Source organism: Talpa europaea, assembly GCF_964194135.1.
Source record: "Talpa europaea genome assembly, chromosome: 15".
Lineage (NCBI taxonomy): Eukaryota > Metazoa > Chordata > Mammalia > Eulipotyphla > Talpidae > Talpa > Talpa europaea.
Genome location: NC_140083.1, coordinates 45,294,737 through 45,789,579, shown reverse-complemented (window position 1 = coordinate 45,789,579; position 494,843 = coordinate 45,294,737). Strand labels below are relative to the sequence as shown.

Here is a 494,843-nt window from a genome sequence, read left to right as displayed (position 1 = left end):
GATGGTCTTTTTTTTTAAGATTTATTTATTTATGCATACAAGAACTGGGGTACAGGACAGAGGAGCGGGAGGGATGAAAGGACTCACCAGAGACAGAATGGGTAGCAGAACAGGCAGACTGACAGAAAACAATGCTGAGGGGAGCAGCAGGCAAGACAGAAGAGGTCTGCCATGCTATGTGAGTATCTCCCTGGCGAGCCAGGGATCGAACCCTCACTGCAAAGGCTGTAGACAGCTTCACAACGCTGTGCGCACCCCCCGTGCCACCAGGGAGGCCCTGTCTTTTTGTTTTGATGCAACTTTCTTTGGTGTACCAATGCTTTTTAGTTGTACATAGTCCTGAATTTGCTTTTTTTTTTTTTTTTTTTTGGCTATTGGAGTTGAGACTCCAAACACATAACTAAGGCTAATGTCAAGCAGTAATATTAACAATAGGTAAAATCTGGAAACAACCCAAATGACCAAAAATAGATGACTGGATCAAGAAGATGTGGTCTATATACACAATGGAATATTATTCAGCAATCGAAAAAGATGAACTCATGACATTCGAGCAACGTGGATGGAACTAGAAGGAATTATGCTCAGTGAAATAATCCAGAAGGAAAAAGAAAAATATTGGACAGTTTCACTTATAGAAGGAATATAAGGGAACCAAATAAGACATCAGTGTAAACAAATAATAACAGTACAAAACACAACAAAGCAAAAACAGACAATTATAAATCAGAGACACCCTGCAGGGGAGGAGGAGGGAGAGGGATCAGAGGGAGGGAGGGAGGAGCACAGGGGACTAAAGTGATGGTGCATGGGTGCATTGGGGAAGGAAAGTTTATGGGGACTACACCTGAGGGGGTAGGGGGAAGCAAATACTGTTTAAAATGAACAATGATGTAAAAAATAATTTAAAAAATTGAAACTGAAAAAAAAAAGAAATGAGCACCAGTTGTTGTGACATCTCAAATGTAACTAATTCACAACTGAGATCTAAATAACAATAAATTTAATAACTTTATTTAAAAAAGTAGTGTAGGGCCTCCTTGGTGTTGCAGGGGTTAAAGACAGCACTATAGAGCTATCACCAGCCACTGCTGCACGAAGTTGAGCCCAGGCCATGGAGCAACCCACATGGCGCAGCAGACCTCTCCTATCTCCCCTCAGCAGTGTATTTCAGTACATCTGCCTGTTCTGCTCCCCACTCTCTTTGGTGAATCCTCTCACCTCCCTCACCTCTGGTCTATACCCCAGTTCTTATATGCATAAATAAATCTTTTTAAAAAGAAGTGTATTGCCTATATTTTCTTCTACATATTTTATGGTTTCAGGTCTCTATCCAAGTTTTTAATACATTTTGTATTAATTTTTATGTATGATGTTAGTGGTTTCAATTTCAGTTTCACCAACCCCATTTATTGAAAAGAATTTTCTTGTGCTAATGTATGCTATTGGCTCCTGTCATAAATCAGTTTTCCATATATGTGTGGATTGATGTCTACATTCTTGATTCTGTGTCGTTGATTTGTGTGCTGGTTTTATTATAATATCATTATGCTTCAAATTTCTATTTACATTTAACTCAATTTCACAACAATCCAATGATGTAGGTGCAATTATTAGTTTCTAATCACAGATAAGAATCTAAGTCAAGAAAAGGTTAACTAAATTGATCAAGGTACAGGGTTATTTGGTGACAATACTGGGATTTGCTTTACATTGCTAAAGTATATGATACTCTAAATTTACGACTTGAGAACTTAAAATTTAAACTAGCTTCACATATTTTATAGTAATATATGATCATTTTGTACTATGTAGACATCTTATTTTTAATCTTATCTATTAATTTATCTTGTTTATTCCTTTTTTATTTTATTCTCAGAGATAAGAGGATCAAGTTGTCAATTATGTCATTTTATTTTTTTATTTTTTTTTAAAATTTTTTTTTTTTTTATAGAGGCATGCTTTATTTATTTGTTTGCTGGTTTGTTTGTTTGTTTTGTTTATACATGCACTGGGTACAGTCAGAAGCGCGGGAGGGTGAGAGAATTCACCAGAGCCAGAGCGGGGAGCAGAGCAGGCAGAAGGACCGAAGTACACTGCTGAGAGGAGCAGCGGGCGGCAGGAGAGGTCTGCGCGCCATGTGGGACCCTCCTCTGGTGGCCGGGGAGCAGCCGCGGATCGAACCGGCGCCGCAGAGGCCGCGCGCAGTTTCGCAACCCAGCGCTCAACCGCTGCGCCACCGGGGAGGCCCTCAATTATGTCATTTTATATGAAAATTATTCATGCTTAAATAGTTCATCCACAAAGTCTTCTGTAATTGAACAAATAATGCTTCTTACATTCCATTTTTTGCTTCTTAGTGTCTATTCTAGCCAACAATGTAGAATTTCCAATTACTCTTGTTTGAAATTATTTTCACATAGTAAATTAATAATACTATTTATGCACTATCTGGGTTTGTGAAAAATGGGCAAATACGTGGTTTCAGAAACTCAAAGGAGAATTACTGGGGGTATATATGATTATTGACATTTTTTCCACTTTTGCCTATAAACTCCACTTGTAGCATTTATTTTAGGTTCTAGGTCCCATTTTATTCTAAGTAGTAAAATGAAAAGTTGACATTCAACAAAATAATGTGTTAGTTTTTTCCAAGTAACATGTTCATTTAATGAACTTACCACATCTCAAAATTTCATGGAACTCTCTGTCCTTTTTGAGAAAATGTCTAGAAGATATTTGTTTCAGAAAAATCTTTGTTGAAGAAGTAAAGACAAGAAAATGGTTTCAATGAAAACAACTATATTGTTTGAGTTATTAAAACAGTGGTTAAGGAACTAAAGTAATTGGTGTATTATAGAAAATTTCCAGCTATTTGAGACCAGTTATATGAGACAAAGTGATGTAAAAGTACAAGTGCACTGGAATTACACAGAACAATTAACAAGGCTGATATTCACATTTGCATCAATTACTCAAAACCTGCTAATTAATGTGACTTGAATTCCCCTCCTTAGAGAAAGAAAAACAAAAAGTGGTAGTTTTTAAATAATGTACTTCAAATAGATATAATTATAGGTTTCTTTATTTCAGGCTTGATAGCACTTTTTATTTGAAATAAATCTGTAGTAGATGTGTGGATGGGGGAGGGCACTACAGTGTCATATTTTAGAGAGAATTCTTTAAAGATGCAGTCCTTGATTTAATCCCGTATCACTTTTATTCTCATAAATTTGGACAAGTTGTGGGAATAAGTAATGATTGGATCTATTCAAAATTGTCATTGAATGGGATTAATTGAATGAAATGGTGCATGTAGGGTATACTGCTACTCCTGTTAATATAGTAAAAACTAGTATGTATTACCATAGTTGTTTTTGGTATCTTCCCTCTTGGAAACAAACTGACCCACAAAGTTATAGCACAAAAATCAAGTTAATTAAATACTGGATTTAATATATTTTCCTGTATGAGTGATCTCTTAAAACAGTCCTTGTTTACACAAGATAATAATATTACCCTAAATAAGTTAATATTAACCCTAAGTAATTTCTTGGTCATCTCAGAAAAAATAGTCCATTACGGAATTGAAAGTTGCCATAATTTTTAATTTCATGTCACTTCAACTTTGTTTTCTTCAATTTTTCATTCTGTTTTGTCTGATAATTTATTTCCAGAGTCTATATGTTTACTATTAATTATTTACTGCATTTTTTGTGTATATAAACTTCTTCATACTTTTTGATTACTCTTAAAAATAGTATTCTTTTCTATCACAATGCCCATTCTAACTCTTCATTTTGTCAAAGATAGTTGAAAGGCAAGATGGGAAATAATTCTTATGGATCACATGTCAACAGACAATATAAACATTGATATTACTGTATGTTCTCTGGGTTTAACCTATTTTGTATTTTTTGAGAAGCAAGACACATTATCCAAAGTGTCTTTCCTATGATAAAAAATGAGCCTCTGAATAATGACTGAACTTTAAGACATCTTTTTTGTTTGTTTGTTTTTATAGAGTGTGGAGTTTTTTAGTCTCAAATTAACCTTACTATCTCATACTTTACAAACACATTTATTTATGCTTCTAGGTACAATTCTGATGCTAGGTTGTAATGCAAAAAATATCAAGAACAATACTGAATGTTAACTTTAATAATGCAGATAATTATATTCCACAAATATTATCTTGACCTGAAATACATGGGAATTTTTTTTTGACACAACTGCCAGAGTAATATTGTATAGTTAGAGCTTAAATTTAGAGTACTCCGGGGAAATGTGTAGGATCATAGGCCCAACAGTTATCATGATAAATGACCACTGATCAAGGAAAAGAAAATGTAAATTAGCTTTCAAAATTATTATTTTTTTAAAAGTACCAAATTATGCTATATGAACATATATGAAATAAAGAAATGACTTCTTTGAAACACTTCTCCAAATTTTGTGACTTTGTGACTTTATGATTCTTAATAAATGCATGAGACAACTTTAAAAATGTCTCAACCAACAAATGAGTTGGTTTAGGTATTATCTATGCACAGTGTAGAAAAAAATGAACCTGTTCTCATTTTTCGCCGCTCCATTCATCATGCCTGAGTCTTGGACTATAGTATTTCAGTATTAGGTCTTTCAGCATTTGACTTAACAATCAGCAACTCTCAGATTCCCTATTCATCCTTGGATGTAGGGATGACTCAGAGCTGGCGGGAACCCTGCCTCTTCTCTCTGGAAACATCCAAAGGCATACCCGAGTTTCATTATTTCTGTAGGAACTGGATGAAAAATTTATCAAGTTAATTTTTTATCTATTTTTATGCACATCCGATCCTTGAAAGTGAATTGAAACAAAATCTAGGGAGTTGAACCACATGGTGCAGCAGACCTCTCCTGTCTTGCCCGCTGCTCCCTTTAGCAGAGTGTTCCAGTCCATCCACATTTTCTGCTCCCCATTCTGTCTCTGGCAAGTCCTCTCACCCCCACCCCGCACCTCTGCCCTACATCCCAGTTCTTCTGTGCAAAATTAAAAAAAAAATCATTTTCCTAAACTGAAAATATCCAACAAAATACTAACAACTTAGGAGAGATTTTGAGACAAGCCATGGTCCTTGGTTTACAGCTGAACTAGGTACTCATTGTCTCTCCCTGGTTTCTCAGTGGCAAAGCCTATTCCCAGGTCCAGTATGAATACAACTTGATGACAAAGGTGACAGGTTTGGCCAGCAGGACACTGCACAGTGGACCTTGCCCGATGTTGCTATTCAGTCTGCAAATTTCACTATCCAGAGATCCTTAAAACATAGAAAATTATGATCAGTGTAACTATAAGGACATGCCCAAGCTAATGAAGCAAGGGCCTAATTTGCCTCATTTGTCAAAAAGACAATTTAAATTTACTGGGTCTGTTTTTGCTGAGATACTTGTGCATATTTTAAACTTACATCAAGAGCATATTTTGCTTACCTAAGCTAATTACCTCAGTTCTAATTAGGCTCCATGTTCCTAGCTCTCACCCAAGCTTTTCCAAGATATTTGTCTTTCCTAAGATACAGAAAAATCACTTACAGTTTGGAAAGTGAAATTAGATTATTTGACTCATCATATGGTGCAGATTTATTATGCCACAATGTTTTCAGATAAGAAGAGTGAGTGAGGTTCTCTAAGGTGTGTCCATTCCCTTAATGGTTGACTCTTGTAACGCTTTCCCCCTGCCATTTGACTCTTTGGGAAGTGTTCAAGCTTGCATTTTCTCATGCAAAATATTTTCCCAAGCTCTCTTTTAACCTACTTCATTCTTGGCTTCTCTTCCCATGTTCTCATTTTTGAACATGTTATTCTCTGTGGACAAGGTACTTGACATCCACCTCCTCTTTAATAATCAAAATGCCATACATCCTGGAATTACTCATACTATCATCTGCTCACTGCCCCCCCCCTTTTTTTTTGTGCTACAGGAATTACATGGGTGAACCAAACACTTTGTATGACCATTATTTTTTCTTTTTTTCTTTTCAAGTAGCTATGAGTCTCATTTTCCTATTATCTGAATGGAATATTATTTGATTCCATCTTTTTCTCTCTTTAAAATATACTTGTGTCATTGTGAAGTAATAAATACCAAACCCTAGCTATAAAGTTATAGCAATAAGTCATGTTTTCTTTTCTTCAATACTAAGATGAAACAAGTCCCTTGACCCAGAAATATTTGGATAAATTCTGTAACAGTCTCGCTTTTCTGGTCTATGTGATTCATAAGAATATGTTCATGCTGTTAATGTTAAATGACCTTATTTAGGAATTTATTGTTTGTTTATTTATTTGGAAAAAGGCCAAAGAGGAGGAGAAACTATGGAGCATAGTGGTAATGTTACTTTATCATAAATCTATACATATAACATGTGAGCTATAGCATTTTATTTTGAAACAAGTTCCAAAGCATATCAAATATCTGGCAAGTCACTTCAGAATCTCCACTGGATATTGAATTACTCCAATAAAATCTCATATTTCAAACAAAAAGAAAGCTAAGAACATTCTTATTAGCCTTCTCTATTATTACCTTTTCCCATTCTTCAATTAGCTCCAAGGATTTAAGTGACAAAACCTGGAACATTTTTCATTTATTTCATCTGATACCTTAAAAGAACACAATTTCCTGGGGATAATACTCACCCTGGCAATGAGGAATCATCAGTGATGGATTTAGGAAGCCCATTGTAAGCATGTAGAGGGAACTGTAGGGCTGCTGCAGAGCAACCCCAAAGTAAATAGGATAGCCTGGGTGTAGTCCTCACCCATGCACTTAGGAAAAACACTCAGAACAAGACCCCAGGGCGGGCACACATAGAAAGGTCAATAAAAGGTTTATTTGTAAGTGAAATGAAAATAGAGAGGGGTGCAGAAAGGGACAGAGAGATATAGAGAGACTGATTGGTCAGTATATCCTTCTGGTACTGCTGCCTGAGCTGGGACCTTGGTGCACATGAAAGGCAGTAAAAACCAAGTTGTCCTCTAGGCCCACATGTGTTCACTTTTATATCAAACATGGCTGCTTAACTCCATCCTTAGTTCCCAGCAATCCCCTCTTAAGGAAGTCAAGAGTCATGGCAGATTCATGGCATGATGGGGGTTGTAATCCTGGGCACCTGGTGGGGATGGAGTCCATAAAACATTAGAGGGTGGAGTTCATTCATGACATCCCATTCTGTTCCCAGGGCAGTAAAATTGTATGTACCTCAGTGATAGGTTTGCTTTGCTTTCCTAAGGTTCAGAAGGTGAAAGAAGTTGGGGAAGGAGGGCTTAAAGGGCCCCGACCTCTCACTGCATGCTTCCATCGAAGCCCAAGGCCCAACATGCTACACACTTGAAAACGTCAAACTGGAGGAGGTGGCAGTTGGGACCCAAACTGTCCCTTCAGAGTAAGTAGAGGGAAGCAATGAGTAAGATTTTTATTTCTGTTCTTTCATTGCTATTGCCTTTAATTCTCCTTTGCAGGTGACAAAATGGCCCTCTCCCCATTCCCAGGGGGGAAATGGCTGTGGATGTAGAAGAGGAAAGATGTGGTGACTGAACCAGAATCAGGACCCAGCTCCCTCACACCAGGAGGCTTTGAATGGAGACAGCTGTCCTCAAGCTGGAGGCTCCCAGGTGGGAGACCCTTCATTGCTGCTCAGTCATCTTCCCGCCTCCTCACACTCACCTGGTTGGAGACAGTTGGATCTCTAGATACCTCAGAGTGACATCCTAAGGTTGCAGCCACTTAGCTCGCGACATTGTCTGATTTGAAAAAAATAAAAGTGCATCGATATCAAACACATTTATTGAAGAATTAACTTGAGGCGGGACGATGAGTTTTCAGTGGAAAATGTGCATATCCAGCTCTCTCGGAGCTTGCATTCTGGTGGAAGTGAAAGTTGTGTCTGTACAGCAACCCCTGCCCGTCAGCGGCTGTCCCGGAGGAATGCCTGAACTCCACGGAGCAGGCAAGGGAGAGCACAGCGTTCTCAAGGGCCCTCTGGTAAACCGGCCTCTGCTCTCCGCGGACAAAATTGGATAAATCGCCCCGCAGCCAAGGAGGCGGGGGTGGGGGGCGGTGGCTTCCGAGGTGGAGTCTACCAGCGTCAAAACGGCGAAGTCGGGGCCCTAGCCAGAGCCTGCAAAGTTCAAGCCCAACGAACTCTGAGATCACCACCCCGTATCCTTCTCCGCCCCCACTTGACCGGCCAGGGCTGCAGCGGGAGCGCAGTCCCAGGGCAGCCCCGGGGAGGCTGGGGAACTCGAAGAAAGTGAACTCCGCTCAGCGGGTCCCCTCCCCCCTCCCTCCCCCAACCCCCAGTCCCACCCCCACCATGGGTTTTGCCCTGGAGCGTTTCGCTGAAGCCGTGGACCCGGATTTCGAGTGCAAGTTGTGCGGCCAGGTGCTGGAGGAGCCCCTGTGCACGCCTTGCGGCCACGTCTTCTGCGCCAGCTGCCTGCTGCCCTGGGCAGCGCGGAGGCGCCGGTGCCCGCTGCAGTGCCAGCTCCTGGCGCCGGGCGAACTGTACCGGGTGCTGCCTCTGCGCAGCCTCATCCAGAAGCTGCGCATCCATTGCGATTACCGCGCGCGCGGCTGCAGCCTCTCCGTCCCGCTGCGCGAGCTGGCCGCGCACGTCGAGCGCTGCGACTTTCGCCCTGGCCCCAGCCTCCAGGGCGGCGTCTCGGGACCCGGCGATTGCCGCCGCGGGGACGTGCCCGCGCGGGAGGGCGGCGGAGCCCCGCCGGGAGACCGCAGGGGCGCGGGCGGGGGGCTGCCGGGCGGCGGCGGCGGGAGCGGGCCGGGGCCTGGCGTCCTCGCCTGGAGGCGGCGCGAGAAGGCGCTGCTGGCGCAGCTCTGGGTGCTGCAGGGCGAGGTGCAGCTCACGGTCCGCAGGTACCAGGAGAAGTTCGCTCAGTACATGGCTCACGTCCGCAACTTCGCCAGGGACCTGGGCGGCGGCCACGGCCGGGTAAGCGCAGAGGGAATGGACGCCGGGGGAGGGTGATCGATCGGGGTGGAAATCGGAGCCGTTCTGTCTGACACTTCAGGATTCCCTGAGGTGACTTCTGTCCTGATCCTGCCACAGGGAGCGTCCGCCGGCCCTAGTCAGGGTGGCACGGCCGGCCGTTGAGGCTTTTCCTGCTTCCACTTGCATTAGATTGGGAAAGAGTTAAACGGACGCATTTCCAACTTTTCCACGGAAAAGTAGGAATTAGGAAACATCACTTTGCCACCCAGATCTTTGCTCCTCATCTTTCACCCTTCTTCCCTCTGTATTTATTATTATTATTATTATTCTTTCGCTTGTGACTGAAGCAAATCAAGAGGGGTAGGAAGCCTGGACTTCTCCGCCCTGCCAAGCCCGCCCGCCGCTGCCAGCATCCTCAGCCTTGTCAGTCCCACGCCTGGAAATATTTTTAGCTTTCGATGACTTAGTTTCTCTGCCCCACCAGGGTTGGGTGTCTATATCAGCTCAGTGCAGGGACCATTAGGGATGTGGGGCATGAAGACGACCTCAAGAGCTGAGAGATCAAGATGTGGGGTTATTATTTCATACCTGCAAAGTTCTTTTTAAATCACCCTCACCCCTAAATTAAATCCTCCCCTGCCCCTAGATCTTGTTATTTGTGGAGGCGGCGGGGGTGCGGTGGTGGTGTGACTTTCGGAGCCAAGTCTGAGCGCCGCCGTCCATCTGAGGTCAAACTAGCTCTGGGAGCCCCCAGGCAGCGGCTGTTTTTCTTCTTTTTTTGAAGCTGCTTGCTCCAGTGTGGACTGCTTGCTTTCAGACCGAATAAACAAGCCTCTTTGCAGCATCCCTTGTGAAGAGACTTGTTTATAAAGCTGTTACTTCTCTTCTGGAGGACTTCTGCTCAGTGTTTGACATTTTTGGTCGCTGCCATGGAGAGCAGGGATTTAGCAGAACTTGCACTCCATTCAAGGAACTGTTTTTATTCCTCGGCACTCCTGGGGAGGAGCAACTGAGGACTATTTCCATTTGCGACGCTTTGCACTGCCTCCAGCTCAGGCATCAAGTTTAGAAGCTTCTGCCCTGGAACCTAGAACAGACAATCCACGTTGAGCGGCTGAAAACGTTCTCCTCTGATAAATGCAAACACAAAGCTTAGCAAAAGACGAAACTATCTACCGTTCTTCCTCTATTTTACTTAGGTGCTGGTAAATTTACGAAATGGGGAGATCCAGAAAGCACAGAACTATGCCCTGTATAACCTGTATAAATTCAGGTATCAAGACCCTAGGGAAGCAGCGGTTGATGGAAAGGAGAAACACCTAGAATTCTTTGAGGGAGAAGCGCGTGCAACAAGTCAAGCTGTGGTTTTGAGAAGTGAGGAAAATTTGCCCAGTGATTTGCAAACTATCAAAAGCCTCTCTATGCTCCTAAGACATGTTTTCCCACTGCCAGTAGGGGCCGCTGTTTGCACCAACTGGAAAGCTCCCGGGCAGGTGATGATGGTTATGGTGGTGATGGATATGGAATTCTATAAATCAAAAGTAATTTCCAAATAGAAACTTCCCTTGGATAGTTAATAATATCTATCATCACGAATAAAATGGCTAGTCCGGCGCTATTTTGTCTCATATTTAAGTTGGTCTTTACTAATAAACAGGTTGTACATGTAATTCTTATTTAACTCCTATTTGGCCACCAGGAAAGGCATACACTGTTTTACTTGGCACAAATCCTATCTTTTAAAAAATTCTGCAGAAATTAGGCAAAATAAAATAAGAATAGTATTTTAGAATTTATATTACTGTTACCAACTGGATTCTGCATAACAATGGCAACCCAAACATTACTGGTGAAAGAAATATATATAAGTCACTATTTCCTAAATGCCTTAAGACATCCAAAGTGAAAATTTTACAGAGCAATAATTCTCAGATTCTTTAACTCTTTTGCAATGTTGAGGTAAAATGAAAATACTGCAGGGTTAAACTGGGAATCTGTTTCACACTACAAATGAAAATTAGATGTTGCATTAGAATAAAAGATAGCTGCAAGTATAAAAATGTAAACTCATTTAGTCATTTTAGAGAAGTTATTTTTCTCACCTGCACAGGAATAATTAACCTCCCCAATTGAACCATCTTTAATTTTGAGATTTTTTTTCTCTTTTCAAATGTTAATTTATGTGCAGCATAATATAGTGTAGCATTTTTTTTCTTTTATATTTTTATTTAGTTGGTTATCTTTTTTCTTCTAGGGTGGAGAACATAAGCCATTCATCATTGTGTTAGAAAGAGAAAATGACACCTTGGGATTCAATATAATAGGAGGGCGACCAAATCAGGTAACCCATTTTGTTAATGTATGGCTTCCTTCTGGCTTATGCAATGATAGAAGAATGCTTTCATTTGTGGATTTTTTTCATTAAGAAAAATAAGTGGTTTAATCTTTAAAATTATGCTTGTGATTAAATACCTGCATCCTTAATGCATATAGATCACTATATAAATAGACCCCCCCTTTTTTTAAGAAAAATAAAGCAAAAAGAGACTAGAACCCTTTTCTCTTGGCTATTTTTATTTTTTTTTAAAGAGAGTACACGTCACATTTTATCTACATTTTTAACCCTGTGGGAAATTTCTTAAATAAACTTCTTTCACAATAATGGGTTATGAGGATTTCTATTTCATAATATTAGGCAGTTGTATTACCTGTTTCACCTTCAATTTATTAGTCAATTTGGTCAGTTTTCAGATGCTGACACAGTTCAGGCAGCTCATAATATATGTTGAATGATCGAGGGAATAGTAAAAACAAGCTGAAGTAAGGGATCATTATTTTTACAATTACATAGAGAATAATATTGTATAATATTTTGAATATCATTGACTTCAATGATTCACCTGAGTAATACTTTCTACATTGATGCCAGTTGCTTTCAAAACACATGATATAAACTTATACTAAATACTATGTTGCAAAGTTCTTTTATATCCTTAAATGCCACATCAACTTAATTTTTTACCATAACTAGAAAAAGGTGAAGCTTTTTTTTTTAAAGCCATGTTCTTTAGTTTTCCCAATAAACTACCATGAAATTTCTGCATCCTGCCTTACAGATGTTCTCCAAATGTATGTATAGGTCAGGATGGGATGATGTATTTCCCCTTTGTGTTTAGTATGTTGAAAACCTGGCAACTAAGGCTGTTATAGTTCAGTTTCTAGAACAATTGTTATTTATTATAAAAGGTAGAAGTCTTTTCATGGTATCAGTTTTGTTTTCTTTTCTCCTAGGAATTTTTTAATGAATAATAGTTAGGCATTTCACATTTAGATAACTTTGGACATTTTTAAGAGTTCCTTAATTCATGTTAAGAAAGGCTAATTAATGAGAAATGATTTTACTTAAACTGCCATGAAGTAAAATGCCATTTAAAATTCAATGATGGGTTATTATAGGATGTTGACATTTTCCCTACATGTATTGCAATATAATTGGTGTCCTGTAACTAGCTACATATTCTATTTGTGCCCTGTTGGCTACATGTTTGAGGTTTAACTAATCATTAGGCAGATTGCAATGGGAACTGTGTAAAGATTAGCCTTGAATGAGTTTTCTTGCAGGTTAGAGTTGATCTTTTGGGATTTTCCACTTGATCAAGCTCCTAGTCTTCCCTGTGAAGAGACACAGTCAGAGCTATAGTATCAAATCTGTCACATGAGGTTAGATTATGTTTTCAAAACATGGACAGCTCTCAAACCAATTATGTAGTGAGGCTGGATATGCTTTTTCTCTTTAAGTTTATAACTTTTATTTGCTGCATCTCTTTAGAAGTAAGATGCTGTAGAAGTAATACCCTGGGAACCAGTTGAAGTCATGAGACATACTTTTCCTCAGAGCTTTGAATACTCAAACATGTGAGGTAAATAGATAATCTTGTCAGAGATAACATCATTCCTTAAAGCTTCCATCTTGCTGAATGACTAGTTGGTATTAAGTAAATTAAAATTCAGTGCCAAATCCCCAATTAAGAAAGGATGTTGCATCTATAAGGATTAGTAATGTTACATCCAGCAAATTGTCTTTTATCCACTTCAAATTTTGCTTAGATCGTTCTTTACGCTGATGACTATATTTTTTATAGAATAATCAGGAAAAAAAATCAACAGAAGGAATTTATGTGTCAAAAATTCTGGAAAATGGACCTGCTGACAGAGCCGATGGCCTGGAGATTCATGACAAAATCATTGAGGTAAGACAATGATAAAATACAAATGTGATCAATGAAAGAAATTTATTATATAGACATTTTGTATTTCCAAGCTTGCTGTTTTGCCTCGGTGTGGCATGTGTTAGAATATGTGTGTGTGTGTTGTATGTGGAACCTGTATCAATTTTTAGATATTGGGGTAAAAGAATAAATCACCTCGACTTTCCAAATATGTTAATAATCTGTCTTAATAAATTGCCTCTTCTTCTGAGCTATGAAGAGAGTTGTGTGATTATTAAAGGATTCAATTTTTATAATCTTTCTTTTTAAAAGATGATAAATCTCTGTTGAAAAACATTCTTGATGGGGAAGTATCTTTTAAACTAGTGATTAGCAAGTTGTATGTAGAGTTTGGAATGATTTTTACAAATGATTTTTCTTTGTTGAATATGGCAGACTTATTCATGGTCTTCATTTTTTTACAGAGCCCTTTTTTTCTACTAAAAGAAACTGGTGGAATGCTTCATTTTCTCTAGTGTACATTGTTGTTGCATTGTTGCATTTCAGGGTGATAAAGTAATACCTATCAGTTAGTGAACTGGGCTGAAATAATAGAATTTTGGGTCACTGTCATTTGCCATCTCAGTGCTTTCAAATTTTATGAACTAGTTGAGATGGTATTTGGTATTACTGGAAATGATTAGGTTACTTTTGTCAATGGAGTTAATCCTAATGTATTTGTAAAGGGAGAACTCGAAATTTGGGGACTTTATTTGACTCCTGTATTCTTTGAGGAAATTCCATTTATTTTAGATTATATGATCATTGGTACTTTCTTCCCATGTGCCTGTATAAACTTTTTGGTTGGAGGCTGTTTTTCTTCACTGAACTTTGAATAAACAAAGTCTTAGATCTTTATTTATCCTTTGTGTATTAACAAGCTGGGTTTGGAATTATTTGATCTAGGATAAGATTAAACAGTAAAGGGCAACCAATAATCTTCTGTTTTTGAAAAAGAATGAAAGAATTGTAATATTTAGTAGGCATTGGGAAAAAGAAAGGAGTTGTCTTTGGTTGAAAACCTGGTTTTATTGGAAGTGGTCTGTTGTATTAAGATTTTCTTCTTTCATATGTGTAGTCGAGAAAGTGCAAAACTACTTTCACTTATACCATCCAGCTTGACTATTTCCTAGTGAAAACATGACATGCTGTGCTACAGTTTATAAAGTTAGAATTTTTCTATTTTTACTCGTGTTTGTGCAATATGATTTAAAGGGCAATGTAAGTTAAACAAAAAGTAGTCCTTATTACTCTTTACCTCATCTCTAAAACATTTTGTTTTTCCAGTTGAATGGAAAATGGGCTCCTACGTCTGATATTATTAGATGGACTGATGAAGCTGAATAAATATATTCAATGAACACAGACATTCACATACATACACATAAGAAACAGTGTGTGTATTTAAAAATTAATTTATTCTAACTATGTAAAAATGTTGTGTAGGCTTCATTAAGTTTACATTAAAAGAGAGGAAGAAGATTTAATCTTTTATATTGTGATATAAAACTTTTGTTAGAAACCCATTGGTTTTGTTAAAGTATAAAGGGAATTTTATAAAAGTGAGGTTAATAAATCAAGTGCATCCAGACATCTATCTCATTGTTACTTATATATGTTAAAATAATCTCATTTAAGTCATATGCTAGAAAGCAAAGGAAATCCAAATTATAATTATAACTAGCTATAATACTGTTATTTCACCTAGATATGTATATATTAACAGTCGGTGATCAAAACTTGAAATTTGCCTCAATGATAGAAATTTGTTGATATATCTTTTATGTCAATTGTACAATGATAATGTGTATATTTTTCTTACAGTTCTGTAATGGGTTTATGTGAACATAGTTGCAATTAAGAAATGAGTTAGGTGATGTACATATTTCTGGAATGTTGGCTAAATAACATGAAATTCTTGAAGGTAGATTATTAGAAATAAATCTCTCACTTTCAGCTGACAGTGATCCCATCAGTATTTTAGAATGAATAGATATTTGTGTGACTACATTTAATGTATATTTAAACAAGAAAGCATATTTGTTCTTATACATATATGTGTGTTATGAAAGATTCCTGTGTGTTAGTAAAAGTTAGAAATATTTGACACTTGTCAATATTTTTAGTTCACCTGCCATTAAGGTACCAATAAATTTTAAATACTTCTCAGTAGAAAAACTGATAAGAGATATATTAGTTAAATGTATATATACATAGAAGGCTTTTAAAAAAGCCATTTTCTTTCCTTTCATTTTTGTGCTCAATGGTTTATTGAACAAATATGATGGATTATTCATTTCAATTTTTGAATTTCAAATGGCCATGCTAATTTAAACCTGGTGCAACAAATAAATTTGTTAGCCATGTTTAGTGTACCAATAATTCACATATTATGAAACCTACCCTCATGACCTAACAGCCTCAGTACGATACACAGTATTACTAAATGCTTTGTACTCCATGATATGTGATTGAAATAAAAGACAGAAACTCTAAGAAATCTTTTTTTTATTTATAGTCCTGATATGCTGAAAAATATGTTGTCTAGTAAATTACATAAAGCATATATTACAAAAAGATTATGAATTGTTCTTATAAAAATTTCTTAGATCATTCATTTGAATTCCAAAGTGAATCTATGAAGTTTGTTCCCACAGATGGTTAGAGATTTTTACTAATTCTGATCAAAATATTAGATATAATAATTTTTCCAACATTCAACAAAGACCAACAAAACCAAAAGTAGTATTATTTTTTATTATTCTGTATTCCACCAAAGTTAATCAAATTCAAGAATCTTAATTTAAAAAATTACCCTCAGGATAAATCCAAGTCATTTTGTACAAAATACAGGGCAAACTGATCTTTGAAGTTAGTGTCCATGAGCAACCATGTTGATCAATTTCTAGATGTTTATTCTAGAATGTTCTGGATGTTTACATCTGTGGATAAATTTGTTAATATTGTGTGTAGAAAGGAAATCAGTTATGATATTTGAGTGGTAGCATAAGGTGTTAACCTATCACTGGAGACTAAACAGAAGAAGAGCATGTTAAAGGTTATTCAGATAGACCAAAGATAATTAACTAGAGTGTATACCTGGATAAAAGCACCTTTTGCAGGCTATTTTCCACCCTTTCAAGACATGAAGGAACCACAGAAGGTCCTAGACACCATCAGAGACTTGGGCACAGCCCATAACATGGCAGTGTTAGGATATTGGAGGGGCATATGAGACGGAGTTGAAAATCAAAGCTCTCTGCAGTTGTCAGCTTCTGGTCTTCTGTTATTAATTCTATGATTCTGATGGCAGGCAATACACCATAGTCCAGAGTGGGAATGTGAATGAGAGGGTGAATTGTGGATCATGTGGCTCTTGAGCCACACTTTCTTTTCCCTTCCTGTTCCTAGTCTCTTTGTGATCTGCAATACACCTTAGCTCATCTGGACACTGAAGTGTGGGGGTGGTGAGTATGTGAAGTCTCTGAGAAGTGAGGAGCAGAAAATAGAGTTTTGTTCAGTGTCTATACTGAAATCTTTTCTATTTATTTAGTTTGAAGATGACGTGCAGTATAATAGGTATTTTCATACACTCTTTGAAACAGTTCTCCCATTGAACTAGGTCAGTGTATTAGTCCTTTCTGTAAAGTGCTTAGCTTATCAGTAGCAGGAAGGACTTCACAAATGCACCATCTCAGCCAGACCTTCTTAACTATTCCAGACAGACAACTACACTTTGCTTTAGTTGCATGATGTTATACCTCCTGCATGTCCTGTCATTACTCTCTGCACCAATAATGTAAAAATCTTCTGTGGTTGTTATGTTTATTTGCCTTAGGCCTGCACAGTTAGATTAGAGCTGTTAACACAGGAAGTTAAATGCAAATCAAAGATAAACATTTAGGACAGCTATTGAATCATATTGACAGTGTGCTACCTCTCAGGGGCTGGGGGCACAGAGCACCTCAAAAAGCAGCCAGAGCCGCTAATTTGCATATGGAAAAGAAGCATCCACACATTTTGTAGGTCATTAGTAAATCTGGTGGGCTGTTAGTTTTGTTTTTGGCAAATTGCTGATTAATTCAGACATATCACTGAACGCTGATAAAATATCATCCCACATGGTAAAAGTGTATTTTACTATTCAAATAACAGACTGATTATCTGAATTAAGAAAGACCTAAAAATAATCATGTTAGTGCAAGTAAAGAATTGCATTTAATGAGATTAGTAATTATGATTAAATGCTATTTAGATTGTGTGTAGCTTTAACATCATGATATAGCTATCTTTATATAATTGTCTATTTTAGTGTGTCTTGAAATGCAGTGTGATGCAGTGGGAAGAGTATGCATTTTGAAATTAAGGAGACTTGACTAAGAACTTAAGATGATTCCTGTCCGTCTTTAAACTTGTGATCTTGAATAAGTCAGTTGTGCCTCAGTTTCTCTACCATTGTAGTTAATACATATACGAAGGGCCAGGCCCAGGGCAGATCAAGGAACCCACTATTGTGAGCTTGATGTGGTTCATGCAGCTTTGGCAGATAGTTTGTTGTCCAGGCACAGAGACAGGAAGCCATGTTTTTCTTCCCCTTCTTACATAATCCACATCACCTCCCAAATTCCGTCATACCGATTTACTTAGACACCAGAGTTGAGGTGATTAGAGGTGGAAAGTTTGGAATTGTGCATTTTCACATAGTCACGTGGACCCTCAGCTGCAAGAAAAGCTGTGGGTCAAAGCTGAATCACTGTGTATGCATGATGTCATTCTGTCATTCAACAGGCATTTGCTAATTACCCTTATGTGCCAGGCGGTATGCTCTGTTATGGAAATAAAGATCTATAAGCCTCTCTCTCTGCCCGTGTGGTGTCTGGGTCCTGCATTCCTGTACAAAGGAAGTCAGACTGCAGGAAGATGCTTCTCCCATTGGTCAGAACATAAAAGGATGTAACTGTCTTCATGCAGGAGAATGAAGCTGTGGGTTTGTTTTCATTTTCCGGTTCTCCCAGGAGTTGTTCAATTCCTTTTTAGAACTTATGAAATGGGGTTTGTAACATAGTGGGATTTGTGGAAGAAAGTGCCCTGGCTTCCTAGCTTTGCATTTGGCGTTGGTCTGGAATTTGTGCTGGGTGATCTTGTGAAGATTTCTCAAGTTTTCTTATTTTCAGTTTCTCGCCTGTAACTCTAAGGGTAAGAACAGCTAAACTTTCAAATCTTCTATGATGTGATTGTAGTGTTTTCCCACTTTACTGAGTGTCCATTATTAATAAATGCAGTTTTATTTCCACTTACAAAAGACAGTATGGCTAGGACTTCAAACTACTGAGTTTTAGTATGTTAAGCAATGTTTCCTCTCTTTTATAATTGTATATGTACTCAACTTAACTTTGAATGCTAAACTCAGGGAAAGGACACAGAGCCTCCACATGGAACTGCACAGGTTTCCTGGGTACCTAATGCAGGTGGCATTTCCATTACAAATTCATCATTGTATGTATGCATCAAAACTCAACAAATCCTTGAAAGAATCAGCAAGATTTATTTTAAAACAAGACTCATTGGTTTCTGGTAAAGTTTCAAAGCATACCATATCTACTTTACTTTACTTTTTTCCTTCAACATCTTAGCCATCTGGAGTCTTCTTTCTCACATTATTTCTCTGCACTATTTGTTTTTAAGAATGAATGTCTATAAATTCACTTATAACACCGATAATTGAATGATGAAAGCTTACCCCAGGGCATATGAACTGGAAGTAATGCCTTAAGGATTGTCAGCCTTGCACCTTTGCACCTTGACTAACACGGAAACTTCTGACTGAAAGCTCCCTTTACCACTTGCACCTCAAATTCCTGCTACTGTCAGAGGTTATTTTTTTCTTTTCCTCCTTTTTTTTTATTTTAAATCTATTTATTTTTATGCAAGAACCAGGGTAGGCCAGATGTGCGGGAGGGTGAGAAGATTCACCAGAGACAGAGTGGGGAGCAGAGCAGGCAGACTGACGAAATACACTGCTGAGGGAAGCAGCGGGTGAGACAGGAGAGATCTGCTTCGCCATGTGGGATTCTTGCCTGCCAGGATCAAACCTGCTCTGCAGAGGCTGCGGACAGCTTCACAGTGCAGCGTGCAGCGCTCAACTGTCTGCACCACCAGGGAGGCCCTTTTTCTCCTTTGTTTATAGTTCCTCATTAGTCAATAGGAAACAATAAAAATTTATTAAGGAAATAATGGAACTGGGGCCTCCCTGGTGGCCTAGGGGTTAAGTCTCAGGGCTATCACTGCCATGGCTTGAGTTCAATTCCCAGCCAGGGAGCTGACCCACACAGGGTGCAGCAGACCTCTCCTGTCTCACCCCCTGCTCCCCTCAGCAATGTATTTCAGTGGATCCGCCCCCACTGCTCCCCACTCTGTCTCTGGTGAATCCTCTCACCCCCCACACCTCTGGCATATACCCCAGCACTTCTTTGCCAAAAAAAAAAGGAAATTCAAAAGCTTTACTTTGTTTCCTTCCATTTTTTTTTTTAATCTTCTACTGCAGTCATGTGAAACTTCTCTTTCTTATCTTTAGGCCTCTCTGCTTTTATCCATTTTTTCCTTTCTATCTGAGGTTCTCACCCTGCCCCACATCTGTTCTTTAGGTGGACATTTCTGAGCGATCTTCAAAAATCCTGCACTCCCTGAAGCCCTTCACAATCCACCAAGTGAAGTGACTCTTTTATCTCTCTGGCCAATGGGTTTCAGTGCCTCCCCCTCTCCTATGCCATGCCGTGCATTTACTCTTTGCCCCCATAAATGCAAGGTTTAATGCTTTACTGGCCTTAATATTTTCATCGTGCTTCCTCTCAACTTTGTAAACTATAAGCAGGGTGCTAACTTTATTTGAATGATAAAATAAATAAGTGGATGAACTTTGAGCTCAAGATTTTAGTTTAGATCCAAGAGGTTGTCAGGTGCTATAAGGGCAGACCTCAAGGCTCTCCCTGCCACATACTATTCCTTCTCATTCCATCCAGAAGTTGAAAGACTTATTGTTTTTTACATTTCAAGATCTGTAAGATCTGGTTACAATGGATTGAAGCATTTCTCTATACTGTTTTTCTTTTTTTTTTCACTGTAAATTAAAAAATCCAAAGTCCACAATGCAATCTGAGTATGTAAATGCTTAAGTTGGGTTTGAAAACATGTGTGTTTGCCTTCATCCTAATGTAGAATTTTCATTGTTGAATTCTAACAACTTTGGTAAAACTGACTGAATTCACATGTTTGCCTGCAAAGCACATTTGCAGAAAATCACAGTGGACAGAACATGGATTTGAACAAAAACATGATTAACCACAGAGGAAGTGAAAAGATGAAAGATGTTTTCAGAGTTTCCAAGCTTTGTAAATGGTTTGGTGAAAAGACAAAGCTAGAGGCTTCCTAGAGTACTGAGGAGTGGCTGGGAGGCTCTTTGAAGTTCTCTTGATGGGACCCTGGTGGAATAATTAACAGAAGCCCCAGCTGGGAGGAGCCCCAGCTCTAAGCTTAGAGATAAGCTTGGTGCTTGCAACTTGTTAAGGCAACTAGAGAAGGTTGTGCTTTTGTAGAATACATGCTATTGTAGTCCTAGCAGAGTCTAGTGTATAGACATCAACACAAAGTTCTCCGTTCTTTTTTTAAAGATTGTACTTTGCAGTGCAGTGAGAAAGTGTCACACAAGGAGAAAAGAGCAACTAACATGAGTTGGATGGATTTGATGCTTGACCTTAATCCTATGAATTATTATGGCCACATCACAGTTCAATGTTATGGACAGTACCTTTAGTCAGCTTCCCTCCTCTTTTCTTAGTTAACAGAAGTGATTTATTGTCATTTTCAAATAAAATTTTCCACAAAGAATAGCCATTATTCATCTTATGGTTTCAAATATTTTAAACAATTCTGCATTTCTACAAAACATTTAGGAATAAATCTTCAACTCATAAAATTAGATGAACCATTGAATATGGTGCTCCCTTCATAGGGAAATGGTTATTTTTCATAACACAGAATAAAATTTAGCATCAAATAGCTGGAAAAATATATCAGGTTAGATTAAACATTTTAAGATATTTATGTGAAATTAGGTAATTTGGTATTTTGCTCATATAATCTATAGTATTGACATTAAAGGAACAAAAATTTACTTTTATGAAGTCATATTTAGAAAAGTTAGTTAGTAAAAGTGTTAGTCATATAAAAGATAACCATTTCTCTACTCTCTTTTTATGAGTTTGTGTTACTATTTTAGATTCCACCTATGAGTAATGGCATACAAGCGATACCATGTAGTAATTGTCTTTGCCTTATTTCATTTCATATGATTTCATTATAATGCCATGTTGTCATAGGATTTCCTACTTTTTATGGCTGAATAATATTCCAGTGGGATGTATACATGTATGTGCACATGCGCATGTACATGTATCTTTATCTAACCATCTGTTGATAGATACATACATCGTTTCTCTATCTTTCTTATTATGAACAATGCTGTAGTGAATGCAGTGGTGCAGATATGTTTTTCATATCCTATTTTCATTTCCATACTATTTCCATAGAGACTGTACCCATTTACATTCCCACTGACAGTACACAAAGGTTCCCTTTTTTCCACATCCTGACACCTCTTGCTCTCTCTTTCCTTGTTGATGAGAGCCTCTAAACTGGTATAAGGTGAAATCTCATTTGGGGTTTTAATTTGCATTTTCCTGATGATAGTGATGTTAAGCAGCTTTTCACTTACTTGTTGATATGGATGTCTTTAGAAAAATGTCCCATTTAGTTTCTCTGCCTGTTTACTTTTTTTTTGGCAGGGTTGGGTGGGAGGATGGTGATGTTACTATTCTTTTGGTAAACCCCATTTCAGATTAAGTGATTGATGAATATTTTTTCCCATTGCAAATGTTGCCATTTCTTTTTTTTGGTGGTTTGATTTGTTAAGGTTATGCAGAAACTTATTTCAATGTGGCCCCACCTGTTTATGTTACCTTTTGTTGCCTTTCATTGTTGTCAAATAATAAAACATCATTGCCAAGACCCATGGCAAGAAGCTTACTCTTTTTTTTTTCCTAGAATTTTATGGCTTCAGGTGTTACATTCAAGTCTTTAATTCATTTTGATGATTTTTGGGTTTGATATAAGATAGGGATCCAGTTTCATTCATGTGACTGTCTAGTTTCCCCAACATCATTAATCGAAGAGATTTTATTTCCCATTCATTAATCAAAGAGATTTTATTTCCCATTGTATATTCCTGACTCCTTTGTTGTGAATTAATTGGGCACATATGCCTGGGTTCATTTCTACATTCTTTATTCTGTTCTGTTCACTTAGGTGTTTTTTTTTTTTTTTAATCAATACTATATGTCGGACTATTATAGCTTTGTAATATTTAAAATCAGGACATGTAATATCTTCAAATTTGTTTTATTTTTTAATATTTCTTTGTCTATTCACAGATTATTTTAGGAATTATTTTCTATTTTGGTGAAAAATGTCTTTGGAGTTTGGAAGGGATTGCATTGAATCTGTGGATTGCTGTTGGTAGTATGGATACTTTAACAATGTTAATTCCTGCAAGGCTTAAGCATGGAATGTATTTCCAATTACTTGAGTTCTCAAATTTTTTCATCAATGTCTTATATTTTCAGTGAGCATATCTTTGACTTCCTTGGTTAAATTTATTTCTAGATGTTATTTTTGATGTGAAGATGTGAATGTAAATGGGATTCTTTTTTTTTTTAAACATTTATTTATCTATTTATACAAGCACTGGGAACAGTCAGAAGCTTGGGAGGGTGAGAGAATTCATCAGTCAGAGCGGGGAATAGAACAGGCAGACTGACGAAATACACTGCTGAGGGGAGCAGTGGGCGTGGCAGGAGAGGTCTGTCGCGCCATGTGGGACCCTCGCTGGCCGGCTGGGGATAGAACCGGTGCTGCAGAGGCTGTGGGCAGCTTTACAGCCCAGCGCTCAACCACTGCTCCACCAGGGGATGCCTGGAATTATTTCTTAATTTCAGTTTTTGATAGTTTGTTGTTTGAATATAAAACTGAGTTTTTGTATTTGATTTTGGGGTGGGAAAATAAAGAGAAGTTGATAAAAGGGTACAAATTTTCATCTTTAATATGTATTTAACAATGTGTAATGACTGTAGTGGACAACACATATGAGATCAATGAAAATTGCTAAGAGAAAATGTAACTTTTTTTTTCAAGATTTTATTTATTTTTGCATAGAAGGACTGGATGTAGGCTAGAGGTGGGAGGGTGAGAGGATTCACCAGAGACAGAGTGGGAGCAGAACATGTAGATGAACTGAAATATACTGCTAAGGGGAGCAGCAGGTGAGACAGGAGAGGTCTGCTGTACCCTATATGGGTCATCTCCCTGGCCAGGGATTGGACTCAGGCCATAGCAATGATAGCGCTGTGACTTAACTGCTAGGCCACCAGGGGGGCCCAAGAGAATGTAACTTACATTTTTTCACCATATTAAGGAAAAAAATATGTATGTGATATGATATTAATTATCCAGATGGTGGAAGTTCTTAAGTTTTTTCACAGTGTATATCTATGCATGTATGTCAAACCACTACAAAGTGCACTTTAAATATCTTACAATTTAATTTATGATGATGCTTTAGTAAAGTGAAAATAAAAGATAATCCATTGGAATCCAGTGGAATTTACTATACCCTCAATTATATACAGTGTTGTAAACTAATGCTACTGCAATTAAAAAAAAGCATTATGGGAAAAAAAGAAATTTGCTGCAAACATGATAATTTACTAAATAAATAAGTATGCATTGGAGTGAAAATAGGCTCTTTTGCTCGAAATAAAAAAATGCTTTTTAGCAATTGTATATACCTCAAAAGCTTTTACTCAAGACAAGGAGACAGGTACACATTAAAAACAAACCAACCAAATAAAAACCACATAGTGAATGAGTGGCACAGAGGAATTACCATGACATTTCTGTTTGATAATGACCAAACAGGACATTTAATAATATAGGAGGCCTCCCTGGTGACCTAGGGGTAAGTGTCAGTGCTATCACCTCTATGTCCTGAGTTGTTTCCCCTGCAAGGGAACTGACCCACATGGCATAGACCTCTCCTCTCTCGCCCGGTGCTCCCCTCAGCAGTGTATTTCAGTAGATCTGCCTTTTGTGCTCCCCACTCTGTCTCTGGTGGGTCCTCTGACCCCCTATACCTCTGGCCTCAGTTCTTCAAACACAAAAAAATAGTTCTGAACATTATCATATGCATTTTTTGGTGAATATATGCATACATTTCCGATAGATACATGGAGGTACAGCCCCACACCCCAGGAGTCCATTTGTATATTTGTGGGACATGCACATATTCTGCTTCAGTAATTAGTGCCAGATTATTTTAAATGATCGTGGGAATTTACATTCTTACCAGTAGGGTAGAGTCTAATTACTTCATGTACTAAAGAGGACTTGGTATTTTGTGTCTTTTTTTTATTATTATTATTATTATTTAAGTCACCTTGCAAAGTGGAGTATGCAGAGCTCCTTGATGACTTCTTTGTAAAGTAGCTATATGTGGCACAATAAATGCAGAAATCGTACCCTTTTATGTGCTTTCAATATCTAGCATACTGCCCGGGACACAGTGGGCACTCAGTTGTTTGATAAACTTGTACTCTTTAGTACAAGAATAGGATCTCCTGGTGGCCTAGGGTATAAGTCTCAGCGCTTTCAGCCCTGCAGCCTGAATTCTATCGCCAGTCAGGGAGCTGACCCACATAGGGCTCATCAGACCTCTCTTGTCTTGCCCGCTGCTCCCCTCAGCAGTGTATTTCAGTCAATCATTTGTTCTGCTCCCCACTTTCTCTCTGGTGAATCTTCTAACCCTCTGCGCCTCTGACCTACACCCCAGTTCTTCTACACACAAAATAAATAAATAAATAAATAAATAAATAAATAAATAAATAAATAAGAGTACAGGAATAAAACAAATCCAGCATTGCTGTTAACTCTATGCTTGACATATATGAGGTGTGCAATAAATATGTACTAAATGGATGCAAAAGTTTTGCTAAGTTTCTTTTAAACACATCATCTCTTGTAAAGTAATTATATGCTTCTGATCTCCCAAGTTTCTCCAGAAGTAATTCTGTGTTTCTTTTGACTTATTGAATTTCATCATCTTGGCATGATCAGTTTTTAATATTACTCCTTTTGTTGGACTGCCACACTGTTTATGTATCCTTCACACTTCTTTGTTATAGTGTCACAAAGATTAATATGATCCCTGAACAAATGCCTTTGTCTTCCATGCACAGTTACAAACCCTTTCACCCTCCTGAATGTGTGGGTGTGACTTTTTTAGAGGCATAATTCTTTCCAACAGATAAGAATGATCAAAGAATTTTTTTTTAACTGAGATTTCTCTTAGAGGATGTTTATTTTTGTAACACAGAACTTTACAATGCATATCTCCTCTTAGAGAGGTATACTTTTTCTTTAGATTCAAACTACAACTCCAGTAATATCAGCTCCTACTGACTCAGAATTAGGTCATCAAGGCATAACAAGTCAGCCAGCACTAAGATAAAGGGTAAACACTTGGTAAGAGAGACTCTCAGAACTGAAAGAATCTGTTGGCTCACAACTATTATGCAAGTAAACAATTGACTTTCATTGTTTATTTTGCTTTTGTTTCCCTCCCTGCTGGATTTTAGCCCCTAAGGCTGATGTCAAGGAGTATATAACCTACATTTTCTTCTATGTATTTTATGTTTTCAAGTCTTTCTTTCAATTCATTAATTAATTTTGAATCATTTTTTTTGTGTATGGTGTTAGATACTGGCTTTTCAATTTTCCCAGCACCATTTATTGAAGAGATTTTCCATGCTTCATTGTAAGCTCCTGACTCCTCTGATGTAAATTAGTTTTTTATATGTGTGTGATTTTATTTCTGTATTCCCAATTTGTCCTGTAGATTTCTGTGTTTGTTTTTACATACACAACATTAATTACAATATTAACCCATTTTACTCTTTATCAGAAAGTTCAAAGAAATACACTATTCATTTTATCCTTTTTGTACAATTTAGAGTTTGTAATAACTTCCATTGTTAAAAAATCTTAAAACAGCTAGTAGAAAAAGTTACAGATAGTTTGATCATTCTTAGTTCTTTGTAAATTTTAAGCCTTATACATAAATATAATGTCTACCATTTCCTTTACTCCCAGGATTCAATTATTAAATCTCAGGATTCATAATGTACAGAAACGTCTAACCTGATGAAATAGAAGTTTTTAATGTAATTTTATGATAAAAACTTGACTATGTGACTCAAGGGAATAGTGTAAATCCATCCCTCAGAATAACTTGAAGAAGAGAGATTTCTACTACAAGAGCATCAAATTCCTAGAACTTAATATCCTAATGTTTTTTGCATATGAAACTTTCACTTAAAAGAAAAAACAAAACAAAACAATCACAGCCCTCCTGGTGGCACAAGGGGTTAAGCACGGACCTCCTGGTGGCACAGACAGCACTATGAAGCTATCTGCAACCACTGCAGCTTGAGTTTGATCCCCAGCCAGGGAGGTGACCCACATGGCATAGCAGACCTCTCCTGTCTCACCCGCTGCTCCCCTTTGTAGTGTATTTCAGTAACTCTGCCTGTTCTGCTCCCTACTTTGTCTCTGGTGAATCCTCTCACCCCCCCCCATCTCTGGCCTGCACCCCAGCTCTTGTGTGCATAAATAAATAAATCTTTTTTATAAAAAAAAAAAAAACAAACAAGCTCCATCCAATCTATTTAGTCTCCATAAGATTTTCTTTTAAGAGATTTGTGTTGTACATGTCAGTAATATTTGTTTGCATCATTTTAGAGTTTAGTTTCTGTTCTTTGTTAATTAACCATAGCAGCTGAAGAAACTCGACCTTTTAAATGATCACAACTGAATGCATTTGCTTGTTATCCTTTGCCATTTTCAGATTAATTTTTGATTGGAAGTGGCTTTGTAAAATAAAAAAACTAAGAAAGACATATGAATTTATTTTTAATAAAAGCCTGTACATCTGATTTGTAGGAAACATGCTCTATCATCTTTTTTCTTCCTTGGAAAGAACTATATAATAAGGTGCCTATTATATATTCTCTGGAGAAGAACATGATTGTAGGAAGAAAGCAATGATTATTCATTCTACAAGTATTTATTCTTGTTCCTTGTGGATCTCCTTCCTCCCAAAAATGTGTAAAAAAGAAGGTTGTGATGTCCAAGGTAATGAAAACCTTTACCTTCATTGTTTTCATGCTCTAGGAGTTTGGGCTTGTGTAAGTTCAGTTAGATGAGATTTTAGAATGTACTTACTGTGCCAGCAAGCGAAGGGCAGGTTCACTATAGACTTGGTCAGACAGATAAAGGAGAGTCCTTTGGTAGATTTTACAGGCCTTAATGTTGCTCAGGGAACCAGGTACACAGGTACACCAGGCAGGGAGGCTGGAAGGCAAGGAGGCAGGCCCAGGCCCTGCAAAGCGGGGGTGGGAGGCAGGCAGGCAACTGAGTTTCACAGTCCCTCCTTGTAAAGGCCGGACTGGGCACAGTGCAGGTTTTCTGATCCCATGCAGACCGGGTAAAGGAGGAGTCAGAGTCCTCAGTAGTTTTGCAGGTTTTTTATTTGGGGTTCACCAGGCATATGGCAGGCAGGGGTGCTGGCTGGGGGGCTGGGAGGCTGGCAGGCCTCCCAGCCCCCAGCAAGTCTTCACTCTATCTGGGCTCTCTGGCGTTCTCTGCTTCTGCTTCGGCTTCTCTTTCAGGTTCTACTGCTGCTGCTGGTGCTGCTACTGCTGCTGCTGGTGCTGCTGGTGTCCCCCCGTGACGCCGCCCTTAAAAGCACAGTCTTAGCTCAGCTGAATCCCATCTACCTATGCCCACACCCTATTCCAGGTGTCCGCCATCAGGCATGCATTCAGGACAAGGATCCATCATCTATCCTGATGGCGGAAGGGCAGAAAAGCCTGATTTTCTTTACCCTACACTCCTCCATCCAAATCATTGCACTCTTTTTCTGGTCTCTCTCTCTGGTATTCTCTCATGGCCTTGCCTCTTCTGTAGTCACACTGCTTGTCCTCTCCTTGCCATCCTTTCATAGCTGTCCTCTGTCTCTGAGTGACATCACCCTGCATCCCTGGCCTCTGGGCTCAGGTGTGCACACTTATACGTGCCCACACCCATGCTCCAGGTGTCCACAATCAGGCATGTGTGCCCTGCTCCATGCTCCCAAGCGCCTCCTGCATCAACACCAACAAGGCTGCAGATGACAGCCACAGAGGCTAGTGTCCTATAAAGCCCAATGCATTCACTTACCCTACAGTACTTGAACCTTGTGAATTTCTCTAAATATGTGTGTGCATGAACCTCTCCGTGTCTTATTCTTTTTTTGTCAAGTTTGAATGTAATATGTCAGCACATTGTTCTATCATAAGGACATTCTTTAAAAAAATATTTATTTATACAAAAATGGGGGTACAGGTCAGAGGCACAGGGGGGTGGGAGATTTCAGAAGAGAGTGGGGAGCAGAACAGACAGACGGACTGAAATACATTGCTGAGGGGAGCAGTGGGCGAGGTAGGAGAGGTCTGCCACACCACAGGGGAATCTCCCTGACTGGCCAGGAATCTAACACGCGCCACAGAGGCTGTGGACAGCTTCACAGCACAGCGTTCAACCCGCTGCACCACCGGGAAGGCCCACATAAGGACATTTTTTAATCCATATTTTGGGAAGACTGCTGGGATACAAATGAGTGGGTAAGTTAATGGCTCATAAGAAGCAAAAGTTTATATTGAGTTGAAATGTGCTAAAAAATAAATCAAGTTACTTGCTAGGTTTTTTAAAGACCCCTGGGTAACAGATAAAGAAAATCATAAATATTGTTTCATATGATTATCGATATCTTTAGAAGGGAAAGTGGTAAAATATACTTCATATAGAACAGCATTTGTAAAAATGCAACAAAAGTATCATACTTTCAAAAACTCATTTTTAGCATTTTATAAATATGAAAATATAAATCTTTTAAATTATTTCTGTATGCAATTTTGTAAAAATGAGCCTTATTGTAAAATATCATTAAAAACTTTTGGGGAACTATTGTGGGAAATCCTTAACACCAAGTGTAAATATGAATTATCCAGGTTTGAAATGGTAAGCTCTGACTTAGTATGTTCTTTGTGTAGTTTCTGGGATGGGTTGTTGAATGTAGATTTTGTCCAGGTACAATTGAATAAGGTTGAAAAATAAGCCCCCACTTCTGACCCAGCAAGCAGATTTGGGAGGTTGGAAGACACAAGGGAATAGATCAGGCTGCCTTGGGCACAAGGCCATAAAACTGACCACCATGACCAGAAAAACCAGCCCAGCTCCAGGAAAGCAGAGCAGAGGCCAGAATATACCTGTGTCAAAGGCCAGTACCAGAGACCAGACAGCCCAGCAGATAACTGGCGCAAACTGGTGCCCCAAGTTAGAAAGCCCGCAAAAACAGAGTATAAAAGAGAGGCTCAAATCCTTCTTAGTGTGCTGACTTCTCCTGTCTCACCCGCTCCTTCTCTTAACAGTGTATTTCAGTAAATCCACCTGTTCTGTTCTCCACTCTGTCTCCGGTGAATTCCTTCACCCCAGCACCTCTGGTCTCATCCTGATCTACCTACCTACAATAGATTTTGCTGAAGGTTTCACATTCCAGAATGTCTGAAAACATTTCTAAGATTTCTAATTCCTTTTTCTATTTTTGCTAATGAGTTATAGCTCTTTTCTTCATGCCAAGCTATTCAGATATAATCTCTCAAACCTCATCAGTTTTACGCAATGTCAGGGAGTAAAAATAATTTTTTTCCTTGAAAATTAAGTTCCAAATATTTCCTTCCCTCAGCAAATATAGACAATTGGAAATAAGTTGTATAGCAATCCAAGGTTCCAAGTTGTCAGTGTCACACGTGTGATTTTATAGGATTCGTGTTATTGAAAGTGTTGTCATGTTACAGGACAGGAAGAGGGGCACCTCAGAACCCCCAAATCTGTCTGTTCTAAATAGGTTCTACCATCCTCCACATAAAGGCAAAACATATCAGACCTTTAATGGAAAAGAACTTTAAATTCAGGTCCAGCACCTGAAGCTACCTATCCCCTCGTAGGTGAATGTCCAGCCAAACAGGGTTGGCCCAAAGCAGGGCCACTGAGGCCTGAAAGCCTGTCACAGTTTAAGGTCCCTCCTGGTGGGGACCCACAGGAAAAGGGCAGAGGGGCCCCCACACATTTGGGACAGAAGGAACAAAAGTAAGATCAAAGCTGCCATTGTTAATCTCCCCACTTGTCTCTCACACACGTCTGTTTCAACCAGTCCAAGACCAAGAAGCAAGTGCAGCTTCTTCACATGTCTCTCTGCTCCATGTGCCTCCTCCAGGTCTCCTTCTTGCTCTCCATCCTGCTTCCTTCCTTCTCCAGTATTCTCTGCAGCTTCTCCTCCTCCCTGCTCAGCTCCACCCTCCCTTGGGTGGGGCAGGGAATTAGACCCTCCCTTTTTCATAAGGACCACCCTGTTATAATCAGAGCCCTTTTGTCCTTGAGGGGAAAACTCAGAGGGTATGGAAGGATTCTCAAATTCCAGATTGGAATTAATTTTCAGAAGCTAACCCAGTTATAGATTCTTAGAAGGTAACTTCAGATTTTATTGCTTTGGTGTGTGGTAGAAGAGAATCTGTTATAGAATATAAGAGAAGGTTTTTATTTCATGAATTTACTTAATTTTATTTCTGTCTGTGTAATTCATGGAAAGTTTTTTGGATAGATCTATTTTCTCTAGTCATTTCTACATTTTTGAATTTCTTTTTCCTAAGGTGCTTATGTAATGTGATATCATTAGCATGAGAAGTGCTAATCAGAAAACTATTATACTAAAATGGCAACCCTAAGAAATCAAGAAGGTCACCTGTAGATCTTCCTCTGATTTGATAATTGGATGGTATAAGCAGCAGGCACAGAAAGAAGGTTGGATGTGTGAAAATGCAATTGAATTTGATGAGCAAAATGAGAATCAGTTTAGGCAGAACAAAAGCCATTCATTTCAACCGAAATTGAAATGAAAATTTAGTTTTAGGATTATATGTTTTAATGAGGCCAGAAACTTGTAGCAGTGACATTAATTATTTATCTATGGATGTTTTTCTGTCAGGATCTCTCTTTATTATTCCTTTTCTACACCAGCCTCCTTTATATACAACTCCTAAAATAGGTATACATGCCTGAAGTCTAATTTAAAGGAACTTCATTTGCATTTTTCTATTTTCCTGCATATTTCTATTTTCTATTTTCTATGTGCAGGAAAGGGTTCCTGTACTCATGAATAAACCTTTGACCAGGCACTAGCTGGTACATTTCATGGTAAGAGAAGGCCAATCTGATGTTAATTCCATCTTGCCTTATCCCAGTCCCTGTTTCAAAATCTCTATGGGCATTAACTAAATTATACAGTTAATGTAGGAACATAATCTTCTCTATAGATATTTAGGCATCTGTTTTCCCCAGACAAAAATATTGCACTCAAATAGACAATTATGATGCAGTGATATCCTTCTTCCACCTGTTTTTTGTGTTTATTTTTTGTTTGTTTTATTTATTAGTTAATATCTGTACAAGAGGTTTCTTGTTTAGGTAGGTGGATTTGTTATTGGGAAGGGTGAAGGGCACCCCAGATCCCCAAACCTGCCACTCTAAATAGGTTTTGCCATCTGCTGCATCAAGACAAATCGTACTCTAATGCATACAACCTTTAATGGAAAGAAACTTTAATATGATTGGTGTGCAATAAAGAGATGGTAGAAACAGACAAAGAATATAGTCTCCAAATCAAGCATCCGTAGTTACCCATTCCCTCGTAGGTTAATGTCCAGCCAAACAGGGTTGGCCCAGAGCAGGGCCACTGAAGCCTGAAAGCCTGTCACAGTCTAAGGCACCTCCTGCTGGGGACCCATAGGAAAGAGGCAGAAGGGGCCCAGCACCTCTGGGACATAAGGAGCAAAATCAAAATCAAGATCAAAGCCGCCATTATTAACCTCCCCACAGGCCTGTCACCCATGTCTCTTTCAAGTGTCTCTTTCCATGTCCCCAAAGTCCGTAGTACAAGTTCCAGGCTGAGAAGCAAGTGTAACTTCTTCACATGTCTCTCTGCTCCACATGCCTCCTCCAGGTCTTCTTTTTGCTCTCCCTCCTTTTCCTTCCTTCCCCAGTCTCCTCTCTAGCTTCTCTTTCTCCTCCCTGCTCAGCTCCACCCTTCCTTGGGTTGGGGGGTGGGGGGCACAGGGAATATGGAACCTCCCCTTTCCCTGAGGACCATCCTGTTACAGATATTCCACTACTATTCTTTATTTTCTATCATCCACATAGACTACCTATACCGTTTAAATACAGAAAGACTGATAGCCCTAATTTTTTTTGATGTGCTTTATATAAAAACAAATCTAAAGAGTTATACCAATAATTTCTATGGCAGAGTTCTTATTCTCAATTTCTCTCTTTTTAAATATTAATTTTCTCATTCATTCTATAAATGTTTCCATAGCTTCTATGAGACAGTTACTATGCTAGGTAATAGTTATACTATACCCAAGGACTATAATTGTGATAAAATAACAGAAATCAAACAATTGGTAATTCAAAAATTATAGTAAATACATGAGAAAGATTTTAGATGTCATTTGAGGAAGTAATGGGGGTGAGGGTAAGATATTTTTCTTTTAAAATCAAGGGACTTTTATTTGAGGAGGAATATTTATAACATACTTGCAACTAAAATACATATTGGACAAGGATTTAGGAAAGTCTTTTAATGTTTCATTTTAATTTTTTAATTGAAGTGATATTACACAAATTTCAGGTGTGTATAATTAAAAATCAACAGGTGTATATCCTGCACAAAGTTCACCTTTAAAACTCAAATTCCATTCTTCACCATGCCACTGTCCTCTTTTTTTCCTGATTTACCCACCCCTATTTATCTATTATTTTAAATTTTTTTCTTACATCATTGTAGTCCCCATAGTTCTCCTTCCATGTTATCACCCATGAACCACCACCATAGTCCCTTGTGTTCATCGCTTCCCTGTATTCTCACCATCCCTCTTTATACTTTGCTGTATGCCTCAGTTGTATGGCCAGTTTGCTAATTTTGACTTTTTTTTGATATTTTGTTTGGTATTTGGTTTTGATATTTGGTTTTGATATTTGGTTTTTCTATATACCACATATAAATGACAACATCCAGTATTTATCTTTTTCCTTATGACTAATTTCAGCAAACATCATCCTTCCAGCTCCACTATGTTGCTGCAAATGGCAAGTGTTTGTCCTTTTTGATGGCTGAGTAATATTCCATTGTGTATATAGACCACAACTTTTTGATCCATTCATCTATTTGGGGGCATTTGGGTTGTTTCCATATCTTTGCTATTGTAAATAATACTGCAGTAAACATAGGAGTGCAGGTTTCCTTTCAAATTAATGTTTTTGTGTCCTTTGGGTAAGATTTCTAGAAGTGGAATCGCTGGGTCACATTGATTTATCCACCCCTTTACCCCTTTCCTTCTGGTAATCACTAGTTGATCCTATAATCCTAATTTTTCCCCCCGTTATCTGTAAGTTTATTTTCTCCATACACCACACATGAGTGAAATCACGTGGTGTTTGTCAGCTATAAAAGGATGAAATCCTGCCATTTGCACAACATGGGTGGACCTGGAAGGAACAGAGTCTTTCATACAGATAAACATATCTGTGCAAAAACTCTGAAGTTTGAAAAGTTCAGTTCACATTGTGGGAATTGAAAGGAAACAGGTAGAAGAATGGCTTTCAGTGAGGGTTAGGGGCACTTTGAAGTGGCTAATTCATGTATTAGCTCAAAAGCGAGGTGACCACACATTCAGTTGCCCTGGGAGGCCCTGCCCCAGAAAAGAGATTACTAATATCTCACTCTCAAAAGCGCCCCAATTTAATGCTAAATTATATATGGTTACCCTACTTATAAACTAGCTTGTGTTTTTTAATCCTAAAAACAATAAGAACCCATTAAATTATTTAAGCACTGGGGGGCCTCCCTGGTGGCCCAGGGTTTAAAGTCTCACTGCTATCAAGCCAGTCACTGCAGTATGGGTTCCATCCCCAGCCAGGTGGCTGACCCACGTGGTGAATCCTCTCACTCCTACACCACTCACTCCCCTACACCTCTGGCCTGTACCCCAGTTCTTGTATGCATAAATATATCTTAAAAATTATTTAAGCACTTACTTGACAAATCAAATTAACATTTTTAGAAAATTATTCTGACTGCAAAGTTGAGGGTAGATCTGAAAAATAAACATGGAGTTGGGAGACCAATGGACAGGTTCAGGAACGTCATAAATTATAGGCATCATCCCATCATGCTTTGGTGTAGCTGTAACCATACACTACTTTTCTTCATATTACAGTTTTAGTGACTTTTTTGTGTGTGGAAGAGCTGGGGTACAGGCCAGAGGTGTGTGTGTGGGGTGGGGGGGTGAGAGAATTCCCCAGAGACAGAGTGGGGAGCCGAAAAGGTAGATCTACTGAAATCCACTTCTTAGGGGAGAAGCAGGTGAGACAGGAGAGGTCTACTGTGCCATGTGGGTCACCTCCCTGGCCGGGGATTGACAACACTGAGGTCGTGGCAGTGACAACACTGAGACTTAACCCCTATGCCACTTAAAGGAGGCCCTTAAGTGACTCCTTGATGACATAGAAAAGGCTCTGTTTTTGTTGGTATCTTGTCTCCTAATTAACCTGTACTAAGCTTTTGGGAAGTGTTCTTGTCAATAGTTGACCGAGGAAAATGCCAGAGGATATGGTTTAACTCAAGCTCTGGATTCAGGGTTCTGGGTTGTAACTTCCACTTGAAACATACTAGTTAGAGTATGAGAGATTCACTAACCTCTGAAGAGACTCACCTCTGGACCTCTGCATCCTCTAAAATGAGCAAATAGCACCTACCTCATAGAGCGAGCTAATACTTGGGAAAAGCTTGAGTATTTCCTATCAAATAGTTAATCCCTGCAAAAATTTTGTTAAATATTTTAAAATGGGTTACTGTGTGATTTACAGTCTATTTTGATCACAAAGTTACTGGGATAATTTGCTCTAAATATCTTATGTTGCTTAATAATTACATATTTTATCTATCTATAACTGATAAGTCTCTTAAAGGTAAATAATAAATGTTCATCACAAAAAGTAAATGATAAATGAACTGGACTAGGATTCCAGTTGGAATAAATGGGGGGAAAATTAAAGAACAAATTAAATTTTAAGAAGAAAAATGTTTGTAGGCTGATTTTCTTCAGGCTATTTACCATATGGTTTTCTACTTTAGCCTAAAATTAGAACTACATTTATAGAATGTTAAAGATGAATGTCACTATAGATAAACCTTTTAAAAACATTTTTATGACTGAGCTATAGAAACTAGGGCTTAGAAAAATGAAGTGAGTTGCCTGAAATCCAGTGACACCATGTAAAATTACTCAAATAATGAAAGAGTTGAGTCATCTGTGGCTCATATTAAATAATCATTTTAGATAATATTTTGATGATGCTTTAGGCTATTTCTGAGAGAAACCAAGTCTGAACACTTTAAGCATTCCAGGAAGTGTTTTACGGCTAGTTCGTCTAATACTCTCACTTTTTAGCTGGTTCTTCGCACTTTCAAAATCTGTGAGATTTGTGAAATTAAAAGACTCATGGGAGGGCCTCCTTGGTGGTGCAGTGGGTTAAGTCTCGGCACTATAAAGCATTGGCAGCCACTGTAGTATGAGTTTGATCCCTGGCCAAGGAGCTGATCCCCATGGTGCAGCAGACCTCTCCTACCTCACCCGCTGCTCCCCTCAGCAGTGGATTTCAGTAGATCCACCTGTTCTGCCTCCCACTCTGTCTCTGGTGAATCCTCTCACTCCCTGCACCTCTGGCCTGTACCTCAGTTCTTGTGTGCATAAATAAATAAATCTTAAAAAAAAAAAAGACTCATGGGAGATGTGAGCATTTTCCTAGAATGGAGAAACAGTCTTCAAGCTCAGTCAGTAGAAACACAGTGGAATGTGCAGGACGTAGGTCCTGTTTCCCTGGCTAAATGTTTCCCTTATCACCTATCATGTATCTTCAATTTCCACCTTTAGCAATGCCTTTCAAGTCTTGGGGATTTCTTGCTGTTAAGGAAGCCCTTAGTAAAATGACAATTGTTTAATGGGGCCTCCCTAATGGCCTAGGAGTTGAGGCTCAGTGCTGTCACCACTGCAGCCTGAGTTTGATCCCCGGCCAGGGAGCTGACCCACATAGGGCAAACCACTGACCTATACTCCAGTTCATCTACGGAAAAAAAAAAAAGAAAAGAAAAGAAAAGAAAAATGTTTAATGGGGCATCTCATCGAAGACTATAAAACAGTTCTTAGGATTTTCTAACGTTATAGCAGAGAAATCACTATGTCAGAACTCAAGGAACTCCTTCAACATGTAGACTCCAGAGCTCAACCCCAAACCTACTGAAATCACCTCTGAGCTCTAGACTGCTCAAGTTTTTTACTCTGTCTATTTAGCTATCTTGAGAAGACCTTGATCAATGTGTGAAGTGCCTAAAGCTCGATTCTTTTTTTGTTTTAATTTTTTTAACAGATTTATTTATTCATGCATAGAAGAACTGGGGCACAGGCCAGAGGTATAGGGGATGAGAGGAGTCACCAGAGACAGAGTGGGGAACAGAACAGGCAGACTGACCGAAATACACTGCTGAGGGGAGCAGTGGGTGAGACAGGAGAGGTCTGCTGCGCCATGTGGGTTGCTCCCTGGCTTGGGATCGAACTTGTGCTTTGGTGGTTTCAGACAGCTTCATAGTGTTGCATCTTAACCTCTTGTGCCACCAGGGAGGCCCTAATATTTTTGTCAAGATGCCAGATAACAGGCCTTTTTGTTTTCAACAAATGATTTTTATAATGTTGTTTGAGCTACTGAAGTGATGCTTGTTTTTATTTAAAAAAAAAAAAACAACCATGCAAAGGGATATAAATTAAAAAGCGACATCCCTTTTCTAACCATAGTTCCCAGTTTGTCCTGGTTCCTCAAAGTCCTTTTCTATTAGAACACAAACAGAAATGTTTCTCGTGGGCATCGTTCTTATGCTAAGGTTGAGAACTTCTCATTCATGAAAGTGAGCAAAGTGGTATCCAGGAGAGAACAAAGGATTAATGATGCCTGCTTGCTGGTGCTGTTTGAATGTCAACTGAATATAATATTTATTACTAACGATGAGGTGTAGAAAGTTTGTAACATACAAAAACTTACTGTCTCATTTTTCCTCTTTGAAGAGTAAAGCAACTTAAATGCCTTCAGTTTTATTCACCTTCTGGCTGACATTCCCTGTCTTTGAAATCTCAGCATATTGTCATGACGATAATGTATGCACGTTAGGGATTTATTTTGCATCTTCAACTATCCATTTGAATTTTATCTTGTAAAATTTCTATCTTAGACAAAGACTACCTTGGGCTAACATTATGCTTCTCAGCCCTATTTCATTTCTCCCCACCATTCTCCCATGGTGGTGTAACACAGTGCATTGTTAGATAGCACTTGCTGTAAACTTGCCTTCTTTTGTTCTTTTTAAAAGATTTTATTTATTTATTTTTGTATAGAAGAACTGGGTGTAGGCCAGAGGTACAGTGGGTGAGAGTAGTCACCAGAGACAGAGTAGGGAGCAGAACAGGCGGCTTAACTGAAATCCACTGCCAAGAGGAGCAGCAGGTGAGACAAGAGAGGTCTGCTGTGCCATGTGGGTCTCCTCCCTGACCGGGGATAGAACTCAGGCCCCCATAGCGGTAGCTCTGAGACTTTAACCCCTAGGCCACCATGGAGGCCCTTTATTGTATTGTTTTTTTTTTTTTTTACCATGGTTACATTAGTTTATAGTGCTATATATGATTCAGGATACAGGCTCACCCTTCTTGAGATGTCAGGGACCATACCTCCCCCACCACCAAAATACCCACAGTCCCCCACCAGGCCCACTGGGCCCACTTTTGCTTTGCTCTCCACCTATCCCAGCTCCTTCTGCTGGTAGCAATTCTATAGCCAGATTTCTGGGGCTTGTTTTGGTTTAGTTTTGTCTGTTCTGTTGTTTTATTTCTCTAAATTCCATGTGTAATTTTTGCCTTTCTTCTTCTGATATATTTCATTTAAAATTACCCCTTTCAGTCCCATCCATGTTATCACAAATGGCAAAAGTTCAACTTTCTTATACCTGAGTAATATTCCATGGTGAATATATGCATATCTTCCTTTTTTAAATTTCTTTAAAAAAATTAATTGATTTTTTATTTTCTTAAATTGTTGTCCATTTTTGGGCAATATTTGATTTTTCCTCTCAGGTGTAATCCCCACAAATCTCCCTTTACCATAGCACCGATAAACCATCACCAGAGTCCCTTGTGCTCTTTCTTCCTCTCTTTTGACTCCTCTCCCCCACTCCCCTGCTAGATGCCTCAGATCTATGATCAGCGTACAAGTCTTGCCTTTTTCCTGACCTTTTGTTCAGTTCCCCTATATTTCTCCCGGTAAGTGAGACCATCTGGTATCCCCCTTTTTCCTTCTGACTTATTTTGCTTAGCATCATCCCTTCCAACTCCATCCATGTGGCTGCAAATGGCATGCATTTATCATTTTTGATTGCTGAATAGTATTCCATTGTGTGCACATCTTCTTGAACCTTCCCACTGTCCTTGGGCATTTCGGTTGCTTCTATGCCTTGGTCATTGTAAATAGTGCTACAATGAACACAAGAATGTACATACATATCCCTCCTAATTAGTGTTTGTGTATTCTTTGGGTAGATGCCCAGGAGTGGAATCGATCATACGGTACATCTATTTTTAGTATTTTGAGAAAACTTCATATTATTTCAACATATTTTTAAAAATCTAGAAAATTGCTTATAATGTGAAAACTTGATAATAGTCTTAGAAAAACAGATAACCCTCTGCACAGAGTGTTATGTTTCTCAGTGATGATGTTTGGAAGCAGGAATGGCTCCTTTAGAAGACTTTCAAATAATTTGGCCATTTCTGTTAAAAAATGTAAAGTAACAACAGCTCATTACCAACAAATATGTATCACTTATAAAGACTGAAGTGTGTTCAAGCATTTCCCATCTGTTGCTCCTTATACATTTTAATTTCTTTCTATTTATTTGTGGGAATCCAAATATTTGTCTAAAAGAGAGCAAATCTTAAATTAACTATAGAAATCTTTATGAAACCTTAAGCAGCTATCTAGAAATAATATCTAGACTGATGGGTAAAAATGAAATCAAACATTTACAAAGGCAAATTTGTGTGCAAAAATCCAGCCTCTGTATCTTAGTAGTCAAGCTGGAGAAGTACAACAGAGAGTTCTAAAAGTTATGATGGAAATTGAGAGAGGGAGAAGATTTAGTAGGTTCTAGACAGAGATTGTGGAAATTGGTTAGGAGAAGACTAAAGAAAGTTCTGGAAGATGTGGACTCTGACTACATTTTGATGATTGAGTAGGCGTTTTGTCAAGGTTAGAGATGGAGAATGGCAAGGAGAAGAAAAATCAAGTCATTTTTATTACAAATGTTACCTTTGGCTTCCCTGGTGGTGCAAAAGGTTAAGCATAGCACTACAAAGTTTTCCGCAGCCTCTGCAGCATAAGTTGGATCCCCAGCTGGCCAGGGAGATACCCACATGGCACAGCAGACCTCTCCTGTCTTGCCCGCTGCTCCCCTCCACAGTGTTTTCAGTCAGTCTGCCTCTCTGATCCTCACTCTGTCTCTGGTGAATCCTCTCAACCTCTTGCACCTCTGGCCTGTACCCCAGTTCTTGCATGCATAAATAAGTAAATCTTAAAAAAAAGCAAATGTTACCTTTTGGGAGCTATTTTGCTATTAGAGATCAAGAAGAAAGAATTTTGTGTCATTGCTCTATCAGTTGAAACTTGGCATTCTCAGAAGAGGGAGTAAGCATAACTTCTTTGCTAATCATTGGTAAGCTTGGCAATCTCCTTGATAGCCTGAATTTTTAATGGTAGAAAGGCTAAAAAGAAATTAGACTTTATGTGAGGTGAGGTGTTAGAGCTGAACTTGCCTTGAGGAGAGATGAAGTTTACAGTTAGATAAGACCTACAGTAGTATTTCCTGAGTGCACTAGTAAAGACGTGACATTGACGTGATAGTAAGAAATTAGATGTAGGTATTCACAGAAAAGTGGAATTCTACATGAACATCTGAAAGCTGTCTCTTCCTTTCCAAATGGTTTATTATTTCAGCACACTTTTTTAGATATTGTAATTTGCTACTAATATAACCTGTAGCATTGGTTGGGAAAATTTTCATAGGCTCTTTGGTATCAGTTTGAACTAGTCATATCTGACTCTGCTTTCAAGGGGGTGATCCTGTGTGGGTGTTTTCAATAAAGGTTGCAGGTGCAAAGCAGGACCATGGAGACAGACTAGTTGGGAGGTATTTACTTAGAGGAAGAGTAGCAATAACAAGAAGTCTAAAAGTTTAGCTTCAAGAGTACAGAGAGATCTTTATGTTTTTTTTTTTTCTACATGAAATCTGTATTAGTTTGCTAGGACTGCTTCATCGGGGTAGCCCCAACATTTTTTTTCTCACTGTTCTGGATACTAGAAGTCCAAGATGGTTGTATTTGAGTTTATAAAAAGGAAGAACAACATCTTAATGCTTTGACCTCTGGGTGGTTATACCTAATGCAATAAATTGAAAGGAAGAAAGTTAAAAACAAATTTTGGAAGCAATGATATAAATATTTGGAGGTATATATTTGGGGATATAATTTATTTTATATTAGATTGTCATACCTTGAAATAAAATGTGTGTAAGATTATCTGTAAGTAATTATTCAAATCCCTTCACCATACTTTTGACTTTAGCCAAAAGAACAGTCAATTTGAAATATCTATTTGAATATCCATTTCTTTTCTTTGTGACCAACATGATTCCATGTTGTAGGGTATTGCGACATCTACACCCTGTTATGGGTGGTGAGGGGCCCAGAAAATTCACCTCTTGCCTCTGAGTCAGGAATCATTACAAGCCCTTGCCATTCCTATAATGTACCCACCATCTTGAAAGCGTGCAAAGGTGGGCCAGGTGATTAGGGGTGTTTTACCCACTTGTTCACAATCGCAAGACACAATTCATTCTCAGGGTGCAAAAACAACAGGGTTTATTTATAAAGGGAGTTTGGGGTAAAGAAGGAATTCCTAAGGCCACAGGGAGCCAGCTGTCTGTCCCCAGATAGTTTCCACAGTGTCCAGTAGTCCAAACCAAAAGCTGTCCTTCCAATGAGAACCTGTTTGTAGTAGGCAGTTACAAAATATTCCAAGTTTCAGGTAATCATATGCATTGTAAGTAGATCACTTTCTTCTACCCAAGTCTATAGAATCATTCAAAATCTGTAGATCATCCATATATTTAGATTCATAGCTATTGCTCTTCTAATGTCAATTTATCTTCCCAGATAGTAAATAAAGCAAATAAGAAAAATAAATGAGCAACATGTAAGATTAAAAAGTTATTTATGAGAAATTTAGAGTATAAGAATTTTATTCAGTCAAGTTTGCTCAATCAGAAATCACTCTGATTCTGTCTGTGGCTTGTTCTGTTTATGTTTGATCTAAGAGCCAGACTCTCAAGTGATTTTGAGTAAATTGTTTGCTTCTTCTTTTGTCAAGGTCAACATGGAATGTACTAATGACTTATCATTGTAAACCCTGATGTCAAAATTATCAGGATCTAGGGCCTCCCTGCTAGCCTAGCGCTGTCACCATTACAGCCTGAGTTCAATCCTCGGCCAGGTTGCTGACCCACATGGTGCAGTAGACCTCTCCTGTCTCACCTGCTGCTTCACTTAAGCAGTGGATTTCAGTTGGTCCTCTTTTTCTACTCTGCACTCTGTCTCTGGTGAATTCTGTCACCCCCTGCACCTCTGACCTCCAGCCCAGTTCTTCTACACCAAAAACAAACAAAAAAAGTCTTTAAAAAAAATTATCAGGATTTAGAATATTTAACATGTATATGAGACATCTTATGCAGTGTTTAACTAAATAAAATCTACTTTATAAAATGTGATAATGAGAAGTAAAATGGCCAAAAGCAAAAAATAGCAGGAAAAAGCAAACACCATGTCTTAAATAAACAAAATTCACACATAATACACACATACATGAATGCGTACATACATGTATGTATATCCCATGTTACATTTGTCACAAGGATTGATTCTGTGTCTTAGATGCTAAAAATACAATAGCTATCAGAGGAGGTGTTTACTATTACTGTTTAGTTGATTGATTAAATTGTAGAATAAAATGTCCTGTTCCGCCCATTATATGATTAAAATGATTTGAGGAAACACAGTCCTCTAGATTGAACTAATATGGAGCCAGAAAGACTGAATTCTGTAGCTACTTATTATCAAAGTTATGAACAATTCTCTTCAAAATCTGCCAGACCCCAGCTATGATGTTTGGAAGTGTTTCTCCAATCAGTTTAACAATGCTAGCCATTCATCTGGCTATCACCATTTATGTCATCATAATTATCTAAGGCACAGAAGGGAAATTCTTGAGAGTTTCTTTAGGCTGAGGTTAATTTTAATTAAGCATTGGGGCACAAGTCAGACTTACTGACTACAGAATAATTTTTGTACTCCTCGGAGAATTGGTGAGTATTCAAGAGAATTCACAAAAGCATTAGTATTATATGAATAGTCTGTTTAATTTGGTTATAATAGGTTAAAAAAAAAAAAACTAACAAAAACCCAACTCTAGTCTACGATTTCAGAAGGCCTTTTGCCAGAAAAAAAGAATATGTAGCAAGTAAGAGTACTAACTGGGGGGAAAAAATCCCAGGAGGTTTTTCTATTGTATTCCTAAATAAAAAGACTATTTTTGTTTTGCGTATGTCACACTCAAGAAGTTCTGATGCTCTGAGTTTTTGTGAATCAGACAACTGTAGAGTTATTGACTTAACCATGGGTTATCTCAAAAAGAAAACAGAATTTCAGATTGAGACTCCCTTGAGTCCAAACAAGTCATTGAGCTATTTCCAGGAAAGTCAGTATTATATAAAATGACATGAATTTCTTCATCCCTTTGTGTTTGTATGTAAAGCAAATGAATTATTTCCCTGGAGATAATTTCATAGAATTTAAAAAGTAGGCAGGAGGAACATTGCACTGGAGTATCCATCTGATTCTTAAATTCTTAAAGGGGCCTCCCTGATGGTGCAAGGGGCTAAGTCTCAGCACTATGAAGCTATCAGCAGCCACTGCAGCATGAGTTTGAGCCCCAGCCAGGGAGCTGACCACAAGGTGCAGCAGACCTCTCCTGTCTTGCCAGCTGCTCCCCTCAGCAGTGGATTTCAGTTGATCCACCTGTTCTGCTCCCTGCTCTATTTCTGGGGAATCCTCTCACTTACCCCTGCACCTCTGGCCTACACTTCAGCTCTTATATATATGCATAAATAAATAAAATGTTAAAAAAATTCTTAAAGGTTCTGAACAATTTGGTACTTCTTTCTCCATATTTCTAATAACACAGTCCTCCCTTTGAATCATCAGTAGACCCGTTGCCTCGGGTTGCATCAGGCAGCACCTTCTAATTCCCCTACATTTTCTCCTCCAATGTTTACACTGATAAATGGAGGCAGATCATATGTTTGTTGTGCCTGCTCAACTCAGTGAAGAAGCCTCACTGTGTAAGTTGAAGATGGGTACCACGCAGGCTGCTAATTAAGTGCGCAATGAAAACATCTCTATTACAAATGCAATGCAGAATACCCAACAGGATTCTTCAAAAAATAACCCAAGATGGAGATGTAAGATCAGGACCAGAAGCCTGACTGCGTTTTTTCTTCCATCTGCTTTCTTATTTCAGAGTACATTATTTTTTCAAGTATGTGGGAGTGGTCTGTTGAGATTGGACAGGATGTCAGGGTTGCTCGAACCAGCTACTTCACAGATGGCGACTTTTCCTTTGTCTTATTCCATATCTTTATCTCAAAGCTTGGAAAGAGATGAAATTCTGGTATCTACTTTCATCTAGTTTCACATTAGTCTTTAGAAGAACCCCTTTGATCACTAACACCATTGATGTGCTGGAATTTTTATGTGTAACCCTTCTTGTGCTGGGCATCGGAGCTTGAGCCCCACTTTCCTAGCCGCCTTAATTCTCCTGGGGTCCTGGCTGAGGCAGCAACCTCCCCTGCTTCCTCACTAGGAAGATGGCCTCTTTGTTTCAGACTGAAAGCCTAGATATGATCTAACATTATATTTTTTCAGGTTCTAATGTGTAAAGTTGGTGGACTTAGTGATTTTTCTAATGTTTTATTATTACTGTTTATGATTATTTTTATTATTATTGCGATCACATTGGTTTACAATATTCTATATGATTTAGAGGTAGAAGATCTCTCCCTTCAGAAGCTGTTACCAAACCACACCCACCATCAAGACACCCCAAGTTCTCAGTCCTGATCCACTGTGTCCCCTCCCCACTTTGCTTCTCCTCCCTCCCCCCACAGTCAGTTCTGGTGAGATTTCTAGGGTGTGTCATTAGCTTGGTTTTAGCTATCATTAGCAAAGGCTTAGAAGCAAAACCTTTGCTTTGTTTCTCCATATTCCACATACAAGTGGCACCGTCCAATATTTAACTTAGTGACATTTTTATTTTTACCCTTAAACATTTTTATCGATGTATCATTGACACATCACGTTAGTTTTAGGTATAATGAGTTCATATTTATGTACAGTGCAATTTTGATTGCCACGATAAATCTAGGTAAATCTGTTACCCCTACTTTGTTACATTTTTTTTCTTGTGATAAGAACTTTTCAGAATTATTCTCTGAGCCTGTTTAAATATGCAACACAATATTCTGAACTATTACCATCAAGCTGTGCATTATATCCTCATGAGTTATTTATTTTCATATTCATTTTCTATTTATTGGAAAAAATAGTTCTGCACAAGTGGACATGGCTTATAACCTGGTGTGTATTGCTATACTAGGGGTCTCTGATAAGTCTAAAAGAATAGATTTTTTCACATCACCTCTGTCTCTCCTGGAAGTCAGAAATGCACACCCAATACTAGCATACTAGTTTGAATGGAGTGGATTGTGGGGAGGCACTCTGTCGGGACAGTTTAAGTTGAGATAACCTCTGCTTCAGCTTGACCATGTGGGGAATGTGTACTCTTCCAGTCCTCAGTCACGGGTGGTGTCTCCTTTTACAATAGGGAGCTTCATGTAAAATTATGTTGAGGGCATATACATACCTATGATTTTATCAATTGCAGATTTTTACCACTGCCTGTCTTTCCAAACCATCTCCTCACCCTTCAGTTTTATCCAAACTGTAGCACAATAGTGAGTATTAATTAGTCTGAAGAAAGCATAATTGGGAAGGAGCATCTTCTGTTGAAATTTAAAGTCAAAATTGTACAGTACATCCCAGAGGAATTTGTTGTAATTGCTGGGCTATTGAGTTAACTTTTTTTTTTTTAAACTCCCACTTCTGTCCATTTTCTATAGCCAAAAATTCTACTGTATCAGCACTGATAAGTTATAAATGATGTTGTGATTAATGATTTTTAATAACAAAGCAGAACAAATCATATACTATTTTGCCATCCTTGGAAGTAGTAGATTTCAAGGAAGGTGTATTTCATTGGTTATCAGAAGACTTGAAGACTTTTTGTATTTTTCAAGATTATTTTGTTACTTTTCAACAGTTTTGATGTTTGTAGACATTTTTAAAAAACGGTAGATTTTTGTCTTTCACTTCCAACTCTTATACCAGGCTATTTGTAATTGTTACATATATGGCTATTCTTTGATTGTAACACACAGCTAATATATTTCCCCCAATGGAATATCTGTATTTCATCCACATGGAAAAAGAACAATATGTTCTTTGTATTGTCTTTGAGCTGTATACCTCTTGCAGAGTAGAATTAATTGAAGGTGTTTCTTGTTGCCTCCTCTGTGTGTGTGTGTGTATGTGTGTGTGTGTGTGTGGAGAGAGAGAGAGAGAGAGAGAAAGAGAGAGAAGGGAGGGGGGACAATTAAAAAAGAATTGTCAAGGAATAATAGAGCAGAAATCTATCCACGAGCTCCCATTGTCTATAATAGGGCATTTTAAATGAACAACACCCATTAGGGCTGAGCAGATACAGGGAGCTAGGAGCCCATTTGGGCTTGGTAAGTCCTGAGCAATGAGATCACTCTATTATCATTAATGGGCTTTATAAGTTTTGTGATTGCTTTTTTGTTTTCAGAGTTTTATTAGGATAAAATATATGTTTGTTGAAATTGCTTTTGTGTCATCAGCTTTAAAAACTCATTTGTTGGCATTTACATTGCCTAAATTTTCGCCATTCACTGAAGAAAGAATTGGATTTGCTCTCTTTTTATATAAATAGCAAAAACAAAAACAAAACCCATGCGATAAAGGATAGCTAACCTGCTGTTTGTTTAATTGGGCACCCCTGGTGTCAGAGTGGTGGAGGCATGAGGACTTTAGAGTAATGGCTTCTCTCAACTGTGCTGTGTGGTATTTTTTTAGACTTTAAGAATTAGTCACTTTCATGGTTTTAAATTTTATTTGTTTTTAACTCAGGAATGTATGTTGGGAAAGCCTGAAGTTATGTTGACATGAAAACATATGACAGTAAGCCATTCTTACTTTCTGAGCTGTGATTTCCTTATTTGTCAATTGTAAGTGCTAGACTGGATCTTGATTTATGGCAATTCTTTTCCCCAACATGTATGATTTGGTGAAAACAAACTGATGAGTCTTTGTGCAGAATTCTGCATTCAGAAATGCAGCATATAATATGGAAATGTTTAACTTTAAAATCAGTGAAGTTATAATCATTTCAGTAAGTTAATTATTTGAAAAGTGTTTTATTTTTGTTATTTTGTTCCTTAACATAGATGTAAGCCCCTTGACTGTGTCTTAGAGACTGTTTTAAGAAAAATACAAAGGTGATTGGACTTCCACCTGTAGGACCAATCCCACTTAGATTTAAAAAACTAAAGACCTGTAAGAAGCATATGTTCAAATTTAAATTTATGTTTGTTTATGACATAGTCTAAGTACTATTGCTACATATTTATTTTCATTTTATTCCATAGAGGAACTGGGATGTAGGCCAGGGGTGCAGGGGGTTATGAGAGGATTCAACAGAGATAGAGTGGGAAGCAGAACAGGTGGATTGACTGAAATCCACTGCTGAGGGGAGCAGCGGATGAGACAGGAGAGGTCTGCTGAGCCAAATGTGGGTCAGCTCCCTGGTGGAGTGTCCAACTCAGGCCACAGTGGGGATAATGCTGGGACTTTACCCCTATGCTAGTAGCGAGGCCCTACATATTTATTTTCAAATAAAGCAGCATACATTGATGCCCACATAGCTTCACCTGTGTTTCTGCAGAGGATGATAAGGAGAGGATGTGTTATTGCACACTCTTTGACTCACTATGCTCTGAATGTGCAGTGGGAAAAAGACCCTTGTGCTGTTTTTCCCATACACCATTTTTGGATATGTCAGGGGCTATTCATCTACTATGTTATCAGTTACCAGTACACTGTGCAATTTACTTAGCTGCTAAATAATACTTACATCTTTGGCACAGGAAGAGATGGATAGTAAAGAAATATATTTCAAGATCTAGCCAGAACACCTCTTTGGTTGGGCTCCATTACAGGCAATATTGACCTTATGAAAAATATCCCTTTTCGTGAATGTATTGCTCATTGACAAATAGAATCCTCCAGAAGTCAAACAGAGCACTGTACAAAAGCATCTGCTTGATAATTAACTTGATTTTTTCTCAATAAAACTCTAAAATTGTAGGGTTATCTATAATTTCATAATGTCATTTAAGAAATAATTCAATTATATAATATTAACATGATTATATTAAATATATTAATATAATTTTATAATTAGATTGAATATTGCCATTACCCTGTTTCACAAAACTATTTTAGCAAATACTAAAATCTAATTTTCTTTATCTCTAAGAGGTATAGAGTGATTTCTCTGAATTCATAATTGGAATGCTCATATAAAATATGAATATGAAGCAGCCAGGAATAAGATAGAAACTCAGTATCTTTGGTTAAAAAAACATCATACAAAAGTTCAAGAATACTTTTCAGAGCGTAAAATATAATTTCAGATCCTAGGCAGAGGGTTTGGGTGGATACCTTTTATGAAGAGAAATGTTCAAGGTCACAGTGTGGTGGGCTTTCCTGGTGGTGCAGAGGTTAAAGTCTCAGCACTATCAAGCCATTGCCAGCTGCTGCAGTATGAGTTTGATCGCCAGCCAGGGAGCTGACCCACATGGCACAGCATACCTCTCCCATCTCTCCTGCTGCTCCCCTCTGCAGTGAATTTCAGTAGATACATCTGTTTTGCTCCCCACTCTGTCTCTGGTGAATCCTCTCACCTCCCACACCTCTGGCATGTATCCCAGTTCTTGTATGCATAAATATATAAATCTTTAAAAAAAATCATAGTGTGGAAGAACTCTTTGGAAAGTATTCAATTTCTATCTTGTTTCACAATCGTAGACATCCTATGAGGAAAAGTTTGTTTTCTGGGGGCTTCTGCATTTCTGGGGTGAGGGTGTGGTGCCACACGATCACATAGGACACCGTTGCAGTTCTTCTGTTCATGCGTCTGTGTCTTGTATGAGACAGAATAATCACATTCACAGAAACGCTCATGACTACTGTTTAATTTTCTGGGGTTCTCTTCAGTTGTTATATAAATGTGTTCTTTAAAAGCTGTATTTTCTAGCTCATTGAACCTCCTGAAGTTGGAGGTGATTATTTAACCCAATGACAGATGGAGTCTGTTTTTTTCAGCCTTCCAAGGTGAAATGCGAATGAGCACAAGTGAGTAAATATGAGACTAATTGAAGTGGATCCACTGAGGGACCCAGGAAGAAGGCATTACTGACACTCCTCAGGCCCAGCTTTGAAGCCAGCCGCTAGTCTGTGCAAATGACTCCACTAGCCTACCATGGAAAGATCTAGAAGGTTACCTAAACACACAGCCCTCTGTAAGTCTATTAGAGACACCTTTAAGGCTGTTGGTATTCTCAAATATATCTGCTCAATCATCAAGTAAGAATTTAGGAATACTGATTTGAAGATGTTCACTACAATTTTATATTGCTTAGACACACATGTAGAGTGTAGTACAGTCAAATATTAACTATTTGATTGGGCCACAGTGCTGATATTTTATTCTCTACGATCTTCTCATTAATGTATTAATATGCCATTTTGTTCTTTTGCAACAATATTTACCCACTGGAAAAAGCCAAATAATGGAACATAGTTGAAAACAATGTGGATGCAAACTTCATAAATTTATAAGTTAAAGCATTTCCTAAAAATATTTAACCAATGAAGAGAGTGAAGAGAAATAATTAAGGGGCCTCCCTGGTGGTGCAGGGGTTAAAGTCTCAGCACTATCAAGCTATCTCCAGTGACTGAAGCCTGAGTTTGATCCCCAGCAGAACTCTCCTGTGTCACCTGCTGCTCCCCTCAACACAGTGTATTTCAATAGATCTGCCTGTCCTGCTCCCCACTCTGTCTCTGGTGAATCCTCTCACTCTCCACCCTTGCCTACACCCCAGTTCTTGTATGCATAAATAAATGAAACAAATCTTTAAAAAAAAAGAGAAACAATTATGTTAACCAAGGCCACAAATTCAAAACAACTAGAAAGACCAGGCAGCTTCCACAATGGGAGTGAGTGCATTTGCACACATACTGTGCAAATGAATGTGAGAATTGTGGGATTTAAACATACACATTACTTTATAAATATGTGTGCTCAGAAATACTAGACTTCATTTTTTTCAAGAAAGGTAGAAATTTATTTTATATGTAAAACATCAAATTTTAAGTGTTGGTTCCAACTTTTAAAAATGCTTAAATGCTCTATGGGCCAAATCATATATACATGTGGTTTCAAGGATCATTTGGCCCACAGGCCACCAGTTTGCAACCTCTGAGGAAATGTAGACGTAGGTCCTGCAAAGTATTTGTTTAACTAAATTGACTATAACCAGACATTGGCTACAGAATGTCATTTACAAGTACATAACACTCATGTCTTCATTATTGAATTTTCAAACATCAAATTAAAGTTATATTAGAGACTTTCAGTTATGTAAATTTGAACCATAGACCTTTCCAGAATCAGTATTACTCCTAGAGAAATAAACTGCAAATTAAATTTGCAGTATTTTTACAATTCAGTTAACTCACATTTATTGAGTGCCTAGATTAAAAGACATTGAAGAGATGGTTGAAATACAGTGGCTATCCAACATAGTCTGCAATCCAGTAGATGAGAAAGGCTAACCTTGATACAATGAGATAAAATAAAAATGTCAGTGAGAGAGGGAAAAAATGATCTCCTTTGTGCCTTCCAAGTACAAAGGAGGGGAAGATTGATTCTTGCAGATTAAAGATCAAGGAAAGCTTTCTGAAGAAATTGGCACCTCAGATGTGTCAAGAAGCTGAAGCTTTACAGAATTGGGGAAAGGGAAGATGATATCCAAAATATATGGTGAGCAATGGTCAATGGTCTAGCATGGCTGGACTGGAGCAGAGGGACAGAATGGACAAGAGGTGGAGGGCTACCCTGGACGGAGTTATAGAGAATGCTGGAAGTATGTTGATATGTTTTGTGATTTCATTTTATAGAAAGAAGAGACACTGAAGGATTTTAAATAGGCACAGTCTTTATTCTAGAAGCTTATCCTGGTGCATTATAAAACATGGATTAGAGATGAAAGGAAAGAGATTGAAAGCAGAAAGATTAGACAGGAGGTGGTGTGGGGTTAGGGAGATACTAAAGGGATGATGGGTTTGGATATCATACTGTATGACAGTCCAGAGATTTATTTTTCTTTTGTTCCAAACTTTGATAATATTTTGACCTAGATTTTCATTTTATTTTTCTTGCACTTTAGCAGCTCACCATTCTTTCTATATTTGGGCATAAACAACAGATTAAAGAAGAAATGACAAAACAAGGGGCATTTGGATTTTGGATTTTCTTTCAAAACCAAGAACAATTTCTGTTTTTAGTCTCTCTGGGTCTATTTTCTTTGTAAATCGATTAATTGAGGGGGGCACAGAAAAGATTGAAAATGTTTTATTTTATGCTCTAAAGATGAGTAATGGTATCATTCAAAATGCACATACATTTACAGATTCAGAAATAAATGAAACAGACTACAAAAACAAAGACAAGAAGGATTACAATTCCCAAAACTAACATCATTGGAAAAAACGAAATGTGAAAATGAGATCATGACTAGGTCAACGTCACATCTTGGTCATGATGTTCCCTTGAAAGCCCTGCTAGGATAATTGGAAATCAAAGCAATCAAGACCTTTCAGGTGAATAGAATATATAACCCAAAGACAGTTGATGAAATGAATGAATTAGTCATAATACTTTAGAAAGAAATACAGTCCCTATTTTTTTCTTATAAAATGGAATTATCAACTCTCTGGTAAAATCCATATCACCAAATACAGTCATATTGAAAGTGGGCATTTTTGTGGATTATCTTCTTTGCTATGTTGGTTGCTATAGATGTCTAGATAAATGCCTCAAGGAAATGCTTCATCATTTTATGAATATTACTAGTAAGTTTGCCTTCCAAGGTGCAATAAAATTTAATGATTCAGGGTACAAAGCTGTCACCTGTTCTATATTCCCAATTTTGAAATAGTATAATTGCTCAAAAATTAAATGAGCACCTATGGGGCAAAAGGTGCCACATTCTACTGCAGTTATAAAGGTGATAAAACATCAGATAAGCAATTTTCATTTTTCTTAAGTTTTTTTTAATTTATATAATAGTTGGGGTAGAGGCCAGAGGCGCGAGAGGGTGAGAGGATTCACCAGAATCAGAGCAGGGAGCAGAACAGGCAGACAGAACAAAAGCACTGCTGAGGGAACAACGGGCGCGACAGGAGAGGTCTGCTGTGCCCTATATGGGTCAGTTCCTTGGCTGAGTATCAAACTAATACCATAGCAGTGATAGTGCAGAGACTTAACTCCTAGGCCATCAAGGAGGCCCCAGATAAGCTATTTTCAAGAATCTTGATTTTTTTTTTAATTAAACTATGGGAAGTCAGCTTAGCGCCCCTACAGCTTTATATTTTCTGTGGTTTGTCTGGACAGCATGTTTGCTGGAGAGGCTAGAAAAGTGAGAAGTAAAATCATGAAATTCAGGATTTTTATGTACACAAAGTCATTCTTCAAAATTTTTTAATAGCAAAATCTGTAGAGAGTTGGGCTTACAACTTTACAGAGGAAAAGATATCTGACAGTGTTTAAATCCCAATGATCTATTATGGGTGATCTTTCCAAAATACTTGTTTCTTGTTATCTGCATCAACACCATAATGGGGGTATGATTCTTATACATGTGTGTCCAGGGACCATATCAGACTGTAAGGGGTGAAATGACTGTACTTTATCAGCATCATACATAAACACTGAAAGCTAAAATCTAATTTTTGAGGACCATTTTCTATAAAGATATTGCCCATCAAGCGGGTTCTTGTGTTCAAGCAATTGAGGAATAATCACCAGACCACCAGACTGAAGATTAGCAAGCTCAGGCTTATTGCAGGAGAGACTCCTGACAGCAGGAGGGGGTCCAAGGGAAGAGCCCATTGTTGGGGGTAGGTTTACTTTTATAATCACTCATGTGGACCTTACCTGTTCTGGTACTTTTCTACTATTCCCCCCCCTTAGCCTCATTGCCCCACTTTGCCATCCAGAAATGTGAAACTACCACAAGCTACTGGGTGCCACTATATGCCTCTTGTGATTACCTGCTTCTGCCTGCAAGCTCAATGGCAGGCAGCCTTTGCCTGTCAGCTTTCTGCTCTCTCAAGCATCCAGCCTCAGTCTGCTATGTTACAGCCAGCCCTTGCCAGCCAGCTCTTGCAACCAGCTCCCTACCCAGCTAGTCCTCTGTTCCCTCTAGGAGCTGAAGAGCCAACTAATTCACACTTTGTAGCTGTGTTTGGCTACCACATGGGTGTAATTCTAATGAAGACATTGAAAACCAACCAGAATGACTCCAAATGGCTGATGAGTTCACTAGTTGTTTGCTGATTTGGTGATTCCATATAGATTATACATCTTAAATGGAAGAAATTCCATGTCTATAGGCTGATTTTTCCTCCCCAGTGCTTTTAACTCTTTCCTTTGTATCATACAGAGAGTGGCCATTAGGGACAAAGACCTAGAACTATCACGTGCTCTGCATGGTATTACAACCTGTTTATACTCACAGCACTTCCATGTCAAATGTAGAGTTTTTTCCTCACAACAAACAATTCATCAACTCCCACTGGAGTGTCCTACAACTCATTTTTGACACTCACTCCTTTTCTTATCACTGCTGGTTTATTATGAAGAATTCAACTCAGGAACAGACCAAATGGAGGAGATGCATTTGTCAAGACGGAGTTGAAACTCAGGAGCAGAGCTTCCATGCCTTCTCTGGGGGTGCCTGCCTCTCACTTCTCAATGTACTTACCAAATTGGAAGTTCATCAAACCCATCACTCTGGAATTTAGGGAGCTTTCTCTATGGAGACAGCATTGACGCGATCATCAGCATTGGTTATATTAGCTTCCTCCTGTGCCTCTCCCCTTCCCAGAGTTCAGTGTGTGACTGACATCCCAACCCTCCAGTCACATGGGTTTCTTTCTCTGATGGCCAACTCCATCATGAAATTATCTAGGGATCGACTAAGAGCCATTTTATTGACATAAACTCAGGTATGTATGAAAGGGGCTTGCTCTGAGGGATAAAATATCACTCGGCTGATTCCAAATGTTTTGAAAATCTGTTAACCACCAGGGACAAAGATTATTTCTTGTTATCCCAGTTGTTCATTTTGCTGTGTGTCTAGATTTTGGATTTGTTTAAAGGGGTTAAACAACCTTCTTCTGAAAGAAATGACAGTCAAGCTGTCTTAAAAATCAGTGCTTTACTGGGCCTCCCTGGTGGCGCAGCGGTTGAGCACTGGGTTGCGAAGCTGCCCGCGGCCTCTGCGGCACCGGTTCGATCCCCGGCTGCTCCCCGGCCACCGGAGGAGGGTCCCACATGGCGCGCAGACCTCTCCTGCCGCCCGCTGCTCCCCTCAGCAGTGTGCTTCGGTCCTTCTGCCTGCTCTGCTCCCCGCTCTGGCTCTGGTGAATTCTCTCACCCTCCCGCACTTCTGACTGTACCCAGTGCATGTATAAACAAAAACAAACAAACAAATAAATAAATAAATAAAGCATGCCTCTATTAAAAAAAAAAAATCAGTGCTTTACTGTCTTAAAAGTCAATGTTTTATCAGTGTAAAGAACATGGAATTTTGTTACTTGTTTGACTTAAATGAATCCTTGGGTCTGCCATTAGCTCAGAATTTGCCTCTCTCAATTTTCTCATCTGTAAAATGGAAATAGAAAACTATCTTGCAATGTTGTGGTGTAATTAAATAGTGTAGTGATAATAAAGCATTAAATATGGCATAAGGCTTAGAATAGTAGTTTAAAAATATTTTTTCTTAATCTTCCCTTATACACTATTAGTGTCTTTGTGAAGACAAATGATATGTGTTTATTAGTATTTACATTATTATTGTGGTCACTCTGAACACCTTGGGGCCATCCTGGATTGTGTCTGGATTGTAACAGCCACTCCTAAGATTTCATGACCCCTACATTTATCTAGGCTGAGCTGGAACTCTGGAACCACATCTCTCAGAATTCGTTCATTTATAGTTTTTGGTAAAAATGAACAATGAGAAATTTCGGTAAGATTTGGAAGGCAGAAATGAAACAGCACGTATGTTTTACTCTGGACACCCAGGGTAGGGCCAGTCAATACACATGGTCACAGATCTGCTGCCCTCTTGTTGGTGTGAGGCAGTAATTGGATTCAGAGTCCCTGCAGCTCTTGGTAGACCTCCGGGGTGGGTGGGGGCAGGCAGCTACTTGCCCTATGTCCTGGAGTTCCTGACATATCTTCTCCAAATCCTTGGTCAGATTGTATTTTGCTCCTACAAATTATTGGATCAAAAGTTTGGCAGTGAGATAATGAGAAAGCAGTGTAGGTTTAACTTCATCTTTATAGGTCCTACCTCATCCTTGCAGGTTCTAGTTGTTCTTTCTGTTCCTCATTTCAAACCCATGTTTATGTCTCATTTCCCTGCCTTAATGATATTAGTGCAATATAAGATACAAGAATCATGTATGAATTTATCAGCCAGTGCCAACAATCACCTAAGGTATAATCCATATAATAAATTCCAGATTTCTTATTATTCATATTCTTTCTCCTTTGTCCAAGCCCTATTTGATACACTTACCAAATATGAATCTCTACTTTGCAATATAAACACATAGATCAGTATTCTAAACTCTTTGCCAAAAGTACTTTTTGGGAAGGAGTGGGAACTGATTAACGTAAAATAAATACTAAAAGTAACACACACACACACACACGCGCACATACACACACACACACACACACGCTGTACTTTCGCTTAAAACGTAATTGACCGTTATCTCTCAGATACTTCCTGAGCTGGTGTCAAGCATAGTATTGGCAGACTTGCTGGTCAGTGCACATTAGGTTATAGGTTTTCTTATAAAAGAAAACCTTTGAAATGATTAGGGTTTCTTGTTCTTTTCATCTCATTCATTCATTTATTCAATAAATAATGAATTTATTATTCATTATTCATGAACTGACTGGCTGACCCAATAGACTTGGATTTATTCCAACCAGTGCCTACTCTCAGTCCATTATATTGAACAGATCCAAGTTCATTGGGTGCACAGAGACTGCTGTTACAATTGTTATCTTCCTCTCCCACACTCCATATAATCTCACTCATATTGACTTACTCATTTATCAAATATTGAGGGCAAATTGCCATAGAGGTACGATTTTGTCACTGCCATCATAGGATTTGAAATCTCTGAAAAAGATCTATCCATAGTCCATTCCCACAACCTAGATAGGAAAAAAAAGAGGGATACATTGATTAATTTTACCCCATTTTTAGTGCAAGGAAATAGTTATTTTTGATAGAGATCTCAAGAGCAAAACAAATACAGGATCAAAATCACATCGCACATTCCCTCACTTTAACTTTTATGTCACAGTGTAAAAATCACATTTTATCAAAAATAGGAAAACAAAAACTTGCACATACTTTGACCTAATGCAAATGATTACCTCCAATATTTAATTAAGACCATGTAAAAATTATACATACACATATATGTACATATATCTATATGAATATACTATGATAAGTATTAAATATGCATGTATATAATATAATAACCATATATTTGCACCTTTTTAGTTCACAGCAATGTGATGTAAAGTAAAACAAAAAGCTATTGGAAACAGTAAGTTGATACAGCAAAGTAGCAGCAGCATACAAAATCAACATGCAAAAATTGCTTGCATTTTTATATACAAACAATGAAGGAGAAGAAAAGGAAATAGAGAAAATGATTTCATTCACATTCACTTCAAATATAATCAAGTATTTAGGCAACTACCTAACCATGGAGGTGAAGAACTTATACAACAACCACCAATCTACACACTTCTATTAAAATTTTTTCAAAGAAATTGAACAAAAATCACTAACATTTAAATGAAACCATAAAAGAAATTCTGAGAAAAAATAAGTGAAATGAAAACATCACATTACCTGACTTTAAACTATATTACAAAGCAATAGTAATTAAAACTATATAGTATGAGAATAAGAATAAATACATGGATTGGTGGGACAGAATGAAAATTCAAAAAATTAAACCCATGTATGTATCAATACCTAATTCATGGTAAATGAGTCATGTCTGTGCAATATGAAAATGAGAGTCTCTTTTAACAAATGGAGCTGAGAAAACTGGGTGGGTGAATATAAAAGAATAACCTTGGATCATTCTCTAACTCTATCCACAAAAAAGAAATTCTGAGTGGATTAAAGACTACCATAAACCCCATACAAGAAAATATTGGCAATGATGTCATCAGTTTTTCATCATTATCAATGACATTGATGATAAATGTGCCTTTGAAGACTGCCCCCATGGACAAAAAATAAAAGCCAAAAAAAAAAATTTGATTTGCCTCAAATTAAAAATCTTTTACAAAGTGAAAGAAAATAAATGTAGATTGAAAAGATACTGCAGAATGCAAGATAGTGTTCACACATTACATAAGTGACAAAGGCTGAATACCCAAGAGACACAAAAACAATCAATCTTACACTTAAAAATTTAATCCAATTAGTCAGTGGACAGCAGATCTGAAAAGACAATTCACTGGAGATGATATAGAGAAGTCTAATGTATAAATGTTCACCATTGCTCTTAATAAGGAAGGTTTGAATCAAGACTACAAGGAGTCATCATCTCACACCCATAAGACTGGCAATTAAAAAAACCCTCAAGTGCTGGAGAGGATGCAGAGAAAAAGCAACTGTTACACTGCTCTTGGTAATGTAAACTGGCTTAGTCATTTTTGGAAAATGGTCTGGATTACCTTAAAAAACTAAAAATGGGAAATACCATTTATATGATCCAGCAATCACACTCTAGGGCATCTATCCAAAGAACATGAAACCATCAAAAATCATATGCTCTACAATGTTGACTGCAGTATTATTTACACCAGCTTGGACATGGAGCAACCTAAGTGGTCACTGATATAGGATTGATATATACACACAAGGGAATACTATTTTCCAGAAGGAAAGAGGAAATGTTGCCATCTACAGCAAATTGGAAGGATTTTGAGGTCATTGTGTATAGTCAGGCCAGAAGGACAAAGATGAATATTGGGCATTTACATAGTGGATGATTTGACAAAGCAGTAAACTAATGGACACTAATAAAGAAAGGCAGACATCTGGGGTTAAGGGGTTGGGACAAAAAGTAAATGAGAGGCCTCCCTGATGGTACAGGGGTAAAAGTCTCAGTGCTATCAAGCCACTGTGACATGAGTTCAATCCCTGGCCAGGGAAGTAACCTACATGGTGCAGCAGAACTCTCCTATCTTGCCCGCTGCTCCCCTCAGCTGTGGATTTCAGTCAATCTGCCTGTTCTGCTCCCCACTCTCTGGTGAATCCTCTCACCCCTAGAACCTCTGATCTAAATCCCAGATTTTCTACACAAAAATAAAAAAAAAAATCCTCTGAATTACATAAATTCAGCATCATCACAATGTTAAAATGAAAAAATCCAATAACATTCTTTTCTGAATCTCTAGTATCCTTTGTACATTTTTTTTGATTCATCCAGAATAGTCTGTTAGATAAAACCTCTGCAGTAAAACATGAATTTCCACAAATATCTCTGAGGCCTGAGATGATCTGCTACCTGCTTTGGTCTCCACTGCTGTGGAATAAATGTGTTTAGCAAAGCTTTGCACTTCCTCCCACTTGCTACTCTGTGTAGCCCTTGTCCATGGGTAAACAGAGTTGGCAGAAGTGTCCTTTTCTTAATGGATTTCTACTCCTCATTTTCATCAAATTATATGCGGCTTGTTGGTTCTAAATTCTTTTGCTGTATTTGATTCTAGGTAAGAGTCATTTCAGTATTTTCCTTTGCTGCCCATTATTTTGTGACTTTATTTCTTTTTTTGAAGATATATTTATTTATACAAGAACTGGGGTACAGTCAGAAGCATGGGAGGGTGAGAGAATTCACCAGAGCCAGAGCGGGGAGCAGAACAGGCAGACTGAGGAAGTACACTGCTGAGGGGAGCAGTGGGAGCGGCAGGAGAAGTCTCCGCGCCATGTGGGACCCTTGCCGGTGGTGGGGGATTGAACCAGCACTGCAGAGGCTGCGGACAGCTTCGCAGCCCAGCGCTCAACCACTACACCACAGGGGAGGCCCTTGAGACATTATTTCTGCCTCATATTTTTGAGTCAAACACTTATTGAGTATAGAGGGAAGAATTTCCCCTTTACCCTTCTGTCTTTTTACCTTGCCTATAGAGTATTCTCCGGGGATTGCAAGATAAGTAAAACATAGGGAGCTAGACAAGCCTTGCCAAGGTCAGATTTCTAAATATTTTTTTAAATAAATTTTATTTTTATATTCCCCATACAAATGCAACCCCCTTATTTTGACCCCAATCCCTCCCCTCCCGCCCCCGCCCCCCTAAAAGTGTCTCTGGTTCATAGTTTTTTGTTGATTTTGATTTTCACTTTCTTATCGTTATTCATTTTCCTGGTCCCTTATTTAAGTTTTCTAGATTCCTGCTATGAGTGAGACCATCCAGTATTTTTCTTTTTCTTTCTGGCTTATTTCGCTGAGCATGATCCCTTCCAGCGCCATCCATGTTGCTGCAAATGGCATGTGTTTATCTTTTTTGAATGCTGAGTAATATTCCATGGTGTATATGTACCACATCTTCATGATCCAGTCATCTATTTTTGGGCTTTTGGGTTGTTTCCAAAGCTTAGCTATTGTAAATAGTGCTGCTATAAACATAGGGGTGCCAGTGCTCTTTGGAATTGATGTTTCTGTGTCCTTTGGGTAAATACCTAGGAGTGGAATTGCTGGATCATATGGAAGCTCTATGTTTAGTAGGTCCAGAAATCTCCACACAGCTCTCCATAGTGGTTGGACCAGTTTGCACTCCCACCAACAAACTTTCTTTGCTCCAATGCATAGTCTTTGCTCCTTTGTCAAAGATTAGTTGACCATAAATCTGTGGGTTTATTTCTGGATTTTCTATTTGATTCCATTGGTCTGTGTGTCTGTTCTTCCAATACCATGCAGTTTTGATTATTATGGCTTTGTAGTATAGTTTGAAGTCTGGGAGTGTGATGCCTTCATTCCCTTCTTTTTTTTTTTCAGGAGAGCTTTGGCTATTTGGGGTTTTTGGTGATTCCATATGAATTTCATCAATAATTGTTCTATTTCTTTGAAGAATGACATTGAAATTTTTATTGAAATAGCATTGAATCTGTATATTGCTTTTGGTAGGATGGCCATTTTAATAATGTTTATTCTTCCAATCCATGAACAGGGGATGTCTTTCCATTTCTTTGTGTCTTCTTCTATTTCTTTTAACAGTGTTTTATAGTTTTCTTTGTATAGGTCCTTTACCTCTTTTGTTAGATATATTCCCAAGTATTTGATTTTATTTGTTTAGATAATAAAAAGGGATTTTTTAAAAATTTCTTCTTCTTCAGATTTATTGTTTGTGTATAGGAAGGCTACTGAATTTTGCATGTTGATTTTGTATCCTGCCACTTTACTGAACTGATTGATGAGTTGAATTAGTTTTTCTGTGGAGTTTTTGGGGTTCTCTATGTATGTTATCATATCATCTGCAAATAGTGATAGTTTGACTTCTTCTTTTCCTATTTGGATTCCTTGTATGTCTTTCTCTTGTCTTATTGCTCTGGCTAGGACTTCCAGTATTATATTGAAAAGCAGTGGTGAGAGTGGACATCCTTGTCTTGTTCTAGATCTAAATGGAAATGCTTTCAGCTTTTCACCTTTGAGAATGATACTGGCTGTTGGCTTGTCATATATGGCTTTTATGATGTTGAAGTATGTTCCTTGTATCCCAAGAATTTCAAGGACTTTTATCATGAATGGGTGTTGCACTTTGTCAAAAGCTTTCTCAGCATCTATTGATATTATCATGTGGTTTGTATATTTCTTTTTGTTGATGTGTTGGATAACGTTGATTGATTTTCGGATGTTGAACCATCCTTGTGTCCCTGACATGAATCCTACTTGGTCGTGGTGAATTATCTTATGGATACATTGTTGAATTCTGATAGCTAAAATTTTATTGAGGATTTTTGCATCAGTGTTCATTAGGGAGATTGGCCTGTAGTTTTCTTTTTTTGTGTTGTCCTTGTTCGGTTTTGGTATTAGTGTAATGTTGGCTTCATAGAACGTGTTTGGTATTGTCCCTTCCTTCTCAATTTTTTGGAAGAGTTTGTGAATGATAGGCACTAATTCGTCTCTGAATGTTTGGTAGAATTCATTTGTAAATCCATCAGGTCCTGGGCTTTTGTTTTTGGGGAGGTTTTTGATTACCATTTCAATTTTGCTGCTTGTCATTGGTCTGTTTAGGTGTTCTATTTCTTCTTTATCTAGCTTTGGGTGACTGTAGAGTTGTAGGAAATTTGTCCATCTCCTCTAGATTGTTGAACTTGTTTCCATATAACTGTTCATAGTAGTTTCTGATTATTCTTTTGATTTCTGCTGTGTCTGTTGTGATTTCTCCTCTTTCATTGATGATCCTGTTTATTTGTGCTTTCTCCCTTTTTTCCTTTGTGAGCCTGGCTAGGGGTTTATCTATTTTATTGATTTTTTCAAGAACCGTCTCTTGGTTTCATTGATTTCTTGCATTGTTTTTTTAGTTTCAATTTCATTTATTTCTGCTTTGGTTTTTATTATTTCTTTTCTTCTACTTGTATTGGGGTTTTTTTGTTGTTCTTTTTTTAGATCTTTGAGCTTTGAGATTAGGTTGTTTCTCTGAGTTCTTTCTTGTTTCTTGATGTGAGCCTCTGTTGCTATATGTTTCCTCTTATTACTGCTTTTGCTGCATCCCATGCGTTTAGGAAATTGGTGTCCTCCTTGTCATTCAATTCAAAGAATTTTTTAATTTCTTATTTGATCTACTCATTAGTCCAGTGGTCTTCCAGTATTGTGGTTTTCAATCTCCAGGAGGTAGGAGAGTTCCTTGCCTTCTTTTAATGGTTTATTTCTAGTTTGATGCCTTCATGGTCAGAAAAGATGCTTGGTATGATTCAATCTTGGTGTATCTGTTGATGTTTGTCTGGTGTCCCAGTATGTGATCGATCCTGGAGAATGATCCGTGTGCGCTTGAGAAAAATGTGTACTCCATTTTTTTTTGGGTTTAGTGTTCTATAGATGTCTGTTAAGCCCAAGCGCTCTAGGTCCTTATTTAGAGCTTTAGTGTGTTTATTTTTGTCTCATTGATCTATCCATTGTTGATAGTGGTGTATTGAAGTCTCCCACTACGTATGTTTTCTCTGATGTCTGTTTTCAGAGATGACAATAGTTGTCTGATATATTTTGGTGCTCCTTCATTTGGTGAATATATGTTAATGAGTGTTATTTCTTTTTGAAGTATTGTCCCCTTGATCATAATGTAGTGACTGTTGGGGTCTCTTTTTATTTTTTTGAGTTTGAAATCTGTTTTATCTCATATAAGTATACCTGTTCCTGCTTTCTTTTTTGTTCCATTTGCTTGTAGGATTGTTTTCCATCCTTTACTTTTGAGTCTATTTTTATCTTTTGTAGCTAAATGTGTTTCCTGGAGACAGCAAATGGTTGGGTTTTGTTTCTTAATCCAGCCTGCGACTCTGTGTCTTTTTATTGAAGAATTTAGTCCATTTACATTTAGAGTTAATATTGATATGTTAGCATCTCTATTTGCCATTGTGTTTGTCTTTCCTTTGATTTTATTTATTTATTCGTTTAATAACTTTTTTTTTTTTGGCCTTCTTCCATTGTTATTTGTCCCTCTAAGGTTCTGGCTTTAGGACTCCTTGTAGTATTTTTTGGAGTGGGGGTTTAGTTGTAATGAAATTCCAGAGTTTCTTTTTGTCTGGGAAGGTCCTTATTCTTTCTTCATAGAGGAAGGAGAGCTTTGTGGGATAGAGTATTCTTGGTTGGCATCTGTTTTCTTGGAGTCTGTTGACTATGTCCCTCCACTCTCTCCTTGCCCATAGTGTTTCTTCGGAGAAGTCTGATGTCAGCCTGATTGGTTTTCCTTTGAATGTCATCTGTTTCTTCCCTCTTGTCAGCTTCATTATTTTTTCCTTGTCCTGGATTCTTGGGAGCTTTACTATTATGTGTCTTGCTGTATTTTTCCTTTCATTGTGGAAGTTTGGTGTTCTTCTTGCTTCTTGTATATCAATTTTCAGCTCCTTCTTCACATTTGGGAAGTTCTCTTCAATTATCTCCTTGAATATTTTCTCTGTTCCTACATCTCTCTCCTCTCCTTCTGGTATTCCTATAACTCCTATATTTCCTTTCCTCATGGAGTCAGATAGTTCCTGAAGTCTTTCTTTGGTCTTTTTCCTTCGTACTTCTCTTTCCTTTTCTGTTTTGGTTCTTTTTATTTCTGTCTCTTCAAGATTACTTATTCATTCTTCCATGTCATCTATTCTGCTTTCATTGCTTTTCCCAGAGTTCTTTAGTGCCTCCATTAATTCTTTGACCTCCTGCATTTCTTTTACTTCCCTCTTTAGGGGCTCAATTTCATTCTTCTGATCATTGATTATTTTTCCCTTATCATTGTTTTCCTTTATGACTTGTCAGTTTTTTAATCATGGCAATTTTAAATTCTCTTTCTGGAAGGCTCAAAATTTCTTCAAGTTACTGTCATTGCAATCTGGGGGGGTGGTTTTCTTTTTGTTGTGTGCTTTTTCCTGAGGCATTGCTAGGTTGCATGTGGTTCTTCTACTCCCTACTGTCTGTTTTCTAATTTGCCATATGCATTGGGACACTGTGTTCCTGGGACTGGCCAGCATATTGGGTGAACTTCTCCACTCCCTCTGGCTCCTCCAGGAGCCATCTGTCAGTTTCAAGCAGTCTTTACTGAAGAAAGGTCCCTGTTGTAAAATGCCGATGCGGGGACACACTCCCCTGCACACCTGGTCTGCCCCTGCGGTGGGTTCCCACTCCCTCTCTGGGCTCGGACTGCAGGCCAGAAGGGGCCTGTGTGGGAAAACTTCCCAGCTCACCTCTGGGTCCTCTGGGAGCCTTCTGCTGGTTTCAGGCAGTCTTTATTGAAAGAATGTCCCTGTTCTAAAATGGCGATGCGGGACGCACTCCCTGCGTGCCTGGTCTGTCCTGGTGGTGGGTTACCGCTCCCTCTCTGGGTTGGGACTGCAGTCCAGAAGGGGCCTGGTGTAGGCGAACTTCCCAGCTCACTTCTGGCTCCTGAGGAAGCCTTTTGCTGGTTTCAGGCAGTCTTTACTGAAGAAATGTCCTTGTTCTAAACTGGCGATGCGGAACACACTCCCTGCGCACCCGGTCTCAGGCACACTCTTCTGCGCACCCGGTCTGCCCTGGCCGTGGGTGCCCGCTCCCCCTCTGGGCTCGGACTGCTGGTCAGAAGGGGCCTGGCATGGGTGAACTTCCCAGCTCACCACTGGCTCCTCCAGGAGCCTTATGCTGGTTTCAAGCAGTCTTTACTGAAGAAAGGTCCTTTTTCTATGGGGTGTTGGTGATTTTTTTTCTGGTCACTAGGTGGCACCAGAGATCTCTCCTAGTGTCCTTGGGGAGCTGTTTTTTTCACCCTGTGGGACAGGGAACAGAGTGGGAGTGGTGGGAAAGCCTCAAGGGCTTTGGAGTGCTGTGTCTGCCTTGTGCCCCACCATTGTGGGGAACCCACACCCTGTATTTTGTGCCTCGGGTCTCAGTTCCAAAGCCCTCAGGTCCAGGACATGGGCTGTAGTCCAGTTCAGTGTCTGCAGAAATGGCGCCTTTTGCACCCTGCTCCTGTGTCTGTGCCCCTGGTTTCTGATTACTCAGTGAGGGACATTCGCCTCAGTGAGGGCCCCCACGCATCTCCCAGCAAGTCTAGGTTGCAGGCGTGGGGACCTAGGCAGCCGCGATCTGCGTTTGCTTTTCAAGTGCTCTGCTTTTCCGCACAAGTTTACTGGCTGGCCTGGGGCTGTTTGTAGGTCTCCGGGAGTCTTTGTTTTTAGATTTTTATATTTTCTTTTTCTTTTTTTTTTTTTTAAGATTTATTTATTTATTTATACAAGCACTGGGTACAGTCAGAAGCGCGGGAGGGTGAGAGAATTCACCAGAGCCAGAGAGGGGAGCAGAGCAGGCAGAAGGACCGAAGTACACTGCTGAGGGGAGCAGCGGGCGGCAGGAGAGGTCTGCGCGCCATGCGGGACCCTCCTCCAGTGGCTGGGGAGCAACCGGGAATCGAACCGGCGCTGCAGAGGCTGCGGGCAGCTTCGCAACCCAGCACTCAACCGCTGCGCCACTGGGGAGGCCCAGATTTTTATATTTTCAACATTAATAAATTATTTTACTTGTTACAGATCAGTGAACTTGGTTTATTGTTCTTGTGCATTATTACTATTATTATTATTATTATTATTTTTTTAATATAAATGTTTTTATATTTATTTATTTTTGCATAGAAGAGCTTGGGTGTAGGCCAGAGGTGTGGGGGGCAAGAGGATTAACCAGAGACAGAGTAGAGAGCAGGACAGTTGGATTTACTGTAATACACTGCTGAGGGTAGCAGTAGGACAGAGAGGAGAGCTCTGCTGCACCCTATGTGGGTCAACTCCCTGTCCGGGGATTGAACTCAGGCCATAGAGGGATTGAACTCAGGCCATAGCACTGAAACTTAACCCTGAGGCCACCAAGGAGGCCCCAAGTTTGATATTAATTCTGTGGGACCCCTAATTTATATGCCATCAAATGTGGATTCTGTATTACTTAAGAAGATAAGAACATTGATTTGTACAGAAACCTTACACAATTTTGTTCCCATTGACCCTGAAAAGTAAGAGATATTCTATATTGAATCCTCAGCTAAGATATTTTACTCTACTTTTTTTGAGTCCCGCAGAAATTAGTGTCCTCCTTCTTTCTTTAACTTTGTCATTCAGCAAACATATGGAGATCCATGATATCCTCAAAGTGTTATGAGGAATGTAATGCTGGTGAAAGGCTTTAAAATTTAGTAAAGGGATTAACAGATACCCAAGTAAAAACAGTCCAAAGTAGGAGGCGCTAAACAACTTTGTTCTGGAAGTGGGAGGAATGATACCTCACTTCTGGTTGGGAGCTCTAGAAAGAAATCATAAATCATATTGTTATGGAGAATTCCATCAGGGAAGCAGGCATCACTCAGAGAGGAGGAGGGAAGATCTTTATGCCAGTGGGCTTTACACTGGCGGGCCCAGAAGAGATTTCTCTCCAAAGTCTGGGCCTCAAATAACTAGGTTACAGAGTATTTATTGATTAAAGCAAGGGGTACGGTCAGCTGGGAATGCATGAATTAGGGTGTGTTTGGCCTTGGCAGCACTTATTCAGTTGTTCTCTCAGACTTTCAGTGTACAGTCTCAGTCCTAACTTCAGCTAATCAGCAGGTCAGCCTGACATTTTCTACTTCAATATTCTTAGTACCTTGTCTTCTAAGCATGGTATGAAAACTGGCAGAATTGGCATTCTCTGAGAACATGTTAGATATGCAAATCTCAGCCCCTAAATGAACTCTCCAATCTTTGGAAGTGTGTTCGGGGACTCTGTGTCTTAACCAGCTGGTTGTTCTACATGCCAGTACACATCACTGACCTTTCCAGTTACTTAATACAGGTTGATTGACTGCTGATTGCATTGTCTGGGTAGGGAGGGGACTGGGGGGGAGGAAGAAAGGTCCTTATAAATATTTTGCTCGATGAACAAATATCCCTCCTGTGTAGTAGAAAACTAGCCTCTGGGATATTCAATTTAGAACACAGATATTTGGAAATTGTTTCAAAAGATACAGATTCAAAGTAAGATTTTAAAAGAATCAAAACTTGGGCCTCCCCGGTGGCACAGCGGTTGTGCCCTGGGTTGCAAAGCTGCCCGCAGCCTCTGCAGTGCCGGTTCGATCCCCAGCTGCTCCCCGGCCACTGGAGGAGGGTCCCGCATGGTGCGCAGACCTCTCCTGCCGCCCGCTGCTCCCCTCAGCAGTGTACTTCGGTCCTTCTGCCTGCTCTGCTTCCTGATCTGGCTCTGGTGAATTCTCTCACCCTCCCGCACTTCTGACTGTACCCAGTGCTTGTATAAATAAATAAATAAATAAATCTTAAAAAAAAAAAGAATCAGAACTTATCCTGAGATGATTTGGACATTTGTACAAGCTCAGGCATTTCTGCTACAGAAAACACTGGCTGTTGGCCATGTGCTAGGAAGTTTATAGTTGTGAAATTTACTGAGTTGTTGTTATAGGCAGTCAGGGTAAAACAGGAAGTGACCTGCAGGCAACAGACTGAAAAGAATTGGGGTGATGCTAATTCTAGCAGGTTTATTCACTAGCTCATTATGATATTTAAAATGACTATGCATAGAAGATGTGCAACTGTGATGTATTTTGTTTTTTCATTTGTCTTGATTCAGCAAATAATCATTTGTGGAAATTGTGGATGTGGTTCAAGAGACATTTTGCTGATTATTTTCAGAGTCAGACAAGACAAAACCCAAAGTACTAGATAAAATTTATAAACCTATCATATCAAGACTTTCTGTAATGGAATCTGATGCTCTTAGACTAAGTCAGATTTCATAATCTTGCACACGCACCATAGGTTTTATGAAGTGCATATAATATGTTGCAAACTGGGGCTTTTCACAAATGACACAAAATTGTATTTAAATTACTCAGAAAAAAAAGTTTACTTAACATTCAAGCTAAATCCAGTAAGTTAGTGTGTAATAGACAGTAATAGCCGAGATTTTGTCCTGCTCGGGAAAGCCAGTGTGGAATGAGAGTTTAAAATGGCAGTAATTAATCATTATGTTAGACTGTCAAAAGAAAGCTCAGTTCATTTATGTTAATGATTGCAGTATGCAGTTTCTGACATTTACTGTGAGGCCTAACATATTTCATTTATAACAATTAACCAAAAATGCAAACATCTGGAAAGCAGTCTGTCTGCATTCTTGAAAAAGAAATATATTTAAAAATTATACATATAGATAGATACACACACCCGTATATAGGACACACACATGTACATCATTGGCAAATACCTCAATGTAAATGAGTGCATTTAAAGTAGCATTTAAAAAAATTAAAAATAGATAATTTCTTTAGCATATCTGTTTTCCCCAGAGCAATTTATATAATTTCATTAGCAGTCACAACCTTTGATTAGATGCAGATAACCTTTACTTGGTAACGACCAAAAAGCATTTAGATGCATCATTTTTAGGTGAATTAGTGGACATTTCCAATTTCCCAATTTTTTTTTAAATTGCTTTGAAGTAAAACCTGTTACTTTTTAGTAAAAGGTAGTTAAGTAATCCAGGTATTACACACATAGAGAGAGAGACACGCTGGCCAGAGAGCTGAGCCATATGGCGCAGCAGACCTTTCCTGTCTCCCCGCTGCTCCCCTCAGCAGTGTATTCCATTAGATCTGCTTGTCCTGCTCCCCTCTCTGTCTCTGGGTAATCGCCCCCCCACTTCTGACCTACACCCAAGTTCTTGTATGCATACATAAAAATAAATCTTTAAGACAAAAAATTTTCTGGAAAACTAAGAATATGTGAAATGCTGTGCTTAGAACATACTAAGAAATTTCTTGACTATTCTGCTGCCACTTTGCTTTCTTTTCATACAAATGTTCTATGTTAAAACCGAAAATTCTTTCCCCGTGACCTCAGCTAGTCACACTTCAATAAATCCTTAAACAAAAATTGTAAAATTTGACAAATAAAATAAAACATTACTATCTTATATTTAAAATAAGAATTGCAGTACAACTAATTTATGGACTTTTGGCATTTTTTAATAAATTTATGCATACTTTACTATACAATGAGTAATTCCATCCAATGGCATTTGCTAGAAATGAAAACAAATAATAATAATCTTAAAGTAACCTCAGTGCCCACCATCAAACAAATGTAGAAATAAATTTGGTATGTGTAAACAATGGATGTCAAGAATAAAACAGAATGAACCATGTATACAGGCAAATCATAAACATCTCTCGAGCAAGGAAAGGCAGACACAGAAATTTTGTTTATGTGAAATACTATACAAGCAAAGCAAATCTCTAAGAACAGAAACCAGATCAGTAGAAATCAGCATTTCTACACTGCCAGAGAGATCAGAAACAATAAAAATTTATCATTTAGCCCAGCATACACATTATAGTAAGGGTTTTGTATGCCTAATATCATCTAATCTTCCCCCAGGCCACCTTGAGGTAGGTTTAAAAAACAAATCTTGTTTTCATGGGGATGAGAGGGGGGCCTCCCTGGTGGCCGAGGGGTTAAGTCTCAGTGCTGTCACCCCACAACCTGATTTGGATCCCCAGCCAGGGAGGTGACCCCCATGGCACAGCAGACCTCTCCTGTCTTGTCCGGGCTCCCCTCAGCAGTGGATTTCAGTCTATCCACCTGTCCTACTCCCCATTCTGTCTCTGGGGAATCCTTTCACCTCCCCCCATGCCTCTGTCCTACACCCCAGTTCTTCTATGCAAGAAAAGGCTTAGGAGACTAAGTAAAAAATCTAAGGTCACATGACTAATTAGCACTGGAGCTCAGATTTGAATAGACTGACTTAACACTATAAATCCTCAAGTGAATCTAAATTACTAAATCTTTCTGGATTAAAGTTTCTTGTATCATTATAGAAATACTAATATTTAGGGTTCAGATAAGGTACATGGAAAAGCATATTGCAAACTAGATAGCACACCATGCCCATGCTCATTTACTCAGTAAATATTTGATTATCTCCTATGTGCCAGGCATTGGCTAGGCATTGGGAATATATCATATTCCCTGCCCTCGTGAGTTTAAAGAGACAGAGAGTTGAAAGAAGTTGAAATATTGTGCAAAAAGCAAGACTCGGTGCTGGAGGGCCATGGTGAAGGGCCAGTCACCCCTTAGAAGTGGTAGTGTCTAGGTGAGAGCAATTCATTAATAAGTTTACTGTCTGAGTATGGGAAAGAGGGTGGGGATTGTCCCAGAGAAGATGCATGGGCGAGTTTAGAGGAGAGGAAGCTTCAGTAAGGTAAGGCTAGTGGGGTGGGAATATAAAGTATTATGTGAGGTGTGGGAAGGGGAAAAGGCTGCTAATTACCAGCGCTCAGGGCATTTAGACTTTCAGGGAGAGCATTTGTAATTGTCACCCAAACCAGATTAGTCCAAAGGGAGAGAGGGCACTATTGATAGTTACGCCAAGATGGCAGTTCTGATTTGGGACTGTCCATAGGCAGAATGTTATCTCACAATCCTTCATGGGAAGTTTGGATTTTCCAAGAGTAGGAGAAAGTGGAAAATGCTACATAGGGAAAGAGATAATTGGATTCAGTTCTACTTTGCAACATATATATTAGTCTGTTTTGTGGTGGCAGTTGAAGGGGGTTCTTTAGTAAATTTTTAATTTTCTGAAGTGTATATATAATGCCTTTTAAATATTCATGTTCTCAATGAACAATATAGTCATTCTATGGACTTTATTAATAAAAAAACTGATTTTTTAATGCATACACACCTCTAAAGTATAAAAATAATTTTGAAAATAAAAGCATTTATTATTTTCCTTTCCTAGTTATATAAAAGTGATTTTAAGCACATAGCCTCACTAAAAGGGCCTAAATATAAAATGGTGAATAATTTTTCCAAAATGACATTTCAACATGGATTAAGATTTGCTCATTGAATGACATGAGTTTAACTTTTTAGATTGTTGAGTAATATCCCATTGTGTATATATACCACATCTTTTTAAAAATATTTTATCTATTTTATATATATATTACATCATTCTTCATTTATTTTTACAATGTATGCTTTCTCATCTCAGTTATAGTCCCATGAAATCCCCCCCACCCAGTCACCCATGTCCCATCACTATAGTCTCTTGTGCCCATCCCACCCGTTTTGATCCTACTCCCTTCTCCCCCCGCTGCAGAATGTCTTTGGGTTATAATTGCCTGTTGATTTTGATTTTTCACTTTATTATAATAACTTTTTCCCCCTGATCCCTTATTTGAATCCTCTACATTCCTCCTATAAGTGAAACCATTGGTATTTTTTTTTTTTTTACTTTCTGGCTTATTTCACTGAGCATGAACCTTTCCAGCTCCATCCGTTTGCTGCAAATGACATGAGTTTATCTTTTCTGATTGTTGAGTAATATTCCATTATATATATGTATGTATGTGTGTGTGTGTATGTGTGTGTGTGTGTGTATATATATATATATTATATATATATATATATATATATCACTCTTCTTGATCCAGTCATCTATTTTTGGGCATTTGGGTTGTTTCCATAGCTGCAATAAACATAGGGGTGCAGGTGTCCTTTTGAATTAATGTTTCTATGACCTTTGGGTAAATACCTAGGAGTGAAATTACTGGAGCATACGGAAGCTTGCATTTTGAGGAAACTCCAAATGGAGTTGGTGGGAATTTCATGGGGACTAAAACTGAGATAAGAAAGCATACATTGTACAAAAATGAAGAATGATGTAAAAGTATATAAAATAAAAAACAAAACAAAAAAGAGAAATAACAGCATATCAAACATTTTACACAATAAAGAACATTTATGAAGAAAGTTAAAAAAAAGAAAAGAAAAAAAGATTTGCTCATTGAGACCTTTCTAAGGTCTTGCCTTGCCAGGGCCAAATTTTGATAACATGCAATATGAAGAAAAACACTTAAAATTTCTTCTTGATTTAAAAAAATTGTAAAAAGCGTTCTGAAAGAGAATGCTTTCATACTTTCTATACTCTGAAACTGTATCTTCCTTCATGTAAATATTCACAAAGCGGGTGAAGTGTCTCACATGTTAGAAGGACCTATTGTAACACTGACTTCCAGACACATGAGCACACCTTTATTTAATTGATTTTTAATTGTAGGCCAGAGGTGCAGGGGAGAGAGGATTCACCAGAGACAGAGTGGGGAGCAGAACAAGCGGATCCACTGAAATCTACTGCTGAGGGGAGCAGAGGGCGAGATAGGAGAGGTCTGCTGTGCCATGTGGGTCAGCTCCCTGGCTGGGGATCTGGCTGTAGTGGTGATAGTGCTGAGACTTAACCCTAGGCTACCAGGGAAACTCCAGGAATCAACACATTTTCTAACAAATTAGAAATACTGAGTGCCATTAAATTCACATTTTAAAAGAGATCTTTTGACTGCCTTTTTGGGGTGTATAATATTTTAGATCTTATTTTTAGAAAGATTTGCTAATCATTTTTAAAACTTATATAATAGAATAGGAGCCACAATGTTTTACATATTCTATTTTTAGCAGTATTTTGGTATAGTGTCCAGCAGATGTGGGTAGAATTGTGTCCATTTTGGTATAACTGATGTTAAAAATTTGGTCTTGATTCTTTTTTTAATAGATGTCATATTCTAGGGGTCTCTGATGAAATATAATAGTGCCATGAGTGGAGGCGCCATAGTTTATTTTGAAAATAAGATAAACTCAGGTTTTTAGAGAATTCAGAATGTAACAGTTTCAAATTATGACTCTAACTGGACACCAGCTCACATAGATTGTATATTTTCTTTTTTTATATAACAGCATTATATAGCCAGTGTAATGTAACTATTAGTAATCGACCCAGTTCTTGATTTTAAAATTACTATCTGCAACTATATCAACAAATAGAAAGGAAAGTCAAGTATCAAAATTTAATTGTGGGTCTGTTATATGCCCTATGAGAATAGGCAATATCATTATATTAAAAGTAAAAAGAGGGCCTCCCCGATGGCGCAGTGGTTGAGCTCTGGGTTGTGAAGCTGCCCACAGCCTCTGCAGCACCTGTTCGATCCCGGGCCACTGGATGAGAGTCCCACATGGCACGCAGACCTCTCCTGCCACCCGCTTCTCCCCTCAGCAGTGTACTTTGTCCATCTGCCTGTTCTGCTCCCTGCTCTGGCTCTGGTGAATTCTCTCACCCTCCCGCACTTCTGACTGTACCCAGTGCTTGTGTAAATAAATAAATAAATCTTTAAAAAAAAAAGTAAAAAGAAAAAACACAATGAAATTTACATGAACTTGTGTACAGTTGAAATCATAACTTGAATCATCCATAATCTGCATTTTCTTTGTTTCATCCACAAAGAAACATTAGTATTTCTCATGCTTTGTACTTGGAAGACCTCTAATGACAGAAAATAATGAACTTCTAACCCCAGGGTTCTGCTGATTTACTACAAAGTCACTCCCCACAATCAAGATATTTCTTTAAAAATGTCAAAATCAACAAATAACTATGAACAAGAGACACTCTATGGGGGATGGGGGCAGGGAAAGGAGGTCTTGGGGTAAAAATAATGGGGTTGTAATTGTATGGGAATTATAAAAATAAAATTTAAATTAAAAAAGATATTTCTTTAAATCTTGTTTTTTTTTATTATTAAGCTCCATGAAATATCTCTTTTTTAATTGGAAAACAACATGTTGCCATTAATTGAGTAAAACTGATGATCCATAAAAATGCTCTTTTTGTTGCTTCATGAATTCTACAGTGTTCCAGTTTGAAAAGATAAGGAATTCTCTATCCTTGAGACTCTGTAGGGATATACAAAACTTCTAAGGGTTCTGGAATTCTCTGGAATGATTCATAATAATCCATGTAGATTTTTATCATAATTGTTATATTTTGAAACAAAGTATTTAGTATACTTGGGAAGAATGTAAATGGCAGTGCTTACTGGGGAAAAGTTACACCTTTCTTTACAATCCGCCTCAAGGCTACTGGGGAAAACTCATTCTTCATGAATTGTTTACTGGAAACCTAATAGCTTGTGAATTATGTTTCATCAGAATCAAAACTTAATGAAGATTTATGAATGAAAGGAATGAGAGTCCATTCTTTACAAAAGCTGGCAGAGTAGTTTTATTTCATTTTGATTGTTTAGAATAAAGTCAACACTGTAGTGAAGTGTGATGTGAGGAAGAAAAGCATCATCTTGTACTAACAGCTGAGCATGTGGGAATAGGGATGGTCTTGGGGGGCCAGCTGGGGTAATAGGACAGTGGTGAAGGAGGGGCCGACTTTGTGCGGAAGATGGAGTTGAGGGCTCCTTGAAAGGTGCTCACTCTTCCTGTGATTGGGTTTCTCCCATCTTCATTGTTCCATTTCCTCTTCCTTTATATCCCTTCAGATCTTCCAGATGCTTGTTTCAATGCCCTGCACGTTTGGTTCAATTCCAACATCTTCACTTCTGAAAGTCTTTTCCTCCTTCCTAATGACACTGATGGCAGAGGGCTGGAAGTTGTGATCATTATCACAGTGTTGCCTGCTGAAGGAGCATCCCCACACACTAGGTTACAACAGAGTCTTGGCTGAGCAGTGCAGCATGTATGCACAAATCCACCCAACAGTTGCTTGTCCAATGTGCTATGACACATTTGGTTCCTTTAGGAATATTCTGTTGAGTGTCTTTTAATGAAATTTTGTACCCTTATGCTGGCGATACAAACTGAGTAAGATAAGGTTTGTGGTCTTTAGGAACTTTCAACTCAATAAGAGAAACACAAACCAAACTAACTCCAATAGCATGTAACTTGTACAATTCTTCTTTTAAAAAATCTATTTTATTTATTTATGTAAACAAGAACAGGGGTGTAGATCAGAAGTGCAGTTGGTAAGAGGATTCACCAGAGACAGAGTGGGGAGCAGAACACTGAGGGGAGCAGCAGGCGAGACAGGAGAGGTCTGCTGTGCCCTCTGTGGGTCAGCTCCCTAGGCAGGGATCGAAGTCAGGCCGCAATGGCTGGTGATACCTTGATAGTACTGACATTTTAATTGCTGAGCCATCATGGAGGCCCAGCTCGTATAATTCTTACAGTAATCCTTCATGTAATAACTGTGCTGTTTAGAATGTACCTTAGAGAGGTAGGATTTGAATGGTTTTTGAAGGTCACCTTAGATTTCAAAAGGATGAAATCGCTGCTGACTGAGAGCTAGCATTGAGAAAAATATAAAAAATGACCTTTAGCAGAAGAAACAAGAGAGGAAACTACTTATAAATGAAATGCTGTTACGTTAGGTGGTCTAGAACAGTGAATTTGGAGAAGTCCCAATGCTAAGCGCAGAGATAGCAGAGACTAACTTGAATGCTAACTCCAGTTAATTGATAAGCAGTTGCTCAAAGCTTCGTACAGAAACTTCGGATTTCTTCCAGACCTTGTGCAAGAAGGGCCTGAGTTAATTATTGATGCTTCCATGGACTTGAGACTCAGGAGGCCTGATGTTTGAAATAAGGATGAAAAATTCAGTATCCATACTAATTCATCCTAACATTCTGACACATCTAGTCTATACTAATATAAAACACACTAAAAGATTATCTCATGCTACCAATGATAAGCCACAAGGGACTTTTTTTTTTTAAATTGAGAAAATGGTTTACAATACTGTATATGTTCTATAAAGGAGTAAGTGTTCATGCCTCCTCAAATGTGCATTACCATACCCATCACCAAAGTACCAAAGCCTGCACCACAGGGTCTATGTTTATTTTGTGTATATTGAGTAAGGTAAATCATGGAATGGGTTAATTTATTCCCTTTAATTATTCTTTAAATTTATTATTGATTCCTATAATGAGTCACATAGGCAAGAAGTATATGTGTATGTGATCATATACATATGTATAGTAGTGAGAAATGCACAGTTAAGTATTCAGCCGCACTAGTATTTTGTTTTTAGCAATGTAGTACTATTGATAAAATTCATCTTTATTGAATTCTATTATTTAAAGAAAATGGAGTCCACCAACTATGTAAAAGCAAAATACTAATAAGGAAGAATTAGCAATCTTAATCATTTTTGTGCTAATATAAGTTTAAATTCAAATTATTAGTTTAATTCATGTAATATAAATATTAACTGTATATAATCCCATCTCCTAAGATGCATGGAGGTGCCCTTCCTTCCCCTGTGCTGGTAATAGCTTGTGTTAGCCTGTAAACATGCTTTTATATGTTTGCTGGATTATTACTCCTGACAGAGAATCAAGCTGTGGCTAAGTGACCATCCCTGTGAAACCTTCAGTCTAGCATCCCAATCCTTGAATTCTCAGAACTATTGGGTAATACAGAAGTAAATTTAAGAATATGTATATATGTACAAATGTCTCAATTTACGGACAGGAAACACACTAAAATTATTTTATTTTCTTTGTATGTAACTACCAAGGTTTATTGGTGATATTAACAATCTCTAATAGCAAAATAGCAATCTCTAATAGCAAAAGTTTAAGTGACTTACAAAGGTAAGCCTCAACCTGAGTGTATACAATTTACAAGACAGCTACATTAATTGATTTTAAAATCAGAATGAATAAAATATAATAATGGGAATTAAGACCAACCTTATATTAGTTGTAGCTTTGGGGAATTTTGTAGCACCACTAAAATGTAACCTCTTTTATCACTTTCTTATTATCTACATTGTGATTTGTAGTGGCTCAAAAAATCCATTAGAGGGCAATACAATATTGCTCTGAAGCTGAGAAGCTATCTGGTGAAAGGACAGAATAAACCTGCCTCTGTTTGTTAGAGTTTTAAACATGGGCTTCTTAACATTATGAATCTTACATATGTATTTTTAATTCATTATATATAAGTAGATAACATAGCATCTTTGATTTAAAAGACCCTTCCCCCACAATGTAATGTGTAAAATTCATTAAAAGTGAATAGGAAGCAGGCCCACCCTTGTGGCTCAAGGGGTTAAGCACCACACTATGGGGCAAATCTGTAGCCTCTGCAGCATGAGTTCAATCCCTGGCCGGCCAGGGGGCCACCCACATGACAAAGCAGGCCTCTCCTGTCTTGCCCACTGCTCCCCTCAGCAGTGTATTTCAGTCAGTCTGGTCTGTCTGTTCTGTTCCCTGCTGTCTCTGGTGAGTCCTCTCACACCCCCCACCCCTGCAGCTCTGGCCTGTACCCCAGCTCTTGTATGCGTAAATAAATAAATCTTTAAAAAAAATTGAATAGGAAGCTTGTTTGAAATGTGAAGAATACACACACACACACACACACACACACACACACACACACACACACGGAAATTATGGGTGTCTTTTTAAAGCTGACAGTTTATAATAAAGGACATACGTTTTACATGTGTGATTCTTAAATAATAGCATGATGTGCACTCATCATCAATCCAAGTTATATTCATAAGTTGAGAACACATCTTAATTCATGTAGTCAAGTAGTGTATATAATTTATCCTTTGAGTTTCATTTAATTGAAATGAAATTTAGAATATGTCATTAGCATGGTTTTACTTTAAGATACTCTTTTATGTGAAACACAAAACAGCACATCTAGGACCTTTCTCAAATCCTGTTTTAAATCCTATAGATTAAAGTATATTACACGCAAAAAAAAAGTAACATTTAAAGAAAACATTAGGCATTAAAGAACTATTTTAGGACCTCTGTTTTCTCCTAGAACTATAACGAGTCTGTTCTGGATTGACATTAGCATAAGGAAGAAGCTCAGTGAGCCAGGGATGAGCATCTCAAGGGTACAGACATTCCTTTCATATAATGACTGGTGGGGGCCTGACCTCAGATCAAAAGAGTTTAGCCCAGGGCAGTGAAAAGGAAATGGAATAAAATTTTCTCCAGATTCTGTCGTAGCTAGTAGCCAACAGCAAGTAGAGTTGGGCTCGTGATGGATTTAAAGCTAAGAACAGTATTGCTAGTGTCCATGCAAATGGAAAGCAACCATAAAAATGATCGACACATTCCATAAAGTAGACGTTCACTGTCAATCATCTAAATATGATTCATTAATCATACTATAAGCATTTGACAGCTGACTGACAGAAACAAATTCTTCCCAGAGAAAGCTATATAGAAACTTAAGAGCAGCTTATTAATGTTGATACTGTTTAAGCCGGATGTTAGGCATCGTACAGGAAGCAGATAGCTTCTTACAGCCCAACATAATTGATTCCAGCAGAACGTTTATTACTAGAGTGTGCATTACATCGCTAATGACGCATTCCCAATTCCAGAAGACTGATTGGTTTTATGAAAATCGGTTTTTTACAAGAGAAGGAAACAAAAGAGAGAGAAAACTCCTCTGACCTAAATTAAACTAATTATTCAGAGTAGATTTCTTCTAAAAAATGAGTTTTCAATTTATTTCAGCAATTTGAGAGTCAATATTAGAAAGCAAGCTTTATGTCAGACAGGTATCATTTCCTGCAGGTTGTGTCACAGAGGGCCAGAGTTCACAGCCACATTCACTGGGTTTTATTGTTTCCGCAAACCAGTAACTCTTCACACACAGGCTCTGTTGTTTCTGGAGGATTCCAAAGAAAGATGCAAAATCAGGGCCTCCCTGGTAGCCTAGGTGTTAAGTATCAGCACTGTCACTTCTACAGCCTGAGTTTAATCCCTGGCCAGGGAGCTGACCCACATAGGGCTCAGCAGACTTCTCCTGTGTCACCCTCTGCTCCTCTCAGCAGTGGATTTCAGTAGATACTCCTGTTCTGCTCCCCACTCTGTCTCTGATGAATCCTCTCACCCCTGCACCTCTGGCCTATTCTCCAGTTCTTGTATGCATAAATATATATATATATATATTTTTTTTAAAGTCAAATCTTTGTTTATTATTAGCTTGAAATTATTATTTAGAAATCTAAAATAAAATGGCCTTGTAGAATGACAGGGAGTTCTCTAGGATTACAAATAATTTTGTTTGACTTACAGAATTTTTTATGTTATTTTTTTTTGCATTTTGTACTATTTATACCTCAATGTATAAGATATATTCTCATATCATTTTAATCATTAGGTTAAAATAATATAACTATTTGTTCTGGAATGACTATATATATTTAGAGATTAAAAAAAGCTGATTCACTAAATCTACCCTCTACCTCCCTCTCCAATAAACAGAAAGTAGAACAGGATGCATTAAGTAACTTCCAAGTTTATTGTTCCATGAATAGCTGTTTTTCATTATGCTTAACTAGTTTCCTTCAGTTTAAAATACATGGGTCAAGTCCTATTTTCTTGGTCTTATTCAATCAGAATTTAAGGTAGCATTTTTAATTAAATTCGGTATTGTGTTAATGTATCTTTCACATAAATAAGATTTTTAAAAAGGCATTCTTGGGCCTCCCCGGTGGCGCAGCGGTAGAGTGCTGTGTTGCGAAGCTGCCCACAGCCTCTGCAGCACCAATTTGATCCCTGGCCGCCGGCGAGGGTCCCACAAGGCATGCAGATCTCTCCTGCCACCCGCTGCTCCCCTCAGCAGTGTATTTCGTCGCTCTGGCTGTTCTGTTCCCCGCTCTGGCTCTGGTGAATCCTCTCACCCTCCTGTGATTCTGACTGTACTCAGTGCTTGTATATATAAAAAAAAAATAAATCTTAAAAAAAAAAGGCATTCTTCCCTGTAATTTGCGTAAGTGCGTTCTTTTCTTCCAAAATTCAGAATTTTTAGCCTATTCTAGTGTAAACATTTCACATCTTGCCAATTACAGTGCTGACCTCTTGTCTAAAAGTTGCTGCCTGGTGTTCCCAGCCAGCATCTGCTTTTCTGCATTCTTGTGTAGTTTAACTCAAAATGCCAATCAGTGGTGATTGATCACATTTTCAGACAACAGCTTGGACCCTGATTCTGCACTCCACATGCATTTGCTATTTCGATTAATAAAAATAAATCAGGGGTGATAATTCACATTGGTAAGTAGGTAGAAGGAATTATTAGAAATGCAGCATGAAGTAAGCTGAAGCTTCCCTTCGTTCTGTTACAACTGCATTGAAAACAAATGCATGCTTCTCTGAGAACCTTGTAGTTATCATTAGGGAATATCTGAAAGATGAAAATAAACACATACTGCCCAGACCTGTTCTCATTATTTTGAACTCATAAAAGATCTTTATACTTCAATACAGCATAGGCACCAAATGATCTTGAAACATCATTTCTATTTCTACATAAGCCTCTGTCAAAAAGGCAGCTGTTTCTCTACAAAATAATAAGTTTGTAAATTTTTTTGGTATGGAAAAGAGAGCTAAGCAGGCACTTAGGCTTGTTTTCTTAAATCACATAAATACAACAAAAATCAAGAATTTAAAAATACCCAGTCAATGAATTATTTGCTTCTTTTCTTTTCTCAACAATATTAGCTTTAGAAACACAAAATCTATAAATAAATTAACTTTAATGTCAAAGTACCAGAGCTATATGACGACTAAGCCTAAAATTATTTAGGAAAATACTTTGTTATTTTTGATTATGAAAACTTCTGACCTGATTAGAACTTACAAATCTGGATCATCACATAAATTATTCCTAAGTAGCACACATATAAATCATACTTCACAGACAACATTCATTGATTCTAAGAGTGATCTGCTTGACATTAATTTTAAAGCATCATAACTATAATGGTCCATTCACTGTATTAAATGATTATTGAATCTTTACGATTACTTAAAATTGTTTCAGAGGGTCATGGATCTAATTGCCTCATCAATACATACTAGCAATTATTCCCATATCCTTTAAACGTAAAAGGACTACAACATTCATTAAGTGTAACCCACTCACTAGTTTAAGACAAAAGGAATATGCTGAGTGTAGCCACTAAGATGGATATGGAGGAAATCCTTGCTTTTTGCTTCTGGGAGGGATACCCACAGTTAAAAAAGGGACACAAGACCTTGGTGGAAACTGAAACATCCCTTGGACTTCAGACATGGAAACAGACTGTACAGAGGAGACACAGAGATTCCTGCTTCACTGAAAAGGAGGTGGGTGAAGAGAAATGCCTGGACATAGAGGCCTTGTGGGGAGGTGGAACAGATGGCATGGCTGCCAACACAGTCAGGGACCTGGCAAGAAAACAGCAGAAATAATGTAGACCCACACACCCTTGAATGAGGGGAATCACATATGGAAGAGCTGGCGTGACCAAACAGGCTGGGTCCCAAGAAATGAAAAGAACAGCCCCTCAGGACAGGCGCTGACCTCATGAAGTGCACTATAGCAGATAGTGAATGTGAGATCTGGAACCTCAGAGAGAGGAGAAGGGATATCTGCAGCACCACATATATGAGACAGCTCCCTCACCCCCCAGCACATTCATATCAGGGTCTGACATTCCAGGACCCCGTCCTCACCCCACTGATTCAGCAACTGCAAGAAAGCTCTGAGAACCTACGGAAGCCAGCAGAGGCCAAATCAAACCAAATCACAGTGCTACTTGCAGAAAAGTAAAAGCAGTTTCACTCTGTAAGTTACAGCTACAAATATATATTTTTAATTGGTAAATTTAAAGTTGTGGGGCCTCCCGGGTGGCGTAAGGAGTTAAGACACAACCTATAAAGCTATCTGCAGCCACTATAGCATGAGTTAGATCCCCGGCCAGGGAGATACCCACCTGGCTCAGCAGACCTCCCCTTCCTCGCCTGCTGCTCCGCTCAGCAGTGTATTTCAGTCAATCTGCTTGTTCTGTTCCCCAATCTGCCTCTGATGAATCCTCTCACCCCCCACACCTCTGGCTTGTACCCTAGCTCTTGTATGTATCAATAAATAAATCTTTAAATTTAAAGTTGCAAAATGGGCAAACAAAACTTACACATGGCAATTCAAGAGCTCAAGAGAACATGGCATCACAAAAATAGAGCAGCACTCTATAAACCAACCACATGAAGTGTTGCACCAGATGGACTTAACAGATACTTACAGAGTACACATTCTTCCCAAGTGCATATAGAGTATTTACAAAGATAAATCACATGTTGGGACATAAAGCAGGTTTAAAAAATATATGTAGAAGTTAAATCTAGCATCTTCTCTGATCACAGTGGTATAAAGTTAGAAATCAACCACAAAAGAAACCTGGAAAAAAGAGAAATGTGTAAAGACTAACAAAATATTTATATATGTATATATATATATTTATGTAAATTCCCGACAAATTAATAAAATTTGAGAAAAAGTAAAAAATGAATGAAAAAAAAAAGCCAGAGAAAAATGAAAATGAACACAGAAGATACCAGTTCCGAAGGAACACAGTAAAAGCAGTACTAAGTGGGGCATATATGGCAATATAGATAATATCAATAAATATAGACAATATCAATAAATAAAAGAGATTTCAAATAAATAATCTTGTCTTACACCATAAGAAACAAGAAAAAGATAAGTTTCATATCCAGTGTTAAAAAATGGTATCTCAATGAAATGCAATTAAATTAAAATATGGCTATGTTTAAAGCACATGTACACTAACACAAGGGATTTTTTACACACTTAATCACCATTTTGAAAGTTAAGCAATATTTGTCATACTTAGTATGTGTTTCTATTTTTATTTTATCATAACATTTTTACTGAGGATTTTTTTTTCCTCCTTTGAGGCAATTAAGATTGTCCCTTGAAATGAACATGGGAAAGTTTGGTTCAATTTTTATACAGGTGAGAGAACTGCAGAATGGCCACTATTGAGTGTTAATTTGAATTTTCAGTTATAGTAAAGTTAAAGTCCTACTAATCAAATCACGTAGTAGGAAATTAGCTTCTATAACCAATGAGTACTGCAGAATTTGAAGTTCCTAAAAGCCTCCTTTTTTTGGAATCTTGCTTAAACTTATTTGGACTTTATTCTGTATTCTTTTCATGTTAAAATTAAGCAATAATGAGCATGGGAATTTAACAAATTGCTGAGTGTCCTTTGAATTAATTTTATTCATGCAAAAAATGCATATTTTATGAGATGTGTTAGGTGCTACAGATATAAATATCAAAGAAACTCAGTTTCTGCTTTCAAAGTGTTCTTAATGTAAAGAGGGAAATATTCATGTAAGGAAAATAAATTACAACTTAGTCTGATAAGTTTAATGGAAGTATACTTGAGACAGTGCCAATAATACAAATGATCATAGCTGAATGGAAGCGTTGGCACAAAGGAACTTATATCTAATCTCCGAAAAGGAGTGTCCTGACATATAAAGAAAGAGAAGATACTTGAGGAGAAGAAATTGTGAGTTCAGAGCACAGAGGACTGAGAGAGTGTGGCATAACAAAAAACCTTATGTAGCTTACCAGCAGCTTAAACATAGGCTATAAAACAGAGGTAAAGATGATCAGGAATAAAGCTGGTGAGTGTCTTGAGAGTTTAGATATTCTGAAAGTGATGAAGAAATGAATAAAAGAAGAAAAATATTTAACCAGAGGAGTAATGTTAGGAATTTTTGATGTACGTAAAAAAAGATTGAATATAAACCCACATTTTAATTGTAAAATATTTTCAAGTTTCACCAGCAAAATCCGTGGTTGATTTCAAAACATATTTAATTGTAATAGAAAACCACCAACGCATGCAATGTACCATTAAATTTACCTTCACTGCAGCAGATGCCAAAGAACTAGTTCAGCAATTATGACTTAATGTCATCCCATTATCATTTATCATTTTTCTTAATGCATCAAGATCTAAAGTGTAAGTCTACAAATGCAGCTTGGTCAGCAACCATAGAAATATGGATTCATTTTGCCTAGCCTTGCCTTTGTCATAAAAGGGGTCTTGCCTTCTCATATGTGGGACATGGCATTTAAGTGAAGTTCATATAACCTTTTAAGTGACTACAGTATTTTATTTTTCATTCTGAACTGGGATAAGTACATCACTGGTAAGTGGTAGAATAAATTGTAGCCACATGTCAAGAAGTAGGTCATCCTAATGAGTGTGGATAAAGCTGGTATTTTCCTCTAGGAAATAGGGGTTTTGTTTCTTTCGTAGAACAGTAATAGATTGACAACTTCTCTATGCATTGTATACCTATAATTATTGACCTTATAACTTCTTTAATGTCAATGTTGTTAAAATAATCAATCCCTTAAAATTTAAATTGGCATGGCATTAAGGTGCAATTTGTTTTTTTAAGATTTATTTATTTTATGCATATAAGAACTGGGGTGTAAACCAGAGGTATGGGGGGGCGGTGAGAAGATTTACCAGAGAGAATGGGGAGCAGAATAGGAAGATGTACTGAAATACACTGCTGAGGGGAGCAGTGGCTGAAACAGGAGAGGTCTGCTGTACCATGTGGGTCAGCTCTCTGACCAGGGATAGAATTAATGCTGCAGTGGCCTCCCTGCACCACCAGGGAGGCCCCTAAGGTACAATTTGAATAGAAATAAGTAGATTTTATGTCTATAAATAAATACTTTAAGCACTAAGTTTCTATATTCTGGTTGAAACTAGAAAGAAAGATTCAAAGGTCTGATTTAGAGAATACTTTGGAAACAAATATAGTGCCATAGGCTGTCAGAGACATTCTTTCACTACCAGCTGAAGGTCAGCTGCCATCTATGTCACCTCTGCCTGTGGGCTCCATAGACATCATTGAAGCAGCTGAGTCCATGGTGAAACTTAGACCTCTCAAGGCAGCCTGCCTTTCTCAGATGACCCTGTTAGAAAGTTAGAAAGTCTTTCTTCCTTCCTTCTTTTTTTTTTTTTTTTTTGCATCGAAGAACTGGAGTATAGTCAGAGGTGCTGGGGTGAGAGGATTCCCCAAAAACAGAGTGGGGAGCAGAACAGGTGGATCTACTGAAATCCACTGCTAAAGGGAGCAGTGGACGAGACAGGAGAAGTCTGCTGCACCCTATGTGGGTCAGCAACCTGGCCAGGGGTCAAACTCAGGCCATAGAGGCGACAGTGCTGAGACTTAACCCTTAGGCCACTAGGAAGGCCCAAGAAAGTGTTTTTTTTTTTTAATTAATTAATTAATACTAGCTTTGGGTATAGTCAGAAGCACGGGAGGGTGAGAGAATTCACCAGAGTCAGAGCAGGGAACACAACAGGCAGACTGATGAAATGCACTGCTGAGGGGAGCAGCGGGTGGCAGGAGAGGTCTGTTTGCCATGTGGGACCCTTGCTGGCGGTTGGGGATTGAACTGGCTCTGCAGAGGCTGCGGGCAGCTTCGCAGCCCAGTGCTCAACTGCTGTCCACCAGGGAAGGCCCCAAGAAAGTGTTTTTATATTCTACCAAATCTGTCCCCTGTAGCCAATGGCCCCTGATCCAAGTTTCACCTATTGGGCCATAGAGTAGAAACTCCTCAAATAGCTAAAGACAGTTAAAGATGGATTTCCTCCTTTTTCTAGATCATTAGATTATCTGCCAGGGAAATGTGGTAAGTAAAAATTCTGTAAGCAAGGGAAGTCTTTTTAACAAATAGTGCTGGGAAAACTAGACTACCACATGCAAAAGAATGAATCTAGGTTACTAACACCACACACAAATTAATTCAAAATGAATTAAATACTTGGATTTAGAGCCATAACCATTCAATATAGTAGGAAGGACAGGTGATATGCCCCTTGATACTAGCCTTGGAGTAAAAGATGTGTTTGGGGATTGAACTCCAATGGCACAGGAAAGAAAAGCAGGAATAAACAAATGGGACATCAGACTCGAAAGATTCTACACAGTGAAAGAAAGCTGAAGCAAAACAAAAAGGCACCTTCATGCATGGGAAAAGATATTTGTATATCATGCATACCCAGTGGCCTTAGGATCCAAATTAATCAAAGAACTTATAAAACTCAACTACCTGGCTAAAAAGTAGTTAGAGAATCTGGGTAGACACTTCTTCAAAGAAGAAGACACAAAGATAACTGACAGACACATGAAAGATGGTCATCATCTCATATTGTTAATGAAATCCAAATGAATGCAACCCTGAGATGTCACCACACACTTGTGAGAATGGCTATTATCCAAAAGCCTAGAAACAAATATTGGTGATGATATGGAGAGAAAGGAACCCCTATACTCTGTTGGTGGGAATGTAAAATGGTGCATCCATTTTTAGGAAGTCATATAGAAATTACTTAAAAAATTAAAGGTTGAAATTCCCTGGCATCCAGTTATCTCACTTCTGGTTATTTAACTGAAAAATACAAAAACACTAATTCAGATAGACATATACCTCCATTTTTAGTGCAGCATTATTTATAATAGCTAAGAACAAGAACCTAAGTGACCATTGACTGATGAATGGATAAAGATGATGTTTTATATATATATATATTTATATTTATTTTATATTTATATATATATGTGTGTGTGTGTATGGTGGTATATTTATATATATATATGGTGATATGGTGGTATATTATACAGCTATGTAAAAGGTGACATTCTTCCATTTGCAACATGGATAGACCTGGTATGTATTATGCATAATAAGATAAGCCAGACAGGGAAAGACAAATGGCATTATTATTTCACTCATGTGGTATATACTGGAAATAAATAGATAAACTGAATTAAAAATATACTTCAGACTCTGGGACCAATTAGTGTTCATCAGAAGGGAAAGGGTGGGGAGAGGGATAAATCAAGACAAAGGGTACAATGGTATGGAAAAGAATAGAATTCAAAGTTTAGGGATGAACTTAATGTACTATATATGTATGTTGATTCTCAAAAATACACACTTTAAAATTATATACTGTTACTCAATGAAAATTATTCAATTAATTAAAACAACAACAACAAAAGAACACTCCTTAGGATATTAAGGTTGGTATTTGCCCTCAGATAGACCTAGGGATTATTTTATACTTAATATATGCCATAGATTTTTCTAAATGTTGCCCAGTATTTTCACTGATTGTAATCTTGCAAATACATGTATGAGAAGTACTTTGAATAAAATTTGCTCTAGGTCACATAGCTCTTAAATTAGGGCCACCATTACTATTAGACTTATTGTGCTGATAAATGGATAAAGATGATGTAGTATATATAGAGTAGTAAACTATACAGCTATAAAAATGTTGACATTATAGCACAATGCTGGCCGGGGATGTTAGCTGTTTTACTCATCTATGTTTGGTACCCTACATTTTTCTGGATAACCAGAGGAGCAGCATTTGTAAAACTTAAACATCCATTCCTCCTTTAGTTAATAAAATGTTGACATTATTAGTGTGACAATGTACCCACTAATTGTGATGTAAGCAATGAGGACTCTGGATGTGTGGGTGTGTGAAAATGCTGTCTATAGTCACACCTTTCACTCTATATCTACTAGAAAATAAAACTTATCAAAAAGCTTCATTTTCCTGTAACGGATTTAGTATTTTTAGTTTGCAATTAAAAATTTTCAACCTTCCCGCTAAGCAATGAAAATGTGAGGAAAAATGCAGTGAGAATGCACAGGAATTGTGAACATTCCACACAATCCACCAGCAGATGGCCAGCAGATGGCAGAGTAGCTCAACCTCTGAACTATGCTTTCTAATACTGTGTCCCATCAAAGGAAGCATTTTTATTTTTCATGAAGGATTAGTTCATTTATAATGCCCAAAATATAAAATTCTGTTGCCTTGGAACACAGGGCTTTTGCTGAACTAGGCATGAGTGTGGAGGGGATATTTCAGCTCAGAGGCGGTGTTGTGTTGAATCCACCCCGAGGAAAGAAACAACTTTGAGGAGGAGCCCAGTGAACAGGTACTCACTCACTGGCCAGGTGTGGTGCCCACAGCAGATCGCAAACCTTCTTTTGCCCCTCTCTTCTTCCCTTATGCTCGCTATGGAGATTTCTCACCTGCTCCAGGTGAATGAATAGTCGACTTGTTAGATTGTACTAGCTGGTCTCCATGATTGCCACCTGTGCCAACAATAATCTAGAGTTACTGCTGGAATGAAAGCGTCATCTCCAACTGAAATAAGGTAACTCTGCCTCCAGTGTAGTGTATAGGAGAAGCAGAGTTTGTTAGGGAAAATAATTTCTCTAGAGGCCACAGACAGAATTCACACACAGTGGGTTCCCAATGGATGAAGATGCTTTCCTGTCCCCTGTGTTTGGGAGAGAGGAGGATAATTTATGTAAGCAAGTGAAAGGTAATGTGGAATAAAGGGATATTAGTTAGACATTTTAGTCCTCAGCAAAGAATTTAAGGCTAATGGCCTCCATCTGATCCAAAAGGCAATTATGCTAATGGTTCTCTTAGATGTAAAAGCTGTGGCCATAAGTCAGCACAAACCTTTGGCATTCAATATGTCACATAGACACTTGGGTCATTCCTTGCCTTCTGTTTCCTGGCTGTGCTCAAAGTGAAAATCATTTTTACCCTTTGATATATGCATGACCCGCAAGGTAACAGGACCAAATGGAGTAAGGTCTCCTTATAAGTCCATGAGTGAACATGACTTTCAAAAGGAGTCTTCTGCTATATTCAAAAATCATCAAAGAAAAAAATAGATACAAGGTGCAGAGAAAAATTATCTTTCACTCTGGTTGATGTTTTTCAACAAATGCAAGGAGACTTTTTAAGTTTCTTTAGTGCCAAAAGTGAATTATTGAGGGGACTAATAAACAGACATTAGTTAATCTTAGCAGTCTGTTAAGTGAACAGGTTTATTGACTTACAGAAGGTTACTTTGTGGAACAATTATATTGAAAGAGCAGAAGTCAATAGAGTCCAATATAAAGCAGCCTTTCCTTCCATTGGATGTAAAACCCTCCTCCGCAGGTCGGTTATTTCCATGCCTCTGATGAAATGTCAAAGCAGTCCCATAGCTTCAATCACCCCTAATTACAGAAATGGTCTCTTAATTATCAAAATTCCCACTTCACTCAAAGTTGAATCTTCCCCTGTGGTATCCAAGCCTTCTCCTACTAGGCCAAGGAGCAGTTGGAAATGACCCCAGGTCCCAACTCCTCTCCCCTAAACCTCCCCAAGAAAGTCTATCTCAAATCATCCCATTCCTTGTTTTTCACTTCTGAATCCCCTCAAAGTAGGCCTCCCTGGTGCCCTAGGGGTTAAATCTCAGTGCTGTCATCCCTACAGCCAGAGTTGGATCCCAGGTCATGGAGTTTATCCACATGGCACAGCAGACCTCTCCTGTCTCGCCCGCGGCTCCCCTCAGCAGTGGATTTCAATAGATCCACTTGTTCTTCTCCCCACTCTGCCTCTGGTGAATCCTCTCACCCCCTGCACCTCTGGGCTACACCCCAGATTTCCTATGCCGAAAAGGAAAAAAAATCCTCAAAGTATAGATTGAATTAAGGGCCTGAGTATATGCTTTAAGGCCTTGGGTCTTCAATTGTGGAGCAAAAAAGTTTCCATTTAACTATCTTGTCGTATTGGTTACTCTAGAAGGACTTGTGAGATGTTAAAGACTGGTGGACCCATGTGGAAAATAACACCATGTGCTAGGATTCTTGTCTGTGGGCCTTAAAAACAGTGGGAAATCAGGACTTGGTCTTCACTGTTTTTCAACTGTTTGGGAAGGTGACGTTCCAGAAACACTGCTATTGTCACATTTTCAGCAGGTCAGACATTTTTTCTTTTTAATAAATATGTTACCATACTTTGATTTTTTTTTTTACTTTTTATCATTTTATCATTTTAATTTTTTTTACATTGTTGTTCATTTTTACACGATATTTGATTTCTCCCCTCAAGTGTAGTTCCTGTAAATCTCTCGCTATCACATCACCTGTGACCATCACCATGTGCTCTTCCTTCCCCTCCCCTACTTTAAGCCTCAGATCTATAGTTGCCTACAAGATTTTTTTCTTTTTTGACTCTTTGTTTGGTTGCCCTATATTCCTTCTTTAAGTGAACCATCCAATATTTTTCTTTTTCCTTCAAATCCTGATGTTCTTGACATGCATTATCTTAGTTGTAAAATTAAAATGTGGAGCTAGAGATGCTTCTAAGGCTCCCTTTGACTCAAAATTATTTATGATAGACAGAGCAAATAATAATTGTTTTTTAAATAGTAATTTATTTTTTTCACTGTTTTAACATTAGGAGTTTCCCCATCAGGTGTCACCCCCAGTAGGGTGCCTGCCAACATATCTCCCATAGCCCATGCCCAGGGTCCATTGTTCTTGCTCCTCCCTCACTCTGTGTGCTTCAGTTCTGTAGTCAGTTTTCAAGAGTTCATTTTATTATTATTATTATTTTGCATAGAAGAACTGGTGTGTAGGCCAGGGGTGTGGGAGCATGAGAGTATGTACCAGAGACAGTGGGGAGTAGAACAGGTGGATCTACTGAAATACACTGCTGAGGGGAGCACCAGGTGAGACAGGAGAGGTCTGCTGAACCCTATGTGGGTCAGCTCCCTGAACGGGATCAAACTCAGGCCACAGTGGTAATAATGCTGAGTCTTACCCCTAGGCCATCAGGGAGGAGCTCAGGTGTTAACTTTTAAGGTTGTCTTTCTCTGATTCTTAGAAAGACAGATACATTAAAAGTGGAGAAGGAGATTGGCAAATAATGTCTAGTTAACTTTGGTTTCAGTCATGCAAAATAGACATTTTTTCCCCATCAATTTCACATGGGTTTTTTTTTTTATTAATTTTTGTTATTTTAAATATATTTTACATCAATCTTCATTTTTATAGAATGTATGCTTTATCATCTCAAGTGTAGTCCCAGTGGAATTCCCACCACCAATTCGCCTGGGTACCATCACCATAGAAAGTGGACAATTTTTGGGCTTCCCTGGTGGTGCAGTGGTTGAGCACTGGGCTGCGAAGCTGCCCGCAGCCTCTGCAGTGCCGATTTGATCCCCGGCCGCCGGGCTAGGGTCCCACATGACATGCAGACTTCTCCTGCCGCCCGCAGCTCCCCTCAGCAGTGCACTTTATCAATCTGCTTGTTTTGCTCTCCTCTCTGGCTCTGGTGAATTCTCTCACCTTCCTGCGCTTCTGACTGTACCCCAGTGCTTGTATAAAAAAAAATAAATCTTAAAAAAAAATAAAAAAAAGAAAGTGGACACTTTTTGAAAGCTAAAATATCTTGGTGCAATGTATGAACCTAAATGAGAAGCAACAAATCTTCATTGCAGAAAAAAGTAATGGTTGTGGTGGTTAAAGATCATGGCAAATTATTAGCAATAGATTAGAACAACAATTATTAATTAGTTAATTTGGGTTTTTCTAGAGATAGCTACAGAAATTGTCTTCAAGTGAGAATATTAACTTCAACTTGGGTATCAATTTGGGTCTGTTAAAATGTGAATTTTTTAAGCTGAAAATATGAAAATGAGACATTACCATTTATAAGTGAACAGTTATGTTTTTAATTAAGGAAATAGACTTGTTGAAACAAAGAAATAGAGTTGAAGATAATTCTAATAAGAGTCAAAAATCGAATATAAAGGGACTATAATAATTACCACTATAATATGGAGCATTCTCAATGGTGTGAGGTGGTATCTCATTGTGGTTTTGATTTGCATTTCCCCAGTGGTAAATGATGATCAACATTTTTTTATGTACTACTTGGTCATCTGCATGTCTTCTTTGGAGAAGTGTCTGTTTAGCTCTCTTGGCCATTTTTTCATTGGGTTATTTGTTTTCTTTTGGTTAAGATGTATGAGCGATTTGTAGATATTTGATAACACCTTGAAGTATATGTGGTGTGTAAATATTTCCTTCCATTCAGTGGGGTGTCTCTTTGTTTTAGTTATAGATTCTTTCACTGTGCAGGAACTTCTTCATTTGATATGTTCCCAATTATTTATATTCTCTTTTGTTTTCCTTGCTGTTGGGGATGAATCCACAAAGATTCATCCTATATTGTGGAGTATTTTGCCTATCTTTTCTCCTATGTATTTTGTGGTTTCATGTCCTACATCCCAGCCTTTTATCCATTTTTTTGGGTTGATTTTTTGCATGGTGTGATAGTTGTCAAAAAAGACCAGAGACAAGTGCTGGCAAGGGTGTGAAGAAAAAGCAATCCTCTTAGACTGTTGGTAGGAATGTAGCCTGCTGCGTCCTTATGAAAAACAGTGTAGAGGTTTCTGAAAAGATTAAAAATGGATCTGCCCTACAATCCAGCAATTCCACTTCTAAGGCTCTATCTGAAAAACACAAAAGCACTAACTGAAAAGGAAACTTTCACTCCCTGTTTAATGCAGCACTGTTTACAATAGCCAATCTATGGAAAAAACCTAAATGTCCCAAAACAGTTGAGTGGATCAGGAAGATGTGGTCTCTATACATAATGGAATACTGCTCAGCAATCAGAAAATATAAACTCATGCCATTTGTGGCAACACGGATGGAGCTGGAAGAGATGATGCTCAGAAGGAGAAATATAAGTACAGGATGGTGTCACTTATAGGTGAAATATAGAGAAGCCAAAGGATCAGAGAAAGACAAACTTTAAAACCAGCCCTTGAAAACTTACCATAGAGCTGAGGCATTCGTGGGTGGGGTGTGAGAACAGTGGACAGTGGTGGAGGATGGTGCTTTGGTGATGGGTGCCGTGCAGTACCTACATCTGAGGGGGGATATTCTATACCATGAAAACACTAACAAGGATGTAAAACAGTGGTACTGTTAGGGGGAAAGGATGTACTAAGCAAACTCCATACAGGCTTTGTGAATGCCACACCCACTCCATTAAGACACTGGGAACTACAAATCCCATGATCTCCAAAGGTAGGTTGTGAGGACCTAAGGGCAGAGTTAAGCAGCCATTTTCTCAGGCTTATGTTTATAACCAGCCATATGAGGGGGTCTCTCTTGCTCTTGGCTCGTGCTCTTGGTCAGGCAGGCTTGGTCTTGGTGGGTCATTTGGGATTCCAGGTCAGCGGAACAGGTAGGATGCATTTAAGAATTTATTTCCCTCTTTTTCTCCCTGAGTTGTACATTTCCTCATTTCTCCTTCCCTTGTAAATAAACCTTTTGTTAACCGTCTGTGTGTGCCTGCAGTTTAAGTCCCCTTTAAGTGCATTGGTGAGGACCCAGTCAAGCAACACGTTTTATATCAGGGTTGCCCTGTAACAGTACTTCAATTTAAAAAGTAATAATAACATTATAATGATGAATAAAAGGACGCCTGTGACACACACAGGAAGATTAAAAATATTTGAAGTCTTTCCCCATCATTCTGCAAGGTTACCCCCCTATTGGTAGAAAATATCAACATAGAATCTGATCTGAGTTCTAGGGTCACTGCTAAATAAGTATGTTGATAGCTCAGAAGCTCCTGTTTATCTTTTATGGTCTTTTTTTGCTTAGTACTGCTCACTGCAAATGTTGGCAGCCAGGAAAGAAGTGCTACATCCCATCCCAACACCCTTACACGTACTTCTTTTGAAAACATTTCCCCAGTTTATCCCTGATAAACTGATGATAAATTCTAAGATCTGTGAGGCAGTTCATGTATGATGACTGTTGTACCATCCCAATTGATTAAATGATTAACTAACTTTGTTAGATAATTATTGGTTGTCTCACCCTTAGGGGATGCCCATGTCTGAATGTGCACATGGATATGGAAACACCGGGAGGAGAATGTATCTGGGAGTCACCAGCAATCTCTGTTTTGGATGTTACTAATGTTTGCAGAAAAGCCACAGGGTAGTGAAGAGGGCGCTGTGGATTTCATAGCATCATTTTAGGGTTTCACCAGGGTAAGTGAGGCTGATGACATATGATGTGGTACCCCCAGATACACAAAGCAATAACCATTTACAATGTTAAATGCATGACATATTGCTGCATATTAATCATTTAGTATTTTATACCTTCTTCTGTAGTCTTTAAGTTATTTAAATTTGGAAACATCATTTGTTTTTCTTTTTAATTGGTAAATTTTCTTGGACATGATACATCCATGGGACTCGTGTAACCTCATTCTAGTTAGCTGTTTGTAGGGTAAGGTAAAAGGTATCAGGCTTTTCTGCCCTCCTGCCATCAGGATAGATGAGGGAACCCTGTGATCCTGAATGCATGCCTGATGGCGGGCACCTGAAGTGGGTACACCTGCGCTAAGACTGTGCTTTTTAAGGGCGGCGTCATGGGGATGCCAATAGAAGCCAAGAAGCCAAAGAGAAGCCGAGAAGGCCGGAGAGCCCAGATAGTGAGGATCTGCTGGGGGCTGGGAGGGCTGCCCGCCTCCTGGCCCCCCAGCGCCCCTGCCTGCCATATGCCTAGTGAACCCCAATAAAAAACCTGCAAAACCACTGAGGACTCTGACTCCGCCTTTATCCGGTCTGCATGGGATCAGAAAACCTGCACTGTGGCTATTCCTGACCTTACAATTGGCGTAAGTCGGCAAGATGATCCATGCAGACGGGTATTGGAGCCCTCCGAAGACCTGGAAGGACTAAGGAGTACCAGACTTTGCCTGTGACGACGCTGGAGGCGCCATTTTGGCTCAAAAGGTGGACACCATCTGGGAGCTGCGGGACGAGACCTCAGCTGGAGGAGGAGACGCCCGAGAGGACCAGCCAACAACACCTGAAAGGACCAGCCAAAGACCCCTGAGGCAGCAAGAATCATTGGCAAAGAGAGGACCAAGATTTGGAGTTCGCCAGTGCTGATTCAGGGAGAGGCCAAGAGACTTGGACTGATGGACTGACAATTGAACTTGGACTAACAATACTGCCAGAAGGCGGAGGACCTGGCAGGTTATGTTTTTTTGGGAATCTGGGAGTGGCCAGTGGGCCTTGGTGGCCAAAAGCAGCCTGTGTATGCCCAGCAGCCAGGCAGAGAAGAAAAGCCAACTGAGAAGGCAAAAGCTGGTGCAGATGCTAAGTTTGGGAAGCACTGAGCGGCTGTTAAGCAGCCTGAGTATGCTGAAGACCTGTGAGTCTCGTAAAATCACCTGTGGGTGATGCCCTGCTCGTTGTAGAGTGAGGGTGAGGAGCTGAGGAACCCGTCCTTTGGGGACGGGTGGGGAATGTGGCTTGGGGTGGAGCCCAAGCCGAAGAGGGGATCCAAAAGAGGCCGAATGTAGAATTTGGATCCCCGACCCATGTGCTTGTGCAGTGGGTTGGCCTGAGTGCAGGGGTCTGCGAGTCGCATTGGTGACTATGAAGGCTGAGTGTTGGAGCGACTGCAGACAGAAACCCTGAGGGTTGGCGATTACCCCCAACAGAATAGAATCGCCAATCCCAGAGTGAGTGCATCCTGGGGGTGGATGCGGTGTGTGGCTTGTAGCCGAGACTACAGCCAGAGAAAGCAGGGAAGCCTGACGGCTCCTGGTGTGATATAGTAGATGCCATGAGTGATTCCCCTCCCTCGTATGAGCGGTACCTTCGGCAGCAGATTTGGTGGCTCATCTGCTGGTACCAATAATTGTCTTTTGCACTAGGTTGGGGCCCTGCCTGGACTTATTTGTGTTCTGTTGTATGTTGTATTTTGTTATATTGTGATGTATTTGCTTTTGTGGGCCATGGCTGCATTGTTTGTTTGCTTAGAAAATTGTATATATATATATATATATATATATATATATGTAGACTATATGGCAGAAAACCCTGAGGGGGTGGACTGTAGGGTAAGGTAAAAGGTATCAGGCTTTTCTGCCCTCCCGCCATCAGGATAGATGAGGGAACCCTGTGATCCTGAATGCATGCCTGATGGCAGGCACCTGAAGTGGGTATACCTGCGCTAAGACTGCTTTTTAAGGGCGGCGTCATGGGGACGCCAATAGAAGCCAAGAAGCCAAAGAGAAGCCAAGAAGACCGGAGAGCCCAGATAGTGAGGATCTGCTGGGGGCTGGGAGGGCTGCCCGCCTCCTGGCCCCCCAGCGCCCCTGCCTGCCATATGCCTGGTAAACCCCAATAAAAAACCTGCAAAACCACTGAGGACTCTGACTCCTCCTTTACCCGGTCTGCATGGGATCAGAAAACCTGCACTGTGCCCAGTCCTGCCTTTACACTGCTGCAGAAGACAATAATATTATGTAGAAAATGTTGTGTTAGATAGACATAAGTACATTCGAATAGTGTTTAAATAATTGAATAATATATACAAAATAACATTTAAAATTTTATTTAAAGATTTATTTAGTTATGCATACAAGAACTGGAGTGTAGGCTAGAGGTGTGGGGGGTGAGAGAATTCACCAGAGGCAGAGTGGGGAGCAGAATGGGCAGGTCCACTGAAATCCACTGCTGAGGGGAGCAACAGGTGAGACAGGAGGTCTGCTGTGCCACGTGGGTCACCTCCCTGGCTGGGGATCAGACTCATGCCACAGTGGGTGGCAATAGTTTGATAGTGCTGAGACTTAACCCCTGTGCAACCAGGGAGGGCCCCCCCCCCAATAACATTTTCAAAAACTCCAGAAAGCTCACTTGGGATAATAGAAATCAAGGGACACACCTGCATTCTAATTGCAGCCCTGCTAGAAGCATAACCTACAGCAGATCACCTGACTTCTGAGCTCAGATTTCTAATTTGTAAAATAAAGGAGTTAAACTGATAGCTCTAAGATACTTTTGAGCTCAAAATCACGTCAACTGAATTCTTCTTGTCTAAAAGAAACTTGTCCTTATTAAGAGTTTCAGTTAACCCAAATTAGCCTTCATTCATTTCATTTCATACATGGAATAAGAAGGAAAATCACTAAATTTATTCACCAATATCTGAATACCATTTGGCTGTGTAGTCTGACTGCTTGAATATGAAAATCAGTTGAAAAATTGAAAGTTGTGAAAAAAGGATGACTTAATGGGACAATCCTAGCTTCTTTATGGTCCTTCTTCTCAAAATGTGTTTTAGAATCAGGCAATTCACTGTCTGAGCCAAGAAAAAAGAGAAAGAAACCACAGAAAATAACAGCAAATTCTGAAATGAACCCTGCTTCATAAATTAGACGTCATGTTCTTTACTTGAGGATCTGCATTTACTCCAGAAGCTTCACTGCTTAACCTAGAAGATACCCCAGTGAGTTTGGGTAGAAAATTACAAATCTCTCTTAGGGCTTTCGCCAAAGTTTCTCCCTTATGTAGCATTGACACTTCTGCAAATCCCCTCAAAATATTATGAGACAGAAAAATGGCATTTTATTTGGAATTCTCATTGTGACTTCGGATTATTGGTGAAGCCCCTTTGTTTGGGCTTTATTGAAGCATGTCAACAGCTGTCAGCAATAATACTCGCCCGGCCTACTGCACTGTGATGTATTGATATGTATACAACAATATGTTGTAAATTGAAATAAAATATGCATTTTTTCATAATTTATCAGCATTATGATGGCACAAAAAAGGCAGTCTTATGAATAATACAGAGCTCTTCAGCGGGCATTATGTACTGGAGGTAATAAACCTAGCCTCTCCCCTGGACTGCCAGGAGAGTTGTAAAGCAGAATGCATTAGTTCAGCCCTGTGATAATAAATCATTTTAGTATGTCAGTAGGCTCTGGCTAACTTTTACTCCTGAGGTCTGAAAGAATAGTGTGCCATACGGCTCTGGATGGTTTCTGAAGTGTTTAGCCTAGCTCCAATTCTCCTGGGTAATGTTTTGAGTGAGCTATATGGTTAGATAACAAGTGGCAGTATTTCTCAGGTATCAGTGTTGTGATGCCTCCTGTTGTTTTATTGCTTGGAGTGACTGATTTTGTCCTAATTGGAGCTGTACTTCTTCTTTGTGTCTCTATTTGCAATATGGTGCAGGATTTCTTGAAAAAATAAGAGTTTTGTAATACAGTGCAAATGTCCTAAGTCACATCACCTGGCCTCTCAGTTAGCTTGGTCTGGATGAGAAATCACCGAGTCTTGACTGTTCTTATTTATTCCTTATTGGAGCTGTTTTTCTTGGACATACAACTGACGTCAGCTCATCATCATTTCATGGTTTGAAAGACGACAACCTAGCCTTGTTGGGAGCAAATCTCAGCTCGGCTGTTAAGTTGGTGCCTTCTGTATGTAGTAACTTCTCCCTTGCATAACAGCAAAGGCAATGGCTCATATGCATGTGGGAAAAGCCCAGTTTAAAATTATTTTGGCTGAGGGCCTCCCTGGTGGTATAGGGGGTAAGTCTCAGCACTCCCAAGCTATCACCAGCCATTGCAGCATAAGTTCAATTCCTGGCCAGGGAGCTTACACACATGGCACAGCAGACCTTTCCACAGCAGTCCTACTGCTCCCCTCAGCAGTGTATTTCATTAGCTCCACATGCACATGTTCAGCTCCCCACTCTGCTCTGGTGGATCCTCTCACCTCCTCCCTACCCCGACCCATACCTCTGACCTAATCTCAGCTCTTTTTTTTTTTTGAAGATTTATTTATTTTTATACAAGAACCGGGGTATAGGCCAGAGATGCGGGGGGTGAGAGGATCCACCAGAGACAGAGTGGGGAACAGAACAGGCGAGACAGGAGAGGTCTGCTTCACCATGTGGGATTCTTGCCAGCTGGCCAGGATTGAACACGCCTGCGGACTGCTTCACATTGTGGTGCTCAACCGCCTGTGCCACCAGGGAGGCGCAACACCCCAGCTCTTATATGCATAAATAACTTTTTTTTTTTTAGAAATAACAGATTTTTTTTTAAAGATTTATTTATTTATTTATACAAGCACTGGGTACAGTCAGAAACGCAGGAGGGTGAGAGAATTCACCAGAGCCAGAGCAGGGAACAGAACAGGCAGACCGACGAAATACACTGCTGAGGGGAGCAGCGGACGGCAGGAGAGGTCTGTCTACATGCCACGTGGGACCCTCCCCAGCGGCCGGGGATTGAACCAGCGGTGCAGAGGCTGCGGGCAGCTTCGCAGCCCAGCGCTCAACCGCTGTGCCACTAGGAGAGGCCTATGCATAAATAAATTTTTAAAAAAATATTTTGGCTGAGAATATACAGACCTTCTTAAATACATGTTGCAATTTCACATTGAGTAACAAAGATGTGGAAAAAAAAAACAAAACAGAAGACTAGATGGATATTAACAGCTATTCTAAATGAAGTGAGACATCCGTCCCATTATGTCATTACTTTCCTTTGTTATAATTGTGTAAACCAATTCTGAAAAATGTTTCAGCCCTTTTGGATGTGTGAGATTGCTCACCAAGTCTCTGCTCTCTTGATCTAACCATTCACCCCTTAAGTTTATGCTGATCTGAGTAAACAGTGATTCGAGGCATCCGTGTATTACTGCAGTGTAATAGCATGGTTTATAATTTAAGCCCATTTTAAAAAGTCAAATTAATTAGAGTCATAAAGCTATAATAATAGTGTCCTTTAATCCACTCATCTATTAACCAATGTAAGGCGATTGCTTTTCACACAAAAGATCCTGAACTTGTCCTGAAGAATATTGGAATTGAAACAGGTGGGAAATAAGAGTTCAGGCCCACTGCTCCTGCATGTCCCTGAAATAGAAATGCCGAGACTATTAGCAGCAGCACACCAGCTGAGCTGCATAAAGATGGCCAATTTCGAAGGAAACCAGAATTTATGTAATACAGGACCTTTTAGAACACATCAACTCGACTTCATTTGGAAGCAGATATGCGTCTGGTGCAGTTAGCAAGGCACGGCATGCCTCTCACATTTCAAATGACTTGTGTGGCCTCTGTTTTGCATCAGCTGATCCTCAAAACTGACTCCCCCAGAAGATATCGCTGCAGTACAAAATAGAGACTAGGAAAGTGGTGACAGCAATTTTGAAGACAGATGCCTTCTATCTGTCCCCAGATTGGGGATAGGGAAGAAAATAGTATTGCAGAATCCTTTTCCAACAACTTACCTTTTCCTTTTGCTGTGTGAGTGTACCCTATCGTAGATAGTAGAATTTTGACTGCATAATGGAAGCTAGATTTCCATCGATGATTATGAAAGAGTTGGAATTTGGATACCAAGTTAGGCATGCCTTCAAATAGTAAGCTTAAGAGCATCAACTTATTTTGAAAGGCTTCTGTGGTGCATAGAAAATGCTGATGATAAGTCTTTCCTTTGGGTGCCTGTGTAGCTGGAGATTGATTTGATGTTTGAGATCCATCGTGCTTTGGAATAGAATCCTCTTAGCATCCCTACCCTAAGCTCGGATGAAAGATATTTAAGTGCTGTGGTTGGCTAACATGCATTGCTTATGGGAGACAGTTTTTAAATAAAAAGGTTTCAAAGTGAAATATTAAATATGCCTTAATAGGGAATTTTATGCATCGCTGAATGGAAGCTTTCTTTAAAATACTCTCATTCAAAGATATCTTTTGTTTGGAAAATGGAAATTCAGAAGCTTTTTTTTTGTAGTATGAGACTTAAATAAAATAAGACACTGATTTATCACATTTTGTAGGAAATTCCTTTTTGACAGTTTATTTAGGAAAATGTAAAAGAAACAAAACCCCCTTCATATATGAATCTATGTAATGCATAAAAATATATGTTTATTTATAACAATTGCTTTTTGGGAAAAAGCCTACAAAATCATACACATGTTATAGAGCACACCTCATTATGACATTTACACAAGCACTTTAATGTGGGGAAAGAGCTAGGAAATGAAAAATTCAGTGCTGAAATTACTTGATGAACTTTCATGGAATAATTCTGAAGAAGATAATGACTAAGCATATGAGGAAAAGTTTCATATATTTATCTTAATCCCAGGAAAATAGGATTTCACAATCTTTCAGAGAAAGAGTAGCTTGTCATTCCTCCTCACCATCTTGCCAAGAAATCATGACTTTTTCTTGGTCTAGCAAGTGTACTTCCTTGCTACATGCAGACTTTCATCTTCATTTCTAAAAAATAATTTTAAATTCTAAATAATTTGATTTACTTATTTAACCAGGTTTTTGAATTCTGTATCTACCTCTGTCTAAATTGGAAAAAGCATAAGTTTAAGTGAGAGAATTAATACCTTTTTTTTTTAAAGAAATAGGATATAGGGGGCCTCCCTGGTGGCACAAGGGGTTATGATGCAACCTATGAAGCTTTCCACAGCCACTGCAGCATGAGTTCAATTCTCTGGCTGGCCAGGGAGTGACCCACATGGAGCAGCAGACCTCTCCTGACTCGCCCGCTGCTCCCCTCAGCAGCGTATTTCATTCAATCTGCCTGTTCTGTTCCCCGTCTGTGTCTGGTGGATCCTCTCACCACCCGCACCTCTGGCCTCTACCCCCATTCTTGTATGCATAAATAAATAAATCTTTAAAACAAACAAACAAAAAGAAATATGATAGTTTGCTTGCTTCCAAAGTTGCTGTTTTAAGCAAGCTAAACATAACCTTGGGTAATATACATTCCGAGATGGAACTTACAAAATAAATCCAAGCTCTCAAAAAATAGTTGTACATTGGATCACACTTTTTTAAATATTTTATTTATATATACATACAAGAGCTGGAGTGTAGGTCAGAGGTATGGGGGCAGAGGAAGGGTGAGAGGATTCACCAGAGACAGAGTGGGGAGCAGAACAGGAGGATCTACTGAAAATACACTGCTGAGGCGAGCAGCAGGCAAGACAGGAGAGGTCAGCTGTGCCATGTGGGTCAGCTCCCTGTCCAGGGCCAGGGATGGAACTCCTGCTGCAGTGACTGCTGATAGCTTCATAGTGCTGAGACTTAACCCCTTGTGCCACTAAGGAGGCCCACTGAATCAAAAATGTTTTCATGCAGATATAATATAAAAATATTAAAATTCTATTTTACTTGGTTGTTAGGAACATTATGGATATTAGAATTTTTGGATGATTTCTGAGATATTGGTGATCTGTAACTCTTCAGTTAGTTCTAATAGAAAAATATTTTTAAAGTGCAAGTTTATTTTTTATTTTATTTTTTTTAAAGATTTTATTTATTTATTTATTTATTTATTTATTTATACAAGCATGGGGTATGGGTACAGTCAGAAGCGCAGGAGGGTGAGAGAATTCACCAGAGCCAGAGCGGGGAGCAGAGCAGGCAGAAGGACCGAAGTACACTGCTGAGGGGAGCAGCGGGCGGCAGGAGAGGTTTGCACGCCATGTTGGACCCTCCTCCTGTGGCTGGGGAGCAGCCAGGGATTGAACCAGCACTGCAGAGGCTGCGGGCAGCTTTGCAACCCAGCGCTCAACCGCTGTGCCACCAGGGAGGCCTTAAAGTGCAAGGTTAAACGGAAGAAATCGCAAAAGTCATAGTTTTGGCGGGCCTCCCCAGTGGCACAGGGGAGAGCACTAAGCACAGCACTATGAAGCTGTCTACCTCTGCAGCATGAGTTTGATCCCCAGCGGGCCAGGGAGCCTTTCCTCAAGGCACAGCAGACCTCTCCTGTCTCGCCCGCCTGCTCACCTCTGCAGTGTATTTCAGTCAGTCTGCCTGTTCTGTTCCCCATTCTTTCTCTGATGAATCTGCTCACCCTCCGCACCACTGGCCTGTACCCCAGTTCTTGTATGCCTAAATAAATAAATATTAAATGCATAAATAAATAAATCTTAAAAGAAAAAGAAAAGTCATAGTCTTGGCCAGAAGAAGGACTTAACTAATATTGCAACATTTCTTGGATGTAGGTGGAAAATTTGGGAGTTGAATCCCCAATTTTCTCCTTTAATAGCTGTGTAAACGTGGGTATATTCTAAATGATCTGAATCTCAGTTTCATCATCTGTACATTAGGAATAATGATTCTCAGAGTTTCATAAGCCTTGAAAGTGTTTGATCAATCTTTGCGCAATGTGTTCTTTTAAATGTGATTCATCCTGATTCTGTAGAAGCCAAAAGTAAGCCCTTAAACACAGCCGATGCTTAGTACATGTTCGTCATATAATGTTCATAGCTGCTGAAGGAGACTACAGCTATGTGAATCTATGAGACTAGAGCTATATGAGTAGAATAAGGAGAGATAACTTCATGTAGACCATGGGAAGGTTTATTGTAGGGTAGACAAATCCTGCAATTTTTCCTTCTTGTGGGACTTCTTGCCACATCAGACCTCACACATTAGATGCAACCTTTCAACAGGGAACCCTTGACACCAGCAATTGGGGGGAGCCTAGATCAGCACAATAAAATATCATGTCCATTGAGGCAGTGTTTGGCTGTCTTCTACATAAGTGAAACAGTTCATCGGTAGACCAACAAACAGAAATCAGAGCATGAGTATGGGTGGGCGGGGGGGAGGGTCAGAGGAGAATGTGGGCCCAGTGCAACAGTTCTTAGACAATGGAGAGATGTCATCATACTTGTGACTGTGAAGTTCTGAATTAAGGGAAGCAAGGAAGAATGAAAGTGTGTAGAACAACAGATTTAAAGAACCAGTTACACAAGTAATTCCCACCACAAGCCTCAAAATTCTTAGCCAAAGGGGCAGAGGACTTCTAGAAGACCTTGTCTGCCCTCAGGACCATATGTGCTGAGTTATTTCCATGTTGTAGGAGAGCTTGTGTGTGCAAATGAAGAGAACAGCAAACACACAGGGACAGAAAGGATGCAATAATTGGCCAAACAAGAGATTTCTACTTGCAACTTCTCACTATTTATGAGGCTATCATTTGGGAATTTTTTCCCCTTGATTTGATTGTTACATTTCAGAATATCTTCTGTTTGTGCTTCCTTTTGTCCCTACTTTAAATAAAATTAATACCTCAAATTCTGAATGACCCTGAAGTTCTCTTTTTAAATGCACCTGGTAGCACCTTGGCCATCCCTGGGAGAATGAGAATCCTTTTAAAATCCTAAGGTGACTTTTTAAGTGTGCTAGTACATGATCCCAGTCAGTTATTTTTATCTTGAAGGAGATTGGAGAAGAATATGGCACATTAAGTGTGCATTTTAATAGGGTTCACCAACCTTGGAAAATACATCTCAGAGAGTTATACCTAAGACCATTACGAGTAATGTTTTAGGCCATCTATGTTTAACACAATCAGCTAATGAGTGTAATAAACAACCTCCAAATCTCTGACTTAACCCTGTAAATATTGATTTCTTGCTTATGAAATGTCCAATGTGAAGGTTCCTGGTTAAGCAACTTTTCTGGGCTACTCTTTTCTGAGATCTGACTCTTTTCTGATTCCCTTGCTCCCAGCTGCTCCTCCAGGTGGGGTGGAAGCGAGTGGGATAGGAGAGATGGTGGACATGAAAGTTCATTCTATTTTATGACCTCCAAAAAATGTACATGACTCATTCATTGTGCATCATTCAGAAGTTAGTCATGTTACAGAATGTTTTGGAAAATGTAATCTTCTTGATGATGTCAAAGGAAATAAACAGTTTTGGGTACATGATATAAATGTGTCCAATACAGCCTCTGCAAAGTCTAACCCCCTTCACGTGACTGACAGGTCCATTGTTCTTTCCTCATTCCCATCTCCTGCAATTTCTCCTCTGTTGCTTGTGCATCTTTTCTCAGGAAGTCTAGAGCCATCATCCTGAATATCTATAAAGCCTATGGCTATTCCCCTCAGTCTCAACAACAATTTAGAATGAATGTCATGGCTAGATGCCAGCATTTGGGGGATTTCCTTAGAATCTTTAAATGTCTCCCTCCTGTTTTGAAAAAAGTAAACTTAATATTAATGCATATCCCCAATATGTTGTACTTCCAAGTAGTGGCAGAAATAACTCATGCTGGCAAAAGGAAATCATCCTGGAAATTACTAGAAGATGTGACATGGATTATTTAGTGTAATGGCTAAAGGTGTTTTCAGTAAAATGCAGTGTATTCTGTGTTCCCTGATCCCATTTGTCCTCTTAAAATTAATTTCTGTAGTGTTTCAGTTACCTGTTTAATTATTCATTCTGGATGTCATAGAGAATGATACAGTACTGAAAAATAAAGCCAATAAAACAAGTTTCTAATGCTAGATATTGAGGCCGAAAATATGGCTGTTTCAAATAAGCACAAATCCGTCTTCCTTTTTCTTAGTTATTCTACAAAGACATGCCATGTAATAAACACTAGCATAGTATGGATTCATTTGAAGATGTTTGCATAAACATTCTCAGAATTCTGTAATTTTTTCCCCCTACAGTTTCTACAGTTTGTTTGGATCACAAAAGTATGTGCTTCCTGGATTAAATATTCACCTTAATCTTTTGTGTCATTGAAACTTTAATTTCTCTTTGCAGTGTAGTGTTGTGGGAGAGCTTTTGGAGTCAGACAGATCCGGACACATGTTTTGGTTTTATCACATTTGATTTGTGGGTTACTTGCCGATTCACAGGTTATTTTCCACTTTTTAAAATATATTGACAATATATTTTAAACAAATATAGTTGTTGTCTATATTCAACTAAATGATAGCAAAGTATGAATTTAGCAGCTCACTAGACTCGCTTAAAAATGATTAATTTCTACTGAGTTTAATATGAATTACAAATAACAGATTGATTTCAAAGTATAAAATTAAATATTAAGACCACTGTATGAATTGTTATGACTTTATAAAGATTATTAAATGACATAAAGGAATTAAATCATCTCAAATATTTAACATTTAAAATTATTTTATTTAAAATTTATCAGCCTACATTCCCACCAATAATGTCATTTATGTCATTTAATAATCCTCATAAAGTTATAAAAATTTAACACCTTCTTAATATTTAGATTAGTTGAGTCCCTATGGAAAACAGTATGGAGTTTTCCCCAAAATGTTAAAAATAGATCTATTGTATAATACAGCAGTTCCCTCCCAGATTCAGCCCAATCCTGATTATGATCCTGGTGGCATTCTTCACAGAAATAGAATTTTAAAAATTACTAAAATTTGTATGGAAGCATGAAAGACTTCCAATACCCAAAACAATCCTGGCAAAAATAAGCAATAATGATAGCATTATGGCTTCTGACATGAAACTATATTTCAAAGCTACAGTAATCAAGACAGTATGGTATTGCAATAAAAACAGGCATATAGATCAATAAAATAGAATTGAAAACCCAGAAATAAAATAATACATTTATGGACAACTAATTTTTGGCAAAGGAAATAAGAGCATAAAATGGATAAAGGAAAGTCTAACAAATGGTGCTTAGAAAGCTGAACAGCCATGTACAAAGAAATTAGACTATTGTCATCCACCATAAACAGTTTATTCTGAATGGATTTAAGGTCTGAATATAAACCTGAAACTAAAAGACAGAAGAAAGCATAGGTGATAAGCTCTTTGACATTGGACTTAATGATATTTTCCTGGATTCATTTCCAATAGTAAGGAAAACATAAGAGAATATAAACAGATGCGACTATTTCAAATTAAAAAGCTCTACACAGTGACAGAACCCATTGTTAAAACAAAAAACCTAGTGAAGAGTAGAAGATATGAGCATATCATATACCAGGCATATGGTTAATATCCAAAATATGTAAACAACTCCTATAACTCAACAACAAAAAACATAAAAGTGATTAAAAACTTGGCAGAGATATTTCACCAAATAAGAATTACATGGAAAATTGCTCCCCATTGCTTATCATTAGGGAAACACAAATCAAAACCACCATGAGATTTCAGCTCAGACCAATTAGAATGTCTGTTGTCAAAAAGTGAAGAAATAATATGTGCTAGTGAGGATGTGGAGAAAAGGGAGTCCTTGTTCAATGTTGATGGAAATGTAAATCAGTACAGCCAGTATGGAAAACAGTATGGAGGTTCTTCAAAAAATTACAGGTAATCCAGTTGAAACATTTACATTGCTTTAATTATAGGTGATCCAGTAATTCTATTTCTGGGTGTTTACCCAAAAAGAATGAAAATACTAATCTAAAAAGGTGTGTGCACCCCTATGTTCATTGCCATAATTTACAAAAGAACCATGATTTGAAAAAAACCCCAGTGCCTGATGATTAATGACTGGATAAGAAGATGTGGTATATACACACAGTGGAATACTATTTAGCCATGAAAAATGAAATCTTGCCATTTGTGATAAGATGGATGGACCTTGAGAGCATTATGCTAAGTGAAATAAATCAGAAGGAGAAAAAATATTGTATTATTTTACTAATTTGTGGAATATAAATAAATAGCAAACCAAAAAAGTCCAAATGAACACATACTAAGACTTATAACAAAATTGGTTACCATTGACAATGGTGCAGGGAGGATAGAGGTAGCTCCTTTGGCTAGTAATAGATGATGGCTGGACACTTGGTAATGGGCATGATATGAAATAAACAATTGCTGAAGTAAGAAACGATATACTTAAAATCTATGTGTTTTTTTTTTCCTATGGGGAGAAACCTATTGTTAAAACAATTAAAAGAATAATAAAATAAATATAGAAATGTCATAACCATATTGCCATTAAAGTTTATTTTGTAATTTGGTATTTGCATAGATGTCACACATTGTGGTCCTAGTGTATACATTTTCAAGTATAATTTATTTTTGTTTTATGAATTTTTAAAAAATATATTTTTGTGGGAGATTTCCTAGGTGAGAAATGGTTCTAATGGAACTAGAATGTAAATTAGAATGATATTAAAAAACATTAAAATGATCCTAGCTGGTTAAGTAGACAAGTATAATATATTCCAGAAAGGAACATGAATGTGCCAGATTTCAATCAACTTTTGAATTTCTATTATTTATATAATTTAAAAGATACAATTTTGGGAGAACACTTCCCTGAGAAAGAACCCATAGCCCTCTGTCTTTGAACTGGTTTAGTGGGTATAGTACTCATAGGATTCATTCCCTGCGTCTTGTTAGAGCCCCATAGTCTGCGATAATTATGCACCCCAACTCTCCCTTGTTTTATAATTCTTATTATTTTACCACCTTTTTTTTTTTGGATAACATCCAAATAGCACTCTCTCTGAAGTTAATGCACGGTGTTTGATGCATCCTTCACCAAGAACAGAGAACAGGGAGTGTTGCGGGGTTTGTAGAGGATTTCTTCATTTTATAATATTCTAGGAAAAATTACTATTACAAGTAGATAAGCAGAGGTAGGCATCTCTCATAGCTGCTTTAACATCTACATGCAAGTAGTCACAACCTTTTTCTGAAATGTAGATGGTTTCACAATGGAAATTTTATTTTTATTTAGTTTTTAAAGACTTATTATTTTATTTATTTATGCATGCAAGAACTGGGGTGTGTAGGCCAGAGGTGCAGGGGTGTGAGAGGATTCCCCAGAGACAGAGTAGGGAGCAGAACAGGGAGATCAGCTGAAATACACTACTACGGGGAGCAGTGGGCAAGACAGGAGAGGTCTGCTGCACCCTATGCGGGTCAGCTCCCTGGCTAGGGATGGAACTCATGCTACAGTGGCTGGCAATAGCTTGATGATGCTGAGAATTTAACCTCTGTGCCACCAGGGAGTCCCACAATGGAAATTTTAAAGACAGACGTTGACATTTTCTCCACTTACAGGTAATCCAGTTGAATCATTTACATTGCTTCAGTTATAGATGATCCAGTAATCCTACTTCTGGGTATTTACCCAAAAAGAATGAAAATATTTAGACATATATTTCACAAGACTTTGCTTGAGAATCAGAGTTTTCTCCTCTTATAATTTACTAAACTCTCAAGAATTGTTGAATTTCAGATTGCTTGCTCCTATTGGACACATTTAAATTGCAAGGTTATTTTAGTTATTGGTTTCCTCTTCAGGTATAAATTGATTATTTATATTTTCTTTTAAAAATTTATATTATTATGGAAGTAACATTATTTTATAGCATTGCTAGTACTTTGATAGTAGCCCTCTTTCCACCCAAATACCCATAATCTCCACTGTAGTCCATTTTCTTGACCAGAATTCATATTATTTTATAATCCTCAAGTTTTTGAGCCTTAGAAGCTATCCCTATAATCTTTCTTAGTAATGGCTTGTGCATCATTATTTGGGGACAGAATTACTATACCCATTACATGTTGGTTCTTAAAGATCAGAATGTCAGGTTTTTTTTTTTTTTTTTGGGAAGGTTATTTAATTTAATCTATGGGAGACAACTATAAATCTGCTGTGCTTTTACATTTTAAAACTGAATTAATTTTTAAAATATATTTTACTGTATATCTGTGTTTCACTATAACAGACTCAGTAAATTCTGCTACCAAAGTCATTTAAGTATATTTATATAAGATTTGTATTTTTACCTCTCTAAAACAAAAGTAACATTTGATAGATAATATTATTTTGTGATGCCTTCATGAGCAAAAGTGTCTTTCAAAAATGGGTACATGTCACCCTACCCTATTAAAAATGAAATGAGTGCACATATTTTTATCTGTTTTATCTATTTTGACCTCTGAGTAACCTCTATCAGTGTTATTTCAAGATAAAGTATATATTATTTATTAATTTACATGACGAATTTTTAGTATCTTAGGTGTTTGTTTATATTCTATATATTAATCACATCATCTATATTTACTTTACTAATAAATATATTATTAAAAGGAAAATGCTATGAAATAATAATAGCAATACCACATTTTTTGCATGGCTCTTTAAACTACTGTTTTAATATATGATTTCTTTTATCTTGTCAAAATTACTAGATTTATGATGATATACATTCCATTTGAATAAATTGTGATAGTATGGAAATAAATGCTATACCAAAGACAGAAAGTCTGATATATTCAGTACTGGACTTAGCATACAGTTTTTCTGAAACATATAGTTCAATAATTTTCAAGTGCATGCAGTCAATAGTATAGATTAAGGGAACAAGTTCATTTGAAGATATGTGTATGTGTGTGTCTAAAATATATTATATATAATATTTTAATGTGAAATGGTTCAATAAACTGCCTGGCACATGCTGAAATGCCCCTAATTAAAATCAAACATATATTAGAAATATTTCATAATATGTAGGTTTTATTTTTTCCCTTGTGATTATTATCTCTACTTTGAAAAATAGCCTCTAATAAAGATATTCATTTGGCTCCAGGGTATGTGTACATTAAGGAAATAAAAACCTCAAGAGTTCTCCCTTTCCTATTATGTCCACAAGATATTTGTCAACTCTCCCCTGGGCCTTTTCACATACTGGTCAGCTGTACACAGATGTCATTATGAAAACTTCATGTACTTTTGCAGTATAACTTTGTGATCCTTCAGAGCTATTATATCTTCTCAGACTTCCTTCTGCTTTATTGAAAGCTTCAGGGAAAATAAATATGTCTTTCTGGACCCAGAACTTGTAATGACAGTGCACGCAAGAGATCAAGGTTATCGAGACACAAGTTCTGTGTTATGGCTTCTGTTTATCTGCAGGAAAGCTGACAAGGTGAAAAGGGTTGCTGTTACTTTGAAAGTATTGAATTATCTGCACGAGGAATTTCTTATCAGTATAGATTATTTTTGTTTCCACTTCTAAGTGTTGACCTTATTTTTGATATCATCTCTGTCCTTTGACAGTTATTAGCTTATAGATGATTTCTGGAAAATCACCTTCAAACTTGTACACTCGTGAGGGTACTGGGGGTGTTTGACTATGTGTTTGCTTTCAAAGGGTTTGGGGAAATAGTTGAAAAGATGAAAAAGGAAACATGACAGAGGTAATATCCATCAGATGTATTGGCTTACCTTCCAGGTTCCTACTTTCAGGATTTCTAGTGTTTTATGGTTAGAATCTTTTAGGCTTTCTCAAATCTTCAATATTTGAGGAGTTCCCTTTGTTCTGTACAATAGTAGAATAACCAGTAGCTCTATGATGAGGATTGATTCTATTTTAGATATGATAAAAGAGAAATATGACTATGTATAGACTTCAGGATTTTATATCATCCTTATACAAAAATGAAATTGCATTTTTGGGTCTCTATCCCTTTTGCATAATTCAGAAGTTTTTTTTTTTTTTTTTTTAAATTTGGTTTTACTGTGATTCCAGTTGAAACCAGAAATGTCCAATTTTTTTTTTTAATAGAGGCATGTTTTTTATTTATTTATTTGTTTGTTTGTTTGTTTGTTTTGTTTTATACATGCACTGGGTACAGTCAGAAGCACGGGAGGGTGAGAGAATTCACCAGAGCCAGAGCGTGGTGCGGAGCAGGCAGAAGGACTGAAGTACACTGCTGAGGGGAGCAGCGGGCGGCAGGAGAGGTCTGCGCGCCATGTGGGACCCTCCTCTGGTGGCCTGGGACCAGCCGGGGATCGAACCGGCGCCGCAGAGGCCGCGGGCAGCTTCGCAACCCAGCGCTCAACCGCTGCGCCACCGGGGAGGCCCATAATTCAGAAGTTTTTAATATGTCACTTATTCAAGGGTTATGAACCCAAATAAAAAATAATAGTAAATGTATGGGCCTCCCCTGGTGGCACAGGCGGTTGAAAGTGCAGTGCTGTGAAGTTGTCTGCAGCCTCTGCAGCGCAGGTTCGATCCCGGCCGGCTGGCAAGAATCCCACATGGCACGGCAGACCTCTCCTGCCTTGCCCGCTGCTCCCCTCAGCAGTGTTTCATCAGTCTGCCTGTTCTGTTCCCTGCTCTGTCTCTGGTGAATCCTCTCACCTTCCCTAGCATCTAGCCTGTACCCTGGTTCTTATATGGATAAATAAATAAATCTTTAAAAAAAATAGTAAATGTAACAGCTGTGCTGCTTTAAGTGAGGATTAGCAAAATTCCTTTCTTTTTTTTATCCAAACATAATGAAAGATAGTGTGACACTGGTTAGCAGAGTTTAGGTATTAGAAATCCTAATACCAAAATGTGGGTGAAAAAATCTTGGGACTTATTTTGGAGATTCAGTATCCTAAGTTTGAAATCAAGTCTTAATAATAATCAGCAGTGTGGTCTTGGGCAAGTTATTTAACCTCCTTGAACCTCCCATGGATTATTGCTAAAACTAACTCACAAATTTAGTTCATTATTTGAGATAATGTATTTGCATTCTCCTGTTCATTGCAGCATTATCTGCAATAGTCAAGCTATGGAAACAATCTAAATGCCCTAAAGCAGATGAGCACATGAAGATGTGGTGTGTACACACAATGGAATATTACTCAGTGCTCTAAAAGATAAGGCTCATACCATCATGGCAATAATGATGGAGCTGGAGGGGATGATGCTAAGTGAAATAAGTCAAAGGGGAAAGGACAAATACCAGAGGGTGTCACTTCTGTGTAGAATATTGAGAAAGCAAAGGGTCAGATAAATTCAAATTCAAAAACTCATATTTGAAACTGACTATAGAACTGAGACATTTAGAGAGAAAGGGAGGGGGAGGGGCAAGCAACAAGTGGGAGGGAGCACAATGGAAAATGGTGGAGGACTAGGGTGCTTCTGTGGTGGGAACTCTATGATAACAGCACTGAAGTGTATGTGGGGGAGATCCCATACTTAGAAAGTACAAATGACAATGCGAACCTTGTTACCTCAATAAAAATATAAAAAAATAATAAAAAATCTATAAATCAGTAAAATGCTCTGTTTGACGTTAAGACCTACAGTAGCACAGTATCTGCTTGATGATTTTAGTTTCTTGTATCTTTTGCCTTCTTATTGTGTACGTGTGTGTGTTTATGCATGTATCCTTATATATGTGCATAGTCGTATTAAGTTATATATACATACATATATATTTTTTAGAATATTTTGATGGACCTCAAGCATGGTTTCTTTGAACTCTCTTGTTTGATCTTAAAAACGAAGGTACTTTTATTTATTTTATTTTTTAAAGATATATTTATTTATGCATACAAGACTGGGGTGTAGGTCAGAGGTGTAGGGGACGGGGTGTGAGAGGATTCATCAGAGACAGAGTGGGGAGCAGAACCAGCAGATCGACAGAAATACACTGTTGAGGGGAATAGCAGGTGAGGCAGGAGAGGTCTGCTGCACCATGTGTGTCAGTTCCTTGGCCAGGGATCAAACTCAGTGCTGCAGTGGCAGGAGATAGCTTGATCACCCTGTGTCTTTAACCCCTGCACCACCAGGGAGGCCAAGTGATATTTTGAGGATGAATTGTGTATAAAAGTTATTTGAAAAATGTAAATATTGAAGTTATAAGGCTGTTACTGAGAACTCTGTGATCTGTATTAACATGTCCCTCTTCATATATAGACACTTAAGTTATCCCTAAATTAGTGGCTTTATAGAAACAGAATTATTATCCTGAAAAGAAGTTAAGTCTGTTTCACCTGCTAACTTTTGAACAATAGATTTCGAAAAATGTACCTTTGTGAAATTGAAAGTCTTTCATATATTCATTGAGATGTCATAGCCTTGCAGAGGTATTTTCTATATATAGTATTTTTATTTTAGTTTATTTTTAAAGTTTTTATTTATTTACTTTTTTAGAGAAGAAATGGGGTGTAGGCCCTGGTGCAGCAGGGTGAGAGAATTCACCAGAGACAGAGTGGCTAGAAGAACAGGCGGACTGGTTGAAATCCACTGTTGAGGGGAGCAGCGGGCAAGACAGGAGAGACCTGCTGTGTCCTATGTGGGCCTGGGATCAAACTTAGGCCCTCGTGGTAGCACTGAGACTTAACCCCTAGGCCAGGAGGGAGGTCCCTATATAGTATTTTTAAGTCTTCATTTTCCAGTTGTTTGTTTTACGTTCTTATTTCCATCCAAAATGGAGGACATTGGGTATCTCTGACCTTAGTAAGCCAGCATGTGAACCCTAAAAGGTCAGTCAGGTGTTTAGAATCTATAATAAATCTTCCTGCTCAAGAGAATGTCATGTTAGTCCTGGCCTAATTTCACTTGTCTTGTTTATGTAGATCAGTGCAATGTGCATATTAATTTGTTTTTTAAACATTTTAAGGTAATCAGTGTTTAGTCTACAATGCTGGTCTTAATATTGACAGCAAGCCAATAAAATTCTAAGGAACTATCCACTGGAGGCAAACGGACTCGTAGCAGGGTACAGACAGTCTTCAGGGGGGTGTCCGTGGCATTGCAATTATTGCTACAAGTCTTCTATTTTCATAATGTTTTCATTGTTGGCCAATAAATCAGTAAAACCACCGGTCAGACCATGCCTTTGGCAACATAATGATGCAGCATAATGACAAAGAAGAATTTTAGAGTAAACTCCCCAGAGTCGTCTATGCTAAGTGCCTAAGGGGATTTTCCTGTTGGTCTGTGATTTGATCACAGTCTTGCAGGCATCTCATGTCTGCAGGCTTCCCCAACATCTTGCAATGATATAAATGCTGCTTATAAATAAAAATAGTGAAGAGTCCACTCTGTCCTCTGGAAAGGTCACATTCTATTAGGTTTCAACTTGACTGAAACAACTAACCACTCAATAGATTAATTTCTACTTAAATAATGGAGGCACTAGGTCTAGTTTGTCATCATATTGTAAATATACATGTAATGCTCACACTGATATTATTTGAGCATTTGAATCAAAAGATTATTGCAGAAAAGTCCCATGCATCTAGGGTACTGCCATCACCACAGGCAGGTTTTGTTAGAGAATATTCTTTGCTTTTCCAGATTAGCTCTTGGTGAGCTTGACGTTCTAGATAAGTTAGGTGGCAAGCTCTTTATGGTCATTCTGGTGTAGTAGTGACCAAAGGCCCTATGATCACAGATGTGCAAATGCCTGACCTCACATTCTATCATCAGCTACTCATTGGTACCTAATATGAGTAAGACACAAATTCTATTTTCAAAACTCTTGTGCTCTAGGTAAGGATCACAAACATATAAAGGGTTACTAGTGTAGAGGTGATTTTCCCTTAAGAGATCAGGGCATACTTTTTTTTTTAAGATTTATTTTTATTTATTTATGCTTACAAGAACTGTGGTGTAGCCCAGATGTGCTGGAGGTGAGAAGATTCATCAGAGAGAGAGTGAGGAGCAGAACAGGCGGATCTACTGAAATACACTGCTGAGGGGAGCACCAGGTGAGACAGGAGAGGTCTGCTACACCATGTGGGTGAGCTGCCTGGCTGGGGATTGAACTCAGGCCACAGTGACTGGTGATAACTTGATAGCACTGAGACTTTAACCCCTGCAACACCAGGGAGACCCAGATCAGGGCATACTTTATACAAAATTTGAAGTTATATTTTGAGAGATAGATGGGAATGTACAGAGTAGATAAATTTTAGTAGCATAGTCTTTAAGCATGAAAGAGTATGCTACTTACATATTTTTGTGTGCTCATTTACATTTGATGCTTTAATTTTTTCATTAGTCTTGTACAATAAATATTGTATGAAGAAAAGTTAAATGATTTATGCAAAGTCATTCAAACTGGCTTTTGGAAAAACTAGAATATGAATTTACTCATTCTTTCCTTTACTGAATATTTACTGAAAATTAAAAATAAAAAACACTGAATTAAGTGCTTTTCCAAGCAGTGTTTTTCAGACTTTTTTTTCATTATCACTCTACCTAAGAAAACTTTTCTTTACTTTTTTTCCTAATTCCCTCCAACTAGGAAATTTTAATGTCTCACAAGCTTCTGTGTATGTTTTGTGCCAAGTTTGTTTATTCATTCATTCATTCATTCATTTATTTGTTTACACACTCTTCCCAAGACCAAGTTTTGTTCCTTAACGGTGATATCCACTCCCCTAAGAATGCATACTTTAGAGATATTCTGCTAAATGCTAAAGATATAAAATGAATAGGATATGGTCTTTTTCATCAGTCCTCTTAGTGATGAATGAGAAATACAAGCACATAATTTCAGTAGAGTAATGAATATAACAACAGAAGAATGTTTATGGTACAGTAACGGCACTGAAGAGGTTGTCGTCAGCTTTGGCTGGGAATAGTTAGAAAAGCCCTCCTAATCTCTTCAATGTGAAGGCTAGCCATATAAAAATGTGACTATAAGGTAAAAGAAAATAAGAAGGACCAGCAACAACTGTATTATTATTATTATTATTATTATTATTTTTAATGTTCAAACATTTTGCTGAATAGTGGTGGTGAAAGTGGACATCCTTGTCTTGTTCCAGGTCTTAGTGGAAAAACTTTCAGTTTTTCACTGTTGTAATGATATTGCCTGTGGGTTTGTTGTAGGTGACTTTTATTATGTTAAGGTATGTTCCAGTTGTCCCCAGTTTTTCCAGGGTTTTCATCATATATGGATATTGAATCTTATCAATTGCTTCCTCAGCATCTATTGATATGATCGTGTCAATTATATCTTTCTTTTTGTTAATGTCGTGAATTTCAGATGTTGAGACATCTTCATGTCCCTGGTATGACTCCCACTTGGTCATGGTTTATGAACTTTTTAATGCATTGCTGGATTCTGCTTACTAGTATTTTATTAAGGATTTTTGAGTCTGTGTTCATTACAGAAACGGGTCTGTAATTTTCTTCTGTGTATTATATTTCTTTGGTTTTGGTATTAGAATAATATTGACCTCATAAGCCATATTTTCAAGTATTCATTTTTTCCAATTTTTTAGAAGAGTTTGAGAAAGGTAAGTAGACATTTGGTATCTTTGAAGATTTGGTAGAATTCATTTTTGTGGCCATCTGATTCAGTTCTCTTGTTTTAGGGAAGAATGTTTATTACTGTTTCAATTTCCTTGTTTGTGATTGGCTTGTTTGAGGTTTCTCCAATGATTATATAATTCAAAGAATTGGTCCATCTCTTCTAGGTTATTGAATTTGTTAGTGTATAGATGTTCATAATTGTCTGTAATTATCCTCTGAATTTCTGCAGCATCATAGTGGGAGAAAATATTTGCACATCATACATCTCACAGGGGGCTAATATTCAAAATCTACAAGTAATACATACAACTTAATAAAATGAGAACAAAGAACCCAAGCAACAAATGGACAGAGAAGCTGGATGGATATTTCTCTAAAGAAGAAATATAGGGTAGGGGTTAAAGTCTCAGAACTATCAAGCTATCACTGCCACTTCATCCTGAGTTCGATCCACAGCCAGGGAGCTGACCCACATGGTACAGCAGACCCCTCTTGTCTCACCTGCTGCTTCTCTCAGCAGCATATTTCAGTAGATCTGCCTGTTCTGTTCCTTATTCTGTCTCTGGTGAATCCTCTCAACCCCACTGCACCTGTGATCTACACCCCAGTTCTTGTATGCATAAATAAATAAAAATAAATATTAAAGAAGAAGGAGAAATACAGATAAAGAACAGGCATATGAAAAATAATTAATATTTTTTTATTAAAATCACAATGAGGTGCCACTTCACTCTCATGAGAATGCCCTTTATTCAAAACAAAAACAGAAAAACAAAACAAAACAAAAAAATCTTTGCGAGAGTGTAGAGACAATGGAGCCCTCATACATTGTTGGTGAGAATGTAGACTGATCCAGCCCCTATGGGAAACAGTATGGAGCTTCTCAAAATGTTAAGAATAGATATAGCATATGACCCAGTAATTCCACTCCTTGCCATTTATCCAACCAATTCAAAAACAGTAATTAAAGGGATATGTGTACTCCTGTGTTCATTACAGCACTATCTACAATAGCTATGGAAACAACTTACCTGCCCAGTGGCAGATAACTTGGTTAAAATATATGGTACATGTACACGATGTGGTACTCTTCAGTTTTTTTTTTTAAAGATTTATTTATGCATACAAGAACTGGGGTACAGGCCAGAGGCATGGGGGGTGAGAGGATTCACCAGAGACAGAGTGGGGAACAGAACAGGCAGATGGACCAAAGTACCCTGCTAAGGGGAGAAGCGGGTGAGTCAGGAGAGGTCTTGCACACCATGTGGGTTGCTCCCTGGCTGGCTGGGAGTCGAACTCATGCTGCAGTGGCTGCGGATAGCTTTATAGGTTGCGTCTTAACTCTTGCACCACCAGGGAGGCCCGATACTCTTCAGTTATTAAAAAATTAAAAAGCTGAAACCCTGCCATTTGTGACAACATGGATGGAATGGGGGGGGGGCGGTTATTTTAAGTGAAATTAGTCAGAGGGATTTCACTCATAAACAGAATGTAGAGAAACAAGACAAAAGAACTGATAGAACTAAACAAAAAAAAAAATTTAGAATTGACTGCAGCATTGAGGCCACTAGAGAGGGAAGGGGTATGAACAAAATGGGAAGCAAGGCATTGGTATACAATAAAGGGTTTGGGTGCTCTAGGGTGGGTGGGGTGTGTTGATGAACATCTGGAGGTGTGGACCTATTCTTCTGAATCACATACAGTGATGTCAACCAATATTTATCTCAAATAAATAAATTATAAAAAGAATAAAATGATGGGCTTTATATGTTAATAATATTTTGAACTTTTTAAGGATTATGTCACACTTTTAACCTCATTCTTTTTCTTCAACTTGTGACTTGCTGTATTAAAGTGTTCTATTCAGTGACTTAACCCTTCCAGACTTAACAAAGCGGATTCAGCCTGAATCCAAGTTACATTTACAAGTGCCATCCTCAGAGCCTAAGTACATTATAACTGCACTGATGGCTCCATTATCACAGCTTGACCATGCCAGGTTTTATGTGGTTGTTAAGTAATCAGTGTCAATTGTTGCTCCTTGAGGATGTAGGACAAAATATTTCTTAAGATAAAAGGAAAGCTTTATGAAAAAGGAAAGGATACCTTTTTCCCCTCAATAGTAACCTATTTTGAAGACACTATCATGTTGTAATGTTTTATTCATGAAACAAATTTTTGTGAATATTCTGTCCCTAACTTTGGCAACTTTACCTTGAAAGTCATTTACATTTAGGCAAGTGATTATAACAAATATAAGAGGGTTTATCTTTTTTTGCATGTTCATAAAGTTAGTATAGGATTAAAGAAAATATACAGATATAATGTTGAATCTTGAACACATATGAATGTTACTACCAAATTCCCCTAATATGGAATATAAATTAGATCTCTGGCAAATTACCGACTTCACCACACAAAACAACTATTAAATTTATTTTTCATGAGCCTTCCTGGTGATGCAGGGGTGAAAGTGTCAGCGCTATCATGCTATCTCAAGCCACTGCAGCATGAGTTCGATCCCTGGCCAGGGAGCTGACCCACATAGGGCACAGCAGACCTCTCCTGTCTCGCCCGCTACTCTCCTCAGCAGTGTACTCAATAGATCTGCCTGTTCTGCTCCCCACTCTGTCTCTGGTGAATCATCTCACCCCATGCTACTCTGGCCTGGGCCTCAGTTCTTGTATGCATAATTAATATATATATATATATATTTTCATACATCTATGCAATTTCTTATTATACTAAACTATCAAAAAAGATGAAAGCATTGAACATTTTGAATATCTTTTTCAACAATTTAGGATGCCATATGATTTTATTTCAAAACTAACATTCTAATATCACATCATCAGTTTAATTTGGATTCAGTATATGTACTGTGTACTTATATGTATATTGATCTTGTACTATGTTTTAGACAATAAGGAATTAAAGCAAAAAAGACAAGCCTCCTTTTATATGGGGAATTATATCCTTGCTATGAAAGGTATTTAGCAATACACAAGAAATTTTTGGAGTTTAGATTGAGTGGTGAGGCAATATTGTTTATTGGAATTTTCAGGTTCTAAAAACACCTTCTTAACCTTTAGGAAGTCCTGTTAGGCTTGAATATGTAATTTTAAAAGGTACATTTAAGGTAATTTTGAAGTGTCTGGATTTGGAACTATTTCATTCCAGCATGTTAAGACTAAATTATTAGGTATCATTTAACCATTATTACATCAGGAACTTGACCTTGCAATTAACTTCCTAGTCTTTCACAACACATGTTGCCCTAACAAAAAAGCAAAATTCAGTGATCACTGAGTGTATTTTCTAAACATGTATACAGCTCACATTCAGATGTAAAAATATGAATGAATCATATCCTGAGCTGCTTTATTTGTTACATGGGGTAGTGATGGCCTATAGAAACAGAGTAATTTACCTACACATGAAATAAAAATAAACTTGTATAAAGTCTAAGTCTGTTCATTTTACAAATACTCAAATGCTGAAGAGTGAACTTTAAAAAGAAACATATTAGGGGGCCTCCCCTGGTGGCGCAGCGGTTGAGCGCTGGGCTACGAGGCTGCCCGCAGCCTCTGCAGTGCTGGTTCATTCCCTGGCCACCGGCGAGGGTCCCACCAAAAAAAAAAAAAAAAAAAAAAAGAAAGAAATATATTAGGAAGTGATTATGTTCATTGTCAAAGAAAGTTGCATATAATAAAACAGTTGCATTTTTCAATCATTTACATCAAATAACATCAAAATCAAAAATACTTCGTTTTCAAATGAGGGCAATATATCAGGGTAAGTCCTGGTGCTTATATCTCCCATTTAAAACCCAACTAATCAGTCAACTATAGAGCAGCAGGGGATCCCCCTGATCATGGCACCAGAATCCTGGAGGGATGCATGTATTGGTGTTTCTGAAGGTAGGTGATTTGGAGCTCATGGATATGATGGACCCCAGAGGGTAATGAAACTGCTTACTGGCCAACCTTATCTATGAAGGATAACACAGCCTAGGTTGTATGTGCATAGGATATGATAATGTACCAGAGTTAAGGAAGTAATGATTTCTTGAGCAGAGAGGAGCTTTCAACACAGAGATGACATTTGAGTCACGAGTCTTCAATGTTGAGGAGGAATATTCCAGGTAGAAAGAAGGAAGAGGACATGTATGAACAAAGATTTAGACGTTAGAAAGAATGTGGAATATTTGAGTAAGTCTGGTATGTTTGTGTGGCTAACATGTTATGCGTTGTAAAGGTTTTGTTTGTGAGTTAACAGACATTTGTCATCTTATTTTGGATATTTTTGTGTGTAAGATTATTTTTGTTTATTTTTATTACACTTGGATTCTTCCAATATTGGGACACATACAGACTTTTCACTGTTTTTATTTCATTCTGTCTTCTATGGTACTAACTGGCCTAGTCTCTATCTGTGAGAGCTTTGATTTTCCTGTGCCTCAACTATTCAGTGTTTTTGCTGCTCTAAGCATAACATCTACTGCTGTGTTCAGCATATGCTGTTTTCAGCATGTGTAGATCCTCACACCAGGACTTTTGCCGTGAAAGGTTCTTTATCTCAAACTTTGCCCATTCATAATCTGGGTGATAGGCACAGAATAGTCAAGGCACGGAATAATCCAAGCTCCCACATCTATCTTCTGAAAAGAAATGAAGTACTTATTGGGAGATTTTAGAGTTTAGATATCTGTGAAACACATTGACAACTGACTTTAAGTAATTAAGAATAGTAGCTCGTGCAGGCAGAGGTCACATGGGAGAAACCGTGATTCTCAATGACCTCATTGGCTTGGTACACGGTGGTGCACACCAAGCCAGAACTGTATTAGAAGCATCCAGAATAATACATCTACGCACAACACAATTTTTCACTCTTTTCTGAACCCCACTTTTATATTATCCATATTTTCAATCTGAAAGCATATGAAACTAAACCTACAGGAAACAAATGAGCATATATCTCATTGTGAGGTGACATTTTATGCACTTGGCATGTCCTTGTTCTCATGTGTGCCTACTTTGTAACAGTGAAAACTGCCTCTGCCGGCCCTTATATAAAATCCAGTTCAGTTTATTTCTTTCGACTGCCATCATCATGATAGTGAAAAAGCCAAATGACATTTGATTTTTTCCACTCTTGTTTATTACATTTGCTCCACACCACTGGCATTTGACCTTTGAATTAAATGAAGATGGATATGAGAGATAAAAGAGCAAATAAACTTTCCAACCCTTTTGTTTGAAGGAAAATATAAACAATGAAATAAATATGAATATAAATATTTCAATATTATGTTATCATTATCATTTGATTATTAGTGTTGGTTAATAAAGAACTACCACTCTTGTGCTATGCTTTATTTAATAAATTGTGAGTGAAGTTTTAATGCGAATAAGTTTGTAATACTGGGATCATCTGCTGGTAGGATTTATAATTGTGCTATGCAGTAGTTGTAAAGTACAGTAATTATCCTGGAATCATATAAAGTACTATTTAGGCAGATTGCCCTTATACTAAGTTATTGGACTCATTTGTATTGCATTGCAAGTCATTTTTCCTTTGTGGTTGTTCTTGCTTTTCAGATTGAAAAGGCATAAAAGTTCTGGTTAGAACTTACATTTGCAATCCAACATAAATCAAAGCTTCATTCTCCAGTCTGAAAGCTCCTGCCCCCAACTTCTCTCTCAGCGACCCCGTGAATGTAATCTTTTCAGAGTGAACCTTGAATGTGGGCTAGACAGCAAGTGACTTATGAAGTGAGGTGTGGCGAGGTGTCCAGGGAGAGAGGCAAATCCTTCAGAAATGAGCTTCAAAATAACATATTTTCATTCTTGGAACCCTAAAAATAGGTAGAACTGTAATCAATTTTCCTTTTTCATAGGAAAATTGTTTACTCAGATTAGAATGTTTTCCTTCCAATATTCTCGCCTAGGCATATGAATCCATTACTATATTGTTTCTGGTATTCAATTACTGTTCCCTCTGGATTAGAGAGCAAGTCAATATAAATAATAATCTTGGGTAAGAGTGAAGTGTGTATTAATATCAAGGTAAGGTAATAAGCAGCAAGATAGTCGCCTTTTCTTAATTATGTGAAAGGTGCTCTCCTTTCTACATAGTCATCATGAAAATAATCTGGAAAACTTCAGAAGAAATTCTCAGACCTGTGTGACTATAAGAAGAAAAGGTCATATAAACCAACTGTAGTGCAATGCAGAGAATATCCTACAAGGATAGACTATATCTAAATAATCTCTATGTTAACTTGTGAAAATAATACAAATGTCAATTTCAAGAGTATTTCAATTATAAGGCATCAACTAAAATGATGGAATCACAGGAACTCCTGTATCCATTTGACTCATAAGATCTCTAATAATTTACCTTTATATAAGTTGTTAGTATTTTTTGTGTGTATGTAGAAGAGATGGGGTGTAGGCCAGAGATGTGGGGGTTGAGAGGATTCATCAGAGACAGGGTGTGGAGCAGGTGGATCTCTGAATCCACTGCTGAGGGGAGCAGCGGGCGAGATAGGAGAGGTCTGCTGTGCCATGTGGGTCAGCTCCCTGGCCAGGGATTGAACTCAGGCCATGGTGGTGATAGCATTGAGACTTAACCCCTAGTACCCCAGGGAGGTCCACTTTTTAGAGTTTTAAATAATTTAACCCATTGTTCTCACAAAAGAGATTGGAACCTTCTTCGATGTGGCATTCAGGCTTTCAGGTTTGGTAGTATCATCTGATACCTTTAGTTACTCAGTAAGATTTATATAATGCTTACCAGAAATACTGGGCTTCATCTCATAAATCCTTTTTGGGGTCTCTTAACTGTGTGCTCTCTTATACCAACATATATGGGCAAAAGCAGAAGCAATGATCTAGCTTTCTAAAGTTTTTAACCACCCAATACCCAACACCACTCTTCAATGTTTTGCAGGGGTTGGGGGGCACTGGGCATGGGTTGTGAGGGGCCGGAGGTTTTCCTCTGTAAGGTTAAAAGCAAAGCAAAGTAGAAGAAACAAAAGAAAAAAAAAGTCCAAGAATTGTGAGTCTTGTCCTTAGTTGACCAACAAATGCTTTTTCAGGTTGAACCTTTGAACAGCGACACAGAGACTTGTCTCGGCCGGTACATCCTCTTGTTTTCACTTCCACCCACATGTAGAAGTGACACAGCCTCAAGAACAGTGACTCATTCTCAGAGTGACATTCAGCTACATTTCCCATTTTAACCACTGATTTTTATGAATCTGAAAAAAGGCAATAATAGGTGGAAGAAGATGTTCATGCAGGTTGATGAGTTGATAAACCTCTACAGGTAATTTTGTTGTTCCCCACTGAGGGCGGTATAGCCCTTCACCCCTCCTTTGTCCTGCCCCTTAAAACAATGGATTATTCATAAATTTATTTTATTAAAATTGCTTGCTTAGGGCCTCCCTGGTGGCCTAGAGATTAAGTGTCAACAATACCACCACTATGGCCTGAGTTTGATCCCCGGCCAGGGAGCTGACCCATATAGGGCACAGCAGACCTCTCCTGTGTCACCCACTGTTCCCCTTAGCAGTGGATTTCAGTTAGTCCACCTGTTCTGCTCCCCACTCTCTTTGGGGAATCCTCTCACCCCCCAACACCTCTGCCTATACCCCAGTTCTTCTACACATACACACATACAAAAAATAATTTAAAAATTTAAAAAATAAATAAAATAGAATTTCTTGTTTAATAAATCATTATTAAATACCACATTAAAGAACAATTCTAAAGGAAATCTAACAGCAGGAACAGTATTGTTTAGATGGCTTATTTTAAACCTAGATTTAGGTAAGTTTCCAAAGGACAATTCAAATGAACAAGATTTCTGTATTTTCCTTTATTGTTACACATTTATGTCATTTCCTATACATACTTCTATTTACTGCATTTTTCAAAATGAGTACGCAACCAAAAAGTCATTTCTATCTTATAATACATGTATTAAATATATAAATCAGACCGCATTTAATAACTGTTTATGATTACACAGGAGTGCAAATTCATTGTTTAAGTTGGGGAAAAAACGAAGGAAATTAAAATTGCCCATGATCCCAGCACTGAAGAGAAATGTAAATCAGCATTTTGGGGTCTGGGCGGAGCTCTGTGTGTGGTCCCATGGGAAGTCCGGTGGTGACATGAGTGTTCATAGCCATGTGGCCCTCCAGTTTTGCTTGATTTCTCGGTCTTGAGCCCCACATGCCAAGAGCATTTGTATCAAGTTTTACTTTCTGTGGGATGTATGATGAAAACAGTGAATATATTGTTTATGTTTTCTCAAACTATGTAACCCAGATTCCGATGACTTCTTTCATTACCCCCACTTCCACTTGAGAATTATAGGTGTAATTGAGAGATGGGGGGAGGAACAGAAAAAGGTGAAAGCTCTGGGTGGGAAGTCTTATTATTATTCTGATTTTATCACTTACAGTTACGCAATGCTGGGTAGAAATTTACATCAGTGACATCAATAATCATTCTTTAATAATTTGTAACGTAAGTAGTGAAGATTAAAAATTCCAGTGACGTTCCTTGCACGTTGCTTCTGGGAAAATACTAAATAACATTTTTATGCAGAACGTGGGTTATACCCTATTATGTAGGTCCTATAATTTAATGTCTCAGAACAACTCAGAAGAAGAACAACTTACAAGAAGCATTGAATTTTTACATAGAACTTGAATGCCTGCCCTAGCCTTGCCCATCTATGAAATCAAATGAGATCACATTGCATGAATGCCTAAGTGATGACACTTCTTCCAGCTGCTCCCCACCATTTACATAAGACTTCAGCCTCATTCTAAATCTCTTCCTCTAACTGTCCACAGAGAGGTATTGGACGGGTTAAGTGCATTTTGCTGCTCCAGCTCTCTTTGATGCCTTCACACCCTCCAGTGGAGGCTATGATGACGAACACCCTGAGTGCTAGTGCCAGGTGGGTTGGCTACAGAGGACAGGAGAAGAGGGGCCTGTGATTTGCTGTATGCACTGAACTAGGCCTGTCTTCTCAGAGATGGTGGTCACGTATCTCATTGTAGGAATGCAACCAGGCACGGGGTAGATAGATTCATCGTTGACTCAGGCAAACTGACTCAGGCAAACTGGAGCCTTTGGGTAGATTAGACAAGGCTTTAATGCTAGAACAGGGGACTAGATACACAGGCAGACCAGCAGGCAGGGGGCAGGGGTCTCTGCACTCCCTCTGGCTTCTCTCTGACTTGTATTCTCTCTCTCTCCTTTATCTCTCTTGTAATAATCTCTCAGCCTGGGCATCCATACTTAGAGGTACATGCACCCTGTGTGCTCCAGCTTTTCAGCCTGGGTGTCCAAATTTCTAGGCGTGCGATCCCTGTGCTCATAGCATGCTCCCAAATGCTTTTTGCATAACACATTATCACATGTGGATGATGAAACATGGGAGGAAAGCAAGGCTGCAGGTTGAGGCCTTAGAGGCTGGCAGCAGGAGGTGAAACAAGAGCCTGCGCCACTGCATTTTCCTTATATGCATGAACAGTGTTCCTTTTATATGGCACAAAGGAAACTTGGACACCAGGCCTAACAAGAAGCAGGTTTAAAGCAGTGGTGCTGACTCAGTGGATTCGCATCCAACGGCTGAGCCCCGTTTGCAGGAGGTCAGTGCTTATACGTACTTGCAGTGTTTATGTGCACTTTTGGTTTCTACAAGGTTCTGGGTAAGTTTGCATTCGCAACTGCATATGTTCAGATATGACGTGGCTTCATACCAAGAGGGGAGTCGTATAGTTGCGTACCAAGGAATGAGTAAAGGGTCAGTAGTCACGGGACCCCTCCAGGTCCATTCTGCTTAACAGCGGTACAACATGAAGAAAGGTCTGTAGCAGGGACCAAGTTGCATAGCAGGAACTGAGCAAAAGGTTGTCACTGTGATCCCCAGGCTGCTTGTCTCAGGTCACCATGCTTCATTCTTTCCTCACCACATTGCACAAACCACTTGCTCCAGTCACTGCAGCCAAGCCACCGTGCCCCTTCCGTGCCCACAGCAGCTGTCTTTCCCCAACTCCTTCACACAGTTCTCTTTCCTTTTCCCAACCAAACACAATCCTATGAGCATCCAGACTCTCCCATAAACTGCCAGCCCATCATGTCCTTAGTCAGGGAGAGTTTAATGTGTAGGCGTTTTTTCTCAGATGGGACACGATGGTTCATTCAGAGAGGGAAACTGAGGCAGAAGGCAATTATTAAATATACATTCAGGTAAAAACAACCCATCTTACCTGCAACCCTACTAAAGTCTATAGGCAGCCCCCTGCTTTTCATACACAGGCAGACCAGCAGGCAGGGGGCAGGGGTCCCTGCACTCCCTCTGGCTTCTCTCTGATTTCTATTCTCTCTCTCTCCTTTATCTCTCTTGTAATAATTTCTCAGCCTGGGCATCCATACTTAGAGGTACATGCACCCTGTGAGCTCCAGCTTTTCAGCTTGGGTGTCCAAATTTCTAGGCGTGCGAGCCCTGTGCTCATAGCATGCTCCCAAATGCCAGACCCTTTTCTGCAAAAAAGCTCCTCTCTTTCTCTCTGACACTTGCCTCACATCAGCCCCTCCTGTTGCTTCCCAGCAACTGGCAGCTGTGAAGCATGGCTTTGGACTGTGCTTTTGCATGTCCTTAGGCATTTATTCTGCCTCCTGGACTTGCAGCAGTCCTGCTTGCCTGTCATGCAGCTGCCTTCCTGGTGCCTGCTGTTAACCATTTTCATAACAGTCCCACTTAGGGTCTGAGGTAGAGAACATAATTTCAGTGCTAGGGCTTTGGTCTTTTTCCAGGTACTCCCTGGTGGTCTTGCCCAACCACTTCTCACTTCCTGTGGCTCAGAGGGGATCCTGAGGTGCTGCTGGATCCCAGACCTGGGTGGTTGCTCCCATTTCTTCAGCAGGGCCACTGGAGCAAAGGCAGATACTGAGCAAAGGCAGATACAGTGGGTGCTGCACTGTGGTTGCCCATAGAAGTCACCCTAATTTTTTCATTCCCTCTATCAATAAATATTCAGATTTCTTGATGCTGTAAACTCAGTTACAATTATGAGTTTTATATCTTAAATATTCAGGAAAAGCTTTGTTTTCAGGGATGTGGAGGGGATGGAGAAGCTCATTTAGGCAAAACACCACTCATGCACTTGGCCTTGAGGTGTCTCCTTATCAGGTTTTGTTTTCCTTGAAAGCAACCAATGGTTGGGCACCTGGTCAAAAGGGAGACCTGCTTATTTTCTGCTGACCTCAGGCTGTCCTGAAATCAGAGACAAGCAGATGTTAGTAGGGAGATAGCTGACTCAGTAAGATTTCTTAAGACTGAATCTGAATCTCAGCAAATTCATTGATTTTAAGTAGGAAGTGACAACACAAAGGAGAGATCTGCTCTCTCCCTTTTAATGACAATCTGTGAATTGAAATTCATTAGACTATATGAGTGAAGTTCATTAGACTAAATAATCTTGTAATTATAAAGATGCCAAGAAGATATCATATGAAAAATTTTAAATTATCTTTAAATACAATTATATGTGATTTTTAACGTTCTTGCTTGCTTGTCAGGCAATTCTACAGTCATTATATCACTTCTGTAATAAAAAGAATTATATATTGAACATTTTTAAGTTTGAATTATAATCCTCCCCAAACATTTAAATATAAAAAGTCCTCTTTGCTTTGCAGCATGGGTTTCTAAGATTTTTTTTCTCACATGCTAGAAAATCCAAATGAACCAAACACAGCAAACCCTTCTCGGGGGCAACTTTGGAAAACAAAGGATCTGCTGCTTATTATGTCATAATGCTGGACTATGCAGATAAACAATAAATCGCCCTCAGGTATTTGAGTTTTCCATCTGTTCTCCCCAAATTAGGTCCTCATCAGAAAGAGTGAGCCCGAGTTCTGATTTAGTGGGACATTTTCTGCTCCTTACTTTAGAATCATGTTCAGATTATCTCTGGGTCCAAAGGTTTTATAATTTAAAATACTGCAAAAGCTCATTGTTCTTCACACATGGAAATCTCCTTTGTGGTATTATTCCCAGGAGACATTTTCTAGAAACATATTTCGTGTATACTCAAGATAAAAACTACCTCATCTGAATTTCCTTTGCCTTCATTCTTAAAAATCCAAGTTAAATTCACAGTTCATTTAGTGGTCTGTTTACTCAGCTAACTGGGAAACATTTATTGTTTTGTTTTATTTGCCTATTTACTGTTTTAGGGCTTTTATTTGTTGTTATTGGAATTTAATCTGGTTCAATCATTTTATTTATTTTTTAAAGATTTATTTATTTATACATATAAGAATTTAAGAATACATACAAGAATTATTTATACGTACAGAGGTGTGGGGATGAGAGGATTTACCAGAGACAGAGCGAGGAGCAGAACAGGCAGATTGACTAAAATACACTGCTGAGGGGAGCAGCGGCCAGTCAGGAGAGGTCTGCTGTGCTATGTAGGTAGCTCCCTGGCTGGGAATCAAACTCATGCTGCAGTGGCTATGGATAGCTTCATAGGTTGTGGCTTAACCCCTTGCACCACCGGGGAGGCCCTGGTTCAATCATTTTAATAGGTATCCTGTTTCATATGTATAAATGTGACATATTAGCCTTAATTTCCTTGAATTAGGTTGGTCTCACCATCAAGAATATTTTAGCATTATCATAAATTTTTAATTTGAGTAATTATATTAGGATTTCTTGTGGGGAGCTTATCATTTATTTTCATGTGGTTATAAATCAATAGAACTGCCTCTTCATCCTATAAGGGTATCTGAATTTATATATTGAGAACTGGTTGTTCATGACACACCATAAAGATGGGCCTACCAGTGGTGCCATTGACCAAAAATATTTGTAATTCTATTTTAAAGACTGTATGTTGGGCACGTTTAGACTCATTTTAATTGTACTTCAAAATGCATAACTAGAGCTTATTTTGTGCAATGAATGCATTCATGAAATACATGCAGTTAATGCTGAAAATTTTTACTTTATTTAAGTCACTAGAAAAATCCTTAAAGTGGCCATGACTCTTATCATTTTCTTTCTCTTTTCTTTATAAATCATGAAAAAAGGTTATTTTTTAAATCTTGAAAATAGTCATCTACTGCATTGCCAGGATAATGAAAAATATGGCACAAAGTAAATAAGTTTGATTCAGTAAAGAAATGTGTTTCCCCAACACACTGTCTGATGGGTGATGAAGGTGACTAGATTAATGGTTGCATTATTTTTGTTTAGGACTTTCTGAATCTTATCAAAATATTGCATTTCTAAATAAGCTCAGCAGGATAAAGCTCTATACGTTACCCTCAAGGTTTGCAATTCAGTTAACGCTTCAGACCAACAGCAGTGCTATGCTAGAAGAATCTTCTATGGATGGATAGAGTAAGCCTTAAAGGAATCATCTACATAAAATAATTCCTCATTGTTCTTGGAATGAAAGATCAAAGACAATTTTAAAAATACAAATATTTTAGCTTCTTGGTATTCTATGAAAGTTTTGACCCCATTCTTGAAATTTACATAAGACCTTTAGTTGAGCTTGATAGGCATCTAAAAAAGCTTATTATAAAAGAACAATAAAATAGAATAAAGTCTAAAAGTAATGAAACTATTGAAATTGAATATTCCTAAGGTAAACAGAAGATGAAAAAGTAATATTTTTGCCAGATGAAAAGATATGTCTTCTTATTGTTCAGATAAATAAAAGCAAGAAATAATCATAACCAAGCTATAGAGTAAGAAGAGTAGGATAAATTTTCATACAAATTGAAATATTATACTTTAGACCAGTCATAAAATTATCTGTTGCCCAAAAATTATGTACTAACATGGTGATGAATGCTATAGTTTAAACATTTTAATTGTTCTTTTCTAATAATGACTTATAAAATAGTTTAAATTATTTGTATATTTTATGGTGATATATATTACTGAAAGTAGTTTCTCATAGAGATGTGATTTATATTAATTTTCTAAAACTTTAATGCTCTATATGACAAGATAACCCAGGGCATAATATGGTATTATTATTTTCAAACAGAAAGCCCGTTATGAAGATATTGTCTAAATATTTAGCTGCCTCCCTGGTGGCCTAAGGGTTAAGTCTCAGTGCTATCACCACCATGGCCTAATTTGGATCCCCAGCCAAGGACATCACCCACATAGGGTACTGCAGACCTCTTCTGTCTCTCCTGCTGCTCCCCTTAGGAGTGTTTTTCAGTAAAATGCACCTGCTCTGCTCCCCACTCTGTCTCTGGTGAATCCTCTCACCACCCCTGCACCTCTGGTCTGCACCTCAATTCTTCTGTGCAAAAAATTTGTAAAAAATTTAGCTGAATGACTCTTCAGTAAAACTGCTTAGGTTTATTTCTTTTGAATTCTAGGTGTTTAGAATTTTACACATTAATATTCTTATAATTGAACTTCCATGAATCATTTATATTAGACCGCACTTTCAGTAATATATGCTAAAGGTTTTTTGTTCCAGTTGATATTTTCAATGTGGTTTCATAATACACCGTGACATAGAAAGATTGCTTGAATAGAAGTTGTTTCTAAATAAAAATGATCTATTTATTCCTTCTTTCATTCCTCTGCATGGGATTTTGCAAGAACCAGCAAGTTCTTAATTATTTCTTTAATCATTATGCTATTTATAGCTCACTACATCTGGAAAGAAAATATTGCTTAAATAAAAATCATTATTAGAATTAATTCTACTTGTTCCTCTCTTTTAATGTGAAAACTAGAAAAACTAACATTGAAATTACTTATGTAACTCTCACCTGTGTTTATTATTTCTATTTGTTTTTTAAAGATTTATTTTAATTTATTTATGCATACAAGAACAGGAGGTGCAGGCCAGAGGTGTGGGGGGTGAGAGGATTCACCAGAGACAGAATAGAGAGCAGAACAGGCAGATCCACTGAAATACCCTGGTGAGGGGAGCAGCTGGTGAGACAGGAGAGGTCTGCTGAGCTATGTGGGTCAGCTCCCTGGCCGGGGGATGGAACTCATGCCACAGTGGCTGGAGGTAGCTTGATAGTGCTGAGGCTTTAACCCCTGCACCACTAGGAGGCCTATTATTTCTATTTAGATAACACCACTCTATAGATTCACCTCCAATGTGTCTATGGTATAAATTAATACAGCAGAACAAATATTTGCCTTTAAAGTGAGGGCCTCCCTGATGGCGCAAGGGGTTAAGCACCACAGTATGAAGCAATCGGCAGCCTCTGCAGCAGGAGTTTGATCCCCGGCCAGCCAGGGAGCAACCCACATGTGATAGTAGACCTCTCCTGATTTACCCATTTCTCCCCTCAGCAGTGTATTTCGTCAGTCTGCCTGTTCTGTTCCCCACTCTGTCTCTGGTGAATCCTCTCACCCTCTCACACATCTGGCCAGTACCCCAGTTCTTGTATTAAATAAATAAATAAATCTTAAAAAATATTACCATTATGTGATGGCTCAATGGCATTGAAATAATTATTTCAAAAAAATAGTAAAACTTGTGCTAGAAATTAACATTTCTATGTGAGTTATTTGTATCAATGTCATGGAGTAGTTTAGGAATTTTTCTGAAAGTTGAATAAACCAAAATTAGTTTGTATGCATCAATGATTAGAATATCTTTATGCATATTGTTTTCTTTGACTCCTCAGGAACAGCATAATAATTAAATATATATATAATAACAAATCACTGAGGAAATAAGATGTGCTGAGCCGTACTATAAAAAAGACCAGCATTTGGAAAGTCTTCTCAACAAATGCCTATCAAAAGGGAGAAGGTTAATCAGGGCCATGTCCAGAACTAAAGACCCAGATTTTAGAGTTTCTTTTTTTTCTTTCTTTCTTGATTTTTTTTTTTTTGCATAGAAGAACTGGGGTGTAGGCCAGAGGTGTGTGGGGTGAGAGGATTCACCAGAAACAGAGTAGGGGGCAGAACAGGCAGATTGACTGAAATCCACTGTTGAGGGGAGCAAAGGGCGGAGACAGGAGAGGTCTGCCGTGCCATGTGGGTCAGTGCCCTGAGCTCCCTTCAACTTAGGCCACAGGAGTGAGATCACTGAGACTTAACCCCTAGGCCACCAGGGAGGTCCATAATTGAACATTTTAAAGAAAGACTAGCATTTGTCAAAATGGATGACATTATATAATATATAACTTAAGATAATCAGGTACTAATCAAGTACATGGACAAATAGCACTAATTAAATTGCAACTATACTGAGGAAAGTGAAAGTAAATGAGATGCAATGGTTTAGTATTTGACTCTGAGTGTCTGGATTGAATTATTTCTCTCCCCATCTTTTCAATCAGTTTTTCTCCAAGACTACTTGGTCATTTAAAATTTCTATTTCACTTGAAAGTGCAATGCCACTTTATTTTTATTTTCCCAGCTTTCCTTCTAGGAAGGAAAAGACTTTTTCTTCTATCCAATTTTAGTGTATATTCTACTTTGCTAAATTGGGGTGTTAGGTGCACATTGCTCTTGCCTTGTTCGGGCCATCTTAAATCTCTGTCTAATCTTAGCATCCCTTTCTCTTCTTCAGCTGGTAATGATTGGCAGAAAACCTGCATGTACCCTCTGGTAGGCTTCTTCCTTTTGCACTTATTCCATGGTTCTAAGGCACAGCTCGTTTTCTGCATGCTTGGTATTACTTCTTTGTGAAATCCCCTCTCTTTGAGATATTTGAACTCCAGCATATTTGTTGAAATCTAAATGGCAGGCTTATCCCTGTTAGAGTGTACTCCTTGATTTCTGCTGCTTTCATTTTGGGGAAGCGGTGGTGACTGGGAACATCAATCAAACTGAGCGGCCTGTTCAATTTGAATAAAATCTTTGTTCAGCTTGTGAAGAAGAGGGGTAAACAGGTTAAAAACCTGTGGGTTCTAGCATGTCCCAGAAGCAAGGGTAGAACAGATTAGGTCAGGGGTTTAGTTTGAAATGGCTACTCTTTTAGCTTCCTGTTGGTAGAGTCGTACCTCTTTGAAAATGAAAATCACATGGTTTATAACTGGATTATAAATTAATATTAAACTTCATCTGTATGTGCATTATATATATGAATATGCCATATGAATATGCATATATGTATATCAGTATATATGAGAAATTTTGCATATTCACTTCTCTACATATAGCTATGTATTCACATATATTGGTTTAAGCTTCCTAAAATAACAATAGCATCTTATTTTCTGATATTAACAGAAATATACTAAATGAATCAAATATTAAAAAATCTGGTAAATATGATTACAGATCCAACTTCATTTAAACTGGCTCAGATGATAGAAAGACAAGTTATCCAACTGTATTAACTATGCATAAAGGAACACTGGAAAATAAACCTAAAAGTATATAATATTTCCAGTTATAAATATAGCTGTTTTCAATCTTTTATCAGACCTATTAGTATTATACAAAATGCAGAGTAAAATTGGTTTGTATCCCTTGACATGTGATGGTTTTGTGGATTTTTGTTTCGTTGTTGCTTATTATTTATTTCATAATTCTAAACTTAACTCTGTAATCCAGCTAGACTTGGAAGGGAATAAGGAAAATATGAAACCCAAATATCTGTAGGGAGAGCATAACAACGATAGGTTATTTCAAGCAGATGAGGATAGAGGGCTGCTCTCCTAAGTTGCAGGCATGTTCTGTAGGCTAAGATAAAATAGAAGTCAGATCTGTAAGATTTGTCCACAATTGGCAATGGTGATTTCCTGCTGATCTTGCCATTCCAGACCCAAAACCTCATGGCTTCTACAATGTTCCTGCCCGCCTTCCCCCTTCCAAAGAAAGGGATGCTTTCCACCCAACCACTCAGACTTGGCTGTGCAGATGAGAAACTGGGAACCATTTGTTTGTATTGGGGCCAGTATTTGCCATTGACAAGATTTCAGGACCTGTGTGCTTCAGGATGAAATTCTCATCATCTAATATCGTCCCATAGATGGATTTGCGCCAGTGCCATTATGGTGTGTGAAGGCACCCCACTGGCGCATAAATACTGGGATAAAATCTGTGAAAGCAGCAACCTTGATAGCCAAGTCCATTTTCCCCAGTGCTCAGAGAATGAAAGTTTTCTGCTGTCTTTGAAACTTTGTCTGCCAACAGTTCCAAGGAGAGCCAGCCCGCGGCTCCTCGGAGAGATGTGGAAGAGCGCTGTGGGGTTCACCGTGGCTGCCCAAGGTGGGCGGTCTGGGGTGGTGGTGTCTGTAAGACTCGACGTTTGATGGTTTTGTAATAGTTAAAATGTGTTCAGGAAAGTGTATTGAAATATATCATTTGCATATATATCCAATCACATACATAAATAAACATTTCAAAATATAAAACTAAAGATTTGGAGAGTTGTAAAGAACACCACTCAGCTTTAAAAGATGAATTGTCAAAAATCCACATAGACCTGCCTGGGTCACCTCTAAAAAGATATGTTCCTGTTATTTCCAGGAGCTTAAGCACAGAAAACAGGGCAGCTTTCATTGATAAACTTATAATTTCCATGTACCAATATTTTCTCTAGGACAGGGTAAAATGTAGCTGAGACTCCAGACAGACATCTCTTAGGAGTCTTGGGAGAGCCAGGAAGACAGACGACCATCATGGGGAGCGTGTAGGCAGAGCCAAATGGATTTTGTTATAGGAAGTCAAACTTCTGATTTCTGACCTTGTGTGGTTAGCAGGTGAAGACAGACAGTGTCATCAGCAATATTCCAAGGAACAGACTCATGTGCACTAATGGGGTGATTAACTTGAACCAATTTGGATACAGTAAAACAGAGGAATCACCTTGATGAGTTTGAGATTATTTTCCTTTTAGCAATTGGTCTTGCTCCGTGCCCCCCCCTTTATTTAATTTAAGGAAATCATACTATATATTTTTGATAACATCATCTGCTATTTATTTGGTAGTTGATGATCATTAATTTAGAAAGTTTCAGAGATGGGAACCTCTCTTTAAAAAAAAAAGATTTATTTTTATTTATTTATGCATACAAGAACTGGGGTATAGGCCAGAGGTGGGAGGGGGTGAGAGGATTCCCCAGAGACAGACTGGGGAGCAGAACAGGCAGAGCTACTGAAACACAGCTGAGGGAAGCAGTGGGCGAGACAGGAGAGGTCTGTTGCTCACTACGTGGGTCAGCTCCCTGGCTGGCGGTCGAACTCAGGCCACAGTTACTGGTGATAGCCTGATGGTGCTGAGACTAACCCCTGCTCCACCAGGAAGGCTCAGGAACCTTACTTAAAGGAATCTTAGTTGTCTATGTTTTGTATATCCATCCTCCCAAAGTAGGTTACGCTGTATTTAATAAAGGAATATGTTTCCAATGTCCTCTTCCATAACTAAAACCAGCTTTAATACCCACACAGTGTAGGCTAAGACTTAATATATGCATGTACACTTAATTTTCTTCATATGCATCTAAAAAAATTCATCAAAGGCATATATTTTTCCGAGCACATGTTTACAAATGCTCTGATAGTGAAATTTTCTTCTGCCAAGTTAATTCAGCCATCTTAGTCACTTTTAATCAATCCCTTAATCATGTTTTTTAAAGTCAGTTCAGCATATTGCTCTTGACAATAAATATATTTGTTGTCATTTTTGGCTTGAATGTGTGTATTAATGTAGTGTTAATGTGCATTTCTTTCCTTTAATGTAATCATGGAATAATGCTAAATAAAACAGTGTCTACTAACAACAAGCAAAATGAGATTCTTAATTGCCGATTAAATTCCTTTTCTAGTTTCAAGTAAATGTTGTTTCATTGGGTGTTGCTTATACAAATTCAACCCCATTAAACTTATGAGAAAATATAACATAAAATCATCATGCAAATAAATCCTTTAGTAGATTAAACTATCACTCAAGCAAAACACTGTTTTTACTCCAGTTGCTCAGCTCTCTTAAAGATGTACCTGAAATCCTTGAATGTAATTTTTTATACCTGATTCTATTTTGATAGCAATTGGCCATTCTTTCCTCGGAAGCCATAACTTGGGTTAATTGTAAATTTTATATATATATATATATATATATATATATATATACATACATACTTTTTCAGGTTTCTTTAGAAGATAAACCATTTAAAAATTCCTTGTTATGTGACTTTCAGTACAAATAATTCAAGATTATTATGTATTGTTTAAAAACTATTTTCCTTTCATTTTTTTATTAACATTGTGAGTATTACTCTGGTTGACAAAGTACAAAGAATTTTCAGATAAAATCCAAATGAGTTGAACCATTGATAACCCAACCTTGTAGAATGCACGAGTTATCATTGCTCAAACTTTCCAATTCTAAGAAAAGAAAAACAAAAGGCACTATCTTGACAGACCAAGTGTTGCTAAAATAACTTTCTGAGTTTTAAGTATTTTCAGTTCTTGAACCATATTGACCTGGATATGACAACAAGCTTGGAGTAATGGACTTCTCCTCTCTGTACCTTGTAAAATTGGAAATATTAAAATCTGATTTAACATGTAAAATTGCAGGTATACAGGTCAAATATGGTACAGAGGAAAAAAAAAACACAGTTTGCCACAGCTTACTGTAATAGTACCTATTTTATAAGGTTGATGAAAGAAGCATTAGCTTGTAAGCTATTAGCAAAATGCCAAGTGTGCTGGAGTAGGCTTCCATAGATTTTAGTTACTACTCTTATAGTTATTAACATAAGAAATGCCAATAACTATTTGATCTGGGTATGAACATTCGAATCAATACCACCTAGCAACCCAAAGTAATTCAGAATAAATCAAAAGATATTTTACATTTCTCAAAGTAAGTATATGTAAAGCCTTTATTTGCCTTTCTGGGAAAATTAGTGTTTTGGTTTTTTTTTTTTCAGAGTATATGTCCACAAGACATGATATGCATTCAGTGTGATCATCATTCAAGAAATCCCCCATGAAATTGGATAAAACAATATGCCTGGTTATATAATTTCTCCAGTTTCATGCAACTATTCAGGAAGGAGATGGCTGGGTTCATCTGGAATTTTGATTTTTGCAGAGAGAAGTACAGAGAGTTGAGGGAGGATGACAATTGTGTGGCTTCAGTGCTCCGGAGACCATGTTTTAAGGAGAGTGCTTTTGGAATAAAGGAGAGAAAAATACGGGAAACTGATTCCAGGGTGGAATGCTTGCATTTCAGATTTGCAGATGGTGCAAATACTGCTGTGGATGAATTCTTAGGTGTGATCCTGAGAAGAGTATGTAAGGTGTTGTGAAGCACAAGATCTGGGAGAAGGTCAAGAAAATGAGGGTTTGGTAAATTAGGTGGATCAGCCAGAATGCTGATGATGTATGGCAAGGAAGACAGGGCCCAGAGCTAAATATATTTGTGAATGAAAGAAAAATGACCAAGAGGTAGTGAGGGTGAAATAGCAAATTATGCATAAGGCAGATAAAGAAATGATCTGTGCATGGAAATTAATAGGTAAGGCCAAGAAGGACAGTTCCTTTACTACCTTGATCTGAAACATGTCAAATAATACTAACATTAGTACCAATAATAATAAGACTTAGAGGGGCCTCCCTGGTGTCACAAGGGGTTCAACATCAGCACTATGAAGCAATTTGTAGCTACTGCAGCACTAGTTCAATCCCTGGCCAGGGAGATGACCCAAGTGGCACAGTGGACCTTTTCTGTCTCACCTGCTGCTCCCCTCCCCAGTGGATTTCAGTCAATCCACCTGTTCTGCTCCCCACTCTGCCTCTGGGGAATCCTTCACCCCCTGTATCTCTGGCCTACACCCCAGTTCTTGTATACATAAATAAATACATCTTTAAAAATTAAGAATAACAATAATACTTAGAAGATGATGATGAAAAAGAAGAGGAAGGGGCTTCCCTGGTGGCACAGCAGTTGAGCGCTGGGTTGCGAAGCTGCCTGCAGCCTCTGCAGCGCTGGTTTGATCCCTGGCCACCAGGTGAGGGTCCCACATGGTGTGCAGACCTCTCCTGCTGCCCGCTGCTCCCCTCAGCAGTGTACTTCGGTCCTTCCACCTGCTCTGCTCACCGCTCTGGCTCTGGTGAATTCTCTCACCCTCCTGCGCTTCTGACTGTACCCAGTGCTTGTATAAATAAATAAAAATAAATCTCTAAAAAAAGAAAAAGAAGAGGAAGAAGAAAAGGAAAAATAAGAAGAACCACCATCACAACAATGAAAAAAATAGTTAAGAATTGAATGTGAGTCAAGTTGGTATTTCAAATGTTTTCTACAAATGTACCAATTTAATCATATGGTAACTCATTGAGAGGTAAGAACTATTGACAAAATTTTCATTTCCATAAACTGAGGCAATACAGATTTATTTTTTTATTAAGCTTTATTTATTTTCTTACATCATTTTTTCATTTTTATATAATATTTGATTTTTCCCCTCAGGTGTAAATCCCACAAATCTCCCATCTCCTGTGAACCATCACCATAGTCCCTTGTGCTCTTGCCTCCCCTGTTTAGTTCCCTCTCCTTCCCTATCCCTTGCTGTATGCCTCAGACCTACAGATTGTCTGCAAATTCTGCCTTTATTTTGACTTTTTTGTTCATTTTCCCTATACGCTTCTTATAAGTGAAACTATCTGATGTGTTTCCTTTTTCCTTCTGGCTCATTTCACTGAGCATAATCCCTTCCAACTCCATCCCTGTTGCTGTGAATGGCATGAGTTTATCATTTTTGACTGCTGAGTAGTATTCTATTGTGTATATAGACCACATCTTCTTGATCCACTCATCTGTTTTGGGGAATGTAGGTTGTTTCCATATCTTAGCTATTGTAAGTTGTGCTGTATAAACATACGAGTGCAGGTTTTCTTTCAAATTAATGTTTTTGTGTCTTTTGGGTAGATTTCTAGGAGTGGAATTGCTTGGTCATGTGGGAGCTCCATTTTTAGTAAGTTGAGTGTTCTCCACACAGCTTTCCGTAGTGATTGGACTAGTTGAACAACAAAAATTTCATTAACTTCACCAATGTCACACAGCTAAATTTTGAAGCAACTGTGGCTCATTCTGACCGCCAGACCTTGAGCCTGCACTCTATCTCACTGCATGGCAGCCTTAGTTCTTAACTGGGAACTGAGAGAATTGACACTTATGTGGGAAAATGTGCTTGTTGGGTTTGAGATTGCTCTGTGGTTACATGGTTATCAGGGGCTAAGAGACAGGAGAGCAGGTCTTGTGGGTGCATACTGCAGTCCTGGAGGAGGAGAGCGGGACTCCCTCTGGGCCCTCTGGGAAGGCACACATTCCTGTTAGACCTTTTCATTATCCTTCACTCCACCTTCCCACCATAAGCCCAGACAGTGCCTATCTGAACCTTCTTGTTGCCATATGGAGGAGTGGATGCCATGACTGCTCATCTGCATCTGGCAGCAGATTCTGCCACTTGGTTCTCAGACCATTGCTTATTTTTTTTTATATTTTTTCAATTTATTATTTATTTTATTGATTTATGAATACAAAAACTGGGGTGTAGGCCAGAGGTGGGGGGAGAGGATTCAACAGAGACAGAGTGGGGAGCAGAACATGTGGTTCTACTGAAATACACTGCTAAGTGGAGCAGCGGGCAAGACAGGAGAGGTCTGCTGCACCCTGTGGGTAAGCTCCCTGGCCGGAATTGAACTTAGGCAGCTTGATAGCACTGATAGCACTGACAGCTTGATAGCACTGATAGTTAATTCCTGCATCACCAGGAAGGCCTAGACCATTGTTCTTCTTTTGTATACTGGACCTGAGGTTCCAGCCTCCAACTCTGCTTCTTGTCTAGTCTTCGGTTGAATCACATCTCGTTCACCTTCTTACTTCACTCCATCTTCCATAGCAACACCCCAGTATGGCCTTCAATTTGACTAAAGAAAAAAGATGTAGGGACTATTTCTTGTCTTTTATACTCAAAGTGTTCACTAGAAAAACTGTCTCATTGACTGCTAAATGTGAACCATCCTCAAGTACTATCAAAGAGCTTGTGAAGAAACATGTGAAGGAAAGCACATGCTTGTATTGTTTTGATCTCATTATTGTACTGTTTTCATATCACTATTAGGGTTGTCAAAGAATCTTTGTTGCCTTAACCAGGATAAAATGTTCATATCTAGTTATATTCATGGAGGCACAAACTGAAAGTCTGGACAATTAAACATTCCACAAACCTTGGCCAAAGTGAAATTTTCCTGTCTTTCTAATTCCACTGGACTTCCAAGTTGCTGACAGCAGCTCCTATTACAAGCTGTGTGTTTGCCATTTTATTGGAAGTTTCTTTTTTATTGTTTTCATTTATGCACACCTCTTGGGCAAATGCCATCCTATTCTCTGGAAGATTCCAGTAAACCTTTGCCTCTTAATTAGCATTTGAATCTGTGAACCTATAACACAGGCTTTGCTAGTGTTTCACCCATCCAAATCCATCACAATAGAATCTTTCACAGGCCACCTTGCTGCTGCCTTTGCATTATTCTTAGATCTTTTCCATGTTTTGGTTTTTGGCTTTGTTTGCTCTTGAATACTAAGAGTCTGTCTTTGGTAGCCCCTTAAATGTAATGCAGCTTTGGAAGTATTCAGTGAAAAGTTGAAAAAAAAAAAAAACCCAGAAGGAAAGAGAGGACGGAAGAAAGAAGGCACATTGATGACTATTGTTCTAAATACAGATGGCACTGATGAGTTTGCCGAGATCCTTTTAAATAAGCTCAGCACCATCACCTTCTTATCTCAGAATCAGCCTTCCTGCCAAAAGTGATGGCTGGGACAATAAGATGACTCTCAGAACTCAGTCCTTATCATGGCTTTGACTGGCAAAGGCTGTCATTCATCCTGTCACTCAAAGTGGGTACACAATGAATCATGTCTGCCTTGCACATCGTAGATAACTATACTCACTGGGGCTGGATTTAATTCCTTGGTTAAAGAAGAGGAGGAAAGATAAATCATTGATTATAGAAGATCTGATTTTCTTTTAATTTGCTTGTCACTGAAGCTGTAACCTTGCGTTCTAGATCAGTTAAAGGGCAAAATTTGCCATCTTATTGAAATTTTTTTTCAAACTGCTCTATATTTCAAAGTCCATATGTGTGACTCTCTCAACGCTGCATTGTATGACAATCTTTTCTTTGAAAAACAAGCAATGTAGTCTTAATGTGCTTTGGAATTATCATTCTAATATTTTAAAATAAAATGAATATTAATGATCTTCATAGAGCATTCCTGAAACAAAATTGGTTAGGTAAATATAAAAATATATCAGTATTAAATATAAAAAGGTATTTTGTGGGAAAATCTATGCTTTATACAGTACTCTTGGTGGTGACAGCTGAGTATTCATTTACACATCTAAAGCAGCTTTGTATATTGACAAAGAAGGTGTTGAAGACAGGATCATCATAATAATCACCATGCCTATTTACCATTTTATGTTATTGTATGTCAAAAATGTTGTACTCCTTACAACATGTGAAAATAATCTGATGAAAGAAGCAATAATGTGTAGTTAGGGTAATTACTGAGTTTTTTAAGAACTCATTAATGATGCCTGACCTGATTTATTTTGCTGTTGAGGAAGTTATTGAAGATTTGAAGATATGCAAAATCTCCTTAGTATACAATAAAATATTTTTTATAATGTTTGTCCAGGATATTAGTTTTTTTTTTTCTCTAGGTTACAAAAATGAGAATGAAGAGGCTAATATTACTTTATGCATCTTTCTTTGCTCAGTGGTGGGAAAATAGCCAGTGTTCAGGAAAACACAGCGTTAGAGTGGCTAAGATATTTACTGGAGCCAAAAAAAAACAGCAGAGGGGCTCCCTGGCAGCGCAGATGGTTGAGTGCCGCACTGTGAAGCTGTCCGCAGCCTCTGCAGCACAGGTTCAATCCCGGCCGGCTGGCGAGAATCCCACATAGCAAAGAAGACCTCTCCTGTCTCACCTGCTGTTCCCCTCAGCAGTGTATTTCCTCAGTCTGCCTGTTCTGTACCCCACTCTGTCTCTGGTGAATCTTCTCACCCTCCCACGCATCTGGCTTGTACCCTGGTTCTTGTATAAAAATATAACAAACAAACAAACAAAAACAGCGGAATTGGAATCTTGATATCCAAACCTATGTGGTTGCTTTACCCAGGCATCTAATGTATGTTGTTATTTTTATATTCTTACATTTATATTCATTTTCCACAGATTTTTTTTTCTTTTTTAAGATTTATTTTTATTTATTTATGCATAGAAGAACAGGGGTGTAGGCCAGAGGTGTGGGGGTGCTGAGAGGATTCACCAGAGACAGTGGGGAAGCAGAACAGGCGGACTAACTGAAATTCACTGCTGAGGGAAGCAGCAGGTGAGACAGGAGAGGTCTGCTGTGCCCTATGTGGGTCAGCACCCTGCTGGGTATTGAACTCAGGCCACAGTGGCTGGCAATAGCTTGATGGTGCTGAGACTTAACCCCTGTGGCACCAGGGAGGGCCCACAGAATATTTTTGAAAGGGCTGTATATGACTTACTGAAATGTTAATACAAATAAAGGAACTTCTTTCAGAAACAGCATTCTGAACTACATAGCAACTACAGGATATGGTATGTGAAAAGTACTGTTTTGGAAAGAATCATAGATTTGTCTAAGGATTACATATCTGCATATACACTATAGAAATAGTCCTCTTCATTTAACAGTTCTCATTCAAATGTATTTATAGGGTGTTTATAAATGGTAACTATAAAAGGCATATCTATAAATAGTAAGGACAATTGATGGCAAAGATGCCATCTGTTGCCCTTACCATTCAGCAAATATGGCCAATGATATGCCGATTTCAGAGTATTCTCTAGAATAATGTGTGTCATCTAAAGACTTATTCATCCTGCCCCATGAAATACAGAAAGGAAAAAGAAAGAGTAGGAGCTAAATAGATGTGTGAGTAGATTCCAAACATACAAGAATCATGCACTGTTCTTGTGGCAGTCATAATAGGTCTCTGATGTCCTCAAGGGTTGGTTACACTTGAGTCAGATACCACCACCCCTGCCCAATCCGTAGTAGCTCCAGATACAGGCCAGCCTGGCATTCCTTCCCAGAAAACAGGGCGAGGCACAAGGAAGCGTCAGCCAAAAGGACAGGTTACATATGAGTAATGTGACTGCGGTGTCTAGAATATCATCTCACTTTTTATATGTTAAGTATGACCTGGGGAAAATTGAGAATGTGTAAGTGTATATTCATTCTTAACATTCTAACCAGTATCCAGTGACATTCTTATCAGTTTAACAAGTGCCCAGTGACCAAAGTAAAGGCTGCCCGAGTCAGAGCTGTGTCCCCTATTGGAGAAGGACCATTTTACACAAGGTGACCCAATGTTGGGGAGTATGAGGCCCCTGACTTTGCTCCATCTCAGCTCTCAGTGGTGACATGGATTTTGGGATGGCAAGTGACAGTCAGAACTTTAAGGGTGGATAAGCTAGAGGAACAAAGTAACCCTGTTGTTGGATTTAGATTTTACATGATTGTGAGGTCTTCTGAGGAAGTTCAGAGTAATTGCAAAGCCCACCTCGCTTGTCATAAAAGAATTACTATCTCATCTCAATTTTTATAGTTTTCCTCCTTTTGTGACTGAACTATGATTTTGGTCTCATGAAATTGTATCAGATGACCTCGATCCCAGGGTTCAGTTTCCTTGGTCACTTGCCAAAATGAGAATGATCTCATTCCTTGGAGTCTAATAGATACATTGTCCCCAATACTCTCCTGGAACTGACCTTTTTTTATCAGGATAAAAATTTTTATCAGGATAAAAATGATGTTGTGACCAACATAGATGGCTTCACCTCAAGATTCTTTCTCATCCTTTGCCCTTGCTTTGTAGTTCCTTTTTCATATGACATGGATAATTATGTATAATTTGAAAATAAATAGGGCCTCCCTGGTGGCCTAGGGGTTAAGTCTCAGTGAAGCTTGAGTTTGATCCCCAGCCAGGAGGGTGACCCATATAGGGCACAGCAGACCTCTCCTGTCTCGCCTGCTGCTCCCCTCAGGACTGGATTTCAGTCAACCTGCCTGTTCTGCTCCCCACTCTGTCTCTGGGGAATCCTCTCACCCCCTGCATCTCTGGCCTACACCTCAGTTCTATGCATATATAAATAAATCTTTTTAAAAATTTGAAAATAGAGGAAGTATTTTCTAGAACTTGGTTCTGTTAGGGAAGATACCATGTGTAGATACGTGGTTATAGTATATAATTTTGTTACTTAGAAAGGATCAATTGATATTTGTTCTGATTTTTTGTTTTAATGTTCTGCTTCATTAAAGAAATATCAGTTACAAGTGCAGTGAATTAGTTAGTGCATTCATTCATGTAGTATTTACCCATGTCTCTATCCTAGTCTGAATGAATCTCAAAATTGTGAGGTGGACAGGTGATGTCAGCTCCACCTTCTCCTGGATGGGGCAGGGAACCTGGACCCCTCCCTTTTCCTGGAGAACCCCCTGTTACAAAATATGTGGTATCATCATTGATATTAACTAGTGTAATTGCTAATGGGTCTAATATTGACTTATAATTTCCCCACAAGTTTCTAACCTTATTCTAATGTGGTTTCAACATTAAAATACATACTCCTTGCAACAAAAATAAAAATCCTATTCATTAAGAAGGTGAGTCAATTTTTCCCCTGTGTACCTGCTTCTCTCCATGTTAAAGATTAAATTTAATTTTCAGATTTTTAAAATTTTATTTATTTATTTATTTTTGCATAGAGGAACTGGGGTGTAGGCCAGAGATGCAGGAGGTGAGAGGATTCCTCAGAGACAGAGTGGGGAGCAGAACAGGCATAAAAGTCCTTCCATTAAAGGTCTTACCAACTAGAGTATGTTTTGTCTTGATGTGGTGTATGGCAGAACCTACTTAAAGCAGGCAGGTCTGGAGGTTCTGGGGTGCCCCTAGTCCTGTAACAATCATAGTTCTTTGATTAGCTAAAGGTTGTTTTTTTGTTGTTTGTTTTTTAGTTTAAGAAAAATTTAGTTAAAATATTTTTATCAATATATATGACGATATAAAGGATTTCTTGTAGCCATATGATATGTAGATCTAAAAACTACAAAATAATATTATCGCTGAATTTAATTATTTTAGCCTCCAAATAATACAACAAACTGTATAAAACAGTGTACTTCTACACATTATTAACACACACACACATTTTATATTTAATTTTTCCATGCTAAAGCAGCTTTGTTGAGTTAGAATCTGAACCAGAGAGCAAGAAATCTGGTGATACCATTCTGTTGTAGTAAAACAGTAGTCAGAGTTCAATGAGGTTTTTTTTTAAATGTTAAATTACATTTTCAACTTGACCTCATTTAATTCTTTTCCTTCTGTTTGTCATTGTTAGGGTTACTCCTTTTCATACTTTCTCTGGGCCCTTTTACCATTTAAAAATTATCCTTTAAAAATAACTCTGGCATGAAGAGTTCATTATTTCTTATAGTGACAACATATCAAATGTCCTAATGCACTGATTTAACGGTGCCTCATGACCTACATTTGGAAAAATTTAGGTAGATTTCCTGGTTGCTGATTGTTACAAAATCATCAGATGTCAAAAGCTATTCTCATGTTTATTCATGTTTATTCTCAAATTTATTTTAAGGAGAAAATTTTTTAGGGGAATCCACTTATTGTCTTAGATTTTGTCTGATAAATGGGGGAAAATACACTTATTGTCTTAGATTTTGTTTTTCAGAGTGGAGTGATGACTAGGAAATTAAACATTTTTTCTCTAAGATTTGATCTAAATTTATATTGCAATGAAGCTGATCTGTTTTTAAATATAACGACTATTTTGGGGAGTTTTTGTAGTAACTCATCTATTTTAAACTATTGTCATTGTACCATGGTTATTAATGTATACCTTAGACAGTTCACTCAACATGATATAATTTTGATTTGAAATTAAATAAATCATTCTAAGCATAGTGCAGATTTCAACATCCTTTAAAAGGTGTGTGTTGGGGGCAGCGCTGACTGAAATATAATCAGATGAGCCAATGTTATTCGATGCAGCTCCTGGAAAGGCAAAAGCAACTCTTAATGAATTAAAAGAAAAGGGCCATTAAACTGGAGAATCCCAACAATCAAGTGAAGACTTTACCCTTTAAATATCACTGCCAGAATAAATATGCTATCACACTAAGCTTTGATGAAAGGCTGTTCCATTTTTACCAACTTTAATCTGTTTCATTTTTGTGTACAAAGGATAGGAGTTGCATTAAAATAAAAATTCCATTTGGGTTATTATCTCCCCAGCTGTCTGGACAGACCATGGGGCTGGCCAGAGAATATTCTCATTACAGGCGTCGAGCAGTTACTGGGTGATTGATGCCCCATTAATGCACCGCACAGACGCGTTCCTTTTGTTACTGAATATTAGACAAATTAGTTCTTATAAATGCATGGCCCCTCCCCCACGCACTTGGTGTGTCTTCTCCCTCTTCCCTGTCTCAGTTCCCTCTCCACACCCCAGGCCTTCTGCAGGCCCCTGGTGATAGGGAGTTCAAATTGCTAAAAACCCTCCGGGGAAAATGCAAGAGGTCTTGGGAGGAAGAGTTTGACAAAGAGGGTCAGAAACAGGCATCTGGGCTTCAAGTCAAAGGAGATATAATGAGGTTCTAGCCATTTTCCAGGATACCTCCATGCGTAATGACAAATGAAGGTTTTATTGTCACAATCCCAAATTAGCTTTCCCTCCCTCACTTTATGTGAGCGACCATTTATCTTCCCAATTGCTTTAAATCTACTTCTGTCAGGATAGGGAGAGACGTGTCATAAAAAATTTTTATTTAAACAGTTTTTTTATACATGAAACAAATTATGAGGATGGATATACCTTCCTTCCATTGGCCCAAATGCTTGTATTAGAATTATTTATTATAATTATTATTATTTTATTTTTGCATAGAATAACTGGGGTGTAGGCCAGGGGTACGAGGGGGGCAGTAAAAAGATTCCCCAGAGACAAATTGGGGAGCAGAATAGGCAGATTGACTGAAATGCACTGCTAAGGGGAGCAACAGTCAAGAAAGGAGAGATCTACTGTGCCCTATGAAGGTCAGGTCCCTGGCTGGGGATCGAACCCTGGTCATAGCTGTGATAAAGCTGAGACTTAGCGCCTAAGCCACCAGGGAGGCTTCTGTACTGAAATCTTTCTGGAACTTTAAAACAAGTCAGTCTTAATATGGAGACTGAAGAGTGGGTTTATGACACATTCATGGCTTCGCATTGGATTGTGTATCATGTATTAATGTTTTGTTATGAAAAGATGTGCCAGTGATGGCCCAATGCTTATATATTATGCAGATAGATTATAAGATGTATGTTATTAGATGAAAATAATCGATGTTAAATAATCTTTAAAATGGCCAATTTCCGGGCCTCCCTGGTGGCGCAAGGGGTTCAGTGTCAGCACTGTGAAGCTATCCACAACTATTGCAGCATGAGTTCGATCCCCGGCCAGGGAGGTGACCCACATGGCGCAGCAGACCTCTCCTGTCTCGCCCGCTGCTCCCCTCAGCAGTATATTTCAGTCAATCCACCTGTTCTGCTCCCCACTCTGTCTCTGGTGAATCCTCTCACCACTCAATCCCACCCCCCTGCACCTCTGGCCTGTATCCCAGCTCTTGTATGCATAAATAAATAAATCCTAAAAATAAATAAATAAATAAAATGGCCAATTTCCAATTGTACAGAGGAGGAAACTGAAACACAAAAAGGTTAAGTAACTTGCCCAGGGTTGCATGGATAAAATAGCTCTTTAACCAGTCTCCTAAAAACGTGTTGTATAAACTATATTTGGTTTATAGGGTAAAATGAAATTTTGTTGTTGTTGTAGTAACATTGGTTTATAACATCATATGTGTTTTAGGTGTACATTATTCTTCACCATCTGTATACACTATATCATATACACCACTGAACATTTGACCCCCAATCCCCTACTCTCTGTCACCCCTCTGATACCTAAGATGTTCTCTGTATCTAAGTTTGTTTATGTTTTGTTTTGTTGGTTGATTTGTTTTGTAGCTTTATGTTCCACATTTGAATAAAATCATATGGTGCTTGTCTTTCTCCATTTGACTTACTTCACTTAACAAAATACTGTCAAGTTTCATCTGTGTTATTGGAAATGGCTAGATTTCTTTTTTTTAATAGTTGAGTAGTATTCCATTATATATATGTGTGTTTGTGTGTATGTATACATATGTGTGTATGTGCCATATCTTTTTTTGATCCATTTTTCCATCATTGTACACTTAGATTGGTTCCATATCTTAGCTATTTTCAATAATTCTTCAATGAAAATAGTAGTGCACAAGTCTTTTTGATTCACTGTTTTTGTATTCTTTGGTTAAAAGTGTTCTACACTTTGCTTTCTGGTTCAGTAAATACTGATATATACTACTGAAACATTTTTTGTATAGATATTGATATATAATCCAGCTAAACGTAAATTTGATGGGAGCCTGAAAATGTTTTTAAGCATACAATTCAGTGACTTGGGCCCATTGACAGGATTGTATACCAAGCACTGCTATCTAATTATAGAACATTTTGTCTTCTTAAAAGAAACCCCATATTATGAGCAGTCACTCTCCATTTCCCTCCAAGTCCTTCTATTAATTTGCCATCTGCCTCTACATATTTGCCTTGTATGGACATTTCATAGAAATAGAATCATAAAACTCATAATGTGGTGGTTTGTGTCTGCTTTATAATATAAGGACTAGAAGACAGGAACTGACTACTTGGGAATTCAGGTAAGAAAGATTACCTATAGTTGTGGAAAGAGAGATTACTTGTGTTTGCCCTGGGTCTTGAAATAAAACCCCAGATAAAAATCTGACAGATTTTTTCTGCATTAATAAAGATTGGGAGGTACCCTAAATTAATCCCACTTGTATGGAAGTTTCTGAGGAGGAAAACGGTACTGACCTGTGATTCTGGAACATCGAGCAACCGATACTACAGTGTGATCGGCAAAGCACCAACGGTCCCTGAGAATCTTTAGCAGCTGTCTGCTGGGTCAGACAATTCCCTAATAATATTCGGACCTTGTGTTGACACTGCTGGTCAGGTAGAAGCAATGGTGGATGAAACCACTGTGCCTTAGCACAGATCAAGGCAGTGCCACAAAACTGCTAGGTCACTGTGTTCTCACTGCCACTGACAGGCTTGCAGTTAAAGTTAAATCTGAATGACTAACTAACCATATACATATATAAGATGCTAGTTTCTCTTGTGAACATCCTTGATGAAGGAGCAAAATTATTAATTTTATCAAATCGTGACCATTCCTTACAAATTGTCGTAGGAGTCCATGTGATGAAATGGGAAGCCATATGAGACTTTGCCATATACTCAAACTGCCTGGTGCCCTCCCATTATTCAATACTAAATTACTGTGAGCACCTCGTAGTATGAAGCAATTGTGGAGTTTATTGTCAATGAATCTATAATTGCTAGGACTTTGTTGCCTAGGCAAGATGGCACCAATTGTTCATAATTAATTTGGATGAATGTCTGTAAGGAAACTAGAGGAAATGTCCTAATGTTGTTCAAAATAGATTAAATTCAATAAAAAAGATATATACCCAAATGCCCAAAAATAGATGACTGGATCAAGAAGATGGGGTATATATACACAATGGAATATTATTCAGCAATCAAAAAAGATAAACTCATGTCATTCGCAGCAACATGGATGGAGCTAGAAGAAATTATGCTCAGTGAAATAAGCCAGAAGGAAAAAGAAAAATATTGATGTTTTCACTTATAACAGAAATATAAGGGAACCAAATAAGACATCAGTGTAAAAAAATAATAACAGTACAAAACACAACAAAGCAAAAACAGACAATTATAAACCAGAGACATACTGCAGGGGAGGAGGAGGGAGAGGGATCAAAAATTCAAAATAGCCTTATTCTGTATAAAATTTTTCCAATTTGATAAATGTTAATTAGGAAAAGAAGCTGCATGGTGAGAAAATTAATAGGACTTTGAAACAATTGTGAATGTTTTAATTTAAATTGAACATATGTGCCTCATTTTACCTTAATAAGTATCCACCAAACAAATGTTCAAATAAAATACAATTTCCTGCAAAACATGAAGAAAACAGTATTAACTCTTTATAACACAGCAATTGTAACTTAGAACTTTATACACACTTTTTGAATATATCCTATGTCATGTTAGATCTGTGATAATATATCCACTTTATGAATGTAAAGGATAGAAACTAACCCAAAAGTGGGTCTGGATTTGTCAGGTTCAGAAGCTGATGTCCTGTCAGGGTAGAAATAGCAGAGCCACCTTCTTCTACCTGTGTCTGTACCATATCTGGTGAGGTCCCAGTAATGGCCACCATAATTTCAATGGCGTTAATACCAACTCTCTATACTGATGGTAGGAAAGATCCAATATTTAACATGTCTGTCTGAAGTCAGTGAAATAGGTTCATTTCTTCTGGAGTTTTGGGTCATGGACAACATTCTGGTTGTCATAAACACAACACATTCATCTTAAAATCACTAGGCTATGTGACTTGGGTTCTGAAGAGAAATATGAAATAGAGATTGGCATCACTACCTTTTCAGTGATAGTCACTGTAAGATGTGATATTTATATAGACATTCCAGAGGAAGGTTGCTATCAATTTTATTGTAACAAAACATGTGAAGAGTAGTATATCTTAGGTGGTAGTAGGCCTTGTAGGTAAAGTAGTTTCTGTTGTAAAGAAGCTGAAGAGCAGGAGATTCAGACAAATAAATAGATGGAAAAGTAAGAGGAGAATAGGGTGAAGGGAGTTAATTTGTAGAACATCCAAAAATTTTTTAACTTTTCTAGCTTTATTGAGATATAATTGACATATAATGTGTGAGTTTCATAAGGTGACAACATGTTAACTTGGTACATGTTTATGATTAACAATTTCAGGGCCTTCCTGGTGGCCTAGGGATTAAGTCTCAGCACTATCACTGCCATGGCCTAAATTAGATCTCCACCAGGGAGCTGACCCAGATTATGGCACAGCAGACCTCTCCTGTCTCACCTACTGCTCCCCTCAGCAATGTATTTCAGTAGATCCACCTGTTCTGCTCCCCACTCTGTCTCTGGTGAATCCTCTCACCCTCCACACCTCTGGCCTACACCCCAGATTTTGTATGCATAAATAAATTTTAAAAAATCTTAAAAAAATAAAATCCATTAAAAAGATCTAAAAACTGAGGGGGAAACTTATTTCCAACAGTGATCGTGGCCATTGTACCTGCAGACAACTAGATGTACCTTAAGGTCCATTCTGAAAAAGGCACAATGGAGTAGGCAGCTGAAAGCTAGCAAGCAGCTGAACTCTGCGTTAGTTCAGTGAAGGGAGCAGTGGAGGGGCCTGTGTGTGCTAAGGATACACAGATCAGGAGCACCAGCTCCACTGTGAAAGGAGTGAATGAGGGAGAGTGTCTTGTTGCAAAAGACAGATTGTCAAGAAACTGTTTTTGTTGAGTTAGAAGGGACGGACTTAGGCACCTCAGAAACTAATAGTAAGAAGCAGTGACTGAGCCTCCCCGGTGGCGCAGCAGTTGAGCGCTGGGTTACGAAGCTGCCCGCAGCCTCTGCAGCGCCAGTTTGAACCCTGGCTGCTGGGCGAGGGTCCCACGTGGCACGCAGACCTCTCCTGCTGCCCGCTGCTCCCCTCAGCAGTGTACTGCAGTCCTTCTGCCTGTTCTGCTCCCCGCTCTGGCTCTGGTGAATTCTCTCACCCTCCTGCGCTTCTGACTGTACTAAATAAATAAATAAATCTTTAAAAAAAAAAAAAAAAGAAGAAGAAGCAGTGACTGGGAGTGGTGGGTGATTTATTTGGGTGACTGGCAGCTCCTAGCTAATTCAGGATAAGAGACCTTGAGTTCTTTTTATTTATCATGGCAATTTTGGCCGTGATACACTTATTAGTGTCAGTTCTTTCACTTTATTTCTTAGAGAACTTTTGTTTAAAGTAAAACACAAATATTAGGTGAGAATGGAATAAATTATTCTAGAAGCTTGTTTTGACAATGCATTCATTAATAGAAAAGCAACTAACCTATTCACCCAAATATTTTATATATTTTTCCTTTCATATGTATAGGGAAGTGTGTGAAAGTAGGTGATTAAGGATTTAATTAAAAATCTACTCCAGGGCAGAGCAGACAATAAGGAAGCATTTATTACATGCTTGCTCGCCCAAAGATATGATGATAGGTGTTAGCATTGATATAAAGAATTATAGCATGTGGTCTTTATTGTCATAAAAGTTGCAATCTAAGGATATAAAGCTGCACACATGGAGAGATAGCTAATGGTGTGACAATATAAATGATAAACACAATGAATGATAGGGGTTAAATGCAAACAAATTTTAAAAAGATGGCTAACAGAGTATTCAGAGATAACTCCTTGGAAAAGAGGGAATTCAAGCAAATCCTTAGGTGGGGTGAATGTGGAACTAAAGAATAAAGGCATTGCAGCAGACACAGAAATCATACCTACTCATAACATAAGCCCTACTATCTGTGAATGATATACTATGTGTTTTAATATGCATAATAATTAATTTAATGATTTGTGAAGGTGAGGAGGAATAGGATTTGTTTCAGATGGCTGAATGCACTATAGATTAATGGGTTAATGGTTTGGTTAGGATATTAGTTAGCAAAAGGGCCCTCTTCTTCCTTTGTTCTCTCTCTCTCTGTCTCTCTCTCTTTGTCTCTCTGTCTCTCTGTCTTTCTCTCTCATATCTGAGTTCTCTTCCCAGGTCTGAGGAATCCCCCATATAAGCATATACGCACTGGTAGGAGGCAGACCTTACTTCTCACTATAAATCTTGGACAGTGAAGATTCTTGATTCCCAGTTCCCTTACAACAAAAGACAAGGAAAGTGTGTAAGTCTGACTAAGCAGAAAGCTCATCTATTACTTGACATCACAATTCAGTTGCCTTTGCCATGAGATGTCCAGTCTGCCTGCCAGGGGGGTGAACATATCCATTGATTGGTGATAATGGTGTTTATCCCAATGTTAACATTTGCCATGTTGGTGATGGGAGGCAAGCTGTGGCATCTAGTGTCCAGTCCTTAGCAGAATGGTTCAGCGTCATGATTTGGGTATGGTTTGCGCTGTCCAGATTGTCTTCCAGATATTTTTGAGTCAGGTTCTTGTGCCTCCTCAACAATTCTGCAAGTGACCATACAAAACTCCCTACACAGGTCTTTTTTTTCTTTAACTGATGAGAGTTATTTTCTGTTGTTTGAAACTAAAAATTATGACAAGTACAAGATTTTAGGTGAGATTATGAGAGCTTCTATTATCATTTGAAGGAGCTTGAACTTTAATTCAATCCCCACTATTAAGGGGTTTTGAGCAGTACTATAACATTACCTAAGTGATACTTTATTAAGATTAATGTTAGTGTCAATGGAAGATGAATAACTTAAGTGAGAGACTATAGCTAGAAAGATAAGATAGGTCATATTAACAAGAGATCTGGTTTGAAAGGGAAGACATTAAATAGGTTCTTTGAGTAGATGAAGCAAATATACAAATAGGAAATAAGAATTTGGACTGAGCATAGATCAGGAAAGTAAGAAATCAAACTTTTAGTGATAAGATGTCTTTTTTTAATATTTATTTTTTAATTTATGCATATAAGAACTGAGTGTCGGCCGAGGTATAGAGGGTAAGAGGATTGCCCAGAGACAGGGTGGGGAGCAGAACAGATCTACTGAAATCCACTGCTGAGGGGAGCAGTGGGCAAGACAGGAGAGGTCTGCTGCACCATGTGGGTCAGCTCCCTGGCTGGCGGCTGTGATGGAACTCAGGCTTTAGTGGTGATAGTGCTGAGACTTAATCCCTGTGCCACCAGGGAGGCCTGAACAAGATATGTTTTAAACAAAGGACTGCAGATGGAATTATAGAGCATTGGTCCTCTATATAACCTGCCCCGATGTGCCTGGGGGCCAGTACATACATGGACCACACTAGGGACAGTAGTTCCTTTTGACACTATTCTCTGCTTTTAGCCTTGCCTCAATTGACATGCATATTTGCATCTGGTGGAGGAAGGCAGAGAAAAGAATTAAAGTTTATTAAATAAGCCTCTTTCCAGCCCCCCGCCCCCCCCCACACACACCTCATTTCCAAATGCATTTACCTCGGAGTCTCTTTTTCAGGAAGTGAACAAAAAAAAAAGGACAGAAACAAATACTAGCTACACTTATATTATGGATTGATAGAAAGGGAATTCATAAAAGAAAGAACCAAAGTCATCCCAGAAATATGAGACTTTCCAGGACTCTGGCAGATGAATTCCACCTCCCTGTTTTAATATCTCAAGAGCCACCCAGCAGTGAGGCAGGGTAACATACTTGGCATGAAATATCAGACTTTGATAAAAGCATTGCACTGCTAGTACGAGCTTTAACCTCATTCAGTTAGGCTATTACAGGATGAGATTGCTGGCATAGGACATTCTTCTGTAGCACTCTTCTCAAAAAATTCAAAATCACAACTATTTGAATCTTTCAGAACAAAGGACAAATTTAAGATGTATACTCCATTGTTGTAATATAGTAAATTGAGGGGCCTCCCTGGTGGTGTAGGGGTTAAAGTCTCAGCTCTGTCAAGCTATCCCCAGCCACTGTGGCTTGGTTTGAAAGGGAGGAGGTTAAAGTTTCTTTGAGTAGATGCAGCAAATAAACAAATAGGCAATAACAATGCATACAAAACTATGCATGCAATAATATGCATACAAAAACTGGAGTGTATTTATTTATGCATACAAGAACTGAGTTTGATTGCCAGTCAGGGAGCTGACCCATGTGGCACAGCAGACCTCTCCTGTCTCACCCATTGCTCCCCTCAGCAGTGGATTTCAGTATATCCTCTTGTTCTGCTCCCCACTCTGTCTCTGGTGAATCCTCTCACCTTCCTGTACTTCTGGCCTATACCCCAGTTCTTGTATGCACAAATTAATAAAAATAAATCTTTAAAAAATATATAGTAAATTGAAAACTAGATAAATTCATCTTAGTAGATGCAAAGCACAGAAACTACGGGGCCAAATACCACACTATTTAGTGGAGTCTTATTTCGCCACTCGTTGTTAGCTTTGAAGATTTTCTTGCTCTTTCCTGCCTCAGTTTCCTTGTCTTATAAGTGAAGAGATCACTGAGGGCTCTTGGGAAAAGGATTGTGAAATTGATGCTATAGTTCAGGAATATAAACTTGGCTGCCAGAGGGAATGAACAGATGATGCTGCAAGATGAAACTGCAGCCTTCATAGCAGAAGTTGAGAACAGTTGCTACTTTCCTTAAAGGTCATTGCTCATATCTCAACAGGGATGGGGTGCTGATGGCACATGGGGAACCTGTTGTCTTTGTCTAGGGTGGGCCCTACCATTTTCTAGCAGTTATCTGTTTACCTTTTAATATAATTAGGCAGACCAGATTGGTATTTAGTCTTGTTCTGACAACAGCAAATTAAGCTTAACTCTTTAATTACAATGAGAAGGAAATCACCTTTCTGATATCCTTCAATTAGCTCAAGCAGCTGTTAAGTTATAATTAAAATTTCACATGGATCATTTGAGTTCTTGGAATGTTTCCATTTAATAACAAAACATTTGCATATATGCATTCAGTTTTCTACAACCTTTTCAAATCTGTCAATGGTAAACCAAGAATATTGATACTGTATTCAACAAAATCTTTGTAGTCTTGTAAGCGGACAGCTGGGTCCCCAAAATGGAAGGTAATCAAAAAATATTAGTGCCTGCCAAGTTTTCTGGAGACTTTCCAGAGAATCAAATTTTTTGCTTCATTCATAATTATCTAAGAGAGAAAAAAAAAAAAATGAACCAGGAGTGAGTGGTTATTTGGTGTTTGACCAGTGAATACCAGTGTTACATAGATCCCATACAATAATAATCACCACAGTGTCTTCACAAATAGATTTTTTTTCTTAAAGATTTTATTATTACATGGAAGTACTGGGGTTTAGGCCAAAGGTTCAGGGATGAGAGGATTCACCAGAGACAGAATGGGGAGCAGATCTACTGAAATCCACTGCTGAGGGGAGCAGCGGGTGATACAGGAGAGGTCTGCTGTGCCACGTGGGTCAGCTGACCAAGGATTGAACTCAGGCTGTAGAAATGATAGTACTGAGCCTTAACCTCTAGGCCACCAGGGAGGCCCTTTACAAATAAAGTCTTACCTCCATGGCATTTCAAGAATATAAATATAAGAGAAAAAAATTACATTTGAAAATTCAAATATTCTCTTTTGTTTTGTATTTTTCTCCTATCCAGAGAATTCCATTGACTAAAAAAAAAAAGATCCTTCTTTGAAGTTGTTCTAGCCAATAACTCCCTGATAGAACTATGGCTTCAACTATGTGTGCAAGACCAAGATAGAATAGTAAACATATAGAAAGCACACTTACAATTTAGATATTAAAAGTTCTTGATGCATTACATGCTGACTAAATTACACTGAATCCAATTGAAATATCTTAGGAATATTTTTCAGATTATGTTTGCAAATTTGAACTTACGGCAATTGAATGGAACAGCAGAAAATAATTAAAAACAAAAGATTTAATCAGAATGAGGAAGACAAATACTGAATGGTGTCACTTTTATGTGGAATATAGAGAAACAACATAGTGGGTCAGGAAAAAGCAAACTATGACAAACCCTAGAAATCTGATTGTAGATGTAGATTTGAGCTAATAGTGGAGGTGGGAGGGGGAAAAGCGAAGTTGGGAGGAAGTCTATTGGACTATGGTAGAGAATTATGTGTGCCTTGGTGGTGGGGTGGAATGGTAACACCTGAAGCCTGTGACCCTACACCTCTACATCATATACAATGTTGGGGTTACCTCAATTAATAGAAATAAAGGACTTAACATGCCCCCTCCCATCTTTTAGATATAATTGGTATTTTCTATTTTTTGATATTGGTAGAGGAAATGATTTTAAAGAATTGTAATTTAATAACAGTTGTGGCAGGTAAAGGTTTTAGAATCTATATCCAAGACCCTAAGCTATTTTTAACAAGCCTGAATTCCATTCATGCTTACTCACTGATGGCCTATATTGACAAGTAGGATTCTATATTGACTAAGAAACTAATGATGTCTTCCCAACCATCAATCTGTAATGTATATTATTGAATTTCAACCACCAAGATAATTGTATCCCTGGGAATTAAAGAATGCATATAGAGAAGGGAAAGAGATGAAAGAGCAATGTCTGATATCATAATTATACCAGTGTGTACACTTTGGGGGCTACCAGCTGTTATCAGCACATTTTCCATCTGCCTTTACTAATTTTATTATGACCTTTTAGAACTGATTTCATCTGGTAAAGAGTTGGCATTGACATCTGCACTAAGTGAATTTTATCTTTGACCAACTGAAGGGAAGAATGAATAATAAGCGGCATGTATTCAGGAAAAAAAAAGCTTTCAAATTATATCTCATTATTCTTTTGTTGGAAAACCTTGTTGAGTGATTTTAAGATTCATTGCAGGTACTTGGGTTACCCATTTGTAAGTCCACAGGTTTCTTTTGGGAATCAGGTTTAAAGTTAAACTCTTAAGGAGTTTTCAGTTCAGAATTCTTTGGAAAACATTTGTGTAAAAGATTTTCATATTTTGTGCAGATAAAAACCAGAATTCAAAAAGTGTAGTTTCCTTTATTTTGACTCCCCAATCTAGACTTATATCAAGTTTCTGTGTCCTTACCTGTTATACACATACATGCATACTATTAATTAGAGACTGTATTCTTTATTAATTTCAACATAGTGGATTTACTGTGTGTTCTAGTTCACTTACTGTGAATAAGCTAATTTATTCATCCCAGGAACCTAACAAGTTAGCTTGTTGCCATACACATCCTACGTAAGAAAACCTGAAGCCACAGAAGACCAGATATCTATTTATATGTAGCATAAGCAGAATCTTAAATGTCATCAAGCTCTCTCTTTTAACCAGAATGGGGGTATATTTCCTTATCAATTAATTTGACAACTTGGTGTTTACTAGGTCTCAGACTTTTCTAGAAACTAGGACTATGAAAGAACAAAATTGATATGGCCCTTGTCACCTGGTGTTTACAACACATAAATACTTTTTTTACTTATTAACTGTACATAGTCAGAGTAATTTTGGTGCATTCATAGTCTTTAGTCCTACGTGTACACCATACATGGTGTTGACTGATGCTGCTGAGGCAGGGATTAACTGTAGGCAATGTTTGAAGTCCAGTGGCCACGGCAGCCTTCAATGGCTTCTAGGTAGTAGCAGTAGTAATTAGAATATTTTAAAATCCAACTGTTAGACACAGATAAATTTATGAGTTGCTCTAGGGATTTCCCTCAGTTTTCTAACAAAACAATCTGTAGTCTATGTAGCCTGCCTCTAAAGGAGAGTGCCCTCTCTGGTTGCTGTTAAGCAAGGATTAGAATGCATGACACCAACAGGAAAGCTTGTTTTCTTTTCCCCTTACAAAGAAAAAGGATGAGACCCTTAGCCCGGTGCCTTGGGAGCAAATCAGGAGTGAAGAAGGAAAAATGGGACAGACCCTATACTACAATGTGTAAGTTTATGACAATCCTTCAGAGGTGCTTGTATCTCTAGTAGGATTTGTTATTAAAGCATGAGAATATTCTTTTTTAAAAAATATTTATGTATGCATACAAGAATTGGGATACAGTGGGGGTGAGAGGATACACCAGAGACAGAGTAGGGAGCAGAACAGGCAGATTGACTGAAATACACTGCTGAGGGGAGCAGCGGGCAAGTAAGGAGCGGTGGGTCAGCTCCCTGGCCAGGGATCGAACTTGTGCTTCAGTGGCTGTGGATAGCCTCATAGGTTGTGTCTTAGCCCCTTGAGCCACCAGAGAATATTCTGATCAAACTCTAAGCTCTGGTATTTAACTGTAACTTTCCCCAGTTATTCTTCTCACTAATAACGTCATTGTTACTATTCTGTCTTTTACAGAGATGTTACCATGTGCCAGGTAATGTCCTAAGCAATAACCACACATTTGATCCTCACACCTACTCACTTTTCTCCATTGTATAGATGAGGAAACTGAAGCTGAGAAAGGTTAATTGACTCTTTCAGTGTCACCCAAGCCAGTAAGTGGAAGAAACAAGATCAAATCGGGTTCTGTCCAATTTCAAAACTGCTTTCAATGAAGTAAACCACCAGAAGGCAGTACTGTGTTAGCTTCTGTAGGTCACAGTCATGTAGAACTTGCATGTGTTAAAGAACTTTGAATGTTTTGACATTGTTTTTTTTGATGGTAAAGCACAGACCCATGTGTTATTCTATATTGTGTAGATGTTTTCATCTTCTACCTACTTAGATATGCATGTTAATTTACAGACTGTCAGCACATGTGAAAGCTCGGTTATAATGCCTTTTAGGAATAGCCACTCAGTGACAACTTTTTATTCTTCTTTGCTCCATTACTTAAAATTTCTGAAATAACTACACATTTAATTATTTTATTTATTTATTTATATATATATATTTAAGATTTATTTATTTATTTATACAAGCACTATAGTCAGAAGCGTGGGAGGGTGAGAGAATTCACCAGAGCCAGAGCGGGTAGCAGAACAGGCAGAAGGACCGAAGTACACTGCTGAGGGAAGCAGCGGGCGGTAGGAGAGGTCTGCGCGCCATGTGGGACCCTCCTCCGGTGGCCGGGGAGCACAACCGGCGCTGCAGAGGCTGCGGGCAGATTCGCAACCCAGCGCTCAACCGCGGCGCCACCGGGGAGCCCCTACACATTTAATTATTTAACTTGTTTTTGAAATTTAATTTAAAAATTTTTAATGTAAATATTGTATTAAGATTTGTCTGAAATTGTTTTGATTAATAAACTAACTCCTAGCAACTTAATGGTACTACATAAAGTAGTTGTTCTATTCCAATAATTGTTATTTATATTTTATTGCTAACTGGATGACTTATCACTAGTCCTTCAATCTGAGTTTTACATTTTTCATACAGAAAAATGTTGCTGCTTTGGAAAATACTTTTTCCAAAGGCATTTTCAATTACAAAATTTCTTATTTTCTTTAATTCTTTGAAGGAAAAATCTGGTTAATTGTATTATGGTTGAGAATAATTTGAAAATGAAATTGAAAGGCTAGAAATCTATGAAATAGCTACTTTATATAGCAATGAGACATTTTTATTATCAAATCTCTACATTAATTTATTTACTGATTTGTATATCTCCTAATAGCTTTAGTTCTCTCTCTAAAAGACAATCTGATATAGGCAACTCTCATTTGTGGTTAGTAAGTCAAACGTTTGTCAGGCTAGGACCAATTGCAAGTTATGACTGGATAACGTGTTTGTTTTGCATGATAGGTTTCTCCTAGAAGTTTTGTGTAACAATTTTGCTTTAATAATTTCTAAGACGTAGTGGTGGGTTTGCAATTCTGAGTATTACTTGATAAAGATTTCCATAAGGGATAATCAACACATGACTACATACTGTTTTGTTTTTGTTTTTGTATTTCTGCTGCCTTTTGGCATTTATTGTAAACATCATTCAAAATGGCAATTACAATACAATATTTGGTTAATACTTATTGTTGTGCATTGTAGTCCTACTGAGATGATTAACTCCATGAACTTAGAAACTATGTCTTATTTTTTTTATATTTACAACAGTTGAATATACTATAATATTATAATACATATATATTTATGGGGTTGGATAAATTTATGTCCGAAAAAGTATTGATTTATTTTGCTTAAAAGCAAGAAATATTTGCATATAACACAATTCTAATGGTGCTATATATTTATTTAGGTGCTAAATCATACTTTAAATACTTTAAGGCAATGTTTAGATGCAGTTCTTCCCCCTTCAGGGTTGTTAGCTAATACCTGGGGAACCTTATCACAGAACTGTATACAGAAGTTAGGGCCCTACTCTCAGAGATTCAATTCCAGCATATGAGGGGTAACATGCATCTTTACTTTTAAAAACACTGCAAGTGATGCTAGGACACAGCCAGAATTGAAAACTACTAGTTTAGGATGACAACAACCAATTAAATATTAATTGTCACAGGAGAGTGCATAGAGACTTAAATATGGCTTATTGGTTAAAATTAAAATGAGTCATACACTTGCTTTTTATACATTTTTCATAAACTGAGTAGATCAAAGTCACAGTTGTCATGTCTAATGCAGAATGCACAGGGCAGGTTCACTATTGATTTGGGCAGACAAAGGAGAGTCCCAGAGCCCTCAATGGATTTTACAGGTTTTAGTGCTCTCTCAGGGAACCAGGTACACAGGCACACTGGGCAGGGAGGCTGGCATTCAAGGAGGCAGGCACGAGTCGGGCAGGGTCTGGGAGGCAGGCAGGCAACCAAGCGTCCTACCCCCACCCTGTGAATCTTTACATTTTCTCTGGGCTATCTCTGGCGTTCTCTCATGGCCTTACCTCTTCTGTAGTCACACTACTCATCTCCTTGTGGCCGTCATCCTGTAGCTACCCTTAATTCCTTGGTCTCTAGGCTCAAGTGTGCACACTCACACATGCCCACATCCGTGCTCCAGGTGTCCACAATCAGGCATGTGTGTCCCGCGCCCTCGCTCTCAAGAGCCTTCTGCATTAGCACAATCAAGGCTGCAGGTAACAGCCACAGAGGCTGGTGGTGTTAAAAGCCTGATTAACCGTAACGTACATCATGTTAGTAGACTACTTGAAAGAAGCTAGGTTAAATATTACCTTTGTATATATTTTAGACCATAAAAGACATAAGGAGAGCTTGTGAAAGCTACATCTGAAGTACCTAATGTCCCTTGACAATTATCAACCTTACATTGCACCTGGTCTTCTACCTAACTTCAGTATCAGGAAGTTATGACTATAATAAAAACCCCTATCTATTGTTCCAGAGAACTATGTACTTATGTACATGTTATTTATGTCTTACATATATCTACATACATACATGAAAGATACAGACACACATCTTTATATATTAAGGACTTCCAAGCACATTGTATAGGTTTTTCTGTGACCGTAAAGCACACCTTATATTTCCATAGGTGTGGAAACTTGACTTTTCCAGTTGCATGTGGAATTTGTATGCTACTTTACAAATAAATGGACTAATATACAGTCTATAATTTTGTCTTCCCAGAACAATCAGTAGAGAACAAAAGCATAAAGAAAAAAGTATATAAATAATGAACTGATTATAGAATAAACTTTCAGTAACCCCTTCCTAAAATTTAGATGCTATTCCACTTAATTTTAATGGAAAGTCATTGGAAATGCTAACCAAATATATTAGCAAGATTTCCTCCCAATATATCGTGATGAAAGAGCAATATCCCTGTATAAATTCCGGTTCTGATTTTTACTTAAAACATGCAGAAGGGGAGGCTTGTCTGTGAATTGATATTGAGCTTGCTAGTTATGAGTTATGGATGTTTCAGCAATAAAATTTGGCTTTCTGGAACAAATGGATGTTCAAACCTGATTTTATTAGTGTGGTTAAACATTGTGGAACTAAAACAAGGAAATTCCTACATATTGCCACAATTTAAGGCCTTATGGATCATAAACTTTTCTATTTATATTTTGCTGGTGGACATAAATGGCATTATCTCATCAGGAAGAAAGGAAACAAGGAAGACACAACTTAGGGTGAGAAGCACTAGATCTTGTTACTGAATGTCAGATAAAGGTGAAGCTTTTAAACAGGAGCCCCCTTGATTTAGTACCTTTAATGTGTAGAGACAGGAATGTGTGGGTGCATCATTAGTGGGGCAGGGTGAAAGGGCCAACACATTTCTTCTGTTAATCTGGGGAGAGGATGAATCTGGCATAGCTCTGATGTCAGAACCTCCATCACCTTTCTCATAGATGATGTAGATTTTAATTGTACTCTGGGCTGACTCGCATCGCACCAGCTCCTACGTGACATTGAGATAGATGAAGCCATTTGTTGGCATTATCAGAGCCAGCTGTGTGCTTGGCTGCAGATACAGTAGGCATTTTAACTCATGCATAATCCTCTCATTGAGAGGGGATCACAAGCATCTGAACCATATGGCAAATAATTTTATTATGATCAAAAAAGGACTCTTGAAGCTAGTTAAACAGAAGAGTCCTTGAAATTCAATCAGAAGTTTTATTTTCATGTTGCACCATCATCCTAAATGAATCATTAGTACTGCCACAATTAAGTAGAACCAAACTTCCCCTTACCACAGAGAAAACATAGACTTCAAACGACTTCTTTTGCCTGCAATGTTTTGTTCTTCTCAGTTTTGGAGAATTTATTTGCATTCCTATTAGAGAGGATTATCTAGATTTCTAACACTGACCCTGGATTCTGATTTTAATAATAATAACAATAGTAATAGTAATAACCTTTGCAAATATAAGAACGCTGTGTGAAATGAGAGCAGTTTGAATGTATGTTCTCAATGCTGGTTTTCAAAAAACCAAGTAAGATTGAGGCTAATTGGTTTTTCTTTAGGGCAAGTGAAGTCTCCAAAGAAAGAAAGAAAATCTATTTCTTCACAGGGTAGCCTAATGACCCTGGAAGTTTAGTATACATCTTCAAAGGGGAGAAGCAAACTTGTCTTTTCCACATGAGGGGATTTCCTGCAAATTGTCAAGGAGATACATGGGTCTCCATAGCCATGCATGTAATCCACTGCTCTTCCATCCAGGGAGGCGATGGGAAGCAGCTGTTATAGGACAGACGGGTTCTGGTTAGCAGGAGTTAGCTAGGCTGTGGCAACCAGCTTAGTTACTGCTTCAAACCAGAATCGCTTCTAGCTATTATGTTCCTATGTTAATAGTGACTTTTATTAATCACAAAGGATACTCCAAAGCTCCAGTTCAAATGCTACAAGGCCATAAAATAGCAGCTTGCCTAATCTTACCCTGTGTATGATGTATATGTTCTGCTCTTTTATTATGATTTTTTTCCAGAGGAAAGTATGTAAGGTTTGGGCCTTAGGGCACCTGTTAGCGATGTAAAGGCATTATCAGCAACTTCCACACTACAGTTTTAGAACATAAAGTATCAAGGGGTCCAAATGCAACAGCTGCCTTATCTAGAGACTGGTATTTTATTTGTCATTTTATTGACAAATAATAAAACTATAATTGGACTAGGAGAAGCATATAGAAACCTGATTTAAGAAACCTTAATTTTCTACTCTTAAATGCCTGAAACAGTTCTTCGTCCTTACCATCCACTCATGACCAACTCAGTGGATCTGTTTGACCTCCTAAAATAGTTTAAAATATATTTTTCTCTTCCTTACTTAACAACATGCTTGAAAAGAAATACTATGAATGACAGTGATGCCTTAAAAAAAAACAAAAAGCAAAAAACCAGTATTGTGTGATCCTATTTGTAAAGCCAGGACTCATTTGTTCCAAAAGCTTTTTTTAAGTTCCTGTTCCAGCAAAGAGAAATGGAACAGAAAGAGTAGAAAGACTAGCAGCTGAGCAGGACTTTTTAAAAAATATTTTTATTTATGCATGCATGCAAGAACTGGGGTGTAGGCCAGAGGTGCAGGAGGTGAGAGGAATCCCCAGAGACAGAGTGCGGAGCAACACAGGAGGATTAACTGAAATCCACTGCTGAGGGGAGCAGCAGGTGAAACAGGAGAGGTCTGCTGAGCTATGTGGGTAGCTCCCTGGCTGGGGATTAAACTCATACCACAGTTGATAGCACTGAAACTTTAACCCCTGGGCCAGCAGGGAGGCCTGTGAATAGAACTACCTTCCAGCAATTACCCAGCTTCGGGCTTTGCGTACCAAAGTGTGGCAAGTACATAAATCTCATCTTTTCAATTTCTTCATCAGCTTAGCAATTTATAAAGGAAAGAGGGTACTATTAGAGAAATGTAAATCAAAACCACAATGAGATATAACCTCACATCTATGTTATTGTTCAAAAAATAAGTAACAAGTATTGGAAAGGATGCGGAGAGAGGAGATCCAGAGAGAGAGAGAGAGAGAGAGAGAGAGAGAGAGAGAGAGAGAGAGAGAGAGAGAGAGAGAGAACAGAAATTCCATTTGACCCAATGACCCAGTGTAGGGAAAACGGAGTACTGAAACTTTTCTTCCACCTTCCTGCTGCTAGCCTTTGTGACCACCACCTGCAGTTTTGCATTCCTCCCAGACTATGTTACCCACATGGTCACCCATGGCCCAGAGGTGGCCATGGGGCATGTGAATATGTAAATACAGATACCTGGGCCAAGGAGCCAGGGATAAAGGGGGATTCTCAAATCTGGCATTCGTGGCGGCATCACTCTGAGGTTGGGGGGCCCAGTTGGTGCCTCCCTACCTGGTCCTCTGATTCAATATTAAAGGTGTGCTAGAGATACCAAAGATTCAAATTTGAATTTCATCTTCGGAATCAACAATGAACCTACCTGACCTGGGATGGTTGCAAAACATCCAGTTATCTCACTTGTGAGTATTTACTCAAAAAAAAAAAAACCACAAACACAAATTCAAAGAGACAGACTTACCCCTGTGTTTTGGCAGCATTATATATGTAATAGCAAAGAACTGGAAACAACCTAAATGCCCATTTTCAGATGTGTGGGTAGAGCAGATGTGGAGTGTGTGTGCCTGTTTGTGTGTGTAGTGTGTGTGTAGTGTAATACCTTCAACTGTCAGAAAAGATGGAAGCCCCCCACTTGCAGTGATATGGAAGGACCTAGAAGGTATTGTGCACAGGGGTTACATCAAGACCCTCAGTTTGCTTATGTTTTACTGAACTAGAGTTAGTGCTAAGCTCACTGTAGCATTTCTTCTTTTTTAAAAAATATGCATTTTTATTTATTTATGCATATAAGAACTGGGGTATAGGCCAGAGGTGCAGGGGGTGAAAGGATTCACAACAGACAGAATGGGAAGCAGTAATAGGTGGATCTACTGAAATCCATTGCTGAGAGAAGCTGAGGGTGAGACAGGAGAGATCTGCTGCACCCTATGTGGGTCAGCTCCCTAGCCAGGAATGGAACTCAGGCCTCAGGGGCTGGCAATAGTTTGACAGCACTGAGACTTTAACCCCTGCACCACTTGGGAAGCTTACTATAGCATTTCTTTATGATCTTTTCAAGAACCTGTCATAACACAGGGATAATTAGGGTGATTTGATTGTTCTATAACAAAGAAAAGGCATTTAGGATCTTATAGTTTTACCCAAGTAAGCTTTGTTCATATGGAAACTTCCTGTGCATTCCCAGGCTAAATGAAATGTCTGCTGTTTGTCTGCAATAATACTGTTGTAGTGTTTTTATTTTCTTCCCCCAGAAGTAATTTAAACAGTGGGGAATAATTATTATCCACTATATGCTTCTGGAAGTTTTTGCTAAGTGGCAGAACCTCACTCTTCGATGTCATACTACATACTTTATAAGGATTGCTCTGGCATGAAGGTTGTAGATAAATAATGGATGAAGAAGGGTGACAGGGCCTGAGAACTTGGGGTTTGACAGATTATCTTGTGATGTATTACAATTAGATATGCCTTCGTGTCACTTCATTTATTCAGCTAGTAAGAGTGCATAACTCTTTGAAGGTAGATTTATTAAGAACTTTACTCATGCCTTTTCTAAATTTAGAATTGATTTTTGAGCATCACTAACAGCTTTCTAAATCACCTACACTTTAGGTTTTTTTTAAGTTGGACATTTTAAAAAATCTTTACTAAGTGGGTTAAATTTTTGATTGTGTATTTTATTTGTGCTCAAGGCACTTGCTGGATGACAGATCACCTTGTCACCAGCTGGTCCACAGACAAAAAGTGACTTTGGGAGGAGTAACAAGACTCAGAGTTCAGGAACCATAGGTGCTAGTATATGGTTAATAACAGTCATCATAACAAAAAGTGGTGATTTCTAGGAGAAATTTGTGTACATGTGTTCAAGTAGTATTGAGTTATTATTATTATTACTATTATTATAATTATTTTGGTAAATTAGATGCCAGTGGGGAGAAAAATATGAATCCTGGATGTTAGGAAGCAGTTTTAAATAGGACCATGTTTCTAAATTCTAAAATGAAAATTTTTCTAGAACCCCCTCACCTAGGGTCAATTACATAAATTAACAATGATCCACATGCCCAAGCCCTCAAATTGCAAGGGTGGTTAAACCTGATCAGAATTTTACAATCTTGTCTTTGTTTCACATATATTTTTTGCTTGAAAACTTAGATTTGTGTCAGATGTTTCTGCTCTGTAGTGCTCAGTGATATGAAAAAGAGTAGAAGATATCGGAAACAGCTAACAAGAGAAAAAATGCTATTCCAAAATATGAGCCAAGTCCATGCTGATTTACTGTTATGTACCCAACATGTTTTTTGCAAACTGTTTTTTCAGTTTATGTTACAGCATGTTAAATCAGGCCATTGACACCTTATTGTTTACATAAGCTCATGAATCATCTCCACATTACAATGCATTTTTTAGTTGCATGTTCTACTTAAATAGGGATTTCTAATGTAATCGACGTGATTACAAAGGACTGCCAACCTGTCTGACAGAGTGAACCTCACCTTGGAGGAATTTAATTCTTAATTTGATGAGACCCGCTTGAATAATCCATCCATATAAAGGAAATCATTTTGATGCCCTCTGAGTTTTATTTTTTGGCAAAGGGAAATGCATTGTGTGATTTGCAACAAAAGACAAAAATAGAAGGAACCCAGAATTCTTGAGATGATCAAAATTTCTTGCCACCTTTGGAGATCAAATCAATCTCTCCAGAGGTCTAAATGGACAACCTCTACATCCCCCAGATAAGGACTCAGCTCAGGTTGGGGTCAAATTATACTAGTAGCAAAACTGATCAGAGCAAACAAGGTTTCCGAAGATTCACTCACTTTTGCAAAAGCTGATTATAATTGATGAACGACCAGCTTGCTAGACCCTGACAGGCTGGTTGCGTGGCCTTTGCTCTCTGCCAGTTCAAGCCTTACAAGTGTGAAATAGCCAATTACTGGAATACCTATTGAAAGTAATAGGCCAATGAGCAAATTGCTACTGTGGGACACCATGGCAGTGTGGATGGAAGGAGGCCAAGATAAAGTTCTGCTCTGAGCAGCTGCTCCCACCACAGATTGCTAATACTATTGGATGACCAGGAGCTGAGAGCAGGGGATTTTCCTATTCAAACTGCAAGTGTCCTGCCTTGTATTGACTTAAAGTTTATGATGCATGATACCATCTTGTTACCCAGGTCCTAATTTGCAGAAATAAATCCTCCTTTTAAAAGGTAGTTAAATAGGTAATAGGGATAGTCACAGCCATAGATTTTGTGCAAAAGCATTAAATACAATTTTTGCAGGGAATGAAAAGTCATACAGTGTGCAGAGTGTTAATACTTGCCAACCATTTGCTATTGACAGAACAATTTATCTTGATAAAGGACAGTGAAAAATTCCAATCTATTCACTGACATCACATTATCAGCGGTAATATATGACTGCATCTAAATATAAGGTTAAGATCTGATACAGTTGAGAAGTTCCTAGTAATTTTCCTGTAAATATATTGTGTACTGGACAATGAACAAATGACACATTTACCATGTAATTGGATAACCTATTTTTATGAGAAATTTGAAGTTTTGTTGTGTTTAATGGAATATACCATCATGTTTCTTTTGGAGTAAACTGTTCCCACAGTAAGATTTTAGCAAGGAAGTGGGGATGACCAGGTTTCATGGAGAAGAAAGGGTAGACAAAGAAAGGTAAATTCTCAAAATCTTCACAAGACAGTAAGTCCTCTAAATATTTACTACCATAAGAAAATTACCTTCATATTCATTAAAAATGTTTAATCATATTGCAATTATTACAGTAGTTTATATCCTTTTGTGATATTAGGGACTTGTACACTGCCTTTGAGGTGGATGTTTCTTTGTAAAGTATCCTTGCAAAAATCTGAATTATCTGAAATAAGCTTGAGTGAGTCAGAATACAGTATTCTCCAACTGGGGTGGTGTGGAGCATGAATGGTGATTTAGACCAATGGGGAGCTGTTTGAGCCCCACATCTCCCCAGGTTAGAGGGCACACAAGTTCAGCTCAGTGAGATTATGAGACGCAAAGCATAGGCACACATAAATCACCTCTATATCCCTATGCTTTACAAGATATCTTTGTTTCTAATCCCTGCAAATGTATACTTACATGAGTCTCAAATAAGGAAGAATAAATTCCATCACTGCTTAAGATCTGAATCTTGAGTTTATTGGAAAAAAATGTTATATAGCAAACCTGTGTAAAAGTTCACAGTTTCTCATCAATGATTTTTTTTCTACTTTCTATTTGCCTTTCATAGACAATTTCTGAAAATGAACATTTGTTATTATGCACATAAACAATTTTAAGAGTGATATGTGTGATCCATTTTGGATTACAAGTTGAAAAAATCAAAGTAGTGTACTATTTTCAATATATATCCTGGCCATTTTCAAGAGGATTTGAGGAACCTTATCGTCATTGAGAGAAATGCTTTATCATAATTTGCACTGAGTTTGACAATCTGATTTTTTGCTTGCTAAGGCAGCAAAAGAAACCTGTATATACCATTACATAGGAGATATGTAAGGTGTCCTGTATTTCTAATATTCTAATATAATATTCTAATATTCATTATAGCACATAAGTTACTTTCTAAACCAATAAGCAAGAATCATACTCTCTCTCCTCTTGAAAAAAAAGTCACAAGCCCCATCCTATTTTCAAAATCAAAGTAGAAGAAATCACTGAAGCAGCAGATCTGTCTTCACCATTTGACTGCCTTTACATCTGTCTCCCACTAGGAGTCGCTGTTGAAAATAGGAGCGGCACAGTTTGCTGCTTTTATGTTCATCTCTGTGATTATGTTCTTGTTGATCCAGATCCCTGTAGAGGAAACAGTGGTATTTCTGAAGCAGACAACTCCACTGCACAAAGCATTACCAGCATTTTCTACTCCTGAGTTTGTTTCTTTCTGAACTAGTTCCACACAAACACACCAACAGTGCTGGGAAATTTAACAATGAGTTTCAGATTTCATGCTATATGAGAAAACTAGACAATGCAATCTTTCTGACAGACCTGTGTGAGCATGAGTATCTGGTGAGGTTGAAATGAATCATGCAGGGCCTCCCCGGTGGTGCAGCGTTTGAGCGCTGGGTTGCGAAGCTGCCCGCAGCCTCTGCAGCGCCAGTTCCATACCCCGCCCCGGGTAAGGGTTGCACACGGCGCGCAGACCTCTCCTGCCGCTCCTGCTGCTCCCCTCAGCAGTGTACTTAGTCAGTCTGCCAGTTCTGCTCCCCGCTCTGGCTCTGGTGAATTCTCTCACCCTCCCATGCTTCTGACTGTACCCAGTGCTTGTATAAATAAAATAAATCTTAAAAAAAAAAAAAAGATTTATACACACACACTCAGAACAGAGGTTGTTAGCTGTTTTACTTTTCAACTATTAAATGCAAGACCACCTTGAAATTGAGCATAATGTCTTAGTCCAGCATTTTCTCTTTCTTCATCTGTATGTTGTAAGTTTTCTTCTGGAGTGTTTTGGCATCTCTTTTGTTGATTTTTCTGTTGGTACTTCTTCAATCCAGTCAAATGATTCTAATAATATTAATAGTTAAAAAGTAAACTAAAACTAATTAACCCAATAAACTAGTTCAATAAAGTAGCAGGTTAGGGCCTCCCTGGTGGCGCAGGCAGTTGAGCACCACACTGTGAAGTTGTCCACAGCCTCTGTAGCACTGGTTTGACCCCCGCCAGCCTGGGAGAAACCCACATGGCTTAGCAGACCTCTCCTGTCTCTCCTGCTGCTCCCCTCAGCAGTGTATTTCAGTTGATCTGCCTGTTCTGTCTCCCACTCTGTCTCTGGTGAATCCTCTCACCCTCCCACGCATCTGGCCTATGCCCCAGCTCTTGTATAAATAAATAAATCCTTAAAAAAAAAGTAGCAGGTTATAAAATACATAAAAATCAGTAACCATCATATATATACATAATCAGCCTGAAGATGAAAATTTAAGAAAACCATCCCATTTACAGCTGTACAAAAAAAAAAAAAAAATCCTGGGAATAAACCTAACAAAAAAGTTGAAAGACCTATACAAAGAAAATTATACAACATTGTTAAATGAAATAGAAGAAAACACAAAGAAATGGAAAGACCCCTTGGTGGTGCATGGGGTTAAGCATCAGCACTTTGAAACAATCCTTAGCTACTGCAGCACGTGTTTGATCCCTGGCCAGGGAAGTGACCCACATGGCACAGCAGACCTCTCCTGTCACTTCCGCTGCTCCCCTCAGCAGTATATTTCAGGTTCTGGGCCTGCTCTGCTCCTGACTCTGTCTTTTGTGAATCGTCCCCACCCCTGCACCTCTGGCCTGTGCCCCAGTTCTTGTATGCATAAATAAATTAAAAAAAAATTTTAAAAATTGGACAGACATTCCCTGATCATGGATTGGGAGAATCAACATTGTCAAAATTGCCGTTGTACCAAAGGCAATTTATAGATTCAGTGCAATTCCAATAAAGATCTCAATGACATTCTTCAAAGAAATGGATCAAATTTTGCTAAAATTCCTATAGAATCACAAAAAACCCAAATAGCCAAAGATATCCTGACTAAAATGGGAAGAACTGGGGCATTACATCCACAGGCTTCAAACTATACTGCAAAGCCATAATAGTTAAAATAGCATGGTATTAAAACAAAAGCAGACACATAGACCAATGGAACTGAATTGAAAGTCCAGAAATGAAACCACATTTACATGGTCAACTAATGTATGACAAAAGAGCAAAGAGTATGCACTGGAACAAAGAAACTCTCTTCAATAAATGGTACTGGGAAAACTGGACAGCTGCATGCAACAGATTGAAACTATCAAGACTACTCTCTTATACCATACACAATAATCAACTCAAAATGAATAAAAAACTTGGAAACAAAATTATATATGAAAGAAAACAAGTAAAACATTCCACAACATGAACTTAGAAACATCTTTGAGGACTCATCTCCAAAATAAAGAAAACAAAGGAGAATAGAAACAGCTGGCACTATATCAAATTAAAGATTCTCTACAGAAAAAGTCAACAACCAAAACAAAGAGATACTCAACTAAATGGGAGAAAATATATGCACCCCATACATATAATAGGGGACTGATATCAATGATCTACAAAGAGCTCACATAACTCAACAAAAACAAAGCAAACAACCTAACCAAAAAAAATGGCAGATCTAAAAAAGACACTTGTCCAAATGGCCAACAGATATATGAAAAAAATGTTGACATCACTTATAATGAGGGAAATGCAAATCAAAACCACAGTTAGATACCACCTCACACCTGTAAGAATGGTCTATATTAAAAGAACCAGAAACAACAAATACTGGCAAGGATGTGAAGGAAAAGGAACCTGCTTATACTACTGGTGGGAATGTAAACTGGTCTGTTATGGAAAGCCATGTGGAGAATCCTTAAAAGACTAAAAAGTGGATTTACCATATGACCCAGTGATTCTACTCCTTGGAATTTATCAAAAACACTAATTTGAAAGGAAACCTGCACTTCTATGTTTATTGCAGCATTATTTACAATAAACAAGATATGGAAACAAACTAAATAACCCAAAACAGATGAACAGTAGAATACTACTCAGTGATCAAAAAAGACAAACATGCCATTTGCAGCAACATGGATGGAGCTGGAAGGGATTATCTTAAGTGAAATAAGATAGAAGGAAAGAGATCAATGTTGAATGGTTTCACTTATATGTGAAATATAGAGAACCAAACAAAGGGTCAGGTGCAAGAAAAAACTCACAAGTTGACCATAGATCTGAGATATCCAGGAGGGGAAGAGCAGGGGAGGGGATGAAGAGGTGTGAAAACAGGAGTGGGAGAGAAGAGCACAAGGAAATATGGTGAAAGCCTATTGGTGCTTTGGTGGTGGGACAACTGTAGGAAATATATCTGAATGGAGAAAGCAAATACTGTCCAAACATCAACAATGGAAGAAAAAAAACTACTTTATGTAAAAATAAACAAAAGAAGGACCTTAGGATCTTCACCTCTTCTATCTAGGTACTCTGCACAAATTTTCTCTTTTTCTACCAAATGATAAGCAGTATAGGTGAGGGCAAAGTGGTAATATTTTTAAGAATCCCAAAATCTAATGCTGTGACTGTCCTTTTCTGGATGCTTAACTGGGACAATGGAAGTCTGCTGGTTATATATTTATGTGGCTGAGAAAGTTTAAGATTTAATTGCAGAACCAATCTCTATGGTAACTTTCCACTTTCACTTGGAAGAAACACAGGCCATCTTTTGTGTAAACTTCGCATGTTAAAAAGTATTGCCACTTTGTGTTAGTTTCTTCTTTGGAGAAAATTTTCTGCAAAGATAATTATTTTCTTGTAGTTAGTTATAATTTGTCATGTAGAGAGGGTATTGAGTGATCTAATAACTTTATTATGATCTGTGAAATAAATTTTGTAAGGGAGGAAAAGTAATGTTTCTACAAATGATAAACTCTCATTTTATTTTCACTGCTCCCAAAGAAAGTAGCATTAGCCTGGATTTTAGCTGAGGAATCCATGTTTAAAGTGTTTATGTTGCATGCCCCAAACCACATGACTGAAAATAATTTATGTGGATATGAAAATCAGAATTCAAACACAGGTCACTGAATAATTTTATTTTTTTCCCCTCCACCAAACCACCCATGCCCATATTCCATCAGGCTCCCTCCTCCATCTCCTCTTCCCTTTCCCCTACTGCCTTTGGTAACCATTAACTTCTTTTTGCCCAGCTCAAATTTTATTCCTTCTATTGTGCGCATATAGTTGTTGGGTGTTTTTATTTTTTGGTATTAATATTCTGAAGATAAGTGAAACCATCCAAATTCAGTCTCTCACTTTTTGACTGATTTCACTCAACATAATCACCTCAATGTCCATCCTTTTTGTCTCAGTTACCACCATTTCTTCTTTCATCATAGCTGTATAATATTCCATCTCATATTTCTCTATCCATTCACAATTTCTTCATCCATTCATCTGTTAAAGGGCACATCAGTTGGTCTTATGACCAATTGTGAACAGTGTGGCTATGCACATAGTTGTAGATAAATTTTTTCATATTAGAGTCCTCATATTATTTGGATAAATACCTAATAGAGGTATTGCTGGGTCATACAGAATTTCCATTTTTATTTTCTTGTTAAATCTTTATACCATTTTCTGCAGAGTTTGTATCACTTTTTATTCCCACCAACATTGGGTAAGAGTTCCTTTTTCACGACAAACTCACCACTATTTGTTAATTCCATTTTTATATGGACAATTCTCACATGGGTGAGGTGCTATTTTAATGTGGTTTTAATTTGCGTTTCTCTTATAATAAGTGATATCGCTGAATACTTTTAATAAATGGATTTCATATGGATTGAATTTGCAGAAATCGTTGATGATCTTTTAATCTGTAGATTCTTCTAGATAATATATATTTATATATAGTATATATTTTATATCATTGTTCATTTTTGTACAATATTTGATTTTTCCTCTCAGGTGTTGACCCCATAAAATTCCCACCACTAATTATTCCCACCACTAAGTAAGTAACTTAGTAAGTAACTAAGTTACTAAGTAACCTGTGAACCATCACTGTAATCCTTTGTATTCTTCCCACCCACTGTTTTAATCCCTCTCCGACCACCATCCCCTACAGAATGTCTCTGATACATAGTTGCCTGCCAGTTTTGTCTTTTTATTTATTATATCTTTTTTTTTCCTGACCTCTTATTTGGTTCCCCTATATTCCTCCTATAAGTGAAACCATCCAATATTTTTCTTTTTTCCTCTGGCTTACTTCACTGAGCATAATCCCTTCTAGCTCCATCCATGTTGCTGCAAATGGCATGAGTTTATCTTTTTTGATTGATGAACAGTATTCCATTGTGTATTAGACCACATCTTCCTGATTTAGTCATCTATTTCCCCTAGATTTTATAAGTCTAAAATTATTCTGCAAATAGATTTTTTCTCTTTCCAGTTCTTTTAATTACTATATCCTTTTCTTTTTTTTTATTTACTACAGATAAATTTTCAAATATAGTGTTAAACAAACTATAATTACAAAAAGTAATGGGTAGACATTCATGTCTTATTTGTGATTTAAAAAAGCATTCAACATTTAGTTATGATCTATGCTAAATGTACAGATGAGGAAGTTGCTTTTTCTTCCTCTTTTTAAAATATTTAATGTAAATAAATGTAAATTTTTAATTAAATAATTTTATGCAGTGAATTAATGTAGGTTTTTACAATGTTAATTTGCTAATAGGACATATTATGGTAAAATAATTTTAATGTTAAACTGAATTTTCATCTCTAGAATAAACACTACATGCTCATAATCTGTAATACTGCATACATTTCTAGGCTTGCTTTTGGTATCAGGTTATACTGGTTTATCTTTCCATTATCCACTCTAGTTTGTTACAAATGGAATTATGACATTTGGTAAAAAAAGCTCCTGTGAAACATTTTCTGACTGGTGATTTTGAGTATATTTCCCCCTAGTGATTCAACTTTTCCATGTGTGTAGTTTTATTTTTTTTTTTTTAAAGATTTATTTATTTATACAAGCACTGGGTACAGTCAGAAGCATGGGAGTGTGAGAGAATTCACCAGAGCCAGAGCGGGGAACAGAACAGGCAGACTGATGAAATACACTGCTGAGGGGAGCAGCGAGTGTGGCAGGAGAGGTCTGCGCCATGTGGGACCCTCGCAGGCGGCCAGGGAATCAAACCGGCACTGTGGAGGCTGCAGGCAGCTTAGCAGCCCAGCGCTCAATCGCTGCGCCACCAGGGGAGACCCTCCATGGGTGTAGTTTTAAGATTTCTGCTTGGTCTTAAGTCAATGTAGGTGATTAATACTGCCATTTCAACAGAAACATGTCCACTATTTAAAATGCTTATGTTGATCAGGTATTTGTAAAGTCTCCTCTCTCAACTATATAGAATAATCATTCATCTTTTTTTCTCATTCTATGGCCACCTTTTTTTTCATCCAAACTTGCCAACAGTTTGTCTAATTTGTTAGTCTTTGCACATTTTTTTATTTAATTAATTAATTTTAAAAGATTTATTTATTTATGTATACAAGAGCTGGGGTGCAGGCCAGAGATGCAGCGGGAAGGCGGTATGTGTGTGAGAGGATTCACCAGAATGGGGAGCAGAACTGGCAGATCTACTGAAATATAGTGCTGAGGGGAGCATTGGGGGAGACAGGAGACGTCTGCTGTGCCATGTGGGTCATCTTCCTGCCTGGGAAATCTCACTCATGCTGCACTGATTGAGGATAGCTTCATAATGCTACTTCTTAACCCCTTGCGCCACCAGGGAGGCCCCTGCTCATTTTTTTTATTGAACAGTTGTAATCGTTCTTGGTTTCCTATTTTAATAGTTTCTACTTTTATCCTTCTATTTCCTTTTTAGGTTTACTCTATTTGTGTTTTCCTTAGTCCATAAGTTAAAAAATTCAGTACTTCATTTTTCTTTCATTTTTTCCCCTGTTCTTCATATATTTCTTTAAGACTGTACATTTGCTTTATGCATACTGCATTAACTGCATCTCAAATATTTTAACATAGAGAATTATCATTGCTATGCCATGTAAACATCCATAATCTAATACTTTTAAAATTGGTTAATTAATAATTTAATTTTTTTCTTCAAGAATTTTTTAGAAATATGTTTTGTGGTATAATTTGCATTTCCCTGATGATAAATGATGGTGAATATTTTTTTCATGTGCTTTTTATCTATCTCTATGTCTTCCTTGAAGAAGTGACTATTTAGCTCTTCTGACAATTTTTTGAATTGGTTGATTGTTTTCTTTTTGTTGAGTTATAAATGCATGTATGGATATCAGTCCCTTATCAGATGTATGGTCTACAGATATTTTCTCCCATTAAGTAGGTTGTCTTTTTGCTTAGTGATAGTTTCTTTCACTGTGCAGAAGTTTTTCAGTTTGATATAATCTCAGTTGTCTTTTGTTTTTGCTTTTGAGAATGAATTCACAAAGACATCACTGAAGCCTTTGCTGGGGAGTGCATTGCCTGTGTTTGTTTCTGTGTATTTTGTGGTTTCAAGACTTATATCTAAGTCCTTTGTCCATTTTGATTTCATTTTTATGCAAATGGTGAGATAATGATCTGGTTTCATTCTTTTGCCAGTGACTGTTCAGTTTTTCTAACACCAATTAATGAAGAGACTTACCTTTCATCATGTACACTCTTGGTTCCTTTGTCATACAAAACTGTGCATATGAGTGTATTTCTGGGCTCTCAGTTATATTCCATTGGCCTGTGTGTCTGATTTTGACCTGTACCATAATGTTTTGGTTATTGTAACTGTAGTATCATTTGAAATCTAGGAGTATGATATCACCATTGCTCCTCTCTTTTTATCAGAATGTGGTCATTCAAGGTTTTTTGTGGTTCCATATGAATTTCAATAACGTTTGTTTTATTTCTTTTAGGAATGCCATTGAAGCTTTATTAGAGATGGTATTGAATCTGTGTATTGCTTTGAGTAAATGACCATTTTCACAATGTTAATTCTCCTAACCCATAAGCAGGGAATATCTTTCCATTTCTTCTTGTCCTCTTTTATTTCTTTTAGTGATAGCTTATAGTTTTCATTGTACTGGTCCTTCAGGTCTTTTTTAAAAGTTTGTTCTTAGGTTTTTAATAGATTGATTTTGTAACCTGCTGCTTTTACTGTACAAACTTATTCTAATATTTTTTGGGGGGTAGTCTTAAGGGTTTTCTGTGTATGTTATCAGATAATCTGCAAATAGTGAGTTTTATTTCTACTTTCCCATTTTGGACGCCTTGGATATCTCTCTTTTACACAGTTTGTTATAGGGCTTCCAATGCTATGCTGAATAGTAATAGTGAAAGTGGACATCTTGTCTTGTATCACATCTTAGAGGAAAAGCTTTCAGTTTCCACCATTGAATATCTGTGTGTTTGCTATATATGGTCTTTATTGTGTTTAGGTATATTCCTTCTATTTCAATTTAATTGAGATTTTTTTTTTTGATAAATGAATGTTGAATTTTGTTAAATGCTTTTTCTGCCATCTGTTGCTACGTCCGGGACTTTCATCTTTCCTTTTGCTTATAGGGTGAATTACTTTGTTAAATTGGTTTGTTAAAATTTTGTTAAAGATATTTGCATCTATATGCATCAGGAATATTAATCTATCATTTTATTTTTTGTGATGTCTTTGTCTGCTTTTGGTGTCAGAGTAAGTTTGATGTCATAAAAAACCTTTGTGAGACTTATTAACTAGAACTACCCAGCTTAAATTTTTGACCCTCAGCAACTGTATGAAAGAATAAATGTATGTTGCTTTGACCTAATTTTAGGGGTGGAATATTATTCAACAGTAACTAATATATTTATTGAACTTCTGACAACAGGATCATAAACAACTTGGTAAAGAAAATGGCATTTGAATTATACCTAAAAAATAAATAGAACAGAATATTAAGAAAGGAATCTGAATAAGAATAGGGCATCCCTGGTGGTGCAAGGGGTTAAGCACAGCCCTATGAAGCTATCTGCACCCTCTGCAGCATGAGTTCAATCCCTGGCAGCAGACATCTCCTGAGTCACCTGCTGTTCCCTTCAGCAGTGTATTTCAGACATTCTGCCTGTTCTGTTCCTCACACTGTCTCTGGTGAATCCTCTAAACCCCCACACCTCTCTCCTGTACCTTAGTTCTTGTATGCATAAATAAGTAAATCTTTAAAAAAAAAAAAGAATGTTTATTTATTAAGAGTTCTCTGTGCCCAAAACACTATTCTCAATGCTTTACATGTTCTGATTCATTGAGTATAGTCTGGATAGTACTATTATTCCTCTTTTACAGATGAGAAAAGTAAGACCTAGGAGACTTAAGCAACTTGATCATGATCATATGGTTAGTAAGGGACAGGCTCTTATCTCATACTCTTATCTACTGTGCACTGAACTAAGGAATTCCTCAAGCATAGAGGCAACCAAGGTAAGAGACAGATTCAGGGGACAGGACTTCATCAGCCTTTGCTGGAATGAATGCTTCTTTAATTCTGCTTTCAATCAGTTGTCAAATACCATGAAAAACCAACTTATATTCTCACCAGCACCTTTTTCATAATATCATGTTATTTTATTGAGGAAACATTATTATATAACACTGTTTATGATTTAGAGGTAGGGGATTACACCTCTTCAGATGTATATTACCACACCACACCACAACAAGGCACCATAAGTCCACCATATTCTGTTGTTTTTCCACAATCTTGATTCCTCTTCGGGAACTATCTTGCAAAGTAACCTTAGTCCTTATACAGAAAAGGATGGTTAGTCTCCAAATTTAATTTTTCAATGTTCACGTAGGTAGTTATCAGCACTGCTTTTCAAATGTGTGTTTTTTCTATTAAAATATTTGCCCACTCTGTGAAAGACAGCATCAAAAGATGGGAAAACTTAAATATAAATATGCTGTGTTTTTCTACAACCTTTCTTTTAATTTATATCTCCATTTAATGCTTTAAATCATGAGAATATGTTAAGAAAAGCTCAACACTAAAGAATGTAAAAATGCATTAAGTTAATCAGTTCACAAAAGCACTTTTACAGCTACAGAATGAAGCTCATTTTGCTATCATTTTGTGAACAAACAAAAAAAGAACTTATTCATAGCCTTTTCTTTATAGCTCTCCTCACTGTGTTTTCTGTCAAAAAGAAAGCAAATGAATACATTATATTCATTTATGTGAAACCTAAGCAAGTCCCATTTTATTATTCTGATTTTTAAATTCATTGAGTCTCAAATATGACTACTCAGCATTTGATTTTGCCTTCAGGTCCTCAGATGTGTGAGGCCCATGAAACAGTGCCTTCTGTGCCTTTTTGTTCTTCAGAGCACCAAATGAGAACTTTTGGCACCTAATTTGGAAATTTGGAGCACAATATTTCTTCAGTTTTTGCCATGTACATGTGCCAAAAATTTGTCTTCCTCTGCCAAGGAAATAACTCTAGCAAAGCTGTTCTGTAGAAGCACTCTGAGACAAAAAAAGGGCAGGAAAATGGAATCTGAAGAGCAATATGATATGTTGAGCATTTAAAAGTAGTTAGTTGGTAGAAATAAACATTTTTATATTTTTATGCTAAAGACACCAACTTAAATAAACATACTTATGACTGTGAATGCATTCATAAGCCCCAGCAATATCTGATTTTCATGACTAGCAAAGATATGTATTCCAGAGAATTTTGGAGCCCAAAAAGATCTGGTTAAATTCCTTCTCATCCTTCAAGATCAGTTCAAATAATCTCTATTCTTTAAAACTTTCTCTCAGGCCTCCCCTGATGGTGCAGCAGTTGAGTGCTGGGCTGCGGAGCTTCCTGCAGCCTCTGCAGCGCTGGTTCCATCCCCTGCTGCCAGTGAGGGTCCCACATGGAGCGCAGTCCTCTCCTGCTACTCCCGCTGCTCCCCTCAGCAGTGTACTTCGTCAGTCTGCCTGTTCTGTTCCCCACTCTGGCTCTGGTGAATTCTCTCATTCTCCCGCACTTCTGACTGTACCCAGTGCTTGTATAAATAAATAAATAAATCTTTAAAAAAAGTAATAAAAAAATAAATAAAATTAAATTAAAAAAATAAATACATAAAACTTTCTTCACTTATGTTCATCACATTTTCATTAGTGTTCGCAATTACTTTGGACATGCTTATATTGTAGTACTCGTTTTATTTTGTTATTGATAAATATCTCCTCATAGATTTTTATTTTGTCTGGAATATATTGGAACGCTTGGAGCTGATTTTTGCTGGTTTGACTCATGGAATATTGATGTATACATCAAGATGTTACTTTCTTATCTGAAGGGCATTAGAGGTATATAGAAAAAACTTGTCATGGAATGGAGTATTAAATTTCTGGTCATCAAAATACTTACCAGGAAATATCCTTAATAAATAGAATGTTTTGTGGTGAAGGATTGCCCAGAATTTTAAGTTGTTAATAATGTCAGAATAGGGATAGTTTTAAGGGATATTTCTTCTAATCTGTGGAAAGATGAGGTGAGCATTTTCTGTGCCATTAACACCAGAATAAAGAACCCTAATAAGTAGCCTCATGGTTCCTCTCCCTTTTTTTTTAAATGATTTTTTAAAAGATTTATTTATTTATTTATACAAGCACTGGGTACAGTCAGAAGTGCTGGAGGGTGAGAGAATTCACCAGCGCCAGAGCGGAGAACGGAATAGGCAGACTGACGAAGTACACAGCTGAGGGGAGCAGAGGGTGGCAGGAGAAGTCTGCACGCCATGTGGGACCCTCTCCCGGTGGCCAGGGATCGAAATGGCCCTGCAGAGGCTGCGGGCAGCTTCGAAAACCCAGCGCTCAACTGCTGCGCCACCGGGGAGGCCTGGTTCCTCTCCCTTTCAAAGGCTAGATTAAACACTGCCTAAAATTTTATTTTGGAGACTTCCAATTTTTCGGACTGCCTAAGAGAACATCATGACACATCCCTGCCTTCACTGATTCTTGTATTTACTCAATAAACATTGGCACCTATTTGATGTCAGAAAACATTTACAAAAGAAGAAGTACATTCTGGGGGAAGGGCAGGGACAGACCATGAACAAAATGTACATATTCTATAGTAGAAAATGATAAATGCTTTCAAGAAAAACAAAGCAAGATGGAAAGGATAGGGAGTTCTGGGCATGAACATTTAGAAAGGGAGAAATGCAAACAAAAAAGTGACTTTTGAGCCAAGGACGGATATCAGGTGTACTGGGGGAAAGATGTTCTACCCACAGACAGCTGCCAGTGCAAAGCAAAGTAGACATATATGTGGATCACCTATTTTTGTAACCTGTTTGGCCACCATTTTTGTAACCTACAGTTCTGCATTCCTATAAAAGGTCACAACTGCCCACTCAGTTGTAGGAGCCCAAATCTACAAAGTGCCTTTCAAATCAGTCAAGAGCAGAAAGCTTGATCATCCTGGGAAGGGTCTGCATCATGATGTATGAATGGGGGAATACCTGGGGGACTGTTGACTGATGCATGAACTTACTCCTAACTTATACATTGCAAGTTATGACCGGATATGCCCAGAGGGCCTTTGACAAGGGACCCAGAAGCTGATCAGTTGAACACATTGATAAGATTGTAACCATGGCTGGGGATCTAGGGCTTGATTTTAATCACAATACTGAGTCATCAGCAGATGAGAAGTGCCTAGGGGGGCAGACTCACTCCCTTGAAGCTAAAGATGACAGAGCACTTATTCTAGTTTCACCCCTTTCTTTTCTCTTTGTCTTCCTCCCCCACACAACTGATACTGTATGATTATTCTAAGAATAAAAAGACCAGAATCTTGCTCTTTAGCAAAATCCTGCATTGTTCAGATTGCTCCATGACTCTTGTTTGTCAGTGCAGTGTTGTCAATGCCGCACATAGGCTGGGCATATTTGAAGACCCATGCTCTAGAATAGAACGAACAAGGAAAATACAATATAAAGTGAGGTCAGAGAATTCAGGGAGGCCAAACCATAAAGGATTTTGTAGACCGTTGTCAAGATTTGGCTTCTGTGATAATTGAGTTAATAATGGATGGATGGGTTTTTCATAATCCTGTGTTTATCTGCTTCACCTAGTCTCACTCTGATTTTCTGTAGAGAATGGACTCTAGGGAAACAAAGGTAGAAGCAAGAGAAGATTTTGAAAACTCTTGCAAATATCTACCAAGTAATAGTGCAATAAGAAATATTCAGGGGCCTCCCCGGTGGCGCAGCAGTTGAGCGTTGGGCTGCGAAGCTGTCCGCAGCCTCTGCAGTGCCGGTTCGAACCCCAGCCACCAGGTGAGGGTCCCACATAGCGTGCAGACCTCTCCTGCCGCCCGCTGCTCCCCTCAGCAGTATATTTCATCAGTCTGTCTGTTTTGCTCCCTGCTCTGGCTCTGGTGAATTCTCTCACCCTCCCGTGCTTCCGACTGTACCCAGTGCTTGTATAAATAAATAAATAAATCTTTAAAAAAAAAAAAAAAAGAAATATTCAGGGCCTCACTGATGGCTTATGGGTTAAGTCTCACTCTATCACTGCCAGGCCTGAGTTTCATCCCAGGCCAGGGAGTTGACGCATATAGGGTGCAGCAGACCTCTCCTGTCTTGCCCATTGCTCCTCTTAGCAGTGGATTTTAGTCAGTCTGTTCTGTTTCCCACTCTGTCTCTAGTGATTCCTCTTACCCCCAACACCTCTGATCTATACCCCAGTTCTTCTGTGCAAAAACAAAAAAAAAATAAATTAAATTTAAAAAATAAATGTTCGGATACTGATAGATTTGTGAGCTGGAGCCAACAGTGTTTTAGATGGATTGAATGTTGATTGTGAGAGAGGAAAAAAGTCAAAGATCTCTACAAAAATTTTGACCTGAGCCTTTGAACAGATGGAGCTTCCATTTAAATTGCAAGATAGTCTATCATTTTTTTCTTTCATGCAGTCATGGTATGTTCCCTCTGTATGGTAATCGGCATATATTGATGACTGATTGACTGGTTTGTATGACTTGTCAGTGACACTGATTAAACTTGTCATAAAATTGGCTGTGATGGCTGACATGATTCCACATGTCACAGTCATTGGTGGTTATGGTTGGGTTGTTAGATATCTCTGGAGAGATTTAAAATTATATGAAAACGAGGGGAAAACTAAATGTTTGTTCATTTTAAGAATGTTGATGGCTTTAAAATTTCTGGGATCTAAAATATAGTCTACTCGCAAGGTGCGCTACTTGATATAAATAATATTATAAATGAGAAAATTAATACACTCCTAAGTGGAGCAACATCTAATTACAAATAATAAATTCAAATGCAGGCTTGAAAGACTAAAACACATCTTGTTTTATTACAGAAATTTTTTAAAGGCATTCTCTAGGCTTTTAAATGAAACTAAATGAAGCTCTAATTTGGAACAAAAGATGTAAACAAGTACATCTATACCTCAATTCTGAATTTATAAATTAAAGGGAATTTAGAAAGTATCTTTTTGTACCTCTTCATTTTCTGCCTGAGAAGCTAAGATACAGAGTGAAGATGAGTTGGCCAAACTCCTATGGCTAAGGGAGATTTTTTTTTTTTTTGAGGTACCGTTGGTTTACAACACTGTATATGATTCAGAGGTATAGGATCATCCCTTTGGAGTATGTTACCACATTACACCCACCACCAAGGCACTGCTATACTCCACCACAATCCCCTGAGCACCCTCCCCACTTTGCTCTTCACCCACCCCCCTAACTCTTGGGCATTCTCAATTCTACAGTCTGATTTCTAGGATTTGTAATTGCTTTGGTTCTGTCTGATCCTTTGTTCTATTTTTCTAGATTCCACATATAAGTAAAACCATCTGACATTTCTCTTTTTTTCCTTCTGACTTATTTCTTGAAGCATTATTGTTAAGGGTGATTTAAACCTACATCTGCATGGTCTATTGTACTCTGTTCATGTTTTTATCTTAATTAGTCTTTGTTAATTTTCAGGGAATTTAGAATTGACATAATACATTGCTCACAATCTCCCAACAGTATAGATATAATTTTAGATATAAAGTGATTTGAATGTCAAATGAGATAACCAGCTCCATAATGTCTCACGGGGTCAGTTTCCACACACTATTCCCTGGTTGTAGGCTATGACCTGTAAATTATTAACCATCAGGCCTTCCTTTGCTGTTGCCTCTTGTGCTATCCACACAGAAATCAAACAGAAACTGATATCCACCTGAAGCTGTGATCAGATGTTTCCACGTCTGGATGTTTTGGGGATTTGTTACTTTCTGTGAAATATTGTATATAATCATCACATCTGCCATTAGACTTAATGTGCAAATAATACAACTTCCAATACTTGGGGATTTCAGTAACATTCTTTGTTAGGTAGTGTTAAGAATGTCAGATTACTCTTAATATAAGACAAATTAATGGCTAAATGTCAATAGTTCAGCATTTGGTACATCTGTGGTAAACTTTGGTTACCACAATTAAAACCCTTTTAAGGGCCTCCCCTGGTGGCACAGCGGTTGAGCACTGTTGCCGGCAGCCTGTGCAGCACCAGTTTGATCCCTGGCTGCCGGCGAGGGTCCCACATGGTGCACAGACCTCTCCTGCCGTGCCCTCTTCTCCCATCAGCAGTGTATTTTGTCAGTTCCCCGCTCTGGCTCTGGTGAATTCTCTCACCCTCCCGCACTTCTGTCTGTACCCAGTGCTTGTATAAATAAATAAGTAAATAAATAAATAAATAAACCAAACCTTTTTATGTTAAGGACAGTGATATTTTTAAGAACTTTAATTTACAGTGGGCAAATTGTGGATTTTTAACACTGGTAATTGATCCATTCATTATACTTTTAAGAGCAGAGATTACTAAGTATTACTGTCCAGAAGCATTGCCATAGTGTTATTTATAACCACAAGGGGTATAAACACTGAACATTTTATGTTCAATGAATATTAACATAATATTGGATATTATGGGATATTTGCATTGGGATATTTGCATTGACTCTGTCCCTATACCATTTAATTTGCCAAGATGTTTGGGTCATGTGTTTGTCATTGTTGCTTTATTTTATTTTGTTCTGTACGCAAACAACACATATGACACTCTGAGTGGTGAGAGGAATCAGGGTATTTTGTGAAAAAAATCATGCCTTATACACTTTTAAGAAGTAGAAATTCTGTCTGGTAGCTTAGTGATTGTGAGCAATTTCTGAGTCCAATAAATGAAAAGTGTTTTTGATATTTTCAAACTGATAATTCAAGGGGTTCAATTCATACCTCTCTTTCTAATTGTGTTAAGTTGCATGTCATTATCCCATCAATATTTCACATACTTTTATATTCCAGTAGGGTGGTCTGATAAGAATAATGTAATAATGATTTTGCAGAAGATAAAATTTTACATCCTCCTGTAATGCAAGTAATTTCAGAAGTGAGTAAACCGAAATAACTAACACAAACAGCTTGGCAATAGTTTTTACTGCCATTTATTTTAAAGCAAAAAAAAAAAAAAAAAAGAAGCTATTGTGGGTAGTCTTGCTTTTTCTATTTCTAAATCTAAGTCACAGATGCAGGGAGAAAATATGATTCCATCATGAACAATTAAACAAACTTTGCAAGTTCTACACTGTAGCTACAATTATGGTCTCTCCCCACTATTATTCTATAACTGGATTTCAAATATCCAGGGATTATGACAACTTCTCTTCCTGCAAAATGTCCAGAGACTCAGTTTATTATTAAAATTCCAGACCTATATGCTTCATATTTCTTATGCCTCGCCTAGTACATCACCCTCACTCTTGATGGAAACTTATTTGGATAATGTCTGGAAGCAAACATTCCCTCCCTTACACCCCTCCAAAAAAGGTTAGGGATGGAGGTACTCTGTCAATACCTGACAGGCGTAAATTTTTTAATGTATGACCTGTATATGAAAATACAAATCACCATGGAGAGCCAGCCTAAAGCAGACTAAAAAGCTGTCATAAGCAATTTTCGAAAAGCATGAGTTATTTGGTTCTCTTCCAGGGGGAACAACTCCACAGGCATAAATTTGTGAATGGTACATTTTAATCTTAACAGTCCTTCTCTCTCCAGGCTCACTGTAGGGTTATCCTCTGATATGGACTTTTCGATCACCTATATTGAGAAAACTTACATATCCAGGGAGAGATTGAGCCACCTTACTTGTCAAAGAGTGGAATAAACAACCTCACAGTCTGGCAGATTTTAAAACAATTTACTTGCCAACATGTTATTTGTAGGTTCTATTCATACCCATTAATTCACTGGGTGATATATTAGGAAAATCAGTGGCGTCTTTCAAATGAACCCTTTTCCCAATTGCTGATTTAGATGGTCTAACATTATAAAAATTGCTGGCTTTTTCTTCCTGGCTCTGGGTTCGTTGAAAAATCTTTACTAACTGAATAACTTGCCCCCTGGTGTGAGGAGACTGGCTTTAGCAAAGGAGTATGTGATTGGCAAGCCAGTTTTAATTGAGTAAGTGTCAGAGTCAAGCACTAAAAAGTGATGAAGATGAGGAAGCCCTGGAGTGATGTTTGTTTCAAATTGTATTATATCTTTTTGGGTAGCACAGGGCTTTAGGGAGAAGATGTAAAATTGCAAAAGCAAGAAAGTTACAGGACAGCTTTGTGCCTGCCCTATATGACTTATTTACTAGAGAAACTTTTTTTTTGTTGTTCTTATTAAAATCAAACAACATAAAATGTGCTCATGTCAGATTTCTTGAGAATTCAACATTTGGGAATGAGTTAAATCATGAATGTGTCCTGAAGAATTTGCTTTGATGGAAGAGTAAAATAACAGTTCTGGTTCTCATACAGAAAGCTCCCTAATAACTTCTCTGGTGTTCCAAAACATCTCAAACTACTTTGATCATAACCCAGAGAAAGATGAGATTATTCACTGGGGCTCATACAGACACATACATCCACAGCTTTAATGTTATTTAAAAGAGATTCCTCCTATCTTCTGTGATGCACTTTGAAACTGTAATGGACTCTTTTCTATTTCAAGATTTAATTTCAATGACTGATTATATCTTCCTAATTTGATGACACAGATTATTGATAGTTCACAAAATGCTATATGAAATATATCACACTGAAAGCCTCCTTATTCCAAGAATATGTTGTGTGTGCTTCTCTCTTTGGAGCTGTGCTCACACCATTATTCCTTCCAGAATGTTCTTCTTCCCTAAATCCTCATTATCCTTGAAGTTCCCCCTGCAAAAGGAACCATCACCCATTGGATCATATTGAAAATAGTAGTGAGATTAATGGTATGAGGTAATAGGAGGAGGATGCATGAGCACTGGAACCCTGTCCTTCACAAGCCATTACTTTCATCAAACTTCCTAGGCACTGCAGTAGAATTGAAAGATAAAATTTTAGTGTTAGCTGCAATGTTAATACCCACCCATGAGGTGAGTTAGCTCAGATAGTACAGAAAAATTCCTTTAAGTTTAGTGTAAGTCTAACAATGTTCTTAGTCACTGTGTTTTGCTATCATATACTACATGTATTAATTCAAGTCACTTCTCAATTTGGGAAGATTTGCTGGTGCCTGCAATGCCCCCTCATTATATGTTTACTATGACAAGACTGCCAGTGGTCTCACAATCACCAGTACCTGTGGGGTGAAAAGACTTTCATTCCCTAAATCCTTCGTCTCTTTGTTTTGGTTCCTTGATTAAGTGCTTACCCAAATTATGGGATTTATTAGGTCGTGAGTATTTAGAAGTAGTACTTTCCCCTTTTTTAGAATCATGTTAGAGTCTTGTAGTTACATGTAATGCCTAGGACAAGAAATTGTTATGTAACAATGACTTTCTTTTCAACACCATAATTGCCCTGAGGCTAATAATTATTTGCTGGGTACATGCATGAGCATATTATATTTACTTGAAAGTCTTTACTGCCATGGCTTTGTGTCATTTCTGTGTAACGCAATTAGTTATAGCTAGTACATATTTAGAAAACTGTCTGGGGGAGTGTCTACTACTAAAATAATAGTGAGTTTCTAAAGGTCTTATGCTCTAAGGAAAGAGCTTAGAAGTTCTAGCATGAAAAGGATAGCTCTTCTGGTTGTGTATCACTGTTTAACTCAATGTTTATCCTAGAATAAAAATGGTAATTCTTTTGGTTATATGTTGCTGTATAACAAGTTATCCAAACTTAATGACAGAAAGCAGCAACTAGTATGTTATAGCTTGTGATTTTGTGGGCCAAGATTTCAGGTACGTCTCAGAGTGTGATTATTCTCAGATTGACAGAGATTACTTAGCTATGTTAGGCTGAAACATGGGGTAATCTGGAGAATTCAAGACCACTTCACTGCCATGCCTGGTGCCTTGGCTGGATGCACATATGACTGGGCTCAGCTAGGACTGACAACCAGCTACTGCATAGGCATCCTACAATGATGGTTTTAGAATAGTAGGATTTCTAACATAACAGATAAACTCTAAGCCAAAGACAGTGTTCCTAGAGTGAGACTTCAAAGAAGGAAGACTTTATGTGATCTCCACTTAGAAGTCCCAGAATATAGTCACCTTCTAAGAACTTTATGATCCTTTTCTGTTACTTCGTAGCAAAGATGGCAGCTTAAAACCAGTCACTGGTCTCCCTGATGGCATAGGGGTTAAGTATGGGCATTATCATTACTACAGATTAATTTGATCTCCAGTGAAGGAGCTAACCCACATAGGGCACAACAGGCTTCTCCTGTCTCACCTGCTTCTCCCCTCAGCAATGGATTTCAGAAGATACTCCTGTTCTGCTCCTCACTCTGTCTCTGGCGAATTCTACCCCCACCCCCAACACACACACACCTCTGTCCTACACCCCAGTTCTGCTATGCTAAAAGTTAAAAAAAAGAAAATAAGAAATGGGAAGTATAAAGAAGCCACTTGCCTGTAGCAATTCTGAGATCCTTGGTTGGGTCTCAAGGTCTGGGAATGATTTGCCAAGCTCTCAGCTCTACTCACTGGACTTTCATTCAACATTTGTTTTACCATGAAAGTTAACACATTTGCAGCTGAGTAGTTTCCTTTGTTTGCTTCCAGTAAGTATAGCCATACTTCATTTTACACTCTCTCTCCCTACCAGTGCACCCAGCGATGTGCCCACACCTGTCATTCTTTCAGAGCCTGGTGAGTCTTCTTTGACTCTTAGTGGAATCCCCTCCACTAGGCCACATTCAAAAATATCATTGAGATAAACTTTTCTCTACTTTGGGATTGATCTATGAACACTGAGGAACAACCCTGTAATCTTTCTAGAACCTTAGTGTCTAGTTGGATAACTGGGCACACCGTGAATCTCTTTTCAAGGCCTTTCTTGAATGAGTAGTACACTCATACCCCACTTGAGCTCTGAGATCTTAACCAAAGACTTTATATATATATATATATACCCTTAGCTTCATCTTAGGACCAGATTATTTTGGGAAATGCTCTGGATTTTATCTTTAATTGAAGTAATCCCTAAATTTTTAGCATTATATGTCACATAAAGTCAGAATTTTTAGAACTCATGATTCCCACCTTCCTTTTCAGAGTGTTACCTTGACTTCTTTTTATTCTTTTCCATTTTACTACAAAGAGCAATAAGAAACCAGAAAGCAACCTCACACTTTGCTTAGAAATGCTTTTCACTGGGTCACACATTTATTAGGCAGTTCACTTATTTCCCTGTTAATGCAGGTGACATGGCTGCTAAAATCACTGCACTCTTTAACAAGGATTCCCTTTCACTTTCCTCCAATTTTCTATAACTTTTACCTCATTTTCTAACAAAATCTCCCCAAACTACTTTTCAAAGGCATGAAACAGTTTCTTTAAGGCCCTTTCAGCTCTTCCGAACTCTCTTAAAGCCCATCTCTGCCATCCATGGTTCCTGGCACCACCCTAATTCCAAGAACCAAAATCCACTTTAGCATTCTGTTGCTGTGTAACAAATTACCCAATATCTTCACCGTTAAGCCAGCACACACCTATCATGCCACAGTCTTTGTGGGTCAGTTGTTCAGAAGCAACCGTTTGTTCTGTCCCCTGAAGCGCTGATGAGAGTATGGCCATGCAGTTGACTCGAGGCTGCAGGATTGTCAGAAAGCTGTCCTGGAGAAGAAGCCCTTCCAAGCTACTTTTGAAGATTTTATTTATTTTATTTTTTCATACATGAGCTGGGGTTTGGGCCAGAAGTGTGAGGGGAGGGTGAGAGGATTCACCAGAGACAGAGTAGGGAGCAGAACAGGCAGATATACTGAAATCCACTGCTGAGGGGAGCAGCAGGTGAGACAGCAGAGGTCTGCTGCGCCATGTGGGTAGCTCCCTTGCCGGGGATCCAACTCAAGCCTTGACGTTGATAGTGCTGAGATTTAACCCCTAGGCCACCAGAAAGGTCACCAACCTACCTTTGTAAGTGAAGCAAGTATCACTTCAAATCTAAGACATCTTCTACTGTTATTTATATGCTGTCCTATAACTAGAGGAGCTAGGACACACTGATATTTTAAGAAAATTACAGGAGAGATGAGTGCATAGTTCGAATGTCAGGTATTTGAGAGTGAATTTTAGGGTCAGTCTTACTACTGCCACTTTATGATGACAATACTGCTTGGAAATCACAGTGAGATATGTGTGTGTGTGTGTGTGTGCGTATCCCCAAATATAGTTTTTATAATTAACATTTATTCTCTTGCTTACGTGGTGCAGTCTTGAAGTGACATTATAGTTTGAGTGGTTAAATACACCCTAACAGTATGCAATAAATGTTTGTTTTGAAGTACCTCCTTTTGCAAGTTCTACTTTCAACCACTTCATATCTGATTTTGTTAACTGAAAACCTCTGTGTTAAAATAACACAGTAGTAAAATAGTGGAATTACTTCAATGCCTTCCTTCTGCCTTCTCTTTGGATGCTATTGTGATTTCCAAGGACAAGATTAGCTTTATAGGTCATTAATCCTCCATCCTATTTTCAGTCTAAAAATAGGCAAAGGATTCTTTCTTTGCGCCATGGTGTAAATGAATGGCAAACAAGTGTGTCTTTTAAAAACAATTTCTACTATTATAACAAGTTGGAATCAAAATGACCAATCAGCAATAAGCCAACCCTTAATAACTTGCACTAAATTATTTTCATTTGGCAGATAAAATAAGTACTCTTCAACTCTTAATTAGAGTTTGGGCTAATAGGATTGACAAATTAAGCTGGAGGAAAATGCTGTATTTAATTGCTTTTAGATTTTTTTAGATAGAAAATTTCAGAATCCACATTTTGTTTCCTGGTTACTCTTAATAATCAAAACAACTAGCAAATCAGCATTTTCACATTGTGCTCCTATAGATTCACCTCTATAGCCTTATAAAACTTACACTATTATTTGCAAGTAGTGGTTTAATTTCATAAGCTACTTGTATTTTCTTTTCATGCTTTCAGTACATGAATATAAGTTATTCTGCCCCTTGGGACAGTATCTTGTGGTAAAAGTACACTAAATTGCCACTTACAGAGAAGAGCAATAATATGGTTTAAAAAGAGAAAGAACTGCAGACTTTCAAGCCACAGTATAAATGCTGAAATCCTGTCTCAGCTGCCTACTCATTAGGTGATTTGAGCATGATTTTTTATTTTTATTTTTCAATGTTCTTGTTTTTATTTAGGTAACAATGATCTACAACATTCTATAGGGTGTAAGATCACACCATTCTGGTGTGTGTTGAACAAGTTTTTAAATCTTGTCTGGGCCTCAGGGACAATGTGGAGTGTAGGTATACATGGGTATTGCTTCTAACACATGATGCCTAAGACATGCTCTGTAAACATTGGTTGTTATTGGTATTGCTACCCGATTCTCCATATGACGTGAAATTTTTATTTTATTTTGTTTATTTATTCATTCATTTATATTTGTTTATTTATATTTGCATGGAAGAACTGGGGTGTAGACCAGAGATGTAGGGGGATAGAGGATTCACCAGAAACAGAGTGGGAGCAGAACAGGTAGATTTACTGAAATACACTGCTCAGGGGAGCAGTGGGCGAGACAGGAGAGGTCTGCTGTGCCATTGGGTCAGCTCCCTGACCGGGGATGGAACTCAGGCCATAGCACTGACAGAGTTGAGACTTAACCCTGAGGCCACCAAGGGGACCCAAGACCAAATTTTTAAATGCACCCACACTGTCAGACCCAACTCCCTTCCTGACCAGGTCATGGGCCATCTGACAATGGGAAAGAATGGGTTAAAAGCAGTCGTGGACTAGATTTTAAACTAGGTGAGGTCAAAATTTTAATAGCAGCAGGTAACTAGAAAACTACAGGATTTGCTGTAATTATCATAAAAGAATAGGAAAGTGGACCAAAATGTAGGTGAAGTCAGTGATTAGAGAAAAATGACTTGTACAAATCTGGGGAAGATTTCAAGAGAAAGAACTAGCAATGGAGGCTCCTTGATCAGTCATCCCTTTGCTAAAAAATCACAGCCAACCACTTAAATGAATGAGTACATCAAACCCTAGCCAAAAGAACAATGATCTCTTCAGCTGTTCTAATTTGAATCAAGAATTATAATGAATTACAAATGCCACAAGCTATGACTTCTGTGTAACAATACATTTAGCAAACTTTTTATGATGTTGCAATTATTAAATTCTCTACTATTTTAATTTACATTGAAATGGAAGCCTAATTAGTTTCCCAAGGCATAATAAATTCAATGATACAGTCCTCATTTCTTTCATACCTGGTATAAATAAATTACAATATGAAAGTACTTATTACAGAACTTACAACAATATCTGACAGTGAGTTCACAAAGGGTAGGTTTTGCTGGGTTAAATTTGACTGAGTTAATCTGAGAGTCTATCCTTACCTTATCAATCCTAAGGTGATTTTATTAGATAAAACTGAAACTGTTTTTATCCAATCTACACAAATTTATCTGTTAGGCATTTTCCACTGTAAAACAAACACTTGCAAAGACACAGTTTTCTGTAGTTTTACATTGCATTATTTTTAAGGATTTGAGTCATTTGTCATAGGAAAAAAGTGGAAAACTAGAAAACCAAAAAGTGTATTACATGTCCCGTAATAGGTAATACAGGCTATTTCCCTTCAGATATTTAAATTTATTAATTGTTGTAGTTATACCAGTTATATATTTTGATTGTCAAAAATCACCAAGGTTTTTAAAAAGAAGTTCATCTGTAGTTACTCAAGAATGACCAGTAACTAGTGTTTTAGGCATGTATAAACACATGTATATAAAAATGATAAAAGAGGGCCTCCCCTGGGCACAGCTGTTGAGCACTGGGCTGCAAAAGCAGTCTCTGCAGCGCTGGTTCGATCCCCAGCTACCGGGTGAGGGTCCCACATGGCGTGCAGACCTCTCCGGCTGTGGCCTGCTGCTCCCCTCAGCAGAATGCTTCGGTCCTTCTGCCTGTTCTGCTCGCGGCTCTGGCTCTGGTGAATTCTCTCATCCTCCCGCGCTTCTGACTGTACCCAGTGCATGTATAAATAAATAAATAAATAAATATTGAAAAAAAGATAAAAGAATATTAAAATTTAAATGACAAATTCTGTCTATTGTTTTTTATTTCTTCAACACATTTTGCCAACTTGTCTTTCTTTGGTTTCAGTTTGATTTCAGCTACACACTCAAACTTTTGCAGGTCTATGGGCTTTAAAATGATTCTACCTGACAGTGATATGATATTAATGTCAACAGAACATGAAAAGAAAAAGCGGTGATGTCCCTTATCTTCCTTTCTTAGCCAGACCTTTCATTTTAGGATAAAATCCATGTGTTTCTGCCTGGGCAATTTCTTCTACTCTCTCAGCCTAATGATGGACACTCTGTATACTCTGTAGGGGGCATGGCAGACAGGAGCAGGCTGGGAAGGGGTAGAGGTTGTCCTGATGCGGGGTGCCAGCTTCATATGTAAAAATGGTGTGTCTTTTAAACCAAGACTGTTGGGGTAGGCTTCGCCTATGAAGCATGTGTCATATAGCTTACATTCTGGCTGCCAGAGTGTTTGAGCAATACACAGATATAGTATCTTTGTTTCTATATCTACTGAATCTGCAATTTTCTAGCAGCTTTTTGTTCCCCCAGATGTGTATTTAACTTAAATCTGACAGAAACCATGGATGAATTTTGTAATAGACCCTATTGGTCCATGAGTCCCAGAAAAGCATTTTGGATAGGCTAATATCAGCAAAATTTTAGTGGGTAGTCAGGGAATGATACAGAAAACATGTAATTGGCCTCCATGTGTAATCATCGACTAATATTCTTCTGATGGGGTTTCAGAATTCATCTAAATCTGAATAATTTGTGTTAAGTGATTTGCCACACATTCTGGGGACCATCAAGGGTATGCTTTGGACAGAAGGCACACTTTAGAAACTGGGATCTCATGGGTTGTTTTTTTCTTTTTGTTTGAAAATATACTGCATATGTTCTGTTTTGTTCTGGGACAATCACACAGCCCTAAAATGTTTACAGCTTTCAGCCAGAGGGAGAAAGAGCTGGTGGGTGAGGGGATGAAGCCAGAGGATAACCCCATAAAACTACCCCAGTGCATCATTCTAAACTTTCTTTCAATGGAGTCTAAATTAACCCTCCCTGAAAAATAATTTTATGAAGACCTATCCTATAAAAATGCCTTTAGGAACAGATGTTGCCTTACACATATTGTAAAACTATGTTTTTATTAAAAAATCCAAAAAGATCAAATAGTTCTTGAGAATTACAGACTATTTGGCTGAATTAGGCCTTCTTTCGTTCACTGCCTCTATAGCTTTTGCTTCTTTGAGGTGGGTCTGAACCCTGGTTTTTTTTATCATTTTGTAAATAATATTTATATATTTATTTATAATATATTTATATCTGTATATAATATCTATGTATCATATAATATTGGGTTGTCAAAAACTCATGACCATTACTGCATGGAAAAAATAATGTTGTGACTTTTCTGACAATCCAATAATATATATTTATATATGAATATTATATAAATAATATATTGGATATATATCAATATTGTAATAATATCTAATATTTTTATTATGTTCCCCAGATTCTTACTGGCAATTCCAGTTTTCTCTAGGACAAATTAAAATTGTGTCCTTATAATTTCTTCTATAATTTCTTTTTTTTTAAAGATTTATTTATTTATACAAGCACTGGGTACAGTCAGAAATGTGGGAGGGTGAGAGAATTCATCAGAGCCAGAGCAGGGAGCAGAACAGACAAACTGACGAAGTACACTGCTGAGGGGAGCAGCGGGCGGCAGGAGAGGTATGCGCACCATGTGGGCCCCCCTCCCCACCCGACCCCGTGGCCGGGAATCGAACTGGCACTGCAGAGGCTGCAGGCAGCTTCACAGCCCAGCGCTTAACTGCTGCACCACCGGGGAGGCCCTCTTCTATAATTTCTTCTACTTACTAAGGAAGTTTAAAATATCTAAGAAGCCATACATAATCACCAGTATAACCCTCTTCATGCATGTAACCAAGCAAATAAAATATAATTTCTCTTATTTGGGAGACATTTTATGAATGTCTACTGAGAACTAAAAAAATCTATTTGAAATTGAAAGTTTCTCTAGTTCAAGATCATAGCATCAATGTCACTGACATTTATAATAAATGTCTCAATCGTTTTTTAAACCCACTTCATTGTGTGATATGATTATTTATTTGATTGTGAGCATGAAATTGATAAAATCATCTTTCCACTTGCATTCACTAGTCAGAAATTTACCTCCATTTCTTTCTCCTTTGTTTCAACCTTCATCACTGAGATAAGTTGCTATCTTCCTATCACTTCCTGTGTCCATCTCTCCTTCCATTCTCACTTCCCACTGTTATGCAGACTCTTCCCATGCCTCATCTAGATTATTATAATATCCTCCTATGAGTTTTCCAATCTCTTCGATATTGCCAGAATTTCTGCTTTCCAGCATAAACTCAAGTGTACCCCTTCCTTTGATATCCACTATATTATCAGCAAGATAAAGTCCAACTCCATTGACTATCACAGAAAGACCTCATAATCTGTCTCAGATCTTCATCTTGCATCTAATCTAGAGTTCTCCCCAAACTATGCTTCAGCCAGAACAATTTACACCATTTTTATCTTGTGAACCATTCAATTTCCCAGGTCCTTTGCACAATCTTTGTTCTTCACCCATGTGGACTTATTTCTCCTTTCTTTTTTATGTAAAGACTTTATCATTTGAAGTTGACATAGAAGACTTCTGCCCACTGGTGGATGCCTTCACTATTACACACCTAACTTTCTCCACTCCTCCTAATCTGGGCAAAAACAAAAGTATATGAAATTTTTAAGTACTGATATCCCCCCAATCAGAATCACTGTTGATTTTACTTATTATAACTCATCTTAGGTTAAAGATTGTTTTCTATTTTGTATAAGAAATCATTTAAAAATTACTAAGCATTTTGAAGATAGTAGCAGTGTCCTATATTTAATTTGTCTTTGCCCATACTTAATAATTCAATGTAACTGTTCCTATATCAAGAAGTCTAAAAAGAAAATGATGGCATGTTTTCCTTTTTCAGCTCATTCATTTGAATGAAATCCAACTAGATAGAAGATTAACAGAACAAAACTTTCCAGCCAAGTGACTAGAACTCTGATGACCCAGCTCAATGTAGAACTGATTTTTTAAGGTTTATTTATTTATGCATAGAAGAACTGGGGTGCAGGCCAGAGGTGCAAGGGTTGGAGGTTGGTAGTGAGAGGACCAACCAGAGACAGAGTGGGAAGCAGAGCAGGTGGATTGACTGAAATACACTGCTGAAGGAAGCAGCAGGCAAGATAGGAGAGATCTGTGGCATCCTATGTGGGTCAGCTCCCTGGCTGGGGATTGAAACAGTGACAGTGTTGAGATTTAACCCCTAGGCCACCTGGGAAGCCCTAGAACTGAAATTTTGAATGTAGGGAGGGAGTGAAGCAACAGGAGGTAATACAGATGACAACCCAGTTTCTTATGTGAGCAATTAAATGACCAACTGGTGAACTGTCAAGTGCAAGGTGAAGAAATTCAATGATCCAGTGAGTTTAAGATTGAACACATTAGATTGGAAGTGTCTTGGTCATCCCAAAGAAATTCTACTAGAAACATCCAGTAGACCATCATCAGTCTTACAGGTCAGGAGCTGAAGGTGTAAATCTGTAGAGATAAAGGTGTGTCTATTATCAACATGTACACAGGAAAAAGTGAGTTTCTTTAGTATTCAGGTTAATTGAAATTAGAAGAAAGTTTGCATGAGTTGTTTATTTAGACTTCTATTTTTTTTTTTTAATAGAGGCATGTTTTATTTATTTATTTATTTGTTTGTTTGTTTGCTTATACATGCACTGGGTACAGTCAGAAGCGCGGAAGGGTGAGAGAATTCACCAGAGCCAGAGGCGGGAGCAGAGCAGGCAGAAGGACTGAAGTACACTGCTGAGGGGAGCAGCGGGCGGCAGGTCTGCACGCCATGTGGGACCCTCCTCCGGTGGCCGGGGAGCAGCCGGGGATCGAACCGGCGCCGCAGAGGCCGCGGGCAGCTTCGCAACCCAGCGCTCAACCGCTGTGCCACCGGGGAGGCCCTAGACTTCTATTTTATTTAAAATATTTACCCTGAATTGTCAAAAATATTTAATCCAGAATGCTATATTATCATTACTGGTTTGAGTTTCCCTGATATATCTCCCTCCTCTACAAAGAAAGTGTTGAATGCTGTATTGTTTTTTTTTAATTCAAGGGGAATTAAAATTAATTTTGTTTTGGATCCCACCCCTGAGTAACAGAGTGTCATAAAACTAGAGGGCATCAACTCTGGCCTCAAGTAGTCATTGGAGAACTTAATTAGGAACATGGAAACTAGCTGTTATGACATTTGAGGACTGCGGTTTGGTGCCCATTCCTGTGGGATTTCTTCTATAAAGTATTGAATGGATGTAAAATCCAGTCTCATCCTGTTCCCTTTGAGTGATATTATATTGTGCAGAAAAACTAGCACATAGAAGATAAAAATCCAACAATTATGGATTTTTAGTCAGTATACTAAATACCTAATAAGATTACAAAACATTTATTCAGTAAAAATACCAAAACTCTTAAGTTTCCATAATGTTTTTAAGAAGAAAGTTATATTTAGCAAGTAGCTAAGAAAATAAGGAAATGGAGCATTTGATACTTTTTTTTAAAGATTTATTTTCATTTATTTATGCACACTGGGGGGTAGGCCAGAAGTATGGGGGGTGAGTGGACTCCCCAGAGACAGAGTTGGGAGCAGAACAGGTGGATCTATGAGGGGACCAGTGGGCGAGACAGAAGAGGTCTGCTGCACCATTTGGGTCATCTTCCTGGCTGGGGACTGAACTCATGCTGCAGTGATTGGTGATAGCTTGGTAGTGCTGAGACTTTAACCTCTGTGCCACCAGGGAGGCCCTGAAAATTAAGTTTGTTTACTTATTTATTTATATATTTATTTATTTATTTATGTATTTTTTTAAATTGCCAAACATACTAGTGGCAACATGGTAGCTCATTTCTTCTTGATCATGCTGGTAATGTCCTCAGTTTGCTGTTTTGATGTGAGATTATTTTTCTACACTCATCCAGGCCAACTCAACCACACCAGTTTATAAGGATGAGTTTATCTACTGAGTCTACAGACAAAAGTTAGAAAGAGACCTGTCAACTGGAAAAAAAATTATCCTTAAAAATATTTTATTCAGGAAGATATTTTAATTTGAAAATATTACTTTATGGTTTCTATGCATGGAAAAAGAAAAATGCAACTTCAACTCCATCTTCATGATGTGAATATTGGCTTGACAAGAAATACTACAACCTTTAGGGAGTTGAGAAATGCTTGATTTGTGGGCATCGTTCCTCTTAATGAGTTGTGTGTTGTGATGCAGAACTTATATTCCCCGTGGATCCCTTGCTCTCAGATCTGTTAATTTATATACTATGAATTAACATTGCCTTTGTTAATAGTACACAATGCAGTCCTTGGCAAAGTCTTCATCCACTTAGGGAAAATATTGAGCTAAAATATCGTCATGTCATTTTAGGTTCTATGTTGGGTAATAGAGTGCACCTAAAAACAAAACCCTTTATACAATAGAATATTATTCAACTATAAACAAAAGAGGAAATTCTGCCATTTGCAATCACATGGATGGACCTGGTGGGAATTATGTTTACTGAAGTAAGCCAGACAGAGAAAGACAAACACTGTATGATTTCGCTCATATGGGGTTTATCGTGAAAGCAAACAGATGAACTAAAAGAAAACAAAAATGAAGTTTGGCTATAAAACAAACTGATGATTGTCAGAAGAGAGAGGAAAGGAGGTGGGTAAATCAGAACAAAGGGCACTGTGGGAAAGGGGAAGGATAGAAAAAGACCTTTAGCAGTGAACTTTGATTCTCACCGATGCATGCCTGAAACTTATATAATGTTATAATGCAATGTTACTTCAGTGAAAAATTAAATGAATTTTAAAAAGAAAACCCTTCTTTCTTTCTAACAGTGTTTCTAAGTTCTGTGATTGAATGTGAACCTGTAGTAAGCAGAGAGCTGTTTGATGCTGAATTCTGAGCAAAGGGTTCTTTATGGGAAGGTCTGTCAAACGGCATAGTTACTATGGCAACCCTGGCTAGATAACCCATTTGGGAAAATACTTGTAGGACCTAACACTCTATCATCTGTCATTCAATAATTTCATGTTCATAATAACTAGGAAATCAATGGCTATCCTCTGAGACAGTTTGTGGAAAGGCCAGGCGAGCTATTGGCAGGCACAGTTTACATTTGCGTCTATTTGTTGTGATTCCCGTGCCAGGTTAGGGGTGTGAGAAAGAACTTGTTTGTTTGGACTGGCACAAAGATTAAAGGCAGGTTCAGTTTTGCAAGCTAATTACAACTGTAGTGTTTACATGTGCAAAAGAGAAAAAAGCCAACGGCATATTAAGAAAGCATCCGCAAGACTATTAGGATGGAAGGTTCACCTAATATTAACATTTTGCATTTGAAAATTCTGTTAGAAAAGATGAACCCAAGTTATGTGACTGGCATGAACAAATTTAGTAATGTAAAAGACTCTTTTCTTATCAGAGCTTTCTAATTAAACTGCTTATCATTGTGGAAGCTGTATTACCTGGATATTATGTACAGAATATAAAGTGATCATGGAAAAGTAATTAAAATTCTTAAACATGGAGCCCGTTGACTTTATATACAATTAGTTTTTAAGAGTGTGTGATTAGATAATAAGGAAGTTAGCTGAGTAGAGAAAGATACACTTAATAATTACCTTGACAGTATTTATTGACTGAAAAAAATGCCAGGGATAATTTCAGTAAATGGATATTATAAATAAGAAGCATGATAAACCAAGACTACAAAAAGAGTAGAAAAGAAAAAAATTAAGAATTTTGTATTCTATAAAGGTGTGTTTCACTTTCATGTAAACATTTAGAATTTGTACTACCTCATACATACATTATGAAAAGTTTGTTTGCGATTTAGAAATATTTCAAAACATAAAGATAAAGGTGATTGCAAATCCCTTTTACTTTAGCAGAAATGTTCTTTGTTTTAAGCCACTCTGGGTGAAGTACTATCAAATAATGGAGTTCTGTTTCTATAAGTTTTTAAAGTTCAAGTTTTGACAAAATTGAAGTAGGAGAACTGATTAAAATTACTTTCTCTTTTTCTAAGATTTTTATTTATTTTGCATAGAACAGGGTGTAGGCTAAAGGTGTCAGGGGTGAGAGGATTCACCAGAGACAGAGTGGGGAGCAGAACAGGTGTCTACTGAAATCCACTGCTGAGGGGAGCAGTGGGCGAGAGAGGAGAGGTCTGTTACGCCCTGTGGGTAGCTTTCTGACCTGGAATTGAACTCAGGCCACAGAGCTGACAGCACTGAAACTTAACCCCAAGGCACCACCAGGGAAGCCCCTAAAATATCTTTTTCAATATAAGAGATGAAGTTTTATATAGCAAAAATGGCATTGTATCTAAATGAGGAGTTCTCTAAAGAGCTATGCTAAATATGAAGATATAAAATGGAAGATTATATGATCTCTTAGCCTAGACCTGAGGTTCACAGAAGATTTTTGAAGTTCCAATTTTATACATTTTTTCTAATAAACAATATCATAACCCTGTTGAATTTTCAAGGATTTGGTTGAGCAGATTAATTAATTATTTAAAAAAAAGGATTTATTTATTTATTTATTTATACAAGCACTGGGTACAGTCAGAAGCACAGGAGGGTGAGAGAATTCACCAGAGCCAGAGTGGGGAACAGAACAGTCAGACTGACAAAATACACTGCTGAGGAGAGCAGCGGGTGCAGCAGGAGAGGTCTGCAGGAGAGGTCTGTGCGCCATGTGGGACCCTTGCCGCCCAGATTTGCAGCCCAGTGCACAACCACTGCGCCACCAGGGAAAGCCCTGAGCAGATTTATTGTTTCTCTTTTTCCCTTCTTTCTTTCACCTTCCTAAATCTCTCTTTCTTTCTCTCTCTCTTGCCCATCTTATTTTAGAGAGTGAAAGATGTTTATTTCTATTAATGTTTGCTTGAATTAAAGATAAAAACTGGTACTTTTTCTTTTAAAAACTTCTGCAAATGTTCAAGCTACCTAGGTACTAAAGTGGAATCTAAGTGGTATCAGACAAAACTAGTCCTATCAGTAAATGAGTTTTGGCTCCAAAACTTTTACTTTCAAGAGAGGAGTGATTATGGTTCTAAATTATTCACCACATTTCTAAATGTAACAGAGACAAGAAATGATATGATATAATAAAAAATAAAATAATTTAAATAAAAATTATTTATGAGTAATGATATTTACTAATAATGATTAATGAATAAAATGAGATAATAAATAATAAAATAATGCATTAAAAACTATTTAAAGTCATGTGTATCTTTATATAAAAGGGAATTATCAAACTTTTGCTTAAAGGAAGCATGTTGTTAGGTATTTCTTTTTAAAAAGTGGTTGATATTGATGTTATTTTTTATGCCCTTATTCATTTGTTTAGTATCTATATTTATTGAGTCTTTCTCAGGTCCCCAGGCATTCAGCTTCACCTGGTGTTCTCCTGGGTTTTCACATAGTCATCTTCTTAATAGAACATTAATCAAATTGTTTAGGGGGCCCACCTCTTCCATTGTCACCTGATCTCAACTTAAATCCACAATGACCCTACTTCCAAATAAAGTCACATTCTAAGGCAGTGGAACATGGGACTTCAACTTAGCTTTTGTGTGGGGTGTGGGAGGATGACACACAAATCAATCCATAACAGTATATGAACTTCCATTTCAACTTTTTCAGAAAATTAAATGCTGTAAAACTGTGAACAATGACAGAAGCATCTCTGAAATTTTTTCATGTTTTGTTGTTCATGAACATGTGTTACTTTCTTTAGTATTTTTCCTTGAGAGCCATAAACATAAATTCTCTAAATTCTCATGGTAAAAAATACTTGCACACATGTATACTTGCAAAGATATGGATAACTATTCTGAAACTTTTGCATGTCCTATTCAGAGTTTAAATTATGTGGTCTCTTCTTTACCATTTAGTGTGTTAGAGAGTGTGATTTTTGGTAGCCTGTCTAGGAGAAAGAATGTTGCAGGAAGATGTAAAGGAAGACAGATTTAGTTTGGAATCTTATTCTGTCTTAATGACTCTGGTTGCTGAATCTGCCTTAGCCTTAAGTTCTTCATTTTTAAAAATTAAATTGCTATTCTCACTGGTGTAATATGGTATCTCATTGTAGTTTTGATCTGCATTTCCCTGATTGCAAGTAATGTTGAACATTCTGGAAATGTTTTTAAAAGTGAGAATAGCACGTATTGAAAAAACTAACAACAAATGTTGGTGAGGATGTGGAGATAAAGGAACTCTCCTGCACTGCTGGTAGGAGTGCAAACTTGTCCAACCACTATGGAAAGCTGTGTGGAGATTCCTCAACCTGCTAAACGTGGAGCTTCCATATGATCCAGCAATTCCACTCCTAGGTATTTACCCAAAGCACTCAGAAACATTAATTCAAAAGGGCACCTGCTCCCCTATGTTTATTGGAACACTATTTACAATAGCTAAGCTATGGAAACGACCCAAATGCCCAAAAATAGATGACTGGATCAAGAAGATGTGGTACATATACACCATGGAATATTATTCAGCATTCAAAAAAGATAAACACATGAAGTTTGCAGCAACATGGATGGCGCTGGAAGGAATCATGCTCAGAGAATTAAACCAGAAAGAAAAAGAAAAATACCAGATGGTCTCACTTATAGCAGGAATTTAGAAAACCTAAATAAGGGACCAGGAAAAAAACTAATTTAATAAAGTAAAAATCAAAATCAACAAGCAACTATAAACAGAGATACTCTACGGCGGGGAGGGGAGAGAAGGGAGAGGATCAAAGCATGGTGGGAATTGTATGGGGACTATAACCAAGAGGAAAATGCATACATTGTGCAAAAATGAAAAATGATGTAAAAATGTATAAAATGAAATTATATATATACACATACACACACACACTTAGTTAACTAGGGCATTTGCATTTTTGGTCTACTCATGGATTACGAGCCTACATTTAGTTTAGTTTGTTTAGGAATCTTTCAAAATACTTTGGGGAGAAGTACAGTCCGCAGGGGTAAGAAGACCTGGACCCTTGTTAGATCTTGTTAATTTTGTGGGCAAGTAAGTTCATCTGTTTATCAATTCAAAGGAATAATGTACATGACTGTATTATAAACTGTAATTTAGTTATTAAAAAATCTTACTATCATCAAAAAAAATTAAAAAAAAAAACATTTCCACTGATCAAATCTGAAACTATTTGAGATAAAAAAATAAAAAATAAAAATGAAATTGCTGTTGTCATGATTAGACATAACATCAAAACGTGCCTCTTTCACTGTTAGGCACATAGGAGTGATCTGGAAAAGGGTTGGTCAAATTCCACTGGGAATTTGCAGCAAGTTGAGATTATACTTTAACCTAACATCTAGAATGTGAGGACAAACGAAGCCTGTGTTAACCACAGATATTAGCATAGCTACACTGTTTGCAGTCCTCCTTTCTAGCTTTATTTCTTTTACTTACCCATTTAAGACTGGAAAACTGAGGGGAAGTAGGAAGATGGCGGTCACCATCTGCTATATTAGCATACACTACCTTCCCTGGTGTTTCTCTATCGCTAGTCATGGGTTAAATTGGTAAAATCTGTACCTGTGAATGAGAAATAACATTGATCAGACTGACTTCTCTCTCTGGGTGAAAGACAGAAATCAATTGATCCTTGTTATTGGTCATCCATCAGCAAAAGCACAGACATGGCTTCTTGTTTGACTTTTTAGCATGTTAAAGAACTTGGAAGATCCAGTCATCTATTTTTGAGCATTTGGGTTGCTTTCATAGCTTAGCTATTGTAAATAGTGCTGCTATAAACATAGGGGTGGAGGTGCCCTTTGGAATTACTGTTTCTGTGTCATTTGGGTAAACACCTAGGACTGGAATTGCTGGATCATATGGAAGCTCTATGTTTAGTAGTTCAAGAAATCTCCACACAGCTCTCCATAGTGGTTGGACATATACACAATGGAATATTATTCAGCAATCAAAAAAGATAAGCACATGCAGTTTACAGCAACATAGATGGAGCTAGAAGGGATCATGCTCAGCGAATTAAACGAGAAAGAAAAAGAAAAATACCAGATGGTCTCACTCATAGCAGGAATTTAGAAAACCTAAATAAGAGACCAGGAAAATGACTAATCAATACAAAGTAAAAATCAAAATCAACAAGCAACTATAAACCAGAGAACGCTATGGCGGGTGAGGGGATGAGGAAAGGGCCGGGAAAGGAAGGACTAGAGTCAAAATAAGGGGGGAGGTGTAATTGTATGGGGAATATAACCAGAATGAAAATAAATACATTGTGTAAAGATGAAAAAAAGATGTAAGAATTATATAAAATAAAATATTTAAATAAAAAAATAATAAAAAAATAAAGAACTTGGAGGAAAAGCAATTTATGGCTCATTTTTTCTACCTGGTTATTGCTTCTCTGGTTGCGGTTTAATTGAAGCAAGACTGCTATTTCAAGTAAAAGACATCAAAAGACATTTCATTTAAATCTTGTTAATTCTTTACAAGACCCTATAGATAAACAAAATGGAGCGGCTATGTCCTCTATTTTCACCTTCTTCCTTATTAATTCCAGTTCGTAGTGTGATCAGCAGCTTTGTCTCCCAGGTTTTATAGCCAAGAACTCTGCTTTTTAATGGAGGGAGACAAAAGTTGAGAGTAAAGGACAGAAAAGAGGGTTAGGAGCATGACATCTCAGGCTAGTCCCGCATCCACAATCCATTTCTATATGATTTTCAGAAAGACAAGTTACCTCTTTGAGTAGTATCCTTAGCTGTATAATAAGGATATTGCACCAGATCAACTTTAATTTATATTTTTGAAGTCAGGGTCTCCTCATTAAAAATCTGATAATTCCTATAGATTTTTCCTCCCTTATATACATCTATCTATCTATCTATCTATCTATCTATCTATCTATCTATCTGTCTATCTAAATAGAATTTTAAGAGTAATATTACAGTCCCAGAATTCATTGAATAAATGTTTAGGCATAGGTCACTTTCTGGTCTGAATGACTGTTTTACCTCTAGTCATCATATCTACTTTATTTCTGCTGGAAAGACAGCCAAAAAGAGAAAGGAATGATGAAGAAAAATGAGTAAAGGGCATGAGCCAGTGATTTAAGGAAATCCCCTAGGAGATTCCATATGATTATTCATTTGCATCTCATTAATCAGAATTGTGACGATACTGGAGAAATGTATTTGGGGTCCTGTGTACCAATTTATAAATTGGAAGTTCTGGGCCTCCCTGCTGGCGCAAGGGGTTAAGAAGCAACCTATGAGGCTATCGGCAGCCTCTGCAGCAGGAATTCAATCTCTGGCCAGGGAGCAACCCACATGGCACAGCAGATCTCTCCTGACTCTCCCACTGCTCCCCTCAGCAGTATGTTTCAGTAAGTCTGCTTGTTCTTTTCCCCACTCTTTCTCTAGTGAATCCTTCTGTTCCCTACTCTGTTTCTAGTGAATCCTCTCACCCCCACACCGCTGGCCTGTACCCCAGTACTTGTATACATAAATAAATAAATCTTTAAAAAAATTGGGAGTTCTGGGCCTCCCCTGGTGGCACAGCGGTTGAGCACGCAGCCTCTGCAGCACCAGTTCAATCTCCGGCCATCAGCGAGGGTCCCACATGGTGTACAGACCTCTCCTGCCACCCGCTGCTTCCCTCAGCAGTGTATTTCATCGGTCTACCTGTTCTGTTCCCCGCTCTGGCTCTGGTGAATTCTCTCACCCTCCCGCGCTTCTGGCTGTACCCAGTGCTTGTATAAATAAATAAATAAATAAATCTTAAGGAAAAAAAAATATTGGGAGTTCTTTTACTTTGAAAGGAAGGATATTTGATATTAGGTGACAATGATCTCTGTTATAGAGATACAGAAAAATATATTTAGTAAACAAGCATAAAAAGAGAGTAATTATTAACTAGTTCCAGGGAAAACAAGACATTGAATAAGAAAAGAAATATGATTAGAATATGTTACATACTTGCCCATGAATCATTTATTCCTAGCTATGATGATGCATTGACTGAATATTGGTTTAAATAGAAATTGGGAAAGAACAATTAATATCAAAAAGTTGGAGGTGAATAAAGAGCTAAGCACTATTGAAGAATATCAATATTCAATAGTTTTGATTTCAAAATAATATTTTTAAAGTAATGCGGAAGATAAGCATCAAATTTCCACAAAAAAAATAAAACCATGATGCTAACTTGATGGAAAAATGCAAAATGATACAAAGGGGTTGAGCAGACAAATAATATCATCTGAGTTTCCAAAAGGCATCATTGTAAGGTGAGTAGATATTTATGCAAAGAAACCGTTCTTTATTCAGAAGGACAGTTCAGACAGAGGTCCTGGGGTAGCCCGGACAATGCAGAGCACATTTGAAGAATTGAATGAGATTTAATTATGGAAAGGGAACAACATGAATTGAAAAAGAAAAGCACAGATCTTATCCCACCAGGCATTGCAAATAGTATTAAAGATTTTGGTATTTAATCATAAGGTACCAATTATTCACTGAAGCCTTCAAGAAAGCATTGCACCCACAGTTTGTATTTTACAACATGCCTCTATTCTAGGTGGCAGAGAAAACTTGTTATTGGAGGTGCTGCCCACATAGTTTCAAACAGTTCAGAGAAATGATAATAGCAATTTCACTTCAGTGGGTTGCAGTTATAAGTGTAGATGTGTGAGTGGAACTGAGAGAGAGAGCTAGAAGGAAAAGTCAATGGGAATTTTTTTGTTAATATATAACTTTGTAAAATTCATTTACTGATTGTAACTTTGCATTTTGTTTTCTGCTAGAGCCAATAGTAGATACTGCCCATGCATAAGTAAAAGTTGAATGAATAAACCCCCAAGCCTGTGTATGGGAAAATAGTGATGCCATCAAATATATATAAAGCTAACAGCCTTTGTTGTGAATTTTTGGTAAAATTTCTGCTTTGGGGAAGTATTGTAGTTAAGTATGGAAATATTTTTCTTCTGTATTTAAAGGAAGAAATTGGTTACTTTATGGTAAATAAAACATAATATTTGGAAATGAGGAATTGTGTCCAGAAGGCATGCTTTACCATAGCAACCTTAATGTTGAGTTACAGTGTATCTTTCAGTTTTACAAAAGGTAATTTATCAAGAGAGAAATGTGCTGAATATGTCACATTTTACTAACTGTGTGGTTAGTTAGATAATCAAGATCTTGACTCTCCAAATAGAATTATTCTAAGTTTTATGCATTTTCATGCTTGTGAGTATGACATGTATACTTTGTATTTATTTTAAATAGATTGAAGGTAAGTCTAGCTAGCACTCAACCCAGAGCAAAGCCCTTTTTCAGTTTGTCTTTTGACTTTCCAAGTGGGTAACTGATGAGACCCAGTTATATCCTCTGAGAGGACTATATTTTTTCCTAAACTGGATAATTAAAATCTGAGGATTAAACAGTATAAATGAGAGAATAGAATTTGAGTTAAAATGTGAGCAAATGTACTAAATTTATTTTTGTAAATTATAGTTGCTCCTATTTTCTCCATATATGTATGTATCTATCATAGCTTCAGGTTCGGTAACCAAATTTTTATCTTTGAGGTAACATTTTTCTTCTGTTATAAATGATAAGAATTATTTTCTTCTTTCTGAAGACCAAGAATGACAAAAGAAAGATTTTCTTTCTGACAGAAATACTTGGTTTTTTACTTTACTCAACATGCTTTGCATATACAGTTAGAAAATGGGACAGGACATGGATGTCTGCAAGACTTAGAATAAAATATCCCCCCCTTCTGTTTTATGAAAATTTGTCTAAAGGTATGTGCTTGATTAGGTCTGTTCTTCTTTTCTTGCAAAAATTTGTTCCGAGTCCAAATATGTGTAAACTTTCCTGAAAACACACCACATACACTTACTTAGAACAGTCATGTGCCTTGCTGTTAAATGCAGTGATAAAAGCATCTTTCTTGGTCTGTTTGGGCTGCCCTAACAGAATGCCATAGACTGTGTGGCTTTTCCACAACAGGAATTTATTTCTCACTGTTCTGGACGCTGGAAAATTCAAGATTAATGTGCTGGCAGAGTTGGTGACTTGGGGGAGGGGGGTACAGCTTCCAAGTTCTTAGTTGGTCATTTTGCTGTCTACTCACATGGTAGGAGTAGGGGAGAACTCTAAGGTATCTATTATAGGGGCACTAATCCCATTTATAAAAGTTCTACCCTCATGAGCTAATCACTTCCCAAAGGCCCCATTTTTGTATCCAAATTGCAATACATTAGACTTAGGCTTCAACCTTTGGGTTTTAGGGGGACACAAGCTATATAGCAGTCTCTAAAGATTATGTTCTTAAAGAAAATGGAATTTAACTTGCAATGTAATAACACTTTTTTATTTAATAAAGTAAGTAGAGATGTAATCTCTAAAGAGGTATGAACCCAGACCTCAATAAAAATGATACAACTTTAATAATTAACGAAATTTTATGTAATGCATAGCAAAGAATTCATCAAAGGAAGGGCAATATAATCTTTGAATAAATGTATCATTTAAGCTTTTAAAAATGTATTATTTTTCCTGTTCCTCTTCCTCCATCCCAGAAAAGTTGATATTAAATTGCTTGACATTTTATAAGCAATGCTATAAAATGCTAGAAAATTTGGCATGTGTCATAGACAACACAAACTATACACAGCATCAACTACTTTTCAGGGAGAACAACTGGCAAAACTATAGACAAAAGTGATACCTAAAGAGATTTATGCATGGTTTTTACTTTACTATAATTAGGTTTAAATCTGGTATTTTTCTTTTTCTTTCTGGCTTATTTTGCTGAGCATGATCCCTTCTAGCTATATGGAGATGAGGGGGAGTGCGGGGAGAAGGAGGAAGTAGGATCAAAACAAGGGGGGTGGGAATTTTATGGGGATTATAACCAAGATGAAGATGCATACATTGTGCAAAAATGAAAAATGATGTAAAAATGTATAAAATAAAAAATTATATTATAGAAATAAAATATAACATCAAAAAAGAGAGATTTATGCATGGTATTATTTAATTTGGCCACTGTTTTAGTTTCACACTTCTAATTCAATCATCCATTAGGAGTCTATTCCCCTGAATCATATACAGTGCTGTAAAGTAATGTTAACCTGAAAAAAATTTTTTTCAGAAAGAAGAAAATATTGATTCTTATTTATTGAGTATCTGTTTTGTGCCAGGAGGTATTCAAGATGCCAGAAAGACAGAGATGGTACTGATCATATAAGTTATCACAACCCAGCAGACAATTCCAAAGTGTTTTGGAGGTACAGAAAAAGAAACACTGACTTCTAATTCAGGAAGAAGGAAAAGTTCACAGAAGGGGTGAAATTTGAATTCTCATGTGGGTAATGGTATTCAAGAGAGAGGAAATGACATCATCAAAACTACACAAGGACAAAGGTGCATGAGAATGGCCAGGTGGCCAGTGTACAATGGGTGAGTTGAAGGTTGAAGCTGTAAGGTACCTTGTATAGGTTTCATGATTTAGCCAGACTTTCAGGTTTTCTATGTATATACACTCAGGGAAATTATATATATATACATACACACACACAAATATGTATATATACAAATTCTGAAAGTTTTGCTACATTGTACAAGTTTCAAGATTCAGTGTACAAAATCTTAAAGTCTTGCTAAATCCTGAAACCTTTAAAATGCACCACCACACACACATACACACATTTATATGGTACACTGTGTGTGTGTGTGTAGAGAGAGAAAACTTAGTCCATTCTGTTAACTTCCCTGATAATCATGTAACACACACCCCAATTCATTAATTTCTTAATTATTCATTCTTGCAACAGATTATAGGCTTTCATTATCTTATATATGCAACATATAGCTTGTGTAATTACAGATTTGTTTATTTTATTAAAAAACCGAGCACTGAATAATAAACTAGAATTTATGCAGTTTTAATAGGGTTTTTTCCCTGCTTCTCTGAGCATCCTTCTGCAACAGATTATCATTTATTTGAATTTATAACTGGCATTGACAGTTAACAATAAAAGTACATTGATGTTTGCCTATTTGCTTTTTAAAAAACAGGAATGTGCTATAAAATCTAAATGGAAAAACTTGGAAACATTGTTTTCATTCTATGGAACATTAATTGAAAGGGGAATATGTTATCGAAATCAATCATTGGTATCATTTCTGAAGGGACATTATCTGAAAAGAGTAACTGGAAGAAAGACACCATAATATACATTTTAAACACTAACCAAAGCATTTTAGCTTGCATCAAAACAAAGAAGTAATAGCGGTTACCGCATAGATACCAACTTTAAATACTGCCCTTAAGGAATTTTATTCTGGTAAAAAAAAAAAATTCCCGAGTTGTTAAAAATTGTGTGATCATGTTTCATGCAAATCCAAAAGCAAGCTGCATCTCTATAAATAGTCATGTCTTTGTCCTATTTTAAATGGTTAAACCAGAGATTCTGTGAGATTCACTACATTTTGCCTGTGGCTACTTTTCTACCATGAAATTTCCAAGCTGACTGTTATGTAAAACAAAGCAATTTCACTCCAGTCCTCCTTGGAGGACAGTTCTGATACAGGAAGGAAGCATTGCTCTTTTGCTGCTTCCCTGAGAATACAGCAGCAGGAACAGAAAAGGGCTTGGCTGGAGAATAGTTGGGTGACCAGCGTGGGGTGTAGGTTTCAGTGTTGGGGTGATGGCTGTCTCAGATCAGCATCCTGCCTACAACTCACAGCCTGAGAACCAGTCAAATGTGACAAATCTCCCCTTGCAATTTGATGGGATGCCCTGCTTGGTTTCTTGTAGCCAGAAGAAAAGCAGATTTCAGATTAAGGTCATATAACTCCATTCAGAGATAAAACAGGATTTTCTATGCTAATTTGTGTTATTTTCCATAGGAAATGAGAATAAAAGAGAAATCCTTTGTTAAATGGGCTTCTGTGTTAACCCTTTTCTCATCTTGAATGCGAGTTTCAGATCTAGTATTTTGGTTTTATGCTTTTGTAGACAGTATGATGGCTTCTCTCAGAGTTACCATAAAGCTTCGGTTGGATGACAGAGTACTCTCTGCCAAACTAGTGGTTCCACACGCTGTGATCTCATTAAGTACCTGTACAATAGTGTAACAGCTGTGCAGGCTGCAGTTGGTGTGTTAGTGAGTTATGTTGGGACTTGGGAGCCTTGCAGATGATGAGTCGGGTCAGCTTAGAACAGACTAAAGCACCCCTCAGACAGCTGGGCCCGTAACTGTACACTAGCCAATCTTAGGAGAGAGACTCATGGAATAACATTAATTTTCAACTCTCTAGCAGACGGCAAGGTAACCGAAGCCAGGTTGATTATGCTGCCTTGGGATTTTTACCAAAATGATATTTTGGAAAGCAGTTGCATTGGCAGGGATTTTTAGCTTTTGAAAGCCCACCTAGTATTACAGAGTAAACCTTCTCTGCCATGGGGTTTTTATAGGAGTTGGGTGCATTAGCATTAGATCATTACAAAGCATTTTGCTGACTACTGCAGAATTAATGGCACTTTTATGGCTATTGGTTAATGACTGTCAAGAAATAAGAGTTTATATCTGTTCAAATTGTAATTTTAAATCAAACTAGCCAGCTGTCAGATGCATTGTGCATATGAGTACTCCTTGGTAGTATTTGGCGTTTCACTTGCATACATCATGTTATTAGATCATTGCTTGGAAGCTCAATTGTTTCATCTATGCTTGCTATAAGTTTTATCATGATAGAAGCAAAGCAAATTGTCACTTTGAAAAGGCAATGTCCATGTCCCTCTAGAAATTTCATTTTCTCCAGCATTGAAGTAATCAAAAATAATACTATCTGTTGAATATCTGATTTTTTTAAGTAATATTCTTCTTTCAAAATTTTGTCTCAAGGAAACCATAACTTTATTTCTTAGATTACTGAATGCAAGGACATGTGATATAAGCTCAGTCAGCTCTTCCTCACTCCCACACTTCTAAACTTCCCATAGTTGGGTTCATTTTCATCTTCTGTCTGAGTGAAAAGAAATCTTCCTGTCTTCATTCAGTCTATACCTATTGCCTCTTGCGTGCCTCTCATCTCCCGTACTGTCACCTTCCCCACATCTGTGTTCTCTCTCTGCAGCATCTTCAATCTCTTTTTTCTTCCACTTATTCCAGTTTTAAAACAAATAAGCAAACAGACCCTTGCTTGAGCCTGCTAACTCCTACAATGTCATTGTAGCCCCTTCTCTCCAGAACAAACTGTAAACAGGTAGAATGAGGGGCACCTCAGCACCTCCAAACCTGCATGTTCTAAATGGGTTCTGCCTTCCACCACATCAAGACAAAACATACTCTTACTGTGTCAAACCTCCAATGGAAAAGAACTTTAGTACAATTAGTGTGTAATAAAGTGACGAGAAAGAATATAGTTAAAATAGTTTCCAATGAAACACCCAAAGTGACCCATCCCCCTGTGCATAAATACCCAGCCAAACAGCGTTGGCCCAAAGCAGGACCACTGAGCCCTGAATAGGTGCCACACGTCAAGGTGCCTTCTGGTGGGGACCCATAGGAAAGTGGCAGAAACAGCCAAACAAGTATGGAAGGAAAAAAGCAAAATCTAAATCTAAATAAAGGCTATCGTTGTCAGCCTTCCCACTGGTCTCTTACCCACATCTTTTTAAAGTGTCTCCTTCCATCTCCCCCAGGTCCCTAGTACAAGTCCAAGGCCAAGAATCAAGTACGGCTTCTTCACATGCCTCTCTGCTCCATATGCCTCTTCAAGTCTTCTAGTTACCTTCTCCTCCTCTCCCCCAGGCTCCTCTCCCAAATCCTTTTTTAGCTTCCCTTGCTGCTCTGCTCCAGCTTTCCTTAGGTGGGGAAGAGAACACGGAACCTCCCTTTTCTATGGGGATTACACTGTTACAAAACTTCTTGAGAGTAGCGGTTCTTAAAAACTATGACTTTAAGCAAAATGACATCTAATGAAACCAATTTACCATAGGTTGATAAAAACTGTAGCATATTTATGGCCATAAACATCTAAAGAAAGACCCAAAACCCTTGTAATATTGGTATTTATTTATTCATTTTCCAGCCTGCTTATTCCAGCTTGGGGTCTGGGGTGACTTGAGCCTGCCCTGGCAGCTCAGGGCACAAGGTATCACCAACCCCAGAGAAAACCTCCCTTCAATTGCCAGGTGCATCGCACACAATCCCACACACGTTCCAAGTTAGATGCACCCACTAACTTAACATGCGCACCTTTGGGATGTGGGAGGAAACTGGACTGGACTCTCCAGAAGACCGTGCAGACACAGGGAGCACTTGCAAATCCAGCACTGACCATGGCCCTCATTGGAACTGTTATTTTTCTCAACAACAGTCATATCAAAATGGCGATGAAAACGATGTTATATGAAAACCTCTTATAAAAAAATGGTTGATGCATTTCAGTTACTAAGCTTGCCACTCGCCTCACTGGCCTGAAATTCTCAGCCACACTCAAACCTACTGATGAGCTTCTCCTTTGAAACTGTATTTCTGTGGGCTCTTGACTTTCCTCAGTTCTTGCTCTTTTTTTTTTTTCTCTTTGACCCTTTCTCCTCTGATGACTTACCTACAGTTACACAAAAGTTGAGTTCTTGACTGTTACATGTGTATACATTTTCCTTTGAATGTCCAACCCATTTCCTCAGTCTCATAGACTAGGTAACCTTCACATCCACATCTTCTTTATTCTTTCTAATGAGAATTCCAACTCCATGAAGGGTGTATTATTTATTGAGAAGTACCTCAATCTCATCATACCCAACTCCAATTTGTTTATATAATAAACTCTTCTGACTGGCTTATTTCTCGCTGTGACAGAGCCTTTAACCCAGACAGCCAATCTTACAAATGTCCTCATTGCTGATTTCTCCCTATCCTTTGTGAGCCAGTTGGCGAGACAGCCTGTCCCTATCTCCATAACATTTCTCTTGTTGATTCCACACTCCCTTTTTCCATTTCCCTTTTTCAAGACTGCTCACACACTATTGTAAAGGTTTATTATTATTTTTATTATTAATATTGTGATGTGATTCCCATTTGTTTAGTTCACGACTCTTGAGAAATTGAAATGACTTACACGTTGGCATTTCCTAACACACAAATATTCAGTGACTCTTCTTATTCCACTGAAGGAAGAGCAATATAGACCTTTAACACTCTGCACTGATAGTCAAGTCCATCTCTCTTGAAGAATTCTACACTTTACCCTGCATATGTGGCATCGATTAACAGCCATTTCCTTAACATTCCTGCACATTCCTAATTATCCATCTTTTCTTCAGTATTCTTTCCACTAACAATTTTTTCAGCTCCTCCAAATCTGCCAGCTAACTATATCCTAACTTATGACATTTTTCTGCAAAATAATCAAAAATTACCAGTAATGAAAGACATAGTTATGTATCCTATCTTTATAATAAATGATATATAAAATAGATCTCTCAACCAGCTAATAGCCCACAATGAGTAGTATATTGTATCTCTACTGAGGATTCTGTTTTAATGATTTATTTATTTAATCATTTAAGGTTAGCAGAGTACCCATGTGTATCAATAAGTACTTGTTGAATGAATAAGTGAATTTAACTGATTGTTTTAATTAGAATCTCTTGGCTCATTACCTTGGTATTTCTTGGGCCTGACAGAATTATCAATTTTGTGTTCTTTTATAATTTTATTTTCACTGATTTTATACCATTTTACATGCTATACTATGAAAATAGTTAAATAGGTTTATTATTAAAGCAATAAAGAAGAGTCAATACAAACATAACTTATTTTCAGATTACTAATTAATATTAGAAGTGTATCTGCCAGTTGATGACAAATTATAAAATATATTCTCCATTAAATGAGTTGCATGTCATAGGTACCAAACAGATTGCCTGACACTTTGATGAACTTTACTTGCTTATCATTATTATAATTAATTTATTATTATTATCATTATTAGTAATTTCCAGCAGTAACCTCTAAGAAATCATTACTAGTGTCCACAATTTTATAAATTTATACACACATCCATAAATATATACCTACATACAATATATATATTCATCTCACTTTCTGCATCTGTGTATGTGTATATATGCACACCAGGTTGTAGGCACAATGGAATTTTTTTGTCAATATGACATTTAAGCAAGACATTTACAACATGATTAGCAAACCTCCAATTCTCCAGTCTCCTCCTTCCTTATTTATGCTTATTCTGGTTTTCCTATGTTATTGTTTCCTGATTTCCTTTGTTCAACAACTTGTCTTTGTTAGATAAAAATCGACATCATAAAGCAGAATCAACAAACTATGTTTTTTTCAGACTTTACATGACTGATTGCAGATGATTAAAATAAAAATTCTGTGGACTAAGTAAATTTCAGCTCTTATATCTCAGGGTGGGAATGGAAATAAAGGAGCTATAAAATTTTCGCAGAGATAAAAAAATTGGCCACAGACTCAACTGCTTTTGTTGTTGCTTTGTCTTCAGGAATAATTTAAATTACATGAATAGTTAAGCCTTACTAAATAATTCCCTCCCAAATTTTAAAAAATCTGTATATTTTTGTAAATCTGATCTTTTGCACATAATATTGTATTCTTAGCAGACACACACCAAAAAAAAAAAATCTTGGCCGGTTTCTAAATGAATTCCATGTTCCTACATTCTTCCCCAAATCAGAACTTTGTACTCTAACTTGCCATTGGAGTCTCAGCCATTCTCAATTCCCCAATAGATAAAAAGCAGAAATTAACTCCACATCTTTGATTTTGAACAAGTTAGTATTTGTTACCCTTCTACATCATTCAAAAAAGGAGTAAAAGTCTTGGGAGCTGAGGTAGGAAAAGATGGTCTCAAATGAGGATCAATTATTTCATGTAATCATATCATTGATTCCTGAGGCAAAATTGACTAACTCCCTTTCACAAATAGAAAACTGAGTCTCAGAAAATTAAGCACTTTTTCCTAGCTCAAAATGTGCAGCTTGGGTACAAACCCAGGACATTTTACTTTTGAAGCCCATATAGCTCTATTCCTCTTTTTGTGTTGAGAACAGCCTCAGGCTTTGGAAATTCCTTTTCTCCAAACCACCCTAAAACTGTTCTATCCTGTGTCTGGTTTCCTTCTGATCCTATTTATCTAAAAATAAATTAATCTATTTAATTTAAAAACAAGCCATCATTTTATTTAAAAAGAATTCATCACATGATTAGGAACCTTCTTAACCTACTTATGTTATATTTGTTTGCAACATGATTATTTTCTTAACCCAATTAAGATGCAAAGTCCCTCTAAAAATAAGTATTTCTAAAATGGGCAAGGTTTTTGCTCCTTCTTTTTAAGGACATAAAGCTGTCCTTATATTGGATTCTTATGTTGGATTTATTCACACTTATTTCCAAACAGGAACTTCTGATCTTTATCTGGTAAAAATATGGATTATAGGAAAACAGCCATCTTTTATGTTGAAATTTCTGAATACTCCATTCAATTATACTAGGTAATGTATTTCTTTACACAAAATCACTGAAGAGGTCTCTGAAAGCCACGGTGACCTGTTATTGTTACACTGTGTCTGTTCACAGAATCCAGTGTTGTCTTTGTGTCTTAGTCATGCTACTCACTGTGCTTGGTAGCAAACAATTTTCAAATTTTTAGAGGTTTTAATGAAGTAAAATCCTTCTGACATAGTTGGATGCAGGTCTTGAAGCTCATCTGAATGACTTTCTTCCGGTAGGGAACTAGACACTAGACCACTTTCACTGCGTGATTCCACTACATTGATGTCTTGCTTGTAGATACAGGATTCTTTCTCCCTGGATTTAATCAGGAAACTTTTGGGTCTACCCCAGTCTAAGAAGGAAGCTGCACATAGCTGGTTTAAAATCAACAATAATTTGGGTCTCCCTGGTGGCACAGGCGGTTAAGCGCGACACTGAAGCTGTCTGCAGACTCTGCAGCACGATTTCCATCCCTGGCTAGCCAGGGAGCAACCCACATGGCGAAGCAGACCTCTCCTGTCTCGCCTGCTGCTCCCTTCAGCAGTGTATTTCTTCAGTCTGCCTGTTCTGTTCCCCACTCTGTCTCTAGTGAATCCTCTCACCCTCCCGCACATCTGGCCTGTACCTGGGTTCTTGTATAAAAATAAATAAATCTTTAAAAAAAATCAATAATTTCATTTTTTTGTTCATTTCAACTGAAGAGATCTTTATTTTGAAATGACAGAAGAAAATTTTCTAAGGTTCCTTACAGTTTGAATGTATTATTATTATAGGCAAAACTAGATTATTAGACTCAATATAAAAGTTTTATTTAATAAGCATATTCAAATGGATCCATTTACTACAATTTTAGGTGTTACATATTTTGAAAGGTAGAATTTAGGTGGGAGGCACTAGGGTCAGAGATACAAACAACTAAACAGTAACTGGTACAGCTACCTCAAATTCCGGGAAATTTCAGAATGATTGAAACTTCAACAGCAATTTTAATAATTTCAGACTGAAATCACAATTTCCTAGGTTCACCTGCCACTATTCTTTATAACCTCATTTACCCTAAGGACTTTATCTCTACTGCTTAATGCTCCTCATGAAACATTTCAAACAGCAAGTAACTGAGTTCCAGACAGGTAGAACCTGCTGTCTAGAAATACTGAAAATCCAAGAAGAATCATATATTTATTAAAAAGTAGATGGGCTTATGGGGCCTCATGGGTGGTGCAGGGGTTAAAGTCTCAACGCTATCAAAGTCTCACTGCACCTGAGTTTGATCCCCTGCCAGGGAGTTGACCCACATGGCACAGCAGACCTCTCCTGTCTCACCCGCTGCTCCCCTCAGCAGTGAATTTCAGTAGATCTGCCTGTTCTGCTCCCCACTCTGTTTCTGGTGAATCCTCTCACCCCCCACACCTCTGGCCTGTACCCTAGTTCTTGTATGCATAAATAAATGAAAAATAAATATTTTTTAAAAAGTATATGGATTTATCATTTTCCCTGGTCAGTTAAGGACCATTATAGAAAATCCACTAACGTAGACTCTGATAAGAAGTCAGTTAGTTCTTTCTGTCACCAACAACCAGAAGCTGGACCATTCACTGTCCCACCAGAAACGGTGAATTCTTCATGCTTCACCACATACCTGATCCCAGAAGTTAAAATCCAGGCTAGCAGAGGTCTGGTAAGAATTTTCTCACTGCTGCAGCTCATAAGTAGTATTTATCTAGGACTATAGAAGGAGAAAATGACTCTGATTCAAGGAAAACCCTACCATAAACTCTTCATTCATGCCCCGTGGGAATAAAGACACTGTGGTATATGAAGTGGATCTTGCTGCCCTACTTCTTATAAGAAGTTGTAAATCTTGTTGGAAAAGGCAGAGTCTTAGAGTTAAGCCCTTCTGGATTTCAATCTCCGCTCTGCCACTTAGTAGTTGTGTGACTTTGATCAAATCACGTAATATTCTCGGCCTGAGATTTTTAGGTGAAAAACAACATATATACCTCAGAAAATTTCTGTGAGACATAGAGCACTTTTGATATAGTAGGTGCTTTGAAAATATTTGCTCCCTTTTAAAATCAATATTAAAGACCCAATTATCTTAATCATATAAGTAACCATATTAGAAATTGTAACAATGAGAGGGATTCCAGAGTGTCTGGTTTATTGCTGATGTCTGGATATGGAGGAGGGAAAGAGAAGCACTTCTGAATTTTCTGTGGGTTATTCAAAATAGCCTATTCCTGGCCCACCTGGGTTAGCTGACTTGAAACCTGGAGTTAGAGCCTGTGCACCTATAATTTGAAAAATCTTCATGAAGGATTCAGATACATAGTCCAGCTAAGTACTGTGACTCTAGGCTGGCACAGGGCATAGTAAACAGTGGTACTCAGCAAACACTTGGGGAATGCAGGGACTCCATGTCTTGGCCCTCTTACATCCATATAGTTATTTTCTGCTCCTTCCTGGCTGCTAGTCACTCCAGCTTTAACCATTAGTGCTCTTAGAGGAATGCAGCCCCTTCCAGAAGAAAACTGCTATTTCAAGTATTCATCTGGCCATTTGTAAAAAATGCAGACAAAACAATAATATAGCTGCCTGCTTTAATGGGCGTCTTCAAAGTAATGGAACTTTGATACTTAAAAGCAATATTATACTGTAAACTATAATAAAATTAACTAATATTTATTGTGCTTCTACATGGATCAGATTCCAGGGAAAGCACATATTGACAAAATGCCTTTGTAGTAGGTACTGTGAAAATACTTATTTCACAGTAAGGAAATTGTGGCATTTGGGGAGTATGTATTATAACATTCAAGTTCATTCAAAAAATTCTTTAGAATGAAATTCAAAGTTTAAAAAGAACTCAGGTATACATTCTGATGATGGTGGTCTCCTTGGACAGAATTTTTATGTAATCAGATATTCTATGTTATCAATTTCATAGAAATTTATTTGGCATTGACATATTGATATCTAGTGCTAATGTCACAGATGGCCATATTAGGGCCATTTTCATGATAGAAAAATGTGGCCATGGAATAGGGTAGGTCTGAAGATCCTAGGACCACTGTAAAGAAGAGATTCCTTGGGTTCTGAAGTGGAGAAAACTTTAGATCTTGAGCATCCCATTACCATTGCTCCTATTAATATTTGTTTGCTATTGCCTTCACTTATTTTTCTTCATTCATACTGATTTAGTTATATATGTAGAAAACATATAGGGGGGACAGAGATATTCAGGTTCTAGAATGTCCAAGAAAGATGACCTATTTACCCAGCTGAAAAAAGACAGTAGCTAAAATGGTAAGGGAGGGAAGGAGAGGAAGACGTCTGAGACTTAACACCTCACATTGATAATGCTAAGACCTCAGATTTGAATACCTGGGGAGAGTCAGTTCACCTTTTGATCTAATGCACCTGTAGAGCAACAGTGATGGGACAAGAGGATTGTGAGCTCGGCTTTGATAAATTGAATTTAATGTGCTATGTACAACCCACATGTTAATGAAATATTCAATGACTAAGTGAGTTTGAAATTTAAAAGAGCAATTGAGTCCAGAGAGTTAAATTTGGGAATCATCAGCAAATTATGCCCTCACTTTTCTCACAACATCCAAATTTACCTCATAAGTAACTGTCAGTGATTGTTCTTAAAGTGCAGATAAGACATGCAGATTCGAACAATGCCTTACATTCCCTACTATAATAAATACTAAGAAAAGAACATATGCCATAGTTATTAGTTCATGTTCAGCACATCCATACCCTATCACCAGTGGAGTGGAGTAAGGTTGTGAAATACATAGAGTTATTCAATCTATTTTATGCAGTCATGCTTGAGGAGTCAACTTGGGAATTAATTTCAGACTACATTTCTAGTTCTCAGTGAAACTTACATTTCAGTGTGCTACAGTCATCTCCAAAAGCCTTCTAGTTTAGGATTGGACATACTCTCTATGACAGGTGAAATAATACATTAGTTGAGCAGTGAATGCAGATTGCTTGGACATCAGTCCAGGCTCCCCACTTACAAGCTATATTAAGAGTATTATCAAGGCTTCCCTGGTAGCCTAGGGTTAGGGCTCAGGGCTGTCACTGCTAGGGCCTGAGTTCAATCCCCAGCCAGGGAGCTGACCCACATCGCACAGCAGACCTCTCCTGTCTCTCCCGCTGCTCCCCTCAGCAGTGGATTTCAGTAGATCTGCCTATTCTGCTTCCTACTCTGTCTCTGGTGAATCCTCTCACCTCCCGCACCTCTGGCCTACAGCCCAGTTCTACCATTCAAAAATATTAAAAAAAAAAAAGAGTATTAATAGTGCTCACTTCAGAGAGTTTATATGAATATTAAATTAAATTAATAACATAAGGTGCTCAGACAGTGACTAGAATACAAAAATTACTGAGTATTAGCTCTTATTTTCAAAAATATTAGGAGCTACCATCATGTCCTATATAGGGACATAGTGAATAAATACTGGTTGAAGTAAAGTATTTACCCATTACTATTACTATTTTTTAAGATTTATTTTTATTTATTTATGCATATGAGAACTAGGATATAGGCCAGAGGTGCCATGGGTGAAAGGACTCACCAGAGACAGAGTGGGGAACAGAACATGAAGATCCACTGAAATCCACTGCTGAGGGGACATTGGGTGAGACAGGAGAGGTCTGTTGTGCCATGTGGGTCAGCGACCTGGCTGGGGATACAACTCATGCTGCAGTGACTGGCTATAACTTAATAGCACTGAGACTTTAATCACTGCACCACCAGGGAGGCACCCCAGCACTTACTATTAATGGACCACTTTCATAGGACTGTGATGGCAGTGTCCTGCTATTACTTCTTCCTACTCATACAGTTGTGAAGCAACGTAACAGCAAAACATGATACCTTAGCCAGTGGCTTACAGGTGATCAAATCAAGAAAGCTAGTATTGCACTGTGCTTGATTACTAGTGATTAAAATTTCCTCAAAGAAATATTATTAGGTTATCTAGTTCATATTTGTATGAATCTTGCTTCAGTTGTTATTTGATTTCTTGTACACTTATGGACACATTACTTAAACAATATACATAAAAAGAAATAAATTGAACACTAGGGTTATTATTACAAATGTTATGTTGCATTTTTATATGGAAAAAATTTGTGTGTGGGTGTGCATACACACATCACATTGACAAATGGGGACTTCCTGCACTTTTATTCACGTGTTTAATAAAGGCTGGGAAACAAACAACCTTTTAGAAGTTGTTGAATGTGATGTCCTAGGGGTTAAGTCTCAGAGCTATCACCACCATGGCCTGAGTTCGATGCCAAGCCCATGGCATAGAGGACTTCTCTTGTCTCACCCACTGCTCCCCTTAGCAGGGAATTTCAGTGAATCCACCTGTTCTGCTCCCCACTCTGTCTTTGGTGAATCCTCTCAACACCACCCCCACCCCACGCCCCTGCACCTCTGGCCTACACTCCATATCTTTTACAGAAAAATTTAAATAAAAATATCCCAGTTCTTCTCTGCAAAAAAATAAAAAAATAAATAATAAATAAATAAAGATGGTGAATGACCAACACAAATGCAAAAGAGCTAAAAGTATGAATAGAATTATAAATATAAGTTTATAATAAAATAAATTTTATACAGTGTAAGAGATTTATTATGACAAAAAAATTGGAAATGGACAGATATACGGGAATCTAACATAGAGATCATTATTATCATTAAGTACATGCATGATTACTAGGGTCCCATATGTACAGGGCTTATCGTATATGATATTATCATCACATATTATTACATCATCACTACAACCTCACCCTTTACAATAGTTGTTTGGTAGATGCTATTATTACCCTTGTTTTAGATGAGAGACCAAGTACAAAGATTTACAAAATGATAATGACTTGTCCAGCATCACATTGATAGAAAATAGAGGAACCTGGGCTTGATACAGGGCTGACCGATTTGAGAACAATGAACTAGCACACTAATATGAACAAATTATTTCTCAGTTCATCCCTTTGCATGGATTTTATCTCATCTTCACAAATCAGTCTGCAAGGTACTATCCATACTGTGCAGACTATGTAGGTTTCACACAACTACAAAGGGAATAGTGACAAGGCGTAGATGGGAACCTCCACTGATTTCTGCAATCCCATGCTTTGTTCTCCCACTGGAGTCTGGTTAATAATTGACAATTCTTTTTTTAATATTTTATTTTATATAATTCTTACATCATTTTTCATTTTTGCACAATGTATGCATTATCATTTTGGTTATATTCTCCATACAATTACACCCCCCCCCTTATTTTGACCTTAATCCTTCCTCTCCCCACCTCTCTTCCCTCCCCCCACCCTGCAGTGTGTCTCTGGTCCATAGTTGCTTATTGATTTTGATTTTTACTTTGTATTAATTAGTCTTTTTCCTGGTCCCTTATTTATGTTTTCTAAATACCTGCTATGAGTGAGACCATCCGGTATTTTTCTTTTTTCTTTCTGCCTTATTTTGCTGAGCATGATCCCTTCCAGCTCCATCCATGTTGCTGCAAACTTCATGTGTTTATCTTTTTTGAATGCTGAGTAATATTCCATGGTGTATATGTACCACATCTTCTTGATCCAGTCATCTATTTTTGGGCATTTGGGTTGTTTCCATAGCTTAGCTATTGTAAATAGTGTTGCTATAAACATAGGGGTGCAGGTGCCCTTTGGAATTAATGTTTCTGAGTGCTTTGGGTAAATACCTAGGAGTGGAATTGCTGAATCATATGGAAGCTCTATGTTAGTAGGTCAAGAAATCTCCCACAGCTCTCCAGAGTGCTTGGACCAGTTTGTACTCCCACCAGCAATGCAGGAGAATTCGTTTTTCTCTACAACCTCGCCAACATTTGTCATTACTAGTTTTTTTAATATGTGCCATTCTCACTGGTGTAAGATGGTATCTCATTGTAGTTTTGATTTGCATTTCCCTGATTACAAGTGATGTTGAACATTTTTTCATATGCCTGTTGGCCATTTGCATTTCCTCTTTGGAGAAATTTCTTTTTAGCTCTTCTGCCCGTTTTTTAATTCTTAAGAGTTCATGAGCTGAGGGATTTCCTGGTTGCCTGAGGGTTAAGTCTCAGCACAACCACTGAGAAGGCCCACCTTGATGGCCTGAGTTCCATCCCCCGCTAGGAAGGTAACCCACATGGCATAGCAGACTTCTCCTGTCTCGCTCACTGCTCCCCTCAGCAGTGTATTTCAGTAGATCTGCCTGTTCTGCTCCCTACTCTGTCTCTGGTGAATCCTCTGACCCCTCATCCCCACACCTCTGGCCTGCACCCTGATTCTTCTACACAAAAATAAAATAAGTAAAATATATTTTTTTAAAAAACTCTTGTTTATTTAGATAATGTATTCTCTCTCTCTCCCACTTTTTTTTTTTTTAGAGGCATGTTCTATTTATTTATTTATTTTATTTGTTTGTTTGTTTATACATGCGCTGGGTACAGTCAGAAGCACGGGAGGGTGAGAGAATTCACCAGAGACAGAGCGGGGAGCAGAGCAGGCAGAAGGACCGAAGTACACTGCTGAGGGGAGCAGCGGGCGGCAGGAGAGGTCTGCGCGCTATGCGGGACCCTCCTCCGGTGGCCTGGGAGCAGCCGGGGATCGAACCGGCGCTGCAGAGGCCGCGGGCAGCTTCGCAACCCAGCGCTCAACCGCTGCACCACCAGGGAGGCCCTCTCTCTCTCTCTTTAAAGATTTATTTATTTATTTTTATTTATTTATACAAGCACTGGATACAGTCAGAAGGGCAGGAGGGTGAGAGAATTCACCGGAACCAGAGCGAGGAGCAGAACAGGCAGACTGATGAAATACACTGCTGAGGGAAGCAGTGGGCGGCAGGAGAGGTCTGCACTCCATGTGGGACCCTCCTCCGGTGGCCGGGGAGCAGCCGGGGATTGAACCGATGCTGCAGAGGCTTCGGGCAGCTTCGCAACCCAGCGCTCAACCGCTGCACCACCGGGGAGGCCCTCTCTCTTTTTTTGTTAAGATTTATTTATTTATTTATACAAGCACTGGGTACAGTCAGAAGCATGGGAGGGTGAGAGAATTCACCAGAGCCAGAGCGGGAACAGAACAGACAGACTGACCGATGAAATACGCTGCTGAAGGGAGCAGCGTGGCAAGAGAGGTCTGAACTCCATGCGGGACCCTTGCCGGTGGCCGGGGATCGAACTGGCGCTGCAGAGGCTGCGGGCAGCTTTGCAGCCCAGCACTCAACTGCTGTGCCACCAGGGGAGGCCCAAAATAAGTAAAATCTTAAAAAAATGACAAGAGTTCATAAGTTGATAAAGCATTCTGTTTTGCAAGCAATGATTATATATATGCAAAATGAAGATGGTCAGCTACTGAATACAATGTGAAAAGGATGACTGGTCACACACTTAACTGTTGAGCTTGGTTGGTTACAGCAACCAAATGCATGATGATACAGGGAACTATCAGCTGAACATTTTTGCCAATTTGTGATATTAGTTGATATTATGGCATACTGTGAAAAAAACACTGCATTACAGTCAAAAGCCAAAAGATGTAGGTGTTCTGTCATTGTGAAATTTCAACATCTAATGATTAATGCATTAACAAATAAGGAATGCTATCTGCCATGTTTAGATCAGAGTCACTGTGAAAATCTAATGAGATAACATGTAATTCTAAACACCAAGCAATTGCATACATCAAACATATGAGGAGTGCCCAACAAATACTTGTAGAAAAATAAGTGAATAAGTGATTGCTAATGTAGAGCATAATATAATTTAAAATGTGCATCTAGTATAGACTTATAAATAAACTGATAAACACATGTGATCACACTTTATTCATTTGCATACCTGTCACAGACACTTTTAGCTCATTATCTCCCTAATCTGTGTTTACGGAATTTAACTAAATTAAATATACCTTATACTTAACGGTTCTTCAGTCCTTTGATGTTTTTCTTAAAGCTGCCTTAATAAGAAGCAAGGTATAGAAATATGAACCAATCTATGTCAGACCAGGTATACTCTTATCTTTGTCAGACTCAGGTATGCTCTTATCTTCCCATAATATCCATTCATTCAGTGTGATCTTGTTGAACACCTGCAGTGTGAAAGATACCACGCTAGAATTTTTAGGAACTCATAGAGCAATTGGCCAAGCCATCCCAGCTTTTCCAGGAGTTATGTGACTGCTGCCCTCAACATGTCTTATAGTCCAGGAGAGACATAGACCATGTATATAAAAATGATATGCTCCTTGAGATGGGTATGGATAAAATACACTAAGAATTCAAAAGTTAAAGGGAATATTTAAAATGGATCACAAACAGTCAATTGGAAGAATAATCAGAATGAGTTAAAATCTAGGGTAAAAGTAGAAAGATGGGTACACAACAGTTCAATTTTGATAGAGCTGAATAAAGAGTGTGCACTCTGGTAACATATTCTGCTACTCTAGGGGTTCCAGGAATTGAAATTTTAAGTGCTAATGTCAAGCAAGATCCAGATAAATGGGATGCATCTGTCAATCCTTGTGTGTTCTTGAGTACAGTGTCAAATGACTGATTATCGAGGAGTATTGGCTAACTGCGGGTACTTAGCTGTGACATAAAAATATTTTGGGAGCCTCCCTAGGGCCTAGAGGTTAAGGCTTAGCAATATCACCACCACTGCCAGAGTTCCATCCCCAGCCTGGGAGCTGACCCACATAGGACTCAGCAGACCTCTCCTGTCTTGCCCACTGCTCCCCTCAACAGTGTATCTGAGTCAATTCATGTGTTCTGTTCCTCATGCTGTCTCCCGTGAATCCTTTCCTCCTCCACAACTCTGGTCTATACCCCATTCCTTCTACTAAAAAAAAAATACATACATAAAGTTTACATTTGTAACCACATATCACTTCCCTTATTTTAGGCCACATCGATTTTTTCAAAGTTACTCTCTCTTTCCCCTCCCCTGCCTCTCAGCAGTAGCCACCATTTCCTCAGCCCAGGATCAGGTAATGTCATATTGATGGACTCCTGCTTCCTCTGCAAGACAGCTGGTTCAGCAAATCAGCTAGGAATTCAACTGCAGGATTTGTAATTGGAGAACTGAGTTCAGCTTCCTTTACTGAGCTTGACCTTCAGTAAGTGGCCATTTCTCTGAGCTGCAAGTTCTTTATTTTCATGATGGAATGGAAGATGTTAACATTTAGAATATGTTAGGGACCTGAATATGTCTACTCAGAAGTGGCCAAGCATCCCCTAAAATGAATGTGGGATTAGGAGGAGGAAGGAAATGGGTAAGCTGGGTGTCCAGGTAGGCAGCAGGTCTAGTTGGAAGGTCTATGATTATGGCAAGGACAGAGTCACCTACTGAACTTTCTTACCAGGAGAGGAAAAGAACTTCAGGGTAACTGCAAATGCAATAGAGAAAATGATTGTATAGTCTTTACAGCAACTGCCACAGCCTCAGAGGGATTCAGAGTCCTATTTGGATTATCTCTGTCACAGTAGTAACTATACTATGTACTACATAACCACGGGAATGGGGCAGATGCTCTGTTTCTTTCGTAAATTCATTTGTAGGGCCTTGCTGGTGGCACAGCAGCTTGAGCACAGTGCTGTGAAGCTGTCCACAGCCTCTGCAGCATGGGTTTGATTCCCAGCCAGCCAGGGAGATTCCCACATGGTGCGGCAGACCTTCTCTGTCTCGCCCACTGCTGCCCTCAGCAGTGTAGTTCAGTCCATCTGCCTGTTCTATCTCTGGTGAATCCTCTCACCCTTCTGAGCCTCTTGCCTGTACCCAGGTTCATGTATAAAAATAAATAAATCTTTTAAAAATTCATTTGTAAAATATTTTTTTTGTATAGAGCAGAAATTTCTAAAACAAAGTAAATTAAATGAATTATTACAATATAATGTGATCACTTTGTGAAATCACTCTCCGGGTCACAAGCTAGAACATTGCTAGGCACACTGGAATTTTTTCATGCTTTCTCCCGCTATATAGTAACCACCATCCCAACATTTCTAGTAGTCTCACATTTTTATTTTTATTTATACTTTTAGCGCCCAAATGATATGCATGCCTGAAAATACAGTTTAGGAATCTGTGTTTCTAAATGTTTTGAAGTCTCTTAATCTCTAAACTTCTCCATCATTCTTCCCTCTACCTCACCCTCCCTCCCTTCCTCGTGTTCTCTCTCTCTCTCTCTCTCCTCCCTCCCCCACTAGAATATGTATCAATCTATGTAGTCTGAGTTTGTTTCTCCAAGGTATAGATTATTTAATTTATTTTAATTGCAGTAACATTGGTTTACAACACCTTATGTGATTAAGGGGCATATGTCACCACACCATTTCCACAACCAAAGCACCCATATTCTCCACCATAGATGGTTAAGCCCCCTCCCCACTTATCCCCCCGTTCCCACACCCCCCCACCTCTAGGTGTCTTAATTTTGTAATCATATTTCTAGGGTTTATTTTGGTTCAGTTTTATCTGTTTCTTTTATTTCATTTCTTCACATACGATATATGAATGAAATCATACATTATTTGTCTTCCTCCTTCTGACTTGCAGTATACACTGATTATGTTCCTCTGTCATTTGCTTCCCATGTAATTTGTTCACTTTGGGGGAGGCTGTTTCAAAGGGGATGTAGTTTTCCACTATCAAGTGATACATAACAGCCAGTTATCTCCTACATGCTTGTGAGTGTCTCATGTCAGAAGTCATTAATTATCAGTACCTAGATCCACTGATTAATTAAGAAATTGCTGACATGGGTGTGTGTTGTATCATTCTTTATTTATTAGCTGTAATAATTCTATAAGGAGAAACTCCCTCTCATCCACTCTTTAGTTACTTGTTGGTACAGCTTATTCAAGAAAAACAAGGTAAATGCTGGGTTCCTTCCTTATGTTTAGTTCTCACTTAGCCTTCTACACACCAGCCTAGATCTTGATGACAATGTGTCATATTTATTAATTTTTACTTTTATTTTTTATTTGTTTGCATATAAGAACTGGGGTGTAGGCCAGAGGTGCAAGAGTGAGAGGATTCACCAGAGACCGAGTGGGGAGCAGAACAGGTGAACTGACTGAAATCTACTGCTGAGGGGAGCAGCGGGTGAGACAGGAGAGGCCTGCTGTGCCTTGTGTGGGTAGCTCCTGGTTGGGAACTCAGGCTGTAGTGGTGAGAGTGCTGAGACTTAACCAGTAGGCCACCAAGGAGGTCCAAATGTGTTATATTTTAAATATCACTGCTTTGGGGGGAATAACCAACACAAATTAAAGATAATTAAAAAAAATAGCTATATCTTGAAATTCATACCCAATATGTGTTTTTACACTTCAGTGAATTTTTTCCAAGAATATGGACATGGGTCACAGGCAGCATTTGATAAATGAATGTAAAAGCTGCCCTTACTTCCTAAAATAGAAACTGAAGAACAGGAGACTAGAAATGCATAAAGAAAACAACCAAGGGCTCCCTGGTGGCACAGGAAATTGAGCACTGTGCTGTGAAGCTGTCCGCAGCCTCTGCAGCACCAGTTTGATCCCTGCTGGCCAGAGAGATTCCCACATGGCGTGGCAGACCTCTCCTGTCTCACCCACTGCTCCCCTCAGCAGTGTATTTTTTCAGTCTGTGGATTCTGTTCCCCGCTCTGTCTCTGGTGAATCCTCTAACCTCCTGTGCTTCTGGCCTGTATCCCAGTTCTTGTATAAATAAATAAATCTTTAAAAAAAAGAAAACAACCAAGAGAAATTGCTGCAAGAATAATTTCACTTTGAAAATGCTCACTTCTCTGGAATGTTCACTCTTTTTCATAAATAAGAGAATACTTTTTAAAGCTACAAATTGTTTGATTTTTCTGTAAAATCCAACAACAAAACTCATGAAAAGCAAGTGCCAATAAGCAACAAAAGCTTTGATAATTAAACTTCCTAATTAGCTTTCAATACTGGTTGCATTGCTAAGTTATCAGCAGAGAAAGCAAATAGTTCTTTGATAGATGAATGAACCATCCTTGCCTTATTGTATTCTAATTCCTTGATTGACTTTTAAATGTGTAGCATCACCTATAACTCTTAATTCTTTCACAGCTCAGCAATACCTAACTCTTCCATGAATAATCAATGCTTGCATTGAGGATATGAACTCCAACATAACAACTACTTCATGCAAAGTCCTTTAGAAACTCAGAGAAAATTAAAATCTTAAAAAGCATCAAACATATATTTTTACAACTGCATCTGAAATCGCTTTTGGTTTTGGCCACCACTGATTTTCATGAAGCCCCCCTCAAATACCAGCACAAAAACATTCTTTTCATAAAAGAATCAAGATGATTAATATCCATGACTTGTGTTTTCTAATTTGCAAGAAGTCCTGATGACCTTTGGTCACAGGCAGTATTCCCAATTATGATGCCACTTTCATGTAGGTCTCTCAGCTTGGCTTTTATCCAGCCTGTTAGGTGAAATTAGGCCCAGAAAATCGGATTATTACATCTCAGGGGAAACGACTGATAAGCAGCAGATGATTGCTCCTCTCCTTGCTACTTGCTGATGTTGAGGTGTTGCTAGTTGCAAAGCCAATTTGTTAACAATTAGTGCTCATTAGAATCATTTCCTGTTATCGATTCTAAACATTTGACAAAGCACTTTTAGGAAATTGTACCCCCAAAAGTAACTATCCATAAGTGTTGAGCAATTAAAAATCTTCAGGATCCAATGTAATTCCTAACCAGAGTCATCAATTTCCAAGTAATTATTTTTGCTTTGGAACCCACCTGCTATCTTGTCCAGTTTAAAGATGTGCTGGAACAAGGACATACTTCTTAATTAGCAGAGGTTGTGGATGAGTCAGTATAGAAACAAAAAGAATTTTCCTTTATTATCTGCTTTTGCTGTTTGTGGTATATTTATAGGGGACAAAAATTGCCATCTTGCAAGACAATGTATCTGTCTGTGAGAGCGTAAAATTAAATATATTACCTCTCTATTATATAAACATCTAAGTTTAGTTTTTAAGTCTGTGTTCACCTCTGTACAATGTGTACTCTAAATATAGCATTATATGTGGAGTCCCTGTGTATTACATTAGAGTTTAAATATTGCTAATGTCAGCTTTCTGAATTATTATATATGACTTTAATAAAATTAGCATAAATGCTATATGTATTTGAAATTTGTCTCAGAAAAGGCATTGCATTTATCTAATTTTTAAATATAGATCTGCATGCATTACACTGCTGAAAATTTATATTCAATAGACATGCCCTTATTATCTAATTAAAATATTTATTACCTGTACAAGCATCTTCTTCTCCTATTGCTTAAATGTTCTTTATTTAACTGAAAAAATAATACCTTATTTCCTTTCTAGTAAGAATGGTCTTTACATAGGGCTACACAATTATTTTTGTAGAGTCATAATTGAAACCCTAAATGACACCCCTCCCTTCTAAGTCCTTTCCCACATCACTCCCCAAATTCCCCCTTTGCTTCTGCTTTTATTTTACAAATTTAAATAATTGCATCTATTCATTTTCCCCTCGACTCAATAATGCTAGAAATATTTCTTCTAATTGTTGCAAAACATGGAGATATGAACCAAATATATTTCTTTTCCTGAATTTCTTCTTCCCACATTAAGAGCTTACATCAGTGGAGAAATTAAGTGTATGTTCTTTTTAAAAATGCCCTGTGCTCAACCCTTCTATCCTTAATAAACAGAGATGGTATTGACACAAGTGAATTTTGTTTAACCACTCTACATTTGCTTCTTAATTAGTGAATATTCATCTGTCATCAGCAGCATCTATGGCACCCCTCCCTGCTAACATGTTCTGTCATAAATAATCAATGAGGTACTATTAATATTCATGAGCTGGAATCTGTGTAGTCATGTGCACTGATGCAGAGACAGGGGGAGCGTTGCTATGAACTGACTGGAAACTCTGTGTGTGTATCTGTGAGTGCAAGATACTTAGGAAAGCGAAGAAGAGCATGCATGCTCCACACACCAGCCTGGCTTGCGCTGCCAGCGAACGCGGTTTGTCTGTGTTTCTGGGCTGAAGTGACTGATGAAAAACAGTAGTCAAGTCTGGATGGTGATTCCCTTTCAGTTCACTTGCCTTTCAGTTCTGGGGAAATTAGAAGATTGGCTCTCTCCCTCTGCTTCTTAGAATGGGCTGCAATTTGTGCACTTTTCAGAAAAGAGAGGAACACTACAAACTGCTGTATGAAGTTTCCCAGGTGAGTGCAGGGTCTGATTCTGATAGCAGCAACTAAACAGCCAGGCTTTGTGTTGGTCTGAAAGATGGTAAATGAATTGTGGCTAGCTTTATGTTTTCTTTCAGTGCATTTCAGGATGAAGGGCAGACTTGCCGGTTGGGATTTTTTTTTTTTGGGGGGGGTTTTGGGTGGCAGTTTTCAATTTCCTTGCCACTCCCCCTTCAGATGACTTCCTGTGAGATTCTTTTAACATTTTTTTATTCTACTGCCAAAATGTCAGTCAAGGAAAAGGAATAACACGGAGATCCATGTCTGTAATATTTTGAGACACCTCTTTCATTTTGGAGTAGTGTTGACATTTGAAAATCAAATGTATCATTGTCTGCATAAATCCTGGGATTTAATGGGTCTGTGATCTGTTATTTTGAACAGACAGGAAAAGTTTCTTGCCAAATCTTGTTAGGCAGAGGAATTATTTGATTAATTAGGAATTTTTACTCTGATTTAAGAAGAAGAACTTGCCTAGTTAGTTATATTGTCTGAGAAAAACATATATAATGCCGTGTCTTGGCCTCAAAAGGACATGAAGGAATTTTATCACTTGTTCATGGATTCTCTTTAGATATATCTTTTTTGTTTGTTTAGCACTAGAAATTCGTTTCAAGAGCTTATTACACATCTGTATGTGACCTAGGAAAGAGTGGATAAATTCAGACATCACTTTAATGTATATCTAAGGGATTTTCAGAATCAAAATAACAAAACTATATTCTAGCCTTTATAGTTTTGATAAAATTCTGTTATTTCAACATGTTATTTAGGCATCTCTCCCTGGTGCTATTTGCTCAAGTCCCAATTTCTTGTTCGGCGAAATAAAGTTTATTTCTCTCTTCTAGTTTGTCCCAGATGTTAACACACCACCACTTTTGTTTTTAGATAATGTTGCTGATGAAAGACAATATTTGGAATGTTGGTGGTCTGTGGGCACAGCAGTAGCCAAGTGCCCACTGCCTGCTGGTTCCCTCAGATTCCCCCTGACGTGATTCATTTCACAGTGGGCTAATTACAAAGTGGATTTGCTACACATGAAACAGCCTCCTCAGTTGCAATGTTAATGCACATTTTCATGGTAATGTGATCAGAGGCTCATTAGCCAGTTTCCAAAATGATCCTCTGCATTAATTAAATATAAAAATGACTCCTTTATCACCATAGAGAGGAAAAAGAAGATTAACATTGTTAATTACACCAGGGGCAATACCTTTTGCTTCATTTTTTACTACAAACTTGCAAGGATAGGCTAAAAGCATATTCATTGCCAGGCAAGCTTGCAATCACTTGGACTCATGAAAACAGTCTCTAGGTGGAACACTTTCCTTCAGTTTGGTTTGCTGGATTTTTGAGTTCGAGTATTGTTTTTCTTCTGGTGGTGGAGGAGCAGGGGAGTGGATGAATCAATCTGTTTTCTTCTCTGAATGACTAAATTGGTGCAAAAGTATAATATAGAGGAAGTGGAAGGCGCATCCTCCCTGGTTATGCCAGCATTAAGTTGTTTATATTTTAAGCAATCAAGCAAGATTGCTGCATTCAGAGAGGACCACTGCATTTGTTAAGGAGCAGGAGTCTTTGTTGTAGATGTTTGCCTGTGAATTTTGCCTTTAAGTGCTTCCTAAATCTTGAGAAAATAGATAAGCCGTACTCTTTATTGCTTCCACCTGTACTCCCCCATCGATATAATTTATTTCTCTACACCCAAGTTGAAGTACTTGTGATCTTTAATAAAGGGGGTGAAAAATGGAAGCATTGGCTTCCCTTTAACTGGCTTTTATTAGATAAGTTAAAACCCCCGCTGAAAGGTCCCACACTTGTTTGTTCCAAAGGGACCCCCTTCATTTGTCCCCAGCTTTGCACCCTACTTTATTGAGTTAACAGAACAGATAAGATATCAAAGGAAACCAGTGATAGGCTCATATAATACACTGGAGCCCCGTGTGGTGCTGCAAACTAGTTTCTATTTTTATTTGGAGGATAGGCAGTCCGCCACACATGAAAGTGAGTGTGTGTTGAACCAGCTCACAGGGCACATAGTTGCCCTCCTAAGAGAGGAGACTATTTACAAAAGTGGCATGACACTGGAAGCTGAGTATTTCTAGCTGGTCTATTAAAATAAATTAGCTCAAACAAACATTAACACCCAATTGTCCAAAGCATATTTATCTATAGATTTGTAATTCTCACATCAGCTGCCTTTCTGTTTCTTTTGTTATTATTTCTTGAAAGCTAAGGCAAATTAAAGCTTACCAGGAGATGTGATCATTTAAGATTAGCTGTGAATCCTGAAGGCATGACTGAGAGCAAAGTGTTTATTCCCCTCTGTAATAGAATCATGTTTTTTGAACTTTTTTCACATTTTTCCTTCTAGATTTAGTGATGTGATAATGTGGGCCAAGTAGAATACAGTTTCAGGCTTATAACTGTAGTAAACAAAAGCAAATGTGCTGGCTGAGGAGTCCAGTGAATCAGTCAGAATGGTAGGCTTAGGTGTGAAATGAGGTCAAGTTTTTATTTTGTTGCTATTTTTTTTTCTTCTATAGAGGAGCTAAGACTCTCAGTTGGCAGGAGAGAGAATGGCACCTTAAGAAAATGGTTTTCAGCTGGAGTTGGGCCAGTGAGACTCCACTGTGACTATAGTCACAAAAATCTAGGATTTGGGTAAATCCAGTAACCTTCACACCAGGCAGTTTTCATATATATCCTTATGCATCTATTAATTTTTGTATGTACCAGGGACACAGTTATTATCTGCAGTGACTTATTTTACTCCAAGTAAGTCATTTATTAACCTCTTAAGAATTAATAAATAGGTAATTTGAACAATGCCCTTCTCCTGACACAAACAGAATTGTAGGTTTCATATTAATCTGATTATATAGTCACCTGCCAAGAAAACTACAATTTCTTGCTTGGTTTTCTGACCTTATAAGAGATTTATTTCCAAGTGAGAGTGTATGGTAATATCTAAGTCTATTAACTTATTTTTCACACATAAAGCAAATATAATTTTGATTGATTAATTGAAATTATCACTAGGGTGTTCCTTGGTGTTAAACAATGTATTAAAAATTAGGCAAGTAGTTAAAAGTTCATACTGTAAACCTGAACCTGTTTATAAGAGTCTATTAAAATCCTATAATGTGATATGTAGGATTCTTCTCTTACTTGACTAATTAGAGAGATGAAATGGCCTTCAATCCTGGAAAGGCAGAAGCACAATAGTGCTAGCTCTTTGAGTTATGTCGTTGATATGACCACTGTCCTCTCCTAAGTACACACCTCAGCACAAGAGTTGATTTATTCATTTGGCTGACTAGATACAGTTCAAAAGTCTCGGCCAAAACCTGCATGCATGAATTGGTAACATAAACTGAAATAGAATCTGCACTGAAACAATCTTTTATTGTTACAATATCCACAGCAGCTACCAGTGAGCTCTTGCTGTTTTCTAGGTACTGAGCTAAGCACTTCCCCACACCTTCCTCCCTAAGGATCATCTTGTTTAATCCTCACAGAAAAAAATAAGAAGTTATAGGATCACTTCCCATCATTTTTAAATGTTAAGGTCATCTTTATTGAACAGTGGGTTTCTTGAATCTCTTGTAATCTCCCTTCTCAAATCTCTCTTCTCCCAGTGTCCCTCAGAGGAAAATTTATTTTCTCCTACTTTGTAAACCCAACCCCTAGTGTCTCACCCCTTCCTTCTCATTCTTTGTCATCCTTTCCCCACATTCCTGGCTCTAATGAAAGCCCCAAAGTCTCCCTATCTAGAAAGCACTGAATTCAAAGGGACACTCTTGCTTTCTTGCTCCACTTAGTGAAATTCTAGTTCTTGCGCTCATTCTCAGCTTCAATTCCTGCTTTCTCATAATCAAAATCCCTTCCATTTACTCTATGATATCATGGTAAAACTTTCTCTTATAATCTGTCGGTGTGCTGCTCTACCCTGAATGCTGTTGCTGGAGGAATATTCCTGGAAAGTATCCAATGACTCTGACTTACTATAAAATAAGCCAGACTTATCCTAGTATAGTCAAGAAATTGCTTCATTGGTGCTCAATTCCTTTGTCATATTTTTGCTCTCTGATCTTTCCTAATGCAATGTATAATCCCTCCAGACCAATCTTTTTGCTTTTCTCTTTCAGTCAGCCTCCCAACTTGGTCCCTTATTCCTTTCTCTCCTCTCTATGGAAGAAGGCTCTCTATATGCTCCACCTCTACCACTGTCTGTTAACACTGTCACTTTGGTTCAAAGTTTTTTGCAACTACTGATTTAAAAATATTGATCTCCCACCTTGGAACTTACAGTATTGTGCTTGTATATTGACAGCTCCTTTTTATGTTCTTCTGTCTGGTATTATGATCAATTGTGTGTGACTGAATTGTTAGCGCTTTGAGGACAGGTCAGGTGCTTGATTGTCCTTTAACCCCCCACCCTGTCGGCAGAGATTCACTCTTGTCCACCAGGATGCTTGGATGCCTAGAGCCCCCTAACCTGCCTCAGCCACAGCTTCTGGTGAAAGACTGACCTCTCTGCTTCACTCTCAAGAGTTGATTTAACCTGGGCCAGGCACCTGGCACATAAATTTGAGGGTTCAACTAGGCTTGTTCTTAAGCATCAGACATTTTTTAATGGGAAACAGGCAATTAGTCAGGAAATTAGGATGCAAAGGAATTCAGAGAGAGAGGGGAATTTTCAGGCATCTTGGGCAACTTGGATGTGTGGGTGTCAGATCTATGCGGATCAGATTCACCAAGAGAATCAGAGACACTGGAGAAATAGAGCATGTGGATCATGAGAAAGGGAAACATAAGGCATATAATAGCTGTTCCTTGGAGTAGTCTCATTTTCCTTGTTTCAGTACATTCCTATAATAAATTCCCATTTATTTCAATTCTTTGAATGAGATGTCTATGCCTCACAGTCAGAAAAACAAATGAAGATGCATCACAAGAATGTCTTGCTCTTGTCCAACACTTTGCAGGTGGCTCAATTGGTTCAATTGAATAAACTTTCTGTAAGCTCTGATTACCTGATATAGATGAAGCCCTGTTTTTTGCCAACAGAAATATGAAGTCAGATGTGAGCAAGAGATGCAGCAAGAGGGGGACACATAAGTTCAGAATTTTCATATGAATAAGTGAAAAATTGAATCAACAGCGATGCTGAGAGGCTACCACAGGATTGCAAAGAAGTGCAACATGATGGGACTTTGGGAAGTATGGGAGGGAAATGGGAAGGAAACCAAAAAGTAAAGGGTAGCAAAGTCCAAGGAGGTGGCAAATATTTGATGGTTATGAATGGCTTGAAGAGGAGAGTCAAGTCATGTGTTACTAAAACCTGAAATGGGAGGCAGGATCCTAGGATATATGGCCTGAGAAGTGGATAAGAACAGAGAATTTTGCCTGTCCTACTTTTATGTTTAGTTGGTGGCTTTATTTTTGTTTTTAAGGAAAGTGGTACTTCTGATAATGGTGAACAATGTGGACTTGGTTGTTGTGTGTGCCTGGGGACAATTGGGCTTGGTTGTGTACAGTGTACTACTGCAAGGCTACACCCAGGGAGATAATTTTACAGACTGTTGCAAAGATAAGTTAGTGGTGGAAAGAATGGGGAGGACAGAATTGAGAACCACCAGGAAGTAAATTCCACAGGTTTCCTGCTTGTGAGACAGAGTAGGTGTAGCGAAATTTACAAAGCAAAACAGGATAAGTGAGTTTTGGGAATGGAGAGAAGGCTGTTGAGTTCATTTTGGGCTATCTAAGCAATGTTCTGCAAGATGGTGAAAGTTCAAAACAAAAACTTAGCATATAAACATTTGTTGGATGAGATCACCCATAAAGATGTAAAATGTGAGGACAAGATTAAAAAGTGAGAAGAATTATGAGCCAAGGGTCTGATGTTGACAAACAGGAAAAAGAGATGACAGAAAAAGAGAATGTGCAGAAAGTTGTGGGAGAAGCCACTAGAAAGAATCTTTAAAAATGAACGGCCAGTGTGATCAAGCACATGTCTTTGGAGTTAAGTACGTGTGATGTTCTATAAAGGTCTTGTTACCTCAGCTGCGGAGAGTGCTATCATTGCAAAACTTCACCTGTCAACTACCTTTGGGGTCCTGTTAACTGCAGAGGGTTCCCTTACCCAAGGTTATTCTCCTCCCAGTAGACCCACCTCTCGTAATGGATTGTTGTAAGTGAATAATGGACCTGCCATCCTAGCCTGCACCAGGACACTATGAAAAGTAATTCTAGCTCTAGGGTCCACTACAATTGTTGGACCTTCATCATCATTCAGTTCTCCCTCTCCCTGCTTCTTTCTTCTCATTTCCACAAAGGAAATGCTCCTAGCAAACATCTTGCACCTAAGCTGTATCTCAGAATTGGCTTCCTGGAGAACCTAATCTGGACAGAAGTCAATGGCAGTGATTACAGACACTTGAGTACAAGAATGTGGATGAAATCCAGAAAGTGGTATATTTAAAGCAGAGGTCAAATATACTTTCATGATGTTTCTATGAGTGATAATAGCTGATCAAAAGTTGCATGTAACTTTTCCAAACAAAAGTTGAATACATATTTCTTTTTTTAAAAGATCTATTTATTTATGTATACAAGAGTCTGGGGTATAGGCCAGAGGTGTGGGGGGTGAGAGGACTCACCAGAGACAGAGTGGGGAACAGACCAGGCAGATTGACTGAAGTACACTGCTGAGGGGAGCAGCGGGCCAGTCAGGAGAGGTCTGCTGCACCATATAGGTTGCTCCCCATCCAGCTGGGGAATTGAACTCCTGTTGGAGAGGCTGGTGACAGCTTCATAGGTTGTGTCTTAACACCTTGAGCCACCAGGGAGGCCCTGAATGCATATTTCTTAACTTTATTTTGAGGGAATGCAAAATTACTTAAAATTGTAAACATTAAAATGAAAGACATTTTTACTTTTGCTTTAAAAAGATAAATTGATTTCACATCTTTTTTATTGTGTTATTTTTATCAAGGTAATGTTAGTTTACAACACTGTATATGATTCACAGGTGCAGGATCACACCTGTTATCACACTATACTCACACCAAGGCATTCATAGTCTTCTACAGCATACTCCCCATTTTGCCTCACGCTCCTGACAGGCCCCCTTTAGTAGCCTCAATACTGTAGTCATATTTCTGGGGTTTCTTTTAGTTTAGTTTTATCTGCTCATTTTTTTTTTGTTTCTACATACTTCACATATAAATGAAATCATTTGGTATTTGTCTTTCTCCTCTGACTTAACTTCACTTAGAACAGTCCCCTCCAGCTCCTTCCATGTTGTTAGAAATGGAGAGAGTTCCATTGTGTGTATATACCATATCTTCTTTATCTACCCATATATTGTTTGGCACTTAGGTTGTAAATTGTGCTTCAATGAATATAGGAGTGCATATATCCCTTAGAATTAGTGTTTTTGCCTTCTTTAGGTGGATATCTAGAAGTGCAATTGTTAAACCCATTTTTAATTTGTTGATAAATGTCTATACTGTTTTTAATAGGGATTGGACAAATATACATTCCCGCCAACATTTTATGAAGTTTCCTTTTTCTATGTATCTTCACCAACACCTGTTATTTCTGTTCTTTTTAATATGGGCTGTTCTCACAGGTGTGAGGTGTCTCACTGTGGTTGTGATATTCAATTCCATGATGATAAGTGTTGATGAGCATCTGTTTCATGTGTTTGTTGGTCACCTTTATGTCTTTCTTTGAGAAATATCTATCATTTCTGCCCCCCTTTTTTTGGATTGAGTTGTTTTCTTATTGTTGAATTTGTATGAGTTCTTGGTTGATTATGGATGTTAGCCCCTGATCAGATGTACAAATAGATTCTCCCACTCACTAGGGTGTCTTTTCATTTTAATGATAGTTTCTTTCACTGTACAGAAACTTTTTAAATTTTATGTAGTCCCATTTGTTTATTATTGCTTTGGTTTCCCTTTGGTTTCCCTTAGTATCAAGGTTCCATCACTGAAGCCAATGTCATGGAGCATTTTGCCTGATTTCTTCTCTGCATTTTACTTTTTCAGGCCTTTAACTTTGAACCATAATGTTCACAATCATAACATAGTTATTTAAAAAATATGGATTTAAATAGAATCTCTCTTGTCTAAGACTTTTGAAGAAAATTTTACATGTTAGTGCTTGATGTGGGAAAATCTGTTTTATGAAAATATTTTAATGAGTACAATTAAGTTAGGTACTAAGTGCCTTTCCTAGAAGAATCAGAATATCACATTTTATTTAAATGTACATATTTAATGAATAATATTTTATCACTTACTGAATTGATGTAGACTTAGAGACAACAAACCGTCTCTAATTGCATATCTTTCTATTTAGATAAAACACTGTAGGAAAATATTTTCACTGGTTTCATTTAACACTCAAAGGGACATGCTGCTGTAAACCTAACTAAGATAATGCTGAGATATTTGACTCTTCAACACATCTGTATTTGCTGGCTAAGTAAGGTAATCGGATTAGAAAATTCTTTAGTTTCTATTTCACTCATTTTTAAAATACATGAACTTATTTACATAATTGCTTAACATAAGTATTTGTTCTTCATTTCCAGTCACGTTTGATAACAACAGATGAGCCATGTATCTTTAGCAAACAGTGATTTCTGAACTTTACAAGAGGAACTATTTTTGAAGATTAGCTGATAGTGAACATCCTTATACAACACCTAATCACTGTTGAATACCTTCATTTATCTAGAGTCTCATATACAAACAATTAATTAGGCATTCAATCAATCTTATTAAATGATTAAGAAAAGCACAAAATTAATTCACTTGGTACTCAAGAATAGGCTCCTGCATTATAGTTCTGTACACTATTCTTTTCCTTGAAATGGTTATAATTTATGGAGGAAGGACAACAGGCAAAAGGCGCCAACAGGACTGGATCTACGTCAAACATGCAGTCTTTTATAGACAGTGTTTTCTCCCATTATCCAGCCTAGGCCATGCATCATAAGAGTTTTAGGTGCTATTCTTAATAGATGTCTTTTTCTTATGACTCATAATGGCTTAGGTATCATTGGGTGGTAATTTTGTCTTCACATTTAGAATTCCAGATAATTCAAGTGCAGCTGTGTTTTTCATATCTAAGTGCAACATTTCCTAAGTCATCAATATAAACTGTCCTATCTCTATCTCCCTTCCAGCTGTATTCATTTCTTCTTTCTTAATTCTATCACTCCCAATGTGGAATAACAGCTTTAAAAGGGTTATTATGATGAGTTCATTGTTTCCTTCAACAAGAAGCTTAAAAGGTAGTGGCCCCATATTCTCCTATGTTTCAACATATAACATCTAATTGCAAATTTGCATCATTCTGTAACAAGCTGTAAATCTTACTCTATGGTTGTTTGGGTCTTGATGAAGTACCCCCCCACACATACACACACACTCATACACACTCTGCATTATGAAGCTTTCTAGGAATTGTAGGATTTTTTTTTTTTTTTTAGAAATTTCCTCTCATATCACTGGAAATTAGATTTTTTCTGAACTAACCTCTCACTTTCAAGTCTCTTTAAGGATCTGTTTCAGGTATCTTATATACAAAAATAAAAGGCCCTTTCAAGAGTATTTCAACAAAGAGAACTTCTAAAATACTTCAAGTGGTTTAAAAAATAATAAATGCACAGATGAAAGAGGGCTATTGTAATCAGTGATGGTAATGTTTTCCTATAATTGAATCATGGTAAAATTCATATGTTCATATTTTTTAAAGTAAAAAAGTTTAGGAAAGAATATTTCTCATTGAATAACCACAAATAATTCTGCTTTGTGCCCTGTGCTAAATAGCAAGAGAGGTTACAAAAGAGGCATAAGCAAAGAAATCAGTCTATAAAGACTATTATCATGAATCAATTGGAAGACAAATATAGAAATGCATCACACTAACACAGCAGACATTGCAAAGAAAGAATAGTTTTGTATGGGAAAAGATGGTCCAGGAATCTTCATGGAATATCTGAGTATTGGTTCTTACTTGGAATGACCTAAGTTTCAAACCAAGGTTCATTTTTAAATTCAGCATAATTCTATATCCATTCAACTGAAGAGAATACATTTGAAGACCAGCATGTATCGTAAAAGCTGAGTAGTGAGAGATAACTAATAGGATGTATGGTGGAGGTGAGAATAGGAAGAATAATTCACTAAAACAGCATATAGGATGAGAATAGTTGAGTCTTGATCTCCAGACAGAAATGAATAGACTTGGTACAGGTCACTGTACACCCTACACATGGAATAAAATAATTTCCAAATCAATTTAAATAATATAATAAGTGCAAATATCATTTGCTTGACACCTTTTTTAAAGATTTATTTTATTTATTAATGCATACAAGAACTAGGGTCTAGGTCAGAGGTGTGGGGGATGAGAGGATTCACCCAGAGACAGAGTGGGGAACAAAACAGGCAGATCTACTGAAATACACTGCTGAGGGGAGCAGTGGGCAAGACAGGAAAATTCTGCTGTGCCATGTGGGTCAGCTCCTAGGCCAGGGATCGAACTCATGTCACAGTGGCTAGGGATAGCTTGATAGTGTTGAGGCTTCACCCTTGTACCACCAGAAAGGCCCTGCTTGACACTTTCAAAGAGAACAATCATGCTAAGTTAAATTTTGTTATTTACTTCTCATGTGCTCTAAGTGACTCATAGTGTTTGGAGTCTGTTTGGCCTATGACATTGTGAGCCTAAGTATTAGGACAATAGGGAAAATGTTTCACTCAATGGCACATGGGGTGTTTGTGTTTGATGTATACATGCTGAAGACCTAGGTCAGCATGGTACATAGTGGAGGAGCTGTACATAAAAGAAAGAATGAGATGTTGGAGTCAAGCAATAGCATCACTATTTCTTCCTTGACAGTGAATTAGTTATGCAACTTTGTTGAGCCTTTGTTTCATTGGTTAATATCAATCTTGAAGTGTTTTGTTGAAGCTTAATGAGGCATACCACTTTCCAGCAATGCCATAACTTGTAACTTTTGAGATTATCATCTCATTTCAATCTAATAGTGACATTGTGAGGTAGGTAATATTCTCCCCACTTTACAGATCAGAAAACCAAGACAAAATTATCAAGTGACAATTTCATATTGTGAGCAAGGAGAACACCTGGAATACAAACCATGTTCTGCCTAAGGTCAAGGCCTATGTTTATTTCATTGGAGATATCAAGTGTCCCCTCCATAGTTAGCCACTTAACTAATCCACAAAAGCTGAGTACCTGAGACATAGCAGATTTTCAGTAAATATTGATAAAGGAAGACTAAAGAAGAAATGAAATGGAGAAAAGAAAGGAAAAAGAGAGGAAAGGAAAAAATAGATATTTTACTTTAGAAGGGTCTAGAAATGCCTTTTTTGGTGTAAGAAAGAGAAGTAGGTAGGTCTTCTCCACTAGCTTTCCCACATCTCTTAATAGCTTAAATTATATTACCTTACTTATAAAAGCCTCATTTTGGGAAAGTGACTCAGCCCTTGTCCTCCTGAGAAAAGGAAAGCCTTTCCCCACTGCTAATAGATCCTTAGCATGAAAGTTTCTTCACAGTCTGCTCTTGTTCCTCATATTGTCTTAACTGTCCAAATATCAGCCAATCCAAACTATAATTCTTATTTGAAAACAATGTGATTTCCTCCATCTCTTTGCCTTTCAATGTAATATTCTTTCCCAACCCCCATATGTGTAAAATTCCCAGCCCTTTCTACTCATCATCTCCAAATCCAAGAAAGAGTAAGTCACTTTCTAATGTTCCTGCTCAGTTGTGTTTTACAACTTGAAATAGAGTCAGATATTTCTAGTTTGTGGTTAGTTTTTCTGCATCTCCATGGTTCTACTTTATCTTCTAGTTTCTTAATCACTGCAGATATTAATACCCACCAAATCAAGGAATAGCAGTAGTGACATAGCTAGAAATCTTCTTTTATCATATCTCAGTGGTTCACTGAACTGTCTTTGAAAACAAGGTAATTCAAGAAACTATATATATTCAATATTTTCTTGTTTTTAAAGATGTTGTTAAAGGGACTCCCTAGTGGCTTAGGGTTTAAGTCTCAGCACTATCACTGAGAAGGCCTGAGTTTGATCCCCAGCCATGGAGCTAACCCACACAGGGCCCAGAAGACCTTTCCTGTCTTGCTCACTGCTCCCCTTGCAATGTATTTCAGTCAATCTGCCTGTTCTGCTCCCCACTCTGTCTCTGGTGAATCCTCTCATCCCTTCACCTCTGGATTATACCCCTATAATAAAGAAATAAATTTTTATTTATTTAAAAAATAAATAAAAATCTTTTAAAAAGTTATTAAGGTATCATTATTGTAAGGCTTTACATCAAATTTAAGAACAGTTGGGAACACATAGTATTGACAAGCTACCACCTTTATTTTTTTTAAATAAATTTTATTTTTATATTCAATTGCAACCCCCTGATTTTGACCCCAATCCCTCCCATCCCCGCCCCCCAACCCCCATAGAGTGTCTCTGGTTCATAGTTGCTTATTGATTTTGATGTTCACTTTCTTATAGTTATTCATTTTTCTGGTCCCTTATTTAAGTTTTCTAGATTCCTGCTATGAGTGAGACCATCCGGTATTTTTCTTTTTCTTTCTGGCTGATTTCGCTGAGCATGATCCGTTCCAGCTCCATCCACGTTGCTGCAAATTGCATGTGTTTATCTTTTTTGAATGCTGAGTAATAGTCCATGGTGTATATGTACCACCTCTTCTTGATCCAGTCATCTATTTTTGGGCATTTGGGTTGTTTCCAAAGCTTAGCTATTGTAAACAGTGCTGCTATAAACATAGGGGTGCCGGTGCTCTTTGGAATTGATGTTTCTGTGTCCTTTGGGTAAATACCTAGGAGTAGAATTGCTGGATCATATGAAAGCTCTATGTTTAGTAGGTCAAGAAGTCTCCACACAGCTCTCCGTAGTGGTCAGACTAGTTTGCACTCCCACCAACAGTGCAGGAGAGTTCCTTTTTCTCCACATCCTCGCCAACATTTGTGGTTGCTAGTTTTTTTAATATGTGCCATTCTCACTGGTGTAAGATGGTATCTCATGGTAGTTTTGATTTGCATTTCCCTGATTACAAGTGATGTTGAACATTTTTTCATATGCCTGTTGGCCATTTGCATTTCCTCTTCAGAGAAGTTTCTTTTTAGCTCTTCTGCCCATTTTTTGACAGGATTATTTTCTTTGTTGTTGTTGAGTCTCATCAGCTCTTTGCAGATTTTTGGGATCAGTCCTTTATCATTAGTGTTGTGTGCAAAAATGTTCTCCCAGTTGGTGGGGTTTCTCTTTGTTTTGGTTATTGTCTCTTTTGCTGTGCAGAAGTTCTTTAATTTGATGTAGTCCCAGCTGTTTATCTTTGCCTTCACTATCACTGCTTTGGGTGATGTGTCTGTAAAGATGTCTTTGATGTGCAAATCACGTAGTGTTTCACCTATATTTCCTTCTATGTATTTTATGGTTTCAGGTCTTATGTGTAGTTCTTTAATCCATTTTGAGTTGGTTTTTGTATATGGTGTGAGGTAGTGGTCAAGCTTCATTCTTTTGCATGTAGCGAACCAGTTTTCCCAGCACCATTTATTTCTCCAATGCATATTCTTTGCTCCAATGCATATTCTTTGTTCCTTTGTCAAAGATTAGTTGACCATAAATCTGTGGGTTTATTTCTGGATTTTCTATTCAATTCCATTGGTCTGTGTGTCTGTTCTTGTTCCAATACCATGCAGTTTTGATGATTATGGCTTTGTAGTAAAGTTTGAAGTCTGGGAGTGTGATACCTCCATTCCCTTCTTTTTTTTTCAGGAGAGCTTTGGCTATTCGGGTTTTTGGTGATTCCATATGAATTTCATCAATAATTGTTCTATTTATTTGAAGAATGACATTGAAATTTTGATTGGAATAGCATTGAATCTGTATATTGCTTTTGGTAGGATGGCCATTTTAATAACGTTTATTCTTCCAATCCATGAGCAAGGGATGTCTTTCCATTTCTTTGTGTCTTCTTCTATTTCTTTTTACAGTGTTTTATAGTTTTCTTTGTATAGGCCCTTTACCTCTTTTGTTAGATTTATTCCCAAGTGTTTGATTTTTTTTGTTTTGATAATAAAAGGGATTTTTTTTTTATTTCTTCTTCTTCAGATATATTGTTTGTGTATAGGAAGGCTACTGACTTTCGCATGTTGATTTTGTATCCTGCCACTTTACTGAACTGATTGATGAGTTGAATTAATTTTTCTGTGGAGTTTTGGGGTTCTCTATGTATATTATCATATCATCTGCAAATAGTGATAGTTTGACTTCTTCTTTTACTATTTGGATTCCTTGTATGTCTTTCTCTTGTCTGCTACCACCTTTAATAAACATATTGATTGCAAGCTACACTTCAACTTTAAATAAGATTTTGGAGAGAATTAAGGCCAGAGGGAAATGGTCTTTGCTTTTCTCATAAAAGGCCTTGACCTTTCCTTCACCCCTCCTATTTTCCTGTTTCTTGACCTCATCTACCAATCTTAGGATTTCATTGCCCAGGTTTATGTAGCTACAGAATATCAGATCCTTATCTTAAAATCTCCAGTCATGATGAATAAAGGGGGAATTTTAATTCCTTAGTTGTCAAACTGGCCAACAAACCCAGCTGTTCATCTTTCCTTGAATATCCCCACAGTTCTTCAGCTCACTAAATTGTAGTTTTTAATCAAAATGTGTTTTAGGAATCCCTTTCCTTGGAAATCTTTCCAGAGTCCCTGAACTTAACAGGGCCATTTATTTATTTTTTCCAAGTACACCCCCCTACTTTATTTTGTCATAACTGGTATTAAATGGCCTTGTCCCTTGGTTGAATTGCATGATTTTCACTGATCTCTGAATCTCTGGAAGGCAAAAACCCTGTCTTCAATCTAACGCAGTGTTTATATTGTTGTTTCTTTTTTTTTTTAAGATTTATTTATTTATTTATTTATTTATTTATTTATTTATACAAGCACTGGGTACAGTCAGAAGGGTGGGAAGGTGAGAGAATTCACCAGAGCCAGAGCAGGGAGCAGAGCAGGCAGAAGGATCGAATTATACTGCTGAGGGGAGCAGCGGGCGGCAGGAGAGGTCTACGCGCCATGTGGGACCCTCCTCCAGTGGCCAGGGAGTAGCCGGGGATTGAACCAGCACTGCAGAGGCTGCGAGCAGCTTCGCAACCCAGCGCTCAACCGCTGCACCACCGGGGAGGCCCCCTATTGTTGTTTCTTAAGGATGAATGATTAAATACTAAATGAATTCTGTGTATAGAATGGTAAAATCAAGGTGACATAAAAAAAAAATAAGAGGATACATTTGCCACAGGATGTTACTAGCCACTGTCTCCAGGAATAGACTTGTTCATAACTAACTATGGTAAAAGATACAATATTATTTCAATGAGAGACAAAGTAACAACTTATTAGAGGAAATAATCCTGGTAAGGATTACTGTGCTATAGATGAAAGCTGAAACAAAGTATCTAACATGGAATTTGTGTTGTTGTTCTGTATTAATTAAATGAATTGATTATTAATTCAGTAACTTGTTCATTTCTTTATTTTCTGCCTTCTGTGCTGTAAAACTGAATTAGCTATTTTTTTTAAGAATTATTCCTTTATTGTAAGATTTATGTTTTATTTAGTTTTGTGTAGAAGAACTGGGGTAAAAGCCAGAGGTTTGGGGGGTAAGAAGATGCACCAGAGACAGAATGAGGAGCAGAACAGGTAAATTGACTGAAACACATTGCTGAGGGAAACAGAAGGTAAGACAGGAGAGGTCTGCTGCACCAGATGGGTCAAATCCCTGGCCAGCAATCGAACTCAGGCCCTTGTGGTGGTAGTGCTGAGACTTAACCCCTAGGCCACCAGGGAAGCTTCCTGAATTAGCTATTTTGTATCAGAATTATTGCATAGACAACTTCTTTTTATTTTAGATGATAATATCTATCATTGAAATATTAAAGTATGGCTAAATTATTAAGCTTTTTAATAGATGTCCCTTTTTAATATAAAAAAGTAAAGTGATGATTGTAAAATATATTAGCATATGCCTGATTTTCCCTGCTGCTGCTGCTGATGCCTTTGGGTTTCATAATTAGTTTTGCACTAAAATGAGGTCATCTCCAACTGCAAATATTCCAATTAAGATCATATTTAACAATAGTAGCTTATGAAAACCATGAAAACAATTTTTACAACTTTAAACTCTATTTTTTAAAATATTTATTTACTTATTTATGCATAGAAGTACTGAGGTGTAGGCCAGAGGTGTGGGAGGTGAGAGGACTCACCAGTGACAGAGTAGGGGCAAAACAGGCGGATTGACTAAAATCCACTGTCATGGGGAACAGCAGGTTAGCCAGGAGAGATCTTCTGGCCATATGTAGGTCAGCTCCCTGGCAGGGGATTAAACTCAGATTATGGCAGTGATAGGGCTAATATTTAACTCCTACACCATGAGGGAAACCCCACAACTTTAAACTCTAAATAGAACCTAGTCCAGTTCAAAAAAATACTAAAAATAATTTTTTTCCAGTAATTCAAAATCATTCATTTCACTCATATGTTTTTCTTGCTACTTGTAAAAGATAGTTTCTTTAAATCATAAACAATATAATAAGAGTAAAGATAATCCCCAAATCCGTGACGTTTTCAGCAAATATTCTAACTCAATGACCCACAGATGATTTGATATAGCAAATGAGCATATGCAGAAGTTTAGATTTTGATTTTGAAAATTTTCTTTGGAAATCAGGATGAATTTCCCATTCCTGTGAATATTCATTCTGAATTGTGACCAAAATGCCCACCATATTTACCATGTCAGATTGTAATCTAATTCAGAATGTGGAGTAATCTGAAGTGGGAAGGAGGGAAGATAGATATTTTTATTGTGTTGCTTATGGTGACCATTTCAGTAACTATATATAAGGGTGCTATAATTTTACCTGAGATTAAGTTACTAAACTTTCAAGAATTTATAAAAGTTAAGTAAAAAAATGTTAAGCTTTTCAGAATTATACCATATTATATTAATATTTATTGCAGTTTAGTAGAGTTGAGAGAAAAATTATACCTTGACAATTTTATTATTATTATTACTATTATTATTTTCCTTCAATAGAGTCAAATTTCACTAGATATGTAATGTAGACTAAAATGTGTTAGAAAACCTTTTCTCTGAATTGGCTTAGATTATGGGACTTAATTTAGTCTTTCCCATTTTTCCTTTCTGAAATAAAATGTGACCAATAAATACCAGTAACCTCAGCAGATATATAAAAATTACATTCATATATATATTATATATATATACACACATGTATAATACACACACACATATTAGATTATTCAGGGATAAATTTAAATGGAGTCTGTGACTGCCAATTCTTTTTCAGGTATGTGATACTGTCATTGCAGTCTCTTGAAAGCAAAAAAAAAACAAGAGTCTAGATTTCAGGAAAATGAAATTGTGTTTCATAACTGATTAAAAACAACAGTGATAAAATCATTGAAACAAACTATATAAATAGCCTCTCCAGTGATTTCTATGCAAAATGATATTCATGAAATGATCTTCATGATGGATTATCATTTTCTGGTTGAGTAATTGACACTTTGTCTGGAACTGATGCATACAACTTGCTGGTAAGCACACCCAGTAACAATATTGTCAATGTGCTAATGACTGTCTCTAGTCTTCTCTTCTTCCTCCCACCATAAATACCTGGTTCTCACCATCCACAGCAACCACAAAATAATTTTAAAACTGGCCTTGTGCTTTGAAGTTTGCTTTGATGGCTTTGAAGTATTCACAGCTTTCTGGCCAGTAATATCTATATTTCATAGATCACAGAAAATCCTGAGAGTGGGAAAAACTCTTATTAACCTGAAAAGTAGACTCTTCTGTAGATATTTTTCAAATAGGTTTAGTTTCATTTTTTAATACCCTGTTACAAATTCTTGCTTTTAAAGGTACATAAAAGACAAATGGCTAACAGAACCTTTAGGAAAACCTACTTATATTTTATTAATAATATAACATTCATATGTTGGAACCAATGGGTGGTCATAGCATACATGATTTTTATTGATGTTAATGATTATTTTATAGAAAATCAGTGATATACAAAATTTTTTGGTTTGCTCAGGTTTTTAAAGAAAAGTAATGTTAAGAAATAACCAAAATTGGGCCTCCCCTGGTGGCACAGCAGTTGGGCACTGGGCTGCAAGGCTGCCCGCAGCCTCTGCAGTGCCAGTTTGATCCCTGGCCACCGGTGTGGGTCCCACATGGCGCGACAGACCTCTCTTGCTGCGTCCTCTGCTCCCCTCAGCAGTGTATTTCATCACTCTGTCTGTTCTGTTCCCCACTCTGGCTCTGGTGAATTCTCTCACCCTCCTGTGCTTCTGACTGTACCCAGTGCTTGTATAAATAAATAAATAAATCTTAAAAAAAGGAAATAACCAAAATTATTGCATTTTCTAAAACATATTAGATCAGGTATCTATAGGTGATAAAAGGGAAAAGAGGTGAAAGTAGCTACCAAACAAGGAAGTTGAGCCACTGGCCCAGCAAAAAAAGAAACCCACTTACTTTAATGAGACTCTTTTTATCAGAAAACAAGTTAAACAGCTCAGAAAACACATAAAACTCTAGGTGCTCAGCTAAGAAACATACCCCCAAAGTCATTCATCATAACATAAATTACTCACTAAACTCTTTGCATTGACTGAAGAGTTAGATTCTACAAAGGGTCAAAAAACAAAAGACAAAACTTGCAGTCAAACTACAGAGTCATCCAGCAGGGGAGGGATAAGATGAGGGGCCAAAACAGGGAAGGAAAAGGCACAAGGGACTGTGGTGACAGTTCATGAGTGATGTGGTGGTGGGAGATTTAGGAGGACTACAAACATTGGAGAGAAATCAAATATGTACCAAAATGAAAACAATGTAAGATAATAAAAAGTTCTATCAAAGGAAAACAATAAGAAGAGGTAGATTCTAATAGTCTACAGTAACATAAAAACAGAGATTGTCAGGAAAAGATTCTGATATTATTGTCTTGAACCCCCCAAAATGAAAGAAGATGTGTAGTGATTTCCACCTCAGTTCATCAATGTGGCTGGAAGCCTACAAGAAGCAAACTGCACTTAAACTATGAAATGCTGTATGTTTGAAATGTTTTTAATTGTATAAAAAGCATCTTTTGGTCTGTTTATGTCCTTACAAAGTAATAGCATGTTACTTACCAATGATGAACCTGAACATCCATAGCTACTTCAATCAGCCCAGTATTTAAAAGATCTTACTGGGCCTCCCCGGAGGCGCAGCCGTTGAGCGCTGGGTTGTGAAGCTGCCCGCAGCCTCTGCAGCACCAGTTTGATCCCCGGCTGCTCCCAGGCCACCGGAGGAGGGTCCCGCATGGCGCGCAGACCTCTCCTGCCGCCTGCTGCTCCCCTCAGCAGTGTACTTCGGTCCTTCTGCCTGCTCTGCTCCCCGCTCTGGCTCTGTTGAATTCTCTCACCCTCCCGCGCTTCTGACTGTACCCAGTGCTTGTATAAATAATAAATAAATAAATCTTTTTTTAAAAAAAAAGGGATCTTACTTTGCCAAAAAGAAAATGGTTATTTGGTTCTATATATCATGTTAGATTCCGTGGCTCCAGTAAAGCTCTTCTACAGATATTTGCATGTGAGATGCTTCGAGAGTTGTCTTAGGCACATCATCTGTGTGGAATGAAGGCAGTTAGACCTGGCAAAAGTAGAGCTGTTGATGGCATCTTGACAGAGACCTTAGCAATGAGATCTATGAAGCGGTGGGGGAGCTCCTCAGAACTGTCCCCCAGCAAAGCAAATTAGCCAGTGTGCACACTCTTGTCTTTGGATGTAGTGACTTTTGGGAGCAGGCTGAGCTGTACCCAGGGCAATTCTTTTGGTCGAGCACAGTACCCAGAGCAGGACAATGCTGTGGGGCTCAATACCCAGTGGTCCCAAGGGTGGGGTTAGAGGGGGACCTAATGCCTCTGTCCCAAAGTGGGGATCTCAGTACTCAGCAAGCATCTGCTGCAGGTACCAATTTGTCTTATAATATGTGAACATAATTTCTAGGTGATAATAAAATTCCCCCTCCAAAGAAATTTTAATGACTTATGAGACGAGGTCAGATTCCTTAAGGTTAGATTGTTCTCCTCTTTATCCACTTTGTTGCCAGATTAAATCATGTTGTGGAATCAAGAATGTCATAGGTGCCTAGTGACTTTGAGATTGTGACTTTGCACATCTGACCTGTGGCAAAGTGACAAATTGTGTCTAGAGATTGATTTTGCTGAGTGCTAATACCAAGTCATGTAGCAGCACAGGTCTACTTACTAAATACCACCCAGCACATATTGTTGAACTCTGACCCACCACAGTCACCTCATCAGGATGTTTTCTGTCTTGTGAGTAGTGGCTTCGAATGTACTCATCCATCTTCTTGTCCCATTACATTTTGTGTGACTGATGTTCTGTACCCATTAAAATTGATGGCAAAGAACAAAGAGAAGAAAAATGTGCCCTTCAATTGATTACTTCTCTGAAAGAGCAAATGAGAATTCTCTAGTACCAACAAGAGATTTAGAGCGGTAGGTTTCCCCCCCCCCATTTGTTAAGTGCTTTAATTAGGTAGGTTTACTAAACAGTGTCTCCTATTTATAAGAGCACATTATTCAGCCTGTTTTAAAATTCAATCTCCTTCTGAAATGTTTGATCTTGATAAGATGAATTGAATTGCTGTAACATTGTTTAGAGGCAGGAATTATTGGTGGATACTCAGCAGAAGAATCAATTAGATCTGATGCTTTCCATCTCAGATATTTTACCTTCTGATGAACTATCATAATGACTCATTTTATGTTCTGTGATAGCTGATAATTAAATGAGCCATTATTGTTAGCAGAAGCCAAAACCATAGTGATTTTGGAAGGTCCAATCTTCCTAGTTTTTTTTTTTCTTTTGGTCTATTAAATGCTGTCTTTGTGTTCATCGAATTGCCAAACAGCAAGATATTTCTGCATTGCTCACAAAACATTTGTTTAATTACAACATTTAATGTGTTGGGGTGGTAGGAGGTGGAGAAGACCTGCCCGCTGATAGTTACAGACTTTGCCCTCAACACCTCCTTTCTCTTCACATCCCTGTGTCTGAGTAAGAAGAAGCTGTGTGGACTTATTTCTTAAGAGACAGTAGAAAGTCAACTTTTTTTTTTTTTACAAAATTAAAAGTGAAGTAAATTTGACCAAAAATATGAGACACAGTCTTTGGGAATGAGCTCCCTTTATAGGATTAGACCCCCTCCCCCCCAGGAACCTATGGGGTAATTTGAGGGTTGTGGATAAAATGGTCCCTTGACAGAGACAAGAAAGTGTGAGACATTCTCCTGTATTGATCTTGGTCATAGGGATGAGGGAGGGAGCTATTCTGGGATGTTGACCAGAGGAATATATCTGTGAACTGCTGTCAACTGGATGTGGCCAGCTGGTCATCATTTTGAGTAATATGGATGATCATGTGCTTCACAAATCCTTGGACCAACTATGAGTGAATGGAACTAGTCAGACTACAGTCAATCCTTTCATTTATGTAAAAAATGGTCTTGATGAGTACTGTCCAGTAGAAGTGTCTATGTTGTAAATATGTTCATATCTATGCTGCTGAGTACAGTGCCCACTAGTCCAGTGTGAGTGATGATTGGTTAAAATGTGCTAATGTAACTTAGGAACTGAATTTCTGACTTACGTTAATTTTCAGTGAAAGCACAATCATCACATGTGGCTACTATATGGGATAGTCCACTTCTGGAAGTTCTTAAGGAATCATATACCTGGCTACAGAGTTATTACAACCTTAAAGCCTGCAGTTCAGTTTTTACTCTATACTAACATTGTTTTTAAGTTCTCTATGAAGTTTTGAGGGAGTGTTTTTTAAAATATGTAGTGCTTACTTAAGTACTGAAATCAATTATATGTTAGAAAATAAGCATTAAAAAATGAATTATATGCAGGCCTTTCTGGTAGCCTAGGGTTTAAGTCTCAGCACTATCACCTCCATGGCCTGAGTTCGACCCCCTGCCAGGGAGCTGACCCACATAGCAGAGCAGACCTCTTCTGTCTCACTCACTGCTCTCCTTAGCAATGGATTTCAGTCATTCCACCTGTTCTGCTCCCCACTCTGTCTCTGGTGAATCCTCTCAACTCCTGCACCTCTGGCCAACACCCCAGTTCTTCTATCCCCCCCCCAAAATGAATTATAGAAATACCTATGAGAGGGGCTTCAAAACTAGGACACTCAGGAATCCTCTTATATAACAATGTTTATTAAATATCATTGGCCCTAAAATTTCATATAAGAAAATAATTTTACTTGTAAATCCTACAAGTCTAAAATCTGCTTTATTGTACTTTTACTGGTGGGAGTAAAGAATGCATTTGTTTTAATCCATATACAAAAGAGTTGCATTTCTAGACCTCAAAAAAATTATTATCTGTGGCATCCTGAGAAAAACAGTTCCCTGTGTTCTGTAATAGCAAAAATAAAATAAATAATTAAATAAAAATCTTGATCACAGTGTAACTAGAAAAGCAATTTCTCCTTTCACACTCTCTCCCTGTCTTAAGATTCTGCCCATAAGTCATGTACATTAATCTGAGAAATACTTAGGATGTGCTCTTTCTGCAAAGTATTTATTAGTCCATTTTGGCACTAATAAAACTTTCTATTATGTGGATGTTATTTTATATGTGCAATTTAGACTCATCATTCAGTAATAAACCTGTCTTTTTTGAATAGAAATCTGCTCTTTCTCCTTGGTAGGGTATCAAGAGCAATTCACTCACATTTACATTCAGTTACTAATTTGTGGATCATCACCTTCTCATTTGGGTCTCTCCTGCTCTCCCAGTCACCATGTTCAAGTTGTCAGATTCTGGGATTCTTTCACTATGATATTTCTTTCCATTTCATGCTTCCTTTCCTTTATTACCAAGCTTTAGGATTTGTTGAACCAACATTTTTTCAGCCCTCCTAGCCTTCCAAGCATCAAACAATCTTCCACCGCTGCCATTGTATTGTTTTTCTGGCTCCTTTGCTCAAAAGTCTTTAGTGACAGATTTCCCTCTAGCTGGAGGACAAACTGGCTGAGGAGTTATGCCAGTACCACCTAGCTTGGAGACACTGAATCCTGACAGCCTTCCACAGGCAGCTCATTTGGAGCCAAATTATCTCTTCCTTATGTTACTTAACTATTTTGCTTTTCAGGATAACTCCAAAATGTATAAAGGAAATAATGCTGGTTTGTTCCTTTAGAGATTGCAAAACATTTTCAGTACCCTACCTCATGTTTAATTTCCCAGCACTTGTGTGAATTGTAGAATAGGCAAGATTGTTTTCCAATCTGGAAAGAAGGAAGCCAGGGCCTCCCTGGTGGCCTAGGGTTTAGGTCTCACTACAAGAGAGACTATCACTGCAAGAACCTGAGTTCGATCCCCAGCCAGGGAGCTGACCCACATATAGTACAGCAGACCTCTCCTGTCTCACTTGGTGGCCCCCTTACCAGTGGATTTTAGTCAGTCTAACTGTTCTGCTGCCCGCTCTGTCTCTGGTGAATCCTGTTACCCCCCCACCCAACACACACACACACCTTTGGACTACAGCCAAGTTCTATGTAAAAATAAATAAAATCTTTTTTAAAAAATTTAAAAAAAGAAAGAAGGAAGGAAGCCAACTGAGAGGTGAGAGGTTACACAGGCTACACAGTTGATGTATGACCCAATTTATGGATCTTTCTGTGTTTATAAGAAAAATTTTGAAACAAAAATAAAACTAGAATGGTGTGTGTCATATGTGTTAAAAAGTAAATATTGATTGATTAAATGAATGAATGAATGAATAACCTAAGGCAGATTGTGGTGGATCTCTTGAATATCCTGACTGGTGTTTGTACTTGAAGTAAACCACAAGTAACCATGTAATCACGTGAACAGGAAAAGAGCAGGAAGAATTAGGAGGTTTTTATGGAAGTGAGGAGTTAAAGCTTGAAAATGTACTAGTGGATACCAATTAAAAGGGGAAAGTGAGAAAAATTTTAGAGAAAGGGTTAAGAATTATCACTTTTATTCCATTGCATATTCTCTGCTCCTTTGTAAAGGATTAGTTGTCCACAAATATATATGTTTATTTCTGGGTTTTCTATTCAATTCCATTGGTCTGTGTGTTTGATTTTGTTCCAATACTATACTATTTTAATTATTATGGCTTTGAAGTATAGTTTGAAATCTGGGAGTGTAATATCTCCATTCTCCTTTTTTCAGAAGAGCTTTAGCTATTTGAGAATTTTTGTGATTCTGTATGAACTTCATCAATATTTGTTCTATTTTTTTTTTAAGATTGCCATTCAAATTTTTATCAGAATAGCATTGAATCTGTACATTGCTTTCTGTAGGATGGCCATTTTTATAATATTAATTCTTCCAATCCATGAAAGGGGAAGGTAGAGTAATCAAAACAGGGGAGAGAAGAGCACAAAGGACTATGGTGATAGTTCACAGGTGAAGTGGTGATGGGAATTTTACTGGGAATACACCCTGAAAGGAGAAAGCATACAGGCATACATTGTACAAAAATGAACAATGATGTAATATATATATATATATTTTTTTTTTAAAGTATTATCATCTTGACTCTAGTTGAATGTGAGGATTAAGGAAGATGGAAACAGCAAACAACCATAGTTTGTGGCCAAGGACTGTGTGTCCAGGCCAAAGAAACAGACACTATAGGAAAAGCTGTTTCCCTTGATTACAGATGAACTTCGATCTGTGCTAAACCCTTTGGCATCTGGTTATACTACATGTTGTCTCATTCACTTTATTGGATCCATGCCTAATTTTTCACATGAGGAATGTTGTTTTCCTCTATCTTTTAATTCTGCATTGTTCCCAAAGCACCCCCTATGAATCACTGTTCGGCAAAGGTAGATAGTCCAAAAAAAGTATGAAAATCAATTCATTTGAATATATTATAAACACTACACAATTATGCTGCCTCCTTTATGAAAGTTCAACTTAGAGACAACTTGTACAAATGAAAATACTGCTTTTCAGAAAAAAAGCTGATCTCAGAAGAACTAGCATTTTGTTACTCAGATTGTCTATAATGGAAAAGAAATATGAAAACCAATGAACAGCACCAAATAACAATCATAGTGGAAAAGTTGCTTGAATTTTAAAGACTATTTAATTTTTTTATGGAATACTAAAATAAATAATCACATTTCTTCAAGTTTTATAGCAAGAAACTTTGGCCATTGTACCCTTTTGAAATGTGGTTATAACTGTAATTTTCAGGACCCCAACACCTTTTCAACCTATGATTGTACCAATGTCAGAAATATGACTTTGGTTTTAAGCTAAATTAAAATGGTTTAGTTTGCATGTTGAAAATGCAGTTCTTGTAAATAAATGAAAAGCATTAGTGACTTTTTGGCAATATGAGTGTTTGCTAATGATCATTCAATTAAACTCAACATGATTTTGAGTGCATTCTAGATGCAAAGCACTGTACTAGCCATATGGGATACCAGAGGCACCGTGAATGCCTTGATGGCCCCTGAGGTGCCAATAGGTGGGACTGGTGAGGGAGGAGATGGACTAAGAGAACGTAAAACAGAGAGAACTTAGAACAGAAGCAGGGATGGGAGTGGAAAGAGTGTGGGGGAGTGGTAGGCTAGCGCCTCATGATTTGATAGGAGGAGGTTAGTGAGAGGAAGGACGCAAAGAACTTTCTGAAGTTTTAGTGGCGCGTTCGGAGGAAGGCCATGGTTCTGACCAAGGAAACGAGGTCACAGCACAGGGCTTAGTGAAGAAGAGGAGTTGTGTAGGCAACCAGAATTTAAAGGTGTGTGGAACAGTGGGATGCCCCAAATTCAGACACATTCCAGCAGCTTCACTCAGTGACTGGAATGTGCTAAATATTTGATTGGGACCTCCCTGGTGGCCTAAGGGTTAAGTCTCAGCATTATTACCACTATGGCCTGAGTTCGATCTCCAGCCAGGGAGTGACCCACATAACACAGCAGACCTCTCCTGTCTCCCCGAGGCTCCCCTCAGCAGTAGTTCTTCTATGCATAAATAAATAAATAAATATTTTAAAAATCACTTAAAAAGTAAAATAAATAAATATCTGAATGCTGGAAATTAAGTTGGCACTGTTCTGTTTAAAATAAGGTGATCTGTTTGTATTTATTTTTCTGTTAGTACATGCAGAAGCTTTGTTAACCTGATCTTTTACACCAACATCTCAAAACAAGTTGAGAAAGTACTAGAGGAGCATCTTGACACCTGGCATGGGATCCAGACTGATGTAACAAATTTTAAAGTGTGTTTTCATGGGCGAGTTAAAAATCTGTAGCTTGGAGAGTAGTTGAAACTCCATATGCCTCTTTTGGCCAGCACAGCGATGCAGCTTGAGGAAATAGAAATGAACATTCAAAAACTGGATACGTGCCTTTGTCTAAAATCTGGGCTGTATTTAAGCCTCCTACACAAGGCAACCTTTCAATTAGCCATTACCAGACCTCAGCTTGAAAGCATTTAGTTGGTGCTGGATTCTTTATCCTGTCTGCAGCAGAATCAGTATCCATGGCTAAAGACAGAGATGTAATATTTTTAATAGCCTTGATGAAGAGACTTATGTACCCCAAGATTCTGTTATTTCAGGAAACTGTTGTAAACAACAAAGCTATAAATTGGGAATGCTTATTAGCCTCTATAAATCATTTTGCTTTGCAATAAACATCAATTAAATGTACTTCACGTACCACAGTGTGTGGAATAGATTGATTCTGCAGACAGCACACTCTGCCTAGCCTGCATTTAGGGGTACAGGAAAAGAATACCCATTAAATTAACATTAGCTTAAGAAAAATGAAAACTTCTGGAACAATTACAGTCTTACTGTTTTGACTGAAGGGGAAAAATGACCTTTTTCCAGGAGATGTGACTCGAACAATGCTATTCTGCATGAAATTGAGAAATTGCTAGTGTTCCCGCCCTGACGGATTGTATGCGCCAGATCTTAGTTCTGCTTCATTAGGCTCTTGTGAATGAGTGGTAAATTTTCTCTATTTATACATTTTCTGTCAGGAGATCATAAACATAGCCTGCCCAGCACATGTTTTTACTGCTGCCTTTTTATTTATATATTGGTTGCAGCTTTGACAAAGAGTTGATTCCTGGATTGAATAAACAGCCTCTTTTTCAAATATTTAGATAAGTGTTAGGAATAGGTAGAAGTATACACTTGCTCCTTTTTGTTATAATGTTGCAATCACATATGCAGTCTTGAAAGGCTGTAAGTTTTAGAATGAGTGAAAATATACGTACATTAAACCAGTTTAAAATATTCTAATGCACACTTTTTAGCATGCTGGAAATGAGACTTAATAGACATTTCCTCAATGAAACTTTTTTCTTGGTTAATTTGAACAAAGCCGGTCTAGAGAAAGTGAACTGTTCACAGATGAATTCACTTGGATTTTATTTTGAGAAAAAAAAAATTAAAGCAAGCTGACAGTACTAGTTGTCTTAGAGCTTACCTGAATATATTTTTGAAATATCCCAATGTGACTTAGAAAGTGCATAGTACTTTTGCAAATAAGCATGTTACTTATAACTGTATAAAAACTTAATGGACCCTGGGCCTCCCAGGTGGCGCAGCGGTTGAACGCTGGGTTGCGAAGCTGCCCGCGGCCTCTGCGGCGCCGGTTCGATCCCCGGCTGCTCCCCGGCCACCGGAGGAGGGTCCCACATGGCGCGCAGACCTCTCCTGCCGCCCGCTGCTCCCCTCAGCAGTGTACTTCGGTCCTTCTGCCTGTTCTGCTCCCTGCTCTGGCTCTGGTGAATTCTCTCACCCTCCCGGCTTCTGACTGTACCCAGTGCATGTATAAACCAAACAAACAAACAAATAGATAAATAAATAAGACATGCCTCTAGAAAATTAAAAAAAAAAAAAGAGTATAATCTTAAAAAAAAAAAAAAAAAAACTTAATGGACCCAAACTCTGTGTGTCTGTGCATACACATGTGTTTGTGCAAGAAAGAGAGACAGAGACAGACTCAGAGAGAGGAAAGAGGGAAGGAAATGTTATCCTATAATTACACTGTTTCTCCCTGACATGCTGCTTTGTTTTCTTGAATGGGAGAGAAAAGAGTCATAGCTGTGAAGTGCACATCTGAGCCTCATGAAGCTCATGAAGATGTGTCTACTCTGAGTAGAGACCTGAGTTCATGTTGCTGGGCTGGGGAACATCAGTATTGATTGCAGGGTTCATTGGTGTTTCCAACTGTGTGGTTTGATTTCGTTGTCTACACGGGTCTCTATTGTTTCTGTGGTAGTCCTTCAGTTCCTTCTCACACACAGCTGTGAGCATTTCCTTGGCACTAGGTGATGTTCTGAAGAGTATCCTATATAATAAGGTGGGTATTTTCCATGGACCTTAGCCTTGTAGAGACCCCAGTAATTTGACTAGGGCAGCAAGGACACAGGTATGCCAAGCAAACAGTGGCAGGCACAAAAGCAATGGCAAAGGCAGCCCCTGAGCTGATGTCAACAACTTCGCGAAAGAAATAAGTGAGGAGGGACCTCTCTGGTGGCACAGGGGTTATGTCTCAGTGCTGTCACCAGCCACTGTGGTCTGAGTTCTATCCATGCCCAGGGAGCTGACTGTCATGGTGCAGCCGAGCTCTCCTGTCTCCCCTGCTGCTCCCCTCAGCAGTGGATTTCAGTCCATCCGCCTGTTCTGCTCCCCACTCTGTCTCTGGTGAATCCTTTCACTCCCTGCACCTCTGGCCTACACCCCAGTTCTTCTATGCAAAAATAAATAAATTTTAAAATACAAAAAATGCACTTGCATCATGATATCTTCTAGATAGAAAAAATGGATTTCCTCAAAAATTTATAATCTTGGGCCTTCCCAGTGGCACAGTGGTTGAGCGCTGGGTTCCGAAGCTGCCCACAGCCTCTGCAGCGCTGGTTAGATCCCCGGCCACAGGCGAGGGTCCCACATGGCGCGACAGGACAGACCTCTCCTGCCGCCCACTGCTCCCCTCAGCAGTATACTTCAGTCCTTCTTCCTGTTCTGCTCCCCGCTCTGGCTCTGGTGAATTCTCTCACCCTTCTGCGCTTCTAACTATACCCGGTGCTTGTATAAATAAATAAAATCTTTAAAAAAAAATTATAATCTTGTGTGGAGCGCTCTTTGTGAATTTTAGCAGAGCCATTTATTTTATTTTTTGAAGATTTGTTTATTTATGCATACAAGAACTGGGGTGTAAGCCAGAGGTGTGGGAGGTGAGAGGTTCACTAGAGAGAGTGGGGAGCAGAACAGGTAGATCCACTGAAATCCACAGCTGAGGGGAGCAGCAGGCTAGACAGGAGAGGTCTGCTGTGCCATGTGGGTTACTGCCTGGCTGGCTGGGAATCAAACTCCTGCTGCAGTGGCTGGTGATAGCTTGATAGTGCTGTCTTTAACCCCTGCACCACCAGGGAGTTCCTTCTTTGATTTTAAGTGAGTGCATATCTGTCTCCTCCAGAACAGAAAATGTCTCATGTTTTCTTCACTCCACACCCCACTACTAATCTCATAGAAGAGTAATGTAAACACGGTCAATGTTCAGGGTGATGTCACCCATGTTCATGTTCAATGTCAACCTCCCGCGTTACCCCCCAAGGGTCAGACTGGGATGATGGTGTTGATTACCTTCACTCTTACATAACTGGGCGATATCTGTCTCTCCTGCCAACTGTTAGTTCCGTTACCCTCTCCACTTGATTTTCAAATCTATTCAGGATCAAGCACAAGTAAATGAACTTGTATCCTGAAAGGTCCTTGAGGGACATATTCATTTCATCTATCATTTTTGTATTCCACAGAGTTGTTTAATACAGAGCTTTTAGCAAAATAGATAGTCAGTGTGTGTGGAACTAAATTGTTAAGTCAGGAATACCTATAAAACTCTGATGGAGTCTCTTGACTGCTGAGCTTGCATTTCTTATGTATATTTCTCATAGAAAGTTAATGTACCAGGAAGACTTCATTAAGTTTTCATTATGCTTTAACTCTAAAAAGGTATTGACATGGTTTAGAAGTCATTGATCATTAGTCACAAGATGCTGCTAATCTCTCTACCTGAGTAAAATAAATGAAGCTATCTAGGTAAAAAATTGGTCATTATGTAATCATTCCTTCAGGAGAATTTCTAGGCTGTATTTAAGGGCATGGCTCCAGTGTGAACCCTGTCCGGATCCCATTATCTTTCAGGTCAACCTATGAGAAAAAGGCAGAGATATTCATTGTTAGAATTTTCCAAATCAAGTAAAAAATACAGGAATCTTAGAGTGCAGGTGCAGGGGGCGGGGCGGGGGGAGTTGCAACAGAAAGATCGCAAAAATTAATGAATACCATTATGGATCAGTAATTCTGTCATTCTTGTTCAGGAAATGGTCTTAAAATAAGAAATACCAGAATTACAATAACAAGAGCAATTTGCTGGGTTAAAAAGGACTTGAGGTCTGTCCTCTGCCAGACTGTGGCCCTCATACATGACCATGGATGAAATGGGCTGTGTCCCTTGTGATCACTTCTTGCCTTCCAAGGCACAGTCTGTGCTAACTTGTCAATTATGTGTTCTTAGCAAATATGTCACTATATCATTCTCTGGCTTAAAAAACTCCAGTAGCACCCAATTGTCTATAAAAATACAAAACCAAGTGTGATTTGCAAGTGTTTTAAGATTCTAGTACTATAATCAAACCCATCTTCCTCTCTTAAGCCACCTTCTCCAATTTTCCCAAACACAGGAATACCCAACTGATACCTGGCTGAATTTTGGTTTGACTTTGTACTTTGCCCTTTCCTTGCTCTCTGCTGGAGACACTTTTACACCTAGGGCTGCCTCCCCAGTCTTGAAGGTTTTCCTGAGTTCCTCAACCATACTTCTTCAAAGTCCACACACTCCTGGTTTCTGTGTCTTGGAGTGAAGTTCTTTACTCTCTGATTTGTATTAGAGTTTAGAGATTTGTGAGGCCCTCTTAGTGTAGCATAATGGATAGCACATTACACTTCTACCTGATCCTGGTGTGGACATTCCAAGGTTATAAAGATTTGTGGGGATCACCGTTCATTTATAATCTCCTTGAAAGAAGGATCTCTGTTTAGATAATTTTTTCTTATTTTCACATTCTCTAGTACAAGGCCTTTCTTTCATCTTGGGTGCCAGCTACATGAATTTTATTTGTTACTTTTTAAAAAAGATTTATTTTTATTTATTTATGCATACAAGAACTGGGGTGCAGGCCAGAGGTGCAGGGGTGAGAGGATTCACCTGAGATAGAGTGGGGAATAAAACCGGCAGATCTACTGAAATCCACTGCTAAGGGGAGCAGCAGGTGAGACAGGAGAGGTCTGTTGTGCCATGTGTGTCAACATCCTGACCAGGGATTGAACTCATGCCTCAGTGGCTGGTGATAGCTTGATAGCACTGAGACTTTAACCCCTATGCCACCAGGGAGGCCCTATATGATTTTTAAATAAACAAATGAGATCCCACATCACCTGGAGGGCTCAATATCCACAACAAATATATACAACTATGGAATTAAAACATCCTATGATGAACACCATTTATATCTAGCCTGTCACTCCCTTGATAAATCAGATATTAGGGCACTCTGTGATATATTTAGATTTCAACAGAAATTGTAGGTTACTCAGACCCATTTGGCATGAAAGAAATTTTTGTTTCTGTCAAATTGATCATCAGAAAGCCCCTAGACTTAGACACAGTCTGAGATAAGATGGAAGAGAGTGAGCTTTCCCTCCGGTAAAGATCTTGTGTCAGTAAGATATATATTAGCCATTTCCATCAGGAGACTGTAATCTGGCCAAATATCTGCAGGATTCCGGGAGCTCAGCTAACCCGGAGAAGGCACCACAGCTCTGGGGCACATAGGATAAGGAGGGTTCGCATGGCTTCTCCAGCGAATCTGTTATGAAGACTGGATTTGCATCTCCAAAGACAGGAATAGAATTCAATTACTTCCAGAAGTGGTTATTTTGTCCTCCACACTCCATAGCACCAGCCACGTTCTACTAGAATAGTCAAGCAATCATGTGCCAACATCGTCTTGAATGATGAACACAGGAGGAAAACTCACTGGATGGATGATACAATTGCCTCTTTTTAGAAACCCAGCAAATGCCAAGAGAATTAGCCCAGTTCTGGGTTTCTACTGCACTAACTTCTAGAAAAAATAGAATGTGACTCATATTTGGTCAATTGTATGAAAAGACAAGAGCTCAAGTGCAATGAGCCTGGCTACCTGAGCTACTTCTTGTTTCCATTATAATACCATGCAAAGGGTCACGAATTCACTCAATGGTGTCCAGAAGAGTGCCTCTGTCCACACAAGGTCATGATTCTTAGAAAATGATCAACACAGTTAATATGCATTCTGATTTAAGTTGCCATGAATTTCTCTATAAATTTTAAAAATATATATTGTAATATATATATTACTTTTTTACTTCTGAATAAAATACATAATTTATGTTACATTTGCATAGGAAAAGTTATAAATAAAAACAGCCCATTACTAACAAATTTCCCCTTAAATAATTTATCTCATTTGGAAATTCACTCACTACTCTAAGAAAAATTAAAGTCAGTTTGTGATCATGGAAATATTAGGTGACAATTGGAACCTGTTTAACACCATTTGGCTTGAATTTTATTGTTTTATGAGTGAATGGATGTAATGGTGTCTCCTTCTGTCCACTAACGTCATGAGTGTGGATGAATAACTGTCAGACCCTCAAATTGTATTTTTTATTTAGAGGCATGACAATGACCTATGAACTAGGAAGATCTACTTCCATGTTTTGTCTTCTGTACTGGGCGAGGGCAGGGGTGCCTTCTTGGTCAATGAAGAAGAATCAGATATGTTTACATTATGCCATCCAAGAAGATCAATAAACAACAGATTTCATGTCTAATTCCCTGCATACCTAATTGCTCAAGTTATTTTTCCCTTTTTCTCAAATCATTTTTTCCTAAACCAAGAAAAAAGAAAATATGCATGTTTCTGAAAACTTGATTGAGCAGGGAAAAGCCACAAAGATATATTATGCTAATAAAATTAGAAATGGAAAACATGAACCTCACTGGTGGCATATGGGTGAAGTCTCAGCACTATCAGTGCTATGGCCTGAGTTTGATCCCCAGCCAGGGAGCTGACCCACGTAGGGTTCAGCAGACCTCTCCTGTCTCGCCCGCTGCTCCCTTCAGCAGTGGATTTCAGTAGATCTGCCTGTTCTGCTCCTCACTCTGTCTCTGGGGAATCCTCTCTCCCCCTGTACCTCTGGGCTATATCCAGATCTTCTACACAAAAATAAAAATAAATAAATAAATAAAAACATTGTATACTGTTGCAAAAAAAAAAAAGAAATGGAAAACTATGTTGAAAATGCTAGCAGATATGCTTATTAGCTTACAGTTATGTTAGTGGAATGACAGCACCTTTCAGCTCTTTGTGTCCTGGTGGTCATTCTGCCTTAACACAATGTCTTTCTTCCCCTTTCCTTATCCCATTCTGTGTTGCATCTGCACAATTGTACCACTTACTGGTCTTTTCCCAGCCTCCAGTTCCTTGTGGCCTCGGGATGAGAAAGAAAAGGATGTGAGAAATGTTTTCTTAAGACTGTTCCAATGACCCGCCAACTGTTAATTTATTGAGTCTCACCCAGCAACACTTAAATATAGCTCAAGATCTAATACTGCTGTGTTTTCACAAAATAGATGCATGACTGTTTTCAGGGTTCTTTTTAAAAATCACCTTAGTTTCAATGCCATTATCAGTTCATTATCAGTGTATTGTTTGTTTCATTGTCCAGCACAACACCTAATAAAATCCTTAATTATTAACTATCTGATAATACTATCCAAACTGCTTTAATTACAGCACATTTTGTGCCTTGTTTTATTACATTTCATGCCAGAATGAACTTGGTCAGGATCTTTAATAAGGCCATATTAAACCCAGGGTAGAGGTTAAAACTCATGAGGCTGCCTTGATTCTCTGCCTATTGTGTAGAGAATCTCATCAGAAAAGCCCCAAACTTCATTAAAGACAGCTAGATGGGGGCTCTCCTATATTGCCATTTACTTTAAGGGCTATCACTCAGGGGCAATTATTGGTGTGTGCCTCATGATCCCTGTTATATTAAGGCAATTTCTACACCTAGGTTAGGCATTAATACCACCATTATCTCCAACACAAATCCCCTGACGGTTAGAAAAGCAGGAGAAATTACAGACGGATTAATCTCTAGTGCCCGTCCAAAAAAGAAAAGCTTCCCCCAGAGGATAGAGAAGGCTGTGTTGAACTCAGTTAAGCTGTGTTAGATGTAATGAAAAAGAGCCCCCTGTGCCCGCCTCAGTCTGAGGCGTTAGATGATGCTTTTTCAACTTGTCAATATCCCCTTTGGGCTTTCCTTCTCTCCCTTCCTACTACGCTTCTCTGAGTCTTACGGCATCTTTAAATAATTATGGTTGTGCTTAAAAAGAGAGAAAGAGAAAACAACTAAGCTACTCCATGTGGGGTGGCTGGACTAATTCATCCATTTCACACACAAAAAAAAAAGAAGAAAAAAAGGAGGCCAGTGTTTTCACAAATCCTTTATATATCCAGTGTGTTTTTCCAGATGTGCTTGTGGGTCACGCATCATAAACCATGCGGAGAGAAGCAGATCATAGAACAAGGACAAAGGCTCCACTAGGCACAAAGGAGAAGGAAGACGAGAGGAGAGGATGCAGCGACTTGGCAGGTCATTCCCAGCAACCCTGCTCTGCCTGATAAGCACACCTTTGACAGTGGCTGATGCTGCCTTGGACGCACCTCTGTGGCTGCTGGGGGAGGGCTGGGGTTTGGGAAAGGAATGATAAGGAACACAATGAATAACTAACAAAGCTCATTTGATGAATGCAGTCATTTGCATTGCAGGGCGAAAGAGCTACTCTCTTGATGGGAGAGGAGTACACCTAACCACGAATATTATTTCTATCTTTCAGTGACATGTAAGGTCAACAGTAGACAGTTGAGGGTTTGGTGGGAAGGAAGTTTTTTTTTGTTTGTTTTTGTTTTTACTTTTTTTGACTTATTTTATTTTATATTTTTCACACCATTTTTCATTTTTGCACAATGTATTCATTTTCATCTTGGTTATATTCCCCATACAATTCACAACCCCCTTATTTTGACCCTAATCCCGCCTCACCCCACCCCTGTAGTGTGTCTCTGGTTTATAGTTGCTTGTTGATTTTGATTTTTACTTTATTATAATTCATTACATTATAATAGCATAGAAAACATTGACCCAGAAAATCTTTTTTATTTTTTTCTGTTATTGGCTTATAAACTAATGAGGGTTTTTTGTTTTGTTTTGTTTTTGTTTTGAGGGAAAATACTTGTCATAATAGCACAGCCTTTCAAAAAAAAAAAAAAAAAACACTGAAATTGAAATTAGTATCCCAGGTATCCTTTGTAGCAAAAGGGGATAGAGGATGATTCTCAGCTGAATTAAGTGCTGTAGAAATGCTCCTGCATCACACTTTTTTCCTTTCCCACTTGATAAGATAAAATGGAAGGACATTTTGAGTGTCTGAAGTTGAAAGTGAGGTAATTTCTGGATTCTAAACTTTCTTCAGGTAAAGCTATTGGATAATTGGGTGTATTTGTCACTCAGGCGTGGTTTAGCCACTTGTCCCAGACACCACAGTGATTTGCAGGTTGAACTTACCCACTTTTATCGGACCACAAAGCAGAAATATAAAAATGTGACCCAGAGCCAGCCAGGAGCTGTAGCTTTCCTCCTTGTTTTGATCTACTGCCTGGTGATAACTGAGGACTTCCAACTCATAATGCAGAAAGCCCCAGGGGAACCAGCACTTTCTGACCAAGGAAAAGGTCATATCAAGCGAGAACGCATTCATTCCACAAATCATTCCTAATTCATCCTTTGTTCTTTCTCTTATGTCATTGTTGATAAACTAGTTGCTATTCTCACTGAAAGTTGTTTGTTTTTTTTTTTGCCCCTTTAAATTACTAAACTAGTGTAGAGCTTCTAAATCCTTTCATATTACAACATTCATGTAACACACATGTGTTGAACCCTTCCTAAATGCCAGGCATTTCACATCATTGACTGAAAAATGGAAATATATTCCTCCTCTAGTGGAGGAGAAAAGAGCCTAAAAATATTTGCAACCTAGGATGAGGGATGATGGAATCAGTGTGGGGAAAGTAGAAAGGCACAGAGAAGACAGAGACGTTTTCAGAGAATCCCCAGAAATGGGGAAACCAAAAATGAATCAAAATATTTAGAAAAACTTCCACTTTTAACTCTCTATCCTTTGTAGAGAGTGTTTGTATCATAGAAATGATAAGGAAAATCTTCCCCAGGTTCATGCGACCATTAGAAGGGAGTTATTTTTCCCTCCCCTCTTCCCCATCTTGTTACTCAAATCTTTGAACCTGGCCATGCCATCTTTCTTCTGTGACTTTGTGGTGCTAGTTCCCCTGAATATCGTAGCAGTGGGGACCGGCAGAGAAGTCTTTTCTTCAGAATTGGGGGCAACATTTAGAAAACTAACTTTCCTTTCAAGGATTTTAGTAACATTATTTTGCCTGAATAAAGTGCAACAGCTTTTGAACAGATATGCTAAGAATACAATAGTTACTGAAATAACTAGGTAAACTAATATTGACCGAATGTATAAAATCAAAGAATATCCACTTACCTTGTGACTAGTGGCTTATTCTATGAGCATCTTACTTTGTGTAAGTAGATGCTAACTGAAAATAAAAATGGAGTTATGTTAAACACAGTGAATTTGATGTTGTGTTTCCTCTACTAAGTAAACTCTCAATTTTTTTTTAAAAAAGTCTCATTTTTGAACATTTTTTCCTATTTCTACATATTAGTCAGTCCAGTTCTGTTTGTTGCTGCTATTACTGTGTCTGCTACATATTGTGTGCCACAGACTGGGGTGACTGATAAAAAGTTTGCTAAACTGGTCTGTAAAATAAGAGAGAGAGAGCTGGGCATCCCCAGTGTCGCAGTGGGTTGAGCACTGCGCTGTGAAGCTGTCCACAGCCTCTGCAGTGCAGCCTCTGCAGCGCCACCGCCTCTGCAGCACCAATTCAATTCCAGGCAGGCCAGGGAGATTCCCACATGACGCGTCAGACCTCTCCTGTCTTGCCCATTGCTCCCGACAGAAGTGCTTTTGGTCTGTCTGCCTGTTCTGCTCCCTGCTCTGTCTCTGGTGAATTCTTTCACTCTCCTGTGCCCCAGCAATTGTATAAAAAAATAAGAGTGGATGGATTCAGAGTTAGTTATAGATTCCCCTTTCACAAAGAGCATAAAACATTCATTTATTCAACTACTTGAAGACCTAAAAACTGAACTGGGGGGGGTCTCTACTCTTCCTATAGAAACAAAATTGCCAGAAAACCCCCAAATTCCATTTAGATATTTGGCTACAATTGAAATCTCTACCTACAACCTTTCACAACATGATATAATTAAATGACTCATCCTCATTCTTTTTTTTTTTTAATAGAGGCATGTTTTATTTATTTATTTATTTGTTTGTTTGTTTGTTTGTTTGTTTATACAAGCACTGGGTACAGTCAGAAGTGCGGGAGGGTGAGAGAATTCACCAGAGCCAGAGCGGGGAGCAGAGCAGGCAGAAGGTCAGAAGTACACTGCTGAGGGGAGCAGCGGGCGGCAGGAGAGGTCTGCGCGCCATGTGGGACCCTCCTCCGGTGGCCGGGGAGCAGCTGGGGATCGAACCAGCGCCACAGAGGCCGCTGGCGGCTTAGCAACCCAGCGCTCAACCGCTGCGCCACCGGGGAGGCCCTCATCCTCATTCTTAATAAATCATGGTGACAAGAAAGTTAAAAGAAAATTTGATATTTCAAGAACCCTCCATAATGCTTTCCACAGGGTCTTAGCTGGTCCATATTCCCACCAAAGTGTTCAAGGGTTGCTTTTTCTCAAAATATTAAAAATAGATCTATTATATGATCTGGTTGTTCCTTCTGTAGCTATCTACCCAAAGGATACAAAATCATTGATTTGAAGAGATATATGCACAGCTGTTTTCACTGTAGCATTGTTTACAATAGACAAGGTAGGGGAATAACCTTTGTCAAAGACAGATGAGTGGATTAAGATGTGGTGTAGATACATAATGGAATATCACTCACCTATAGTTGAAGAAAAAAATGAAACTTGCCATTTGCAAGAACTGGAGAGAATTATTCTCAGTGAAATTAGTCAGAAGGAGAAAGTTGTAGTTGAAGAGCTATAGTGACAAAGGATTTTCTTAGTGACAAAGTGGACCACATATCGCATCTTGCAATAAACAATTCAAATGTTATTAAAATCTGCAAATGGTCAAATACTAAGAGTAATATTTTAGTGTGTGCGTGTGTGTGTGTAGAAGAACTGGGGTGTAGGCCAGAGGTGCAGTGAGTGAGAGGATTCCCCAGAGACAGAGTGGGGAGCAGAACAGGCAGACTGATTGAAATACACTGCTGAGTGGAGCAGTGGACGAGATAGGAGAGGTCTGCTGTGCCATGTGGGTCAGCTCCCTGGCTGGGGATCGAAAACTTAGGCCACAGTGGTGATAGTGCTGAACCTTAAACCCTCGGCCACCGGGAAGGCCCTCAATGTTATATTCTCACTCTCGTTGAAGGTTTTTATATATGGTTTTGGTTGTGTAATTTATTGCCATGTCTAGCAGGTAACAATAAATAGCAATGTGAAACAGTCAAATTCTAAAGAAATTATTTCTGTTGCCACACTTAATAGTTGGGTGCTGAGCTTTGTTTTATAAAGGGATTTATTCTTTACTTTGGGAGAGAAGAGGATTCTATTGGTTTGCCTTTTGAATTATTGCCTTGCAGATGTGTGTATTTAATAAATATTTGATGAATTAAATAGGCGTTTTGATGATGTTGATGATGATGATTGTGATGATTTTTATAAAGAAAGGCAAAGATAGCTGTATGCATTAACAAATGCAGGTTGAAATTGTTTTAGCTCTTATGATGAGCTGTATTACCATAACAACCATTATTATGGTTAATATAGAGGGATGATTATAAACATAAATCATTGATAAAATTATGCTAAAATATACTTTATTTTAACAAAATGTGCTACTTATATAAAAAATTTACAGAAGCCAATTTGATTTTTTTCAGGAATATATTTTAACACTTTGGTTCCCATTGAACAGAATTAATTATATTTCTAGTAACCCTCAATATAATTGATAGATGACAAATGATGTCATCCCTAAGTTCAAGTTATAAAAAGTATAAACACTTAATACCTATTATTTGGTAATTCTTATTAAAAACACCCAATTCTTTTTTGAAGCATTCACATAGTGGTATTTGTTGATTAATTATGGCAAAAGATATATTTTCATAGATATATTTTTATGTAGATATATTTCACCTACTCAAGAATATTAAAATGGTTTGGTGAAGAATAGATTTACACTTTATATATATTATATATATGATGTAACATCATTGTTCATTTTTGTACAGTCTTTGCTTTTTTCCTCTCAGCTGTTGTCCCCTTAAACTTCCCACCACTGAGTCACCCATGAGCCATCATCATAGTCTCTTGTGCTCTTCCCTCCCCTGTTTTATTCCCTCTTCCTCCCCTGCAGAATGTCTCTGATTTATAGTCGCTTGCTAATTTTGCTTATTTATTATTATTGTCTTTCCCCTAATTCCTTATTTAGTTCCCCTATATTCCTCCTATCAGTGAAACGATCTGATATTTTTCTTTTTCCTTCTGGCTTATTTCTCTAAGCATAACCCCTTCCAGCTCTATCCATATTGCTGCAAGTGGCATGAGTTTATCTTTTTTGATCACTGAGTAATATTCTATTGTGTATATAGATCACATCTTCTTTATCCATTCATCAGCTTTTGGGCATTTGGGTTGTTTCCATATCTTACCTATTGTAAATAATGCTTTATTAAACACAGGGATATAGTTATCCTTTTGAATTAATGTTTTCGTGTCCTTTTGGTTGATTCCTAGGAGTGGAATTGCTGGGTCATATGGTAGCTCCGTGGTAAACTTATTGTAGTATATGTACATGTTGCTTCTCAATGATGAACACTTGAAACTTATGAAATATTATAATGAAATGTTACTTCAATAAAAGAAGAAAGCATAAAAGTAATCAACTTTCTTAAAGTATTTTAAAGATAAATATCTGGGTTCATTTCCCTTTCACATGATTATGTGTTACATTAAAATTAGCTAATGTGGACTTTTTTACTGAATACCAGCTGTTACTCTAGGAGCTCTAAAGATCTTAACTCATTTACCTTCTTAACAGACATGTAAGATGGTAGTGATATTATTTCTATTTTGACAGTGGAGGAGCCAAAACTTCACATGGTTAAATGCTTTTCCTAGTTATTCCATATTACTAACACATTGTTGCTAGCTATGAAGTAAAACTTGAACCCAGGAAGTCAATTCCAGAGACCTTGCTGTGAGCTACACTCTAGCTCCTCTCTATCAAGAATAAGAACAACCAAAATGTTGATTTTAGTGTATTTTTTACATAACAGTTTCTCAATATATTTAAATAAACATGTTACTACTAAGAAACCATCTATTAACTATAATGCATATCTCCCTTTGACTACTTGTAAAAAGACAAAAGATGGTATCCATTAGTGCCCTTGATTTGAAATATATATATATATATAAAATATATATATATATATATATATATATATATATATATATATATATATATATATATACTAGAAGACAGAACAGCTAATGCTTGAGGAAAGGCAAACGTTTTGGGTGGTATTGTAATCAACCTTACAAGTTAACCAAGAGGGTGATTGTGGACTGGGTTAGAGAAATATTTCTAAGTATAGAAAGAGGGAAAAATGTGAGAAAATTATGAAGGAAGGATACAGCAGATATGGGGACTAATTAGATATGAAGGTTAAGAATGTAGGGGTGAGGACCTCCGTGATGGCTGAGGGGTTAAGTCTTAGAGCTATCACCACTACAGCCTGAGTTCATCCCATGCCAGGAAGCTGACCCACACAGGGCACAGCAGACCTCTCCTGTCTCCCAGACTGCTCCCCTTAGCAGTGTATTTCAGTCAATCTGCCTGTCCTGCTCCCCACTCTATGCTGAATCCTCATACCTCTGGCCTACACCCTAGTTCGTCTACACAAAAAAATAAATAAATAAAAATTTTAAAAAAAGAATGAAGGGGTGAAATATGTTTCTGAGAATGTACACCTGACTAGCTAGAATTATGATACAGCTATCTAAAACAAGAACAAATTACAGGGTCTCCCTGGTGGTGCAAGGGGTTAAGATGCAACCTATGAAGCTATCCACAGCTGCTACAGGCATGAGTTCAATCCCCTGCCAGCCAGGGAGGTGACCCACATGGCAAAGCAGACCTCTCCTGTCTCACTGGCTGCTCCTCTCAGCAGTGGATTTCAGTAGATATGCCTGTTCTGCTTCCCACTCTGGGGAATCCTCTCACCCCCCTGCACCTCTAGCCTGCACCCCAGTTTTTGCATGCATAAATAAATAAATCTTAAAAAAAAAGAATAAATTACAAAAAATATTTTTAGATAGATTATTGTATCCAGACTGGAAAACTGCAAATGGAAATCCCCTCTCAACTAACTAGTGGAGACAGATAGCTGGAGTTCCCACTGAATATTAGATGGACTTATATTGTTTTCAGTAGTGTGTTGCTGTATTGCTTGTCCAACATCAATGTGATTTCTAGGCTCTTGTCCTTGAAGCTCTCAATGCCTAACACTGGACCTGGTCACCTAATAGATTCTCAATGAATATGGTTTAATAAATAAGAATTATCCAGCTAATAATGATAACTGTGGTCTTGAAGCTCCAAACAAAACAGTAGAGAGGGACTCCCTGGAGGCACAGGGGTTAAGTCTCAGTGCTATCAAGCTATCTCCAGTCACTGTGGCCTGAGTTTAATCCCTGGCCAGTGAGCTGACTCACATGGCACAGCAGACCTCTCTTGTTTCACCCACTGCCCCATTCAGCAGTGTATTTCAGTAGATCGGCCTGTTCTGCTCCCCACTCTGCCTCTGGGGGTCCTCTCATCCCCCACATTTCTGGCCTATACCCCAGTACTTATATGCAGAAATAATAAAAATAAATCTTTTTGAAAAAGAAAGAAAGAAAATAGTAGAGAAATGAGGACCAAGTGTTAGCTTTCTCTTTCTTTCTTCTGGAGTTATGGTCTGTGCTGTCTTTTCCTAATAGGATCTGAAACTTGCAACCTGTGATGTTGTAGACTAAAATAAATCACCAGATGTTTAACAAAATATTACTTTAGAATTCTCTTAATGGTTTAGGAGTTAGAATCAATACATGTCTATTACTTTTGTGTCTTTAATTATGTTTATCTAGAGTACTTGATTCCTAGGCATAAGTGTTACAGAGAAGCACATTCTTTGATGCTCTAAATAGCCTTACAGGAAACTCTCATATTAACATTCATATGTGGAAAATTACTTATTTCTTCCTTATAAATAGCATTGCATTTGACTCCATAATCTCCTCAATCCAAACCATCCTGAAAAACATTGATTGATGGCATAGAGTGGTTCAGATTTTATTTATTTCCTCTATACTATCATGAAAAGTATGATTCCTCTTCTGCACTTTAATGTTTGAGATATGTTAGAGAGATGGAATTCCTTTATGGTGTCTTGAACAGAATACTTATAGAGCCCTTTCTGCTTACTCCTTTGGCTCTCTTTTTTCAGCCTCAAGGAGTGTTGTCTGCACCATTCATTTGATACAGTCTACTTGGTATTTTAAGCTATACTTTCACACAAAAAGGTTTTTAGCTCCTTGAGAATGTCTGGAGCTTCTTTGGATCCTCTCAGCACCTGCACCTCCCTCCCAACCCCGCCACACACACCGGCAGCCTGCATACAAAGCATGTGTCTAAGCACCATTAATGGTTAACAGCCTTTCAAGATCCCGAAGTGCTATGGAATCAGTCTTTTAGTATCCTGTATAAGCTGATATGATTGTGAAAACATTGTACATGGAGAAACAAGATGTTGAAATGAAAATTACCTGTAGAAATGTGCTTTAAAAATGAAGCCAGTCTTTTCAGCAGTGTTCCAACACAATTTCTATACCCAATTTGTTTCTATTTATTAGGTCGACTTGAAATTTGTAATAGCTCTTGTTCTTTGCAAAATGGACTGAAGTCATTCATTTTCAGAGTATATACACATTGCTGAAGAACCAGGCTAGCAACCCAGGGGTAAGATCACAATTAGAAATTAAAATTTGGAGGTTGCATCTCAATTTTTTTAAAGATTTATTTATTTATACAAGCACTGGGGTATAGGCCAGAGGCACAGGAGGGTGAGAGAATTCACCAGAGACAGAGCAGGAAGCAGAACAAGCAGAATGACTGAAATACACTGCTGAGGGGAGCAGCGGGCGAGACAGTAGAGGTCTGCTGCACCATGTGGGAATCTCCCTGGCCAGCCAGGAATCGAACCCGTGCTGTAGAGGCTGCGGACAGCTTCAGAGCACTGTGCTCAACCCACTGTGCCACCAGGGAGGCCCATCTTATTTTTTAAACTAAGTTTAGATCAGACCTAAAATACATTGAAGGGGGTCTCCCTGGTGGCGTAGGGGTTAAGTCTTAGTGCTGTCACTCCTAGGGCCTGAGTTGGATCCCCAACCAGGACGCTGACCCACAGGGCACAACAGACCTCTCCTGTCTCGCCCGCTGCTCCCCTTAGCAGTGTGTTTCAGTAGACCCACCTGTTCTACTCCCCCCCCACACACACATGCACCTCTGGCCTACATCCCAGCTTTCCTATGCATAAATAAATAAATCTTAAAAAAAATAAATGAATTAATGTTTAAATGCCATCCATTATAAAAACTGAATTAGGCTACCACTCCAATGTGACACAGATGGCCTTTTTACTGAAATATAGCTTCCTCCATTTGGTCTTCTTCTAATGCTTGTTTTCACCAGGCAGAAGACCTAGGTGGCCTCCCTCCAGACCCTTCCTCTTCTAATAACACACTGAATCCCTGGTCTGCTCTGAGGATTTTGTCTGCTTTACTTATAAAAAAGCTCTTCTTACCCAGGTCTCTCACTCTTGCAACAAGGTGGCACAGAGTTGACAGCTATGATAGTGAAGGGAAATTGACAAGTCTGAGCACCTAATTCCTCAGACTACCTCTTAATGACTGCGGTGCCCATGCCTGCCTGGCAGCCTCCATCTCCAATTAAGCATCTGTGGAAGCTGGAGAGCAGGGCTCTTAATTGGAAAGCTGAAGATGCAAGGCAGGTTGCAATTTCTGCCAAGGCAAGTATCCGTCAAGCCAAGCTTCCTTCCCTCATCCTCATACTTGCGTTTCTACTCAGTTATTTTGTAGTTCTCTCACTTTCTCTCCATGTTGCAAGAGTTATTTGGCAAACATCTGAATATACAAAAGGAATTTTGCATGAGGAACTTTTAGCTCCATAAATAACCTCCTAGTGAACCAGGATCTGTGATGAAATTAGTCCTAATTGCATCTTACTCTCACCCTTCCCCCACACCTCCCACCAAGATATATGGTCTAGGACACATGCAAGAGATCTGTTTGCAGCTATCTTTTACATAGAACTGATTGTTTAATTGCAGATTAAAGATTAATGCAAGTATAATGATTCCATGAGGACACTTCAGACAAAAGCATCCTGCATCAGGCTGCCTGCTTCCATTTTTCAATTTGACCATAAATTTGGCTAGGAATTAAATAGTAAGTAGCTGTGATTGCAACTCTGGTCTCTGAAGGCACTCACGGGAATGAAAATAAATGAACAGGCTCTCACACAAAGCATGTTTCATTATGGCCATTAGTGGGCAGATTCTCAGCAGTATTGAAGGTGAAATTGTCTAGAAGAGATGTTGGCACATGTATGTTAAGAACAGTTCAAAAGTATGGTAAAAAGCATGGAAGTGGTCTTGGCTGGGGAAAAATGGGTACATACTTTTGGAATTCTAATCCCTTTTATTTTTTTTGCTGTTGTATGAAAGGTATCAGGCATCAGCATTGGGCTATTTATACTACATAACCATATAAATGTAAGCTTATTTAGTCTAGGTTTAGAATTGGTGCCATGCAGAATATGAATGTAAATATAAGTGATTGCTTGTAAATATAGCAGCTCTGTATAACGAAGTCAAATAAAAATATTAGAGATAAGTGTGACGTCATGAAAATCCCACAGGGGTCTTTACCATCTATGTGGAAATGATTTTGATTGGAAAACGCTTGTCTTGGAATTTCTCTTGTGTTTTTCAAGTAAGAGACGGTATTTCCTTAAATCTTTGGCTTTTGTCATGTTAGCCCTCCATTGTGAGTATGAGATTAAATTTATTTCATCATTTAATCACTTATCAGTGAACAATTAACCTTTGTGACTATAAATAAAAGGACAAATCTTACTGCTCTGGACTTTTTTCTTGACCACAGGTTTTTGTCCCCAAATAGTATATCTCTTAATGGTGATAGTTCACTATTCAGTCAATTAACTTAAACATCTTTTCACACACACTAGGTTACTTGAATTATGCTGTTATTTGAGAAACTCATTATTTAGAACAAGATTATTTCTATTATGGAAAATTCATAAGTTTTAAAAGTTTTACCTACTGGTGATTTGCTGAAGTGGACACACAAACTGAAGTCTTACAAGCCACAAACTTTCCTTCCTGTGATCAACTTTTACTATTTTGTAAAAGTCTCCTGCATGAAGGAACAAACACCACTATAATAACAATGATATAAAATGAATGGTCCAATCCAAGATCTAACATGTTGTGCTATTTCAATGAGTTTGGTCATTAAACAAGAAACATACACACACACACACACACACACACACACACACTTCTTACTGTTCATGATACCTACAGAACTATTGTGGGCAAAACTTAGATTTTTATACTAGAATCTGATCAACTTTTTTTTTTAAAGATTTATTTTTATTTATTTATACAAGCACTGGGTACAGTCAGAAGTGTGGGAGGGTGAGAGAATTCACCAGAGCCAGAGGGGAGAGCAGAACAGGCAGACTGTCAAAGAAATACACTGCTGAGGGGAGCAGTGGGTGTCAGGAGAGGTCTGCACACCATGTGGGACCCTCGCCCCGTGGCCGGGGATTGAACCAGCGCTGCAGAGGCTGTGGGCAGCTTTGCAACCCAGCGCTCAACCACTGAGCCACCGGGGAGGCCCTGATCAACTTTTTGTCAAATCCATATTGGCACAGAAACATGCATTTAATGCCAATTTTTAACCATTTTTTGAGACATTCCATGTTAAAATTCTAAGTGAAAGTAATAGTTTTTACTTTCTAATGAGTTAAGAAAATAAGAACTAAGAACGATCCCTACCACCCTTCCCAAAATGAAATCAAGGAGTTCCAGGGATTTTTTTGTTTTTGTATGAAATTCATTCAAATATTCAATGTCACAATTGACAAAGATTTCAGCATAAGAAATAGTGACTTTCAGGGCTTCCCTTGTGGTCTAGGTTAAGTCTCAGCACTATCACCTATACAGCCTGAATTGGATCCCTGGCCAGGGAGTTGACCCACATAGCATAGCAGACCTCTCCTGTCTAGCCCGCTGTTCCCTTAAGCAGTGCATTTCATTCAATCCACCTGTTCTGTGCCCCACTCTGTCTCTGGTGAATGTTGTCACCTCCTGCATCTCTGGCCTACACCCCAGTTCTTCTACACAAAAAAAGATTTAAAAAAAGAGACAGTGACTATTACCATTGGTATATTGAGATACAGTTGGGAACATTGGCAGATAAAAAGAATGCGATAATATCTGACTTGGCCATACTTGACTGATACACACAGAAGGAAAGAGCACCTCTTCTTGGTATTGGGGTAGTAATGATTTGCTGCAGAACTAAAGTAAATGATACAGAACTTATTATTTTCAGTTTTCCATAATCCAGTAGATCAGTGAATACAGTGATGTTCCTATTATGAAATGAGGTTTCTATCCATTTTTCCTGATTCTAGTATTCTAAATTCTTCAATGGCTAAGAAAATGATTGAGTAACTTCTCATACACATGGGATTACTTTATAAAAGAGGTTGTCCAGCTGCTCATCATTGTCACTGAAGAGTGAACAAGAGAATATATTTTAAATTCAAGTGACATGTTTCTCAGTTGTAGAGAAATCATGATCATTGACATCATCTGTCCAAACACATGGGTTCCTGATATACACAGAGAAAAGTGCTGTCTTTCCGGAAAGATGGTTAATTGCAAGAAAGATTGGACAAGAGAAATGCCAGGACACCCATATATATTGATCTGTTTATAGCAACAATGATATAAACAGAATATTGGGTTATAAAATGATATTGGGTTATAAAATTAGGTTATTGTTGAATATTTCAGTAACTTTATAAGAAAGTAAAAGAGAACCCAGAAAGCATAAGAAATGTGAGAATTTATCAATCTATGCACATATAAAAAACATGTTTTTGAACCTTCAAAACATTTGATCCATGTCTTTTATCCACTTTGAATAATTTTTCTATTCAACATGAATGAATACTGCTGGCCTGTACCTTTGTAAAACTAGATCAAATGAAATATTTTAATTTCCATGACCAAGATAGTTCCTCTCTTGTGACCATGTCATCCATTTCATGCTTTAAGTTTGTATGTTTTATGCTCATGATACATTGGTACAGAATTTTTCTTCCCTAAATTAATTATTATGATTAGATTTTGGTTGTCAGTAAGTCTTGCTTGTAATTACATCCACCTGTTGAGAGTGCAGCTGTCCTCTTGGTTGCACAATGGTCTTGGTGTCCTTTTGATGTGAGGCTACATCTATCAATTCCATTTTAGATGTGATCCTGTTCAAAACATGTACAACTGGCATTAATGCATCACTAATTCATTAGTTAACTGGGATCTTTCAGACAGTCAAGTTTAGTTGGAATTGGGATTTGGAATTCTTGGATATAATTTACTCCTGCCCCTTTTTTTATGTCTAACTATTTTTTTTATAACCCAATATGGATTTTTTTCCTTTGTATTCTTTTTACATTTTTTAAATTATTTTTTTCTTATATCGTCATAGTCCCCATAATTCTCCTACCATCATATCACCCGTGACCTATGACCAAAGTCCCTTGTGTTCATCACCCCCCCATTTTGCCCCCTTCCACCCCCTTCTTTACTGTAGGCCTTAATACAATAGGTAAACTTAGTAAGAACAGGAAACATGTCTACCTACTATATTAAGAATATAGATTTTCTATTAAAAAACAAACAAACAAAAAATAAAATGGGCTCAAAAAGGATAGAAAGGGAAATAAAAACAGGAAAGGGTGAATGGATTAAGATAAAGCAGAAGAGACAAAGGATAAAAGATTAATGTTAAAGCTTGCAAATCAGGCTAATGGGCGGATGTAGCTAATTCTCTAAAAACCATCATTGACAGAAAGATAAACAGTAATGTAATGTAGCATATTCTAAATGCTAAATGAAGAACAAAACTAGGAGAAATTAAAAAAAAAAGAATATAGATTTTCAATGGTGTAAAAGATATTCTAAGATACTGGTCTTTTTGAAACGAATTTTAGATTGAGTGTTAGAGCATTACATGCTCTAAAGATATAAAGTTGTTAGTAGTGGGTTTTATTTCATGTTCCAGATGCTCTGTGGGAAGTTTTCTGTCTTGTTTGTGCCTCTGCACAATGTATTAATAAACAAAAACAAGAAGGTAATAAACAAAAACAGCATCACTATTTAGTGTTTTCCCATGCCAGACTCATACCAAATAGAAAATTTTATATAAATATTTTTCACTTTCTCAACTCCTCTCCTGGCACATTTTATCTTTTTAGATAGTGAGCATAGTGATAGTCAGATAGAGAGCAAGACAGAGAAGAATAAATTGACAGAGATTTTCAACTCAAATAAGAGCTCTAAAGGGTAATGCTGATATTCTGTAAAATAGGAAACAGATAAAATTTTAACAGGGATAGAATGGAAAAGCCAAGCAAATTTTTGGTTTGCTATCCCAAGACACTTCATGATGTCATGCATTAAGGTATGAAATCCTAAATTATATAAGTGTTTCTTTTCTAATAGGCTGTACTTCAAAATATTATTCTTCATTTTGCCCCCTTCTGTGTAAATGGAGGTGAGCTGCAGGTGGAGACATATGTGGTAGTGAAAAATGTCTCCAAACACATATACCCTAAAAATATATATCCCACAATTTGTACCCCAAAATATATCTATCCCACAAAATTTCCTCCCTATCTGTTGCTCTCCTGTAAAATCATGATGCGTCATTTCCTACCAAAGTCACCCTTAAGAACAAGAGCACCTCTTAATCCTATCTCCTGTCCTCTTCTACATTGACCATCCATATTTACAGACTCAACTCATCATCTAGTTTCTGTGACCCTTTGATTCTCTTCCTTCCACTTCAGCCTATAAAGTACTACTAAATTACTGTATCTCAAGCATGAAACAACTTATACTGCTTTGCCTGAAACCATATTGCCTATATAATCAAATCCAAATCATTACCCTGGCATTTAAACCCTCACTATCTGCTCTTTCTGTTTCTGTTCTTCTGCATGAAAAATCAAGTTGGACAAATTGGTTTTGTCACATCAAAAGTCTTCCTTTCCGTGTGCCATTGATCTGGCCACCTCTCCTTGGTCTTTCTTTTATTTTTCATTTGAAAGGATGTTTTTTTAAATTCTCCTTCAAAACAAGCTGGAAGCCAAGGATTTCATAAAACTTTCCCTGGTGATCAGGAATCCTGAGCGTTCATTAAAACCACAGAGCACTGATTCTTTGTGCTTCTAATTTAGCATTTAGAATATGCTACATTACATTACTGTTTATCTTTCTTTATGTTCCTGCCTTATCTCTCCAATTAAATTGAGAGCCTCTCCAGAAACCATATTTTACACACATTTGCCTTCCTATAACCTATCACATGGCCCTCCATGTATTGTCATTTACAAGTTGTATGTGAATGATAAAGATCAATTTACCAGGTTAAGAAGAATGACTTGATTATAAAAATACCTTATATCTACAGAGAAGTCTTGATTTTTATCTGATTTTATGGCTTTCGACTGTAAGTAACAAAATACTCCATCAAAGTATTAGAGATCAGAGCCATTTTGATCACATCAAAACATTCTAGAAATAATTGTTCCCTGACTGGATCAGTGAGCTAATGAAATCTAAGCATCCAGTTAACTTACCTGTCTTTATCTTTGTCTTTTCTTTATTGTCACAAATAGCTACCATTAGAACCTAGTAGCAAATCCTTCAACAGCCTAACCTGAAGTAGGGAGACAGAGGAAGCATTTTTCCTCACCATCAAGGTGAATAATATAAGAAATAACTGAGCCAATTTCTCCAGAAGTAGTTTAGAGTTTAGACCAATACAGGACTATATGCCTGTCTCTTAACCATGAATGAATCTAGAAAAGGAGTATCTGAAATATTTAGCCTCTGTCGAGGGGATGGGGTACTATATAGTGAAAGAAGGGGTTGACAGCTGGGTGGGCAATCAATCGTACCTGTCAGCAGGTGAGACTCAGAGTTTATCATAATCACCAAGCCCCAGGAGCATCAGAATCCTGCTAACTGCTTTCACGTCTGTGGAGTTATTTATTTCTCATAGCAATTTGGTGAGATTGCTATTATTTTCTGTTTTACAGGTGAAGAAACTGGGGCGCAGTTTAGAGAGTTTTAACAAAAAAAAATTTAAATGTTTTATTTATTTCCTACATCTCTGTAATTTTTGGATAGTATTTGATTTCTCTTCTTGCGTGTCATCCCCCTAGTTCGCCAACCCCCACAGCACCCATGACCCATCTCCACGTCCCTAGTGCTCCCTCCCCCATGTGGACCTCTCCTTTCCCCTCCCCTCTGTGGGTCCCTCTCCCTCCACCTCCCCTGCTGGATGCTTCAGATCTATGGTCAGCTTGCAGCTTACAAATTTTGTCTCCTTTTTCTTTTCCTAGTGCTTTGTTTGGGTTCTCTATACACTGCATACAGTGAAACCGTCTGAGATTTGTCTTTTTTTTCTCCTGACTTATTTCCCTTATCAAAATTAAGCAAGCTAGAGAGCTGAGACTTTAGTCCATCTTAGAAGATCAAGGCCTGGGAATTTCCTAGTGCTCTTCAGCTGAGTGTCAGAGCAGAAAATTTTGATGAAAGGTAAAGAAGAAAAAAACCTAACCAGAATTAGATTGGGGAATATGATTAGTATATGGTAAGAAGTGAGCAAGGAATGACATGAGTGAATTACTCTTCTGAGAGCGGGGCTGTTCACAGGGGATATGGGACGTATTAGTGTCCACCAGTTTAGCTGAAGATCAATTCTTATTTTTTAATTATAGACTTTATTTTTTATAATTCAGTTTATTTCCTACATCATTGTTGACTATCAACTCTTTTAAGGGTTTTAAGAAACTCCCCAAATTATGCAATTATTTCTATTTGTATAAATAGAAAAATGTTTAATTTTATTAGGAAATTCATTCTGAAATTTAAAGTTGCTTATGTAATACACTTAAGTAACAGTTATGAAATGGAATTTTTGGGAGAAATAATTTATGTAGAATTTAAAGGATAGCTTTTATATATATATATTTTTAAGATTTGTTTATACAAGAACTGGGGTACAGGCCAGAGGTGTGGGAGGGCTAGAGAATTCACCAGAGACAGAGCAAGGAGCAAAACAGGCAGACTGACTGAAATACACTGTTGAGGGGAGCAGTGGGTGAGGCAGAAGAGGTCTGCTGCGCCATGTGGGTATCTCCCTGGCTGGCCAGGAATGAAACTGGTGCTGCAGAGGCTGTGGACAGCTTCACAGTGCTGTGCTCAACCTGCTGCACCACTGGGAGGCCCAAGGATAGCTTATATTTTGACCAAACTTTTAAATATTCTAAATCTTTCAATTTAAAAATTCAATTTTAGGGCCTCCCCTGGTGGCACAGGTGGTTGAGTGCAGTGCTGTGAAGTTGTCCGCAGCTTCTGCAGTGCCGGTTCCATCCCGGCCGGCCAGCGAGGGTCCCACATGACGTGGCAGACCTCTCCTGTCTCGCCCGCTGCTCCCCTCAGCAGTGTATTTCATCAGTCTGCCTGTTCTGTTCCCCGCTCTGTCTCTGGTAAATCCTCTCACCCTCCCGCGAATCTGGCCTGTACACCGATTCTTGTATAAATAAATCTTTTAAAAAAATAAAAATTCAATTATTAATTAAAAATGTAATATATTGAATATTCTAAATATAAAAATATTCAGTTTGATATTTTGTCCTCTTTGTAAAAGGACAGATAAACCAAGGTTTCTGATTTTTTTCTATTTTTAAATTTTCTTCTTAAGGTTACCTAAAAAGAAGCAATTTATTTTCATTCTTACTGAGCTTATACAAGACTTCAAAGAAAAGACCCTTAAGAAAAGTGAAAAATAATGCATGTTTCTTTTGAAATTTCTTTGGATTCTTATGGTGCCTTAGGACTTCTAGAAAGCAGCATCTCATACATGTTTTTTTTTTTGAAGCAATTAGGGAGGAGAGAGCAGAGTGACTGGGGTTCCCCAACCCCCATCTAGAGAGCTGCGGAGCGGTGTGGAGATTTGATGTATGACATGCTATTCTTTTGTAAAATTATCAAGAATATTAAAATGATTCTATTATCTCTGCTTAGCCTCAAGCTTTCTTTAATGATCCTCCCAGATCTTCTAAGAACTCAGACTAAATCCACTATATATGTTCAAATGATACAACACAGTGACAGTTATGGTTCTTATCGGGGTTGCTGAATTATAGCATCTAACTGTTCATCTTTTTTTCTCCCTATTAAAGGTTCTTGGTCAGCTTATTAAAGCATATAACCTGTTCTCTGATGTGCACTCACAAAAGAAAATAAAAAGAATCAAGTGGAAGTTCTTTGTGACTTCATTCAGAGTCTGATAGTGAATATGTTGCATTTATGTGAAGAGAGCCTGCTTTATCTGTCATTTGAGCTTATATTCTTTTCACCTATTTTTTTTATATTGCAGAACAATTTTATTTGTTTTATTTTTGCATAGAACTGGGGTGTAGGCCAGAGGTGCAGGAGTGAGAGGATTCCCCAGAGACAGAGTGGGGAGCAGAACAGGCAGATCTACTGAAATACACTGCTGAGTGGAGCTGTGGGAGAGACAGGAGAGGTCTGCTGTGCCCTGTGTGGGTCGTCTCCCTGGCCAGGGTTCAAACTCAGGCCACAGTGGTGACAGTGCTGAGATTCAACTCCTAGGCCACCAGAGGGGCCCTCATCTAAATTTTTGTGCCAATTTTTTTATTTTCATTAAATTTCATTTTGTATCCTACTCTAAAAAATGCATTTTAAAAGTAGTTAAATAGAAGAAACACCTAAGAGTTTATATGTAAGAGCATGTTCTTCCTATTAGAGCCATCAAAAAAAGTTCAGTGATTTATTTTTAAAAGAAAGATCATAATGATCTGGAGGACTTTTGAATGTGCTATAGCAAATTGAGGGAGTGTCATTCCTCCCAACTCTGTTTGCTTGTCTCACAATAATGTTAAATCGAGGTGAGATATTTGGAAATACTCAAATAATAGATCCTAAGGGATGAAAGAAATTCCATGTGAGTTTTTGAGTTTGAACCTGCCTAATTTCAAATTGCAGAATTGAAGAGATCATTATATGCTGGTTTTTAACTACTCCAACCAACCAACTTGACAGTGTCAACCACAGTGCCTATTCTCATTTTAGTTCACTAATTAGGATTTTTGGTTCAAATCATGACTCTTCTTGACTTTGCTATGTGACCTGAGAAAAGACCCTTAAAATCACTGAATCCATTTCTCACCCTCTCAGATCACTGATTACCTGCTGGATGTATACAAGTACAGTATTTAACACTGGTGATTCAATAATCTATTAAGTGTGATCACTTAGGGTGATTATTTTCCATATTTTCATTTCACCTGGCATGGCTTGATCAAACCAAGGATTCCAAAGACAAGATAGATCTCTGTTACCCAAATTGGCTACAAACTGCAACATTGCACTACTCACTTAACCTTTATGATTTTTTTCTTTATAAAAAGAAATTTTGTTTCTTTAACTATAAAGATTTGGGTCCAAATATTCTTTGGCAGTGCATTGGCATTTTTCTCTGAAATCATCACAGAATGACAAATAACAGAGAAAAACACACACTGGGTCAGTTGTGCCTGTATGCTAGATTCCCCCACCCCCGACTTTTTTGTGTGTGTTTTTCAGAATGTAATCCCCCTCTGGCCACCCAAGACTGCTCCCTACCATGCTTCCCAAATCTGACTACTTACTCATCCTTTTAAAGCCTCAAAAATTACACTTTCTTGGGCCTCCCTGGTGGTGCAGGGGTTAAGTCTCAGCGCTATCAAGCTATTGCCACGCTGTGGCCTGTGTTCGATCCTGGGCCAGGGAGCTGACCCAGATAGGGTGCAGCAGACCTCTCGTGTCTTGCCTGCTGCTCCCATCAGCAGTGCTTTTCAGTAGATCTGCCTGCTCTGCTCCCCACTCTGTCTCTGGTGAATCCTCTCACCACAACTCCCCCACATCTGTCACTTCTGGCCTATACCCCAGTTCTTATGTGCATAAACAAATGAAACAAATCTTTTAAAAAAATTATACTTTCTCTCCAGCCGCAACTTCTTCCTGAAAAAAATATACTTGCCCTGGATCCAGGTTTCTTAAAATCTTAGTGCTGGCACTAATTGACTAGATTAATGAATCTACAATCAAATTCGGTGAATGTTAATATTCATTAAGAGAAGACAAAGATATGTGCTATTTATTTAAATTCTATTTCCAGAGAAGATATGTGTTTTATTGTTTTGTTTTGTTTTGTTCTGTTTTTCTTAATTGAAGTTAAGATGGGAGCAGTAATGGAAAAGAAAGGAATTTCAGGCACCATAGCAAAATAGGTTATTGACAGGAAGAGACCAATCTCTGGGCAGGCAACACTTGTATCATCCTGTAGTTCCAGAAGCCAGATCAGACAGTCTCCACCATTTATCCTGAGATAACTAGATCCTAGAGCTTGACTGTTCCTGTGTGTTAATTCCGGGACAGAAATGACACATCAGGAAATTCCCAACATGTCAGGACTCACTGAGGTGTTACTATTCTTACCATCACCTGTTTCCTGCATTCTATTTGTGTTTGTTTTGAAATAGAATTAGAGGCAAGGCCGTTTAGCAATTCCAATATTTGCCTTTGCTAAAACTCATTCTAAAAAACACAGTTTAACCAAATATATACATAAAGGCCTCCTATTAAAAATTTAAACAGTTTAAACACTCAGTGGGATAAACTAAGATAAAATGCCATTTAGAAGAGTGAAGAGAAAACTGTAAATTGCTAATAACATTTCTTTTTTTTATGATTTATCTTATTTATTTATGCACACAAGAACCAGGGTGCAGCCCTGAGGTTCAGGAGGTGAGAGGACTCACCAGAGACAGAGTGGGGAGCAGAGCAGGCAGATCTACTGAAATCCACTGCTGAGGGGAGCAGCAGGCGAGACAGGAGAGTTCTGCTGTGCCATGTGGGTCAGCTCCCTGGTGGGGGATCGAACTCAGATCACAGAGGTGATAGCGCTGAAACTTAACCCCTAGGCCACTAGGGAGAGCCCTGATAACTTTTCATTATTATGTGAAGAAATCACACCCAGTAGTTTCAATTTATGTAAGGCGGCACAATGGAATAACATGGATCTATGTTATGCCATAGTGCTATTTAAAAAGAACATTAATTTGAAACTTTGCTGATAAAAATCTTCATGCTAGCCTAGATGGCCACTTTGCACAGATGCTATAACAGAGATTCAAATACCTAGAAAAAGTTCATCTAAGTTCCAAAGCCCCTGTTATCACTGAAAATATATTTGAGAAACCCCCTATTTTGACAAATCCACGATTTGGAATATTTTTGAATGTGTTGGGGATAGAAAAATAAGAAACAATATATCCCGGTGGATAAAAACCTTAGATTTCGCATCAACTCCAAAGGGGCCCAAACCCCATTACCAATCTTTATTATGTAACATAAATAGGAAAATATAAGCTGAATCTTTTTTTCTAATATGAAAAATAAGCACAATAATAGTGCCCAATCTACGAGGCTTACTGAAAAACTGAGTTAAACGAGATTATATCTAGTTCATGGTGCTTGACACAAGAGAAAAGCTCAATGAATGAGACTTTGTTATTTGTATGGATAATGGGCATAGAATTATAAGAGAATGGCATAGCTGGGAGAATATGGGTGATGAAAATGAGAGAATGAGGCAGGCTGACCAAGAGGAGAAAGTGGAGAATGAAAACAGGATAAAAGTAATCAATGAAGAAGAAAGGGAAAGTTTTCTTGAAAAAACAACCAAGCATAGAAGCTCAGTTCATACATCAGTCTAGTGTATGCCCAGTTACTGTGAGTTCATCTACTGTTCCTCTCCCCTGCCCATTCTCCTCCAGCCCTCCCCTGCTGTCCTAAGTGTACAGTGCACTGCTACCTCTGGGCCTTTACAATGGCTGTTTCTCTTCTTAGGCTCCTTTGATAGACACATAAGCATTCCTTTATTTTAAGTAAATCTTCACTCAAAATGTCTAGCACCTTCTTAGTGAGACTCCTGTTGACCACAGAAAGAAACATTTCAACTCCCACCCTCACTCTCAATGCTCTCCATGCTGGTCTACTTTCTCCATAGTAATTAATAAATTATTTACGTAGCACTGAACAGATGAAGTATTTTTTTTTTATTTTATTTTGAGGAAGAAATGGGATATAGGCCAGAGGTGCAGGGTGTGAGAGAATTCACCAGAGACAGAGTTGGGAGCAGAACAGGCGGATCTACTGAAATCCACTGCTGAGGAGAGCAGCGGGTGAGACATCAGAGGTCAGCCCTATGTGGCCCTATGTGGGTCAGATCCCTGGCTGGGAATCAAACTCAAGCTGAGACTCAACCCCTAGGCCACCAGGGAGGCCCCAGATAAAGTTTTTATTACACATAGTGTCTATTTGCCTCACTACAATATAAGCTCCACGGAGTTAGGAATTTTGTCCACCTTGTTCACTGATATTACCTCAGTCTCTAAAACTATCTGGCACATGACTGGTGCTCAGTAATTTCATATTTTCAAAACATAAAAGAAAATAGAAGGAAAAGGAATATACTCTCAGATTCAGATTATGTTCTAAATTTTCATCTCAATTAGTATTCCCAGTGCTTTGACAGGAGGATAACATTACACACTAGAAGGGTCTCAACATCTAATTATATTTTATATTATAAATGTTAGCTTTGGTTTTAATAGCATCATTTGCTTTTTATTCTACTGTAACCAACTCAAAATAGGCCTAGAACTTGAAATACTTTCAGCAGGGAACCTCAACTGCATTATATTAAAATGTTTAATTTTGTGAACTCTGAAAATGTGCTGCCTTCTAAATATTAGCTAATTATGCAAAATATCTATTTACATGTTTGGTTATAGACCAGCAATCTTCTTTAATTCATTAGGCTTATCTCTTGACATCAAGTAGAAATATCAGAAGCCCTGATATCTAGCAATTAAAATTACAGTGGAGGCAACTGATGGAGGCAAAGCACAGGTTTTGACACACTTGATAACCCTCTTCTGTATCATGCTGAACCACCCTAATGAGATAAGATGGGAAATGTCTACCAGCTAAGAGGTGAGTGCATTCTCAAATTGGAGTTCCAAAGTTGAGAAAGCAATTCCTTCTTAGGTAAACATAGTAATTGGCTTTTATAGCCTTTTAGAAAATACATATGTATGCAGTGTTTCTAAATCTAGAAAGAAATGCATTATATATGAATGAATGAATAAGAAATGAACCTGCTATGTTTCCTTCCATCAGCATCCAAAATAACAGAATGTAGTCATGTCAAGAGTGCCAAAAAGTTAAGTACTATTTCCAGAACAAATGTTGCAAAGTATTATTGTTAATCTGGTGGTGTTTCACAACCTTTTAGTCTGCAAAAGGGTATTCTGTCATATCTCCAACACATCCAGCATTTTAAATCCTGTCCCAAGTCAGCAATGCAGTACAGTGTTCAGATAATCAACAAGGACAGGGCATTTCTAGAAAGAACATAAGAAATCTCAAACCATTTTTTAAATTCATATTTATAATATCTAAGCTAGTGTTTATTAAGATGCATATTGCAACCGTATGTGGGACCTTACTCCTTGGAGAACTTGTTTAGAGGAAATCTATACATTGAAGAAGAAATAGAAAAAAAATCTATAAGAAAAAAATGAAGCATATATTTATTGGGATAGTTAAGCAGCCAGTTATCTGGTATCCTTATCTTCTCAACCCTTGTTCCATGGTTACCACCAATAAATCATGATTTTGCTACTCTAATGACAGTTGAACAAAGTTGGCATATAGTAGCAGAAGGACAAGTGACCACTGTCCCTCACGAAAATCATGGGGAGAACCCAACAGTCACACTTAAATTTTCCTCACTGACAGAAAAAGCAAACACAAGGAAAGCTGTCAGAGCAGTAGTGCTTTCTCTTTCATTCAGACATATTCTGGGCCATTTTTTTTTCCCTTGTTAAACAAACAGGCCATGCATGATTTTAAAATGAAAAAAGAAATCCATGAACCAGGTTAATTTACATCCTTCAATTTCTGTCATGTGCTATTGGAACCCTCTTATAATAAACTCAGGTCTCTGTGAGACTCAGCCTTCTTCAACCTCAATGGAATAAAAATGTCATTAGAATGAAGTTGGAAACAGTGGTTCTCAACTGGATGTGATCTCACCTGTAAGGGACATTTGACAGTGATCAGAAACATTTGTGATTGTCACAACTGGTGGTGCTATGTGTGTGGGGTGGTGGCGGGTGGGGAAGGGGGTGTGGGTGGGGAGTGCTACTTGCCTCTAATGGGTAGAGGCCAGGGATGCCTAAATATCTTCAATGAACAAGACAGTCCCTGACAACAAGGGATTATCAAATCTAAATGCCAACATTGGGACCTCCCTGGAGGCCTAGGGGTTGAGTCTCAGCACTGTCACATCTATGGCCTGAGTTTGATCCTGGCCAGGGAGCTGACCCACATGGTGCAGTAGACCTCTACTGTCTTGTCTACTGCTCCCCTTAGCAGTGGATTTCAGTCAATCTGCCTGTTCTTCTCTCCACTCTGTCTCCCCCCCCCCATATCTCTGGCCTACACCCCAGTTCTTCTACACAGAAAAAAAAAAAAGACAATAAATAAATAAATGCTAACAGTGGCCCTGTAGATGAAACCCAGCCCACAGGACAATGTCTATTCAGCAGTCCAGTCACTTAGGAAATCATTTTCACCAGCTGCTCTTGTCTGTGCAACTTGTATTAGAGTAATTGTGGGGTAATGGAGCAGTTGATGTGAGTGGAATGCACCTCTGTGTTTGGGGTCTCAGCAATTTACACACTGTGTTTAAGCAGTGAAAGGAAGGCAACTCACCATTCTCTAAACAATGTTTATATTTTATTTTCATTTGAGAGACTCTTAGACTTCATAAATTTTGGAACTTTCACTGAGATTTTCAATTGGTCCTCTTCATCACAGAACTCTACCTCATGAAGCTGTTTCTTGATAAGCCCAGGACATTTGTAAAAATTTCCTGGTGACACCAATTACCCATAACCATTAACTTTCAAAATATTACCAAATTGAATATTTCACAAAGTCCAAGTTCAGCCAGTAGTTTTGTGCTCTGGTTTCTGGTTAACACAAATATACTTATCAGAACTCGAAAGTCAGTAGAAGATTCTGTCTTCTTGACCTCACTGCCTTTTATGATAAGCAGGTTTGCTAATAACATAATATTTGGATTTAAATGAACAACCGGGTGCTATAGCCTACATACATAGTGATTAATAAACTAATCTGGGCAGAAGGTTGAGAGCAAAGGAGGGATGTCTTGTGAAGGTATAACAAGGACATGGAGAGACAGTTGAGATTTTCAATCCCAGCTTTATCACTAGTCTGACCTTGATAAAAATCAATTAAACCAATATTGACTTTTATTTAAGATATGGCTGAGACATGTGTGAGCAGTGAAATCAATATTAGTGAGGCAATTAATTTATAAATGGTTAAATAGATTGCAAAAACCAAGCCCTTAACTCACCTAATCTGGGACAACCTCACAGGTGTGTGAAAGTTGTTAAGAACTGAAAATGTTTTCTGGCTACTTAAGTGACTTTCCAAGGCTAAACTGATAATGAACTGTCTCAAGTGGTGATTCCAGCCCACTGCCCACCAGCCCAAAGCTCTACTTTGTATGACAATATTACCTCTTCTGATTCATTCCATCCCAAATCTCACAAACATGCTTTGTCAGCATGACTAAACATGCTGCAATGTTCCCTCACATTGGCTGGAGAACTCTTCTGAATCCCATGTCAATGCAAAGTATTGTGTGCCATTTACATATCTTTAACATATTGGTAACTGGTCCCTAATGTATAGGTGAAGGCATCCACGTTCAGACAGCTGAACTTGAAGTCACATAGCTATTGGGGGTTTGGGGGAAGTAGAGCTGGAATCACACACAGGGCTACACAATCCTAATTCCCCCCATTGTTCTGCCTTAGTGAGTTATGTCTTTCATACATTGTTTAAGCAACTTAGACTGTCAACATAGCATTTTTTTTTCTATGTCCAAAATTGGTTTGTATTGATAAGGACACTATGTGCTAGACTGAGCTTGAAGAACTAAGTGTGACTCTCCCTCTTGCTCTTGGGTGCTTCTTTTCTCTTTCCTCTCTCTCTTTGCTCATTTTTCCCTCCTCATGACAAGACTTAAACACAGTAACTTATGAGAGACATGCTTAAAATGGGTCAATTCAAATATAGGATCCCTTGGCTTCACTTACAGGTGGAGTATAGAGAAATCGAACAAAAGGTCAAGAAAAAGGCAAAACTTGCAGGCTGACCATAGATCTGAGGCAGCCAGTAGGGGAAGGGGGATGAGGATCCAAACAAGGGTGGGAAGAGCAAAGGGACTGTGGTGATGGAGCACAGGTGCTGTGCTGGTGGGAGAGTTATAGGGATAACATCAGAGGGGAGCAATCAAGTACTGTCCAAAAATGAACAATGCTGTAAGAAAATAAATTGTTTAAAATAATTTTAAAATAATAAATAAATAAGGTAGCCCTTCATAGTCCAAGAAGAAAAGAAGTTGAACTGTACATCTCATGGGTCCAACTGAGTCCCTGCTCCATCCTGTCTTCAGAATTGTTCTGGTTCCAGTAGTCTCTGCTTTGAACTTCTCTGCAGGTCTCCTCACACATTTCAATCTCCCACCACCACATCACCTGTGAACCAGCACCATGATCCCTTGTGCTCCTCCCACCCCTGTTTTGATGCCTAGAAAAGGTTTATCTTGTGCAGCTTTTAAACAACTGGTTTCCATACTTCTGCTCCCATTGGAAATTGCATGTTGTATTATAAACAAAGTAAACCCTGAAAATGACATCATGTCATAAAGAACTAATTCTGTCAAACATCTTCTGCCTGTGATCCACATATATTTTATTTATGTTTCCCTTTTTTATTGAAATAACATTGTATAAGCTTCAGGGGTTCATCTTTGAGAATGAGCACATATATGCATGACATTAAGTCCCTTCTAAAGTCAAAATCTGTCCTTCCCTAACCAGGGCCTCCCTTTTACCCATTATACTCCCCTCTTTCCCTTCCCTTCCAGTAACCACTAATTGGATTTATCATCCCAAAGTTTGTTTTATTGTTTACTAATCAGATGATATTGATGATTGTCTTCTGAAAACTTGTACCTTTTTTTTCTCTCTGTTACAGTCTTTTCTTTTTCCGGTTCCTAGACCTTTTGGGGGTGCCCAGTATAAGCTGAATAAAAATATTTTCACTTGATATAATTTTAATAACTTAATTCATGTCTGTTTCTTTCATGCATATTCATATGAAGACCAAATAACCCCCAGAAAAAAATGGAACTTATGCTATGAATTGATTAGTGTGCCAAGCAATTGTATCAGATGCATACAAAAATGTGTTCATCAAGATCTTATAAAAATGCTTTTTAAGCTAAAGATTTATTTATTCAACAATCTTAACCTCTATATGCTACTGTAAAAATCTTAAAATATAAAATAGTCAAGGCAAACAGAGTTAATTTTCACATATTGAAATAGCTTTAACGGTAGGAAAAGCCTATTATTGAGGATTAGTATTATATCATCTCCTTTATATGTAAAACTCTTGGATTTGCTTTTGGCTTGCAAGACAAAATAAATTTTGGATCATATGAAAAGCATTTGTATCCCATTAGAGTTTCAATAATAAAACTTAATTAAAAAGTCATAGAAAAAAATATACTATGGTTGGCATGGATTCTTGAAGAACAGAAAGGGGTGTGTGTGTGTTTGCATGTGTGTGTGTGTGTGGCATTCAGTGACAGCTGTCAGAAGGAAGAGGATGTTTATCTTGGCATGATTGAGCATTTTACCAGGTTGCAGTGGGTAGAAATCCGAATCCCACTCACCATTTAAAAAGAATTGAAGGGGATGGCCCCCTTGCCTGCGTTCTATTGAGATGGAACCACCAAAAGTTCTCAAAAGCATCAACCTTTGTGGTGTAAAAAAAAAATCAGATTTCATTTAACATTCTACTGGTCACTCCTTCTGGATTATTCCTTGCACCTTTGAAACCTCCAGGTCACTCTGGGATAGCTATTTGAAAGCTGTCACAGCAAGATGACATTTAAAGCAAATGAAAGAGATATAGACAACATCGTCTCTAAATAAACAAAACCAACCTTGGCTCAAAAGCTGGTGTGGAAATTATTATTTTCTGTCTCACTCTTCTGTGCAAATGACATTCTAGAAATTATAAGTTATTTTTCACAGAACTATAATATTTATTACCAGAGGAAAATAGATTATTAATTACAGCCAAAGGCTGCTTTGATTAAATATACAATTAATTAGCTATGCTAAGCTCATCCATCCCAGAGCTCCTAATATTTTCAGCCGGATGATTCTTCTAGTACTTTTAATTAAAATTGTTTTAAAAAGCTACAAGTTAGCTGCATGTGCACTTAAACTGAAGTTATCTCTTCAGTGTTTCGCTGATTTCCGTATGCCATGTAATTAATCTTCAGTGATTAAATGTACATAAAATCATTGGAGATGCAAGGTAATTTGTGCAGACACGGAACAATGGAGAACTTTTACCAGAACTTAGCAGGATTGTTTTACCCACTGAAAAATTTTTTAAAGTGCTAATTATTTGAAGGAACTAAAGTTACAAAAATCTGCCTATCTTCCCCACTCTTCCAAACAAAGCAAAATAAAATCAACAGTATAAGTAATTAAAATCAATTAGTATAATCTATGCTCAAACTCCTACTGATACTTAAAACGTAATAAGAATTTGTAGAAAAGTCTTGACTTTTCTCATTCAGTAGCTGTGTGATTTTGAGCAAACTGCCTAATCTTTGAAGGGTTTAATTTTTCTATTTAAAGGATGAATATGATAATTTTCTAAGCCTTTAATAGCAGGTAGTACTCAGTAGACGATATATGATATATTGCAAAATATTACCCAACAAATTTTATTATTGTTATTACCTTTAGTTTCCTTTTCAAGACACTTAGAAACAACTGTGTCGATAAAATTACTGGGGCCAATTCCAACAATTTTATATAGAATTGCTGGTTGCTATTTTAAATGCATTTATGTTATCCTTTACCTTAGGAAGTAATCTAGTTTTTTGCTGCTAATAGAGAACAACATATTTTTTTTTTTTCAAAATCCATGAATTTGAGGAAGTTGAAGCATGGTATTAGGGAGGTTTTAGGCACAAGATCAGGTGCTTTTCCTTGTGGATGTAGATGCTTGTGAATTTCCTTGGGGGCTTGGCCTTTTTACTGTACCTTCGTGTCATCGACTGAGCACAACAAGACTCAGAATGAATTCAAATGGCAGAATTGATTGTTGGAAATGATTTAAACCTCCTTCTCCTACTAGGGTGATGGCTGTTTGTTCAGATTTTGTCCTGTCCTTTCAAACTAGTATGAAATACTTTTCATCTACTAGGCACTAGTTTAGAGCAACTGATGTTGAAAGAGACAGTTGTAAATTGTAAATCATGCAAATTATACTTTCTTGTGCGAATGCCCATGTTCTAAAACTCTTCTATGTATTCATCCCTCACTCCACCACCCCAATTGGTCTTTTGACTGTCTCCACCATTTTGTATTTTCCAGAATGTTAGATAGTTGAAATCATACAATGTGTAGCCTTTTCAAACTGGCTTCTTTTTTGTGTGATCATTTATTCTGGGAGATCCAGTTGATGTGCTCCAACTTACCAGATATTGCTGCTCACATTTCTTTATTTTTTTTAAAAACTTATTTATGTATGCATGCAAGAACTGGGTATAAACCATAGGTGTGGGGGGTGAGAGGATTCACCAGAGACAGGGTGGGGAGCAGAACAGGCAGATTGACCAGAGGTCAAGACAGGAGAGGTCTGCTGCACCGTGTGGGTCAGCTCCCTTGCCTGGGATTGAATTCAGGCCTTAGTGGTGACAACACTGAGAGTTAACCCCTAGGCCACCAGGGAAACCCTTCCCTTGTCTTATGTCTTTATCTTCACATATGAGTGAAACCATAAATGCCCAAATACAGATAGGCATATTACAAAGATTTGGATGTAGGTGTGTATATACATATACACACAATGGAATACTATTCAACTATGTAAAATAAAAAAATCTTACTGTTTGCAACAACATAGATGAAACTAGAGGGGGCTATATTAAACAAAATACGTGAGAAGGAGAAAGATATTCTGCCCCTGTCTTGGTCCAGGCTCTGATCTTTTTTCATCCAAGTAATACTAAATGGTTCCTCTGCTTTCATTCAATTACTTCTCACAACAGCTCTCAGAATATTTCCCCAAAATAAAATGCCATATTTCTGACGAAAGGCATTTTAAACAAAAACCTTATCATGGCCCATTGGTAACACTAGGATATATTAAATCCTCCTTTCCAGCCTCTTCACTTAAAACTTCCCAAATCCCTCCATACTCAGCTGCACAAGATCTCAGACCGGTTCTCAGAAGATGTATTCTTTCAAGTCTATCCTGGAATTCTTTGCCTTTCTCCCATCTTTGCAACTTGTAAAACTCTTCATCTTTTAAGACCCTCTTCAGATATCAAATCCTAGAGTCAATCCCACCCACTTAGCCCTTGACACTCTCCTACCAGCACCCTGTCAGTGCCTTTATTTTAGCTGCAAGATTGCATATGGTTTTAGATGTCTAATTTCCCCTGTGGAGAGTGAGAACTGGTGCCTTTCATTGCTCAGCCTATCACACCTCTGGTCCTCCACTTCCGCAGCTTTCCACAAGACCATGTTTATCTTATATGACTTTTCTTGGGTGTGACTGAGATAAATAGTAGAGGCCAACTGCTGAGCTCAGATCCTGGTGCTCTGAATGTTCATAGAGTACTAGCTGGCATTATTGTCATGGTACCTGCCAGGACTGTAAGAACTGGTATTAACCTACATTCTCTGAGAATCACCTAGTGTCTATCATTCAGGTGTTAGGAAAAGGGAGAAAAGAAGGAAGCATCATGGATAAAAATCATCACACTCTGTCAGCTGACATGGTTGTGTTTATTTCATCCTACCCACAATTCAGTGAGTGGCTGTTAATATCTCACCTCCTTTTCCAGACGAAGAAACTGAGGCTCAGAGAAACCGAGTCTCAGAGAGTTTACCTAATTATTCCAAGTCACACAGCCAATACCTAAGAATGTTGTATAGAATGATGGCCATGTCCGTATTCTTTTATGCTAGGACATTGAATGGTGAGTAGGACTTATAGGAGGAGGTGTCCCTGCCTTTGCTTCCTCCCTAATCACTTACACAATATTTTTAAATGAAAGGAATAAAGTAACTCGGCTACAAAATGAAATGGGGAAGTGAAGGAAATGCAGTGTCACTAGATAACTCTAATGACAAAGTTAATCACACTCGTTGTTAATATGGCTCTTGATAGGGAAATACGTGAGAAATTATGTAACATTTTTATCAATTAATCAGTTTTGTGTCAAGCATATTTTTAGACCCTAATACTTACAGCTCTGAAAGACAGCCAATTTTTGTCATTTAATTATTATTATTATTTAAAAAGAAGCATTTAAAAAGTGAAACATTAGATTGTTCTTATAGAGAAGGTACAGGGGAACATCTGGTGAAAATGTCCTTCGCATTTCTGATTTTATGATGACAGATGCAATGTTACAAATAATTCACGATCTCTTATGACACCCATAACTATGGGATGCTTTTATATTGTTCATTTGACAGTTAGTTGTTCTTTTTTTTGAAGATTTATTTATTTATTCATACAAGAACTGGGATACAGGCCAGAGGTGGGTTGGGGGGTGAAAGGATTCACCAGAGACAGAGTGGGGAACAGAACAGGGAGATTGACTGAAATAAACTGCTGAGAGAAGCAGCGGGTGAGTCAGGAGAGGTCTGCTGTGCCATGTGGGTCACCTCCCTGGCTGGGGATAGAACTCTTGCTGCAGTGGCTGCAGATTGCTTCATAGGTTGCATCTTAACCCCTTGCACCACCAGGGAGGCCCCGTGACAGTTAGTTTTTCTTAACAGTTCTTTGGCACTATGCTAGTGTGACTGAGACCCAAGGTTATGTTTTCAGTATTCAGATATGTTCTCATAACAAAGGAAACCAAGAGATCTTGTCCACGGGCTAATAGTGCATTTCCTCTTGTTCAGTGACTACAGAAGATGAATAGCTCTGTCCAAATCCTCAGTTCAACTGATGCTGTTGATAGTAGTTCTTTGAAAAACTATCTAGTTGTTTAATTATGACCAATGAAGCAATTTGAGATCATTTTAATAGCATCTACCCTTATGTCTTTAGACCCTTAGGCCTGTTGCAGAAAATTTTGTCTCTATCAGAATTTCTCATTAAGTTAAAAATACTTGGATCTGATAAGTCAAAACTCAATGGCTAGGTTTATTAATAATCAGAAACATCTGCTTGGTATTATCTTAGGAAGTAAAAGGTCAGTAAGTAGTTGTTATTCTACCTTTTCATCAGTGGACTCAAAGATTTCAAGTCATTACTCACTTCTTATAGAGTTCACTTGATATAAAAAGTCTTTCATAATAATGAAAGAACTCCCACAATTAGCCAGAAGGCAGCCATCTATCTTTTTAAATAGCTCAGCTTGGAGGAGAACAGGATTTCAGGTGATATTCAGTAGATGAATTGTTGTGACAATGATAAGGTTGGTGATACCAATCTGTGTTTTGTGCTGTAGGGCATTGTGATTTTACACGTGTGTGTATGTGTGTGTGTGTGAGAGAGAGAGAGAGAGAGAGAAAGAGAGAGAATCATGTATACACATACACACACAAGAAAAAAATTTCAGCAGAGTAGAAATTTGTTTCTCTAAAGATGTGCAAACATAGAAACAACTCTTAGGAACCACTGTATCTTCAATTCCTTATTGTTAACTCTAAATGCTTACAAATAAATCTATTTTTAGCTTATAGCAAATATGCGACATTTTGAATATTTTATTTTGACATCATTTCAGACTTATCAAAAAGTTGCAAGAATTGTACAAAGAGTTTTTATAAACATCGTTTATGGCGATTCCTCCAATTTTAACATTAACATTTTACATTTGTTTTAAATACATTCTCTCTCTCACTCTATCTCTCTCTATCTCTTTCTCTCATCACAAACGTTCACATCATCAGTGATGGGAAAATCTATATTATTTTCTATTACATGCTGCCTCATAGGATAGACTGAGAAAGACACGATACCACTTGTAGCTACAAGCCGAATCTAATCAAGAAGTAGATAAAGGCCAGCTGAGGGTTATTCTACAAAACAACTGTATAATCAAATACATGAATACTTTAAATATGACCTATGAGCTCAATAAAATTGTATTTTAGTTCTCCCATTAAAATGTGTGAATTTTACTAAATCCAAATTACTGGAAATTGCATTTTGATGCAGCTAAGATGGATAATAACGCTAATTTGCAAAGAGGGCACATTTCAGCTTTTACTGTGTTTTTGCTGTTGTTTAAATCAGGGGAGTTTCATGTCTAGTTGTATTAGTCGTGGTCCTGTAAGAAAAGACACAGCCAAAGGGTGTAATCGAGGAACGTTTAATAGTGAAACAAATTACATAGGTGTGAACAGATTTAAGTGAAAGAACATTGGAAGTAACACTAGAAAAATTTCTTACTACCCATAGACCTGAAGGGAAAAGGTGTGAGAGAGTTGTGGAAGGGGCGGGATAAAGGCACAAATTCTCAGTACTATCACCACTAAGTTGGATCCTGAGTTGGATCTCCGGCCAGGGAGCTACCCAAATGGCACAGCAGACCTCTCCTGTCTCACCTGCTGCTCCCCTCAGCAGTGGATTTCAGTCAATCCATCTGTTCTGCTCCCCACTCTGTCTCTGGTGAATCCTCTCACACCTGCACCTCTGGCCTACACCCCAGTTCTTATATGCATAAATAAATAAAAATAAAGCTTTAAAGAAAATAAAAACCCCTCATCTCAGACATGCCTGTGACAGCAACCTGGAAGCCACATACTGTCCTGGTGTGGTGACCTTGGTGTCATAATCATTAAGTAAGGTAATCACAGACTTTCCAAATATCTTTTTCGGGTTGCTGTGAGTCTTTAATTCATCATTGCTGCATATATAAGCATTTTTAATATAGTCAATCCATTAAGTTGTAAATTATTTCATACAAAGTTAATGAAGACAATCCTCAGGAAGTCAGCAATAGTCTTCATTGAGGAAATGGACCAGCCTGGGTTAGTACCTCGGGGAGTATGTAGGGACTTGAACTTGGTACACACAGGGGTGTACCAGCCATGGAGGGGGCCCATCTGCCGTTCCTCTTTCTTATGGGAACATTGTCAGTAGGGAAACCCTCTTCCAAAAATATAGTTACAACACTGTCAGAAGCAAAAGAGTGGACCGCACAAACGTTTGGTTAAATCTAACATTTCCTGTGGTCTTCCCTTCTAAAAGTACTTGATGATCACAAGCCAACCAGTAATTGTTTTGCTCAAAAACATTTAAAAAGGTCAAGATGAATTTTAATCAACAGCTTATAGGTCTTCTTCATATAATTCTTCACTATCCCTAATCTGTGAGTTCTTTTAAAGATCTTATCCACGGTGCTATGCTCATTTTTTTTATCAGCTATCCGTGTAGAATTAAATGACCCAAAGTGTAGAAAAATTATCTTGCCTAAATTCCTTAAAATTGATTTAAAGATTCTATGACAGTGTTTTAGTGAATACAGAATTCAGACTATTCTAAATTCCTTCCCTACCAAACATTTTACCAACAATTTAAATATTGTTTCCTCCTTATGTAAAATATTGCTATATTTTTGTTATATTTACATATTATATAATATATTATTATACCTCTATTTCACAACACCTTCCTGGTTATCAAGTAGAGAATTTGATCAGCACTCACATAAGGACTTTAATCAGAATAGGAACTTTAATCAAAATTAATTCCACAGCTGGGCTTCCCTGGTGGTGCAGTGGGTTGAGCACAGTGCTGTGAGACTGTCTGCAACCTCTGCAGCACGGGTTCCATCCCCGCTGGCTGGTGAGAATCCCAAATGGCATGGCAGACCTCTCCTGTCTTGCCCACTGCTCCCCTCAGCATTGTATTTAGTCAGTCTGCCTCTTCTGCTCCCTGCTCTGTCTGGTGAATCCTCTCACTCTCCTGTGCATCTGGCCTGTACCCCAGCTTTTGTATAAAAATAAATAAATCTTTAAAAATCATTAAATCCAGGTGCTCTTTGTAATTGATGTTTCTGTGTCCTTTATAGCAGCACTATTTACAATAGCTAAGCTTTGGAAACAACCCAAATGCCCAAAAATAGATGACTGGATCAAGATGTGGTACATATACACCATGGACTATTACTCAGCATTCAAAAAAGATAAACACATGCAATTTGCAGCAACATGGATGGAGCTGGAAGGGATCATGCTCAGTGAAATAAGCCAGAAAGAAAAAGAAAAATACCGATGGTCTCCCTCATAGCAGGAATCTAGAAAACTTAAATAAGGGACCAGGAAAAAGAATAACTATAAGAAAGTAAAAATCAAAATCAACAAACAACTATGAACCAGAGACACTCTATGGGGGGTGGGGGTCGGGGAAAGGAGGGGTTGGGGTCAAAATAAGGGGGTTGCAATTGTATGGGGAATATAAAAATAAAATTAAAATTAAAAAAAAAATTCCACAGCTATTTGTGAGGGAGGCATAGCTTGTAAACTGTCTTGCCCAGCCAGAATTACCTTGCTTAGTCAGAAGGATCAATGTAAAACAAGGTGATTACAATTGGTTACACTTTATTACATCATTGAAATTTGCTTAAGAGAGTAGAACTGAAGTAGTCTCACACACAAACAAGATAATTATGTGAAGTGATGAAAGAGTTAACTAGCTGATGAGAAACCATTCACAAGGCACATATCACCACCATGTACGTTGAATTTCTTACATTTTTTTTCAGTAATACTTCAATAACACGAAAAGTTAATTAATTTATGAATGTTAAAAAATAGCATTTACTCTCAATTTGAAATTGGGCTATATCAATTGTACATATTCTTTGATATTCTATACTTCTATCGAGTATTCTTATATGTATTCTTATATGTATTCAAGGAAGGCAATAGATATTTAAAAGGCCCTATTAGTCTCTTTTTTTTTTTTTGACCACATGGTATATATATTTATTTATATAAAGTTAAGAGCAACAGAGCATATCTGTGATGTCAGTGATCAAGGTAGTTGCTCCCCTTTTGGGGAAAAATTAGATGATAGACTTCTGGGATAATAGTAATATATGGGTGATAATGTTATGGATATTTGAATTATGTTTTTCAAATATTCAGACAGAACATACAGATACATAAATATTTTTAAGCTGCAGAAAAAGATTCTACATGTTTTTCCATGATCAAATATTATATCAGAATAGCATTCTTACTTAAAAAAAATATTTTCAGTGTTGGGCCTCCCCGGTGGCACAGCGGTTGAGCGCTGGGTTGCGAAGCTGCCCGCGACCTCTGCGGCGCCAGTTCGATCTCCGGCTGCTCCCCGGCCACCAGAGGAGGGTCCCACATGGTGCGCAGACCTCTCCTGCCGCCCGCTGCTCCCCTCAGCAGTGTACTTCGGTCCTTCTACCTGCTCTGCTCCCTGCTCTGGCTCTGGTGAATTCTCTCACCCTCCCGCGCTTCTGACTGTACCCAGTGCATGTATAAACGAACAAGCAAACAAACAAACAAATAAATAAATAAATAAAACATGCCTCTATTAAAAAAAAAAAATTTCAATGTTGAAGGTTGTTTCAATTTGCATTTGAGATTGTGACATTGAACATCTTTAACAATATTTATTGGCCATCTGTGTTTTCCCTTCTTAGATGTGCCTCTTCATTTTCTTCAGATCCTCCTTCCGTTATTGCTGGGCTTTGTCTTTTTCTCATTGATTAGAAGAATTCTTTTTTTTTTTTATTAAATGTCCTTATTTTTCATGAGGCACAGAGATTTGGAAACCTTCCTTGCTCCCAAGCAGCTGATTCTAGAAATGGCAACTCACCAGGGTGACTTGGTTTTTCAAGCCCTTGTTTGCACTTCAAAAGGAAGGGGAAAAGAAGGCTGTTTGTTTTCTGATACTCAAGAAAATTTTGCATGTGGCTGGATTTGGAGGAATAATCAAAGCAGAACAGTTCATATGCAAGCTGAGGCCCTCAGTCACCCCAGGGAGATTGTTGACTAGTGGCCCAGATTTTGCTGTTCTTCCAAAAGAGTAGATTGTTCCTTCAACAGAAGCTTCATCAAACATTGCCTTGGTGTGGTTTACATATGAAAAGTTTTATTCTTTGCTTAACATTCACAAGTTGCTTATGGATTAATTAGCCCATCTGCCACAACAAATGTATTCACACTTCATTTACAATGATTGTTTAAAACTACTTTTCTCCTATCCACTTATCCTTACCAATATAATGAAAAAACAGTAACTTCTTAGAAACCAGAGACTTTTTTAGATCTATAAAAATGTCTAAGTTTATTACTAGTCATTGCTTGAATACCTCTAGTTTTTAAGATTTGTTTATATGGAACTGAGTTGAAAAGTTCTATAACTGGGCCTCCCCAGTGGCACAGCAGTTGAGCTCTGGTTTGTGAAACTGCTCGCAGCCTCTGCAGTGCCATTTCCATCCCCGGCCACTGGCGAGGGTCCCACATGGCGCGCAGACCTCTCCTGCCGCATGCTGCTCCCCTCAGCAGTGTATTTCATCAGTCTGCCTGTTCTGCTCCCCGCTCTGGCTCTGGTGAATCCTCTCACCCTCCCATGCTTCTGACTGTACCCAGTGCTTGTATAAATAAATAAATAAATAAATCTTAAAAAAAAAAAAAAGAAAAGTTCTGTAACTGAGTTAGAAGTGAGGAGAAAGTTGCAGGAAGGGGTTGCCATAAACACCAATGATCTGTTTAATTCTTCATTCACTGAACGTCTTAGAATAGCTGCAAGTTTGACATGATTAAGACGCCTCTTCCCGCTTGTTTCCAACACCAATTTAAATTTTGGATAAGGACATCCCTTGTCTCTATTTATCCTAGAACCTCCATCATTGAGTCCCCTCCCTGTGTTATGTTTTTGCCAATTCTGATAACCTCTTCATGCAACATGTGCCTCTTTTCTCTTGTCAGGTGGCATAGTCACCATTGCACAATCATTCATTCTGTTACAGGACAGGGTGAGGGGTACCCCAGGACATCCAAACCTACCTGCTTTAACTTAATGGGTTTTGCCATCCACCACATCAAGACATAAGTGCATAAGACCTTCAATGGAAAGGAATTTTAATGCAATTAGTGTGCTATAGAGAGAAGAGAAAGAATATAGCTAAAATAATTTCCAATTAAACACCCAAAGTTACCCACACCCTCCCATGGATAACTGTCCAGCCAAACAGAGTTGGCCCAAAGCAGGGCCACTGAGGCCCAAAAGCCTGCACAAGTTTAAGGCACCTTCTGGTGGGGACCCATGGGAAAGGGGCAGAGGGATCAGACAAGTCTAAAAGTAAAAGAGCAAAATCAAAATCAAGGTAAAAGCTGCCATTGCCAGCCTCCCTATGGGTGTCTCACCCACATCTCTTTCAAGTGTCTCCTTCCATGTCCCCCCAACTTTAGTCCCTGGTACAAATCCAAGACCGAGAAGCAAGAGTGGCTTCTTCCTCACATGTCTTTCTGCTCCATGTGACTCCTCCAGGTCTTCTTGATCTCCTTCCTTCCTTTTCCCCATTTCTTTAGCTTCTCCTTCTTGCTCAGCTCTGCCCTCCCTTGGGTGGGGCAGGGAATGTGGAACCTCCCCTTTCACTGGGGATTACCCTGTTACAATCCTGCAACCAGTCTGTTATCAAATATCAATCACATGAGTCTGCTAGATATGTTCTCATCACTCAGTAGCACTAGAACCGATCAGCTTTGGTCGCAGTTATCAAAATGCCAGACAATGCAGTGACAGGAGGGGACTTTCTCTTACACATCTCATGTTTATGACAACACTCTCACCTCTCACCTACTCCATTTAACAACCACTTTAGAAAAAAGTCCCTTTCCCTATACCATGCTTATGTCACATTGCCAATCTTCTTTAAACTCTTCTGCTTGAATGCTCCCAACTCAAGCCCCATAATGCATGGGGCTCAAATAACCTTTGAATCAAATAACCTTTCATTTCTTCCTATCACTTTTATTCCCAACCATCCTCATTCATTTTTTTCTCTGAAAACCAACTTTCCTGTACTTACTCTTCCAGCAAAAGAGCTTTCCTAACTTTTCAGTGTCTACATTAAATAAGACATCTGTAATGGGGCGAGGGGTGCTCCATTTATTTCATAAAATAAAGAAAAATTATATGCTGTTCATACCCAGACAAATTTAAGATTGAGACAGAGGGAAGGAGAAGGAAAATATCAAGGTTTTCAGAGAAGAAACAAGGAGGAGAAAGGGCTAGAACACAACAGGAAAGAAAAAGAATAATAAGGATGTGACACCCACAAAATACCAAATACCTTGGTGTTGATTTTCAATGTAACCACTTGGGAAAAAATGAAGTTTTGCTAATTGATTTGCTAATTTACTACAAAATTTTCCTATAGGATTAAAACTTTATTCTTCCAGTGTTATATGTGTCCCTAGTTGTAACTGATGATAACTGAGCAAAGCAACTGCCAGAAAAATCCCAATTAAGCTATTCTTTTTTATGTTGTGAAAGGCATAATTTATAAAATGTTGACCTTTTGTTAGGCTAACAGTATGTTGATGAACTTCAAGTGAAGTGAAAAAAGTGTTTTGTATAGTCAGCGCTTACATTTTTGCAGGGATCACATGAGGCAGTAGAGCTTTTAAAGGTCATAGACTTCTTTACTTTAAGAGATATTAAATAGCTTATGAAAATAGAAGTCAACTACATGATAACTGGAAGAAAAGAGCATTTCCCATGGGGAAGTAAGAGATCTGAGATTACATTGACTGTCCTTTTTTTAAAGATTGTATTTGATTGTCATTTAAGCAAACCATAAAATTTGCATAAAAATGCCAAGATTATAAATGAATGAATGTACACATCTTAGATCAATAGCTATTGATCTTGCCATATGAACACGAACATTACCTGCATATACCAAGCCTTACAATAAGAACTAACCATTTATAGCCTAAAATACTCTTCAATTTTTTTTTTTATATTTTGGCAAACATTTTTATACTGTTCTAGAGTTTGCAAAAATAATCTTACATCACTTATGATAACATAAAATAAATAATCATTTTCGGTAGGGAACTCAATTTTTGGAAATTATTCTTACTTTGAAGACCACTAAAACAAATGAGAAATGAAGGAACACCGAGACTGCATTAAAACCTTGAGGGGAAAAAAAAAGAATAACGGCATTTATCTGTCTAGTAGGTATTAACACACCATTTATGCATTAGTGGGATTTGATGTGTGGCTAGAAGAAACCCTGGTCACAAATTACTTTTCCATTTACCCTCAGATGGCTCTCCTTCAATGAAAGCATTCTTCTTTCATTCTGCTGCCATTAGGGGTGACTGTAGATAGAAGGCTGTAGGAAAAAGTAACATATTGACATAGTTTAGTAGACTTCAAATAGTAGAAATATATAATGACCCAAGATTTCTTTGCAAAGAGGAAAGGGTATGGGAACAGCAGGAGGGGTACTCACAAACTTGAAGGAACACCACGAAAAGAGAATCCTGGGGACTAAAGACCATTCTTCCCTGCCTGTTAGATTCTGACTGAACAATCTCCACCATTGGATCATCATCCATAGCTCTGGATTATATAATTGATATGTTCAGTATTTAACTGACCCCAATATGAAACATAGTGTATGATATCTGTCAACATGAGAAGCTAGATTTTAAATCATATTTTTCTATTCTGGAACATAGCTCATCATTTATTTGCTGACTGGACAGCCTCAGCAGAGACAGCGAGGGCCCTCATGTATAGTCCCATCATCCAGCCAGAGCTCAAGGAATGAAAGGCTGTGTCCATCGAGTTCCCCATCCACATTTCTCATGTGCCCAGAGTCATCCACATCCCAGATTGTGCCACTGAAAATTCAGTAACCATTTTCAAGTTTAGTCCTCAGAGCACAGACTCAGAGAATATGTGTACAGGTTAATGAATATGTGGGAACCAGTAGGCACCCACTCAAGTCTCCAACTGAACTTTCTAACTAGTGATTCAAGAACTGCACTGAGACATATTTTGCTGATGAGGAAACTAAATTGCTCATTTTTTGAAGGCACATTGACTCTTTCAAGGCCCATTGAGTAAATTAGCTCCTCCAGGCCATTAAGCTTGTCTCTACATGACATGGAGATTCCTACCTGGTATTGTATCATTTACCCCAAATCACCCCACACTTCCTCTGAGCACACACATATTCTTTGTCTACTCAGGGAGAGAGAATGTGCTCATTTGAATGTCAGCAATTGTTTTATGGCCCTAACTCAGTGACTCCCTTTGCTTCTTTCCAGGCACCCAGAGATATCTAAAGATTTACTGGTGCAAAGCAGTTATCAGAACCTCCCCAACAGGCTTCATTTGTGAGAAAAGGCATAATTTCAGGGCTTTGGGACAGAATACTTTGTTTACAAAAGTAACATTACCAATTCACTGGGGTGAGAGTTGTAAAACTATTTATCGTATAGTCTTTATTGAAATATAACTTCCACTGAGAAGCTATGTTATCAGAACCATTTTAGGGAATAAATTGATGATAATTTGAAAGTAATCTGTGTTGCCAATAGAGATGGGGCAGAGAGAAGTATGTGGGTATGTTAGATGCCCAAAAAGCCCTTTTTCAAAAAGAACATTACCAGCCCTTAGTAAGCAGGCATGGGAAGGCCCTACAAAAAAGAATCATTTTTCTCTCCAAGATGCCATTGGATTCCCCTTTTGAGAAACAGGGATGTAAGACTAAGGCAAACATCATCTGTTTCTCTGTTATATCCAGGGCTATCACCCGAGACATATTGATGTACATTAAAACAGGTGAGTATTCAAGAGACCAAGTGTACTCACTTGCAGAGATTTTGGAGCAGTGTTTTATTATGTACTAATAAATCAATTGGAGCCTTCTTAAGATACCAGTTCTAAATTAGGTCTGGAATAAGATGAGGGATTTAGCATTTTTGATAATCTCTTATGCGATGTTTATCTTTTTTTTTTTTTTTTGCATAGAAGAACTGGGGTGTAGGCCAGTGGTGCAGGGGGTAAGAGGAGTCATCAGAGACAGATTGGGGAGCAGAACAAGTGAATTGACTGAAATCTACTGCTGAGGGGAGCAGTGGGCGAGACAGGAGAAGTCTGCTGTGCCCTATGTGGGTCAGCTGCCTGGCTGGGATTGAACTCAGACCTTAGCAGTGATACCGCTGAGACTGAACCCCTAGGCCATGAGGGAGGCCCCTCTTATGTGATGTTTATGGTGCTGATCCAGGGGCCACACTTTGAATAACAAAGTCTTGGTATAAAATATATATTGCCAAGAACATGGTCTTGGAGAAAATGATGTATATATCAAAGGAATTTGATAATATCCTTAAAATATAATTTTAGGGCCTCGCTGGTGGCCGAGGCATTAAGTCTCAGTGCTATCACCACTATGGCCTGAGTTTAATCACCGGCCAGGGAGCTACCCACATGGCACATCAGACCTCTTCTTTCTCAGCTGCTGCTCCCCTCAGCAGTAGATTTCAGTAGATCTGCCTGTTCTGCTCCCCACTCTGTCTCTGGTGAATCCTCTCACTCCCCACAACTCTGGCCTGCACCCCAATCCTTCTATGCAAAAAAAAAATATATATATATATATATAAAATTTCAGGTGTGTAACACTTTGATTAAGTACTGAAAATCCAACAAAGACCTATAGATTGTGAGGAAAGGACATGCTTTACATTTCTACCCATCTGAAGATTTTGGTGAACATTTTTCAAGTCTGTGTTATTTAAATTTTTAAGTCTTTACTCACACTTCTCATGATGTACCTCATCAAGACACAAGAAGTAATTGTTTACCTTCGCTTCTTCGTGTTGGCGAGGAGTTCAATAAATGTCAGCGCCTGATTAAATATTCCTTTACAAAATTCCTGTCAAAGCTGATTCAAGCTCACCTTGGCCTCATCCACTGTGACAGCTACTCTGATCTTTCCTCTAAGCAAAGGTTTACTCTTTATCTTCGCAGGTCAACGGGAAGGATCTGTCAAGGGCCACCCATGAGGAGGCAGTGGAAGCCTTTCGCAATGCCAAGGAGCCCATTGTGGTCCAGGTGCTAAGGCGAACACCTCTCAGCAAGCCATCCTACTTGACACCCCCCGAGGTGCAGCTCATGAACGCCAGCACCCAGACGGACATCACCTTCGAGCATATCATGGCGCTGGCCAAGCTCAGGCCTCCCACTCCACCAGTGCCCGACATCTGTCCCTTTCTGCTCTCAGACAGGTATTTCTCTGTCATGTCTCACCAAGCCCTGTCTGTTTTCATTCATCGGTTAAAGTAGTTGTTGGAAAGAATCAGCCACACTAGCAAGTTACCAGTTCCAGAGATGGGCCAGGCTCACAGCCATGTTCTAGAAGTGTCTCCACTATTAGTTCTCAGCTGCCCCTGCCAGCTACTCAATCTAATCCAATGGTCGCCTCATGTCAGGAATCATATTTGCTGAGGTGCAATGAAAAATTTTAACTTTGATTAGTTCATCTTCTTATTTGTAGTTATCAAAAGACACCTGCTTTAGGGGCCTCCCTGGTGGCACAGGGGATAAAGTCTCAGTGCTGTGAAGCTAATGCCAGCCACTGTGGCCTGAGTTCTATCCCTGGCTACAGAGCTGACCCACATGGTGCAGCAGACCTCTCCTTTCTTGCCCACTACTCCCCTTAGCAAGTATGTCAGTCGATCCACCCCCCACTCTGTCTCTGGGGAATCCTCTTACCCGGACACCTCTGGCCTACACCCCAGTTCGTGTATGCATACATAAATAAAATAGATTAAAAAAAAAAAAAAAGATTCCTGCTTCTCATCAGCACCAGTCAGGGAAATAGCTTTTCTCACCAACACTGCCCAAACTTTATTAAGACTGACACATAAATGGCATTGGGCACTAAATCCTCCTCTGTAGGTGACCTTTCTCTCTTTCTCTCCTTTAAGGAGAAGCTGGGAAATTAAAAGAGCAATTCTCCAAACTTAATTTGCAGTATAATTCTCCAAAGAAAGCAATTATCCAATATATTGAAATGTAAACAAAAGTTTCTGGCTGTCAAAGAGGAAGTAGAGAGCCATGAAATACAGAACTACGAAAGGAATATTTCTTCCAAGTTTTACCTAATTTCAAGGCAGTAGAGATCTTTTATTCAAATAATCCTACTTTTACACGTTGAAAAGTATGTCATGCCCCATTTGTATGGATCTGTGAGCTTTTCAGTAAATATTCAAACATTACTGAGAATGTGATTTATAAGAGCAATAGTCACTTTCAACTGCATTTGTGTTGCTTACAGCGAGCCCTTCTCTTCCTTAAACATAGATCTGATCGTGCAAATCCCTGTCTTTAATGGCTCTCCTATGCATTCTCAGTGGTGCATATGTGTATATTCGAACCGCCTGGAAACTTTGAAATGCATCATCAATGCAGTGTGGAATCCACCTCAAGTTGACTAAGAATTAAATAAGATTTTTTTATCATTTTTTAAATTTTAAATATAATTTTTACATCATTTTTCATTTTTTGCACACTGTATGCATTTTCATCTTGGAACATGCAGTCCAGACATCAGAAATTTTTCAAAAATCTCCCAGTCAGTTTTAATGTACAGATATGTCATAGACTACTTTTTATTTTTAAATTTTTAAAGATTTCTTTTTATTTGCTTATGCATACAAGAACTGGGGTGTAGGCTAGAGGGGGGTGAGAGAGGATTCCCCAGAGACATAGCAGGGAGAAGAACAGGTGGATCTACTGAATTCCACTGCTGAGGGGAGCAAGTGGGCGAGAGACAACAGAGGTCTGCTGCACCATGTGGGTCAGCTCCCTGGCAGGGGATCGACCTCATCCTGCAGTGGCTGGTGATAGCTTGGTAGCGCTGAGAATTCAACCCTTGCGCTACCAGGGATGACCATGGAGACCACTTTTTAACTTCAAGTTTCAAAAGGGCACAGGCTGTTTGTCTTTTATGGTTTTATCCATTCACCTCTTCCCTGCTTAGCACCCCCTTATGCCAGGCCCTGGGACCAGTTGCTGGATATAAAACTAGAAACAAAAATAAAGCCTCTGCCTCTGGGAGCTTTTATTCTAAAGCGGGAAGATGAACAGTACAAAAGCCAACAAGTTCGTTAATTTTCATCAGCACAGCCTGACACGGAGTACGTCCAGTAAATATTCTCCTGAAGAGCAACTCATAGCTAACATTTTAGTTAACTGAACATTTCAGGAAATATTCCAAGTATTTTACCTGGATTGATTGAGTATTCACAGTAACCTTTGAGGAGATGGTCCCCCCCCATGTTGCGGATGAGGAAACAGATATTAAACAGCTTGGCTGAGGTCACATAACAAAGAAGGGCCAAGGCCGGGTTTCTGAGCCCTGAACCCGCCTCTGTTAGCCAGTGATTTCCTATAATCAAGATGAAAATGCATACATTGTGCAAAAATGAAAAATGATGTAAAAGTATATATAAAATTTAAAAAATAATAAAAAAATGAAAATTCCAGCAGCTATTTTTTTAAAGATTAATTATTTTTTACTTATGCTTACAAGAACTGGGGTGTAGGCCAGAGGCGTGGGGGTGAGAAGATTCACCAGAGACAGAGTGGGGAGCAGAACAGGCAGAACTACTGAAACACACTGCTGAGGGGAGCAGCGCCCTGGCCAGGGATCCAACTGAGGCAGCAGCGTTGATAGCACTGAGACTTAGCCCTTAGGCCACCATGGAGGCCCTGTGTATGTGCTCTTAAAAAGAGGGAAATATGAAAAAAGACTAATTATAATAAATAAAAATTAAAATCAACTGGCAGCTATAAACCAGAGACACACTACAGGGGAGGAGAAGGGAGTAGGATCAAAACAAGGGGGGGGTGGGAATTTTATGGGGACGATAACCAAGCTGAAAATGCATACATTGTGCAAAAATGAAAAATGATGTAAAAAATATATAAAATAAAATAAAATAAAAAGGAGGGGGAAATATGGGTTAAGAAGGAGAATGGGGAACGAGGTAAAGGATAAGGGGTAGTGTGAGTATATCTGAAAAAAGCAATTCATACTTTGGAAAACATTTCAAAAACTGGGGCTAGATAATAGAAAAATTGGTAGCACTTTTTGCAAAATACAAGCTGCAATCTCAAACCCAAATCAGGAGCAAGCTGCATTTAGTGCAATGAGGCAGGAGAGGGGCAGTCTCAAGCACTTTGACCTGTAGTGGATTTTCCATCAGTTTCTTCATAGGATGAGGCCCTGATCGCCGCCCTTTCTCTTAGTTACCACTCAGAAAATCAAACTGATGAACTTCACTCTCAATAAGAAGTCCAGTGCTCCTCCCTAGCTGTAGTCCGTTGAGAGGCCAGGTCACCATAGTCTTATTATGAAGCAGAGAATGCTAAACTGAAATTCTAAAATCAGTTTTAATCTTAAAAACAACCTTTTTGATCCATTCCTATCCTGCTGCACATTCCCCATAGCTGCCATTCTCTTCATCCAATGGAGCATGAGTTTTATGAAGACCATGAGTATCTTTCCAGTTTACCTGCTGATGGAGACAGAACTGAAGACTTTGAATATGAGGTAAGATCATTTTCACACCACATTTCTCCCGAAGATATGGTTGAAGGATTTTGCATAACAAAGAAAAAAATAATTTATTGCTGTGAGAATAATCTTGTTGGTGGATATCTTTTAAATGATCTGTGTGTTAGTTCTTTGGTCCTAGCATCTTAAATATATTGGAAAGCAGGTTTATAAGATCACAAATAACGTGACCACCTTTTAGTTGCTCTCTATCATGATAATCACATGCGCTTTTCTCTCCATAAGAGAATTTCCAAGTAGAGTTGGTAATGAGATTATATTTAAGGCCAAGGTTGAGTTTTCTGGTTTCATTCATTTATTTGTATTTTCATTTTAATTGCTAAACTATATTTATTATATATCTTTTCACAAATTCTATATTCTTTTTATTGCAGCTCAAGTGTGTATTCTAAAAAGTAGTTTCACTGACTTTTGAGAGAGATAACCTTATGTTTTTTGTTGCCAAGTTGTATTTAGTGGTTTATGTGGTGTATGTCAGAGTATCTGTACTGTAATATACAACAATTGCAAAGACTTTCTATTAATTATTTAAAAGCTTTTTCAAAGTTAGAGGATTTACCCAAATATTTCCTCTGCTTGTGCAGCCTATAAATCTTTGAAAGGTTTCCCACTACTCTGACATTTGGAAATAAAATCGATTGAGAAGGTAAAGAAGCTTTGGTAAACAGGCACAGAGCCCGTGATTTTCTGCCCTTTTAATGCTTTAGATGATGTCATACAAGTTCAGCAAAATGTTCTTTTCCATTTTACAACCAGGAAATCCTGAAATCTCTTCCCTCAGTAGGATCTGAAATCAAATAAGGCCAATTCAGTGAGGCTCACTTAAAGCAAACAGACATTTATTTGAAATCTTCTCCCTCACAAAAGTCATTGCCGGGGATTACAGAAATCATTATTTCTTTTCAGGCAGAATCAGAAGGATATGACACCTCATATCTGTGTAGATGGTTTTGTATTGTTCATATTAATTTTTTATCCCCTCCTCTCCATTAAGTTGATTGAAAAGTTGTAGTTTATAAATCCTCTCAAGTCCTAATATGCACTGAAATATCCATTAAGTTTTGCCTATTCACGCAAAATAAATCACAGAATTGAGTCACTTATCCAAATATTTCAAGATTAAACTACATTTTCCTTTCAGTTAATGAATACTGTGGGTTTGGGGAATGGAATTATCTAGATCACTTCAAGTTGTATTTTTAGTTTGTGTCTTAGAGATGTATTAAAATAAATCTGTGTGCTGGGGCAGGAGATGGGAGAGAGACTGGTCTCAGCTGAGCAGGTGAGCAGTAAAAAGCCTTTGAATTAATTAGGTTATCACTGGCTATCACAGGTTTCCTTGCATTCTATAGCGATCACTGCAGTAAGCCACTCCTCTCCTGGACTAATAACCACCCCTAATAGATGCCAGTAGTGCCAGTGGTAAATGCCCAGGCAGGTCGCCATAGCCTGTGAGCTCAATCATAGATTCAGAGTCATTAATTTGCTGTCAGCTGTGATTCTCTTGCCAAAGGCACATTTTGATTTATTGAAATAAAGCAGGTTCCTGTGAAATTTAAATAAGGAAGATGTTACTGTAACAGACTTCCATCAGGAGAAAGGATGCATTTCAGAACATCTTGCATGGTTGAAGGTGTGGAGATGGCATGGGGATACCCCAAGGATAATAAACCAAGAGAATAATCAAGTACCTTTGCTATTAGGGTGTACACACCTTTCCTCATGATGATAGGAGATTAGGTTGACTAAAAGCCATATGGTCATATAAATGATGGTGAGAAAGCATTTGGCAAAATTCAAAATCTATTTATGATGAAAGCCTTCGAAATTCTCAGGATAAAAGGAATGTACCTTAACATAATAAAAAGCCATATATGACAAACCCACAGCCAAAATTACTCTCAATGGTGAAAAGCTGAAAGCCTATCCTTAAAGATCAGGAACAATATAAGGATGTCCACTCTCACCACTGCTTTTTTTTTTTGTTTTTTTTTTTAAAGAATTATTTATTTATACAAGCATTGGGTACAGTCAGAAGCACAGGAGGGTGAGAGAATTCACCATAGCCAGGGCGGGGAGCAGAACAGACAGACTGACGAGACAGACTGATGAAACACTGCTGAGGGAACAGCGGGCACGGCAGGAGAGGTCTGCGTGCCATGTGGGACCCTCGCCGGCCGGCTGGGGATAGAACCGACGCTGCAGAGGCTGCGGGCAGCTTCTCAGGCCAGTGCTCAACCGCTGCACCACTGGGGAGGCCCTTACCACTGCTTTTCAATATAATACTGGAGGACCTGCCAGAGCATTAAGACAAGAGGAAGACGTACAAGGAATCCAAATAAGGAAAGAGAAGTAAAACTATCACAATTTACAGATGATATGATAATAAACATAGAAAACCTTAAAAACACAACAGAAAAAATAATTAAAATAATAAACCAGTTTAGTAAAATAGCAGGATACAAAATCAACACACAAAAATCAGTAGCTTTCCTATATGCAAACAATCAATCCGAAGAAGAAACAAAGAAAATCATCCCATTTACAGTGGAAACAAAAAAAAAAAAATCAAATACCTGGGAATAAACCTAACAAAGGAGGTGAGTGACCTATACAAAGAAAAGAATAAAATATTGTTAAACGGAATAGAAGAAGACACAAAGAAATGGAAAGACATCCCCTGCTCATGGATTGGAAGAATTAACATAATTAAAATGGCCATCCTACTGAAAGCAATTTACAGATTCAAGGAATCCAGAGATTAGATTGTAAAAAAGCAAAATCAACAAGCAACTATAAACCAGAGACACACTACAGGGGTGGGGAGAGGAGGGAGTAAGATCAAAACAAGGGGAATGGGAATTTTATGGGGACTATAACCAAGATGAAAATCCGTACATTGTGCAAAAATGAAAAATGATGTAAAAAATATATAAAATAAAAAAAAGCCTAGTTGGTAATCTCTTATTTCCATGGCTCAGAACTGATCATGGACATGGACACCACACTAAGTAGAAGATTTAGAAATGCTAATACCATCTTAAGAACTAATGTACTTAGGAGCAGATGGGCCACATATTTCCACGAACAATGAAGTGGACCCCAGCAGCCCCTTGGGAGCTCTGGCATGAACCAGGAGCTCTGGGGTGCATCAGAAGAGCAGCTCAGGCAAAACCAGTTTTGTGAATATTACAGAACATTGAGGTTTATTGGTTCAAGAGAGGATTTCATCTCAGAGGTTGTCACTCCTCAATCAAAATAAGAGAGGGGCATCCCTGGTGGCCTAGGGGTTAAGGCTCAGCGTTATCACAACTTATACCTGAGTTCAATCCTGGGCCAGGTTGCTGACTCACATGGTGCAGCAGACCTCTCCTATCTCTTGTTGCTCCCCTCAGGAGTGGATTTCAGTAGATCCGCCTGTTTTGCTCCCCAATTTGTCTCTGGTGAATCCTTCATCCCCCACACCTCTGGCCTACAGCCCAGTTCTTATATGCATAAATTAATAAAAATAAATCTTAAAAAAAAAGCAAAAACAAGAATGTACATCATTCGACAACCAGGAAACCAGAAAGAAAATCCTTTTTTTCATCTGCTTTCATTCATTCCCACCATAAATTCTTAATGAACATCTAAAATATGGCAAGTTCTTATCTAAGTTTGGGGTTCATGAAGCACTATCTTAGTAGTACTTAACATTTCCAGGAAAGTAATGGACAATAAACAAAATAAGGAAAATATGATGAGGTTAGTTATTAGTAAGTGCTCTTGGAGTGCGGGTGGGTAATGAAGAAAGACAGGTGTGGTTCTGGGACAGTGCTTTAGCATCTTCTTTATATAGGGTGGGCAGGGAGGGTATCTCCTTAGAGATCTAAAGAGAGAGAGCTGGTCTGGGAATCTGGAAGAGGCACTTTGCAGGCAGAGACAAGGGTTGATACAAAGGTCCTGAGACAGGAACGTGCCTGGTGTGCTTACAGCTCAGCAGCGACCACGAGCTCCAGACCCTGGGCAAGTGGAGATGAGAATAAGCCCAGCTGGAGTGTAAGGGGCATGTCTTGAACCTTCAGCTTTTACTGCGAGATGGAGGTTGGGTGGAGAAGAGCAGGACAACCCAAGCGGGATCCCTCTGGTTATGTGATGAGATAAACAGTGGGAAGCAAAGGTTCCCACAAAACAGTCTGGTAAGCTAGGTAGTAGAACTTGGACGGCAGTGGAGTCAGGGCCAAGATGCACTGTGCTGGGACAGCATCTTCCAGGCTCCCAGGGTGGAGCCTGAACATCTTCTTCCATTACTGGCTTCCGTTTTAATATATTGGGTTGTTGGAAAAGTCATGTCGTATTTTTTTTCAATGTTTTCTATGTCAAAATGAGTCATGATTTTTCCAACCACCCAATAGTTTGTGCTATAAACATTTCTCTTCTTCTGACTTTTCAAAACCAAGATATCACCATCCAGTGTAAAACACACTTTTGGCATCCACTGAAACTAATATCATAAATCCCTGCTTTAAAAAACAGGATGTGAACTGAATCGCATTTCTGAACTTGCTAAAATGCAAACTATGCAACTATTTAGACACCTTTTGAAAAGGCTCCTTACCATGGATTCAGTGAACCAAAGCTGCTATGTCTATCTGGTGAATACATATTTAGGGACTTACTGTGCATGGATTATTGACCCAATCGACCAAAACAGATCTGACTATCTCACATATACATATTTAGGGGCTTTGAAACGTGCAGATTATTGCATTGATAGGGAGTAATAGCTCCCTTCGGAGACACCATACACAACAAAAGCTTCTTTGGAAATACAGTTTGTGTGTCAATGTTATGGTGACTGGCATGTGAGGAACCTCTGAAATTGTCACGACACCCATAGCTCACCGTGGTCTATCATCTCTTCCCCAAAGAAAATTATTTGACTGGGTTTTAATTTTCGCCATGATGTTTTCCAAAAGCCTCCGAGGACCAGCCTGCAGGAAAAGCCCCACATGCTGAAATTTGTTCTCTTTAAAAAGCGATGTACTTGCCTCTAATTAAAGGTGGAAAATGTTTTCATTTTAATTTGGAGAGAAAAAATAAAAATACCGAGATTTCAATGAGACACCCACCATCAGCGAGCGCTTCACGCACTGAAATGCCACTGAGGATTAAGCGTCTCCTCTTCTTTATTTTCAACTTCGTTCATTTTTTTTCCTAGAGCCAGCTAAAGGTTGAAATAAATCATAAATAGCCTTTAGCAAGTCAGAGACAGATCTCAAATTCGGCCTCGACCAGAAATAATTTAAAGGAAAAGGCTTCAAGAAATATAGAGCTCTTTTGTCCAACTCCTAATAAAGAGGTTTTTCTCCTGCCTGAGTACCAGGAAGATGTTGAATTTTCTTTCTTTTTTTCATGTAGAAGAACTGGGGTACAGGCCAGAAGTGCAGGGGTGAGAGTATTCACCAGAGACAGAGTGGGGAGCAGAACAGGAACATCAATTGAAATCCATTGCTGAGGGGAGCAGCAGGCGAGACAGGAGATGTCTGCTGCAGCTTGTGGGTCAGCTCCCTGGCCAGGGATGGAACTCAGGCCTTGGGGTGACAGCGCTGAGACTTAACCCCTAGGCCACCAGGGAGGCCCCAGGGTGTTGAATTTTCTGCTACATTTTACACTGACTCTCAGTCCACCAACACAAGTAAATAATTAAGCAACATTTCTGAGCCTGTACATTTTCATCATTTTGGGGGGGACCTCCACGGTGGCCTAAGAGTTAAGTCTCAGCACTGTCACCACCATGGCCTGGGTTCGATCCCCGGCCAGGGAGCTGACCCATGCACGGGAACCCCCCCCTGTCTTGCCCACTGCTCCTCTCAGCAGTGGATTTCAGTAGATCTGCCTGCTTTGCTACCCAATCTGTCTCTGGTGAATCCTCTCACTGCCTCCCCTCACCCCACACCTCTGGCTTAACCCCAGTTCTTCTCCACAAAAATAAGTAAATAAAATCTATACAAAAAATCATTTTGTCCCCTCTAAGATCAGACAAGAAACACACCAAGTGTTAATTAAATACACATAGAATTTAAGTGTTTAGGACCCTCCCTGGTGACACAAGGGGTTAAGCACTACACTATGAAGCAATCCACAGCCTCTGCAGCATGAGAGTGATCCCCGGCCAGCCAGAGAGCAACCCACATGGTGAAGCAGACTCTCCTACCTCACCTGCTGATCCCCTCAGCAGTGTGTTTCAGTCAGTCTGTCTGTTCTGTTCCCCACTCTGTCTCTGTTGAATCCTCTCACACCCCACATCTTCGGCCTATACCCCAGCTCGTGTATGCATAAATAAATTAATCTTTTTAAAAAATTAAAGAAAAAAGAATTTAAGTGTTTATAGTTGTCCAAATGAAAAGGAATCTAACAGTTTGTTTGAAGAGGTAGTAAAAGTTGAAAGGAGAGAAAGTCAAGTGTGTCAGAGTTTGGAGCTCAAACTCCCTGAAAATCAAACACGGGCCAGTGTTTATAAATAGGAACAAGCATTTAGCATATTGCTAGCTTCCTCTTGGCAATTCTTACATAAAAATAAGTAAACCCTTGGGCCTTGCTTGGAAGTGTCATTTTGCAAAATGCATTTCCTGGGACTGGCTCTCCATACACTTATCCCTGTAAGCTTAGAATATTTGTGGGAACTTCAATATGCAATCTCTCTTTTACATAGCAAAAGGAAAGAATTATAGTCAAGGAGATGGTATACACAAACAAAAAAAGAAGATAAGCACTAATTACCTTTTTAGTCTTTTTTTTTCCACAATGTCATGATCTGTAAAGTCAACTTTATATATATACGTATATGTGTATATATACACACACACACATTTATATTTATTTTCTTCCATTGTTGTTGACTTTTAGACAGTATCTGATTTCTCCCCTCAGGTGTAGTCCCTGTAGTTCTCCTGCCACCATACCACCTGTGATCTGTCACCACAGTCCCTTGTGCTCTTCCCTCCCCTATTGTGACCCCTCTCATCTCCCTCCCTTGCTATATATCTCAGATCTATGGTCAGCTTGCAGGTTTTGTCTTTTTCGTGATCTTTCGTTCATTTTCTCTACATTCTACATCTAAGTAAAACCATCCAATATTTATCTTTTTCCTTCTGACTTATTTCACTGATCATAATCCCTTCCAGCTCTTATCCATGTTGCTGAATATGGCATGAGTTTGTCTTTTTTGATTACTGAATAGTATTCCATTGTGTGCATAGACCACAACTCTTTTATTCATTCATATGTTTGGGGGAATTTGCCATATTAAATAGTGCTGCAATAAACAGGCATGCGGGTTTCCTTTTAAATTACTGTTTTTGTGTCCTTTGGTAGATTGCTGGGTCATATGGTAGCTCCATCCTTAGTAGTTTGAGGAACCCTCCACAGCTTTTCATAGTGTCTGGACCAGTTTGTGTTCCCACCAGTAGTGCAAGAGGTGCACTTCTCCACATCCTTACCAGCATTTGTTGTTTCCAGTTTGTTTTTTTTGCTTTTTTTTAAATATGGGCCATTCTTACAGGTATGAGGTAGAATCTCATTGTGCTTTAGATTTGCATCATTTCCCTGATTATTAGTGTTGTTGAACATTTTCTCATGTGCCTGTTGGCCATTTTCATTTCTTCTTTGGAGAAGTGTCTTTTTAGCTCTTCTGCCCATTTTTGACTGGGTTGTTTGTTTGGTTTTTGTTGAGTTGTGTAAGTTCATTGTAGAGCTTTGGTATCAGCCTCTTATTTACTATATGGTGTGCATGTATTTTCTCTATATTCCACATGTAAGTGTGAAGCAAACTTTGAGGGAAATCTGCCTCATGAGTTAGTGTGGAGCTCTGGGACTCCTCTCCAAGCTTAATCTTCCTGATTCACATCACCCTGCACCACCCTTTCCAGGCAGGTGCTCTGATGAACAAATGATGTCTGCAAGTACCTACTTCTAAGCAGCACAGTCTGTCTCCACCTTTCTGTGCAAGAGAATAAGGAATCTGGGGACTCCCCTGTAGTTACAGCAGCTATTCTTCACTTTTCTAGAAGACATTCGTGCTTCTCCTTTTTTCAGTGTGTTCTTTACACTAACTTCTCCCTATTTCACCTGCACACGCCCGATCCCTGGCAATGAGTTTTCTACTTTATTCTAAGGTTGATTTGTTTTGTTTTGATTTTTTGGATGTCACATATAAGAGAGAACAGGTGTATTTGTCTTTTTCCATCTGGCTTTTTTCACTTAGCATAACGCCTTCAGGGTCTGCCCATGTCATTTCATGAGTCTGAATTTCCTTTTTGTTCCTGGCTGAATAATATTTCCTTGTTGATTACACCACATTTTTTTTAACCTCTTGGATAAGATTCATTTTTTTCTCTTTTTAAAATTTATTTTATATATTTTTGCATCATTTTTAATTTTTGTACAATATGTGTATTTTCATCTCAGTTATAGTCCCTGTAAAATTCCCACCACCCTTGTTTTTGTTTTTTAAAGATTTATTTATTTATACAAGAATCGGGGTATAGTCAGAGGCACAGGAGGGTGAGAGGATTCACCAGAGACAGAGTGGGGAGCAGAACAGGCAGAGTGATGAAATATACTGCTTAGGGGAGCAGCGGGTGCAACATGAGAGGTCTGCAGTGCCAATGTGGAACGCTCACTGGCCAGCCAGATCGAACCAGCACTGCAGAGGCTGCGGACAGCTTCACAGCGCAGTGCTCAACCACCTGCGCCACCAGGGGAGGACCCACCACCCTTGTTTTGATACAACTCCTTTCTCCCTCTCTTTAGTATGTCTCTGGTTTATAGTTCCCTGTTGTTTTTGATTTTTACTTTATTGTAATTAGTTTTTTTTCCAGATCCCTTATTTGGGTCTTCTATATTCCTGCTATGAGACCATCTGGTATTTTTCTTTTTCTTTCTGGCTTATTTCACTGAGCATGATCCCTTCCAGCTCCATGTATGTTGCTGCAAATGACATGAGTTTATCCCTTTTGATTGCTGAGTAATATTCCATTGTACACCACATCTTCTTTACCACTCATCTATTGACAAACATTAAAAGCCATATCTTGGTTATTGTAAATAAAAATATTAGTAGATATTAGCAATGACCTTTGTGGCCTCCATGAAAAGTCATCATTTCTAATCATCATTTTATATATTCAGAGAATTTCATAATTGACCCCATTTCTAATCTTTTTGGCCACTTATAACTATTAGCAGGCAGAATGAGAGGCACCTAACATCCCCAAACCTGCTCACTAAATGACATCTGCCATCCTCCACATAAAAACAAAATATACTCAGTGCATAAGACCTTAAGTAGAAAAGGACTTTAATACAATTAGTATGCAATAGAAGAGAAAGAATATAGTTAGAATAGTTTCCAATTAAACACCCAAAGTTACCCATCCCCTCGTGGTAAAGGCACAGCAAAAAGCCAACAGGGTTGGTCCAAATCCCAGGCAACTGAGGCCTGGAAGTTTGCCACACATCTAAGGCACCTTTTGGTTGGGACCCATAGAAAGGGGCAGAAGGGCCAGGCAAGTCTGGAAGGAAAGGAGCAAAATCAAAATAAAAGTCAGGGGCCTCCCCTGGTGGCTTAGCAGTTGAGCGCTGGGCTGCGAAGCTGCCCGCAGCCTCTGCAGCGCTGGTTCAATCCCCGGCCACCAGCAAGGATCCCACATGGTGTGACAGATCTCTCCTGCCATGCCCGCTGCTCCCCTCAGCGGTGGATTTCAGTCAGTCTGCCTGTTCTGTTCCCCGCTCTGGCTCTGGTGAATTCTCTCACCCTCCCGCATTTCTGACTATACCCAGTGCTTGCATAAATAAATAAATAAATCTTTAAAAATAAATAAATAAAAGTCAAGATAAAGGCTGCCACTGTCAGTTCCCCAGGGGTCTCTCACTCACGTCCCTTTCAAGTGTCTTCCATGTCATCCAAGTCCCTGGTGCAAGTCCAAGGCCGAGAGCCCTTGGGCACTTCTCCATGTGACTCCTCCTGGTTTTCTCTTCATCTCCCTCTCCTAACCCCCAAGTCCTTCTCCCAGTCTTTTTTTTTTTTTTAAGTTTTATTTGTTTATACAAGCACTGGGTACAGTCAGAAGCGCAGGAGGGTGAAAGAATTCACCAGAGCCAGAGCGGGGAACAGAACAGGCAGACGAAATACACTGCTGAGGGGAGCAGCAGGTGGCAGAAGAGGTCTGTCGTGCCATGTGGGACCCTCGCCCAGCGGTTGGGGATCGAACTGGCACTACAGAGGCTGCAGGCAGCTTCGCAGCCCAGCACTCAATCGCTGCGCCATCAGGGAGGCCCTCTCCCCTCTCCTCCCTACCCAGTTCCACCCTTCCTTGAGTGGGGCAGGGAACATGGAACCTCCCCTTTCTGTGGATATCACAAAGTTCCAGAATTTCTTCACCAAAGAATCATATAGCAATTGATGAAACACAAAGGACAGGAAACTCAGGATCCCCCTAATTAGCAGATTTTGACTCTGACCTTCTCTGGGAAATGTATGTAGGAGTTTAAAGACCAGTGATAGAAAGAATATGTTTGTGTCTGAATGTAACTTATACAGAGACTATCCATAATCCATATGGGTGGTGTATAGTAAGGAGAAGGGAAAACCATGTATAGAGTATGATAATGTGGAATCAGAATTTTTTAAATCACTGGTTACTTTATATTTCAGCAGTTCCTTTTCTTCCACTTGTTAGTCACATTTTAGAATTATTAATGAAATAACTAAAACAATTTTATACCATTTACCACTGGGGCAATAAAATCACCCATTTAAAAAATCACTGTAATAAGTTTCATTCTTTGGGGAAATTTATTGAATTGAAAACTGATCTAGATGAAGTGTGAAAACATTTTTATTACTTAAACATTTAGGATTGGATGGTATTCTATCAATTCAGAGTTAGTTCATTGAAGTGTCTATTAAAGACACCACCAATTTTTCAATTATATCAGATTAAAATCTTTATCATGTAGGTCAAACCAGCAGGAGTCATATCCTGGACTTACATTTCCAGACATCCTACAGCATATTCTTCATATCATCACAGCCCTTGTCCAGAATACTGCTCTGTCTCTAAGCTATTTCTTGGCCTCAGAGGCTAGTCCTATGCCCGCTGTTCATTTTGCTCCCCACTACCCCACCAGTCTTCTAGCATACTTCTCATTGAATCACTCCCAGCCTTCATGTAACTCTTCCTTACATTGACTAAAATTCACTGGCTGGCATTGAGGGTCCTTTGTAATCTGTCACTAACCTACGTTTCTAGTCATCTTGAGGTCCAGTTCCATAGCAGAGCAATAAATACACCTTTGTGGGATTCTGCTGAAACACCTTTCTGACAATATTTTCCCCCCCACCATTGAAGTCTCATAAACATTCTATAAATATTTTTGTCTTTATGTTATTATTTATGTACTTACATTTTTTCCCTTCTCAATAGTTTATCTTTCTTACAGAAGTCATGACTTCCACCTTTATATCACAGAAGGGGCTAACACATATCCAGCGTACATGGACACTTGGCTGCCTTTGGATGATGAGTGACTAAATCATTGAACTTTGATTCTACTTTTCTATTTTATAAGTGTCCAGAAAACAAAGAGGGTTTAATTGAGGAAGGGGATATGATGGAGAACACAAGTTTGAAATGAAATATGAAAGTCTTTGTATTCACTTAAGAATTTAGCAGTATAGTGATTAGAGGACATGGATTTAAATATCCACTTGGATCACAAGTGTATTGTAAAAGAAGAAAATTTGGATTTTTTTTCCTTTCCAACAAGGAAGATGTGTGTGATTACCCCAAACTTGTGAATAGGAGAACCCTATGTAAATAGATGTGCTAAGTTACAGGTATAAAGAATAGCTGGGCTTCTGGTAGTCTTAGGACAACCAAACCTCCTGGTTTGCCCTAAGCTGTCTCCATGGGTGTTTAATGTTTTAATTAAATTTCAAATAGTCACCTATTGGTGACTCAAGGGGTTAAGATGCAGCATTATGAGGCTGTCCTCAGGCACTTGGAGTGCGAGTTCAACCCCTGGCCTGGGAGTTGACCCACATGGCACAGCAGACCTCTCTTGTCTCCCCTGCTGCTCCCCTCAGCAGTGGATTTCAGTCAATCTGCCTGTTCTGTCCCCCACCCTGTCTCTGTGAATCCTCTCACCCTTCACACCTCTGGCCTGTACCACAGTTCTTGTATGTATAAATAAACAAATCTTTAAAATAAATAAATAAATTGTGAATAACAACCCCTTTCACTTAAAAAATGTCCTAACTGCCCAGGTTGGTTTAGTTTTTATATTTGTCAAACCTTAACCAAGGCTAAGATTTTATAATCATCTTTTATGTAAGCTGAATATTCCAAGGAAATACAACTCAACATTTCTTAATTTGAAAACCCATGTTCATTAAAATGAATATTTTTCCTAAGCTGTGAGTTTCTATTACAAAAAAAAAAAATCTTCCTTAAAGAGAGACTAGAAAAGAAAAAGTCACCAAGTTATAAACAGCCATCAAAGTTATTGTAATTCTTTTAGATTTCTTACCGAAAAAAAATGACATTAGTGTTGCTGTTAATTTGCTTACATGATTTTATAGAACAACTATGAGGCAAATCTATTTTTTGCCTCATTGATTATTACAATACTAAATCTTATTTCCTAAGAAAATGGTGAAAAGCAAATTTAACTTTCCAACTTAGCTGTTAAACAATGTAACCATGGGTACATTTGTTTAACTAAGAATCTACATATAAATGGAAGATTCCTTACACTATATGTGTGAATTTTATCAAAATGTTGATATACAATTTTTGTTTAAAGTTACTCCTGATACACATTCAGATGATTTCCTTGCTTTACTGAAAGGTGCTTGTGAAAAGTTGTGTTTAAGGTAAATATTTGCATATCAAATCATGACTTCTGTTCTGCTTGTAAAGAACTGTTTTTATGGGACAACTGAAAAGAGAACACTTGTTTCCTGTATAAAGCAAAATACACTTATGTTTTCCTGCATTCCTTTCAGAGGAAGTATAGTTAAGTGGAAGGAGTCTACATATAGGACTCTGGTCTCATTTCTAGCTCCGTCTCTTCAAAGAGCCACCTTCTTCTGAATCATAGCATCTTCACATGTGAGCTCCAGGGGGTTCCAGTGTTGATTATGGAAAGATAATCTAGCTGTTCCATGTAACACCCTTAAGCAATGAGACAAAGGCGTAGTCAAATCCTAAAAGATTTTTTTTTTAAGATTTATTTATTTATTCATACAAGAACTGTGGTACAGTCAGAGGCATGGGAGGGTGAGAGGATTCACCAGAGACAGAGTGGGGAACAGAACAGGCAGACTGACGAAGTACACTGCTGAGGGGAGCAGCGGGCTCAACAGGAGAGGTCTGCTGCGCCATGTGGGATTCTCGCCGGCCGGCAGGGATCAAACTGGCACTGCAGAGGCTGCGGACAGCTTCACAGTGTGGCACTCCACCTCCTGTGCCACCAGGAGAGGCCCTAAAAGATTTTATTTTTACATTTATATTTTAACATTTCAGACATATCAATACACATCTTATGGATTTTTATAAAGAGAGCTTTCACATTCCTAAACCACACTCTGGTTTGTGCCTAGTACCATATTATACAAAGCTCAGGTAAGACCAATGTCATTTTTCACTTGTATTTTCATCTAGAATTTCCACAGTTTAGGTCTTACATTTAATCATAACTCATTTCTAGCTAAAGTTTGTAGATTGTGTAAGATACGGGTCCAATTTCATTCCCCTGCATGTGATTATCCACTTCTCCTACCATCACCTATGGAAGAGATTAACCTTACCCATTTGAGTACTGTAGGTTCTTTGTCAAATAATAATTGACATTTTATCCATGGTTTTATTTCTTTTCTCTCAATTCTATTTTATTGATCTGTGTGTTTATATGCAAGTACCATAGTATTTTGGTTATTAAAGCTTTATAGTATAGTTTAAAATCAGGAAGTGTAATATTTACAACTTCATACTTTATTCTAAAGATGCTTTAGTTATTTGGGATCTTTTGTGGTTTCATGCTAATTTTAGGACTTTTTTTCTATTTCTGTGAAAACTACATTAGGAATTTTGACAGGAAGGCTTTGAAGGCCTTGGTTAGAAGGCTTTGGGTAATATGAACATTTTTATAATATTACTTCTTCTGAATACAGATACCTTTGAATATATTTGTGTATTTTTCCATGTATTTCATCAATGTGAAGATTTTAGATAATTCACCTTCTTGGTAAAATTTATTCCAAAGTATTTTATTAGTTTTGATGTGATTTTATATGGGATTATATTCTTTAGTTTTTTTCAGTTGTCAGTGTATAGAAACAACAGATTTCTGTATGTTGGCTTTGTATCCTACAATTTTACTGAATTTGTTTATTAGTGCAAACAATTTTTTGGTGGAGTTTTTAGGATTTTCTGTATGTAAGATCATGTCATTTGCAAACAGAGATGATTTTACAATTTTATTCCCTCCCAATTTGAATGTATTTATTTATTTCTCTCTTTGCCTCATTGCAACGGGCATGACTCTGGTACTACATAAAATATAAATGGTGAGAGTGGATATCCTTTCATTGTTCCCAGTGTTAGAGGAAAAGCTTTCAACCCTTTACCACTGAATATTCTAGCTGAAGCCTTGTCAGGTATGTTGGATGTATTGTATTATGTTGAGCTATGTTCCTGTTATATTCAATTTATTGAGAGTTTTTATGAGATCAGGATATTGAATTTTGTCAATTTTTTTGCATCTTTTGATATAATTATACATTTTATATCTTTTATTCTATTAAAGTGGCTAAAGTGGTGTATCACTTCTATCGGTTTACATATGTTGAACTATCCATGCATCTCAGGTGTAGATCTTACTTGATCATGGTATATAATGTTTGTAATTTGCCACTGAATTCAGTTTGCTTGTTTTTTATTAAGATTTTTCCTGTTTATCAGGGTTATTGGTGTGTATTTTTCTTTTCTACTGGTGTCCTTATCTGACTGTGGAATCAGGGTAATGCCAGACTAACAAAATGAATTTGGGAGCGTTCTCTTCTTTTCAATTTTTTTGGAAAAATTTGAGAAAGATTGGTATTAATTCTTCAATGTGTGCTAGAATTTACCAGTGAAGTTATGTGGTCCTGGACTTTTCTTTGATGGGGGGGGGGTATTTGATTCCTGACTCAATCTCCTTACTAGTAATTAGTCTGCTCTGATTTTCTCCTTCCTTAAATTCATTCTTGGTAGGTTTTCTAAGAATTATTTTCTCCAGATTATTCAGTTTGGTGGCATATAATTGTTATTTGTTCTCCTAGGATCTGTTGTATTTCTGTGGCCTCAGTTGTAATATGCATCTGCCCCTTCTGACTTTGAGTCTTTTCAGTTCTTTTAGTTTTATCTTTTTTTTTTTTAAGTCAGTCTAGCTAAAGGTTTGCCAATTTTATCTTTTCAAAAACTCAGATCTTAGTTTTTTATCTTTTCTATTGTCTTTCTGTTCTCTGTTTCATTTATTTGTGCTCTGATCTTTGTTATTTCCTTCCTTCTGCTCACTTTGGGTTAGGTTGTTCTACTTTTTGTGATTTCTCCAAGACCAGCATGTCAAGTCAGCTTCTTGTGTGTTCTCACTAGCCAACTTTAAAAGCTTGCTCTTGCCACTACTGGGAGCATAGACAGAGAACTGGACACAGTCTTGGTAATGAACATGGTAAGGTACATGGAGCACTGGGGTGCCAGAGGCTCAGCTGGCACCTACAATGAGGGGTCCCCTAGCAGCTGATAGCAGACTTTCTGATAGATTGGCAAGCTCCACAGTCCCCTGGATGACCTTTGGAGCTTTGCTCCTGCTCTCACAGTCACTGCCCTCCCCTAGTCAAGTGGTATGCCTCAGGATTCTGGACAGGCTGGAAAGAAGTGAGTCTCTTTGGCAGTGTCCCACACAGCTGGGAATGCCAGGTGTTCACTCATATACTCTCACATTACACCATGCAGAAATCATGTCAAGAAGCCCTTTCTTGGCATGGAGTTGAGCTGCCCTGAGAGGAGTGATGTAAAGAATGTGAAATCATTCCTCTTACCCTCTCAATGTGTCCAATTTTAGGCCATTTCATTTTCCAACAGCCTACTGCAACTTATTTGCTGGATTCCTGGATTTCAATACAGGCTCTCTTGTCAATGAATTATTGTCTAAATTGGTAGTTGTACGGGGAAAAGACCAAAGAAAATTTTTATTCTTCCATGATGATGATATCATTGCTTTGTCTACATTTTAGAATTATCTCCATAAGAAAGATTTTCCAGAAGCAAATTTCTTGTATTATTTTATCAATGCATTTATATAATTTTCAACATTTCAAATAAACATGTTGATAATTTGTTTTCTGAAAAATTTTTTATCAATTTATATTCTCATAAGCAATGCATGAGTGTAATCTTACTAGCTCTATGGTCTCTTTTCTCTATAATCATACAATTTTTGTTTAACATAATTTTTTAAAGTACTCCAAATAAATATCCAGTTTATGGAAATAATATAGAGCCATCAGCTTAAACAATTTATATTATAATTCATATTTAGCATGTACTTTCTCCCATGTCAATTGTATTGTCAAATAGATTTATAAGCACAAAGTTGGAAAAATTGAGGTAAATTAAAGAGACACAAATTTTCAGTGTATGGTCATTTTAAATGAGATCAGGGATTACCTCCTAAATTAAACATGCTCTTCTTTACCAAAGCTTATCTCCTCTTGCAGTGAAGATAGAGGCTTTGTTTAAGAGTCTCTCAGAGTCCTACTATCCACACAATTATAAGTTACTCTGTCTTGAGCATTAACTGTGTTATCAGCCTCTTAAGTCGGTGCTTTTGATATGATCTCTAATCTTTAAAACAAAGTTTCTAGGAAAAGTGGCAAAGACCAGAAAACTGAAAGCAGTCATATTCCTTCCTACCCCTCATCTCCAGCACACCCCTAAATCATTTATGCATAGCCTGGTGCATAACTTTACAAACAGTCCCTTCCCTTCATGCTTCATAAGCTAGAGCCTCCTTCTTAGTCTTCCTGCAGTTAGACTCCACCTCTGTCTTCTTTCTTTCTTAGAATAAGTAGAGAAATCTTTCTAAAACCCAAAAGTGCCATGTTACTCTTTTGCTGAAAACTTCTCAAGGATTCTTCATTGTTTCTAGGTAGCAGAATTCTTCAAGCATTTTCATTAAGGAATAATAAGGAACGTGAGGTTGGATCCACAGAGCCTGGTGTAGAGCCTAAAGCACAATTTTATGTGGAGCTTGCATTTTTTTTTTAATGTTATGAAATTTGCATTTTACCTCTTAGTAGATATGCTGTGGTTTAATATAAAAGTAAATTTGAAATATTTCAACAGTAACTCAATTTTATCTGCTGTTAACACTTCAACTCCACAAATGGGTACTCCAGGAAGGTGTATTATGGTTAAACTTTGGTTTTGTGAGTCCCCTGACATTCTGCTGAATATTCCAATTTGAGAAACTCAGGTTTGTATAATGAAAGTGTACAGAGCCCTAACAGGAGAAGGTCTTCTAGCTCCACTTCTACGTGTACCTCCCATTAATCCAGGGCACTAAGGATGCTTTGCATCTACCACACAAACTTTACAATTATCTAAGCAAACCTTTAGTCTTCATTTCTGTTTTGTTTTGGCCTTTCTCTTCCTGGACTATCCCTTCTTCTCCTCTGCCTCATCTTCACCTCCATCTCTAGAGTTCATTTCCCAGACTGTTGACTTTCTGATAGTAATAAATAAAGAGACAAAGATGTTTAACTGTTAAATACTTAACAAGCATTAGATGTTATTAGAGTCATTTACTTAAATAAGCAGTGGGTCTTAGTTTCTGGCCTGTACAACCTTCTCAACTTGCCTTATAGTTTGCTTTTCACTTGTTCTTATTTGCCCCTCTCCCCCATTTGTCTCTGGGCTTCTTCATTGTGGAGGACCTTGTCCTTTATGTCTTTATCTTCCAAATGCCAAACACATAGGACTGAATCCTAAGTGTACATGCAGTCAAGTAAATCTGAGATTTGTGGTTTTAAGGGGATTTAGAACTAAGCATTTTAGATATACTGCTCATTTTTCTTACAGTTGCTTAAATTAAATATTAGGGAAAATAATCATATTTTAGTTGAAATTTGAAGTTATTATTTGCTATTCTAGTAAACAAACCTAAAAATGTAACACACAATTACAAAGTCTTTGACTCTGCCTCTTTATTGGTTAGTAGGGAGTTTAGAAGGTGGTTACACAGCAAATAAGTCTTTTAGCTCATTTTAAGTCATGATAAATATGTCACCAATAATAATGAGGATTACAGATGAAGCACTGGACAGTATTTTGAAGTTCAACAAAATAATCTACACCTGTAACAATTGTTGATGGGATAGATAGAGTATAAAGACAAAAGTCACAAAGTTAGTAATCACTTTGAACTGAGAGATGACACTTACCTACATGCTGGATATTAAATAACCTGATTTAATCTCCTAGGACAGGACATTTAAGACAATGTATGTTTGTATTTGGTGTTGATGCAAGTTATTATAAAAGCCACAATTTGTAACCCAAATGTAATTGTGAGTTGGAGTTCTACAGCAGAAATACTCATCAGCAAAAGCTAAAATTTCGTAAGTCTCATAAACGTTCCTTTGTGCTTTTATTTCATTGTTCTTATCCCTCTTAAAGATATTCCTTTTTCATATTTCTATTTGTTTTTCAAAAGCAAAATGTTGAAAGTTAAATCTGAACTTTTTTTCTTTGTTCTGTAAAACACATTAAAACCATTTACTCTGTCATAGCCCTGAGAAGATCAGGTTTTTAAATCACAGAATCTGCCCTGTAGGAAGTGAAGGATTCTATAGGAAGCAGTAACAAAAGATGGATTTGCTATAGAAAGCTTGTGTTTTTAAAAAAAAGAAAGGGTATGTACTTTATAAAAGAAGAACTGTAAGAGCTCCCCTTTCAAATACAAAAGGATTATTTGTAATCAAGGCATAATAAGAGATATTAGAGAAAGAACTTTAAAGTGAAATAGATAAAACACATTTGGATAAAGAATAATTAAGTGGTATTTGGACAGAAGGGAATTAAAGCTAAGAGGACTTTGACATAGTGGAATTGGAGCTATAAGCACATCTGATTTACTTGACAGAGGAAACTGAAATCCATGAAGGTGACAGATTCATCTGACGTAGCTAGTAAATACCAGATGCTGAATAAGAACTGCTTCTTTCTCTTAATAATGTTGTGTGATTATAAAAACAATAGGTGTTCATTATTGATATTTTGTTATTCAAATTTGTCTCAGTCATGTAATTGGCGTATGTGATCTTCTCCAGAATTATTGTCAAGAGTATATAATATTTCACCTTCCTTTAATAAACAAAGTAAAACTAAAGCATCCTGCAAAGCGTGATTACTTGTGATTTATGAGCAAGATCTAACACTCCTAAATAACCAGTGGGAGGATAGTGTACTTCCAAGGGGATGTTTATGAGTATCTAGAGGATTCTCCGACAGCTGTGGAGCCTTTTTGCAGCCAGGAAGTTAGTAATCCTTAAAGAATTTTCCCTTCCTATGACTTATATACAGATACCAGTCAAATCTATTTGCAAATCCTTTTAAACAAAAGTTTTAAATTTTCTCCAAGAACATGAGAGTCAATTAATTGGGAAATTCAAAAGAAAACTGTAATTCCCTGACTCAAGACACCACCAAGTGTTTCTCTTCTTGTCTGATTTGCATAAAAATTAATGAAATCCTTCTCCAAAATGAAAGTGAAGTGACACCAGACTTTCATTTCTCTCCTTCAGATAACCCAGATCACCATCAGAGTTCATACTTCTTACTTTGTTCTCTGCTAAGATCTAAATTTTTTAAATGATATATTTTGGGATTTGTGTACCTTAAATATTTTTAGTAATGCAATCTCATGAAATAAAACCCAATGTAGGATGGGTAACAAGTTCGGACACCTATAGTAATTCATAGAGATGTCTAGATGGCGGCACATGAATATTAAATTAGTTTTACTATCTGACTCTCAAAGGAAGAAATGCATTAACATTATCCCCATTTCAGTTCCAGACTGGCCATTCAATATACAGGCTCTATTCTTTATGTGTGTCAGAGCAAAGTAGGTCATATTTTCTTTTGCAGACTTCCCTCAGGTGTAAAGTAATTGTTTTTAGGATAATATCCTGTCGCTTTCCTTAATGGCCTTGTACACGTGTGTAGCTGTAAAATAACCAAATAACAAATAGTGTGGACTTGTGTAACATCATAATACAAGGTGCCAGATCAATCAACTAAAATTGACTGCAGAAGATTTTCTGACACTCAAATTGTTTTACTTTACAAATATGTAAAATAATCTTCACTATATAATAATTTATTATGCATGGTAAATAACAACACAATGATTTGCAAGACAATTCCTGAAATTATTTATTCCCAAAGATTAAAAGCCATTATAGCATCCTGAATGGAGGAATAATTATGTTTAGGTATATTTGGAATCAGCTTGAAATGGGTGAAGTCAGACTACACAGCTCAGGACCTGAATGGCCTCTCTTAACCTTGGGTTCCTCATCTAGAGGAGAATATAACATTAAAAAACGTATTTCTTAGTATTAGATGAGATAAAATAGTGGGTTGTTGGAAAAGGCATGACATATTTTTGCATAGAAAACAGAAAAAAACATGCCATGACTTTTCTGACAACCCAATATAAGAACATGTATTACTATGACTAGGAGTCCATAAGTCTCCATTTCATCACCTTGAGTGAAGAATACTTATGGAGAAAAGGAAAAAAAAAAAGACTCATCAGAAAAAAAAGTGTCATGTATAGTGAGATTGGGTGTAAATACAATCAATTAAAAAATGAATTGGCAGATGCGCACAAGAACACCCTGAGGGCCACAGCCCAAATATGCACTTGTATCCTCAATGAAAAAACAGTCACCAGATAAAACCTGTATGTAGCTCTGACTTCCATCTTCTATATTCTTCCTTTGTTTGAGCATCTTAAAAGAATAATATGTGCCTCTGCCATTTTTTCCAAAGCTTATTCATTTCTCAAGCCATTGAGTGATTTGAGGAGGACAAAAAACATCTGAGTGATCAACACCAGTTCTATGTTCTATGTCCTTGTCTTTTTGGCAGTATTTCATGCTGTTGACTTCCTGCATCTTCTTGAAATACTCTTCTTCTATTTCCTCCATAATAAATGGAAGGAAAATGAGTAAATCAGGCTATTTTTCGCCTTCCACACCATAGACAGCCCGTACATGACAGATGGGTCTTGCATTTGTGACAACACAATGGTGTGTAGTTATGGGCACTTAACAGTGTACAGGGAACTAGGCTTTGGCGTTGCTGTTCTGCCCATCTCTGTGTGGGACTCTCTCCTGCTTTGTTTGCCTGCCTATGTATTCGGCCCCCTGTCTCAGCATTAAAGGCTACAGAATCCACCAAAGTCTCCAAATTCTCTTTTCATCTGCAAGAACTGACAATGAACCCACCCAGCCTAGGATGGTTACATGACAATAACATACTACCTTTTCTTCTAACCTAATGACCACTCTAGATGGACCTAACTCAAATTCCAGCCTCTTAATTTGGGATTATTACGACCTTATCTTTTGGGACTAAGGGGAAGATTAAGCAAACTGACCTATGTGTCTTGGTGTTTTGAGCATGTGGGAAGGACTGGGTTGAAGAATCCTGATTGTGCCAGGGTCCTCAGCTTCCTCTGTATATGGGGTTTCTCTTTCATTTAAGCTTCAGGCTTTAATGTGATCTCTTCCACTTTTCATCTTTCATAGATTTCTGTTTTCAAGCTACCAGGGGTTTTGTTTCTTATTTTGAAGTATGAGCATAGGACCTCCAGGGTGGCCTAGAGGTTAAGTCTCAGTGCTATCACAGCTAAGGTCTGAGTTTGATCCCGGCCAGGGAGCTAACCCATATGGTGCAGCAGACTTCTGCTGTCTCATCCACTGTTCCCTTCAGTGGTGGATTTCAGTCTATCCACCTGTTCTGCTCCCCACTCTGTCTCTGGTGAATCATCTCATCTTCCATACCTCTGGCCTATACCCCAGCCTTGTACACAAATTTTTTTTAAAGTATGTTTAATTTTTAAAATTATGTACTCTTCTCATATAGCCTGAGTTTGGGAGCAGGAGGGGAGATAATGGCCTGTGCTAACATTGGTGTATGTTAGTTTCTCCCATTTTAATTTTGTTTTCTTTCTTCCATCTTTGTAAGTCTCATATAATGTGTGTGTGTGTGTGTGTGTATTTAATAGAGTAACATTGGTTTACAGTATTGTTTGTATTTAGAGGTATAAGATCTCCCCACATCCACCACCAAAACATCCACAGTCCACTGTTCCCTCCTTGCTCTGATCTCTCCTGTTCTCCCCCCCACCCTCTTGCCTCAGTCCTCAGTCAAATTTCTAGGGTTTATTGGTCCATGTCTCTTATATTAGTTTTTTATTAAACATGGTCTATTGAATAATTTTTTGTATTTTAAATGTAAGATGAAATATTATCTATTTTTTTATTGTTTAATGCACATGTGCTTTGACCCAATCATTATACTTTTTAGCATAAAAGAACTGGGATGTGGGCCAGAGGTGTGTGGGGGGGTGAAAAGATTCTCCAGAGACAGAGTGGGGAGCAAAATAGGCAGATCCACTGTAATCCACTGCTGAGGGGAGCAGTGGGTGATACAGGAGAGGTCTGCTGCACCACGTGGGTCATCTTCCTGGCACAGGATCAAACTCAGGCCATGGTGATGACAGGGGTAAGACTTAACCCCTAGGCCACCAGAGAGGAAGAAATATTGTCTGTTTAAACTAGAGAAAGGATTAGAAGCAGTAGAAAATCAAAGATGGGAATGTGTGTGAAGCATATATTTCATGGCCAACATGGAAGACTGATAATAGTCAGAGTGTGGAGGATTAGAAGGGCCTGGTATAATATTAGATGGTCTTGTTAAACATAAATTATTGCAAATTAAATGAATTTGCCAATATTTACTAAAATACTTAAGTATTTCATTACTTTTTAAATTTCATAGACACACATCAGAAATTTGTCTCAGTCTTTAGTTTTACAACTTTATGCATGTTGTAGTTAATGATTTTAAAATTACATCCTAATAACTGTTAGTAGGAATATAAATTGGTGCAGTTACTGTGGAGCACAATATAGAGTATTCTCAAAAAATTAAAAATAAGAGCATCAGATATACTAGTAATCTCACTTCTATGTATAAATGCAAAGGAAATAAAAGCACCGTCTCCCATCTCAAAGAGATATCTGCTCATTGCAGCATTGTCAGTAACAATGGAAGCAACATGTAGCTATCCTACATGTCTGTGGAAGGATATAAGGTATACATCTCCAGTGGAGCATTGTTCAGCCATAAAAAAAGGAAATCCTGTCATTTGCAACAACATGGATGAGCTGGAGGACATTGTGCTAAGTGAAATGAGACAGAGAAAGAGAAACACTAGGAATACTACATGTGCTTCCTTATAGATGTAAATCCATTTTATGTAAAATCTAAAAATGGCAATAGAATAGTGATGTCATAGGCTGAGGTGAGGGAGATGATAGTTTAAGGATAGAAACTCTCAACCATAATGAAGAAGTTCTGGGGCTCTAATGGTGATTATAACTAACAGCACTATCTTCTATACTTGAATTTTTTTAAGAGAATAGATCTTAAATATCCTCACCACACATACAAAAATGGCAATTATGTGAGGGTAGGAAGTGTTAGCTAATTATGTATATACATATGTCAAGTCACATTGTACACCTTAAATTTACACATATTGTTTTCTTAAAGATTTATTTATTTATTTGTGCATACAAGAACTGGGCTGTAGGTCAGAAGTGCAGGGAATGAGAGCATTCACCAGAGACTGAGTGGGGAACAGAACAGTCAGATCCACTGAAGTCCACTGCTGAGGGGAGCAGTGGGAGCGACAGGAGAGGTCTGCCGTGCCTTGTGAGTCAGCTCCCTGGCCGGGGACTGAACTCAGGCCATAGTGGTGATAGCACTGAGACTTAACCTCTAGGCCACAAGGGAGGCCTTAAACTTACATATATTATATGCTAATAATATCTCAATAAAGTTGGAAAAAAGAAAAACAAAGAAAATTCTACTCTAATGCCTCAATCCTTTTTGCACACAAACAGATCATGGTATTTCCATAGTACATGATTAAACAAGTGGATTTTTTAAATTTCATTTTTTCATATTCATTAAATTTTGATTTTAGACCCAAAAATTTTGAAATGATTTCCACTGCTAATGTGATATGAAAACATTTCCATTCAGCTATCTGATAGTCCTCATGACTCAGTTAAGTTCAGTAATAAATATTTTTGAGTCATATGATATTTCAGATTCTATGCTCAGCTAAATAAAGAAGACACTGTCTTCCGTTAAGGAACTTCACCGTCTAGATATGGAAACAGGAAAGCATATATAAATTACAGCTCTGCAAGACATGCACAAAAATAAATACAGAAATGGCACAGAGAAGCCAATGACTAACTCTTAAGGAAAATAGTCAGATAAATGGATACTATGAATTGTGACTGCTGAGAATTTTGGACAATGAGACTCTTAAGGCAAGAGTGAGTGGGAGAGTGTGGGGATATTGACAATTACAGCAAGTTCAAGGAATACAAACAGTTCAGTCTAACCAGACAGTAAGTTGTGAAATAAAGTGACTGAGATTGAGGCTGAACAAAAATGCAGGAGCCATATAAGGAAACATCTTTTTATTATTATTATTATTATTATTATTATTATTATTATTATGTATAGAAGAACCAGGCTATATGCCAGAGGTGCAGGGGGTTAGAGGATTCACCAGAGACAGAGTGGGGAGCAGAACAGGTGGATCCACTGAAATACACTGCTGAGTGGAGCAGCTGGGGAGACAGGAGAGGTCCGCTGCACCATGTGTGTCAGCAACCTGGCTGGGGATCGAACTCAGGCCTTAGAAGTGGTTGCTCTGAGTCTTAACCCCTAGGCCACCCTGAAGGCACAAGGAAACATCTTATGTCACAATGAGTAATCCAAACTTTGTTCAACAGGCAGTGGAAAGACAGCTCCATGTTGGAAGCAGTATTCTGCAGCCACACTGGATTCCAGATAGACCTGTTTGCATAGGAGAGTGAAGGACACATTTGGAGGAGCAAAACCCCAAAAAAGAGAGGAATTAGGAGCTCACTTTTAGAGTCTAGATGTGACACAAAAGGACTTGAGCTAAGATGGCAGAAGGGTATAGATGCAAATAAATAAATTGTTAGTTTTTCTTAAATACACAAAACTTATTTAAGCAGACTATTAGCTCCTACTCTACAAGAAGTGTGTTTATGTGGCCAATTTTTTCATAGTCAACTGACCACCAAAGTCAATTTGGAAAACTTGACATTCATCACCACTTGGGCTCTCTGATAAATGTTTCAGGGAGTCAACACAGTCATCTGTCAAAATTGATAAGTGAGGGAACAGTGGGGGATATAGTTCTATTTGTAAGGGCCCAGCTGCCCACTCTTGCAGCCTGTTTACCTCTAGACTCATTCTTGTCTCACGCTAAGACTTTTCTATTTCCACCCAAATAGCTCTAAAACACATTGAGGCCATGCCCACTTACGTGAGATAGTCCTTCCAGAGTATTCTGTAAGTGCAGTAGGAGGATAAAGAGGCAACTTTCCTTACACTGTTTTCACAACTGAAGAGTTTCAGTAGCTTTAAAAGGGAAAACCTGAACTTGGCCAATTTGCTGTAGACATTTAACAAAACAGGTAGTAAATTCTGTGAAAAAGAAAAGCCCAAGGGATTACTGTGAATTGTACTCCTAAATTCCTAAAATGCTCATTAGCTCATGCATGGAAGGTATCAGAGAAATAGGAGCCATTTTTTTTAATAAAAGGACTTAGTTTGGAACAATGGAGAGGCTAGTGTTTTTAAATGAAATACACAGGAAGCCACTTAAACTTCACCTTCTGCTTTTGTGCAGGACAAAAAGTCTCAGAGGACCACCCCAGTACTCACAAGAGTCACACAGGACACTTCTTTACGATCAACTTTTTATTTCTTTTCTCTTTACAAAAGAGATCATGGGCAACTCTGCACGTGAGCTTATTGCTTGCAAATCTAGGAACAAAAGAAGTGAAGTCTAAATAAAGCATAGGAGGACTTCGGTCCACACAATGTGTGGTCATTACCCAAACTTCCGTTCACAAAAGAAACTCAAAAACACTTCAAGTGAAGCTTTTCTTTAAATGAGATGCCTGCAACAGTTAGAAAACCCTCATTACGGCAGACACACAGCTGCTGCTTCTCATTGCCAGGACATGGAGCTTCACTTCATTTACTCATGAAACCATATTTTTGAAGGTTAAACTGATTTTTTCCCCTAGAAAGCAAATAATGATGCTTTGAAACTGCAATTCCTTTGATTCCAGCATCCAGTAATGAATTGTAGGATTTTCCTTTTCACGTAGAAGTTTTCAGTTTTATTGTAATCACCCTGCCACTGTCTTAAGATATTCTGCCCTCCTTGCTGCAAAGATTTGCCCAATAAACCGTTGAAATCAAATTTTTCATTGAGGTATTTTTTAGGTCTTTCCTATGATACATTTAAGTATTTCCTATTTTATGTTCTCCTGCTGAGATTATTCCAAGACCTAATAGACTCTATCATTAGAAAACATTTTACAGTACTCAAATTGGCTTTTCTTATGTCAGATTTCTCCAATTTTTCCTCTCCATTGCTTTCCATAGAAGTAATTTGCACAATTTCTGCATTTTAGCTAGGAGCATGCAAAGGGAATGACTTCCCTAAATGCCAAATACCAGGGCACTGCCAAACTGGAAGGAACAGAGCCTTTTAAAGCTAGTGTGTATTCAAGGGGAGGGGGTGTGAGTGAGGGCATATGGTGTGTGTGTGTATTTCTGGACTTTTGGGCATATTACCATGTTACCATTGTGATATATTATGGGTATTACTTGTACCTTTTATAATAAAAACTCATGGAAACGTATGTTCGCACAGATCCTTTCCAACATACACATACTTGTTCTAGATTAGCTACTGAGTTACATTTGTATACACCTAATATATTAGGAGACCATAGAAGAACGTGTCTTAATTTTTTTAAGAAATAGCCACTCCTTGCCAGTGGCTACACCAATTTATATTCCCAACAAGGTACAAGAGTTCCCATTTCTCCACATCCGCTCCAACAATTGTTTCTTCTTTTTTGATGATAGCCATTAAAACTAATGTGATATGGGACTCCTTGGTGGCACAGGGGTTAAACAAAGCACTATCAGGGGTTACTTGCAGCCACTGCAGCACAAGTTTGATTCCCGGCCAGCCAGGGAGCAACCCACATGGCACAGCAGACCTCTCCTGTCTCGCCCGCTGCTCCCTTCAGCAGTGTATTTCAGTCCATCTGCCTGTTCTGTTCCCTACTCTGTCTCTGGTGAATCCTCTCAAACTTCACACCTCTGGACTGTACTCCAGCTCTTGTATGCATAAATAAATAAATATTTATTAAAAAATTAAAAAAAACATGATATGATAATTGTGATTTTGATTTGCTGCTCCATTTCTGGGTATTTATCTGAAGACGGTGAAAAACTAAATCAAAAAGTTATATGCAACCCTCTGTACCCAACTACAGAAGAATGGACAAAAAAGATGTGGTGAATACTTTCAATAAAATACTTCTCGGCTGTAAAAAAAAAGAAAAAGACGAAATCTCGCCATTTTCGACAGCATGGATAAAACCGGAGGGGATTATACAAAGTAAAATAAACCAGAAGGAGAAGGACAAATACTAGATGATTTCATTCATAGGTGGAATATAAAGAAACAAAGCAAAGCAAAAGACAAAACAAACCCTAGAAATCTGACTGCGAATTGAAACTACGGATGGGGAGAGTGGGGAATTGGGGGCGGGGGCAAGGAAGGGAGGGGACCCAATAGAATATCAACAGGATTATCATCTTGATTTATTTATATGAATATGAATCTATACCCATAAATCATATGTAGTGTGATAAACCAGTGCCTCCTCAGTACAAAATAGTAAAATTTAAAAAATGGCATCCCTAGTATCTAGCTTCAGACACACTTAAAAGTTGTTTATAGGAGTTTTGCTATATTTGTACATTCCTTTATGAAATGCTTATTCTTTTACATCTTGCAAGGTAATTTTAGGATTAAAAAATGTACAGTCTCTGCCTTCAGTATATTAATATCTATTATTAATTTTATGCACACAAATAGTCACCCAGTTTCCTTGCAAAATGCTCTGTTTAGATAAAGCACAGATTTTGAATCTGTATATCAATTTTGGAAGAATTTAATTATGTTATTGATTCTTCCAATTCACAAACATGAGTTTTCCTTTTTCTAGGTCTCTAAAGTGTCTCAATAGACCTGTAATGTTCTCTATTATGTGCTCACATATCGTCTTACCTTTATTCCTAAGTTCTGCATATTTTTTCTGCAGTGTTATATAAATAACAGCATGAACTTGAATCCCACTTCTTCCATTTTCCAATTGTGTTACACTTAACCTCTCTGTAACTCAGTTTTCTCATCAGTAAAATAAAGATATTTATGTATCAAATCTTTGGAATAGCCATGAGGATTGAATCTGTCCTACGGTGCTTAAAACACTGCCTGGTACAAATTTAATATAATGTGATTGCTATTATCATGTTAAGGGAACCTTTCATAAAAGGTTAATTCATGCTTGAAAATAATACATATATCTCATATATATTCTGCATTATTAGGAATAATATCTGTAGCTATACCTTACATCAAGATTATTAATCATATTGTTCAAATTTATTGTGCGGATTTTCCACATTCTTAATTATATTCTGATTTCTCTTTCAAAGTAATTTTAGAGATAGATTTGTTGAAATCTTTATCAAGTTATGTCATCTTTTTCCTAATCATTTGAGATTATGATTTGAGGGGCATTTAAGCTCATATGGTTATTTCTTCCTGGTCAATTTAACATTTCTTTAAATACGTTATGCAGTGACCCTCTTATTTCTTGTGATGTTCTTTGTCCTACAATACATTTTACCTCATAATAAGCTACCTCAGCTGCTCTTTGAATTTCATAGCATATCTTTTGCCAATTTTATACTTGCAACTTTTCAGAATTGTTGTGTGTTGCATGTGTTTCTTATTACTTCTTATAGTTTCTTGTTACAACTGTTTCTTGCACACTTTTGTTAAAGCTGGATTGTTTGCACCAGATGTGGTACATTTTCTCATTCCCATTTTCTCATTTTTGTCTTTTAACCATATTACTCAGCTTATACTTATTATAATTATCAATTAGGACTTAATGCCATTAACATGCAGCACTTACTTTGTTTTTTCTTTTGTTTCTTTTTTCCTTCTATCATAGCTCCACATGAATTGAACATCTACTTTTCTCATTCCTTTTTTTTTTTTTTTCATCTGCTGGATTAGAAGCAATCTGTATAACTTCTGTTCTTTCAGCTTAGAAATCTTGACTTATCAATTTTTATTATTAAACAACATCTTCACCCTGCATCTGAACTGGAATACAGTGACTCTTTAAACTTTAGCCACTCCCCCCCTAACTTTTATTTTTTAAAGATTTATTTATTCATGCATGCAAGAACCAGGGTACAGTCCAGATGCATGGGAGGGTGAGAGGAGTCACCAGAGACAGAGCAGGGATCAGAACAGGCCGACTGACGAAATACACTGCTGAGGGGAGAAGTGGCCGAGACAGGAGAGGTCTGCTACGCCATGTGGACATCTCGCCAGTCAGCCGGGATGGAACCCGCGCTGCAGAGGCTGCGGACAGCTCCGCAGCGCTGCGCTCAACTGCCTGCACCACCAGGGGAGTCACCCCCACCTAACTTTTATGTTACCTTTGTAAACATTTTAATTCTTATGGCTTTATTCTAACTCTATAAGCCATCATCCACTGTGTGAGTTGTTATATACAGTCCATATTTGTTTAAATTTCCTTTGTTCTTCATTCATTTTGCATCTCAGACCTGCCATGATTGTTTACCTTCTGAATTTTAAGTACATCTTTTGTGAGTTTCCCTTCATGATAATCTGCCTTTGACAAAATATTCTGGCTTTTTGTCTGAAAGTGCTTTTATTTTACTCTTGCTCTGAAAAGATTTTCCCTAGATATTAATTCTGGATCAGCATATTTTTTGTTTTGGTGCAATAAAGGTACATTTCCACTGTTTCTTGCTTGATACAGAAACAGTGTAGCTATGATGCCCAAGAGATAGTGATTCCTATGGTGGAAGATTTTGGTTCCGTTGTGGTGGGTGTGGTTTGGTAACATGCACTGTTACATCATACACAATGTCATAAACCATTATTTCCCCAATAATTATAATAATTAAAAAAGTATAATGATTCCTGAACCAATGGATTAGAGGTTTCCATCATTTCATTAATGGTTCTGGAATAGCCTCAGCCTTTATCTCCATGTTGCTTATCTTCTATTTTCTATTTTTCATTTATTTGCTTCTTTGTATGCATTCTAGATAATTTTGTCAAATCAATCTTCACATTCACTTTCTAATTTAACATTTCCCTTCTTTGTTATATGTTATCTGCTGCTAAACATATCCAAGTTTGAATTTGAATCTCAATTATCATAATTTTTAATTCTAAAATTTTTTTCATATTTGTTATTTTTATACTCACTTCATACTCATATTTGCAGTACTTACTCCTATTTCTTTCATTATGCTAAAGGTCAATATACATTTGCAGTGTCTTTGCAATTATGATGCCTATTTAATTTAATATTTTTCCCCCTGCATCTCACTCATGGTACATTGTTTCTTTATGTGTGGTATGTTTTTTTATGTAACTCTAACTCTGTTTTAATTCTAATTTAATCTCTGGGACCCTTTGAGCACTGGGTTTCTTCAGCTAGATAGTGTGAATTCATTTCTGTCACACCCCTGAGACTACCCCCTCTGGGGCTACTTTAAACCTAATTATCAGAATGAACTTTTCCTGATAACACTGCCATGGCCATTTTGTTATTTCATGTTCTCAGAGGAGAATTTTTTCCCCTTCACTCAAGGCCAAAATTCATTATAGGCAATCTTCTTTACAACCTCCTGGGGGTGGGGTGTAGTATTTCTTGTTTACTGTTATGCTGAGTGTAACTCTTAAGAGTTTCTAGCTTCCTTCATGTGTGGTCTCTTATTACACTTTCCATCTTCAATCAGCCCTGGGCTTTGTCTTCCATCCCTCATACCCTGTGAGGACTTTGAGGTCTACGTACATTAAATCAGTGCATATTCTCCAGGTTAAAGCCTGTCTCCTGATTATCTCCCAGTTCTCACCTTCACTCATTGTTTTTATTCTGTGTATTTATTTTGTCATCTTATTAATCTATTTTTTAAATGACTTATTTCTGGGGGCCTCCCTGGTGGCCTAAGGGTTAAGTCCCACTCTGTGGTGAATCCTCTCACCCCACCTACCCCTCCCGTGCCTCTGGCCTGCACCCCAGTTCATCTACATAAAATAAATATTTTTTTTAATTTAAAAAATAAATAAATAAAATAATTGTTTCACTTAGTTCCATCCATGTTGTTGCAAATGGCTAGAGTTCTTCTTTTTTTATAGCTAACTACTATTTTTTGGTGCATATGTACCACAGCTTATTCTACTCTTCTATTATTGGGTGCCTAGGTTTTTTCCATAACTTGGTTATTGCAAATAGTGCTGCAGTGAACTTAGGAGTGCACATAGATCTTCAAATTAAATGTTTTTCATTCTCAGGTGGGTACCTAGGAGTGGAATTGCTGGGTCATATGGCAGACGTATTCTTAATATTTTGAGGAAGCATCACACTGTTTTCCATAATGGCTGACACAAGCATCCACATGCATTTTTCAATTAACATTTGTGTTTTAATATAGTGCTTTTTCTAACTAAGTTAATACATGCTTCTGGACAATATACTGATAAATATAAGGATATATGGAAAAGAATCATCCTAACTGCAACTGGAGGCAAGTACTCATTTTCGGCTAGGATTTTTTTTTTCTTTGAATAGAAGGTATTTTAAATGGAAGGCAGATTGTGTTCTATAAATTTGTGTTCTGCTTTTTAAATGTTTTCTTGCAAACATTTCCCATGTTCATAAAAGTTCTTTAGAGCCATAACATTCTACTGTTTAGATATACCCTTATATATGGATACTGGGGACATTTATAACACTATGCTATTATAAATCAGTCAGTATTAAAGAGATGTGATATATTTCAGGTTAATGTTGATGACCCTATTTTTGTCTGTACTCACCCAACCAGACAGCATACAATGATTGAAATTAATTTTCAAATGACCAAAATGATCAGCCTAAACTTATTAACACCCAAATAGAGAAACATGTCTACTATACAAAGACCCAAGGAAGAAAAAAACAGTTCATAAAGCAATTGGGCAAATAACCATAAAATTATTTTTATTAAATTAATGTTATATTAATAAATAATTCTAAATTAATCTGATCATTTCTTTCATTTAATTGTCTATTCAATGTCATAAAATACTACTCAGATTCCTGTAAGTCACACAAATTGGCATCATAATGACACAAACATATAATTATATACCTATGCATTAATTAGTGGGGGAATTATATCATCTAGAATGAAATTTCAAGCATGAGGGGCCTCCCGGGTGGCGCAGCAGGTTGAGCGCAGCGCTGTGAAGCTGTCCGCAGCCTCTGAAGCATTGGTTGGATTCCTGGCTGGCCAGGTAGATTCCCACATGGCGCAGCAGACCTCTCCTGCCTCACCTGTTGCTCCACGCAGCAGTGCTCCCCACTCTGTCTCTCGTGAGTCCTCTCACCCTCCAGCACCTCTGGCCTATACCCCAGATATTGTATAACTAAAAAATAAATCTTTAAAAAAATTTAAAAAATGGAATTTTAAACGTGTAAAAGCATATACATTCTTATAAAAATTTATCATTTCATAAAACTCTATTACCAGGTCTTATTTTACATTTCTTTAAATAAATGATAAGTAATATGATATTCCACTGTTATTAATTGTAAGACTTATGGCTACAGAAAGAGTTATGATCAAATTTAGAAAATATGTATGAAAGCAATTGTTCTTAAAGATTGTTATATTTATTTTGTGGGGGCTCCTCTAATATTTAAGAATGCACATACCTTTCCAAAGTTAATTTTCTCCCCTCTTAGGATGGGTGCATTTGAAATGTATACTTTGCTTCTTGATTTAAGAAAATCGTTAAATATCTTGAGTTTTGGAGAAAATGTGAAAATTTGTGAGTAAAACACAAAACTTGAACTTCAACATTATATTGCCTTATGTTATAGTTTGCAATAGACCCATTTTTAGTCTTTAATTTCCTTGATAAGATCAGAAATACCTATAGGAGTAATGAGAGCACATTTAATTATGTGAAAGTACTACTTTGCCAAACAAGAAAACAAAATGACACAAAAACAATTTGGGAACAATTATTATGACATTTACGGGGTTTTGAGAGCTTGAAAAGTGTACCTTTCGCCTATTATAATGACCATGGGAAATCTCCCTAGTCCGCTGTAAAATAGCTTGGAGCAAACTTGCAGTGATGGCCCAGAAACTAAGCAAAGCCTGTGTTTCCAGCTGCAGTAACCAGCTGATGGGAATAAAGTTCATCTTGTCAACAGGTTTATTTATTTCCTATTCTTCTTCTGCTTTGCTAATCTCCCTTTTATGTTTCCTTAATAACACATGCTAGAAAAGTTCCTGAATGCTTTTCAAATAAAAAGAAGTTCAGAGGTGGATTGACAAATTTCTGTTGTGTCAACAGACACATGGGCGTCTCCCAGTCTGGAATTCAATGTAAAATATCTGAAATAGATGAATGGAGAGCCTCCTTTTCTCATGCATCCGATCAGGAGATGTTCAGGCTCACTAATTGGCTTTACTGCATGTTATTAGAATTTTATTGCCATCACAATAAAGATGCAATTGTTTTATGTATCGCTGGCATTTAAAAATAACTGCGGGCTCTCTCTAGAAATAATGGCTAAAAAAGAAAAAGTCTAGAGTCCATGCTATCAAGTGAATTCTTTGGACACTTTGGGAACATGGACCACAGCAAAATGTAGAACCCACCAAATATGAAATAATGCATGAATTTAGTGCCAGTGTGTTGTCTAGATTAATCATTACTTCTTTACAAAGAAATTTATGGTTATTATACATTGTGGCAAAACAGGTAAAGCAGGGCTATAGCCCAATAGCGGACACTGTCCACCAGCGTGCACAATTGCGAGACCACTCAGGTTCAGGCAACAACAATAATGGGGTTTATTTAACAAACAGGAGAAAAAAGGAGTTTCTAAGGTTACAAGTGACAAGCTTCCTCACCCCAGATTGTGTCCAGTGACCAAAAGTTCTAACAAAAGCCAGCTCATTCAAGATAGCTCCATCCTGCCAATGAGGGCCTGGAGCTCATGGCACCAGTCAGCTTTGGACCAGGATCCAGCTCACTGCAGTGGAAGTGCTCACAGACAGGGCCCCTGAGATGCTGCCGCAGCAGCCTCAACCACAGTCTGAAGGTCGGGGTGGACAGCACAGGATACTGGACCAGACAGCCATGGAGGCAGCAGCACCGGGAGGCAGTGCTGGATGATCAACAGCTCAGAGGTGACCGGGACACAGAGTTCTGGTCACCAGTCAGCAGTGCGGGCGGACACTGGTCAGAATTGCCAGTCACAATGGGTCCTTAGTGTTATAGGTCTTCGTGAGTCACTGGCCCACACCAACAACAAACAGCTCCTGGAGACACCAGGCCATGCTCTTTGGTGTTCCTTTCAGGCCATGTGCAGCCGGCCCAGCCTCTTTGAAGCTCTCTGGCTTCTCTCTTTGGAGGTCAGCTGTCTGATGCTGCTTCTTTCTTCTTCCTTTGGAGTCCTGGAACAGAGTCCTTTTCAAGCACAGAGAGAATCTCAGAGTACAGCAAGTGTGGGCGCCCCAAGCTGGCACTTGCCCCACCTTCTAACCCCTTTCAGGATGATAAATGGAATATCTGCCAACATTAGGTTAATATCTCTGTAAAGTTCAAAAAGTCATTTTTGTTAACATGCTCCAGATTCTTTCACTAGTTTTTAGCCCAAGCTCATGGTAAGTCAACCCTCTCTATTAATTCTCAAGCTTTGTGCCCTTCAGAGAAGGCTTTCTGACCTAGCAAACCTAAATATGCTACTTCTTGGGTTTATCTTCAGCCCTGTAGCCTTAACTCTGCCTTCTTTTCTGCTTCATCCACACCTACACATCCTGTCTCTCATGAAGTTAGCAGTGTGTCATCTTCCATGCCACGTATTTAACAGAGTTTTGAATATTCCAAAAGATTGGCTGATAATGACAGTTTCCCACTACATAAAGTCATTATAACCCCTTGTCACCCAAAGTTGATATTGATAAGCTATTTCAGTTCTACTTTACTAAGCTCTCTTAAAGGTGCTCCTGTGGGTCATTTTGCAAATGTTTAGATTTTGCTCTCGTTTTTACCACCCAAAGTAGCTGTAAATTGTCAACATAGATCTTTATATTTAGGTTAAAAGCATTTTGGCTTTCTCATGTGACTGTCTACCTGTTGTGCCAGAAACCACAGGGTAGGTTCACTATGGATTCAGGCAGATGAATAAAGGAGAGTTCCAGAGCCCTCGGTGGATTTCTCAGGCTTTAATGCTCTCTTAGGGAACCAGGCTTACAGGCACACCAGGCAGGGGGGCTGGCATGCAAGAAGGCAGGCATGAGCCAGGCAGGAGATGCTGGGAGACAGGCAGGCAACCAAGCCTCCCAGACCCCTAAGGATCTCTGCTCTTTCTCTGGACTCTCTCTGGCATTCTCTCTATTCTTCTGTATTCATGCCACTCATAGCCATCCTTGTATCCCTGGTTTCTAGGCTCAGGTATGCACACCCATGCTCCAGGTGTCCACAATCAGGTACACGTGCCCTGCACCCACGCTCCCCCTAGGGCCTTCTGCATTAACACTATCAAGGCTGCAAGGCTGGTGGCATAAAAAACCTGATTAATTCACTTACCCTACACTACCTTGTTATTTTTTTTTTAACTTTGAAACAGAATTCCAAGCAGCAAAAAGCATCCCTTTAGTTGATCTCCTTAAGTGAAAATACAGCAAGTTCAAAAGCGTAACTGCAGGTATAACCAAGGTTGCAATCATTGAATCAAGAACTAACATGGCATAGGGGTCACCCTGTCCTTTTTGACTATACTTTGCAGATAGCACATAGCTAGTATAAAAGAAATGCTGTTAACACTTTCTTTTGAAAAAGCTATTTTCAGTAATTCAAAGTCAGCTTCAGATGCCAAGAGTAGAGGCACAATAAAGAAGGTGGCCAGGTGAAAAGCAGTGCTATCAAAATGACAATAATAGGTGTTTGAGACTCTAGAGAATGGACGGCACTTTTATATAAAAACTTGGTTGCTATTTTATTCTTTTAAAATTTGCTGTGGACATCAAGGATTGAAGGAATACAATAAAAATTCATCTTAATCCCTCCTTTCCTAGAGTTTTGTATTCACCACCCTGATTCAGTTCAATAACCAACATCAGCTTTCCTACCTTGCCTCTGCTTCCATCAGCTCAGCTATACATTGCACTTCCAGCAACTTCTCTCATTCTATGCAGTGATTTTCCTCACATGTCTCCCCTGCCCTCCTCAGTGAGAATTACTTAAAGAATAATGTAAGAATCAGTGGGATAACAATAAAAATAGAAAGAGGAACTGCATGAAAGTCAGGAGGTGGGGAGTTGTTAGTTTTTTGATTTTATTAAATTTATTTATTTATTCTTTTACATCGTTATTCATTTTCAGATAGTATTTTATTTCTCCCCTCAGGTGTAGTCCCCATAATTCTCCCACCATCACATCCCCTGTGACCCATCATTGTTGCGTTGGGCAACACCACACTGACAAAGACAAGGTTGTCATGGAGCAGGTTACATAGTGCAGGATGCTGCTGGGAGCAAGATTCTGGCCATTTTTATTGATAGAATAATCATACAGCATCAGCTACATGCGTTAGGAGGACAAGGAGAAAAGGATGGGTGAAACTTAGGAATATCATCTAGGGCATGGGAGGGCATGAGACTGTTGACCATGTTATCAGCTAAATGACCAAGTGTTGTAATTGAAATTGGACCCCAGATCCCCCGCCATGGTCCTAATCTTATCAACAAAGCATTCCACTGATCAGCTTCTGGGATCCCTTGTCATACATCGGTCCACAGGCCCCTGGGCCTTCCCGGTCATACCTCATGATGTATGAGTCAGGAGTAAGTTTATGCATCCATCCTCAGCTCCCCGGGTGCTCCTGGTCATACCTCTTGATGCATACCCTTCCAGAGTGATCAAGCTTTCTGCTCTTGATTGATATGAAAGGCACCTTGTAACGTTTGGCTCTTATGGCTGATTGACCGGTTCTGAAGGGCAGTTCTGACCTTGTATAGGAATGCAGAACTGCAGATATCCATAATGGTGGCTGAGCAGGCTGCTTAACTCTAGCAGACCCCCATGTCCCCCTTTTTAATTTTATTTAAAGAAAGGAAAAATGAGAGTAGGAGGAATATCATTAATAGGATATTTTCATTAAGAAGAAATGGGAAAGTTATATGGACATAGATACATAGCATAGTCTGTACTAGACATAAAGTGGATAATTTGGTGAGGGAATAGTATAGAGAGCAGATAGACTATGGACAGGGAACACAGTCACATCACCAGGTGTCTCTGGTACCTAGAGTGGAGGAAACATGAGTGCCCATGGGTATTTTTGGGTCAATCCCACCTACAACTTGAAAAACTGGGGGTATATTACATGGACCCAATTAACATGTGCTTGTATAGTGGGTAATAAAATCAAGGAACATAAAATGACCAAGTTACTGTTAGCGAGAGACAGATAACAGCTGGTATTGGGAGTTACAGGGAGATCAGCATAGCTTTAACACAAAGAATTTTCTGGAATAGGCAGCACAGGGCTTTTAAAATGACAAAAATAATTAACAAAAATAATAAACCTATAGCAAACAAGATACAAATTCTAACATTTAGACCTGAGAACCAGTTAGTTGGATTTAGACAATAGGCAGTGTTCTTTAAATATGCAAATGTGGCATTTTGCACTTTTTGTAATTGTGCCAGTTGTTGCTATAGTTTGTCTCTTAAGTCCACATCATGTCCAAGGTTATGGAATGCACCATGAAGTTGTCTTTGAACCTCTTTCCAGGAGACAGCTTTATTAAAAGGAAAGGAGTTATATAGAATGGTTTCACAATAAACCCCAATAGAGTTTGTGGTGTCTAGAGGGCTTGTTGATGTTCACCAAGCTGGAATACAGCTGCCTTGTGGGCATCAACTCTTGATCCGACATTCCAGAGGCCTGCGCAGTCAATGGGGAGGAATCCTCTTTTATCTTTTAGACTCATGGGTGGCATCCTGGGTGGCAGCTGAATCACTGATGGCTGGAACTCTGGAATAGGATTGGTCTTTATTTCATGCCAGCTCATGATAGGGGTGTACTGCTTTTGCTGGAACCCAGAGTGGTCCTGCAGGTGATAAAACAGAAACATACCCTCTCCCCCATGTTAAAGATTGTAAAGTCCCAGCCAAGTTGATCCTTGCAATGAGTGGCAATACAAGACCAAAGGCCTAGAGCTTGGTTCTGCTGGGATAAAATGTTATCTGACTGCTAAGAGACCAGAAGAATTAGGAATGACATGTTGGTCAACAGCTGTTAGGTCAGATCAATTGCAGTTGAAGAAGTTAAAAGTAAATAAAGCTGTATATATTTGTTTTTGTGGGGGCAAGTTACTCTCCACATTTTTACACCCTTTTTTTGTTTTTATCAGAAAAAGTTTAAAGAGTCCATTAGCACATTTTTACAGCAATAACTGTGGGGCTATAGGAATGCCAATGCGTGTCACTTGGGTTAAGGCCTGAAAGAAAAGTCGGCCGGAAAGTTGACAAATGGCACAAGCAAGAACAATATCCCATGTCTGTATAAGGGGGATGTCATATGTTTTCTTCAGACTGTGAGTTACTTGATTATAAAAATGAATGACAGGTCATAGCATCTCCAAACAAGTTAAACACCCTAAGGGCTGTATCAGCTATCTCATTGCCTTTGGTATGCATTTTTTTGTATACTTGTAAGAGACTCATTATGGCTGATTAGTTTATCCACATGGTTTAGATGTAATCTTGAGTTTCTTGGTTAGAGGAGGAAAGAAGTTAGAGTATTTACTGAAGAAAAAATAAATACCTTTTATTTTAAGGGGAAAAGATAAGTTTTTCAGTAAAGGAACTTTATTAAGAGAAGTTTTGACACAAACATTAAAAAGTAAATTTACCATATTAATTACTCCTTTTTTGTTGAATACCATGAGCTTTGTTTTTTTTAAGTAAATACATTTAAACATAGAATAAAAGTATTAATACCCAACTTTATATCCATAAGGCATGTATGTTTTGAATTAAACCATTAAATTTTGAACTGCTTTTTGTTTACCAAAATTTTAGAAAGTGATCTCAAAATTTTTTTTTTTTTTTTATTAGATCTTATATAGATGCCGTTTATAGTTAGTCCTCCAGAGGTAATGTGATCTCTTGATTTCTGTTTAAAAATTTGGCCATTTGTATTATTAAGAAGTTGAGTTTATATTTTTCAGAAATGATCCTTTGACTTAAATTTGCTTTGGCTTTATCTCACTGAGACCAAGTACATTTTTAAGACCAAAAAAACACTTTCCCTTGAGGACAGGAGAAGAGGTAGATTAAGATCTTTCTTTTATTTTTTTAATAGTTTGCCCATTTCTAGACTTTTATCAAAATTTAAGGTTTGGGACCCACACATCACCACCATATCTTTTGCTCTTCCCTCCCCTGTTGTGACCCCCTTCCTCCCCCTCCTCTGCTGGGTGCCTCAGATCTATGGTCAGCTTGCAAGTTTTGTCTTTTTCCTGAGGAGTTCTGGCTTTAACTCTCATCTCTGCCATAAATTAACAGGTTTAAATGAGAAAGTCTTTCCATTGGCAGAAGTTGGTGGGAAAGTTGAATTGTGCCTAAAATTTTCTTTCCAAGTTATTCTATGAAATAAAATATTACATTGGTTTTCTAAATATTTAGTCAGCATTAAAAATAAAATAGAATAAATGTTTGCCTAGTTTAATAACTAGAACAAAATCTTGCCTTCCCTCAGGAGGCCTAATTTCATAACTGTGTGTGGTAAGATGGGAGGCCCTCAATTTTGCTTATTGACTTCTCTCTCCATTTTTTTCCCAGGACTCCAGTTATTAAACATTTTAGAGTTTGGTCCAGTTTTCTAGCATTTTCTCTTAATACTCCCTAGGCACCCTTTGCTGTAGCTACATTGAACTTCTCATCCTCCAGATAAGGGGTACCTTCTCTCTGGAACTTTCCCTCTTAACTCAAGGCACACATCATTGATTTCTTACCACACATCCCATTGTATGATTATGAATTCTTTATGTGTTTAGGTTATAGTCTAGACAGTGACCTTTTTACATGATGATGGGATGAGAAGGTATATTGATTAACAAAATTGGAGCTAAAAAGAAAAATCAGTGTTGAAGTTCTGATTCAAAGACTCACTAAGTGATCTTAATTACTCAATGCTGGCCCTAAATATCCTCATTGTAAAAATAAAATTTATAATATCTAGCAAAATCAATTGGGATTCTGAGCCAAGAAACAGAAGCCCCAAAACAATGCTTATTGTAATAAAGATGTGTTGGCTCTGCAAACGGAAGATTCCAAAGGTTTATTGTTTCAGGTAAACTTGATTCAGGACTCAAATGATATCACTAAATTTCAGTTTTTGTCTATCTTTTGACTTTTATCTCCTCTTTTGTTTAACCCGTCCTTAAGCTTGATATATTGTGGCAAGAGAAAGTTTTGAACTGTTCCTGATCTATATTTTTAAAAGTCCAGTACAATGGGAAAGACAGGTGTTCTGTTCAACCAAAGTCATTGATTTTGATTTTGATGGACTTGAACTGGTCAATCACCCATCCTTAAAATAATGATAGCCAAGGAAACAAAATAAATTCATCTAGGTTACATGCTTTTCCCAAAGTTGAAATCAGTTCTGAGCAAATATAAACAGGGAAAGAAGAAAAAGGGGGCAATTCTGCACAAGAAATTTAGGGTCATATTTCCAAAGAGAGAGAAAATTACTGCTAGGTGGGCCATAAGTAACTGTATACTATATTAACCACTCATGTTTTTATAAAGCTAAGTGAGATCCCATTCATAAAACACTTAACATAATGGTTGGTACATAAATGTTTCCAGAGCTAAATGAGGGTGTTGGTACTTAGTAGGTGTTTAGCAAATGGCAAGTGAATGAAGTGAATAGGTAAAAAGCAAATGTACTAGAAATTTCTAGAATGAGTGATTTATACTTAATGTTGCTTCATTTCTGCAGTTTACTCCTTAATTAATTTTCCTGCTAGCAGAGATTATAAGAGAGTTAGTCACATCTACTGTTTGAACAGCTTTCTGAATGTATTCTACTTAATCTAACACAATTATACTGAGGTACAAACATAGCAAAATCAATTGTAGTCTACATTCAATCTTACTAGAGCAATTAACTCTTCTAACAAATGCACATGGGTTTCTCAAAAGTTCCCAGACTCCGCTGGTACTGAGAATTCAAAGAAGATGGCAGGGCCCCATCTTCAAGGGCTGTATTTCTTTGTTTCATATCTAAGAATTTCAGGATATAATAATAAATGTAGCAGACAAATAGGTACCTGTTTATAGAATAGTAAATAAAACAGACCTAAAATGTGTATAATGCAATGCAAATTTGCTCATTAAAAAAATATAAAATGTAATTTACTAGTTAGCATCAGTGAAATTTTGATAGATAATTTTTGGGGCCCTTAAGAAAGTGGTGGGGAAGGCTTTTGGGGTACTTTGTGGTTCCAAATAACTTTCAATAATGTTTGCTTGATTTCCTTGAAGAATGCTGTTGAAAATTTGATGGGATTTCATTGACTCTGTATATCACTATGAGCAAAATGGCCATTTTAAGAATGTTAATTCTTCCAATCATTAAGCAGGGAATATCTTTCCATTTCTTTGTGTATTCTTTGAAACTAGACTTTTAATGATGACATAATATAGTATGAACAGAGGTTGATTTTACACTGCTATACACCGAATGCCTGTATAATGCTATAAATCAATGTTACTTCAATAATTTTTTTTAAAGTGGCCTAATTAATACTTATCTGAAATGGAAAATTATTTTATATTGAACTAATAAAAGGTCTAAGCTAATACTGCCCTGATAATTCCTGTATTACAATTTTTCCCATTTCTAACTGTTGAAAATTGACTTGAGTACCTACTTACTCTTCTTCTTTGCTACTGGAAATAATGGGTGAAATATTCATCCTCAATATCAAACTACATCTTAGAGATTTAATATTAATTAATTTGAAATTCCATATGGAATACATGACATTGATTCCCGATTTTTTGTTTTTAATCACTTCCTGCTCACATTTTTAAATTAATTTGTATCATATAATTAAAATGTGGTTCCTCTTAAAAGATGCTGGAGTGGGACTGCAAGAGTGTCTGAGCCATCAGAGAATGGAGAGCTTAAAATAGATATTTTAAAATTAGAGATAACTTTTATGTCTTTTCTGCAAATTGCAAATTCCGCATATTCATATTGAACTATTTTGATGGAAAAACCTCAAAAACTAATATATGTTACAAAATCCAACTGTAAGTGGCTCTGGATATTTTGCAATTCCAATCATAAGTTAAGAAATTATCATTTTAATGTTTGTTCAAAACTCAAGATTCAAATGTGAAAAGCCCTGGATTTCTGGATTCTTACCAAAAAAAGAATCCTGGATTTCTGGATTTTTATAAAGGTAAACTATATGGTCCTAATACCAAAAGCACCTGCAGTTTTCTTCAAAAATACAATAAGAAAAGTAGAAAAAAAAATCATATGTGATATAAACAGAAGTGTTTCCCTGGCATTTGTTCTTGGTTTTATTTATTTATTTATTTGCATAGAAGAACTGGTGTGTAGGTCAGAGGTGCAGAGGGTGAGCAGATTCACCAGAGACAGAGTTGGGAGCAGAACAGGCAGATCTATCAAAATACACTGCTGATGGGAGCAGCAGGAGAGAAAGGAGAGGTCTGCTGTGCCATGTGGGTCAGCTCCCTGGCAGGGATTAACCTCAGGCCTTAGGGGTGATAGCGCTGAGTCTTAACCCCTAGGCCACCAGGGTGGCCCTTATTTCCTTTTTTAATAAATGTTTTGTTGGGACAACTAAGCATGATATTTCATTAGTTACTAATCAACATTACAGAAGAAGACATTGATATATGCTAAATATGAAGCTTGCATAATAGTGCATATGTGGTCTAGTAATAAAAAACAGGCAAGCAATGAAACACACATGGAGATATGGACACAATAGACCTCTTACTCCCTTGAATGTCAATAGCTCCCAATCACCACACTGTCTGGCCCTGGTTCATCTTCAAACTTAAGTAGTACTGACCATCTCCGAGTTACCACTCTCAGAAGAAAGAACATCATGACAAGCTCTTTAGAGTCTGTCAACAATTTTGATTATCAAGCTCTTTCAGGTACCCCCAGCCTCAGACATTCCTCCAGCAAGAGAGTTCTATCTTGGAAGCATAATGTGTTGTTTCTGTTTACTGTTTTTACTGTTCCTTCCTAAACTCAGTCTTAAACATAGACGTAAATCTCACAGCACTATAGTACAACTGATTCATATAAAAATCATATAAAAAATGCCTGTTCTTGGCCACCCGTGATTAGAAAGGTGTTTCATAGCAAACTTGATGAAGTAACTTTAATCTTCTACTCTACACTTAATCTCCATATAATCAATTTCTCACAGTATGAGATGCTGTGATTTGATTTTTTTAAAAAGGATTTTATACATCTTTGCAAAACATAGTATCATAAGGTACATTTAAGCCAAAATTAATGTAGTTCCACCAGGTGTGTGCAGGAGGTGAGTCTTGTGCTCCAGTCACAGATGACTTCGAGATGCTTAGCACACCGTCCACGCGGGCTTGGCTTTGATTTGTAGGTGCCATGAATTGTCTCCATGGAGAAAATATACAGATGTAGCATTTCACTTTTATGTTTTTCATCAAACAGCTTCCTAGTGACAGAGGGAATGTATGAAAGTTGCTAGGGAAAACATTCTCGATTACCAGGAGGTTGTTTCTTCAGAAGTCAGAGGCTTGTGTGCTCTGTGAAGGGAATACGAAATTAAGCCTGTGCCAACGAATGCCTTTCCTTTCTGATAATCAGGTCTTACAAAGCCACCTTTGCTCATTCAAACAAAATGGTCTATAGGTAGCTGTTCATACAGGAGTGTGTGTGTGTGTGTGTGTGTGTGTTTTGCCACAGAATTAAAGGAACTTTGATTCTAAAATGTCTGCTTCTGTGCACCAATATGAAATATGTAATGGCTAAAACATTCTCCTTTTTTTTAAGATTTATTTTTATTTATTTATGCATATAAGAACGGGGATGTAGGCCAGAGGTTTGGGAGGTGAGAGGAGTCATCAGAGACAGAGTGGGGAGCAAAACAGGTGGATCTACTGAAATCCACTGCTGAGGGGAACAGCAGGTGAAACAGGAGAGGTCTGCTGCACCAAATGTGTCAGCTCCCTGGCTGGAGATGGACTCAGTCTACAGTAGATGGCAATAGCTTGATGGCACTGAGACTTTAACCCCTGTGCCATCAGGAAGGTCCTCAGACATTCTTTTTTTATTTTTATAAATTTAAAGGTATATTTTTATTTTTTTAATTTAAATTTTTTTTATATTCCCCATACAATTACAACCCCCTTATTTTGACCGTAATCCCTCCTTTCCCTGCCCCCCACTCCCTATAGAATGTCTCTGGTTCATAGTTTTTTGTTGATTTTGATATTTTCTTTCTTATAGTTATTTTTTTTTCTTGTCCCTTATTTAAGTTTTCTAGATTCCTGCTATGAGTGAGACCATCCAGTATTTTTCTTTTTCTTTCTGGCTTATTTCCCTGAGCATGATCCCTTCCAGCTCCATCCATGTTGCTGCAAATTGCATGTGTTTATCTTTTTTGAATGCTGAGTAATATTCCATGGTGTATATGTACCACGTCTTCTTGATCCAGTCATCTGTTTTTAGGCATTTGGGTTATTTACAAAGCTTAGCTATTGTAAATAGTGCTGCTATAAACATAGGGGTGCAGGGGGTCTTTGGAATTGATGTTTCTGTGTCCTTTGGGTAAATACCTAGGAGTGGAATGGCAGGATCATATGGAAGCTCTATGTTTAGTAGGTCAAGAAATCTCCACACAGCTCTCAATAGTGGTTGGACCAGTTTCTTTTTAGCTCTTCTGCCCATTTTTTGACTTGATTATTTTCTTGTTTTTGTTGAGTCTCATCAACTCTTTGTAGATTTTTGTGATCAGTCCTTTATCATTAGTGTTGTGTGCAAAAATGTTCTCCCAGTCGGTGGGGTTTCTCTTTGTTTTGGTTATTATCTTTTGTGCTGTGCAGAAGCCCTTTAATATGATGTAGTCCCAGCTGTTTATCTTTGCCTTCATTATCACTGCTTTGGGTGATGTGTCTGTAAAGATGTCTTTGATGTGCATATCACGAAGTGTTTCGCCTGTATTTCCTTCTATGTATTTTATGGTTTCAGGTCTTATGTCTAGTTCTTTAATCCATTTTGAGTTGGGTTTTGTGCATGGTGTTAGGTAGTAGTCAAGCTTCATTCTTTTGCATGTAGCAACCCAGTTTTCCCAGCACCATTTATTGAACAAACTTTCTTTGCTCCATTGCATATTCCTTGCTCCTTTGTCAAAGATTAGTTGACCATAAATCTGTGGGTTTATTTCTGGATTTTCTATTCGATTCCATTGGTCTGTGTGTCTGTTCTTGTTCCAATACCATGCAGTTTTGATGATTATGGCTTTGTAGTATAGTTTGAGGTCTGGGAGTGTGATGCCTCAATTCCCTTCTTTTTTTTTTCAGGAGAGCTTTGGCTATTCGGGGTTTTGTGTGATTCCATATGAATTTCATCAATAATTGTTCTATTTCTTTGAAGAATGACATTGAAATTTTTATTGGAATAGCATTGAATCTGTATATTGCTTTTGGTAGGATGACTATTTTAAAATGTTTATTGTTCCAATCCATGAGCAGGGGATGTCTTTCCATTTCTTTGTGTCTTCTATTTCTTTAAACAGTGTTTTATAGTTTTCTTTGTATAGGTCCTTTACCTCTTTTGTTAGATTTATTCCCAAGTATTTGATTTTTTTTGTTTTGATAATAAAAGGGATGTTTTTTCTGATCTCTTCTTCTTCAGATTTCTTATTTGTGTATAGGAAGGCTACTGACTTTTGCATGTTGATTTTGTATCCTGCCACTGTACTGAACTGATTGATGAGTTGAATTAGTTTTTTTGTGGAGTTTTTGGGGTTCTCTATGTGTATTATCATATCATCTGCAAATAGTAGTAGTTTGACTTCTTCTTTTCCTATTTGGATTCCTTGTATGTCTTTCTCATGTCTTATTGCTCTGGCTAGGACTTCCAGGATTATATTGAAAAGCAGTGGTGAGAGTGGACATCCTTGTCTTGTTCCAGAGCTTAATGGAAATGCTTTCAGCTTTTCACCATTGACAACGATACTGGCTGTTGACTTGTCATAGATGGCCTTTATGATGTTGAGGTATGTTCCTTGTATCCCAAGAATTTCAAGGGCATTATCATGAATGCCTGTTGCACTTTGTCGAAAGCTTTCTCAGCATCTATTGACATTATCATATGGTTTGTATATTTCTTTCTGTTGATGTGTTGGATAACGTTGATTGATTTTCGGATGTTGAACCATCCTTGTGTTCCTGGAATGAATCCTACTTGGTCATGGTGAATTATCTTATGGATACATTGTTGCATTCTGATAGCTAAAATTTTATTGAGGATTTTTGCATCAGTGTTCATTAGCAAGGTTGGCTTGTAGTTTTCTTTTTCTGTGTTGTCCTTGTTTGGTTTTGGTATTACTGTAATGTTGGCTTCATAGAACATATTTGGTATTATCCCTCCCTTCTCTGTTTTTGGAAGAGTTTGTGAAGGATAGGCATCAATTCGTTTCTGAACATTTGGTAGAATTCATTTGCAAATCCATCAGGTCCTGGGCTTTTGTTTTTGGAAAAGTTTTTGATTACCATTTCAATTTTGCTGCTTGTAATTGGTCTGTTTAGGTGTTCTATTTCTTCTTTATCTAGCTTTGGGTGACTGTAGAGTTGTAGGAATTTGTCCATCTCCTCTAGATTGTTGAACTTGTTTCCATATTACTATTCATAGTAGTTACTGATTATTCTTTTGATTTCTGCTGTGTCCGTTGTGATTTCTCCTCTTTCATTTATGATCCTGTGTATTTGTGCTTTCTCCCTTTTTTCCTTTGTGAGCCTGGCTAGGGGTTTGTCTATTTTATTTATTTTTCAAAGAACCAGCTCTTGGTTTCATTGATCTTTTGGATTGTTATTTTTTAGTTTCAATTTCACTTATTTCTGCTTTGGTTTTTATTATTTCTTTTCTTCTACTGGTTTTGGGGTTTTTTTGTTGTTCTTTTTCTAGATCTTTGAGCTTCAATATTAGGTTGTTTCTTTGAGTTCTTTCTTGTTTCTTGATGTGAGCCTCTATTGCTGTATATTTTCCTCTTATTACTGCTTTTGCTGCATCCCATTCATTTAGGAAATTGGTGTCCTCCTTGTCATTCAATTCAAAGAATTTTTTAATTTCTTCTTTGATCTCCTCATTAGTCCAGTGGTCTTCCAGTAATGTGCGTTTCAATCTCCATGAGGTGGGAGAGTTCCTTGCCTTCTTTTTATGGTTTATTTCTAGTTCGATGCCTTCATGGTCAGAAAAGATGCTTGGTATGATTTCAATCTTGGTGTATCTGTTGATGTTTGTCTTGTGTCCCAGCATGTGATTGATCCTGGAGAATGATCCCTGCGCACTTGGGAAAAATGTGTACTCAGATTTTTTTGGGTTTAGTGTTCTATAGATGTCTGTTAAGCCCAAGCGCTCTAGATCCTTATCTAGAGCTTTAGTGTCTTTACTTATTTTTTGTCTTGTTGATCTATCCATTGTTGACAGTGGTGTGTTGAAGTCTCCTGCTATGTATGTGTTTTCTCTGATGTCTGTTTTCAAGGATGACAATAGTTGTCTGATATATTTTGGTGCTCCTTCGTTTGGTGAGTATATGTTCATGAGTGTTACTACTTCTTGAAGTATTGTCCCCTTGATCATAATGTAGTGACCACTGGGGTCTCTTTTTACCTTTTTGAGTTTGAAACCTGTTTTATCTGATATAAGTATAGATATTCCTGCTTTTTTTTTTTGTCCATTTGCTTGTAGGATTGTTTTCCATCCTTTAACTTTGAGTCAATTTTTATCTTTTGTAGCTAAATGTGTTTCCTGGAGACAGCAAAAGGTTGGGTTTTGTTTCTTAATCCAGCCTGCAACTCTGTGTGTATTTATTGAAGAGTTTAGTCCATTTACATTTAGAGTTAGTATTGATATGTTAGCATCTCTATTTGCCATTGTTTGTCTTTCCTTTGATTTTATTTATTCTTTTAATAACTTTTTTTTTCAGCTTTCTTTCGTTATTCTTCCCTCTGAGGTTCTGACTTTAGGACTCCTTGTAGTATTTTTTGGAGTGGGGGTTTAGTCATAATGAAATTCCCGAGTTTCCGTTTGTCTGGGAAGGTCCTTATTCTTTCTTCATAAAGGAAGGAAAGCTTTGCAGGATAGAGTATTCTTGGCTGGCATCTGTTATCTTGAAGTCTGTTGACTATGTCCCTCCACTCTCTCCTTTTCTGTAGTGTTTCTTTGGAGAAGTCTGATATCAGTCTGATTGGTTTTCTTTTGTATGTTATCTGTTTCTTATCTCTTGTCAGCTTCATTATTTTTTCTTTGTCTTGGATTCTTGGGAGCTTTACTATTATGTGTCTTGCTGTATTTTTCCTTTCATCATGGAAGTTTGGTGTTCTTCTTGCTTCTTGTATATCAATTTTCAGCTCCTTCTTCATGTTAGTTAAGTTCTCTTCAATTATTTCCTTGAATATTTTCTCTGTTCCTAGGTCTCCCTCCTCTCCTTCTGGGATTCTTATAACTCTAATATTTCCTTTCCTCATGGAGTCAGATAATTCCCTAAGTCTTTCTTCATTCTTTTTCATTCGTACTTCTCTTTCCTTTTCTGCTTTGGTTCTTTTTATTTCTGTGTCTTCGAGAGTGCTTATTCGTTCTTCCATTTCCTCTATTCTGTTATCACTGCTTTTCCCAGCATTTTTAGCTCTTCTATTAAACCTTTGATCTCCTGCATTTCCTTCATTTCCTTCTTTAGAGACTCAATTTCATTGTTCTGAGCGTTGTTTTCCTTAATGACTTCCATCAGTTTTTTCATTATGGCAATTTTAAATTCTTTTTCTGGAAGGCTCAGAATTTCTTCCAAGTCACCATAGTTGCAAGCTGGTGGGGGGTTTTTTTGGGTTTTTTTTTTTTGTGTGTGTGTGTGTGTGGTGTGTCTTTTTTCTGAGGCATTGCTACTTTGCTTGTTGTTTCTCTTTTCCCTGCTTCCTGTCTTCTAATTTGCCTTATGCATTAGGACAATGTGCCACTGCTACTGGCTGGCATCTTTTTGGTATGTTCTTTCCAGAGTTTCAGAAACTGGCAATCCAAATGAGTCAAAAACTGTTATGCCAGAAGTCTAGTGAGGCAGTGGTACTTTGAGTATTTTAATGATCACTGTCATAGAATCTCTCCTCCTTCTGTGTTTAGTTACAAAGGTGCGTCTTGAAGTCCCACAGACTTCCCTGGAGGTGGGGTAGCTGGATTGCACTCTGGGTTCCAAATCTCTGGATCCTCCTCTGGGCTCCGACTTCCTGCTAGGTGGGACCGGGCTTGTGGGGGCCTTCAGCTCACCTCTGACTTTGCAGGGAACCTTCTCCCTCTGTCTCGGGGAAACTTCTCTCGGATTCAAGCAGTGTTTATCGAAGAAAGGTCCCCGTTCAAAGATGGCGCTTTGGAGATAGGCACACTCTTCCGTATGCGCCTGATCCGCCCTGGCTGTGAGTGCCCACTCCCCCCCTGGTTTGGACTGCTGGACTGAAGGGGCCTGGTGTGGGCAAACTTCCCACCTCACCTCTGGCTGCTCCTGGAGCCTTCTGCAGGTTTCAAGCAGTCTTTACTGAAGAAAGGTCCCTATTCTAAAATGGTGATTCAGATACAGGCACACTCTTTGGCGCGCCCGGTCAGCCCCTGCAGCGGGTACCTGCTCCCCCTCTGGGCTCGGTCTGGCCAGAAGAGGCCTGGCATGGGCGGACTTCCTAGCTCACCTTTGGCTCCTCCGGGAGCCTTCTGCTGGTTTCAAGCAGTCTTTATTGAAGAAAGGTCCCTGTTCTAAAAAGGCGATGCAGGTACGCACTCCCCTGCATGCCTGGTCTGCCCTGGCCTTGGGTGCCTGCTTTCGTACTGCTGGCCTGAAGGGGCCTGGCATGGGTGAACTTCCCAGCTCACCTCTGGCTCCTCTGGGAGCCTTCTGCCAGAGTCTGAGACATTCTTAACTGAGAAAGAAATGCAAGCCCACACTTGGGACTGGTGTTACAGAACCTCTCCCATGTCTCCTTCAGGGTCTGGAATCCTACTGCCAAAAGTTAATTGTCCTTTGAGTTATAGCTTTGTATTTTTAGTCTTTATTAGTATGAAGTGAATAGGCCCCAATTTAAGTAATTATGAATGATAATTTCCTTTAAAATTTTAACAGGTATATTTATATTTTAAAAGCTATTTGTGAGGGTCTCCCTGGTGGCCTAGGAGTTGAGTCTCATCACCACTGTGGCCTGAGTTCGATCCCCAAGCAGAGAGCTGACCCACATGTTGCAGCAGACCTCTCCTGTCTTGCCTGCTGCTCCCCTCAGCAGTGTGTTTCAGTAGAACTGCCTGTTCTGCTCCCCACTCTGTTTCTGGTGACTCCTTTCAACCCCCACACCTCTGGCCTATACCTCAGTTCCATGCAAAAGAGAAAAAGAGAGATACTTGTGAGGTAAGAGAGGTAAAATGGCAGGTTTACCTAGAAAGGCAGAACTTAGGAAATCCAAGCAGCTAAAAGGAAATATAAGGGTGTTACATTTCTTAATATGTGAAATATTAAAAACAAAGATGCTATTGATAACTTTTGAGAACTTTTTCACAGTTTTGCTTAGGTCCAATAGGATGACATTATGGAAAAGTTATTTTAACTTTTAGGACCTTAATCTCCTGTGATGTTCTAATAGACCTGATTTGCAGTGTTCAAGTGCTAGGAGTAGACTAGTATTTTCCTTTTAATAGATCCATTCCATTTAATTGCAATATATTTTTATATGCCTCCTCTACATACACCAAAGCCATGGCACACCCTTGAGGATATAGAAAAAACACCCACAAAAGAAAAGCCCCTGTGTCTTCCAGAGTGTACAGTGTCTCCATGTTCTTCAAAGGACATTGAAAGTCAATGAATTTCAGCTGCAACTATAGCGCCTCATTTGCCTTAATTTAAAGGCCCCAGTCTGGATTGTTTATGGAGTGTTTAGGTTTCCTTATAGCCCTCTTAGGATTCCCAAGCTTCTTTCCTCCTTAACTGTGTACTTCATTGCTGTAATTGAAGCTCTTTTGTTGCTGTAATTCCTTCCCAATGTTACAGTTTCAGTCAGTATTCTTTTCCTCCAGAGTGATTAATTATTGCCCGTTTTGAAAATACCCATGCTTGGTGTATACTTTTGCTTATCTTACCAAATCATGCCTTCTACTCTATGTGAAAGGATTTTTCACCTTTTTTTTTTTTTTTAATTTCAGCATGTGCCATGCCCTTTTTTTTTTTTTGACCACTGTAGTTAATTGAGAGTATATTCTCTGATCAGAAAATCAGCATTCTCCCTACAGTTTTATATATTTTTCCAATTTACAATACCTGTCTCAAGGCAGACCTGTCTCAAGGCAGAGGGCTTAAATTTTGTTTTATTTGCTATTGGCTATGATATTATTGGTCATTGGAACATTCCATAGCTTACCCGTACACTCCCTAATGATTTTAGCAAGTCATTAAAATAAATGGGTATTATTCATTACAAGATCTTCACTAAAATACAAAATTGAAAGGGAGGATATTTCCACAAATGTGGCAGAGTGTACTAGAAAATAACCTCTTGTTTACAGCTCAATGAGTTTTTCTTTATAGTCTTGATAACTCTCATCCTAGTTAAATGGATACTTTATTATTACCAAATATATACACACACCCACACAAATTCACACACAAATTCAATTCAAAAGGAAAGGATACTTATTATTTTACACAAAGTTACAAACACTTGGAAAGTTGTGTTTTGTTTTGTTTTGTTTTTAATAAAAAAGCAATATGCCTTCAGCTAGAACTGGAAAAGGAGCATTAAGTATGACAGACAAATTTGCAACTCCCACCCAACCTCAGTTCAAGAAACTTGACCCAGATTTCACTTCCAATTTCAAAATACTTTGTTCTTCCTCATCTGATTATTTGCAAAAGGGCTTGATATTTGACATCCAATAGGAACAAGTTCTTCATGTTGACAGCCCCAATTTGTGTTTCAGTGCTGGGAATTATGTGATTTATCCTAAAGTCATCTGCTTCTGAAAGTGGTAGGAGTCGATTTCATTACATAAAAATGAAATACACTGAAATTTATTATTATTTTACTGAACATAAATCAGGAAATAGATTCAATGTATATTACCTAAAGACTGACATTTCAGGCCCCTCAGCTATGTGTTTCAGTAAATGTGTTTCCTTGTTCATTTACTGCTACATTTTGAATCATGGCCTCTACCCACATGACTGCTGCTGTCTCTCCCTTCTACCTGGATGAACCCATTTCTTTCCAAGGGTGACAGTATCCACAAAATAATGAAAGACCTAGGCCTGAGCTCCAATACACTTGCTAATTATCATATTATACAAACCCCAAAAGGAATTGATGCAGTCTAGTATCACGGTTTTTATTTGAATTGTATTTCATATTATTGAAATACAAATAAAAGCACACATACTCAGTATTTTTATGAAAAATTGGCTGTCTTCTTTGAATTTTTTCAAATATTTTATGAATTCTATTTATTGATCTGTACATATTTCCTGTGTATTTTACTGTGTGATTTTTCAGTTATGACTTGAAGCAAGAAAATTGCCCATCTTCAACTTTGCAATGAAATTTTAAAGTATTGGCTTGAATACACAGAAATACACATTGAAACTAAATGTTGATGATGTTGGTAAAGTATTTTATCATACATTATTAACATATGTTAATTTCAAATGTAATTATGTATGACCCAGGCTAACCCAAAGAGTAGCTGTGACTTCTCCATTCTTCTGTGGGATTTCTCTCTGAGAAAAATGTCATTCCGTGTGTGTTTTTCTCTCAGGAGGTCGAGTTATGTCGTGTTAGCAGTCAAGAAAAGCTGGGCCTGACAGTCTGTTACCGAACAGATGATGAAGAAGACACTGGCATTTATGTCAGCGAGGTAAGAAATGCCATGGAGGAGAGAGAAGGGAGGGAGGCTGTGAAGATGGAGTGAAATGACTCACATGAAGAAAATCCTTGGGAGGCTTGAATGTGAGGAATTGGCTATGTTCCAATACTTGTCACATTTGATTAGGAAGGTAAATTATGTTACCCGAGTAATGTAATTATTATTAGCTTATTTAATGTGGAGGTTTTCACCACAGAGTCCCAGGATGGGAGAAAGCATGTGTGGTAACATTGTCAAAATTTGAACAAATTCCTGTAAGTATGAGAGAAGTAGACGAAAGTTATTGCTCAGCAAACATTTGTCCTTCTTTCCACTGTTTTATCAGTCCCATTATTCCACTATCTGTTCCACTACCAATTTGTTTAAATGTAATATTCACCATGATCTAAAATTTTCTCTGCTAATGGGGATTGATAATTTTAAAAACCCAAAGTATCTCTTAGTTTTCTTCAACCCCATAATTATTTTCAAGAAGTAAGATATATTAAGTGTGTAGCATTAATTATTTTGAAAGAATCACAAAGCAAAAATTTATTATATAGATGATTTTTAATCCCCTAAATATCATTTTATGAGAACTAGTGGGTATGTTATTTTTAGTTAGATGTACATACAATTTAAAATTATATGTATATGCATGTGTGTGTGATCAGACATATTAAACATATGTGTGAAATGACGAATGTGTATGTCAGGATATAGAAGTTAGACAAACAAGACACTAATTGCTGTTCCCACTTTCCTTGGTCATGATTTGAAAGCATAGGGACTGGATCAATTTACATTTCCCACCAACAGTGTGCATGGGTTGTTTCTCTTTCACATCCTCACCAGCACTTACTGCTTCTGGCCTTTTCGAGATATATAAGCCATTCTCACAGGTGTGAAATGATATCACATTGTGATTTTGATTTGCATTTCCCTGAAGTGATGATGAACGTTCTTGCATGTGCCTGTTGGCTATTTGTACATCTTCTTTGGAGTAGTGCCCATTTATTTATTTTGTCTATTTTTATTGGGCTTTTAGGGGTTTTTTTTTGTAGTTGTTGTTATTGACTTGTGTGAGTTCTTTGTAGATCTTGGGTATTAGCCATTTGTCAGATGTTCAATGTGCCAAAGTAATGTGTCTTTTTGTTTTTAAAGATATTTTATTTCACTGGGCAGTGCTTTTCAGTTTGATGTCCATTTCCTAGGTATCTATCCAAAGAGTGCAAAAACAGTAATTTGAAGTAATATGTCACTCCTTTGTTCACTGCAGCACTATTTACAATAACTAAATTGTGGGGGCACTTAATTGTCCAAGGACACATAAGTGATTATATATATATAATGGAATACTATGCAGTCATTAAAAAGATGAACTCTTGTTATTTGCAATAATCTGGGTGAAATGGGAAGGGATTATACTAAGTGAACTAAATCAGAAGGAGTAAGGCAAATGCCAGATAATTTCATCCATAAATAAAATGTAAAAAAACAAAGGATAAAACAAAACTAAACCAAAGCAAATGTAGAAATCTGACTGTAGAATTGAGACTATTAGTGCAAAAGGGATAGTGTGGGGAGTAAATGCAGGTGGGAACCCAGTGGACTATAGGGGAGGACTTTAGGCACCTTTGTGGTGGGTGTGGTTTGATGACATACATTTGAAGAAGTGTGAACCTTTACTGTGAATCATATTATGTTGCAAACCAGTGTTAGTTCAATAAGAAAAAAAAAACATAAAATTTAAGAAAAACATTTCTCTCTATATCTACTGGTCTTCTGGATCTCCTCTTTTTTGAATATCCTCTTCTGATTTGCTGCTTATTGCCAAATGTATGATGTTCAAATATTTTCTTCCATTTGATAGGGTTTTTTGTTTTGTTCTAATGGTAGTTTCTTTTGCTGTGTAAAAGCTTTTTAGCTTGATGTCATCCCATCCTTATTTTTTTCTTTCCCTTCCCTGAACCCCCAAAGACCTCATGGAAGCTAATGTCATTAATTGTTATGCTTGTTTTTTCTTTGCATTCTATTGTGTCAGTCTTTAATCTACTCTGAGTTAATTTTTGTGTATGGTGTGAGAGAGTCAACTAGTTTCATTATTTTACATGTAGCTGTTCAGTTTTCACAACACCATTTGTTGAAGAGGCTTTTCTGTCTCCATTGTATACTCTTGGCTCCTTAATCATAAATTGTCCATTTTCATGCAGATTTATTTATAGGCTTTCAATTTTATTCAATTGATCTATATGTCTATTTTTAGTCTGGTTCCTGACTGTTTTTATTACTATAGTTTTGTATTTTAGATTGAAGTCTGGGAATATGATGCTGCCATTCTTTTTAGTCATAATTTCTTTGGCTACTCAGAGTGTTTTGTAATTCCATGTAAGTTTCAATAATGTTTGCTCTATTTCTTTGAAGAATGCCATTGAAACTTTGATAGAGATTGCATTGAATGTATATATGACTTTGGGTAAGTGGCCATTTTGTTCTTGATTTTAAGAGGAAAGCTTTCAACTTTTCATCAGTTAGTATTATATTACCTGCAGGTTTGGGAAATATGAACTTAATTACTTTGAGGTAGGTTCCTTCTATTCCCAACTTGCTCAAAGTTTTGTTTTGTTTTTAAAGATTTATTTCTTCATGGGGGGTGAGAGTATCCACCAGAGACAGAGTGGGGAACAGAACAGGTGGATCTACTGAAATACACTGCTGAGGGGAGCAGTGGGCGAGTCAGGAGAGGTCTGCTGTGCCATGTGGGTTGCACCCTGGCCAGGGATCGAACTCGTGCTACAGAGGCTGCAGATTGCCTCACAGTGCGGTGCCTAACCCCTTGTACCACCAGGAAGGCCCTTGCTCAGAGCTTTTATCATAAATCGGTGCTAATCTTGTGATATGTGCTGTCTGTATCCGTTGATATTATCAAGGAATTTCAATCTTTTCTTTTGTTGACGTAATCGATTACATTAATTGATTTGTGTATATTTAACTATCATTGCACTCGTGGGATAAATTCTACTTGTTCATGATTGTATAATTCTTGTAATTTATTATTGAATTTGGTTTGCTAAGGGTTTCATCAGGGTATTCGTCTGTTCCTGGTTCGGGCATCATAAAATGTATTAGGGAGCATTCCTTCTTCTCTTATTTTTAAATAATGGGCAAGATGAGCACAAGTTATTTAAGGCTTGATAAAATTTGTTTGAAAATTTATCTAGTGCTGTGCTTTTGTCTGAATATAGTTTTTTAATTATTCTTTGAATTTCCATGATTGTAATCAGTTTATTTGCCTCTTCTGTTACTTCCTGAATTGGTCTTGATAAACTATATCGTTTTAAAATTTTGTCTATTTCTTCAAGCTTACTGAATTTATTAGGTTGGCATTATTCCCAGTAATCTCGTATGTTCATTTTTATTTCTGTGTAATTTGTGGTGATTTTTAATCTTTCATTTTAAATTCTGTTTAACCTAGCTAAAATTTCCTGTACTTTATTTATTTTCTTGAAAAACCAATTCTAAGTTTCACTGATTGTTTGTATAGTCTTTTTGATTTCTATTTCATTTATCTTCATTCTTACTTTAATCGTTTCCTTTCTTCTACTATGTTTAGGTCTTGTTTGTTCCTCTTTTTCTAGTTGCTTTAGGTTTAATGTTACTTTGATAATGGTTCTAAAATGAAAATTTGTATCATGAGTAGCTTCTAAATGGGATGCAATTGATTAGTCAACCATTGAGTTGTTCTAGTAAGTTTCTGTTCACTATTTTAAATGTCAGCTTTAGAACTTTTCTTTTCCTGGATGGTAAGGAAGTCATACAAACAGAGAATATATATTTGGAAGGAACCTTTTCTTCATACCTCTTGTTATTATAGTGTCATTTGTTCTTTATTTACCAATTAAAATGTATTTAGTAGATGGTATAACCCAGTAACAAGGTAATTTCTAACATATAGAATAAATAGATCAACCTCATGCTACACTTGAAATACTTTGCTTGAAAATAAACCTTTTATGGAATTAGCTCAAATAAAAGGTTCAAAGCCATCATGTGAAATGTGATAGTTGGAATTACCTCCAATGAACTACAAGTCACCACTCAAGATTGGCCTATTATAATGTTGATGAAGTCTTAGTAGGGCCTTAAACATGTTTTTATTCTGAAATAATGTATAACTAATATAATTAACCCTACAAATGAATTAGTGCCAGCTTGTTTTTTTCATTTTTTGAGCAAAATGGATTATAAACCTCTTTGTAAAACAATGTTCCTAAGAGACAGAAATCCTTTTAATAATTATTGGACTTAGAGTATAGCTATCAGCTTTTCTCAGACAGGGTGAGAATTAAAAGTAACCCTAGTAGAAAGTAAAGTTACTGGGTCCAGAAAATCCTAATATTAGCATCAACTGAATATGGTACTAGCCAAAGACCGTATCTGACAGTTGGGATACAGAAATGAGTAGAGGGAAATAAGAAGAAGAAGAGATGAAAATTTAAAATAAGGAAAGAAAGACAGGGTCAGGGAGCAAGAAAGAGGAAAATGGTCTTCAACTTCTGCCATAGTTCTCTTTACCTCTATTGTTACTAATTTTAAAATAGTTCATTTACATGTTCAGAATCAGAGATTTTTGTTTTGTTTTGTTTTGTTTTAATAGAGGCATGTTTTATTTATTTATTTATTTGTTTGTTTCTTTGTTTTGTTTATTCATGCACTGGGTACAGTCAGAAGCACGGGAGGGTGAGAGAATTCACCAGAGCCAGAGAGGGGAGCAGAGTGCAGGCAGAAGGACCGAAGTACACTGCTGAGGGGAGCAGCGAGCGGCAGGAGAGGTCTGCGCGCTATGTGGGACCCTCCTCCTCCGGTGGCCGGGGAGCAGCCAGGGATCCAACTGGCGCCGCAGAGGCCGCGGGCAGCTTCGCAATCCAGTGCTCAACCGCTGTGCCACCAGGGAGGCCCAGAATCAAAGATTTTTGACAGAAAAATATTTACATCTAATCTATAAAGAAATAGACTATTGAGTCATGTTTTTAAAAATTTTTTTTTAAACTGCATTTGTAAATTCTTGGGGGGATTTTGAACACCCAGTGGTAGACGTGAGTCCTCTTTGTTACAGGTTGACCCAAACAGCATTGCTGCAAGAGATGGCCGAATTCGAGAAGGGGATCGTATTCTGCAAGTATGTACTGTGTATTTTCTTTAGTTTTCTATTCTCTATCCAACAGTTTTGTTTTTATTTTGTTTCATGTAAAATGTTAGGGAAAAAATGCCTTTGCTTTTAATAATAACATCAACACAACAAAAAACTATCATTTAAACCTTGTTACAAATTGAGTGATGTCATTTATTAAGAATTTTTAGCTAATAATTAGTGATTAAAACTTAATCTCTATACTCATGTAACTTGACTTCAACTTTCAGCTCCACCTCTTACTTAAGTACATTAGTTAACCTTTCACTGTAAGACTGCTTCCTCGGCTTAAACAGTGATAATAATAATAAAACATTATTGCAAAGGTCAGGTCTGGTTTTGTGTTTGATATGCTTAGTGCACAGTAAGTAATAACATTAACTGCTGATATCATAGCAGTAGTAGTAGTTATTGCTGCATTTCCCCCCCCCCAAAAAAAAATAAGTAAACCTAGATCCTAATGTTCCATTACTATATGAAAGTCTAGAAGTTTGGAAAGTTTTAATTATTTGCAAAGGAATTGCTGAGACTAGATGGAAAATGTGTGCCTTCCTCTCCATGTGGAAATATGAAGGCAAAGACTAAGTTTTGGTTTAATGAGAGATGGTATGCAGATTCCTAGGGGAAGGTATGGAACTGGAAGGAATCCAGATCAATTCAGAAATAAATCTGAAAATCAAAGTTTCTACCCTAAACCTACCTTCAGCCACCCTGTGGCTTGTGAGTCATTCCCTATAAAGAATGGATGCAGGGAGACACACAGCACCCAGCTCGTAGGTCCTGATTAACCTAGAACAAGAACAGAGGACCTTCAGCTCTGTGTTTAGTGCAGATCTCAACAACAACACCGGGAGGAAGACTTGAAAGGTAAATTGAGGAAGTTACAAATTGAAAAAACATTCCACAAAACTTTGCATCTCTGTGACACCTATAGTTCCCACCATTCTTATTAGATATGAACCCCTGAAGGAACTGTCTTTGAATTGAACATGAATAGATTCAATACTGTGCCTAGAACAATTAAGACACAATATGGTGTTGGAGGGGAAGGTGCACCATGACACCTTGGGTGATTGCCTGAGGGTGACCCTGCCAGCTTTCTAATAACCTTTTCTTTCAAGGGTGAGCCTCACTAAATCACAACTCTTCTTCCTGCCTCCCCTTTCCTTTCCCCAGCGAGATTCCACAGATCTCCTTTTTCATCAGGGGCCCTCTGCTAAGGTTCCAATTAGGAAAGAATACAAAGTATGACTAAAGGTCATTCACCCTCCCACAAGTTTTCAGAAAACTTCAAGCACATGTGATTTCAACTTGAGTGAACTCCCTGGGTGGTGGCCTGAAGTTAGACAAAATGGAATGTGTCTGTCAGTGGCTATGTAAGAGGAAGGAAAATGAATTTGAAAATCAAGACTTAATCTTGTTTCCTACCCTGTTTCAATGACTTTCTCAATCACACATGAATGAATGAATGAATGAATGAATGAATGAATGAATGAATGAAACAGACACTCCATGGGAAAGTGATAGGACAGATAAATTAAAACTGCAGTAGACCCTTCCTGACACAACTTCATTAAGAAAACAGTATCATTGGGCCTCCCCTGGCGGCGCAGCAATTGAGCTCTGGGCTGTGAACCTGCCCGCAGCCTCTGCAGCGCCGGCTTGATCCCCAGCCACCGGCGAGGGTTCAAAAAAAAAAAAAAAGAAAACGGTATTATTTTAGTGCATCATCCAGATAATGAGAGCTTCAAAGTGTTTTCTTCTTTGTTTTATTTGGAATGATTTTAAGTCTATTGTTCACTTTGTTAATATCTCCAGTTAAATACACTCAAAAGAATGGAACCAGGGACACTCCTGGATGTTCAGAGTCCTGTAATGCCCAGCAATCATTACCCAATGCTGAGAAAAACACTCGCTGGCTTAAAAGTCTGGTAGATGCAGTGTCACCACATTAAATTACCCTCCTTGGCTACATATTTAATGTTGGGTCATATTTCAGTTGACACTTCTCACCACCACTTGCCACACCCTACAGCCTTGCTATCTCCCTTCCTAGTTTGCTGTAAATCACTTTCCCTTAGTTAGATACACAACACAATTACTAAAATCACTTCTACAGGCTCTGTGGCTACTGTTGGAAAGAAATAATGTACCTTTGTTCCCATATCCATCTACAATACGCTTTGATACTTTTTTACTCTTGGTTTTATTGTGAGCAGTAAAGTTTTCAGATAAACTATTTACTGGACTATCAGGCATTCATTAGTGGAGTTGGTTCATTGAAGAAACAGCAGCAGGCTTGATGAAGTGCCGTTGTCTCCCTGATTACTTTATATTCAGTGACAAATATGTCACACTTAATGAATAAATACATGTCATATTAAAAAGCCTAGAATTCAATTCAATCTGCCCACACAGGATACAAAGAGTCTTAAGGGTGATGGTGAAATTATATTAAATAAAACTGTGACAAAATTGGATCCATAGACAAATAGCTCCCATATGGCTGATGGGGAGATTACTGGATACCCTGCAATGAACAATTAATGACTCCTTTCCCAAAGAGATGAGAATGGAAGAAAGAAAAGATTTACTTCTTATCCTCCAAGTTTCCTGGCTGGCTTTTATTTAAATGAATCTCTTTAGAGCAACTGTGATTTTAATTTCATGTTCATGATGACCTACCTAAGTGGAGAATTTCTGTGGTTCTGTCCTCAATTGTATAGCTAAAATTTGGCAAGTGTAGTGGACTACAGTTTTGTGAGATGACCTCACCTAATGAACACACACACACACACAAACACAGAGAACTTACTAAGTATTGACATAAGGTAAGAATAATGCAGAAGGGAAACCATGAACTAATATATTCTAGTTCTCATGCATTCTTTTCTCTGCAAGTGCTTGATAGTCCCTCTCTTGTGCTATTTCCACAAACTTGTATATCAAATGTGTCCCCAGGAATTAATATGAGGAAAACCAAAGGGCTGAATAAAGACAAGTTTCTGAGCCAGGGAGGGAGGATTAAAGTCCAAGTTCAGGATTGACTTTCCAAAAGAATACTATATTTTTGTTTCTTCCTGAGAATAGTAAGGCTGTAATATTCCACGTGAGTCACCTAATCTTATGTTGGAAAAAAAAATCACTGAGTAAGAGTCAGTCTTGCCCCTAAAGATGGCTCCATGAGAAAACCCTCAAAACCTTCAACAATGGAACAATATGACTTCTAATGAGCTTTCTCTGCTTCCTGTGCTAAATAAACACTGGCGCCCAGCAGTTCTTTTTTTTTTTTTAAATATATATTTTTTTAATTTTAATTAATTAATTTGTTTATACAAGCACTGGGTACAGTCAGAAGCGCGAGAGGGTGAGAGAATTCACTAGAGCCAGAGCGGGGAGCAGAGCAGGCAGAAGGACCGAAGTACACTGCTGAGGGGAGCAGCGGGCGGCAGGAGAGGTCTGCGCGCCATGTGGGACCCTCCTCCGGTGGCCGGGGAGCAGCCGGGGATCAAACCAGCGCTGCAGAGGCTGAGGGCAGCTTCGCAACCCAGCGCTCAACCGCTGCGCCACCGGGAGGCCCTGGCGCCCAGCAGTTCTTCATACTCTTCCCTTCTTCTCTTTGGAGACCTATTTCCCCCTATTTCTGTTTCTTCTGTCTCTCTGTACTCCCTTCACTTTCTTTTCCTATTAAAATATGAACAAAAATAAATCATTTCTCTTTTACTTTAGGTTCCTGAGCTTTCAAATACAATTTTTTTGGTTGGATGCCCAGAATTTTATTTGCCCACCTTGTTCTAGTACACTAATATAGAGTACATCATATACTCATAAAGCATAGACAATGTAGTATTTAGTATGCACTAAAAATGGGTATATTTAAACAAAAACCTATATTAGACCATCTGTACACTTGTAGGGTTTTGTACACACAAACATCCACACGTTCATATGACATTGAGCCTAAAGTGAGATTTTGACTGATTTATCTTGGTAATTGCCACAAATCTCTTCAAGACAAGACAATATCTGCATTGAAACTAGTATCTACATGTAGCCAGATATATTTTCCAGCAAGTTTTTTCCTCGTATATAACAAAACTCCTATATAACAAACTTCCTCTTATATAACTTAACTTATATGTCTCTGTCCTGGTTCTCTTTCTCAATCTTTTCTTAAAAGGAAGTCTTGCATTAAATCACAGTGGCATGTCAACTTGCCTGACTTTTCTCCTTGAGTCCTTCTTCTGGCGTTCTGAAGCATAGCAAGTTGCTTTACCATAAGCAATCCTATAACTATGAGCCTCATCCTTCAGGGGGAGAAAAAGCTAGCAAAGGTTGAAAGTGCTCTCTGATTCCATTCCTCAAATCATTTCCTCCCTTGGGAGAGTAAAAACCATGACTGCATTTCTTACCCCCAAACCACTTTAGGTATCAAGTAAATATCCTGAATTTTAGAGCAGGAGTTTATCAACCAGTTGGGTAAAGTGGCTTTTATTTTGAACAAGAAATAGTAGTTGCATTTTAATGTCAGATTTCTTATGCAAATGTGTTTTTTTTAAAGATTTTATTTTTATTTATGCATACACAAACTGGGGTGTAGGTCAGAGGTGCAGGGAGTGAGAGGAGTCATCAGAGACAGAGCAGGGAACAGAGCAGGCAGATCAACTGAAATCACTGCTAAGGGGAGCCTGCGGTGCCCTGTGTGGGTCAGCTTGCTGGTGGGGGAATCAAACTCATGCCACAGTGACTGCCATAGCTTGATAGCACTGAGACTTTAACCCCTGCACCACCAAGGAGGCCCACAAATGTGTTTCTTTCCATGTGATCCTGAATCTAAAAGTGTTTCTCGACCATCTGATTTGTCCCCCAAATACCAGGGTTGGAAACCATAGCTCTGTTCATGATGTGGTCACAGAGGACAGAGATGGGCACCAACTGGAAGGGGCTGAATATCAGATAGCCATATTGTCTGTCCATGGCCACCTAAGTGTTAAAAATACATATGAGATGGTAGCTTCTGTTACTTTTTAATTTTTTATTTTATTTTTTAAGGTAACATTCATTTGCAACACTAAATCAAGTCTTTACTGGCCATGGAAATATGAAAAATTATGATAACAAGGGCACTATTATCATGCAGAGTAATTCACCCCAACCTTGGACATTTGCTTTATATTGGCACTTAGTTAAACCCATTACTGATACTATTCATTTCGTCTTTATTTTAAAACAGGCCTCTGCACTTTTATATAGGAAATATAATAGTACATTAAAGTAACATGAAGAGTATGTAGATGATGAAAGAGAAATTTAGATGAAGAATTTAGAATTATGTATATAGTATACTCCATTGGAAACCAGAAGAAAAGTGAAAATTGTCAAATGGAAAAGGTGATAAACTATGAAATTTAAACTCAATCACTTTGGAATCAAATCATCCTATAGTAAAAGATAATTAGTTCTATATTCAATAGACAACTAGACATATTGAAATATACTACTAAGACACTAATAAATAGGCGTAAGCCCTCAAAGCAATTTTCAAATCATGATTTTCAAACTACACTTTATTGAGGGTAGGGATGGTGTCATGGAAACCATCACTGCCAGTTTATCTTTATTTGAGAAAAAAAAGGCTTATATTTTGCATAGAAATAGATTTTCAGGTAGATATATATTTACAAAAATTCACAATATAGTCTTTTCCAATAATTCATTCCCATTTTGAATCATAACCTCTTTTTGCTAATTTAATAAATTTATTTGTGAGCTGCAAAAAGACAGGCAAACAGATAAAAGCTCAATTTCCTGTCTACATATGCAAGTGAAAAACTAAGGTGATGTTCATCTGCTTTTTGTGTGTAATAAATTTAATAGGAGTTTAGAAATACAGAGAATTTATTGTGGCCCAAAGTTGATATTCCTGGGTTTAAGATAATCACATCTATCTTCAAGTTTCAGCCAGAATCCCAGAGCCCCACAAGTGGAAAAACTTAGCTGTCCACTTCATGCTTTTAAGCAGAAATACTCAGTGAAAGATGTTAGGTTAATTATTGAAAAAAACCTATGTATGCAGCCACGTTTTCTATTAAGTTATTGAAATACTTAATACTTATTTTAGAATTACTTGACCTCTTTAAAATTTCTGTATATTTTGATTATATGTAATAGATCAATAATCTCATCTCTATAGATTTGGGCCATCAATCAATCAAAAAATTATCTGAAAAAAAGTTGTGCTAGCTAAGGTTTAAACACATTTTAACATGGAAATGCAATTTAAAAGGCAAACTTTAGCAACTATATTTGTCTTAACTTAAAAAAGAACTTTAAAAATAAACAAAATGTTTTTCTTTTTGTTGTTGTTTGCATATAAGATCTGGGATACAGGCCAGAGGTGCAGGGTGTGAGAAGATTCACCAGAGACAGAGTGGGGAGCAGAATAGGTGGATCAACTGAAATACACTGCTGAGGGGAGCAGAGGGTGAGACAGGAGAGGTCTGCTGTGCCACGTGGGTCAGCTCCCTGGACAGATATTGAGCTCAGATCATGGTGGTAATAGTGCTGAGACTTAACCCCTAGGCCACCAGGAAGGCCCCGCAAGATATATTTCAAATGCCATTGGCATCTTTTCCTTTTAATCAAAAAAAGTTTGCTCAAGTTTGGTTTCTTTAACCAAACATTCTTATAAAAAATATTAATCTTATTTTTTCTTAATTTTAGATATATATTTTAATCAGGAACCTTAAGCTATTCCATTAGTTTTGTTGTTTTAGGACATGGATACATATTACAAAAGAACTGAAATATTGATGAGGCCATGCCTGATGCATACCCTTCCTTCTTTTCATTAAACACTGAAAGATACCCTGAGAGTGACTTGGGACAACCGAGTCAGACCCACACAGGGATATGAGATGATTAAATGAAAATGCAATCAGCAGTGGCCTGGGAGCACTGCCTGGTTAGAGATAACTGCAGCTCTCTAATTGGCTCCCAGCAAGCACACAGGATAACGGATTTCAGTTGTGGGATTGCCGGTCTGCTTGCCCCAGCACTATTATCTCAGAGTGACACTTCCATTACTCTGAGCGGAGAAAGATGAACATCACCTGTCAGGGACTGGTTAATTGTATTGCTAGATGTATGTTGCCAGGGCGCAGGTTGGACATTTATGAACATAACTGCTTCCTCTGATGTCCGCCATCCTTCAGAGATCGATGTGGCTCTTACAGTAAGCGCGTAATTGAGTGAAGGCACTTACCACGAGGGGCTGAAGATGAGCCCATTGTGTGAGCTTCATTGTCCATACATTTACCATAAATGAGCTGATATTTGCCATTTATTGTGTGCAGCATTGTGGAAATGGAAACTAATGTGCCACTTTCATTTGTTTTCTAGATAAATGGGGAAGATGTCCAGAATCGAGAAGAAGCAGTGGCATTGCTGTCTAGTGATGAGTGCAAAAGGATTGTGCTGTTGGTTGCGAGGCCAGAGATCCAGGTGAGAACATGGCTCAGAAGGCTGGAGATGGAATTTTATATTCACTCCCTGCCAATCCAGAGCAAACCGGTGCCGTGGATATTTGTAAAACCAAGCATACAAGGCTATAATGAGTGATCTTTCCTAACTTACCTGCCTTTCAAAGACTATTATGAACTTAGAGACTCCCTTATCTTGCTCCACAGAATGGCAGCTAAACATCTTCTTTTTTCAAAAAGCACACAAAATTGAATCATTATTCTCTCCTTCCACTTGCCAGTTATTTAAATGAGTTCATAAATAAAAATGGCTAATTGTACGTGATTTTTAATTCTGTATAGGTTCTGACTTCAGGTTTCCATCTAAAAATACTTAATTGGCACATTAAGGTATCTTGAAAAAAATCTCTAATGAGACAAACATTAGCATATCCAGCTATCGACTTAAACCTTTTCATAATAACTTTGTCAAATAAAGCACTGTGTGGCATGGCGAGATTCCAGGTATAATAAATGAATTTTTTCCAAGTTTAGAGTGACTAAAACATCTGTCTGGCCAAAAAACAAACTGATAGCTTCTAAGGGGATTTTTTTAATATCTTTACAGAGGGAGATGTCATGAAATTAAAGGAAAGGTAATGGTGGAAGAAAAGCACTATTGGTATTTCCTTTTATATCATTTTTGATACCCCACCACAATGCAGAAAGGACACAGTATTGTCACCCTTCTATCCATCTGTCCATAGTTTGAGTGAAGTTGGTTATATCACCATTTGTCTCCCAGGTTATTAATCTGATATTTTTCAGGCTCAGTAACAACATACTATCTATAAATTACATTGAGTAAGTGTATTTTGGTGTCAGACTGAATCCTGACTTGAATATAGTGGTTATAAAAGATCACCCTTTCTGTGTATATTTTCTTTATGCCCGTGACCATTCTAAATGGTTCCCATAAAGCCTGCCATAACCCTGGGCAGAGAAAAGTTATACACCTGAGTTCTTAAAAGCAGGTTAGGGAGCTTATACAATGAGCTGATGTGAATTTTTAAAATATGCATAAAATTTCATCAATTACCTACTAATTTTGCAAACAAGTGTATCTCATTGATCCCATTTTTTGAAAAAGATCAGAAAAAAATAGTTCAATGTGTTTCAGAAATTCAAAACTAGGTAGTCCTCCCTGTTGTACAAAAGATATTTTATTTTGATGTTAGAATATAGTTCCCCTGCCCTTTTCATGTAACTGTTGGACAACCCCATCAATTTAGAATTAAAGCATTTTCTTAAACTGTGTCACAGAGTAGCTATAATGAACTGAGGAAGAATAGAAATTAATGGCCTAAGACCAGATCTTATTAATCTTTGATGGAATACATATGCTTGATGGAATCAGTGACATTTTTGCATCTGACTACATTTTACTGACCCCAAAGAATCAATGTTGGAGGATGAATTTTCAGGCAAGACTTCCTTCCACAGTTGATAAAAGATGGTTGTCTGACTGAGATACTGTCCTGTCTGTCAAAATCAGAATCTCCTCTGGCCCCTTGCTCCTGCAGAAAGCCTTTGTGACACTGCAAGGAGGCTAATTGCCTTGAGAAAGTCAGATAAGTAGAAAAAGTAAGGAAAGGAAACGCATTTTAACTTGCTGCTTTAAAATGTAATTTAAGCGGAACCTGCTGTATAGTGGAAGAAAAAGAAAGAGCAAAAATTGCCTTTATATCACCCGTATATTTCCATCAACTTCAACATCTCACTATTGCATTTTTTTGCATGTGTATTTTACTCAGGGAGAATGTGAATGCTTTTTGTGTGCTTTTTCTAGCCTTTCTTATGTTTTAATGTTTCAAAGATTCTGTACATTCTTGGAAATGATCTATAGTTGCTGGGGGCTAGCTTGTGCATCCGTGCGACATTTTAAAATAACTCATTTCTTCCATTCCCTGTCAACTTTTTTTCTTTTCTGCCCATTTTCTCCCTCAGACCATTAAAGAGATTGCTTTTCTTGCCTATTCCCCTTGGGACACTGGGCAGTGAGGGTTCTCAAAAGAACCTGTAGCCAATACTTGTAAGACTGTGCAGGTTGTTTCTTTCTCAAAAATGCCGTGTGTGTGTGTGTGTGTGTGTGTGTGTGTGTGTGTGTGTGTGTGTGTTTGTGCGCGCGCGCATGCCACTGCCACCCAGCCAGAGGCCTGTTAACAAGGAGAGGCCTCCCTTCTCAGCAGGCTGGCTGTGGGGGGAAGGTCTGTCTGCCAGTGTTGGTGAAAGGAAATGAGGGAGGAGACTCGCTCTACACTCACAGTGCTGTTTATCTCCATCCTCTAGTAGAGTCTAATCAAAATAGACGTAAGCTGACTATAAATGGCAACTCTAAAAAGGATGGGATTGGTTAGTAAGAAAAGAATTACTGGGAATCATTAATTAACGTCTGCCTTTTATGCTCCACACCTTCCCCAACCATTTGTTTAAATTTCAAAAGACTCTTTCATCACTCACGATATCTGTGTTAGCAAATATTTTGTGTTGATTTGATTAAAGAAAGGTTCCTCGGTGTACTTTCAAAAAGTAAACTTTCTAACTTGAAATAATTTGGTTTAGTGTCTGGGATTTGCTACTGCATGAAACTTCAAAAGATTAAAGAATGTAAAACTTGGACAGTTAAAATTGGGATGGATTTAAATTTTACTCAGTTATTTTGATAGTTCATCTGCATATCAAAGTCAGAGAACTTGCTCTAGTTATTCAGGTGACATTTAAATGAATAAGAATGAATAAATGCCCCAGCCTTGGGCCCCAGTCAGTTTTTTTAAAAAAAGAAAATTCTGGAGAGCTAGAATAATAGCTCCCTAGAAACCGGTGTTGCCTTCATATTAATGAGTATGCTACATACTTTCTAAATCCCCTTCTGTGCAGATTAATGTTCTTTTAGGTGTCTTTTGGTTTTAAGTTCTAGAAGTTCAGTTACCTTGAAACCTTATTTGCCCATTTGTTCAATGGTGAAAATACCTCAAGCTACTGTTAATGTTGGCTCACTAGTAAATTGTAGTTTCTTTGTAACACAGACTAAAGCTGAACCTTGATAATAATTGAATTAATTTAATCAACACACTCAATTTAAGTAATCCAACACCAAAATCCCACTTTGAGGTAAATTACATTCATCATACTAGCAAGGTAACTCCCATTTTCTACTTCAGCTTGTATGGAGAAGCTGAAGGGATTTTTTTGTTCAGTGTAATTTGTGTAAGCGTCCCACAAGAATGCTTGGGTTCTGCACCCATGAACAAAACCCTGCATGCCTCACCACCCTCACATGCAACATTTAAGGTTCTTCTTGGAATTGGGCCTGAAATATAACCCAGAATGCACATGGTGTAACATTACTTTTTTGAGAATAATAACTTAGAATTTCCCTTTTTTCACATAAAATAACATGTTGGCTGTGATTGTGGCAAGCCGCCATCTTGTTAACTTGGAAACCATCCACTGGGGGAAAAAAAGTGCTAGATAAGGGTTGAGGGGATTAGGGGTGGGGGCACTTTCTGTGTAGTCACATTGGGGGACATTGTCAGGGAAAAAAGCCCAATTGTTTCCTGGCCCTATTAGTACCACTGCAGCTTTTTAATAGTGGGACTGTTGGAGGTAATGAGTGTGACAGCTGTGGATTATGCAGTATGCTTTTCATACATTCTGAAAGACGATAATGTTCTATGCTATGAGATCTTTTCTGTTATGAGAGAAAATCTGTAGCCCTGTTTCAGGAAAGGATAAAAGGCATAAAAGTCTTATTTTTTTATCACCTTTTCTTGCTGCTAAGAGGTGAACTATCAGAGGCTGGTATTCTGAAGAGAATCATTATGATAAAAGGAACTAGTCAGGCATCACCATTTAAGTTTACCTTATTTTAGCATGAGTTCTCACTAGCCTAATAGAATGTACTAATGTGTTATTTTGCAGCTGGATGAAGGCTGGCTGGAAGATGAAAGGAATGAGTTCTTAGAGGAGTTAAACTTGGAGATGCTGGAAGAACAGCATAATGAAGCCACGCAACACACGGCCAAGGAGGTGGAGCAGGTAGGAACAACAACTTGAACTACATCTTTGGAAATATTGCCAGTTCTTTTTCTAATATGTAATCATGAATAGAGTTAAAAAATCAAAGAGTTTGATCACACATCTCTGTCATGACAAGTTTTGAGAGTAAATGATCTTTCAAATGAAGCAGAAGGACTAAACTTTAAAAGTTTAAATTCAAAGTATTTCTGCTTTGAGAAGCTTGGAGATGATTGTCAATCGTGCACTGTAGTATTCAAATGCTGAACTCTGGACTGTTCACCCACTTTCAGAAATTTAATAGCAAAAATGTGGTGTTTCTCCTCTATGCTAGTGGAGACAAACTATAGCTCATGAAGTGACCCTTCCACTTCAGAAAACAATTTTCACTTGTAATTTTTACTCTATCTACTTGAATAGGCAACTATAGAATGAACATGGCAAGATAGAAGCTATCAATCTTATTTGTGGCTCAGGTATCCTGCTTATATCTTGACACCTATGAATTGGAGTAGTTTTCATTGAAATGACTGACATAATTTTGTCTTAGGGTCACAGATTCATACACGAAAAATTATGAGCTCCTAAGATGTATCATCATGAGAATACCAAGGAAAGTGAACAGATTCCCCGCCCTTAATTCATCCACAGTGTGACTATGGCAGACTGAACCTTAGGGGTCTTTCATTCTTCTGGTTATTTTATTTTTGGATAAAAACAAGATCAATGCACCCTAGATTTCTTTTATGTTGAATTCATAGCCGTCATCTGCCTGATACCACGTTATTAGCGCTTATGCTGTCAGCTGACCGATTTGCTTCATTATCATTTTACTTTCACTATTAATTCTTAACATAGCCTAAAGGATTTTTTTAATCTTGACAGATTGAGGAACACGAAACATAAACATTCTATCACTTTACTAAGTTGAATGATGGAACAGTATTGACATGCTAACGTCATGCTGATGTCTCACGGCAGAGATGAGCATGTGCGCACGCAGGCACATGCGCATTTCCATTACTGCAGGTGACTTCCAGAGAGCCCTGTGTGCCGTAACAGATGCTCACGGGCCACTTTGCAACAGTAACTCATGCTCAAAAGTTCTGCTTCTGCTGGGGTGATTGCTCTTCAATACAGGTGGACAGATGGGAATTTTTATGTATGACTTCAACACTAGTCACAAATAAAGATATTCTTTGGTGGCAGATGCTGGTTACATGCAAGAAAGTCCTTGCTCCAGGCTTTTCCTCTCTTAGATACAAAATATGACCTGCTACAGTATTGACAAGAGGATGTGGGAATAAAGAAAGAAGGAAGAAATCCTGTCCAGGGGAAGTGATAGGGTGTCAGGTGCTGCTACTCATCACATGTCACACAAATGCTCGGTCTTTTGAGGAAACGTCGGATGTCCCTGCGGTTAGATTCTCATCCTGTGGAAATTTTTCTTCGCCATGAGACTGAAAAATGATGAGAAGTACAGAAACCTTTAAAAGTCCTTTGCCCTACTAAACAACAATACTACATTAGAAATGTCTTGGTAGAAACATTGCCTGTCACAGCAATAATTCCATGGGGAAATGATAAATGATAGAGTAGCAGTCTATCAACCAAGATTTCCAGATCTGAAAATGGAAAGCTGTTTATTTTCACATGTGGTAATAAACCAAAACAAATAAATTTAATTTTAAAATGCATACACATACTTACAAATGAAAATACAGATCCACATGGACATTTTGTTTTGCATACTGTCCATCCTTGATGCCATGCCTATGTAGCCTCACTCAGCATATAACCTGTGGCTGTCATTTGTACGGTATGTAAAACAAGAAAAAATGATATTAGCCCTCTTGTATTTTTTCCAGTTCATCACTAGATATGAGAAAAATATAAACGCAAATAATATAGTATATAAACCCAAATGCCCAATATCAATCATGCTGTTTGGGTGGTTTCTAATGAAGTGTTGAGAAGTCATCACATTTGATACTATTGTCAGCTTATAGCTAGGGACAGAGGCAGTAAAAGCATTCCGTTGTTAGGTATAGTTATTTATAACATTTTTTTATCAATAAGACTTCAAATCAATCTCAATATGTTTTCAACAATCACATAAATGCTTCAGAGAAAGATTGAGAATCCTAGCATTACATATACACGATCCTATTTTCCCCTCTCTACTTTGTTCCATCATTATTTCTATGGAAAATAATAATTTATCTAAAGACACTCTCTCAGACCTGATTCAGAACACTCTTTATCACCTATATTCAGTCCTTTTTTAACAATAACAGGCCAATGGGCCTCTCTGGTGGCACAAAGGGTTAAGAGGCAACCTATGAAGCTATTCCCAGTGGCTGCAGAACAAATTCCATCCCCGGTTGGCCAGGGAGCTACCCACATGGTGCAGCAGACCTCTTCTGACTTGCCAGCTGCTCCCCTCAGCAGTGTATTTCAGTCCATCTGCCTTTTCTGTTCCCCACTCTGTCTCTGGTGAGTCCTTTCACCTCCCCCCCCACACACACACACCTCTGTCCTGTACTCCAGTTCTTGTATGCATAAATAAATCTTTAAAAAAAAACAATAACAGGCCAAATAATATTTAATTATATAGTTACATCTACTAAAGAAATATATATTTATATATTTATTTCTATCACCTACTATTAGAAACAATATATACACATAAAAAATAGTGAGTAAACTTAGACATAGGGGAATACACTCTGGAAACTGCCTCATTAAGTACTTTATGATGAGTGATGAAGGAAATGGTAATTTTATTCACAGAGAAAGAACTGCTTGTGCATTCTCCTTAAGGCAGTAACAGAAATTATTCTTCATGAAAGTAAAAACTTCCCAGGGAATGAAACTTACATATATGCATGTGAGTGTGAGTTTATGAGATAATCCCATAGCAGGAAGGATCTGGCTTCAGTACTAGTCCATCCTAGATTTTGTGGTATTTGGCTTACTATAATCATTCTATTACTAGATCAGCAATGTTTACTCTGAATTTGAGAAAAATTCATAAAATGTTAATGAAAATGATGCATTTTCTGAAATCCAGGACTCCATATTGCTGAAGACAATTTAGACATCTGTCTTCCTCATGCTTTTGCTTACTGTCACCTCAGAAACTAATAGTCACCTCATTCACACACCTGCACTCCAATTTCCCACAGAAAACAAAAGACAAGAATCCCTTATTTAAATGTGTCCTGTTTTATTTCTCCCCAAGTGGTTATCACAGTCACATTTAGGCTGTTTTTATTTTCTTTATTTCTTTTTGTATCAAAAGCTGCTATGTGTCAATTGCCTTTACTTGTAAAATTGTTATGTATCCTAAAGTGAGAGCTGCTTTCTAGAGACTTTACTTTTGCCAGGAAGCATTGTTTTTTGGACAAGTTTTTCAATGAGTAGTGTTTCTCAAAATAATCAATTTTCTTCTTTCCCCTTTCTCTTTTCTTAGCCAAAAAAACAAGAAGAAGAAGAAGGTACCACAGACACAGCCACATCCTCATCCAATAACCATGAGAAGGACAGTGGTGTTGGGCGCACAGATGAAAGCTTAAGAAACGATGAGAGCTCAGAGCAAGAGAATGCAGCTGAGGACCCCAACAGCACATTTTTGAAGAGCAGGAGAGAACTGGGGCAGAGCCAAGACACGCTGGGAAGCATTGAACTTCAGTGCAACGAGAGCTTCGTGTCTGGTGAATGCCTAGACTCAGACTGCACTGGCCACCCAGACGAGGAGTGCGAAAGATTCCGGCAGCTCTTGGAGCTCAAGTGCAAGATTGGAAATCATGGCGAGTATGACCTGTATTACTCGAGCAGCACAATTGAATGCAATCAGGGGGAACAGGAGGGAGTGGAACATGAGCTGCAGTTGCTTAATGAAGAGCTAAGAAACATTGAACTTGAGTGTCAGAATATCATGCAAGCTCACAGGCTCCAGAAAGTGACAGAGCAGTATGGAGACATCTGGGCGTTGCATGATGAAGGGTTCCGAAATTATAATACCAGCATGGATATGCAAAGGGGGAAACTCGATGACATCATGGAACACCCAGAGAAGTCAGACAAGGACAGCTCTAGTGCTTACAACACAGCTGAAAGCTGCAGAAGCACCCCACTCACTTTGGACCGGTCCCCCGACAGTTCCCTTCCAAGAATGATCAACCTTACCAACAAGAAAAATCTGAGAAGCACAGCTGCAGCCGATCAGTCCTCTTCTGGACAGAGCAGCAAAGACTCCGCCTCCACCAAAGCCAAAACCACCGAACAAGGTTGCATCATGGCGTGCAAGGAGAAGATACTGGAAAGCAAGCTGTCTGATCAGGAGAAGGCAGGCAGCGAACACACCCCTTACCTCTCTCCCTACCACAGCTCCTCCTACAGATTCGCCAACATCCCGGCACACGCCCGCCACTATCAGAGCTACATGCAGCTCATTCAACAGAAATCGGCAGTCGAGTACGCGCAGAGTCAGCTCAGCTTGGTGAGCATGTGCAAGGAGTCCCCTAAGTGCTCGGAGCCAAAGATGGAGTGGAAGGTGAAGATCAGAAGTGATGGTACCCGGTACATCACCAAGAGGCCGGTGCGAGACCGCATTCTGAAGGAGCGTGCCTTAAAGATCAAGGAGGAGCGGAGCGGCATGACCACCGACGACGACACCATGAGTGAAATGAAGATGGGGCGCTACTGGAGCAAAGAAGAGAGGAAGCAACATCTGGTGCGGGCGAAGGAGCAGCGGAGGCGCCGAGAGTTCATGATGCGGAGCCGCCTGGAGTGTCTCAAGGAAAGTCCCCAGAGTGGCAGCGAGGGCAAGAAGGAGATCAACATCCTCGAACTGAGTCACAAGAAGATGATGAAGAAGAGGAACAAGAAAATCTTGGACAACTGGATGACAATCCAAGAACTGATGACGCATGGAGCTAAATCTCCCGATGGCTCGCGGGTTCATAACGCCTTCTTGTCAGTCACCACTGTATGACCGGATGCAAATGATTTTCAGAGGATGCTACCAGTTTGGGTAGAGTATGATTGCCTCGTTAAATGTGGCATTTTTATATATATTTTGTGACTCTTTATAGTTTAAAGTTTTTGTAAGCAAAAATACCTGGTAATTTTTCATTTGTTATTCATATACTGGTACCTTCTTTTTGGCTGAAATCTTCCTTTAACTTGTGATATATTCATATTACTCATTTATATATAAAAAACAAACATAAGAAAAGAAAAAAAAAACTTGAAGGAAAATACTGAGGAGTCAATTAATTTCCTATTTTAATGTATCTATTGTAAGTTAAGATCTGGATTTATTTCTCTAGTTTACTTATTTTCTACTTTAATAACAACTCAATGCCAAAACCTTTCTATGCTTGCTTCTTGGTGGAATATGTAGTAAATCAAACCTGTTAATTAATCCCTTGCTGCATCTTGTCTTATACATAAAGCCACTTCTTTTAACATCCTATTGTACATTGAACACTGAAATGGCCATTGTCTTTGTCTCAGTAAAGTGTAAGTGGACAATCTTCTGTGATATGTGGTGACACATTGGTCATGTAGCTAGATAATTGTGGTAATTGTGACAATAAAAGAGAAATAAATTATTGATTATCCTTAAGAAATGTCATCAAGGAGTGTTTTATTTTCATTGTCCACTGTGTTACCAGATATAAATTAGTTACATATGTATACTATTTAGAAGACTCCTATTTGTGGATTATAAAATGTGTACATTTTCTATTCCTTTTTTTCAATAAAATTGTCTTGAAATACTTCCCATAGATTATTGTGTTGCATATTCTTACCGGGATTAAATTAGATGATGTCTGTAGAGCAGCTAATAGATGCTAAGTAAAAATTCAGGAAACATGAATTTATTAAATATCTGTCACCCATGTAAAGTAAAACCAAGAAAAAATGTAAGGGAAAGGCATGAAGAAATAGGGTCAGTAAAGAGAATATTTATAATGATATAGAGGGAAAATATATATTTATATCACATACTGCTAGAAATAATATATACACATTAAAAATAGTGAGCAAGCCTAGACATAAGTTTACATAAGACAAATGTGTATTGGGCAGATTGGAATGTGATAATAAAATATCATAATAACAAGCCATGGACTGTGTTACTTAAGTAACTGGATTTAGGGCCTCCCTGGTGGTGCAAGGATTGTTTCAGTGCAATCAATCTATCACCTGCCACTGCTGCCTGAGTTTGATCCCCAGCCAAGGAGATAACCCACATGGCCCAGCAGACCTCTCCTGTCTCCTCACTGCTCCCCTCAGCAGTGTATTACAGTAGATCTGCCTGTTCTTCTCCCCACTCTGTCTCTGGTGAATCTTCTTACCCCCCACCTCTGGCCTTCACCCCAAGACTTATATGCATAAATAAATATAAACAAATATTAAAAAAAAAAAACAGGATTTATTTATCATGACTCTGGATTCTGGGAAGCCCAAGACCAAGATGCCAACAGATTCTGCTGCCTGGTTAGGGCTATATTCCTGTCACTGATGGGACCTTCTCATGGTACCTTCACAGAGTGAAGAGAAAAATAGTAAGATTTCTGGTGTCTACTCTTATAAATGGGCACTGATCCCCTCATAAGTACCCAACTTTGTGACTTCATCAATCACCATCCAAAGATTCTATCTCCAACTACTTTCACACTGTGGATTAGAACTTGAACATTTGAAGTTGTGAGGAAGACACAATTCAATTCATAGCACTATGTACATTTATTTAGATGATCATTTGAGAATAAATTTGGTGGAACTATCTTTTTATTAATTTCCAGCATCCTCAACTGTAAATGCCTTATGGGTTATTTAAACATAAGATTATCAGGTAGGTTTTTAAATTTAGCTTTTCATCATATAAATATCTTTCTTTTTCTTTAGATCTTCACTGAGTTATTCCTGACTTCTTAACAGCCTGTTCATTTTTGCTGAAGTTATTTTATGCTATTCTCTCGGATTTCTGTGTCAAATCCTCCATCTCCCTTAGAAGACAAATCCTGTATCTCCCTGCTTTTCACATTCAAGATGTGACAGAAATTGGTGTAAGAGTTTTCTCTTTGGTAACTATTTTGATCATTTCTTGGCATTTTTTGCACACTCAGTGAAGCACACGCAGTATCCTTTTACCTTGGAAATTTCATTTTCCATTATATGAATCATATACATGGAACTTACTGCCTTCCTGTGTAGATTTTAAGTTCATGGGGCTTTGCTCTTGCTCCCCTCTCTCTTTGTAAATGGCTGGTAGAATGCCATCTGAATAATATTGAAGTTAAATTATTTTATTCATGCATCCTTCTCCTCCACACATTGATCCTTTTGTTCCTTAATCTTCTACCCTCTTGAGTTCTTATTTTGGAATCTTATTTACATGTAATGAAAAGCTGGACTCAAAAAATTTAGCCCATTGATAGTTATAGCAACTTAAGGCTACTAAAAATTTAACCACTTCTAATATTAACTGTCATTAGTCCAATCAGTAAGACTGCTGAGTAAGCCTGGCGTTACTTTGAATCCAACGGTTTTAAATAAGAATGCTTATCAATTAGTAAAACCCTATGCGATTGTTTATTCTTTTGACAAAACTTGGTTTTAAATAATCATTGAATATGAGTTTTATCTATAGTAAATGTGATTTAGAATCAACAAATGGATTTCATCAGAATAAACAAGTACCAATCACAGAAGATAGTTTTGCCCAAATTACCAGCTTTATCATATTTTTATTAAAAATAAGTATGCTTGCTAATTGTTTAAAAATGGAAGGTTACAGCACTATCACCACTATAGCTTGAGTTTGATCCCTGGCTAGGGAGCTGACCCACACAGGGTAGCAGACCTCTCCTGTCTTGCCCGATGCTCCCCTTAGGAATGTTTTACAGAGATCCACCTGTTCTGCTCCCCACTGTATCTGTCGTGAATCCTCTCACTCTCCACACTTCTGACCCATGTCCCAATTCGTCTATGCCAAAAAAAAAAATTTTTTTTTCTGCTCTCTCATCACAAACAGGCTATATGATGAATAGCTTTATTATTTAGTTTTCTCATCGGTAAAATGCAGATGATATCAGTACATAATATATGTCTTTATTTTATTTTTATTATTATTTAAATTTTATTTTTATATTACCCATACAATTACAACCACTTATTTTGACCCCAATCCCTCCTTCCCCCCACCCATAGAGTAACTCTGGTACATAGTTGTTTGTTGATTTTGATATTTTCTTTCTTATAGTTATTCTTTTTCCTGGTCCCTTATTTAAGTTTTTTAGATTCCTGCTATGAGTGAAACCATCTGGTATTTTTCTTTTTCTTTCTGACATTTCTCTGAGCATGATCCCTTCCAGCGCCATCCATGTTGCTGCAAATTGCATGTGTTCATCTTTTTTGATTGCTGAGTAATATTCCATGGTGTATATGTACCACATCTTCTTGATCCAGTCATCTATTTTTGGGCATTTGGTTTGTTTCCAAACCTTAGCTATTATAAATAGTGCTGCTATAAACATAGGGGTGCAGGTGCTCTTAGGAATTGATGTTTCTGTGTCCTTTGGGTAAATACCTAGGAGTGGAATTGCTGGATCATATGGAAGCTCTATGTTTAGTAGGTCAAGAAATCTCCACACAGCTCTCCATAGTGGTTGGACCAGTTTGCACTCCTACCAGTAATGCAGAAGAGTTCCTATTTCTCCACAACCTTGCCAACATTTGTTGTTGCTGGTATTTTTTAGTATGTGCCATTCTCACTGGTGTAAGATGGTAGCTCATTATAGTTTTGATTTGCATTTCCCTGATTACAAGTGATGTTGAACATTTTTTTCATATGCCTATTGGCCATATGCATTTCCTCTTCAGAGAAGTTTCTTTTTAGCTCTTCTGCCCATTTTTTGACTGGATTACTTTTTTTGATTTTGTTGACACTCATCAGCTTTTTGTAGATTTTTGTGATCAGTCCTTTATCATTATCATTAGTGTTGTGTGCAAAAATGTTCTCCCAGTTGTTGGGGTTTCTCTTTGTTTTGGTTATTGTCTCTTTTGCTGTGCAGAAGCTCTTTAATTTGATGTAGTCCCAGCTGTTGATCTTTACCTTCACTATCACTGCTTTGGGTGATGTGTCTGTAAAGATGTCTTTGATGTGCATATCACGTAGTGTTTTGCCTATATTTCCTTCTATGTATTTTATGGTTTCAGGTCTTATGTGCAGTTCTTTAGTACATTTTGAGTTGGGCTTTGTACATGGTGTTAGGTAGTAGTCAAGCTTCATTCTTTTGCATGTAGCGACCCAGTTTTCCCAGCACCATTTATTGAACAAACTTTCTTTGCTCCATTGCATATTCCTTGCTCCTTTGTCAAAGATTAGTTGACCATAAATCTGTGGGTTTATTTCTGGATTTTCTATTCAATTCCATTGGTCTGTGTGTCTGTTCTTGTTCCAATACCATGCAGTTTTGATGATTATGGTTTTGTAGTATAGATTGAAGTCTGGGAGTGTGATGCCTCCATTCCCTTCTTTTTTTTTTTTTTCAGGAGAGCTTTGGCTATTCAGGGTTTTTGGTGATTCCATATGAATTTCATCAATAATTGTTCTATTTCTTTGAAGAATGACATTGAAATTTTGATTGGAATAGCATTGAATCTGTATATTGCTTTTGGTAGGATAGCCATATTAATGTTTATTCTTCCAATCCATGAGCAGGGGATGTCTTTTCATTTCTTTGTGTCTTCTTCTATTTCTTTTAACAGTGTTTTATAGTTTTCTTTGTATAGGTCCTTTACCTCTTTTGTTAGCTATATTCCCAAGTATTTGATTTTTTTGTTTTGATAATAAAATGGATTTTTTTTATTTCTTTCTCTTCAGATTTATTGTTTGTATATAGGAAGGCTACTGACTTTTGCATGTTGATTTTGTATCCTGCCACTGTACTGAACTGATTGATTAGATGAATTAGTTTTTCTGTGGAGCTTTTGGGGTTCTCTATGTATATTATCATATCATCTGCAAATAGTGGTAGTTTGGACTTCTTCTTTTCCTATTTGGATTCCTTGTATGTCTTTCTTTTGTCTTATTGCTCTGGCTAGGACTTCCAGGATTATATTGAAAAGCAGTGGTGAGAGTGGACATCCTTGTCTTGTTTCAGAGCTTAATGGAAATGCTTTCAGCTTTTCACCATTGAGAATGATACTGGCTGTTGGCTTGTCATAGATGGCCTTTATGATGTTGAGGTATGTTCCTTGTATCCCAAGAATTCCAAGGGCTTTTATCATGAATGGGTGTTGTACTTTGTTGAAAGCTTTCTCTGCATCTATTGTCATTATCATATGGTTTTTATATTTCTTTCTGTTTATGTGTTGGATAACGTTGATTTTTTTTCAGATGTTGAACCATCCTTGTGTTCCTGGAATGAATCCTACTTGGTCATGGTGAATTATCTTATGGATACATTGTTGGATTCTGATAGCTAAAATTTTATTGAGGATTTTTGCATCAGTGTTCATTAGTAAGATTGGCCTGTAGTTTTCTTTTCCTGTGATGTCCTTGTTCTGTTTTGGTATTAGTTGGCTTCATAGAACATGTTTGGTATTATCCCTCCGTTCTCAATTTTTTGGAAGAGTTTGTGAAGGATAGGCACTAATTCGTTTCTGAACCTTTGGTAGAATTCATTTGTAAATCCATCAGGTCCTAGGCGTTTGTTTTAGGGAAGGTTTTTGATTACCATTTCAATTTTGCTGCTTGTAATTGGTCTGTTTAGGTGTTCCATTTCTTCTTTATCTAGTTTTGGGTGATTGTAGAGTTGTAGCAATTTGTCCATCTCCTCTAGATTGTTGAACTTGTTTCCGTATGACTGTTCATAGTAGTTTCTGATTATTCTTTTGATTTTTGCTGTGTCCGTTGTGATTTCTCCTCTTTCATTTGTGATCCTGTTTATTTGTGCTTTCTCCCTTTTCTCCTTTGTGAGCTTGGCTAGGGGTTTATCTATTTGATTTATTTTTCGAAGAATCAGCTCTTGGTTTCATTGATCTTTTGGATTGTTTTTTTAGTTTCAATTTCATTTATTTCGGCTTTGGTTTTTATTATTTCTTTTCTTCTATTTTTTTTGGGTTTTTTTTCTTGTTCTTTTTCTAGTTATTTGAGTGTCTAGATTAGGTTGTTTCTTTGAGTTCTTTCTTGTTTCTTGATGTGAGCCTCTATTGCTATATATTTTCCTCTTATTACTGCTTTTGCTACATCCCATACATTTAAGAAATTGGTGTCCTCCTTGTCATTCAATTCATAGACTTTTTAAATTTCTTCTTTGATCTCCTCATTAGCCCAGTGGTCTTCCAGTAGTGTGTGTTTCAATCTCCATGAGGTAGGTGAGTTCGTTGCATTCTTTTTATGGTTTATTTCTAGTTTGATAAATTCAAGGTCAGAAAAGATGCTTGGTATGATTTCAATCTTGGTGTATCTGTTGATGTTCATCTTGTGTCCCAGCATGTGATCGATCCTGGAGAATGATCCGTGAGTGCTTGAGAAAAATGTGTACTCAGATTTTTTTGGGTTTAGTGTTCTATAGATGTCTGTTAAGCCCAAGCGCTCTAGATCCTTATTTAGAGCTTTAGTGTCTTTACTTATTTTTTGTCTTGTTGATCTATCCATTGTTGACAGTGGTGTGTTGAAGTCTCCTGCTATGTATGTGTTTTCTCTGATGTCTGTTTTCAAGGATGACAATGTTGTCTGATATATTTTGGTGCTCCTTCGTTTGGTGAATATATGTTAATGAGTGTTATTTCTACTTGAAGTATTATCCCCTTGATCATAATGTAGTGACCATTGGGGTCTCTTTTTACCTTTTTGAGTTTGAAACCTGTTTTATCTGATATAAGTATAGCTGTTCCTCCTTTCTTTTTTGGTCCGTTTGCTTGTAGGATTGTTTTCCATCCTTTAACTTTGAGTCAATTTTTATCTTTTGTAGCTAAATGTGTTTCCTGGAGACAGCAAAAGGTTGGGTTTTGTTTCTTAATCCAGCCTGCGACTCTATGTGTTTTTATTGAAGAGTTTAGTCCATTTACATTTAGAGTTAATATCGATATGTTAGCATCTCTATTTGCCATTGTGTTTGTCTTTCCTTTGATTTTATTTATTATTTTAGTAACTTTTTTTTCAGCCTTCTTTCATTGTTATTCTTCCCTCTGAGGTTCTGGCTTTAGGACTTCTTGTAGTATTTTTTGGAGTGGGGGTTTAGTCATAAGGATATTCCAGAGTTTCTGTTTGTCTGGGAAGGTCATTGTTCTTTCTTCATAGAAGAAGGAGAGCTTTGCAGGATAGAGTATTCTTGGTTGGCATCTGTTATCTTGAAGTCTGTTAACTATGTCTCTCCACTCTCTCCTTGTCCATAGTGTTTCTTTGGAGAAGTCTGATGTCAGTCTGATTGGTTTCCTTTGTATGTTATCTTTTACTTATCTCTTGTCAGCTTCATTATTTTTTCCTTGTCTTGGATTCTTGGGAGCTTTACTATTATGTGTCTTGCTGTATTTTTCCTTTCATCATGGAAGTTTGGTGTTCTTCTTGCTTCTTGTATATCAATTTTCAGCTCCTTCTTCATGTTAGGGAAGTTCTCTTCAATTATTTCCTTGAATATTTTCTCTGTTCCTAGGTCTCTCGCCTCTCCTTCTGGGATTCCTATAACTTTATATTTCCTCTCCTCGTGGAGTCAGATAGTTCCCTAAGTCTTTCTTTGGTCTTTTTCCTTTGTACTTCTCTTTCCTTTTATGTTTTGGTTCTTTTTATTTCTGTGTCTTCGAGAGTGCTTATTCGTTCTTCCCTTTCCTCTATTCTGTTATCACTGCTTTCCCCAGCATTCTTTAGCTCTTCTGTTAATTCTTTGATCTCCTGCATTTCCTTCATTCCCCTCTTTAGGGACTCAATTTCATTCTTCTGAGAGTTGTTTTCCTTAATGATTTCAGTCAGATTTTTGATCACAGCAATTTTAAATTCTTTTTCTGGAAGGCTCAGATGTTCTTCCAAGTCACCGTAGTTGCAAGCTGGTGGGTGTTTTTTTTGTTTGTTTGTTTGTTTGTTTTGTTTTTTATGGTGTGTCTTTTTTCTCAGGTGTTGCTACTTTGCTTACAGTTTTTCTTTTCCCTGCTTCCTGTCTTCTAATTTGCCTAATGTGTTGGGACACTGTGCCGCTGCTACTGGCTGGCATCTTTTTGGTGTGTTCTGTCGGGAGTTTCAGATATTGGCAATCCAAACGAGTCAAAAACTGTTATGCCAGAAGTCTAGTGAAGCAGTTGTCCTTTGAGTATGTTAATGGTCACTGTCACAGAATCTCTCCTCCTTCTGTGTTTAGTTATAAAGGTGTGTCTTGACATCCCACAGACTTCCCTGGAATTGGGGCAACTGGATTGCTCTCTGGGTTCCAAATCTCTGGATCCTCCTCTGGGCTCCGACTTCCTGCCAGGTGGGAGTGGGCTTGTGGCGGCCTTCAGCTCACTTCTGACTGTGCAGGGAACCTTCTTCCTCTGGCTCCATGGGGAGCCTTCTGCCAAATTCAAGCAGTCTTTATTAAAGAAAGGTCCCTGTTCTAAAATGGCGCTTTGGAGACAGGCTCACTCCTCTGTGCACCCGGTCTGCCCCAGCTGTGGGTGCCCACTCCCCCTCTGGGTTTGGACTGCTGGCCTAAAGGGGACTGGCTTGGGTGTACTTCCCAGCTCACCTCTGGCTCCTCCGGGAGCCTTCTGCTAGTTTCAAGCAGTCTTTATTGAAGAAAGGCCCCTATTCTAAAGTGGTGATTCGGAGACAGGCACACTCTCCCGCACGCTGGATCTGCCCTGGTCCTGGGTGCTTGCTCCCCCTCTGGGCTCAGACTGCTGTTCAGAAGGGGCCTGGCTTGGGCGAACTCCCAGCTCACCTGTGGCTCCTCCGGGAGCCTTCTGCTGGTTTCAAGCAGTCTTTACTGAAGAAAGGTCCCTATTCCAAAATGGCGATTCAGATACAGGCACATTCTTCCACGAGCCCAATCTACTCTGGCCCTGGGTGCCCGCTCCCGCTCTGGGCTCAGACTGCTGGCCAGAAGGGGCCTGGCCTGGGTGAACTTCCCAGCTCACCTGTGGCTCCTCCGGGAGCCTTCTGCTGGTTTCAAGCAGTCTTTAGTGAAGAAAGGTCCCTATTCTAAAATGGCAATTCAGAGACATGCACACTCTTCTGCATGCCTGGTCTGCCCCGGCCGTGGGTGCCCGCTCCCCCTCTGGGCTCGGACTGCTGACCAGAAGGGGCCTGGCTTGGGCAAACTGCCCAGCTCACCTCTGACTCCTCTGAGAGCCTTCTGTAGGTTTCAAGCAGTCTTTACTAAAGAAAGGTCCCTATTCTATGGGGTGTTGGTGATTTTTTCCTCTGGTCGCTAGGTGGCGCCAGAGATCTCTCCTAGTATCCTTGGGGAGCTGTTTTTTTTTTTACCCCATGGGACATGGGAACAGAGAGGGAGTGGTGGGGAAAGCCTCAACGGCTTTGGGGTGCTGTGGCTGCCTTGTGACCCACCGTCATGGGGATCCCACACCCTGAATATCATGCCCCAAGTCTCAGTTCCAAAGCCTTCAGGTCCAGGATGCAGGCTGTAGACCAGTTCAGCGTCCACAGAAATGCCACCTTTTGCACCCCGCTCCTGTGTCCAGGCACCTGGTTTCTGATTACTCAGTGAGGGACATTCACCTCATTGAGGGCCCCTGCGCATCTCCCCGCAAGCCTAGGTTGCAGGGGTGGAGACTGGGGCAGCCATGATCCGCCTATCCTTTTCAAGGGAGATTTTCCGTGCAAGCTTACCAGCTTGCCTGGGGCTTTTTGTAGGTCTCCGGGAGTATTTGTTTTTCTCTAATGGAGCCTGGAGCCATTTGCCCGATATATTATATAAAGACATCCCTCAGCGGGGAATCCTGCAGGGTTCTCCACAGCTCCAGTTCTCAGGGTGTGGTGGCTGAAGTAGTTCCTTTCCACTCACAGTCCCGCTTGATGAGTAGTTTGTTCTTGTTGGTTGTTTTAGTTTTTTTTGTTTTTTGTTTTTTGTTTTTTTGTTTTTTTTGTTTTTTCCTTCCTGTTGGTCAGAAAGTACCGACTTTGTGGGTGGGGGAGGGTAGCAGGGTTCTGAGCTTTCCTCCATTCTAGTCCTCTTTTATGGCAGCGTTCTTCTTCTGGTAGTTTGCTGGAGTCGCCCGTATCTTCCATGTCCCAGTTCTCACTGGGACCTACCGCTTTTCCTCCCTATTTACTTTTTTTTAATGGGAGTTCTTACTCTCAGCATTTCCTTGCTGCCATGTTGATCCGCCCTCTATCAAAAAAAAAAAAAAATAATAATGAAATAAAAATGTGAGGCTAAAAAAAGTGAGGTTAGTTTTTTTCATGTCTGTGTTTACATAGTTTTACAAATTGAGACATGACGTTTTCAAAAATCTGAATAATACTATGTTTTATCTTTCTATATAACATATCTTCATGTTTAACATTTTTTTAAATGAGTAATAGATCTGTTGCTCAGCCAAGCAATGTGGGCTATATGGGGGATATTCTGTGTAAATATCTGAATATAAAGAGGAAGATATTTTTATTTGGGCTTGCCTTTGAAATCCATCTTGATTATTGCTTTTTACATTCAAGATGTGGCAGAAATAGGTGTAATGGCCCACGCATTTAGAAAGACCTCAGAGGGTAGAAGACAAGGTCTATTTCCTGGGCATTTCTTCACTGGATGACATCAAGAGGACTGTAATTGTCATCGTATCTTCTGCAGCCTGTCCCTTTATGAACACATGATGTGGGTTGAGGAGGCTCCTCTAACTGACTCATTCCCTCATCCCATACCGTGTCTTGCCATGTGTCTAAATCTTCCAGCTAAACAGACTCTTGTCATCCTTCCAGTGAGCTTCCGCTCTCTACTTCAAACTATGCTTGGTGATGGAGTCGCTGTTCACCTACTTCCTTATGCTCATCTTCAAAATCTTCTGGACATTCTTTATATCTGTTCAGGTTCAAAACAGTGTTAATTTTTCTTCAAAATGTGTCAGATGATCTTCCATACCTGTACAGCACCTTTTGGCAGGACTGTCACTGGTGATGCTTAATAACATTGACAGGTCTGTACCTGTTCTCCCTGCACACCCTTCCCAATCTAGTGTCATCAGTGACATTTCCATCACTGTGTGGGATACCTTTGGAGTCTTTTCCTGAGCAGGGGATAAAATCCCAGTGCCCGATATATTATATAAAGACATCCCTAATTTAACCTCAATCTTATTTCAGTCTGTCTTACTACTTCTCTCCATGTGGGGCTTTTAACGCCTCAAGGAATTTGTGTCTTGCAAAACTTGCAGGCCACATATAGACCTGAGACATACAGCAGGGGAGGGGAAGAGAAAGGGATCAAGATAGGGGAGGGAAGAGCACAAGGGATTGTGGTGATTGATCATGGGTGCTGTGGTGCTATGGGGACTACACATGAGAGGAGAAATCAAATATTGTCTAAAAATGAACAACAATGTAAGAAAATTTAAAAGGTTAATAAAACAGAAATCTGTGCCTTGAATAGATGAATAACCCCATGCTGTTTGAAATGAGGATTCTTTAAATTTTAATTGAAATTTGATTAAATCGTATTTTCATTTATTTGCTATGTACTCAAACATCATTACTCTTCTATGTCTATTTGTAATCATTATCTAATTGCTATAATTAATATAGTAACATAATTATTGTTATTTTTTAATTTTCAATAAGTAAGACTGAACTCTGCAATAGAGTCACCCACAAATTCAAATCTAAGAAAAACAGTAAAAAAAAAAATTTCCCAGTAAATTATTTCCCACTTCTCTGAAATTTTGTTCTCATCAATTTTCTAGAATTTTCCAAGATGTGTATTTGGGGAGTTGGTAAATGACTTAAAATTTAGATTAAACAAGCCATTTCTCCTGAAATATGTATGATAGGTTTTCAGAATTTCAGTAAATTGTGACTATAGAAAGCCACTTGTAGGGCCTCCCTGATGGCCCAGGGGTTAAATTTCAGCTCTATCACCACAAGGGTCTAAGTTTGATCCCCTGGCAGGGAGCTGACCCATGCAGGGTGTAGCAGACCTCTCCTGTCTCACCAGCTGCACCCCTTAGCAGTGGATTTCAGTAACTCTGCCTGTTCTGCTCTCCACTCTCATCTCCCGAACCTCTGGCCTATACCCCAGTTCTTCTGCCAAAAAATTAAAAAGTCACTGCCAAAGATAATTGACCAAGATATCATCTAAGAAAGAGTACTGTGAGATGTTTTGTTAATCTGTCTTTTGCTGTCTGCACTCAAGGGCACCAGCCTTTTCGGCCAGAGCAGGATGAACTTGGACTGTAGCAGTTCTGTAAGTCTCCTTCTAAACCTGAGTAAATGAACATGAGTCGGTCATGTGGAGGATGCTTTGTGCTACTGCTGGTGCTCCCCTCTGCTTCTATCCCAAGGGGTTTCCCACCATCTTTCAAACACACCATCTTCATTTCCAGTGCTGCTATTTGCTTGTGGTGTTTTACATCTTAGATAAATTCTCATCCCTCTTCATCCATCTGTCCATCAATATTTATCACATCACTTCCCTAGCGCTGAGAGACTTTACCTAACTCTTGCTAACAGTGACTATTATTTCTGGAAACTGAAAGTTGGTATTGTCTAAATACTCACTTGGCTTTCCATTAGTGCCTGATTTTTTCCCCATAATGTGTCTCTCAGTAGCAAAGTGCATTGCAGGGTTAGTAACCATCACCACATATGTCCTGGCATTTCTTCTGTTTTAACAAACAGCAGCTACTCAGAATTTGGGGGTCATATATTTTTTATACATCTTAGTCAACAGGCTTATGTTGCTATAAGCACTGCCCTGGGTTCATGGGCCATATAGATATTAGATTCCTCTTTTTTATTCAGTGTCCTAATGGAACAGTGTAAATTCCCTGCCCAGCCCTAAGGAAGGGTGGAGCTGGGCAGGGAGGGAGAGAAAGCTAGAAAAGACTGGGAAAAGGAAAAAGAAGTGGAAGAAGAGAGAAGGAGCTATGGGGAGAGATGGAGAAAGAAGAGGACTAGAGGAGGCACATGGAGTAGAGACATGTGAAGAAGCTGCACTAGTTTCTTGGCCTTGGACTTGTACCAGGGACTTGGGGGACATGGAAGGAGACACTTGAAACAGATGTGGGTGAGAGACCCGGGGGCTGGGGGTTGATAATGGCAGCCCTTATTTTGGCTTTTTTTTTTTTAAGATTTATTTATGCATACAAGAGCTGGGGTACAGGGCAGAGGTGGGGGGGGTGAGAGGATTCACCACAGACAGAGAGGGGAACAGAACAGGCAGATGGACAGAAGTACACTGCTGAGGGGAGCAGCGGGTGAGTCAGGAGAGGTCTGCTGCGCCATGTGTGTTGCTCCCCGGCCAACCGGGGATCGAACTCTTGCTGCAGAGGCTGTGGACAGCTTCATAGGTTGCGTCTTAATCCCTTGTGCCACCAGGGAGGCCCCTTGTCTTATATTTTGATTTTGCTCTTTTCCTTCCAGACTTGTCTAGCCCTTTCTGCCCCTCTTCTGTGGACCCGCTTAAGTCTAAGATGACTTAGACTGTGACAGGTTTTTTGGGTCTCAGTTGCTCTGCTTAGGGCCAGCTCCATTTGGCTGGACATTTTCTCACGAGGGGATGGGTCACTTTGGGTGTTTGATTTGGAAACTATATTCTTTTTCTCTCTCTTCTCTCTATGGCACTCTAATTGTATTAAAGTCCTTTTCTATTGAAGGTGTTACACACTAGAGTATGTTTGTTTTCATAAGATGATGGCAGAAACCCATTTAGAGCAGACCAGTTTGGGGTTTCTGGGGTGCCCCTCAACCTCCTCACCAACACTCCTACATGTTTTTAACTCATATTAACCATTACTTATTCACTGCCTCCCAGGCCTGCCACTTGCTAGGTGTCTACTCTTAGACAAGTTAATTAAACTTGCTGCTGCCCAGTCCAGTGGAGATAATTACAGCATTGTTCTTAGGTTTGGAATTAAATGCATTAATACATCCAAGAAGCTTGATGGGTTCAAGCACAGAGTGGACACACAGTATAGTTTAGTTATTATTTTTATTTACCAGCAAACTGCAGCTAATATAAATTTAGTCTTCTGCCACAAATTTCATAGCTACTAAACCATAGGTCTGGATTCAGACTTGTGATAGTCCGACCACCCCCCCCAAAAAAAAAACACCCTCTTCTTTTGATGACTTGCTGCCCCCACATTAAGAATTAAAAGCAACTTTCCCACTTATGTTTTGTCCATTCTTCAAGCAGAAGTTCATGTCCTGGTACATTTTTTTTCTATGTCATCGAACACACCAACTTTCTTTGGTTGAACATCCCCAGCCAAGCTATGTTCTCAATATTATGTCACCTATGGTGGGAGATTATGTGGGTAGATTTTGTTTTTGATCATTGAGCCTATGATTATCTCTCTAAAGCTAACCGGGTGCATAACTACATCCTGCCTCATTATTACCCTTTTCAATTGCTCTGCCTGACTCATCCTAGGCAGTTATGGGAAATTGTTGTAAAAACCACTTAGAGACCCATCTATGGAAACATTAAAGATACTTAAAGCCTGGTATTTTATTTTTTAAGATATTATTCATTCATTTTTGCATCAGAGAACTGGGGTGTAGGCCAGAGGTGTGGATCGTGAGAGGATTCCCAGAGACAAAGTGGGGAGCAGAACAGTCAGATCTACTGAAATCAACTGCTGAGGGGAGCAGCGAGTGAGACAGGAGAGGTCTGCTGTGTCCTATGTGGGTCAGCAACTTGGTGGGGGTTCAAATTCAGGCTGCAATGGCTGGTGATAGCTTGATAGTGCTGAGACTTAACCCTTATGCCACCAGGGAGGCCCGGCCCTGTGTATGTTAAAGTTTGTTTCTCTACCACTGCTCATAGGCCTTCCCTGTCAGGAAATGGACAAACTCACAGTACACTCTGAGTTCCAGTCAAACTCCTTCATGTAATGTCTCATGGTGAGTTAGGATAGAGGGTATTCCTACAAATACTATTCCTATGCCAGAATAATATATAATAATAATTATATAAATAGGAATGAAATTCATAAATATATCCTAATAAATTGAAAATAGATTCTCAATTCATCTTTTTCATCTGCATCCCAAAATTTCCATAGTCATTCCATCACCACATAATGGAAGGGGAAATGCAAAAGGAAGAAAGTTGAGTGGGGAAAAAAAGAAAAACCTGCAGTGTTAACTAATCACGGTTATAGTATTTTTTTTTTATTTTATTGATGTACCATTGGCTGACAACACTATACACATTTCAGGAGAATACCTGCACACCTTGATAAATGCACCTGCCACACCGAAGTCCAAATACTTCTCATCACTATCATTCCAGTTTCCTCTACACACTCTTCTCATGCCCTGCCCTTTGCTCACAGTAACCTCCACTGTGTTGTCAGGGTCTGAGTTATTTTTGATGGACTTATTTGATTTGTTTCTTTATTTTCCACATATGAGTGAAATGGGTATTTGCCTTTCTCATTCTGACTTATTTCATTTAACCTAATCACCTCAAGTTTCATTTATGTTGTCACAAATGGCAAGATTTCAATTTTCTTTATTATTTTTTGAAGATTTTTTTGCATAGATGAACTGGGGTGCAGGCCAGAGACGGGGGGTGAGAGGATTCACCAGAGAGAGTGAGGAGCAGAACAGCTGGGTTGACAGAAAAAAAGCTGCTAAGGGGAGCAGCTGGTGAGTGAGGAGAGGTCTGCTGCATCATGTGGGTAACTCCCTGGTTAGGGATTGAACTCAGGCCATAGCCCTGAGACTTAACACCTAGGCCACCAGGGAGGCTCTCAACTTTTTTTTTTTTGGTCAGTAACTGAATTGTATTACAATGAGTACAGACACCACAATGCCTTCTCCCAGGCATCTGTCGATCATAAGGTTGTCTTCTTGTGCTGGCTATTGTGAAGAGTTCTGTAATGAACATATGGCTGCATATATCTTTGTGAATTCTTGTTTTCACAGTCTTCAGATAAATAACTAGAATTCAAACTTTTGGATCTATATGATAACTCTATTTTTAATTTTTCGAGGGACTTCTTACTGTTTTCCATTTCTTAATTTTATAAAAACTTGGGACCACGTAAGCACATTGACCAAGCCCTTCCAGGACCTTGGAGAGCCAATGAGAGACACTGGAGTCGAACCCTCAGTTGTTTCACTTTCGGTCTGCCTCTGGCTCCTCTTCTACCTAAGTCAACATATCTCTTCCATCACTACAGGTTCTACCAGACAGGCCAACCACAGTTCCAGATTCCACCAAGCAACCAGAACCCTGACATATATAACACTTGCCTAGAACTGCTAGCGACTTCTGTTTATTCCTAGTCTCTGGACTGTTTAATTCTCAGTTTTTCATTTACTCTGGATAGATTCCCTGTATTCAACTTTCTGTTTCATTATTTAAAGCAATTTCTGTTCTGCTGCTTTTACATTAACTGATACTGTTCTAGTTCTAGTTCTTACCTATGTTCCCAACAAGTAGCCCCAAATGAAATTCTAGAATATAATTCTTCTCCTGTTTGTGTGAACACATTTGTGAGCTCCTTGAAGATGGAACATGAGACCTGAGTGATGTGGGCATTGAATACATCATTGGATGCCTAGGATTAAACACCTCTTTCAAAATCATTATTTTAGGAAATGAAAGATTGGCTAAGGTGCTATACTTGTTCAGTGAATGAAGTATTTCTTCCTTCAAAGAAGATGGGGTAACAGCCTTCGGAAGTTGTTAAAAGGAAAAAATTAAGAAAAATGTCTCATTTTTATTTATTTATTTATTTATTTATGTTTGACAGGTCACATTAGAGCGCTTTTTTTAAATTAATTTATTTATTTATTCAAGCACTGGGTACAGTCTGAAGCGTGGGAGGATGAGAGAAGAGCCAGAGCGGGGAGCAGAGCAGGCAGAAGGACCAAAGTACACTGCTGAGGGGAGCAGCGGGTGGCAGGAGAGGTCTGCGCACCATGTGGGACCCTCCTTTGGTGGCCAGGGAGCAGCCGGGGATCAAACCGGCGCTGCAGAGGCTGCGGGCAGCTTTGCAACCCAGCGCTCAACCGCTGCGCCACCGGGGAGGCCCAAATGTCTCATTTTTAATAGAGAACTTTCTATGGGCCATCAGAAACACCAATTATAGGGCAATCATATAGGCTGTCTATACTGGCCAAACCAAGCCACAGAAAGCCTAAGACAGGCATGTTTCCCTTCTAAACAGTTAAAAAAAAAAAAAAAAGATGTATTGAGCTTCTCTGATGGCCTAGGGGTTGAGTTTAAGAGCTATCACCCCTAAGGCCTGAGTTCGAGCCCCCACCAGGGAGCTACCCACATGGCGCAACAGACCTTTCCTGTCTCACCCGCTGCTCCCCTCAGCAGTGGATTTCAGTCAACCCACCTGTTCTGCTCCCCACTCTGTCTCTGGGGAATCCTCTCACCCACCCTACACTTCTGGCCTACACTTCAGTTCTTTGATGCCAAAAAAAAAAAATTAAAAAGATGAAATAGTGATTTCTATTTTTAACTTTCATATCAAAGTAAAACACAAATAGAGAATTCTACAAATCATCATAAAATGAACACCACAAAACAGAAGACAGCCCACACTCCAGAAGCAATACCCTAACGATCTCTCCTTCCAAAGTATGAATCCCTCTCCAGACTGTAACACTTCAGATTAATAGTGCCTTGTTCAGATGTTGATATAAGTGTTATCCTACAGTACATATTCTTTGATTATGATTTCTTTTATCTAACATTTCATTTGTGAGGGTGATTCATGGTGTTTTATGTATTAGTAATTTGTCATTTTCATAGCTACACAATATTCTGTTATGAGATTACCACAATGTATATATTCACTCCACATGACCATTTGTGCTGTTTCCAATTACTTCTTATTGCAAATAATACTCAACACTTTTGTATTCATGGTATACACATTTCTACTGTGTATATATATCTAGAAGTTGACTCTCTGGGTTTTAGGTTATATAGGTGTTCAACTTTAGAGATACAAAACAAAAATTGTAACAACTTATATTCTCACTATCACTATTTAATAGTTCTTGCTATTTCATATACCTGAATATTTGATTTTTTAAATTTGGGGGAAAATTTATTCTGTTACAATGCCAATTATGCATGCCAGTTCAAAGCATCCAGTGATTATAAGAAATAATTTCATTTAGAAATAACAAAATCCAATTTGGTTCCTAACAATTTAGTAGAATATCCCTATTTCTTTACACTATTTTTTTTTCAATTTTATTGAGATGTAATTGTATAAGTTTAAGGTGTACAACATGATAATTTGATAATGTGTATATTGCAAAATGATATATCATCCCCTCACATAATTATTTCTAACCATCCCCTCACATAATTATTTTTCTGTAGTGACAATATTTAAGATATACTCTCTTGGCAATGTTTTAAAATAAATGACAATACTGCTAATTCCAGTCCCAGTAAATGTGTATGTGTGCCATCATTTTCAGAGTTTAGAGTATTCAGTTTATGGTAGAAACATAACTTATTTAATGATTGGTTTTATTTTCTTTCTCCTGTTGATTGCTATTATTATAGAAAATAATAATAAAAACACGATGATACATGTGAACAATTAACCTTTAAATATTTTTCATTAATTTGTTTTTTTCCTTACATTGTTGTAGTCCCCATAGTTCTCCCACCACCATATCACCCGTGATTCATCATCATATTCCCTTGTATTCACTCCTCTTCTGTTTTGCCCCCTGCTGCTGCCCTAGTCTTTGCTGGATGCCTCAGATCTATGGTCTACTTGCTAGTTTTGACTTTTTCTTGACCTTTTGTTTGGCTTCTCTATAAAGACCATCCAGTGTTTATCTTTTTCCTTCTGACTAATTTCAGCTAGCATCATCCCTTCCAGCTCCATCCATGTGTCTGCAAATGGCATGACTTTGTCTTTTTTCTGATTGCTGAGTAATATTCCATTGCATAAATATACCACAATTTTTTGATCCATTCATCTATTTTGGGGAATTTAGATTATTTTGGTATCTTAGCTATGGACAGTAAATTTTCAATAAACACACTTGTTCATACATGTATAGCAATCTGATTATGTCCTTTGAATAAATAAAAATAATAAATCTCAATTAAAGAATATGATCATTTATAAGACATTTTATCTTCTTAAAATGCCCTTGAGAAAGTTATTAACAATTGCATTCTCAAAAACATCATTTGGGACCATCCTTTTATATGAAAAAAAAATTTCCCTTTTTACATATAGGCTCTTTCAGTCTCTGCGGGGTAATTCCATTTGCTGGGACTAAATATACCAATGAGGCCTATTATTGAGGGAAGTCCTAGAAGGTGAATGGTTCCATTGAACATGAACATGCTAACTAATTGCCAGTAATTTAATAGATGAAAACTTTCTGGCGATATTGCTTTTCACACACTTTCTAGAAAAGATAGTATATATTTCCTGGAGGGGTAAATCAGAGTTTCTTTCAGATGTGGTTTTGCTTTTCTATATAATTTGGAATTTCTACCAAATGTTTGCTTTTCCTTCCAGGATATTCTAAGTAGTGGTGGAAATGATACATTTTAATATATGATATTAAAATGATATTAATATATGATATTAAATGATACATTTTAATATACGGTATATTTTAAGATATATTAATATAATGATATTTTAATTGTGTATAAATGCAAAATATATGGAGAAAGACTAGCATAATTGTATAAATAGCATAATGGAGCTCATGAAATTCACTAGAGATCATAACTGTACTTTTGGCACTGTAAAGGCTTTCCTCTTATTTTTTGCAATTATTTAACCTTGCTGCCAATCTCAGGTATACATAAATATTTGTGTGGCTTTGAAATTACCATCTTAATGGCATATATAAAAGAAAGAGTATATATTTGCTAGATCTAGGAAGCAGTGTGATATACTGAGGAAAAGACGCTGACCTGGGCCTCAAAATACTACAACTCTCTACAGATTTTTTGAATTTAAGCAAATTACTGGACCTTAGGTGACAATAAAGAAGCAAGCAAGCAATAGAATGCTTTCTAATTTTTAAGTGATAAGAAATGAATCAGGAAATACCTATTAGATGATGATTTAGAACTATTCACTTTTTTTTTAAGACTTTTTTTTTAAGATTTATTTGTTTGTTTGTTTGTTTATTTATTTATTTATACAAGCACTGGGTACAGTCAGAAGCGTGGGAGGGTGAGAGAATTCACCAGAGCCAGAGCAGGGAGCAAAGCAGGCAGAAGGACCGAAGTACACTGCTGAGAGGAGCAGTGGGTGCGGCAGGAGAGGTCTGCGCGCCCTGTGGGACCCTCCTCCCTCCTCCAGTGGTCGGGGAGCATCCGGGGATCGAACTGGCGCTGCAGAGGCTGCGGGCAGCTTCGCAACCCAGTGCTCAACCGCTGCGCCACTGGGGAGGCCCTAGAACTATTCACTTTTTGAGAGGAGGCAAAAAATTCAACAATTTTGTGTGTGATTTGTGGAAGTTCTGTGTTAAGAAATTGTCATTTTAAGTGACCTGATAAAATCCAAGTGCAATGACTGGCAGGGAGCACGTTCCAGTGACTCTGTGGCTTGCAAGGCCGGCTTTATTCAGGCATTCCTGCAAGTCTTGCCCACTTGTGAGAATTCCTCCGGAAAGGCTGCACAAATCCTCAATCCTCTTTGAATTTAGTTCTGAAAATGTTAACACACATGTAAATAGAAAAGTCATTTACTTTCCTCCAAAATAAGGAACCATACCCTGGGAATTAAATTTTTATGCTAGAACACAAAAAGGTTGATACCCTATTCATGATGGCTGGACCTTCTTTGGCAGTAACTGTGGAAAAATTTGAAGTATGAAGTTGAGCAGTCATGGAGCTCATGAAATTCACTAGAGATCAAAACTGTACTTTTGGCACTGTAAAGGCTTTCCTCTTATTTTCTGCGATTATTTAAACTTGCTGCCAATCTCAGCTATACATAAATATTTGTGTGGCTTTGAAATCGCCATCTTAATGGCATATAGATGCTACAGAGTGAACAACATGAGCTGTATAAATATTCATATCAGTCAAGATGCTGTCACACCTTAAATAAGATGGGCTCTCCAAAATTAAAATATAAAAAGGATAATTCCATTTCACCTCCCTTTTTGTCTTCAACTTCATCCTGAAATGAATAGTGAGGATAAGGAAGTGGACCCTGAAATTCATATCAAGGTTCAGGTGTAAGAAATTAAAACTAAAGGCTAGTTCAACCTCGACAGTTTAATTTACTTCTCTTAAGATCTTTAATACCAAACTTATCAGTTCTCTCTGTTAGGCATTAACTTGTTAAATGAGTCTTAATTATACATAAGCAGATGGAGATTTGAATTAAAATTACCTTACACTCGAGTGGCTTTAGTTCATTATAACATATCTTCCTCTTAATCATTTAGGCAGTCTCATCATCTTTCATATAGAAAGTTATTAAAATATTCCAATTTCCATATTTCTTCAGATACAGCCACTATTAAATGGCAAGTAATGCACATTAGTAGGTGACTTATACCATTCAAGAATTGGTGAATTATTCATGTCAGGAACAATTTTTGTGCTTTTCTGTCATCTGTAGCATTTTCTTTTAAATACTTTATATTTACTTGATACGTGGGACCTCACCTCATTTAATTTTAACTACCAATTTTAATTCCATTCCATTTTCAGAGGAATGGTAAGAAAAGGACAATGTCAACTGATTCTATATTTTGGTTCATTGTAGTCCAAAAAGTGGAAGTACAGGAGAATATTCCTTGAAAACTTTCATTAAAATGATGAAGACTTAAGTACTTCTTAATCACATGCACCTACAAAAAGTCGACTCCATCCCAACATAGTACTCCCAAAGGAGAACAAGAAAACCACAATTCTGAAAATCAGTCCATATATTGCTAAATATTAAGAGACACAACTTGGTAGTTTTACCCTCTGGAAATTAGCATGACTTGACAACTGAAACTAAGACTTGGTACTCTTTATTTTCTAAGATTTATTTATTTATGCATGCAAGAACTAGGGTACAGGCCAGAGGTGTTGCGGGGGGGGGGGGTGTGTGAGAGGATTCACCAGAGACAGAGTCGAGAACAGAACAGGCAGACTGACTGAAGTACACTGCTGAGGGGAGCAGCAGGTGAGTTAGGAGAGGTCTGCTGCGCCATGTAGATTGCTCCCTGGCCAGCCAGGGATCGAACTCGTGCTGCAGTGGCTGTGATTGCTTCATAGTGTGGTGCTTAACCCCTTGAGCCACCAAGGAGGCTCAAGACTTGGTACTCTTCAAGGGCCTCCCCTGGTGGCGCAGTGGTTGAGTGCTGGGCTGCGAAGCTGCCCGCAGCCTCTTGCTGTGCCGGTTCGATCCCCGGCTGCCAGCGAGGGTCCCACATGGTGCGCAGACCTCTCCTGCCATGCTCCCTGCTCCCTTCAGCAGTGTATTTCATCCATCTGCCTGTTCTGCTCCCCGCTCTGGCTCTGGTGAATTCTCTCACCCTCCCATGCTTTTGACTGTACTCAGCACTTGTATAAATAAATCTTTAAAAAAAAAGACTTGGTACTCTTCAAATTGGCTAAGAAACTTGAAGCAAGGCTGCTTCCAGAACTTGTACTAAGATCAAGAAGTCCAGTATGCAATAAGGCTAACTTAGCCCAAATAGTAGAATTTTGCTATTCCCCAAAGTAAGGAATTTATAGCCCTCCTCCTGGAAGCCCTCTTGAGAAAATTTCAAAGCCTGACACTGCCATGCCTTCATTCAAGGTAGAATTCCCTTGGGCTGTTATTTTACCCAGGTAGTCAATCAATATTCAATAATGTTGTGTTCCTGAGGTTTCATTGTACTTACAGGTAACAGTGACAGTGGCAGCAGAATCAAACCAGACAGCTGACAAGAGCTGAAGATCTTGAGTCTTGGCTGAGTCATCAAGGCAAAAGTTCAGTCAGTTTTGTCAAGCATTGTCATATTTTATTTATGAAATGAAGCAGAAATCATCCTTTACATTTGACAAAGCTCAATATTCAGCACAACTCTTTCTGCACTGCTAAGCCTGTGTGAGTCAAGACAAATGATGAATCTCAAACCCACATGTAATTTGAAAAGTAGAGTAAACTGGGTCTAGGTTACATGGTGAGTTGTAGTAGCTCAAGTGAGATTTCAGTGATACTGAAAACACAGTGATTCTGACTATCACAAAGAAAACTCCAGCCAATAAGCAAGGGTTATGTTCATTTTTCATCATAGCATATTAGCATTTGACATTGCAGCTCGCAACTCATGCTTCTATAGGGATGTAACATGAAAAATATAATCCTGTTTACAACCTGAAAGCAAATCTTGAGCCTATAAGATGTGATAGAGACATTTGTTTCATCCTGCTTTTGTTGTTTTCTTGACAGGGCATTTGCTTATTATAAATATAAACATATTCATATACAGTCAGTCCTCACTTAACACAGTCTTTTTTGAAAGATTTATTTATTTATGCATACAAGAACTGGGGTATAAGCCAGAGGTGAGGGGGTGAGAGGATTCAGCAGAGACAGAGTTAAGGGCAGAACAGGTAGATCTACTGAAATCCACTGCTGAGGGGAGCAGCGGGTGAGACAGGAGAGGTCTGCTATGCCATGTGGATCAGCTCCCTAGCCGGCCAAGGACAAAACTCATGCTGCAGAGGCTAGCTGATTGGTGATAGCTTGATAGTGCTGTGTCTTTAACCCCCATGCCACCGGGGAGGCCCAATTTAACATAGTCTTTAAGATGTTCATATAAGCAAAAGTTAGTTTCTGACAGCATATTCCTGGTTACAAATCTTGGGCCTCCCTGGTGGCTCAGGGGGTTAAGCACAGCACTATGAAGCAATCCACAGCCTCTGCAGCACAAGTTCAATCCCCGGCCAGCCAGAGAGCAACCCACATGGTGAAGAGACACAACTCTCCTCTCTCTCTTGCTGCTCCCCTCAGCAGTGTGTTTCAGTCAGTCTGCCTGTTCTGTTCCCCCCAGTGCCCCGCACATCTCTGGCCTGAATCCTTTCACCGCCCCTCGCATCTCTGGCCAAACTCTTGCATGCACAAATAAATAATTTTTTAAAAATCAAATATTTCAGTGAAAACCAAAACACTTCTAATATTAAACAATTGTTATGTTCATTCATTCATCCATCTTCCGGTTCAGAGTTATATATAAGTGGCCAGAAAATTTCCTAGAGGCACCAAAAGGGAACCAGCCCTGGACAGGATGCCCATCCATCCCAGGACACACTCACACAAACACATTCACTCAGACTGGAACAACCTAGACATGCCAGTGTTTCTGACTCACACATTTTCATGTACAGGAGGCAATCAGAATTCCCGGAAAAAAACCTACGCAGACTGAAGGTGTCTACAAACTCCAGAGAAAGCGACCATGGCTGGGAATCAATCTGAAAAACCTGTCAGTCCTTCCTGGTAGAGACATATATGGAGCTGTTTCTAGACTCATCCTTTGTGTGTGTGTGTGTGTGTTTGCATTTGTTTATTTCACCTATTGTCATATATTACTGAGTTACTTGAGAAACTAGTATATAAACATAATGTGCTCTCAAAAGCCAATTTAAATTGATCAATCATCTTAGAGGCTTAGAAAACTGTCTACTCCGGACAGCTCCCCGCCAGGGGTAGGAGATCTAAACACGATCGCTTCTCCTCTGTCAGCCTACACCCTGGGAATCCTCCAGCCAGCTCATGCTCTGGAGTCCAACTAATTAAGTTTTCTACTTGCTGCCATTGAAAGCTTCAGTCAGGTATAATTAAAACTGAACCAATGACAGCAGTGGCATTTGTCAGAATCATCCAGTGGTTCAAATACCAGTTCTGACAGAAATGTCAAACTGATAGCGTTCCCATCTTCCCGGTGCATGCAAGGGAAAAACAGGAAGGACTTTTATTATAAATGCCTGACTGATAACCTTTTTGAATCCCAGAACACCAAATGCCTCACATGAAATTTCATTATTCTGGAAAATAATTCAGCTCATAGATATATCCTCCGCATAAAGGAAAGCTCAATCTAATTTGATTGTCTTCACTTCTGTTAGGATTTTCAGGGAATTTTGAAATAAACTAACAGATAGTCATGCAAAAAGAAATATTTTCCTTGTAGAAACATCAATCTCCTAAGTGAAAGTTTTATTTGAATTAAAACTGTTGTTATTAATTAAATTTATAGATACCTGGTTAGATTTGAGCTTTGACTTCTGTTTTAATGATGAAACATCATCACGAACTAGTGTAGGCACCATTCGGAAAGGGGAGCAGCCACAAATTCTGGGTACAATCACTGACTGCTTTGTGATCTGTTACTTGAGATAATTTCTGGTGGGACACAGATGATCACTCGCATGTGTTTGCTGAGCTCGAGAGTTAATGAATCAATGAATATCACATATCCTTAAAAATACAGTTTCTAAAATGAAAGTGGTTATTACAAGAAGGTAAATTGGTGATTTTTCAGAGGTGAGAAAGATGAAAGATGGGGGCCTCCATCGTGGCCTAGGGGTTAAATCTTAGTGCTGTCACCTCCACAGCCTGAGTTTGATCCCCAGCCAGGGAACTGACCCACATGGAAGAGCAGACCTCTCAACATTATCACAGCTGCTGCCTAAGTTCAATCCCCAGCCATATGGGGCATGGCAGACTTCTCCTGTCCCACCAGCTGCTCCCCTCAGCAGTAGATATCAGTCAATCCACCTGTTCTGCTCCCCACTCTGTCTCCGGTGAATTATCTCACCTCCTGCATCTCCAGCCTATACCCCAATTCTTGTATGCATAAATAAATAAAATAAATCTTTAAAAGAGAATTCTGGGGCCTCCCTGGTGATGCAGGGGTTAAGATGCAACCTATGAAGCAATCTGCAGCCACTGCAGCACAAGTTCGATCCCCAGCCAAGGAGCTGCCCACATGATGCAGCAGATCTCTCCTGTCTCGCCCATTGCTCCCCTCAGCAGTGTATTTCAGTCAATCTGCCTGTTCTGTTCCCCACTCTATCTCTGGTGAATCCTCTCACCCTCCGCACCTGTAGCTGTACTTCAGCTCTTATATGCATAAGTAAATAAATCTTTAAAAAAAAAAAGAGAGAGAATTCCAGAGGCCTCAGAATCATCTTCACAGGTTTTTTTTAAGTGCTGTGTCTTAACCCCTTGCACCACCAAGGATGTCCCCCATCTTTCTTTCTTTTTTATAATATTTTATTTTGTATAATTCTTAAATCATTTTTCATTTTTGCACAATGTATGCATTTTCATTTTGGTTATATTCCCCATACAATTGCACCCCCCTTATTTTGACCCTATTCCTTCCTCTCCCCGCTCCCCTCCCCCACCCCCATAGTGTGACTCTGGTTTATAGTTGCTTGTTGCTTTTAATTTTTACCTTGAATTAATTAGCCATTTTCCTGGTCCCTTATTTAGGTTTTCTAAATTCCTGCTATGAGTGAAACCATCCGGTATTTTTCTTTTTCTTTCTAACTTATTTCCTGAGGATGAACCCTTCTAGCTCCATCCATGTTGCTGCAAATTGCATATGTTCATCTTTTTGATTGCTGAGTAATATTCCATGGTGTATATGTACCACATCTTCTTGATCCAGTCATCTATTTTTGGGCATTTGGGTTGTTTCCAAAGCTTAGCTATTGTAAACAGTGCTGCTATAAACATAGGGGTGCAGGTGCTCTTTGGAATTAAAGTTTCTGTGTCCTTTGGGTAAATACCTAGGAGTGGAATTGCTGGATCATATGGAAGCTCTATCTTCAGTAGGTCAAGAAATCTCCACACAGCTCTCCATAGTGGTTGGATCAGTTTGCACTCCCACCAACAGTGCAGGAGAGTTCCTTTTTCACCACAACCTCGCCAACATTTGTTGTTGCTAATTTTTTTTAATATGTGCCATTCTCACTGGTGTAAGATGGCATCTCATGGTAGTTTTGATTTGCATTTCCCTGATTACAAGTGATGCTGAACATTTTTTCATATGCCTGTTGGCCATTTGCATTTCCTCTTCAAAGAAGTTTCTTTTTAGCTCTTCTGCCCATTTTTTGACTGGATTATTTTCTTGTTTTTGTTGAGTCTCATCAGCTCTTTGTAGATTTTTGTGATCAGTCCTTTATCATTAGTGTTGTGTGCAAAAATGTTCTCCCAGTTGGTGGGGTTTCTCTTTGTTTTTGTTATTGTCTCTTTTGCTGTGCAGAAGCTCTTTAATTTGATGTAGTCCCAGCTGTTTATCTTTGCCTTCACTATCACTGCTTTGGGTGATGTGTCTGTAAAGATGTCTTTGAGGTGCATGTCATGTAGTGTTTTGCCTATCCCCTGCTCATGGATTGGAAGAATAAACATTATCAAAATGGCCATCCTACCAAAAGCAATATACAGATTCAATGCTATTCCAATAAAAATTTCAATGACATTCTTCAAAGAAATAGAACAATTATTGATGAAATTCATATGGAATCACCAAAAACCCCAAATAGCCAAAGCTCTCCTGAAAAAAGAAAAAGGGAATGGAGGCATCACATGCCCAGACTTCAAACTATACTATAAAGTCATAATCATCAAAACTGCATGGTATTGGAACAAGAACAGACAGACCAGTGGAACCAAATAGAAAATCCAGAAATAAACCCACAGATTTATGGTCAACTAATATTTGACAAAGGAGGAAAGAATATGTGCTGAAGCAAAGAAAGTTTGTTCAATAAATGGTGCTGGGAAAACTGGGTCACTACATGCAAAAGAATGAAGCTTGACTACTACCTCACATGATGCACAAAAACCATTTTTTTTTTTTTGTTTTTAGGGAAACGGCCAGCAGGAAGACAGCAACAGTGCATGCCCCGAAAACCCTCCCTTCTAGCCCTGGTGCAATCACCTACACATGCGCACACCTGTGCTACCTGGGCCCAGATGTCCATTATCATGGGAGGAGAGCAAGACCGCTGGTGCTGGTCACAGAGGCTAGTGGAGAGAGGGCATAAAAAGTCTGATTTTTAACTTATTTACCCTACAATTCACCCCCTCAGGGTTTTTATTCACTGAACTATCTATACATCATTCTTCCACAAGTTTCCCTTGACAAATGTGGAACTCTGCAGCCATAACCCACAAAATTAATAGAAACTGCAACAGAATGCAGCTAAGCCCAGTTCACTAAGGTGTTAGGGCACCTACCCAGGGGTAAAAGACAAAAAAGTTATTGGCACCAGCAGACAAACCATCATGCCTGCTGCTGAAGGCCCAGCTGTGAAGGGTGAACCATCTACTCAACTCCCAGCATCTGCCCTCACACGCCAAGAGCTCTCCGGCTTCCTGTCCATGCACAAGCATGTAGTATATCCACCCCAGGATGTGCTCTGAGATGAGAGACACGAGCACTTTATACTCCTTTGGGGGTAGTCTCCCGGTCCCCGGGGTACTCTCACTGTTCCACTGGCACTTGGGCCTCCATAGCCATCACTGTGACAAGCAGAGTCCTGCACTAAGGCCAACCCTTTGCACATGCGCATGGGTCAGGGACTCATGAATACAAGCCCCATACATGGCCTCCCTTGGGTTCCAGTCTCCCCTGTGGTCTCCACCACAAGCCACATCCCCTGGCCATCCCTTGAGGACAGTCCCTCAGCCCCTTACCCTATGCAGAGGTAAACAGGGTATCACCTACCCGTGATTTTAAGTGGCACCCCTACCTTCTTTAGCATCCTTTGGCTGCTAACAACTGCTCAGGTCTTCCCAACCTTGGCACCAGCTTTTGGCCTTTTCTAAGTTGGCTTTTTGACAGATCTTCTGCCTGGCTGCAGAGAACCTGGTGAGGCCTTCCTCCCTCAGCAAGTCCCAGGCTGCTCTCCTGCCTGCCCCCGCCCCCACTCTAACCTGCCCGCAGGGCCATTGCCTCTCCAGACTGTGCCCACTACAGCTCTCTGGTGTATCAAGCACAGCCACCCACTGTGGCCCTGGGGGTGCAGGTCAGCGCCCCTGAGGGCCACTAACCACCCCTTGATTTTAATCTCTTGGGGTGTGCAAAAGATCCCAGCCAACCCCAGGTCCCACAGTCATAACAGACAAAATGCTAAAGTTCCCCCACTTTCTGGCAGAATTGTCTGTCCAAGCCCATCAATTTTTTTCAAAGATTTATTTTATTTATTTATGTATACAGGAGCTGGGATGTAGGCCAGAGGTGCAGGGGCGGGGGGAGGGCCGGGGTGAAGTAGGGGGAGAGGATTCCCCAGAGACAGAGTGGGGAGCAGAACTTGTGGAGCTACTGAAATCCACTGCTGAGGGGAGCATCAGAAGAGACAGGAGAGGGTGACTGCGCCATGTGTGTCAGCTCCCTGGCAGGAGGGGGATCGAACTCATGCTGCAGAGGCTGCTGACAGCTTCATAGTGTTGAGGCTTAATCCCGTGCACCACCAAAGAGGCCCACCAAGCCCATCAGTTTTATCTCTGTGTCAGCACTGGGAGAGTGCCCAAAGATGATGGCGTCCTCCTCTGCTGCCTCGGGAGTAGTGGGCTGGTCCTCACGGGCCGTCTCCTCCTCCACACGAGGTCTTGTGTCACAGCTCCTGGACTTTGGCCACCTCCTGTGCTTCTGCAGCTCAGCTGTCCTGCCTCAGCCTCCCAAGGTACTGGGATCACAGGCACACCCCACTATTCCCATCCCCCAGCACCATGCCTGTCCAATGGCTCCCCAACTTGTGCAGAGTCCTCTCCATTTGCACCCTGCAACCGTCTTATTGAGGTCACTTCTGGGCCGGCCACTCCTCTGTCCCACTGAAGTCTTCAAAGTGTTCTGTACCCTTGTGCTTTGAATTCCGCCGACTATGCCTATTGTCAGGGCAAACAGTCAGGGTAGAGAGGCAGGGCAGGCTCAGGGAAGACATGCAAGGTGGGAAGGACAGACAAGGCTGGGGGCTGGGATAGGAGGCTCAAGAGGCTGTGGAGACTCCCAGCCCCTGCAAATCCATGTGCTCTCTTTAGAGCTTTGGTTTTCTTTCTGGTGTTCTCTGCCTCATGTAGTCTCATAGTCAACTCAGAGTGATGCGGCCCCCTTATCCCGCCCTCCTAGGTCCCGGTGTGCACACCTCCACATGCACACACCTGTGCTCCCTGGGCCCGGGTGCCCACATCCATGGGAGGTAATGCAAGACCACAGGTGCCGGCCATAGAGGCTAGTGGCGGGAGGGCATAAAAAGGACTGATAACTCCGTTTATACTACAATCAGTCTTGCCAGGCATTGATCAAACTTATCTACCTGTTCAGGAAATCAACCTTTGCATGATTAATAACTTTTATATACAATGGTTTCTTATTCCCTCCGTTTTGCATGTGTTTGACATGTAAGAACAATTTTGTTAAGCTAATAGATGATGTGGTTCCTAAATCCTGGCAGGACTCAGTGGAAATAGCTTCTCTAGTGTGCACAATGAGACTAAAAGACTGGGGCTGAAATAGAAAGCAGACAGATGTGCTCACAAGTCTAGAAATCGATACAAGCTGTCAACTACAACTGCACTAGGCTCTCCTTGTAACACCTACGTGTGACCTCTCTGCCTGGCTAGTTTGGGCTTCCTTGCAGCACAGCAGCTGGGTACCAAAAGCAAGGATGCCAAGAGTAACTAATAGACACTGTGTTGCCTATTTAAAAATACACCAGCTTTGTGAGATAAAATTCTGTAGCAGGAAGAGCAGGGCAGGATCTCTATGATTGGAGCAGAAGGGGTGAAGGAGAGTCCTGGAGCCCTTGGTGGCTTTCTCAGGATCTTATTGATCTTTTACCAGGTACATGGCAGGCAAGGGTGCGAGGGGGCAGGGAGGCTGGCTGGCCTCCCAGCCTGCAGCGAGTCTTCACTCTTTCTTCTGCTACTCTGGCTTCTGCAGGCATCTCCATGTCACCACCCTTATAAATCCAGTCTCTCAGCCCAGGTGTACCCACCTACGCATGCCCACACACTACTCCAGGTGCCTACCATCAGGCATGCATTTAATCTAACGGCAAGAGGGCAGAAAAAGCCTGATACTTTTCTCACCCACCAAATTCACATACCATACAATTGATCCATTTGAAGAATGAAATTCAATGGTTTGTAATATATTCAGTTGTGCAGTCTTCATCAATTTTATAACACCATCATCTCTGTAGAAAAAACATCATTCCTATTCCCCCACGCCTCCTAGCTCTAGGAAACAAATTGCTTACTTTATGCAAACTAATATGCCCATTCTGTATACTTTCTATGGTTAAAGTTATAATATATTGTCTTTTGGATCTGGCTTCCTTTACTAGACATAATTATATTTAAGATTCATCAATGCTGACACATGTATTTGCACTTTGTAATATTTGACCCATTTTATGGCCAAATAATAATTATTCCATTGTATGGATGTATAAAATTTTATGAATCTATTCACCAATTAATGAATATTTGAGTTGTTTCCAATTGTTAGCTATTATTAATAAACACTGCTATCAACAATCATGCACAAGTTTTTGTATGGAATAAGTTTTCATTTCTCTTGAGTGTATACACCCCAGAGTCCAATTGCTGGGACATACTGTTGTCAATGTTTAACCAATTTTGAGGAACCAAAGACTTTTTAAAAGTGATTTCACAATTTCCCAATCCCACCAGCAGAAATATGAGTATAATTTCCCCATATTCTTGCTAATACTTTTGAAAATCTGTGTTTTAAATTTTACTTTAATTATGTTTTAGTATAATTTATTTTTTTAATATTTTATTTTTAATATAATAATAAAAACTGCTATTTTTATTGAGATCATTTTCATTTTCAAAAAAATATGATTTAGACTATCTGCTGGAATGCCCTATGGGAGTACCTTTATAAATTACCCACTTTCCCCCTCTACATACCTTCAATAGTCTTTCCTTCTCTTGAACTTTTGATAGTTTCACTACTATGTTTCTTGTTGTGGGTCTCATTGCATTTAGATAACAGGTGTTCTTAACTACATGAACTTGTATATTTAGTTCCTTTCAGGGCAGTGGAGAGAGTTTTCTCTGTTCATTTCTTTACTGGGAACATAGGCTACATAGGGCACCCCAGCTTCTCTGTATGGTTTTACCTTCTTTCAAAGGTGTGAGCCTCTGCACTATTTTTGCTCTCCCTTCCCCAGTGCTCCTGGCTGGGCACCCCAGCCATCAGTGTCCCCACTAGGACCACAGCTTCCAGGTAAACACCTCTTCACCTACCTTCTGATCAGTACAGTGCAAATCTCCCTCATCTTTCCCTTATGCAGTATGTTTTGATCTCTTATTTCCAGAGGGGTGCTTTAGTTACAGCTGAGCTGTGGGTCTCTATCAGTCTAGTGTCTCTATAGTTAACTTTGAGGCATTCTGCTAGGATCAGAGCAAGGAAACTCTAATGCCATTTTGGTGGCATCCTTAGGATAATGAAGAGTCCCTAGTGAGGAACAGGTTGTTCTTTCAAAGGCTCTAAGAAGGCTACTGGGCTGAAGATCAGTTTTTTTCGTTATTATAGCCAATCTCAATGGTATGAATTGGCATTTCATTATAGTCTTAATTTGCATTTCCTTATTGGATGATGCTGAACATCTTTCCATGGTCTTATTGATAATTTATGTATCTTTTTTGGATAAATATCTAGTAGATCCTTTGCCCATTTTTAAATTAGGTTGTCTTTTTATTATTGATTGTAAGATTTCATATATTCTAGATTCAAGTCTTTTACCAGATGATGGCTTGTAAAATGTTTTCCCCATTGAGTTGTATGTTCAATTGTTAATAACATCCTTTGGTATACAAAAGTTTTTAGTTTTGACAGTATTAATGATCTCTGTTGTTTTTGTTCTCTTATTTTTTTTCAAAATTTTAATTCTTTTAAGTTTATTAAGGCTTGCTTTATGGTCTGCCATATGTTCTATTCTGGAGCATATCTATGTACACACAGAAGAATACATATTCTTCTGTTGTTGATTGTTCTACAGATGTCTGTTAGGTCTAGTTCTCTTATAATGTTCTTCAAGTCATCTATTTCCTTCTTTCCATTTCATTCATCTTTGCTGATTTCTATTATCATTTCTGAGAACATACTGGGAAACCAATATCTGTTGAAAACAGCAGGCAGATATTATGGCCAGATTAGCCAACTAAAATACCTTGCTTGTAAGGATTAGCACAAAGTTAGGTAAGAATAGAGAATAGAGATAATTGTTGTGTCTAGCAGGAACAATGAAGCCCCCAGGCAATAGCCCCTGGTCACTCCAACCAAGCTTACACGCCCCATAATGCATCCCCCACACGTATACTCCCTACACACTTGCCTCACTTTTGTACTTGATTCTAATAAACAGGAGATTTTGGATGAGCTGTACCATTACTGCCCAACCCCCTTGGATCTTGAGTGATCTTGCCCTCTCCCATGTTGCTGCCAGTACTGCTGCTCTGCCGGGCAGCAGACAGGACATTCCAAACACATCCTTTTCTCTCTGAATTTATCTCCATTCAATTTTTTTAGATGACTTCCAATTGACCACAAACCATGCATTTCCAAGGAAGAAAGTTCCTAAACGAATGAAGAAGAAAGGACTGCATTGGGAATGATAACCCCTTTTCATTCCTTGTTTTGATTTATGTTTTTTAAATTTTGACCTTCATTAGGAAGGTTAGTACAATTCATTGAGGTAATCAGTGCTGAGAGCTAGGTTTGAAAGGTCTATATTTCTTAGTGAAATGTCTTAGAGATCATGGTTAGCTATTTGTAGAGCTGGGTCAAAATTAACATATTACAACAGCTTGTGTCAGCCTGAGTTGCAAACTTTCTACAAGAAAGGATAGGCCAAAAGGTCACCCTAATCAGCTCGTAAACACAGAATTATCGTATTCTAAAAGATGATTTCTTCTCTTTATCAATAGAAATTACTAAAAACCATATTTCCTCTTGTTTGGCCATCACTCACCCCATTACAGAACCTGAGTGAATTTGCACTTTAATGTCCATAGTTAGGTTTATTCTTCTAGCAACATATGTTTCATTTGTTTTTCTTTGTTTCTTTTTCACCACCGTCTCCGTGTGTGTGTGTGTGTGTGTGTGTGTGTGTGTGTGTGTGTGTGTAGAAGAACTGGGGTATAGGCCCGCACTTCACAACTAGCTACCTCTCTTCCATTTCTGTGAATTTGATTCTCTCAAGTCAGTTCCTAACTCTATTAAATATGTTACATTGCTCTACTTTTTTTTTTATCTACTGTGATTGAAATGCTTAATTCAATCACAAAGGCAACCCCAATGTGAAATGGGTTGGCCAGACTGTGGGTCCTCACCCGTGCACTTGAAAGGGGCTTATAATGAGACTCAACTGCTGGCACACACAAAGAGGTTAAAAAGGGGTTTACCTACAGAAAAGGGGAAAACGAAGAAAGGAATAACTCAGGAAGAAAGACAGAGATAAATTGGTGAATGTGTCCTACCACTTTCACTGAGCTGGAACCCCAATAGCACGCTGAAAGCTGGAGAAAAACTAAGGACCTCCAAGGCCCACATGTCTGGTCATATACCAAACCTGGCCACTTAACTCCACCCTCAGTTCCCAGCATCCTCCCTTCTGTGGTGATGGCATTATGGGATTTTTAGTCCTCGGTATCTTGGATATCTTTGGTCTGGGGTGGGTCCATAAATCCTGTGATTGTAGAGTTCATTTAGGACATCCTGTTACCCCACAATACCAGGAGCCCAGACCTCAACAATGACTGGAATTTGCTCTTCTGTGATCTGTGCCTGAGGCTAACCTGCTAGTCACAAACTTCCTGAACACATCACCCCCATTAGGTAAATGGCACTGGAAATTGCTTCCCAGTTTCTGTCAGGGGCGGCAGATTAACTCCCAGCCCCCAGGCTCCAGCCATAGCCCATCAAGAGGGTAGATGGAGTGTGGAGTTTTGAGGGCACAGGTTGTGATGCAGTGACAGGTCTCTGTTCCTGCCCCACCAGATGAGCATCCCTAACAAGTTTGTTTAACAAGTTTGTCTTCTTGCATTCTAAGGAAAGGAAGTTAAACAGCAGATGTTGACAACGCAAGCTGGTGCCCACTCGAAATCCCCAGAAGCCTGCATCAAGAGGACATGCTGACCCTTCCTATCTCTCTGTTGTTTGACTCCTTTAAATAAACACCTCTGCCCTCTGCCAAAGGGCAGGACGGTGGTCTTTCAGACACAAGTCTTCTGCCCTCCTCAGTTTGTCAACAAATTAAACTACTTTCCTTCTCCTCAAACTCTGTTTCCTTTAATAGCTGAGGGAATCTGAAGCCGGCATTTAGTATCAATTGCTGCAGAGAGAGATACTCTTTGAACTCTTCACTCAGCTGGAAGGTTTAGTCTGCCTTGGCTACTAAGTCAAAAGGATATCAAAATTATAGGTGATTTCCTGTTACCAGCCTTCTGGTATTGTCTTGATTAACACTGACTGTGTTCATCACAGCCCTGTTCACAATGGCTAAGATATGGAAATGACTGAAATGCCCCAAAACAGATAAATGAATCTGGAAGATATGGTCTATATACACAATGGAATACTACTTGGCCATCAAAAAGATAAACTCATGCAATTCACAGCAAAATGGATGAAGGTAAAGGGATTAGGCAGAAGGAAAAATAAATAAGTCAGAAGGAAAAAGAAAACTATTGGATGATTTCACCTATAGGAGGACTATAGGGAAACTGAACATAGGAGCAAAAAAAAAAAAAGACAAAAAAAAACCCTTGTATCCAACTATAGATCTGAGGCTTAAAGCTGGGGAAGAGGAGGAAAACAAATTAAAAAATTGGAGGGAGAAGGACAAGGGATCATGATAACAGTTCACATGTGATGTGGTGGTGGGAAATTTGCAGGGACTACTACATCTGGGGAAAGAAATCAAATACTGCAAAATATGAAAAACAATGTAAAGAAATTAAGATGAAAAAAAGAAAGATACCCCCACTGCACTCATCCTCCTAGATGAGAGTTCAGATTCCCTGACATGTCACAGGTCAAGCTGTGTCCTTGAGAACAAAAGATGAGAACATAGACCACCTGGCACCAGCCTAGGCTTTCTCTTTCCTGTACTGTCTCCAGCATAGCCATGGAGAGAGCACGTCAGCAGCTTCAGTGAAAGTCAGCAGACTAAAAGTTATAGCAGCTAGGTCCTCCCTGGAAGCCTGGGGTTAAGTCTCAGCGCTGTCACTGCTACAACCTGAGTTTGATCCCCAGCCAAGGAGCTGACTTCTCCTGTCTCACCACCTGCTGCTCCCCTCAGCGGTGGATTTCAGTAGATCTGCCTGTTCTGCTCCCCACTCTGTCTCTGGTGAATCCTCTCACCCACTACATCTGGCCTACACCCCAGTTCTTCCACATACAAAAAATTAAGATGTAACCATCCTGTGTGACCCACAGACATTATTTTATATTTTTTTAATGTTAAATGTTGAATAAAAATTACAGCAAGTAGAAAGCATTTCAGTCTTCAGGGATCTCAGAGTGTCTTAGAGCTTCATGTCACCAGACACAGTATTTGTTTAGGCTACCAAAGAGAACCCTTTGATATTTTTTTGCTTTTTTAATTTTTTTTTTTATTTTTGCGAGAGGTGCAGGGGTGAGAGGATTCCCCAGAGACAGAGTGGGGAACAGAACAGGTGGATTGACAGAAACACACTGCTGAGGGGAGCAGTGGGAGAGAAAGGAGAGGTCTGTGGCACCCTATGTGGGCCAGCTCCCTGGCAGGGGATCAAACACAGGCCGTGGCCATGCGGTGCCATAGCAGTGATAGTGCTGAGACTTAACCCCTAGGCCACCAGAGAGATCCAAAGAGAGCCCTTTGATTTTGCAAGGGGTTATTGTTTCCAGTGAAGTCCTCTCTATACCCTTCATCCCAAATTCATTTTCTCCTCTTTCTTTCTCTCTCTCTCTCTCTCTCTCTCTCTCTCTCTCTCTCTCCCTTCTCTCTCTCCCTCTTTCTTTTTCCTGTCCTCCTCCCTTTTCTTCCACCCTCTTTACAAAGCTTGCTGCCTTTCAATTAACATAGTGATGACCTATTGTCACCCGTTACCATGCTAATCCTGAGCTAGTGTGAAATTACTTTATAATAAACACTATGGAGTTCTGACTTTCAATTAATTTTTCACATGCTGTGCTAAATCAGATTAACTCTCCCCCCACCACTGCCACTTTTGACCATAGACGTAATTCTTTCCTTATAATGAAACGGAGGATTAATTTATATGAAGCATATCTGTACACATTTGCAAATAAATGCAGAGATAGACTTTATGCCTTATTTGCATTGTGCACAGTCTTGGGTCTAATGCAGACTCTCTGAGATGATTAATTTTTTGTGTTCATTGGAGTGGAGAAAGATATTTCCAGTTGTTGTTGTTGGCTCTCTGTTAAATTCTAACTAAATGCCTCCACATAGAATGAGCAAAGAAATGCTCACGTAGACGAGACACTGAAAGCAGTGATTTCTCCACAAATCGTGGGATGTTGCATCGGGAAAGCCAAGGAAATTGTAAACACTTCGAATGGAAACAATAACCATTAACCACCAACCTTTCCTGGAGGTGCACATTCACATTCACCCCCAATTAACAGAGGAAGGGGATCTTTGCTAATGACCATTAAATTGAAGGAATTTGATGACAATTTTTAGCAAATGACAGTTCATGACTTTTTAAAATTAATATAAGCCCTGCACTAAATTATATTTTTGGTGAACGTAAGCATACATTAAATGAACAAATTGTTGTTAAAAAAATTAATCATCCAAACCAGATGCCGGACCGTATTTTTTCTTCTGTCAGTCTCCAGTATATTTCATTCAGCTTCCTTTATTACTACAAAATATTGATAGAAAAAATTTCCCAACACATATTTTCTTTTTGACACCAAATGAGAAAAACTGCCAGAAAAACTAAAGATATGGCACATATAAAAGATAAATGTGGCTTACCAAATCCTTTTAAACCAATCTTTTATTAACAATAGAAGAAATAAAATCTCTTTCAGTGGTGCAATAATGAAAACACTTACCACTGAGCTATTTTAAAACATACTAAGCAAATTATGCTTGGAAATACTGATCTGCAAACACTCAAAATTTACTTATTCAATTCATTCAATAGGTATTTATTTAATGCCTGCTCTGGGTTTACCACTACTTTAAATACAACTTATAAAGCAATGAGCAGACAAACTCCCCTATCCTGAAACTTTCCCTCTTGGGGAATCAACTGTAAATTATAAAGTGAGATCAAGCTCACCCTCATGATCATTTAGTAAGTTCTTACAAGCACCTCTGTGCTTTCCATGTATTATATATTTCAATGCTCACATTTAATGCTTTATCCCTAAGTTATTAAAATTTAGTTTTTTTTAAATTTTATTTCATATATTTTTACATCATTTTTGCACAACGTATGCATTTTCATCTTGGTTATAGTCCCCATACATTACATTTTAAATACAAATAACTACAACTTAGAAGGTAAGTAACTTGACCTCAACATACAGATATGAAGGGGTGGAACTAGAATTCAAAGCTAATGTTCATGGTCTAAAAATCCTGTGCAATATTGCCTTTAACATTCATTCTCACAAAAACACATATCATCACCTTCCATATGTTCAAGTTTTATTTATTACACTACATTAGGTAAAATAGGAGTAAAAGGCACGATCCCAGACCTAATGATATTTCTAGTCTATTGGAGAACATTAGATGAACCAACATTTATGAACCAACATTTATGAACCAACTATTCTTAATATTTCCTTTGGACAGGTAAGTTTATAGTCCAGAGACACAATGTGAGTGTGTTGATGGGAGAAAGGCACAAGATTATTAGCTAACAATTCTCTTTCCTTTGATAACATGCTCAATATCTATGACTATAAATCATTACAGAGTATTAATTTAACTGAAACATTTAAAGAAAATCAAAATAATGACATTAAATGTGATCATTACATGCTATGTAATGTGTCCTGACTTCAATTCCATAGAATTGCAAAAATCTTGATTCCCAGATTTGAGGATATAAAGTAGAATAAGAATAATTCATTCCTTAAAGCAAATCAAGACCACAATGAGATACCACCTTACACTGGTGAGAATGGCCCATATCAAAAAGATCAGAAACAACAAGTGCTCGTGAGGATATGGAGAAAGGGGAAACTTTCATTACTGGTGGGAATGCAGACTGCCAGCCCCTATGGATAGTAGTGTGGAGGTGCCTTAAGAGATTAAAAATGGATCTACCATACAACCCAGGAATTCCACTCCTGGTCATCTACCTGAAAAATTCAAAAGTATTAATTCAAAAGGAAATTTGCACTCCCATGTATATTGTAGGACTATTTACAACAGCCAAACTGGAAATAAACTAAATATCCAAAACAGATGACTGGATCAAAAAAAATGTGGTCTATATAGATACACATTTGGTCTATATAGATACACAATGGAATACAACTCAGCAATAAAAAAGATTAACTCATGTCATTTGTGGCAACATGGATAGAGCTGGAAGGGCTAGTGTTAAGTCAATTAAGTCAGAAGGAGAAAGATAAATATCAGATGGTGTCACTTATAAGTGGAATGTAGAGAAACCACACTAAGGATCAGCTCAAAACTAACCCTTAGAAGGTAATGATTAAACTAAAACACTCATGTGGTGAGAACAAAAAAGAGAAGAGAGCACAATGGATGGGTGAGTTGGTGATGTGTGGGAGAATCCTACTCACAAAATACAACCAATAATGTAGGCCAGTGATACCTCAATTTTTAAAATTGATTTGGAGCTTCCATGTGATCCAGCAATTCCAATCCTAGGTATTTACTCAAAGGACACAGAAACATTAATTCCAAAGGGCACTTTCACCCCTATGTTTATAGCAGCACTATTTACAATAGCTAAGCTATGGAAACAACCCAAACACCCAAAAATAGATAACTGGATCAAGAAGATGTGGTTCATATACACAATGGAATATTACTCAGCAATCAAAACAGATAAACTCATGCAATTTGCAGCAACATGGTTGGAGCTGGAAGGAATCATGCTCACCAGAATAAGCCAGAAAGAAAAAGAAAAATACCAGATGGTCTCACTCATAGATGGAATTTAGAAAACCTAAATAAGGGACCAGGAAAAAGACCAATTATAATAAAGTAAAAATCAAAATCAACAAGCAACTATAAACCAGAGACACACTATGGGGGGTGGGGGTGGGGAAGGTATGAGGGATTTAGGATCAAAATAAGGGGGGTGGGAATCATATGGGGAATATAACCAAGATGAAAATGCATATATTGTGCAAAAATGAAAAATGATATAAAAATATGTAAAATAAAATAAAATAAAATAAAAATATCAAGGTGCTGGGGCCTCCATGGTGGTACACAAGGTTAAGTACCACACTATGAAGCAATCCGCAGCCTCTGCAGCACGTGTTCAATCCCCAGCCAGCCAGGGAGTTACCCACATGGTGAAGCAGACCTCTCCTGTCTTACCCGCTGCTCCTCTCAGCAGTGTACTTCAGTCAGCCTGCCTGTTCTGTTCCCCACTTTGCTGCTGATGAATCCTCTCACCCCCCGCATCTCTGGCTTGTACCCCAGTTCTTGTATGCATAAATAAATATATTTTAAAAATTTACAGGTAATTTGTAACTTAACTACTTTAACTGCTTTGGCTATATCCATGATTATCATCCTAGATTTTCTGTGTTTTGATTAGCTTTGACGTCCTCTGTATCTAATAAAATGCTTTCCAAATTATTCAGGTTTTTCTGTTTTTACTTTTAGGATGTATTTCTAGTCTCAATAGAATTAAGTTCAGAATGCCATCTAATATTTGGTCAGGTCGGTAATTGAGATAAAATGTATTTGATGTTTGTGCAAGGAAAAGTGTGATGAGCATCAATTTAAACAAGTTCAGCTATCATTCAGATGACCCATGCCCTCACTATCCCTACGCATTTTATCTGAATAACTGAGACCGTGATGTAAGATCATCTACTGCGATCTGTTAATTCTTTTTCTTAAAGCTACTGTAGTTTTTGCTTTTAAGTTTCAATTCTTTGTTACTCAGGACACAAATATTTATATTTGTTGTGTCTTCAACATAAAAACTGACCCTCTCGTCTCATTGAATAAGACAATATATTGGTAATTTCATGAGATAGTATTTGCAAAAAAGATTTTGATAACATGAAGTCCACTAATAAGGAGCTATTAAATAATTCACATGCACTCATACAACCAAATATTTATACTCATTGAAAATAATCAGTAAATCCTATATGTAATAATACCTAACAGTCACAAAGACGTATTTCTATGTGGATCAAGCAAGGTGAAGAGTAATGTGTAGAGTGTTGTATTATCAGGTCAACAGAAACAGTCACAATTGCAAGAACTCAGGTTCTCAGATTAGTCTGCTTGAGTGAATCCTGGTTCCTACTCCTACCGTCTGGATGATCTGAGGAAAATCCCTGAACAACTCTCTTTTTTCATTAATAAAATGGGAACAAGAATTAAGTTTCTATCTCCTAAGGTTTTTAGAAGGACAAAATGAATGACCATAAGAAAGGGATAAATAATCCTGCCTAATGCCACATACTCAATGAAGATGAGTTTATTAATATTTAAATAAAAAAATTAAAAAGAATTCTCACATATATACGTGTATACATATGTGACAGTATGTGTGTATATATATATATATTTATTTATTTATTTATTTATGCAAGCACTGGGTACAGTCAGAAGTGCGGGAGGATGAGAGGATTCACCAGAGCCAGAGCAGGGAACAGAACATACAGACCAACGAAATACATTGCTGAGGGGAGGAGCGTGCAGCAGGAGAGGTCTGTGCACCATAGGGGGCCCTTGCCTGGCAGCTGGGGATCTAACTGGCACTGCAGAGGCTGTGGGAAGCTTCACAACCCAGCGCTCAACTGCTGCACCACCAGGGGAGGCCCGACAATATATTTTTAAAGTGTTATTCCTTTATTGTAAGATTTTCATTTTTTATTTATTTTTGTGTTGAAGAACTGGGATGTAGGACAGAGGCCTGAGAGGATCTACAAGAGACAGTAAGGAGCAAAACAGGCAGATCTACTGAAATCCACTGCTGAGGGGAGCAAAGGGCAAGACAGGAGAAGTCTGCTGCGTCATGTGGGTCTGCTCCCCCGCCATGATCAAACTCAGGCCATAGTGGTGATAGAGCTGAGATTTAACCCTAGGCCAACAGAGGATTATAAATAAGAGAAATAGAGAATGAATTTGAAGACATGGATGGAAAGTACTTTGATTCAAAGCTAAGGAATTCATGGGTTTCCAAAGGTGATCTGGGTAATCAATCTAATAGAACAGGAGAACAATTATTCAGAATAATTAATGTTTATTTTATCTAAAAACAAGAAAGGGACTTGAATTTACAAATATTTGATATCCAAGTAAACCCTCTCCTGGGCTGCTTGTCTGGTTACAATGAATATATCATAGCATGGAAAATCACAATTTGAGTGTCTAGCTTTGCCATGTACCAATGTTGGGTACTGAAATGTAGTCAAGCTTTACTTGAGAAAACACAAATGTGTTGTTTTAATTTACATAGACTTCAGAAATTTGATGAGTGTCTTTCAATGATTCCTAAGCAAGAACATGTGCAGGTACTTATGGGCAACATATAGGATGTAGAATTAAAAATACAGCACAACCCAAATGATTAATAATAGATAACTGGATCAAGAAGTGTGGTATAGGCACACAATGGAATACTACTCAGCAATCAAAAAAGATAAACTGATGCCATTCGCAGCAAAATGGATGGAGCTGGAAGGGATGATGCTCAGTGAAATAAGTCAGAAGAAAAAAGAAAAATATTGGATGGTTTCACTTATAGGAGTAATATAGGGAACCAAATAAGGAATCACGAAAAAATAATTATAATAAATTAAAAAACAAAACTAATATGCAACTATTGAAGACACTCTGCAGGGGAAGGGGAGGGAGAGGGAGCAAAACAGGAGGGAAGAGCACAAGGGACATGGTGATGGGACATGGATGACTTGGTGGTGAGAATTTTATAGGCAGAAAGCATACGATATCAAAAAGGAAGAATGATGTAAAATATAATATATATATAATAAAAAATTAAAAAAATAAAAATGCAGCACAAATGAACTAGGAAATGGCCACTGATTCATAACATCTGATATTAAGGTTCTAGTATGACAAGACAAAGAAACTGAAAATGGTACCAAATCTGACAAGTAGACACTTGGGGGAAAAAAAAATATATATGCATATATACACACTCACACATATACACACGTATGTCTATGCACACACACACATAAAACTGCTTTTTCAAAGAGACAGTGATAAAATCAGTATTTTGAAAATGTTTGTCTAGAAATGTTTTCATGGACTGTGTTTCTCTTGACAATAATAGTGTAAGTACGTTTTCTGTGAAAAGCTCCTTATCTGCATATATAAAACTCTGGCAAACAAATTTATATCCTTGAAAAAACTTGTATGTAAATTCAGTCTAAATCAATATAAAAACACAACAGCCTCTTTTTCATTTGCAAAAGCAATTGATTGACATAAGGGAAGATGAAAATTTCTGAGCTGCCTTTAACCAAAACCACTGGTTTTACTATTGGTTGAGACTGAATAGTGAGTATGTGACTTAGTCAGTGCAGCCCATCTCGACCTTCTGTTTTAGATGTACATATCTTTGTGAGGTACCGTTCTCTAATATGGATAAATAAACCAGATTTAGAAATTATCATAATTTATATATAAATAAAAATATTTTTGACTAGTGAAACCTATTCAACATTTTTTCATTCCATATAGATTATGAAGGCTAAGGAAGACTTATGCCAGTGATAATTTCTTTTTTCATGGATAGATAAATGTGGTTGGGTGGATGGTTGCATGGCTGCATGGCTGCATGGGCGCCTGGTTGGATAAATTTGGTAGAGGCCATCTTGTAGCAGGTACACAGATGCTATTTCAAATAAGCCTATTTGGTTGAACTTCCCCACGCAAATAATTAAAACAACTCAAATTGTTGTTTGTTTGTTGAAGAGAAAATGAAACCAAAATACCCACCATACTGGCCCTGTGGTTTTTATCCTTCTGTTGATATAATGTATCCCATTAATTGATTTGTGTATGTAAAGTCATCCTTGCATCACTGTATTAAATTCCACTTGAATGTGTTATATGATCCTTTTAATGTGTTACTGAATTCAGTTAATAAGGTGTTGAGATTTCTTGCATCTGTATACCTCAAAGACATTGGACTGTAGTTTTATTTGTGATATTCTTGTCAAGTTTTGATGTTTGGATGATATTTGCCTCGTGGAATTATTCCCTCTTCTTAGAATTTTTGGTAGACTTTAAGTAAAATGGACATAAGATCTTTGAAGAGGAAGAATTCACTTGTAAAGCCTTGTAAAGTCTTGAGCTTTTGTTGACTGATTTTTTACTACTGTTTCAATTTCCATAATTGTGGTCAATCTAGTCAAGTTGTCTTTTTCTTCCTGGTTCAATCTTGGTAAACTTGATTGTTCTAGAAATTTATCCATTTCTTCATATTTATCAAATTTGTTGACATGTAGTTGCTTATAACAGTCTCATGATTTTTTTGGTATTTATGTTATTTGTACTAATTTCGCCTTTTCTATTTCTAATTCTACATTAAAGTTTTCTCTCTCTTTTCTTTATGATTCTTGCTAAGTTTGTCTATTTCATTTACCTACTCAAAGAACCAATTTTTGGTTTCAATGATTTTTTGTATAATCTTTTTATTTTGATTTCTTTTTGCTGTAATTTTTATTATTTATTTTCTGCTTTTTAAGTTATTTTAGGTGTAAGGTTAAAACATCATTTGAGATTTTTTTTGCTTTCTTAATGTAACCCTATCTTGCAATCTCAGTACTGTTTTTGTTGCATCCCATACTTTTTAAAATTTATTTTTATTTTCTTACATCATTGTTCATTTTGTACAGTATTTGATTTCTCCTCTCAGGTGTAATCCCCATAAATCTCCCACCTCCACAACACCATGACTGTCACCACAGTCCCTTGTGCTCTTCCCTCCCCTGTTTTGACCTCTCTCCCTCCCCCTCCCCTGCTTGATGCCTCAGATCAATGGTCAGTCTGCAAGTTTTGTCTTTTTCCCTATATTCAGTTTTCCAATATTTTTTTCAGTTTCACTATATTCCACCCATAAATGAAAATGGCGATATTTTTTCTTTTTCGTTTTCCATCCATGCTGTCACAAATGGCATTTGTTTATCCTTTTTGATTGCTGAGTAGTATTACATTGTGTACATATACCACATCTTCTTGACCCAGTCATCTGTCTTAGGCATTTGGGTTGCTTCCATATCTTGGCTATTGTAAATAGTGCTGCAATAAACATAGCAATGCAGGTTTCCCTTCAAATTAGTGTTTTTGTGTCCTTTGGGTAGATTCCTAGGAGTGGAATAATCAGATCTCATAGTAGATCCATTTTTAGTGTTTTAAGGAATCTCCAACCAGTGCATCCCATAAATCCTAATAAGTTGATATTAATTTTCATTTGTCTCCTGGTGTTTTTAATTTATGCTTTAATTTTCTCTTTGTCCAATGGTTATTAAAGAGCATGTTACTTAATCTCCATGCATTTGATTTTTTTCCTGTTCTTTTCATAGTTGATATTTAATTTACAATGTAATGCTTAGAAAAAAATACATGGCATGATATCAATTTCATAGTTTATTCACACTTGGTTAGTGTCTCAAGACCTATCCTTGAGAATGTTCCATATACACTTGAAAAAAATGCAAATTCTACTGTTTTGGAGTGGAATGTTTTGTAAATGTTTATTAGGCTCATCTGCATCTGCAAGTCAGATTTGCCTTGTCATCTAAGGCTACCATGATCTAAGATTTTCCTTATTTATTCTCCTTATTTAGTCTGCGTCTTAATCTGTCCATAGAGGTAGTAAACTGTTAAAGTCCCCAACTGCCTGTTTATATCTCTTTGTAGTTCTATTAATTGTTGTTTTATATATCTTGATGCTCCATCATATGGTGCCTATTTACAATGTCAGTCTCGGGGGTATCCTGGTGACCTACGGGTTAAGTCTCAGCACTATCACTCTACAGCCTGAGTTCCATCCCTGGCCAGGTAGCTGACCCACATGGCACAGCAGACCTCTCCTGTTTTGCCTGCAGCTCCCCTCAGCAGTGTATTTCAGTAGATCTGCCTGTTCTGCTCCCCACTCTGTCTCTGGTGAATCTTCTCAACCCTGCACCCTGGCCTACACCACAGTTCTTCTTTGAAAAAAAAAAAATTATTTAATAAAAAATAATGCCCAACTCAGTCTCTTCTTACCTTTCTTAACTGAAAATCTATTTTACCTGATTTGAATATTCGTGCCCTGATTTTTTTCTTTTTGATTTGTTCATAGGTTTGTCTTTTAGCCTTGATCTTAAAGACTGTATTTATCTTTTGAACTGAGTTTCCTGTAAACAGCGAAAGATTGAAATTTATTTTATAATCCATTAGTATTCTTTTAAATAGGAGAATTCAAACCATTTATATTTAATTAATAATTATCAAAATATATCACTTATTGCCATTCTTTTATTTACTTCTGTGGAGTTTTTATAGTTAGCATTTGTTCTTCTATCTTTTTTGTCTCTTTAGTTATACCTTAAGAAGTTCCTTTTATATTTTGTTGGGGTCTCATTGCATTGTCTTATGTTTTTCTTCTGTGGATTTTTGTCTTTCAGTTTTACTGAGATTCATATGATGACCTATATATTATTACCTAATGAACAGTTTTGTCAAACTCATTTGATGGTTCACATTTTTACTCTCCTCCCTATTCACATTTGTGTTTCTAGACAAAATTTCTTGTTATTTTATAATAGTTCATTTAGCATTCTTTCAAGGCTGGTTTAATGGTGATGACCTTTTATAATATTTGCTTTTCTCTAAAGCTCTTTACCCTTGCTTCACTTCTGCATGATAATCTGACTGGATAAAGTATTCTCAGATGGAAATCCTTTCGCAGACTTTAAACATTTCCTCCCATTTCTATCTATCCTGCAGGATTTCCACCAAGAAGCTCGTGAATTATTCTACAGGTGATCCACTGTATGTAACTCCTTTTTCTTGGATGCTTTCACTATCCTTTCTTTGTCAAGAATTTTTAGGCATCTACTTCTAATATGTCTTGGGGTGTGTCTATTTGAATTGATTTTGTTTGAACCTCTATGAGTCTCTTGGATCAGGATATGTTTCTTTCCCAAATTAAAAAGGTTCATGTCTATTATTTGTTTAAATCAATTGTGCATCCCTTTCTCTTGTTTATGTCTATGATAGATAGGTAGATAGATAGATAGATAGATAGATAGATAGATAGATAGATAGATAGATTCTGATGAGATATATGTGTGTATATATCCCCTATAATATACATATGTAGGAACACACACACACACACATACACACAGCCCCAACGAACAATATACAACTACACTGTTTTTGCTCATTTTAATCCCTTTTACTCTTTGCTGGCCTGTTTGTGTGTTTTCCAATACTGTGTGTTCAAACAAGCTGAGTCCATCAGCTGCTTCTGCATGTCTGTCATTGAGCCCCTACAGTAATTTTCAGTTCAATTATGGAAATCTTTAAGTCTATTATTTCCATTAGAAGCTTTTTCATGTTTTCTCTATCCTTGTTGTAATCCTGCCTTTGTTTGCCAGTTGTTTTCCTTATTTCAATAAAAATAGTTATGATTGTTGCTTTAAACTCTTCATCAAGTACATTATGTAATATCATGCTCTGCTGGATTTAGATCTTTTGCAATGATTTTTTTGTTCATTTCATCATTTGTTTCTTCATTTTCAGTTTTTACATATTAAGATAAAGAGCTTTCTTGTCTTGTCTTGGTGTGTTGACCTTATTATATTAAGATCACAGGTTGCAGGATATAACCCTAAATCTGTCCAGGACCTAAGGTGTCTGTTGTGTTTCAGGCGGATGCCTCTGTGCCCGTTTGGATGACCAGGTCATAGTGCCAGGGCTAACCTGGCAGGGGTCAGGGAAGATGAGGGCAACTGGACATGATCAGATTACTGCCAGCAAGCCCCAAGATTTCAGGCCTCCTGACATGCCACAGGTGCCCAAATGAAGTGGAGTAGGGGATCTACAAGGACCTTCTCCCCATAAGCCTTTTCCTGGGGTCAAAGCTTTCCCAATATCATCAGGCTGGCATAGCATCTGTAGGGTAAATGGAAGTTATCAATTTTTTTCCGCCCTCCTGCCATCAGCATCAATGATGGGTCTCTATGATCTTGGAGTGTGGTGTAGGCATGAGTGAGTGGGCACACCTGAGCGTGGAGGCCCAGCATATAAGGGCGGCAGTAGAGGACTATACAGCAGAGTGCAGTAGAGACGAGCGTATAATCCACAAGAGGACGCCAGAGAGCCCAGAAAGAGTGAAGATTCGTCAGGGTCAGGAGGCTGGTAAATCTCCCTGCAGGCCCTGCACCTGGTTGCCCCACCATTGCAGACCCCCATTTCCTCAGTCCCTGCTCTGGGTGTGAGCACTTCAGTCAACACCAGAGAGATACTGTACCGTGGCTACATCTCCCTCTCTTGGATTGTATGCCCTGTAGCACTCCAAACACAATCATGTTTCAATTTTCCTATTCCCTCTTTTCTTTTCTGATTCACTTTTTTTAAAGTTTCTTTTTTTTTAGAGTCAACCAGAATTTTTTTTTTTAAGATTTATTATTCACTTATACAATAGCTGGGGTACAGGCCAGAGGCATGGAGGGTGAGAGGATTCACCAGAGACAGAGTGGGGAGCAAAACAAGCAGATGGATAAAAGCACTGCTGAGGGAAGCAGCGGGCGCGGCAGGAGAGTTCTGCTGCGCCATGTGGGAATCTCCTTGGCTGGACGGGAATCGAACCCGCCCTGCAGAGGCTGCGGACAGCTTTACAACGCACTACTCAAACCGCTGTGCCACCAGGGAGGACCTATTCTTACGTTTCTTTGCACAACCAAAAGTCCCTGGTCATTCTCCAGGGACAATCATCTCTATCTGCATATTTAGTTCTAAACATATGGGGGAGATGAACCCAGCATCTTCACTTGGCTATCTGACTACACCCCCCATTAATTTGTTTTAAACTAAGGTGTTTAAATGTTAACTTTCTCAATATCAAAATTTATTTCTGCCTTTATGTGTGTTTTATAATGCTTTTTATTTATTTTTTAAAGATTTATTTATGCATACGAGAACTGGGGTACAGGCCAGAGGTGAGGGGGGTGAGAGGATTCACCAGAAAGAGTGGGGAGCAGAACAGGTGGACTGACTGAAATCCACTGCTAAGGGGAGCATTGGGCGAGACAGAAGAGGTCTGCTGCGCCATGTGTTTAGCTCCCTGGCCAGCCACGATTGAACTAGTGCTGCAGAGGCTGCGGGTAGCTACAAAGTGATGTGCCCAATGCCTTGCGCTACCAGGGAGGATCTATAATGCTTTTTGTTATGTTTTAATATGTCACCTTATTTTGCCACAATAAGTGTCTGTCACTTAAAATAGGTTGCATAGGCATATGTGCCATTAAGAAAGGTAAGAAACTGGGCCTCCCTGGCGACGCAAGGGGTTAAAACACAACCCATGAAGCTGTCCACAGCCACTGTATCATGAGTTTGATCCCCAGCCTGGGAGTTACCCACATGGGGCAGCAGACCTCTCCTGACTTGCCTGCTGCTCCGCTCAGCAATGTATTTCAGTCAATCCGCCTGTTCTGTACCCCACTCTGTCTTTGGTGAATCCTCTCACCCCCCACACTTCTGGCCTGTACCCCAGTTCTTGTATGCATAAATAAATAAATCTTTTTAAAAAAAGAAAGAAAGGTGAGAAACCATAATTTTAATTGTAAGAAGCTTCTAAATTTGAGAGATGTTAAAATAAGGTGGGGGTGGGAGAATCATCTAGGGTAATTATAATTATGTTTGGTGGCTAATAGCAACAAGATAGTGGTGGGCATAACAGTGAAGGAGTCATAGTCTATTTCACATAAAAGTCTACAGAGGTAGTCGCTGCCTTGTTCTTGAGTGCATGCATCATTTTAATGCTTCAGGTCCCTCACCCAGGAGTCCCCATTCATTTTGCCTATGCAGTATTCTTACAGATGCTAGATTAATTTGTTCTCAACCTTCAGGTATCAGATTTCAATGACATCACCCCTGACTCAAAATCCAAGTTAGTTCCTCTTCACTATCACTGTTACCGAGCAGGTGAGGGGCACCCAGGACCTCCAAAACTGCCTGTTCTAAATGGGTTCTGCCATCCTCCCCATCCAGACAAAACATACTCTAGTGCAAAAGACCTTTAATGGAAAGGAACTGTTGAGCCCCAAAAGCTTGCTACAAGTCTTAGACATCTTCTGGTGGGGAACCATAGGAAGGGGCAGAAGGGGCCAGGCAAGTCTGGAAGGAAAAGAGCAAAATCAAAATACCAGTCAAGATAAAGTCTGCCATTGTCAGCCTCCCCATGGGTCTCTCGCCCACATCTGTTTCAAGTGTCTCCTACAGTTTCCCCCAATTCCCTGGTACAAGTCCAAAGCCAAGAAGCTCCAGTGCTTCTTAACACGTGTCTCTGCTCCATGTGCCTCCTCCAGGTCTCCTTCTTTGATGATCTTACTTCCTGTCCTTCTCCTATCTCCTCTCTCTTCTCCCAGCTCAGCTCCACCCTCACTATCTTGGGTACGGCAGGGAATCTGGAACCTCCCCTTTCCCTGGGGACCCCCTATACAGTATCTCATTGGTTCTTTTCCTTCTTGGCACTCACCACATTTTTAAAAAAGATTTTTTTATTTATTTATTTCATACAAGAACTGGGGTGCAGGTTAGAAGCGCGGGAGGGTGAGAGAATTTACCAGAGCCAGAGCGGGGAGCAGAACAGGCAGATGGAGTGAAGACACTGCTGAGTGGAGCAGTGGGTGAGGCAGTAGAGGTCTGCTGCGCCATGTGGGTTTTTCCCTGGCCGGCGGGGAATCAAACCGGCGCTGCAGAGGCTGCGGACAGCTTTTCGCAGCAGGGCGCCCAACCAATGCGCCAAAGGGGAGGCCCACCACATTTTTTCATTATGCTTTGGTGTATGTTTATTTGTCTGTTCCCCTTGCTCTCAAAGGGCATGTGTGTTTCACTCTGTGCTACTGCCCAGGGCAGGGCCCAGCTGGACATACAGGCTCAGTAAGGGCTGAGGCATAGCTGGCCAGCCCAGAACACATCCTCTGTGACTGACACTCTTCCAAGTCTTACATTTTCATTTATGCTCAAAATCCAGTAGGTAGTTACTTTCTTTTTTTAATAGAACTATTTTTAATTTTTTAATTTCATATAATTTTACATCAGTTTTCATTTTTGCACAATGCATGCATTTTCATCTTGGTTATATTCCCCATACAATTCACAACCCCCTTATTTTGACACTAATTCCTCCTCTCCTCCCTCCCCCCATAGTGTGTCTCTGGTTTATGGTTGCTTGTTGATTTTGATTTTTAGCCTGATTTTACAGACTAGGAACTGGAAGGAGAGAGGTAGTGCTAAACCCAAGTTCAGTTTATTCATTGAATATTATTTGCATATTTATTAAATACCAATAGTTTTAGGTACTTTTAATACCTCAATGATAGATAAAAACCCATCCCTTCATGAATCTTACATTTTTGGACAGTACATGACTAAGCCAGAGCTTGGAGGCAGGAGTGTGGCTTTTATTTCTTTTCCACATTTTTTTTCACCCGCCTCTTATGAATGAATATTCTGAAGAGATTATTATTATTATTATTTCACATTTGAAAACTATACTCATCTACTTTGAGGTTATTCCATTCATTCCACAAGTAGATGAAACTATACTCATCTACTTTGAGGTTATTCATTCATTCTTAAATTTCACCTGATTTCACAAAGAAAAGCAAAACATAAAACTAATTTTAATCTCCCTTAGAAATCTCTCCCTCTTGGGCCTACCCTGGTGGTGCAGTGGTTGAGCGCTGGGCTGCCAAGCTGCCCGCAGCCTCTGCAGCGCCGGTTTGATCCCCAGCCACCAGGGAGGGTCCCACATGGTGCACAGACCTCTCCTGCCGCACCCACTGCTCCCCTCAGCAGTGTATTTTGTCAGTCTGCCTGTTCTGTTCTCCACTCTGGCTCTGGTGAATTCTCTCACCCTCCCGCGCTTCTGACTGTACCCAGTGCTTGTATAAATAAATAAATATATCTTAAAAAAAATGAATCTCTCCCTCTTTATATACTAGAACCCTATAACTGCTAAGCACACAGCCAACAATGTGCACATTTATTGAATAAATGAATGTGTGAATGAATGAATGAGTGAATGAATGAGTAACAATTAATTGTTCTCTCCTATATGCATTGCCACCTATTGTGCGAAAAGTTTCATTTATTTTTTGGTTTAATTTTTAGGCAATACATTTAGCGCTTAACTCACTAAAACTATCTCTTCTCAAATACACAAGTATTTAGAGTGCTAATCAGTCATTTTTCACTCCTGCACTGAAGACAGGAGCAATGTAGAAAGGCTCAAAAGGGGACAGAGGCATTTAATAGCTGCATCTGACAACTGACCAGAGGATTTGAGTGGAAGGAAGAAGAACCAAAAAAGGAGAGAGTGGAGACAGGGGTGGGATACAGATAACAAAGGCACAGTGAGAGGGAACCCAGTTAGCATGATCTTTCCATGAAAAGATTGGTTACAGAATATATTTCTCACCTCCCTCCTCTCCTTGGTCTTCCTCTTTTTGTTTTTAATTTTATTTTTATATTCCCCATACAATTGCAACCCCCTTATTTTGACCCCTATACCTCCTTTCCCCGCCACCCCCCATTGTGTGTCTCTGGTTCATAGTTGTTTGTTGATTTTGATTTTTTCTTTCATATTTAGGTTTTCTAGATTCCTGCTATGAGTGAGACCATCCGGTATTTTTCTTTTTCTTTCTGGCTTATTTCGTTGAGTATGATCCCTTCCAGTTTCATCCATGTTGCTGCAAATTGCATGTGTTTATCTTTTTTGAATGCTGAGTAATATTCCATGGTGTATATGTACCACATCTTCTTGATCTAGTTTTCTATTTTTGGGCAGTTGGGTTGTTTCCAAAGCTTAGCTATTGTAAATAGTGCTGCTATAAACATAGGGGTGCAGGTGCCCTTTGGAATCAATGTTTCTGTGCCCTTTGGGTAAATACCTAGGAGTGGAATTGCTGGATGATATGGAAGCTCTATCTTTAGTAGGTTGAGGAATCTCCACACAGCTCTCCATAGTGGTTGGACCAGTTTGCACTCCCACCAGCAGTGCAGGAGAGTTCCTTTTTCTCACATCCTCGCCAACATTTGTTGTTGCTCGTTTTTTTAATATGTGCCATTCTCACTGGTGTGAGATGGTATCTCATTGTAGTTTTGATTTGCATTTCCCTGATTACAAGTGATGTTGAACATTTTTTCATGTGCCTGTTGGCCATTTGTATTTCCTCTTTGGAGAAGTTTCTTTTTAGCTCTTCTGCCCATTTTTTGACTGGATTATTTTCTTTGTTTTTGTTGAGTCTTGTCAGCTCCGGTCTTCCTCTTTAATAGACACAATTACACTTAATTTAATGTTGGTTCAATGTTTAATTTTAATGTCTAATAAAGTATTACCACTTGAATAAATAATAGTTAATATTTATTAATAAGGATTCAAAAATCAGAAATCATTCAATACCTATATTTTTTCATAATATGAAGATTAGAAACTACCTAAAGGAAGCTTCACTCACACCTTGATCATATTCCCATCAATATATCTCATCATCACTGTATTCTAAAAAAAATGCCCTGGAAAATTTATGAGATTACTTGAAATATAGGGACAGAGGGAGGTAAAAAGAGGCCACCTTGCATTCTAGGAATTCCATCAAATCCTGTTTCACATTCAAGCACAGGAGTTTAACCTGAGTGGTAGATTTAGACAACGTATATAATAACAAAGTAATCCAAAAATCAGCTATTTCCTCTCTCTTATGGTATTGCCTCCATGGTGTTAACTGTAAAATGGGCTAATATGGTAACAAATCCTGGAAAAGTGAAAGTTTTATGCACTGATGAAATATAATTCCTTTTATTATTTACTTTATGACTAGATTTTGAACATTAATTGGAATACAGCAAGCATGTCAACAACAGATTGGTGACTGTCAGTTACAAGAAAGGGTCTAAAATACTGTATTTGTGTGATTATAAATCAGGGTTTGGAATGCTAATCTAGGGACTCCCTTAGTCTGGATTATATATTCAGGTAACATCTACTTCTCCATTTTGTACTAAAGGAATTACAGCACCAATTCCAATATGGGCTGCAAATCTCAAAAACTAAAAAGAGAGATGCAGTCTTTCAAGTTCCTGACAGTTTCCCATTCTTATTTTTTTTTTTTAGTGTGTGGAGAAAATTATATATGTGTGTGTATAAAACTGTTCATTTTTGTGCGATGTATAATTTCTTCTCTCAGGTATAGTCCCCGCAAAATTCCCACCACCAAGTCACCCGTGCACAATCACTACATTCTCTTGTGCTCTTCTCTCCCATTTTGATCCCTGTCCCACCCTCTCCCCTGCAGAATGTTTCTGTTTATAGTTGCCTGTTAATTTTGTTTTTTAATTTATTATAATTATTTTTCTCCCAATTCCTTATTTGGTCCCCCTACATTCCTCCGTCAAGTGAAACCATCCAATATTTTTCTTTTTCTTTCTGGCTTATTTCACTGAGCATCCATTTCCATCCATGTTGCGGCAAATGGCCTCAGTTTATCATTTTTTGTTTCCTGAATAGTATTCCATTGTGTACATATACCACATCTTCTTGATCCAGTCATCTATTTTTGGGAATTTGGGTTGTTTCTATATCTTAGCTATTGTAAATAGTGCTGCAAGAAACATAGAGGTGTGGGTATCCTTTTGAATTAATGTTTTTGTGCCCTATGGGTAGATTTCTAGGAGTGGAATTTCTGGGTCATATGGTAGCTCCATTTTTAGTAGCCTGAGGAACTTCCACAAGGCTTTCCATAGTGGTTGCTCTAGTTTGCAGTCCTACCAGCAGTGTAGGAGAATTCCTTTTTCTCCACATCCTCGCCAGTTGTTGTTTCCTGTTTTTTTAATATGTGCCATTCTCACTGTTGTAAGGTGTTACTTCATCGTGGTTTTGATTTGCATTTCCTTGATTATAAGTGGTGTTTCCCATTCTTAAAGGAATAGTAGACAATCAGGGAGAGGTCTAAAGGCAAGGTAATCTTACATCATGACAATGTCAATTACTCAGCCACCATATGAAGTCACAAAATCACTTTTCTCCAGATCCTTCCTTGAATACAGAAAACTCACCAAATCAAACAGCAGGACAATCCTGGCTTTTCCATGTTCCGAGACTTTCCAAGAAACCACAAAAGAATTTATGTAGCTTTGATAAAATGGCAAGTAAATGCATGCAATAATCTTTTGCAAAGGGAAGTCAAGTCCTTTTTCCTGAATAAGGGGCCTTCAAGTAATAGGAAGAAAGCTGCAGTGTTAAATATTTCAGAATAAAGCCTGTAACCTTCACAGAGACTTTTATTCCAGCTGTGTTCACATTCATTATGACTCTGGAGAACAGCTCTGACTCATTTTAGATGATGACTACATAACTATTCATTTATACTTAATGAGTTTATTCCACCAGGTATATGATGAACTCTAAACAAATAATGCCATTGAATCACACATGTCAATAAATTTGAGTACTAAACTGATTTCACCTAGCAAAGGTAATGATAAACCAGGAGGAAAGAGAGCTGTGTCTAATTAATGAAAATGCCCTTTGTATTTTCTAATGGTTGAAACATTAACTTGAAAATGGCTTTCCCTGCAATAATTTACAGACAAGCACACTTTAATGAGAAAACAATTCAAATTTATGTGCAATTGAACTACAATTATTTGATTAACTTTATTAAATTCTTGTTGATTCTACAGTCTGGATGAAGCATATCATTTTTTATAAGTTTCATATGTTGCACTTTTAAGTTTTCAATCCCAGATTCAATGGATCCTGAGAATGTTCTTAGGAACCTGCATTTGTGGACAGAATCAATGTGTCTGGAATTTATTTCACTTGTCTCTATCCAGAATGATAATATCATTTTCATATTCAAGAAGTCCTTTAACAAATTTTGTGGCAGAATTAACATTATTACATTATTCTTTATTACTTTGTGTTTAATTGAAACTATGGTAAACAATTGATGGAAAGAAATCCCATTCAAATTAAGTTGAAGCCATATCTATATGCTTAGTTTGAACTAGTAGTGCTGACAACTCAGATATTGTTGTAGCATGAAAGACTTTTAATGACAGTTGAAAAGAGATAAAGTTCCCAAATCAATCTTCTAAACATATGCATTAAGCACTAAAAAAAAAAAAAAAAAAAAAAAAAGAAAGAAATTTAACCCAAAGTCAGCAGGGAAAGAAAATAATAAAGCAACTGAAATGGATAAGGAGATAGTCTTTTAAACAAGTGATGTTGCAACAAGGGGACATCATATGCAAAACTGAAATCACAGGGTCTCCCCGGTTGCGCAGTGGTTGAGCGCTGGGCTACAAAGCTGCCTGCAGCCTCTGCAGCGCCAGTTCAATCCCCGGCCATTGGCGAGAGTCCCACATGGCTCGAAGTCCTCTCCTGCCACGCCCGCTGCTCCCCTCAGCAGTGTACTTTGTCAGTCTGGCTGTTCTGCTCCCCGCTCTGGCTCTGATGAATTCTCTCACGCCCCCCACGCTTCTGACTGTACCCAGTGCTTATATAAATAAATAAATAAATCTTTAAAAAAAAATTGAAATCTCAGCTTACATTTCATTCATCATAGAAAATTTTATTTCAACTGGATCATACACCTAATGCGAAACTCTAAAAATTTCAAAGAAAGCACAGGGGAAATTTTACATTAGTATGGGTTATGCAGAGTTCTTTTTTCATTAGTATATGTGTGTAGAAGAACTGGGGTTCAAGCCAGAGGCATGGTGGGTGAGAGGATTCACAAGAGCCAAAGTGGGGAGCAGAACAGGTGCATTGACTGAAATCCACTACTGAGGAGAGCAGCGGGCGAAACAGGAGAGGTCTGCTGTGCCATGTGGGTCAGCTCCCTGGTCGGGGATCGAACTCAGGCCAAAGTGTCGATAGCCCTGAGAATTAACCCCTAGGCCACCAGGGAAACCTATGCAGAAGTTCTTAAATAGACTCTAAGATCATGATCCATCAAGGAAAAAAATTGGTAATTTGGGAGTCAAAATTTAGAAGTTTGACTCTAAGAAGGACACTCGTTAGAATGAAGACAGGCCATAGACTGATAGAAAATATTTTCAATGTGCATATCTGACAAAGAATTTATTGTCAGAATATGTAAAGAACTATTAAAATTCAACAATAAGAAAACCCAATAAAATATGGAAATGATTTGAACAGACACTGTTCAAAGAAAGGCTAAAGATAATGAAGCCCATAAAAATATGCTTAACACAATTCATCATAACAGAAATGCAAATTAAAACCACAATTATGTAGATACTACTTCACATCTCCTTGAAAGACAGAACCAAAACAGCTCCAAGTGTAGACAGGCCACAAAACAACAGGAACACTCATACGTTGTTGGTGGAAATGAAAAATGCTACAGCCACTTTGCAATTTGATGGTTTCTTACAAATATTCACTTACCACATGACCCAGAAATTCTACTCTTCTAGGAGGGGGATTTAGTCAAGAAAAAGCAAAACATTGGTCATGCAAAAAAAAAAAACAGTATACAAGTGTTTATAACTGCCTTATTTATATTGACTTAAAAATGAAAACTCAAAAATTCTTAAACTAGTGATTGGATAAGCAAACTACTTGGCAATACTAAAGAATGAACTGGTGATACAACATAGATAATCTCAAATGCTTCATGCATGTTGAAAACTGAAAAGACTGCCTTCTGTATGTTTCCATTTTGAAAAGGAAAAACTATATGACCAAAAAACCAATCCCGTTGTCAGAGAGAAGTGTTGACTGACTAGATAGAGGCAGGATGAAGGAATTGGTGGTAGTTACATGACCATGCATCTGTCAAAGCTCATAAAACTATTCTTTCAGAGCAAATTGTAATGTATAAAAGTTATAAATAAACCCATAGACATGTAGATTCATTGAATTTCACCTTTATGATACATTTCCATTTGCCTTATTTTGCCCCTCAGTAAGCTCTCTTCACCAATGAATCCATCCTTATCAAAAGTACCACCTTGCTTCTGAGGCTTGTCATTATTTTCCAATCTTTGACTTCTGTTTTCCTGATATTCTCCATCACCACCACCAAATTTTCAATTACCAAGTGCTGCCATTTTTTCTGGTATAATACTTCCATATTCAGCTTCTATTTTTCATCTCAATAACAATCACATTCCTCCCTTTCATCAATCAAATACTATATCTCACTTATTTAATATCACATAATTGCAATTGCTTTGTAGTATTTGTTCTGTTTTTATCATTTTGGCTATTTGGGGTCTTTTCAAATTCCAAATAAATTTCATGATTTTTTTGTTTCCATATCTTTGAAGAATGCCGTTGGGATTTTGATAGGAGTTGCCTTGAATCTCTATATATTGTTTTAGGTAATATAGTCAATTTAATGTTAATTCTTCCACTCCATTTTCCATGCCTCAGATCTATGATCGGCTTACAAGTTATGTCTTTTTCCTGATACTTTGTTTGGTTTCCCTATATTTCCCCTGTAAGTGAGTCCATCTAATATTTATTTTCCTTTTCCCTCTGACTTATTTCCCTTAGCATAATCTCTTCCAGACACAGCCTTGTTGCCACAATGGCATATGTTCATTTTTTCTGATCACTGAGCAGTATTCCACTATGTATATATACCTGTCTTGCAACCATCCCAGAGTGGGCAGGTTCATTGTTGATTCAGGCTGATGAAAAGAGAACTTTGGAGTCTTCAGTAGATTTGACAGGCCTTTAATGCTGAAGCAGGGAACCAGGTGCATAGGCAGACCAGCAGGCAGGGAGGCTGGGAGGTTGGCAGGAAGGCAGGTAGTCAGGGTGGCCAAGAACCAGGCAGCAAATAAGCCTCTCAGACCCTGTGATCTCCATCCTCTCCCTGGCTTCTCTTTTCTCTCTCCCTCTCATAATGATCTCTTCTGGGCCTTCACACTTATGTGTGCCCCATGCGCTTACCCTCTTGGTCCAGGTGTCTGTAATTACAGGTGTGCCTGCCCGTCCTAGTGCTCTCAAGTGCTTTGTGCACCAACACAGTATCACATGTGGGCAATGAAACCAGGGAGGACAGCAAGGCTGCAGGTGATGGCCATAGATTCTAGTGGCAGGAGGCATAAAAGAAGCCTGATTTAATTCCATTTTCCCTATGATACCACATCTTATTGATCCATTGTTCTATTTTGGGACACACTAAAAATGGATCTAACATATGGCCTACCAATTCCACTCCTAGGAAGGGACACAAGAACACTAATCCAAAAGGAAACCTGCACTCCTATGTTTATTGCAGCACTATTTACAATAGCCAAGTTATGCAACAACCTAAGTGCTCCCCAAACAGGTACATATATTAAAATAAACATTATGACTTCTTATTTTATATATATCACTTCATCATTACATAATATACACCACTGACTTTTGATGCTATTTTTGACTGCAAGTCTATTTTTTACTAATGCAGATAAAGTAGTGCTTGCTCTTGATAAACTTTTCCTTGGCTTGGAGTACCATTTTATATCTCTTTAAGATTGTGTTTGACTTTATCGCTTAAGTGAATCTCTTATAGGCTGCTGTAAGGCAGGTATGGACACAGTGCAGGTTTTCTAGGATCCAGCAGACCAGGTAAAGGAGGAGTTAGAGTCCTCAGTGGCTTTTTGCAGGTCTTTTATTGGGATTTAGTGGGTACACAGCAGGCAGGAATGCTGGGGGGCCGGGAGGCTGGCAGTCCTCCCGGCCCCCAGCAAATCTTCACTCCATCTGGGCTCTCTGGTGTTCTCTCTGCTTCTGCTTCTGCTTCTCTTGCTTCTCTCTCGGCTTCTCTTTTGGCTTCTCCTGGCGTCTCCGTGACGCCACCCTTAAAAGCACAGTCTCAGCCCAGGTGAATCCCATCTACCTATGCCCACACCCTACTCCAGGTGCCTGCCAACAGGCATGCATTCTGGACCGTAAGGTTCCATCATCTATCCTGATGGCAGGAGGGCAGAAAAGCCTGACCTTTTTCCTTACCCTACAGTCCACCCCCTCAGGGTTTTCTGCCATATAGTCTTCATATATACAATTTTCTTAGTAAACAAACAGTGCAGCCATGGCCTACAAAAGCAAATACATCACAATATAACAAAATGCAACAGAACACAAATAAATCCAGGCAGGGCATCAACCTAGTGGCAAAAGACAATTATTGGTACCGACAGATGATCCACCACTTCTGCTGCCAAAGGCACTGCTCATACAAGGAAGGGGTACCACTCACGGCATCTACTGTAACACACCAGGAGCCGTCAGGCTTCCCTGCCTTCTCTGGCTGTAGTCTCGGCTACAAGCCACACACAGCATCCACCCCCAGGATGCACTAGCTCTGGGATTGGCGATTCTATTCTGTTGGGGGTAATTGCCAACCCTCAGGGTTTCTGTCTGCAGTCGCTCCAACATTCAGCCTTCATAGCCACCAATGCGACTCGCAGACCCCTGCACTTAGGCCAACCCACTGCACAAGCACATGGGTCAGGGATCCAAACTCTACATTCGGCTTGGGCTCCACCCCAAGCTACGTTTCCCACCAGTCTCTCAAGGGCGGGTTCCTCAGCTCCTCACCCTCACTCAAGAATGAGCAGGGCATCACCCACAGGTGATTTTAAGAGACTCACATGCCTGATGCATGCCTGATGGCGGGCACCTGAAGTGGGTACACCTGCGCTAAGACTGTGCTTTTTAAGGGCGGCGTCACAGGGACACCAGAAGCTGAGAAAGCAGCAGCAGAAACCGAAAGAGAAGAAGCCTGAAGCAGAAGCAGAGAATGCCAGAGAGCCCAGATAGAGTGAGGATTTGCTGGGGGCTGGGAGGACTGCCAGCCTCCCGGCCCCCCAGCACCCCTGCCTGCCATATGCCTGGTGAACCCTGTAAGGGTAGGACCTGGGCACAGTGCAGGTTTTCTGATCCCATGCAGACCGGGTAAAGGAGGAGTCAGAGTCCTCAGTAGTTTTGCAGGTTTTTTATTTGGGGTTCACCAGGCATATGGCAGGCAGGGGTGCTGGGGGGCCGGGAGGCTGGCAGGCCTCCCAGCCCCCAGCAAATCCTCACTCTATCTGGACTCTCTGGTGATCTCGGCTTCTCTTCGGCTTCTGCTTCTGCTTTCTCGGCTTCTATTATTGCTGCTGCTTCTGCTGCTGCTGGTGCTGCTGCTGGCGTCCCCCCATGACGCCACCCTTAAAAGCACAGTCTTAACTCAGCTGAATCCCATCTACCTATGCCCACACCCTATTCCAGGTGCCCGCCATCAGGCATGCATTCAGGACAAGGATCCATCATCTATCCTGATGGCGGAAGGGCAGAAAAGCCTGACATTTTCTTTACCCTACAAACCCCAATAAAAGACCTGCAAAAAGCCACTGAGGACTCTGAGTCCTTTACCCGGTCTGCATGGGATCAGAAAACCTGCACTGTGTCCTGTCCTGCCCCTACAGTTCACAAAATAAATAACAATATAGCTCAGATACTTACAGATACAGTTCACAACAGTGAAGGAGTCTGATGGTGCCAGCCTATCTGTTCAGCCCCTCTGCCTTTATAATGTCTTTCCGCAAGACAAACACTGAACATTGTTTTCACTTTTTGCCTTTTGCTGTAAAAGCTAAATCTGCTTCTGATTTCTTTTGGTTAGTGAAAACAGGTACTAAGGTAGGTGTTTTGTAAAAGTGAGTGGCATAACTCGAACTTTTGAAAGTGGGGGCCCCTCTGTGTGATGTTCCAGATACTTTCAGGATGGATGAGAAAATGGATGGATTTGCCTTGTTCACAAATACACAACAGCTGACAGCCAGGTAGGGCTCTTACAGCCCTGTGAGGTTTCATGTTGAAAAATCTGCTGATTATGCTACAGGCCCAGTGTCCTTCAGGGGAGAAAATGAGCTCTTGAGGCAAACATGTAGAAGCTGCAAACCATTTGTAATCAGAAAGTGAAATATGCAACAAGGGAAGCTTGCCAACCTCAAGGACTCAGAGGCTTTAATGAAGGGATGGTATTACCAGTGGAAATCAAACTTGCCTACCAGCTGGATTATCTCATCTTCACAATGAGCTTTGCTGGCTGATAACCACAGGGTCCTGAGAAATTAAGCAGACCCACAAATTACCCACATAACATTCTGGCTAGATGTTAGAAAGTTGAATTAATTGCCTGAAAATAAATGAATGAGGTAAAGTCAAAAATTGCCTCATTAGTATTCAGTAACACTGCTGTCTTAGGAAGGTAAAACAATGGGAAGCAGGAGGGGTGGGGAACCAGGAAGAATAATGAGGGAAATCGTTATTTTACAAGTGCATTATGGGCACACTGCTTTATCAGATTAGTTACAGAATTTTCTGGTCTAGTCCACTTCACAGAGCGAGGTAGACTCCTTGTATGCTTCCTGACCAAGCAGACTGTCTCTGGAGCCCAGCAATTAATGCATGTGTGTAATATTATTGATGAAGTACATGAATACTTCCTTATCTCCAAAATGAGAGTTAGTAGCATTCAGGTGTCTTTCCTTGGCAAAACAGGGGAAAACAAGAGAAACAGTGCCTAACAGGTGCAGCCCTCAAACATTCTCATCAGTGGCTTTGTTCCAGCAAACATGTTTCCAGGCGTGATTATACTTTCTCTTACAGCATTGTTCATTTCTTCGATTAATAATCCTCTTCAGCCTTAAAAACAACAGTTGCAAAACCACGTTTCATGATGCTCATGTGCACAGCAGTTTCTCCAAAACCTACTGTTGTGCAACCATCCCAGGATGGGCAGGTTCATGGTTGATTGGGGCAAATAGAGAATCTTGGAGCCTTAGGTATATGTAGTGCCAGGAAGGCACAGTACAAGATCTCTATGATCCAAGAAGACGGGCAAAGGAGAGTCCTGGAGCCCTCGGTGGCTTTTCAGGCTTTTATTGAGATTTTTACAAGGAAGGGGGGCTAAGGGGCTGGGAAGCTGGCAGTTCTCCCAGCCCCCAGAGAATCTTCACTCTTTCTGGGCTCTCTGGCATCTCTCGTGGTCTCTGCTTCTCTTTTGCTGTTCTGCTGGTTCTGCTCTTGTTCTCTTGGTTCCATTCCCATGATACCACCCTGATAAGCCCAGACTCAGCCCAGGTGTACTCACCTGTGCATGCCCACACCCTACTCCAGGTGTCCGCCATCAGGCATGCATGTAGGACCACAGGGATCCATCATTAATGCTAATGGTGGGAGGGCGGAAAAGCCTGATACTTTTTCACTTACCCTACAGATATATCTGACAGGCCTTTAATGCTGAAGCAAGGGACTGGATACAAAGGCAGACTGGCAGGCAGGCAAGTGGGCTGGCAGCAACTGAGCCTCCTAGGCCCTGTGATCTCCCACTTCTCTGAGTGGGTGTTCTTGCCCTGGGCTCGCACTCTCAATCACTTTTTGCAATAACACAGTATCACCTGCGGGGAATAAAACCTAGGAGGAAAACAGTGTTGCAGATAGTGGCCACAGAGTCTGGCCGCCCAAGATGAAAAAGAGCCTGAGTTACTCCCTCTTTCTTACACTTCCTCTTCACAAATTGGTACAGGATATTGCTCCTGATGAATCTCTTAGAAAAATGTCACACTGGGTCTCCCTGGTGGCGCAGCGGGTTGAGCGCAATGCTGTGAAGCTGTCCACAGTCTCTGCAGAGTGGGTTTGATTACTGGCCAGCCAGTGAGCTACCCACATGGCACAGCAGACCTCTCCTGTCTCACCCAGTGCTCCCCTCAGCAGTGTTTTTGGTCCGTCTGCCTGTTCTGCTCCCCGCTTTGTGTCTGGTGAATTTCTCTCACCCTCTTGCACCTCTGGCCTGTACTCCAGTTCTTACATAAATAAATAAATCTTTGGGGAAAAAAAAGAAAAATGTAACACAAAGATCATGATAGAAGAGGATGCTGAGGCCACCCTGGCAGCCAGGAACTGACATTAGCAGCAATGTCCTGAAAAGGCCAGATCCCCAGTCACTTACTAAATGTTTATTCCTGGAAACTTTTGTTTCATTTTTGCAATGCAATTGCTTCCTAGTCTTTTTTTTTTTTTCTCTTCATGATCACTGAAATATCTCTATCTATTCAAAGTCCTTCCACACTGATTTTATGTAAACTTTTCAAGCTGCACCCTGAAGCCTAAAATAAAATTGCTACAATTCTGTTCATTTATTTGTGGGCTGCTTTCTTTTGTTGTTGGGTGGTATCTCTTTTTAGGGTTTGTGTGCTTTGAGTAAGTAAAGGGAAGGAATGTCACCGTGACTTTTAGACCATAGAGCACCTTAAGATGCCATTAAAAAGAAATTCACATTATTATGTTCTCAATTCCTTTGTCTTTCAAACATCAAATTGGCCCTTCCTTTGCTCATACTTTTCTTTTAACCACTAAAATACAGTTTTCTGCTGGCACTAAACTTTAAAAGCTAAAATATTCTTTCTGACCTCTGATTTATCTTGAGTGAAAATGTCTGCTTTACTCCCTTTGTACCCAGCAACATGAAAGTGAGTATTTGCATCATATATAGCAAAAATATTTTTAACCTCACTTCAAGAAATAAGAGATTTTGAAGTAAGAAATCTATCATCAGCAAGTATACACTGGGAAACTATCTTGGTGTGTGTGTAGGCACTTTGGGTTATGTAATTACTGGACCCAAATGACTGTACCAGTTACTACATATTTTTCCCATGCAACAATCTATGTCTCACTTTCAACCTAAAAATTCTCATTTTTAGGAAGAGGCTCTCAGCTCCAGGAGATGAGCTTATGCTTTTCATGTTTGCTCTTGATTTTTCTTACTATTTTGGGCTTGCTGACCTCCTTTTATCAAATAGACTGTAAATATAAGAAAATCCATCCCAAATCAGCTTAAACAATAAAGAACATTTATTGAATAAAGTAACTGAAAAAGTCCAGACTTAGAGTCAGAATTAAGTTTGGTTTGAGCAGAACTGAGCATATTTTTCTCTGTTTATCCCTTTCCTCTGAATGTCAGCCTCCACCTTAGCAGGGAAGAAGGAGCATGTCCCCACACTCAAGGTGGCAAATCCAGATTATTACCTGTTTTTATTTTATTTATTGTTTTTAAAGATTTATTTATTTATTTATACAAGCACTGGGTACAGTCAGAAGCGCAGGAGGTTGAGAGAATTCACCAGACCCAGAGCGGGGAGCAGAGCAGGCAGAAGGACCCAAGTACACTGCTGAGGGGAGCAGCAGGCGGCAGGAGAGGTCTACGCACCATGTGGGACCCTCCTCCGGTGGCCGGGGAGCAGCCGGGGATCAAACTGGCGCTGCAGAGGCTATGGGCAGCTTCGCAACCCAGCGCTCAAACGCTGCACCACCGGGGAGGCCCATCTGTTTTTATTTTTAAAAAATTACATTTAATCAGAGATTCTCATGCATTTACAAATCATCTATGGCAGCTTTCATACCACAGAGCAGAGCTGGGTAATGGCAACAACCCAAAATGCCCCAAAATACATGAATGGATCAAAAAGTTGTGGTATATTTATACATGGAATAGTACTGAGCAATCAAAAAAGACAAACTCGTGCCACTTGTGGCAACATGGATGGAACTGAAGGGGATTATGCTAGCTGAAATTGGTGACAAGGAAAAAGATAAATCCTGGATGGTCTCACTGATATGTGGAATATAGAGAAACCAAACAAAAGCTCAAGAAAAGTCAAAACCAGCAAGCAGACCACAGAACTGAAACCCACATCAAGGGAGGAAGCAGGAGGGGGTCAAACAAGGGAGGGATGAACACAAGGGAATCTGGTGATGGTTCATGGGTGATATGGTTACAGGAAAACTCTGGGGACTACATTGATGTAAGAAAAAAAATGTTTTTAATAATTTAAAACAACGTTTTCTAAAGGCTTTCCTTTCAACTTTTCTTGTGGTTCTTTGAATGAGGAAACTTTACTGACACAAATGTCAGGAAAATTTTTCCTTCTCATTAGGTAACCTGGCCGTCATTAACCTAATTTTGTGGCCAATATAATGCCAAACTGTGGTTGTCCTAAGCCCACTGTGGTCCACAATATGGAATTGTCTGTAGATTAACCAGATTAACTGTCTGCACGGGAGTGGTTCATAAAAGAAAATATGATTATAGTATTTTTAGGATGGAGTAAGGAGAATAGGCACAAGATATTTGGGTTGAATTGTTCCCACCTGTATCTCAGAATGTGACCATATTTGGGAATGTTATCTTTAGAGAGGTAATCAAGTTTAAAGGAGGTCATTAACATCAGCCCTAACCTGATATGATTATTAAAAGGGAGACATTGGAGACATCCTTGCCCACAGGGAGAAGGAAATCTGTGTGAAGATGAAGGCAAAGATTGGGATGATACTTCCAAAGTTAACGAATGCCTGTAAGCCACCAGAAGCATGGGAGAGGCTTCTCTCACCACCCTCAGAAACAACCCACCTGTCAAATGCTAATCAAAACCACAATGAAATATCACCTCATACCAGTAAGAATGACCCATCCCAAACTAACAATAACAAATGTTGGAGAGGATGTATAGAAAAAGGAACCCCGTTACATTGCTGGTAGAAATGCAAACTTGTCTGACCACTATAGAAAGCTGTGTGGAAGACCCTCGAATTACTAAAAATGGAACTACCATATGACCCAGCAATTCCACTCCTAGAAATCTACCCAAAGGACACAAAATTGTTAGTTCAGGGGCCTTCCCGGTGGCGCAGCAGGTTGAGTGCAGCACTCTGAAGCTGTCCACAGCCTCCACAGCACTGGTTCAATTCCCAGCCTGCCAGGGAGAATCCTACATGGCGAGGCAGACCTCTCCTGCCTTGCCCGCTGCTCCCCTCAGCAGTGCTTTCGGTCTGTCTACCTGTTCTGCTCCCTGCTCTGTCTCTGGTGAATCATCTCACCCTCCCGCGACTCTGGCCTGTACTCCAGCTCTTGTATAAATAAAAATAAATCTTAAAAAAAATATTAATTCAAAAAGATACTTGCATGCCTATGTTCATCGCAGCACTATTTACACTAGCTAAACTATGAAAACAACCTAAATGCCCCAAAACAGATGACTGGATCAAGAAGATCTGGTCAATATACACAATAGAATACTACTCAGCAAATGATAAACTCACGTCATTGACAGCAACTTGGATGGAGCTGAAGGGATTATGCTCAATGAAATAAGTCAGAAAGAAGAAAAATATTAGATGGTTTCACTTATAGGAGTAACTAGGGAAACCAAACAAGGGATCAAAAAGAAAAAAAAAACTAACAAGCAAACTATAAGGTGGAGACATTCATCAGGGGAGAGAGAAGGAAAGGGATCAAAATGGGAGGGAAGAGCAGATGAGTCTATGGTGAAGGTTCACGGGTATCTTGGTGGTGGTAATTTTATGGGGACAACACCTGAGAGGAGAAATTAAACATTGTACAAAAATGAACAATAACATAAAAATATATAAATAAGCAAATAAACAACAAAAAAAAAAACTAAAAAAAAACAAAAAAAAGAACTCACTTGCCAGCACAATGGTCTTGAATTTCTATCCTATAAGATAATAAATTACTGGTGTTTCTGCCACTAGGTTTGTGGTATTTTTTAATGACAATCCTAGTAAACTAATACACATGTGGAGACCGTAATTACCAATAAATATCCTACCTAAAAAAATGACTTGAAAGCCCACAAGAAGCAAATGGCTCTTTTTTAAGATTTATTTTTATTTATTTATGCATACAAGAACTGGGGTGTAGGCCAGAGGTGGGGTGGGGGGGGTGAGAGGATTCACCAGAGAAAGAGTGGGGAGCAGAATAGGCGAATTATCTGAAATACTTGCTAAAGGGAGCAGTGGGTGAGACAGGAGAGGTCTGCTGTGCCACGTGGGTCAGCTCCCTGGCAGGGGATTGAACTCATGCTGCAGTGGCTGGAGATAGCTTGATAGCGTGAGACTTAACCTCTGTGCCATCAGGGAGGCCCTGCCCCTTGAATCTATATGTGAATGACTTCCATGGTTACCACAGTCTGGTGGTACCAGGAAAGCAAAGTATATATTGAGAAAAAAATGATGCAGCTTGGAACAGACGAACTCTTAGACACAAGAAGACATCCTCCCTGTAAAATCGGGTGGCCTGAGAAGACTCCCTGTAAGGACAGGAAAGATACAGTGCAGGTTTTCTGATCCAGCAGATGGGGTAAAGAAGGAATTCTGGAAACCTCAGTGGCTTTTGCAGGCTTTTATTGGGATTTACTAGGTACACGGCAGGCAGGGGCACTGGGGGCCGGGAGGCTGGCAGGCCTCCCAGCCCCCATTAAGTCTTCACTCTGGGCTCCCCGGCGTGCTCTCATGTTCTCTCTGCTCTTCTCATGGCTCTGCTTCTCTCTCAGTTTCTCTGATCCTCTGCTTCTTAGCTTCTGCTGGCATCCCCGCGACGCTGCCTTAAAAGCCTAGTCCCAGCCCAGGTGAATCTCATCTACCCATGCCCACACCCTACTCCAGGTGCCCGCCATCAGGCATGCATTCAGGACCACAGGGTTCTGTCATCTATCCTGATGGCGGGAGGGCAGAAAAGCCTGATACTTTTTACCTTACCCTACACTCCCTGCCCAGTGGATCCCTCTAGCTGCCTTCTCATCAACCCTTTTGTTGTCAGGTTGTTTTGTTTTTTGTTTTTTGTTTTTTTTTTAACTATCCTTTATTACACAGTCTAATTCATGGATCAGAGATTTGGGGTAGATTGTTAAAGATAAATATCCTCCAGCATTTCTGTCCATTACTCTTCATACTACTTGCATTGAAATGAGAGATTTGAAATTTGGGAGTGAGAGGAGTTAAAATCTATGAGAAAACTGTATGTTTCTGTATTGCAGATTCAAATAAGAGAACGTAATACCAAGCCATTAATGTAGTCCTGAGAATTACTCATTCTATTTAGTTCAATTGTGATGGCATCTCTGTAGCCATATTAGATGCTAATAAATACAAGAATGAACAAAATAGACATAGTGGTTATCCTCACAGAACTTAGAACTTAGTAGGGAGAAAAAGGTACAGAAAACTAACAGCAAATTATGGCAAGTGCTACGATTTGAGGAAGTTTAAGAGTCAGTGGACACACAGAATCTGGTTTCGGTTTACAGTGATTTGGGACAATTTCCTAGAGTAAGCATTGTCTACACTGAGACTTGACAAATAGGGAATATTCAAATCAACAGAAGGGTGTAGGGAAGCACAGGGAGGTCATGGATGGAGGTAAAAGCCATCTTAAAAAATATAGACATTTTCCACAGGAAAATGGGAAGTAAGGAAAAGAAAGATAATCGGACATGCAATTTAGAAAGATGACTGGCTACTTAGAAATGTAAGGATATCCTGCAAAGTTTGACTTGGCTTTAAGGAGTTATTTCTGAGGTAAATAATGATAATGTTAGTGTGCACAATGCTTGATCTTTTAGTAAAGTTAAAAGTCTCAATTAAAAATTAGCAAGGGTAGAAACAACCCAAATGCCCAAAAATAGATGACTGGATCAAGAAGATGTGGTATATATACACAATGGAATATTATTCAGCAATCAAAAAAGATAAACTCATGTCATTCACAGCAACATGAATGGAGCTACAAGAAATTATTATGCTCAGTGAAATAAGCCAGAAGGAAAAAGAAAAATATCGGATGGTTTCACTTATAACAGGAATATAGGGGAACAAAATAAGACATCAGTGTAAAAAAATAATAATAACAGTACAAAACACAACAAAGCAAAAACAGACAATTATAAACCAGAGACATGCTGCAGGGGAGGTGGAGGGAGAGGGGTGAGAGGGAGGGAGGGAGGAGCACAGGGGACTGAGGTGATGGTGCACGGGTGCCTTGGGGAAGGATATTCTATGGGAACTCAATCTGAGAGAGTAGGGGGAAGAAAATATGGACTAAAACAATGTAAAATAATGATAATCGTTAAAATAAAAAAATGAAAATAAATAAATAAAAATTATCCAGGGAGTCTTCCCTGGTGGTGCAGGGGTTAAGTCAGCGCTGTCAGGCTGTTGCCATCATGTCAGTGCAAGTTCGAATCCCCAGCTGGCGTGGGAAGGGACCCACATGGCTCAGCAGACCTCCTCTGTCTCACACGCTGCTCCCCTCAGCAGTGTGTTTCAGTGGATCTGCCTGTTCTGCTCCCCGATCTGTCTCTGGTGAATCCTTTCACCCCTGTACCTCTGGCCTGTATCCCAGCTCTTGTGTGCATAAATAGACAAATCTTAAAAATAAATAAATAAATAATATCCAGGGACTCCCTGGTGGCCTAGAGGTTAAGCCTCAGTGCTATCACTGTTAAGGTCTGAGTCGATCCCCGGCCAGGGAGCTGACCCTCCTTGTCTCATCTGCTTCTCCCCTCAGCAGTGTATTCCAGTCAATCCACCTGCTCTGATCCCCATTCTGTTTCTGATGAATCCTCTCAACCCCTGCACTTCTGGCTTTCACCCCAGTTCTTCTACACAAAAATAAAATAAAAATAAATAAATGTGATGTTAGAAATGGCACTCATGTTGAAGGTGTAGACAGTAAACTGGCGGAATGTTTTCTAGACTTGCGAAGGGAATCACTTAGGCCTCCAGTCACCTACACCAGTTTTACACCCTTTTGTAGTCTTCTTACCTTGAATTTGAGAGGAATATATGGTTTGTTTCAACCAAGAAATGTAGTGCTTTGGAAATTCTTGGTTTGAGAGCCTCTTATTTATTGACAGTCTTGAAACCTCAAGTTGCCTCATAAGATGTCTATCGACTATGTTTAGGAGACCACATGGGATAAACCTTGTGGAAAAGCCACTTGAGAAGATGCTCCTGAGGTTATAGGAAGAAAGTCCCAGCTGTTCCGTCAACGCAGCCCAGCTTCACCACTGAGAACTCACAACTAAATGCAGCCACAACTGAACACAAAGTATCAGCTAAAGAACCATTCACTGAATGCAGTGTCACAGATGGCAGAACTAATATTAATAAAATGGCTGTTGGGCCTCCCTGGTGGCACAGGGGTTAAAGTTTTAGTGCTATCAAGCTAATGCCAGCCACTGACGCCTGAGGTCAGTCCCTAGCCAGGGAGCTGACCCATATGGCACAGCAGACCTCTCCTGTCTTGCCCACTGCTCCCCTCAGCAGTGTATTTCAGTGAATCTGCCTGTTCTGTTCCCCACTCTGTCTCTGGTGAATCCTCTCACCCCCACACCTCTGGCCTACACCCCAGTTCTTGTATGCATAAATAAATAAAAATAAATCTAAAAAAAAATGGCTGTTGATGGAAGCCACAAAGCTTTGTGTTACAGTGATAAATAATTGAAGTATGCAATCATTATTTTCAAAGGCAGAAATCATTATTATTGCTGTTGTTATTTTCACTACTTAGTCCAACTCCTTCGTGTCAGAGAAGAAAACAGAAAGGTTGTCAGTTGTTATGAGTTCCATAGCATCTTCCTTTCCACACATTGCCTCTCAAAAAGCTCTTGTCTCAATTTTCTAGGGCAAAAAGTGATGAGAGGAAAGGACCAGAAGAATAAAATAGAAAACATCTGGACTAAGAGAGGCAGTCGTACATTACAGAGAATAATGTCCCAAGGTCTGGAATGGGTCTTGGGGGTCCACTGAGGCTTCTTTACTCATTGTGTTGCATTGTACACTGTGTATGTGTATTCATAGGCCCGAGAAATCCAGAAATCTTAGTGGTGTGATGACTCCTAAGGACCAAAAATCATTTCCACTAACTGCATGTCACTCTCATTACTTCATTTCACACTGCATGTTTCTGACAAAATATTTCTTGAGTCTTCCAGGAGCTGATCAACCTACAGAGCCAATTGTCATCAACAGGCATCCATCTGCCTTCCAATCAGTGTGCACATAAAGATAATAGTTCATTCTTCTGGGGTGGATTAGATTTTGCAGATGATGCTTTACTCAAGTTGCCCGATAATAAGGTCTCTTGAGTCCTTTCACATCGGCCCAGGACTCATGCCTTCAGAGGCATTTTATAAATAAGTAACTTATCCTATTCTCCAAAGGCTCTAAATGGAAACACTTTAATAAAGCAGACCTAATTTTTCAATCTCACCTTTTGTAACTGAGTATGAATGAGCTATTCTTCATGTTCTTGTAGCTTGACAGGAACAAGAAAGTGTACCAAATCATTAATTCTCTAATTTGCCCACATAACATAAAACCAGCTGGCTTTTAATATTTAATTAAATTAGTGTGCTCCCCAACTGAGTTCTAATATTCCAATTTCAATTTTCAGCACAAAGCTAATATAAAACCAAAGCAGCACTGAGTGATGTGGAAAGGGAAAATATGACCTTGCTAGGATAATGTGAAGGCGTCTACAGATGAAAAGAATTCTTTTATTTTTCCTTAAGCTATATAACATGCACAAAGTTGACATTCTAACTAAAAATATTGGATCCTTTTTTAAGAAGTAGCATCTTGTGGTAAAAATATGTGCACGTTGGGGATATTAATTAATTCCTCCATCCACTCATGCATTTCTCAGGCCTGGTGCATGCCAAGTATTGCACTAGTAGTTCAAGTGGGGAGATGAGATGTATCATCCCCACTCCCCAGAGGAGCTCACTGTCTCTACTCTTGCCAGTGACTTTGTAGTCAAGTGTGTGTGAAAGAGATCAGAAAAGCTTAACCTTTGAGCTTCAGACACTTCTAAAGAATGGTTATGTTAACAACACTTAACTCACATGTTTTGTGTGAGGATGAAATGAGATTGTCTTGAAAAAAAGCTTGCCTCATTATAGAGTAGCAACAGGATGAGGAGTTGCCATTGTGAGGTATTTCGTGTAGGTTTTTGTTGGTGTTTGTGTGCATCTTTATTTATGAGAGGCAATAAGGAAAGGATGCTTCTATTGTTACAGGACAACCCCAAAGGGAAATGAGATGGGATGGATGTGAGTCCTCACCTGTGCTTAAAAACAATACTCAGAACAAGACCCAAAATCAGGCACACATAAGAAAGGTTAATGAAAGGTTTACTTACAAGGGAAATAAAAAGAGAGAGGGAGGGAGCAGAGTAACAGAGACATATAGAGAGACTGATTAGTCAGTATATCCTACTGGTACTGCTGCGTGAGCTGGGATCCTGGGTACACACTAATGGCAGGAAAAGCCCCGTTCCCCACTAGGGCCACAAATGTTCACTTTTATGTCAAATATGGCTGCTTAACTCCACCCTTAGTTCCCAGAAGTACCCCCTTCAGGAAGTCAAGAGTCATGGCAGATCCATGGCATGATGGGAGTTGTAGTCCTGAGTGCCTGGGATCTCTTTGGCATGGAGGTGAGGTAGAGAACATAAAACATCAGAGGGTGGAGTTCATTCAGGACATATTGTTCCCCCAACACCATGACTACCTATTTTCTAACTGGTTACTTCTCTAGAGTAAAATGGGATGAAGTCTGGCCTCAAGAAATTCAATCATGGGGTTCTTCATCTGTAATTCTTCTTATGAAGTGTTTTCTGTTTTGAATAGCAGATTTAACATTCAGGTCATTTGTTTCCTGTTTTCATTGGATTAGATCGGCCTAAACTTAAGTAAAGGTTTTTCTTAGCCTTTTGTGATGATTTTATCCCTATGTTTTTGATTATTTTATTGTTGTTGTTCCTCTCTATTGTACTGAGTTAGGCTGATTCTCTTGCTCTCTAGGGCTGTAATGGGCACTGCAGCAGGAAGCTGTCTGGTGCAAATATTAGGGGATACGCCTAAAAAGATGTTCAGTGACAAAGTAGAAAGGTATGCTGTGTGTTTCACTCTGTGAGTCTGGCTCCCATGCAGCCGTTGTGGGTGGGCCTGGACCAGTGTTCAGAGTCAAAGCCAAAAGATAAAATTTGAAGGTATACTGTGGCACAGAATTTTTAGAGCATTTGGCATAAAATTTCATTTGATACTCAAATTTCTATTTTCTCCCTGTCTTTTCTGTTTGGCTTATGGTGTGACCACTTATCCAATGACCCAAACATGGATTTAAGAGATATCCTGGATTCCTCCAGCCTGTTACCCCTTATCATCATGGATGTACTTCTAGTTTCACATCAAAACACTTGGTTTCTATTCCTTCCTTTTCATTTTACTATCAGTAGAATGAAATCTACTGGCCCTCACTACTGGCCCTGAAATCAGTTGGCCCTCATTACATCACAACTGTACTATAATAGGCTATACACTGCCTTCCTGCCATTATATGCCTATAGGATTTGTACAATTCTTTACAGTGAATTTTAGGTCTTTATTGAATCCCCATCCTATTTTTTTTACCTATCTTCTATTAACCACAACCCCACTGCAAGGAAGTTGTACAAGGTATTTTCCTATTCCCCAAACATACCTATGCCTGGCTCTGCCAGGAATGTCACTTTCATCCCCACTCATTCTATCTAGCCAGCCCATATTTCTTGTTCAATTTCAAATGCTGCTACTTCTCTACAGCTTTCTAGGACCCTCCAAAGCAGGATCAATTGTTCTTGCCTATAGCCTAAATGAATTAATCATGTTTTTTATGCCACTATCCTCTGTGGCTACCACCTGTGGCCTTCCAGCCTTTCTTTCTCCTCATTTGGGAGCTTTAAAAAAGGGTTATAATATTTATGATTTCTGCTTTATTTACTTTTAATGTAATGTAATAAGCATTAGTTCACATATTTCATACTCCACAGAACCATTTTAGTGGCTCCATAAAAGGTGGGTTCATTAAGGAAAGTAGTAGTTTCCTTCCTCTTTTGCCTGTATCTGATGATTGGACTTCGTAACAGAATAAAGCCTAAGCAGTTGGAGAAGGTGACTGGGGGTGGAATGGGAAGGAATAAAGGAAGGGGAAAAAAAGACAACACAGTGGCTAACTAAAAGGAAGCTTATTTCTCTATCACATAGCAATCTCCACAGAGAACAGGGATCCCAGTATGGGAGGACGGCTCTGTCTTCCGTGACATGGCTTGTCTTGTGTTACACAGTGGGTTATACTAGTTCTCATTATCTCCTAGTCAGAAGAATGGGGTGAAAGGACCAGTATTTGCCCCATAATCTCTTTGATGGCAAGACCCAGAAGCAGTACACATCACTTCTACTATGTATTGCTGGCCTTAACTTAGTCTTCTAGCTACATCAGAAATGGAACTTGGACACTATAGTCCTTCAAAAATAAAAATATATATTGAATCAAATGACATTAATTCAATGGACATTATATGCTCAGGACTTTCAGCAGTTATTTCATTTGATATTCTCATACTAGATATTATCACCAGCATGGTATTGGGAGGTCACTGAGACTCCAGATAGTTTAACTGATCAGACAAAGATCACAAACTCACTGTCATTCATCAAAATTTTATTTATTTTTTTGTCTTTCTTCTTCTGGTTTATTTCACTTACCATATTATCTTACATCTCCATCCATATTGCCACAAATGGCATGGGTTTATCTTTTTTTTTAATTTAAATTTTAATTTTTATGTTCCTCATACAATTACAACTCCCTTATTTTGACCCCAAGCCCTCCTTTCCCAGCCCTCCATCCCCCATAGAGTGTCTCTGGTTCATAGTTGTTTGTTGATTTTGATATTTTCTTTCTTATAGTAATTCTTTTTCCTGGTCCCTTATTTAAGTTTTCTAGATTCCTGCTATGAGTGAGACCTTCCAGTATTTTTCTTTTTCTTTCTGGCTTATTTCGCTGAGCATGATCCCTTCCAGTTCCATCCATGTTGCTGCAAATTGCATATGTTTATCTTTTTTTTGAATGCTGAGTAATATTCCATGGTGTATATGTACCACATCTTCTTGATCCAGTCATCTATTTTTGGGCATTTGGGTTGTTTCCAAAGCTTAGCTATTGTAAATAGTGCTGCTATAAACATAGGGGTACAGGTACTTTTAGGAATTGATGTTTCTGTGTCCTCTGGGTAAATACCTAGGGGTGGGATTTCTGGATCATATGGAAGCTCTATGTTTAGTAGGTCAAGAAGTCTCCACACAGCTCTCAATAGTGGTTGGAAGAGTTTGTACTCCCACCAACAGCGCAGGAGAGTTCCTTTTTCTCCACAACCTCACCAACATTTGTTGTTGCTATTTTTTTAATATGTGCCATTCTCACTGGTGTAAGATGGTAGCTCATTATAGTTTTGATTTGCATTTCCCTGATTACAAGTGATGTTGAACATTTTTTCATATGCCTGTTGGCCATTTGCATTTCCTCTTCAGAGAAGTTTCTTTTTAGCTCTTCTGCCCATTTTTGACTGGATTATTTTCTTTGTTTTTGTTGAGTCTCATCAGCTCTTTGTAGATTTTTGTGATCAATCCTTTATCATTAGTGTTGTGTGCCAAAATGTTCTCCCAGTCGGTGGGGTTTCTCTTTGTTTTGGTTATTGTCTCTTTTGCTGTGCATAAGCTCTTTAATTTGATGTAGTCCCAGCTGTTGATTTTTGCCTTCACTATCACTGCTTTGGGTGATGTGTCTGTAAAGATGTCTTTGATGTATATATCATGTAGTGTTTAGACTATATTTCCTTCTATGTATTTTATGGTTTCAGGTCTTATGTCTAGTTCTTTAATCCATTTTGAGTTGGGTTTTGTGCATGGTGTGAGGTAGTAGTCAAGCTTCATTCTTTTGCATGTACCATTTATTGAACAAACTTTCTTTCTCCTCATTTGGGAGCACCATTTATTGAACAAACTTTCTTTGCTCCATTGCATATTCTTTGCTCCTTTGTCAAAGATTAGTTGACCATAAATCTGTGGGTTTATTTCTGGATTTTCTATTCTATTCCATTGGTCTGTGTGTCTGTTCTTGTTCCAATACCATGCAATTTTGATGATTATGGCTTTGTAGTAAAGTTTGAAGTCTGTGAGTGTGATGCCTCCATTCCCTTCTTTTTTTTTTTTTTTTCAGGAGAGCTCTGGCTATTCAGGGTTTTTGGTGATTCCATATGAATTTCATCAATAATTGTTCTTTCTTTGAAGAATGACATTGAAATTTTTATTGGAATAGCATTGAATCTGTATATTGCTTTGGTAGGATGGCCATTTTAATAATGTTTATTTTTCCAATCCATGAGCATGGATGTCTTTCCATTTCTTTGTGTCTTCTTCTATTTCTTTTAACAGTGTTTTACAGTTTTCTTTGTATAGGTCCTTTACATCTTTTGTTAGATTTATTCCCAAGTATTACATTTTTTTTGTTTTGATAATAAAAGGGGTGGTTTTTTTTATTTCTTCTTCTTCAGATTTATTGTTGGTGTATAGGAAGGCTACCGATTTTTGCGTGTTGATTTTGTATCCTGCCACTTTACTGAACTGATTGATTAGTTGAATTATTTTTTTCTGTGGAGTTTTTGGGGTTCTCTATGTATATTATCATATCATCTGCAAATAGTGATAGTTTGACTTCTTCTTTTCCTATTTGGATTCCTTGGATGTCTTTCTCTTGTCTTATTGCTCTGGCTAGGACTTGAAGGATTATATTGAAAAGCAGTGGTGAGAGTGGACATCCCTGTCTTGTTCCAGATCTTAATGGGAATGCTTAGCTTTTCACCATTGAGAATGGTACTGGCTGTTGGCTTGTCATATATGGCCTTTATGATGTTGAGGTATGTTCCTTGTATCCCAAGAATTTCAAGGGCTTTTATCATGAATGGGTGTTGCACTTTGTCGAAAGCTTTCTCAGCATCTATTGATATTATCATATGGTTTTTATATTTCTTTTTGTTGATGTGTTGGATAATGTTGATTGATTTTCGGATGTTAAACCATCCTTGTGTCCCTGGAATGAATCCTACTTGGTCATGGTGTATTATCTTATGGATACATTGTTGGATTCTGATAGTTAAAATTTTATTGAGGATTTTTGCATCAGTGTTCATTAGGGAGATTGGCCTGTAGTTTTCTTGTTTTGTGTTGTGCTTGTTCAGTTTTGGTATTAGTGTAATATTGGCTTCATAGAACGTGTTTGGTATTATCCCTTCGTTCTCAATTTTTTGGAAGATTTTGTGAAGGATAGGCACTAATTTCATACTTCTCTTTCCTTTTCGGTTTTGGTTCTTTTTATTTCTGTGTCTTCAAGAGTACTTGTTCGTTCTTCCATTTCCTCTATTCTGCTTTCATTGCTTTTCCCACAGTTCTTTAATGCCTCCATTAATTTTTGATCTCCTGCATTTCTTTTACTTCCCTCTTTAGGGACTCAATTTCATTCTTCTGAGCGTTGTTTTCCTTAATGACTTCTATCAGTTTTTCCATCACGACAATTTTAAATTCTTTTTCTGGAAGGTTCAGAAGTTCTTCCAAGTCACTGTAGTTGCAAGCTGGTGGATGTTTGGTTTTTTGTTTTTGTTTTTGTTTTTGTTTTGGTGTGTCTTTTTTCTGAGGCATTGCTACTTTGCTTGTAGTTTTCTTTTCCCTGCTGCCTGTCTTCTAATATGCCGCTGGTACTGGCTAGCATCTTTTTGGTGTGTTCTTTTGGGAGTTTCATAGACTGGCAATCCAAACTATTCAAAAACTGTTATGCCAGAAGTCTAGTGAGGCAGTGGTACTTTGAGTATGTTAATGGTCACTGTCACAGAATCTCTCCTCCTTCTGTGTTTAGTTACAAATATGCGTCTTGAAGTCCCACAGACTTCCCTGCAGGTGGGGCAGCTGGATTGCACTCTGGGTTCCAAATCTCTGGATCTTCTTCTGGGCTCCGACTTCCTGCCAGGTGGGACTGGGCTTGTGGGGGCCTTCAGCTCACCTCTGACTGCACAGGGAACCTTCTCCCTCTGGCTCCACGGGGAGCCTTCTGCCAGATTCAAGCAGTCTTTATTGAAGAAAGGTCCCTGTTCTAAAATGGCGCTTTGGATACAGGCACACTCTTCCGTGCGCCCGTTCTGTTCCAGCTGTGGGTGCCCGCTCCTCCTCTCGGTTCTGACTGCTGGCCTGAAGGGGCCTGGCATGGGCAAACTTCCCAGCTCACCTCTGGCTCCTCCAGGAGCCTTCTGCCTGCCAGTTTCATGCAGTCTTTACTGATGAAATGTCCCTATTCTAAAATGGCGATTTGGAGACAGGCACATTCTTCCGTGCGCCTGGTCTGCCCCGGCCGTGGGTACCTGCTCCCCCTCTGGGCTCGGACTGCTGGCCAGAAGGGACCTGGCATGGGCAAACTTCCCAGCTCACCTCTGACTCCTCCGGGAGCCATCTGCCGGTTTCAAGTGTCTTTACTGAAGAAACGTCCCTATTCTATGGGGTGTTGGTGATTTTTTTCTGGTCGCTAGGTGGCACCAGAGATCTCTCCTTGTGTCCTTGGGGAGCTGTTTTTTTAACCCCCTGGGACAGGGGAACAGATTGGGAGTGGTGAGGAAAGCTTCAATGGCTTTGGGATGCTGTGTCTGCCTTGTGCCCCAACGTGGTGGGGAACCCACACCCCAAATTTTGTGCCCCGGGTCTCAGTTCCAAAGCCCTCAGGTCCAGGACACGGGCTGTAGCCCAGTTTAGTGTCCGAAGAAATGGTGCCTTTTGCACCCCGCTCCCGTGTCCTGGTGCCTGGTTTCTGATTACTCAGTGAGGGACATTCACCTCAGTGAGGGCCTCCGCATGTCTCCCCGCAAGCCTAGGTCGCAGGCGCGGGGATCTGGGCAGCTGTGATCCACGTATCCTTTTCAAGTGTGCTGCTTATCCACACAAGCTTACCGGTGGCCTGGGGCTGTTTGTAGGTCTCAGGGAGTCTTTGTTTTTCTCTAATGGTGCCTGGAGCCGTTCGCTCACCTCTGTGGAGAATCTTGTAGGGTTCTCCACAGCTCCAGTTCTCGGGGTGTGGTGGCTAAAATAGTTCCTTTCCACTCACAGTCCTGCTTGATGTGTAGTTTGTTCTTGTTGGTTGTTTTAGTTTTTTTGTTTTTTCCTCCTTTCTGTTGGTCGGAAAGTGCCAACTTTGTGGGTGGGTGAGGGTAGCAGGGTTCTGAGATTTCCTCCCTTCTGGTCCTCTTTTATGGCAACTTTCTTCTTCGGGTAGTTTGCTGGAGTCGCCCGTTTATCTTCCGTGTCCCAGTTCTCACTGGGACCTACCGCTTTTCCTCCCTCTTAACGTTTTTTTAATGGGAGATCTTACTCGCAGGTTTCCTTGCTGCCTTGTTGATCTACCCTCCTCATTCATCGAAATTTAAATTCAAGTCTGTGTGATGCCAAAACTTTTGCTTTCCAGCTACATTATCATAATACTTCTTTATTAACCCAGAAAATCTAGATGCACATACAGAACTTCATTTTTAAAAACAATCCTTGTTGGGGTAAATAATCTCTCCAAATACAGGTAGTTTTAAGGTAAATTCAGTCTCTGAATTTCTGAAGCTAGTTGAAGTAGGTAAAGAGTATTCCTCATCTTCTTATTTATTTCTGTGTAAATTATATCAGTGGCTGTTATTTTTTAAATATTTCTAAACCTTAGAAAAATGGATGTTTTTGTGACAAAATCAACTGGAAAAAACATACTATTAGCATTACAATACTGGTGATATTATTGGCCTGCTAGGAGAAAGGTCAAAGTCATAGTCATAGGAATTCTACCTTTTGTTCATGTAATGAGAAAATTAAAAGGAATGTGGCAAAAGGCACTTGTTTCATAGTAAAACTATTAAGGCAATCAGGTACACTGTTTCCTGATGTGGAGAATGAACTGGACTCAGCACCCACTTCCACGTGCACTTACAGGACTGATAGCTACACATTTGACACTGAATGCTGGAGAACACAAGATGACTTTGAGGAGTTCCCCAGAAAGGGCTCAGGTCTTGCAAATGGGACATGGGAAAGAGACTGGAGAGAGGGACACACAGGAAAGTCTCCTTGTGTAAATCCAAGCCATAAATAAACCACTTCTTTAGTTCAAGAATGTGACCACCCTTTAACACTGATGGTAGGAATGCAAACTGGTCCAACCACTTTGGAAAGCTATGGGAGGACCCTAAAATTGCTAAAAATTGATCTACCATATGACCCAGCAATTCTGCTCCTAGGAATCTATCCAAAGAACACAAAAACAGTAATTGGAAAGGAAACCTGCCCTTCTATGTTTACTGCATCACTATTTACAATAGCTAAGATATGGAAACAATCTAAATGCCCAAAAACAGATGAATGAATTGAGAAGATGTGGTCTGTGTACACAATGGAATACTATTCAGCAATCAAAAAAGATAAACTAATGCCATTTGCAGCAACATGGATGGAGCTACAAGGGATTATGCTCAGTGAAATAAGTCAGAAGGCAGAAAAATATCAGGTGTTTTCACATATAGGATGAATATAGAGAAACCAAACAAGGGGTAGGAAAAGAAAAAAAAAGATGAAACTAGCAGTTAAAGTATAAATTGAAGACATACAGCAGGGGAAGAGTTAGGGAGAGGGATAAAAACAGGGTAGGGAAGAGCACAAGAGATAACAGTGATAGTTCACAGCTGACTTGGTGGTGGGATTTTTATGGGGATTACACCTGAGGAGAGAAATCAAATATTATACAAAAATGAACAAAATTAGATTAGGCTATAATTAGATTAGGCTATAACCTCTGTCCTTCCACACATTTTATTGCTTTTTGTAGATTTACCACAGGTAAGAAAATAACTTTGCACACTTCCATTATAGAAGGTTTGGTTTGGGGAAGGTGTCAGAATAACTGATAGCTGTTTTCCATCTTTCCAGAACCAGAGCAAGCAGAGGAGGCTAGAGACGAAGTCTATGATTATAACTGCTAACCAACACCCCCAAGCCCACCTCCCCACCCTGTACCACCATGGATGATAAGCAGGGAACTTACTTCAAATTTGAAAAGAAAGAACATTGCCAATCAGTGTATGAATATCATAAACTTAACTAAATGGACGTATGAGTAAAATGTTGAGGATATATGATTCTTGTTGCCTCTCAGGCAGAGTGACAAGTGAATAGAATACATAATCATTAAATAATGAGTATTTTTTGTAATATTTGACATCAACTCCTAAAAGATTTCTACTGATTATATTTTATTACCTGGTTTGTTAAATATCTATTGTAGAGTACTATTAAATTATAATGAATTAGCTTTCCTTCCATAGAAGTGTCACCTGAACATACTTAGCTGGCTCATCAGCGCCACACATGTGTAATTTATTTTATTAAGAAGTTGCCTTTTACACATTAGTTTTACTCAAAAAAAAAAAAAAAACGTTGTAAAGTGTGAAAGTATTGATTGCATAAGTTATAACTTCACAAAATTCTTCAGTTTCTTAGACTCTGGTACAAGAGCATCCCTCTTTATCCACAAAGAACATGTTTTGAAACCCCAGGTAGATGCCTAAAATCACAAATCTACCAAATCCTAAATATACGTATATATTTAATTCTAAATAAATTCTAAATAAATATATAGTGTATATATAGAGATATACACATATGCACACTGTTTTTTACTAGACATACATAACAGTGAAAGAGTCTAATTAATAAATTAGGCACAATAAGTTTAGCAACAATACCTAATAATAAAAATTATAACAATGCATTGTAATAACAGTTAAGTGAATATCTTTCAAAGTATCTTATAGTCCTATTCTCACTCTTGTGATGATAATGTGAAGTGATAAAATGCAGACAGGATAAGATGAAAATTAACAAAGAAGCTACTGTTGACCCTCTGACTTCTGTATGAAGGTGCAGCGGCAGGAAGAGACCGAGCAGGTTTTAAATGATGTGAGCAGATGGGTAAAGGAGGAGAATCCTGGAGCCCCAGGAGGCCTTTTCAGGCTTTTATTGCATTTTACCAGGTACACGGCAGGCAGGGATGTGGGGAGGGGTGGGGGGCCATGAGGAGGCCTGCCAGCCTCCTGGGGCCCCCAGCGAATCTTCACTCTTTTTTTAATTTTATATATTTTTTACATAATTTTTCATTTTTGCACAATGTATGCATTTTCATCTTGGTTATAGTCCCCATACAATTCCCACCCCCCACCTTGTTTTGATCCTACTCCCTTCTCCCCCCACCCCCCATAGTATGTCTCTGGTTTATAGTTGCTTGTTGATTTTGATTTTTACTTTATTATAATTAGGTTTTTTCCTGGTCCCTTATTTAGGTTTTCTAGATTCCTACTATGAGTGAGACCATCCGGTATTTTTCTTTTTCTTTCTGGCTTATTTCTCTGAGCATGATCCCTTCCAGCTCCTTCCATGTTGCTGCAAATTGCGTGAGTTTATTTTTTTTTTTTTTGATTTTTGAGTAATATTCCATTGTGAAAGCAGTGATAGTGAAGGCAAAGATAAACAGCTGGGACTATATCAAACTAAAGAGCTTCTGTACAGCAAAAGAGACAGTAACCAAAACAGACACCACATCGATTGGGAGAAAATTTTTGCAAACAACACTAATCACAAAAATCTACAAAGAGCTGATGAGACTCAACAAAAACAAAGCGAATCTTCACTCTTTCAGGTTCTCTGGCGTTTTCTCTTGGTCTCGTTCTCTCTCCTCTGCTGGTTCTGTTCTGCTCTCTCACTTGGTCTCCCTCCCCTAGTTCTGTTCCACTGCCCTTAGGAGCCCAGTCTTTCAGCCCAGGTGAATCCCACTTACACATGCCTACACCCTACTCCACGTGCCTGCCATCAGGCATGCATTCAGCAGCACAGGGATCCATCATCAATCCTAATGGCAGGAGGGCAGAAAAGCCTGACAATTATTTACCCTACAGAGGACTTTCACCGATTTACTTAAGGTAAGCATTTTGGGGTTAACTACTCCTGTACTCTGGGTTATTAATAAGTGAAATAGGGGTTATTTGAAGACAAGCACTGCAATACACCACAATCAAGCTGATAACCCAGATAGCTATTAACTGAGTAGGCAGGTAGTATATACAGCCTGATACAAGGAACAAAAGGATGGTTCACCTCCTGGGGTGGAAGTGGTAGATTTCATCACACTTCTCAGAATAGACAGGAGTTTAAAACATATGAATTGTCTACTTCAGGAATTTTCCATTTAATATCTCCCAGTTGTGGTTGTCTGAAGGTAACTGAAAGCATGGAAAGTGAAACCACAGAAAGGGGGGATTTCTTATTTGGAATTTTATCCTTTGTTGGATAGGTTCATCTTCAGTTCTCGCAAACAAAAAGATAATTTTCAGCCTTCGGTAGATTTTTTTTACTGGTCTTTAATGCTGAATCAGGGGATAGACCAGCTTCCTTGCTCAGCATTTCTCTAGCTGTCTCCTCCTGCCTGCCCTCCCTTTGTAGTCATCCTACCTCAGAGTGACACCACCCTTATATCACCTGGCCCCTTGGCACAGGTGTCCCCCTTTCCATATACACACACCCTGTGCTTTCTGGGCCCAGGTGTCCACAATTACAGGTGCACATGCAAGACCACAGATGCTTTTCATAGATACTATTGCAGGAGGGCATAAAAAGCCCAATTTTTAACTCATTTACCCTACACCTTTAATCTATAGACCAAAGACCATAGTGAGAATCTTATTAAAGCAAAGAAACACTGTAGAGGCAGGAATGGACACAGCGCAGGTTTTCTAATCCAGCAGACCAGGTAAAGGAGGAGTCAGAGTCCTCAGTGGTTTTTGCAGGTCTTTTATTTAGATTTACCAGACAGATGTCAGGCAGGGGTGCTGGGGGGCCGAAAGGCTGGCAGTCCTCCCAGCCCCAGCAAATCCTCACTCTGTCTGGGCTCTCTGGCGTTCTCTCTGCTTCTCTTGCTTCCATTCGTTCCTGGCTTCTCTTTCAGCTTTACTGGCATCCCTGTGACGCCGCCCTTAAAAGCCCAGTCTTAGCCCAGGTGAATCTCATCTACGCATGCCCACACCCTACTCCAGGTGCCCTCCACCAGGCATGCATTCAGGACCGCAGGGTTCCGTCATCTATCCTAATGGTGGGAGGGCAGAAAAGCCTGACATTTTTCCTTACCCTACAGTCCACCCCCTCAGTGTTTTCTGCCATATAGTCTTTATTAGTCTCTATATACAAGTCATAAACACGTCTACACGTCTCATGGCAACACTGCAGCCATGGCCCACGAAAGTAAATGAAGTATATGTATATATATATATATATATATATATATATATATATATATATATACTTTTTTTGTTATATATATATATAACAAAATACAACAACACAAATAAGTCCAGGCAGGGGACCAACCAAGTGGCAAAAGACAATTATTGGCACCAGCAGATGAGCCACCAAATCTGCTGCCGAAGGCACTGCTCATGCAAGAAAGGGGAACCACTCACGGCATCTACTGTAACACACCAGGAGCCGTCAGGCTTCCTGGTCTTCTCTAGCTGTAGTCTCGACTACAAGCCACACACCACATTCACCCCCAGGATGCACTCACTCTGGGATTGGCGATTCTATACTGTTGGGGGTAAACGCCAACCTCAGGGTTTCTGTCTGCAGTCGCTCCAACATTCAGCTTTAATAGCCACCAATGCGACTCGCAGACCCCTGCACTTAGGCCAACCCACTGCACAAGCACCTAGATCGGGGATCCTTGGATACAAACTCTACATTCCACTTGGGCTCCACCCCAAGCCACGTTCCCCACCCGTCCCCCAAGGACGGGTTCCTCAGCTCCTCACCCTCACACTACAACGAGCAGGGCATCACCCACAGGTGATTTTACGAGACTCACTGGCCTTCTTCAGCTTACTGAGTGCTTAACAGCCACTCAGGGCTTCCCAAACTTAGCATCAGCACCAGCTTTTGCCTTCTCAGTTGGATTTTCTCCTCTGCCTAGCTGCTGGGCATACGCAGGCTGCTTTTGGCCATCAAGGCCCACTGGCCACCCCCAGATTCCCATCTCCTGGGGTGTACAAACAATAGCATTCTCCCCCAAGGTCCCAAAAACTTAACTTGCCAAAGTTCCTCTGCCTTCTGGCGGGATTGTCAGTCCAAGACCATTGGCCTCTCCCTGCATCAGCACTGGCGAGCACCGAATCATGGCCCTCCCTTCCCCGGTGTTTCATGCTGCCTCAGGGGTCGTTGGCTGGTCCTCTCAGGCATCTCCTCCATGCCACGATGTCTCAGTCCGCAGCTCCCGGAACTTGTCCATCTCCTGTGCCGCCATGACGCCTCCAGCGCTGTCACAGGCTCTTGGTCTGTTACTCCTTAATCCCTCCAGGTCTTCAGAGGGCTCCAATACCCGTCTGCACGGATCATCTTGCCGACTTATGCCAATTATAGAGGCAGGAATGGACACAGTGCAGGTTTTCTATGATCCAGCAAACCGGGTAAAGGGGGAGTCAGAGTCCTCAGTGGTTTTTGCATGTCTTTTATCTAGATTTACTAGGCATATGGCAGGCAGGGGTGCTGGGGGGGCCGGTAGGCTGGCAGGCCTCCCAGCCCCCAGCAGGTCCTCACTCTGGGCTCTCTGGCCTTCTCTCTGTTTCTCTGCTCTTGATTCTCTCTCGGCTTCTGCTGGCGTCCCCGTAACAGCGCCCTTAAAAGCCCAGTCTCAGCCCAGATGGATCCCATCTACCTATGCCCACACCCTATTCCAGGTGCCCGCCATCAGGCATGCATTCAGGTTCACAAGGATCCATCATCTATCTTGATGGCAGGAGGGCAGAAAAGCCTGACATTTTTCCTTACCCTACAGACACCTTCCCAGAAAATGAGTGTTTAAAAAAAAAAAATTACATGAAACTTCTGGGCTTCCATTGAGTCCCAGAAACTTACTTTGTGAAAGCCTAAATTAAGTAACTCTAAATTAAAGACTTCTGAAATTTCTTGATAAAATATGTGAAACAATGAATTCCAAATAAATTTATTTATACTGCCATAAAAGAACTGGGGTATAGGCCAGAGGTGGGTGTGTGAGAGGACTCACCAGAGGCAGTGTGGGGAGCAGAACAGTCAGATCTACTGAAATCCACTGCTGAGGGGAGCAGCTGGCGAGACAGGTCTGCTGAGACATGTGGGTTTCTCCCTGTCTGGCTGGGGATTGAACTCAAGCCATTGTGGTAACAGTGCCGAGACTTAACCCCTAGGCCACCAGGGAGGCCCCCGTAAAACAAAGGATTTTCTGACAGCCTACATTTGACTTTTTCAGGTATTTATGTTTTCAAGAAACAGAAGAACAAACATCTCTCCCTGTTGTGGTAGAGAAGATGAAGTTCATTTCAGTCTGGACTTTGTTACTTAAAAGAATGCTCCAAAGCATTATATTTCAATGAAAGATGTGTTATCTGGCCCTTTCTCCCACTTGAATTTTACATGAATAAGGAAATAGTTCAGCCATTTAACTACATCATGTCTTCAATAGCTGAGAAAGTGTGTGTTGACCTAAAACTTAATTGGGTGCTTCTTTTGTGCTAGACCTTGCTGTATACACCTTCCTTGCATTATTGCATTTAATTCTCACAATAAGCATATGAAAAAGCTACTGTTTTTATCTCCATCTTAGCATAAGGAAACTAAAAAAAAAAAGCATAGTAACTTAGCTGAGGTCACACTGCTGTTTAATAATGAGGATGAAACTCTATTTTTCTTTTGCAATTTGGCAGCCAGGGAAAAACCATTAGAAACAGGTGTCCTCCTCTGTGAAGGAGGAGCAGTTTTATTTGATTTCAGAGAAACAAATGACCTAAATCAATTTGCACCTGCCCTTGACTTTGTGCAAATTTATTTATAATGAATTGTGAAGGAAGAGGAGATAGTACTAAATTCAGAAAATTTTAAATAGTCTTAAATCAAGCATGTAACATGTAATCCCATTTGTCCAGAGGCAAAAGGCAGAACAGTAAATCTTTTCCATAGGAAAATTATCACAAGGCTATGTGAAGTCTTCCAATCTTGACTTTTTCTCTTTGAATGGGAACTGCAAATCATTGGGTTATCATGTAGTATAAGTAGCAAGTCCATTAATCTCTTTCACTCTTCATTTGCCTTGGATCTGATTTGACTTTGTGATAATGCATCACTGGGATCACACTGCCCAACTTGATATGGAGTCTTCAGAGAAAGCTATGAACAGAGAAAGAAGGCTGGTAGTTCAATCCTAATGGGGTCTTAGGATGAGGAATGGCAGTGTTTGGGAGCATCTTCAATATAATTGTGGTGCTCAGGAGATCGTTCAAGACATAAACCAGCAGTAAAATACTTTCAGAAGTGAACAGTAAAGCAGAAACTGAAAATGAACTATTTTAAGTATTCCGATAAGTTTCCTCCTAAGAATATTCTGGTAGCTGCTGAGCATCTGAGCATGTAAATATGCATCTAAAAATGTCTCACAGTAATTAATCAAGTGCAAAATCAAAGTAGGTTTTCTTTTTACATGAGAAGCTGGGTTTCAGAACAGTTGCATTATTTGGACCCTCACAGAAAATTGGTGGTGGTAGGCTTTGTAGGGTAAGTGAGTTAATCAGCCTTATTATGCCACTAGTCTCTGTGGCTATCACCTGTGGCCTTGATCATATTAATGCAGAAGGTGCTTGGGAGTGCAGGCACGGGGCACACATGCCTGATTGTGGACACCTGGAGCATGGGTTGGGGCATGCGTGAGTGTGCATACCTGAGCCTGGAGGCCAAGGATCTAAGGGTGGCTACAGGAGGATGACTGTGAGAAGACAAGTGACCACAGAAGAGGTGAGAACACCAGAGAGAGACCAGAGAAAGAGTAAAGATGTGGGGGGAGGTTGGGAGACTCGGTTATCTGTCTGCCTCCCAGCCCCACTCCCTGTCTGGGCAGGGCCTTCCTCCTTGCATGCCAACCTCCCTGCCTGGTGTGCCTTTGTGCCTGCTTCCCTAAGAGAGCATTAAATTCTGAAAAATCTACAGAGGGCTCCAGGACTCTCCTTTATTCATCTGCTCAAATCCACAGTGAACCTGCCCTGTGCTTGCTAGCACAACACACACTCAGAGAGAAAATATATGTCCAAACATCTCTATCACAGCCTGAGCAATTCCTTAGAAGGTAGAGACGTGAATACTCAGTAGGGTGGCACAATTAACTCTTGCTGCAGTTGTAGGGTAATGTAAAAAGTATTTGGCTTTTCTGCCCTCCTACCATTAGGATTGATGATGGATCCTTGCGGTCCTGAATGCATGCCTGATGGCAGGTACCTGGAGTAGGGTGTGGGCATGCATAAGTGGGTACACAAGGGCTGAGAGACTGAACTTATAAGGGTGGCATCACGGGGATGCCAGCAGAAGCAGAATCACGAGAGAGAAGATCCACGAGAAGAACCACGAGAGCAGAGAAGCAGAGAGAATGTGAGAGAAGGCCAGAGAGCCCAGAATGACTGAAGACTTGCTGGGGGCTGGGAGGCCTGCCAGCCATGTACCTGGTAAATCCCAATAAAAGCCTGCAAAAGACACTGAGGGCTCCAAGACTCTCTCCTCCTTTACCCTGTCTGCTTGGGTCATAGAGATCCTGCTCTGTGTCCTGTCCTGCCACTACAGCAGTCTAGCCTGCTTCTTGGAGAGACTTAGTGTATATTCTTTTATGTATGTGTGTGTGTGTGTGTATATATATATGTGTGTGTGTGTGTATAAAAGAATATACATATATATGTATATTATATATATATAATTTCTTCTTTCTTTGTATATATTTTATATCAGGTATAGTCCCTGTAAAATTTCCACCACCAATTTACCCATGCACCATCACCTTAGTCCCTTGTGCTGCTCCCACCCTCTCACTCCCCCTCCCCTGCCTGTCTCAGATTTATAGTTGTCTGATTATTTTTGTTTTGTTTTGTCATTTTTTTAGATTATTTTTATTTTTTCCTGATCCCTTATTTTATTCCTCTATATTCCTCCTATAAGTGAAACCATCTGATATTTTTCTTTTTCCTTTTGACTTACTTCACTGAGCATAATCCCCTCTAGCTTCATACATGTTGCTGTGAATGGCATTAGATTATGGTTAGTTTTTTGTGGGTTTTTTCGCTGTATAATATTCCATTTTATATATGTACCACATATTTTTGATCCAGTCATCTGTTTTTGAGAATTTGGGTTGTTTCAAGTTTTACCTATTATAAATAGTGCTGCAATAAACATAGGGGTGCAGGTATCATTTTCAATTAATGTGTTTTATCCTTTGGGTAGATCCCCAGGAGTGGAATTGCTGGATCATATGGTAGCTCCGTTTTTAGTAATCTGAGGAACCTCCAAAGAGCTTTCCATAGTGGTTGGATTAGTTTGCACTCCCACCAGCAATGTAGGAGAGTTCTTTTTACCACATCCATGCCTTTCAATATGTACCATTCTTACTGGTATAAGGTGGTATCTCATTGCAGTTTTGATTTGCATTTCCCTGATTATGAGTGATGTGGAACATTTTTTTCATATGTTTGTTGGCCATTTGCATTTCATCTTTGGAGAAGTGTCTTAAGTTCTTCTGCCCATTTTTTTACAGAATTGTTTACTTTGTTTTTCTTGAGTCATGTGAGTTCTTTGCATATCTTTGTGATCAATCCCTTATCAGTCATGTGGAGTGCAAAAATTTTTAAATAGAGTCATGAGCTGAAAAAGCCCTTTCTGAGGTTTTGAAAAGACCAGCCAATCAATGGCTTTCACACCTAGAAAAATTTCCCTTCTACCTACCAAGATCTGGGCATCTATGCAAAATGGAACATGTGTGGGCTGTGACCAAAGAAAAAGAATGGAAGACACCAAAGTTTGTATTATCAAGATCACAAGTGAGGGAAGTAGAGGGATCAATGGGGCAGGCGTCAGAGAGGCTTCTGGTAGGTCTCCTGGGAACACACTGAAGGTCCCCTAGGAACACACTGGAGATATGTAGTATATAAGTGAAGCCCTTATTTATTTTCTAGCAGCTATTACCCCTTGGGAAAGAATCTATATGAGAATGCAGCTTTTTATTTCCTAATAAAGTAAATGTGGCAGAGTCTAGAAATTTATTTTGCTTACAGTTTGATTCCCTAGCCTGTTAATTTCTCAGAAAGAAGAAAAAGAAATTTGAAAATGAGAAATATTTACTTATGTGGAAATAAATATGCATGAAAATGCTAAACAAAAGTACAAAACCAGTATTTATGCCCATTTGCATGAATTTTAAAGCAACATGAATCAAGAAAGCTCTAACATTATCATTCTGGCTCTATAATGGGACAGAGAATAAAGTAAAATGTACATTTAAAATTTATTCTGTGTATGAAAAGATGCACATTATGTGGATGAATTTCTTTATGAAATAATTGCCTTTTTTTTCTTGTAAACCTCACAAAAACAGTCTGAGATCATCAAAATTAAGAGATCAAGCTAGTGGGTAACAAAGTGAAACGTTCTAATCTGTATATGTAAATGAGGTAACTGCAACACATTCATCATCTGTTAAATTCATAATATATAATATTTGTTTCATGGGGTCTGAAATATAGGCATGAATATTATGAAGTGGGATATACCTGCCTGAGAGAACCCTGTATGACATTTTTTTATTTCATATTTACACTCAGCCATAGTGTAAATAAGCAGGTATTTTAATATCAGTACCAAATGAAAAAATATATTGCACCAGTTTGAATTTTGATGTCCACGGTTTATATATGTAGTTTAATTTTGATAAAAGAAATATGGAGAAACCAGAGATTATCAATGTTACACCTACAGAAATGAGAAATTATCACCTTAGCTACCTTCCCTGCTGAATAAGTCCATCTGGAAATGCATCCATTTGTACATGCGCAAAAACCACACCATTGTCATGAAAACAGTTACATATTGCAAAATGTAAATGATCACTAATTAACACAAAGAAAGGCATTGTCTTTTAGAGACTAGGAGTATTAACTTGTGATTTTGTCACAGCTGATCTTTATTTAATTGTTCCATTTTAAGGATTATTTATCTTGTTTTTGCCTCTTTGATTGCTTCCTTCTAGTGCCTTATAAATTGAAACCACTATTAGCAACATCGCTAATTTCCACTAAAGATCATCTGAGCTTTCAAGCTGAAATATTGCACTCAGTTTTATTTTTCATAAAACTGAAATGGTTTTAGATGGCTAATTTTTATCATCTTTAATTCAAGCCCCAAAGGTAGTCAATTTTTTTTTACAAATAAATAATTGCTTGGACTAAAAAATTTAACTGCAATACTTCAAAGGGGAGATAATGCTGAAATGATGTTGGTTATAATAATTAAACCCTTTGTTCATTAAAAAATAGACTCTTTAGCTAAAGGCCACTAAACTTCATGAGGTATATAACAAATCATATTTCAATTTATTGAACAGATTTTTTTTTCCTACCTGTGTTTAGTATTTTTCATTTAGATACATAGAGAACTAGATTCTGAATAAGTTAAGCATAGCAATAATCAGTGGCAGCTCTGATAAATCATATATGTATATTACTGTGCACTATTATTACATAAAATGAGAGGCTACGAAAGATGATTAATTGCTCTAAATTCAGAAAAGTTTGATCTGCAGGCCAGTTCTCTTTTATTTCCTACCCAGGAAAAGACATTAACTAGGAAATGTTTACCTAAGTTTTTTTAAAGATTTATTTTTATTTATTTACGCACTGGGTGTAGAACTAGGGTGTAGGCCCAATGGGGGAGGGAGGGTGAGAGGATTCACCAGAGACAGAGTGGGGAGGGAAACAGTCAGATTTACTGAAATCCACTCCTGAGGGGAGCAGTGGGTGAAACAGGAGAGGTCTGCTATGTCCTGTGTGGGTCAGCTCCCTGGCTAGGGGTCAAACTCATGCAGCAATGGCTGGAGATAGCTTGATAGTACTGAGACTTTAACCCTTGCACCACCACCAGGGAGGCCCTGTTTGCCTGGAAGTTCTTTCTAATGAATTTCAAAATATCACCAGTGTTAGGTGGTATTCAATTGCTAGGATGAATCCAGGCCTCAAGGCCCCACCTAGTTATCAGCAACCCACAGACCCTCCTGTATGGACCAAGAACAGTGGCCCCAGATCATGCTCCCACAGCCCCAGCCCCAAAGCCCCTCCTGGCTGTGCATAAGAACCATGGCTCAGCATGGGGTGGGGGAACCCAGCAGGAGCCCCACCCACAGCAGCCAAGCAAAAGAAAAACAACAAAAAGCAAAGAAAAACAACAAAAGACCCAATGATCCTCAGGAGAATACAGCACCTCAGATAGAGAACAAATCTCCAGACCCCAACCACAAAGATGGGATATCTATTCTCCCTATCATACAGAAATCTAAGTTGCCATTATAAAGAATTTTTTTTAAAACACGGAAAAGTGGAGCAAAGCTATGCAAAAATAGTCTGAAAATCTTGGAATCCCAACAAAACCCAAGAAAAATGTGCAAGCAACATTTCCCCATACCTGTTTCTATGCCACAGAAATCTTTTAGCAGATTGTTCTAATGTTATTAAATATTTAAATTACAATTGAAAAATATATTTAAGAGAACTCTTTTTTTTTACTAACAATGCATTTTTGCTATGAAGCTGTATGCCCAAAAGCATTCTTTGGTCATTTCTCACTTGAAGGACTTGAACTTCCCCAATGAAATCGTGACTGTGAAGCTAGCTCTGTGAGTAAATAGCAAAGAACTTCAAGTGGGTGATGCTTCAACATGACATGGGCTTCCATAATCACTTATTGACCACCCACTTAAATACACAAACACCACACACATAATCTCCACCTCATTCCTTACTCTATTTATTGTGCAATATATTTTCTGCATCGATTATTATATACTAATGGGCTGTGTAATATCCTTTCCAGATTTCATTGTAGGTATTTTATAAAAATAAATAGATTCAATTACAGAAAAAAATTAAATCCTTCCTACTACTGCGTATTTTAACTGTAAATAGTTTTGCAAATTGCACATCTTGGTTTGCACATTTTGGTTTGGATCTGAGCTATATATATATATAAGGGATCTGATTCCCATTGGTGCACGTAACTTCTGCATTATAGATAGGATGGGACATGAATTTCTGAGATTATTTTGTGCACTTCTTTTCATAGCACATTCATAAGTATTTGTCAACTTCAGATGTTGCAGCTGCAGAAAGGAAGTTTCATTCATTTATTCATCCACTCTACAAACATTTATTGCTCGCCTACTATATACCAGCACTGTTTTTGGCAGCGGTGATAGATTGGTGGGAAAGGGGATAAATATCCCTGCTGTGATTCAGCATTCAGTCTAAAGGGGGAAGACAGACAACAGGTAAACATTTAAAATGTATAATACGTCAGGTGATCGTACCTAGCAGAGAGGAAACAAAGATACAGAAAGAGTTGGAGAGTTCCAAGGGTGGAGAAGTCATTGCAATTTTAAGTAAGTCTGGGGTCTTTCTGAGATGATATCATTTTTATTTATTTATTTTTTAATTTTTATTTTTGCATGGAAGAACTGGGGCATAGACCAGAGGTGTGGGGGAGTGAGAGGATTCACCAGAAACAGAGTGGGGAGCAGAACAGGCAGATCTCTGAAATCCACTGCTGAGGGGAAGAAGCGGGTGAGACAGGATGGGTCAGCTCCCTGGCCAAGGATCAAACTCAGGTAGTAGCAATGATAGTGCTGAGACTTAGCCCCTAGGCTATCAGGGAGGTCCCCTGACCTTCATTCATTTAAAATTTGATGTAGGGCCTCCCCTGGTGGCGCAGCGGTTGAGCGCTGGACTGCGAAGCTGCCCACAGCCTCTGCAGTGCCGGTTCGATCCCGGGCTGCTGGGTGAGGGTCCCACATGGCGCACAGACCTTTCCTGCTGAGCCTGCTTCTCCCCTCAGCAGTGTATTTCATCAGTCTGCCTCTTCTGTTCCTCGCTCTGGTTCTGGTGAATTCTCTCACCCTCCCCCACTTCTGACTGTACCCAGTGCTTGTATAAATAAATAAATCTTAAAAAAAAAATAAAATAAAATTTGATGTAAACACAGTGATGCTCCAGGCAACTGATCTCTGCATGGTGATTCAGCAATCCAAGCTGCCTTTCCTTATGACTATTACAATAGTGCTCAGTCCATATATTCAGTGACAAGGTGAAAAAGTTGACTGGAAGGTCTGTAGGGAACTTTTGCTTCTACTCACATTCTATTGTCAAGAGCTAGTTAGAAACCCCTGGAAATAGAGTTCTCCAAAGAAGGAAGGAAACCCAATTACCTGAGAGCACTAGAAATTATGACTGTTCGGGGCACAGGCACATGGAGTAAAGCTAAGAGAATATTTCCACTACCCAGGAAAGGGGTTGAAAACTGCTTGATCCATGTTGGTATAGAAGTCAGATTCTGGATTTGTTTTGGAAACAGGAGCAATAGGATAAATTCATTGATTGAATAGGGGGATTTTAGAGAGAAGAGTTGAAAAGATGGCATTATAACTCATTAATTACACAAGAAACCAAGAGTAAAATATTCAAGGGGCAATAGCAAAAGTTTGATTGGAAAGACAAAACTGTTCATGGGACATTCAGGTTGAAATGTTTAATGAACAGAGGGTCTGGAATTCAAGATAGGGATAAATTTGGGAAAGCAACATTGTGAGATTATTTCCAACCATGTGACACAGTGAGATTCCTACAGAGTGGATGTATATACAGAAAAGAAAGGATCCAAGGACTGAACTTTGGGGTACACCGATGTTTGCATAAAGTTTATAAGTATCGCACTATTTATACTTTTGGCAATGTTCCTAAGTTTGGTAAATGAGTAGCACAAACAAAACAACTTGAGAAGAGGCAACTATGGATTAAGAAGAATCAATAGCATGTCCCAGAAACCAAGTTAGAAGTTGTTGCATGGAGAGAGTTATCAACACTGTGAAAAGCTGCTGATAGACCAGGTTAAATAAGGTCTGATAATGGGGTTTAGCCACATAGTGGTCATGGTTCACCTTGACAGAGACATTTTGTGGAATGGTGAAGCTGAAAGTCAATTGGAATTCTTCAGGAGCAAGTAGGTAATTGGAGAGCAATGAAGAAGTCCAGCATGTCTGGATGCTGAGGAGAATGACCCAACAGAGTGAGAAGAGAAATACACAGGAGGGGGTAGAGAAATCCTCAGGGCAATAGCTCCTCAGTGGATTAGAAGGAATACATTGGATTGGAAAGCATTGGTGGAGGGTTTGTTTCTTAGAGAAACATAGTAGTTTCATCTGTTGAAGTGGAAAGAAACCATGTTTGTGAGCACAAATGCAAGTAAGAGGGAAGATGTGAAAAAATATGGGATGTCGTTCCAATGGCTTCTATTTCAGAGTAAAATAGATTGAAGGTTTGTCTTTAGAGAGGAAAGATGATGGCTTTTCATCTGTAGATGAGTGAATGGGCGGGGACACAGAATTTGATTTCTGCTGATCTGAGGAATCATTTAAGATCAGAAACTGAAAGATAAACCAGTCAGCATGTTTTTGTATATATATTTTTCAAGTCATGGCCACCTAAGTATCAAGGGGAGCAAATATAAAATACCTGGAAAGTTGGAGTTTAGGAAATCTCCATTTGGGGCCCTCTCTGGTGGCTTATGGGTTAAGTCTCAGCACTATCACCACTATGGCCTGAGTTCAATCCCCGGCCAGGGCGCTGACCCACATAGGGCACAGCAGACCTGCAGACCTCTCCTGTCTTGCCCATTGCTCCCCTCGGCAGTGGAGTTCAGTCACTCTGCCTATTCTGCTCCCCACTCTCTTTCTGGTGAATCCTCTCATCCCCTGCACCTGTGGCCTACACCCCAGTTCTTCTCTGCAAAAATAAAAAAATCTTTTTAAAAAATCTCCATTTTTTACCATTATCTTGCCATTAAAATTCTTGATTATTCTTAGTCTTCTTTCCACAGATCTCCTGATACTGGTGAATCACTACAGATTCTGCCTCCCACTTTCCAGTTGAAATGTACTTGTTCTCACTCCTGTTTCAAATCCACTATCCAGCTTAGTTCTCCTTAGTACCCACCTCCTTTGCTGAGAGGATCTTATTCCTAATTGACCTCTGAAGAACGTGGTTCCAAATTTCTTCAAGGGCAAGCTCATCAGCCTTTGGGCCAGCTTCCCACCTCTCTGTCTCTCTCTCTCCCTTCAAGTAAACCCCATTTGCAAACCCCACTGCAGCCCCCCAGTAAAATTCCCACCACCAGTTCACCCGTGTACCACCACCATAGTCTGCAGCACGCCCTGTTCAGTTTAAGAGTCTCACTTTTATTTCTCATTATCTTGCAATTAAAATTCTTGATTATTTTTGTCTCCTGTCCACAGATCTCTTGAGATTAGCAAATCCAAATTTGGATTTGGGCCAAGAGTCCTAGCAAAATGTAAGACTCTCTGATAAAATAAAAACGAACTAAACATGACTGAGGGTAGAGTCAGAGTTTCAAAGACTCTACCTCATATGCAAACTGGTCCAACCACTGTGGAAAGCTGTGTGGAGGTTCCTCAAGTTACCAAAAATGAAACTACCATATAACCCAGCAATTCCACATCTAGGAATCTACCCAAAGGACACAAAGCATTAATTCAAAAGGATACCTGCACTCCCATGCTTATTGTAGCACTATTTGCAATAGGTAAGATATAGAAACAACCCAAATGCCCAAAAATAGATGACTGGATCAAGAAGATGTGGTCTATATACACAATGGACTACTACTTAGCAATCAAAAAGATAAGCTGATGCCATTTGCAGCAACATGGATGGAGCTGGAAGGGATTATGCTTGGTAAAATAAGCCAGGAGGAAAAAGAAAAATATTGGATGGTTTCACTTATAGGAGGAATATAGGGAAACCAAATAAGGAATCAGGGGGAAATATAATAAATTAAAAACTGAAATTAACAGGCAACTCTAAATCAGTGACCATCTTCAAGGGACAGGGAGGGAAAGGGATACAAACAGGGGAGGGAGGAACATAAGGGACTATGGTGGAGGTGCACAGGTGAACTGGTGATGAGAATTTTATGGAGACTATGCCTGAGAGGAGAAATCAAACAGTATACTTTTTAAAAATTGGGAGGTAGAGAACAAGAGACTATAGTGATGAATCATGGGGGATCTGGCAGTGGGAATTTCATGGGGACTAAACCTGAGAGAAGAAATCAAACATTATACAAAAATGAACAATGATATAAAAAATATATATTTAAAAACAAAAACAAGACCCACCTCATCACTCTGTTTTCTCAACTTCATCTGTCTTTCTGCTTCCTCCAGAACCCAGTTGGGACTCAGTTTGGACTGAGTGGCACAGGGGGACAGACTGCACCACAGAATCTGTGTTCCCCTCAAGTGGATGGATCCATTCCCATTACAGGTCGTTAATGCCTCTGCAAAGACCTAGCCAGCATGTTGAGGTTACATCCTTAGTAACTGGCTCCGGGAGAAATTTGAGAAATTGTTATCTGAACAAATAGGAGGTCAGCTTATGTAGTTTTTAAAAACCAGTATCTCCACAGAAACATTTGGGCAGGTTTCAATTTAAGCAAAACCATTTCATTCATTTCATTTTAACAGTCTCTGTTGAATAAGCATGAAAAATGGTTTTCATTAGTCCTTCTTCCACATTATACCTGACAAGCTGGGGGAAAACGTGATTTTTTTCCTGTACTTAACAAATATTCTGTGGTGATAGGGAGCAGCGGGAGAGATGCAAAAGGAATGGTAATTTTGCAAAATGAAAAGGCTTGGGCCAAAACAGATCATTTATTCCCAGGAAGAAGAAAGAATATGCTAGCACATGATAAAAATAAACTGATGAAATTTCTAATACTGGAGATTATGATTAAAGACAATTTATAATCAGTTTGAAAATGAAGTGGGGTGGAAGCCTTCATTTTTATCATTTGCTTCAAACTTATTTATTTCTCACACACCATTCATTCAGCAAAGACCCCCAACAGTCTCCCCATAGGTCCCACTCTTCTGCCTCACGCCCTGACTAACATTCATCGCCACACAAGTAGCTTATTTCACAAGCTACTTTTCTTACTGTGTCTAGGATTTTAACATTAATGTGATTTTCCTTTCTTTTTAAAGCTTGGAGATTAATTGTGCTGGTGGAATATCTTGTTTTGAAATGTAAATGCCTTTGACATTTTACTTTAATTCCAATTTCGATGGTAATTTAAGGGTTTAATTAACAATAAAAATGAATCAACCTATAAAATGAATACATAAACAGGGAGCAGCAATTTACAAAAATGAAGGAAAATTTTTCTAATGCATTCTGTAGAGATGCTTATTGGTGTTGGAGAGCAGTTGTGTTTCCATACTCATCACATAATTAAGAAATCCAGTTTGGAACGTCGCCAGTTCAAATAACATTTTAGTCCAGTTAGTGGTAGTAAATACCAGTAAAAATAAAGGGGGAAAAAATTCCATTTTGAGAAAAGAGTTTGTAAAGCCAATTAACAGTAAAAGTGCAAAAGGAATGCCTTAAGTTTATTTAAGCAAAAATGAATTTGTATTAGTAGAATTTACATAGAATTATCTTCGACAGACTCTGTATTGAATGCTGAGCCTGGAAACTTGCTAAATACTTCAGTTGTATTGCTCATCCTTATACAACTCTGTGAGATAGATTCTGTTATTATTCCTAATTTATAGAGTCTGAAGTTCAGACAGGTAAAGTAACTTGCACAAGACAACAAAGCTAGAAAATGGTACAGGCAGGATTTAAACTCAAGTTGGATTTATTTTACATGAAAATCATATCTTAAAATTATTTTTTCTTATTAAAAATTCCTCTTAAAATATAGAAAATAATGTGAGATGATGATACCCAGTAAGAGAGAGATCTCCAAGCACGATTTGAAGACAATTTGAAAATGTTTCCCTGAGGTTGAGGTCTCACTTGTAAAACTTACACCTCCTCTACAAAAAGTGTTAGAGGTAGTTACTAGCTTACTTCTAAGTTTGAAATTTTCTTAGGAAAAACCCTGGGGTAACCATTCTGGGGCTGTATTTTAGAAGGTGCATGAAAGAAATGGCCTTGTCTTATGTGGACACATAAAATATCCTCATTGTTCTGGTAAAGGGGAACTAATAGTTTCAGCTAACACTAGTCAAATGCAGTTTTTTTTTTGGAATAATCTATCATTAACAAAATACTATATTTTCCCTTGGGAAGGCAGGAAATGGAGAAGAATTTTTTAAAAAATGTGGAACATAAATAGGGAACACTAAGTAGGTAGTAATTCTGTTATTTTAACAGTTGGTGGTTTCTACAGTACTTTCAGATAAAATTAATTTACTTTGATAATAATCCTTTGAGTTGGGTGGGGCAGATACTCTGCTCACATCACAGAGGAGACAATTCCAGGAGGTCAAGTTACTTGTCCAAATTTACCTGAATCTAAAGTGTTAACAGTGGGCCCCAGCAGTCTTTTTACTCTCAAGATTTAATATCGATGGTATATATTATCTGGAGGCTTTTATGAACAATTATTTCAATAAACAAAACGATCTCCTGGGGTTTTTCCTAAAGATTAATACTTCTTGCTGCATAACTACAATTGAAATAACATTTCAAGGGTTGAAATTCTAAAGAGAAAACATCATCATCACCTTCATCCCTGGGTCATAACAAAGATCAGTGACTGCCTATGACTCCTGTGTGTTCCTCTGTGTCAAATGTTTTCAAATGTTAACTTTTACAGCTAGCACAAAACTCTGATGAGTTAGGTTCTGTTTTCCCTTTCCTAAAGCAGAGGCAAGAAGAAGAGCACACCTCACCAAGTCTATAATCTGGGTTAAAATATTTGCTTCTTTTACAAGCTCTTTACAACCCAATTGACCCAAAGGTTTTAGTGATTTTTTAAAAATAGAATACCAAATTACAAGTTACAGAGATATACATAAAAATTGATATTAGCATCAGACAAGATGATGGAAGAATGAAAACACCACGCATGCCTCCTCCATGCATCCACAATAAAATAATAAGCAGATAAAGACACCTAGAGGGTGACTGAATGACCTTTATTTGTGCAAGGACATCAACAGAACAGCAAGGGTAGGAAAAGTAGCAACATGGTTGACTGAGGAACTGATCAAAAGAAAGTGGTAGTTTTAGAGACCCCCAGCCAAATAGGAAACCTACAGTACTTTAGGAACCCTGGAATCTTGGGATTTGCCAGCTGCAACCTCTTGGTCCTCACTGCCTTACTCCCACTTCTATCCCTTGCTGGCATTATGATCATATTACCCAAATGAGAACAGACATATCAATCTATAAAACAACAAATATTCTAAGACCTTTGACAAGAATCTAGGATCATATCCTGCAACCTGTAATATTAATATGAGGTCAATACCAAGACAAGTAAAGAAAGCACCTTATCTCAACCTATTAAAGCTAAAATTAAAGATATAGGAATCTACCATAAATGATAGAACAAAAAAAAAAAAAAAAAAACCTTGGTGAAAAATATGAATCCCCCAGAACTACTTAATGTACCTGATGAAGAGTTTAAAGCAACTGAAATAAACAAGAAAAACAATTGATGAAAACAGTACAAGGATAGAGAAAACATAACAAAGTTTCAAATAGAAATAATGGACTTAAAAATTTCCATAACTGAACTAAAAATTTCAATAGAAAGACTCAACAATAGACAAAAGAGTCTCTTCAACAAAGTGTTGGAAAAAATGGTTCACTCTGAACTCCATACATAATAATCAATTCAAAATGAATTGAAGACATATATATATAAAAGACTCAAAGCCATAAAGGCATAGAAAAAGCACGGGCAGTAATGATAGATATGTCTGTGGGAACTAGACCCCTACTGCAAGAGACATAAAAACAAACAAACTGGGACTACATAAAATTTAATATTTTACACAGAGAAAGAAAATATTAGTGGACTAAAAAGACAGCCTACTGAATGAGAGATATTTACACATCACACATTAAAGGGTTCATATCCAAGGTGTCCAATGAACTCATCCAACATAACAAAAAACAAAAAAACCCAATCAAAAACTGGGTAGAGGATCTAGACACTTTCCCAATTAGGATACACAGATAGCCAACAAACATGCAAAAATGCTCATCCTCACTTTTAATGAGGGAACTGCAAATCAAAACCACAGAGAAATAACATCTCACACATGTGAGAATGGCAAATATCAAAAAGACTCCTAGCAGCAAGTGTTGATGAAGATGTGGAGAAAGAGGAACTCTTATACATTGCTGGTGGGAATATAAACTAATATAGTCACTTTGGAAAGCTCTATGGAACTTCCTCAAAAAACTGAAAATGCTGTATGGTGTAGAGACACAAAGGAATAACACCATATAAAGGACATATGTAAGACAGATGAAATGTTGTCATTTGCAGCAAAATGTAAGAAATTTCAATGGGATATGTGAAGCAAAGCTAGGCAGAAGATATAGACAAATATTGAATGATTTCACATATCTGGGTAACATAGGGAAACCATTGGATGAAGCAAAATAAAATAAAAGAGTAGACATTAATAACTTAACTGTGGTTAGATGAAGAGATGGGTGTAGGGGGGATGGATAAAGTGATTGTGATGGTGGTGGATAATAAATAATAGTTGAAAACTAATAATTAGAAAGAATCTAGGGCCTCCCCTGGTGGCGCAGTGCTTGAGCGCTGGTCTGCGAGGCTGCCTGCAGCCTCTGCGGTGCCAGTTCAGTTCCCGGCCACCAGCGAGGGTCCCACATGGCACAACAGACTTCTCCTGCTGTGCCCGCTGCTCCCCTCAGCAGTGTGTTTCATCGGTCTGCCTGTTCTGTTCCCCGCTCTGGTTCTGGTGAGCTCTCTCACCCTCCCACACTTCTGACTGTACCCAGTGCTTGTGTGAATAGATGAATAAATCTTTTTTAAAAAATCCATTATATATATATATATATATATATATATATATATATATATATAACTACAACACTGGCTTCAAATTATTGACTGGCTGATTTTGTCTAATTTTTTAAAAGACTATTCAAAAGCAACAATTTGAATAATTACTGTGTATTGTAACTGGGTGGTTTTGACTG

The 494,843-nt window shown here is 38.5% G+C and overlaps 1 protein-coding gene and 1 pseudogene across 3 annotated transcripts; one reads left to right on the top strand and one right to left on the bottom strand.

Annotated features, from left to right (window-relative positions):
- Positions 1–8,357: 8,357 nt before the first annotated feature.
- Positions 8,358–391,250, top strand: PDZRN4 (PDZ domain containing ring finger 4; the record flags this gene model as incomplete). Of its 2 annotated transcripts, XM_084255237.1 has the most annotated exons (10): positions 8,358–8,993; positions 11,248–11,334; positions 13,136–13,243; positions 312,063–312,319; positions 315,549–315,651; positions 369,437–369,535; positions 374,640–374,702; positions 382,116–382,217; positions 386,156–386,272; positions 389,727–391,250. In XM_084255237.1, the coding sequence occupies 10 exons, from the start codon at positions 8,358–8,360 to the stop codon at positions 391,248–391,250; spliced, it is 3,096 nt and encodes a 1,031-aa protein (XP_084111363.1). The 2 variants fall into 2 exon arrangements, with proteins under 2 accessions (XP_084111363.1, XP_084111364.1); XM_084255238.1 differs by lacking the exons at positions 8,358–8,993; positions 11,248–11,334; positions 13,136–13,243 and adding an exon at positions 233,587–233,748.
- LOC311184653 (peptidyl-prolyl cis-trans isomerase A-like) lies at positions 134,046–134,369 on the bottom strand (annotated as a pseudogene). The gene has a single exon. The product of its transcript is annotated as a peptidyl-prolyl cis-trans isomerase A-like (transcript).
- Positions 391,251–494,843: the final 103,593 nt, after the last annotated feature.